Source organism: Anas platyrhynchos, chromosome 13 (genome assembly GCF_047663525.1).
Source record: "Anas platyrhynchos isolate ZD024472 breed Pekin duck chromosome 13, IASCAAS_PekinDuck_T2T, whole genome shotgun sequence".
Taxonomy (NCBI): domain Eukaryota; kingdom Metazoa; phylum Chordata; class Aves; order Anseriformes; family Anatidae; genus Anas; species Anas platyrhynchos.
In genome coordinates, this window is record NC_092599.1 from 1,651,624 (window position 1) to 2,225,183 (window position 573,560).

A 573,560-nucleotide genomic window follows, 5' to 3' on the forward strand; every position below is an offset into this window, starting at 1 on the left:
TGAAAGGGTCAGTACTGAACCACTCTTGGAGAAAACAAGTTTCCAGGTGGGCCTATGCCCAGCCCCACAGCCAGTTCCCTCTCGAACCTTTAGGCAGAAATGCTGCTCTCTGCTGGGGCAGTTCGGGGGCACGGGGACTCTTGCATCCAAAGCAGAGTGAGATCTGGACTTTGCTGGTCCTACTGGGATTTGCAGCACTTCTGGACACCCTCCTGCAGCCAGGGTTCCCATGGGGCTGTTGGTTATCCCCTTGACTCCGATGGGATGCCCATGCCTTGGCTCAGCTACCACAGATGCTGCTTGTTGGCATGTACTATTCGCACCAGGCTGCAGAAGGGACCAGGTTGCTGTCCTGCTGCTCGCTTGGGGACTTCTGAAGCTCCCATATGAGAAATCAATATTTGAAGCATAATTCACAAATAAGGACATAATTGGATTGTTTTCTTGATTGCAGCTTCTGGAGGAGTAAGGGAAAAAAAAAAAAAAAAAAAAGGAAAAAAAGAGAAAAAAGAGAAAAAGAAAAAAGATTCATACCTGGAGATTAGCCATAGGCAAAAAGCTTCCTTGAGGCTTATTTAATGACAGCAGAAATTCTTCAGTGATGTTTATATTACAATTGAGGTTTGTATCTTATGCAAGCAAACAATGATGAAGGGGCTGGAGCTGAGGTGCTATGGCAGTCTCTGCAGACATACTTAGGCCAGAATTTGTCTAAATTCTACATTTTAGCTATTTTTTTCTTTCCCATGTTTTCTCAATCAGTATTGGAGAAAAAATGGTACATTTTGGTACCCCATATCACTGCCATCCAAACACAGAGAGCGATTTCTCATAAAGGCTATCAGTGAAGGGAAGCCCTGTGGATTTGTTCGGTATGAGTTAATGAACAGCATTTGTTTCAGCTCCTGGAGGAAATGTTTCTATGCTCAAGTATTTTGGGGAGTTGGCAGTGTTGGGGATCACAATGAGCATCCTGACCATTCCTATCGGTGTACTGAGTAAGATTAAACTGAAAAGAAAATTAAGCATTTTTACGAATTTCCAAAAAGGAGACTATAAATAATGCTCTTTGAATTCCAGGATGAAGAGTGACTGAACACAAGCAGCAGCATTCTCCTGTCAAGCTGATCCTTTCATGAGGAGGAAGGGAAGCAGGGAGCATTCATCCTCTCTGCAAATTTAACACCTCATCTTTTAGGAAAACATGGATGTATTTTCATCCTGGAGAAAAGTATTAAAGTGAAAATAACCTTGATTCCCTCAACAGTCCTCATCAAAAAAGCATGCAGCTGACACAAGAAATTCTCACAGGTGCTGCACTCCGCTGGGTATCCGCAGCTCCAGCCCTCTGTAACCATTTAGTGTTGAAGTACATTGCTATCACTTTCACTTCCAGAGTAATTAAGTTGGAATTTATGATTCAAATACCTAAAAAAGCTATTTCACAGATGATTTGTAACCATGTTTTAGCATAAACATTCATAACATTCACAGATCCTTTGTATTTAGCATACCACAGTATAACAGACAAAATCTAGATTAATGCACTGATGTACATTTAATTTACCTATTACTGAGGCACTCACTTTCTAGATTTAAGGGTTAAAATACCCACAACCACTACATATGCTAAAAAAAAAAAAAAAAAAAAAACACATACTTGCAGACAGAATATTAATTCTGCCAAAGAGCTGACATCACTTATATTGCCTTTTCCCATTATAGCTTTTAAGTATCACTATAAGCATTTTATTACACTACTGTATGTATACATTAAGTTCAATATAACCTATGCTTTTTGGAAGTAAAATTATATTTCAGTTTAGTTGCTACATATAGTGTTCTTCCATGCTGCTGTGATAAACTACTACTTACTCAAAGGAAATTTGCCTATGATGCAAGAAAGGACAGATTACTCCTGAAAGATAGCATGCTTTTATGAAGAATTCAGCTAACATGTTGCCAATATATTTATGGTCAACTTCAGAGAAACATTTTTATGTTGCAGAATAACGCAATTCTTTGCAGTAACAGCCATGGATCTAAGTGGCAAATAAAACTTAGACCTATTGTGAATAGAAGTGAAAATCTATTTCAAAAAGAAGATAAATTGCCTCAAACCTTGGTAATTATCTCTCTGGGATTAATAATCAACTGTAATTTAATAATTTGCTAAATATTTCCTCTTTGAAATTTTCAATAATTAAACTACAGTCTCTTAAAAACATTATTCCCAAGCACTTTACAGAATCATATTTTTTAATGAAAGCAAAGTTAGGTAAGCTGTCACTGGAAAAATAACAAAGCACACATAATCCTTAGAAGGCTTTTACAACACAAGATAATCTTTGACAAGAGTGGTATCTTGAGTGGTGTCACAAATAGGCTTTTAATGCACACGATCCATCATGAGGGTAAGAGATCGGAGGAGCCCAAAGCATCAGTCAGCTGAGTACCCGCTACACCATGCTCAGCCTTATCAACCTGCCCTGTGTCACAGAAGAGAGCTTCAGACATACACATCCAATAATAACAAATGTGGCTAATGTTAAGGATTAGATTTGAGAATCACAGGAACAACATTTGAAAAGGAAAAACTGAAATCTTGCTACAATTCACGCTCTCATTGCCAAGCCTACAATTTTTGAGGCAAGTCCAGAAGACTCTGCCCTTGACACAGACTTAAAATATTGGATTTGGGCATGAAAGAAAAAAACGGAGTGCCTGAAGTCAGGCTTCAAATGTTAAGACAGATTAACTTCTAGAAACACTGAGAGTTAGCAAGAAAAGTGCAGCTCCTCACCCCCAGGAACCAGAGGGCTTTTGTTGTAGGTGCCTATGAGGAAGCAGTTTGGTACCTAACTTGCATGAATTTAAACCACAGACCCCAAGCTCACACCATATCACGATCTCTCTCCTCTACAGCCCCTCAAACCACACTCCCACTGATGCAATTACACACTTGGTATTCCACGAGATCCCACCCAATATTTCCTCTTGGTGAACATTGTGAAAAAACTTTTATTATTCATATGTAAGTATGTTCATAAACCACAGGGCTGCAGGCTATGCAAAAGGATAAAAAATAATCAGGTATTCATGTCAGGACAATGATGAAGCTTGTGCACTGATGCCTGGATGTTTTAAATAAAATTGCGGCTGAATTACTTAAGGCCATTAACATACACTTCAGCCTTTTTACTGTCTTATAAACAGACTTAAAGATGCACAACATCTTATACATAGTCCGAAATCTGATAAAACATTTCAAGATCCTCAGCTGAAGGCAAGACTCGAAAAAAAAAACAGTGCAGAAAAAGAAAAACTGCAGCACTTACAGGCTGACCTATGGCAGAGAGTGGAGTTTTCCCAGATTTTCTAAATCTGCTTGAAATTTTTGATTCTTCTGACATCTGTGGAGACTGCCATCTAAAGGACTTCAGGCCTATAGCTTTTTCGTCCACAAATTTTAACTAGAAAATCAGTTTACAATGGAGAACTTCAGTGTCTTTTCTACTGGCACAGATTATTTTTAGTTGTGCTGAGAAATGGGTTTTTCCCTTCATAAAGTAACATTCCTCTCAATCACTATTGTGGCAACTATTTAGACTCCACATAGCCCTGAAAACATTTTTCATTCCTCTTGCATGGAAAGCTTCCATGCTATTCTAAGGAGATTGCAAGTTCAAGTTTAGCATTTCTCCTTGTGAAAAGGCAATATAAAGGGTGCATGGGGGGCACAGAGGGGTGTTAAGTTGAAATAAATGTCTCTCATACTAGAAAAATGTAATTGAAAATCTCAAAACCTGAGGTGAAAATACATGCTGAAACATCACATGGAGGACTGAATTATTCCCTTCTTCCGCTTTGCAAAATCAGACCCAAAAAAATGTATCACATATGAGATTGGCTGTATGATGTTAATTTTTTCTGTTATCAAAACTGAAGACAAATATCACGAGTTTTATAAATAATAATAATATTTCAGTCCCCTTTCCTTCTAAGGTTTAATGCTACCTATAAATCCATATTCTTCTCCATATTCTTCATTCAATAAAACCCAACTTTTTTTTAAAGGAAGCAGAGGAAAGAGAGCTGTTGCACTGCACCACACCTCTACAACACTTGGATCCCTGCTCTCTCCTTGCTTAAAGTTTAATATTTTATTTAAAGAAGAACTAATCCAAAGTTGGTCTAGGAACAGGCGCACCAGCTCTGAGTATCAGACACACAATGCTCAACACATTACCCAGCCCTGTAGAAAGCCATTTTCCAGCTTCCAGCACCAGCTCACCACCTGCTGCAGTGAGCACCAAAGGTGTTACTTGCAGTAATATTACCTAGCACCATTTTATTCCCTTTTTCAGGAGATTCACTTTCCTTCAGTATTGAAGCTTCCTTTCTTTTATATTGAAGGCCAGTCTCACAGGACTGAGAGCATGGCTTATCGCCTCTCACCAGCTGCTCCTTTTAACCTTCCAGCCTGGCGCTAATTCTGGTGTCACTCTCCTTGCTGTGACTCACCGGCACCTCCATCGGTTTCACAGGTCATCTCCTGCTCTCGTTTACAACAGTAAAGACCATGGAGCAAATCTAATACCAGGGTTAACAGAAGAGCCCTTCAGCACCAAATGCCTTCGGGATTCCTGGGGAAAGGCGACCAGGAGAGGAGCCCAACCACAGAACCCACAGGCAGGGCAGTGGGGCAGCGCCCCTCCAGTACCACCTAACCCCATCCCTGCTGGGGCACCACAAGCAAAGATCTTGCTTTGATCCACATGTTCACTGCAGTTGTAGGGCCAAATTCTTATTTTTGGCCATCTGCTGTCTTTCCACACGAACCAGTTCGGTTTTGCACAGCACACAAGAAGCAGAGCAAGCCAGCCCCGCACATCCAACCCACAACAAATGCAAACCACTCCTGTGTAAGCATTCATCCATTTTATTACTGTCCCTAAGTCTGCTTTAAGCTCTACTTTCCTGTTGATGTCTTTATATTTTATAGTACTCACTTTGCCCAAATATGTACATTTATATATAATTACAGGATTATTCATGGCACTACAGTTGCTTTTTCATATTTTTTCCTCATTATGTTAATTTTCTTCTTCACATACATTAGCAGTCTCTGTATGAAAAAGTAGAGAAGAACAGTGAAAACATTTTTTTATACCTATAACAATCAATAAAAGCAATGTTACAGAAATCACAGTGTTCCCTACTGCATTGCCTCCCCTTGAAATATTGATACTGTTGTAGCAGATTTTTTTTTCCTCCTGCTTTTTGCAAATACAGATAATATAAATGTTCCCATTAGTAAGAAATATGTCACATCAAAATTAATGATATTCAGCCAATAACAATGCTACTCTCTGGCTGTCAAGTTAACTCAATTTCAGGTTAGCACAGCAATTCTGCCATCCAAACCCTATTCAGAGACAGAGATAAATTAAGGCAATTCTCACAGTCTATGCACCCATGAAAAGTGTGCCCTAGATCTGAGCAATTACCTGTGAGCCTTTCACTTGCACACTGCCTTCTTACTCTGGTGCTAAGCAAGATTCTGATCCCATAAGAGATCTGCAAGCCTACAGTAGCTTACTGCTCCAGGGTAAGCCTGGAAAAAGTGGAATGAAGCAACTTCCCCCTCTGACTCATCAGAAGGGATCAGAATCTGCTCCATAAATGCTTGGATCATGAAGTCCTGCTTTAATACATTTTATGTCTTAAAATGAGACCAGTATCTTCAAAATGGTCTTTGATTCCAGTACAAGAAGCTCTTTTTACTGAAATATTCAACAGCAAGTAAAATACTTAAGACAACACAGATAAGAGAATTATTTTTTTTGCTCATCCTCCCTTTTAAAAAAGTACTAGCGACAGATAAAAATGTGTTAGCAGTTTTACTAAACTGAAATAAGGCCAAAATGCAGGTTTCTGTTACAACCTCCAAGAATGACATTAAATATTATTAAAAAGGTTATAGACAGATCAATGCTTAAGGGCGACAAAGTGACTAAATCTGTTACTGTGAGCATCATACGTTTCAGCAACTAGCAGTGGACAAAGGGAATATGAAATAAGGTTGCAAGCTGAAATGCCCATATTGACACTGGCATAAATCTGAAATACTTCACGTGTAACAACAAAAAGATGACTGTATTCATATGTGATTACTGTCAAATTAGTAGTGCCAAAGGCTCCTGTAATACAGAGATCCAACATTAATGTTCATAAAACTCAGTTATCGATGCTCTGATCACTTTAAATGTTTCATAAAGCACCCAGCAGTATTTGCACAAGTGCCTAGGCACTTTCCTCCTCTTCAAATAATTAAACAAATATTTCTGCTAATTGTACTGGGTGCAAACACGTCTTTAAAAATAAGTTTGGTGGACCTGGCCATCACACAGAAGTTGATCAATACAGTAACTTTTAGTTCAATCTAAGTCTCCTCCCAGAAGATAACCTCCACACCAAGGTTATCCTGCTTTAAATATTACTGTTTAAATTAATTCCAGAGTTTGTACAAGAAAAAAAACTTAACTGCTTAAGAAACAGGTTCTCTCTTCCAGCGTCTACTCCCCTGGCATCCAGTCTTTTGCGGTAAACACTTCTCCAGGTCTCTAGTTGTGCTGGGAATACTTGATGATTCCTTTTAAATTTCAGTTAACAATTTTATTTATGCATCTTTAAGTATTGTCAAGGAAAAAAGTTTTCTCAGCTCATCAACTAATCTCGTTTCTCAGTCAGCTCACATTGACTAGTACAGGTTTCCATTATCTTACAAACAGAAGTCATAAACTGAGTGTGTCAATTAAAACCTCAGGAAGCAGGCAGACAGACAGGGAAAATATGTTTAATAATTACTTATATTTACTTTCTCTCAGGTATATTTGACTGAGAATCATTGGAGTTTTAAAGCAGTATTGATATAAAGAGGTATAAAAATATCTGCTTTTTACCTTGAATCATTTCTGCAACATACTTGGTGTTGCAGGTGTTTTGTATTTCCCTCTGTAGGAAAGAAATTAGTTACCTTTTCATGTTTCTTGGAACTTCAGAACAATTCCAGTTCTATGTTATAAAGGTGAATGCCTGCAGTAACTCTCTGAAGATTAGTAGCACAATTCCAGACTTAGATGGTGTAAATAAAAACAGTAGCTACACACACAGTAATCAGCTCGTAGACACAGCAAAACCTGGAAAGTCAGGCAACTTTCCCACTTGGTTTCCTGTGGACACAGCCTTTACCAATTACTGAGGTTCAGCACTGTAAAAACAATAAGTTATTCTTGCAAAGTTATTATGAGAAAGTTGAGTATGATGCCTTCAAAACTGAATAGAAAACACTAAAATAAACAGATAGCAAAGATAATAAAGAAGTCATGATTTATCAATCAGTGAATATGACAGCTTAGTATTACAGAGAGTATTACAGCTTAATATTACAAAGAGTACAAAAGTATTACAAAGTACTGACTCCCAAGACTTTACAGTAAACAGAGCAGGTTACTCAAAGAGCCAATTCTGCAGGAAGACTCTCAATCCACCAACACACAATCAGCATCCTTCCAGTGGAAGACCACATTGATAACAATTAATAAAATAAATTTATGAAATGGAATCTGAGATCAATGAGTTCAATGCAATGGCTCAGAGCATTTCTTCTTGATATTCCCTGATTCTGCTCATCTTCAGAAAGCTGCTCACCTGAAAGGCTCTCAGGACATATTATGAGCTATGTCTTCTCTACATAAGTAGTATATGCCAGGAGGTAATCCCAGTGAGTGAAGATAGCTCTTGAGATCAAAACTTTCCCTATAGTTTTCATTTTCTTTGACACACACCACATCATAGACAATTCTACTATTATTTAAGAAAAAAATGTTCCACTAAGTCTTGCAAGTGAGAGTAAAATATGGGGGAAATAAGCAGTAAATTGTGATGAAGAAGAATCAAAATCAGATGTAGAATATCACTATACTTTTAACAATTTATTTGACAACTGCCACTAGAGAGTGATCTTCTAAGATAATGGAAATATTGGAACATGCAGAGTTTCCTTTTTTGCTGGAGTTCTGCAAAAAGAAAATTACTTCTGATCATACACTCCACAGGAATTATTTCTCCCTTCTCCCCTCTTCAGATGGGAACAGGTCTGAATAATAGCACACCAACAGACACACTCCAGTAAAACAATTCCAGAAGCCAATAGACAATGTGAGAGGTATAAATGTAAACCAAACAGCTATGAGTTTTACACCTATACACCTATAGCATAGCACAGAGGAAGTCTAAGGGAAATTGAATTATAATTTCATTCTTATGACGCCAGTAAAGAACTACATTTATTTTTATACAAAAGTGGAAAAACAGAGTGGACATTTCCTTTATGGGACAGAGAAAAGAAAGAACTGCTTTATACCTTACACCATGATTAAAATGAGTAGCTATACGCAGATTTTTTTTACCATGATTTTATTGAACCATGATTAATTCCTGAGTAATTGTTCACCGTTTATGACATATTTGATTGCTTACCTTTGACTCCATGCACTTAATTATAAGCTTAAATTCATACATTGATTCATACATAGTGCTCTTGGAACAGAAGTTAAGCAAATAGTTCAATGCTTTGGATAATCAGGGCCCTTTGGTGTCAAAACACTGATAAATATCAAACACCTGAGCCGTGACCCCAGCTGAGCACGGGACAGAAGGAGCCATAGCATACCGTGACAAAAATGCAAAATCTGAAACCTACTCACTGAGCTGAGTCACGGCAGGGGGGTGGAACTAGGTGGTCTTTAAGGTCCCTTCCAAGCCAAGCCATTCCAGGATTCTGCGACTCTATATGCTACAGCACCAGGAAAAAAAGGTGATGAAATATAGGGGCACCGTATGGCCAGTATTATGCACGAGATCTGACTATATTATCACAGCAATTCCTTTTGATTTTAAAAATGTATGAAGTAATGATAAAGTTGTACTTGGAGAAGACATACTGACATTTCAGGAGGGGCCATAAAACTTGATCAACGTTGCAAGATGTCATATATATCCACTTCCAGATAATACACAGTAGGTATTAAAATTATATCAAATCTGTAACGTGTAAGAACCACTTACAGAAGTTGTATCCTTAATCTTTCATATTTAAATTATAATCAGCAAGGTGCAGAGCACCTCTCCCTAGGATCAGCTCTTCCCAGATGCCAGGAAGATCAAAATTGACTGAAAATGCCAAGATATTCAGTAAGAAGCAAATGTCATACCTCTCACAGAGAGCAGAAATTAACCAATGAGTTAATTTCCATCTGAATTATTGCACTGAATTAAAAAAAAAAAAAAAAAAAAAGGCACTATTCCATATATTGTGTATTAGTCTTTAACACTAATGAGAACTTTCCTGCCAAAAATAGGAAAATTTTAAACATGAGCAATACATGTAGCCTTAAGACACACAAAAAAAATAAATCTATAATTTAAAATATTTTTTCATTGTCATATTAAAACCGTGAATAAACTGGTAAAATAGCTATACTTACTCTTATGCACAGTAGCCAACATCCTCATAATGGTCACCTAGCAGGAACCTCTTCCCAGGCTACCACTTCTAAAAATTAACTCCATGTTTTTTCATATGAAATATTCACAAACAGAGTGTTAATATTGTTTTGCTTAAAATTGGATGGCCTCATATACGTCCTTTTTACATCCATGGAAAACTTTTACTCAAAAAAACATTATATTAAATACAATTTTTAAAGCTTTTGAAACAGCTTTGGAAGAGAAGCAGAAGGTTGTCAGAGGGATCTGAATTACACACATTTCTGAGCAAATCCATTTCTCTAGTTAAATATTAGTATAAGAGACTGATAAATTTCCCTTAGTTTAATACAAGTTTTATTTCAATTAAAGCCTAAGTACGTTCTATTACTATGGTGACCATTTCTAACCTTTCCCCATTTCCTGCAGTTCTAGGGTTTTATCCTGTAACACTCATTATGTTTGGATACAGCTCCTGGCTGATGGCCAGCTTACTAGGTTCATTTCCAGACCCAGTATGAACGTTAACAACTTACTACTTTCACATGAAGCCAAGCAGCATTAGAAATCTACATTTCATTTTGCCTCAGAAGGAAGCAGCTGATAATGCCAGTCCAGAAAGTCACAAAATGCTTTAAACTTCACTGCACACAAAAATTGAATAATTAGATATTGTATTTCTTTAGCCCTTATTTTACCTATTTACTCTCAAAAAAAAAAAAAAAAAAAAAATCTCTCCCTGCCACTTTATATCAGCCATAATTGCTTTCTAGCAGACCTAATCAGGGATGCAAAGACAACAGGCAGCCTTTGGTTTGCCTTCCTGAAGAATCACTAGGAAACAGATGTTTTTTATACACTCAGAAAAGAAAAAAACTGTTACCTGGGCACACCTCCGTATTTTACCCAAGCTGCTACTACATTCAGCATTTTCCATTGTGTGCACTTCATCTTATGTTGCATTTTTAAGCTCAGTTTTCATGCAGTCTGGTGGATGCTATGGGAATAATTGTAAACACCCGGTTTGAAATAACAAGGTGGCAGAAAGACAAGCAAGCATGCTTATGGGTGAAAACGTCTTTGTGCATTTTACCACTCCCACTGTCCATCCTGTATTTGCTGTTTAACTGAGTTTCTGCCCAAAGGTGAAGTGGCAACAATCCCACAGCCAGGGAAAATCCTATAGCTTCCTCAGATTTACAACAGGGGAAAGCACAAGCAGCTCCGTGGAAGCCAAAGGACTTCCTTTAGTGTAAAGCTGGGCACTCTGAATCAAGCCTGCAATTTTTAAATAGCTTCCCTGGGAATTGTTTCTGTAACACCAAGTTTATTGTCACTGCGTTTTACGAAGCAGCCAAACACAAATTGATCCAGCTGACTGGCTCATGAACGCTCCAGCCCATTTGGCAATCTCATTAGGGACGGCGCCGGAATGAACCAGAAGTTTGTCACTTTTTCACTTAGTGAAACACTTTGAATGGGATAAAAGATCCCTTGCCTCTTGCTGAGCTTTGTGAGTTTTAATGCTTTTTATGTACTGCTTCTCTCTGCTTCATCTTAAGCACATCTTTTATCCTGGAGGTATTCAGCAGCAGGCAGGAGAGCTTAAAGAAAAAGACAGAAGGCTAACACTGATTTCATTCCTATCATGAAGGATGCCTTTTTTAAGGGTAAGAAGCTTACGTTGACTTTCCTTCAGCGAATCCTCTCCAGCATAGCTCTCCAAAGAGCATAACAAAGCACGGTGCTTCGGTGGACTCATGCTGCATCCACACGTGCTCGTGCAACAGCGTGTTACGTGGGGGCACGGGGAATGAGCCCAGCCCTTAAAGGCCAGGGTAGGCAGCCCTCCTGTCTACAGGCGCTGTGCCAGGGGCTAGTCTTGTTAGAAACAGCTTAATGAACGCAAGAGAAATATGCTTACTGTAATGGTTTTTTGTTGTTCTGTTGGCATTTTTTTTTGAAAACATGCTACAGTTCTACCCGTTTCCATTGGGATTCCTCACCCTTTACTCTTCTGGTTCTTTTGTTGAATTGCAAGGTAGAAAAAACGAAGGCCATTCATAATTCAGAGCTGTAGAAAAGACAACACCTTAAGGGCTGCACATTCTAGACAGAAAACAAAGTTTAGGCAGAGCATTCTTCTCTCGAGGCTGTGTTTAAGGACCCAAATGTTTTCAGCTCCTACTTTTTCACTAGAACCCCTTTGACCCTAGTTTTGTACATCTTTTGCTCAACTTCTGGAAGCTTTTCTGTAATTTTTCCTGTCTCAGGAGTGAGACAAGTCTCAGCATAATGCTGAGGCAATACTGGAAAAATTTGGAATGTGAAACTTCAAGGGCCAACCTAACAGCACAGGAGTGGGTCTGACTGCCTGGAGCCGCGGCCGCTGACCCAGAAACGCCAGGCCCTGCCCAGACAGGGAGCAGCCAGGAGCATCTGGCTGGGGATGAAAAGCCCTGTAACACTCACATGCAAGCCTATCAGGGACTGCAGTTTTTGCTGATGATAGTTAACCTAAGATGCTTTTCCAAAAAAAAAAAAAAAAAAAAAAAAAAAAAAAAACACTGAGCTAACCTGAAAAATATATTTTTACTCCTGGCTGAGAAAGTTTACTGAGAAGGTTGCTCTTCTATAACTACATCGGCTGCAATTTACGTTTTAAGGATATAACAAAAATATTTTCTGAACAAAAAAAGGTTTTAGTGCAGTACGTAAATGGTTGAAATACAGTAGATAATACAGAAATGGAAGGAGAACTGTAAATGACTAAATAAATTGATAGGTCCCTTTCTCTGCGAGATACCCAAGCCGGTGAAATAAAGCAGGTATTACAGTAATGGAGGGAGCACGCGAGTACCTGGACAGATCTCTCCACACATAAGGAATGTATATGAGCTTGTCTCTCCCACTTCTGGATGCACAAATAGTGATTTACTGTTGAGTTTCTAAGGAAATATCCTCACGAGTAAGAGCAGTCAGGGAAAGCACTGCTGTTAACTCAGCAGCTGCACTTCTGTTTGGACCAAGCAGCAAGGCAGTGCTCAGGAGAGCTCAGCTCCTTGCAAACAGCAGAGCTGGGCAGCCCTCCGGGTAAAGGAACAGGTTCTCTCCGATTCTTTCAATCAATTCACAAACTGTTAACACCGTTAAACCATGTCCTACCTCCTACAGCTTCACTTGGGGACCACTACTCTGGGGTACAGCTGAATGCCAGAGCCAGGCTAATAGCAAAGACGAACTATCTGCTCTTCTGCTGCTTATTGTTCTTATTACAACGCTGCTTGGGAACTCAGACAGAGATGAGGGGTCTCCCTGTGCCTCCATTTCGTGGCACTTGCTCTGGGTGAGCCCCTCAGCTGCCCTCTTTCCCTGCCAGCCACCAGGGCCTGGCCTAGCACACAGGAGGGAAAGTGCCGTCTGCGGGCAGCCAGGACTGTTCCAAAACCAGGCCACAATCATCTGAGTGGGAAAATTCAACTTTCCCTGGTCTGGGCTGTACAGGAGGACCAGACAAATAATAGCTGTGGCTCCACATGCTTCAGACACAGCAGGATCCAGTTCAGCTTAGCCACTGTCAGGTCCTCCAGGTGTTGGCAAGAATGGGACTTGTCCCAGCTGTCCACCCTGCAAAAGAAAGGGAGCGTTGTAAATAAATGAGGCACAACGCATTCTTTCTCTCAAGAAATGTTGAAAATTTCTTGAACCTTTAATCTATTTTTATAACTGTTATTAATTCAAATTTAGAAAAGAAAAAGTTGTTTCAAAACAAACAAAAACAAATTCACCAAACACAAGTAAGACTTCAGAAACAATCCTGACAAAATATATATATATATATATATATATAAAATCAAAAATGTTTTGATTTTTAAGAAGTGACATTTTCAGTCCCAGAAACATTTTGAGCATCTAAACATTTCCTGCAGGAAACACTATTAGAAGTTCACATACATTTCGGGGGGGGTGGGGGGGGTGACAGTGATTCCTGCATTGCAAATTGGGTAAGCACCTAAACCACGTGTTATTTATCACAGCTCATAGCCTAATCATAGAAGACATAGAACATCTCTGAAATTTAGGCCCTTTTATTTCTAATCCTCTGGAAATTCAATGATAGTTGTTTAAAACATTATCAAGAAAACCCAGGGATAATCCATTATGGGCACCACCCAAGGAGACAATTACAGCAGGAAAGAGATTTCACTAGGGTGCTGGCCAATAACAACTTGCAAGCACAAGGGCACAGTATTACTTCTTTGCTATATTTTCAGTCAGTGTTATATTGATTTTTTTTTTCTCCACAATATCTTTTATTTATCATTTTTAATCATGTTCTAGTGACCTCCACAGTCTGTAATTGAAGGACCATCGCAAGCATGACTCAAGAACAAGAAAAAAGTAATAAATAAAAGAGAAGAAAATCTATATTCAGAAGCCTGAGTGCATGAAATCATTCCGAATATTCTGCAGGGCATTTTCTCACAGGAATACAGGACTGTGTGAGCAAATATTTTTTATACTGGGGGACACCATGGGATACACAGTTAATATAAGGGCTGCATCATGCTGTATCCTAAAAGCTATATTCATATCCAATACAGGGCTTGCCGATTTTTCAGTCCAAACAAGAACTGTATATAATACTTACATAAAATAACAATCTATAAGAATGTATCTCTGTATTATTGTACCATACCAGTGCCACCATCGCAGCTCCACGCAGAGGCACGCTGCAGCATCACAGCGGCAAGCAGAGCTCTGGTTTAGTTACAAACTGCCAGATGCTGGTGGCTGGTGGGTGCCTGTGGCGATGCTCCGGTGTCAGCCTGGATTTGGGAGCATCTGAGGCTGCATGGAGCTCCCAGTCCCACTGCTGTGCTCCAGCCACCACCCCAAGGAACACCACGACAGCTCGGGGGGCTTGATGTAAAGCAGCTTTCAATCAACTCTTTTGGTATCACTGTGTGAAGAGGTATCAGATAAATTCCTATACATCTGAGCTGATCATTGTTTTATTTTGTCCATGAAATGACTGTCAATGATTAGTTCCTGCACCAAGAGGTGTTCCCAGTAGTACCATCAGAGACCCTGCTCTTGACCTCCAACTGTCAGTTATGAAGTGGCTGTGGTAAAGGACCAGCAGTTCTCTGCTGGGTGCCGTAACGTGGACAGGAAAATGGAAAGAATGAGTGAATGTCAGGGGAGCCAAGTGAGATACAAGGAAGGCCAAGTTTCATATCCATTTGTTTCCAAGACAAAAACTGAAGGACAAGAAGAAAGAAGCAAATAGAATTCTTAATATATATACTTCTTAAAATAAAATATAATCCTGTCAGCTGCTGTCTTACCATGAGCCCAACTACTATGCTAAAGCTGCAAGGTATATTACAAGTTGCAGAAACCATAAACTCTGATATAACTCGCTTTAATTTATAGTTGTCTGACAGTTTTGTTCTTCTAAGCTATTTGCTTGATGTATGCCTGACGTCACTTTAAATGAACTGTTTGAAATAGAAGTACAATGTAAATGGAGTGAACAGTTTTGCTTAGGAGGCTTTCCAAAGCTGACCTGTGAAACACGCCAGCTGCAGATGTCGCCTGCTCCACCGCTGCACGCAGCCATTCCCAAGCTCCTCCTGCTTTGCAGCCCCAAAGCATCCTTTTACACACACAGAGGCTTTGCTTTGTGCAAATGCAAGATTGCATGCTTAGGTGGGTACATCACCTTCCTTTGCATGTAGACCCCTGTGCTGCACTAACAACCCCCTGCAAGCTGGTGCTCAGGGGGACACTGGAGGTTGTGCTGGGAGCCAAGAGGCACAAGCAGGGCAGGAACACGTGGGGTGGGGATGGGGAAGCCCAGGTTGTGAGCATAAGTTAGACTTCAAAGACCAGTGAAGGATCCCCCAAAGCTGTTTGCATTAAGTATCATTTATCATGCACCAAAATTTGCAAAGCAGATACTAAAGGACAGTTCGGTGTGATTAGCGTGAGCAAATTCTAGGAACTGCACAGGTACCACAGTACAGCACATAAATTACACATTTCTAAATACATAGGTAAGCAACATACAAAAAAATGTGAATGGGGAAAACAAATCTGTAAGTCACATTAAAAATGCACCCTTTGGAAATTCATTGCACCCTTGGAGTGAAGAAAAGCACCTCGTATAAGGCTCTTAAATGAAGAGCACAGAAACATTCTCAGGAACTCGGGATAAATATACGTTTGTGCTAGCCGGGGGAGATTCAAGAGATTTTCACAGAGATTCACTTTGGGAGCTGATAAAAACAACATAAAAGGTGATAGAAAAATGGAGGCTTATCCCTGTCCAGCTCCTCTTGGCCTCAGTCTGGCAGAGTGCTTGACTACATGCATCATTCCAGCACACAAATAATTTCACTGGGCACAGCATTAAAGCAGCTCCTAAAGTCTAGGCCAGAATATCTAAGGTGCAGGCTCTTGTGAAGCCTTTAAAGCACAAGAAAATCTACAAAAACGGTTATTAATGACATCTCCTGGAGTAGCTGACCTTGATCCTCTCCAATCTGGAGAGCGAGGATGTTTATTGAAATATACAACTCAGCAAGAACAAAAACTTAAGTCCCATCCAATTACAAAGCAAAAAGCCCTCACGGCAATCTTCTGTTACCCGACACGTTTGCAATGTCTTTGCCTGCAACTACCCCATTCAAGGCTCTGCATCTTCAGCTTGTTGTGGGAGTCCAGTGTCTTTACTGGTGTGCCTGCTCCTCCTGCTCTGTATGCCACCTGCGAGGAACCCGTCTGCAAAGCGGCCCAGGTCAGCCACAGAGGCAGTGCCTGGCTGCTGCTGCTGCGAACGGCTGCCACTGGGAGCACGATAGCCCATTACTAGACTGTCAGGAATCTTTGATTTAAAGGCCATAATAGCTATATTTTATCACGGACTTCGCTATACCATGGGCTTTCTAAGCTGTAGGATTAAATTGTTTAAGAGCTGCAAACTCTCTGATCTTAATTGCATTTTTTATTTGCTCGCTCTGCTGGTGTATGCCTTCAGATCCCATGCACAGTCACTGTGTATGAAAAACAAAGCGTACAACGCTGGGTTTGTTCAAGCAACTCAGAACCAGTGCTGCTTCCCACCCAGGGATTCCTTGGCACAGTGGAGGTTCACCCACAAGCCAAGGACAACGATTGCTGCTTTACCAACCAAAACATTCATGCCCTGTCTGGTTACAGATTTGCACATATTTGAGGAAAATAAAAAAGAAAAAAAAACAGACATCCTAAAATCAGGATGATATTTTAGCCTCTTATAGAGAATTACTGATGTAGGGAGAACTGGGAATGGCTTCCACCCCAGGAAGTTTTTCTTAGAAGATAATCATCAATCAAGACAGAGATGTGAACAGGCACAGAAACACCACATTTCTAACACCTCTCACAACAGGATCGACTCTTACTTCTTTCATCTTCTGTGACTGGTGCATGAGACGAGGTATTCCAGGATGCTGCTTAAGGTGACAACTGAACTCCTGTAAAGCACGGCATCCCTGGATAACTGCTTATGTAAAAACTGCAAAATTTCACAAAATACTTTGTTAGCGAGCAAATTTCTCTCAGGCACCAGAAAAGCACTTTTTTTTTTTCCTAAATCTAAATAGCCACTGGCCACATTTGGAATACCATTAGGTTTGCAAATAGTCAGCCTAGCAGCTGCTGGTGCAGCCAGGGGCAGCAGAGCAATGCCCAGGAGAAGTCCCCTCGCTGTCCCCTCGTCCCCAGCAGCAGAGCAGGGGGCAGCCCTCCCACCCCTGGCACAGCACCGCTGCCTCGCCAGGAACATGTTCCACAGGTGGGCTGAGAGCCCCTTTTGCCTGAGACAGCAGAGGCTTTAGCTAATTGCAGCTCAGCTGGAGATTATGCTATGCATATCTTATAGAAAGGACGGTCCACCTGGTCTTTACATGTTTAGTAACGATTTTCCTGAAAACAATCCACTACAAAACAAAACCACGCTATTTATGCACAAAAATGAAAAAGCGGGGCTAGCATCAAGAAAACCTGAACAGCACTACTGCAATCAGTACTGCTGCAATGCACCCTGCTGGAAGAAAAGAAGAAATCCTGGGAAGTGCTAAGAGATGCTGGAGTGACCAGTAGAGACAATTCCCGTGTGCAAGAGGAGCAATTCTGCAAGCGTGAGACATCCAGTGAGCCCTCCCGGGGCTGCAGCAAGTTTGCTTCATTCTTTCAACCTAAAGCGACAAATTCATGAGGCATTCCTATAAGAATAGCTATGAGTACATATATGTACATACCTTAGATGTTACTTGTTGAAATGCAGAATCTACTGGAATATTGAACAGTCATGAAAAACAGAAAATATATGCAAATGTACAAAGTGGTTTCTATCCAGTATGTAGATCTCAGGGTCAGTGTTGACATCACAAAGTTCACCTCAATGCTAGCTTCCAGTCTGGCCAGGCTCCAGGAAAACACAGAGAAGCTTATGAAATTGTCATAATAAAATAATGATAAAGAAAACCCACACCATTTCACAGCCATAGCCTCACAAACAAAAAGGTTAATCAATATTTTCAGAGAATCCTGGAAAATGTCTAGGCTTAGTATAGAGCAAAAAATCTGAGTTACCCACTGATCCACCCAAAAGGGAAGCACAGACACATTGATTGGAACCATCAGGTAGCGTGTTGCTTTCTCAGCTTACAACCAGATATCAGGCTTCACATGGTGCAAATGCAAAAAAGAGAGAAAGTTGTGGCAGTCAGACAAAACAAGGAAGCAACTGATGAGGAAAAAAACAAACCTTAGGACCCACGGAGCAGCCCTCAACAGGGAGAGACGTGTGAAGTTGCATCTAAAGGCAGCTTTGCATGAGTGCTCCACACCAGCACTGGGGAGATGCAGAGGGCACGGCAGGAGCAGAGCCAGGAGAGGCTGGAGGAGCTCAGGACAGAGCAGGCGGTGAGAGCAGGATGCTGCCAGGGAAACGTGTCTCAGGTATTTCTCTGAAAGAACATTGCCTGGCCTGGAAACTTTGGTAATGGAATAGAAGGCAGGATATAGGAAGCCTTCAAGCACTGAAGGGACTTTTGGTTAAATTTGCTTAAATTAAGGAGTGTAAAATGGCCATTTGATTAGAAAATGTTTTAGTTGTAAATCTCAGTGTTCAGAACATGTTCTTTGTCCCCATCAGAAAAGAGTTTCTCTATTGCACTAAACTACATTAATGATATTCCCAAGGCATAAAGGGGTCTTAAACGATGCTGATCGTCTGATAACTCCTTTAGTCAGTGCATTTCTCAGACATCCTACTGTTATGAGAGTATAAAATATGAATGTCTTCTAGGTCTTTGTCACTGACAGTGAGGTGCTGTAATTCACCGGGAGCTGAGGGCTCAAAGCCAAGCGTGCTGACGATCAAACCACTGTTGGTTCACAAAAGGCAGCTTACCACAACGTGGCCAGCATTCAGAGAGCATTCAGATGATACTCATATCATCATCCCACTGATTGAACGAGATGATTAAGTTGGCAGCCTGCAAATCACACTGCCACATGTGTATTTCTCCGTGCTATTTTTCCTGAAGGTTTTTTTCTGCAGGTTCAAAAATTCCCAATAAATATCTGTTTTCTAAACTTAAGCCACAGAGTTCAGCTTGCCCACCAAGAGGATTTTTTTTTTCCTGAATTTCCCTGTCTGCCAGAAAAACATCTCTTCTTTCAATTAGAGACTCCTGCAAAGGATACACAACACCCTTCCTCCCAAAGCAGGCTTATAGATGAAGAGCTAAAGAAGATTACTCCATAGGAAGGCGGCAGTAATTTCCTGCTTTCACTCAAGGGTACGCTGGGGGCTCGGGGCACACTGGGGACCATTAATCACCGCGAGCTCTCTGTCGATGGCTTCAAGCTGCCGAGTGCTGCCACTTACTCCTGGACACTTGTAGTATCTTGCTTTTAACGGAAGCTTTCACAAAGCCTTCCTTGTCCTTGATTTCAAACGGGACCAGATGAAACTCCAGAGGATCAAAAGGTGGTTCTGGGGGATTCTGAAGATCTGACGGCTTTGGGGATTTTTAAGAGCAACTACAGCTTTACAAAGACAGATCAAATCAAGCCCACCATGAAGGAGCACTAGCCAGAAGCCGTCAGCATCAAAGTGGGTGTTTTGTGCTCATTTGTAGCACGTAGACTGGGAGCCCCCAGATGTCAGCCCTGCGAAGCTGCGCCCCAGATAGCCACACAAGTGGCAGTCACAGCATCCACTCAACAGCTGCGAAGGGAGATCTGATCACAAGCAAATGAGTTATGACATATAAATAAAGGTAAAAAAAAAAAAAAAAAAGTCTAGAAACACCACAAATAAAACAGCTATATTCCTTATGTGATCATTATGGCAAGTCACCATGTCTCCAAATTTCAGAACTTCCAGTATGCCTGTAAGATAATAATTATCTTTTTACCCAAAACATCCAGGATAGTTGTGTCGTATTTTTACTTTTTTTTTTTCTCCAAACTTACTACAGACTGCAACTCTTTTTATGACTTCTTAAGGTTATTTCTTATTTAATAAATAACATTTATATTTTTCAATATTTTTCTTCGAGTTACTAAATCAGACTGTTCTTGTTAAATATATAGTTTGATGAATAATTACATGCAATACTTAATCAGACCAAAATAAATTCAAGTTAGCACTGACATCTACATGAGACATAAACCTCCTTCTATTTTATTTTCCAGTTAGTTTTAGCTCTATTTATGTCTGTGCAGTAAATACCAGTAAATTTAGGCACTACTTATAATTTCAAATTATAGTTGCATATATATGATATGGAGATATTTGTGTTAGCAACAGCTGTTGGGAATGAAAGTTTGTAAGGATAAGGTCTGCTTTGCCCTTATTTCTGAACATTACAAGTCCATAACCCCCAGTTCTAAGGCACCTGATGCTCCAATACCAAGGCATACGATGCTCCAGAGGAAGAGGAAAGTCTCCAAGTACCTGGGCTCCCTTACAGTGACCTTTTCTTCAAATAATAGTTGAGTTGCTGTACACCCCGTCACGGGAGTTATTTCAAACTAGAAAAAAGCTTTTGGAAGCATTTTAAGCAAGTATTTCCCAAAGTAATCCTATATTGGCACTAGAGAAGATTGAAAGAACTAATATGGCTCTACCTTTCTGTAACTCCAAGTGTGTATCTATTAAGAGGTCATAATAAATCATAAAAGTCTGTCACAACCAGAGACAAAGTAATGAGTTGGAAAGCAAGGATTAAATAAAGTTTAATAAAAAAATGTTATGAAACAGTGATAAATGTGAATCAATACTTATTCTGTAATTCTACCATATTTCTTTGACATGAAATATCCCAAAATGTCTGTTACATTCAGTATTATCTGTTTCTCAGCTCAGAAAGAATTCAAGAGACTGCTTCAAATAGGAAGCTCTTGCTGTGGATACTGGTAAATGTTACTTTTTAAATAAAGAAGGCAGTGACATGCCATTACTCACCTTGTCTATAAATGACTTGACAAAAATCCATCTAGAGAAATTACAGTTAAAGCAGTCAGGAGAGTCCATGAAGCAAACAGAGGATGGGGTCTCAAGGAGCAGAGCAGCCCCAAAATGGGGTGCTTGCCCCCTGGGGAGGTTACCTGGTGGGGGACAGCAGTGATCTTCACTCACCTGAGCTGCAGCTCTGATGGATGCTTCTAGGGATTGTCCTCAGGGTCTGCCACTCACTCCTTTCTGAAGGTTGTTCATACATGGAAAGCAGGATTCAAGTCTTCAATAAGGAACCAAACACAACAAATGTTTCTAATTCCTCGTAATCTGCTAATCTGCACTCATGGGTGAAAGCACAGTACATTAAAATTTGAACACAAATTATTATATTACACAATACTTGTTGAAGTACTGCCGTGAGGTCCCAGGTACTGATTTCACACTAATAAAACAGCACCTCCAAATTTACATAAGACAACTGCCTAAATAAATAGTAATAACATAAACAATTAAAATAATTAAAACAATAAATAATTGAAAACATTGCTTCATTTCCTTCAAGTCTTTTGAAACACCTGGTGTTGCCTTATTTTCCAGTTCCACTGTGCTGGAAAAGCAATTGAAACAGCCAGGCCTTGCTTATGCCCTGCATATTGACACAGCAGTTCTGCCACGCTCAGGGGTAATGGTGGTATTGGGAAACACTACCTTTTGGGGAGCGTTTTGTTTGAACAGATGGCTTGTGTTTAAAGCTTGATAGACCTCAGGCAATTTCACCTTACTGCCAGTCCAGATGAGGAAGATATCATAAATAGATGAACTTGAAGACAAAATGAGACTTTCTCCTCCATGTTCTGGAGATTGCTCTACTTCAAATACGAGTGATGGGGATGCTTCCTGTTTGTATGGAGCTATTCCCAGTGATCACTGCTGCATTCAGTAGAAAAATGTCTTCAATTTTCATGTACAGAATGTACCAAGTGATTTTGCCAACTCATATTCTTCTTTGTCAAACATTTCATTTATTTTTCAGTTGGCAGAACACAGAAGTTGTCTGCTGCCAGCACTCATGTAGCTGAAACGGTGACCCCTTTGTCTTCAGACTTGGTTGAGATTTTTTTTCTTCTTGGGAAGGACACACACACAATTCTCTGCTTGTGCCTGGGGTTGCTGTCTCCAGCAAAAACAGCAGAGAGGAGTCGATCCAACAGCCAGGCAACTGATCCACGGGGCACAGAGCATCAGCTGCCCTCATACCAGTGGTCGGCACCACATTTAACCTGCCAGCCTTGGCACTGCATTAGGACTTTCCTTCAGCAGAGCAATTAAAGCTTCCAAAAAGTGACAAATGTTGCTTTAAGGGTTGGTTAGTCAGCTTGAGTATATATTTAGCATAATTCAGGATTTCTCTGTTCGCGACAGATTAGATAATGTGGTCAGTGAATTTGAAAAGAATAAATGCAGAACTCATTTGCATCAGTGCTTTCAATTTGCTCAGAATGTTTTCTCATTTAATTATTAGCCCACGGTAAACTAGTTATCAATTAATTGCTAGAAAATAGAAGTGTATGTGTGCGTTATTGCTTAGATGTCTAATTGGCTATACTGTTGCTTTCTTGTTAAATGCTAATTAAAGTTTCAGAACAGCTAAACATTAGTTAACTTTAAATGGTTTAACAAGATACTCTAAGGTATAAACACATTTATATTGCATATTATTTTTATGCCAGATTATGGTAAATCCAGAGCAAAAAAAGGCATTTTTCCCCACACTAACGTATGGTATTATTTACATAGGTCTGAACTAAATGAACAAGATCTTTTTCTTGCTTTCACTTATTCGTCAGATATCTACTCAGTACTGAAGACAACATGCATGAGTCAAGACAAAACTGGCTGCAAAGTCTTCTAGTGCCAGTGATTGTAGTTTGTAGTTCACCCAAGGTCTTATCCTGGGGAAAAAAAAAAAAAAAAAAAAAAAAAGAAAAAGTTCATACTAACAGCAAACACGCTAACCATGGGCTCTGTCTGCTAACACCCAGCACAGCCCCGTCTTCCTCTTTTGCAATTCTGCTTCATCTCCAGGAAATAAACTCCACCTGCCACTGCACTCTGCTCACACACAGCTATTCTGGGGGTCCGCATGTCAGGTGAATCACAAAAGATTATTTTTTTCCCATCACTTTTTTTTTTTTCCTTCAATATCTTCTTGTTTCAGGTACAATGAAACATAAAATAAAGTTTTGCCTCTTACTGCCCTTCTCATCAGACAGCCTTGTGCCTTGAAATACAGCACAGCCACTTGCTCATTGGATGATACTCAGCGATCTCATTGCCACGAAGATAAATAGTGATTCCTGCAGAAGTTTATCATTTTGCTGTCCACATATCAGCAATTTTGGGGGAGGGAAGAACATCACTTAAGACTTCCGCAGATGTTCTAAGCCTAACAAGCAATTGAAAAATATTCTTGAAAGGAAAAATATCAAACTAATATTAATGTTAAATCAAGTTCATGGAATTCATTAGAAATTAAAACTATAGACAAGAAAACAGCTGTAACAACCTCAAATCTTATTTTTAGTAAGGCATTTCAAGCCTCAGATTGAGTTCAGCTACTGGAACCAGAAAAGCAATAGATTAAGGCTCAGCTTCTCCCCTAGGCATTGCACTCGGTTAAAAAGTTATAGGGAAAAAAAAAATCTCAGAAGGGCAACATCATCATCTCAGAGCAATTTTCTACAAAAGAGGGATGGTGTTTGTATAAAAAACATGAGATGCAAATATAAGCAGTTTGTTGCAATCACAAGTACAAACACTGTAACTTCTTCTAATGCTTCTAATTTGAAAGTAATAAATCATTTCATTATAAATCCAGATCTCAATGAAAATATATCAGCATTCATTTTTCAGTTCAAGTACATCTGTAATCTTCATATTTAATTAGACATTGGGTAAGACAGGCAAACATGCTCATTTATTTAGATCCTGTAGATCGAATAGGGAATTGAATGCTTGACAAAGGGGAATGCAAGAATAATGTAAGGCTTTTTCTCTATGAAGATCTCAAAAAAAATAAAAAACACCATCTTTTTTTTTTTTGGCAAGTGTTTTAAAAAATTAATCCAAAAATCCACAAATATCAGCCATGGTTGCAGGTGTCCTCAGCACAACTCCCACAGCTCTTAAGATCATTAATGGAGGAGATTTAGAGAGACCCAAGTGATATCCAGCAGCAGTAAAACCTAGGCAAAGCTGCTAAGCACTTCTGAAAATGAGACAATAATTTAGAATCCTAAGGATGGGATTTCTGAAGGCGTTTCAGTCATTAGAACTGTAAAAGTCCCATTGATTTTTAGTGGAACTTCATCTCTCGGGATGGCTGAAAATCCCATTCCAAATGTCAGTTAAAGAAGCTGAAAGGTTGAACTTTGGCTAGGATTTGATTGCCACTGAACTGCAACCAGTATGGCCTTTTTAACACCTTCAGGGCCCTTCCAGCATTCCAGCTCCTGGACTGATGAATTCACAAATGCTGGTTTGATAGAGAAATATATGCTGGTAGGGTTATTAATCTGCCCACAGGAGATACTTCAGACCACACTGCTGCTGCTCCTGATTTTGGTGCTCCAGGGCTGAGCAGCAGGACCACGGGCACATAACAAACACAACCCAGGGGCGCGAGGAACAACGGGAAGAGCGCAGGACACAGCGGGACAGAGCATGGGGGGCAGATGGGAATTTAAGAGGTGAAAAGCTCAGCTGGGACTCAATGTCTGTCAGGCACCACATCCAGGCAGGTATTGAGACAAACACTGCCTGCTTTCAGCCAAATATGATTATTATTAGACGCATTCTGACAACTTTATTTCAAATCAGCAAAATATAAATTCTTTTTTTATCCAGAATTTTCCTAGATTGTCCAGCTATGCCATTAACAGAACACAGATTCCTACTTTCCCAGCCTGACAATGATTTATTTTTTTCATAGCTCATTTGAAAAGTCAGCCCTCAAGGCTAAATTTTCTAAGAGTTCAGACATAAGAGTAAGCTATTGTGCCAGAGCAACTCCTCATAAAGCAGCTGGATTTCCATGTTTATGCATACACTCAGCCTGTAGCTAATGCAAGGTAATTCAGGTTAATTTAGAACTCCTTTTGTTGAGCTAATACACAGTAACAAATTAAAACTTAAAATATCTGCATGCCTAAGATGGAAGGAGCTATAGAAAATGAAAAGATGTAGACAAGCAAAGAGTTTCCTAAAGTGATAAATTTTTTCTGGTTTTGTCTTTGATTTCCTAATTTCAATCAGTTTCCATGGCAGCTAGGCACTTAGCTTGTGCATCTCCCCATCTGCTTGTCCCTCTAGTTGCACGAGGACCTTTGAACACTTGGTTCAGGAGGATCAAACACCACAGCTGGCTATGTGCAGAACTGCTGCTGAATAAAAAGAAAGTGTTGTGCAAGATTGCATCCTTCTGGTGAGCCTGTGCATTTACACTAAACACGATGTGGCAGCATATGTGCAAGGCAAGGCTTATTAAGACATCTCTAGAAGTTTATTATAATGAGAGATGGAAAAGAGTTGTTTGTTTATAAAATTATTTTACTCGTTTATGCCTACATTAATTAGATTAATTGCAGAAAGGAAATTTACATTTTTAAATATGTACCCAGCTGTTCTTTGTCCTGAAGCTGTCGCTGCACAGCTCCTAGGGCTCAAACAGTGCAAGCTGAGCAGGGACATTGTGCTGGAGCACCCCAGCAGCCCCCTGAGAGGGGATGAGGGTGGAAGAGCTCTTCCTGCTTTGTTTCTCCAAAATATTCAGTCAGGGCATGCACTTGTGGTCTGTCTTAGCCAGAGGCAGCATGGACAGAGCTGCTGCAGCCCAAAGTCCAGGACGGAGCAAGTCACCCCAGCTGGCACTGCCACCTTCTCAATTGCACATTTTAGAGCACAACTGCACCATGACTGCTCAGTGCCCGAGTTCTTACACAGAGGAAACAAGAGGAGAAAACTGATGAGAAACTACCAGCTAAAATAAGAAGGGTAAAAAAAACGTAAAGAAATAGCTGCCACCCAGGGATATTGGATTGCATTTGAGGAAAGATCGTATCTGATCAAAAGCTTATAACACTAAGGCTTGCTCTAGAAATTTAATAAGAGTCAGAGGCTTCTCTGTTTTGCATACATGCTTGCGCACTTCTTACTAGAACAGGATTGTCTGAGTACATATCTTCTGAGAGATAAAGAGAAACCTCCTGGTATGCACGTTAATTAGAAATGAAACTTTACTGAAGATATCGAACAGTAAACAGCTATCATGTGAAATAAAATTAATTATTGTACAGCTCAAGTAGAATAAAGGACCTTTTGAAGACTCTTTTCATGGACACTTACTGACAAGTAATGATCAAAATGCCTCCGAGTAAAGCCATCCTCAGCGGGAAATGGCCTGCTGAAGGCCACGTTGGTGTTTAAACTGATGTTTAAACTGAAGAGTTCAGCTTCAGCGCTGTGTTCATCCTCCAGGTGAAACTCATTTATCACCTCCATGCACCTACACAAAGATGAAGACCTGGAAGAACAGGATGGAGATATTTCAGGGGAGGACAACTGCAGGACAGGAGAGTTATGAACAAGCAATGAATGTTTTAATCTGCAAAAGCAGAGAAGTGAGCGCTTGCAGCTACAACAGATATCCCATGCAGCTGGCATCCAAGCGAACAAGTTTCTCAAAGGCTGGTTAAGAAGCAACTCAAAGAAAATTTTCAGAAACATAATAAATAAGCAAAGCCTAAGGATGTAATTCCTAATTTAAAAAAAAAAAAAAACAAAAAACAAAAAACAAAAAAAAACATCTCCCGAGCACACTGAGACAAGTATCCCAGTTTTCTCTCACGCCCTCTTTGACCACGGTCATCCAAGGCACTAGAAAAAGCCAGCTGTGAAGCCAGCAAGGCCACTTGTTTATATTGTCATGTTAGCATATACATTTTCCAGGAAAAAACATTCTTGACAGCAACAATGGTTTTCTTCCCCTCACAGAGAAATGAAACAGAAATCAGTGCATCACAGTATAGATAGAGCACAAAGATTTGATTACACCTTAAAAGCTTGCAGAAGCACTATCAAGAAAAGCTTCACAACCAGTATTATGGGTCACTATTTCGTCATCAAGGTTTCTTTTGGTAAAGTACAGCCCTGCCTGGGAAGCTGGGAGAGGCACATTTAACCAGGAAGGCTGTTTTTATTTCCTTACTGTTCCTTTTCCCCTGTCTGAAGAGCTGCAGTCAAGTCGCAGGGCCAACCGATAGCACAGCGTATATACTCTTTACATTATGTTCCAATAAAGAGATTTATTACTTTAATTTAAATCTGTAAATCTTTGTTTGAATGTGATTTCATCTAATATATACAAAGATTCAAAGTGAGGGAATGACAGTCTTTACTGAAAAAACGGTGTCCAAAAAAGTAGTGTTGCAATATGCTCCAACCTGGTAGCTCAACGTTTAGCCAAGGACATTGCTCCCAGAACGTCCTTCAGAAAAGCAATTTCCTCTGTGTGCAGAAGTCCTCTCATTTAACCATGTAACTGGACATATCTAGCTGCCAAGCAGTCATCAGTTAAGTTATTTGCATCTCAAGCCACACACCATGGCTTCATTATGCTATAAACTTCACAACCACAGAAGGAAAATATACCTCCTGTCCTGAAAAATCATAAAATGAGAAGCCAGAAATGACAGCCAAGAGGAAGGAAAGCACGAGGAAATATTATCTTGTGTTGCACAGCACCCCAGGGAGGGTCTCAGCATACCACCGAACACACTGGGCTGGGGCTGAGTAGGTATATGTGGTTGTTTCGTGATTTACATACACCACGCTGAAAGTAAGGTTATATACCTGCTGAAATCCAGGGCCTATGTGGCAGTGCTTACTCCAGCAAAATACATTTCAAGCAAACCATATTTTACCAAGTCAATGATTGTTAGCAAAGCGATGCTTTCATCCTGCTTTCCCTCCTACAAGGATATTAATTTGCTTAGCCTGCTTTTCTCTCTTGACTTCTAATTCCACTAATTCTGTTGATTTCAGGAGAGAGATTCCTGATATATGCCAGTGTGAAAGCTAAAGTACAGTTGTCAAAATATAAAAATATGTGCCTGATTCCTGGGTATACTTTGTAATAAGTTCATAGCCCCACAGTGATTGCAGTATAATTGTCTTCATTCCCTACGTATATTTTAGTAATGGGAATATAATCATTAGTGCTTATAAGACATATAATCTCATTACAGCCAACCCTGTTAGCATACTTCAGCTTCAGCCTATATCACCTCTCACTGAAATAGATAAACATTTCTGTTCTTCTGTATCCAGACAAGACTAATTCCTGCCTCTGACAGTTACCATGGCTCACCAGGAAGACACAATGGCCTCAATTGCTTTCAATACATTTAATTTTCCACTTCTAGAACTCAGCCAAAAAGCAAGAGGTTCAATGACACACTGCAATTATCCCATGGCAATTCTGACACGCAGAATAAGGATTCAAGGGGAGAAGGTACTTGGTGGTCAGACGCTGTCTGGAGATGAGAGATGGTGCCAGAAGTACAGAAGGTAGAGCCTGAGCTAGGTCTGGTTGTGCTGTCTGAACCCAGAGCTGGAAGCTGGTGCTGGTGAAGTCTACTTTGGATGCTGAGACCCAAAGCTCCCCACACCTGCGAGCACAGCGCTGAAGCCAGAGAACTGCAGCACACCCTGAAGGACAGCTTTAACTTCTTCACTCACTCAGTTTTACATCTCTAGTACCAAGGCAGAGAAGTGCTGCACTGTCAAGGGAGCTGTTCCAACTCTTGTGAGAGAATCTAAAATTCAGGAATACGAACCAGTGTTATCACTTAGAGAGGAGATGAGCATGAACCTCAGAACAGCTCAAAAAAAAAAAAAAAAAATGATCTTGCTTGCCAAGTCAATCCAGTCCATCAATTAGCCAACACTCAAAACACTCACAGGTAAATTACGACAACTGGAAATAAATTGCTCAATTTACATATGGTGGTCTTTATGATCACTCACTCACAAATATTTGGTTATGTTTTCTGGGAGCAGAGGCTCTGCAGCAGTTCCCCTATCCCTCTCATCACCACCTGCAATGAGGAACCTGCGCCCAGGAGGAACACACAGAATCAGGGCTTCCCGCAAGTAGTGCTTGCAAGGGTGATGTTTGCCCTCTTCTAATTAAAAAAAATAATTAGTTCCACCCAAGTCCACCACATGTGCAATGATATAAAAAATGTGGGTGTCTGTTGAGGGTACAAGTCAGCAATATAGGTGTACTGCTTATTGAGGAACAGCTCAGCTACCTCTGTGATGGACACCATGGGATTCCTGAACAAGATACAGCACGAAGGTAATTGCACACCAACAGTGAGCTTAAGAGTCTAGAAGGGGCAGCGGTTTGTTATAACAAACCATTATCAGCATCCAAAAAGCTACCGATGCTTCCTGGCCTTTTGATGCATGTGATTTCTTTTAACATTAGCAATACTAGCACTTTTAAAAGGGCATATTTTTATTAAATTGATAAATTAGAACAACTTCTGGAAGAAGCTGTTAAGGTTCGATGACTAAATCTAGTTTTTTAATAACAAAGATGATTTATTTGATAGCCCCAAATGAATCATTCTGAACTACCACTGCCTATCATCTTAATCCCACTGTCCCACTTGAAGATTCAAGTTCTGTGTATAAAAAACACTTCAGGAAATATTTGTTGAAAAATGCCAGTGTGCATTTAAACATTGGTTAGTCACCGAGCTGTTGGCAATCACCGTACCTTCTCCACAGAGAATTCATAGATTGAAACAGTATTTTTCAGTTATAATATTTCATTTTTATAAAACATAACACTTCTCAAACATTGCCTTAAGTGAAGACAAGCCATAAACAAAATGGTATTTTAATGAGTCATTAAAACAAAGCTATAAATTCTTCTGAAATTAAACTTATTGTGCATTGGCCATCATTGTTCATATGACTCCTGACATGGATGCACTGTAAAAATAAAACGCAAGGTTTATGACAAATGTGAAAATAATTAATTGTTTTGGTATTTAGATTAAATGTGTGGCGTAATACAGTCACCTTACAACTGTACATACAGCAATGCACTGATGTAATGTATGTTCTGGCTGAAGAAAAACGAGTTATGATACTTTTAATACAAAAACTAATTTTCATGTGAATTTTTATACATCTCAAAAAGATTTAACCTTAGGTTGTTAGATTTAATTCATTAGCTACATTATGCAGTGATACCACAGAATAATTTTCTTGTTAGGCCAGACGCTTTCTTGCAACACTCCTAAAGGTACTTGGAAATCCAGTTTTCATGTTGAATATAAGTCAGTCAATTTTGAGATGGCCAATGATGCGCAAAATGGAATATTTAAAATTTCCCTTTTGCCGTGAGGCCGGGTGTCAGGCCGCAGTGAGTGTTGCTGAGGGAATCAGCTTGGTTTCTACAATATCTCATATAGGTTTTTACATCTACTGCTCCACTTCTCCTGGGATGTTCTCGTCTTGTCCTCAAAAGAGCAAAAACAAGGGGCTACTGGACTTTCCCCTTGGGCAGATCCCCAGCACACCAGGCTATAGTGATGTGCTCAAGGCTATGGAGGAAACCTACGGCAAAATCTGTTTAAGGACCAGCCTCTGCCACGTGAGACTACCTCATCTTTTCCACGGCTTGTTCTCCTGATGGGAAGATCGCAGAACATCAGGGAGTCCCCAGGGACAGATGTTTGCCGTGAGCTTGTGCTCAGGCTACAGGCACAGCACAGAGCTCCGTGAGTGCCTGCCTCCCTGCTCCTCATACGGAGGAACACCTCGTCAGGCCATCGTGAGATCCACAGTTTCATTTCACTCCGAAAATTAAGTATTTCAGATAGAAGAGAACTTATAGAAGAAATGCATCCACAGTACAAAATAAAAACTTATGAAATAAGCTTTTTCATAAGATTCAGAAGATTAACTTTCCTACATGTTATTTCAATGCATATTACTACAATCAAAAGACAATTTTGTTTTATGACAGTTATGATATTTCTAAGTCAAAAACAAAAATAATTAGGTATGGCATATCACTTTAATTTCCTCCTACTCATAAATCAGATTGTTGTGCTTTGCAATACTACTTCCAAACTATTTTAATGTGCTTTAAATCTACCCTGGCCAGCCCTTCAGTTCTTTAAGAATACATACCTTTGTACATTTGAATACAACATCATAAAGATGCTTGGCGTTTCAGCATGCATTTTTAATGGATTTTGTAAAATATATTTCTAAAACTAGAAATTAGCATAATGTTAATTGTGGCCTTACAATTTCTGCTGGAGATCTGCATATAGAAATAGGTTCGCACTGTCGTATCTTAATGCCTCCACTTACTCTATAAGCTGAGCTAGATTCATCAATTAGGCATTCTCTGTTTGTAGAAAGAAATTCTTCATGAGTTACTAAAAGCTACAGACATTTTTACCACATCCTTAATTTTGTATCCATAATAAGGCCAGTAATTTCTCATTAAAAATCACTGTTAAAATCATGTTAGTATTCTAGTCCAAGTAATTCTATAAAGATTTTTGAGACTGAGAAAACATCCTCTCTAGCTTACTAGAGTTTGAAAACATTTCTGGTAAGCAATTATTTTTAAGATTGTCAGTCCTAGCTCTGTCCTTTGAGACCTGTGCATATAGCATCTGATTATTTCCGCGGCACTTATTTAATTACACAAGTAGAGTTTAGAAGAGGCACTGCTCCACACAGAAGTTGTCATGATTCAGCCTTGCAAGCTTTATTGCGGAAAAACTTCAATATATATCACACTATGATGCTATGAATGCTCTATGACCTTACAAAAAAAAATATAAAAATAAAAGATATCTTAGCAGTAGAAAGGTTAGCTAATACATAGGAGTTACGCTCTCCTAGATAAGCAGCATGAGTATAGGTGCATCCTGAATTTTGGGACAGAAGAGCACTGAGGGGGCTTACAACGTTAAGTGGTTAGAATGGAGAAAGTACTGGAGTCACAACTGACAAAAGACTGAGGCTTTGAAAGACTGAAGGAAGGAATAATGAAGGCAGCCACTACACTGCAAGACTATGTTATCACTGTACACAGCATTTCAAGGCAACTAGTGACAAGCTTAACTCTTTTCTTCTACACCCCCATGAAAGTCTGTTCATCACTGCAGCACTGCCAATAAAATCTCTCTAACTTGGTTTTGCTGTATCTTGCAAGCGTTGCTGAGCTGAGGAAAAAAACTGCAACGTTTTAAAGGGGGGAAAAAAAAATCCCAGTTTTAAAACCAGTTTAGAATATAATGTTATTTCCACATTTGCAAAGCACAGCTGGAGTCTCAGCCACCCCAGCTGATGGGCTGTCCCAGAGAGAGGGAGCCTGCAAGCACCAGAAGGGTTTTTAAGAACCAGACCCCGGCAGCTCTGGGAGCCCCAGGTACTGGGACACCACGGGGCTGGAGGTCACCAGCCTCCCACACGAGGCAGCTGGCAGAGAATTTAATCAAAAGCAATATACAGCAATGCCCTCACTTTGATGATGGCAAATCCTATCAGAACAATTGTTTGTCAAACACTGTCAGTGTCAGACACTGCTTCAGTCACTACAGATAGGCAAAGTCTGCAGGGAGGGTGATTTCTTTGCTGTTTAACAGCATTACCGAGTGATTTTTTTTCACCTGCTCCCCATGCTTCCTCTGCTGGCTCCTACAGTGTATAACAGTGGTCTGACCTAATGCAGCCATTCCCACGATTGTACCAAGTGACACGAGCCTTTCTGCCAGTTAGCTCTCACTACAGCCTTGCTTTGTTCACCATCAGACCATCACAGTCACCAAAAAAATACTGATATTAAGCAGTAAGAGTAATTGCCACCCCTATCGCAGGAGACATTGCCAAGCAGAACTCAGTTTCATTAAGAGTATTGATTGTGATTTATTTGTGCCTGGGAGAGATTACAGTTCCTGCCCCCACACAGTATTATATGACCACTATATACTGATGTTTCAGAAAAGATTGATTGTATTTTCAGAAGTGATTCATTAAAAGATCTTTTCAGACAAAAATCCCAGAAAACATGTTTTGAATCCTTTAATAAAACACTAAGAAAGTGTTTTTGTTTTAGCAGCTTACATCAGATAAATACATAAATAAAACGTTGTATTTTATCACGCCCTGCACCTTTTTATTGTTCAGATAAGCATAAGCCAGAAGGAGAAATGTGTAACTTTGTCCAGTTATCGCACAGTTCAACAGGACCCCCAAATCGGTTTTATTAGAGTAATGGACTCTTTTGCAATTTGCATTCATTTTACCTACAGTATGTCAGTCATGATAACTGGCTCTGCTGCGTTTATCCAAGATCAGTGATTCTCATACATTACTGACAAAACACACTGTTGAACCTTCCAAGTAGTTCTCCGGTAAGCGTACCACACTTCTCCAAAGGTAATAATTTACACACCACTGCAAAACGCATTTACAAAACTAATCTTCTAAGGATGAGGAACCACTGAATTGAATACCAAAAGAGATTTATTCGTATAGCTGCATGCTATGTATTATTGATGCTGAAGTTGCTATATCCTTGAGCAATAGTCAACTTCATTCTACCACTGTCTTGACCCAAAACACAATTATTTGTTCCATTTTATTATTTCAATTGATCTCAAAGGAAGCAACCAGGTGTTAAGTACCTTGTATGTGTGCTCTGCAGCTTAAACAACAATTTAAGCTTTAAATTATATATTATGTACAATATAAATCCAGAATACAAAAATAATACTGGATTTTATATTTGCATCTTCAGTAGATGGTTACTGTTACTGCTTTTTTGCATATAAAACTATAACAATTTATAACATAGCTGCTGGTTCAGAAATATTTGTATTTGTCTCTCAACAACTCTGAAGAAAAGCCTTGATAAAAGGGTTTGAATCAGCTCCATCCAAGCATTTAAGAATTACTAAAAGTTGAAGATAGAATAGACACTTTTGTCAGTTAATTAATCACTTAACAATATGACAGAATTAGTAACATCCTGAAATAATCAGAAATTAGCTTCAAAACAAAAGCACACATATATATGTGTATGTATGTGTGTGAATATATACATGTGCATGCTTTTTTGTGAAGCCACACAGACCCTGTGTCTACCTGCCTCTAAGCGTAGAAATCTTATAACTGAAGCAGCATTTCTTAGGAATGCTGGATTAGTCTGCTTGTGGGTTTAACTGTTGTTTCTTCTTTATTTTAGATCTAACTTATGGTAGCTTTTAACATTAAATAACACATCTAAAAAGAAAAAATTGTCAACAATAAGTCTACCAATATTGGTTTTCTGTAAACTCTTCTCCATCTAAACTCTGTTGGTAGGGATTAGGGAAAGGTATGGGGTTGGGGAGGGGGGACAGGTTGGCATCTGAGAGACAAGGAGAATCATAATCAACCTGCCAAGGTGACTTGAAAGAGAAGTCCCTTACGTTTAACTGGAAACAGGCTACGGTGCCACAGTTCAAAGGTGGAATTGCCACAGGAGCGGGACAATCCAAACACCCAGTTGTGATCATAACAACACTGGAGATACAGTGTGATTTCAAAACATAGGTAATGGTGGAGAGAAGCAAGAATGCTAAACTGTTTTATACAATAAAAGGAAGGCATGAACATCATTCATGCCATGAGTGGAGAATGGAAACTAATAACCACAGCATGAACCTTGTGAAAACCTGATGAAAGTGTGCGACCAATTTTGGTCTTACTCAAGTGTTCTCTGAGCAGAATAGCTTGCAGATCACATTGCTGGTCTGTATCTAGAACTTCCCCTAAGCTGGAAATTGACCAGTCATTAAATATCAAAAATCTAGATGACACAGAGCTATTGTTTACTTGGGAGCCAGACAGTATAAAATGATGTAAACTGAGTCTATTTGAATGTAAATTGTTAACCACAAGATTCTTGAACTTCTGATTAGGATATCGAATTGTTATAGCAAATAAAAAAAAAATCCCTTTCAGTGATACTGTGCCTATCTCTAAAGTTCACAGAGAAGCAGATCCAGATAGCGATTCAGCTCAAGGAGAATTCATTCCTAGGGCACAAAAGATCCTTCACATACCACTCCCTAAGAATACAGGAAGTTGGGACTTGAATAAGTTATAAAAATCTCAAGCCAAGTAAGTTATCTTCCTTTTGCACATAGATCCTTGGTCTTTTCTTTTTAAATGGCCCACTATTACCTCAGGTGATAATTTGCTCCAATAATTACTGCATAAACCCATTTTATTTTCACTTGAAGTTACACAAAACTACCAAAAAACTACCAAGACTTAGGGGCTTCATGTCTAATAAATTCACTGTTCATCTCCAACTTAAACATTAAAACATCATCCAAGTAGGGGATCCCAGGGAACTTCAGGTTCTGAGGTGTTCTTTGCAGATGATGTGAGAGTTAAAGTCAGCTTCTGTAACAGGAAAACTAAATTGCCTTGCTATCTCAGAGCCACGGTGTGCAGCCAAACTCTGCCAACATGGGGTAGATGGGTCCACGTTAAGCTTAGAGCAATGAGTTTCCCAGGCCACAAGGAGGGTTATATGTGCTCTCTGCATAATGAGAAATAAGCTGCAGAGCCAGTAGAAGTCAGTCACATCCCATGGAGTCATTATAGCAATGCTGTGGCCTTCTTCAGTTTTATGTCTTACAGTAAAATATAGATATCCACATTAAACCTCTCCAGGGACGATAAGCACAGTTTGGGAAGGAGTCAGCTATCTGGTTGGTTGCCATTAAAGCCAGAACACAATAACTGCATTTAAAACCTAAAATTAAATCTCATGCAACTACATGCATTAATCTTCCCAGGAAAACATCAATCTATTTAATGATAATCATTCAGAATATGAAGCAAAAATAAAGTAGAATAACTCAGGAGGCTCTGACGTTACATGATAACTTCAAAGGTAGTGTCAGCACACCTTGCAGCTTTGACGAGGTACTTTCAATTAGGCACCTTGGGAAAAGCTACGTGCGCCGCATCAATCAGCCCAAAACAAAGCAGTACCTGTGCCTCACACAATAAAAGAATAACTTGTATTATGCCAGGGAATTTAATGAGCTATGACTCCAAATCCCCGACAGGGAATAACTCTGCTTTATTGTTTATCCTCTGCACTGCCTAAGCCTCTCTGCACTGGCTCTACCCAAACACCATCACCCTGGTGGCGGCGCCCCTTTGGCAGCAGGCTGCTGGCCACACAGTGCTGCCCAAATATTGGCCCTGCCCCGGCCCTTGGGAGCAAGTTATCAGCTCCTGTATCCACTTGACGTTATGCAATTAAGCTCCCTTTGAATGCCTAATTTTTGTGAAAGCTAATTACCATACTTATTGCTACTTGAGATTAGCAAGGGAATATAGAGAGAAGTTTAATGTTGTTGTATCTCTATAACTAAAATAGCTCTAGAAATAAATTCACAGTACACAGTTTCTAGCCCATTAAATATAGTCATCTTATTTTGTGCCCACAAATACCTCTATTATTCAGCTTGAAGAATCTCACCACTGATGTTGTTGTTGCTTATGCTGTGATAGCAAGCTGGAAACCAGTCACGGATGGGACTGTGCTAAGCTTTCGGCTGAGGAAACACAAAACAAAGACATAAGCTTTTTAATGTGATAGGTTGTCACACTTAGAAGATGCATTAGAACATTTTGTTAAATCCCCTTTAGTTTGCATACACAGTTAATTTGCTGGTATGTTTATTCTTACGAAAGGTTCGAGCCCCATTTGTTACCCCTACATTATATTTGTCATCTCAAGCACACAATTATTTCTTGTGCCAGTGCGTTATACTGGGATAACGTTCAAGCATAGACCAAATGTATGTTTCTCTATCAGTCATCACAGCCACAGCACGCTAACACCCAAGCACTTCAGAAAGATGGACTCACAGAATGCTTCTGAGGAGCAAACATCTACTGTCCCTGCTCTTCACCTGGTAAAGAGCCCCAGAGAAGACAGATTTTCTCTGCCTGTGACAGGAGGGAATTTAAAGGGGATTAAATATAAGTGTCAAAAGCAAATAGAGTCCAGCGCTTCAATTGCATGATCACTGTTTGCTCACAAAAGCAACCATGAATTGCACCACATGGTGACTGAGGTGACAAGTGAAATAAAGCAGCATTGGATGGGAAGTGAAAAGGGATATTTCAGCCCATAAATAAGGACACCCATTGTGAGGTTTTAAACCCCTGAAAAATAGCTACATTTTAAAGAAAATTTCTACATTCCGGAGGCATGCCTGAGGATGCACACGGGAGAGCAAGCTGGGTGCCAATCTGATGCAGAAGGGTTTGCTCCTGGGGTAAGGCAGATGAAGAAGTGGCAGCAGCAGTGCTGTGAGCATCACTTGGGATGGCTCAGGGGCAGACCAGCCGGAGAGGAGGACCTCGCAGTGAGAGGTAAGGCAGAAGAGATCAGCTCTGATGGTTTTCCACAAAAAGTGAGATTGGCAGAGAGCAGAATTTGTAACTTCTCAAAGATGTAAAACCTGGACTCTAACAGGAATTAATGTGAATGCAAATAAAACAAAGCTTAGTTAGCTGTAAATAAAGTTTCGATGTTATTTGCATCATACAATCCAGCTAGATATTTTAGTACGCAACAGTCTTAATACTGCTTTCTGGGGCAAACAATACAGACCAATTACGACCAGAAATGTGCTGCTGAATTTTGTCAAGTACCAAAACACGAGTTATTTACATTTGTCTCCTGCAGATGTGCTATAACAGTCGGCAGATGTTAGTGCTCATAAATGACTTCTAGAGAACCTCCATCAACCCACAAAAAAGTAATAATCACTCAAACACCGATGGTTTTCTTCCATAATGGATTTCACACCTATTTAAGATATGCATTTTTCTACCCAGGAGGAGTCCAATAACAGTCTAGCACTGAAACTTTCATGGACAGAAGCAGACAGCAGTTTCTACCTACTGCTGACAGTGCCACAAAGTCCTTGTTTTACTCAACTAGGATGCTGAGAAGTGTTTTTATAAGTAAATTCAGCCTTCAGTTACCATGAACCTATGACACATGAGAGAACATATTTTGAACAGACCTGTGGCCAAAACAAAACATAAATCAAATTATGCTCTCAGGACTGCTCTGTGCATTTGGGCAGTGGGAGGCACCACGCACTCCCTTGGAGGCTGGCATCCTCACGGCAGGTCCCAGGGGACGTGCCCATCCACTCGGCATCCACAGCCAGGAGTCCCTTTGAAGTGGGATAAGCACATTTTCCTCCTTGAAATACATAAGCAGCATTTATCCTGCTCATCAGAAACAGCCAAAGATGACAGTGATGCTGCAAACACGAAAGCCCTGCAGGTGTTTAAATCCTCCCAAAAGTCTGTTTTAAGTGCGTGGTGTCCTATTGGATGATCCCGCTCTTGTAGAAGTGCACGCAAACCTCGATGTTCAGCCAGTAAGTGCCTGCAGGAGTGAGGTCTCCCCATTTCTGCCCTGCTGTCACCTGGAGGGGAACGTGCATCATTCATGGGGGAAATTCCTCTCCCTGCATGTTTTGGTGCACAATTAGATCAGGAAATGTTTGTTCCATGACTGACATGTTTTCTCATGCCAAAATTTACTTCAAGTGAACTCACAGCCAGGTCCCTTTGATTTCTTCCCCAGCAACAATGTAAAGCATAGATAATTAATGAAGACAGGAGGTTATTTTAATTATACATGTACATTGTTTTAACTGCAAGGGAGTTAAACTTGGAAAGAAATGAGAAAAGCACACCAACTCACACTCTCCAACGCAGACTAAAACCCTAAGGGCCTTCTGCTCAGATACCAAAGCTGGGTTTTGGCTGTAAAGAGGATGTGGACTCAGAAAGCGATGACCTCTGTCACTTTGGGCACTCTGAGCACAAAGCTCTTCTGGCTTCTGCTAGAGTTCCCCTACAAGGAGCAGAACTACTTCTCACAGGGCAGGAGGGCATCTGATTTTGTTTAGGATTCAATCTTTGATATTTGCAAGCTCAAAGTGGCTTCGGAGGATCCTCTCTGCACATGGATGGAGAAGTTTGTTTTACAGGCAGGGAAACTGAGGCACAGGAGGGATCCAGGAGTGCAGCAAAACTCCACAGGTTTAAAGCTCTCAAATGGTCTCCAAGCTACAGCCCAAGAATCATTGTCACTGCCTGGACAGTATCACATCCAAAGTGAACACGCACCATCGCAGGCAGGAGAGGTGAGATAGCTGAAGATTTTGTATAAATTATTTGCCTATTTTACCTCTGCTGAAGCATTGCTATTTGTAGATCCTCACCGTATAAACAAGACAAGAAAACATTTGTGGAGGCACAGCCACCCTGTTTCCTGGGCTCCTACAGCACACGAGCACCAAACACACACACTTCACTGCTGTCTGTTCCACCAGCATCCTGAGGAGGTGTTTAGGCCTCTTTTGCCATGCAAAGGGTTGAGAATTTCAGCTATCAGAACTTCCTTGTAGAATAAATTCCTGAAGAAAAAAAAAAAGATTCCAGAAATTATGTGGGGCACCCGTTGACTAGGTATAAAAGGGATCTTTTGTATCTTAATGTGTTTTTTTTTTTCAGAAAAGAATATTTGTTATCAATCGTGAGAGATGCAATTTCTATGATTTCCCTGAAGAAAGAAGAGCAGGTGCTAATCTAACAATGAATATCAAACTGAGCCAGGAGAATTCATAACCATTCATGAATTTGCATAGGGTAACTGTGAGTATTGGTGAATAACAATGAGAAAATTTGTTTAAAAGTACAATTTAAAGGGCTCGGTGTTGTCTCAGTAGGCAGGAGCCTTACATATCCTGTAGCACAGCCAATTTGAAGCAACGTGAGTAGCACTGAACCATATTTTGTAATTATAGACTAACAGAACTCATAATAGCATTTAGTTACCCATGGTAACTATGGGTATTTCCTATGGGAATGGGGTTAAGCTGAGGCAGGGGAAGTTTAGGCTGGACATCAGGAAGGGGTTCTTCACAGAGAGAGTGGTTGCACACTGGAACAGGCTCCCCAGGGAAGTGGTCACTGCACCGAGCCTGACTGAATTTAAGAAGAGATTGGACTGTGCACTTAGTCACATGGTCTGAACTTGGGTAGACCTGTGCGGTGTCAAGAGTTGGACTTGATGATCCTTAAGGGTCCCTTCCAACTCAGGATATTCTATGATTCTATGATTCTATGATATGTCAACCCCCTAGCACATTAAAAACTAAGTCGTACAAATGTACTCTTGGTCTTACTTTCATGCAACATAACCACTCGCCCTCTTTGACACGAGGTACTCACGGGTCTCGGTTATGTCCTTGATGCAGTTCCACCCTTAGAGCCTGGCTCTGGATTCACATCTCCCTCTCGAGGCACATGCACACGCAGACAGCCACAGGTAATGCCAGTCCGTAACAAAAGAACTAGGGAATAAAAAAAAAAACTTTCAGAACATGAGTTATGTTCCTTATACAACACACCAAGAATTTTATAGGCATGTGTCTCAAACAAGCTAGGATAGTCATAAAGATGGCAAGTACAGTTTCACTGACACAGCAGGGACAGAGAAGAATTAAAAAGTCAGAGTAAACTCCATCATGACACCTCTAGAATCATTTCTTCCTCTTTTCAACTAATTTTGAACAAAACCTCTTATAGGAGATGTAACTAGTTATTTTCCAACTCCTACAGGATTTGCCATTCTGAAGCTTATCTATAACGAAAAGGTTTCTATGTTCAATGCCAAGAGGTAGTTGGTTCTTTCCCAAGGAATTTGAAGAATGATCACAATAAATCAATGAAAGGGTCAATATAAACACTGGGAGAGAAGGGGAAGCTGTCTGTACAAAACAGCAGCGAACTGTAAAACTTGGGGTGCTGAGCTGCTTGTCAAACTCTTGAAAATCAACCCCAAAACAGCAATTACTAGAAAATGCATCCCCTATGCTTTCAAACCCTGGTGAAAGTCAGAATCCATGGCTTACTTCACCAACAGCTCCCAGACATGGAGCAGAGCAGCAGCTGACAACAATATCTTTCCTCTAAACTCCCCGTTCCAGATCACAACAGGTTCACAAGCAAGCAAGAAACCCTCTGTACGCTACAAACATGGCATTTTACAGCATGGCAGAAAGCCTAAACATATGCCAGGCAAACTGACTGTATGGAAGAGTCAGTTTGCCACAGCCTCTCCAGGAATTAATTTCTCATCAAGCTCCCCACAGCCACAAGAGTCCTGGGGTGAGGGCTCCTGCACCAGGCAGAGCCTCACTGCACATGAGGTGTGCAGGATGTGTGATGGGCTTTCGAGGTGCAGCAGGAGGCACAGCCACAGCCACTGGTATCAGCACCTGGATTACAGTGGCACCAAGAGACCACAACTGAAATCAAAAACCCACTGTTGGAGACTTAACGGGTGACCGTGCATCCATACTCTAAGGAAAATAATCTATTTTGAAGAGTTTACAACATAAAAGTACAAAGACAAAAGATAACAGCATCCATTTCACGGAGCCTAAAGAAAAGAATACAGAAAGATGAAGACACAAGCACGCGGCTTGCTAGATTTCACCTGAAGTGCTCTGACCACAGGGGCAGGCTGGGACACAGCTGGGGGCAAGCCCTGGCTGCTCCAAGTCCAGTGCCGTAGATGCAGAGCAGCAGGTGATGCTTTGCTGGAGAACACAAAGTCAAAAAGCAATATCTACAAGAATAGCTTGAATTCCTTTCCTAGCTTGCAATTCACAGTACTCTGTTGGGCAGGAATTAAGCCAAATGCATTCTTCCAGTCCTCTTTCAATACAATTTTCTACTGTAGCCATGAAAAGCAATTTATTCCGATCTCCAGGGAGCTACACAAACTGCATCCTCTCCACTGGTCCTGTGCTTCTCTGGAGCATGCAGCCACTTCATTTCCTTCTCTATTTTTATTTTTTCCTGGCAATCTTTGGGAGCCTCTGGCAAGCCAACAAGTAAAAGCAGACAGGGCACAGGAGTCCTGGCACAAACCCTTGCTCAAACAAGTCACCATCACGATGGCCTCTCGGAAGGGCCACCAAAACTGGCAGTGCACTTATTCGTGGTCTGATTCAGGAAAGGGATGAGAGTTAATGCACTCAGAGCCAGGCAGCTCTGATGAGATGCACAGTTAATGCAGTGAGTCTGAAAGCAGCACATGTTAGATCTCGCCTAACAATACTCCGTATTTACAGAGCTGCTGAGCCAAGAGCCCTGGTGTGCTGACAACTTACAGACAGCTGATCAACGCCCCTGTAAGACTGTCTGTGAAAGGATGGTAATAGCACACAGCAAATTCATTGAGAACCAATTAAGCAATTTGTCCAGGCACATCCCAAGGGAGAGGCATGCTCAGGAGCTCACCTCGCACCTTTTCACCAGCATCCTCATACATCTGCAGCACGGCCTCAGCATCTGGCTGCAGGAAGCCACTACAGCAATCCTGGAAACCAGTTCTCTCCCCTACAATTATATACAAAAGGATGAATATCTGCATAATAACGGAAAGATTCAGCATTTCCTAGGCATCAAAGGAAAACACGTCTGCTGGCTTAGACTTCGTCCCATTCACAAATCCCATTGAAACAGCAGATCTGGCTGATCACAAGATCTAAAGAGATGAAGAAAATTCATTCAATAAACATCAGAAGCACTTGCTATTTGCCAGAGACGTTTGGCACCACAATCAACTATTTGTTAGTCCCTCCTAAATGATTTTCTCATCATTTCAATAAGGGCCATAAATCTCCCCTTTAAGGCAATTCAGAGGCTGCTATATTAATTTATTTTGATCTGATTGCAAATACAGAAAGCCAGTGAAACTAGAAGCGCTGTAAGAATCTATTACTGCAGAAAGCCATGTAAATGAACACACTCCTATGCATATATACAGTACTTAAATTATTTTCTTTGCCATCTGTGACAATGACTTTACAATCACGCATCTTAAACAGGTATAGATTTATATGGGCTTTCTGGTTAACATTTCAGATCTATTCTCTAAACGCAAAGTTTTCTTTCTCAGTGACAGCAATACCACATTCCTATCACGGGGTTCTTGCTCTTAGCATTTATCACTTTTCATGTTCCTTGATGCAAATGGGAAAGAGCCAGCAAGAATGATGGAAGGTTCACAGGCATTTGCTACTGTCAAAAAATAAAAAAAAAAAAAGCATTTATTTTATTGCCACAGGACCCCCCGTCCTCTGATCCTCTGAGATCATAGGGGATGTCAGATTGTACGTGGTGCAACATAACACGATGTCAAAGCAGCCTGCACTCAGAATAAACAATCACACTGGGCAAGCGTGCCTGGAAGCCACCCAGAAAGGACCACTCTGAAGAAATAGAAGGCTCACATGCACATACAAAGCATATCAGTGCTTCAGACAAGGTACAGGTGGTAATTATTAGCTTGACTGCAAGCCAGGAGCTTCCTAAACAATAAACTGAATTGATTAGAAAATCACCCCCTAAACTCCCTGCTCTCATGAACCACGCAGTTGGTTGGGGTTAACAGCCAAGCAAGTGAGTAGATGGCTGCAAAATTTCTGTGCAGAGAAAGTTACTGAAACCTGACCTAGCAGAGTGCTGGGGAGGAGTGGTAGTAAATATTTAACATTTGTTTGGTATTTCCTCTAACACACAAAAGAGCCAAACATGCACTAGCTACATTTTCTTAAAGGACCTTCACTTCAGGTTTCCTCCCAGTCTCAGCTAGCAAACCAATAATACGAGGTTTCTTACAGTAAGATCTAAAGGAACTTTTTATCTGCTTGTAGATGCTCTAGCAGACAATAAAAGTAATGAATTAATATATGTGGCAGCCACTCATTCCTTCTCCTTCTGACTTCTGAAATCCTTCTGGAAGCCCCAGAGCACTGAATATCATTTCCCTGATGTCACTGACAAAATTGTATGCGTGGCAAAACTAATTCATCTTGAAGCTTGTACCTTTCCAGGCATGTCAGGGGAAGCTTCTTGTATTAATAAAATCACCCCCACCTATAATGCATGGCTACTTTTTTTCCCTTACAAATGAAATCCAGGAAAAAGTATTTTCCTTCATAGGATATATAGTCCCATACTATATTTCATTATCAGAAATTACTCAGAAGTACATGTAATAAGTTACATTGATCTTGACAGAAATATTTTTCTAATTGCAGCTGAAATGGTCAATATTTTTAATAAGTGCTTTTGTTTTAAGGTCATTGTAATACATTTACTGTTTACAGAAAGTTACCCAAGCATTCCAGAAATGCAGAAATTTCTTCCGATCTCACCTCATGCATCTTGTTTATTTACATCTTTAATTGCATCATCAGCATTTTCCCATGTGCTCCTGCCTTCCTGCACATAGGATGGATCCCTTTTACTTAATGAGCATGTATTTAATATTTTGCGTTCGCCTCATTTTTCAGCATGTCTGAGGCCTTATCTCCTGCATACTGTCCAAACACTATTCTGAATAAAGAATTTTTCATTTCCTTTGGGCTTTTCTCTGCTGTTTGTCACTATCTGAGTGCTCCACAACATTAATTAAACTGACAAGGTAAGGCAGCAGCATTATCTCCAGTTTACACACGGGGTACTGAGGCACAGAGAAGTTAAAGTCAAAACTGAAGCTAGCCAGAAACTTTACAAAAGTGTTTTAGTTCGAATAAAAAAATAAAAAATAAAGCATTACATTTGAGCAAAACATTTAAAGGAAAACTGAACGAGAAGTCTAAACAAGGAGCACAGGCTCAGGGCAAACAAGGTTCAGAGTTAAAAGATGGTTGTTCCAGTCTAAACAGAAAATATGGCATTTCCACTGAGCAAATAAGCCAAATATGACTAAGGGTCATTGCTTTCTTTGTTTTGTTCCCCACACACAAAGGTTTATCAGAACAAATTAATAAAAAGTTATCCAAATGATGAGTAATTGTAAGTGCCTCATGTCTGCAAGCAACAAAGATATTTCTGAACGCTCTGGTATCTGTGATCTCCTCTTGACAGGACAGTGCTACATGATTTAGTCCAGGTATGTGCCTGGGGCTGATCTTTTGAAAGTACAGATTCTCAAAGTAATTTATAGACTTAATTATGAAAAAAATACAAAGGCAAAAGCCTTTGAAAATGCTTGCAGAAATTGACGGTCTAAGGACTCACAAATTCCCAAAGATGTCATAATAAGATGAAAGTATTATCAGAAAAATTGTTATCCTTAACCTCATAATCAGTTTCAGAATCCCCTACTTCTTTCCCTGAAATAAACTCCTATGAAAAAGTAGCAAGTTACTGATCATAAAAATAAGTCTTAACTAAATCCCTTCACAGCATGTCAATTGTGCAAATATTTTAACAGCTAATGGCAAATTCCATGGCAATACAAATATATTTATTAATTTCAATCATTCAGGCCAGGGAAGTATGAGTAAGGGCACTATCATTTAGGGCTGTAATTAATCATTCTGGACATTTCATTGTCAGTGAACATAAATCAAGAAGCAAATGTTTCTCCTATCTGAGTGATATGTAACCAGCATTAACACAGTGACAAAATCTAATGCTTGTCGGTAGCTGATACATATTTTATCTACCTTTGACACCTAAGATGCAGGGCTGCTTCACATGAGTGCCCTCCACCACTGAATTTATTTTCTGGATGTAGAACACATCCTTTAGAAATATTACCAGAGTACAACAGCAATGCTGAAGAAAGAGATAGCCAAACACCAGGATTTAAAGTTCCTGGAAGCAGAAGAAAAAAAAAAACTTATACATCTACACAGTTGAGGCGTAACAAGGACATTAAAATAAGGACAAACACTCATAGTCAGGGCAATACAGGGATGCGTGGCTTTGTTAAATATCAATTAAGAGAAATAAACTGATTTTATAGCCTAATACTCAAATACTTCAAGACTGTGGAGAGCAGAAGCTTCACAAGGTCTGGTCCCTGCAGAGGGGAGGGATGCAGCGCTCCAGGCTCGCAGCCCCCAGCAGTGGCCATTTCGGGTTAAATCTCTGGCTCTCACTGGGACCAGGCACTCCACCCTGAAGCAGAAAGCTGCTCTCTACCATAACACCACAGGGTCTAACACTTCCCTCAATCCCTCTGCCTAACCCTGTATTTCTGATTAGGAAAATCTCTTAGAGGACAGAACCCCTTCATTTGATGGCAAACATGGGAAGGGGTCGCAGAGTTTGCAAGCCACAAGCTCAGAAAGGCTTTTCCCCAGCTTCACACTCATTAAGCTCACTGCAGCCACATGCGTGTGTGCTACAGGTCTGATGCTTCCAGCTACTCTGCAGTGCAAAATAGAGATAACACCTCCCTGAAAGTGGTGTTGCCACAGATCAGCTGCATGATTCTGCCGGAGGAACACAGCTTTGCTTTGAGCCAGGGAAGAACGTGCTTGCAGCTCACAGGGCATTGAGTTCAGTCCTCAGATGACAGCCTTCACATGCAAGAAAGTTCTTGTAGCTGTGCAGGAAAGTACAAACTAGGTTTAGAAAAGGAGGAAAGCCTCTAGAAGTGAAGCTAGTTTAAAAAAGGAAAAATTCTAAGAATCCTTACAAAGCCTCCACAGTGAGGCTGCCAGTGCGATTTGGCACGTAAATCTGGAAGCATCAAAGGCAGTGTATTTTTTTTTTAATGTTTTGTTTGTTCAAGTTTTTTCAGCTCCTGCAGTTCTCAGAAGAACAGGTATCTTCCACTTTATAAAATAACAATAATCACAGAACTCATGGGGACAGTTAAACCAGAGAGCCAGGAAGCTGAGTTCAGGCTGACGCTGGTTTCCACCTGAGTCCCCAGCATCCACCACAGCATGCACCTGGACCCATCCTGCAGGACCCACGGTGCTTTGGCTCACACCATCCCCTGGGCACAGCAGCAGCCATCAGGAGGTGGCCACCTGAGAACCACAGACACAAGCAAGAGCCTCCAGCTCTCCGAGCCATCCCTGCAGCTGAAACCGAAGTCGCTGCCACTCCCAGCCCACCAGAAAGCTGCCCCACCGCCCACCCAGCTGCCTCTCCCCATGAGAGAGGGGAACCTCTTCAGGCAGCACAGCCAGGTCCACCTGGCACAGGGAGGAGAGCGCCTTAAATCTGCCCAGACAAGGATGAGAGATCTCATCAGAGCATCAGAGCCACCCCACGTAAATCTTACAGAGCTGGCGAAGTGAATCCAGTTTTACTGACTGCAGAGATTTAAGTTTTGTGAAATACATTGAGGTGTTTAGGGAGCTGAAGAACTAGCTAATTTCAGTTCATAGTTAAGCAAAGCAGAGAATAATACAGTTACCATATAATGCCTTTTTTAAAGCAAAAAATCTCAGTACCGCATTGGCCTGGCTGTGAGCTGCTGGACTCGGGCACTGCTGGGGCTAACAGCAGAGGCAGCCCTCATTCTGTTTCCTCATCTGCAGGCCACTGTTCGAGACTGCTGAGGACACCACCAATCCCTTGGCTTTAGAAAAGCCAAGATCTCTGGCACTCCAGTCCTGCCAGCAATGTGTGACTGAAACGGTCCTTAGCCTACCGTTCACGGCTTATCTCAGATTTTACATCCAAACTCAAACCTAAACATACTGATCACAAGCTCTTGAATAAAAAAAAATATTTCCTATTTAATCACACAATTCTATCAACAACATGTAGAACAGAGAAATACACATACGGCTGTATGACTAACAGCAGTGCAAGCACTGAGGTGGAATTTTGCCCACAGGCAGGAACCACAAATCCAGGCCTGAGATAATCCATTTGTAAAACATTCAGCACACAACACACGCTCTCAGCTTTTCACGCAGGCATTCTTCTCCAAAGCACAATTTACATTTGAATTTGTATGGTATGGAATCAAATACTAAAAATAAGCATCAAGGTTTTCTTCACTGAATTGTTCCTTAATCAGATTCAAGTGTTTTGTCTAACAACTTCAAATGCTTAGTGCTTTCTGAAAATAACAAAAATTCCTTTAATTCTTCATGATATCTATTGAGGGAGAAGTGCCTTGAATTGGTTCTGTTGGGAAAAAAAGAGCGGGCTGTCTACATTTACCTGCTGGGACACAGCACACGAAAGGAAAGACACTCTTCCCGAAGCAGAAGCCACCAGGTGGCTGTGAGGAAGCCCAGCATGAACACACAGCACAGCAGGTCCAGTTCTGCTGGGCTCCATCCCACCCCAGAGGGAACAGGGCAGTGAGGACCCCCCTGCGCGGGGCATACCCAATGCAGGGCTGGGGGCAGGCCCCTCACCAGCCTTGGCTCAGTCCCATCTCTTGGTATCAGCCCCGAGGACTTCCCAGAATAACAGGGCAGGGAGAAGCCTGCACACAGCCTGCTCCAGGAGCAGCAGCAGGGATGCTCCTCAGCTCTGTGGTCCAAAATGCTCCAAGCCACCAGTGTTCAAAATGTTTTTGCAGGGGTAGGTGGGGAGCAGGTGTTTTTCTTGCCACAGTCTGTTTTGTATACACACAATGAACAAATGAATATTTTAAATGATACAGAAAACCAAAGCTTTGTCTTGGCAAAAGCCGTAAGAATAGAGCTAAGTGACTAACTTCTTCACGGTTAATGCAGAAGTACAGCTAAGTAATAAGGCTTCATGCAGGAGCCGCACACAGCCCCCAGTGGCTGCACTTGAAAATTGCTGAAGTTAACGAAGCACTTAACAGCACAACCTGAATTCCCTTACTGCTGCTGAGCGGTATCACCGCAAATGAACAGGAATCGAACGCTGCACCCACCAAGCTCAGACTCAGCTTCAAGCCATTTCAAACCCAGATGTATTAAGATCTCCCAGACTGATCTGATTCATTTTTAATTCAGAAAAAAAGGCATCTCTGCACCTGGGTTTTATAACCCATTACACTTCTGGAACAACTTAAGACTGCAGTTTTAGCCAAGTTATCCTGCCAAACACAGTCTGGTGCAATCCCATTCCTGCTGATAGCATTACACAGAGAAATTTAAGTCATCACATCTCATTAGAGTTAAACGCGCTGCTAATTTGTGAAATATTTTGCCTGACCTGTCAAATTAACTGACTACTTTCATGTTCTTTCTTCTTTTTAGCATGATAACTAATTCAAACTCATTTATTCCACTTCATTAAAACTAAAAGTTAATCTGAAAAACAATAGCTGCTAAAAGCTTATATTAGATCAAGCATCACCTTCCCAGGGAAGCAGCCAAATGGCAGCCCAAGTCAGAATGTCATTTATTTTCAATCATTGCCAGCGCTGGCCATTGCTGATTTACTTTTCAGCTGCTTTGCACACACTTTCTTGTTCACACTCCTGACACAAACTGAAGCCACCAGGAGCTGTTATGATTGAATTTCCTCATTCCAGCCACCGGTCCCCATTCGGTCCCACAATTTCCAACATTCAAGAAAGAGTAAAAGAATCATAAAATAATAACGATGGATTTCAAGAAGACTCAGCAAACTACTACCCTAAATTAAGTACTGAAATGTATAAAATGAAGGTGAAATGTATAAAAAGACACTGAGCTTTCTTGGCAGAAGCACAGCCCTTCTCAGCCAGAAAGACGATGGCTGGGTGAAGGATCTTAGTCTTTCCCTTATATTTACCATTACAGCATTAATTCACACATCTGTATCTTCAGTCCAAATTACCAGCTAACAAGGCTTATCAAATTATTAAAACTCTGATTATCAAGAAAGAATAAAAGTTTAAGTCCTCTTTTTTTCCCCCTTCACTAAAGAACAAACTATGACCACGTAGCTGCTAGCATAGATAACAAAAGCAACTAAATATTGGACAATACAGAAAGGAAAATTCAGAGGGTAACTAAGCTAAATGCTTTCATTCAGCTTGGGTCAGATAAAATCCATCCCTAGCACTTCAGTAAGCAATGATACAGCCTCAGGGCCCTTAGCAGCTACCTCTGGAAGCCTGCTCAGGAGCCCCAGATGCAAGGAAAAATCAAACATCACCCCCACTGAGACAGGGCAAAAGCAGCAGGCCGTGGGACATTATATATCAGCCAGCTCAGCCTCGGCTTTTGGAACAGCTAGGAAAAATCAGCTAACGAGCCTCCAGCAAAAACAAGGGATGAGCAACAGCTGACATGGCTTTGTCAGGAACAAACCACATTGAGCCCACCTGGCCTCCTTCTGCGGCCAGGCAATAGGATCAGTGGGCAGAGCAGCCGTGACGGGGACCTTCACCCTGTCCCACATCATGTTGTCACAGGAGAGCAGCAGGAACCCGTCTTCAGGACACACAAAGAGCAATTAGGAGCAGCCCCCTGCTGACAGGCATGCACCTATCAATAGAAGCCTGCAGGGTTTGCAAAGCATCCACCACTGCTCCGAATTTTCACTGGTGATTTGGGTGATGGAACAGAGAGTATGCTTATTAAATCTCTCAATGATAGCAGGCTAACTGAGACTGCAAATACATTGAAAGACAAGATCAGAATTCAAAGTGACCTTGCCAAAGATGAAAAACAGCCTAAAGGGAAGGAAAAAAAAATAAATAAATACAATAAAATAAAATTTAAAAAGACATGAAAAGCATAAAATTCAATCAAAATGATTGCAAAATTCTCCATTTAGAGTCTCGTAAAATAGAAATACAGAATAAGGAACATAAAAATAAGGTTAAGCAGCAGTGCTGCAGAAGAGGTCCTGGGATCAGTGTGGATCACAAATGAGACAGGAGGCAGCAGCGCTGCGTACCAGGGAAGAACAAACAAAGGTGCTGACTGTGGGCACAGGAGCGCAGCCTGGAGGGGCTGCAGGAAGCATTCCTCCCCATCTGCATGCACGGGACCTGGGGGCTCAGCTGGGCTCAGCTCAGCACCTCGCTAACAGGAGAGGCTTCATGCCAGGAGGATGCTCCTGGGTGGTGCTCCTCCACCCTGCCGTGCACCCAGAGGTGGCCCCCATGGGGACGAGGGGACATGGGCACTTCTGCTCTCAGCACACTGCTGCAGCCCAGGCAGCCCCAGAGGGGACAAATCCTGCTAAATGCTGGCCAACAGGGCAGGAAACCCACGCTCACCCCAAGGAGATGGCATTGCATCCTCCAAATCTGATAACCCCGAGGCTGTCCCAGCAGTGCTCCTCTTTCTGGGTGGGTTCTTTTCCTGTATCCTACGCCAGAGTCCGTGCACAAGCCTGAAGCAGCCTAAATTTTCCCAGTTTCCACCTCTATCACAAAAGCTGTTGGTTAAAATAACTTCTACCTCTCAGGAAATAAGCTGTGCAGCCACTGTCATTAGCATTAATGCAATCTTGATTACCAAACTCTGCCCTGTGGGATGCCTGCTGTTTTTCAATATTTCTGTCTTGTAACGCCATGCCAGGAAAAGTGTGCCTTAATAAACGCTTACTATGGCAGTTAAGAATAAGAAATCATACTTCTCATCTCCCTCAGCCTCACACATGCATTGATTATAATCTAATGAAGTTTATAAAAATCAGGCGATGTGGCTAGAAACACTGACTAGGAAAACTCTCTGGAATACTGATAAATCATGCCTCTCATGTCCTCGTTTGTTTGCAAAAAAAAAAAAAGAAATGATGCCATTAGTTGGGATAGTTCAATCCTGATCAGTCAAAGCTGCAGTAATAAAAAAAAAAAAAAAAAAGAAAAAAAAAGAAAAAAAAGAAAAAAAAGAAAAAAAAAAAAGAAACTTTTAAAGGCAATGAAATTCTCTGCTTTTTAACATTTATGCTGGTAAAGCCAGCTTAACCTTAGGAGAGAAATGATTAATAAAAATATTATATTCTGTATTTTTCCAAAGATATTTGCCAAATCATTTCTTCCTGCCCTAATCCCTATGTCACAAAGCTAAGAAATAGAATTACTATTTAATTAAAGCCATGTTGGGAAGGGAAGACCTTTCAAATTAAATCTGCTGTATGCACAGGTAACTAAAATGTGTATCCTGAGGCAAATGTACAGCTGGATCACAGTTTGCCTGAACAGGCTCTTCAGTCTCAGTTGGCATCACAATAAACAGAGCTGGGGAAAAAGTCATCCTTGCACCTTGCATTGCTTGAGTGCAGGGACTGCCAGCTTTGTAAATACCGCTGTCCTGCGATGTATTTTGTCTAGGAGCTGGCACACTTCACCTTCCTCTCAGACCCCCACCTCCACAGGAGCCACAGATGCACTGCCTGCAGCCTCTGTCAGAAGATGCTGCTGCATAGCAGAGCTGAAAAAATACAGTGAAATCTGAGAAACACTAACAAATGATGCTGAGAATGATTGGAAATGAAGGAAAGTTTGCAAAAGATAAACAGAGATTTTTTTAAAGTGCTAGAAAAGTTTTTGGAAACCATGGATTAATTGATTATTTCATACAGAAAAATAGGAGAATAAATGATAAAATAGTAATAAAGGTGTGTTCAGAGTCAGGGAAGAGTTGAACTCCTCACTTGAAACGGTGAAACTAGGAAGTGCAGTGGCAATGTGTTTTCCAGGAAGGATGTTTGTATGAACATCCACCGCCCCCCAGCCTGGCACTGGAGAGAAGCCTCCAGGCTGCTGTGTGTCACTGCTGCACGTGAGACCCAGATTCAGTGGGGATGGAGACCCCCAGAGCCACGAGCTGTAGCACCGGGGTGAATAAAAACCCTCAGCAATCAAATCCTTAATACCGCCGGAGTACCACCTGTACCTTTCCCCCTCTAAGTAAGACAAAGCCATCCCATGAGCATGGCAGGATTTCCCTTCCCACTTTGGGCTGTCAGCACTGTGGGGACGTTTCATTGCCATGTGTTTGGACAGCTTTGCAGCAGAAAGATCTCAGGAACTTTCTCTGGTGGTTGTTTTTTTTTTTTTTTTTCTGAAAACACATCCTCCTGTATTCATCATGACCAATTGTGCATCCCTTCCCCATGAGTAATAAAAGCAATTCACTTCAGCCAGGCTTCCAAATTACATAGGAATCATGTTTATAACAAGTTTCTATTATTTGCATGCTTTTATTAGAACAAGAATATCACCAATGAAGAACACCGTGTTCCTTTAAAATTCTGCTTTCAGAGAAGCAAACTTTGAAGGCAATCTCTGAAATATGTAATTTACGAAATTACTGTAATTGATGTAACTGTTATATTGAGAGGTGTATAAGTTCAGCAGCTTCCTATATAATGCATTTCTGTTTTAAAAATGCTATCTTCTCCTGAATATAATGGAGCATAGTTAATAAGCTGTCTTTCATCAACAACCCAAGTCAAGCAAGTGGCAGGGCCAAGTTGCAGAGCTTGTTGAACTTGTCATTTTCTCATTTGACAAGCAGATAGATGAAATAATTGAAATTAAATACCAATTAGACCAAACCTTTATGCAGTCACCAACCTTTCTGGAGGTGTGAAATTTCACTTGCCTTGGAGTAAAATGTGATGTTGCAGCTACCCAAAAGACCAAATAACTGCTACAAATGTGTAGAGAGCTTCTGTGCTCAGATGATACAAATTTATTTCTTGTAAGGAGGAAGCTCAGTGCTCTTTCCATTATGCCTCTGGGAAGTTTGAAGACCAAAGAGACCTCACATACTATTACATTACTGTTAAATAGTTAAGGTTTAACAAATTTAGGTATATGTTTGTAAGGAAGTGGCCACCATTAGAGGAAAAATTGTACCAGACACACAGTACACACACATAATCAAAGTTGTTATTCAGTTTAAAGGCAGTCTTACCTTTAAAACATTTAGTGAACTGCTGTATTTCTACTGTCAGCACTGTTCTAAAGATTGTTCAAAAACCTCTGCTGTTTGAAATGAATGTTGTTCATTGACTTGGGTGAAATAATTGGCACTATAATTTTATACCTGTCAAAAATCCAATATACACCATTGACTAATTGCTATTTTGTGTGCTCATAAAGGTATAAAATCAATTTAACTGTTCTGGAAATCAACAAATTCTTCTGCAAAACTGGGAATGGTAAACACAATTATGTTTACTACCGCCAGCCTTCAGCTGGAGTCTTTGGAAGGGGGTAAATTGCTTGCATCATATATAATCTTATAACAATTTTGAGACCAATTTCGTGAAGTGCTTAAACCACCCTTACACTGGTGAGACCCTTGAAACCTGTTATATTCTGTGTGAGTTCACGGTGTGCATGGCTTGTAAAAGGCTCTGACCTCCTTCAACTGAGTTCCCAGAGATTGGCGTTTTCCTTTCCTGGCCTCACGTCCCATGGCTAAATCAGAGAACTTCAGAAAGCTCTACACTTTGGGGGATTTCTGTGTGTGGGTACGTGGCACGGCACATACAAGCCCTGACATTTGGCAGGCTCTTTGAAGAGAGACAAAAAATACTGGTAAATACTCCGTATGTCTCATGGCCCACATTAAACGGCCCCGTTCAGTGTCAGCAGGTGACATCCAGCACGGGCAGTGGCATCACCTCCCTTCTCCCCGTGCCTCCTGTTCCAGGCTCTGACACTGCTCCCGCTGCAACAGGGAACAAAACTGCTCTGAAAACATTTTCCATTAATGCCACTTTTATCAGAGCCTGGAATGAAATGAGTGAAGCTTGAAGTGCTACCATCAAATTTCATATCCGTGTATTTCAAAAAACAATGCATCTGTCCTAATTTTACAACATGTTTGGGCAGAATGTTTTCTGCTGTGAAAATAGCTTTTCCAGCTCCTGACTGTGGGCTTTATTGGCAATTGAAGTGGATTCAAGAAATAAAGGTAAAGAAATGCAGTTACAAACTGAAATAAAAACGTTATTATCAACAGGTGGAAGGAGAAAGGACACCATTCACTACAGAAAATGTCTGCACTGCACAACCAAACAAGCACAGATTTCCACTGCTTGCAATAATAGTTTTGCAATAAAACAAACAAGCAAGGGCACTGACGATCTAATAGCTGAGGAAAATAAATGTTTTGTACTTTCTTAAATAAGTTTTTGTTTCTGCTGCATCAGTAAATTATCATATGTCCAGCAGAAGTCAGCATCAAGCCTAAGAGAAAATCTCCACGGACACAATTAACGGATCTTGTAAGGATAACTCAGAAATTCAGAATTTGTTTTAGACATAAGGAATGGACAAATCCCATAGAGAATTATTTGCATTCTGTTGTATTACTACAATCTGCTGTACAAATCAATTACAATCTTTGATTTTCTAAACCATTAAAAAAAAAAAAAAAAAAGTTAATAGAAATAAGATTCTTTTCTTTCTGAACACAAGGCAAAGAAATTTTGAAAAGGTGTTATCCTTTTTGAAAATCACTCTAAAGATGGACCCCAGTCTCTGCCACTGGACACATCTTGCTCAGGACTGCTTTCTTCTAGTAACCAAGGAGGACTTTTTCCTGCAAACAAGTTATATAAAAAAAAAAAAAAAATAATAATAATAATAATAAATAATTTTTAAAAAGTAATAAAAAACTCTTACCGCCTCGCAACCTAGTGCTATATATTCTTTAATATAAGTAATTTTACTGAAATTAACTTGAACTGCAAGGGCACAAACACCTTGATAACGGAGGCCATCAAATGCAACACCTAACTGCTCTCGCCTGAGCCTGACAGCCAGCTCCATCAGCAGTCCTGCTTTCTAGGAAACATCACCTGTGCCAGAGGGATCAGACTCTCAGTAGGAAACCCCTGCCTTTCCTGCTCTTTGCTGTAACACACAGTAATCCCTTCTCTTTGTATTTGCTGTCTTAATACATTTCAGCAATTAATTCATAACGTGGCAAAGGCAGCATGAAAACAGACTTACAGCTTAGTTTTAATAAGCATTAGCACATTTATGCCAGTTTTGGCAGACCAGCCTCCTACTACTACTTGGCTTCCCAGATTACATCCATGAAAATTAATGATCTGCCACCAAACTGGCCTGTGTTCTAATGAAGCAGTTAGTCAAGTGCGAGTAAAGTCAGGTGTAAGAAGCTGCCTCTTCCCATCCGCAGTAAAGCCTTTCCCCCTGTTTTGCTAACAAATTAAATTAGTTGAAAGTAAAAATTTAATTACTGTCATGCACCATCCTTGTATTTGTGATCAAATAAGTGTGTCTCTGTGAGCTCTGTAGTCCCTTTCGCTCCTGAAATGGGAGAGAATTAAGATAACCCAAGCTGAGTATCAGAACAGATTTATAATTATTGTTGCCTCCAAGCAAAGGGTTGCCAGGAAAAAGGAAGGGGAAAAAAAAAAAAAAAAAAAAAAAGTTTTATTTCTTTCATTTAGATAAAACAGATTCTCCTAGCAGTCTGATAGCAGCGCTGCCATTTCATGCCTAAATCAAAGGAGCACGCTTACCCCAGCTAGCACAGTGCCCTTGAGCCAGAGGGAGAATGACTTCTGAACATTAGGTAGCTCCAGACCTTACAAGACTTGCCCTTGCCCTGGGTCAGGACTTTTTGCTTGGGATTTCCCTCACTTCCAGTGCTGGGACTTGTGCCCTAAGCCCGAGGCCACAGCAGCACAGGGAAGGGACCGGCCGTGGGGCTGCAGCAACCAGGGGAGGGGATGAAAACCTAAAGATGGGTCCTGCTTATGTGGGTATGGCTGCTGGAATTAGAGTAACCACGGGCTAACAGGCAGGTTTCAGTGGGCAGAGCTTCACAATCACACTCCAGAGGTTTCCTGGGACAAGCTGAAGTGATGAGAGGAGGGCTTCCAGAGCACATCTGCCATGGCATCGGCTGCACCGAACCCGTCCTGCCCACTGCCAAGTGAATGCGACTAAAACAGCCGGTGGCTAAGGCAGAAATGAAGTATTTCCTGCCTAAACACAGCGCTCAAGAGAAAACTTCTAAAACCAGTTTTATTTTCTCACAGAAATGCGAGTGCTGGGAGCTTCCCGACAGCCCCTAACAATCATGCACGGCACATACCTGGTGACGGGCACCCTGCTTCAGCAGGCTCCCCAGCAGGGTCAGAACAACCTGAAAACACCCTGCTCATTGCACTGTAAAACACACCATCATTTTCTTTGTAATGAAGGGAGCATTTTGCACTCTTTTGTGCCATTTTCTTAAATATTTCACTTCAAAAAAAAAAAAAAAAAATGCCCAAGCAATTTTAAAACCTTTAATTTCTTGCTTTATAATCCCGTGGAACTATTTTCCTTTTATCTTGCAGTCCCTGAAATCTCAGTCCAGGTTTGTTTCCTGCCCCACAAGAAGGGTGCATGCATGGCACAGATGCATCCCCCTCAAAGACCCCGTGCTCCAGACAGGCGTGACCGCGTTATTTGCATCCCTGCCTCTGAAATCAGGGCTGGAGCTAACAGCATCGAGCACTTCGCTGACAGCCTGCATCCACAAATCAGCTAACCAAGCATGCAAACACTAAATATATAGCTTTGTAATTGTGTACGGGTGATAATGCTTCTGCATACACACAAAAATTGAAACTCTGCCCGTCCTGCCTCATATTGGGAGGGTCCATTTTTCAACCTATAATAACGCAGCACAGCCTCATGCCCCGTGCACAGAAAGAGCAGGGAAAAGCAAATGGTTAATGCCCAGCTGCCATAATTCAGGAGGGCACATGGTGAGGAGCTGCCAGGCTACAACCACCTACCAGCAGGTTTCTGCCCCCTTGCTATCGGCGGTAGCTGGATGCCTCCTGCATGGCCTGGGCAGCACGGGCCAGGAGATGTTGGCCAGCACCAGGCACCCTGCTCGGCAGGGGACAGAGCTGCAGCCCTCTCCAGGGATGGAGGAATCACCATCCTCTGGCCAGCATGAGGATGTTCATATTTGGAAAGCAAAACACACAGGGTGCAGAGAGGCCCGGCCACGTCCTGCCTTTGCAGCACCCCAGCTCCCTCCTCTTGAAGCACCTCTTCAGCTTCTGGGCTGTGGGACGCTGTGCTCAGAGCCAGCAGCACAGCCCCCTGCAGGACTGCTCGCCGTCAGCCCAGACATCAAACAAACCCCAAGCCTCATCAGCTTGTGAGAAGCCTTTTTTTTTTCATCTGTAACAGAAAGACACTTCTGAAAGCTGGAAAAACAGTTATGTGTTTCTCTGCACTTTTCCTCACTCTTTGGTGTGATGGCTATCATTATGGTAATGATTCCTCCCCCCCCCTCCCCGTACTGATATGTTTAACATTTCTCCAATCCTCTCTGCAGGAGAAGGTGCCATTTCGCATGGCAGAACTGAATTAATGCACGGCAGAGGAGACACGCGGCACGTTCCCCTCCAAAGGCTGTTATTTTATTGCTTTGCTTTCCTCATTAGTTGTACTGGCAACAGAAAGGCCGGACCAAAATCTGTGGGTTCTTCACACCAGTGATAACCCAGACAACGTTATTTGTGTGTTTTGAAAATTAAAATGAAAATAAATAGCAAATAGGGACTTTGGGAAGTTAGGCACCACAGAGTCTCAGGCAGCTTGGGGGGTTTCTTTTTCCTTAAATCCTTGATGTTTTCAGTACTTTCCTAAACATATGATAGCAAAGGGCCTTTTCACTTTCCATGGACAGCGATGTGTGTAGGACAGCCATCCTGTGGCGTGGTGGAGAGGACCGAGGTAAGCTGGAACCTGTCGCATGGACTCTCTGCTTTGGGTATTTTCCACTGGAGCCAACAGTAAAAATTACAGAGAACAACCTGAAATCAGCTTCCCTTTTAGTGATTCCTGTGGGGGAAAATCCAGTCCCAAGCCACCTGTTTTCCAAAAACACCTCTCCCACCTTGAGCAAACACTAGCTAATCCCAACAGGACAGCACACGCTGTATTTACACAGCAGCAGAAGTGAAAAAATGGGATGTTTAATATTCCCCTCTACCTCCAGCAGCAAGCACATCAGCGAATTTTTCAAAACTGCTTCTTTGTGAATATGCATGAAATGCTTGTAGCAATGTGGAGCAAGATCCTCTTTCAATGGGTAGCCCATTTTTCACACACAACAGAAAAAACAGCGATATTTTTCTCAAATAGCCAAACACATGCCATTGTCTTTTACATTCAGAGTGTATTGCCAAACACCAAACTTCGAAATCCTTACATTCAGATAGCTCCACCGAAGTTCCAGTACCATTTGAGGATTTATTTATTTGTGGTCATAGGTCCTAAGAGCAAAATGGTAATCCAGTGAAGCAAGTATTAATCCAGACCTAAAAAGGCCAGATAATAGTATAGAGAATGCAACTTTGTTTGTGTTTTTGTTTGTTTTGTTTTGTTGGTTTTTTTCCCCAGAACCTTTATTTTCAGGTTTCACATAACTGTGTCCCTCTCTCTATCCACACGGACCAGGCAGTGGCCCTGGGTCCCTCACCCACTGACCCCCAAAATAACAGCCTCAGCCAAAGCCATGGCAGGGAGAGGCACTGGCTCAGACTGTCATATCGCCCATCTTCATGTGACATTCAGAAATTCATGAGTTAGGTGACACCATTTGTTTGTAAGATGTCATATGTTCGCAGTTCCTTCGGCTTTTTGCTGTTTCCAGACACAAGACTAGAGCTGTTCTAAAGGTGTCCTAAATTATGCCCTGCATAAGCTGTAATCATTGTCACAAAGGTGAGCGACACAATGATAGGTAACTTGATGTTGCTTCAAGAAATATGTTTTATTAGCTGGATAGTATCAACAGCTCTGTTCCAGGCATGTGTTGGGGTTAGAAACTTCATTCTGTGATTTATAACAGTCATTACTTCTAAAGCAAATAGTTGCCTAGATACATAAGAAAAAGAATCACATATCCATCGCGGTGCAATTATCTATTTTGCCTAAAGGATTTTTACTTCATGGTACTTTTCTTGCCCCTCCCCAGGAGTTCTCTGCTTAGGATTCCACACGAGGCTTGTTCCTCACACATGGTTATCCTGGGCACTGCTGGCTCCACAGCTCAGGTTTTTCTTTCTTACGATTCCTGCTGCTGTAAAAATGGTATGTTTTTTTTTTTGTTTGTTTATTGTTGCTGCTGTTATTTTAAATTAACATTGCATAAGAAAATTTGTCACCAAAATTAAGAAACTTAGACCTAACATCTTCTGCATAACGTACTGCTGAACCCCCTGAAGCTTTCTCCTTTTCCTACAATTGTGATTTGAAATCAATCCTTACACCAAAGGCCCTTTCCTTCCTAAATCCTGGTGTTGAATTCTTGAAGAATGGCATCCTGGTGTCTTAATGTCTGCGACTTTTGTTGTTTCTTCTTCAGCCTCAAAGCAATCATCTCTCCATCCCTGCAGAACAGGCCAACACCAAAGCAAGTATAAGTAACCAGGTACCTTCAGTGTGCCTCTGTCTTTCTCTCCGTACGCCTTCTCATCACCCTGTCATACAAAAAGAACAATATCCTTAAGCTCCACAGAAGATAAAGGTAATGGCTTGGATGGTTTTCCCTTTATCTCAAGAATTTCTGGTAAGGAATGAGAGCTCAGAAGAATGAACTCTACGGGTTTTTTTAAAAGTTTACCAAAAAAAAAAAAAAAAAAAGAACTGGTAGGACACGTGACTGTTAACAACCTCTAATTTCACTCCCAGGAATCCCACCAGGGAACATAGGAGGAACGCACACAGAGTATAAGGGGTCTTTAAATGTTTCACTTGACATTCGTGCAGTGGAGTACACAGCCTTGATTTTTGGCTGGAATGGACATAATGAGGGCAGTGAGCAGTGTCCTTTCAGAAACCATCTCAGAAACTGTGGAAAATGACTTGCTGGAAACACTTCAGCCATTGTACTTTATCATACAGAGAGGTGTTCATGTGATTTTTAAATTCCGTTTCACTTAATCTGTCATCCCTGAAAGCTGCCCTGAGTTTTTTCTGCCTCCCAGCAGGGTGATGCTTGCTGTTCGCTTTACGGGGCTGAGCACCAGCCTGGCACTCACCAGCACCGGGACAGGCACTGGGGATGCCAACCCATTGCGTGGTGTCTCTGTGTCGGAGGGAGAAAGGAGCACTGGGGATCTCAAAAGCAAATACCAACCTGAATTGCAGAGTGGGGAAGAGGAGGAAAAAGCAGAGCCAGCAAATGGAGCCATTGCCCTGAAAACAATGCACAGCTTGACCATGGGGTGCCCACACTGTGCCCACGTGTGGCAGCAGCCAGGCTGCAATCACTGCAGGGGGACACGTCCATTCTGTCACCAAGAGAGCTGCTCTCATACCTAACACACGCTGCCCAGCTGGAGCCCCAGGGGAGCTGGTGTCACCGAGCCGGGGCAAAACAAGTCTCAGGATGGACTCTCAGGTCCTGACAAAGCCTCCCAGGTCTCATTTGTAAGAGACTTCCACATCTGCAGAAATGCAGTTATACCTTTGCAATCTTGTGTGGCCTCCCAAATAATTCAGTTTCTCAGAAGGACACTGCACTAAATTACAATGACCAGGCCAACTGAATTAGGGACAGACATTTTTCAAAAGAATATTTTGGCATGGTTATTTAAACTTGGTTATTCGCTTGTTAAGAAAGATGTCCTGTCACTTTGCATTTTGCAGAGAACAAATATCCCATCACTGTTTCTTCTACCCAAATGGTGAAATGTGACGTGGCACTAACAAAGAAAAATGGGGGCCATGTCCCACTGCTGCTGGGGCAGAAAAAGGAAAAGGGACGTGGTGTTAGCCACAGAGAGACGGCAAAGGGCGTCTGTTATGTGTGCATACACTCCCACGGGGTCTGGATGTCTGCAAACGCTGCCCTGATCACTCAGACCTGGCACTTTCCAGACAACTCTGATTTTGGCACATCCATTGTCCATCCTGCTTTGCACCTGAATATGCAGGTGAGAATCAAGTTCAGCAAGGCAGATTGAAACCAGGCAGGGAGGTTACACACAGGGCCATGCACAAGGTGCTTATACAGGGCTCGGCCAATCCAGAAATCCCCACAAAACATTATAAAAAGCCTTTCCCTGCTTCTTCTGCTCCCCCTTGCTGCACTGCATCGCTCCTTGCAGATGCTGATGCTTTTTATTCCTGCCTCGTGCTTGCTGGATTGACCTGCTCCCTTTGTTAAACATCAGGCAAATTGCTGGCAATTTGTATTAAATTTCTGAAAGTCTCTCTTTTGTTTCAGAGATCTTTCACTTACTAAATCAGAAAACATTTTAAACATTCCACTTTGGTAAATCCTGTATCTCATCCAGGAGACCAGAAGTGTTTCCTGCTGCCGCTCCAGCATTCAGCTCCTCTGGTGGCGGCCTGATGCCTCCCAACCCTTTTCGGTCCCATTCTGCTTCTGGGTCTGGGGTTCTTGGTGGCCGGTAAACACAAGTGGGAATGGCTGCTGATGGATGTGTTCACAGAAGCTGACACTTACTTCTTTTCCAGATAGCAAATCATCGTTGGGAAGCACGCACACATCCCCGCTCTGGTGTCAGCAGGACAGCTGAAATGGGGAAAGCTTCACGGCAGCACACCATGGGAAGCAGGTGCATGATTAAACTCTCTGAGCACAGGGCACCACTGCAATGCATGGGGGATGGAGCCCAACACGAGGTAACCACCGTGCTTCTGAGCTTGAAGTGTTCAAGTCGGTTGCAAATTCTGTGGAAACGCACAAAATTAGTTTCAAATGTAAACGCAAGTTGGGATGGGATGTGACCTTCAGCCATGCCTGTCCTAGCAGCACTTGGACAAGTCACACACACTGGCATGTTGTGCACAAAATCTTCTCAAAGACTAGGCACAAATCCACAGGAAAAAAATGGAGAGGAAAAAATGCAGAGGAAAAACCACCCCTTCAGCCCAGCCTCTTGCTGGGAGGGAACTGGGGCACTGAGGCACTTCTAACACTGCGACGTGCAGGAGAGCTCCAGGAGACCGGCTGCAGACAAGTCTGAAACATACATGAATTACAGCAATTAAATAAAGGAAATAAAAATATTGATTTTGTTTTGTTTTGATCAGAAGCAATGGTTAGTTAGGAACTATTGATTTCGCTTCAATAAGAATTACATGTTTTTTATTGAAATGTTAATGCCTAAGTAGTCAAATGTTAATATTTTAGTAATCTTTACATATGTTCCTACCTCCTCTGTGTTTCTTGCAATCTACATTACTATCCATTTGGCCTCTTAATTTTTTATTACTTATCCTAAACACAAGTTGTGCTGAAAAATCACCAGTAATTCACATAAAATATAGAGCTGTTACTTTTCTTTTCTTAAAAGAAGCATAATAATTGCAAACTGCAACTACTGGAGCTGAAAATAACTCTCCAGACTGTTGCACATGCAGAATTAGATTAAAATGAGTTCATTTTTTTAAATGACCTGATAATTTGTATTAGAAAAAAAAAAAAAATAAGTATCTAACAATTTTCATCAGTAGAGAACGCCACAGTCCTTAAAGCTATGGAGGAGTGCCGCCCTGAATGCAGATGAGGCACACACAGCCTGTATTGGCCAGACTAACCCAACACAACAAGAGGGTTGCAGACCATGTTGAAATAACCACAGGTCTGTTCTCCTGGGGGAGAAAATAAAAAATAAATAAATAAATAAATAAATAAAAGAAGGAGGGAAAAAAAAGCAGCAGAGAGGCAGGAGTGAGGCAGCTTGCACCACTTAGTGGAGAAGAAATTCTAGGCAACTTGTCTCGAAGCATAAGGAGAAAATAACAAGTGATGGAAGTTGCAAGCTGAGGTCAGTCTGTCTTTCTCTCTCACCTCTGTGCTCGTTTTCTGCAGCCTTGCAAACATCACAGCAGCCCATGTGTGGCGGGAGCAGAAGAGGGAAAGGTTTTCAGGTCAATGGTTTGTTTTGACCAGGGGAACAAATATGACCACGCGTTGAATTTGTTGGCCAGCGCCACCACGTTTCACTTAACCAGCATCCTCAGACCTCCTGCAAGTGCCATGAGAAATCCACGGGCAGCTGCAGGACAGAGCTCCCGCTTGCACAGCCCCTGTAAAGCACAAACAAGATCACACGGGTCATTGGCACGTGTACAAATGTCCCCGTTACACGAGGAGTATCAAATCACTCAGACCTCAGACCACCTTACGGGGACGCACCAGTCCCAGGAAAGCCGGCTTTATGACTCATTAACTGCTTGACAGTTCTGGAGCTCCTGGTAACCACACTGCTGGTTTGAGCAAACCTCCTAAAAGCAGCTCAGGCCAGGCTGCTGAGCGGAAATCCTCACCTTGCTGAGCCAAGAACTTCCTCGTTTCCTGGAGCTGGTTTAGAAGCCAAATCCAGAATGAGAGGACAGAGTGCTAAAGCCTCTGCTTCCAGGGATTACTACAATGAATTACTGTTGCAGCCAGGTACAACTGTTTGCAATATTTAATTCTGGGTAATTTTACTGGTAACCTGTAATATTGACAATATTACTGAAATCCCCTTGAGTGGGCTTTGCTCGTTTATAAATATATCCAATTATCACTTATTTGATGAGATTTAATTTAAATCTAGCAAAAAACAATCCCAAGTGAGTCATCTATTATTCATAACTCAAGATGGATTCAGCCTTCATATCACAACTTTTCCTCCTCCTCCTTTTTCAGACCCATTGCTTCCACATAAATTAAGTCATTCACTACATACATCCAAGTTAGATTTCCTTTTAGAAAGCCGTATTTTAGAGAAAGCAATTACTTTTGGTCATTGATAGATTACCTAAGCTTTCAAAGACCCCCAAAACAGAAGAAGGCTTCAGATGTTAATTTGAACAAATTTTGCGCTTTGATAATAGCTTGCTGTGGGAGAGATGACAAAGTGGGGATCACCATCTGATGTGCCATAATTCCCTCAAGGCGCAGCGATGGGCGCTTGGTGCTGTGTGCCTTAATGGGGCTGGGCTACAATTAGTGTTGGCAGAGGCTCCCTCATGGGTCATGAGCAGCCCCTGGTGAACCTCGGATGTGCCCAGGAACATCAGGGTGAACGGGTGTAGCTCGGAGGTCTTCTGCTGACGTTCAGGGTTCTCCATGCACTGGTCTCAAGGGCTTTATTAAAAGTGTGGCTCGAGAAGACTTTGTTTCTCTTTAGAAATTCATATTTTACTTTATAGCCATAGCTCTTTCAGACAAAACAGCAACATGTACAAATAACGTACAAGAAGCCTCCTTGCAGTACATTCGCTGCAGTGCTGTGAATTAAACTGTAGCACCACAGGAAAACAGAGCCACATTTAATTGAGTTAGGGGAGGACAATTTATCAACTGACTTGGAGGATGCACACATCCAAATGAAGATGAAAACATGACTCATTCCAGAAGCTGCACAAAGCAGAAAGTGCTGTTGATCTATAGCCTCCAGTCTGATTACATTAAATACGTACTTTGCTGCACGTATTACGGGATGAGGAGAGCCATCACACACTCTGCTGCTTATTCACAGCAGGCAGTGAGCACCCAGCTGCCCCACGGCCACCAATACCTGTGCAGGGAGGGGAAAAAGGGCCAAAAAATGGTGCTTGCTGTCAGTTACACCTCTCAACAGATCCCATCTTCCTTCCTGGATCTTTCCTCCCTCTTTTTCCTCCTTATTTGCTTGTACTTGTTCACACGTCTCTCATTTTGCTGTTCCTGTGCCTTCTGTGACCTTGTCGTGGCTGCTTCAGCAGCCTCCGTGGGGACATTCTTCTAATTTCCATGCATTTGACTGTGGAGTTTGCTTGACAGAAGACCCACCCTGGCTCAGGCACCAGCCCGGAGCAAGTTAATTAACCCCGGCGCCCCGAGTTTTGTCTCTGTGATAATGCTCACCTGTGCTGCGGGAGGCCGATGGGCTGAGAGGATTTATTGCTGTTATTAATTAAACATCGCTACAAAAGCCTTACCCTGGAGGAAGAGGATCGCAGCTGCTTTCCTGCAGCCCGTGGTCACTCTGTATTTCATGCAGGCACAAAGGGGAGGGCAGGTGGATGACCTGCAGGACAGACGTGGGGCCAGCAGGACAACCCCTGCCACCGGGCGGGTTCACCCCCGGGAGATGGGGCCAATAAGCACAGAAAGCTGCTCCTTTGTAACATCATGTTACGGCATCTCTTTACCCATCCACTTCTCTAAAACGAGAATAATTGTCCCCCTGCTGGCTTTCTAGAAGCTTTGCCACAAGTGTCCTTGCCAGATTGAAACCCTTGGCATCCCACCTGGCCGTCCCATCATCGCAGGGACCCAAACAGCCGCTGCTGACAACCCAACGCCGTGACTCTTTAGCTAACTATTTAAACACAGCATAGCTTTTAGACAGAGCTGAGGTGGTGCAGGGTTTCTCAGGAACACCTGCACGGGGACACGTCTTGCCCTGCAGCCCACCACGTGCTGCAAACCTCAGCACGGGGGGACGCGCACGAGGCGTAGCTCTCACCGCAGATACACCACTGAGCTGCGCCACAGCCACGTTCCCCTGCCTCAGATATAACCCAGACAAGTCCCGTTTTAAACTACACAATCAGGGATATGTGGATTTAATTAACAGTAAATCAGAAGTCAATTAAATAAAGGCAGAAACTATGTGCTTTTCAATGATCCTAAATCAGAGGCAATGACTCATCCTAAGGACTCTAAGTGAGGATGTTAAATAGCATGATGGAAACGAAGCCTTTCTGTACCAGGGTGGAAAATTTTGTGCCACTGCATTCTTTAGTTGTGGTTACTGAACAATTAGCCTGCACCCTTATTATTACTTAGAAGTATTTGCCATTAACTCCAATAAAAGAGATCATAAGAGGCATGGATTGTGAACAATAACAGACCAAAAAAAAATATATACTGCTTAGAGACCATACTATGGATATAATACTCAAATTTCTGTCTGAGTCCTACATAGGATAGGCAGCTTAAATTATTCAATATAAACACAGTTGTTCTATTGCTTATTTTGGCTTTGATCTTAGAGCCAAAAGATTGACATGCTGGTGACTCTGTTAAAGATCATCTAAAAAAGTGACCTTCCACTTTTTCACCATTAAGCTCAACTCATTTGCACCACACTTGACCAGACACATTTCTTTTGTATGCTGCCAAGATTACAACCTTGTCGTAGAAGGGAAAGTAAGAGCTAGGTGGGGAACGTCAAGCAGCCAGTGATCATCGCTGACACACTGTAATAACGGCCCTTTGGAAGCAATCTTCTAGCCTGCAATTCACAAAATACACTTCTGCAGCTCACTGGAATAAAGGTTTGCTCTTCTCCTCTTTGTAAACAAAGTATTTTCAAATTATGCAGGAGAGGACGTTGACTCATCTGGCCTTTTGTCCGTCAGTCTACTTGCTGTCACAAGGAGAAATCTTTATTATCATTGGACTCATTAATTTTACTTGCTTGATTAAAAGCAACTGAAAATCTTTGTGTCTGATTTGCCTCAGTTCCTAAGTTTCAGGTTAACACCTGGAGTTCAACAGTACTCAAGATCCATCAGAGAGTCAAATATTTTTAGGCTGAAGTTGTTTATTCCAACTCAATACCTATAGATAGGCAAGTGTTTATTCAAAATAAAAATTAACAAATGCCATCAGTAATTATAGCTGTACCAAATACTTAAGAATTTATCCTGTGTATTGTAGCACTCTGTGCAGTTAGGTGACCTTAAACAAATCCTCAACGTTGCTGTTTAAGGTGGCCGGATAATTATTTGATTATTATTTCATGCAAATGAAGAGATAGCTTTCCTAAAATAGCTGATTTTCAATTTCATCCTTATTTGCACACTGCATGAAACCATGACATTTCAGAGTTCTCCAGAGTCTTTCACACTGCCTGGCACCATTATGTGTTGTTATCTGACTCTTTTTTCTTCTTAACTTATTTCCCAGATCATTTTTTGTTATTACCACAGCTGAATTGGTACATCACCTAAACGCACACCATTTCATGCAACGCCACGTTAGGAAGTGGATACAGAGACAGCCACGCTGTGGCAGATCTCCTCCCTCCAACTACAGCAATGGGGGGAAACAACAACAGACTTCTCATAGGAATAGCAAAACTGCTTGAAATAAACACAGCCGGGAACCCGGCAGAGCATGGACACAAGCACACACATGTCATTCACACCCTTCCTGCTAGAGAAGTGCCTGCGTCCCGGAGCATAAAAATTGACCCCAGTTCTCCAGCATGGAGCTAATTTGTAAGGCTTTGATTATCGGTCTGACCACTTCTCTCCTGTTTGCTGCAGAGCCTTCGAATCCTCTTCTCCCTGGACAAGATGAATAAGCTAGCAAAGAAATATATTGGAGTTTTAATTATTGGAGTATCTCCAATACTGAGATCCTCCAGTAAAACCCCTGGTTTCCACGTGCATCAGATGCACCTGACAGCACTTCAATAAGCGTACAAATTCACAAATTGTTATGTCCATATTTTTTAAAACATCTGCCACTTTTTATCATTTGTAATGCAAACAAAGCTTTTCTCCTGTAATTTGGCCATTTCTCCTCATGGGATCGTTCACCAGTGCCTCCCACCTGTCCCTGTGGTGTTATCACTCTCCCTGCAGGAGCCTCCGGAGCTGCCCTGGGAGGACACACAGCCTGTGCAAGCTCCTCGGGGCCGTCCTCTCTGATTTGAAGCATCAGATGCCACAAAATTTGCACTAAGAACCTAGGTGAGGCTCTTACTAGCAGGGAACTTAGATATGGAATTATTACAAATAAAGTGCCCTTTGCTTTGTCAGTGAGTTGCAATTAGTTCACGAGGAAAGCTGGCAGGGTCACCCTGTGCAGGGAGAGAAACAGAGGCTGAAGGAGGGGCTGCAACCTGCCAGAAGTTCCCCGGCAAGCCCATGGATGATGAGGGAAATGCCCACCTGTTCACTGGTGTCCTGGCTTATCACCAAGTCATCTGTGAGACGGGTACAGCCAGGTAAAAGAAAGGCTCACGTTTGCTTTTGATACCTTAGAGAATACTACACGTGAAGAAGCACCAGCGGCACACACTCATCCTCCTCCAAACAAGGGCGAGCAAAAAACCTACAGGAAGCTTCCTGAAAAACCCGTGTAGACAAGGAGCCCAAACAAAAGAGCACAAAGGCCAGGGCAGATAACACAGAGCAGAAACAGGAGCATTGAGGGAGAGGCTGCGGATTTCTGACAATGCAAACAAAACGTACGTTTCTGTGCAAGGGCCCCGGTCCTCAATAGGAAGTTCTGCTTGGGAAGCTGCATCTTTTTCTCTAGGTTATTAATATTTGTATTTGAATAAGTACCCAAAATCAAATAAAAGCTTCAAGGTCAACAATCTTTTTATAGCAGCAAAAGCCCATGAGAGGAATCCAAGCAATTATTCTTAGCCAGAAGAGCAGTCGGCTCAAATAAGTGTATCAAAACCTCCAAATTGTCAGCAATAAAATCTTATGTCATCTAATAATGACAATAATGGTGATAATTACTAGGACAGCGATTTAAAGCTCAGTGTTGTTACAGTGCCTAATTTAACGAGTGCAGGTTACTTATTTGTGCCATTCCAGACTGAAAAAGCATTTGTCTGGGTTTGTTTTGGGCTCTGGGAGAAGATGACTATTTCTGGAAACCATCACGCATGTTCCTCTCAGGAAGAGGTGCTGACAAAGACACAACTGCCATAGGCAGAAAGTTTGCAGGTGTCAGTCTGTATTTACAAGGGAAATGGGAGAACTAAGAGCAGAGGAGCAGCAGGCTGATGGAAACAAAGGTCAGGGTTCGGGAACCAGCTTTGTTTCCTGGTCAGCAGTCATCCAAGGGCATTCCCCTTGTGGACATCATTCCAGCATCTTCTCTGCATCTCTTGAGTTAGAGGCAGAAGCCGGGAAGCCTATTTACATGTGAGAACCACTAATAAATACCTTTAACACCAAAGAAAGTCCCATGCAACGTGCCATGGGGAAGAGGAGGGTGAGAGGTGGCCTCAGCCACAGCCACACTCACTGCCCTTTGCTTTCCTAACATGAGAAATGAAGCTCACTGAAAGCTGCCGAAATCACCTCTTCCCAGGGGCAAGAAGAGATCAAAGACAGAACATTTCTTCTGGCCAACCCCAAAAGATCAGCTCTTTGAAGAATCCCCCAAACACCGTGCCCTCTTTGCTAACAGCAGTATTTGCAACCCTCCGAGGCTTCTGGCACTACCCAGCGTTGTTTTACCCGCTAGTTTTCCCCAAGTAAGTTATTCCACCAACCTTTTGCAGTCAAATGATGAATTAACCAACTGTTAAACCCTCGCCTCATCCCTGGAGAAGCCACGTTGTGCGGAGGAGCCTGTGCTCGGTTTGCCTCCAACTGTTTGGGAAGGGGGAGGACGTGGGAGCTCTTATGTAAGGTCCTAAAATATGAAACAACCCCCCCAAAATGAATGAAGTCATCCCATTCACTTCAGTAGGTGCTAGCTTGGACTATTTTTCCCCCTCTGTAATTTAAAATAGCAGAAGCAATGAATGATACTGCATTTTTTATTTTTTTTTAATAAGTCTGGGCACAATGACTCACATCCAAACTGCTAAAAGCCAGCTCCGATGCCATTTAATTATTACGAATTTCACATTGCCTGCTTCACCCATGTTTAAATGGGCAAACCAAAGCAAAACACAAGTGCCTTCATGCACTCCTCCCTGCCTCGTGGTGTGGATTTACCCAGCCAAGAGCAGCACCCGCAGCTGCCACGGGAGCAGGATGCGCTCAGGCTCTGCCCTGTGTTCTGCTGCTGCCCCGTGGCACATCACTGAGCAAAATCTCACCTCACTGCAGGTCCCACAACGTACCCCGGGCAGCTGCTTTCATCCACCGTTTGCTTTCCACAGCACAAAAGGTTCCTGAGGTGCTCTCCGCCGTTGGAGCTGAACCTGCAGACTCCCGTCCTGCTCAGTACTTCATAACACCAGGAACACCTCGTCCGTGCCAGCAGATAGATTTGTTTCTATGAATAGTTTTCACATCAAAACAATCGGCAGGACAAGATCTAACCCAGCCAATTTTTCAAAATATAAAAACAGGAAACTGGAGTGTGTCTCTACCAGGAGATTTCAGGTCTCTTGTCTAAATTGGGACTGGATTCAAACTGTACCAACCTGGGAAGCGTTCCCATTTTAAAATTTACTAAGCTAATGGTTTGCTTTTCCCCATAAAGCTGGAGAACTGCATAACCTGCAATATCCACAGGGACGGACTTCTCTTAAATGAAAAATAAATAAATAAAATGTATAAATGTTTAATAAAACGTTTACATAACTCCACAGCATGAATCACATGTATCTGATTGCAGGAATAAGCAAATTGGCAGACTGCAAGGGCCCTGTTTAAGGCTCAGGTTGTCACCAGTACTTACATATTCAGTATGATGGCTGGATGTCTACACTTATTTCCCTGACCAAGGAATTTAACGATCTGCAGTTCCTGTATAGTTACTGAAATAAGACACGGAACAGGAAGAAGCTCCTACTTGCTGCCATTTGCCTCTTCTACGTCAATTGATGGGAGTGGAAATATAACCCAGAATAAATTAAGACCAGCATTTACAACTCTCAAATATTTGAGAGGTGCTGGAAGTCCCAGGAGCCTCCAGGTCACTCAGCATCTTGGCAAATCTGGCCATGGCTCAAGCTGAGAGGGAGCAAGCACACGTTGACAGTGCACGTGGCAACTTTATTACACAGGAAGGAAACCAATCCATCCCAGGGGAATTAATGCAGTGACTGGCCTCCCTTCCACAGGAGCTGCAGGCAAGGCTCCCTCGCCCCAGCCTGCAAATGTGTGAGATTATTTAATCAGCATCAGTGGGAGGTGAGCGGCTGGAGCAGCCCTCCCCAGCCACAGGTGGGTGGCAGTGACACTGGTTTGTCACCCACCTCAGGCAGGTTAATTACGGATTGGTTTCCTCCTGTGGCAGGGCTCCTGCTGCAAAGAAGCAGAGCAAAGCGGGGATGCTCTGTAACGCCTGTTTTGGCACAGGAGTTTATCCTGAATTTCACTGCGGAGGCACATGGCAGTACACGCTCACGAAGAACGGACACAGGAGATTTGGGATAAAAAGTTAAACATTGCTAATACTAAATCATAACAAAAACAAGCAGAAACTGGAAAACACACCAATGAATATCTATATAGAGAAGGATTTTATAACCAGGTTCCCTGCAGCCCAGCACGCCTTACGCAGCGCGGGTGGCGCAGAGCCCCAGCAGCGCGCACAGCAGGCGTCGCGCCGGGACAGCCAGACCCAGACCCCCGGGATTCCCACAGAGATAACACAGCAAGTCTGCGGGCTCCTGACTCCAGGGATTTCTGAAAGCAGCTACTGCTGGTGCTGAGAAATGATCTCCTGTTATGTCAAAACAAAAACAGTCTGAGCATTTTGTGTAAGAAACAGCGCCGATGAAAGCAATGGATCTGGCTGGGGCGAGCACGCTGCTGTCAAACTCCGAACAGAATCAAGACATCTATTGACATGAGATCGGTATGTTTGCCTTGACTGCGAACAAATATTTGGCGTTTCCAAAAACAGGCTGGCTGCAGCTTGGCAAAGCCGTGCAGTTTCTGTACAAAGGAGCTGTGATTTCCCATCTCCCTTCACAAGGCTTTCCCAGCGAGCGCGTCTTCACGCTGCTGGCTGCACAGCTCAGCCCAGCTGGCAGGGCAGAACAGCCACCCATGTCACGTTATTCTCTAGGCAAAAAAAAAACCTTCTGGTGCACCCCAGGAGCCATTCACATCATCGGCTGCAGAACCTCAAGCTCCTACAGCACTCCTGTTGTACTTCAGCATCTCGTCTCATCGGGCCCAGGACCAAGCCCCAGCCAGGCTCAGCCCTCCTTTCATTTTCATGGCAGAAGGCTCCAGTGAGAACATTTTTCGATTTGATCCGAACAGGAGATGACACCAGTGTTTTTCAAGGAGATTTCAAAATAGCTTTTCGCAGCCAGGCTGCCTGGGATGGGAAGTGGGGCCGTTGGCGTGCCAGAAGCCCTCCAAGTCAACTCTTCTGCTCTCCGTAGCTTTTGCCTCACTGTCTACACGTAACATCACCCACACGTATGTTATATAACAGTTCTTGTACTGCAGATTCGGCTGCTCACAGTTTACACTGGTAAGGAGTATGCTCAGGAGGTTTCCAATCCCACAGAAACTCGTGGGACGCTGGGAAAACCATGCCGTCAATGTTTGGTTCCAGCATTTTTGCACACTGGCTGCTAAAAAGAAATTACTACGAAAAGTGCTTGCTGTGTATGTGCGAGCTTGTGTAAAACTGCATATTTTGGGGGTCAGTGCAGAATGGGAAAATATGAAGAGCCAGACCAGGGAAGGCACTGTCCCAACTCCAACCTCTGTGCTTGGGAAGCCGCCAGCACGCGGGAAGGAGGCGAAGTGATGAGGGCAGGGGGATGTCCGGCCATTTGAGAGGTCTCACCTTGATTTTTTTTTTTTGCAGACTGCTTGAATGGTGGAGCTCAATATCCTGTCTGAAATATTTGTTTCTGTAGGCTTTCTTGCCATGCTTACTCACAATCCTTTTTTGAGTCCTGAGTATTACGGTCTCGGTGTGGCAGGAAATTCAGTTATTTGATTACACGCCGTTTCTAATTAACCTGGCACTCCGATATTCTCAATGTGATCAAGGTCTCAAGTCTGTATTGGAAAAAGCTCAATCTCTTCACTTTAAATATAGCTTTGGTAGTGACTTTCCTATTGCCAATTAGAATATGCGCACACGTTTCCTTTTGCAATTCAAGGCAGTGAACACAGGAGTTCGCCCTCTGCTTCTGGCGGTTTGCCATATTTCCCTCCAGCTAATAACATTCTGTCTGGAAACAACCAAGCCGATAATTTGCACCCATCAACCCCGTGTAACGTAATGTGCCAGCTATTTAGTAATGGAAAATTTATCACTCAACGAGAGTCAAGGATCTTGTACCAAGCAGTACTCCCACTTCCCGATTCCTGTCATTTCACTTGCTCTACACAATTTGCCAAAACAACTCACTCCCTGGTCTCTCCAAAGATTTAAGGCCAACGTTTTCCCCGAAGCCTGAAATAGCACAAAGCTGGAAACACAAAACCCCTCCTTCCAAAGAGATGCATTATGCTAGTCACAGAAAACTAACCCTAAATTTATCTGCAAAAGCAAGCCGTGCAGCGTTTAGCAGAATCCTCAGATGTCAGCAATGTGTACAAGAGAATTTTGGCACTGAACCAGGACACCAAACCCCTCACCCACTGCTGGGTGACACCAGCACCTGTCCCGGGTGCAGGAGGGGAGGAACAGGGAGGGCTCTGCAAACGTGGGGCTCCGGCCACGTGTCGCAGATGACCAGTGATAAAACGTAGGGAATTCATCATCATAACGAACAACCGTGAATCCAATTCCTTTTCATAAAACGTTATAATTGGAGTAATTAACTACCCAGTCGTTCAGTTACATACCACCGCTATTACACACGATCCATCACAATTGCCAGCGGTAACAGCACATTAAACACATCCTTGGCTAAGAAATTCAGTAGCCCTAGCGCAGCAGGGAGGTACAAACCTCACTGATTACACTTTACATCTCTTCAAAAAGGTGTGAGGAGGAGGCAGGTGCCTGGGCCCGGCCGGGCACCGTCCCGAGCACGCACGGAGCTGCCCCAGGCAGCCCCACCAGCAGGGAGGGCAGCGGGTGCTGAAGGATGCCTCACCGTGCGTGACTGCAAACACAGCCCACGTATCAAATAATAAACCTTGCCGTCGCAATAGAGGACTAATAGGTTTGCTTTAATGGATAGCACATTTCTGTGCCGCTCTGTATCAATACAGATGTATTGCTCCAGGCAATACGAGCAATTAAGCTGTAATGAGCTGCTTCCTCTGCGCACACACAAACCTGGGCCCGGATCTCCTAAATTAAACTGTAATGAATGAGCCGAGCCTGGAGGGGCCAGCCCGGGTCTCTGCTGGGTGTAAACCTGCTCCTGCTCCTCCTTCACTGCTGGTGGTGGGCAGAGGGCATGGGGCAGGCCACGAGGAGGGCTGGGGGATGTGTGGCACTGGGTGGCCAAACCCCATGCCCCTCCCCAGCACCCTGTGCCACCCGGGGCAGGTGGGACCACGACTCCCCTGGCACAAGCAGTGGCACGGCAAGCACAGCACAAAGGATTTTTCTTCCAGGTAGTGGCAAGAAGGTCAATGGCTCTTCTGCCTTCCAGAGGAGGATGCTACAGCTGCTCTTTTATATCGCCGCAGGTATTTGAGTTCTCTGTTGTCCGTCCTCCCTAAGGAGGGGAACCTGGTCACGCAGCCAGCTGCTGCCACACTCAGAGCTGCTCTGCAGCCATAAAACCAGGCTTTGCAGCTCATTCTCTGCTCTAATCCTATGTACTACTTCCATTGCAACAAGAGTCTTAAAAATATATATATTCTGATGAAAGGATTAGCTTGGGAGAGAGGCTTTCAGCATCCCAGGCTCACACACCCCTGGTTTGTTTTCCATAGCATCTCACTGCCCCTCAGCAGGAGGAGTGCAGCCCGAGGAAATATCCAGGGGGCAGAGAGAATAAAAATCAGGAACAAGAAGAAGGTTGCATAAAAGCACACACAATACGACTACATGACCGCCAGGAGTAAGAAAGGGGTTGGTCACTGCAGACAAATAAGATTAACACAGCAAGACACTGGATAATTAAAACAGTTGTCCGTATGCAAAATTCAGCGGATATTCCCAAATGTCAGTGCCAGACAAATTGCACCATCTGGTCAGCCAGATAGAGCCTTTTAACAAGAACTTTGTAGGCTGGAGGTTCTCGTCCACAAAAACAGCTCACACTGGTACACTGTGATGTTCCAAGCTGAGGGCAATCCACCCTTCCTCTCCTCTCCTCCTGCATCCCAACTTTAAAAAACACAAATGGTGCATCCTCGGAGGAATACCATTAATAAAAAGGAGCCAGTCTCAACTCTCTCCTTCTTTCCCTATTTTTCCCTGACATTATTGTTGAAAGACCATTTGTTCTTTTAAGAAGCAAGCTAAGTAATTTTAATATTACAATAAAAAGATAATGAGACTATTATATAATAAATATTTTGCATATTCTGATAATATAAACTGCATAAAAGCATAGTAGTATTTATGGATTTTACCCTGCTGCCTCCCCAGCAGCATCGTTCCCACATGCAGTCAGCAGCAGCAAGATTTTCCCAACAAACTTCAGGGAGTTTCTAGCACTTCTAGGGAATAGCTGGGGAGAGTGGCTTGAGAAGCAGCACCTACCTGGGACACTGACAGTGCCAGAAGGTCTTGTGACATTTGTTCCTAAGTGGCTAAATCTTCTACAGTCATTCTGAAGAGCCTTTTCACCAAAGGCTGAAAGCCAGAAACGCTGTAACAAAAAGAATGGATTTATATCAGGGGAGAAGTTCTCCTATGACAGTGCGGGTTCAGGAATTTAATGGTTTTAAGTACTATTTTATATGTAGTACTAATTCCCTTGATTGTGCTGTGAAATCAAAACACCTGTTGAAGACCTTTTTCCCCTCTAAAAAAAGCCCTCAAAGAAAATAAATATTCATGCACATCTGCCCATTTGAAATGAAAGGAGAAAGAATCAATAATTTTCATCGCTTAGTAACCTCCCGCCAAGTGGCCTGTTATTTAGATTTTATACCAAGTTTGCCTTTATGAAATTCTGTTTAATATGAGTTTAAAAGTCAGACAAGCATAGTACACTAAATCAAAGCTGTTTTCTGTGCTACATCACATGGCGAAATACCCATCTGTTCTCTTCACACCACATTGCGAACTGGTATTTTAGCATTCATGGCAGAAAGTTATTCTGAGATATCCAGAGCAGAGACACAGCAGTGCTATACCCATTAAGACACCTGTACATATCCTCATCTCTGTGCCCTGAATAATTTACCACGCGTTGGAGGCCAAACGTGTGCTCAGCACTGGACAAGAGGAAAGGATCCGCTACTCGTTAGAGGTACAACAGGAAAGACATTCGGACAAGGAAAGATCTGCATCACATAACGTAGATGGCTTCATTTCTACTGGTGCACATCAAGATGTAGGGTGCAGAGAAGTAATATTTAAAGAGGCATTGGAAAACTGCACACATTTCCACGGGGAGATGGGGAGATAACACAGAAATCCAGGAGAGCACGGCCCTCCCTGGGGATGCTCTGTGGACGTGAGTGCATTCAGATGAACGTGGGTTTGTACTGCAAATATAAGAGCTCTGCCATGATCAGTCTCGTAATGGAAACGTGCACACAGTCCCGCGGATGAGAAGGAATAATCAGAAGGGAAATGCCACGTGTGGCTGATTTTTCTGCTCACGGTATTGGAGCAGCTCCTGCCCTCCATCCATCTCAAAACCTGTTAGGGCAGGAGAAGAGATTGAATTGCTCACGTGTCCAAACTGCCAGCCTTCCAGAAATTCATCAGGAATAGGGTAAAGGGGCTAGTAGGTTAATAGCAAATACTAACCAAATGGTAACCACGTAATTACCACATGAGGTTTCCTGCAGAAGAGAAAAATATCAGTGGTCAGTAAGTCAGTGGTCAGCCAGCACCCTGAGGCTGGGGCAGCGGGATGGCTTCGGGCAGTCATAGGTGAGGAGAGTAATAAATGTAATATCCAGGGCTTCACTGAGCAGGAACTCCATCCAGACCCTAATTTGTACCCAGACACATTTGAGTCTAATCATTTGAGCCTAATTTAAGTCTTTCATTTGAGCCTAATTAAGTAGGCATTAATTATATCACAATAGTCTCTGGCTGTGTATTAGGCTCCAAAAACACAGTAGTGACCTTCCAGCTTTCCCCAGGACTCCCGAGTCCTGCTTCCCAGCGTGTCAGATTCACGGATCCCTGGGGGAAATCACGGAACTGCTTCCATTGGCTTCTATGGAAAACAAATTAAATACACCCAAGGCACAATTATACAGGGCATTTTTTAATCCAATACACTTAAAAGTTTGTATATGCTAACATAAATGAATGAATGAATAAATAGCTCTTTGAATTCATGAGTTCTCCTGTACCCATTGCCAGTGCTCTGGCTGTACTCTCCGTAGGCAGCCACGACCAGAGGCAGGCAAAAAAAAACAAACATCTGAGGGTAAAAGGGAGCAGACTCCAAGCCTGAACCAGGTGTGAGGTGAAACGTTTTGTTAAGATTGCACGAAGCACAGCGTCCGGCCTTGCCTCGCTCCTGCCACTTCTGCTCCTGCCTGAGCAGTGCCTGCATGCGCCTGGGTTATTACAAATGCGGAATACCCATAAAATATCAGCAAATCATTTAATGGTTATTATAAGTTACTTTTTATTACTGCTTCAATAACTATAAACTCCATTTGGTAACATCAATTATATTAATATAAGCACCCTCGGTTTACCCATTACAATTAAAGCAACTCCAAAACAACTAACTTAAGAAGAAAATGCTTTTCTCATCCCAAGTAAAGCAAAGCTTATTTTTACCTCTCCCTAGGCGTTTAGCCGCTTTATTAAGTGATAGCAATGTAGACAAGTCTAATCACAAAAGCAGTAGTTCGGAGAGGCGCAGCATTTGGGTGAGTGTCAGTTTAAAACACAGTGAGCAAAGAGAGCCAACAGAGCCTTCGCCTCCTGTAAGAGCGTTTTGCAGCCTGCACCAGGCAGATCACCAGGAAAGTTGTTAAATGGGAGATCTGGGGAGGCTGGGCTCTGTCTCTGGCTGTGGGAGATGCTAATGAAGAGCAGAGTTTGACCTCATCATTATCGAAACCATGTTTATGTCAAGGGAGCCTTTCCATTCCCTTCCTAGGGCTCAGTCTGGGACTACACTTATTATCTTTTTTTCAAGAAAAAAAAAAAAAAAAAATTATGAGAAAAGCACTGGTGGAAGTCCCATAGAACAGAAGACTGTTGGGCCTGCAGTCACTGAATGTAAAGTGGCTGTACGAGTGAATTATTCGAATTTCCTAACCCTAAGCTTGACACACCTGCAGACCACCAAGGGGAAGGAGGACCCAGGAAGTTTTCTCTGCAATGGCAGGAAACACTGAAGGGCACGTCCGATGCCACAGGAACAGTGAGCAGCACACCCTGTGCAGCGCTAGTCCATTATTTATTGTTACTATTTGTATTTTACTAGAGGTGAGCACGGACAAGACGTATAGCTGGGGACAAGGATGGCATTGTGCTTGGTACACGCCATCATTAATGGATTTGGCCGGCAAGGCGCTGGAAAACAATTCATCAATAATCCCCATCACCGTCATCCTTGGCCAGCTCTAATGACTATATTAACTATAGCATAAAGAGCAATAGCATCGATGTGTGATATATGAAGTACAGAATGTGTTTTCCTAAACATCTGCGAGGCAGGCAAACAACAAATTAACTTGTTGTAATTAAGTCTGATAATGCGATGATTTAAGCACGACCTTTTTTTTGCCCTTTTTACAAAGTCTACCATCGCTCATTAATGTTAATAAAGCAGTTGCGTCCTTTACTAAATAGATGTCCATCAACGCTACACTGGTAAATTGCTACACAGGTAGTTTTAATTAGTGCCTAGCAGGGCAGGGCATGCAAGGTTTCGGCTATGTAGCGAAGAAGATTTCGGTCTCTGTGATATGAATGCCAGCCAGGCGCTCGGTACTGTACCGAGCTGGCTCTGTAATCCACAACACCCAGCAGGTCAAGCAGATTGTCTCAGAGCATCTTCACTCTCAGCCTTATAAATGATGGATTTCGTCCTTCTCTAATGCAGCAGGGAAAACTCGGGTTTTGCCTGTGTGAGGTTCATAAATGATGCAGCACTGCGATTTCTGATTCACTCCTACACACCTTTCACACACCTGTCCACCACATGCAGCGCTGCCAGGCGCAGAAGCCATACACACACACTGACACCTGCATGCAGCCTCCCCAGGGAGCCCCCTGGGACTCCAAAGGTTGGGCAGCACAAACCATGCAGCAGCTTCACCCTGGGAGCTTCTTCTTGCTCACCCCAGAGCGCTGAGCAGGGAGCAAAGGCACGGGTTTCGCAGCCCAGTACTCAGAAGCAGCTGCCCCAAAGCTTTGGCCCCAGCTCACCCCACACAGATTTTGCCAGCCCAGGCATCTGGGGCTAAGGGGCAACAGCTGTGACGGCTGCCAGATAAATTAGGCCACCTTTACATCAGCACCGTGTGAAGAGCATCCAGCTTTCCTCTCTCTTGCTGCCTTCCTGGAGAGCCATAGACACACACCGTGAGCGTGTTTCAGCCTTGACCTCACTTGCTGGCATGACCGGCTTGCATCTTACAAGCAAACCTAGACAAAACACCACAAAAAGGGAGGGGAGGGGAAGGGAGGGATGCTCACAGCTCCTCGCAGCCCAGCCACAGCTCTTCTTGAAACATGGACCCAGGTAATCCATTTCTGCAGGTAAGATAGGCCTACATAATTATTGCCCTTGCACTGCCAGGCAATATATATTAAAATGTTTGAATAGTGAACACGGCAATGAGTCCTGTTTCCATTTAGTTTTTGCCTTCCGGAAGGCGTGAAAAATAGCAGCCAACACAATAACTGAAAAAAAAAAAAAAAAAAAAAAAAAGAAAAAAATCCTCATCTTCATTCTGTTAAATTGAAGTTTACCTACATTACACAAATGCCGCATTTTAGCAGCACCTTTTACACTTCAAAGGGTTTCTATGTTTATATTAAAACCTTGATCAGCGGAATTTATTATTTAACTAATTCCACTGGCAGGAACTAACCCAACATTCAGCAGCCTGCGTTTCAGTGAGCTTCTCTTTATACAATATTTTCTGCTTGGCAGCAGGGAGGAAGGGAAAGCACCCAGCACCTCTTGTCCTTGAGGAAATCTTCCCATTAAGCACGCCCCTGACTCCCGCAGAATGCAAGCTCGACCTTTTCTATAGAATTAAGAGCCAATTTAGTGCATATTTTAAACTCATAATGAGATCAGAAGCGATAATGCCAGGATGACCTGGAGATCAGCCCAAGACACGGGAGATAATTGTTCCTTAATTGTGACTCCTGCACTGAGAGCCTCGCGCCTTCCACGCACTGGGACGAGGTGGAAGCGGCTCCGTGATTTACATTGAAGCTCCCCCCCAAAATACAGATCGTGTCACTATATCCATTTCTTATAAGAAAAGCAATCATCTCACCGAAAGCTGCAGGCGTTTGCACATCATCACTTGAGCACGGGCTCTAAACTGCAAATCCCTCCCACAGGCGACTCCAAACCCTGGCTTTCCCCCTTTCCTCGTTCAACTTCTGCTTCCCAGTTTGTCCCCCTGCACATCCCCAGCCTCCTGCAGGACAAGAGGCCCACGGGGCAGCACCCAGCCCCACGAGGTCTCTGCCCCTGCCCCGTGTGGGGCTGTGAACGCCGCTGCAGGCGGGTGCCAGGCGCTGCTCTTCGCTCCAGCCCTCTGCCAGTGGCCACTTGCCAGCCGACTGTAGCAAAGTGGTGACTCGAAACCATTCACAGGAGATGATTAGCTGATACTTGTTGAGCCAGCAATATAAAAATTGGATGAATCAGCCTCATGTGGAAGTCAACTCCCTAATCAATGTGCTTTAGTTCGTGCGATTCATGCTGAATTCCTAAGCACAGCGTTAACCGGTGCAGATTATGGTCCGTACCTGAGCTCACAACAGCCCCGCGGTAACAGAGCTGGGGACTGAAGAGCCTTTTAAATGCAGCCCACTGCTGTCCTTCTTAGGGAGTGAAGTGGCTGTGAGAAGGTCATTATTTTTAATCTGTGATACCTATTAACGACCTGCAGCACAGCGGGCATGCCCTGATGAACCACTCATCCTGGACGAACTGCTCCCTCCTGTCAGGGAGAGCAGGGACCACGCTCACCCCACTGCCTTTTCCTAAAATCACACGTTCCAGAGACTTGTTGCAATTCATGGGAGATGTGAATGACTTGGCCTCTCCCCAAAACCTGACTTTCCTTGACCAAATGTCCTAAGAGTGAAGCACACCCCCCAAAGACCTCTGGTGTCTGCTTTGGCTGTAAGCAGGCACTGAGCATTACTGCAGAGCCCTGAACGACATTAAAAGCTCCTGGACCTCGTCCCACCTGGGTTCATCGAGAGTTTCCTCCGGTGGCACAGCACAGAACAGCATCCTCAGCAGGCACCTGGTGCTGGTACAGAACAATATCCTTACCAGGTGCCTGGCAGTGATGGCTCTGAGGTCCAAGGGGCTGCCAGTTCTGAAGCAATCCTTTTGCAGAGGGAGCAGGAGCATCCTTTTTCCTTCCAGGACACCTCCCTGACTCACTCCCACTTTCCCCGTATAGACAGAAAGCAAAACTCCAACTGGTTTCAACCTTCACTGTGACAAGTGGCTGCTCCTGCTCAAACTTTCTTTTAACAGGGGCTGAGGAAGAGCCCTGGCTGCTGTCACCCCCACTGGGTGCTGGTGACACCACCACAGCCGTAGGGGCAGCACGGGGATGGGAACACTTCTTGCAGCCAGCTTCACCTCCAGCCACCACACTCAGCACAGCCTGCTGCCTAAGGAGGGTGCAGCCACTGATAAATAAGGTATAAAAAGCAGTGTAATAAGTGGTTAAGGATTTAGGGTTGTTATAAACATGGGCAAATGTGAGTAGCGTTCATTTTATATGGTTTGTAAGAGCTATCAAGTGGGTACAGCTTTTATTATAAATAGCTTGCTGATTTGCTGAGTTCTCTAACCTGCAAAAACAATTGATCATTTAATAAAAACATTAATGTGAAGTGCAACTGCAAGCTATTAACCCGAATATGAAAAAGAATTTAAACCAAATAAGAAAGCCTAATTAAAGACAGAGGAGACACACCAGCACGTTGCTGTATTTTGAGTGCAGGCGACGCAAACAGCAAAGGATTAAAAGATAGCACTGCAACAACTAACGTGCAGCCTCTTGCACAGAGCAGGCTCCAAGCTCCCCCCAACCAGCTCAAACCTACAAAAACGCATCAGTGCACACCTTGGCAAGGGCCTGGCCCTAGATGGGGGCAAGTAACTGCATACGCTTGTCCTGATGGTGATGGAGAAGGCTTGGGTGGAAGTTGTGGGGTCAGGTATGGCCCTGCTGGGAGCCCGGTGTGCCTGGGCAGGGGGTGTTTTTCTGAGAATACAGCCATAAAAAGCTCGTTCCAAGTAACTCAGTGTCCTGCAACCCTGCCGGCAGCTGCCTCGTGGCAACGCCAATAATGTTACCAATAGGTAACATTAATGAAAAACTCATTTCTTTCCCCCAGCCCGGTCTGCTCAGCTCACACAGCGCAGCATCTCTGGAAGCAGACACGGCCTCGCATCCTGCTTGTTTCCATGGCATTGTCACCCCGCAGAGCAGCGATGCGGTGGGCTCGAGGGAAGGCAGCAGTGCAGGAGCCACGGGCTGGCAGCACGGCATTACCAGAAGCACAGGGCAGAGCAGCACCGTGCTGTCAGAGCTGGGGGAGCTCCCCCAAGCAGCCCGCTGGCCTGGCTGCCCCACTGCACGGCGCTCTCCTGGTGTCCCACCTCACAAGGACAAGAAATACATCCATAAACTGGAAGCCAAAGGTGCAGGAGGTGTCCCCTTTCTAGCCAGAATGTCAGTTTTTATGCCTTTCCCGGAGCCAGAAGATGGTTGTACGCACGCAGTGGGGGGAGCACACGCGCCCATGTGGGTTTTACCTTCCCACCCACGCCCGCTAATGAGAAAGCATTCGGATGGAAACAACGAGATTGGGTCTCACCGCGAACCACGCGAGTGGCAGGGCGCACAGAAATATTGAGTAATAAACCCGGAAGCAAGGTACAAAGCAGGATGAATATCAAGTAAATTAAAGGTTTTGCGGGAGGCTGATCTGAAGAAAAAAAAAAAACACTCAATTATCCTCAAAAAAAATCCCTAGAGCCTCTCACTGAAGTCCAGCTTCAGCAAGAGGATGAAATCAAAGCACAAGACAAGACCAGTGGGTGTAAATGGGGGAGAAACCCATTATAAATCAGACAACGAGGCCGATGTCTCCAGGAGGATGCTCTGTGCTAGTTCACCTGCCGCAAGGAGGGGATGATTGCTCCGGACGAGGTCGAGTCAGGCTTCATCCCTCCTTCCTACAGCACGTATAAAGGCATGAGGGATGAAAACGCCCCCTGTGCTGGGAAGATTTGAACACTTTATTCCTCGTGTATAATCTAGCATATACGCTCCGTCCCCATGCAATCATTTAAACAAGTCTTCTCACTCCACAGAGGACCAACTCCAGCCAAGTCTCCTAAGACCGAAGCTTCTGCATTGATCTCACTGCGTTATAAATAATTTCCATAGAAACTGGAAATATTCCCTAAACCAACAGAGACCTCCTTATTTCCAGCAATTATCTTAAGGTCTGATTTGCATTTTAAATGTCACCTGTATAAATTAAAACTGTTTACTGCTAACACTGTCATTATTCTGAGTCATTTGGCAATAGCCAGCTACAGGCTTTTTTTTGTTTCCTCCAGAAAGCTCCACGATACATCCCCAAAATGCTCGTGGGAACCCTCTCCTCCAGCCTCCAGTGCCCAGCCCTCTCTGCAGGCAGCTCGGCGATCAAACACACCATTTTTCACGGGTCTCCTGCTGGTTCTGGCAGTGCTGCTGTCAGAATATTGCTCTGGATACATTTTTAAGCTGTTGCTGCAGATTATACAGCGATCTTCACTGCTGAAGGGACTTAAAGGGAAATACAGACTCAGGTACTCTCAGCTGCTGGTTTGGATTTTCCTACCTTTATTTATTTTTTCATGAAATCATCTGTTCACTTATTTTTCCTGATACTATACTGTAACAACAAGCAGTTTACAAAGTTTGAAAACCAGTTAAAATGAGCGAGGTACCCAAGTGACTCTGCTCCTAATGGACCGCTGTCAAACTGGTTGGCTCCCAGTTCGGACTGGGAGCCCCCTACTGACCCATGGTGCAGGTAGGTTCGCCAATTCCTGAGTTGTGCTCATGTTCCTCGCCCTCGAGGCTTTTGTACCACAGTTCCTGCCCCCAGGTTGGGCTCCCTGACAGTGTTGCTTTTTAACTTCAAACACTAAAATCAGTGAAAGGTGAATCGTGCATTGAAATCCAAAAATAAATAAATAAATAAAATCATCTGCAGACCTGAAAGAGCTCTGTAAAAATGAGAACGTCCTGCCACATCCCTCACAGATCAGGGGAAGGCCAGAAACACAGAGCCTGGCTGTCTGCAAAGACCCCCTGAGCATTAGCTATGATTAGATATCTCGTCAGATCATTGTAACGATTTGCAACATTTTTCACCATTATTCTGTTTTTTCCACCTTTCAGGAAAACTTTGACAGTTTTACCCATTGCACACAGGACTGAACACCGAGCAGGAGCTGCTAAAACAACAATTCCTTATGCTCACAGGCAACTAAATACTGGGAAGCAAAACGTGCTGTCCCGAAGCATCCCCAAACCAACCCTTCCAGCCCCCCGCAGAACATATTTCGGAGACCTGGAGACCCCACGAGGTCCCAGAGAGAAGCCCAGAGCTGCACCTTCCCCTCCTTCCCCTCCACACCGGGGTCCCCCAGGGTCAGGGGCTGGTGCCCTTCAGCCTAACAGCTCAGGGGAATTATTATTCTGAGGGAGTTTATGAAATGATTATTTTGTCCAACTCTCCGGTGCAGCTTAGAGATCAATCTAGGTGAACTAATTTCTTCTCCCTAATGATTAAATGCTTCATATTAATATAACCCTGAGGAGGCAAGTTCAAGAAGGCTGTGTTTCCATTCCCTGGAATAATTATATCTTGAGAATAATTTTGTACCTCCTTGGCTTTCTCCAAATTCATTATTTCTTAAAAAGCTTTCTTTCACCTTCTGTTCCCATCTGTCCTAACAGGCAAAACAGCACTGTAACTCTGCCGAGCAAAAGCACGCGTGGCTTTGCAGCCTAAATAAACCAGGCGAGCAAGGAGACTTACAGGGCTGGGAGGTGCTCACAAATGCAACCTGCTCCTCAGCAGCCTTACACAGCACCAAAATCAGGGTGGTTTGCTTTGCTGTGAAAACCATCAAGAGAAACAGATTTAATTTTCCATTACCTGCAAGGGCCCAAAGCAGAGAAAAGTTTAACTACACGTTGATGCTTGTAGAAGATTATGGAACCAAATAAATGTGAAATTGTGCCGAAATTCATGAAGCTCCTGTAAGGAGCTGGAAGCTCTGGGGTCCCATGCGGAGCCTCTCCAACCACAAACGCCATGCAGGGAGGTGGCCTCGTGGACTGTTGATGTAAGAGGACTTTGTACCAAACCCTGGCCCAAAATAAGTTGGGTCACGGCTATTTATTCCCTCCTTTCCTGAAGCTTACGCTGTCACTTTGCACCACAAAGTCTCTGAATTTTCCTTCTTGGAAAGGATTTGGCCGTGGTTGTGGCAGGGGACTCTGCTGCGGCTGGAGAACATCGTGTAAGGGCTGATTTGACTCAATTCTTCAATTCTTTGATGCTCCCATTCCTTCTTGTGCATCCAGCACCTTAGTCATAAGGGAAAAATACAGTAAGAAAGCTGAAAAAGAGGCGGTTAATTCAGCACATCACTTTTTAGTTTTCTTTTTAATCCATTAGAACTGATACAGCAGAAGTTAATTACGTCTTTGTTTACTTGGAGGGCTCTCAGCTCAATTAATTTATACAATGCACTGAGGTTCCAGCTCCATGCTAATGGCGAGGCCTCCCCTCACAAACCCCAACTCTTTGCTTTAAGGCCTGACCAGGAGGCAGCAGGCCCCACATGTCCCTGCCCTGTCCCGGGGGTTCTGTGGGGGCTCCTAGCAGATCCTGGCCATGGTCATGGCCCCAGGTCCAGCCTGTGCTGAGCCCCACGCTTGGCTTTCGGCAGCACTGGGACTCAGTCTGACCCTATAACACCCTTATCAGTGTGTCAGATGGGATCTGCCCCTGCAAACCCCAGCACTTGCACTTCTGCACCAGGAGCTCATCCCAACCTGCAGCCCCAGCAGAGGTGAATACCTCTCCGTTTCAGCATAATGTACCCTAATACGTTTTTGTTTAATTTACCTTTCATTTTTACTATTATTACAAAGCAATGCAACTTTCATAACCGTGCATTCATTATCATTTGAGTTATCCCTCCAGGAAATTACACTGGAGTATCTGAGAACCAAAGATAAATTACACATTGTAATTATACTGGCAGGCTCCCTGCTACCATAGCCTGGAAGTTGCAACAGGGAAGCTATAAAACAGAAGCAGGTTCGTGCTGCTCACGGCCAAGGAAAAACAGGATCAGACCCCAAAACCTCACTGCCAGGAAACAGAGCAGCAACAGCTCAACACAAGTCAGAGAACTGCACTGCAAACTTCCCATCTTCTTCCCAAGAAAATAAAAACTCCTGCTTTAAAGCTCTGCTTGATATTTAGAAGGCAAAAGACAAAAGGTCCCAGACCCAGAGACTGGTGCTGGACAGCTTTCGGAGCAGGACAGGCGTCAGTAGGCAGACCTCGGGGCACAGACCTCAAACTAATCCTTAATCTAAGAGCAAGTTTTAGAATGGCATTTAAAAGCCATAACCTCTAAATTAAAAAGGCAAGTGTACACAGCCTGCAGTATTGATTAAACCCCCCCAGCTTTATTACCACGTAATTGCTCCACGATCATTTTTTTGGCAGCACAAGCCAGCCCAAAACTTCCTGAATAAGAAATTTTAATTTCAGGGCTCCGCTAATTTATTGTGCCCGCTCCTGTTACATTACAGAAGCCAATGCAATGTCTCTGCAGGCGTGACATTTTTCTTCTTGGCTCCAGCTTGACTCATTCCCCCATTTCAAAGGGACAAAACTTGCGTTTTCTTCTATCTGCGGTGCACTCCTGCATTTCTGATCACCGTCCTTCCGACAGCCCTGGGAAAGCTGCTCATTATGGGCCGCAGCCTGTTTAAAATTAAAAACAGCAGACAAAATCCTTGCTTGTTGCTCTATCAGAAATTCTTTATGTTTAAAGAAGTCTGTCCAGGGAAGGCACCAACATTTTATTTGTGGCAGTTCTGTGGTAACTTGTGGCACAGTTTCAATAATTTATACTGCATTGAGGGGTTTAATCATTATTTTACAGTCATTTACCTTTATTTTAGTATTAAGCAAAGATAATTACTCAGATAATTACTTAGGCCAAGCTGCCCAAGAACTTTTTCTCATGCTATTTTCCTGGTATACAGCACTAAGAGTTATATCCAGAACCCAGCAGCCCTCTGCCACCATTGGCTTCAGACTGCTTCCCAGAAAACCAGGTTACAAATTTCCTTGGATTAATGCGAGTGCCGTGAATCCCACGATGGTCAGTTCAAGGCAGCTTTAAAGTCAGCAGACGGCAATAAGCAGGGCTGTTACTGTCATTCCTCTACCGTGAAGGGCTGCCGTTAGAACAGACTTTTAATGGGGCTGGAACATTACTTACATTTCCCAGTTTTCTCTGCCTTCTATTGTTTGCATTTATCTAATTTTTGTTAATGTTGAATCCACTTATATCTTTTTAATTATGTTTTAAATGGAGCTTAGAGTCTCCTCCTTTTCTCAGAACAATAACTTACCGCAGGCTCTTGCTCCAGAAGTCAGCCAAACCTCAGGCATTAATCTAATGGTGTCCCCACGATGTGTCCCCATCCCCGTGTGCTGGGCTGCACCGCCTGCTGCCATCTCCAAAAAGCCTCCACACACTCAGGCTTTGTCCATAAATGTTTTGACGTGACAGGGTGAAATAGGTGAGAAGAGATCCTCTGGATTCTTTCAGTATTAAAGCCTCAAATTTGCTCCTGCAGTGAAGTTGCTGAACTTTTATCACAGCAAATCCCAATGAAATCCCTGGCCCCAGGCATGGGAAAGAAAAAGGATAAGGCAATAAACTGGAAAACAAAGCAAAACCTGCTTTATCGCATCTCTCGCCCACCGTGTGAGCCAGCACCGCTCCACCCAGCCCTGACCTGCTCCTGGGAGCCGAGCTGTTCCTGGAACCAAAATAATTACTCACCAGAGAGCACAGGGGTGGGGACAAATGTAGTGACATCGGGTGTGCCCTTCATACTTATCTTTTTTGCTGGCCCCACTGCCCTCCTGGCTCAACTCATCCCCAGCCCTCCTTGCTGTGCTGGCCCAGCCAAGAGCATCCTCTTGGGGCACAAACAGAGGCTGCTGACGAACACCTGTAACCTAAACCATGGCGAAAACATGGGATTTGGGGCAGTTTGTCAATGTTCCCATGGCATTTCTACTTTTCTTCTGTGAGAACTGATATACGGTCTATCAGATTGGATTTTTTAAGAGTAATGCAAAGTGCCTGGAACAAATTGATTTTGCTGCTCCTGTATTTATTATGCAGGAAGAGTTCTCCCTAATTAGATAATACTAGATTTCTGGGCTCACACAAAGTAATTCAGAAATAAGACTCTCATCATTAACGGGACATACCATACAAAGAAACCAAGCAGGGTTTAATAATGCAGAAAAATATTAAATAGAGAAAGGTTTTAATTCTTAATAAGTAGATCCATGGGTTTCATTAACCGCTGTTGAGTTATTTTTTTTTTAGGGTCGGTTTTATTACCTAATTAATTAAGGCCTGACCAATAAGATACATTAATCTAATGGAGTTGCATCTTGTATTAACAGCAGTACTAATTAATCACCAAACTGAAACATTGCTCAGTGCTGAAATCTTTCCAGCATAAAGCTAGTGAGATCACCGAAAAGGGAAGGGAGAGGACGGGCTGAGCACCCATTTCTGCCCTGCCCCGTGGTCTGGGGGAGCCTGCAGGGTGCGACCCATCCTGCCCCTACCACCACTGGATGAACCCAGCCAGCCAGGCTGACACAGAAACCAAACCTCAGGGTTTTAGTGGTGTCCCCAGGGACACCGAAACCCAGGGTTTTGGTTATTAGCTGAGAAACACAATCCTACACAGACAAACAGGAGGGTGGAAGGGTGCCGGTGGTCCCTGGGGAGCACCTCGAGTCTCACCAGGTCGCCTTTGCATCCAACCACCCGGCCCTGCAGAAGCCGTGTGCTTGTTTTGCTGACGGGCAGGCGACCAAAATGTAAATGTGCGTTCAGCTCCTGAGTCATCACGATCAAATTACAGCACAGGTCAGCCATGAAATTGCAACCGTATATTTTTAGGGCCATTACATGCTAACAGACAAGGCCTATTTGTTTTTCTTTACCATAGCACGGGATTTCTAAATCACTTCCTTGCTTCAAAAAGTTTTGATATTCATTCATGTTGCGTCAGTAGCAAAACAACTTCAGGTACAGTAATCCTCAAACACCTAATAATTGTATGTCAACAGAAGTGAAAAGCTACATTTTTCACATTATGAATAATACATTTTTAATAGCGTTTCCATTTCGGAAGTTTTAAGCACATCACCTTAACCCCCTTCACGCCGTGCCATCCTTGCTCTACCCGCAGGTTTCAGTGCAGAAGCGTGCTGAGGATGAAGGGAGCCGTGGGTAAACCCACAGGCGCTGAGCTCAGGGCAGGCCGTGGTTTCATCTCTGTGGTCTCACACCACACAACAAATGGCCTGAACTTCAGTCAGTCTCAATATCAACATCGCAGCCCTTCTTTCCTTCTCCTCACCACACGTTTTCAACCCGTGCCAGCTGCTGAGATCCCAGGATTTTTAGGCGAGCCATTTCAGCAGCCGAGGAGCCGTAAACCTTATCAAAGCGTGCCCCACGAGGAGCTGCTGCACAACAACCACAGCACCACAACACCCGTTACTTGGATGTTAACGATCACAGCAAGCTGTGAAGGACTCGGATGGCTGCCGTCCGGGACACCCATGCCCCAGGGGAGCACGAGGTGGCAGAGACAACCCCTTGGTGCACAGGCACCACTTGCTGCAGCTCCTGCAGTCACCGCAAACCCCAGAGGGCCCGGCCAGAGAGATGCGATTTTGGGCTCCTGACTGGGACCTGGGATGCTGCTGTCACTTCAGCTCCACTGGATGTTGGCAGCAGCGAAGGTCCGAGGAGAGGTTTGTGGAGGCCGCCCTCCTGGCTCCCCGCAGGCCAGAATAAGCAGAACCTTCCACCCACGCTGAGGCACAACCGCGTCCGTGGCATAACTCCACTGCTCCCAGGAATGTAGCCCACTTCAAATGAAAGGCATCAATCCTGGTATCCTTAATGAGCTTGGCTCAGTATTTTTATTTTTGTGGCAAGCAGATGCCCACCGGCTGTGGCTGGGATCAGCAGTGCTGGACAGCACATGGCTCCCACGCAGCCCCACGGGCACGGGGGCTTCCCCGGCCGAGCCTGGGGCAGGAGGGGGCGACTCCAGAGCTTCCCCTTTCCAGATGCCCACCAGCATTTCTCCTCTCGCTATCTCAGAGAGCAGCCACCAGCCTCGGTGACCCAGCAAGCATAAAACTCCCATCAAAATGTCACTTGCTATTATCACAGCCTTTATAATATCACGCAACCTGCTCGGCCCCTCCGGGCAGCAAAGCAGCTCAGCCCATCACTCTTCAGTCACTGTGCAATCGGGTGCAAAAACACGCTGGCTGAGGCTTACACAGGGCAAAAATAATAATAACAGGGAAAAAAAAAAAAAAAGTTGGCGAAAAGAAAATGAAGCCTGTTGGATGTGATTTTTCTTTTGGTGAATTATGGATTAATTATTCTTAGTACTCTCCACAAAGCACCTCACTGCTTAATAACGGCATATTAAAATGGCAAAAAGCCTGTTGATGTGCATAAAAATGCAGATCCGTGCTCTGCTGTGGTACATCTGCGCTGCACTCATCTGCAGGAATGGAAGCAAAAGGAAAGGAGGAGAAGTCATTTTCAAATAAATAAATAAATCTGTATCTACTGCATCATTTGTTTTTTCATAAGCAGCATCTGAGGGTAAGGGGATATTTGTTCTATTAAAAATGCTTATTTAAAAACTCCTTTTTATTTTTCCTCCTGAAGGCTGCTTTAAAAATCAATCTCCTCTGTAAGAGAAGAGGCAAAAGCAGTAATTTTTTCAAAACAGAATTTTATATTTCATCTGAAGTTAAGGTAACACTGCTCCTTGACAAAAGGACGTAATGCCAGGCTGCTAACACTACCTTCATGTGATGAAGATAATTGATTCGAGGTACTTTTCAAGAACTGTTAATGTTAAGAATTACTTATTCCACCAAATGAACACTTTAAAAAATTAACAGTGTGCAGATTTCCATTACTGTGAAAGCCTCTGGGCCTTACAGGGCAAGTAGTTTCAATTATTTAAAACTATTAATAAAGGAAAATAATTTTTTATAATTTTTCTGGTATGTTTCTTTCACAGTTTTAGAGCACCTGCCTCACATCACGAGGGCAAATGCCGTTGTGCTTTATGATCTACCTCCAGAGCTCTGCAACAAGATCCATAAGGACAGATCCGTGCTGCCATAGGGGGAGGCCCCTGGGGAGCCTGAAGCACCCTGCCAAGCAGCTGAGGACCCCAGAAGTTTGTTTGCACATTATTTCATTTGAAACAGTGGGTTAAATCGTTTGAATTTAAGCATCCACTCCCTAAATACGTATGTGGAGATGGCAGCAGGGCTGGATGCAGATTTCAGACGGGACTGAGAGGTAGAGCTGCCCCTCTGGGCACCAAACCAGAGATGGACCCAGAGAGGAGTGGGCAGGGGGCAGGAGAGACTTGGGCCTCCCTCGGCTTCCTCCCAGCCCCAGTAAATCCACCATGGGATCGCGGCCTTGAGCCCTGTCAGAGGTGCCCACAGGAGGCCGAGAGCTCAGCGCCCAGTGACAGAGGGGCAGCAATGGCAGAGTCCTGACTTCATTTTACAGGGCACCTGCAGTCCAGAGCTGCCCCGAGGATCTACAAAGGCTCCCTGAAAGCTGCCTGCTGTTGGCATGCCCATAAGGGGCACAAGTAATTGCCCCTTTTTTGGCCACCAGGCCTACAGAGCTGGCTGTAGGGACCTGGTAATGGGACAGGCTCAGGAAGCCATTTTGCTGCAAAGATCCCTCAGCACCAACGCCCCCACCTCCCATGTTTCAGAGGTGGTCATAAACACACCAGGATCATTTTCACAGCGGTTTCATTTCGTTTCTCCAAAGCACCCAATCCAGAACAACACAGCTGAGGCAGACTGCATCCCTTCCCCACAAATGGCTCCGCTGAGCGCAGCAGCACGCGGCACCCTGCAGAGTTCAGCACGCTCGTCTCGGGATCGCAGCCCCCTCTTCAGCCATTCTGCCAGCCGTTTCTGTCACACCACAAGCCACGAGATGGTGTTCTGCACTATCCAAGTAATAAATGGCTTCAGAGAACTTCACAGAGTTACTCTACTAGGAACCAAACCCTCCCATCTCCTCCGGGAGTGACCAGTCAGTCCTCTTTGCTGCAATGCAAGGCTCCAGCAGCAATCCCCAGCTGTCCTTTTCTACAGCCATGCAAAAATTTTAGGCAACAGAAATTAAATTGTCTTTGAAAATAGCTGCTTTTTCAATACAAAGGCCAAACGGCCTTCTCATCTGCTTAAGCTAAGTGGGGGACAAAGCAAACATCATACAAAGCAGCTTTTAGTGAACACGTACTTATCTTTTTCAGTGAATAAATAGAAACGGTGATCAGTGAAATAAAAATTCTCCCTAAAAGAAGTTTCAAGCAAGGACACAGGTAAATGTCTCTGAATTAGCAGAAACCATTTTTGTCCTGAGCTGTGCTGCTGGGACAATCTGCCGGCAGCGGGACACGTCGCCACTTCTCTCACTCATCTTTCCTCAACGCTTTGCAGCTCCACCTGAAGGAGAAGCAGCGCCACCAAAGCTATAAAGCTACATTTCCAAACACTCCGCCTACAAGCTATTACTTTTGTTCCAAGGCTCCAGAGCAGACATTTCAAACAGTGGCACAAGAGTGGTCTCTTGTGGAAGCAGACCAGACCTACACCGCTCACACCAAAGGCACGGGAACGCAACCTGCCAGAAAAGTGAGAATGGGAATAGAAGCTTTTTGGAGTTATTTCAATAAACGTGGACATCAGAGAATCTACAATCAAAACCATTCTGTTTCAGAGGCGTAACAGCCACTTTCCAGCCCACCGACTTTCCAACAGCAGATAAGAGGGAAAACGAGATAAGGCGCGTGGTAAATAGGGACAGCAAACAGTTGCTCAGGGCAGTGACACCACCAGTAAATGGGCAACTGCAGGGAAGGTTTTCTGGTTCTTCAAAGACAGGACTTCAGCCCACTGAAGGTACTAAGGAATTGTCAGTCTGAAGCCAGCAAAAGCACCATTAGAAAGAAAGAAAAAATCATCATCAAAAATTTCCAGAAAAAAAGTGAAACCACAACAAAAATCCAGTCTCCACAATCACTAACAGTCAATAGGCATTTCCTCGTAACTTGGAGTTTGATCAGGAGCCAAAGGCAGACAACAAAATGCCCTGTCAGCTCCAGTAGCCCTTGAATTGGGACTACAAAACGTGCGACAGAACAGATATCAGTCAGAGAAAACAAATACAGGAAAAAAAAAAAAATCAAAGATATGGTCAAATACTTTTCTTTCACATCCATTTTTAAATACCCCGTGAGCTCGTTAGCGTGCAGCTCTCCCAAGCCTTGAGAGAGCCCAGCAACGCTGTCAGTGCCTTCCCACCTGCACCATGTCCATCACAGACCCACCTGCAGTGGCATTAAGAGACCCCAGCAGGTCACTCAGTCACCTGCTCACCAGGTGACAGCTCGGTGCCACCAGGCTTTCTTTCCTCATTCCACACCAAACCCCTGCTTCAGCACCGGCTGCCCCTCGAGTCACTGCACAGGTGGCCGGGGAGGGGCAGGGGGAGGCTTTTTGTGCTGCAGGGAGGGATGTGTTGTTTTATTTATTTATTTTCCCTGCAGTATGGAGCCATCCCTTGTTCTCAGCTAGATGAAAATGCAGCAGATATATATATAACACCTTATGGCTAGTAGTGAAGGCAGATAAAGTTGCCAAGAAACCCCTCACCAGCCAGCAATTGCTTCTCCAAACCCACTTACTGCATGTCGCTGCAAGGATGCGGTTGAGAAGTCTCCCTAATCTCCCGCAGGGAAAGTAAATGCTATTTCTTACACACCTCAATTATGTGCTCCTGTGCTAAATAGGTCTCTGTCTCTGCCTTGGACAAGTTATCCGTGGAGGAAAAGAATTGTCAGGTTCTGGGTTAAGCAGCCTTTTCCTTCCTCCCCCAAAATACCCAGCGGTACGCTCGATCTCTAAGGGCAGTAACACAATATTTGCTGTAAGAGACAGGAATGCTGTTGGCGGTGACAGCTGCTCATGGCTGGGGATAGCTCATTAAAAAAAAAAAAAAAAAAAAAAAGTGAATTCCCAGCCTACTCTGTGTGGCACACAGGTGGAGATCTGCATTCTTCACACAGGGCTGCCCTACACACCCACAACAGAGCTGGAGAACTGATTCAGGCCTTGGGTTGCTTTGTTGAAGTCAGAGGTCTGAAGCTCCCCAGATAGGCGAAGCCCAGGAAAATGTTAGTAAGAGCCACAGACGTGCTCCAGCACAGATGCCAGGGGTGCCTGCCCTTACTCACTGCCACTCCCAGCTCACCCTCGCCTCCCGAAGCCTTCCTGTCCGGTGACTGGCAGGGATGAGGTACAGGCACCCAAACTCGTTCTTCCCCTGCCTTTGGGAGATCACCTGTAAGATTCACAATGACCTTACAAAAACTACACCAGAAGAAAAACACAAGTAAAAGTGCTCAAATACACAATTTTTAATGCAAAACTTTAAAATTTAAGCTCAGTTTTGAAAATTTCGGACATTTCATGAAAGCACATTTGGTCCTCTTACAAGTTTCCCACCCTCAATTAAATACTGTTGAAAAACAACAATTAAGCATACATTGCATTTTTAATTAGGAAAAAAATTATATTGCACATTATACTGAGAAATACAAAAGTCTGTTTCAGTAAGTTATTCCAGCAGTGTTATCAATTTCATTTTGATACCATTGATTTAGACAAAAATTTCCATTTTAGTGCATAGCATGTGCCCTGTCATTGCAGAATAAAAACCTATCTGTATTTTTAAAACAAAGAAGTTGGCTTCTTAAGGAACACAAAGCCTTTCAGCACGTAGCCAGTACCAGTCTCCTAGCAGACTGAGCCCGTTCCTATGGGATGATAACTGCTGGATCACCTTGGCAACATGAATTTCAGCACAGTTTCTAATGAGAAGTTGACCATAAACTATTTGGCACTGTAACTAATGGTCCGAGCCACTAAGGGCTGAAAGGCAGCAATACTCACCTGTACTGTTCCCACTGTACAGCTACCTTCAACTCTGTTTCTGGCAATACACAAGAAGTGAAGAAGCAAGGTGGAAGAACACTTGTGCAACTTCATTACAGTCGTGTAATTCTCTGAGGAAAACTCTGAAACAGATTTCTGTGCATAACACTCAGCTGGAACCCTTACCAGGGCTCAGGTTTTTGTTTTTAGAAGGCACAAAACACAGAGGCAATTGCAAGATGCATAAATCCACATTCAGAGAGCTAAACTGCAAGTCCGGGAAAAATCATTACCAGAAGCATCCACAAACACACCAAGGGCAATGTTTGTGTTGGCACCTGCACACTGACACTTTACGTGGCCTATACCAGACTGCTGGGTTTTGCTTCCACATTACCAAGCACTTCTAATTTCAGAGCTAGAATTAGAAGATCTGACCCAGCAGCAGCGTTTCAGAAACCCCAGACACTTCTGCTTTCTCCCTCCTGCAGCAGGCAGAGCCGCTCCCTTGCTGTGTCCTCCCACACTCCTGTAGGTGTTTACAGACTGAAGTGTGCCAGCATGCCCAGTCAATGTTTACAGGCAACTAAGACATTCTAGGAAAAGATTTGCAAAGGTAATTCTAAAAGAGTTCAAATTGCCAGCTGCCTCAAATAGCAAGGCAATTGATTCTATTGCAACATTTTGGGAAATCTGAACATATTCCCCTCCCCTACCTTTCAAAACCCCTGTTAAAACACATACATTAAGACTAGGAAGACAGGATAATTTTTTTTTTTTGCCTGAATATAAGATTATACTATCAAGAAATATAAGATTCTATAATGAAGTCCCTGAGATGCATCTGTATGCTAAAGATTCAAGCAATAACCTCTTAAGCACTAACTTCATATCCATTAGAAATGTTCCGAGTTGCAACATATGGCTTCTGAAAACCAATGTTTATGAAAACCAGTATCATCATAGAAGGTGAAAATACAGCAGATCAAGTTTGCCCTTATATTTAAGCCCTAATTTAAAAATAATGAACCCAACAACAACGTTTAACTACTTCAACTGCAGTCAGAAGTAAAGAGCATGTAAGCAACAGGCAGCCGCTGAAAAAACAGAGTTAAGTTGTTTGCCCTCAGTTTTTCATCCCTCACGACAGTGCTGCCTTTTTTCCTGGAAGTTCATATATAGTTATTCCTCAAACATATCTGAGCTGTACCTTATGATGCTGGGAAGAGGCAACAGCAGTTTTTCATCTTTCCTTACTGGAACCAAAAGGCACAGTATGCAGTTACATTATAGCACTGCTGTCAGCATCAATAGCTTCTGCAGGCATGATCCTGTTATGATGGCATGGACCAAACTGTGCTGTAACAGAAAGAAATGTGCACTGCAAGCTCAGACATCTTACCAAGTCCTTCCCTAGGATGATGCAGAGACAGCCTCTGTACTAATTACACTGACAAAGAGAATAAACCAGCCGGTAAGTATTCTTTGGGAGGGGCACAGCTGTTGATATTCTTGCATCATTAAAAAAAAAAGTTGTCTCACTCAAGTTACTTCATATGTTACTTTGGGACCCACCACATATTTTAACTAGCTATTCCAAAATACTTCATCCCTCTTCCCAAGTAAGCTCAGCTTTTCCTACAAGTGAAGAAAATGCAAGGCACTAACATATTAATGCTGTAAGGAATACGAAACAGTTTGTTCTTCATATACTTGTATAACAGTTCTTTTCTTAGCAGCATCTGTCCTGAAGAGGCACTAGATACATGGGCAGACAACGTAACTCTTGGAACTTCTGCTCAGCTAAGCTATATCAAGTTAGCTGCTTCAACAGCTGAGTGGCTTTGTAATTCACTCCCCCTCTCCCTTACAAAAAAAGGCACCTAAATTGTTTTATTACTGGTTTCTGTAGCTACAGGCCCTTTTGACTGTGCAGTTCTATACACTTGTGTACATGAGAGAACTCATGACTATACTGATAGCTTCCTGTATGATCAAGAGTTATCTTTTCAGGATCCTAACCTAAACAGAGCATTTTTGTTTCAGCAAAAACCCACTACCAGTGGGTTGCTACCTGAGAAGTACTTAAGATTGTGTATTGCTAGTCAGAATAACTGAATAATTAACCTTGGTGTAAGAAATTGCACTTTCCCATTCCTTCCCCAATCCCGAGATCATTTCAAATTAAATACCTGACCCTTTTCCAAAGGGAAATCTGTAATGCAGCTACAAAGAGGTAGCCAAGTGGCACGTGCCAATTTTCTCTCTTTTTTTTCTTTTTTTTAAAGTATATTCAACCTTCATTTGCAACATTTTTCATAGGAAGTCTTAAAACAAGAAACCTCTAAGAAACCTCTATTCAGGTGGCACATGGAGTTACCATAGTTCAGAAGACTGAACTCGTAAGAGAACAAAATCTCCCTTCAGGTCCATAATCAAAAACTAACAAGCGTTGGGGATACCCAAGTGACTCAGCATATGCAGATGTGTGCTGAAGAGGAATGTCTAGAGCCAAATCCCATTCTCCTCCAGACATAAAAGTTGCTCTGAAGAACCATTCAGATCAAGCCCACCATTCGATCGATCTGCCTCATGTAGTTGCTCTTCAGTGGCAATAAGTACCTCCTCTCATCAGGAACTCTGTTACACTGTTAAAAAAACAAGAATATTTTTAAGAACTCTAATCTGCAAACAGTCGATCCCAAATGCTATTTAACACAGCAGGTATTTCAGTACCAGTGACCACAGACTTCTTCCCAGTCCAGAAAATTGTAACCAACAGCACTTCTGGTCCTTACTCTCCCTCACCCTTTGCAAACTTAAAGCACAAACAACATCAACAAACAGCGTTTCCTTAGTGAGGGCTGTACTATTCCAAACACAAGCCAAACTACTGCAGCTTGTTATTCAACTGCGACTCCCCTCACTATGACAACTGTGAATTATTATTTTTAAAATAACGCTCTTTTTCTACAGGACTTTTCCACTTGTCTTTTTCCACTGCCTAGCCTAAGCCCACATACATTCCCTCTCAGCAGCACAAGCACACATGGTCTGTGTATTCCTTACGTTAGAACTGAAGTTCACTGCCTTTAACTCATTAGGTTTAACTTTTTCTGCGCGGTCGTCTTCTCCAGAGAAGATGTCTTGCCACAGTGAGTTCCGGAAACGTTCATCCACAGACACGATATGTCCCTCAGTAGTAAACATGTATTTGTTTCCAGACTTATGCACTGGATTGTCTTCATCAAACAACTGAACAAGAGACATGAGAGGCAAATCTGGATTAAGTGTGCAACATTTTTCAAGTTCCCCTCATCAAGAAGTTAAAAAGCACACAGATGCACTTGAAGGCTCACACAAAAAGCACACCTTTCAGTGCTAAATGGTGAACTACTATTAAAGCAAATGGAAATAAACAGCTTTAATGCAAGTGATTTATTTTAGCAGTTAAAAAAGAGGAGATCAAAAGAAAAAAAACTTCTCAGTCAACTTAAAGCAACCTTCTCTTTGGATGCTGCACTGTGCAGGCATTTCTAGGCTGGCATCTATTGCTGCTATTCAGTCACAGGTTGTTTTTTTTTTCCCCTCTCCTCCCACCCCCCCTTTTTTCTTCTCTCTACTAAAGGAAATTGAGAAGAGTAGCTTAAGCAGTGTTGGCTCAAATGCTTTCTCCTGTGACTGCCAAAGCTTGATGGGGAGTAATTGGAGGCTGCTGCTATTCAGGCAAAATGGCTACAGCAATTTAACTTAGAGCTGAGCCGTACCTCCCCTCCAGTCTCACTCCCTCTCCTTTCAAGCTTTCCCCTGAAAGAGCTGCCAGCTCTTCCATTTCAGGATCAGCAGCTCAGGCAGCTGCCCAAACCTCCAAGATTAGGGTAGGGACAAAGAAAGAAGAGCACAAGCTGCCAATACTCTGACACCTAAACACCTCTGCTCCCCAGAGCCTAGCACAGTTTCTAACAGCACCTGCTTCCTTGTGCCATCTTTGTGTACAATACTTGCAAGAGAAATGAAGAACGTTTACATACCAGGTACAAATATTTACAAGTTTCACTGAGAAAAAAGCTCTCCATTCGATCTTCTTTTGTCTTCTCTACAACATGGTGTAATGTAGCATAGCCACACCTGAAAGATAGAAGGTTAAGTTTGGGCTTAGTTCCCGCAAATTCTGATCTTGAAGAACTCCCTAAATTTTCCTCAACTTCAGACCATTCCTGTTCAGTAGGGGTGAGGTTAAAAAGAAAATTCTCTTTTACATGGAAGCATCAATTATTGATTTCTGGTATCCTGATGAGACTGTAATCATTGGAATAGCCCAACCACAGCGTCATTGTACAGACGTATTGAAAAACTCTTTCAAAGAAGCAAGATGCTCTCGAGTCACACTGCATGCACAGGTAATTTCGCCATAGTGAGCACACAAGAGACCCAGATCATGAACAAACCCTTTTAAAAATGTCGTTATAAAATTCTGAAGGCATAAATTTGTCCCTGGACAGTAAATTTCATTTTCAAATTAGGGAAATAATTGTTCAATAAATAAATCACTTGTGGCTTTCTGGTTTACCTACAGACCGGGTTTCCTGATTTACCTACAGTTGGCAGATTGGTTTGTATAGAGCATTTATATAAAAATATACGTATATAGCAGTGAGAGAAAGTAAAGAACACTAGAGACTGACTTTGCTTTTGTGTAGTTTTCCAAGCTGTGTAAAATATCCATTCCCACGTGAAGGTAAAATGGGTTCTTTGTGGCCTGGATAAGGGAAAAAGACAACAGGTAGAGCCAGCAATCTGGAAAATTTGTAAAAATAACACTTAGAGCACAGGCGCAGTAGTATCAGATTCTCATGTGTCACAGTAAACTTACCTTTACAGCAACATGACTTAGATTACTCTGAGCAAGAACCTAGTAAAAGTTGTAATAAATTCAAGCTCTGATAGCTTCCTTGCAGCCAGAAATTTATTTTAGTTTACTGCATCTGCTGCCAGTCAGAGACTGTACCTGGACAATATAGCAAAGAAAGCTATTACACTTACTTCAGTGATTTCTATTAAGTCTCTACTGTGTAAAAATCTGCCAGCCATTTTTCAACAGGTTGTTTAGTCTCACTTCTGCCTGTCCTATAAAAAGGGCTATTTTCAAAGCAAGCAACATAGCAACTACATTACATAGCAGTCAACTGCTTATACGGAGACCTCTATATAAGAGCATCCAGACACAAAGGCACTAAGTTTTAACAGTTTGCTAGTGACCCAAGGACATGGCAGGAAGTAGGGGTGTAAAACGTGACTTTCTCATCAAAAATCTTTTTGCCAAGACATGAGTTGTAAGCTCAGAAGAGTCAAGTACCTGATAAAGAAGATATGTGGATTCCACTAACTCCGGCCTCAGCGGATAAAAGGGAACATCTGGAGCTTGCAGTTGCCAGTTGTATCTCTCTGGGAGAGCTCCGTATCGTTTCCATATGGCATAATAAAAAGCATGGAGACAAATAGCATCTTCCACATCTCCTATCAATACCTAGGTATAACAACACCATAAACATGTATGCTTAATACTGCAGGCCAGCAAGTTACTTTCTACTCTGTATTAGGAACACACCACATAGCAAAACACTCCCCACACAACACGGTATACAAATGCTGAGGTTAAACGAGGTAAGTTAGAAGCATCTCAAATTTCATACAGAGCACACCGAGATACCCAGCATAATTATGCTGAACTGAAGCACTGTTACGCTGATGCAGATGCCAAGCTGCCCCAAGCCTCTCTTACCAGAACAGCCAGGTGTAAGCCTGCAAGTTAGCACTCATCTCAGAAGAGATGCTTAGAGAGATGCTTGTTCACGTGCAGGCTAGGATTAGAACGAGCCTCTCTGAGAATCCCTCCACTGCGTCATTCAGTTTTTAACAAAACGAAAGTTTACTTTACCTGTAGTCCTGGAAAAAAGGCTTGCAAAGAGTCAATCCAAGTGTTCATCAGCTGCCCGGTGAACATGTTTACATTAACATACAAAGGCGGGTCACCTTCACCTTCGTTGCAGGCTTCTCGACTGCCAAATGACAATAAGCATGTGTAAACATTCACTGGTTTAGAACACAGCGCTTGTTCTGTTTTACAGCGCTGCCTAGTGAAGGGAATGTTAGAATTCCTTTCTGCAATGACCAACACAGAAATAATTTTTTTCTTTTTTAAAGAACAAAAGAGAACAAATTTTCCAGAAGGTGACCAAAACACTACACAACCTATTGTAACTTGCTGGAGTATTTGTATGTTTAAGGAATCAATACTCATGTGAAATAACTTACCCTCTTCTTAAGTGGTTCTGAATGTTCCGATAAGCATCATTGAACATCTCCAAGTCTTCCTGTTCTCCAAAGAGGATGTAGGACTTCAGAAGATATTCGTAGAATGAATCTGATCCTGCTCCCAAGCCGCTTTGCTTTCCAACCCAATGGCCAGTTTGAATATTCACAACATTCCCTTAGAACAGACAAAAGGTTTAGTCTGAAGTAGCTGAGTACATCAGAGAGAAAAAGAAAATATCCAAGAGATAGAACTTAAAACTATTAAATTTTCAAAGTCTTAAAAATCTTTTTTCGTTCCCACTTATCAATTTAAGTGTAACAGTGCATTCATCCATGGAACTAGAATACACCTGCAGTCATTTTAAGTACTTTTAGTCATCTGCCAATCTAAATCATATTAATGGGAATACAGATACAAGCACTTCAGGTTCATTTCCCAGTTTAATGAAAAATTTGTCTTGGAAAGCTGTGCCCTGAGGAGTCATTCAGGTAATCCGTTTTTCTTACGAAATTACGAAGTGCCATTTGTTCAACAGAAAGCACAAGTACATGAGGAGAGTACGACTCAACAGCTGCAGAGAAAGCAGATCAACAACGTTTCTGATACACCAAAGAAACCTGTAGAGTCAGGGCGTTTTGCTACAGGAGTCTGAGGTAGCTTAAAGCATAGAGCCAGTGAATACAGCACCACCCCAGAGGAGATTACCTAGCAGTCCAGTGTTATTGCTCCTGAGACTCCAGAGCGCTTTGACAGCTCTCCTGGCCACCCATTCGAACGTGGAATCACCCAGCAGCCTGCTCAGAATACCAAACTCCACCAACAAGGAACCAGCTCCTGCAGTGCAGGTTTCATTATTGCTGTCTGGAGGTACTCCCCTCTTGAGATTGACCTGTAAAGCAGAGAGTGCTAACAGCAAGGAGGCAGGCTGCTCCTCATACAGCTGTGCTCTGATCCACAGTCTTATATTTATTAGAAAGCTTTTCTTCCATTAGTTTTTGCAATGCATTGAAAACCAGAATATTTCTGCTTGGTCAAAAAACTTTGCTAAAAAATCCTGAAATTCATCTTCTGAATTTATAAGATCACTCTCAAGGTGAGAACTAACTTTGTTACTATTTTTTTTATATCCCTTTCGATAACTCTTCCAAATTCAAATCTGCTTTTTCATCTTTTCTACTTAACCATTCAGGTTCTTTCACGGTGACACAGTAACTGTTTCCCCTATAGTTTAGTGCTCCTGAAATCAAAAGCTTCACCAGCAAATGCTCCTCGACTTCCCCAAGGCACAAAACACCCAAGGGAAGTTGCGCCACCCTCAGCTGCTTTACTGCACTCTGAGCAGAAATGAAAGCTCACGTGTCTACAGCCCGACATGTCTGGAAGTACAGCAGTGCCGTCATCCCCAGAAACTCAAAGCAGTCAGGGAAGAGCTAATTAGTTTTGTGGTTGAGAGTTCTTCCACTAGAATTTATGCCCTTCTCCTTATCCATCGCACGTTTAAAACCAGGGATGCAGCATTCAAGAATACTGCGGTGTTCCGGAGTGCTTACTGAGCAGCATTCAAGACAGTGACAAATACCAAGCCCAACGTGGCAATTATTTCAGACAGGTTTTATTTTGTCACCACAATGATATTAATACCAAGTCACCAGCAAAGGTACGTGCTTAAACTATTTCCCTTTGCAGTTTTTCTGGTTAACCCTCTTACTGGCAGCATTGTTTGTTACCATACAATACGGATGTGGAAAAAGCACAGGGCAGGGCACGTCCTAGCCATACAGCATGGAAGCAAACAACTGCTGGCCCACAGGGAACAATACAGACAGGGTGAGGAAACAGCCTAAAGAAAAGGGTTACTACACACCAAGAGCAACTTACACGTCGCCCGTTTCACCACAACTTTGTGCAGTTCCCCCCCACACTCCATTGCAATGTAACAGGCTCAGTACCCCAGGTGCACACAGAAATGTGGACGCAGAGTTTGAGCTGTAGGGCAGGAGAGTTGCTGCGTTTAGATTCTTTCTGCACCGTGCTGACGTGCTCACTTACCCGAGGATACGGAATTCCAGTTTTGGTGTTCTCAAAGGCTGGAAGGAGTCTCACTGCCAGGTCGTGAGCCATGTGCAACAGTTCGTTATCGTAATCCTTAATGGTCATATCACCAAAGGGCTGTTTGGTATCTGTAATTATTATGTGGGCAGAAAGCAGGCTTCCCAGAACCCTGTTGGAAAAGGAAAAGATCTCCAGGTTTTAACTCGAACCTGAACCTAGTTCTTCAGCTAACCCCTTACCACTACCACGTTTAACAGAATTATTGCTTCATGCATCTTATAGGCACTACAGAAAAAGATCTCCTTTTTTCCCCACCATTAGTGAAAACATCCAGAAGTCGTTTTTCGTTACCCACAGAAACCTCAAGATCCTGTTCTGCAAACTTTACCTAACTTAGTAGCTGCTTTTAACATACCGAGCCTATTTATGAGCAAAGACTACATTCTCCTACCTTTTTCGCAGTCATTTTACTGCTACAAATGACATTAAGTTTATGTAACAAATTTTCCCATAAAAAGAAATCCTAGCAAGTTTACAGTTTAAGGCAGTCATTCAAATAACAAAACCATTTAATAGCAGACAATATCTTCAACTCATCTCTAAGACCAACAGGCCTGTTTTTCATCTAGAACAAAAGTGAAAGCAATCAGAAGGTCCGTGGCAAACAACCAAGACAAGGAAAAACTGTCAGCAGGGTTGTTTGTTGTGCACAGATCTGCGTCTCTGCTGCAAGAGCAACAACAAAAAAGTAGCAGTCTGCAACCCAAAGAGAGCTGAGACTGCCACTGCACCACCCCATCAAATAGCATGACTCACTAAAATCATTTTAAACATGAAAAGATGCAAACAAGATGCAATACTTCAATAACAGGATTTAAAAAACCTTAGTCAAGGAACATTTATGGCATAAAGCCCACCAGAGATATCCTTACTGATGATTTTACTTTGGATCTCCCACGTAGCACAGCGAGCCTTTAACCTTGTCACTGTTTGAATGACAGAAACTGCGGGCGACATACCTGATGGTTGCCTCGAACACCTGGACAGTTGAGTCTTTGTCAAATGAGACCGTATCAATCACCAACTTCACGGCTTTCTGGAATTCCGAGGAATTTCCCATTACCTTTTATACAAGAAAAAAATATATAAAATCTAATTACTGCTTCAGAAGAGGGGAAACAATAGAATGGCCAGTCCACATTTTAGATCAACAGTCATACGCACTGGATCCTGAACATGTACTTCAAGCTCCTGGTAACAAACTTTTCAGGAAGCTAACCATACCACTGACATGAAAAACTGTATTTAAATACAAATATATAATGTTAAAACAGGGAAATCCCGATATATTTTTGTCCTTTTCACAAGTCTATGCACTCTCATTCACCCAACGTCACCATTGTGGGTGATCTCTTAGCCCATGAGCCTAAAATCTCTTAAGATCAGCGTACCGAACATTCACCTGCTTTGCTATACACCCATCAGCTTAAGAGTTAAGTTTAGCTTAAAGGTAACACGACCTGAAGAACAACAAAGTCTGATTTGATATTTACTCAACCAGGGCACCCAATGTCTTAGGCTTTTGACTCAACAACACTCGCTGCACGCTGTGCCCAGGACAAAGCGTGCCAGGTTTGTCCGGGTGTACAAAAACCTCAACAACCAGTCCCCACCAGATCCAGAGACCAAGGCAAACTCAGCTCCAGCCTCGAGGAAGCAGGAATGCGGAAGGAGAGCACAGATTCCTTGCATAAGTGCACGATAAGGCTGGGTGTACGGCTCTCTAACCACCAGAGCACCGGTGCCAGCCAGCCTGCTCTTTCCAACACCCAGACCTAGTGGGAAACCTTCACACGCTTGACCTGAGGGGATGGAGAACAAAAAAGCTTTCTCCCCACAGAAGCTTCTGAAGCAGAAGAGACTCCAGGAACCAGAAGTTTTAGATTGAAGAAGTCATACAATGTCCCCAGAGGCAGAGAAAGGACGCAGCCCCTGGTGGAGGGGGACAGGAAGGCGCAGTTTAACCAGCACAACTCACAGCCCCAGCTGCTGCTTCAGTTAAAACCAACATTTTCCTCACTTCCTGCTTTCAGTTCTGCTCCTTGCTGCCCCGCTCAGAGCGGAGCTCCCATTTCAGCAGCTGGATGTATTTTATAACCCGACGTCTCGCACACACCACCACCTCCAGACGAGAGCAGTGCTTTAGGGATCCTGTGCGTGGACGGGCCCCGGTCCCTCGGCGAAAGGAGTTCAAGGAGGGGAAGCTTCTCCACAACGCCACACTACTGGTACTGCTAACTTAAAATGCAGCTGCTTATCGCTTTATCGTCAAATTTCAGCAGAAATGCACGTGACAGGTTACTTTGGCAGCTTTACTGCCTTTCCCCCGTTTCCTTTCACCACACTCCATGCGGATTTACACGTCCATCAGGCCCTCCCAGCCCAGCAGCACAAGCAGAGCTCCCGCAGCGTTTCTGAGTAAGACAAACTCTCCTCACGCCATCTCAGTACCCACACAAACGGCAGTTCAAATCCACCCTTCCTGAAGGCCAGCACAACAGGAGTATTCCACAGATCTCATCTGAGCGCTGGGGAAAAGCACTGAAATTGCCTCCATCTCTTCTGGAGCTCTCTCAAATCTCTCTTGATCGTAGAGCATCCCGAGCTGGAGGGACCCCAGGAGGGACGGGCTGAGCCTCGCACCTACCACACACCAGGCGCTTCCAGTTCCTGCTGCTGAACCTCCTGACAGGTTTTCCTTACTCCTCACACAGACATTTCACCTTCTCTTCACGTTAAGTATTTCTGTCAGCAACTTAGTGTGAAACATCAGCATTTTTACATTAAAAACACAAAGGCTAAACAGTGCCTGTCCCATGGCAGGCCCTTGGGACATCCCACAGACCAGCTCCCTCCCATTTAACACTTCCCGTTGCTGCCTTCCTTCAATTTCTCAGCAAGTTTCTTTACATTCTCCCCTCTTCTTTGGCTCCACTAGCTTGCTTTTGGTGCTTTTTGGACGAGGTGAGAGGCATCGGGTGCTTCCTGCTGTGGTTTGGGTGCAGTTGTTTCGCTTTCTTTTGTATTTGTTTTGGTTTGTGTGTGTTTTTTTTCTGGTGTTGTTCTGCTGCGGTCTAAGTTCAACCTCAGAGCAAAGGACATCAGAATTGCTCTGTAACAGGGCTGGTGAACTTTGCGTGACCCATCTTCCAGAAGACATCAAGGAAACCGATGCCCGTTTTCCCCTTTACCTTTTTCTTTCAGAGTCTGTTCTAAAACACCCCTCAAAGAGGTTTAGTTCGCAGCCGTGCTTCTACCTCAACTCGAGTGTCCTGCAGCTGAGGCCGGAGTTTCACAAGCCTTCCAAAAGAAGCCCCGTGCCAAGTTTTGGTTCTAGGTTTCCCACACCTGCGTCCAAATTAAACCAACAAACGTGACAGCCTCCCCTTGCCTCGCCTGGTTTCCAGTTAATGATCAGAGAACAAACGATCCCGGTGCTTTCAGAGCACCTGGCATTTCTCAGGTCTCTCAACCCCCTCGTGCCACTGACTGCATCCTCCCAGACATCCACGGCCATATCCTGTTAAGACATGGCCTTTAAATTTTAATTAGCCAAATAATTACTCTGTGGCATTACATCCTAGCTACGTTAATGTACCTTTAAACTAATTTGTAAAATCAGTCTGTTCCTCTCAGCCTCTCACGCTGACCTCCTGAACTTCCTTCCTCAGCTTCTCATTGAATTTCAGAGGCTGGGCAGTGATTCTGAGGCCGTATCGTGCAGGGTTGTTGAAGTCGGGCCAGTTAAAGCCTTCCTTAAGGACTGACTTTGGAGGTTGGCTGTTCATGATTTTAAGGCTCGGTAGATACCCAAAGGGCAGGGAGGATTTCACAGAACCCTTTTAGCGTCTCCCTGCAGGTGACAGGGTGCCCAATACCTCTCCTCCCCATGACACCACAACCCTTTTATCGATTGATTTCTGCTTGGGACTGGGTGAATTATACCCAAAAAACAAAGTGGGAAGGGGACCCGGAGCACCCCGGCCACTCACCGCTAGGGTGTCCAGCGCGTCTATCAGCGTCAGCGAGTAGTTGCCCAGCACATCGTTGATGTTCAGGTTTGTGCTGGAAAATAAACACAGCTCTGCGTCAGGGCTCGGCAGGGTCAGCGGGGTGGGATTTGGGGCCAGGGGATGCAATTTTTGGGGCTGAGACTTTGGCAATTTGAGGATTTTGTGACAGGGCTTTGGAATTTGGGGCCAGAGCTCTGGGATTTTGGATTTGGGGCTGGGATTTAGAGCCAGGGCTCCAGGATTTGAGGTTTGGGATTTGGGGCCAGTAGGCTGGGATTTAGGGGAGGGGTTGGGATTTTGGATTTGAGGCCAGAGAGCTGGGATTTGGGGCTGGGGCTCTGGGATTCAGGATTTAAGACTGCAGCTTTGGGGGTTTGGGATCTGGGGCCAGGGCTCTGGGATTCGGGGTTTAGGACCAGGGCCCTGGGATTTGGAGGTGGGGACTTTAGGGTTTGAGGGGTTGGGATTTTGGGCCAGGGGTTGGGATTTGGGGGATTGGGATTCAGGATATGGGGCCATGGCTCTAAGACTTGCAGCTCAGGATTTGGGATTTAGGGCCAGGGAGCTGGGATTTGGGGCTGGGACTTTGGCATCTGGAGATTGAGATTTGGAGCCAGGGCCCTGGGACTTGGGACTGGGGAATTTGGGATCTGGGGGGTCGGGCTTGGGGATTTGGGGCCAGGGCTTTGGGATTTAGGGTTCAGGACCGAGGAATTTGGGATTTGGGGGGTCGGGCTTTGGGATTATGAGGTCTGAAGGGCTCGGCTTGGGCTCTGGGGGATTGGGATTCAGGATATGGGGCCACGGCTCTAAGATTTGCAGTTCAGGATTTGGGATTTAGGGCCAAGGGGCTGGGATTTGGGGCTGGGACTTTGGCATTTGGAGATTGAGATTTGGAGCCAGGGCCCTGGGACCGGGAAGTTTGGGATTTGGGGGGTCGGGCTTCGGGATTTGGGGTTCGGGACCGAGGAACTTGGGCTTTTGGGGGTCGGGCTTTGGGATTTGGGGCCAGGCCTTTGGGATTTGGGGTTTGGGACCGAGGAACTTGGGATTTGAGGGGTCAGGCTTTGGGATTATGACGTCTGAGGGGTTGGGTTTAGGGTTGGGCTCGGGTTTTGGGTTCCCCCCCACACTCCCTCTCCCCCCCCTCTCCCCTCTCCTCACGGGTCGTCGCGGTCGGGCCCCCGTCCGCAGCAGTGCAGGGGGTCGAGCTCGTCGCTGGGGAAGGCGTGCCTCATGTAGCTGTCGTACCCGAAGGCGAACATGCGGCGGGCGGCGTCGCGCAGGCGGGCGCGGAGCTGCGGGGGGAAGGCGCGGCCATAACGCGCCTCATACTCGTCCTCCCCCCCCCCTCCCGCCCCGGCCGCCCCCTCCCCACCGCCGGGCAGCGCCGCCGGCACCCAGAGCGCGCGGCCGGGCGCGGGGGCGCGCGGCGGGAAGGGGAAGGGGAAGGGCGGGCGGCGGCGCAGGCAGAGCCCCGGGGCCAGCGCGGGGAGCAGCGCCAGCAGCGCCTGAAGGCCCAGCCTCAGCAGCAGCAGCCCCAGCAGCAGCGAGCGCCATTGCATGGTGCCCCCCGCGCCCCGAGCATCCTTCACAGCCCGGCCCGCGCTGCCCCCCCCCACCACCACGCACACACGCCCGAGCGGCGGCGCCTTTAAGGTAGGAAGGGAAAGGGCGCGGGGAGGCCCGCCCCGCGCGGCGCTCATTGGTTGGGGCGAGAGGGGAGGGGGGAAAGGAGGTCGCGGATAGGTGCGTTGTGGTGTCAGTCACAAGGGGAGGGGTGGAGGGGGTGAAGGGGCGGGGCGGGGCGGGGGGGCTGGCGTGGCACGGCCCGGAAGGGGCGGTGGGGCCCGGCCCAGCCCCGCAGCGCCTCGCGCGGGGCCGTCCTGAGGCGGGCACGGCCCTGGCACCGCCCCTGGCTGAAAAGTCTCGGGTTTTTCGCTGAAAACTCGTGGGTTGTGGCCTGAAGGCTGTGAAACACGGCTTAAAGCCGAGTCTAGTTAAGAAATAAGCCTCGTTACAGCCCCGCCCACCACGTTAGGGCAGCCTTTAAATTGTGAAATTTCCTCATCCAGCCCCAAAAGGCTCCTCCCTGCTGAGCCCTCCCCAAAACCCCTGACAGCGCTGTTGGGGTCACCAGAGCTCACCAGAGCGCGATGTTTTCCCTAATTGAGTCCCTGTTTCCACCACAAAAAGCAGCTGTGCTGCCACAGACAGACACACCACAGAAGGGTTTTCAACACCACTTTTATTGAAGCACTCCAAAACGTTCACAATGACAGACGTCGCCTCTAACAGAGTCAAACCTGTAATGTCGCAACTGGAAGGCACTGATCCTGGCACAAAGCTCTACTTACCCACCTCCGCTGCGAGGGACACAAACCCCCGGCCTTGCCCTCCTCCTGTACGGCCCCCTGAGCTGGGACACGAGACAGAAGGCCCCGAGGTCTCACCAGGGCGTATTTGGGCTGTCGGCACGCGGAGCAGTCCTAAAGCAACAGTTTTCAGCGGGTTGATGGTTTCATGAGAAAAGTCATTCCGAACTCACATTTTTGGAACACAAGTCCCGAAGTATTTACCAGTCTTAAATATTCACACATCGCTTCTCCTTTAGCATGATTTACTGATTCCACGTGCGTGGCAGCACGCCACTCTGAGCAAGGTAGCTTAAATTATCTGATTTACAGCCCCTGTCGAGGACTCATACAGCTCGCTCTGGCGTACGGGTCAGTGCAAGAAGAAGGCAGCAGGGAGCAGAGCTGAGGCATGCTACCCGGGAAGAAGAGCATTTCTTTAACATTCATTAAACACACACCAAGCAAATCGTGACATGCCAGTACACCCATTGCACAGTCAGAGTAACTATAAAATTAAACGTTAGAAAAGTTAAAAATTGACAATCTAGCTAAGTCATACTTCTCTTATTGTAGACCCTTGCATGACGCTCGTTAACTTAACCAGAAAGACTGTTTAAGGCATTTCCTTTGGCCTCTTTTCTTCCACCAGAAAGTGAAAATAACGCAGTTTTTTTAATCTGAGCATCTGAAAAGGACGGCCTTCCCAACTCGTTTCCACGAAGAAGTGAAGAGAAAACAAAAAACTGCTAAGAACCTAGCTTATCAGTTCCACAGACCACGAAACCACCCCACGTGTGCATTTCCCATGTTGTGATAGGGCAGAATTGCCTGTGCAGCTGCTAAGACACCCGGCCTCACACTGACAATGCGTGCTGTGCTGTGCTGCAAGGAGCCACCAGCCACGCACAACATTGATGGGCCATGAACACTTCTCAAGGAAAACCTGCACACAGCCCAGTGCTGTCTGTTCTTCCCAGGCTAGCCTAGAGACTCACTGCGCTGCGATCAGTAAGGGATCACGTAGCACTGAACAAAATCAACAAGCACTTGGAGCTGACAGCTACTGCAAACCCTAAGAACACCACACAAGACTAACACACCACAAGGTCACACAGGTATGACTGATGTCTAACTTGTGTGCACAGTGATGATCACATGCGTATTCATGACCAATATTTCTGGCTCAATATTTGCCTTTTCACAAGACTCAGTTCTCTTAATATGGTAATGGCCTAGGCCTACTGCAGGTACATCAGAAGAGAGCTTGCTCACTACGGAGCCTGAGTAGAGTAATCTGAGAGACTAGATTGACCCGACAGATTTCTAGAAGCAGAACACAACTATAGCAACCAAGTTCAGCAACAACACCACCAATACCTTAGGCTCTCCCTTTTTTTTTTATTATTTTTTTAGAACATAAAAGGTTTAACCTTGGACTTAGTCATGCTAGAAGAGCACAGTTCCTTCAGTCCAAGGCAGAAAGGTGGAGAGAGACAGCCTCACTTCTCTAGAAAGACTTACTACACTTCCATTCCATCTCAAAATGAAGGTAAACTGGCAAGTTTATCGAGAGCTCACAAAAAAAGAGCATAATCCTCAGCATTAGATTCAAACAGTCACTTGGAGGTCTACATTTCTGCCACGTAAGTAACTATGGGCATCTGCAAGAACAGTACACAAATATCTGTGGAAACTTAAGCAGAGTCACTTTGTGAGTAACACAAACGTACAGTTTGAAATATGTACATTACAGGTGGCCAGTGCAGTCTTCCTTGCTATTAAGAAGTAGCAACTGACCATTTAAATACCACCTCAAGCAATCAGCTGTTGGCCAAGTTTACACTGCAGCTTATTTGAGCGACCTGCCAGGGTGACAGATCACACACACAGCAGTAACAGCATTTTGAGGCTGTCACAAGGCAGTTTTGCTTCGAATATTAGCTCCAGGTAGCTAAGTTTGCATGCAGGATACTCCTGTCAACTGAAGAAATAGGCATAGGATGTTTCACTCAACAGTTCTTACTCCTTCCCCCAAGCCTAGTTACATGTGAAGGATGCTAACCGACCAATACTCAGGTCTAAGAACTAACCTGCTACAGCTCAGGGAGTTTGAAAGCTTACATGGAGGCAGACTGCATAGAAGACATCTAACTTGTTACCGTTACTTGGAAGATGTTAACATATGGTCCTACAGGTCAGTCAGTCACCTAAGAAATAAATAAATCAGTGTTTGGGAGCCACAGTCAGCGTAGTTTCAGATTGAAAAAATAATCACAAGAAAGGATTTTGTTTAAGACCTCAGTCAGTGAAAGCCTCACCCTTTCAGTGAGACGAAAAGCTCCATGCTTTAATTGGCAGCGAATGATCAGACACTGCTAGATCTGGTATTTGAGCTAGAAAAGCAAGGACTTTACTCTAGGCGTGAAGACAAGGAACAAGCTTTTAGATGCATGCATTTTTCTCCCCAGAAATGGAACTCCAGAAGGCTGACCTGCTCACAGCCCTTCAGCTGACTAGTAAGTGCCTTTCTTAGGCGTACAAAGCACTGAGGACTGCCGAGGCTGACTCTAGCTAAACCTGCTCTTTCTGCTGAGAAAGCCCCATGGCTTTAATTTTAGGAGCACTTCGCTTTAATAGTTCAACCACAGAACATAAAGCAGCTCAGGTATTTATACTCAGCCTTCTTCGCCCATTTTAATTTTATCAGAGAGGAGACAGCCAGCCCCCAGTGCAGCGCCAAGAGTTACGCCACTCAACTCAAGTCAGTCAGTTAAGTGTCAATACAACCCTCAAAACATAAGTTTATTGAATAAAGCTGAAGAGCAGTAAACCAACATATGCATCCACCTAAATAAAAAATCCACATATTTACAAAGTTCAGTAATTGTATAAGTTGTTCACATGCAGAGAGTAATGCACAGGTTAACAATTGGTAGTGTTTGGATGCCATTAATGCTGAAAGCAGTGAAGTATATAAACACCAAACACATCAAGTTTAGCTATAGGCCAGTTAACTAAACAGTGACCTGGTCCCCCACGAAGATCCACACATTCTAGTTTAGTTTCCATATTTTAGGCACAAGCAAGTTTGCTAAATAAAAGGACCTGTAGCAGTTCACGGTGAACTAGGGACTACAGTAGCAAGTTAATGCACCCTCTCCTCTACAGCACCAGAGTATGAATTAATTGAAATCATGCTTCAGAGAACTGAAAGGGGACAAAAAGTTAAATGCAAGTTCAGACTGAATGCAGGCAGCATGTAGTGTCTGTGCAACGGTGCGACAGTTGGTACAGAACAGTAAGGCCATGGCAGTCCAAATTAAAACTGGTTTGTCACAACTGATATGGACTAAACAGTGTTTTCAACCGAGGACCCCAGAGTAATGCAGACTCCACAGTTAGGTAAGGAAGAATCACACACAGTGTGAGGCAACACAAGCAGGTGTACCATGTATTTGTATACACTAGCAAGCTACACTGACATTACTGTATGAACAAACCAGTCTTAACAAGTCTGTCCCTTTAAATATATTGAAGTCATTGAGAAAGTAAAGCTACAAAAACATTACAATCTTTAGTTTATACCTACTTCCCTATACTGTAGAAGCTAGTCAAGAAATAGGATCGATTCGTTGGCTCTCTTGTGCTTTGACACAGTTGAACATTTCATCTTGCAACTTACAGACTTTGCACATGGTTACATCAAGAAAGCAGGCAGGTCTAGAGTTGTCACAATAGCCGAGATGTTTCATAGCACCAGGTGAAACTGTGCCCAGCTATTTCATGAGCAGGAGAGACACTAGACAATTACACAGATATTGTGCTAAAGGCCAACGACTGACTCTCTACAAAAACATCAGTAATTTAAGTGTCATGCAGCCGCTCAGAATGTATATTCTGGTTTCAGATAGAGATCACTAGTATCTGGAGACAGAAAAATGTGTTTGGACAAAGTCTGATGTTCCTAGCAATTTGTTTTCATGCTGGAATACTCCAATTTTTGAAAGCTTAAACAGAACAGTCCATTCCTATCCCCCAGACAAATGTTAAACAGAAGCAACAAAATGAATTTAAACAGTCGGCTCCCCTAATTCATCAGAAGAGTTTGGTTTTGTTTGTTTTTTTAAGTGACAGGGTAAGATCTCAGCTGTAGATTAGTGATGCTGATCTGTGTCTTGTGCTCCCCTCTGCAAACAGTTTCCATTTCTCTGCTAACATACACACATCACATGCATTTGTGAGATTAGTATCCCACAACTCACGCTTAAATGTTTTCTAACTACTGTATGTGGCATCTTACAGAATTTCAATGCTGTCAGGCGTCAGCATCTTCAAGCCACTAAACACTAGAAATAAAACACTTGCTGAAAATCATATAAAAACCTGGCCCTGAAAAACCAGAACAGTGTACCATCATAGTTAACATGGTAGAGATCTTTTTTTTTTTTTAAAAAGCCCCCCCCAACCCTCCCACCATAGATGGTTGTAAAATAAATATTTGTGCTGACTTTATGACAACTCTAGTTGTTTTGTGACATAATAGGAATACAAGTCTTCAGCAGTGCACATGAGAAATGAACTGTGAAAAGGCAGATTCTCATTACAGGATTTTTGGGTAATATCTCGTTATGGAGGGAAGTGGACAATTGAGATTATGGCCAACTGGTACTGGAGATTCCAGGAAGACTTCAGCTTCTTCTAGATTTTGAATGCTGAATAAGCCACTGAAGCGTGATATCTGAAGAGAGAGAAGAGAAGTTCCATATTCAAGTGTTGATTTGTATTTGCATAACCAGCACCACTTTGGTATGCCCACGTCCTCAAGTACATAAGAGTAGACAGCCCTTCTCTACAGGCTGGTCCAAGGCGGATTAACAGAACCATTTTTTGAAGGCTTGCTGTCTGTGCTGTCTGGTATAACCGCCCAGAGTCCTGTGGGCAACATTTGAAGGAACTGCCTCAGACATCCAGGCTCCTCAGTCAACCACACTTCTAAGAGACTTCCGTTAATCTGATACCTTGGTCTCGCTCACATACTCACTTGTAGATCAACATCACTACGTTTATGCCAGCCTGAGTGCTGCCTATCCTCACCTGAGGGAAGCAATCTTAGTTGGCATCAAGCTTCTCCGTGCTTGAAAGAGGTTCTCAAAAGCAATTGAAACTTGCAAACATCACATCAGCGTAATGCTTGCAGCAACAGCTTCCCTACAGCATCAGTGATGCTCATCTCTGCTGTAAGCCTTGTGTGGGAAATATGACAGAAGGGAGCATCCCCTTCTCCTATCACCTTGTTTGCATCTCTAACTGAAGGCAAAGTGACAGGGGGTTCTTGAATAAGAAATCGTATGAGCTCCACAGGCTGTTCATTTTTCCTGGTCAGAAGTCAAGTTCTTGATACGAAGCAGTTCTGGTATCCTGTGCAGCTTGTTCCTGTGACCACTAGACTGAAGATTTCCTCATCAGTAAATTCACATTAGGCAGCCAGTGAACCAGCATTAATCTCCTGGCAGGCACATGAAGGCATCAGGAGAAGGATGGCAGGTGTGAGATTATTCAGTATAACAAGTACATGACACTAGTATTTGTAATTGCATAGTACCATGGTTTCTGCCTTTAAATTCCAGAAATTTTACAGCAATTGACATCAGCACCAGAAAAATCTATTATTTGGCTGCCTGGAGTAGTGACTGGCACAGGCCACTACGTGAACATCTTAGATAAACCAGAGAGGGAAGACGATTATTTCATGAGAATGACTGATGAGGAAAAACTTGCTGCAAGGACTTGCTAGCATCTACAGCCTCAAAGTGAAGCCGAGTTAAGAGCACCGGACAGAAGGATAAAATTTAGGGCAAGCTAATCGTGGGACTAGTCAGGTATTTCCTGCAAACTAATTAAAGGCAGCAGGTGTCATAGTAGGCTATGATATGCTTTGCTAACTACAGCCCCTTCACAAACTAACACCAGACAGGCTTCCTCACTGCCATCAGGAGTTACACCACGTTTAACCAGTGCAGTTAAGTGTTGCTGTTGGATTTGTTACCAGTTTCCTGAAGCAAGAAGGCTTATGTTTAAGAAGTCACAATCCCTCAATCCATTCTGATGGTCTTTATAATGCATAACATTTTAGGTTAATAGTTACCTATATTATCTTTCTCTTTGCATGAAATTGAGTAGCAGCAGATTTCTCTGTCCTGAATAGCAGCAAGGTTCCTAGAAAAGAGACAAAATTTAAACACACACTCCCCTTACAACAAGTACTCTTACACTGAGAATCTAAACTGCTCCCACTTCATCTTCTCAGTGTAACTTGTTTCTGTACGATGTTTCAGTTACCACCTGTTGCTGCGTTTTCTACTTATAACACAAGTTCTTCATCTAACATCCCTACGTACATCAATGCCTTTATCGAGTTAACACAGCTTTTGTTAGGAAGGGTTAGACTTACATCTTTTCAATTAGTTGTTTCTCATCCAAAGCGTTAGGAAGGTCTCTCTTGTTTCCAAGTACTAGAACCTGAAATCCAAATCAGAAGAAAACAGTTGCACCTCTTTTTTAAAAAAGTTTCAGGAGAGTCTGACAAGCAGTCAACACTAGACTTAAATCCAAGGGATTAAGACATTTAATAGTAAACCAGGTCAAGAGGGAAGATGTACCTAGTCACAGGGAAAGGGGGGGGGGTCCAAATAAACTCTTGTGAACTGGTGTGTTCTCACACTTGCTTTTTGTGCATGTATGAACAATTCCAATAAACTTTCAGCTTAAGTTTCCCAAATTTACGTGGTATTTCTGTACTATCTGATTAACAGGCACTATAGCAACTAGAAGAGCACAAACCCATATGGTAGAATATGGTTCTCTGAATTACTGCTCTACTTTTTTTTTTTGTGGGTACTAAGCAAATATTATCACTGCAGGAACGATCAAGGTCAACAATTGTATCTAAGGCACTAGGGAGAGGTGTTGCTTACAGTGCTTACACTGGACTTAAAGACGTCAAGACACTCTTCAGATGCACTAAACTATGTATATTTCTAAAGAAAGTTTAATACTGATGTAAGACAATAATACTTACAGGGATTCCTTGTAACTGTGGCTTATCTAGAAGATTGTGCAGCTCATTCCGAGAGGCTTCTATTTTTTCACGATCTGCAGCATCTACCATGTAGCTTTAAGAAGAATTTAAGGTTAGTTCAGCAGGACTCAACTACTTCAGAAACAGCAGTCTTTGCTTTAAACTGTCAGGTCTGAGCACATTCAAAGCTTTAAACAAAGCTAGGTCTTCCGAGCAAGGAATTCGGTTCTTTTCAAAGCAATTCCCCACAATCAGAGTAGTGGGAAAATTCTTTCCGTTAAGACTACTCTGCCATCCAAGTCAAACTGGAAGCAGTTAGTACTCAGGATTAGACACTGATGAGAAAATAACACATCCTGAGCCCTGAACTTGAGGGTACAGAAGTTACTTAATACGGTTGCAGTACAGTTTCAGAATTAATACGAGCACACCGAGTCCATTATGTGCTACTACACTAGATACAGAAGAGAAGCAAGTCTGCAGTTAAATATAAGCCTAGGGAAAATGACACTTACACAATAGCATTAACTCCCCTGCAGTATCGTTCCCACATGCTTCGGAATCGTGGTTGCCCTCCTATATCCCAGATCTTAAGTGGAAGGAAAAAAGACAATTTAGCCATACACTATTTAAGCACGTCATACATACAAGACAAGCAGTCAAAACAGTTTTCTTCTTTCCTTATGCCAGCTGCAGGACCTTTTGCTTATTAGAACAGAAATAATCTCTGCAAGCACTGAAAATACAGCTACTCAAATCTCACAGGCCAGATAGTATAAGATATAAACTAGAACATCTTATACCAGATGCATGAAAACCTGCATATTAAGTTTTCACAGATATACTGTAGAATACATGAAAATACAATGTACCCACTTCACACTCTGGTTATGACTTAAGCTTTGAGCAATACTGAAGAGCAGAAGAAGAACAGGACGTGTGGGCCCTCGAAGTGTGAAAATTAACTCAGATTAAAGCCAGACATCATTATTAAAGCATTGCTTTAACTAGTCCATGAATCTGGAAATCAAACACTGCTTCTCATTTAAGGAACTCCATAAATAAACCTAAGTCTATTCTTATGCTATTTTACAGATTTAGCTGAGCCTCTTCAGTTTGCTATACTTGTCCCAACGGTGGGAACAAAATAGAGTAAGTGTGCAATTTTTAAACTAGAACCTGAAGACAATTTCATATGGGTTTAAAAATAAAGACGGTCAACGTTAACATACCTTTATTGTAACGTTACCCTTTGTAACTTTTCTCATGTTGAAGCCCACAGTAGGAATCATATCTTCACTGAATTGACCTGACTGAAAAAAAAAAAAAAAAAAAAAAAGAAAGTTAAGTCTAACACTTCTCATACAACTAGTTTATGTGGTAAAATACCACAAGCTTTTCTAGCCTTCCAGTTGAAGGCCTTATAGCCAGGAAGTCACAGGTATTACACTGACATGTGTTGCAGCTTGCACAGGCAGTCACAGCGTTTCTTAAAAGCACTTAAATAATCTTTCAAGCCTTGAGGGAGTCAGAGGCACAAAGTTGCTGGTAGAGCAGTGCTTTATAGCTGAACAGACGGACAGCCAGGACAAGTATAGGATGAAAGCCATTCACCTTCTTCTGCTGGAGCCATGTTCTGTGCTTTGGGATCTGCTAGGCTCCTGGCAGCTCAAAACACCCAGCTGCTCCTCTGATGCAAGCTACTCTGTGGGCAACATTTGCAGTAATAAATCACTCTCGTGGAGTAAACCTTCAACCCACAGGTATGGTTAGCACCTGAGGAGTCTTAAAAGGCTGGCAAGTGGAAGGACCTGCCAGGGCTGCCTCCTGTGTGGCTAGTGCCCAACTGGTTCAGCAGTGCAAGAGGTGACCAAAGCAAGTGGAGAGCATTTCCTCCTGCTTCTACCAGTTCAGCATCACTTTCAGCCCTGATATCGCTGCTGCAGAACAGCGATGCATTAGGGAGGCTCTCTAATGGCAGAAGTTTTACTATCACTTACACTTTTATCTCTAACAGTCTGAAAGCCAAGTTCACAGCTATCTCTGCTAGCTGGCCCAGCAGTCACAACACATGTTATCGACGGCAGTACAGGTTTCTCCCATGCAGCCTTGGCTATCTGGCAGAAGGTGAATCTCAGCCACAGCGGGCGTTATGCATCTCACTACATCCACTGCATTTAACAGAACCAGACAGTCACAGCAGATTTGGAAAAAAAGGTCAACTCAGATGCATTCGGTTGTTTAATTAGTGCTCAATATCACAGCAGGAGGAAGTCTGCTTCTCTCCCCCCAAGCTGCACAGAGAAGCCAGCCTGAATGAAAACCCTTTTTAGAACAGCTGAAGCAGACATCACATCACCCTACAAGTTAGGGCCCAGCTGCTCACGAGCTGGAAGTATTGGCTTAGTCTGACTGGACATGCTTTGACATGTTTTTGGACACGCTACATGTTTTTTGGAGCCCGCAACCAGAAGTTTGTAACATCAGTGCTCTGTCATTCAGCTCTCGACCTAAAAACCCCACGCCTAAAAACCCCACAGGTCTGTTCCCCTCCCCAGTAGAACTGCCAGCCTCCCCTAGCAAACCAAAGCCAGAAGCCTCACACAATGCACAATATAACACTAAAATACATTGAAAACATATGGATGACAAGCTCATTTTTGCTTATTTGGCCCAACTGAAACTCTTCAGCTGAAAAGCTAAGTGGCACATTGTTCTGGTTGACCTACAAAACAAATCTATCCAGAGCTTGAACACAAAGGCAGCAGCCCCCTGAACAGGCAGTGATTTGTCTCATTTAAGATCTGCTTCCCAGATGTACAGTTAGTTATACAGAGTCTTAGAAGGCAATTGGAAATAACTAAGTCCTTGAATCTAAGGAATGTAACTAAAAACAGTGATGACCTAAAAATGAACAACTTAAGCCTCTTTAAGCAGATGTTTTGCATTTCCATTTGAAAGAAGTTTAAACTGCCTAGACTACACAGAAGAACATGCAACGGTCTCCCACAGCGCCGCTTCAGGAACTGCTCAAACCTTTTTGCCAAGTTCAGCGAGGTGGGTGCACAACCTCAACACCTCCTGCGTAGCTTCTTGTTACGGCCTTAAAAGCCTAGTGCCCAACTTGGCCATTTCAGCCCGTTTGATTGTGTGAATTCAACAGCAGAAGAGTAAGCATTGCTTCCACGTTTGATGCAGTTCAGCTCAAGGCATGCACTGCCAGTCTTGCCTTTGAAGGGTCAGCTTGCCACGGTTGCTCAAGAACCACTGCATTCCTCCCTCTGCAGTCACACCCTACACCCACACTCCAACCAAGCACCTCCTAAACACTCCCTGAACTTCCACTCCTGTGCTACTTCACAGCACCCCACATGCTGTTAGCTGTTCCTACTCCCAGCTCCTTCCAGATCCTTCAAAGGAGAGCTGCTCCCATCAATAGCTTATGCTCTCCCACTGCACCTTTAGAACACAGATTCCTTCAGATAAGAGGAACTCCTCATCTGTACACAGTTCTGTTTGAGTTGGGCTTCTCCCCGCCTCCCCCCATGCGAACACAAAGCAGATTACTCAGCCCTATCGCTCGTTTTCACAATATGATGCTTTCTCCTCCTAAAATAGGCCTCAGCTTCCAAACAAGTCCGATAAGCACAGAAATATTTTCAATCCCCAGTCTGGAAGTACTGGCTGTTGTCACACATTGCTCAAACACTCAAGGACAGCAGAGTAGCTGCCTGCAAACCTAGCCCCAGCATCTGTTTTCAGCACCCGTGAACACTCCAACAGGCAGACGCTGTACTTCATCCATGCCTCCCGGATCAGCCCTGTGCACTGCAAGTGCTGTGAACTCGGCCCGTAGCTCTGAGGCCACATAGACCATACAGCATGAACAGAAACTGTTCACTGAAGGTCACAGAACAGACTCAGTTTGCTCTCATCCATAAGTGGAAGATAAGAGGGAGACTAAACGGACTGAATTCCAGAGACCACAGAAAGAACCTGCACGGTTAGTCTTCAAGCCTCTGGATTTACGAGATGCTCCCTTTTCAAAATTCCATGCTCCTGGAAAACCCAAGCACATGATGTATCAGAAGTTTAGTGTCATCCAGTTCCTACTGTCAGGCACATCGGCAGGCAGTTCCACAGCATTTGTATGAAGGTATTTGAGTATTAGAATTGCCCCTGCAGCACTGACTGAGATGAGCTACAAGTGCCCTCTGGTATCTATTCCTCACGTATCTGGACTCTATATTCCCTTCACACTCGGTATGTTAAGGATAATGGGCAAGCAACAACCCTTTTGAAAGCTTCACATCTGCTATTAGTGAGGTGACTGCTCACAGTCACCTCACTATTAACCGGGCCCCGGTGCACAAAACCATGAGGCTTAAGTGCCAGCAACACAGGGAAGCTCAGCGTGGAACTGCCCAGTGAAGACCACCTCGACCCAACAGTTCTCATACTCCAGGTCAGGCAGTAAGTCACAGCCAGTGCTAGACCTGAAGCGCTTTAAGAGGACGGGGATTACAAGCTCGCTGCATAGGAACAAACCAGCCTTGTGCAATGCTTGCCCACTCCAAGAAACAGTTCTTGTAACAGGCTGGCGGGTGAGACACAGGTAACCTGCTCCCACGGGGCAACACGCACCCCCTTACCTGCCCAAGTACCCCCCGCCCTGGATAAGGGTTACTGAGAGAAGCAGAACTGCTCCCAGGCTGGACTAAGTAATTTAGGAGCGTGCAGCAGACACCTCCGCTCATTCGTCAGTTTGGACTCGGCTCACCTGTGACTAGCACAGTCGGTTCCACCTCTAGCACAGCCCACAGCATGACGAACACTCCCCACACCACACCAACCCGGTCCACCAGTCACACACCAGCTGATGCTAGCCCTGGTTTGGGGCTGCACTGCGCTGCACTGCACCGTGCAGCTCCTGGCCACAGGGGAGCAAGAGGCACCCGAGGGGTTTGCTGGGTGCCCTCAGCCCTCACAGCACTCATCTGCCCAGGCTCTGCACTGCAGCCACGGTCAGCTCCTCGGTTTGCACCCGCTTTAACGGGGTCTTGTGGTCGCTGTGTGCCCTGAAACACAACCAGACGTGTTAAAGCACAACCACGCTCATAGTCACTGCTTTTTACCTTGTACTCTGCCCGAGTGCCCCCCTGGGCCTGCAGTGCTGTCCTGCAGCCCTGGCCTCCCTCTGTGCCCACCAAGAGCCCCGGGGCAGCCTCACCAGCCGGCATCCCCAGGAGTTTTCCCTCAGGAACAGGACTGTGGTGTGCCAGTTGCAGCTACACTTCACATTGCAGAAGGGGAGGGTATGAATACTCCAGACAAGCATTCTGCCTAGCACCATCTAGCTTTTCTAAAGTATACAAAGGATGCTTGTTTGTTTTTTCTTTAAATACATAGTTAGCATCAAAACAAGCTGCTTACTAGCTGTACCATTTTCAGCTGTCTCAAGTCAAAAGAACAGAACAGAAGTGACTCCAGCTCCCGCCCGCCTTTCTGTAGCCACCAGCTACAGCCAGAGGACCGCCAGCTTCCAGGAAGGCACGCTGCCGGGCTGGCAGCACAAATGCTGAAGCAACTCAAGCAAGTAACTAAGCTTAAGACTGGAGCTGGTTCCCTGTACCTTCCCTAAAGATGCTTTAAAATATTAGGGATGCTGAAACAATTCAAAGGCAGAACTGGGATTCCTTCCTCTTTCCTTCTGCCTAGCGTGGCAGCTTTCCTGCTTGCACCAGAAACCACATCTACAATGGCTCATCCACCTTGGCCTCAGTGACCAATTCACAGCTACAAGATCACCACCCCGCTGCCTGCACAAGGGGATTCTTTACAGCAACACAGAGTAGTGGGGCTGACTCTGGTTTGCATCCCAAAATTAACGTGATTCATTACTCTTGTAGGACAGATTTCTTCATATAAGCTTTGTTACTGCACAAAGACTCCAGCCAGGACACTCCTAGTCCACCTGAAGTCCCACTGTTTGCCCCTACATTTCTGCCTACACTATGAAAAAAGCTGCATCTTACAAGTTACTTTCAAAAAGCAGGCATTTTAGCATTATGTAAAGCTACCCCTACACCATGCCACTTCTGCAGCATCGATGGCCTCAACCACAGGCGTGCATCACACACGGGCAGGTCAGCTCCCCGGTCCCTGCAGTCACCTCCCTCTTGAAGAACTCCAGTGTTCCAGTACTTGCAACCACGCTCAGAAGCTCCCAAGCTACAGGAGAACTCAAGACCATGACAACAGACAAACGTTTCTATTTGAGACCACTTGGGGTACAGCAAGCAGGACCTCAAAGACAGAACGAGCTGAGGGTGAGTCACTTCTTGTTGCCTTATTACCTAATGAAGTGAGGCAATCCGTTTCAATAAGCTGCTGCAATTAACAAACACTTCGCTGAGAGGTGTATCCCACTGCTCACTGAGAGGTGTATCCCACTACTCACAGAAGTGCTCCAAAGCCTCAACGCAAACTATTTACAGCCCACCTGGGTGCTTCAGAAGGCACTAAGGCAGCACTGGGGCTGGTCAGAACAATCCTTTTCCATACTCCTCCAGGACAACCCTAGACAAAGTTACGTGTAACAGGCACGGGGACTGAAGGAAGCCACAGCTGCTGCTGCCCAGCGGAACTGTTCACTCCAAGGAGCTTCATTTGATGTTGCCTCTTTCCAGGGACCAAAGCCTCACTCAGAGGCTTGTCAGACACGCCACAGCTAGAGAAAACACTCATTGATTCAGGCCTCGACAGAAATCCTGAAAACAGATCTTATGTGCCCTATCAGCACAAACAGAACAGGTTAAGCTCAGCTCTTACACCTGACAACCCCACACGGGCAGCCTGCCTTGCCTCCCCGCCCACCCGGCAGCTCCCCTCTCCTTCCTGCTGCAGCCCAGTCCCTGGAGCTGCAGCGCTCCGGATGCCTGGATCCTGGAGTTTTGGCACACGAGGTTTGGGGACAGGCAGCAGTGCCCCTCCATGGAGCTCCTTCCTGACGGCAGCGGCACCCTGCTGCCTGGGAGCCGCCCGTTTCTTCGAGTCATGTTGCAGCTGCGCCACGTGACGGAGCTGGGTTGCCTGTCCTCCCTCCCGCTGTGACTTGCAGCTCCGACAGCAGGTCTGATGAAAGCCCGGGGCCCAGCGAGTGGCAGAAGATGCTGCGGACTCCAGAAAGGAATGGGCACCTCCAGCCCTCGGCTAAGGAGCTCGCCGTGCCCGGCACGATGCTGGGATGACACGCAGTTTCTCTGAAAGGAGCCACAGGCCATCTACCTTATGGAAATTAGGAGCAGGAGGAAATGATATCCTCCCTTGTGAGCAAGTTTACTCACGCACACGGAAAACTTATGCTAAATATCTAATTAGAGGCCGTGACTAATATGGAGCCAACAGCAAAGCAGAAGCTGCAGAAGCTGCATCCAGCTGTAAGCAGATCTCTCTGCTGAGGTTGCTAAGCCCCCAAACTAAGTTTGGTCTGGTTACAGACTGAGTCCTTGTTCAGACCAGAAAGATAAATACAGGCCAAACCAGCTCACAAACACTGCTCCAGAACTGGACTGTCTGCCTCTCGTGGCATTTCCACCTCACCAGTCATGCAGGAGTTGTATCAAGCCTCCAACGTAATGGGCTCGAGTCTTCCCTCTAGTTACAAGTGCCTGGTTTAAGTGGGGCCCCACAGCAGACACAGGACTACACCAGAGATTCACGTTAAACTCACTGCTGTCAGGACGCTGCTGACAGCCCTCTGCTAGGCAGAACGCAACCTTAAGCTACACCCTGGCATGTAACCCAGCTCTGAAAGCTATCTACAGGCCTCGCATCTTGCTGTGTCATTCCTTTCATTTCAGTTTTATGGAATCCCAGTGCCTGACAGCTACTTCCACCCAAAGCATTAACAGGCCTGCAGAGAGCAGTTATCCTTTTCCAGCACTAATTTCCCCGTGCACGCTCTGAACTAAAGGCAACACCTGAGAAGAGGTTGGCTCTGCACGCCACGGACTGCATTGTGCTGACAACGAAAGCTCACGCTATTTTTCTTAAGCCAATAACAAAAACCTAAGCAAGTTTCCCTCGCTCTGTTTTTCTTAAAGAGGCACTAGATTTCCTAATTATAAGCCTCAGAAATGTACCTTACTGCTTCCAGACTTGAAGCAGTAAACGATCCTGTGTCTTATGCATAATGACTTCCTTATTTCACTCAGTTTTGCAAGCCCATTTGAATGACACTTACTCAGATAAATTTCTGGGCGTGATCTTAATGAGCAGGCGAAACCTTGCAAGATTCAACCCCCAACAAAGCAAGCTGGACGCAGTTGCCAGTTTACTCGCAGTGCTTTAACCACCTGGGACAATCTGGATGGACTAAAATGCTGTGTGACCACTGCAGCTTTTCTCTGGTACTCCACGTTACCTGCAGCAGTTTCACCTAACTCCTTGAAGGAGCTGTGCTTCAAAGCACAGAAGAGCAGTACTTCAACACGTGCCATCGCCACCTGGGACATCATAAGGGGAGAAACCTGCAGAGTAATGCCAGAACCCAAACTCAATGCAGGCACACACCAACCAGTGCCAGCTCAGGGCCCACACATCGAGGTGCTCAGTGGCTCATGAGTTCCACTCGCAGAAATCCAGGAGCAGAGGGAGCTGCAGCCACTGGCGTGTGTGGGTAAAGGCTTCTGGAGTCCTCAGGCGAGTCCAGCAACTTTTCCTTAACACAACCAGGCCGAGGAAATGTGACCTTTTAACTAGGGGAGACCCACTTCACGTGGGTATCATGGAAACCACTAAGAACTAGCGTTCAACTGCGTGAGAGCTTTGTTAGGTTTTGACACTCTCCCTGGCACAAGAACCACGTGGAACTGCAGAAGAACGAGTTTTTTTCCCTATCCAGTTTTCCAACCGTGGCACTTCGACAAACACATCCCTAAAAACACCCAGAACTTTACCATGACACCTCACGGCAGAGGCTGGAGGAGGTCTGCTTGGGCCTGAAGCCGTAGCCACCACCTCCCTGATTGTAGGGGCGCTGTGCAGGGCCGGTGCCGGGCCCTGCGGAGCACCAAACCTGCCCCCATCGCCCCCCCGAGCAGCCTCCCCTTCACGGCTCGGCGGTGGCAGCGCTCCGTGGGGGAGGCCTCCCACACCCAGCCCCGGGCCCGGGCTCCGCAGCCGTGCAGGAGGGGCCGGGAGGAGGCAAAATCGGCAGAGAGGCGGCGAGGGGAGCCCCGAAACCGCGGCCGGGCCCCCTCAGAGCCCCCCTCAGAGCCCCCCTCAGGGCCCCCCTCAGGGCTCCCCTCAGGGCCCCCCTCAGCCCCCTCACCGCGATGACGTTGACGAAGGTGGTCTTGCCCGAGTACTGCAGCCCCACCAGGGTGAGCTCCATCTCCTCCTTCCAGAAGAGCGAGCGGAACCAGTCCAGCAGCCGGGACAGCAGCGCCAGCATGGCTGCGGCCGGGCCGGGCCTGGCCGGGCCCTCGCTGACGGGACCGGGGCCGGGACCGGGACGGGGCCGGGTCGGGGTCGGGGCCGGCGCTCCCGCGGCTCTCGGGCACCCGCGGCTGCCGGGCTCGCCCCCGCGCCGCGCTCACGTGACGCCGCCGCCGCAGCGCCCCCTGCCGGCCGCACCGCCGCACGGCGCCCCGGGAGGACCCCGGCGGGCAGAGGGAGGGAGATGGGGGGGGCGGGGGAGGCTGGGCGCCGCCGCCATCTTGGGGTGGGCGCTGGGGAATGGGGGGGAGGTGGGGCTGTGGGTTCCAACGGCAGAAATGCGAAGGAAATGTGTTTGTAGTAAAGCTAGAAAGCGGCTCAGCGGCATTGCTGGCTGTTCTCACATCTGGTCTCCAGTTTCTGCCCTGTGTTCTGTGTAGAGTTTTCAGGGATCTCGCCATGGGCGCTGTGTCTCCGCCAGTCACATCACAGAATCACAGAATTTCTAGGTTGGAAGAGACCTCAAGATCATCGAGTCCAACCTCTAACCTAACAAACATACCTGAAGCCGGTTGTTTGCCTCCCCAGCCAAGCTAACCCCAGCTCTGTACACAAAATTCCATTACAGGTGGAGGGAGATCAGAAATCCCCAACTCTTCAGGAGAAAAAGAACACAAACCAGAGCACACACCTGCCTTTTTATTATTATTATTATTTAAGCAGAGGTGGCAGGAGCAGCGCAGAGTGACACACTGGACACCTTCACCTACATAGCAAACATCCCTCTATAAACAACCCGTCCGTCCTTGGGGAGGCCCTGCCGAGGAGCTCGGTGTATATAACCCATGCCATCCACCAACCTGCCCCAACACCGGCTCCACAGAGTTCCCCTGCGGCACCTGCCGAGCGAGGCCGAGGCAGGAGGGATGTGAGCTGAGCAGGTGGAGGCAGAGCTGAAAAACCAACACAGGAGGGTCCCTGAGGTGCCCAGGGGAAGAGAACTTTGTCCCTTCACCTGAAGCACGCTCTTTTTACCTCAGGATTTCTTACGATGCTGCAGAAAAATTGTTATCACTCAAATCCCCTCCATTAAGAGATATTAATGGACTATATAATCACAGAATATCCCTAGTTGGAAGGGACCCATGAGAAACATTAAGTCCAACTCCTGGCTTTACACAGGACCACCCAAAAATCAGACCGTGTGTCTGAGAGTGCTCTCCAACCGCTTCTTGAACTCCAGCAGGCTCAGTGCCATGACCACATCCCTGGGGAGCCCATTCCGGTGCCCGACCATGTTCTCAAATTGGTTTTGAGCAGGATCTGTTGGTCACAGGATTACAGAGTCCCAGACCGGATAAAGCTGGAGACACCTCTGGGTGCCTCAGGTGCTTGAGGCTGTGCCCACCACAACCCCTGGTCCTGGCACCAGACACTGCTGAGCACAGCCGGGCTCCATCCTCCCCGCACCTTCCTTTGGGTGCTTACGGACACGAGGGAGCCTCCACCACCTTGGTGGCCCTTCCAGTATGCCCAGTTCTCTCTTGTACTGGGGGCCCAGAACCGGACACTGTCTCCCCTGCCTTGCCCTGTCAGTCCCCAGACACTTGGGGGTCCACTCCCTGCCCTAGCCCCACCACCACTAGTACATGGCGCATCTGAGGACCTGGCAGCACATAGTATTCTCAGACTACCTCCCAAAGTCCCTTTCTGCCTGTGATTTACACAGGTATATGCTGAAGATTTTGCAGGAACTGGAAGCCATAGCACTCAGACTGACGGAGGCAGCTAGGAGCCGATCTGAGGGGCCGGTTGCTCCTGTGTGCCTGTCGTTATTTCAGAGATAAAAGCTTCCTGAGGTGCACACAGTAGCTCACTGGAAACAGATGTGGAACGGGCAGTAGCACATCATATACAGCAGTCGTGTTTGCGATTAAATGATAAATGAATATTTTACTCCCAGGAGACAATCCAATTTGCTAATTCACCAGCTGTAACAAAATAGTGTGAGAGGAGGTACCCAGCGCTTTGATAGCTGACAACAACACCACGATGCCCCCTCCCACCGTATTGCAAAGATATCAGAGAGACTTTCTACATGGGCTGCAAATCCTTAGTAGAGGAAGTTTCTTCCCATTTGTGGCGTGTTTTCAGGCAACAGACTGTGATTTACTATCAGATGCTTCCAGAGCCAGCAAATGGGGATTCTGTGTCTGTTCTCTCGAGCCTAGGGAAGTTGCAGAGTATTTCAGGCATTTGCAGGTTCTGATGTGTCTGTGTTTGAACATTATGAATATTTCTCCCATGAAAATAATGCAATAATGTGCAGCATAACAAAAGCTATGTGTGCCTAAACGCAAAGGAATGATAAAATTCATTACACCGAGTTAATGGTACATTCTTGGCATTCACCACAAATTATGGGGCTCTCCAAAATCCTTTTGCTATGGTCGGCAAGGCAGCACTGAGCTCTAATCTGGGTACATAATTCTACTGACTGTTCCACGCAGGGTTTCTCAGGTCTTTAGACTTTGACTCTGCTTCACATTTCCACTGTCAGCTGTCTGCATAAAGCACCCTGGGAATCTCTGAGCTCGTTATTGCGGCAGTGCAGAGCACTTACAGCAATGCAATTACTGCTGCCATGGCTTGCAGGATATTTCTGGCATTTGAGGAGGACCAGTCTGCAGATGGCCATATTAGAGGAAAAGAGCACATACAAAAAGAAGCCAGATTATCACTTTCAGTGTCTAGAGGTTTCCTGGAAATTCTCTGGAGGCTGCAAGACACAAGAGGAGAGCCACTGGATTCACCCAGTGATGTAACACATCATCCCAAATACTTTTAGGAGAGGTACGCTTTGGTTGGCACTCATTTAAATTACACATTACCTACATTACCAAATTTGTGTCAGAGCATGAAATGGTAAATTGCTGTATCCTCAGGTGAAACATTAATGCTCATAATGTTGGGATAATGCAAAACAAAAAACAAAAATGCTGTGTAGCTCCTGCTAAGGACAAAGGCTTCAGATTATTCCATGCATGTTCAGGAAAATATTGACATAATGAAAGGTAACACAGAGTATTACATCTCCGATCAGCACTGTTCAGTGATGTACATGTGCCTGTGCATTTACAGATGCATTCCATTTCACCTGGTATCATTAGGGTTGATCTTGTTGGGATCCTACAGCCCATTGCTCCATCCCTCTGTGGGACACCTGCTCATGCTCCTTCACCATAACTGCTAGAAGGAAATTTTCTAAATCACATTACATTTTCCCAAGCCAACGTTTAAGAAAAGGATGGAGGAAATAAACTCTTACAGACCACTGTCAAACAGATGTAAAAAAGCAAACAGAACGAGGTTTGCATAAAACCACCGGGCCTGCACACTCGGGCGTGACAGTCTGGCATCAGCGATGCCAGCCGCATCAGGAGGATTCATGCTACATTTCCTACTGGCACCTCATCCGCTTGGCAGCTCCGCTGACCTTGCTGGGGGATCTGTATTAATTGGTTTCTCTCCGCACCACAATATGCAGGAGGAATGCTGAGTACCGCACACAGGGAGAGAAGCCCATCCATCCACCTCCGCCGCGGAGATCCCACCGAGCTGGGCTGCACGGCGTGCTGTGCTGTGCTGCCGTCCTGGAAGGTGCCTGCTATGAAATGTGGCTGCTCTGCAGCACTGGAATTAGAAATTTCCCAGCTCCCAGCAGCAGGGAAGGCGGCTGTGCATGTGCTTTTCCGCCCCAAAACATGGCTTTTCTTTGTATCCATAAAAAGCCAACTACTACGCTCCTTCCAATTAAGCCGTGATATGAACTACACTTTGAAAGTTCTTAATCCATTTTATGGTTCATTAACTCGGAAAATGTTCTAGCCATGTCTAGCCGTATCAAAGAGGATGGAATGCCTGGCACCAATTAGTCCTAATAACGAGCTAAATTGTGCACAGATTTCTGAGTCTGTCATTAGCATGAGAAAATAGGGCAGCTCCTCTCAAAATAGAATATCTTACTGGACGTTTCTTTAATTTGTCTTCGGCTAAAGACTACTCCCACTGGCTGATGCAGACAAAGAAACTAATTGATTTGATTAGTTACAGAACCTGGCTGTGTGGCTCTTCTCCTGCTGCTGAACAAGCAACCATGGCAAAATAACAGCATCAATATTGCCCTGAGATTTTACATTTCTGCTTGTTCGTGTTTCGTGCTTTAAGGAGGCAAGTACACGCGCCTTGTTTGTGCCTACTGCTCACTTGGACACCGGTTTTCTTTCAAGAAGGATTTGTGAAATGCCTTAGAAGCTGGCGGTGCCTCCCAGATCAGGCATCCTCCCTTACCCGGGGGGGAAGGAACTGGTGCAGGAGTTTTGTGAGCAAAGTGGCTCTGGCTGGGCCTCTTGCTTCCCAGCACCAGCAGGTGGGGCCTGCTTCCACTTCTGGATTTTCAAGTCCCACTTAAAGTCTTAGCAAAAGAAAAGCAGGCGTGTGGTAGCGTATACAAGATATGTGTCACCCTCGTGTTGCAGACGCTCAGAGGAAAGCGATAAGGCTGACAGACACCATCAGCACCTCTGCCCAGAGCTGCGCATCCCAACGCAGCCTAATACGTGGGCAATCTCAGCTCGGGTGAATCAGACCTGCATCAACAAACCGCCTGTTCATCCACATTAAATGCCATCCCAAGCTAATGCTGCACTTTTATTTTTTTATTATTTTTATTTCCCCCCCTTGAATCGGTGGTACTCTGCAATCACTGTTGCTGGCCGAAGGCAGACCACAACAAATCAGGTGGAGTCCTCCCCTTCTCCCCCCCATACAGCAGCTGGGGGCAGTTTCTAAGTACACTTACTAACAGCAGAAGAGTTGTTTCTCTCTGCACCACTTCCTTTTTCTAAAGAAACAGCTGAAGAGATGGACATCAAAGTAGCTGTAGCAAGATCTAAGGCTGGCACGCAGCCTGTGGCACCCGGTGTGGCCGGACACACAGCGGGCAGCAATCCATGTCTTCCCGCACTTGTACTCAGGGCTTGCTTGCTCTTTTTTGGAACTTTTGGGTACTGCCACAGTGGAAATTCTAACAGAGTAAAGGAAGGATTTCACCGTGTCTTCCCCACACCTTTTCTCAGAAATAAACTTGTCTGTTGTGCTATTGATTGAGCGAAAACAGAAATATTCCTTTGCCATTAAAAGGGAGACGTGCACTGAAAACTAAAACATAATTCTTATTTTCTTAGAGGTATTTGAGTGCTGATAGCATGCCTTTCAATCCTCCCTCTCCCAGCACAGGGCAGCGTAAGGCCTCCCGTGCTGGGGAGGAGGGACGCAGAAGGGGAGGGAGGCACCGGCGAGGGAAGCTGAGGCCGCCGGCAGCGCTGCGACGCCAGCAGGAAACCCGACCTGCACCCCAGCGTCTCATTCCCCAGCATCTTGCATACTTGGCCGAGGGATGGGCTGCCCTGCTAGGTGCTTTCTTGAGCTCTAGGTTTTCTGGATCTTACAGGGAATGCCCAAAGGTGAGCCCAGGTGGAAATCCTTGGGTTGCCACGGCAGTGAGGCGACCCAGCATCAGGTTTGCCTTTCCTGCACCCCCTTTGCCTTCTGGTAGCCTAGCAGAATGGAAACGTGGCAGCCTAGAGGCTGGCAAGATGCAAGTTTTTCCATTGCTGACAGGGAAAAGATAAATGGTCGCAGTGCCTTTAGCATTCTGATTCGGTAGATGCTGGCAAAGGCTTTGCAGCGTGAGCTGCTGCATGCAAGGGATGACCTTCAGGAATGCTGGAGTCTCCCCGCGGCGAGGCAACAGGAGCATGAATCAGCAGAAGAGAGAGGGGAAAAAATGATGGTTAAAAAAGGAGCCTGCTGTTAGCAATAAGTTTTTTTTTAAAAAAAAAGTTTCCTCCTGGTTTTCCAGTCAGATTTATTAGCAGAGACCTTGGCACTTGCAGGGACCCCTGCACAAAAGCCAGCCCCTGCTTGCAGATTTATTGCCCAGTCAGGGCCTTCGCCAGCTAAGTCACACCATTTCACCCTTTCTCTAATTTAGAATAAAAAGAAGAAAAGAAAAAAATAAAAAAGAAAAAGAAAAGAAAAGAAGAAAAAAAATTAAAAAAAAAAAAAAAAAGAAAAAAAGAAAAAAGAAAAGAAAAGAAAAAAATAAATAAAATAAAATAAAATAAAATAAAATAAAATAAAATAAAATAAAATAAAGGAAAAAAAAAAAAAAGAAGAAGAAGAAGAAAAATGAAGAAAAGAAAAAAAAAAAAAAGAAAAAACATTCTTCCAGTGCGAAGCCTAGCCACCAACAGTCTCCAAGCGAGCCTCTGCAAGAAGGGCACGGAGCCCTGAGCCTCCAGTTTGGTGCAGACATGTGTGATACTGAGTTTAGGGGAAGCCAACACCAAGGGAAAACCGACAGCAGCAGCCTCCTAGGAGACCTGGGTGAGGCCCCGTGCCTCAAAATGGCAGTGTTTTCCTTCCCAGGGCTTCTGCAACTCACTGTGAGGGTGCTGCTCACAGATCACAGCCCATAGATGTCCCTGTGGCACCATTCCTGATAAACCTGGGCACCTGGGTTCCTCTACACATTTACATCCCACCAAGACCACCAGCTCCGCACCTCAGCAGCACGGGGCAGCTCTGCTGGGCCTGCTCCACACAACCAGACCCTCACAGCCTGGTCACGGTCACCTCATGTCCTGGACCCCCTCAGTGTCACCCCATGGGACCCCCAGCACCCTGTCACCCCATGGGGACCCCCATCACCCAGGCGGGCAGTGGGGTGTCCTCCCCGTGCCCCCGCAGACACCAGCAAGCCGGGGCTCCCTTGCCTTTCCTTGAATATTTATTTTCTCCTTTTCTTGCCCCATTTATCCCCGGCTTCTCTCCTGTCCTTGCTTGGTTTATCCAGCAGGTGGGGGTGCAAGCTCACCCAAACCCTGCTCCTCGCCTGGGGCCTCCAAAGCTTCAGCCTCAGCCTCAGCCTCCCCCTGGCCTCACCTCACCTCACCCCAGCTTCCCCAAATCCCCATTTGCCCCCCTAAGCCCCCCAGCACATCTCTGCAGCGTAAATCCACAGTGAGGAGCTGCAGGTGCCAGCAAGAGGTGGCCGGGGGCACGCAGCGATGCCTCGTGTCCCCCCAGCACCTTTCTGCCTCATCACAGACAAGGGGGGATAATCCTGGGAACAGGGTGAAGCCTCGAAACGAGGGAGCCGGAGGGGTGTTTGTGCCCAGCTGCGCAACGTGCCCGAGGGGTCAGACGGTCTCATTTAATACTTTTTACTCGGTGATAGTCAAAATGCCTCACGGAGCGCGGTGCAGCCGGGGCGCTGAGGCAGGGGCAGGAGAAGCCGTGTGCCTGAACCAAGCCCGCCGAGCTGCGCTGATTTAACACCAGCCGGATTCCTGGCTCGCCGCCACAGCGCCAAACAGCAGCCCTAAATTGGACAGGGGGAACTTTCCCTGTGCTGGAACCGGGCGCAGAAGGGAGCACCCGGCTCTGAGGAGGAAATCTCTCCTCCATCAGAGCCTGCATGCTCTGCTTTTCCTCACTGTCCCCTGCTGCCTGCTCTGGCAGCTGACGTTTCTGGGAGCGGGGGCATCTCAGGACGCTGGACACCTCGCGTGCCATCAGCTGGAGCCGTGCTCCGGGGTTGTTTCCCACCCAGTGCTCTTCCTTTCAGCCACCCGGTTCTTTTCTCCTTGGCTAAATCATCTGAAAACAGCAGCAGTCTGCAGCCATGTTCGTTCTTCCTGCTTTGTATGCATGAGCAGGAAAGGGAATTTAGGATTTTCCTGTAGTGCCGCACACAGGAGCCTGCTGCAGAGCATCGCAGATTATCTCTTATTCTGCGAGCAAGAAAACAAGGAAGAATGAAAATAAGGGAGAGCCCAGCGTGTGTCCTCCGTGCCACACTGCCCCCAGGCTCCTCAGAAAATCCTCCTGGTTGCTCACAGCCCTCCTCAGCTCCACTTTTAAGCATATCACAAGAACTGGTAGGGCTTTGTCTTCATTTAATAACAAAGAAATGCAGAGGAGCAATGTAATGATTTGTTCACTATCACATCAGAAAGCTTTGGCTCAATTTAGCAACAAACCTGCCCAGCACCTAACCTTGAGGCCTCCCCTCGTGGGGTTGCTGCTGAGCCAGGTGAACGCTGCCGGTGTTTCACCGGGCAGAGCTGGGAGCGACAGAGCCACAGCAGCTTCAGAACTGCCAACAACACATCCCAGGTCAGCGGAGTCTGAGACGGAAAAATTAGATTTAGATCTGGGAATTAAATTAGCAAAAGGGATGAAAAAGAAGAAAAATGCCTCACATCCAGGCACTTGTCTCTGGAAAAAAAAAAAAAAATGTTGTGCTCTGAGTTGTGCAGAGAGCTCTGTTGCATGATGGACTGGACCGAACTCGTTGTCCTAAACTCCCTGAACTTTGCAGAGCTGATGCAGATCCAGATTTAAAATTTCCACTGGGGCTTTTCTCATTAACATCAGAAGCAGAAGGATCTAGTTTCCCTTCAGAGGCCGTACCAGATATTAATTTGCCCCTGCTCCCGCCGTGTGCTACCCACCCCTCTCTTTATCCTTTTTCAGTTCATGTGGGTCTTGACACAGGGCCAAAGCTGCCCCCGGTGCTCCCAGACCAAGTGGGCTGGGGTCTCCTAGACCCAGGGCACTCCTAGTTCCGAAAAACAGGGCTCCAGAGTTCAGTGCAGGTATCTGCATGCAGATTTTTAAGCAACCTAATCCACACAGCAAGGCTCCTGAAAACCTGGGGCTGGGAATTCCCAGCAGCTCTCCACTCCTGCCAGCTCACCACTACCTCCCCTTCTGGGGCACCGAAAGGAGAAAACTGTGCAGGCACCTGCCAAAAGGCTCCCCCTCCATGAATCCCAGAAGACCCCAGCTGGAAGGAGAAACCACAAAATCACAGAGCAGCTTGGGTTGGAAGGGGCCTTGAAGCTCATCCACTTCCACCCCCCTGCCACAGGAGGCCTGGGTGCTGGGTCGATGAATTGACGGGCAGACTAATTAGCACCCAGCTTGGCTAGTTAGAGCAGCTCGTTTGGCTGACGTGGCCGAAGGCTTCACCTCGTTTCCCTCTGTCCTGACGAGGCACAGGGGGATCGGGCTGGAGGGAGGCGAGGGATGCTCGTGCCTCCTGCCTGACCTGCCCTTCACCCCTGCCTGGCAGGGCAGCCCAAAAGCCTGACGAAAGAGAAAGGAAGTAAGAGTCAGTGTTAAGGCAGCGTTTAATTTACATGAGATAAGCGCCTTCATGTAGCAACTAGACATCAAGGCTAATTGGCAGAGCGAGGCAGCCCGGTGTCTTTTGTTACACAAGGCCTAATGGTCCTGTTGGAAGGGATCGGCACCGGCGTGGTGCTTAACGAATATCGCAGGCTGGGAGGGTGATGTCCTACATCCTACTTCTCAGGAGGGAGGAAGGAAGGAAGGACACGTGAAAAGAAAAATAGCAGTAAATGATCCCGCTTCATCTTTTTTTTTTTTTTTTTTTTCCTGTAACCCTTCTGGCCTTACAAACAGGAACTTCATTTCAACCCCAAAATAAAACGTGATGCCTATTTAACAGTTGCAGATGGGTGTTTCCAACTGTGCTGCTAGGTTTCAGCCCCCTTCTATATGCAGCCTGCGCGAGGCTCGCTAGGAAAGTGCCTCGCTTTGCATTTGCTATATTTACATATCATCGGTCATCGGGAGAACAGGATGTCCCAGGGGGGCTGAAATCGGATACGCCGCGCTCTCCGTCTCCAGCCAGCTCAGGCGCGGGCCCTGCTGGCTCCCCGGCCAGCTCGCTGCCACGCTGCTGCCTCCGACCCTCGGCTGCCAGGGCCAGGAGCTGGCCCCTGCCTTCCTCCGCATGAGCCCGCACGTGGGGCCAGGGAGAGGCTGGCGGGGGCGGCGAGCTCGTGTTGCTCTTTCTGCCACACCTTTCTTTTTTTTTTTTGCAAGGGCAGAGAAGATTAATTCTGCCTTCAGCACAATCCCGGCTGTATTTCCCTTCTCTGCGCTTCGCTTTGCACAGGAAAGCCCCGGCAGCCTTTGGGAGCCTTTTGGTACCTGGTGGTGGGGTGCGAGCAGCAGGGGGGCTGAGGGCACAGCCAGGCACCCCTGGGTGGCGAGGGGCAGAGGGGGCAGAGAGCTGCTCCTGCCCTGGTGAGGCTAAACCTTGCTTTAAAGACCTCGCAAAGCCCCGAGGTCTCCTTCTGGAGCACACCCGATGCTCTGCCTACCGTAGCACCTCGGCTTTCAGTGCCCTTCTCACATGCTGGGCGTAGCTGCCAAGCGCTGTGCCTTCCGCACATCACTCCACCTTGATTTCTAACCACTTCGGCTGGGGCTTGGGAGTGGTTTCCAAGCATTCAGCTCACCCATATCTTATCCACGCTGGTTTCCTTTATGAGCTGCACCCACTACAGGTCCAAAGCTTTAAATGCAAACCCAAACAAATATGTGGTAGTGCTTCCCATTCCCACTGGGCTGGCCTGGAGTGGGAGTGGAGTGAGTCAGGAATACCATAAAGGAAAGTGAAATAGATCCACCCTGAGCCGGCGATAGGATCAGGGCAGATTAGTAGTCTTGGATCAGATTCAAGGGTCAGCATAAATCTTTAATCTTTGCAAAGTCCTAGAGACTCCCTCCCCTGCACTCTGTCTCACATGCATGCACACAAGGCATGACTAAACAGCTCTCTGTGGGGATGGCAGACACTTCAGAAACTCCCGGCTGGTTTTGGTTTGCAAACTAAACCAATAAAGCTGCTGTCTGTTCTTTAAACGTGAGAACTTCCCCATGCAGCCGGATCACAACCCATGCTCCCAAGCTGGCGGGAGGGGACAGGTGTCCTGCTGCGGCTCCCCGCCTGCGAGCCGCCCGGCTGGGCGCTGAGTGCAGTCCCCCCGCTGCTCCTCACTGCCAGGGCGTCACTGCTGAGCTCCGTGTTTGCTCCTCCTGATGCTCAGTGAGCATAATCTGCACGTGGAGCTGCGAGTGCTTGGCTCGCCGCGCTGCCCGGGGGGACCCGTGGCCGCACACACCGCGATGCTGCCCGCAGCCGTCAGGCCCCGCTCGGGGAGCGCCGCAGCTCTGGGTCGCCCCAGGTGCTCGCTCGCTGGCTTTCTGCTCTGCTGAAACTCCCCGCAATCCATCCCGGCCAAATGCGGAGAGCCTCATCCCACGTGCGTCTCGCTGCCTGAGGCCCCGCTGGCTCCAGCAGCTGGGGTCGCTGAGCGAAATGCAGAGCTCGGCTCAATGGGGCCAGCAGGACCCGGCAGGACTGTGCCGCTCGAGGGGAGGCCACAGCAGCTGATGGAGGGGTTCCCCCATCGCCAGCACTGGGAGGAACACTAGGGGGAAAAAAAAAAAGAGCAAAAAGCCCTGGCCTAGTTTTCGTTTCACTGTGCTGGTCTCAGGCTCGAAGGATGTGGTTTAGTGGTCAGCGCGTAAGACAGCAAATGAAAAAAAAAAAAAAAAATTTCCTTTGATTTAATCCAGCTCGGGTCTGTGCTTGCTCTTCCTGTGGCCATTGGGAAATCACACCAGGGAAAACCCTGCCCTCCGCCAGCTGCAGCAGGGAGGGACGTGGCGCAGGTCCCGCGGCGGCCCCGAGCAGCCCGGCGGGGAGCGCAGGGCGGGCGCTGCCAGGAGCCGAGCTCAGCCCCGCGGGGCTGCTGCGGGACGGCGAGGGCAACTCCAGTCCTGAGCTTTCTGATAGATTTACAGCAATTCCCGTCCTTCCCGACACCGCTCTGTGTGCAGAGGGCCAGGCGAGTTCCGTCTAAATGAATATTTACACGTTCGCATAAACATTTTTAATGGGAAATTGCCTAATATGTCTTATTAACCTGCAAGCGCTCGCAGCTGTCCGAGGCAGCCTGGCAGTTCTGCTGACGGTGGCTGTGCCGGTGCTGCCGTCCCTCGCAGCTGTAATCATTTCAGGAATCCTTTGACTCATCTTTCTTCTGAGCGGCTCCAGGATCCGCACGGAGATCTCCATCTCCCTCCTCAGAAACGCCTTTGCCTCACTCCTGGGTTCAAACCAACGCCTCCTGGCCTTGAGTGCCCAGGTGTTTGCCAGAGCCCGGTTGCAGCTGGAAACCCCCCTGTGGTCGGTGCCTCACCGCCACGCAGCCGCTGCAGCTCGTGCTGGCCACGCGCACGGCAGCGCCCGGCCTCACCGGGGCAAACGCGGGGATCAGCGGGGTCCCCCCAGGCACCGGCCCCGACACCTGCCTGGGGTGCCAGTCCTGTCCCCAGCTGCCTTCACCCTGGGGCAAAGCCACCAGAGAGGGACGAGCACCCAAAACGAGCGCCCAAACCGGCTGGATGGGGCCCCCAGGGGAGGGAGAGTCCCACAGGTGCTGCTGGAGGGGATGCTCGGAACGGCTGCCGGCACGCTGGGTGCAGCGGGGCCGCGGCTCCGGCAGGCTCAGGGCAGTTTGGGGCAGATCTCTGCAGGGGGACACGCTCAGCCCTGCAGCCTCTGCGTGTCCGCACGACCTTGGAGAATGTGCCGAGCCCCAGGAGCAGAGCACACCGAATGCCTGTGGGATCTGGGCCCCGCGGTGCCTCAGTTTCCCTCCAGCAGCCCCGGGGGTGTCGCAGTGCCACAGCAAGGCACGGGCTGCTCTGCTGCTCCAGGGACAAGCACCGCAGAACACCTGGAATGGAGCAAAATGAGTAAATGCAGAAAACACAGCGGCAGCTTTGCGTAGGCACCGGCGGAGGAAATAACCCAGGCGTGACAACCTGCCCTTGTGCCCCATCACCGGCCCAGCTGCGTGGCCCCTGCGCCACGGACGGCTCGCGTCTTTCCCCACCCCACCACCACTCAGAGCAATACCCACAGCTGGGGCTGCGCCTCCCCAAACACCCCGAGGGAGAAGCAGCGGGGCCGGGGTGCCCCCAGGGGCGAGCATCCCTCGGGGCGAGCATCCCTCGGGGCTCTGCTCGTGCCGGGGAGGCAGCCCCGTGGCCTGCAGCCCGGCTCGCACGTGATGGGAGGCGCTCGGCGGGTGCAGCAGGGGAGGTTTGACTCAGGCGCTGCACACCCACTGCTTATTCATTCGAGGACGTGAGCCGCTGGGCAGAGGCTGCGTTTGCCGTGACCTTTGGACGCTCGCTTAAACCATGGAAAGGGTGACGGGCAGCCAGCGGGCAGGGAAAAGGAGCGCACGGCCCTCGTGAGGTGCTGCCGTCACGGCCCCCGTCCCTCCCCGCTGGTCACGCACCCGTCCCTCCCGGTGCGAGCTCCCGCTGTGCCCTGCAGCCCCAAAGCCAGGCACGGCGCCCCAGCCCGAGGTCCCCAGGGGTTCCCGCATCCCGGCCCCGTTCCCCCAGCAGTGCCAGCAGCAGCAGCCCGGCCGCACTGGGCAGAGATGCTCCGGTAGCAGCGGGCCCAAAAAGAGGTTGGGGTGGGTCTCGGTCACACCACGGCATGGCCAAGGCCACCAGAAGCCTTCCTGAGGGCATCATCTTCGAAAGCTGCTCTTTGGAGCTGCGGTGATTCAAGGGGAAAGCTCTGAAACAGTCATTCTGGGAAGTTTCCGTTTGAATTGCAGCAAAGAGCAGTTTTTCCATGATAAACACATGGCTTCGGTTCCCCAGCAGCACGGGGGGGCCCTGAGTCACCCCAGCCGCAGGGGCTGGGTGCCCGCGGGGTCCGGGACTGGCACGGCCCCACCGGGAGCGCGCCCACAGCCCGAAGGTGCTGGGAGACCACAAGGGGAACTCAACCCGAGGGCAGCGGGTGCGGGCGCGCAGTCAGACGCCTGCCTGAAATCACGAACCAGAGAAATCCCCTCCCCAGCGGGCTGCTGACCGGCGTGCTCGGAGCCACAGCCTCCTCCCGGCTCCCAGCGCCTGCTCAGGTTTTTAGTTTGGTACCAATCCACTCGCTCGTTCACCCCATGGGCTAATTAGTCCTGTGAAGGAAAAGCTGGCGCTGGTCCAGCGCTCCTGAGGGCAGGGACAGAGCTCCCACCGCTTCCCCAGGGAGCGAGCTCGGGGCCGTGGCAGGGGCAGCTCGCCGTGCCCCGCGCCCGCCGTGCCGCGCGCCACACACACGCTACGTGCTGCAAGGTCTGCGCGCCCAAAGGTCGCCTTTTGCCGCAAATCACGGCGATTTCAGGACACGTGTTAATGCCCCACGATAACCGTCAGTGACTGCTCCCGTGCGGAGTGAAATATTGCCCCTGCCGTGCACCAATCGATGTCTGCAGCGAGGCTCTCTCCAGGCAGGCTTCCAAGCAGCAGATGCAGCAAGATGATAGCGCTGGGGAAGGCCCTTCACGTTGGCATAACCGTGCTAATGACTCGCTGTCGAGAATAGAAATAAGAGTTAAATCTTCCATAAGCTGCTCAGATCCACGTTCGTGGTGTGTATATCCTCGGGCAGAGCGCCGACACGAGCTCCGCGTGCAGCCTGTGACGAGGCTCAGCAATACTCCAGGAATCGCCGTCTGCATCTTCACCACTGCTTTAAATTGTGCTTTAACCCAGAATTTGCCTTCGCCTTTCCCCAAGGGCAGGAGGACGGCAGAGGGGAAGGGGAAGGGGGCAGCCCCCGGGCTGGGAGGGAAGGTGGGTGGCGGAGGGCAGAGCAATGACCCATTCCTCTGAGATGGCTCTGGTGGGTACAGATGGTTGTCACCATTTCGGACCGAGGTGTTGGTCAGAAAATAATACAACAGCATCCTGTGCTGAGTAACGGAGCAAAAGGCAGAGGTGGGGACCCAGCCAAGCCCTCCCGACCTGGAGTGCTCCAGCCCTGCGAGGAGCCTGTGCCCTGCCCGGCCACCTCTGTCTGGTGCTCCCCGGCCCTCCCTGCCTCTGCAGTTTCCCGAGTGACCTGGGTGGCAGGGCCAGCTGCGAGCTATTCGGGTTCCTCGGCGGTGCCACCCGAGCAGGGCCGGGGAAAGGGCCGGCGGGTGGCGAGGGGCCGCATTCCCCGGCTGCCGCAGCGCCGTGAGTCAGGGCTGGGCATTGCTCACCCCGGTCACGCAGCGAGGGTCAGCGCCCCGGCTCCTCCGGCTACGGTTTCACAGCCTGAGCCCAGTGCCGTGACTTTGCTGGCAAGGAGCTCTGGGGGGGGGAGAAGAGGAGGGGGCAGAGCACCCGTCCTGCCCCGTGGCCCCCTGCCCTCGGCCCCCCTCCACCGCCCCGGCCGTCTGCAGGGGAGGAGGCTTGCTCAAGAGCGACGGCTTCTTCCACAATGAAGCAGCTAAAGCAGAAACAGCAATTATCTGGTTCAGTCTGGTGCTGCTGGCCTGGAACATGCCATGACAACGTGTTTCTTGTTTCAAAGCCTCTTTTGTACTAGGACACAGTTCAAGGGATCTTGCAATGCCTGCATTTGTAAACACTCGGCACTTGCAGCTACATGCTTTGCAGATGAAAGCCGGGGCAGCGTGGAAGGGCAGCGCTCCCCGCGTGGCCGTGTCACGGCCGGGGGGGCCGAGACCCCGCACCCCCATGGGCTCGGCCATGCCGCCTCCGGGAATGGGGAGCCCGGGGCCGGGTCCCCTTCTGGGCGCCTGTTCCTGAAAAGTCACAAAAAATGGAGTCCTGAAAGAAAAAAAAAAAAAAAAAAGAAAAAAGAAAAAAAAAATCACAGCAAAAAATGTGCGTCACTGCAGATTATTTTAGGCCCTGGTCCATGCATAATGCAAATAAGCAGCTCCTGGGGTGCATGCCTGTAAAAACCACCCAGTCCCATCGCGCTCAGTTACAGGAGCTTTCCAAACAGGTGGTGAAAAGCTAAAATTATGTGTGTCTGTGTCCTCGCCGGGGTTAGGGAGGGTCCTGGCTTTCAGGAAGGCTCTTATCCCACTGCCACGGGGCTGGCAGAAAACGGGACCGAGACAGTAAAAAATTCACGAGCATTGCTTTCCTTTTGAGGCAGTCCCGTGTTCGTATTCACCAGACCACCTCCAGCATCTCCACGAGTTCCTTTGATCTGCTTCTAACCAGGCTGCTTCCTCCCATTCGCTTTTTTTGCACCCGGGCTTTATTTTTCTTTTTTTTTTTTGAAAAAAAAAAAGAAAAAAAAAAAAAAAGAAAAAAGTGTATCTTCCTTGCCTTCCTTCAAGGAGTTGCTCGGGAAGCCCTATTTATGGGTTGAAACGCTGCTGAAAGAGTTATTGCCATGTTATTCAGCTGTTGTGCCAAGCCTGCATGGGGATCGGGTTTCTGCTGAAAGGGTGCCAGGCACGTCTTTTTCCAGGAACCAGCAGCCGTATTTAGCCTCCGGCTGCACATGAAAGACTGCAGTCGGAAACGTGACATTGTGTCAACATTTGAGGCAGGTCAGAGCTGGGTGAGACCATGAAAACAAGGCAGGGGAACTCGGCACGGCCCGCCACGGGCTGCGGGCACCTTGGCGCGATGCCGCCGGGGACGGGGATGGGGTCGGGGTCGGGGTCTCCCCACAGCCCCGTGGCTCCCCCGGCCCCTTCCCGGCCCTGCCCGGCCCCACAGGGATTGGGGAGCTGCCGGAGGAGCCGGGCAGCCCCGGCGAGGGGCACAGAGCCCCCAGCCCCACGGGGAGCAGACAAGGGCTGCTGTGCCCCGGCAGCTTCACCTGTCCGCCTGGCGCCGCGCCACGCCGGCGAGAAAATACCCAGCCTGTAATTAGCGCTGGCTTCCTGTACCAATGTTATCTCTTCCACTTGTTTTTTTACAGCTCTTTCCTCCGTCACTGGGTTTCTGAGGCTCCCGCGCGCCCTCCCACCCGCGGCTGAGGTGGGCCAGAAGACGGAGAGCGAAGCGGGGTGAGGGCTGTGGAAAGGAGCCGGGAATCCAGCAGCTAACGAGGAGCCGAAACGTGACTGTGCCGAGCGCCGAGCGCTGTCCCCAAAAGGGGGTTAAGTGCAGTTGCCTTCAGCGGGATCAATATTTAGCTGTAATTAAAGCAAACACAAGCACCGGGGCGTGTGGAGTCCCCCGGCACATGCTGGGCAGCCCCGTGTGCCGTGCCGTGCCAACCTCGGGGGGCTCGGGGGTGCGGGGACGGCTCAGCACTGGCCCGCTCCGGCCCCTCACCGCCCGCCAGGTTTTGGGACTCCTGCCCTGCGAAACCCAGAAGCGCCAGCCAGGTGCCCACGCGCTGTGCTCATGTGCGCACGTCCCCGTCTGCTCGGGGTAAATTATTAAAGATTCCCAGTGCCCGTGAGCGGCACAAAGAGGGGAGGCCACCGAAGGCCACGGTGGCACGCAGCGGTTAACCCCATCTGCCCCGCTGGAGGGGCTCTGAGCCCCTGCACCGCAGCCTCCCAGGGCAGGAGGAGCCGAGAAGCAGAGCCCAAAGCCTCCTCACGGACCCAGGGCAGGCACGAGGAGACGGGGCCGAGCTCCTTCACCTGTCTTCACCGGGACAAAGCTCTGGTGCCAGCCCGGCAGCCCCCAGGCCTTGCCCATGGGAGAGGTTCGGTGCCTCTCCGCGGGACGAGGCGCTGCCCGGAGCCGCTGCTGGGTGCATGGTGTGGCTCCCGACCTGCTCTGCAGCAGCCTCAGCGAACGTGCACCGGGCTCTCGCCCGCGGCTACGAGGCCAATTAAAAGGGAGCCCAAACGGGCACGGCCGGCGACTCCCTTGGCACTGAGGGAGCCGGGTGGCAGCGTGCTGGGGAACAGGGCCGAGGTTCCTGCTCGTCCCCATGTGCCCGAGGCAGAGGCAGCCGGGGATTTACCCAGCCCAGGAGCTGTGCAGAAGGGGTGACCCCAGCCCCTTGCCAGCCAGGGGGGCCCCCCCGGCACATCCCTGCACCCACACACCGAGGATTCGGGCTCGCTGCAGACCCGGGATGTGATCCTGGCCGAGGGGCTCCAGCCAACACAGCTGCTGCTGGCACCAAGCTGCTCCTCCCTGCCTCTGCACGGCATTGCCCCGGGCCTGACCGGAGCTGCCCGGGGCTCAGCGCTGCTCCACAGCCCCAGGGGTCGGCAGCCAGCAGCCAGCACGGGGCTGGGACCGCGGTGACACCCCATGAACCTGCCCCAAAGGGCTCCGAGACGTGGCGATGGGGCACGGGAGGCAGGAGAGGGGAGCAGCGCCAGGGCTGGGGAGCGGAGGCAATTTCGGGAGGCAGCTTGGCAGCTTGCTTTGTCCCATACCTGGGAGAAACCAACGGGGGGAAGGTGCCAAGGCGGCCGGGCTCACCTGGCCCAGGACTGGAAGCGGTAAGGGAGGCGATCCCCGATGGTGCTGATGGAGTTCAGGGACTGAATATCCCCGGTGACAGGAGCGGTGACACGGGCACCCGCTGCCAAGGACCGGCCCGAGGAGCACGGGGAGCCCGGGTCCCTTGTGGGACCCCGTCCTGCTGCCAGTCATTGCTGGATCGAGCCCTGCAAAATGACCCGGATCAAATATTTCAAAGCACAGGAGGCCAACCCTTATCTTCCACAGGAAAAGAATTATTTTATTAAGTATTTTTAAACAACTACTTAACATTTACTCGAGATAAAAATATGTACAATATCCCACCTTGAAGAAGGCTCCAAAATATAAACACTGTACCTCTCCCTAGAGAAAAACAAAAAACTCTTCTCTTCGAAAAAAAAAAAAAAAGACAACCCAGAAACAAGAATACATTCATATTTCTCACTTCTTTTATGCTCAAGTAGTTATACAAATAATAGACATCTGAAACGTTTTACCTTTTAATATATTTATATAATATATATATATTTATAACAGGATTTTACAAATAAAGGCAACAACTGTATACCAAAAAAATAAAAGAACAAAAAAAAAAAAAAACAACAACAAAATAAACGTTAGAACACAACCTGCAATCAAGCATAGTGCATCTCAACAGCTGGTGCAACGGGAGGATGAAATGAAAATCCATACAACAGTTGTTCCGGATACCAGTTCTCAAAACCAGTAAGGAAAAAAAAAAAGTAAAAAAAAAAAAAAAAAAAAAAGAGTAGAGCACTGCACTCTGCAGTGAAGTTTGTTTGTTTTTTAACAAAAAAGCCAAGCTGGACACGGTGTTTGCCTGCGGTGAAAGACCCCTGCAGCTCTAGGATTGAAGGGGACAAGTGTCACAGCCCTAACCCTCTGTTTAATGCGGAAATGTGGGCCGGGGTTTGCCAAGGAGGCTGAGGAACGTGGATGCTCAGACCCCGCCGGGTTCGGCTCCTTCGCAAACCCCAGCCCTTCGCTTCTCAAAGGCACTGGCGGGGCAGGGCCGGCGGGCAGCACCGACCCCTGCACCCCGCTCCCGACCTGCCCCGCTGCGCCCCCGACCCCAAAGGCCGGCCGCAGGGGCAGGCCGGCAGCGGGAGAGGCCCCGAGTCAGGTGCAGCAAGCAAAGCGATCCTTGGGATATTTTCTCCCCTGCCCGGCCCAAACTAGCAGCTCAAGTTACAGGAAGGGGCGCGTGTTAATTTATTTTTTTTAGATGTACGCCATGTAAAGCTTCCAAGCAGCATCTACCTTTTATTTATTAAAAATATATATATATATATATATATATCAGCAAAGGTGTGGAGAGAAACCCGTCTTAAATCTACCTGAACCACTGACTGTGCACGACCCGCCAGCGACCGCCGCGCTGCTCCTCCGGCACGTGCAGGGACCGAGCAGCAGCACCGGCACCGAGCGCGCCGCCAGCCGGGCACCACCACGGCCCGGGCTCCTGCGGGGCCGCTGCGCTAAAAGCCCTTGCGAGAAGTACCATGGTTTGAGAGCCACAGACCCCAAAACCTAGATCTGCCGAATGGAATTGTTTTGTTTTTTTTTTTCACAGCTTTGAAACGTCATCGCAGCTGACAGAGTCAGCTGTTGTTCTGCGGGTGCGGAGAGGGAAGAAGTTAAGGGGTAAAGCATAAAACCCTTTTTTTTTTTTTTTTCTTTCTGTCCTTTTGGAAGTCGTTCTGAATAGCTAACCCGGGTGCATCCTTCATCCTTCTCCAAGCTACCTGACAAGTCAGAGAAAAGGGGATTTAGCTTCCTACGCGCGGTGAACCTTATCCCCACACCTCAGTCCAGCCAATGTACAAAAGTGAAACAGTCTCAAACTAAAAAAAAAAGAAACCAACAACAGAAAAATGAAAGGTCACGCTGCGCTCAGTCTTTGGTTTCCAAGTTCAACGGAGGAATCTGCTTCAAAGCTTGAAGCAGGGCCGAGGAGTCGATGGGGGAATGGGCTGGTACCGGGGAAGGGAGTCTCTGGGGCATCAGCAGAGGGGGGGAGATTTTGTCGGGGTTCATGAACCCCGTGAGCGCTGCGGCGGAGGCCGGGAGGCTGGGGTACAGGACGGGGACGGAGGCTGGGTACCAGCACTTCTCCAGCATCGGCAGGTAGGCCGTTGCGGATGGCGGGATCAAATAAAAAGGCAGGCACAGCGGGGGCTGGTGAGCGTGGGGGCCCAGGAAGCCGTTCGAGGAGCCCATCATGTCACTGCCAAAAGGCCCTTCGTCTTCAGGCGTCTCCAGCCTGCTCCTTTTGGCCGGCGGGTCCTCAGTCTCTTGCTTAATAGAGCTTATTCTCTCCTGGACAGCGTATTTCAGATCGGTATCCTTTTTAAAATACTGCTGTTCGGATTTGGAGTCACTTTTCTCCAGCTCGCCCCCGTACCCGCTGTCTGTGTCTGTGTCGCTGCCGCTCTGCTCCCCGCTGGAGTGCGCAAATGTCCTCTGGATCACGGGCACGCAGTTCTTCCCGTGCCCCTCGGCCGCTTTGCTCAAGGAGACGGGTTTCTCTTTCAAGTCCACCATTTTAGGAGGGATGTCTGCGGCCTTTCGGCCGGCTCCGCCCTGGAGCACCTCGGTGGCCATGCGGTGCAGATGGCTGACCAGCTGCGACGACTTCAGCTCCTTGCCGTTCTCGTGCTTTGCCAGGTATTGCAGCATTTCCTTGGCACACATCTGGAAGCCGGATCGAAACATTTCCTGGCTGGAATCAAGGTTTCTTGATGACAGGTCACCTGAGGAAACATTAACAAGAGAGAAATTAAAAATTAACAGCGTGCTTAAATAGTTCCATTCCCAGCTCCAAGGCGCGCCGGGGGCGATGCCAAACTTTGGGTGCCACACAGGGAGCGAGGCAGACGTGACGGCCAGCCTGAATCCTGCATTCATTTCTGCACAAGAAGCCGGTTTACCGCTTCTCCCTCCCTCTGCCCACTTTCACATACGCACTTCCAATTCTGCGCTGCCTGCATGAGCCCTGGGAACCGGCAGGGGGGAGGCAGCGGCCGCACGGCGCCCGCTGTGCGGGCAGGAAAGCTCCGGAGCCACGGCCCCGGGCGATCCCGCTCCAGGGGCTGTGCTCAAAGCTCTGCTGCACTCCCCGAGGCTGGCAGAGCCAGGGAAGGCTCCTCAGAAAAGCTAAATTTTACTTATCAGATTCACGTGAGCGCCACATGTGAAAACAGAAGGAGGAAGTGCAGCTGAAGCACGATAAGCTGCCACACCGGGTCCCCCCTTCGCCTGCAGAGCACAGGCAGCGAGCTGACAGAGACCTGCAAAGGTGCTCATAGAGCAGGTCTCTGTGCATTTTGAGAGAAAGCAAAGAAACGCAACTGGGCTCGATCCAAAGCTCTTGAACGTGAATGTAAAGATCTGAATGGCTTTGGAGAGAACCTCACAGCAAACCCCAGCTTTAAATAAAACTACTTAAAACCCACTTTAATTTTAAAACAACTGCACAGTGCACTTGAGACTGACCACACTGAGAAACCCATCTTTTTTTTTTTTTTGCGCAAGCTCACAAGCAAAGAGAGAGAAAATGAAGGCAAATACAAGAAGTGTGTCCTGCCTCCTCCCTTCTCGGGAGCGAGGTGCCACCACTGCCTCCCAGAGACCCGGCAGAAAGTCACCGAGCGCGCACCGGCACGGTGTGACTACTCACCCGCTTGTAAACCGTTCTGTAAAGCAATTATTTTCTGCTGCTGCTGCTCGATGAGGTTGGTTAGCGCTTTCACATGCTTCAAGGTAAGCTCGAGAACCACAGCCTTCTCCAGGTGACCCAGGGTCTGCAAGCAAAGGGACAGGTTGGCACCCGCTGCCGCTCGGCTGCGCACCCAGGGCCTGATGGGGCTGCCAGCGTGTCCGGGGCGGCGGGGCAAGGACGGGGTGACAGGGGAGCAGGGGACAGGGTGGGGGGGAAGAAAGGGGCAATGGGTGGTGTGGGACAGGGCAGTGGGTGGCAGGGGATGGGGGGGAGAGCAGCAGGGGATGGGGAGGTGGGCAGCAGGGGATGGGGAGGTGGGCAGCAGGGGATGGGGTGATGCACTTTGGGGCAGAGGCTCGGGGCCAGCCCCGTGCCCGGGGGATCCCCGCTGCCCCCCGGCAGCCCCGGGCACGCTCTCCGTGCAGGGCACCCTGCGGCAGGCAGCTGCGAGGCAGCCCGGGGCGGCTGTCGGTGCGCCGCACGGGGATTTTCGGAGCGCCTGGGGGGGCGCAGAGAAGCGAGTCCCCCTCTGTGCGTGGCACCCCCGGCACTGCCACCCCCCCGGGCCGGGGCTCTGCGGGGCTGTGCGGGGCTGTGGGGGGCTCCAGGAGCAAGAGCAGGAGCAGGAGCAGAGGCAGGAGCAGGAGCAGCCCCAGTCCGTGCGCCCCCGGGGTGGCGGTGCCGGGGTGCGCGGCGGGCAGGAGGGAGGTGGGGAGGGGGGAGCGGGTCCCGGCGGCACCCACCGTGAGCTTGAGGTGCTCGGGCAGCAGGTCCTTGAGCTGGGCGATGCACTCGTTGATGCGGTCGCGCCGCTTCTTCTCGATGAGCCTGTGGGGCAGCTTGTAGGTCTCCTGCGGGGAGCGGTGCCGGGTGAGCGCTCCGCACGGCCACCCCGCGGCGCCCGCCGGGCTCCGGGCTCCGGGGGGGGGGCTTTGTGCGCGTCCCTCACCCCCTCCCCAGGTTCCCGAGAGCCGTCGGGACGGGGCTGGGGGCAGCCCGGGGGTCCCCCGCGCCTTACCTTGGTGTCCTCGCTGCGCTTCAGCCCCCTCCTGGGCTTGTACACTTGGTACATGTGCGCGAAGTCCAGCCTGCACGGGCGAAACGAAAGCAGCCAGGTTACCCCCGGGGGCCGCGGCTGGGGGGTCGGGGAGGGGAGGGGGCTCCTCTCCTTCGCTCCTCTCCTCTCCTTCTCCTTCTCCTCCTCCTCCCCCCGAGCCCGCAGCCCTTACCCCGGCACGTCGCCGCTCTCCAGGGCGGGCAGCTTGCCCAGGCAGGCGGGCGGGGGATGCGCGCTGGGGATGCGCTCCATCCTGCGCGGTGCGGAGCCGAGCCGGGGTAAAGGGGAGGGGTGGGGGGGGAAAGGGGGGGGCTAGGAAAAGAGCTTCGGGCAGAGCAGAGCTCAGGCCGGGCTGCTCATGCCGTGTCCGCGCCGGCTGAGGAGCTCCGGGAGGCGGCGGCCCGGGTTAAATGCGGGCGAGTGGGTGGACGGCGGCGACGTGCGCTACCCTGTGACTCCCGGCACGTCTGGCGGCCGCCGGGGCGGGCGCGCCGGGCCGCCCCCCCCCCTCCCCGTCCTCTCCCCGTCCTCCCCCCGTCCCCATCACATGAGCCTCACGTGGAGGCAGAGCCGCCGCCGCCTCGCAACGTGCCGGGGGGGGCAGCAGGAGCCGCCCCCGGGGCGCACGGGCTCGGATCCTGCGGCGCACGGCGGCCCCGACGGAGCGCACCGCGCCCCGGGACGCCTCCGGTGCTGCCCCGCCGGCCCTGGGGGCACGGTGGTGGAAAGGGGGGTGCCCACCGAGCATCCCCCCCCCCCCGCACTCATCTCATTTCCCTCGGGGATTTGGGATTTTCCACCCCCCGCCCTTCCTTTTGGAGGCACCCCAAAAGGCGGAGGGGCGATGGGGACGCGCAGCCGCCGCGGGGGGCTCGGCTGGAGGGGGTCGGGGGGGGGCTCGGGGGGCTTCCCCCAGCGTGGGGGGGGGGGTTCCCCTTCGGGGGGGGTCGCCCCTCCTGCACAGCATCCCCCGGCTGCTGGGTGCCAGCTGTTGCAAAAGCGCCGAGCGCGGCTGCGGTGGCGTGTACCTGCCAAAGCAAACCTCTCCTCCCGAAGGGCTACGGTCATTTTTCCCTGCCGAGCGCCGAGCAAGTGGAGGCAAGCTCATCAGATAAAAGGCGCAGGGAGCGAGATAAGGGAATGGCAGAACTTCAGCGCGCTGCCTCTCTTATCGCCCGGGTCCTGGGCTGCTCCACGTAGGGAGGAATCTGAGGTCAGCAGCTGTTACGTGAGAGCAGCAAGAGGCTGGATACCGGAGCTGGAGGCAGCCCTTTCCAGGCTCACCGGCCTCGGAAGGTGCCTGTCGTTACCGGCAGGAATCCCAGGAGAAATTAGAGCCTTGCAGAAATCTGCTGGCTGTAAATGTGAGTTTTTTTTTTAATAATAAAAAAACCCAACCACCTCCTAAACTCCTTCCAAGCTCCCAGCGGCAACACGCGCAGCTAACGATGGAGCTCAGAGCCCAGAGGAGGCTGGGGGTGCCCCAGGCAGCCCCAGCACTTTTTGGGATTTTGGTCTGAGCCTGCAGACCTGGCGCTGGCTCTGGGATCCCCAGGGGCTGCCATGGTGCTGCGTGCCCAGAGCAGCGCTGCCGCAGAGGAGGGGGCTCGCCTGCCCCCAAAAAAGCGCAGAGGGGCAGGGTCACAGCCCCGGGCTGAGGGCTCACAGCGGGGCTGGTCGTGCGTACAGGCACTCGGCAAGCTCAGTGATAACCATCAGAAAGCTGGAGCTGCTGTGTTTGTCCCCTCCTGCAGCACGGGGGACGGTCACCGTCAGAAATAATTGGGGGGGGATCGGGAGCTTCATCCTCTTTCTGCCCCCAAGACCCCAGCTGCTGTTTGCCAAACAAAGGGGGACAAAATTGCGTGCAATTTATAATCTGTCCCATCGCTGACCCTCTGTCCGAGGCAAGAGAAATAATCAGAGCTCGCTGCAGCTGATTGCTGATGAAAAATGAGGCTTGGGGCCAACCTGCTCTGCATTTTAAGTTCAGACTCCCTGTACGTGGACAGCTTCATGCCCATGGATTGTCTGAGTCCTGCACGCTCTTTCAGATATTCGGTACATTCCTGCAGTGGGTGGTGAGCTACAAATCAGGGTCAGAGGTAATCCCCAATTATTTAGCCCTTTTACTGTTCTCCTGCTTGCCAAACAATCCTCCATATCGGGATTTACTCATGACCTTAAGGGAAGTTGCCAAGGATTTAGGAGTCCCCCTAAAAAGAGGACCCGAGCGAAGCCATCGCATTCTTGGGCATCAAGTTAGATTGCCGAGCGTTGAATTACATTTTCCCGAGGATCAGCTTTCATAAGCTGGGGCTGATGCAATCATCAATTTGCCGTCTCGATTTTGTTGCTGAATTATTTCGACGTGGAGGGTTCCTCCGCAGCGCGCGCGCGATTAGGGCAGCGGCGAAACGTTGAAAAAGGCTTTAATTTTCTAAAGCCACGAGGAGAGCAGCAGGCCTCCGGAGGCTTGTCTCGGAGGGGCTGAGTGTCACAGGATAGCAGCAGCTCGCGTCCCGCGGGGATTTGGAGTTATTTACAGACGCACGAAAAGGCAAGGGTTCGCAGCTTGCTCCCGAGGGCGTGCTGAAGGGATCGGGTTCCCGCGGCGGCACCTTCCCGGGGCGCTGCCTCCCGGCACGGCGATTTCGGGCGAAACGTTCCGAAAATCCCCGGCACCCGCGCCTGATGGGAGCCTATGTGGGCAGCGCCGGGAGTTAGCAGATGGGTTGTGGATTCGGGCTTACGATAAGGTTACTGAGGGTGGTTTTGTTTTAAAATGTCTCTTACTTAATATATCCGTGAAGGCCAGGCATGTGCCTGTGGCCTGTAATCAAATAGCCGGCTCTCCTTCCCTCTCATTTCCAGCAATCCCAGCTCAGGTTACTGGCACCGGAGGTTAGAGGACAGCCGTGGCTTGGGCTGGAAGCGAAGGGCAGGCGGGCAGGAGGCGCTGCGTGGTGGCACTTCACTGCCGGCACCCACCAGGCATCCCCAGCGCCCGCCTGGTTATTCCCAGGGCTCTGCAGGAGGAGAAGCGCGCCGGGAGCCACGCTGCCTGCAGGCAGCCCTCGTGCCCAGCCTGGCACATCCCCAGCCACCAGCACGAGCAGGCAGGGGGGGCATCGGGGCACTGCCAGCCACGGGACACGGCCAACTCACAGGCTGAGCTGCACAGCCCTGCTCCCAGCCCACGCAGCGCACGCCCTGGGGTCTGCAGCCCCCCGGGGGGTTCCCCTCCTGCTGCAGCCGGAGGGGCCAAAGGGGCACAGCGTGACTTAGCAGCGCAGGATGTGAGGAAGAGTTTGTCATCCGCCAGGGCTCTGCCTTCTTCCTCTGGTAGCCTGCAGGTAGTTGCAAAAGCTTGACTTGGTGAAGCGCCGTGGTTTCAGCCCGGTGCGTGTCTGACTCACTGTCTCAGCAGCACAGCTGGCCACGCTGCCTCGTGCGATGAAAGGAATCGCCCGCAAGTTAGGAGTTGAGATTTCGTGTTTCATGACATCGTTTCGGGCTACCACGGACCGTGTTTGGACAAAACGCTGGGAAAATCCGGCGAGAGCTGCTCTCCCCGTGGCGTCCTGGGCAAGCAAATGGCAGCGGGTGGCTGCTGGGCACGTGCGTGCTGCGGGCAGGACGCTGGCAGCGCTCAGCGAAACTTGCCTGCGGACTATTCAAATGAAAGCCGTTCTCCTCCATGCGCGGAGACGCTTGCCAGCACCGAGTGCAGCAGTGGGAGGAATCCGTAGGTGGAAACTATTTGGAAGTGGCAAAATTTGTGGACATTACAATTCATAATAAGAGACTTTAGCCCACTTTGAGACTCTGTTTAATAAAACATCCCTGCCTCGCCGTGACAGCCTGCCCTGCCCCAACGCTGCGAGCCAAGCCCAGGCAGCCAGGGCACTCACACTGCTTACCCAGCTCCCCGCCGGCTGCCTGCCCCATCGCGTGAGAACGAGCCCTCGGCACGCTCCGCACACCCGCGCGCCTCCGCGGCACCGCCTGGCCCAGCAGCGGCACCGCCTCGAGTCCCGTCTGCAGCCACCACTGCAAGAGGGACTTTGGGGCTCGGCCACGCACCCCTCTGCCCAGCAGGACTGGGGGAGGACAGGGCAAGGCCACCACGTCCCCGGTCACCGGCCCCAAGGGTCGCTGCGGGGCACGGGGGGACAGCTGCGGGTGCAGACGCCGTCGTGCCCGGGCGCTGCTTTTCCTCGCGGTGACACAGCCGTCTGGTGAGCGCTCTGCACAATGCTATCTGATCACGCTCGCAGCTCTGCCTAACATCAAACAGTGAGTCAGCGGCGGAGCCTCATCAGATGTCTCCGTGCCTCAGCTTTCATATCTGAAAAGCAGAAAGCACGGTGCTCTGCAGGTATGCAAAGCAAAGCGAGGCGCTTTCAGATCTCTGGCTTAGGAAACGCCACACCTTTCAACTGCAGCATTATTTATTTGTCACTGGCATCCACGCACCCCGGTAAGAATCAATACCGCGGGAGCTCGGCGTCTGGGTAGATTTTGTTCTGTCTGTGGGATGTGGGGAACAGCAGCTGCAGGGCCACGATGCATTTCCTCTGAGTCAGTTACATTAAAAGCGTTCCCAGCCTGCTAACTGGATTTAAAAGATTTCCCCCAAAAAACAATAAAAGATAAAAACCAAGCAGGCACAAGAAGGGAGTGGGAGCGTTGCGGAGCGTTGTCCTTCTGGTTCGTGTCAGGACACGGGTGGCTTAAACCTTGGCCCCACAGATGAGGTCTGTGCCATCCATGTGCTGCTGATGGCACAGAAGGCAACTCCTGGTCAGTCCAGGGGGACGCAGCTCCAAGCACAAATGTCACAGCTGGCAGGCACAGAGAGAGGGTCCCAGCCGCTCGTGGCAGAAGTGAAGGACAAGGGTGGCACACGGGGACACGGCCCAGCTCGGCAGGGACACTGCCAGCCCCCTTGCTGGGGATAAAGGTGAGCGAGCCCAGGTGCAGCAGGCAGACTCGCTGAGCCCAGCCTGCACACCGCAGGGCAGGAGCATCACACCCAGGGCACCTGCTCGGCAGCAGGGTGCATGTGGCTCCTCCACTGGGAGAGGGAAAAGGACCACAAGAATCTGAGCACACTGGTTGTCAGTGAGCATTTGACCCTTTTGATGAAGTTAAATCCTTGTGCAAAGGAAATGCAGGAGGTAAAGGTAGCGCAGGTGCCCAGCAGCAGCACCTGGACACACCGTGCACAGGAGGTTTGGGGCTGTGTGGCCTTACAGCACTTGGATGGGAACGTGGCTGAGCTCTGGGGCGGCCTGGATCGGCCGTGGCAGAGCACAACCAGTCGCTCTCTAACTGAAAAGCCCAAACGCTGAGCGCAGACCTGCCTCCTCCCCACCTGCCGCTCCGATTCCCTGCGTATCATGAGCCAGACACGGGCCGGGCATTCCTCCTGCTGCAAGTGCAGCTGGAGTAAGCACGAATGGGAATTAAGCAAAATAGGAAATATTCACGGTGGATTTGTGCCGAATCCAGATTACACACACTCTTGCTTTCCTCCAGCCCAACCCAGGACCACCCCACACCACAGAAGCCTCCTGCAGCCGGCCTGGGGCTGGAGCAGGGCGAAGCGCCCCGAACGCACGGCGAGAGGAGAAGCAGCTGACAGGAATGTGTCTCGGGGTGCCCTTCCCTCTGTATCAGAAGCGATCTGGCTGAGAAGCACTGGAGCAAACCACAACTGAGGGTGTTGCTGTCTTCCCCAAATACTTTCTCTAATGAGGTTTTTAACTAGTTTTGCCCCGCCTACACGGGCAGCCAGAGCACTTTCATCTCCAGGTGAAGAGGAACCGAGGTGGGACCCTGCTGTCTGCTGGGAGGATCGCTGCCACCTCCCAGACGGGGCGGTGAGGTTTGCAGGCGAAACCCACACAATGGCAGGGAAGTGCTGGCTCTCTCCTCCTCAGCCCCCTCGGAGATGCCTGCTGCTCGTGGCGCAAACATCAACCACAGGCAGCGGCGTTTGATGTGCAAAGAGCCCCGGCACGGAACAGAGGCAGTTTCCCTGCACCTCCCAGCTGATGAGAGCCGAGCACCAGCGAGCAGACAGCCACGGTCCGAAGGAGGGACACGAGCAGGCTGCAGGGCTCCATTTGTTATAACCTGTACCCAGGGTGCTCCGAGCAACCACACACCTCTTATTCTTAGGTATTCTTATTCTCCCCTCTCCCCGTTGCTGCCAAGTGCTCCCCACCTGCACACACCTGGAGCCGAGCAGGGGCTTGCTGTGGTCCTGGCCAGGTTCCTCTCCCAGGGGAGCAGGGGCACAGGGCTGGCCTGGCACGGCCACGCGGTGGGGCTTGGCACAGGACAAACAGCCCACGGGTCAGGCAACGCTCTGAGCGGTTTTTTCTAAGGGAAGAAAGAATAATTTCATCATTAAAAAAATAAATCACGGGGGATACATCCCGGTAACGTGGGGAAACAGAAATGGCCACACAAGAAAATTACGACTGTCCCTTCTGATTTTATGAACTGCATGACTGCAGAATGAAAACCAAGTCCCTGCCCTGAGGAGCTGAGCGCATCTGCAGCTGCTGCCCAGATGTCACTGCCTGGACCCTCGGCAAATGTTCCAGGGGAAAACCCTGTCTGACTCTCACGTCAGCCAAGACAGAGAGAGGTTTCGCTTTATAAACCTTGACCAGAGAGACATTAGGTGCCTTTGATCTCCAGATATAAAGATGATCTTTTGATTTAAGATTATGAAAATGAAGAACCATCTGCTACGAAGCAGCTACGGACCCACGTTTTATTGAGGCCAGATGGTGTCCAGGGTTCCTACGTATGAATTCAATTAGCTGCCTGTGCCTGCGTCAGTAATTCTGGATCCACCCAGTCATGTTTTTGGAACAAATATTATAATATTCCCATGGATCCTCCAGACAGTGGGAGGTGTTTCCTTCACTGTGAAGGTTTTGGGAAGCGATGACTTTGTCTCATTTTCTCTTGCCCTGCTCTGCATTCCTGTTTCCCAGCTTTTCAGGGTTTTTGAGTTTTCCCCGGAATCCCTGAGCCAGCCACATTGTTGGCTGAAGCCACCAGACCCCAGCTCGCCCACAGGTCCCACAGCACTGCATTCTCCTTCGCAGTTACAGAGGGGAAGCCCACAGCTCTGTGTGCAGCTGCAGGAGCAAGAGGGATTTTGGGCTGGGCTTGCAGCATTTCTGAGAAGGCAGCCCCTTCCCAGCCTCACCAGTCCCTTTTTCCCAGTGCTTATCCCAGGTTTGCCTGTTCTCAGCTCTTCTGGCACCGACTCACAGCCGTGGCAGAGCAGATTTGGGAGATGCAGCCCTGGGAATGGGATGCAGGGGGTGGAAATCAGCAGTTGCCTGACTGGCAGCAGCCCCAGCAGCCAGGCGGTTCTCCTGCTGTAGGAAGGCAGATTCTGCAGGATGCAGGCACCGAGCTGCTGGGAGCCTTCAGACCCAGCTACGTGGAAGCCCCTTTTCTCTACAGGTGTGGCTCAGCACCCCAAGTTGTGCTCAAGGAGCTGTGTGTGTGCACTGACCTGCTTCTCCGCAGGGTTTGGAGCAGGAGAGGTCCATCAGGGGCTGGGCTGAGCTGTGGTCGCAGGCTGAAGGGCCTCGCATGCAGAGCACGCCTCTCCTCTGCCTCCTGCAGACCTGCCTGCACCAGAGAGCCACAAAAAGCACTCCTGAGCAGGGACCATCCCTGGCAGAGGGATGGAGTTTGTTGCTTCCTTCCTGAGCTGTTTCTTTTGGGGAGAGGGGGGCCAAGATAAATCACTTCTATCTATAGGCATAAAGTGCCTGAGACCCACCAAGTGCTGCGCACAGCCTGGGGACAGAACATCTGCACCAGATGCTTTAACCCCAGCCTGCCCTGCCCCGCTGCCCACTGCAGCACCACCTCCCCGAGCTGCCCCCATCCCTCTCCCCAGGGGCATCCTGCCCACAGCCTGGGTTTGTTTCACAGAGGGCTTCGTGTTAGCGGTACCTGCTCACTTTCCTTCAGTCTCACGTGGCTGCAGGGACTTGTTGCTTCCCTATTTCTGTCAGCATCCCATGGAAGCCCTTGTTGGAGGCTCCTCATCCCACTGCCATCCTCGCTGTGCTCTGCCCCTCATCCTGCACCACCATCCTCATGGACCTGTTACCCAATTAGCAGGTCATGGGCATGATAATGCACAGCTACACTGCAGATTTCCAATGATTTATCTTTTTTAAAATAAAATATAACCCCTTTGCCAGATCAGCTTTATGAAGGAGACCTCTGAGCAGCAGCCGTGAGGAAGGAGCAGCGGAGTGGAAGGATAGGAAAATGGAGCAGTTCTCATTAGGGCGCGAAGCGCGCGATAATTACTTGAGGAAGGGTAGGGGATGACAGGGCTCATTGCCTCCTCCATCCCACAGCGACTACAAGCTTGCTCATGTGTGCATCTGCTACGGGCTGGGAATATTTTAGGGCTGTGTTGAAGTAAACACGAGAAGCGAGAGCTCCTGCCTTCACAGGAACCCTCGGGAGCACGCAGCTGATCCAACACGCCGCTTTCTGGTTTTCCTCCCCTTGGTGCTGAGCTGCTTGGGAAAGCAGTTCCTGCTAGAAAACAGGATTTGGGGCAGAGAATTCCAATCTGACACCCATCAGCATGGATTAGTCAACATTGTGCTGTAGCCACCGCTCCAGCCTTTTTGGGCAAAGCTAACGTAAGCATCCCCATGACGCTACTCGCTGGTGTCCCAGCTTTGTGTCCTCACACCTTGTCATCTTCAAGGGGGCAGCCCGAGCCCCTCTCTCCTGCTGGCACATCCCCTAGGTCCCCTCTCGCAGCCTGTGCTGGCCCCGCAGGCGGCAGATTTGGGGCTCCCGACCCTCGGCGCGGAGCCTCCCACGGGTGCTAAACGCAGCCCCCGCCCCAGCGCCATCGCACCCACCAACCTCACCGCTCCAGGCTGTTCTGAGGAAGGTGAAGAGTTGGCTGGTGGAAGCCAAAGTTGTGACTAATATCTTTCGGGGAAAGTACTTTATGTCAAAACAAGTGAATAGCAAAGCGGAGGCATGCGGTGGGGAGATGTGTGGAGGTAGGGAGGGGCTTTTTTGTGCCAAATTTCCCTTTTCCCTAAAAGGGACAGCCCAAGCTGCCTTATTTCTTAACACACAATGAGACACAGAAGGAAAACTTCCTTCTTCGCTTCTTTTAGGCCCTGGCGTTTCTAGAAAGCTGCTGAATCACCCCCCGGTGATGCACCCTGACGGCCGCGAGGCCCTCGCCCATGGGCGCAGCAGGACGCCACCAGCGACCTCCCACAGCCAGCGGCGAGCACCGCGGGGCCTCGAGCACCCCCTGCCATCCTCAGCACTGCCCTCTGCACCGAGGGGCTACGGGCCACAGCCTTCCCGAGCCTCCCCCGGCAAGCACAAGCCCAGACAGAAGCCTGGAAGAAAACCTGGCTGCGTCCAGGCCCGGGGGCAATGCTCGGTCCTCACAAGCTGCAGCCTTACGTGGAAACAGCTGGGCTCTGGGACTCCCTGCGTGAAATAAAAACAACTTTATTATTTTTTAAGTCATGCAGAGCAGGGAAAGGACTCAGCCCTCATAACTATTTTGCTTCCAGAAGATATTCAAGCCCTATGGAGCCACATATATTTGCGTATTAACTCTGTCGCTGTAATAGCAGAGCCTCCTTCCTCTCTCTCAGGCGGAGATGTGGTATGTAAAATGGCAGTGCCTTTTATAGCCCTGTGCCCACAAAGGCTCAGCTGCAGAAGTCATTTCCTATTTACATCAAGAAAAAAAAACCAACAGTTCAGCAGAGATAGCTGCAAATCCAGGCAGCAAGGTGCTTTCTGCAGGTGTGGGTGGGTGATTCACCCCCGCCAGCAGCCCGGGGCCCGGCTCCATCCAGCACCGCAGCCCGCAGCTTATCTTCATCCTCCCGCTCCCGGTGCTTCCCCAGCTCCACGCAGTTCCAAGCACACCCAAACAAAGTCCCGAACCAACCCTGTCTGGCCTCACCCTCTTTCTCAGAAGAGGGCTTGGATCTTCTCCAGGCCCTTCTCTCTCTTCCTCCCGGGGGAAGTCCTCCTTGGAAGCACCCCTCAGAGACCTTCGCCCAGGCAGCCGGGCCTCTCCTGCTTCTCCTGACACCCAGCAGCACCCCCTGGTTCTCCTGGAGAGCCAGATGTCCCCTCCCGAGCCCTTCCAGGATGAAGCCCAGGTCCCTGCAGCTCTGCCCCAGCTCCTGCCCCAGGGCTCCCTCTGCCCCGTTCTCCACCACCCTACCATTTGTGCCTGGACATTTGCCCTTCAAAGCCTGCCATCGGGTGAGCTCTGCGGTGCTCAGAGGGCCCCAGGGCTGAGCTGTGACATACTGCAGCCCTTTGGCGAGGCACTGGGTACCCCAAAACTCCCCAAGGACACCTTACAGCTCGGCCAGGGCAGGCGGGGGCACCCTGCGGGGCTGGGAGGCCCAAGTCAGACCTCAGCTATAACATGGACAACAACCCAGGACAGCAGTTTTGGCTCAGACCTCACTCCAAGACACCATTAAACCTCCCCAAATCCCTTTTTGTACCACCACGGGGGCACAGCTGTGCTACCCCTTCCCTCATCTCCTCACACAGGGTCTCTGCACCTCCTGAGGAGGTGCTGGGACATCGCTCCTCTCCCCGGTCTCACTGAGACGAGGGCAACTGGGAGCAGCACACGAAAGGAAAAATAAATAAAATAGTGGCACAAACAGCTGGCTGAAGCCCTTCGATTTTGGCCACTCTTTAAAAACACTACACTGGTCTTGACAGGCATCCCAGGGGAGTGCTCACTGGGCTCCCAGCCAGCAGCGAGGAGCTGCCGGGGTGCCCCAGCCCCAGTTTCACTGGAAACCACAGTGCCAGGACAGCCCGATGCTGGGGCCCCACCACTGCGTGGATTTCCATCCTGCAGATGCAAATTCACTGCAAAAGGCACCTCCCGAAGCCAGGTTTTTGAAATAAATTACATTAATGTCAGCTAACCAGAACCAGGGCTTGCTGCAGATGATCTGCACAGATAGGTGCAGGGAAGATCTGCGGCAGGCTACCTCGGGAACAACCCACCTTAGCAGAGATCGCTCCATTAATCATTTTGGCTGCCGCCCAGCACTGCCAAAATTAGAGAGGTTCGGGGCTGGCTCCTCAATGCGAGCAGATATGTCACGTTGTGACTAGATACCGTGCTGAAATTCAGCTGCCGGAATTACGGAGGTGGCAGACCTTTATTTAGCCCCGTCTTCCGTCGTGCAGCCACCTCCAGCCTGCCAGCGAGGCCCTGTGAGGAGTGTGTCAGCACACCGAGCAGCGGCCCCGCCGCAGCTGGCAGCCCTGACCTCCTCCACGCCACTCGTGCGCTTCGGAGGCAGAGCTGTTTGCAGCTGAGAGTCACTTCCTCAGAAACTCAGTGGGAGAGCTGTAGTTTTCGGTTTGCTGTGAGCTTTTAAAATATGGATGTTGCCTCCCTGCTTGCAAGGAAAGCTCTGAGAGCTGTCTCCACCAGAAAGCAGCTCCAAAACTCATCATGCTTGGTGCTGAAGGGGTGCCCTGACATCTCCAGGGACACCCCTTGCCATATTTTTTTTCCCCCCTGAGCAGCATTGAGGAGCCCAGCTCGGTGCAGCACCAGTGCCACCACACCCGCAACCACACCACACCCCTACAGGGCCAACTTTCCAGAAAAATAAAAGAAAAATCAACTCTTTTGGCATCTCATTCGCACAGCTCAAACGTTACCGACTCGGGGTGGAAATTCCCTGGCAGGAGCTCCTATTTCCATTCTGCGTGTTCCTGAGAAAAGCGGTGAAGAAACTTTCAGGAGACAAGCTGTGGTGTGCTGGGGCTGCAGGCTCATCCAGGCCTCGCTCGTGCTCTTTAAGCACAACCCAGCCTGTGTTAAATTAGGGATAACGATGGCACTCAGAGGGGTCTGTGCTGCTTAGCTGAGGGTAACAGCGTTCCCCCACCACCTGAGGGGTGGTGATGCTGCCACCCCGTCCTGCCAAGGGGGCACGAGGACACAGGAGGCTGCAGCGGAGGTGGGAGCACGGCCACGTCGCCAACGGGACATTCACCATCCCGATCCCCCACCACCGCAGCCCCAGCTGATTTCTTTCTGATTGCAAGGCGCGGAAAACCCCGGGGCCTGACGCAGGCCACGCAGCGAGCGCAGCTGCAGGGCCGGTGACTCAGAGCAGGGGACGTGGCAGGGCGGAGGGGATGGGATGGGGGATCGGGATGGGGAGGTGGGCAGTGGGGCCGGCACACGGAGCCCCCCCCAAGCCCACCTTCATGCAGACCCCAAAGCTGAACTCTTCTTCGTGCCTTGCTCACGAGGGCGTGTGGCGTGGGCACGTGTATGTACGTCTGCCTGGATGCCCCTTCCCCTGGCATTCAAACAAGGCTTTGCTTTACTCTACTGCGGGTGCTATCGCTCGCCTGTCATATTTTATCTCTGGGGACAGTTTCTCCCTCCCAATCTGCCAGGGAAGTGCTCTGGGACTTTTTAGAGGGAAAAATACCACGCAAGTTTAAAACTCTATCTCTCGGAGCCATTTAAATTACCTAGAAATAATGTAATCCCTCCAGTTCTGACAACTCAGCATGGTGCAGGATTTAATCTTTACCTGCCATTGGCCAAGCACATTCTTGCGCTCCACCAAGATGTCCTAGCAACTGCCCTGAAGTGAGCACAATGCCGCGATTTCTGCTGGGAGACTGATGATTGATTGATTTTCACTGCTTGGATAAAGAGAAGGAAAGAAGTGAAATGGTGAAACGAAGTGAAACCGCTGGTTGTGCTGCAAACACAGCTCCTCCAAAGCTGCATTACCGCCGTTTATCGCTACATCTGCCTCCCGCAGTCTGGATGGCAATGCCTTGTCAGTTAAAATTCAGATTGTGGCCCACAACACCCAAAAAAACCACAGCAGTACAAACCCTGCGCTGTTCCCTGCCTCCCTTCCCCAAGGCGAAGAATTAGAAACAGTGAAAACAAAATCATGGGACTGAAATAATAAGAATTAAAACAAAATAATAATAATAATCACAAGACCCGTGGTTTGGAGCCGCGCGGGTTTCCCACGGGCGGCGCAGGGCGGGTGCCCGAAGCCTAATGCGGGGCTGCCACGGCACAGGCAGGGCCACGGCATCGGGGCCGGCCCCAAAGCCCTCTGCAGGGCCAGGGCTGAAGGCTTTCGGCTGAGCTCCTTGCTGGCAAGGCTGGCATTTCCCTAAATCTCCATGGCAGGAGCCCCTTCTTCCACCTGAAGCCCCACGGGGCCTTCTGAGCAGGGATTTCTCCCTCCTTTCTCTTTGTGCACCTCCTCAAATTTTACCCCGTTGTACACAGAGGAGCCAATTCAATCTACTAATTCTTTTTTCCATAAGAAAACTTATTTTTTTTTCTTTCTTTCTTTTTTTTTTTTTTTTTTTTTCCCCATGAAATTTTCAAAATGCGTATGTTTGAGGATAAAAGCTCCTCTCTCTGTCTTCAGCTCAGGAGGGACTTCGACTCCCCACCTGCTGCTCTTGGACTGATGCGGGCGGGATGGCAAGCAAGCTGACTCCCATTTCCCGGGAGACTGCTCAGCCAGATTTAGGAAAAACTGAGCAGCCTCCTGTGCCAGGACCCATCGCAGCTGCTGGCGGGAAGGCGGGGATCTAGCTCCGGCTCTTGAAGGCTGCTACAGCTCCTTGCCAAACGGCGCAGCCGGAGAGCCGCGATCGGCAGCGTGCGGAAACGCTGGGTTCAGCTCCCCCCAGGGACCTGCCCCCTAATCTGCCAGCTGGGCTCCCCGAGACACTCAGCTTCACCCACAGAAGTCCTATTACACCCTAGAGCCAATGCAGGGACCTGGGCAGCCGTCCTCCTGCCCCGGTGCCGTGCAGGGGATGCAGAAGCTCGGTCAGATGCGCTGCCCCCTTCCCTGCTGTGCCCGGAGCACCAGCATGTGGCTCCCCGGTCCCTGCAGGACCCGATGGCACAGGATCAGGACGTGTGCTTTACGAAGGAGATCTGTTGACTTTCAGGGCTGAGTTTGGATTTTCACTGCCTCATTCACAGGGTTTTATGGCAAGACCATAAACCTGCACTCTGCAGGTGCCCTCTCGCTTGGGGTGCACGTGCAGACAACCTGGATGGACCTTCTCCATCTTCCCCCTCCTCTACCCCTTGCCCGGCACACATCAGGCCTTCAGGCCATTTGTAAAGCTTCAGGCTAAGGCCACCAAGTGTTCCTCGCCCCAAAAACTGGTACATTATCTTGCTAGGCCTGCCAGGCAGTTCCTCATTCCACAAGAGGCACAAGAACCCCCAAACTCGCTCCGTGCGGGGCAGCAGGCAAGCTTCAGGCTCCCCGACAGCCCCTGCCTTCGGAGGTGCCAGGACTGTGAGCTGACATTGGCAAATCAAACCTTGCCGTAACCCACATCGTCTGACTGCTGGTCTTGTGCTTTGATCACAAGACGATCTCTCCCTCCGCAAGAGCACTGAGAGCGAGGGATGAAACAGCGCCTGTGTTGCCCAACGCCTCCCCCACGGACACGCTGCTCTTAGACCTTGGTACACGCGGAGGGGAGCCAAGAGCCCGATGCAATAACAAAAGCAGCGCGAGGGCAGCCCAGCGCGGGGCTCCTCTATGTGCTCTGATCAGAAGCTCGGAGCTATCAAGGTTTTCTCACTCCCCTCCCGGTTATTCCTGGTTTTTACAGCACAGATTTGGGCCTGAGTCACAGAATCGCAGCTTCACAGAATATCCCAAGCTGGAAGGGACCCACGAGGATCGTCGAGCCCAACTCCTGGCTCCACGCAGAGCGACCTGAACAGTAAAACCATCTGTCTGAGAGCCCCCTCCAGGCGCTGGGGTGGCTCTAAGGCAGACAACCCCACACAGTGACTGACGCCAGGTTGGGCCACACGAAGCCCTAGGAGGAAGAACCAGGATGACATCCTGCAGGCGAAACACAACCCTCTGAACTCTTTCCTTCTCTTCCTAAGAGGCCAGCGAGGCCATCGCATTCCTAAATGTGAAACTGCAGTGCCCTGATCAATCTGTATGGAGACTGGCTCCTGCCTCCAGTCAGGACTCGGTGTTGGGGTAAGATTTGCTGAGCAGAGCCCTTCACAAGGCGAGGAGCTCCATGGTGGGCGTTCATACACCAGGGATACTCCTGGTCCCACCTCGCCTTGCCCAGCCTGTGCCCACACACTGAAGTCCAGGGGACCAGGGACATGCAGGCTTTGCAAGTGCCAAAGACAGACGTCCTCCCTGTTTGGGTGTATTTCCAAAATGCTTCAACACAAAATCAGGACTTAAAGGCAGAAGCAAAGCCAAGGAACGTGATACTGCTCTCGCTGAGTGCTGTTTTTTGCCTGTATTTACTCGTTTTGGGGAGGCATTGCCGCACTGCGTGCAGGCACTGTTAGGATTTCTTGAGCATCCTGGAGCTCGCTCCACTCACTTGCTCATCAGTCAAGTGACTTTTTCTTTCTGTAATCAATAATGACCCTCTCCAGAACTAGCTAATATGGAAAAAAAAATGTTTTATTGATCACATTTTTACTGATCTAAACTGACCTGTCTTTGCATAGGAGACAGACGAACATGGCTTTTCATTACCCTACTCTCCCTCCCTCGGCTTGACCCATTTCATTTCTTTCTTTCCCCTCTTGCCAATTGAATAAAATCCTGCAGCTAACCTTTAAGGGTTCCTTAGTCTTTATTTTGTTCCTATTAACCTTCTGTTTCTCTGGATAATTCTGCAGCCAAGAGTAGGTGTGACTCCCACGTTACAAGTCTAGCTGTGCTGTTGACTCATGTGCTGTGCTCACAAAGCCAGATCCTTTAATGGGAAGGCTTATGCAATGTAGCGAGGTCTCCCAGAGCATATGCTCTTACTCGAGTTGTGAGATTTCTGCTTGTTCTCTCTGCTAAATGAGTCTGAAAGTGCTGGTGGGCTGCACAGGAGGCGCACGCTATTTCATGAGCCCTTACTATGCCCCGAACGCGCACACCAATCCCCGCTCCCCCACGCAGCCCTTATTAAAGCTCCTTGGGGCAGATTTGCTCCACTCTGCACCCAAAACCGAGTCTCTGCAGCGGGATGCTTCTTGGCTCGGGACCAGCCCGGCGCTGGGGGCAGCACCCGTGGCTCCCAGCGCCGGGCTCTGACGTTTCCAAGGCCGCTCCGTGGCACTCGCACGTTATATAAAGCAAACTTAACAGACGGTCAGATTTGGCCTGTCATGTTCGAGGGCTCTCACACAGAATTTTTTTTTAGGAGGGAAACCAGCAACACATGGTGAAAAACACCCTATAGCTTTTAACTAATGTCTCTGAGATCTCACCATCTGTTCCCATGAACTTCAAGCGCGAAGCAGGCACCATTTTGAAGGCAGGCGCTGAAAAAAAGCGCGAGCGTCGAGCCCTCAGTTCCTTGGACAGAAACCTGCTCTGGCACCAGCTGAAAGGCCAGCGCAGGAGCTCCCGACCTCTCTGCAAATCTGCATTTTCCATGCAGGCGAGCGGCGCGGGGCCACCCGGCCCACCCCAGCTCCCTGCAGGAGGAGGCGAGAGCGGGTCGGGGGAGCCTGTGCGAGTCCCCGCCAGCCTCGCTGCCGCCCAGCCCTTACGCTTACAGGATGGATAAAATAGAAAACCAAAACCTCCCCGAAGGCTCTGCTGCAGAGAGGGACAGAGCCACGCCGTTAGCTTTGGCAGGCAGCTTCTCCCCGGGCACGCCGCGGAGGGGGCAGCCCGATTTTGGAGCAGCAGCAGCAGCCCTTCGCTGGGAATTCTGCAGAAACGTTAACCTGCGGCACGCTGCAGTGCTCCCCGTGGCACCTTTCCCAAAAGGAGATTAAGGCGAGCAGCTGCTGATATGGAAACCAACTGTTTGAACTGCAGTGCACTTACATATGCTAATAGCGCGGAGCTACTGACTCCTGCAAACGTGATGCAGGAAATGACTAAACATTTAGTGCTTGTTATTTAGCAGTATTCCTGGAGACACGTAGGTGGTGTGGACAGCATGGTATGTGCATTAAAGTGCAATTTAGGTCAATGATTCTTTGAAAGGACCATTCTTTCTTCTTTTTTTTTTTTCCTTCAGGGAGAAGGGGTGTTCAAAAATTAACTTTTCCAGCTATCTTTTCCAACGTGTTACCGTCTGCTCAAAATAAAATAAAAAAGGGGGGAAAAACTGCAGGAATTACCCTGTGTTAATGACACTGAAGTGCCTCTGCAATGCTGTTTTCATTTCACCTTTTTTTAATGCTCAGAAAAGGAATTTAAAAGAAGCTTGACGGGGCAGAGTGCATGTTTAGATAAAAACAGAAAGATTAAATGAGGTGTCTGAGTCTAACTTTCTAGCAGGCGAAGCGACAACCCCAAAGGAAAGCCAAGCCCACTAGGGTGGGGGGAAGGCACCGGCTCCACGGGACCCCCGTGCTTTGGGTGTGGAGAGCCTCCTGCCACCCCCGAGCAGCGTGGGGATCCCCTGGGAGGAAGCTGAAAGCTCCTTGTGCTCCCGAGGGACACAAGGATGCCTGGAAGGCGAGGCAGCTGCGGAAGAGTGGTGAATTTCTGTCCACGGGGGCTCACCTGATGCAAAGCAGAGCCCACAGCTGCCCGATTCCTCCCCAGTGCTGGGGAGCCCGATGCTGCTTTCAATGAGCCAGAGAAATTCCAGCCTGGAGCTGGTGACAAGTCTCCAGCAGGGCTTGGGGGATCAGGGTTGGGCTTGCTGGGACGATGGACCCCTTTAGCAGAGGAGTCAGAAAGTCTTTTTGCTAAAGAAACAAATAAATTATTGATGGCGATGCTGCTTCCTGCCAGAGCACCAGCAGGGAGAAGCTCAGAAATTCATTCCTTTCAGACGGGAACGAGACTGGGCAGAGCACTCGCTCTTCTCAGGCCACCTACTTATTCCCCCCAAGGCCCAGCTAAACAAAGTCCCGAGGAAAGCTCGTTTGTATCCAGTTAATTATGCATTCGGCAGAGCAGTTTTCCAGCCTCCTCCTCACCCCCACCCACGAAAGCAGCGGTGTCCCGCGCAGTGCCTGCACCAGCCGGGGGGTCACAAAGCACTCTGCGGGGCCGCGGAGGGAGCTAAAGTTAATTAAAGAGGCACTAAATTAAACGCACAGAGCCAGGGACAGAAGAGAAAACAACACCAAAAAACGCTCGCCCACGAGTTTGGGCACGAAGGCTGGCTTTGAGGGGGCAGCGAAGGCTGCCCGGGATGCCCGGCTCGCTCCGATGCCCTTCCGAGAGCTCCCCAGGTCCCGTGGCTGCCAAGTGGGCAGAGGGCAGGAGGCAGCACGGCGTATCGGCTTCTCCTCGGGCCATCACCTCCAGCAGCCTCCTGCCCTGGGCTTGAACCTTTCCCCTCCTGACCCAGCAGGATGCCGGGACCCGTTGAGTCACCGTGACATTTTGCAGCGCAGGCTCGCTGGCCACTGCAGGCTGCCACTGGACCAGGAGAGGCATTACAACAAAACTGAAGTCCAAATCGGTTTTGAAAGCCTCTTACTTGCTGTTGCAAATCTTTTCTTCAAGCCTTTCACGCGTGTACGATGGAAGGAAGTAGCCACGGGTGGCTCTGAGATGCTATTAGTGGTGGCCAGGCAGTGCTTGTCCGTCAGGTAACATTTACAAGAATTTTCCAAATCTTTGGGAAATCTCAGACGAACTTGAGATGTATCTCTGGAGGCTAGGGATACACCTGTCTTTGTCCATGAAGGGTCAGACCCAAACCCAATGGGTTGCGCTTTCACATGAACCACAGAAAAGTTTTCATAAAACTTCTGGTGGCACTGGGCAGCTGCCACAGGTCAGGTGCGAGTCTCACTGGAGACTCAAGAGGCACGAAAACCCAAAGAAAAATGCAGGAGGGCTCAAAATAGCCCCTTTGATTATGCAAAGCACTATATATAACTGTCCTCAGTTTTCCAGTGTCAGATATTTTCTTCCCCTCCTTCCCCCCTTTGGGGTTGCTCCTGATTTACGTTGCTCATCTGATGCTGGGACCAGGCACTGGCGACACCACAAACCTCTCAACCACAAGCTTTCACTTTGGCCAATTTTCAAGCATTAACTGCCTCTCAAGACTGTTCATTCTCAGGTATAAAGCCTTTTTTCTTTCCTTCTTTCCTAAGAGAATTGATACAGCAATGCTTTCAGGACTGCTGCCAGGAGAGGAGTGTCCCTGTTGCTCCTTCATTGCCATGACAGCTATTGGGACCTTTGCTGCATCTCAGTCACTTGGCTCCGGCTCCTGAGACTGAACAATCTTTCCAAATGCAGGGAATTCCCTTCGGATGAAGGAGGAGGGACAGTCACAGGAAAGCTGTGACTACCATTCCTCAGAGGTATTTCTTCATGCCCTTCCAGGCAGCTGCAAGCAGCGCTGAGGTCAGCCGGCACCTCGGTGCTGACTGCAGCAGGCTGTGAACCAGCCCCGGATCCAAAGGTTAATTAAGCCTCCGGCGGCGCCAGATTTCCAACGCGGGTGCAGAAATCACAATGCACTGAGGGCAAAACACGGGAGATCTTCACTTGTTTTCCCCTCTTCCCCACTTATGGGCCTTACACGGTGAAAAACACGTAACTGGAGCAAAGAAGTGCAAATACGGAGTACCATTAAAGTTTAAGCAGCTGGTAGAAATGCAGTTAGGAAAAAGGGCTCTTGTACTTCTACTCCTCTTCGCAGCTGCTAACAGCTTCTCCCTTCTCTGCAGAGTCCCTCCTTGCCTGGGGTCCTTGATTAGAGGAGCAGGACTCTCTCATTTGCTCTATCACCACCCTGACATTTCCTGAGTCACTGCTCAGTATCTTGCCTGTCAGTGCCATATACTTTTCACTCCAGACACTCTCTCTGGAGCATTTATTACTCAGAGACATAATTACTTAGTGCTTTCTTAATCAGTCCCAAATGCAAGACATCAGCTGCAGAAGACATCTAAGAGTTCAGCTTCTTTAAGACCCCGAAGCGTGAAGGCAGATAACGCCTTTTCCCAGGAAAACTCGATGGGATATCATAGCTGTGCCACTTAACATTTCTGCCACAAAGCCACCTCACGTCCCCACTGCAAGCAGGAGTGACTTTGCATTAACAATGCCGCTGCCCTTCTGTAAGGCATGAGCTGAAGACTGCTTGGGTTGGTGATTGGGGAAGGGGCAATGTGGACGTGGAGCCCGTGCACATCCCGATGATTACGCTTGACCACATTACTAAGCAACATGCACCCCGCGTTTTCCATAGCCCGTTCATACACAGATCCTTGCTTTCATCTGAAAAACATGGGTGGGATTTGTTTGTAATGGGTGGAAAGCTGTACGAAAGCCAAGCGGGCAACCACAAGTGTTAGAAACTGGCAGAAAGGGCAACAGCTGTTACGGTGCAAAAGTACATATTTGCTTGAAGGCTCTGGCTAGAAAACCATTAGAGAAATCCAGACTGATTCATGTCGTGCAGCCTCCCCAGATGACTTCCGACAGCGTAACACCAGTGTTCCTGCAGCAGCCCGTGCCCACTGGGACCACAGTGCCGGGGCTGTGCGGGATCTTCCGTCACCCATTAAAAACGCACCACTGTGCTGCTCTGAAATGTCCTTGATACCATTGGATAGATTGCTCTTTAATCAAAGTATTGCAGTTAAGTAAGTGATTAAACTGGAGCATCAACAGCTGAATCACCGCTGCTGACCAAGCAGCTGGTGCCAGACGGGCCGTGTCCCCGCAGTGCCTGGGAAGCCCCGGGGAGGCCGGCGAAACGGGCACCTCGCCGGGAAAAACAAGGCAGGGTGGCCGGGGCTCAAACCTGCACCGCAAAATCCACCTGCCTTAAAGGAGTAAGGGAAGGCTTGGATGGGGCTGGGAGGAATCTGATTTAGTGAAAGGTGTCCCTGCTCTCCGCAGGGATATGGGACTGGATGACCTTCCCTTCCAACCCAAACTTTGACGAGCTCAAAGCCTGGCACGTGAGCAGTGGCAGCAGCAGCGCTGCGAGCAGGACCACGGGGTGCTCACACCTCTGCTGCTCTCTCACCACGTCCTCGTTCAGGGGATGACCCAGGTGCAACCTGGCTGGAATCGAAGGAATTTGACTGCTGTTTTTTGGAGGGTGCCAGCCTGTTTTTTCCCCAGCACCTCTAACAAGATCTCTTTTCACCATAATGCCTGCAAGCCCACTTACCTGGCCAGGAGCTGATATCTGAGCATGTTGCTCAACCAGACCACGGGCAGCATTTCCCTGCTCTCGTCTCCCTGCTCCTTCTCAGTCCCACACTGGCCTTTTCCCCCCTTGCATTAAATTCCAGCTCTCTCCCTCAGCCTGTGATTACAGCACAGGAACCCCCAGCAATGCAACCATCCCTTTGGGCTCCCCAGCTTGAGGAGCTGGCTGCCCACAGTGGATTTATTTGGTGTTTGTTTATTTAATGGCCTGGTTAGGAAACTCTGGGAGTGGGGTAATGGAGGAGATGCACGCACAGCACAGCGAGGCCTGGGAGCTCTCCAGCCTACGCCGGGGCAGCATCAGGCCACGCTGCTTCCGTGTCACCCACAAGGAAGATGTGGGAACATCGCTCCCCATCCACCCTGAGCAAACCGGCCCCTTTCGTGGGGGTGGCACCGAGCTGAGCCGCGTGGCTCACGGCTCGGCTTCTCCGTAGGAGTGCACGCCACAGGCTGCAGCCCTCAGGAGCGAGCTCTGCCTCCCCGATTCCCATCTGTCTCCTTCCTGCGGCATCAGGGATGCCAGCCCAACATCTGCAAGCTTTGTAAGCCCGTCCGTGGTTAATCACGTCAACCTCACAGACGTCGCGGGTGCAGGCTGTCCTGCTGCTCCGCCTGCTAGCCCTTCCACCAGAACAAACTGCGTGCAGATGATGTAGGAAGCAGCTATGCCATTTCTCTGCGTTTTATGTAAACAGAAAACTCTCCTGTGGGACTCCCTGGCTGTTTCAGTGTTGCATTACATCACGTAGAGCAGCACGATCAGCACAGAACACAGAACCTGGCCCACAGCAAGCACGTAGGAAAAGCAGACACAAAGGAGAGCCTCTCCGTTCAGCCTTCCCTGCTTAGTTTTCAGATCATGGCAGGGCAGGCATAGCCAGAGACACATTTCTCTTCCAGCCACCAGACAGCATTAAAGAAATGACAAAGCAGAGCACCCGGCTCCCAGCACACCAGCGCGCTTCCTGCTCCCATCTCCAGGGCCAGGACTTACTTTTATGTTATTTGGAAATCTTCTTCCAGCTCCAAACCAAGACTTGAGATTATTAGAGGGAGTAATGCTTGTCAGAGCAGAATGCAAATTTAAAACACTTGTCCCAAATAACAGGAGGTAGTAATTAGGCTCCAGCACTTCCTCCTGCACCCTTTCCTGCACTTCTGCAGTGATGTAGGACATGTACCACCCACCTGCTGCTGACACACAGGCTGCGAGGGCCCTGGCTTTCTCCATTGCACAGAGCAGTTCCTCTCTTCCCAATTCCTTCCTTCACTCTACCCTCTTGTCTATGATCTTTGTTTCCTGCACGTTACTTATTTTTTTATTTGATTGTTTTGCCTTTCTTCTCGTTGTTGCCCCTTATTCCTTGCTGCTGTGGCTCCTGAGCTGGGGCAATGCTCATCCTGCACTGGGGATGTATTAAGGGGCTGCTGAGCATTTGCAGCATCTAATGGGTGGAGGAAGCTCAGATTCACCTCGCCATGAAGTGATGGGGCTGTCATCGAGGCCAGGAAGGCCTGAAGATGTGAGAAATAATAAAAGTGACCACCCTTGTGCATCCCCAGCGTGCAGGGTCCCTGCACAGCTGCAGGGTGAGGGCTGTGCTAAAAGGGCAGAAAGCCAGGGGCAAAACCCCCCAGGCACAACCGGCTGCCCGCACAGTGTCTGTGCCCTTGGAGAGAAGCAGAAAGTTAAAGAAGAGGAGTCTTTACGTGGCTTTTAGAAAGTAGATATGTTAGTTATAATCTGATTAAAATTCCTTACAAATATGCTGTAAAGTTAGCTCTGGAATCAATGGATGGTCACGCATCCCCCTAAGCACAGGATTTATGTTTAAGAAACTCTGTCATTATGGTAAACCTACAGCGAGCGTGTCCAATCGGCTAAACAGGAGCAGCAAACACCCGGCCTTCAGCTCCACGGAGCCTGTGGTTCACTTTCTTTGTCCCGGCTGCCATTTCAGCAGGCCCGAACTGCAATCCCAAGTGAAATAAGCCAATTTGGAAACAGGCAGTGCTTTCGAAAAGGCAGCTAGGAGGAAAACACGTGTTGTTTCAGGTCGCACGTTTCCATCTCACATTGTTCAGGCCTCCCGATGGGCTGAGGCCGATTCTGGCACCACAGGGCCCTGCAGCCCGGGCCACGCACCCAGCAGTGCCCAGAGCTGCTCCAGGCCGGCCAGAAACGCTGCCAGTGATGTGCCCAGCACTGGAATCTCATCTTTTCTGATTCCCTTTTGGCTCTGCAGACTCCAGGCTGCACTTAGAGCCACGGGGATGGCCGGGCAGCGAGAGCGGGGCTCCCTGGTAATCCCAGAGCTCTGGGAGCCAAGCGCCCCGCGAAGGAGCCGAGGCACGTGTGTGCTCCATGGGCCACGCCGTGAGAGGGGACGAGAGCCTATTTGTAGCCCATGGATAAATGCCAAAGCCCTGCTGCAGCCACCAGAGCTGGGGCTGCTCGTCTGCTCCCTGCCTTGGCCAGGGCTGCTCCTTTCAGCACGATGAGAGGCAGCGGGTCGCCTCGCTCGCCCGTGCTGGAGATGCAGAACAAAGCTTTTTTGGCAGGAAAAGGAAGCGGCTCTCCCCTGCATCACTCTTCTGGGGCTGGCAATCCCCTCCCTCCCGGGCCAGGGCTGATCTCACATCCTTCCAGTCCCTTCCCAAGGCTGCGGGACTGCCGGATCGCAGCCCCCGTGGCGCGGTTCCCCCCGGCTGCCACATAACTTCTCCCCGCGGCGCCCTGCCCAGCCCGTGTGCAAGTCGTGCGAGCGTCGGATCATGTTTTGCCTGCCTCAGAAAGCATCCGGCACGCTCGCCGCTGCACTGAAACCCCAGACAAACAAACAGCAGTTGTGCAAGGGCGCAGGGCAGACATCTCCGGCAGGAAACGAAGCGCAGGACTCGCTCTATTTTAATCCCGCCAAGGGTCTTCTTGGAAGCGAGGCAGAGCCCGGCTGCGCAGAGTTAAGAATGAAACCCTATTTTTAGCCTGTCCCTGGTGAGGTAAGAGCGCGTGAGTCAGCCCCGGCGTGGGACGTTGCATAACGCGGGGCCCTGCGCTGCCGGCGCACGGGGGTGAGAGGAGGATGGAGGATGGAGGGAGCCGTCCCGCTGCCTTTCCTGGCATTGTCACCGCAGGCAGACCCTTCCCGTTATTTGAAGGCAGGGATCTCCTTTGCACCCTCCTCCCCCCCCCCAAAAAAAAAAAAAAAATTAATTAGAACCAGCGGTAGGCTGGTTATGTAATGTGATTAATTGCAGCATTAGAGTGAAAAAATATAGGGCACACAGGTCTTAAAGATTCACATGCAAAGTCATGTGTGGGAGTGAGAGAGACGAGGGTGAAACGCGAGACTTATCTTATACTTCTCATGGGGCAGTGATTTACTCCCTGAATAATTTAATCAGAGCACTCTGCCGATGGCTGAGGCAAAAAAAAAAAAAAAAAATTAAAAAAAAAAAGAGCAAACAAACATCCAGAAGACACGGGAACAAAACTGCTGTCACAGCATCTCTAAAGGTTAGGGCTGCACCTTGCAAACAGGATGTTGCCCTCACCAGCAGCGCTGCCCCTCAGCAGCACTAACTCCCTCCAGTAAAAGTGAGCTTTTCCATTGAGTCATGATTAATGAACTGCAGACACATGCTGACTGCGAGAGCTGCCGCTAACTTTCACTGTGCTGGAACTTTATCTGGGAGAGTATCTGAAGCTTCAGGACTTTTTCTCTTCCTGTCTTTTGTAAGCCTATTGCCGGGGAAGCAGCAAAGCCCAGCTCAGCGTGGTCTCCTGCCGGTGACCTCCAAGCTCTCCAGACGGATGGGTACGGCTCTGTAAATAGCGTGCTCCCCACGGCTGTTGATTAAATTCAACCCAGCTCCATAACGGCAACCAGCCGCTGCTGTACCTGGTTGCTCAAGTGTCCTGAATGGAGATGGGCTGAGTGAAGGCACATCATCACTGCAAAACAGCATCTGAGTCTGAGAGCAAGCAGCCTCGCTGCAAAACTGAACACAGAGGGATGGAGTGAGAGCCACGGAGACTTCAGGAGGCTTGTCTGCGGGTATCCTAACATTGCAGGTTTTCAGAGCGAAAGGACTGTTGTTAATATTCATGCAAGGGAAGATGAAAAGGCACTGGAGAAGGCAGCGCATGGCAGGGTACCAAGGAAGTCCCAGCATGTCTTATCCTGTGCTCTCAGCGGCGAGAGGAAGGCTCACAGCCCAAGCAGAGTTGCTCTGTGCTATAGATTGTGCTCCAAGCCTGTATCCTTGCCAGCTGCCCCTAAACTCAAATCGAAGGCTCTGGTATGAAGTATTAATTTAAGGCAGCCTCTGCCTAAGTGCCTGGGCTCTCTCTGAAGTGAAGGCTCTTCACCCAGTGAGTCCAGTCTGGCTCAAATAAGCTTTGCTGCTGGCAACCTTAGCTGTAAAGCCATGGTGTGAAACAGGGAAACTTCCAGACTCAAGCCGTCCTGCCTTGCCATTCCCTTGCAAGGACTTCAGAGGCCCCTGCGTCTGGATTTGTCAAGCATCCAAATGCCAAGATAAATTTAAAAGCAGCTTCAAAATTACCTTGAGTTCATATCTTGTTTGACTGCTCTGCTGATAAGAAAGACACTAAGTGATTCCCATCAGAAAAACAGAGTTCAGGTGTCCTCTAGGGCAGGCCTGGTGCTGACTCTATCAGGGGTTAAAAGTGGAAAGGTGCTGCATGGTGATAACAGCAGAAATACCCTCCCGAGAGACTCCAGGCTGCCTGGAGATGTAATGTGAAGGCGAGTGAACCGGCCTAAAGGTCTCAAGCCATTAGATCAGTTTGTACTTCCCCACAGCATTGCAATATTCCTCAGCTGCTTTTATGTATTTCTAAAGCTTTCCTCACCTCTGCACATGATAGCTGAGCATGAAGCATATCCATCAATTTAGCATTTGACTTCATCTATCTCAGTGCATCCATCACGTGTCACTTGAGCGTGCTTTCTTCCCTATGCAGAGCCTATTTGTAGCCTGTTATCAGGCCAGATCCTGAAGATGCTCTCAGAGAAACTTTTGCTGGAACCATCTTCCATTGGAAACATTTTTCTTCTCCTAGAAACTGGCCAAAGAAGAACTGCTCAGATATATCTAAGTGCTCAGTGAGATTTCTCTTGAAGAAATCAAGATCAAAGCTCGTACAATTAAGGACAAACTAAAAGCAAGGGCACCTTTACTAAAGCTCATTAAAAATATCCTTTGTACCTATCTCCTGCATGGCACCCAAAGTCTCATGAATACAGTGGTCTAATGAGAATGCACTGTTTTTTTTTTTTTTCCTCAAGTATTTTTCTCTTCCATACTTAGCAAATGTCATAGTTTAATTAAGGGATGTCAAAGGCACAGAGAGCTGCCCCGAGATAATCGTCGCCTGCTGCTATATAAATGCTGAGGTGAAGACAAGCGAGAAGGGCTATCATGTAAACGGCAAATTATGGAGCGAGGGCAAAGTTCAGAACTGGAACTGACAAAACTTTTATTTATAGAGGTGGGCTGCTTCTGCTGGCCTGTGCAATGGGCTCCTCCATCCTCGGTCCCCTTTGAGCGCTCCCGAGCTCGCTGCTGTCTCTCACGCTGCTTCTCGCTCCCGTGGCTGTGCAGGGAGGTTCACTCCCGGGTGGCTTAAGGCATCCTCCGGGCAGTGTCTTCAGCATCTTCCACCTCCCTCAGGACCTTGCTGACAGCCTGTAATTTAGCCTTTAAAAACATGCACGTGGCTGCTTCTCTTTTTATTAGTATTTACTAAAGTCCTTCCAATCTTAGACCCTTAATTTAACAACCTTACATGAGTCTCACTAGATTTTCTTTTCCTGAAAAACAACCTAACCCCAAGCCACACAGCTGCCTGCCCCTCTCTCCTGGTGTCTGTGCTTGCTTTCAGATAGAGCTTGCCTCGTTCTCCTTCCCCTTTTCCTACATTGGCCAATATTGATCTGATCATTCCAGGTGCAGTTTGTGCTAACGGCTTCTTCATGTTCTGCTTTCTGAGAAATCCACAACCCACAAACTGTCCTTCTGCTGCTTGTCATCCTTGTCTGGGGTCTCGAGAATTCATTTAGTTCAGAGGTTACTTCTCAGAGTGTTTTACAAGAGGTGTAGTCCCTGCGTTATTTCACCAGCTACTCCTAATTCGCAGCAGCTGTGCAGGGGTGACTGAACAACGCCCAGTGAGTTGCTGGTCTCTTCAAAATTATCTCCAAATTAATCTCAAAGTGCAGTATTCCCAGAAACATATTTCCTTTCAATGGAAATGGTGCCCCCACACTAGCATTGCATCAACGTGCGGCTCTGGCAGACAGCAGGAGGGGGCTCAGCTCCGGCCTCGATCCGTGTTCCCGACGAGTGGAGCACCAGCCATGCAGAAATGAAAGAAAACATCTCTGTGGGATCGTGACACCTCCTACAACCTCCCTGCTATGTGGCAGACAAGTGCAGATATGGGCTACAGCATTTCCAGACTCCCCAGGTCAAGCCAGAGGGATAATTTTGCTTTGATCGTGCCTGACTTCTCCCTGCATTGTTAAGGAACAGCTGTATTGTGGCTGGCCTTGATGAATACTTTATCAGACCCACCGGTGAGGTTCGTCAAGGGGAACCTCCACACAGAGGTCCCTGGGGTGTATGGCTCGTAATGTAAATAATTGTAAAAACAAAAAGGAACCAAATTAGCTCCTTCATACAGAAAAACAGCACAAGTCTTCTGAGCCAGGAAACAAACAGAAGGGATTTCTGAGGCGTTCCTCTATAAAACTATCATTTCATTAGCATGAAATGAGCTTCATAAAATATTCTGTAGTTTTACCCATAACTTCTGATAAAACTAACCCCCCTGTACCACTCAATTGCACTTACTAGCAAGCCACTTGTCTATCAGGTTCATTTTGTTATGCCAGGCACGCCAGGAGGAAAGGGCATGCAATTCTTAATCAGACCTGGGATACTCTTCACGAAGGGCACATCGCCCCAACGAGCCACATCCATCACAGCTGCCCTCGGAGAAGAGGGGCTGTATCTCCTTATATCCAAGCATATGGCTGTATAGTGTAGGAATTTATCTCCTCCACCAAACTCTGGCTCCAATATATTTGCAGAGCTGGAGGTGGGGGCAGCCCGGAGCTGACCTGGAGAACCTCCTGCTAGCGAGAGGCACCGCGCAGCTGACAGCTGAGCAGAGCACACACATGCAGACCGACATGCTTGCTGTCTGTAGGTGAGATTTTTTGTGGCACACCAGGAAAATGAAGTCTAAGGCTTAATTTGGGGAGGGTCTCAGAGCCCTAGCAGTTTTCCTCGCAGGCTGGCTGCTCCAGCCAAGGCAGCAGCAGCAGTCCAAAGGCATCCATCCCTTCCTGCAGGGCTCTGCAGGCCTCCGCCGCTGCCTCATCTCCCAGGGAGACACGGAGCGCGCCGCTGTTACCATGGCTCTGCGAGACCTTTAGCAAACACACAATGCTCTCCAATAAAAGCTGTCAGCGGCGCGGGTACCTCTCGCTGCTCAGCACAGCCCTACGTGACCGGGAACACTGCTGCACGGCAGCCAGCAACGGCACAGCCCAGCAAGGGGCTCTCGTAACATCCTCCCTCGCTCAGGCGGCTCTAGTAAAATCCAGGCCCAAGGACTTCGGTTAATGCTTTCTCTAAAATTTTACGCAGCTTGGCTCGGACACAGGTTCAGCCTCGCATAATTCTCTGTTGCAACACTGCTGGCCTCCCTCAGTGGTTATACCCAAGATTAATTTAACTCATTTTTCACTTCGGTGGGGTTACTCAAAGTCAGCGTTCAGGGGAATGCGAGCCCTCAGCTTTCAATAAATGCCCCCTGTTTCTCATTAAGCACATTTGCTCTGGGTCCTGACAGGCATTTGGGTGACCCCCAGCAGTAATGAAACCTAGCTTCTGGGAGCCTGCTCTGTGCATGAGCTCGGCTCCCCAGAGGGCACGAGAACCGATGGAACCTGTAACATCGCTTATTCCTTCACACCTAGGACAGTTTATCTCTGCTCTTTTCTATTTTATCACACTGTAACTCCACAGTTTTGTCTGCCTTTTTTTTTTTTTTTTTTTTTTTTTTTTCCTGGTCCCATCCCAGAGTTTGTCACAGAGCACAGAAATACGGGCAGAGATCACAGACGTACTGACAGGGATCACAGACGCGTTGCTTCTGCAGCAGAAGCATTTTCAAGTGGACTCTGAACCTGCTGCTCGCTGTCACGCCATCTGGGTCATTCCTCGGATGGCGCCTGTCATTAGGACCTCTGAGGTCATTGAAAGCACCCAGAACTTTCCTTCCGGACACTTATCTCAGACCCAATGCACATCTTCGGCCCGCCGCCCTGCACTTAGGGTTTCCAGGAACATTCCAGGCAGACTGGTACACCTGTTACAAAGGTTGCCCAATACTTTCCGTAGTCATAATAATAATAATAAAATCCTGTTCTAAGTTGATATAAATTTTGAAAAGCTTCACTGTTTGTTTCAAGCAAGCAACTGAGGGGCAATCTTTTATCCACACTGAAATACTTCTTTAAACATTTCCTGTGAAAGCTCTAATGCCACCAGGCCTCAGAGCCTGAAATCTGCCTGTGGAGGGAAGGGAGAGCTTTGCCATCGCAATGACAGCTCAACCAGCACGTGGACAACCACTAAGCCTCTGAGAAGCTGCAGCTCGCACAGTATCTCAGTAGAGGTTTAGCGGATGCTGCCTGCTGAATTCCCCGAAGATTTTATCTCTCTGAGGCTCAGAGCGATCTCCTCTGCACCTGCAGGTGTGAGCTGCTGTGGTTTGGGCTCGGACCAGGCACTCGGACTGAAGACAGGACGTTTATCTTCCCTGTATTCTCAGCAACCTTTGGAGGCGGAAGCTTCCCACTTTGAGAGCAGAAAATACGAAAGCTGGACTTGTGTTTGAGAAACAGCCATTTATTTTTCTGCAAAGCCATTTTGCAGAAACTGAGGTAGGGAGTGGTAGGGCTGGAAAGGAGACTGGGAGCAGCTGGGCAAGGATGTTAGCACAAACAGCCATGAGTGGGGAGGGAGGGGAGCAGTCTGCAAGGCAGACCCAATGTTCCCAAGCCCCATGTTTTCACAGAAAAGTCCCTGTTCAGAGCTCAGAGCGGGCACCACCGCTCCTCTGCTGTCACAAGTGTCCACGAAGCCTTCTGGCAGGGGATGCAGCCCTCTGCTGACACCCACCAGCACCCAGCACACCACTGACCTCCTGCCACCAGGCACCAGCAGCTCCGGGGCAGCAGACCTGCACGCTCCTACATGCACCGAGGCCCGGGGCGATGCGACTCACCCTGCCTCCCAGCCAGGTCTGAAGCACCTTGGCTTTTAGGGCCTCCAGCCACACGCTGCACTACAAAACAAAAAGAGAAAAGCGGAATACTGGGAAACACTTCATTAAGGCAGCCAGGGCTCCAGTGGGAAGAGCAGGACGTGATCATCTAATAAGGCTTCCAATTCATGCCCAAAGATAAGTCAAATTAATTTTGCACATCTCCGAACCTTTCAGTTCTTGATTTTGCAACCACAGAAATGGGTGGTTGGCACTGTTTCCCCGGGGTCATTATCCAGGGCTTCGCTGTGCCAGATGCTGTATGCAGGTGGGGAAAATAACAAAGTGGTGCTGGAGGGGCCTGGAGGGATGGTGGGCACAGCCAGGGGAGGAGGTGTGTGGGGTTTGTTAGGGTGTGGGGTCGGGCAGGGGGGCAGCGGGGTGAGCTGGGCACCCCACAGTGGGGGTGCGCTGCGCACCGGCTGGCCACGTCCTCAGGGCTCCAGCTGCCAAACTGACAGAATTTATTGAAGAACAAATTAAAATGTGTGTGTGTTTCGTGTGTGGGGGGTACTAACTCCCACCAGCGTGCCACCCGGCGGGGGGACGAAGCTCCCGGTGAGAGCTTTCAGCCCCGAGCTCTGCCCAGCAGCCGGGCACGGCTCTGCCCAGCCCTGCCCAGGGCCGTGCCGGGGCCATGCGGAGCAAAACGTGAGCGGCAGGGACAGGAGAGGAGGGGAGCGAAGGAAAGCGAAGGGAAGGGACGGGGCAGGAGGAGGCGGCTGCGGCGGGGCCGGGCCGGGCCGGGCCGGGCGGGCGGCCAGGGGCGCGTCAGGGGCCGGGCGGGCGGCCAGGGCCTCCCCCGCGGGCAGGGCCGCTCCGCCCGTGTCCGCCGGCCTTCCTGCCGCCCGGCCCGGCCCCATGGCGGCCGCCAGCCGCCGCCGCGGGGGTTTCCAGCCTGCTCCCCCCCCGTTCGGCAGCGACGTGCCTTGGCAGGGCGGTGCGGCTGGGAATGCGGCGGCTCCGAGCCCGGGGGGGGGGGGGGGGTGGAAGCCGGGCCCGCATCTCCTCACCGCCCTCCTCCGGCCCTGCCCCGTGGCCCCGAAGCCTCTCCACGCTCCCTTCAGAGCCGGGCCTAGCACGGCGGGGGAAAAATAAATGATAATAACTAATAAACGAGCATCTGACAGCCGCAGCGGGCTGAGCAGTGCCACCGAGGTCGTGTGTGCTTGCTGTTTGTGAAGCGACGTTTCTGTGCCAGGATGTGGTTAGCCTCCGTAGCGAGGGATCGCAAACAGATTTCAGATGACCTCTGGCGAGCAGGCTGCTTTGTGTTTAAAGAAAATAATAATAAAAAAGCAGCAAGCCCATCAGCAGGCAGGTAGCAGTGCTTCGCAGCACGCTGCAGGCCTGGAGCCCGCTGCAGGTTCTCCTATTAGCTGAGCTTCCCACATTCATTTTAGGATAAAAGAAAACATCTTCAGATTTTTTTCTTTTTTTTATTTAATGGAATCATCAGCAGCGCACCAAGGAGGAAATGTCACGCTGCAGCTCCGCTAAGCCAGCCTGGGCTTCCAGGTAGCCACCTGTGAACGTGCATCGTGTGCTGAGCACCAGCGCGGCTTTAATTTTCCAGCACAGTCGTGGCGAGGGTGTTATTTCTGAGATGTTGAGCTCACCTTTTGCTAAGCACGTTCCCCGTAGATTTCAGGAGCTGTAGCAGGCATTTAAAATAGAAGAACATGTGAGACCTTGTTCTTTCCGAAAGGCCTAAGCATGCACTTGCATAATATTCAAATGTTATGCCTGTAATTACACTGAGTTTTACTTTTCACACTAAAAAAAAAATGAAGTTGAGTTAGACCTCCACTTTTCAGAAACAAACATCCTTGCTTTTTACCATCTTGTAGTTAATTACTCAACTTTTTCAACTCGTTCATGAAAAGAGCTGTTTGTGAGGCCGTTATCTTGCAGCTTACTGTGTATCAGCGCAGAGCCGCATTTGCCCGAGTGCCTGCTGATCCGCTTGGCTCGGGGCTGGGCAGAGATGTGATTTTCCAGGCTGAGCCCTTACATCGTGAGGGCAGGGTTTACGCATCTGCAGCTAGTGGCAGATTTATGGCCACAGCGTTATGACCAGCGTGCCAATGTCCATAAGTTGCATGCGGTGCTGGTCAGAAGTTATTCAGCCCCAGCTGATAGGCTTGGTTCAGCAGAAATCCATAGCTCAGCACCCTTGCTCCATCCATGTCTTGTTTCCTTTAGGAAACAAACCTTTTAGGGTGTTTAATTCAGTGTCCCCAGATCTGCTGTAGGTCTTGTACTTCCTCAATATAATGGTGCAGAAAAGTTCTTCCATCTCTTAGTATCTTAAAATATGCTTGGTGTATAAGTAAGTTGTGCTTTACGTAAACATCCTTTGAGAGGGACTATGCATAGTGAAAGCGTGTGAAATGATTTCTCTTTAAAACGGCGTAACGTAATTCAAATCCGCTCATGCTTGTTCCAGTAATAAGGGAACGGACAATGATTATTAACAAGACTCAAATCCGGGGGGAGGGGGGGTAACAAAAACAACACAGCAACAAAAATAAAACCAGCACACTCATTTTTTAAGTCAAACATTCAGGTTGTGCCAGGCTGGAAGGGAAAGATTTTCTGCCTTTTTTTTTTTTTTCTTTTTTTTTTTTTTTTTTTTTTTTTTTTTCACGTGACTGAGACATCAAGGGATTTTGAAGAAATTGCCACTGCTTTTTCCCTTCAAAATGACCATCAGAGCCTAGGTTTGCACGGGCAGGCCTCTCTTGCCAGATCAATAAATGAAGAACCTACCATGGGGCTTGGTCTTTGAGTTCCTCCCTATGCCCCCTGTTCATGTCTGAGCAGTTCAACCTTGTGGGGCTGGCCAGTTCCCGAATCTGCTGCGCAGCATTGCCCTGCTCAATGCAAAAAACCTCTCATCCGACCTCCTCCTAAGTGAATGCAGAAGTGAGCAGAGCTGGTGGAGCTGCACTCGTTTTGGTTCTTTTCCTTGGTACTTGGTAACTTACATTTAGGAAAAGTACTTTTGGAGATTTTGTAAGGTAAATGTCTGATCTGAAAATGGAAGTTTTAAAGCTTTCTTTTAAAATGTTTCAACAAATAGTTGCCGTACGTACCAATGACTTTTCTAAATGCTTGTAAGTTTGTTGTGCCAATTCTTCTATTTAATGGCCACTTTTTATAGTAAACACTTTTTCTGGGTCTAGAATCAGCTGCCCCCGCAGGGTGGCTCGCCTGTGAGGAAGGAAGGTAGCGCGGCACGCCTGTGCTCGGGCTCGTGCTCAGGAGGTCAGCACCAGCCTCCGTGCGGGTAACCCAGCGCTCCCTACCAAGGGAGTGACTAATAACGAACAATGCTAGATGACAGAACAAAACAGACGTGCTGCACAAAAACGTGAAACTTCTCTAGAGCTGTTAGCATCTGAAAAGCATTTTTAGAAGACAAACAAATGCAAAAAAAAAAAAAAAAAAAAAAAGTGGATGGGTTGTGCACCTCTGAGTTCAGCAGGAAACTCTTGCAGTCATGCAAGACAGCCCCAAATACCACTGGTGCCGGTGCAGAGGTGATGGGTATGTGCAGAAACGTGGCAGAGGTCTACACCCTCCATCCGAAGCAAGGAATCTCCCTTACCACCAAAACGTGCAGAAAAGAAATTGGTAGTAGAGGAATGTAGGAGAAGGTCAAAGAAGGTCTAGGAAATATTTGCCCGTTTCCTATATAAATAGCTTTTGTGCAGCTGGTGCAAAGTGCCAGGCAAATTAACATTGCTGAGTTACGGCTGGAGTGGGAGAAAAAACAGTTGAGTTAAAATGTGAGCTGCAAACCAATACGAGCATCCCTGGGCACGCTCTGCGGCTGCATCTTAATGTCTGTTAGGAGGAGAAACACGAGCATTCAAATTAAGGCCTGGAGTAATAGTTGTAGTAGAGCGTGCATTCAGCCGATCGGGGGACTTTTGGTTGTTTCCTATCTGTTTTTCAGTAACATGTCTGGTGGTTCTAAAATGAGTGGTATTTATCTGACCCGGGAGTCAGAGACATTACCTCATTGTCACGGGGTCGGTGGCAATTAGCCGGCGCAGCCTGGCCGAGCGGTGCCGCTGGGTCCAGCAGCCTGCGCCGCCCGTAACCTTTACGGTCACCGCTGCTGCACGGGGACAGCCCGCGGGGCCACAGCCAGAGCAGGGCAGGGGGGGCCCTCTCCTTTCACAGCGCTTCCCCGAGGGCTTGGGCACGCTCATCGGCGTATGCGCTGGGAGCCCGTGATGCATCTGTTCAGGCAGGATGAGCGGGTTAATGATTTATATTGTTTCTATCTCGATTTTGAGTTAAAAGCGATGCTGGTTCCAAAGACCACCTAGTAATGGTGTAACGCAGTGTAAATACAGTAATTTATGTGCACTGGTCGTCTGGTGCTTACAGTAAACACGCCGGAGGAAGGTCTGCGGCCGGTCAGCAGCTGTGTGCAGCGGGGACGGGCAGCCTGCGGCCGGGGCGCTGCGCGGTGCCTGCTGCCGGCCTGCCCCAGGGCACCGGGCTCGGCACCACAGCTGTGTGCTCTTCTTCTGTACCTGAAAGCAGGTGCTTTTCCTTTCTGGAGGTGGCAACCTTACATTTCTCTTCTGCTAATATAGGGTTACGTGCTATGCACGCTTCCCATTCACAGACTTGAATCCCAGGTCTACCCCAGGCAAGCCAAAACGCGGTAACTCGGAATTCGAGAGCAATTTATTTTCAGATAGCGTGTTTAATATTCACCCCAAATGAGACAACCGAGCTGCCAGATGAAGGACTTTGGTCGTCGGCTTCCCACTGTTATTCATTGTTGACTGAGAGGGTTTGTCAGGCGGGTGGGTAGGATGCTGCGGGAATGCACGCAATAGGAGCTCTGCCTCACCGTGGCATGCTGCCAGAAGGGCTTTCCTCCTCCGTGTTGTCACTGGTCCCTCTGATTCATCCTGTCTGCCCGGCTTGCTCTTGCACGATTTAATGCACCACCTCTGCTTTTTTGGTTCAGTGAAAGCTTAATGTTCTGCCTATTTATTTTTCCACTTTAAAAATTCTGGTTTTGCCATAGGCAGAGCTAACCCTGCTTTCCGGGAGTGCAGCTGGGAGAGGCCGGGGGTAGCGCTGCAGGTATTTGACAGGCAGGTAACCTTCCCTGTTGTGGGGTTGCTCAGAAATAGGGTGAGGAGATGGGTAAGGAGTAAGGCTTCTCCCTGCTGTCCTGCCGGGGTGAGTAGCAGACCCACAGAAAGTCTGAGCTAGGGACTAGACTCACAAAAGGTCTGAAAACAAAAATCTGAGAGTTTCAGTTCTCACCGTGTTGTCACCCACTCAAGCCACAAGATTGGGGTCTCGGCTTCCCAGGCAGGGAACGGGAGGAGAAGGGTGGCTGCACGGGGCAGCCACAAAGGTAGCGATGGTGTGAAAGCTCTGGGTACTGAGGCATCCCCGAGACGGGCGCGCCTGCCTCCCCCTGGCATGTGTCCTGCTTTGGACCATCTGACACTGCCATCCCCCGGGTGAGATCGGCTGGCACACTGCTCTGCCATACAGAAACCACTGCCCATGCCTGCCCCAGGCTATGGGAACTATTTTTAATCCATATTCACTCAAACAGCAGCTGCACGCAGGTCCGCTCCCAGCCCCATCGCTGGGAACACGCCAGCTCACGCGGGCAGGGGCTTGGGTGCACACAAGTCACAGGGCCCTGGGTGTTGCTGGGGCATGGATTGCCCCGGGTAGGGCAATAAATTGGAACTGAGGAGCTGGGACAGCAGGGAGGTGTCCTGGGCATAGTCCAGTGGTGCTTTTTGGTGGGCACAGAGGGTGACACAGGCGCAGGGTCTCGGTCAGCACCAGGCGCCTGGCACGGGGCCTGCATGTGCTCACACCCCAGTGCTCCACACACCTCAGGAAAGCTGAGTATTTCCCACATGGCCAGCCCTCGGTGCATTCCTGCACTCCTGGGATCTCACCAGCCCCTACTGGGGCCTGCCGAGCCCTTTGGCAGCCGCCCCGCAGCTGCTGGTCACGCTTCAGCGAGGAGGAGGGCCCGGGGCATGCCACAAACATGAAGGCCCGGTGGCCATTTGTGGGTGGCAGCAGCCCAGGAGCCAGGAGAGCCGTCCTGCCCGGTGCTGCCCACCACACCACCACCCTGCCCGGCTGCCCTCACGCCGCTGGCACCCCACAGAGCATCGGCAGCGGGCACCGGGGGAAGCCGGGAGCGGCCTGGTGGCACCGGCATCAAAGGCGGCGCTGCGAGGAACCTGCGTTTCCAACTCTCTTCCCAGCATTTACATGGAGCAGGCTTCGGGTGTCGTTTCCTGGTATTCCTCCCACTTCCTAATTCCAGGAAAAAGAAGAGCAGGCTCCTGTTGGCAGCCACAGAGGCACGCTGTCGGGAGCAGGCTCCGGGCAGGCCCACCCGCAGCGTTTCCCCACGGACAGCCCGCCCCTGTCTGGCTGTGCCCACGGGAGGGTTTTGTTTGCTCTCCTCCTCGCTCCGCCAGACACAGAGCAGCTGAAGGCTCTGGGGTATCTTCTGGGCGAGTCTGGAGCTTTGGGGCTCTGCATTTTGGGTTTAGATAACCCAAGCCTCTTGTCAGCTCTGGATCTAAGAGCACACAATCCAGATCAGTCTGCGCAGAAGTCCCCCGAGCCCCAGGGATGACCTTTCGTTCTTGAACGAGATTCAGTGGCTGCGAAACTGGAGACCAGCAGTAGGTTCAGGCAGTTAGTCACCGGGACGTATTGCCAAGGTCCACGCTAAGGCTGCGGTCACAGGGAAAGGTTCTTGGTGAAAATGAGGGGCAGATTACCCACCAGCTGTGGGGTGGAGGGGGGAGCCACCGGGAGACAGCCTGTGGTCTGGATCCTGCAGGTAGCAGTGCCAGAGGATTGCAATGGTTCTGCTGGTTCATGAATAATGAATCATCCTGGGATTAAATTGCTGTGAAGACTCCCATGGCGTGTAAAGAGAGGCCAACTGCAATTTTTAACTCCTATCAGGTACGCTAGCACTGAGGGGATACAATTTTCTCACTGCAATTTAATTGCATACTACATTGCTCCTATCATTCATAAGTAAAAGTTTCTTACAGACATAACAGATTGTGTTTCCATCTCTGTTGTGTAAAAACAGTATTACGGACACAAGTGAAATGGAAATCATAACATGCCATCTTCACTATTTTAAGAGTCGTATTGAAACACATGGAACGGATACGAAATTCCACTCTCTGCTGCCTTCAGATTCAGCGCTCTGTGTATTTACTCAGTGCTAGGGATGGAAAGTGAAAACAAAATTATCATCTGAAAAAGCAGCAGTAAACAGGCTTCGATTCTAGCCTTTCCCTCAGGACTGAGTACCATTTCCAGGCAAAGGAAGTGCTCTGTGCAAGCGAGAGCTGCAAAGTCATCCCGAAATGAGACAACAGAGAGAAAGGGAAAAAAAAAAAGGAAGAAAAGGGTGGAGTGCCAGGGTGAGAACAGACAGCAGAGGAGGAATAATGGGCGAGAGAAAGCTGCGAGATGAATCTGAAGGATGATAGCTCTCGTGGATGAAAAGCCTGACTTGCAATAAGTCTGGCTGTTCCTGCTCTGTGTGCTCCTGGGGAAGCACCTGGCCGAAGGCAATTTATCCAGCTGTCAGCCTGTTTGCACACAGACAATGAAAGCATCCTGGGATTGTGACTCCAGCTAGGCACAGGATGGTTTTCCCATCTCATGATTATTTTTGAAATTTCAGAAATTTTTGCCGTGTTGCACTGGGACAAACCACTTCCATCTTTCCCACGGGGAAGCGAGCGCGGGAAGGAGCGGCTCCAGCTGCGAGCGGGGCCGAGCTGCAGCAGCAGCTCTGAGCGGTGTCACAGCCGGGGCACCGCGCTCCACCGCGACACGCAACAAAAGCACAGCAGGCTTTGTGCATCCTCCCGCGGCAGCTGAGGTCTAAATCGATCGGTGTGCTCTGTTTTCTTTCTGCAAACTTTCCTAGTTGCAGTTCCAATTGCATCTGTATCCAGATTTCCCAGAGTTACTTTGATTTGGTACAGTTAATTTATTTTTTTTTTTTATTTTTCCCTTCCAGCCTTATAAAATTTCATGTCCAGGTGTCCCACACACATGGGACCGACACACTACGGTAGAGAAGCGTCCCAAAAACTCGTGAGAGCATGCCAGAAGTAGGCTAGCTGGTCTGATACGACTGCTCAGCATGGCACCTCCTGTGCGCATATCATAGTTGAATTTCTATATGACTAAGCACACTGGTTGCGGTGTTTGATGGCATCTTCAGAGCACTGCTCCATATTTGTCTTTCCTTCCTCGGTTATCTCAGTTAGTTCTAAACTCTGTCAAAAAAAAAAAAAAAAAAAGTGGGTTCCTGTGCTGACAAGACTTAACTATTCTGGCTGGCAGTAAGGTTATGAAGCTCACAGCGTAGCCGAGTACTGGAAAGATATTTGTCACTGCAGATTTTGCTTGTCATATGCAGAGATGACATGCAGATCTCCCCTTTGACAGATTGATAGTCATTCCGAGATGCATCCACCCACAAAAACCACAGACATGCTGCTTTACTCAAATCTTTACTTTAACCACTACTTTGTGATGCAAAACTGGTGGAGTTTTTGGTACTTTTTGTTAAAAATGAAATCTTTATAGGGGTTTTCCAGCATCCTTGCTAGTTACTAAAAACAAATTGACATTAGCCTACTGGATGGGACAACTCAGTTTACTTGTGGGTGGCTTTGACATTCATCAAATTAACATGTTTAGTCTGAAAGAAGGTTGGAAAGGTAGTAAATAAAAAAATGGACACACAGATGCTGCACGTCCCTTGCAGGTATCATTTATCCCTGGGTTAAAGTGCCAGCCTCATGCTGGCAGAGTGTCGATACCGCTTTGACTCCGAATACCAACATCTTCCACTGCCCAAGTTCAAAGTTGAACACGGGTCACGCCGTTCACTGCGTTAAGCGTAAAGGTCGCGCTCCGCGCCGGCGAGAGGCAGGACCTCTGCCTTGAGGACTGAGCCCACCAGAGCCCAGGAGAGCACGGCCACATCGGCCCCGAACCAGGTGGTCCCCAGTGAAAACACACAGCCCCCCGGTGAGCCTGGTGGGTTTATGGCTGTATCATGCCCTGTCCCGCAGAAGCTGGTTTTGGACACTGGTGCATTGCTGCGCTTCCCGAGCATCGCTGTGAAGGTGTTGGGAGGCCCCGGAGCTGCCTGCCAGAGGGGCCTGCAGGGGCACAGAGAACACACACGGCAACGTCTGCAGATGCTTATGTTGAAAACGTAAAAGGGAAAGTACTCCAAATAAGTTTCTCTTGTTCAGAAATACAATAGGCAATTTAAAAAAACCTATTAAGCATGTGTGTAGGAGCGTTTCCCATTCTGGGAGACAAGTTGAATTGTTATATGGAGCTATATTATGACTTCCCCGACAAAGTATCAATCAAGACTCCATTATGTAACGAGGTATCCATCACACGCGCCCCATCGCGAGGCCCCGCCGTGAGCACCGAGACTGTAATCCAGGCTCCTTTGTCCTGCCCCGCGCCAATTTGCTGCGAAATTGAGGGCAAGGCGAGGATTTGCCATTGTAGCAGTCTCGGGGCCAGGGTGCTCGGGCTGTGCTTTCTGAGCAGTTATTTGCATCGCCTTGATTAGCATGTCACCCACTTCATTAGCAACGAAAATTCTCATCCACAGATTCAGCCAGTCATGCAAATTGAAAAATACACGGAGATCCTTCCCCTCGAGGACTTTCCATTATTAGAAGAATTGGTAGATTCTTTTTGTTCCTTCCTCTTTGGAAGGTCACTTTCATTTTCACCTCAGAATGAAAGTTCTTGTTTAAGGTGAAATAATTGCATTCCCAAACTTTCACATCCAGCAGTCCTGCTTAAAAAAGAATCAGATTCCAAGCTGAGAAATCACAGACGCCTGCAAGACAGGTGGAAACGCCCAAGTTTTAACCTAATCCTGAAGCTGCCACCTGGAAGTGTCACGGCATCGTTAGTTTTATTGGCGGTCAGGGAAGTGTTTTCAGTTACAAAGTTCTCCACCGTGAGGGACCTGAACCTCCTGGGCTCTCAGCCGGGCAGTTCCTACCCCTCACATCCTCCGCAGACGTGGTCGCATCCTCTGGGATACTGCTCGGGACCTCTTGCTTCCTCTCCCACTCCCCGTTTCCGAGACCACGCAATTCCCGTTCCTCACAAATCACCTCTGGTCCCGCATCTCAAAATCCTTCCTGCTTTCCTCCCGCCCCCCCTGGCGTGTCCACGCCGCTCTCCTGAAGGTGTCACCCAACTGAAGGCCCTGCAGGAGGGCTCCTGGGGGTAGCAGCTGGAGCGGAGCGGGGCCCACGTGTCCGGCCAGGAGCCACCTTGGCCACAGGTGCCCCCCCAGCCTCCTCCTTGCCCGGTTCCCTTCCTCTCCTCCCGCTGACCGCTGACAGGCACGGCTGCGGCTGGGGGGAAAGCTCTGGGGCAGGGAGGAGCCGCTCCCCGTGGGCCACCGTGGAACCGGGGTTTGGTCAAGGGAAGGTCGGCTCCTGCGCACACATCTCTGGCTGCGGTCAGCAGCGCCGGTTCTGTTCCTTGAAGCAATCTGCCGATATTCAGAGATATTCCACCGAGTGAGTGGTGTGCACCCATCTCACCGTTTGCGGAGGTTTCCCCGTGCAGGATGACAGCTCATTTCTGAAGTTTCTGAGAAAAACCAGTACAAAATCTGCAGAGGTGGACAGTGGGAACCTCCTACCGCATCCCACGGCGCCTCAAGGGACTCGGCCTCTGAGGTCCTGGCAGCAAAGGCCAGCGTAAAGAACCTCTGGGTGTCATTACAGAACCTAGTCATAGGTTTTGATTTTTTTTTTTTTTTCACTTTAAAGGCCATGAATTGTGAATAAACGTTTCTGTAGTTTCAGTGGACAATCAGCTTTTGGGGAACCCCGACAAGGCAGCAGTCCAGTTGCCCCCCGAGGGGGCTCTGCTGGAGCTCTGTCACCAGGTGCCCCGAGGTGCCAACCCTCAGCCCAGAACCAAAGCCCTACACAAGCAAGAACCCCAAAATCTGTGGGGTCGCAAGTGCCCTGGGAGCTTCATCTGCTCCCACTCTCAGCTGCCGCAGCCACAGCCGCATGGTTGCACATCCCAGGGGATCCAGGACGGAGAGAAAAGCCAAAAAGCCTTGGAAGCCAAATGGAGCAAGAAGAGAAAAGTGAAACATGATGGGAATAGGCAAAATTTTGTCATAAAAAATGAATTTCCAGAAGTGAGTGCTACATTTCTTGGTGGAGAGAGGGAAGAAGACAGCAGCCCTCCTCTGCTGACCAGGACCAGCACCAGCCCAGGACACAGGACCAGCCCCAGGTCCTGCCCCACAGCTGCTGGGGGGGCTTTGCTTCGCTTCAGGCACCCGGCTGCAGCTGGAGCTCGGGGGAAAAAGCTTTTTGCATCTCACCACATCTCCTGGGAAATGACAACCACACGTGCAAACAGCAGGTTGTACACAGCTGGTTGTCGCACGGATCACTGCACAGGCTGAGGTCTGCACTTCTCGCTGAAGCGCCTGCTATTTTTGCCTTTTTAAGGCAAAGACGAAGCAGGGCTGCACAGGTCTGTGTCCCACACGGGGCACATGCCTGCTGCAAGCTCTCCTGCCTCCCCCGTGAGGGCAGAGCCTCCTCCCTCTCACCTGAACTGTGGGAAACACCAGGAAGCCTGACAGAGCTGTGTGTGTGTGTGTTTATCCCCAAATGGCACGAAGGGAAGAAGTGAGTCAGATGCATGTCTCTACTGTTCGTGAAATGAAATCCTCCTCCCTGTATTGCACAACCCCTGATAGCAGTTGCATCTGTCACGTTCCCTGTGCATGCACCTTGCTGGAAGCCAGCGGCTGCCGAGGAGGAGGCAACGTTTACTGGGCTGAGTATGGAAATGATGTGTGATGAAGCAGTCACAAAATCACCAGCAGATCTCTGGCTCGGAGACTGCAGGTCAGGATTCCCCTCCTCCGTGGGATGCGCTGGGCTGGCGCGCTGCGATGACCTGTGGCAGGGAGGGGCGCCCTATTCAGGCCCTTGTGCTCGCTCACCAGATTAAAGGTGATTAATGGGACCAGGTGGCTCCTGCTACATCTTCATCAAACAGACAGGCAGCAGCGCTCCCGCACACACCGTGGAACCGGAGCCTTTTTTTTTTTTTTCCCCCTCAGCCGCAGGATGCCATGCCCAAAATATCAGCAGTCCAAGTCTGAAGTGTCAGAAACTGGAGAGCGTTCCCGTGAGGCCGCAGGGGCAGGAGGAGGAGGAGGAGGGATGACTTGGCTCTGCGATTTCCAGACCCACCTCACCTCTGCCCCCAGAGCTGGGCACGGACGAGCGAGATCCTTGCTCGCAGGGCCCCTCCGGAGCAGCTTCCCGGGCACCCAGGCAAGCGTGAGAGCAAGCAGAACCACCCCCCCTTGGGAGGGGGACAAACCACAGCAGCCTGTGACCACGTAGTATTTTGCATCATTTATTTAAATACCTATATTTATGCATTTACAAATTTTCATAGCTCTGTTTGTAGCTTTTTTTTCTTTCTTTTTTTTTTTTTGTTGACAGTATTGCAGAGAAGTTAGCTTTTGTAAAATGAGGTCCATGTATAAAACTATGCAACAGATCGAAGAAAAAAAAAAAAAAAAAGAAGTTCCTCTCATACTTTCTAGAATCAAAAACCAAAGAAAGTGACCAAATGGAGGGGGAGAGGGAAAGAAAGGGGTGGGACAAAACAACCTCACAACAAGTGGCTCTCTCACAAGTATTACATATGTCAGTGCTCAGCTACAGTCCTAACGGGATAGTTCACGGTTCCGGTGGTGCAATGCCTGTTTGCTGAAGCTTTAGCAGGCACAGAGGTCTCTAATGAAAAAAAAACAAAAAACAACAACAAAAAAAAGGAAAGGATCCTACACTGAGGAATGCAAAGCCTGGACAGCCTCGTTATAGGTCTCAGGTGTCATGGCACAAAATGCCTGTAAGAGACTGCACCGACTCACCAGTAGTGCATACTCATCCTACACTTCATTTTGCATAAAAAGTTCCCTTTAAGAAATCTTAGCATTTAAAAAAAATTGGTATCTGAGCTCTTCTGGCCTCAGTACTCTGAAGAAATCACTTGAAAAAATACCTCCTGTTTTCCTCCTCTGGAAGCTTCGAAGTAAGGTTTTGGTTTAATTGATATCAATTTAACAGCTCGTGGGTTCCCAGCCTTCTCTCTGGGAGGAAGAGGCAACAGATATGGCATTGCAAGATATTTACACACATGGTACAAAAATGTCCAAGGGTATGAAAAATCACCAGTAACACAATTTTGCAGCAGCCTCATTTACACCTGTAATTTTATACCATTTATTACATTGTACTAACACACCAGATTCAAAGATGTGCACTCCCTTTAGGACATTCAGGAGTTACAAATATATTGTGATTGCATAATTCATATTGCACAATTGTATAAAAACATAAATACTAGCTATTCTATCTTTTTTAAATACAAAATACATGTCACATAGTCAAATATTCTTTTCAAGTGCAATTCAGGTGCTCTCTTTAGTCCTTCCAATAAAAAGGCAATTTTGATAGTTTTGGCACAAGTTTAGCCTCCTTCGTGTGCCAACAGTTCTAATTACAATACGTATGCCCCAAACTTTATATAGTAGCAGTCATATACATACAGTATAAAAACAGGGTATTTACAAAATGAACTAAACATACACAGAAGCAGCCTCAGTGGTCGGATCTGAACTCGTTTAGCGCTGCGAGAGGGAGAAGTGACCCTTCTGACTTACGCTGGTTGCTGTGGGTTCACATTCATGGGAGGAGGGTGTCCTAGGAGACCGATGCGCTGTTTCTGCTTCCTCTGTTCGGTCATCTGGAAAATCAAAAAGTTTGCTCATTAGGCCTAGGCGCTTCCTGTGCGTCAGCACGCAGAGCGCCCCAGCGCCACGCTGTGTGGGCAGCTTGAGGCCGAAATCCACTTTCTGCAAATAACGCCCTGCCAGTGGGTGAAAAAGGCGACTCCGAACCTGCCCAGGAGCTGATGGGGAGATCTGCAACCTGCTGCTGTCGCTGCCTTGCAGCTCGCAGTGTCACACGCATCCCAAACCCTGCGTTTCAGAGGCAGCGAGTGCTCAGGCGTGAGCCCGTCATGGGAAAAGGATTCAGCCACAAGAGGCGGCTCTGGAAGCCTCCGACAGCTCCTCGGCTGTGCAGCACCACGCACACCGTTAGGCTCAGCACCTGGACGGGCTGGGTGCCTGTAATTACACTCACTTATTCACTAGGGAAAGGACTGAAATCCGACATTCATCCTGAAACCATAATTAAACTCGATTACAGCCTGGTGCCTTGCTCAACGCCTGACCAAAGGGGAGGCAGAACTGTTATTTTCTGTTACTTTTTAAGAGAAATTACGGCACTCTCACAAGGCTAGGTCACACCTCGCGTTCTCTGTCACACACTTTTGGAAGTCGACTTTCACAACAAGCTCCCGAGGCTTCGCAGGAGTAGGCGAGTGGAGGAGAGGGGTCTGCAGGCGCGCTGCTCTCCTGCCGGGCCAGCTGGGACTGCTCCTCCAACAGAACCCACAAGTTGGCAGCGCAAGGAGGCAACGAGGCCTTCGTTTTAGAGGTGCCTGTTTACATTAATTAGCTTCACCGAGCAAACCAAGAGCCCTGATTTCACACGGAGTGATTCAGAGGACACGTGAAGTGCAAACAGGAAAGGACGGGGAGCGAGCAATGCAACGGGCCTGCATGGGGCAGCTTTGGGGTTCTGTGAAATCCCAAAGAGATGGTGTGCTCCGATGTGTGCTTAGGAAGAGCCAGCCCTGCCTTTTGGGAAAGGGAACACGAACACAATGCCAATGCAGAACATCATTAATCCTGCAAAATGCTCTTGTCCAGCAGGCACGGGGCTGCACGATGGGGCAGTTTCCATCCCATCTATCTGCAGAGCGAGCCTGCTGTGAAAGCTCAGCAGCCACAGCGACCTGTGCCTGGGCTGGGAAAACACCAGGAGCCGTGCACGCTCCGCAGGGGAGGTGCTGGGGAGCTGCCGGGGAGGCCACGAGCAGGCGAGCAGTGCCCAAAGGATGAAAGGACACCACCAAACCGCGGGGTGTGCGGTTCAGCCGAGTGCAGCCGGACTCGCAGATAACGGCATGTGATTACGTAGGAGCGCTCTGCCTGGTTCCAAAGGTTCCCTGTGAGTTGGAATCGGCTCCGGCAACGCGAGCACCGCATGTGGCAGCTGCATGGCCAGGACAGTGACCGCACACGCAGGTTGTGCCACGCTGCCTGCAGCGCTCACCTCCCCTGCGGCGTGCCCGGCACCTGCGCGGGCAGGGTGCGGGACGGGGGCAAGGCCTGGAGCCGGCTCCAAAAACATCTCCTGAGGTGCCGCACGTACTGAGATAGGAAGAGGGCACTGGAAAGGACTTCTGAATAATTGCAGCTAAGCCCTGCTGCTGCGGACAGCTGTGTTGTGAGCTGTTTGCACAGAATGAACACGCTGGAGGTTTTAGCGGCTCTCGGTGCGTTGTTCCCGTTGTTGAGAGCAGGCACCCTGCACTGCGGCTTGAAACACTGCCTGCAGAACCCTAACGGGCCGGAACAGCAAGCGAATGAGAGGTTTGCCCTTTATTTCATTGCAAAAAAAATAAATACAAATAGAATTTCCCCGAGCTAGTTCCTTTTCCTGGAGACAGGTCCCGGGAGGAGGGACGCACCAGGTTTGTCCCATAATTGGAGCATCCTGCAAGCAAAGAGGGTTCTCTCACTAACGGTACTTAGGGGAATTCCTAAAAGCTATCACAACTTTAATGAAGCTGGTTTCCTCTTTTGCTTTTACAGTCAAATAGCTCTTTAAAAGCTAAATCCTTCATTCTTATTTTCACAAAGAGCACGAAGGTTTTTTTTAGTGCTTGGGCAGCCAAGAGCTGCAAGCTTTAGAAAGAAATGCGTTCAGATCCAAAGCTGGCTTCAGTTGATGGAAAGACTCCTGTTGACTGCAGACCACTTTGAGTCAGACCCTTCAACAGGAAGACATAAGACACATGTTTCAAGATAATTGTTTCCAGGCAAAAGAGCAAAAACACAACCCGGCAAGTATTAGAGTCCAGACAAAAGAGCAACTGCCTCTATCCTCTGCCCTCAAAACCAACTGGAGCATGGGGGTCCGTGGCACGGCGTCTGAAAACTAATTACAGCCAAGAGCAGCAAGATTTCCTGCTCTCAGTGTGACACTAATCCCTCCCTGTGCTCTGCGGGGCGCTGGGGAAGGCCCCACTCATCAGAAAAGCAGAGCATGGTCGGAAGCCAGAGCGCCGGGGCTCGGCGGTGCCGTCCTCCCAGGCTGTCCCCACGAGGACGACCTGGCTGTGCTGGGAACAGGTCCCAGCGGGGCAGGGATGGGAAGCAGGCATCAGAGAGCCGTGCCGACTGTTGGACAGTAGGAAGATCGGCTCTCAAAAGTGAACAAAACAAATTTGTTGGCCATTTCTGCCCTGGGATACTGTTGTGTGCAGTTCTACAACCCACTGCCTGCAGTGCAGCTCTCCCTCCATCCCCTCAGCTAACTGAACCATCTGCCTTCGGTTATTGAGCCACGAAGACAAGCAGCTAGGCACTGTACTGCCACAAACAGTCCTTTTGCTCCCAGTTAGGCCGCAAGCCATACAGACAACACGACGGAAACCACTGCTGCCTGCCGGGCTTCTGCAGGGCCATTGCTGGGTTTGGGCAGGGAGCAACCCCAACAATGTCCTCGCTCCTCAGCAAAACCCCCGGGACAGCGCTGTCTGTGCCATGAGAAGCTACCACTGGCTGTTTGTTCTGACCCTAATAAAACAGTTAAAAAAGGAGCCATGGTCTGTTAGGAATCTGTAATTAATCCTAGAGTTGTTGTTGTTTGTGCAGAAGATGGGAGTGGGGAGCTAAGAAATGAGTAGCTGGGGGCACCCACTGAACTCCCCTTCAGAGGGACATTTTTGGTGAGTGCAAAGCCAACACAAGGGCACACCCAGGGCAGGGAGAAGCGGTCACCACGTCCCTTTGGGGACACAGGGGGTCTCCTCTCCTTTCTTAAAATTTGTATGTGCTGTACAGATAAGCGTAACCTCCGGTACTTCTCTGTAGAGCAATATGACAGTGACCACAGCAACCCAGCTGAAACCTTTCTCCACCCAGATCTCTTGTTTTTGGAGGGTTTTACCCTGTACTAGCTGTCAGTGAAACGTCAGGTACAAGGAGTTACAAGCTGCGGTGCAGTTAATTCACAGATGTTGTCTCTGATCAGCTATTACTTCAGCTTCGCATTATCTTAAATAATCCTTTGCGAACCTCTCCCAGAAAGAACAATGTTTACACAAGAAGCACAGCTTCAAAACACTTAAAGCCATTGATCTCAGTTACTTACAGGAAGGAGCTGGACAAAACCAAAAGTTAACAAATCTCCTCCGACCCTCAGTGCACCAAGAACTGCTGCACTGAAAAACTACCAGAGGGCTATCCAGGGTTCTCGTGTCAAGCAGGAGCAACGCACGCGATGCAGAGCAGTTCTGTGGGTACGCCTGGGCTGTAGATTTGAGCCTAACAGTAGCAGGTTCTTATCTGCACGAGCAGCGTGGCTGTAGCACGAAGGAGACCACTGCAAGCTAACCACTCAAGAATTTCTCCAGTTTCTCAGTGGGTTTTGAGGTCCGTGCAGCAGCACCACGCTTTTCTCAGTATCCTCTGACTTACAGGATCATGCTACAGTCTTGGGTTAGAAGGTGTATGAACGACAAAAATATAAACAAAAAAATACAGGAGACCTGCACTGGTGAAAACTGACTACAATTAATGTCAGCTTTGATTTTTAAATGCAAGTTCTTCCTTTCAGGAGGGGGCCACTTTAGGCTACGCTGCTCCTCTTAGCACTGCCAGGCAGGTGTGCTGTGGTATTGGCCTTGGGAGGGTGGTTTTTTTGTTTACTGCTTTCCTAAACACTTCAGAGAAGTGCTGCACGGGGCTCACAGAGTGTTTGGAGCTGCGAAAGGCCACCGATAAGAGAGGTGTGCAGGAGCTCTGAGCTGCCCACATGTGTGTGTGTGCCTGCATGCTCGCTTTCGGGTCTCCCTTACCTGGTCTTTGAGCTCTGAGAGCTGGCCAGAGAGGTTGGTCACCAGCTTCATGGTGGACTCCAGCTTCTCCTGCAGGTTCCTCAGCTCATTCTGCTCTCCTTCCGAGTCGCTGCTGACCAGAGACATGGCACGCATGCGGGGGAACCAGTCCAGGTTTCGCTCCTGCGGATCAGACACAGGTTTGTCATTAGTGCTCGCCCTGGGAATGCCTGCACCCGAGCAGCGGGGAGCACAGCACCACGCTGGGGCACTGCTCAGGGACACGAGCCCTGCAGTGCTTCCATCCTACTGGAAAGTTTGCCAAATTGCCCACTAGAGGCCATGAGGCACCTCAGGTGTACCAACTGAAAGCTCAGGCTCTTCTCGTTGGCTTTTCCCTTCCAGCAGCTCATCACCCCCAGCCATTTCTTTCCCAGCTACACTTCAGTGAGACAAGAACATTGGACAAAGAAACCCACCACACTCCATGTCAGCACAAGCACTTCCCAGCGCTAGGACATCGCTGCCACCTTACAGCTTTCTAACTCACGTTTGTTGGAGTTTTGTGCTGATGCAGTTGGTTTTTCTTCTTGGGTCAAGCAAAGCTTGGCTCTGCTTTCTACTGAAAGGAACCGCGTTCTACCTCAAAACGCTGCTAGAGTTGAAATACCTTTTGAATGAAAAAGGGAAAAAAATCCGCACCATGACCAGATGTTTCGATTTAAAACAGGGGGACAGATTAAATTGCAATGTATTGCTCATAACCAAGTTTTCACTCAGAGATAAAGTCTCTGATGCTCCACGTTCAAGGTATGGTCAGGAACTCAGCGGACAGCTGCTTGGTTTTATTAATATGTACACAGAGGTTCACACATACCCTCACTTACACGCCGGTGACGTTAAAAATAAAAGCAGGAACGGAATAGAAAGCCACAAAAGAGGCGGAGGGGTGCGTACCGCATCTCGACACCTAAAGTTTAGCTCTGGTTTCCTATCTAGTCTGGTTCCCCTCCCACACTGGAGATGCTCTCTAAAATGGAAGTGAAGGTAACACAGGACGAGAGGAGGATGTGTGCTCTCACAGGTGACATTTAGCAGCTGTTCCTGTTTCGGGCAGACCAGATGAGCTGCTAACAGCCTGCTGGCCGAGCAGCATCCCGAGGGCCACTCAGCACCACGGATTCACAGCCACCAAAGTTCCCCCCTGCTTCCGCAGGCCAGGCCGGGCACTTTCTCAAAACTACGGCTTATTTTTATGGCTCTGCGAACTTGCCTTGGAGTTTTGCCATCGCCTGCCTAAACCTCTAACTCAAACCCACTCCCCCACCCCTCTGCCCCCCCGGCGTGCTCAGTCTTTTCCAGGAGCACGCACGGTGCTGAAGCGAGGGCTGCGCACCTCTACGGAGAGGCACAGTCACGGCCTTTCTGCAGTTCAGATCTCTTGCCAAGAATCATCATCTTAAATTAGTTGCTTCTGATCTGCTCGGAGTTTACTACTGCAGAGATTAAAAGGCATAAATTAGGCCCTTTCCCATGCAGTGCAACACAGGATTCCCACATGATGCAGAACTGCCAGAAAGGCTTTTCTCCTGATCTCTGCTTGCAGGGCAGATGGTTTCTGCTAATAAAAGAAAATATATATATACAAAAAACATGCCTTTATCGAGACAAGTGCCAAAATATTTTGGACTTTAGGGAAAGACAGTCCCACAGCTAAGATTTAAGAGCAGTAACGGGCAGCAGTTCACTGCGTGCTTCCAGCAGGAGTAAAACACCGGGTTAGGGGTGAGCAGGCAGCCCCCTCGCTTCTGCTCACCTCTGCCACTCCGCATCGCCCCCGAACGGGGCAGGGGGATCGACTAAGGCACTGCTGCTCCCCTCCCCGCTGTCCTCAAGGCTAAATGTTTTCAAGGACCGAGCAAATTGGACTAACGAACACCCCAACCCTTTTCTAGTTTGTGACACGGGCAGAGGCTGGAGCTGCTGCTGGAGTTTGGTGTCCACTGGCTTCCTGAGAGCCCCGGCTCTGGAAGTCACCCGAGTATGGGAAATCTGGGCTTTCACCCCAACAACAAAATACCTTCTCTGGTTCTCATGGCTATGGTGAAGGATTAAAAATACAAGTGATCCACGTGAACTCCACGAGCTGAGAAAGGAGAAGGCTGATGAAAAGGCGACAAGACCGATGGCTTCCCCATCGGCCTCCTGAGGAGGGAGGGCAGGAATGGCACCAGGGATGGGGCACATCGCCCCGTGTCTGCTCTGCCTGCCCAGGAACAAGCCTGGGCACCTGGGAATGTCCTGCACAGGCAGGGACAGGGCAAGGGGAACGCCTGTGAGGCCCTGCCAGCCATTCCCCTGGCCTGGGCGACCTCCAGCCCATTCTCCATCCGCCCCCCGCACTGCAGAAAGAAGCCCAGGAGCCTGGGTGCACCTTGCAGAGGTGCTGGATTCTGCCCCTGGCTGCTGGGGGGGCTTTTCAATAATTAATAACGATGCCTTCGGCGGGGATGGTGGGAACGGAACCAAGCAGGAATGTGAAAAGGTCGCTTGCTGGGGGGCCCGCGGGGCCGGTGTGCGCAGCCAGCCCAGCTCCCCGGCCCCGCGCCTCCCGGCAGCGCTCGGTCTGCAGAGAAATGCTATTCAAGGTTGAATAAAAGATTTATATCTTGATGATCTAGTTTCTGCTGAACTTTAACTGAACACCAGGGTGCCTTTAAAGATACAGCCTGACATCCTTCACTCGAGGTTTGCTAGGTTTTGTTGCGTGTTTTTTTTTTTGTTTTTTTTTTTTTTTAAAGGCACCAGGCGAGCCGTAAAGCCCGGGCCTCCATCCCGTTCCCCTGCCTGTCCACCGGGCTGCCACACGCCCTCGGCGGCTGCTGGCACCTCGCATACCAGCGCAGTTATGCACTGTCTGCTGTGGTCCTCCTGCACGCCGAGGCACCGCGATCCTGGTGTGCAGTCAGCTCCCTCTTCCCGTCACAGTCGCAGCTTCCTCTGTTTGAGCAGACGAACTGCCTACAGCCACTGACGGAAGCTGGCTAACCACAAGCGCTGGGTTTCGGGTTAGCTCTTTTCTAGGTAAAGTTGGAAAAGTCCCTCTTGTAGAGCAAATATCATTAAATCTCAGACATGGGGGCGATGCTGACCAGTCTCTTAAAACGTCCACGATTGGAAATTTGAAAAAGAGGAAGCTGCGTTGCATGATGCAGATGCAATTCATTCTGAGAAGTGCCCGCTCTTCCCTGCTTCTGCCGCAGAGTTTATTCTAAGAAAGGTTCCCGAGGCGACCTCAGCGCGGAACGTGCCAGGAGCTGCATTAGCTGCGCTCCCCGGGCACGGGGCAGCCGCTAACGGCGCAGCCGGGCTCAGCCTCGCCGCCGGCCCCGAGGAAGTCACCGCTCCTATTCTGGGCCTCCCTTCTGTCAGCTACTGCCCTGCCTAATATTTATGGGGTGCTGAAAGGCTGGTGCGGTGCTCGTCAAAAAATAAATCCCGATCGCCGGCACAGCAAGGCCGCTGCTTAGTCAGGGGAGGTGATGGCAGCAGATTTCAATTTGTCACGTGTCAGTAAAAATCCCACACCTGAGGAACGGCTCTGGGTAGTGCTTTGAAACTGAAAAGCTCTGTGCAATTTGTCGTTTTGTTTGTGGCAAGACGCAAGTCCTCTTGGTTCTTTCTTGTGCTTCTGGGAAAAAGCCCCGCATCTCTCTCTCTTCTGCCAAGGGCTTACCGTCACCTCTTCCACGCCAAATCGACTTCTCCCCTCTTCACGAAGAACTCGACGGTGCCCCCACTCCATACTAAGAATAGTTTCATGCCCCACCTATGTCTTTAAACTGGAGGCTAATGATATAAAAAAAAAATAAATCAATCTCCTTTTTCACCGTTGCCATAGATTAAGAACAGAAACGGCTTCTGCACTGGTGCAGAGCCCGGCAGCAGCAGGGAACCTGGAGGGCAGGCAGCTTCCAAAGGTGGAAGAAGATCGCCTCTGCGTAGGCAGCGATCCCCCCATGCATCCCAGCAACAATTCTGCTGAAGTGACTCACTGGAGCCGGACGTTTGTTTGCCAGCAGCAGGGTTACCTCACCAAAACCAGCTCAACGTGACCGAGGGCGGGCGGCCCTGGTGGGAGCTCCCGGAGGAGACCTCCTCGCTCCTTCCCAGCGGACGGTGCCACCTCTTCGTGGCAACCTACTTCTGGTTGTTTGGATCTAGATTTTAACTGAAGTAGGACGTATTACATCACGAGCCATTGGGCAGGACAAAACAATTAAAACATGCAAAGCCTGAGCAAACAGCTGCCGGCGGCTGCAGCGACCCACCTACTCTTGCTCAACATGTCCGGTAAGGGCCCGGGTGGCCTCCGGAGCACCCGCGGCACGGGGTCAGGGCCTCGGGGGCACTTGTGGGCTGGAGGAAGCGGCGGCGATGACTCAGGCTTCGGCCATCCCCTCGCCGCGTGCGGCTCAGGCTGCAGACAGAACAGTTTATTTTGCCCCCAGCGCTCCCCTCTCCCTCCCTCCTGGGCCGGGCTCCAGCAGCAAGGCCGGAGCAGACCCTGCGAGCGTAGGGACCTGTCCCTCTTTTTATGCACACAGGGAACCGTGCTGCAGCCTGCGCTGCTTCTGTCGCCCACCCAGACCCTTTTTCTGGTGCATGGAGACTTGCTGGGCACAAGCCCGGGCTGATGCTTGCAGTACAGACACCAGCAGGGTCTTGCACCAGCAGCCGGATGCCTGCTGGGAGGCACGAGGCCTCGGCACCAGGGGGTGACGTGAGGAGGATGCTGGGGGCGAGGGGAAGGAAAGAAAAAAAATCCCAAATGCAAAAGGAAGCTTTGCTGGGCGCTGTTGTAGAGCAGAGTGCTGCTGGAGCACAGCGAGGCTCACACCTCTCCCTGCACCGTGCCAAACAGGTGAGGAGTGAAGGAGAACAAGTGCTCCCCTGACTGCAGCCGCTGCAGGGATGTTACATATTTAATCAGAGCACTCCCAAGGCCAGGCTCCTTCCTTCCAGGTGCCACCCACCCCGCCTTTGTTCTCGCAGGCTCCCTGCAGGGCAGGGCCCTGCCCAGGTCACTGCTCGGGGAAGACCGAGGCCCGGGCAGGCAGCGCAGGGGCGTTGTGTGGTGAAGGCCGCAGGCACGCCCGGCAGGGACCGGCACCACACGGGGAAGGTCGTCCTGAGCGAGCCCTTCTCCTCACGCTGCCCCTTTGCACCTTGCCTCATGGCGAGGGTGCGACGAGGAGCTGGGTGAGCGAGGCCCAGCGCTCCGGCCCGTGCCGGTGACGCAGAGTTTCCAGCAGCCAAGGGCCTCCTGCCAAGCGCACCTCTTGGCTCCTTCTCTGCCCCTGCTATTATTTTTTATTTAACCCTGCAATTATATTAGCTAACCCGGTACGGTATCTCAAGATGCAGCTTGTTTGGCAGATCCCACACCAAATTAAGCACAATCAGCTGCGGCGCTGACCTCCCCGGGCTGCGGTCAGTGCCCAGCTCTGGCGCCCTGGGTTCTCCATCCACCCAACACCACATACAGGAGATCCGTATGGGCTGCTCTCTTCCATGCCTGCAGTCAGTCCACAACCTACAGGCATGACAAATCTCTTCTATTTGATTTTGCCCCAAAGTAAAGGATTCCCAGGCACAACCTACACATGAATATAACCAAGTTCGAACACTTTCTCAGACTAATTTCAGCCACATGCCTTGCACCAGTGCTGGAACTGGTGAGCCCCTTTTGCAATGCCTTGGCCACTTGTTTTTGCTGCAGGGGCTTCAGTTCAAATCCAGTTCCAGCCACCTCCAGCTGAACCACATCCAGCCCAGGGCCTGGGGACAGCAACCTTTCAAAGCCATTACCAGGGAGAGCCGTGCACGCCGTGAATCCCACGCTCCTGTCACGTTGCAGAGCACAACAACAGTCGTGGCTTAACTCCTTAAAGGAGGCTTCAAGCTGAACTTACACTTCTGGAAGAATGCAATTCTAAAGGTTGAGACTAACGAAACCTTGCTGTTGCTTACTGGGAGGCAGCTTTACTGGCTACACTGGAGACTGGATAAGAAAAACCACTTTCCAACCATGGTACAGCACGGAGCTCAAGACATAAAAAAAGCCAGTACTATGTTTAAATGCCCAGTTTTATACAAAGAGATTAATTCAGGCACAAAAGGAAATCCTTAGCCTTCATTTCCATTCCAAATTCCTTTAAGGATATCTGCGCCATCACTTCTATTTATAAATGGTTCATTTTCAGATGACAACACAATCCCATTTAAAGTTCAGGACTCAGCGCTCTGGATCTGGACATGTGAGCTTGGGCAATCCCTAACACCTCTGCCTCAGTGTTGTAACAGAGGTTAATGACATGGATCCTTCTTGGCACAATGCTGCAAAGTTTGTGGAAATTGCAAGAGCTATTTGGGAAGTTTTGTGCTATGAACTTTTCCAAACAGGTCTATTTTTAATATGTATATCTGCGTGCATAAAATCACTCAGCTCTTACCCACTCTGATCAAACCCCGATGTGAAGGTGTATATGCAAATCCATATTTAGTGTATGCAGGAGTCGTGTATGCAAATATTTGTCCATGCAAGTGGCAGGACGCTGCAGCTGCAGCACGACAGCCTGTGAACGCACAGAGAGCTGATTTGTGTTTGTGGTTCTCCATGTATCAAGCTTCAGAGAAGGATTTTTTTTTTCTTTTACATATTATAAATGCCTACAAACAGCTGTTTGTAGCAGAGCTTTGCCAGGACTCAGAAGACAGCTGTGTCAAAGGGGCTGATGCTGGTGAGGCTGCTGCAGGAACTGGGGGCAAACGCAGAAAACTGCAGAAGAAATTCTCAAGACCGAGAGGATGGGTAGATAAGACATTTAAATGAACTAATCTGTAGGGAGTTGCACCAAGTTCACATTAGTCATTTGGGTGTGGAAGTCAATGTCTGGCCAACACGATAAGTGGATCCCCCCACCTCCTACACACATGGTATTATTCAGACATCACCTGATCTTCCCTGGTGACTACAAAGCCATCCAGCAGCCGAACCATACGCCTTTGTTCCTGGGAAACGCGGGATGCGCTGGGCTACCAGCTTTGCGGCACAATTAGCATACTTTCCAGATAAACACTTTTCAAAAGGCATCGATCCATCTTCAAGCCTCGCTATCTTAAGTGCACATCTGCAGTGATTTACCAGATGAACAGAAGTCAGGTCATCGGAAGGGCTTTATAAACACTGGGAATTAAAGACCAGCTCTGTTCCCTCTATCCGAGGGTACTTTCTGCGATATCGAATAGGTATTACGAGGCCACTCAAGATTGCATTTTGAGGGCAATCTGCCTCGTACCACGCTTCTGCTTGCCATCTCCTGCAAACCATAAACTTATCAACCTTGGAAGTGCTGCTAAGAGCTGCAGGACAGCAGATGATTCACTGCAGCAGCGAGGGCGTGGATGCGAGCTTAGCTTCACATCAAACAGCACCAGCCACCCCATCTCCCCCTCGCATTGCTCCGGCAATTCCCAGCTAAGGTTCCTAATCTCTCTCACAAGCTTTAGGCGGCACAGCAGGCACGTGTTCACCTTCCTGATGAAAGTGAGCATTATCCCGAGTTACGGGGGAGCGAGCTGGCGATGAATTCCAGGTCTGCTAATCAGAAAGGCCGACTTGTAGCTACACGAGCGATGCAGCATGGCTTCCCACGCTACAGCACACAAACAAACACAGCTCCACAACCACCAGAAACTTCAATGAAAACAATCCCAGCATTACAAGCACAAACACGGGCCCACATCGGTCTCACGGGACAGAAGAGCATTATGGAAGGTAGAGTTACAAATCAGTACTGAAACACCGTGCGTTCGATTCTGTCAGATCACTGTGGTTTCTTTGGTATTTATTTTGAACATGCCCATGGTGTTCAGAATGCTCCTTAAATTTGGTTTCCCAGTTTAACTGTTGACTTCGTTCTGCACACTGAATTTTAACTTAGTTAGCTTCTATCCATGAAAAAATACAAAATTCACTAGAGAATTGAGGTTAATCATTAATTTTCCTGGCTACAACTTATTTTTACACTGGGTCAGATTCCTGCAGGCTGCAAGATGAATTCTGTGGGCAAGATTCAGTTCTGCCATATCCAGTTCAGTGGACAGCCTCAAAACTGCCTCTCTGTACACATTATTTTTAGACAAGAGAACATCAAAATTCAAGATCACTCTTAAGGCTTCTGAATATTCACTATTTGGCATAAGTGAAATTGTCCAGGATTCTTTGGAGACCACAGTGCTTAAAATATCTCTAAAGCACTGTACAAGCAGCGCTGGATGCTCTCACCAGCTGATGGTGAATCCCATTTTAGTGCCCTAAATTCTGTTTTATTTAATGTTCTGGTGTGTTGAAAAAATACAAATACTAAACGACAGAAGTAATTTCTTTATTTTTTAAAATTGCCAAAAGACAGAAATCCAAGAGGTTTCTAAGGATATTTGCTGGGAGTCAGAACAAAGGTGAAGTGTATTTGAGGTGATTTCTGTAATCACAGTGTGACTCGGAGCACATTATGCTTCCTACCCCCAGCTACTAAAAATGGGTATAGATTTCAGCTGAACAATGGTACTGCATAACAGTTCATGGAAAAAGACATGCCCCATCTATGTCAGTATCAAAGATGTTAGAGTGCCACCTTCAGTTTGAAAACGTGGGGAAAAGTCCCTTTTAAATATAACCACGAACTAACTAGGTGTTCAAGGAGAATCTGGTAGCTGCAGACATTAGGCAGCCCTAGGTTCCCATTCACACTCTGCACAAACAGAAAATAAACCCTCACCCTCAACAGGTCAATCTGAATCTCTGGAATCACTGACATTTAACTTTCCTTTTGCATGTCCTTTCAGATTTATGGGATAAAGACAGGTGGTTTGAGTAAAAGATGAACCGTGGAAGTTACCCCTAGCCACACCTTCAGCAGAACAGAGGGCTTCCGACTTTTACAGAAGTATTTAAAAGAGGTCTGACACAGAAACACATTCAGCAGGTTTTACATGGAGATTTTCTGGTGTGGAAAAGAACAAGCGAACATTTTTAATATTAAAGAACAACAGAAAGAAATTGTTTGAGTTTCAGAGTCCACGGCCACACCAGCCCTAAGGAGTACGGCCACTGGAAAATGCTGCTGGGAGCTGTGGTGTGAGGCCAGCCCCAGCCCCAGCTCCTCCGGCCATGCCTGGGCTGAGCTGTGGCAGACCGCTCATGTGCAAAGCAAATTTACTTCCCATTCCACAGCTTGTACGGCTACACCGTGCTCTCAGCAGCATTGCACCGAGACCCTGAGAACCCTCAGTTCTCAATTTAAAACTGGTTCCTGAAATGCAAAAAGCAACAACTGCAGGACACGCTCAAAGCCTCTACCTGGGACTTGCAGCTGTACAAAATTTCAGCTGCATGAACACTTGGTCTGTGCATACGCATGTTCCCATTCAGCACATGGGAACTACCCGCTGCTGATACTTCTACGAATGGGAATTCTAGGAAAAGTTTTCTATTTTTTTGTGATTACTGCAATCACATTCAAAGACTGAGTTTTTGGTTCTTACCTAAGTTAAGCTTTTAATCTGAAATAATTTGTTAATAAAATGCTAGCCAGTTCAAACATTTTTTTAAATAGCTTGAACACAACACACAAAATATTCTTTTACAAGCAGAAACCTTTTAAAGAGTGCAACGCTCCCCCCCGAAGTAATGCCTACTGCAGTGGGATAAATAAAGGGAGCAATATAATCGAGGCAGCAGTGATGGACTTAGTTATCTCACTGTGCTAATCCTCTGTCAGGTGACTGCTCACAAGATTTCTTTAAGCCCTCATTACAGAGGCAGAAATCCAGAACTAGGACACACACTTTAGTGACCCCAAAATAACATGTCTAACCTCTAAGAAATCTTGGTGAGATTTACATTCTGACCAGACCAAGACAAATCCCCCACTTAATGGAAGGCTGCACCTCCACAGCAAAAACTTCAGAGATAAATAAGACAAATATTCTGCTTTTATTTGTCTGAAGGCAAATAAATAACAACTAAATGTCATAAACCAGAAACTACTTTTGCTAACCAGCCAGAAGACACACAAATTAGTAATTGGGGTTTAGGATCTAATTCCAGGAGCACTGAACCTGCCACTTGGCAGAGACGAGGCTTTTAATTCTCTCATTAGAAGGCATTACAATTGAGCAGATATTAATTTTAGGTTCTTACAACAGTGAGCTAAAATCATACGATCATATGACAACAAATCTTACAAGTCTTTTAAAGACATTTACACTGGGACAGGTTAAAAACTGTTTATTGCACTTCCACCAACATGAAAATATTCTTTTGAACAGCAGCACATGAGTTTTGAAAACAATAGCTTCTCTTTATCCATCTGAAACCACGGCGACCACCTAGCTGTCACTGCTCACTGCCACCTCCTCTGGCACACACTGGTGAGTGTTCCAGCTGCTGAGAAGCTGCAGCCACGAAGCTGCAAACTGCTGTGCTGCAGCACACGGAGCCTCCCACAAGCGACCCTGCCTGCACCATCTATTTGTAGCACGTTGCAATGTGGTGCCATCAATGTGTTATCTTTTATCAAGTTATCTTGCCAAGCACATCGTAAGTACTTATCTTTATAAGACGCTTTGAAAAGGAAAGGCACTGGATTAAGCCTATTATTGTAGGAAAAATCTAACTCCAAGTCTTTGCTTACGAAGAAAGTAAAATAGAGAATACTCAAAACTCACCTTGATCATTTCTGCCACGTAACTTTCTGGTCCTGTATATTCTGTTGAATCTTTTACTTTCACTAATACAATAAAGCACAAGTAATGCCACATGTTGTGCTCTTCTTTAATATGCTCTTCAAATGTGACTGTCTTGTTATCAAACTTATCTCTTTCCAAACCTACAAGAGTGACACATTTATAACTCTTAGTATTTACAAACTGGGACTAGGAAAATGAGCTCTAAGAAAAAAAAAAATCTACGGTCTGCTGCAGATCTTAACAGTCACAAGCATTCCTAAATGAACATGGAATAATAAACTCTAACAAACAGCCACCAAACAGAGGGAAGAGGGAGAGAGGAGAGAAGGCATTACAAGTGCTGGTCACATTTGGTAACATAACAGATAACTTTTGGTCAAAAAAAAGGTAACTACCTTGAATGCAAACAGCTGAATTTCATAACACATCTCCTATTTTTAGGCAAAATGATACCAAATGCAACATTTGCTTTGCAGCAAACTTCCAAAGGTTACTTCTGTCAGTCTACGTGTTATGCAACTTCTGCAGTGCCATGTCAGTTAATTGCACTGGCCTCAAAGGCTCAGCAGCTTAATTCCAAATCTACTGTGAGAAACTTTCTCAGACACTACTTAACACTGCACCCTTGAAAAGTGACTGTTTATAAATTCTCTCCTATTCCAATACAAAATTATTTGAAGCCCAGGAGAAGCAGAAACTAAAGATTTAAGGCAAAGGCAGTATAAAAATACATTCCCCATCTCTTCTTTCTGCCAAGTTTCTATGCATGTGGAACCTAACTCTGTATTAAGTGTGTTTCTACACTTACCACAAATAAAGCAAGTTGTTTTTAAAATCTCTTCTTTCTTCTGTTTTTCACTCCTTAAATCAGCAAAAGTGTCAATGATCACACCAAAAATCAGGTTAAGGACAATAATGATGACCATGAAGAAGAATAACAGATCATATATCACTCTAGCAGCAAAGAGAGGTTCCTGCAAGATACATATTTTAATTATTAACAACCCAAATCCATATCCATCTAACCCTTACAACACATTTCTTGCAGTTCAGCGACGAGTATGCAGCCCCACAACTCCTCCCTTTAGACTCTCCATTTCTGATGTTCTCCAATGATAACTTAGAACTCAAACATTAAGTGAAACTAAAATGCAAAATTACTGAAAAGGAGCCGAATTAGTCAGCTAATGGTATGCAATCCCTAGAGTTGCTTTCTGCTTACTATGTCCAAGTCTTTGCTCTTCTCTCTTACACAATGAATTTTTTCTCTCTTCACCTGCTCACTGCAAGCCAATCCAAATTATATCCTTGTATTAATCTGCCTCTATATCAATATAGTACCAGTGTTAATTATAAAATCTTTTATTGGAATATCATAGGATTTGTTTATCTTATAAACCAAGTATGTTGTGTTGAATGAAACAGGATGCAAAGCTGGACTTTGCAGTGCCCATGTCGTGTTTATTGCCTAACCCTCATTTTCAGAACCACCCCAGGCAGTTGGGTGCCGAATGTTAGCTGGGAATTATATAGCCTTTAAACCATTTTAAGCTGAAAATAAGGCTAAGTATTGGATAACACCTTGAAATTGCAGACCATATACTTAACTCCTGTTATCTGCTGGGAACAAAGCAGACAGACACAACACTACTCAGAGAGGGCAAAATGAGGCTGAAGAGGACCCTCTTTCCTTTCCCCTGCTACGTGGTGCAAAGCATTCACTCTGACCAAGCCTGCCCCTTTGTCTCCAATATGGTTTTGGGGGATGACAAGAGAGAGACAAGCCTGAGACTCTGATAACTCCAATTAGCTACTGAACCAGCTCTGTGGGCAGCTGTGGGTATTATGAAAAACTCTTGCTGTTTTTGACTAGTCTTTGCTCTGCAAGGACAGCTCCAAACAACACCCTTCCTTTCCCCACAGTCCCAGCTCTGAGCCATCCTGGTCCCTGTCCTCTCATCTCATTCCCTGCTTTGTACATCTTACTTTTCTCGATAATGTTCCTGAAAGCAACTCAAGCCACTTGCATAGTATCAGCCACCACGCCACTTTCATTCTGCTACCTAACGCAATCCTTTGCTAGCTTGTCCCTTTCTTGCTTTTTCAAATCCTGAACTCCCAAAGCACAAACTGTTGGCTACACCGTTTCTGTTCATTTGGGCCTCGTTCTGGATACCCTTAAGCTGAAAAAGGTCTCGTGTACTAAGAAACAAGATCATGGCTCAAAGCTTGTTTGAACTGGCTGCTGTTTGATTTGGTACTACTGAAGTTTGACTATTATACAGAGAGAAAGCGTGGTCCCTTCTAGTTCGCAAGGTCTACGTCTGTTTCAAGAATATATACACATTTTCCCCAGCAGAACTACATCCCCAGCCCTCCACGGTTATCACTTTTCCACCCCCACTCAGTGATAATTTACCTCTTTGGATGGTTTCCTGAGCACATCACCTACTCCACCCCCACTCCTGAGCCCATGACTCAGTACAGTAACAATGCACATCAGCAACGTCTCGCACGTATGCTCTTTATTCTCTTCCTCCATTTCTTCAGCAATCACTTCTGTTAACACAGCAAGCAAAGACATGTTTAGAAGACAAGAAGATCGGTTTTAAGTGATTCTCTCCATCCTTTTCTGGCTACACTCTCACTCCCCTTTGCAAACGGCCAATTTCCAGCCAGCACTGCAAACGCCATGAGCAGACCATCAGAGGTCTCCTGCTCTGGTGGCTCCAGCCTGCCCTCCTCTCCTCACCAGCAGAGTTTTCTTTTGTGCTTTAACTGCTGTCTCTGACTTGGTTAAATCTCTCTTTCCATTTCTGTTAGTATGCATAGCTTTGGATCACCAGATGCCTGTTTATACAGAATCATAGCTTTTTGACAGCTCAGAGGACAAAGTGTTGCCTCTTACACTCTCCCTTGGTGCCTAACAGATTGCACAGCCTTTGGGCTGTACTCAAAATGGCAACTTCAACTCTTATTTTTCAAATGGCTAAAATATCACTGCTTATGGAAACAGCATTTTACTAAAAAAGTAGCACTATTTTTTATGACCCTCTCTCCATTTGGCTGAAGCCTCCAACTTCACTGTTGCAGTTCCAGGACTGCGAGAATTAATTACCTAATTTCATATACTTTCCCTGTACCTATTAAAAGTCTCATGACTTACATTTCATCATAAAAATGCTCATGAGCGGATCCCACCTTCCCACGGCAAGCCTTAGATGGGTCTAAATCCCTAAGAAATCCAGAAATACCCCAAACCCATGAGGGTACAGAAGCGGCCAAAGATTTGAGCATCGTTAACGTCTCTGTCCACATAAGACCCCGATACCAAGTTGATTATTTACGATATAAACACATCTCTGAAGTTTTCCTTTCTGCAGCCAGAACGCATAAAGACAAAGCACACTCTTCTTAGAGCCGAATAAAGAAGCTATTCTTGTATCTATGTTGAATCTTATTTTATCAAAGAGGACACTTGAGCAAAACAGAGACATCTCTTCTTGAGAGCATGGGCTTGTGGCCACTATTGACATTTGAAACATTTGACCATATAAGAGCTCCACTTCTAAAAGAAATAGCGATGTTCTGTCTGGCTTTCTCAGCCAGCATCATAAATCTCAAAGTTAGTAAATTACATTTTCTAGAAAATAAAACTGAAAATTTTCAGTGCCCAGTCTGAGGCTGGTGATTACGCTACAAGTAATATCTCACATGCACTTTCTTGATCTCAAAAACCCCCCAAACCTACCCTGTCTGCTTAATCCATTGACTACTTCCTGACATGATATTAAAAACAGTTTCCTTAGTTAACTAGATAAAATAATGCTGACAGTAAACAATGTTCTGTTCCATATTTCAGAGCATTATCCTCTGAGATCACATTTAAGAGCCTAATGTTTTAAAATAATAACCTTGCAAGAAGGTAAACTACATCGCTTCCTTTTCAAATTGATAAGATAGAAAATCAAAGCATATGTCAATGTTTTATCAAAGGATTGCTCAGTTACAAAAAGTTTCTCTAAAGAATTCATGTTACAAATGTCATTTATGCTGTTGGCTTAACTTGATTGTCTTAATTTTGTTGCCCCTTTTAATATACAGGGCTTTTTTTTTCCTTCAAATTTTACTTAAGGTGCTTAACTCAAAAAAGTGTGAAAACTTCAGGATAAGAAGTTAGTAATTCAAAAGCAGCTAAGCAGATACTCACGGTCTGAAGGAATGATTGAAGAACAGTTTTCACTGCTACCTGCTTTGCACACGTCTGAATAGAGAAACTCGCCAGTCATGGTCTCACCCGGTTCTGTGCGATCTAAAAACAAAAGGCGATGAGTCAAATAATTTAATATTTTGTGTTTTGCAAGATTACTTTTCAGATATTAAGATACCTCATCGTATTCGGTCTGCACTTACTAGGCAGATTTAGAATTGTATGTTATCCTAGAGTTTAGGCAACCACAGTCCTTTCCAATTCACACATTCAGTGATTTTAATTTTAAATATGAACTTCTTATTTCCATGAATTCAAGACCATAGTTGTGCACTTATTTTGCATTAGCTCCAAAGTTGAGAATGTAATTGAAATTGTTCCAAAAATATTACGTTCTAGTGCACAGTGAATTTTCAAGGTGATTGAAAAATTGCCCTTCAACATCTCACAAGTATCAAAACCACCCTAGTGCCACACAGTAACACATCTTTGGCGTTTCTCCAGCTTGGTGGAAATGTGAAATAATAAGGTCAGTGAGGTTTGGGTCTCCTACAGGGTAGGCAGTAAAATTAGAAAAAATAGTGGGTATGTCAAACAGTGCTTGTCTGAGTAACTCAAGTGAGAGAAAAAGAAGTCAGAATAAGCCAAAACCCAAACTCCTTCTTTAACAAATTTCATTCCTGTGCTTCCCATCCACTGAGTTGCTTACTTGATGCTATAGGGCAAGGGAAAAGAAAACAACAAAACATTTTATCTTACAATATGCAACCTATGTTCAGCACTGAGAGGTCTACTATGGAATTTAAACTACAGCAACAAACTGAGGGAGATTTACACAGTCTATAAAAACTATGAGCAAACCAGAGTTTGACACAGAGGCCTCAACTTCACAGGATCATGGCTTTGAAGGTAATTTCCCTTCATTTATATTCACGGGGTTATTTTTGATAAAATATTAATTTTTCTTATGTTGAAACTAGAACACACCATTAAAAGCCAATATAAGCATACAAAATCTGGCAAACTGAGGCAGAACTAAATATCCCCCTAGTGCAGAGCCTTCCCCACGATAGCCTACCTAAAGTCTGTTTGTAATTAAACTGGGGGAGGGAGTAGGTGTTAGATGAATTAGATAATCTCAACTGTTTTAGCAAACAGAGGAGAAATCTTCAGTGTGTGCAGAAAAGCCCGAGTGCTGTCTTCAGGGGTTCTGCTACCCCACCTCTCTATATGTTGCAGTGGATTACAGCATCTTGTCAAAATTTAAAGGGTAAATTTGGTATCCATTTGCTCCAATCTGTTTTATTTATTTAAGCAGAGTGCTTGGTAAGAAAGAAACTGTCAAACCTGTGAGATAGCCAGTATCTCTCACAAAAAGTGGAAGACACTCAGCAAGCTCGAGGGAACAAAAGTCCATTACTTTCTTCAACAGTCAAAATGAGCCACTGCTACCAACCTGGCAATAACGTTTCGTTCGGGAGCTTGTCTACTTCCAGGATGAAGTCATCTTTGAAGAACAGGTACCCCACGATAGAGAAGAGGTACACCAAGATGAGCGCAAGAACAGCCGTCAGGATGATGGAACGCCCATTGCGAGTGACACTTTTGATGACATTCAGCAAGGTCTCCTCTCGGTACACCAAGTCAAACAGCTGGGGACAACAAACAAAATCAAAGGCTGTTTTTCACGTGAACTACCAGTATCTTCTGCAGCACACTAACAGTGAGCAATATTTTCACCCAAGCTAGTGTTGGGAAGAAAATTTTCCATTTAAATGTCTTTTCATTTCTCACTCCTCTGGGCCTGTGACATGGCACGAGCACAGCCCAGGCAGGTTGTGCTCGTGCCATGTCACACCAGAGCCCCATTTTCAAAAGAGTGCCTGCACGACAGCGTCCAGTTGTAAAGCAGAAAGCAAGCAGTGGGTGACATCTAGGTGGGACTTTACAAGCACATAGGAAGAAAAACATTATGAAGACAAAATGAATACCTACCAACAAGCTGTAAAAGAATTCATGTACAAAAAGCCCCAGAGCACAAATCAGGAGGTACAGCAGGTGATAAAGAAACTCTACATCCATAATCATTGCCTTGTATCCTCTAGTGAAGGTTCCACAGTTGCCCACAAAACTCATCAGGAAAATGATTTTATTACAAACCTAAGGAAAGATTAATCATAAATTAGTTGTAAGACATAGCCTGCAGGAAAAAAGGCAATTTTTCAAAGCTGGTGGTAACTCAGCTATATGGCAACATCAACAACAGTGCTGAATTGTCTGCTACATGCCAGCATTTTACGTGTCAGTCAACGGCTGCTTTCTGTTGCATCTTCTGCACAGCTGAGACAGCGAGCCAAAACTAAAACTGAACACGTCTATAAAACAGGAACATCGACTCCTGTCCCCAGCCGGTTGTCAAAGGGCATCAGGACTTCAAGATTTAAAGAAGAAAGTAAGAACACTCCCTGGTGTGAGAGGTAAACTGCCCTAAAAAATCCCTTTAAGCTCTGCACTTTCTGCAATCAAATTACTTGCTAGCCTCCAGCAGCCCTTACATTTCTGAAGCAGCCCCTACTGCTCGCTAATAAGTGAGTGCTCCAGATTGCCTCAGCATTTCTCTCTCAGATCAGGCACACAGGAATCCTCCTGTGTAGCCCCAGCCATCAGCACTGAAGGAGAGCTGCCTTCGACTTACCTGGAACCTGCTAAACACTGCAATTAACAACAACAGCAACAATCCTAACAATGCAACCCTGATTCTTTAGCACACGGCACTTGGTGACATTTTGGAGACAAGGAACACTATTAAATAATGCACGTTAAAGCTGAGCACTTTGTAATAAAGGCCAACGCTTCAAGAAGATGCATCTTTGCACAGCTCCTGCTGACTCAGTCAAAGAAACATTTTTGGCTTACTTGCCTAGAAACCACAAGTATCCGGGTTTGAGCATTAATGAAGTTTTCTGGCAGCTCAGTTTACATACTGAGTCCACACGTTACTGTAGCAAAACTGCTTAGTGTCAGCTCTTGGCTGGCAGGTAGACTGCAGACAGACATTTGGGAAATGCATTGTTTAGTACAGCTTACACAATCCCGTAAATACTGCAGCTCAGTCGCTGAGCAGGAGACGGGTTCGAGCGCACATCCGAGTGCTGGAGGGTCACAGAGACTTCTTTACATTTCTGGCTGGGGTGGGAGCTGTTACGAGACTGTGACAAAACTGAGCGAGACCTTAGAGCTCTCCGGCTTCGGGAAGCAGAATTAAATGAGCAGCAGCAAAGTACTTCTGCTAGCAACGACCGAGGAGGGAACGACTCCTTACCCCAGTTCTGCCACAGTGTTCCAGCCTATTTTTGCCTTCAGGAGCAGGTAAGAAGCCCTTACATAAGAAGCAACAGAACTTCAAAAAAAAAAAACCAACTTGATACTTACATTGAATGCACCCAGAAGAAATAAAGTAGGTTGTAAACCAACTGAAAATATTAGGCGTAATATTGTAGAAGCTATTAAGGCTCTGATACCATGGGGCTTAGGAAGAGCTATGACTATAGCCAGAGATATCAGCATCGCTGTCCACAGCAGGCCTGACAAGTGGGGCTCTAGTGTACCTAGGATGAAGGAGAACAAAACAAATAATGTCGCAAGACTTTGTATACCAAGCAAAACAAAATCAAAATAGCCAAATAAATGCCATTTTATCTTATCTTTGGTGGAGCACCATTAATCCTCGTGTTCAGACGTTACTGATTTCAAAGTGCTAAGTGGAACGTCTGAGCCCAGCGCCTTCAGCAGAGCTTAATTACAAACTTATTACTAAAGCATTATGTAAATGATAAACAGTATTACAGGATTCTTCATTTTAGTGTACTCTGTAGATGATTGAATATGGAGGTGAAGAAAGACAACAAATACGTCCAGGTCCCGATTCACATATTCATCCTGAGTTTCCTATTATGCTTTTGGTAAAAAACCTTGCACCATTTTTTTTTTCATCTCTTGCTATTTCTGGTTCTATTTAGACTGTCCCATGAGACTGCCTGCTTACATAACATCAGCCTGCGTATCTAAAAATACACTTCTCAAAGAACCATGAAAAATACCCAGCCTGAAATACTGTTTAACCTAGGTTTATGCAGAATATGAGACATCTTTTTCTTAAAACTTGCATTAAAAAATGCTTTTCTTCAAGAAAATGGTATCTTGACAAAGAGAAAGGCAAGATCCCCTTGCCTTTGCAGGCCTGCAAAAGTAACTAGAATTAATGAAGTCCGTGGTGTTGCTGGTGACACACACCTACACGTGGGCTGCCCATCACCACGAGAACAAGGACCAAAAGATAAAGACTGTAACGGGGCTCAGGGACCAGGAGAGCACTCACAAAAGAGTGGGTTCTGGTCCTAGGCTTGTTTCTCGTTCCTAGGGACAGAAAGAGACTGGGAGCAAACTGGAAGTGGTGTCTGCCCTTGGAAAATGAAGGTCATCAAGACAGCGTTCACTTGACACTGAGGTCCACACCCAGTCTGCCCTGAAAGCGCCTGCTGTGAGCACGTGGCCTCCATGACAAGCTGCTGGCAGGAGGATGGCGTAACCCTGAACTTGCAGGGAAGTTCTGTTTCTCTGGAATTCCCGCAGTTTCAGTACCCAATCCCATGCATCCAGTTTTGTTTCTGCTCCTCAAGTCAGAAGTTGTACAAGTCCTGCTACAGCCACATGCTGATCAGCTGCTCGGACCAGCGCGTCTGGGCTACTCGGGACACAAAGAACTTCCCCCAGCTGCTCTGTTTTCAAAAGTCCAACTTTAAGGCTAAAATAAATAGACGCATATTTATTATTTACATGGCTGATTGTAACTCGTAGAGGAAGAGATTTTATCAAAATGTTACCTGATAAAGTATTTCAAATATGCAGGGTAGGGCACGTACAAAATGCCAAATGATTCTCCGCACCCCCCAGTCTTGCAACTTGTAGTCTCAACAAACTTGTTTAATTACCAGCTTTGCTAGCAGCCATTAATTCAGACTTTTAAATTTTAACTTGTGATCTTTGAGACTGGAGACAGAAAATTCAGCTGCTCTTCATGCTGGTTAAGCCCTTTCAACCAGCTGCTGGCCAGAAGGGAAGTGGCGTGACCCCGAGGTCTGCCACCCCACAGCGTGACACAGAGGTACAGCTGCTGAAACCCAAGCCTGTTCCAGAAGTTATCTATCCTCTTCCCTCTCTCAGGAACACCAGACTTTGGTCTAATATATCCCGTAGTTTCCCACACGCTTTACCTGAGCATGCTCAGGATGGAGAAGCCCAGAACCAGCCTTCCGTGCTCGTTGTCTTTATTCCCCTGCTAAGTCAGCTACCACCAAACACTACCTGGACAAAATGACAGCTCTCCTCAAATTAACTGGTGAGTCGCAGAGAGTGTGAAGTGGCTTTTATGTTGCACACAGAGCCCAGACGATAACTTTCCTACGTTGAGGCTACTGCTGCCCTTCAGCTGTATTTTCTGTAGGCTCTGTAGTTAGCTACCAGCAAGAGAAAGAGGCCGAGGGAAGTTCAATGGGAAGAGATAAGCATCTATCTGGCCCTGTTGCATCATGAACATTTAAGAAAGGGAAGTGAAAGTTTGAACATGAATAACCCTTTCCAGGACGGGGTTTTACTTTTGGGGTCCTTATATACTCCAGTCGACAGAGATGTGGAAAAAGCTCCCATCCAGATGCTTCCTCCATACCAGCTTTGCAAGCAATAGCTGTGATAGAGCCTTTGCAGGAATATTTCTCCAGATTTTCTTATTCTTGCTGACATGAATCCACCAATCAATCTGCCCTAGGGTGCGTCTCTTTGCAGAGGCTGAATGTAAGGAAGAGCAGCTGAATCTAATCAGCTCCTATTGGAAGTATTTACTGAATTGGCTCTAAGAACCACCACCGTCGCACAAACCCACTGTTTGGATCAAAAGCAACTTCCATGAGAGCTATTACAGCAAGATTGTGCAATCTCCCATGAGCCACACATGTTAACCCATACTTTATGTTAGAGATGATAGCAGGCCCAGCTGCTACCCACTTATGGCAGGGAAATGCAGGTTGTTCCTGAGCCAGGAGACGAGGCTGGCGCGCTCTTCCGCGCTCCCTAAGGCAACCTCTGCTCAAAGCACTCGCAGAGGTAAGGTGCTCCTGAGGAGGCTACAACAGGAAGGGAACCAAGCTCCTATTCTTGATCCTCCAACAACCTCCAAGGCACGAGGCAGGTCACTTCTCATACGCCTCACCTGCCAGACCTCAAGGCAAGCTCCCACACCCAACTCTGTACAACACTCACAGACCTCCTGATGTGCTACATAGCCATGAAGGTTTATGAAAATGGCATTAAAAAATGCAAGTCCAAGAAAAGCAATAAATTAACATTTCTCGTATTCTTAGTTCAATGCTTAGTTACAGAATTTTAAAACGAAGTAGAACAGTCAAGTAATTAAAAGTAGATGTCTGTCTTTAGTAATCTTTACCCTAGGAAAAAGCATAGCTCTACATTTTCTTTACAAATGCCCCAAGAAAAAGTCAGAAAATAGTACAATTTAAATCAAAGCAATTAAAAAAAGACAATTTCTGTTCTACAGTCTCTACTGAAGTTAATAGGGATGTGCAGACAAACGGGGGACAGGATTTGGCTCATCAGACCTTATTTGTTCATATATTTTTATATGTCAAATATTGGTACCTCCTCGAATTCCTTTGAATGGATAGAAAAATGCTACAAGCAAGTTCATAAGGACAGCCAGGTTAAAGGAAATACTGCTCCAGAAGGACATGTTGCGAGCACACCAGTACAGGAAAGGCTGAGCTGCAAAACAACAAAAATAATTCGTATTAATAATGGAGCATTTAAAAAAAAAAGACGTCTATATTAAAAAACAAAAAACAAAAACACATTTCCATCAAGCTGATTATTTTCAGTTTGCCCAAAAGCACAGCATCAACAGCACTAGTATTCATTGCTTATTCTGAAGTTTATTTGATTACTCTTTATCTTTGGGGTACTTCCAGTTGCTTAGATCGTGCTTTAAGGCAAAGGACTAATGTTACAAAGGAAAGCATTTCCTAGCATGAATTGATTTAGCAGCAGCATGAGAACAAGTTCAGAAATACAAGAGTTCAAGGACTTCAGGTTTCCCCTAATAACGTACTTTGTACTCAGAGTCACACAGAGAACGATTAGGAGGAAGAAAATGTGTACATGTGTACACGTTCACATCGGTGAGATTCAGCCCCATCCCTCCCAGCTGTGCTGCTACCGCTGCTGGCAGCAGCTCCCCTGCCACAGTGCCTGCCCACATTCAGGCTTCCTTTCCACTGCAGCAAGCCAGAAGCAACACAGCAAAGGCCTAGGTGCACAATTAAGACACAAAATGCAGCATAGCGACATAACAATAAAGCTAAAATGTTTAGGACTGGCTGCCAAGCAAATAAAACAACTCTACTTCAAGCTGATAATAGACCAATATAGCCCCAAAATAATAAACCAGTTGAAGCTCAGCTGGCCTTCCCTCTGTACCGTGGGCAAAGGGCACATATGTAACCGCACAGAGCTCGGGGTACAGTTAAATAGCTGTGTATTTTCAAATACATACAAATGCCTTTAAAAAAGTCTTATTAAAATTAATAATCTCTGCAGCTAGAATCAAGAGGCACAAAAGCAGAAAGATTCATTTTCTGAAGTGGTCATGGACAAGAAGATGAAAAGGACAGCTAAAAAGCTGCCTCACAGTAATTCCCTCTGCATCAAGGCAAAATCCCCCAGAATTTAGCTCCTGCAGGCTTATTGTGCAGCAAATTGTGTACTCCTGAAATCTACAGTAGTGAAAAATCTATTAAAAATTCTTCCAAAGAAAGGAATACTTTTCCCTTTTGGAACGAGGTAACACATACAGATACCGAAGAGCAAAGGCAAAGAAGCTCACAGTGAAATTTAGGGAAGATTAAAATGCAAACTCTGAGGCTGCAAAGAAGAGTAAATTAACGAACGCTGCAGTTCTGAGCATCACAGTCATCACCACCTCTCTTCAGTAAATCACCTCGTCTAGCATCCTAAGCAAAAAAGTGGGTTAAAAGAGTTATACAATGCTTCATTATACTGACTTGAAATGCACATAAAAAGCATATGCATTGAACAGCTGAATGTAAAGGAAAGGACGACAAAAAGGCACCCAGTCACTGTAAGAATAAAAGCTTCGTTGCACCTGATTAGCAAGGCACACGTTAAGCTCCGATGGAACGAGATGTGGCAGTGTCCTGAATACATGAGGCATTGCATTCTGTATTACTTCTCTTCCCAATCTGTTTTTTCTGAGTGATTTTGTAAGCAGGTTGAATCAATTTGTATGTAATTCTTATACAAAGGGTCATTACAAAATTCCAGAATTTACTTTACACTGCCATTTGGGGGTGGGCACAGGCTACCTGCCCTGTGAAGCACCTCCACCTGGTTTTGGCAGGCTCCTCTGAGTTCCTTAGTAAGACCTCAAGAGACTTACGGTGCTCAGATCATGAGTTAGCCCCAGGAGGTGAAGAGGGGTGGAAATAATCTTTAAAGACTTTTAGAGAAAAGTTTCTTGCCAAGTTTAACATCTCGGGCTGATGTCTTTCTCAGGTTTCAATAAGCTGTGAGTGGATCACATGAGCACAACACAGCACTGCCAGCCTGTCATGTTGCAAAAACACAAACCTGCCTTGAAGATGCATAAATGTGGACTATCAGTCAGAGGCCTAACGAAACCAGAATATTAGGAGACAGGCTGAATGATTTCCTGCATGGTATAACAGGATTATAATCTTAATGAAAAATTCCAGTTCTTCAAAGAAAAAACAAGTATTCTCCACTTCTGCATACAGATCTTGATTAATTTGCAGCCTGCTGTTAAGTTTGGATATCTTCACAGCTTGCTTGGAGATTGCCTTGAAGACAACTAAAGTAACCCAGAAATCGAGACTTAAACAGCAAAATCCAACAGAATATATGGATGCTGTCGAACACAAAGTTGCCCATTTGTTTAACATGTCATAACTATCTTTCCTGTAGAGTTCTTAGAAGTCATTTTAGGAAGCAGCTTACTGGGGGGTTTGATGCTGACAGAAGTATTAATCCATTGTTAAGTGGAAATAGCTCTACTGTAGTATTCATAAAAATGACAAATTTCAGTAGAGCTAAATTTAAATAGAGCTGATCAAGTTTCAGGCTGTCCCGCCTATATCTGATCTTGATAATTTTAAACAAAATTATAATTGCTTTTCTTTATTAGAAGAAAACATAGAAATAGATACTCCCCAACTATTTGAAGCAAATACTGAGTTTCTGTTGCCAAATGTGCAAGACACTGTTAGCTCTGTTGTGAACTGACCCTAACAACAAACGGAGAGAATCCAGGCTTTTCTCAGAGGTGCAGATCGAAAGGGCAAAACACAATTGGAGGTTGCAACAAGGGGAATAATTTCATTACAAGTAACCTTCAAAACAAGAACGGTCTTGTTCTGAACCCTTCTCAACCCTTTTTCCCCCTACTATATGCAGAGTGTTGACTGAGTACCACCAACGTCTCCATCGGGGCAAAGCTTTGCCACCACACCACTGTAGATTTGTTCAGCCCTGCAGGCAGGTTTCGGTGGCAGTCTTGAACTCTTTGCGCTCTTGCACTAATAACTGGTCTTTAGCTGATTCAAGCATGGGGAACAACTGGGGTATCAGATGGCAGATGTTGACTCAAGGAGGAAATAACCACTTTATCTGACATTTCCGAGTGGCAATGTTGGTAAATTCTAACCACTGCCCACTGAAACTGAGCCTGGTGCACAACATTTCTCCTTCAGCAAAAAAAGAATCTTTTTTATTTTTTATAATTTTAATCAAACAAGCTAGAAAGTTTACTGGGTGAAATGGTGGCGCTGTATGGAGTGAAATATAGATTTCAAAGTTTTCCTAGCTGCCAGTGGGAACCTCAGAGGGAAAGCAGTGCTTGAAAATATTTGCATTCAGATATCTGAGCATCACAGGGCTGGAAGGAATCAGCACGTCCTCTAGTCTACTTGTTGCCCACAGAAAGAATTAACTTTAATTATTACTGGAAAGTGTGTGTTTAACCTCTTCTTAAACACCTCCACTGCTGGAGATGCCATACCCACCACAGGCAGCCCACGTCCATGCTGCGTTACCCAGCCGTGCTCTTTCTTGCAACGCAAGGGAACTGCTGCGTTTACCCAGCGCAGGCAGGGAGAACAGACCACTGCTTTCTTCAGTTTGGCCCTCTTCATTTCTCCCTACCACCAAATGCCAGCTCATTTAAGCGAAGCCTCCACAAATGTGTTCCTTTCTCTTGCATCTTAAAAAAGATGACCCGTGCTCTTTCTTACTGCTCTCCCCTGGATCCCCTCCAGTTGGTCCATATTGCCGTGGCGTTAAGCTTGATTTCATTACAGCATATTGCCATCGTGCAGAGGAGCAGATTCTTTCAAACAATCATCAAGGTTGCTGCCACACTGGGGAACCATCTGCTATCAAGTCAACGTTTTAAATTTTTAAAACCTGACCTAAGTACTCTGCTGGTAACCCTCTGCACTCGTAACAGCCACTTACCTCGCAATTTCTTTTGCCAGTTCATCTCATTAAAGAGGTCTTCTGATTTCATGAAGAAATCATTGATCTTACTGCCTTGCTCATCCCTCTCTGTGGTGTAATATATCCGCAGCTTGGACTCCTTGGTGAGGAATTCACATATACTGGGCACAGGGAAGACGATTTGCTCCATCGTACGGTCCGACCTGACAATCTGAACAACAGTCTTATTGGAGTTTTCCCTAGTTTAAAATGTTTTTATTTCTTGGTTTGTCTGCTTTCATTTTCTGCACCCTTTGAAACCAGCTATGTGTAGAACTTGGATGCAGTTCTGTAGAACAGCAGCTTGACAGAGACTTCAGCCAATTTACCTTTCAAAGCAGGCCTACATTTTGCTCCAAGATTGATAATTTCCATGCTGTGGTCTTATTCTGGCAATATTGCTCAGAGCTGGGATTTCCAAGGGGCCCAGCAAATCCTGCACCAAAGCTGCTCTGAATTTCAGCACAATCTGGTCACCCGATTCAGGAATCTTAGCAAGTTTTAGCCACACATTGAGCAGGAAAGTATAAAGAGTAACAGTTATATTTATCTTGCTTATTACAGAGTTTTGTGAAGTCTCCGTGTTTGTATATGTTTTACTTTTTAAAAGCATCTCAGATTGACTGTACCACAGGCCAAACGCTCATTTTAATACAGAAAGAATGGCAGAAGATATCGCTAACTATGGATTAAGCAATGGTACCGGCCAAAATGTAACATAAGTGAAGTTACACTTCCTCCTGCCAACAGAGCTCTGCTCAGCTCCATCTTAAAGCCCACACATGACAGCTCAAAAATAGCTCCCCTCCCAGAGGCTGTCAAAAAAAGTTCTTATGTCAAAGATGACAGTCCACACAGGTAGTCAGTTCAATCAAAATATCATGGATAATGTAACTGTTGTTTCCTCACACAGATTTCCTTGCAAACTGCTCTTCCCCAGAAGACCACATCTCCCCACACCCCCCGTGTTTCCCTTTACCTCAATCTGTGCCGTGTGCTTGGCATAAAACTCCAGAGCCTCGTCTCCCTCTATCTGACCTCCCGGCTTCAGCATGTTCTGCAGCTCTTTGTTATGACGAGCCAACTAAAATAAAGGAATGCAAAGGGAGTGGGAAACACCAGATGTCTCTCTATGATATTAAATTTCTGATTTTTGGCATAAAAAAAGACATAGTACGCAGTCAGCTGCTAAGAAAGGGCAAAGTTGACAGAAGGCTTGTTCTATTCCAACCAGACACCCTGCAGCTCTATTTTGGGAGCAAGTCAGAAAGATTCCAATATATATTTTAATATCCATGCTGTATTCCTCTTTTATCCATTTTCTCCCACTGTTTGCCTGACTTGTGAAAGTTTCTGACCATTCACATTCAGTCTATCCTTCTACACCCACCCTAATTCAAAGGTGTGCTTACTGCTCAAGTGCTGAGGCAGGGATGGAGGAGAACATTTGCATCATCTAAAAAGCAGATTCACAGAACACTGCTCAAAAAACGCTTCTGGATGCTCTAAATTACTTTTAAAGCATGAGTGTTTTTTTCTCAGATGCAAAAGGAAGAAGGAGTCTCTAATGGAGGTATCTATGTAGCATCGTTATATAAATAGACCTCGATTTTTTTCTCCCCTTGGACTTTGACCTTTCCAACACCACGTTGCATCAATGCAGTGAACCTGACCAGCTCCAACGTAAATGATGACAGAGAACGTGGCAGGAACAATAAAAGCAGAGTGAGATTTCTGCTTAAGGTTTAAATGATCCATGAGAAGAATTTCTTTGGAAGTAGAAAGTAACTTCTGATACAGCTGAAAAATAATATTTTGCTCCCCAGTTCTGCCAAGAACTTGAATCGTGTGTCCTCAGAACCTTGGTCAAGAAGCTGCCTGTCTCCCATTATAACTCTGAATAGTTTCTTATTCATTACAGAAGTTTCATTTTTGACTATTTTAAAGATAAGATTTGGCTCTTATACAACGAGAACGTGCAGTGAGTTCGTCTCTGAGCCATTAAAACAATTTCAGTGAAAAGCAGACCTCTTGCTATTCACAATTTGTGTCACTTAGTGCTAACAAATGCTGCGGATTCAATTCTACCTGATGAGCCAATATATAAATGTTGTGCCCCACGTTCCGAGGAGATGCTGCAAGATCTTCCCCATTCTCTCCATCCTCAAATTCTACTTCGCCTTGTAGGTATGCCTTCTTTATCACTTCCACCTAGAAAAACAGACACAGGCCAATGAAGAGACAGCTCAGTTTGAGGGCTGAAGTCTGCTAAGGCATTTGGTGCTCTTAGAGAAGCGAAAGGAAGCTGACCATACACACTCAAGAGGAAGGGCAGTGGGCTTCAACATCTAGGATAAAGCAGGAGACCTGAACTCAGCATCTTCAGCCTGGCTCATCAACACGAGAAACCAAACTCTACGTTTCCCACCAAGTAATATGTTGTGGGCCGTGCTCATGGCACACTACGTCACATCTGATCTTTGGCCCCTGCCGTAACTACACACACTTGGATGAGCTGTCAGTGTTTCAGGGGTACTTTGAATCTGTCTTCACCAATTAACACATTAGGCAGCCCAAAATGCTGCTAGAGTTTACTGAACAGCTTTTAGGTCACTATATATCTGTTTTGTGCACAAATCATTTCTTTACACGGATTCCAAAGCGTAAGGTGATGCTCTCTTCCCTTCTTTATGCAGCAGCAAAGCAGCTGTCTCCGGAGCACTCAGCACAACCGAAGTGCTCCTGCTTTCTGGGGACTAACCAGGTCCATGCCCAGCAAACACCGCGTTCAGTCAATCCATCCCGTGCCAGGACTGGCAGTTGTCTGTGACCTGCATGCAGACCTCCTGGGCAGTGCCTGGACTCTCCCCACAACGACACCTAGTCGGGAGTGTCGGGGCAGCCCGGGGACTCACCAGCTCCTTGGGCCTCATGTTGTAGAGGATCCTCTCTGCATTCTCGCTGTCGTGCCTGCTCTCCATGATTGCCAAGAGCAACTTTGAAGCGTTGTTCTGAGGGGAAGGAAGAACACCACCAGTCACTGCATGGAGTCACAAGCAGAGCGTACCCAGCTTCAGCTCCTCCACACTCACTGCCCAGAAGGGCTCGAGATACCTGGTTTCTAGGAGTACAAGCACCAGGCGAGGCAGAGCCACCCGGCTGGAACTACGGTAGGGCTCCTACAGCCTCAGCGTGCCAAGCACTCCCTCCCATCTAATTATTTGGCTGTACAACCGAGGTGGGTTTTTTATTGCTCGTTTGTTTTTTAAAATCCGTTTACTTCCCAAACCCTATTTATCAGCGAACACCAAATTAAGGTTTAGATTTCTCAAATACTGAGGTTTTGAAGCTGTGTGTATTATTTTGTAGTGTTAAAAATGCTGCAGCATTACTACAGGCTTTCAACCCCACAATGGTGCAGCTCAGCTTTACTCAAGATTCTGTTGATTAAATCAAAGGACAGCCGAGGCTGAAGACACAGACGTGCTTCGCTGCTTTTAGCTGAAAATTACTCTGCGACCTGCTCATGCCAAGAAATCGGAGGAGGAAATGGGAAACTACCACAAGGCACCAGACTACTTTAATACGAACAATTAAGATTAAAATCCATCATGACTGACAATAAAAACCAATAAAAGTATTTAATTTTGAAGTATAATGCTAATTGAGTCTAAAAGCATTTTTTATTTAGAATAATAAAAAAGCCACACTACCCATAATAATGGTGTGAGTCGGCAGCGGAAAACAACGAGACATTGCACTATACGACAGGACAATAAGTCGGAAAGGAAATACTCCTCAAACAAATGCTGAAGTAGGAGTACTCTGTGACTATTGTAGCCAGAAGACAACCTGCTAGCGTATTTTGAAAACAGCACCAGGGCTTATTATTATTTCAGCATTAATATGAATAGCCATAAAAAATCTTGATGACTAAACATCAACTGATTTAACAGCAGCAATCAAGTATTAGGGACCTAGATGTAGCATGAGAAATTTTACTTCCAATGTACATGTAAAAGCTCACCAACAGAGAAGTTTTAATTGGAATTAAATTTTTAACAGGCAATTATTTCAGGACTCCTCAGCACATCTTGATTGTCTGCAGTCATCAGATGCCCACATCTGAAAACTGGTGACTCCGTGTTATCATTTCAAATATGATATTGCCTGTGACAGACAGTCTTTGGGCACTATGTTCAGCTCTCTGATGCAAATAACTTTTTGAGATTATTGGGATATAATAAACACCCACATTATTCCAACACTAAAATTATGTTTCATCTCGCTTATGTGAACGTAGATCACACAAAACATTCACTTGCCTTTAGTTCCAATACAAGGTCCATCCTCTTTTTTCCCAAAGGGTTGATATCATTGAGAATTAATGCTGTGATGATGTCAATACCATTGGACTCATGAGTAGCAATGCAGTTCTGTCCAAAGAAAATTAATCAAACTTCACTAATTGTCTAACTACAAACGAAGCCTAGGCTAGTGATGCAGCCAGAACAGAAGAGTTAGCTCTTTCATCACCTGGTAAGCTGTTTAAGATGGATAACTGAACACAATACTCCAGACAGTGGAATAACAGGAGATAAAAGCGTTTTGTTTCAAGCTTTTCCTATAATCAGCCATGGCGTGCCCTACTGAAACCACCCAGACTCAGGAAGCAGAAAGCACCACAGTTGATAAACTAAGTATTTACATGCCAAAGTGCTCAGGCTGAATAAATAGCTGAGGCAGAACACTTTTACTAAGGTTAGGGAGAGTTATCTTTGGTTTAGATGTGCCAAACACCACCAACTTCAGAGCCATCTAATCAAAGAATGTGACTTTCCATATCCTTCATGCTTGCCCTGTAACCTTGCTCTCACAACTGCCCGTAAGTAAAACGCACAAACTGACAGCAGCTTGCTGCTTCCAGCTGCACAGCCTTGCTCTCTTATTGAGCTCCTCTGCAAAGATGCATTCTCACATTTAAAGGTGGTGACTCCACCTAGTCTGTGGTCTGTATTACAGAGATAAAATATAAACGGACACGTAAAGCTTCATGCATTTTTTTTGCATAAATACGATTTCACCTGAACATCTCTGTCATCCCCACTACGCTTTGTTTAGCTTTCCTGTAAATTACAATTGGACAGACAAAAGTGCTTCAAAGGACAGGTTTTCTTAAAGACCTTTGGAAAAGTCATATTCTAGTCTTTCTGTAGCATACTAAGACTCCAACAGAATGCAAATGCAGAAAAGCAGCAGATATCCATTTTCTAATCCCAGAGGCTCGTGTGTTAAAAGGAAGAGATGACGATCAGACCTTGCCAGCCCAAAGCAGAAATTCTCCTCTCACGCATCCTGAGCGCGTGTTATTGAGTCAATACCAAAGAGCAGCCAGAGTTTAGAAAATTATTTAGGCGTAGCTATCTCTTGTTATCTACAGTTATTCTAGACTTTCAGACTTCAGACTTCATTTGCCTAATTGAAACAATTATAGCAAGAATCACATTCAGACCAAGGGCAGAAGCATGGGACTGCTTAATTGGTGGTGCTGCTCTAAAACGTGGCTGTACACCAGGCGAGGAGGTGGGGCGATGAAATGGGAAAGCAGAGCCAGGCAGTGCAGCTGCTTTGCCCTGTGGTCCTTCCCACTGGAGCAAACTGCAGTTCTCGAGCAGCTACAAACCCCTGCTTATCCAGACAAAGCATTTTCCTGGATTCATTCTTAGCCATTTAGCCGCAGAACCACAGAAAAGACCAGGTCCAGCCGTGGGTCAGTAACTGCTTTACCTGATAGTCTGATATTTATCGATTTATTGTCGTTCCCCAGTTGCCTTCTCTGTAATGTCATTGCTCAAACCACCACGCTTGCTCCAGAGCATCCTGCTCACAGGGTCACGTATCACTGGCAGCCAGGCAGAGGCTCCTCGGAGCCAGCACCACATCCCCTGTGCTGGCACAGGCAGGCAGCAGCGACACCCACTTGGGGCTACCCACACGACAAAATCTGAGAAGAGCCTCGAGCCCCACCCCAGGGCTATCACCGTCATTAACAAGGCCACAGAGCTCCAGCTTCTCCCACTTGGCCGGGGGCCTCCTTGCTGGCCTCATTTACCATGGGCAACACGGCTTGGTTTTAGTGACAATTTTACTCTAACGGATTTTAAGTACAGAAATTTCCCACTCTCCCTCTCTGTTGACTGATGTTTGGAGTGGTTTAACTCCTTGGGGGAAGCCCCAAGAAGGAGAAGGTGACTGTTATGAGTTGATAAAGAAAAAAACAGCCAAACCAAAATCGCTTTGTCAGGCAAGCAAAGTGAGTAGCAGTGTAGGACAACACAAGCTGAGCAGGCTGAGAGCCGAGCCCAGCAGAGCGCACGCTGCAGGCATGGGGAGACAGGGTGAGCTTTGTCCAGCTACAGACACGTTACCTGGTTTTCGTGGCATGGCCCCTGACAGTACTCGGTCAAACTTTCCAGTGTCTGGTTGATCAGCGCCACGTTTTTCTCGTTTATGTACAGACCAAGAAGCCCAAGTCCTCCGGTTGTGCTTCCACAGATGCAGTCCAGAAACTGGAGCGTCTCGCACACCAAGTTGTAGTTCGTCTTGTTGTTCTGGCAGCGTAGGAAATTCTGCAGGGAGAGTGTCACAGCCAGGGCAGGGGGGAGGACAGGAAAAAGGCATACAAATTGATGTTTGGATCATAACGTTTTATTAAGTTCATCAACCCGCAATTGCACCGCATGGTATATTGCTCTAATTTCACTGGAACTTCATTACAAGGAGCCTGGACAAGCAATTTAAGACTCTTCCAGGGCTTGCTTGCAACGTGCCGCTCTGCGAAGCAGCTTGTTGGCTTCAAATTTTATAGAAGACAACAAGTAATAAACAGAGTGCATCCATTAGAGCACTAAGCAGCAACACAGAATAGGCAATTCACTGCAGATCAGGAGGCTCCTCTGAGCCTGGAAGCTTTCTTCCTACCCTACGCGCTACATTTCACTACTAATGATCACTGAAGACTCCTCCCGAGACCTTTCTCCCAGACAAAAGATGCAGTTCCCTGGCTTCGGCTTCACAGCAGCCCCACCTGCATGGCAAGGAGGCACCTGGCTGCATGACTTGGAGGAGAGCGCCTTTAAATGCAATTCTCTCAATTGCATTTCTTCCCACATAATTATCGTAATCCCTGCTTGAAGCTGCTGATTAGGAGCAGTTCCTCTCATGCAACACCAGACTTATCAGCATGGATTAAACGTGTTTCCCCTCTCCTGTGTTCCAAATGAGAAAAAAAGAAAAAAAAAAAAAAACGAACCCAGAGAGGCACAATTAATGAAAAACAATTTCCCAGTGACTCAGATGCTATTTGTCAGTACGCTCCCAGCAGTGCTCTGTGAAAACATCGACACCACCACTTTCTTATCCTAGCAGCTTCAGCAGGGAGATCTCCTATCTGGCTCAATTCTAGCAGGTTATAAAACATTTCATTTTAGAGGTGGAAAAAAAAACCCTTTGACAAACAAAATGCATGGGACCAGGGAAGCAGCAAAGCCTTTTCTACCAGCCTGCAGCAGAGCGCTGTTAACTGATTGCCTCTGGTGGCTGCGTCAGACTAATAAGTCTTCTAAGGCAAGCAGACTGAGAAATTGCCAGATTCGATTGAAGGCTAAGCTAAAAAAGGAAAATGCTGTCTCTGAATACAGAGTAAAGGTGACAGTGATTCAGCACATTTCAACTGATTGCTCATTTAATATCCTGACTTTTGATTAACTTGTCAGAAAGTAGAAAGGTTGATGCTACAGAAATCAGAGCTCTTCCCTTCCCTCCGGGAAAAGAGCAAAAATCATGGATGATATCGAAAGCTAGGAAACAAAACGCTCCTGTGGCATGGCGTTTGTTCTGATATATAGCTTAACTTGTTGATCCAAAGTCAATAAAAAGAAAGGAAAGAAGGGGAACGAGGTACAGGAGGCAAAAAGACAACGTTAGATGGCTAAACATGGTGAAGGAAAATACGGCAGAAAACAAGTCCCTCTGCACTGGGACTGCCCCAGGGAATCTGCTGGAGCCCCAGCTCGTTTCCTATCACCCAGACCATCCCGAGGGCTACGACATGGGAACACAACCCTTAAAATCACACGTGCCCTCCTGTAATGTCCAGTGGGATGAACCTCAGGCACCACCTGCAGGACCCCGCCTACAATGAAGAGTGATGGGGCTGCAGATTCAGCTAAACGTGAAAAATATGCAGCTTGTGGGATCAGGAGGAGAAAGCAGGAAAAAGCACTCACACTGCTTAAATTTAAGCATCCTATATAGTCATCAGAGAGAGAAACACTTTCCAGTGGGATGAAGTGCACTCAAAGGCAGTCATTAAAGTCCTGCTTTTGTGAACACCCTTCTGGAGATGCTTCATGCTGCCACCCCCCGCACATGACTTGGCATGGCCACGTTTGGGAAGGCAGCACCTGCAGCAGGCCCTTAATGCCTCAGCAGCACGTTGGGCTGGCGGGGAACTTGCTTCCCCGTCCACAGCCTAAAGCTGAGCACCCTTTAGAGAAAACACACTGGATAAAAATAAAGCTGGCTCCTTCCAGGACGCCAGCTCACGTTGTTCAAGCATGGATGAGCACAGCATCCTTGGAAGGAAGAGCTCGACCATTTCCATCGGTAATTCCCCCAAAAGCCTCAGTGTTGTCATTGGACAGCCTTTGTTTTAGCAGAAACCCGATCCCTGACTGCAAAAAACTTTGCAAAGGAAACACAAATATGAGCCAAGTCTCAGCACAGGGAGATTTTTAAGTGATCAGATTTTTCTTTACTAGCAATCAAGTACGGCAAGGCATTTTTCACCGAATATTGTGGTCTGTATTGGTCTTAAAAAGTTAATTCTCAGACAGGCTTCCTGCCTAAAACATGACGAGCTGAACCTGCTCCTTCTCTGCACGCTGTAGTGCTGCCCTGCCAGCCAAATCACTGAATCACCATTCTGCAGCAGGCAAAGCTTTACTTCTTCATAACCTACGCTGTGCCTTCAGCGATTAGGAACAGAAACAAACAAACATTAAAAACCAACAAGAAAAGTTACGTCAATTCATTCTTTTTTGCACTAAAGCAGTATTTAGCCTCCTGGCTCAGAGCTTTCATCTTAGCACGACTTGCTAGCATATTACTACAATATTTATGCTATTTTGCAGAGATAAGCCACTCGGTAAGAAAGGAACTGAAGCAATAACAATTTTGTCTTGATGGGGAGAAGTGAGCCCAGCACTGGAGCTGTGTGTTGGAGTGTGGCTGGCTGGGAGGGCTGCTCCTTGCCTCGCACACAGGCTGCTCCAGGAGGAAGAAGAGTGGTGCAAAAGGCACGGGACTGCAACTCGGCGAGCCATTTCAAAGGCTTCTGCCTCACTTGAGCACACCCCTTCCAGGCTCTCACAGAGGCGATTTGCATTTCCCCCTTTTAGAAGTTGCGAGCAGGCTGATGTTTTGCAACAGCTCCTCAAACGCCTGGTTCGACAGAGCTGTAATTGCACTAATGGAAATGAAGAGGAATCACCCAAATCTAAACCTCACTTCTGTAACCTGGAAGGATGTACAACTTCCAGAACAACAAACAACCCTTATTTACTGCTTTATGTAGCAAACCCCTTGGCAATTCTGATAGGGGTTCCATTACAACCTGCTAGCTGCAGACGGGTTTGGAAGCCCCACGCACTCCTACCTCTGCTTCGGTGCTGCAGGAGAAAGGCAAGCATCAAGGCAGGCCAGCAGTAATAACATTATTTTTGAAAAATTGTTCTTTCTACTTGTATTTTAACCTTTTTCTCCCAGAGCTGAATGCAGCTACTAGATGCTAGGGGAATTTAATTGTTCAGGACGGCGAATAGCTCAGGCCAAGTTTTCTCATTGGCTTGAATTCAATTTTGTTCCTATAGCTTTCAGTGCCTAGCCAAAGACAGCAGCAAGAAAGGATCCTGCACGTGCGGTTTGGACTACTGCCACGCAAAACTGGCGTCCTACTTGTCTCCGACATTGCTAACGGCATGAAAATTGTTTGACAAAACAAAGATCAAATAGTTTGTGAAAAATTAGGAGAAGGCCTGGTGTACGTAACCTCAGCACCTATAAAATGTTGGAAGAATTACACGTTCATCGCACAGAAACATTAACATACAGCTTGGATTTCAAATATTGCCAGCAGCAGGGCATTCAAGTTTGGCGGAAGTGATTTGGCAGGTCTGAAAAGCATTCACACAGGGTCTTACAGTTCTGGCATACAGTACAACAATATGCAATCAAGGCAATTATTGCTCCTTTATGAGGGCATTTAGTGCATTGTACCGTGTCTCTCGAGCTCCTCACGTTCAATTCTAAACCAGCGGCAGTGGTTACGCGGAACGAAAATCATGTTAATTACAGTCCATTTGCAAGCAAAAATCTTATCTCCTGTGGAGGCATGTGCTAAATCAGATGAGTCTCACTACTGAAATGCTACACACACCACAGAACAGCACAGGCCACTGAAGGTGGCAGAGACCTTTGGATTCTGCTCAGAGCAGGGGCAGCAACAGGAGGCTTCCCAGGACCGACCCGTTGGGTTTTTGATGCCTGTTTCTCTATCCTGCATTTCATCAGCTTCTCCAGTGATAAATCCAAAACTACTCCCAGTCACCTTCTTCCTCTTATGATCTTTGAAAGTGGTTTCCAGGATTAGTTATCGCATCACCTTCTCTGGGATTGCGATGATCCTGAGTAGCCTGTGCACAGTTCCTATCTCCCTCCCAGACTCAGCTCTAGCTAAGGCTTTCCTACCATCATCCCAGCACGCTCAATTCTGTGCACATGGATGGCTGTACAGCAGTCACTGAAATGAGCTGTTCACTGAGAAGCAAGCACGTGCTTAAAGGCTGCTGGAACCAAAGTCTCAGTGCTCTCTTTTCCCACTGCTTTCTTCTTTCCCCTCTCAAAGAGGATCGGTAACTTCACAGCAGAACATCTGCTTGCTTTAGGTGTAATTTTAAAAAAGCCACTTCAAATGGTGATCCCACCACCTTTTATATGCATTGAAAAGACTGCAAGATAACCGGACTCGTATTTGTCCAGCAACATACAAATACTTTTATTGGATTACCTTAAAGGCCAAGGAAACCAGTCACTTATGTATCCATATAGAAAGGGAGGGGATTAGAGAGACTGATGTGACAGCAGTGACTGCACAAGCTACGTGAGCACTCTTGCTTAGCAGTCAGACTGTACCTGCAAATCCCGATTGTGGTTTTCACAGAGCAGCTGCAAGAAACGGAGGATGGGTTGCATTATTGAGATCACAGCACTCATCTCCAGGTCATCTTTATTCTTGTCTGCTGCTGGCTGTGCTCCTTCCCCAGCCGAATAATGGTCATCAGAATCAGCTTCCCTCCGGTAAGTGCTGTAAGCCTTTCTTGTAGCTGCAGAGGCCTCCAGTAACTGATCCCGGACTTCCTCTGTAATTTGGGTCATCGGCTCTCTTGCTAAAATACATAAGAACAGAGCTTCCTCAGGCAAACTGAACGGAGAGGATGAGAAAATCTATTCACACGTTTCCCATTATGGTCCCACACACAGGCTGGCTATTCACCAGCAGCTCTTTCTGGTCAGTACGTTTAGTGTGATGTGAGGGTCCTGAGTTTAGAAGGATGTCACGTCATCTCTTCACACCTTTTATGCAAACCACATTAAAGTTACAAATTCCAATATTAATTGGTTAGGGAACACACATCTAGCACTAGCAGGAGTTATAATAAGAGCACCTGCTCTAGAAGAAAATGAGCATTTCTCCAGTTTTTGTTAGAGAAGGCACTGACCACAACCTACAGTCCAGGGTCATTACTACAAATCAGATTTGGGCAGCTTGTCACGAGAGACAAGGTGGCAGAGTCTCATCTCAGAAATACTTTTCATCATTTCACTAGTGCAATCTCACAAATGGATGAAGAGGGGATGAAGCTCTTCAAATCCCAAGCCAGGGCACCACTGATCTCTGAACTTTGCTCTGTGGGATCAGAGATCAGAGCATTATTGCATCAGTTGAAATGAGTTCAAAACAGCACTTTACTCCCTTGCCACTCTAGAAAGGGAACGACTGGGGATTACCTTTTTTTCTTGTCGGTACATCTCTGTCTGAGTCTTCATCTTTCTTTTTATTTCCTAAGTCACTAGTGTTGACTGTGACAGTAGCCTTGATTTCTTGCTGTGCTACTTTCATGCGATCATAAAAAACCTTAAAGAACTTCTCAGATTTCTTATCTTCTGTTAGTCGGCAGAAGAACGAATGCTACAAGAGAGAGAGGAACAGGGTAGATATCTTCATACAGAGGTTTGAATACAGATGATTTCACCTTTCTGCAAGGTGTGACATCCTGAAGGACTGGAAAGTTAATTAGCTTTCAGTAAACTGAAACCTAGAAAAATGGAAACTCAAACCTTATTTTTAATGAAGCCAACATTTCTCAGCTATGGTAGCTCCCTTATTGATAACTTCTGAATGTGTTTTTAAAGAAGCAAGTGCAATAAATCATGCTAGCCCTCATACATTTAGGCGGCATACTTTTCTCTCAACAGCAGAATAAAGTATAACAAATCAAGGTAAGGTAAGGACAAAGGAATTACCTATAATTCGATTCTCAGTTCAGAAACAAAACAATATGAAAAAATACAGAGAAAGCAGCAGCCTGCCCAGCCTGCCCTCCCAAGCTTCAATCAAAGGGACCGTGACTCATAGCATGCAGCAGTCGATATTAATCACAGTCCAAAACCGTACAAACAGGGCACATGTAACAAGGGATATTTTGTGCTAAGTTTCCGCTGCCCTGTCTGCAGACTTCTTAAAACCCCTTCTAATTCCTACTCCAATATGCCTGTAAGTGACAGAAGAGCTCAGAGCGCTGACTGGTTTCGAGAAGGTTTATTAATGCTCATCTGCCCATACGCACAGACAGAAAGCTGACCCTAAAGTAGAAGGGAATACAAATCACGTACAGGTCAAAAGGGAGCCAACACAGTAAGCCATCAGACAACTCTTGATGAAACCAATATACTGTTACGTAAATCAGGACCAGAGCTTAACCATGACTGAAGGATGAACTTGTAAGTGGGTCACCTTATGCAGAGTATTATGAAATTAGTTAGCATTCTGCAGCGGCTCACAACCCAACAGCTTTACATGATGAATAGGAATGAAACCCGATTTATTGAAAAAAAATAATGAAAAATGGGAATAGCAATCCATCCTGCCTGCTTTTCAGAGCACACAAGCCTGTCTCTCGGACGCCTGCCTTTGATCATGCCCGAGCAGTTGCAGTCAGGACACCGCTGAATGACTTTGAAACGCTAAAAAAGTTGCTGCTTTGATTACAGACAGAGGAGGAGTGCTACTATTTAAAGAAGCTGGTCAATACTCACGTGAGACAGCCCTCCCACCTCTGCAATACTTTCCACCTGCCCAAGGCACCTCAGGTAAACTTTAAAGAGTTCATTTGTTCTAGCGATTATCAGAGGATGGAAAGAAGAGCCCTGCACGAGCATCGCACGTCTCCGAAGCCACCCACACGGATCCTTTCTCCCGACACCTGTTCAAATACTCGATTAAAGTGCCACAGAGCACAGCAATTAGTAGCACCAGGTACCAGGAAACCAATGCAGTAACTTCACCTTCCTTTCCTCTCCATCACCCGCTCTGCTCCTAAACAATGCAACCAGAAAGCCCTCTGGCAGCAGCAGATCCCCTCACACCTTCGCACTCGGGCACACTTGGAGTTAGAGAAGGAGAGCGACTGGTGAGAACCAACAGGGAGCCACCAGCTTCTGACCTGCCAACAGCCACAAACGAGTAACAGAAAAGGGAAAAATCAAAGGAGAAGTTTCAGGACACACGCAGTGTTATACATGTAAATGCCATCCACAGGGACAATAAATTCATGGTGGAAACATGTTGATCCCAAAGGTGAAGATGTGTGGAAGCGATCCAGGTCTAGGAGATGTAGCTGGGAAGCAATAAAGGTTCCCCCTGAGCTCTCACAAGGGCCGAGCACACTTTCACTGTCGGGCAACACTGCAAGAGGTGCACCCTGCCAGCAGGCTTAGAACAGCACAGACACCATTCAGGGCCCTGGGACACGACACGAGGTGACTTGGGTGCCCAGTTCATTTGATAATATTTGCAGAATTATTCTCTAATCCAGGATTTTATATCAAGTATTCCAACATTTTCTCTCCAAACAGCCTTTGACTGACAGATTACTTATCCAGGTAATATTTTTATTCTACACTGGTCCTTTCACGCGACCAGAGACGATGGCTAGTGCCCTGTCACACTGCACTCCCAACCAAGCGATGCCATAACGTGGCTTCCCTGAGCTGCTGGCCCGTGACCAAACCCAGGTTCGCTCTTACTGCCTGTAAGCACAGAGGAAGGGCTGGTATCTAAGCTGCACCTTGGAAATTTGACTCTCACGGTATTAAACAAAGCACCTAACAATAATATTTTACAGACAGACCAGCACGAACCATCGGTTCTAGAAAGTGTAACCGCTTTCTGAAAAATGCCCTGATTTGCAGTTCAAGCTGGTGACTGCCGTCACCTGACTGCACATCTAAAGAGCCTGCACAGGAAGATTTTCCCTGTGATGAGCCAGTGGTGAACCGTTCTAATGAACCACACCGAAGAAATACCTTGCATGCGAGTAATTGTTACTTGCTGACAGGCTTGATTTTTCTCGTCTTTTCGAGCTTCTTAACTGACTTTCCATTGCACTTCAGAGAAAAAACAAATGAAACGAACATTTCCAGTAAAGCATTCTTGTGCGTGCTGTGCATACGTTCAATGGTTGTCACAAAATGATTGTTTCGCTTTAGGTCAGGATGCCTAACACCTTCACACATATGAATCAACCACATGCCAGCTATCAAAGGCACTGTTCTTTAAGAGGTGCGATCTTGCAAGTTGTGCTCCTACAGGTAATTGGCGGTGCTAATTATGGCAGAAATCCTTAAACTTATTTTCAGATATAGCCTCAAAACCAAAACTGGGAAAATCTCCCTTTTTAACACAGAAGTGGAGCAGCCATTTTACATCACGGCGTGCCAGGATCCCGGCTCGTACACCACCGTGCAGCCACAAGCAGGAGTGCTGTGCTTGGAACACGAGGACCTGCAAAGCTCTACCTGAACGCAGTGCTCCAGAAAGGCACTCCTGATGTGCTGCTGATACAGCAACGTTTAACCTCGCCTCCTCCTTTGAGGGCTCCCAAAAATCCCTGCTGACCCTGCAGCCAAGTGTTTCTCCTGCCCTCACCTGTACCGGGCAGAGCAGCCCACGCTGGCTCCTCCAAGCTGGGACTTGGGGCCTCCAGGAAAGCTGCCAGAGACCAGTGCAGAGAAACGTGGCCCCTTTCACACCTGTACCTGGCCGTTCCAGCACAAGGTACCCCAGGATGCTCAAAGCAAAGCGAAGGTATGAGCTTGTTTTGTACTCAAGGAGCTGGCAGGGGACCAGCTCTCTGCTCTGACGGAGCAACGTACGACTATTTAGTTGCCCTGACACTCACTGCCGTTGAACACGAGACATCACATGGCACGAAGGAGATCATGAGGTTTGTTTTATGAATGCTGGATTCAGCAAGCGCAGCTCCACGAGTGCCCGCACCTCCACGAAACGCAGACAGCTCCGGAGCACATCCACCAGCCGACTGAATGAGCAGAGACTTCTCTGATGCAAGTAGCAGAGATAACGTGACTGCAATTAATTACAGAGCCACAGAATGAAAGAAACTTTGACAACACGCACACAAAATCCAGAAGCTTCTCACACGCCAGCCCGATCACAGCACGTAAGGGTATCACGCAAAGACTTCTTAAACACTTTTAAAGACGGAGCTACAGCCACCTACACAACGCGTTCAGACCTTCATGGCTTAGCTTTCATCTGGGGCAATGGAAAGGGCTTTGCTGATCTGCACAGGAACACGAGGGGAAAACCTCCTCGCATGAAGGTCTGTGAGCTGTAAGCCCTGCTGGTGGCAGAGGACACATTTTTGTGGTGTGCCTGTGCTGTTTCCGTGCCGGCGTGGAGCCCTGGGCAGGCAGCAGTGTGCTGCATCTTCTAAAAGTATTCAGTATCCTGAGTGGTACCATGTTTGTTTCAAGGGGGTGGAAAGAAGAACCCAGCACAAACTTCACTGGTCTGCAATGCGATGTTGAACCCTGATTCCTCCTCCTGACATCCCGTGGTCAGTTAAGCTACCAAAGAAGTAAAGCAACCAACAAGGGCAGGGACCAGGAAACCTGTGCAGTAACTTCTCCTTCCTTCCCTCCACCACCCATCTCTGCTCCCGAAGAAATCCACCCAGAAACATCATGCAGCAGAAAATCCCCCTTTTACACCTTTTCAGCTCCAGCACACTGCCTTGGAGCTTAAAAAAAAAGGACATGAAGTAAATAGCTCCAGCAGCAATTATTTACTGACGTTTTCTACTTTATTTCACCGGTCTGTGCATTTTGCAGGAGCAAAGCTGAAAGACCAGTGACTGATCTGAGCAGAAAATAAATCAAAAGTGAAGTTGAATTTTTGGTGCCTTGGTTAGCTACAGTCCAGGCCACCCCCGAGCACCACCAGCCCGGAGGTCTTGCTCATTAAGCAAACCTGAAGTCGTGTTTAAGTAACGCGTCTTTTCAAGAAAAACACCCCCTTGCTTTAGAAGGCATCAGAGATGGTGAACTCTGCCTCTCTGTAGTGGTTAATAACTGTTAGAAACGTGTGCTTAAGTTCCTCTGTGTCACAATTTCCAGTCACTGCTTTATTTATTTATTTTTAAAGACTCTCCCTCTTCCATGGTTATCTCAGGAGCTTGGCATCTTTTCCCCTTCAGCGCGTTTACACACAATACTAAACATTTACCTACCTTGTGCTAAACCGAAAAAATATCTGAGTATTTTTTCAAATCTTGCTTGTTGGCATTTTATTCAGAATTCATTAAGCTTTCAGTGATTCCTACTTCACTGCACCACAGCACTGCTCGATGGGGACGAGCAGCCAGCTGACGGCAGCTTGCCCTCAGCTCTCCCTTCCCAAGGCCCATCCATCCCGCTTTGCCACCTTCCCCTGGCAGGTTCCTGCCACCCAGGTCTGCCCCCAAGCCACAACCAGCAGCTTTGCTGCCTGAAAAAAGGGCCCAGTGGCTGGGGGGGGGGCACCCAGCAGCCTGGCTTTGCTCCCCAGCCTCAGTGACTGTGGCCGGACTGTATGTGCTGAGATCGTGTTGGGAGAAATACAACTAAAGCTATCAGCAAACGCTGGGTTTAAGATACATCTGTCCAGATGCGTGCTTCTTCCTGAAAGAAGGGCGGCCTGATTTTAGGAAACATTTGGCTGCAGCACCCGAGCAGGGCTGGCTGCCATCCCGCAGGGGACGGAGCGTTTTCTGCTCCACGCCCGCTCACGGAGCTGCTTCACACCACGGCCATCCAGCCCTGCCAGAGCATCGCAGCCCATCCCAAAGAACTCCCCAGGAAAACAAATATTTGGTTACAAATAAATAGAGGAAAGCCCCAGCAAACACCTCGCACGCATTCAAGCGGGCTGTTGTCATCTCCCTCCCCGTTCCTCTAACGTCAATGAACAGAAAGCGTCCTATCAGCCCGGCGAGTCAGGGCTATTTCAGAGAGGAAAGTCCCTCCAGATACGAGAGAGAGATCAGCTCTCTGGCTTGGGTTCAGGACATTTTATTCCAACGCTAAAGAGAAATTACGATGGGGATGTTAACGTGCCTGGGTTACCCGGACAGGCTGCCAGCAAGAACTAATGCGAAACTTCTGTGCTACTTCGTGTTTGCGGAACGAGCTTGCCACCCCCGTACCATTTCTTACGGCAGGACTACTTCAAAGCAGCCACATTTTAAGAAGAAGGGGAACTGCACCGCTAACACAGGCACCAGATTAAGCACAAACACCAACCCTTTATGTTCTGCCTAAACATATCACACGGGGTTCCGCCACAGAATTTAAAACCTAACTTTTCGTTCTCATCCCCTCCCCTTTCATTTATTTATTAATATAAACGATCCCCCCCTCTGTAACCGAAACCTTCCATACATCCTGGCTCCCCGAAGAGCCATCACCCCCGGGCAGGAGTGATGAATATCATTACTCTCGCGGAGCCGAGCGAAATGGCAGCTGAAATAACTCAGGCTGAACGTACTTCACAGCTTGAAACAAACCCATAAGGAAAATCTGCCGGAACACCTCAACTGACTGTGTTTTTTGTTTTGTTTTTTTTTTTGTTTTGCAAACTGGAAAATAAACCGTGTCCTGAAAGCAGAGGGGGACTTCCACTCTGTTTTCCACGAGGAAGACAAACTCCCTCTGCCACGGGCACCCCACGTGCAGTCCTGCAGGGCTCACCCTCAGCCAGAGCCTGCCCTGGGCACGGAGGAGGTTGGCAGCGGGTGAGGAGCATGCACAGCCCAACCTGAGTGTGCACAGCCTGACCCTGAGTGTGCACAGCCCAACCTGAGTGTGCACAGCCTGACCCTGAGTGTGCACAGCCCGACCTGAGTGTGCACAGCCCGACCTGAGTGTGCACAGCCCGACCTGAGTGTGCACAGCCTGACCCGGGCACACACTCGGCTTTCCCAACAAGCATTAAATGAAAGCAGCGGGGGAATCGCACCACTCACATCATGATGAGCCCTTGCATCCTATATGTTTTCCTATTGTAACACCCAAAACCCCGATGCGGTTCGGTCCTTTCACAAGGGAGGAGCAAAGCCAGGACCGAGCACGGGTCACCCCCTCACAAACACGGCCCCAGCCCCGCGCCCCCCGGCCAGCAAGGTGACGCTGGGTGAGCAGAGGGAAGCGCAGGCTGGAGGAGGTACAGGTAGGAACGTGACTTGGGTTCGGGGTTTAAATCCCTCCGAGCAGGGAGCAGATGGCTCTCCCAGCGTGGGAGACTTGGGGGCCCGACCTGCTTTCAGCACGGAGCCTGATTTGAGTTCCTCCTGCGTGCATGTGCGAGCACGCACCGGCGGGTCACACAGCTAATCTGCGCGAGGCTCCTGTGTGGCAGGAGCACGAATCCCACTTCCTTGGTGAACCAGCGAGCTGTGTGTAGGTGTGAGAAACAAGGAAGTCTGCAGACTCCCCAAAAGAAAAAAAAAAAAAAAAAAGTGTAAGATCTTCTTGAGAGACAGAGGAATTAAAGAAAACCATAGCAACAAGTCAGTCCACCTACCCAAACCACCCACCCACCACCAGTTTCATTTGCTGACGCACTTCAAAAACAAGCTGGCTCCTACCAGCTCTGGAAGGTGAGCAAGCCCTGAGAGCTCATTAAATTCCCTCCTCAGCTACTCGTGTGTGCCTGCAGCTAGTGAGCAAGTGGGATATAAATAGAAGTTATATAACATCTCTTTGTTGATTCCTGTGCTTACCAAAAAAAAAAAATAAAAATGCAGCATGACCTTGTTTTTCTGAATAGCTTGCCTCTGCCTGCTTGTGGAGGACTTTAATCCTGTTAGGGATCATCTTAAAAGTTGGATGTGGACTCCGTGGAGGGGAACAGGGAGAAGCACCGACTCCCATCGCCACGCCGAGGGAGAGGCCACAGGAGAGGTCTGTGGTAACGCCCAACCACGAATGATGTGGTATTCGCAGCTACCGAGACCAGACGAGGAGTAAAGCAGCCGAGCTCTGGGGTAGCACATCTCCCTTCCTGCCCGCATTGCTCAATCACACACATGGGCATCTCAGGATCTACGTGGAAAAGCTCCCCGTTGGGTAAAAAGGCTGGAAGATGCTATGCTACGGGAGCACTGGTGGCCCCCAAATCCTTCCAGTAGCATCAGCTGCGACTGCCCCCAATGAAAATGAAATCACCTCTGTAAAGCAAGGGCAGTAATGACTCCTAACAGCTTTTCAGTCTCAGTGCATTATTACCAGGGCGTGTTTGTTTTTAACACGGTGGTGTCTCACGGCCAGGTGAGATCCAAGCCTCCCCTGCACTAACTGCATTGAAGCACACGTGAAGGAGCCCGTGTGCGCCCCAGGGCTTGCAATCTGCTCACCTGGTGACGATCAGCAGTGCATCGGGAGATGGATTTCCTCAGCACTCGCTTAATTGCTACTGCAAGTTCAACGCCTTGTTTTGAAGGTAACCCTGGGTTCTGGATGTGCATCGTGCTTCGTTTGGGAGAGCTTGCTCGCTCTCGGTCACAGCCCACAGTTCCGTGTCCTGCCCGATGCAGGTCTTCACCAAGATTTACTTTTTTTGTATATCATATTCAGAATAACATACTCAGAATGTCAAAACACTGTTATGGTATAGTTCAGCTTGAGAAAGACTTATGAAAATTGTGGAAGACACAGGTGATTACTTAATAGGCACTGACACCTTGCTGGTTTGGCATTAGTTTCCACAACAGCCATTATCGAAGCAATGAAAAAAGATAACAACATCCTATATCAAAAAATCCTGCCTGTTAAAAACAAACACCGGCACTTTTTCTCACGTTCTATCTGGATGAGGAGTTCTCAGACTGGAAATGAAGAGACTTTTTTTCAGGGACCAAAAGTTCTCAAGTGCTATTCACAGAAGCTTAGTGACCCAACAGTATTCTTGCCTCTGAAGCATTTACCCCCACGTACAGTTTTATGTGCTCACAGGTATCTGTGACTGCTGCATAGCCTGCGAGAAGTACATTTGGGTAAAAAGTCCAAACCACAAACCCCAACACACCGTTATGTCACTAAATCTATGTTTTGAATTACCGATACTTCTGTATCGTTTTGCCAAATTTTCTCCTGATTTTGGAGGACAACTGCAGCGATGGAGAAACACCCTAAGTGCCTTGGCAGCTACTAGGGCAGCACACATCCAGGCCAACAGAGAAAGGGAAAAAAAAAAAGGAACGGGTTGACTGGTGTGTTCCAGCTATTTCACTGCTGTTCTCCAGCATCACTTACCCTTCAGTTCTGTCACTGCTTCGCAGCCAGCGCTACAGGAGGCTGAAGGGCACAGATCTGTCTCAGAGTTACTGCCTCGTAAAAGCAGAGCTGTGGCCGGCAGCAATGGAGGTGACCGCTGGGGCTGCCACGTCTGCGCACTGCGATGGGCTGTGCCTCCCCGCAGCAGTGTCCCAGAGGGTTCTGAGAGGTATTGGAATATTTGTACTTAGCTCTGGGGATCGCCATGGCTCCCACGTTGTTCTTAGCACAAGGCCAGAACCTGGAATGCTTCTCCGCGCGTCTTGGCACTCTTAATGCCAAGACCCAAGCGCACTGACCAGGTGTCCTCTCTGTGCCCGGTCAGCAACCTGGGTCACTTGGTTCCTGCTGCGGTCCTGTGCACCAGAAATACAGATAGGAGTTGGACGAGTCTGGATTCAACTCCTTTTCGTGCAAATATGCAATTACTTCATAACAATCAATCATTGTTGGACAGTCTGAGGCACTGAGTTTCGCAAAGGAGACTGCAATTCACCTTGCTGGAGCTTGGTTGCTGGTGGTAGCACACGAGGAGAGAAGTCAGCCAAGCCGAAGCACGTTACATGGTGCAAGACAGAGCTGAAGGCAGGAGAGTTGTGCCAGTCCAGCCTTTTACCCAAACCCGTACTACAAAACCAGACAAACCAAGAGCCAGCTGAGGTGATTTCTGGTATTTTGCTCAAACCAAGAGCCACCCAAGCACTTGTGCGAGGCACAGCCCTGAACCCTGCAGCCACGGCCCCTAACCCTGGCCAACGCTCAGAAGGAAGACCCGTAAAACGCCCGGCTTCCCTTCGTGGGCTGAACCGCAGGGCTCTGGAAGCCAAGGCACCTCCGAGCCACAAGGCTTTCTGTGCAGTCACGCAGCAGAGGAGCCTCAGCACACACACAGTGAACAAACTCCTCACCTTGGCTCAGCCCGATGCTGTTCTCACGCTGATTTACTGCCTCTTGCCACACAGTGACGGAGGCACAGCCACGCAGGCTGACACCACAGCCGCACACCGCAGGCTCCTCGGGGACAGCCCTCGTGGTGGCTGAAATTGGCCACCGCCCTAGGTGTCCCTCCTGCCCCAGGGAGAGTCTGTGATCACCTCCTGCGCACGGGCAGCGACTGCTCACATTAAAGCCAGGAGCAAATCCCATTTCTGTTCTGAAAAATAATCACCTTTTCGTTGGTGCTGACTCCCTTTACCACGTGGGGTGCTTGCAGTGTACCTTGAAGAACTGTGGATGAAGGGGTGAGGGAAAGGCAGCGCTGCACGTCGAGGTGGCAGCTCTGCATCACATCGCTTTGGGGTAGCACTTAAAAATGCCTTCAATTAAGTTAATGTCATCAACCTCACTTTACCTTCCCTGGCTGAAAATACCAACGTGTGTGGGTAATTTGTCACATAACCTAACTTTCGAGAAGATCCCTAATTAAACCAGTGGACCAAACTCTCCACGGAGAGGTGGTTATGTAAGGGACCTTACTTGTCGGGAACTTCCATGGACCTAGGAAACCTGAAACTCCACGGAGGTGAAGCTGAGTATGTGGTGCATATAATTTTTATTTGGCAGATGAGAGACAAGTGCTACAGGAGAAGTCCTCAGCAATTTTCTTCGCTGTCATTCACTTGCTGGGATTGCTTTAACCGAGGCAAACTCGCTGTGTTGCAGGTTGCGCAAGGGACGGACCATCCTTTGATCTCTCCAAAGGAGCAGCAGCTCTGCGGTAAGCATGCCTATGAGCAATGGCAGCGGCCACGCAAGCTCCTGCGAAGCACGCCCAGGCCAGCACCTGCGGGGACGGGTGCCATACACCCGCTGGCAGTGCCCCAGCTGGGGGCACGCTGCTCACCCCTCAAATTTTGGAGCAGAGCACGGGGCCGGCAGGGCACCCGCCCTCCCAGGGCTGTCCCGCGCAGAACCGCTGACGCGAGCTCTCTTGAGGCGGATGCTGAGGGTTATATAAATTAATAAAGGGGTTTATATAATTTTCAGTTCAGTGAACAGTACCATTTGTCAAGTTAATTTGCTGCTCGGTTTTGACCCTGCGGTTCCACCTCCGCTCCTGCCTCGTTGCAAACGAGGGCAGGCGGCTCACTGGACACAGCTCAGGCACCACCACCGGCACCTGTTACCAAAGCACCTGGCCCTGTTCCCAAACACATTCAAAAAAAACAACACTGAAAAGCTTCCATCCAGAGGGCTCTAGGTGTGCAAAGACCTGTCTTTCTCCCCAGACAGTAAATTTATCACATCCACGTTCGCTCCCAACAACAAAACACCGAGCAGCTGGGATGAAACGTGCCGTACACTACCCTCTTAGCCTATTACCTAAGATAAACCAGGAATATTTTTTCTTGCCCTGCTTCTCCCCCACGTTCATTTTCTTAACAATACAATAAAAATCACTCCTGCCAATTATAATAAGGAACATTTCTAGATTTGCTTTTCTGCTAGAGTTGGCAACCACCTACTTTGCCTAGCCTTAATATTGGCCCTGCACACACGTAATGAGGCAGTAACACCTATTCCAGTTATCCCTTTCCAACATCATGGGGATCTGTTCTCCCACTAAAGCTCATGGGAGTCACCCGGGAACTCCCATTATTAACCATATTACAAACGTCATGTGCAAGTTCCTGTGTGTCAGTACAGACTTTTGCTTAACTTCAGGCTGAACTCATTTCCCGTGTGAAAACCTGGAGTTAAGAAAATGCCATGCAGGGGCGACATATTTCTGGCTGTACTGCCAAAAAGCCTTTTTACATAACCTGTCCCTATCCCACTAGTTTCCTATTCTCAAAGGACTGTAAGCAATTTAAGTTTAGTAAAAATTATTCAGATGGAGCACAGAATGAACTTATTCAGAATACTATAAACGAAGAGTTGCTAATAATAACCAAAAAAATCTGAAATGACAACGAGCTGTGTTGGAACCCAAAGACAAAGCTAGCCGACTTGGCTAGGGTGACTTTCACAATGACAAACGCATCTGATGCAAACTGAACACAGTTATTAGTCCAGTGACTGTAGATGACTCTTCCACTGACAGTTACTGGAAACTGCCATAGAATTTCAGAAAATCCACTCTGCAGGTTGCAGAGGTTGTGAAGCCCCACCTGATCTGCAAAACTCACAGAAAGAATACAGATTAGAGAAGGATCAGGATAAAAGACCACAGAGAGCACCGGGTTCATTTTCATAAGTGCACCTAGTTTCATAAGCATGTCTTGTTTCCATAAGCAGACAGAAAATGTTGCAGTGCTTTTTGTAAAAATAAAATCTTACTAAATAAGAGACCATCACGCTGCTATACCATTATTAAATCTGTACTGCAGTGAAAGACTGGTTCATAAAAACCACCAGATTTGAAGCTGTGCAGGCTACTGACTGCTCTCCTGCAGGGAGTACTGCCTCTGCAGAATTGCTAACAGCTAGGTTTCACCCAGAGCCTTCGGTATTTTCTGGGTGAGCAGATATGCCAGCTCACTATGCGAAGAGAGAAAAGCTTGGTTACATGAACTTACTGTCTCTGGATGCCAGCTTAACTTGGACATCATTCAGCAATCACTCTGGGAGATAGAGAACAGAAATTGTGATTTTACTAAAGAGCAAACCTCCAAGTTCACTTTGATTCACCAGCGTTGCGCCAGCTGTTCTCCCAGAAATTAGGCTTTGTGGTTGGTGTTTTTCTACGTTAAAGTTTTATTTACTTGGCTTTCATGACTCAAATACTACTGAAAGATGAGAGAGCTGAGTAAGTGCCGCTGATGTTGTGGTAGTCTCCAAGGGCCCTGACTGTGCTGGAGATCGTGCAAGCAAAGCAGGGCCCCAGGGAACAGATTAACCAAGGCAGAGGTAACCCACGGAACATTGCGCACGGATAAACCTCTTTTTTGCCTTTTGCTATTAGGCTGCTGGATTGGGACCACTTGTTAGGATATTTTCAGTAAAGTCTCCTCTGTGCTTCCCATGCATGAGTAAGAGCTCCTGGGTGTGTCCAAGACCTCAGCCTTACACAGCATTAGCTGTAGGCATCAGAAAGTGATTTGGTTCCTAAAACACTCTGTACTCAAAAGCAACCAGGTCCATAATCCCCAACCCCTCGCTGTTCCATTACAGCACGTACACACATGGACAAAGCAACTCCTGGCTGCCCAGAACATTTTTCTCAAGGTAAAGGCAGCCACTAAGCACTTTTTCCTGAGTGGGAAAGGATGGAAAATAGTTACTCTGGCTTGTCGGAAGTAACGTCTAAAAAGGCAGGAGAGCAGCAGAAATTGGCAGGACCCTAACGCATGGGTGTGAGAGCTCTGCCACTTGCTGTAACCACCGTACGACAACAGCTCACTCCTAACCACGTAATTATTTCACAGATTCCCAATTTGCAGCAATAGAGAGCAAATGCAAACTTAAAAAAACCTCGCTTTTTGGTGAAAGAGGTGTCTCTGGACGTGGATGGAAGATTTCCCTGTTTGTTTTGACCCAAGGAGCTGAGAAGTCTGCTTCCAACTCTAACAACAATTCGTGCACAGCAGGGAAGTGACTGCTCACTCCATTAGTTCTGGGTTCCAGGACAAGCAAAGGCTCTCTCCATTTCAGGCTGGTGCAGAATTTGTTTTTCCTTCCAGCACAGCAGTGTGAGGTTACCTGAGGCTACCTGTGAGCGAGGAAGATGAAAGCTCAGCTTCCTTCAGATCTGAAGAGAGCAGGAAATTGAAAGGAGTGACTCTCCCCATGGAATGTTAATCCTGTCATTGCATTTTAAGATGACATGGGATTTTAAATGCTTTGTTCCCACTTTGTCTTTTGCAAAGAAGCTTCGCTCTAGAGCACATATACGGGGAAAAAAGAAGGTACTGATTACAGAGCCGAGATGAAGGAACCCAAAAAGATTCTCTCCCCTCTCAGCAGAAGTTTGTGCGAAAACAAGGTGGTCCTGCTGTAGATGTAGTTTAAGTTTTAATCATTATCATCAATTATAACCAGTCGGAACTCAGCCTCATGTTGCACTTGATCAAGTCTCACCACACTGTGCTACCCAGAGGAAAGTGCTGCTCTTTTGCACATCTCTGGTCAGGTTTTACACAGACCTTTTCGATAGCATTGAATCTGTTGCTGCTGGCAGGCTGGTTTTCCATCAGATCAACTCTCTCCACAGCTGCACAAGCCATACAAAAGAGGGGACAATCAGAGCTAACCAGAACGGGATGAGCTGTTTTGGCTAGAGCCCACAGTTACATTAGATCGAGCACAACGCGGAACACTGCCCCTGGCCTGTCCCACATTTATCACAGAAGCTGCCACAGAGGTCTAGCGAGAATAACGTTGTCATTGTGGTGGCTCTTAGCCACTGCAACGATACCAGAGACCGACCGCATGCTTTGCGTAGTTTGGTTTTCAGGACATTAACAAATAAAGGACTGGGGAGTGGTTATATTGTACTGGGAACAGTGGGGCACGTATGTAAGGTTTTCTTAGCTCTATTTGACCAAGCTTTTCTGAAAACTTTACCTGGATCCTGATTTAAGTACCTAAACAGTTGTTCCTCCTTAGGTTGCACCACAAATAGTATCAAGTTGTAAGCCTAAACCTGTACGTGTATCAAATGCTTGAACATATTTATCTGAAAGTAACAACCTGTTGACCTTCTTAAACAAATCACTGATTGTTTTCTTCAGGTGTGAAACAAATGGCAGGAGGGTGAGGAAAGGGAAAACAACCTCTGGAACAGCCATGCATAAGGACCATTGTCCAGGACTGCTAGTATGCAGAACATACACAAAGTCAAAAGAATTAGATATTACATATTTAATAATAGTTGCAGTCGCATTTTTCTGTAATAAGGTTTTCTTTCTGTTTGGAAGAATACTGTGTTTCTGAAATGCAACAAGTTAGTTGCTGTATGTTCACTAAAATCCATACCAGGTGCAGTTCTCATGTAGGGACACCAAATTTGTATTCAAAACACCGAAATGAAGTACAGCATGATAACAGAAGAACAGTGGTGGCCTGGAGTTTACCATGCAGTGATATTTTAAATTCTGATCTGAAATGTAAGACCTATAGTTGTAAAGGACTCAAAACATCTTGCAGTTGCTTCAACTTACACATAAAAGCAGTCATATTAACTTATGGTACAAAGCTGTTTTATTATACATTCATACCTCTGTATTGCCCTGGGAAATACCTCAATTACCTAGTGCCCATGCAAACATTTAATAAGTTAACTTTTGCATGGTAGACACTGATATTTCCCTTAATTACAGGTCAAAGATCATTTAGTCATTTCCCCTCCCATCTCCTTAACCTTGTCAAGTTTCCTGGATCTCGAAAATATTTCCCTTCCCGACATGTTTTAGTTATAAGGTTAATGTTTTCCATTTTCCTACCTGTATTGTAGTGTTCCCACCTTCCAGAAGGGCAATGGCAAGTAGGATACTCTCATGGAAGACTCTGTCACTGGTGGCATTCATGATGAGGTCTATGACCAGGTTGGATGCACCTTCTTTATCCAGATGACACTGGACATCTGCCAAACTCATCTCACCTCGGCTCATTGAACTTGATCCGGAGCTTCCTCCTATAAAGGTGATCATGACAGCCTGAGATTCAAATCCTGCTACCCTACAGTGATGGCACCTCTCTCCTGGTTTAAATTATTAAGTATCCTGAATGGCACATGTTTATTAACAGTGATGAACTCAACTCCTAGCATTTCTGCAAGTGTTTTTAACTTAGAGCGCAGATGGGATGCATCATACGATGGGCAGTTAATGCTGCTTTAATGTGTGCAAGGCTCTTAAGTCCTGAGGAAGAAAGCTCGGGCTGGCAAGCAGAAATAGTTCTTGCCACTATCACCCTCACTGCTAGCAGAAGCTGGAAGGAGGGCTGGTGTACTGAAAGAGGATTCTGGAAGCAGTATGGGTTCAGAGATACAAAGAGGTAAAAGCTCAGTGGTACCAGCGAAGTGATGGAGAAAAGGCAAGACAAATTCCAGCAGATGGCAAAGCCAACGCTATGCTTCTGTACAATTACAGAAGCATAAAAATTCATAGATGAAGCAGATCAAACAAGATAAAGCACACAAGATTTGGTGGAAGAGGCAGAAAGAACAAGAACTGAAGCAAAATGATCTAGAAAGCGAAAGAGTATCACAGCAGGCAGCACTATGCAAAGGCAAATGTAATTGCAGCTCGACTTCAAAAAATGAGGGAGGGAATTTTTTTGTTTTGTTTGTTTGTTTCTGATCAGACCTGCCTTCAATGGGATTACCGACAGTCGTTAGAGGCAAAACCCACTGAACGGTGTTTGACGAAAACATGCCCAACTGACTTCTTTAGCAATGGTTTCAAATTAAATAAACTGCACTCCACAGTTGACTTCAAACCTGATTTTTGCTCATCCTACCCTGCAATCTCCCCGTAATGCAACAAAATGCTTTTGTTTTAGATATGGTTAATCTGACATCGCTATGAGCACATCTCCCAAGCATTGTTGCAAATATTAAATTGATCGGATTTCCTGAGTACATCCATTCAAAGCAAGACACCCCAAGAAAGTCTCTGGAAGGCATAAAAAAACCTCGGCCTGCTTAACTCTGAAGTACGTTCTCAAACGCAGTCAGGAAAACAAGAACGCTACTCTCATCTGCGTAAGGAAAAAGCAGTTTATGTGATTAGAGACAGGAGAGCCATGTTCTGCTCGGCTTAAAGTGAAACCCCTCAAGGAGAGCTGAAACATCGGAGTTTCCAAAGCCAGGGAAAACGTGGCATTAAGAGTTCTTCCCCGACTGCCGTGGGTGATTTCGTCGTCGTTGTTGACTTAAATTTGTTTGTTTTGCACTTCACAGAAACAGACCAGCAAGGGAGAAGTCTGAGGGGAGAAGATTGGACGTGCAGGACACCGAGGGGCCGCGCGGACGGACAGACAGACGCGCGTCCTACCTCCTGCCCCGGCCTTGCTGGCGCCGCCAGCCGAGAGGGGCCCATTGCCGAAGCTGGTGAGGCTCTCCCGCCGTCCCGCAGGCCGCACGTTGCCGTAGTAACGGTTGACCAAGACTTGCCTGAGGGCCTCCCCCTTGATTCAAAGAGGATAACCAAGTCATGATTCGGGCGCAGGGAAGAAATCGGCCAGCAACACGCGGTACAGGAGGAGTGCTGCTACCGCCAGCCTACGCGCTGTGAGGAGGGGGACCCGAGACCCTGGAGATTGGGGAAGATCCGCTGGGCATCGCCTGGGGGTCTCGGCAGGCTGGGACACCCAGGGTGTCACACAGGGCTCAAGATTAGGGGTTCCCAGCACCAGAAGCAGCTACAGTCCAGATTTTCCTCATGCTTTCTAGACAGATTTTATTTTCAGAGCGTTTTGTTTTTAAAATCGCGGACCACTGTCTGCTTTAAGTGTAAAAAAATAAATCTGTACAGCACCGAGATGAAATAAAGAGGCGGATCAGAGAAACGCTACTGTTAGAAATGGCTCTGTGGGCAAGCAGCCCCATCTCCTCAGCCCCTGCCTCTCCTGCTGCAGCACGGAGCTCCCCTCGCCCTCCCTGTCACCAGGCAGCGGGGACCCGAGCGCTCCCCGCCGCCCCCGGCTCTTTGTTCCCTCTTTGTTCCCTGTCACACCGGCAGTCAGCACCCCAGCACATGAGCCTTTGGGCACCGCGGGGCAGCGGTCCTCGGATAACCCCGGCGTCCCAGCCCCGTGCGGCCCCGGGGACACCCGGCACGGCTGCGCGAAGCACGCGCTGCTGCCGTCAGCAGAAGTCGGAGGAGATCCAAACAGCTCCCAGGTTGAACGTTAACCTGCGGGCCCTGCAACGCGCTTGCCGAGGTCTTCACAAGAATCCCCGGTAATTTAGGGAGCGGCAGAAAAGCCGGCTGTGCCGCCAGCAGTAGGCAGATGCAGAAACGCTGCAGCTCGGCTAACAGATTTTTGCAAGGTCTTTGCGCATTAGGAGAGACAGGCGATTATTTTAACTGTGAGCTGCTGCTCTGCTAATGGGGGTGTGCTGTGACTGCAGCAGTGCCACCCCGAGCCGCTGCCGGAGAGGAGACACGGGATTTATTTCCTGAGGATTCCAAAAAATTTGAGCTTGGCAGCAGTGATTTCAGACAAAACGTGCTTGATGCTTATTTTCAGCTGGATTTCAAACCAAATTAGTAGTCTGGCTGTGGATTCAAAATGTCATCAGCTACAGGGCTCAATATTAGCTGTCACACAAGCGAAGCCTTCCTCCTTAAACTTTCACAAGATGCCTTTAAAACACACATAAGTAAAAGGAGCAACGCATATGTGTGCTAGCTGCCGCAGCCAGAGCCCAGCCCTGCCGCAGCCAGACTGCTTCTGAGATGAAGCCAGCACTCACAGAATGCCTTACACCCCAGCGCACTGGAAAGACAAAAAAAAACTGTCAGAAACTATCAATCCTCGACCAAATCGCTCCCGAGCTGAGGAAGCCCACCCATGGCTGCAGCTCGTGCCCCGGCAGCCAGGAGCTGCTCCCACTGCCCGGCTGCGTTTTACCAAATCAGATGGGGATGGGGAAATGACAGGGAGACGAGATGAAGATAAGCACTAAGAGAGCTTTCCAACCAGCTGCTTCCAAAAGAAAAAAAAAAAAAAAAAGTTCTTTTGGAAGCAAAAGTAGAAGAAAACCAGTCCTTCTCCAAGGGGCACACACTAGCTGTCACTGCTGGGGCCAAACCATGAACATGTGGCAGAGGCAAGAGACTAATTCCAGGGCCCAGCAAACTCATCCCCGAGGAGCTACTTTGACTGACAACGACAAGATAGTGTTTAGTACACGCTGTAGTGCCTTACCCACTCTTTCTGCTCTCCGTCTGGCAGGTAAGGAAAGATACATGACAGAACAAGGCCAAGACAGGCAAAAAAAACCCCGACATCTTAACTACATCTTTCTTCTACACGTGTACTGATTAGAGAGGGAACTTGATACTTACAGAGCCCCATGCCAAAACCAAGTCACAGCGGAGCTCTCCCGTTACCTTTTTCTCTGCTGTTAAGCTGACTAGCAGTTGTCACAGCAACTGGCATTTAAAAGCTGGAATTTTTACTACCTACTACAAAGATCAGAACGCACATCTGACTACAAGAACTGCTGTTTGGTAAGCTCCACCTCATCCCAAAGCCAGGAGGATAACTCAGGCCCACGGGACTGTCCCTGGGCTTTCTAGGAGCAGAAGGCAATTTCTATTCCATGCTCAAAATGGTTCACATGAGTGGGGAGACCTGAGCGGAGCTCCTGCTCCTCGGACAGACCTGCTGCACCTCTGCTCTCTGTGCCTGTGGTATACCCGAAGCAGGACAAGCAAGCAGAAAATACAAGTGGGAACACGTTATGAAGCATTTGCTGTTTTCAGTCTGAAAGCATGCTGATCCACAGCTTCAGAGGTTTGGCAATCCATCCCCGCATTTGATATCGTTTAAAATTCTAACTGCGAATAAAAACTTCACCATTTACTATAAAATTATTCAAAAACACTGTGTTAGCTAATAAGTGTATGAAAATGTGATCAAAATAAAGGAGAAAAATGTTATTTAAGTAACGTTATAATTAATTCAGCTGCGCTGCTTGGCTTCAGAACAGTTCTTTAACCATCCTGTTACTGTTACACACCACTTTGATGCGTACAATATGCAAACAAATATCAGATGTTTGGCGGCAGCGAGAAAAATCAAATATGCTACCTAGCAGAATTCAGTTTCATCTGCATTCATCAGCAACTAACCGTAAGCAACATACAAACGGTATTAAACAGATCAATAAAACAGATGCAATATACAGTTCAGGTGTTATCAGAAACCTGTTATGACCTTTAAAATGGGGAATTGTCAATAAAATTTAAGAGTGAAGCAGTTAGGAGTTGCTACTTTTCTGTTCTGAGCAACAAGAGCAGAATAAATTAAGAAATGTGCTAACAATGTTGATTTGGCAGCTTGATTGTTTATGAAGGGGGCAGGTAGGGCCAAAGCAAGCAAACTCCACAGGCACTGAATAATCTCACTGCAATTTTGTGATCATCACCAACGGGAGTGCTTTAAGAAGTGTGAACAGACTAGAGCAGGATCTGAGGTTTAATCCTGAGCAGCCAAGCACTTGCCCCTTCCACTGAACACAGCAGAAGGTGCCCCCATACCCTGTTTTGTAAGCACGGCTGCTAGTTTGGGATTTTCTAACAGACTGGCAAGCAGTTAACCACAGAAGTGTCTTACATGACTTAAACTTCACTGTTTAAAAGGAAAAGGTAGAGAATTAGTTCTGAATGCGCTTGACTACTGTACATACCCTTCTATGATCCTCCAGTTGCCTCTGTGGTAGAGTTTGATCAAGCTCCTGCTGTGCACGCAGAAATTTCATTTTAAAGGAGAACAACACTAAAGAGACACTAACATCTTTGCACTCATGGGAAATATTAAGGGAAGTCACAGCTGAAAGCAACGGGGAGATGAGGAAGACCAACCGACAAGCTAACTAAATAAAACATCAGCCCTTAATTAGCTCCCACGGTACTTAACCAGTCTGCTCTGACACTCGCCAGCAGACCACCATGGCATGCACATATGCCAACACATTCTCAGGGACTTAAAGAAAACACACAGTCTACCTAATTTTACAGGTACCACACGACAGTTCAGGAACTCAAACCATGCATTATGCCCATGCATACATAGACACATATACACACACGAACACCCCTTTCCCACTACACACACACACACACATTTCTGGTGGAAGTGGAGGCACTTTAACATGTCAGGTTGTGGTCAAGGAAGTTCTTTTGAGACTGTGGAGGGCCTCTGACAAAACCCACACAGGGTTTTCATTCCAACGCCATGGACTTCAGTAGAGGTTTCACTGATTTATTGAGAGAAGTCCCTTGGCACGTGCCTATTTCCAAATCAAGTCTCTCATATTTCAGATATTAGGTATGTAAAGGAAGCAAATTTTCAGGAACTTACTACAGACTCGAACTTCCACTTTGAAAACCTAAAGTACTTCAAGTTCTTGTTCTTTAAAGCATTCTGGAAATGTAGAAATATTCTGAAACCACTCTATAAAGGGACCCATCTTAAACCAGGAGCCACCTTCTAGACATCTCAAAGTCATTCTATGACCACCGAGAGTTTCAGCTTCTGTTTAAGCACTATTCCACAAAAATTACAAGTACAAAGATTTCACAAACTTCATTTTTCTTTGTTATTTCAAAACATATGTAAAAACTTCACACTTCAGTATGTCAGAGAATCAGTGCCCTCCTAGATTAAGACTTCATTGTTGTTTCACTGAAATTTGCACAGATACAGCACCCAGATGTGAAATCGATCAATACCACCTCCAGGTATCCCATTAATTCCAAAAGAATTTGAGATTTCGTAAATTCTCACGTTCTATTTTTGCCAAATCTGCCTTGGGCCAACCGATGCTGCTGGTGTGTCTCATAAATGAAATGTTCCTACTGATTCCAATTCACTAAAGAGCTAGGAATCTTCTTGGTGTGAAGTGACAATTAGCGGTTTCAAACAGGACACCCAGCTGCTCTGGAATTATGAAAATTCCAGTAACTTCTTTTGTCACCTCTATTTCCTCAAAGGTTTTAAATATGTAAGATAAGGGGAAACCAAAATTCTTTATAGGGAATCGTAGAAATGAAGTCTTATTTTGCTGAAGAAGAGAGACTTGAGAGGAGACTTCTCAAAGAGTGCCTGCACTAAAAGCCTAAGGCAAATGGCTGGAAGGCTTGTACTACCTCAGATACATTAAACCACTTGTCCTTTGGGTCCCTTACTTTGCAGGAACAAAATATTTGGGACTGGTTTACGTGTTTCTATGTGTTTTCAGTCTGTCTTGCTGATGCTGCATTGGACTCAAGCACTTCAACCAATCTGCTCATTTTTCACTGTCTATACCACTCAGACACACATTTCACAGTTGTTTTTCTACCAACAAGACACTCCACCAGGACTACTTCAGGACACCAATATTTGCTGTTGTACAAATATAGGTGAGCGACACACCTCTACTGAGCTTTCCGTTTCTGGAGGTTGCGGCAGCTAGTTGAAAGCAAAATGCAGAAAAATTAGTCATTCTTCAAGATTCTTTCATCCCAACAGACATCTACTGGTCAACACACTTAGGGGAAGGGAACTAGCAAACCACTCAACTTCAGCTGAATCATCACAAATGAATTATGGCATAATTACCATTTACACCCTCCCAGCCACCCACCATGCTCCTAAAAGAGCTACATTTTGAAAATTTAGCAGGTATCCTTTGAACATCCCAAACTACTTTGCATAAGCACAAAGGCACAAGCTAAAAGCTTCAGTTGCAGGTGCACACAGGCCTGCCACCCAGAAATAATGCACTTTTGGGCAGCTCCTTCAGACCACGAACACAGCATCTGCGACTTGCACACGGTGAACAGAGCACACGCATCCCCAGCGGGGAGGAGGAAGAAGCAAGAGCTGCATGTCACAAAAAGACTTCGAACGCCAGTTAAAAACGGTTCCTATGGATTCCCAGCTATAAACACATTTTTCCTGAGATAACAGATACGTAATACAGTACCAAACATGAACAATGAAATAAGCTTAATGGTGACGGTTTTTCAAATTTAATATGCTGATCATCACATGGAAACAGATAAAGACAAGCAACTTTTATCAAGTAGAACTTAGACATACAACAGAGACCGAAGCATTCAAATCAAACTGCCTACTTAATCGTGGGTAAATTGATTTAACTTCTCAGGAACATACGCTAAGAAATAAGACTCTGACGATACAGCAATACCAAATTAAGTCTGCAGCTGATTGCCCATGTCTGCCTAGAGGGCACACGAACTAGACAGAAAAATCAAGCATAGGCTGGGAGAGCGACCGTGGTGGTTTAACCCAATATCCGCTGTAGCCTGGGAAACGCAGAGCAGGGAGAGGAAGGCTGTCGGGATCCGAGAGGCTAAATATGGAGAGATCCTACTTCACGGGAAGGAGCCAGAGGAGCAAGCCCTTCCCTTGTGGTGCTCCGTGGGCAGGGGCTCCTTGGCCAGGAAGAACCGTTCTCCATCCTCCTCCTAATGGACTTTCCTCCTGGCTAATTCACGCGGCCTCTGGTACGCCATTTCCTTGCATTGTCACCTCTCCTGGAAACTTCTCAAGCATGCAAACCATTTCTTTCTTGGCTAAACTGAAGCACAGAGCATTGAAGCCAGGGGATCAAAAGTTAACAGGAAGCCCCACATTTATGCAGAGGAACACACAGTTCCTGCACATCGCGCCGTGCTGAGTACACCCTTGGCTGCTTGTAGGCTGGATACTGGGAAAGCCATATCAAGTCATTAGGGAGTCTGGGCACAGTGTTCTGACACTGCCAGGACAACTTGCTTCAGAGAAAAGCAAAAAAACACCTCTTTCATTTAAGCTTATCAATTACAGCACATAAATTGTGCGTAACTCTGCAAGAGAAATTGGGCTCCTTGGGAGATTAAGTGGATATGACTGCAGTGAGATGATGGACTGGACTTGGGATTCCTAATGAAAATGACCTTATTCCCAGACTTATATTGTGACCCCAAATTAATCAAACTTGCATGTACATTTTGGGGCTGAAAACCAGCAGAGATGAAGAATCAGCACTGAATTAGTTTGATCTTTTCAACTTAAACTGAAGAGGGGAAAAGTAAACATTCCAGTTTGCAAACTCCTGCGCCTTCCCACTTTAGCACAGACAGCATGTATAAATAGATCAGCATGTCAGGACCAGCCTCACAAACTCATCTGCAAGCAGAAACCACTGGCCTTGGCAAGGCTCTGATGGATCATTCAAAATTACCATAGCTTTCAGCAATCTTTCAGTAAGAACACACACTCCAAATATTGCAATTGTTAATTCTTCACATCTAAATGGGTTAAACCAGGAAAGAATTACTCAGCTATAGCTACTGTGCTGTTCTTTACACCATCCTTTGTACTGCAAAAGCACAATATTAGCTTACGTTTTACAAGAAGGATTGAATAGGGAGAGTAGACTGAAGCAGTAATTTTGCTACATTTCTTGTGCCTCCATACACCTCGGTTCTGCACCCAGAAGAAAAGTGACAGCTCTGGGGGGAAGGGGCAACAGGGCAGTAAGCTCAGGGACCAGGAAGACCCTTCCCTCGGAGAGGCCAGGTGAATGGCACGCATGAAGCGGGCGGCTTTTAAACCGAAATGTAATGGGCGGCAGGGTCAGAGAGGAGCACGATGTTTTTCCTTTTCACTAGCGGTAGCAAAAGTTCCTTTCAATTTGCTGTAAAAAAACCCTCTTCCTTTTAAGTTTCCATTCCCACAAGGCTGGCAAATAAACCACTCATCATTAGCCATAACAGGAGAACTGCAATTTCTTTGACCTGTCGGTGACTGTAATGCCTCTAACATCCATTTCCCCAACACGGGCTGCGCGTGTTTCCCAGAATGGTCTTCATCTGACTCAACACTGGAGGTGTCCACCTCAAAAACCACCACAGCAAGCGACAGCTCAAGCCTGAACTCACTTCATCTCAACGACATATGGAAGAGGTTTTTGTCTTTTCTATCTGGTTTTGAAGAAGGTATAAATGTTTTATTTTCATTTGCATTAAAAATATAAAAAAATCACGATGAAAGTTGCCTAATGCTGCCTCTCACGGAAAATTCAGACACCTAGCATTGGGGATAAAAAAAAGTGAAAATGGTTTGAGGAAATGCAGAAAGATTTTCATTTAAGTTGGAAGCCTCAGGACTGCTTTTCTCATTATTTTTTTAAACTCAACTATGTAGTAAACATCTAGAACAGAAGTGCTGAAAAGGCCTGACACACATTTAAAAGGCAGGCGGAGACTCCGGTTCACATAGATGGGGTCTCCTCCAAGTAACGACTTCAGCAACACAGGACAGAAAACAGCTCTGATTGTAAAGTTAGAAAATGGGTGGAAAAGAATCTTATCAGAAAAAGCTGCACGTGTGTGAGCACACACATACAAACACACACACACAAAAAAAAGTGATCTTTTTTTCTTCAGCCTTCAGCTTTGAAATTTTGACCAAAAAATGGATAAAACTGCACCCAAAAAGCAGAAGCCTCCTCCATTTCCACCCTAAGTTCAGAGGACTGACAGGTGGCAAACCCCCAGCTGTTTAACTTGCCCAGGCCGATGCCGCTTTCCAAAGCACCTCACCTCTCCTCTGGGTCATGATCAATGAAGTAAACATCACTGTGAAGGAGTTTGGGCAAGCTGTGTTTATTTGGCGTGGTGCAGAACTGGGAGATGCCCTGCGTTGCTCAGGAAGCCGGGTTGTATCGCCGAATGGTGCCTTCTGGCCCTGAAAGCTGGGAATGCAGGAACTGACCCAACTCCCCGCATATGGCATCTCGTTATCGGGGTGGCGAGCAGAGAGATCTGGCATTGAGGAGGAAAGAGGGGAAAAACAACTACAGAGTCAGCTAGCCAACATGTTGGGCTGCTGATAGCTGGGTTGTGTATCCAGATGTCAAGAACTACGGTAAAGATCTCAGATACAGCATGCTCAAACCACTGCCCCTGGCTTCTCTGCCTTAACTATTGTGGTATCAGCTGGAGACCCAGCTGGGACAGGCTTTTTGGGTACCATCCCGGCAGCCCCTCTCCACTGTGTTCCTCCCTTCTCTGAATTCCTCTCCTCTTCTCTCTGCGGAACACATTTAGTACAGCTCTTACTTTAAACACACAAAGCAAAAGTGAAATGCTGCCCTCCTACCACCTCTCCCGACTGACGACACCAGGCAGAACAAGTCATGCTGCTGGGCTTTGCAAGTTTGCAGTAGCTGCGGGTAACTCTGCACAGGTTACTCGCGAAGCCTCCTTCACGGGGCCAACGGTGTTACCTCGCAGCACCAAGAAAAGGGCTGGGTGGCAAAGTTCTAGCCTCTGCAGATGATCTGTGGGTGTGTCTGTCAAACACGTACTTGACTTGCCATGGGTAAGTTTCAGGACAGCGGGGAATAACTGGGACCCAAGAGCACTGAACCTGTTTGCCGAACATCCCACATGGCAGCTTTCCCCTGTAACGACCCATGCTGTGCGGCGTATTTTTAGCAGGTGCCGGAGGGTTTTACCCTGCCTCGATTACGAGGCGGTGCAAGCTGTGCAGCAGCTCGCTCTCAGGGCATGGGCTCCCCTTGCAGGAGCTGTGGGGGCTTTCCAGGGGCACGGGCAGCCCCCGGCTCTGCCCCAGCCGCGTGGCAGCGCCCGCACCCTGCACCCAGCACGGGGACGTGGCTGTCCCCGGCATGAGCAGTGCTCACTTTCTTTTTTTCTTTTTTTTTTTTTTTTTTTCCCCTCCCGCCCTTATCTCAGGGAATTTGCAGAGCCTTTGTGCACTGCCAGACGATGAGGTGGGAATTTTGGCGTAAGGACCGTCAGCGCCTGGACTGAAAGGTCACCGAGATCTGCCCGCGGGACTTCCTTCTTTAACTTTCCAGAGTTTTCAGTCGAAGCAGGGTGTTTTACTTGGGCGGGGGCTTCCCTAGAGCTAGAGACCTCAGCCTCTGATATGCCACTGACCTTCACTGGCAATGCAATCCCACTTGCTTCTCTTAAACACTCGGTCCTGCAGGTCTCCCACAGTAACTGAACATATGAAGGACTACCTTCTCTACACATCCTACATTAGTATTTTTAATTAACTAGAAAGAGGGTGCAAGTTTTTGTTGTTATTTTTACAAATAACTATGAGAAAAGTTCCAGTCTCCTTTTCCAAAGAGCTTACCAACTCTAGTTCCAGTTTGTGCAATAAAAACAGTCCAAAGATTGTAGGATTTCTGAAGGAAAAAAAATATAAGGCAGCCCACAAAAATTTATTAGAGCCTGCATTTCCTCTACTTGAGACATAACAAGTGAAGCACTGTCTAAGTGCAAAATACACAAGAGAGATGACTGTCGTACGAGCTCTCTGCAAAGAAAATTTAAAACTGCCTCTCTCCGGCACTCAGGAGGTTAAGAAATTTTCCAATTCCAATCAAAAGACGTACAAAGTAGCCTATATTTTGCACCTTGCTCAGCCACTACAGCTTTGTAGTTTATCATTGATAAACAGCACAGTAAAGGTTACTTCTTCAGTCAATCCCCTTTGAACCTGAATTTTCGCTTCCCTTTTTCACCTAGCTGAAACCTCAAGAAAAAAGTGAAGAGGTAAGAGAACCAAAAAGCCTATATTGAGTGGGTTTTTGCAGGTGCATTTTGCTGGTTATTGTTTCGTCAGCTGTATAAAGTACCATTGCTGAATTAAAAAAATGTAAGTGGGGTTTTACTTGATTGTTGTTTTTTTTTTGTGTGTGTTTGTTTTTTACTTCAAATCCTGCACATCCTTAGTACCACGTAATGACAATGGAAACTCAGGCTGTTCCGGGCGTTTTGCTGGGCTTGATCTTTCAGGCTCTTGCTGGCTCTCTGCAGCCAGGGGCCAGCCAGGGACAGCTCGGGGCAGGACGGCTCCGGCACGGCTCTGCAGCGGCTCTGCAGATGGACGCAGCGTGACAGAGCTGCCTGCCCTCACCCCTCGCCCACGGCCAGCCCCTCCGAGCCACGCAGGGACCCCACCTCAGGGGAACGTCTTTATCACGAGAGGCAGCGGTGCACACACGCTGCGGCACCGGCGGAGGCTCGGCTGCTGGCAGCCGCGGGCCGAGGTAACTGTAAACAGCTCCACCACGTTTATTGGCAATCGCCGCTGAAGGTCACACATCAGCAGCGGGCCTAAATTCCAGGAAAAAAAGCTGTTCTTATGTAACTGCTGCCTGAATGTTGGCAGGTGCCCAATGGAGCAGTTCGCTGCAATGTGGCTGGGAGGGGAAAAAAAAAAAAAAAGTAAAAAGTAGGACATCTCCCAGCCCCATTCAGCATCCTGAGCATGCCACCTGCAGGTCAGCGCTCACACTTCTCTCCTTTTCAGTCCATAAAAATATTAAGATTTCTCTCAGACGCATGTGTTTTGGTGCCCGAGACGTGCGGAAACTGGGCCGCGCTGTCCCCAGACACCTGTCTGGGCAGAGAGCGGCCCTGCAAACAAATGCCCGATGCAGAGGGAAATGTGCTGCTGTCCTCTGGGATCACAGGGAACCCGAGGTGGAGTTCACCATCCCAACGCGGCTTCTGAAAAGCTGCAGAATCTGCTTTTGCATCATGTTTGGATATTTGAGTGGATTAGGGATTCAATTAAAAGTCAATTAAGCCGTTGTGCCCAATTACAACTGAGGGTTAGTTATCATTCTTGTGTAAAGATTCACACTTGGTGGCTCTTGAAAAATTTAGCTCGGTCCTGGACCTTCTCTCTGAAAGAGCAGCATTGCCAACAGCTACACCAAGAACAAAGTCACACCAGTGCAAGCCCAGTGAGGAGTAAATTAAAGACTCAGCCCAAGGGCTCTCACAGAGAACACGCCAGCACCCTGCCTTGGGGAATTCTTCACTACCTGAGACACCTGCCCAGAGCCAATGCTAAGACCCCTCTGCTGAGCTCTGCAGCCCCACACATCAGCCTGATACCATCAGCAGCTCTGCAGCAAGCCAAAGGACAAGCTCTGAACAAAGCACGCCCTAAGGTCACGACAAAACCCAAAGCAACACTGGGCTTTGCTGGTTTGTTTGTTCATTTGTTTTAATTAAAACAAATCATGCTTTCCCTCAATCTTTCGAGATACCTCTTCTACTCTCTGTTTTAATACCGGTCTTATGCAGACCCTGTGCTGAAGGTCTGTGAACTTTCAGGCTTTACAGGAACCAGAATGCTTTGGAAATGCTGCAAGAATGACTTTCGTTTTTAATGCATCATAATTTCTGTCCCCAAAATAAGCGTTCGACAGGAACCCTGCTGCAATACGGGATGCTGCAGAGCTTGGAAAACATCTACAAAGGCTTAAAAATCCTACTGGGATATTTCTGCCAGAACAGATCATGGTCCTCAGCCTACATTAGTAAATGTTAAAAACAAACAACATTATACTGCTTCTCAGAAAACTCCTAGTTCCCTCCTCTCCCTCCTTTTCAGGAGTGACACCAAAAGCAAATTCAGGATAAATCCCTCCTTAGAAAGCACAGGGACTAGGCAGAGTACAAGCAACAGGATCAAAGCGTGCTTGTTGGTCCCTTCATTTCCACAGCACCCAGCACTGCAGATACTCCAGACAGCCGCACGCTCAGCCGGCTGTCACAGAGGTATGTCGCCCCGCGGCCCTTTACGGTTCTTCCTGTTCTGCAGGGGATTTCCTACTGCCAAGGTGAATTCCAGTATTATTCACCCAGCTAAAAGGGCACTCCCTTTCTGCACTCTCAGAACTTATAAAGAAAAAACTGGAGTTACAGTCTCTCTTATCTATCCTAACTCTCAGCAATAAATGCATGCACCTTCCATCATTTTCATCATCACAGAGATCGCTGCAACTGGGGCTTGCCATGCGCTGAAATCGCCTCTCAGTAAAGGAGTATCAGATGTGTAACTCTATCTAGGATCACAATCACATACTCTGAAGTCATGCAACTATGCCATAAAACAGCTACTTTATTTGAGTTTTACCCCGAGGAATAAGGAGCATTTCAGATGATCAGAAAAATTAAGTTGTGCAGAGTTTGACGGGGAGGGAATTTAATAACTTTTTACTAACACTAGAGATTTCTGTGTTCTTTGCCCTAAATGTTTACTGTTGCCAGGGGTGACAAGCTAAAAAAAAAAAAAAAGGGAACACCAGGATTTCCTTTGAAAATTGTCAGTGGTTCTAAGCCCTGTCTGAATTCCTTCCTATAAGCAGCAGGGCTCATTTCCGATGGTTATAAACACACCTGCTCCCTCCGTGCAGCTGCTCCACTGAGGAGCAATAAAGTTCCTCCTTTGCAGCCTCCAGACGAAATCCTAAATTGCTCCACACTCTCTGGCTGATTTATTGCAGGCAAAGACAGTGCATTACAGCCAGAAACTAAACGGGAAAGAGCTTCACATTATGACTTAATTTGCAATTAAACAATTCAACGTTCTGTCTGAAGTTTCTCCAAGATGAAATTATGTATGCTATTCTTGGAAGCCGAAGCACCGTGCAGTCGGAGGGGTCTAGCACCTGACGGCAATGCTGAGGCACTACGGGGCTTTTGTTCAAAACCAGGGCACATCACTGCTATGTGATCCCCAGATAAAGGGGCGGGTCTGGGGGGCACGAAAATTAGTTAAAAAATGTATGTAGAGAAGGAGACGAGGCACCTCTGCAGCTATGTAATCCTAAATTTGGATGAGACCCAGAGAGACACGAGGTGCCTCACACGGACAGGCCAGAGGTGATGGCAGGGCCGCATGCGGGGGCCCCACATGAAACAGGGACCTGCAGGACACGGCCGGGCCCCTGCTCTCCACTGCCTGCCCCTGTTATATCTGCACACTGTGAGCAGAAAATCTCCACAGCTGATTGAGTTTTTCACTGAAACTGAAAGCAGTGATGGGAGATTTATGAAGTTTCTCTCAGGAGAGGAGTCACAGCCCCAGGCTGGGCCTGCTGGGCGAGGGGACCGGGCTGCTCAGGGAGCAGCAAGGCAGGGGCCTGAGCATCCCAGCACTGCTGGGGTAAAAACACCACAAAGAAGTCACAACCCCAGTTCGTTCTCACGAGGAACTCGGTTCCTTCCTTCCCTCAAAAGCCTCACTTAACAGGAGAAAAGCCTTCAATACAATTGAAGGGGATGTGTATGCTTTTTGGTCTATTTTTGTAACAAATCTGTTAGACTTCAATTATTATTTTGTTCTCAGTGTGAGGTTTATACTGATAAATTCAGCTGATTGGCATCAAAATGTATATGTTCCACAGTAAGCAACTTACAGCATATTTCATTATCTATTCTACCGAATGAAGAGGAGCAGCATTGGAAGTGGCTGAATTTTGTTCCATACGAAAGGTTGGCTTGGGAGAGAACACAGGAAGCAAACCACAACAGGGAAAATACTACATTTTTTTTTCCCTTGTATATCAGTAAAATAAGGTGCCAGTCAATCACTTTCTCAGCATTATACATTTATGCAAAACGCATCTCAAATTTAGCACCCACACTCACATTTTGGAGCTGCAGGAGGAAATTGCTGCAGCTCAGCTCGCTCACCCCAGCCCGTGCAGCGGTGCCCGAACAAAACCCACCACTTTTAAAAGTCCTTAGAAAGCTTCAGTTCAATTACACTGAAAGTTCTCATTCACATACAGCTTTTCTGCTTGTAGAATGACCACATGTAGCACAAACACGGACCGGGCTGTTGCAGTGCCAGCTGAAGGCACGCTTTTCACAGCAGGAAGCTTTTCACCCAGACCAATAATTTTCATAGAGTTACACCACCCGGCTTTCTCAACACGTCCTAACGTTTTACGTGGCTTTATGCACCAAACCTGACTAAGAAGCAACAGGAAAGACAGCTCGCTGTTCTGGGGAATAGCATGCCTGTCACCTTTTTCGGTAAGGAAAGCGAGGCAGCCCGTACAGCAGGGCACAGCCCTCACGGGCACCCTGTGTGCCGTGCCTTGGGAAGTGAGTAATGGCTCTCACCAGGCAGCGAGCAGAGACAGCTCACACAGGCCCTTCTCCAGCTGGCTTCTGACAGGTTCTTCCAACTTATACAGGAATGCCATTAAAAAAGTCAGTATTTGGTTTTCCAAATAGCTGAAAGGACCTGTTCGCAGATGACAGGGGTATCACGGCGCAGTGCTGAACACTGACATTTTAATGGTGCTTACGGCAGTTCGTATTCCAAAAGCACTCAGATCTGGTCCTAAACTTTATGAGAACTATTATGGTACCAGATGATTGCAGACTGCCAGAGACTGTAACTGCATTTGGACTAATATTCTAAGTAATGGCATATGGAATTAGTTAGGGTAACTATTCCCAGCATAGACACACGGCAGACTGAAAACTCAACTAATTCACTGACACAGGCATACAAATCAGAAAGCTCCGTGCTGAAGAGACAACAGGACAAATCACAGGGCTACTCATAAAACAAACACCATAGAAACAACACCGTAGAAGATAAATAAAATTAAAACCTCAGCATTATCCAATTCAATGGTAATCTGCTGGAAAAGAAAGAGGGGGAAGAATTGAAAGCAAGCATTAGTAAGAGAAATTACAGATAAATTTCACGTTAGGATCTTATAAATCATTTAACACTTGGATACTGTAACCCAACACTGTGCATATTTTACAGGCAGCACCAGCAGTGCTTGCAGGCGGCTGGGCTGCGGCGCGTTCGGGCCCTGACAGCGCTGGAAGTGCCGCGCCAGGGAGCTCCGCAGACAGGATGCGCCCGGCTTTGTTCCTGCGCCAAGTGACAAACCCCGCGGGCTGGCTGACCGAGATCCAACGGCGTCACCCTTGGGCCTAGGAGTCATCGCTAGCGTGAGCTGCGAGCAGCAGTGAGAGTCCAGAAGCTGGATTTCCAGTTTGGGAAGAGAAGTGGAATTTTAAACACTAGAGCTGCATTTTAGGCTAATCATCTGACAGACAGCAGAAAGATGTGCATGAATGACATGTTTCAGCAAAGTAAAAAACTTGGGTCTAGTCTACACTGTCAATGTAGTAAAGTTTTCAGCATATTAAATATACCACAGTATGCTACCCATCGCCGAGAGCCTGAGTGCATGCCAAGACTAGGAGTCTTTAGCAATATGTAAAACTTCAAGCCTTCCCACAGGCTTCTGTACATCTGTGTTCTCACCACGTTTTTTGCATGCTGCAAAGGAATCCCAGCTGTTTAATGAAGGCCTTAGCTAATGGGATCAGACAACACTGCATTCTCATTACGCTTCCCACCTACAAAAGGGACAAGCACACGGGCCAGAGGGTGTGGTATTTTTACTATTTGTGCTGGAAGATTAAGTGTGAGAGGAGGAGTACGATCTTTTTATAAATCAGATTGTTCCAGCGAGCACCACGCAGCACTACAGGAAAATCACATGCCATGCCAAAACTTTCCTTGCACTCTGTTGCTGAACACTGCTTTGAAGTGACTGCTGTCAGTTCTGGGAACATCTCACCTACGTAGCACAGCCTGGATGGTCGATATCCTGGTCACAGGAATGAGCTTTGCCGCCTGTACCTTATGCAGGGACTCCTGTATTTACATCCAGTGGGTACAATTTTCTTTCTTTTTACACTTCTGGATGATTTTAAAAGCAAAGGTATTGCCTTTTAAGTGGTGACTAAATACAGTTATATGAGTCACAGGGGAGAATAAATATGACTGCACTTCTCACAGCCAGACAGTAGAAGCTGTCCTACTACTACTAGCAGTCTATCTGTAAGCAATCAGTTGCTTTTTCATATTCAGAAATCTACTTCACAAGCAAGCATATTCTTATCTCACATTATGTAACTGATCTGCTGTTTCAGAAATTAATGCATTTTCTACTTTGAAGACTGAGATTCTTGTAGGATTCTCCATAGTCTGAATGATCTACTAGCTCAGTCTTCTAGGAGTACTGCTTTACTCGTTAGCAAAAAAAATAAATAAGGAACTCTTGTAAATGAATTTCCATTTAGAAAAATAAACTGTTCTATCACATTAAAAACTCAAGGCTCGAATTTGGGTTCTGTTCATGTATAAGATCAGCCACCACTTATATAATATTAGCTAAGCTGACCTTAGAGGGCCTCATTAGCTGTTTTTAATGGGAGAATGTACACTGATACATTTACTAACAAAGTGCAAAACCAAATCTATGATTATGTTTAATCTTTTACATCCCACTGCTTTGGGCAAGAGAAGGCATCAGCACTCAGCACTTCTGAAAGGGCTCATCCAGCACAACTCCCTCTTGCTGGAGCAGCCTAACTGCTGCTGGCTCCGGCTTGTCCCCTAACAGATCTGACTTGTGCCATACTGCAGATGTCTTAATAAAGGGACATGGGGCTGAAGGCTTCCAGCTGCAGCCAAGGGGCTGAGGACTGCCTCAGGGCTTTGCAGGGAGAGGGTTGTGACTCAGAACAGGATGCTGCCTCTTCACAGAGAAGGACAACGCGTTGAAAACAAGCTGAAAGCTGCACTTGCTGCCCTTTCCTACCAATCCTGATCCCCTGCTCTTCCCGCATATATATGCTTCTTTCTTACAGTTGATTAGTGCATTCTCCCAAAGTCAGTTTACTGGAAAATATGGAAAACACTGCTATGCAAAGTGAGGAAAACCCCTCGGTACAGCAGCAGGTCTAGGGCAAAGCAGCAGGAGGCAGGCTGGGTCTCGGGCAGCCGCGAGGTGGTAGCAGCAGGTGGGAAGCGCAGTCCCTGACACATCAGGGAGCACAGCCCAGGCCATCCCTGCCCCGTGGGCATTTTCCTAGGAGTCTCCCGCTCACTCATGGCAGCGCTGCGTGCTCAGCTGGGTGTGCTTGGGCAGCAGCCCATACGCGCACCCACACGCAGGCTCCGTGCTCCATTTGCTCTCCCTTCCTGCCAGCTCCTCCAGGTCCCTGCGCTCTGGCGTGCGAGTGCTTGCCTCCTGCTGAACTGGCAATGGAGAGCTACTTGCTGCTCCTACGGTCTCGTTTCCAGCTAAACCAGCCAAAGCAGAGGTTGTCTGTGACATCCCAGCTGGGCATTCACCCTCGTGGTGCTACAGCTTCCTCTGCCTTCACAGCTTCTCCTTCCCTCATGGCTGCAGCTGTAGCTACAGCTAAAAACAGTCACTATGACAAAGCTGTCTGAGCTCTACAGCTTTTGCCTTTCAGGACTGTGAATCTTGCACTCTGCAACAACTTCAAACCCTACAGCAAGTGAGAATGGGCCACGAGACGCCATCTGCTTCAGGCACAGGCTCCCAGCTGCAGCACACATCCTTCCACGCCACTGCCTCCCCACAGACCCAGCTGCCAATTCCGAACTGTTCACGAGCACCTTCACTGGGAGGACATGCTGTATGCCTCTTGCATGGCATGTTCATAACCTAAAGAGCTTTAAAAATGCAGGAGATGCTTCAGATTGGAATTTTGGGAATGGTTGTAGGAATGCCTAGATGCCCAAACATACCGGTGTAGGCACACTCTTCTGATTCAAATAGAGAATGAGAATAGGCTTGTACCTACAGAATGACATTCCTCTCACCTGACAAAGGACTTGTGTGTGGGAAAGGGAAAGAAAAATACATGGGCGGCTGTACAGACAGTTTCCATCTATAACTCACAAGATGATGACTCAGATGTATAACAAATTAAAATTAAACCACAAAATATCCTCCTATTGCAAGGTTATGTGACCCGATGAAGAGTCACCTAGACCTAGCAAACAGATAAGGAGGTTATATCCTTCGTAAAAATGTAACCAACTTTTATTTTTATTTTTTTACAGTGGCAGCAACCACAAGAATTGAGTTAAACTTGCACATCTAAAGTACAAAAGCAACAGAAGCAAGCTTACCTTTCAAGTTATATTTGAAGTTGTTGACTAAAATTTTTTTGTTCCTGATTTGAACTTGTTCCTGATTCACAGAAATGCTTACACATACAAAACAGCTTGAAAGAGCCAGAATAATATTTTCCTTTACTGAATAATAAATACAGTGCTTAACACAGAACGATGAACTGTAAATTACATTACCTTTTCTCCATAGCCTCTATCTTTGGTCATCATTTCCCTGAGTGTCTGTAATACTTTAATACATAGTTTCTCCTCATTCTCCTCCAGCAGCTGTTTAGTATGCTTTATTAATCTGAAAATAAGCAATCAATCAGTTCATTTTAGTACTAATTCTAAAAATGGGATAAGATATGTGGCTCTCTTAATTAGTTTAAGCTGCAAACAGGTTTTTATTAAAACATAGCTCTGTCATGCCATTATACAACCATCTTGGGAATATTCTCTCAAGAGCAGCATTTAGCCAGCTACTAGGACTCTGGGCTTTGGTGAAGCTGTGAAGAACACTTGCAAAGTCCCTGGCAGGAGGATAGCTAGATAAAACCCATCTGCCTACAGGCAGAAAGGAATCGGAGGAAGGAGCAATGTAATTTAAGACTTGATGATCCTCCAGAACAAACACGAAGAAGAAAACTGTTCCACACGCTATTTTGTTAAAATCACACGGAAAGACCGTGATTGTGCAATTAGAAATCCACTCTGCCCGGCCTTTGTTACTCAGTTACCCAGCTGCCCTCAGCTCTGTGCACAATCCACCTGTTTGGGAGGTGATCTGAGAACCGGGATTCTGCTCTGAATTGCCCTCAAAATGACCCTGTAATCTTTCCTTTCCCTTCACTCCAGATTTGGGCACAAGGTAGGTGATGCATGTGATAACAATTGATTTTGACATAGCTCCCCAGCATTAAGTGCTACAAGGACAAGTACCTCGCAAACATCATTAGGGTTGAAGGCAGGGATCAGCTCCAAATTTTATACTAATTTATACTAGCGTTCATTACATTTGTTTCCTACAGCAAATAGAGATTTTTAAGCATTCGCTATGAGAGCATATCAATTTCCCCCACTCCAGTAGCTTCCCCCTACCAAAAGGAGAAATTGTATTTATCATAGCATGAAATACCATGCTTTGTATAAAGCTGAACAAGGGCACAACTTTTTTTTTGGGGGGGAAAAAAGAGCAAAATAAAACCAAAAACCTCCAAGAAGGTCAGACTTCAAGACAGCTTACTTGCAAATGAAACCTCCACTTTCACATTTCCTCCTTGCATCCGTGTTTTCTGGGAAGAGCAGTTCAGGTCTGTGAAGCACATCTACCAGTACTGATAACTCTGCTTGGACAAGAGGACGTAAGCGATCCTCTAGAGCTGATACGATGTCCTAGAACATAACCATATAGAGAGATTCAGCAAGCATTAAACACGTAGAAGTTATATACAAATTAATTTCACAAGGTGCAGAAGAGTACGACTGTCCTGCCTGGATAGTTTGGCCATGTTTTGTCATTTAATAGCCTTCTTTAAAGGGGAAGTCTTTTTTATGTTTAAATATTATTTTAAGCAGAAACAGTGTGGGAACACAACCATTTCAGCGAAATGACTCCAGCTGCAACTGTGTCAACAAGGAGCCAATCATCCATTTATTTCAAGCCATGCAGCAGCTTCCAGGAAGGCTCATGGCACCTTTTGCTGTACTGAGAGGGGGCTGGTGTACAAGGAGCAAAGCACTGGACGGGTGTGGCTGTGACAACGATAATGTCCTGTCTGACAGAAGTAATGTTTTATTTCAAACTAATGGTAGAACAAGAATGTTTCAAGTACCAGTAACTTCAAATATCGTCACTTCCTAGGACAATAAAACCTCTATGTTCATGTACCATGGACATTCAATTAGCTTTCTTGATACAACGGCTTATATTTGATTTTACACACAGTATTACACTCAGCATCTGCTAACGTTCACCACGGAGCTTTTGACTAATTCCCACTTCGTGTCTTTACTTAGTGAATTCCTCCTTTTGTGTAGATATGCAAGTGGTTATCAAAGGTGGAAGGGGTGCTGTGTAGTCACCTGTAATCTTTCAATTATGTTTCGATAATCCCTGGAGGCAGCAAGCACCGAATCTCTGCGGGCAGCATTCCTTGCAGTCATTCGCCAGTTCATTGCAGTCTTCTGTACAATATTGTGAGATTTCAGGAAGAGATTGTTGACCTGACTGTCCAAGTCTACAGGAATTGCAATTGCTCGGCTTTTTGCTGCAACAAGCAAAAAAAAAATTAGTAAGAATTGATTCCTTTAGCCCATGTATTAGAGGTAATGCAAGAATGAGACAAGCTCCACTTGCAATTCCTTCTACAATCTACCTCGTATGCATTTTAAACAACACAACGCTCAGTCAGTGTAATGGGTCAGACCTCTCTGTAGCATTATGTTTAAAGGCTTTCACACCTCTGATCAGTTTACTGTCTTCAAATTGTATGAGCAGGAATGCATCACACACATCTCACGTGTGTTAGCATGCACCTATCCAACAGATCTGGCCTCACATCCAGTGCAAATTATTCTCTTTGCTGCTAAAAGCGGAGCAAATTAGTGGGAGGAGTGATACAAAACTCCAGATGGACCATTTCCTGGTCACAGATCAACAGGATTGCAGAGTTCTGAGGTTAATCCAAGAAAGCACTTCAGGTTACAGTGACAACATTGCTCAATAATGACAGTGTACCAGCATAAGCCTGGCTTTGTAGTATGCCTTGGCACTGAATTAGTTGCAAGCGGCCCCAGCAGGAAGCAAGCTGAACTTTATTTTTGGAAGGGTGCCATGTAAGCAGCAAATACTGGATGACCACATTTGCAGCATATTTAGATCTGATTACATGCATTTCTTACCTACATCTGAGAGCACCCGAATGCAGCTTTCCACCGATGCCTTCTGGCTTGGCATTAGCCAGTTGCAATGGTACACTCTGAACACGCCTTGTAGCAACTGAACGAACACAGGCTGCCGGGTCTAGAACACAAGGTTAGAGAAAAATCAAACTCATTGCATCATATTGGGATGTATCAGCATTAACCTGAGGTAACACCGGTTTCCAGCTCCAGCCCTGACTTTTTGCACAGCAGTCACTTCTAACTGGTCTGCATCCACTTGTTAGACAACTTCATGCTGTAGACAGCGTATCTACCACACAATCAGCAACTGAATGGAAAGGGTGGGAACGAGGGCTGGATGGGAAATATTAAATAGACAGCTTCTAAAGCATAGAGCTTTAGTAATTGAAGCCTGACTAAGCAAAGGAAATAAGCAGTAATCTTCACCTGTTTAATCAAGAGTTATCAGCAAACGTGGCATCGAGATTTTTCTCCTAGCGCTGACCAGCAGCTGACTCAATAGTCCACAGGTAAATGGGACTTTGCTCCTGGCCAAACACCAGCACAGCAACAGAGTTGAAAACTCATTGCAAATATTAGCCGGTATCTAATTTACTGAAGAAACCAGCTGTGCATTTGTTATTTTGGATATAGGTAGCAGTTAGTGGTAAATACTATGGCTGCTAGGGATCAGCCAAAATTCAGGCGTGGTTTTTAGCCCTGTACTTGCAAGGTGATCTCCCACTGCAGATAGGTCAGCTATTCCAGTACACACAAGCTCTATTCTTTTGTCTTTGCAACACTCCAACTACATTGACCAGAACTCCCTGTTTGGTTTTGTACAGCAATTAGTAGAATAATTCATTTATTTTACCTGTATTTTAAATATTTCAAATGACCCGAGATTGAGAAGGAATACCCATGTCCCTGTGCCTATTAGCTATTCCGTGTTTCTATCAGCTAAGTGAACTACACCACAGTGCGAAGCCCACAAGACTGAAGAACACCAGTGAAAAAATACCTCTTTTATTCTGGTCAAGATTGATGTCTGTTTGTAAGAAAAAAGTGGAGTTAGAGGAAAAAGCCAAATCTATTAGGTAATTAAATCCATTAAATTAATTCATTTAATAACACCATTATGAAATGTACAAAAGGAGAATCAAAATTCGAGAACCAAAAATTACTAAGAGGCAAATACCCATTATCCTTTCTAGAAATAAGCCAAACATCAAAACCATGGCAGACAGCAGTATTCTCCAAGGCACTGAAAATACCTGCACTTTTGGACTTCAGCCACTGACACAGTCCTTCCAGTTCATTTTTAAAGACATGTCAGTCTAAAAAGCTTCAAAGATGTTTCATTTGCTTAAACTAGGTCCATAAATCAAGTAAGAAATGTATTCCATGTCCCACATCTCTCTGACTACGTTTGTGAAGGAAGGCCTCAGGCAGGAGCACCCTTAGGAGGCAAACAGGCTAAACAGTACTTCTTAAAGAGCAAAGTTTGGGGGCAGCTGTTCTTTGAAAAGACATATTTATGTTCTCCTAATTTTATATTATTTGAACTTTATGATAGATGTACAAGGTGTTCCCTGAACAAGCAAGGCTGGTCCTGACTCAAGGGAGGTACAATTTCAGTCCAACGAGCCATAACATGAAAGAGCATGAGACAAGAAGAGGCTCGCATGAGAAGAAACAAGATGACAAGGTGTAGCAGAAAGAATGGGGAGCGATTGAATCCAAAGGCAAAACAAAGTTGAATGGCAAAGGTCACTCCTGGAGACAGTGGCGCATGATCAGGTAAAAGCAGCTGCAGGCAGCCCTGCAGGATCTCAGATGTGAGTGCAAAATCCCACCTGGAGGAGTTAGGTACACCCAGCAGGCAGTCCAACGGGATGTACTCCTCAGGTGGGAGAGTTCCTGGTTATGTGCAAGAGTCTTGACAGGCAGAAAAAGGTAGAGAAACAGAGCTTTTAACTTACAGAGGGAAAACGTAGGATAAGACAAAGACAGAGCGATCAACTGAGATGGTGAAGAAGAATTATTTCATCCTGCTAGACAGAGGGAGAGAATGAGAAACTAAAGAAAACCCGTTGGCGTATAAAGTTAAGGGCTAAAATATGACGGTAAGGAAGTGTATTCAAATGTTGTACACTCAGAGATGACAATTAAGGGTATGACAGCAAGGTAACAGAGTCCAGAGGGAAGAGTAGAAGGACAGAGCCCTGGGGGACAAGGCTAACCACTCATCTCAATTTCTCATTTTCTTCTGATGAAATTGTGACAAGCTATCACGAAAGCTGATACCGCAGTAGTTGCTGACATTTTGAAAGTCATACGAAGAGCAGACCAACTGCTGGACTGCTCAGACTTGCACAAGTGAAGACAACCCTAATAAAGCTGCTCAGCCCAAACACAGCTGCTGGAGCCCTCTGTGCTCTCACAGGCAAAGCGCACAGTTTGGCAGTTTAAGAGTATTTGAGTCAACCTCCAATGCTTCTCTGTTGCTTTCAATGCGACCATCTTCTTGCCTGAATAAGGAGAGCTAGCTCCTAGAGGCAGGCCTCTTGAATAGAAAGCAGTTGGTAAGGTGAGGCTGGAAACTGGTCACCCAGACACAGGCTGGGTACGCATCCTGCCCCATGGAGGGCAGTGTCAGCAGGAGAAAAGAATGAGCACACTGCTAATACTGAGCAGAGAGAACTCTCCACCTGATAGTCGTGCAGCAGTTTTATGTACATTTTCCTGGGGGACTGCAGTCACCCAGGCAGCACACCATGATCCGAAGGGTTTGCATAAGTTCCTTGATGAGGGACTGACACGGCAAATTGCCAGGTGCCCTTTATGGCTGCTTTTGGGAACCAGATGCTTCCTAACCTGCTGCCAGTTGCATTCAATTACAAACCTGGAGTCTGCACTTTGAACAACTGCCTTTGGCATGATGAAGCTGCATCAAGTTTCACCAATTACCATATTCAAACTTGATAGAACAGCCAGGCACCTGACCACTCCACCCACACTCCTCCCAAGAAGTTATTTATGAATAAAAGAATGATGTTATCATTGTGCTGCAATACAAATATTATGGCAATGTCCTGACGCTGCTGTTCTGCTGTGGAAATCTGTCACTTCACGAATGTTCCAAGCTTCTCCTCCACACTTCCCAGATTTTTGTGCAAGATCAGAAGTTACTCAGCTTAATAGAACAAGAACTCTTGGATTGTATTTGTTGTTTTACTTTTTAAAGGAAATTAGAATCCTTTTATAAAAACATGCTGTCTTTGTACCCTCTGTAATGCAACACTCTCTACCCTACCTGGCAGGCTTGCCAGCAAAGTTGTTTTATTTTTATTTTCATTCTTCAAGGTGCTCAGGAGAACTCCTTCCTGCTGTGCAACTGCTTTAACGCTGCTAGAGAGCTGGCATGCCCAAAGCAAAATTGTTTGCCCTCCTACACCTGCCCACATCACCTTCAGCTGTACTCAGATAACTGACAGCAAAGAGGGCCTGACCCCTCAGATATAACTGGAATACAAAACATGGTAAAAACCTTCATTGCCTTACATGCACTGTGATTTTCTCACCCTGAACCTAGCAATGACATGTGGGCCTTTTGGAGAGAGTTTCTACGTGGTCTCAATGGCAGTACAGAACTGAATTTACTGATGAAGCTGTGACAGCTTCCACAGAAAATGATTGTAATCTGATATACAAATCTTACAATTTCTACAGCAAAAAAAAAACACAAACATTTTGGTCACAAAGAATACATTTGACCCACCACGTGCCTCTTTTTAACTGGTAATAGAACCAAAGTGGAATTAGCATCACTGCATTGACAATACATCTTCACTCTTATGTCTCTACGTTTTCCTACCTGCAAAGTAGTGCTCTGATCAGAGAACGGGGAACTGAAGAAAGTGGTGACTATACTCATCACTATTTCTGTAACGTACTTCTCCAATATGGAGTCAGCATGCTTTCTGTCGCTGGTGTTGTTACAAGCCTGCAAGGTAATTCATTATTGGTTCAGAAACAGCTCAACCAAGGTAGTCTAAAATGTCCTACAGACTGGAGTTTTTGATTTTGTATCAGCCTAGTCAGTGCAATTCCCTGTCACAGCAATATTTATGATACTGGTATCTTTGTATTTCTAGCACATGCATAGGCAGAAGCTCAACACTGTTATTGTTTTAACGAGTTTTAATGTGCTGGCATATAGCATGTTCAAGAGGGAGGGGAAGAAAGAGTACCTTAGAGGAAAGAAACTAGTAGGGTCGGGAGGACTGAGGTGTAATGCTTTCGTATGGGGAAATACTTGGAATCCCAGGCAAAAAGCCACATGGACAAACAAATGCCAAGCTTGGAAAATATTTGTCCTGACCTGCCAAAAAAACATTGACTATTGCTCGGGAAGAAGTTAACTATCACAGCCAGAATAAGCAAGCCAGGTGGCAGAACAGAAAAAGGCATTAGACAAAGGAGTAGGGTGTGGGGCTTTTCTGATTTTTTTTAAAGGAAAATATTAATGCGTTCCATGGAATATGACTAATGAAATCCACAGGCACAAGGGAAGAGGCAAATATAAATATGAAGCAGCACAGCAGTTAGGGCACTTACTGTCTTGATGCAGCACTGCTATGTCTTATTTTTACTGCTATATACCAGATAGGTTAATTTAAACTTTCTGAATTCAGTTCCCAGATACAGAAATCATTACCCGACAGATGTCAACCAGGAAGTTCTCAAATAGCTTCCACATATGATTACTGGTGTAAATCTCTTTCATTTCTACTTCTGTGTCCACATAGCAATGATTCAAGAAGTTGATGTATGCAATTTTAACCTAAAAGTGGAGAAAAAAATACCATTAAAAAACTTGAATGGTATCATGAATGGATATAATGTCACATTAAAACTGCTATAAGTCATCTGCAGCTCAACTACTTCTTTTTATTTAAGCACTGGTGAAATTTAATGCCATGAATAGAAAGACACCATCCAATAAAAAACACTGGGATTACTGCAGACAAAATGTCAGCATAATATTCATTTCCAGTTCTGCAGAACCATCTGTTCAAGGTTAGCAGCATACTCCATAAACCTCTCTGCCTCTAGAACCCTATAAAAGAAGTACAGCATCACATCCCCATTTTAAGGGCAAGGAAACAAGTATGAAAGGATTAACTTAGCTATTTACTGGGGTTGTCTATGGCAAAACCAGGGAAGGAATGTAATTTCCCAACTCCCAGGTACTGCTCACCTGCCCCACCAGCCTTCCCAGGCAAGAGACTCAACATCACATCTCTCTCACCCAAAGTCAGTACATTTCAAATACATACAAGGCCAGTGCCTCCAAACAGCCCTCACCTCAGGTATGCAATCCTCGTGGGTTACTACCCTAACAATGTCATCCAGAGGAAGAAGGGAATTGCATTTTATTTCTGTGTAGACATTTTTGCCTTCCGTGCACACAGCGAGCAGTTCGACTAAGTGGATGTGGTACATCAGCGGGCTGTTTTCATCCATCCGATCTCTTTCTGATCTCATCATCTGCACCAAAGTCTGGAAGGAGGCCCTGTCATTGTAGAACACCAGGACGTCTTCCCCTGCATTCACCAGCTAACAAGAAAGAAAAACACCCCATTAGCAGATCAAAGCCTGGGCATCTCCCCACAGCATCCTCCCCCAGTCTGTGGGCTGACAGTCACAGTGAAAATTCCGATTTGCTGTTCCTTGGAAACTTAAGAAGCGCAGCCACCAAGTCAGCTGGACATTCCTCTTGTGCTCTCCTTCATGGGGCAGATGGCTCAAGTATGACACTTTCTCTTAAAGAATTTACCACTTCTAAACTGCTGAAGAACTTCAAAGTCAGTCCAACTGACTGCCTAGACAGAAGTTTTGCCAAGAAGCTTGTGACTTTCCATTGTGCTTTTTTATTTCGCGTACATTGCCTCAGCTGACTTTTTCATACAGAGAGCTGTAGTCGGACCATTTTGTTCAGAGCAACGCCTCAGGGGCATGCTGGATGGGAGGGCTGCAGGGCCCAGTAATCCCACCCTGCTGAACAAACACCAATTTTCCAGCGCTAGCAAGTGACACGTTAAGTCACACACTGAAGATTTCTACAAACTTCACATTTTAGATCTGGATGGCCAGATTTCCTGCGTAGCTCAGACCTCCTGTAACTCCACGAAGGAAATGACAGCAAGCAGGCTGACCCCTACTCAGGGGCTGAGCCTCTTAGCATGCAACTGTAGGATCAGAAATACCCTACCACATAGAGCTTGTGGCAATCAGCTAGATAAAATGCAGAAGGCAACCCCTTCTTCCTCAGCAGCTGCTGGTCCCTGTTAAAGCTAAGTGCTGAGCATCTTCACAAACATAACTCCACGTTGGAAAGCTCACAGAACCACTTTTGAACTGAGCTACAAACTATGGAAGACCTCTGATCAGTCTAGTAAAACTGACACACACACAAGCCAGAGCTTGAGAAATCTGATCCTTGGGCTCCCCCTGCCGAGGAGGCCAATAAAAATGCCAGACATGCAAACAGACTGTCAAACTGATCACCTACAATACCCCACTTAAAGGGACTTATTTACCCTTTTATTACCTCTCCTGTCCTGACATCCCAATTTCAGTTACCTACACGCCTAAATTGCTGAAGACCCTCAGTCTCTTCCTCCTTCAGCACTTACCAAGACTTACATGTTCAGCTGTTTAAGATACAAAGAAATTCTCATCAAATTATTCTATTATCATGGTAAAATTTTCCTTCTCCATTAGAACATTGAAATTAAACTATTTTTCTTATTGCCAATTTTCCTGTGGAAAGGCAGCTTTCCTTCAAACCAAGCCTGCCTATATACTGCTTTGTAGAAGCCTGGAAAATAACTTGCAAATATCATTAGTAACTAACCACTCTTTATATCTGTAGGTGAAGAGCTCAGAACGCTTTTGGTCACAAGAAGTCTATGCTTTCTGGTAGCTGTATGCTCTTTTTGCATTGTGAGAGCTAACTGTCAGCTTCTTGGCAGTCCCAGAAGCGAGAGGATCAATTTGTCATTTTCACCAAATGGTATGTGAAAACTTCTGTTCAGACCTCGCGAATCTCTGCAGCTCTCACCTCAGCCATTACCATATCTTGGCATTTCTTAATGAATTTTCCTTCCGCCTTGACAATTGTCTGCAGGAACTTTATGTACTGAACGTTTCTGCCATGTGTTTCTATACAGTGGACAAAGTGCTGAACGACGCGTTCATTAATCTCACTGCAAAGCTGGAAGTTGTTCATGAAAATGTGCTGCATTGTCACTGCTTCCAGAATCTAATGAAGGAGATAAAACAAAGAAAGAAATTAGAAAGTAAACAAACCACCAAATCCACAGAGAGGTCAGGATGAAGTCAACACTTCTGCAGGGTTCAGGACTTAACCAAACATTTCTGAGGACCTAATATTTCAACACATTGGCTTGTATCTAAGGCTATTTTTTCAGTCCACTTCAGCCTCTTGAACTTTCTTCACTGAAATGGTCCTAAACAAAATTTCAAGGCTTTAGAAGGAAATAAAATGTGACCCCTTCAACCAGTCTTGCATCAGAACAGGCCCAGAGGCAATCACCAAGGACAATCCATTCTCTTTTCTTGATGGAAAAAAAATTATGGCATGAGGTTGTTCTTACCCCTGGGTTAAGAAACAGGTTTATGTGCTTGTGCAGCAACGCCTGGTTCTGTTGGTTCCCAGCACAAAAGTTCTGCAAAAACTCGTGTGCGAGCTTCATTATCTCCTGCATCCTCGTGTCTTCAGCCTGTGATTGCATGACAAATAAGATGGGGTTAAAAAGAATCTGAAGGTTCACTTTCAGGTGAGCACTAACTAGATGAGTCTCAGCTCCAGCTCTGCAAGAGAACTGTCACGTCTCCCTCACACTCCAAAGAAAAACAAACCTCCACCCAGTTCACAGACATTAGGGATGAGTTTGGCCTGCTTCACAGTTCTAAAGATCATCAAAAATAAAGACCGTAATAGAAATTACAGTAGTTTATTCTCTAAAATTGCATACCCTATGACCAAGCCTGCCAGCAACGTGCTTTAGTCACTTTTACACTTCTGAACATACCAGTGCACTGGCCAAACCACACATCATCACCTTAGGGCTACAGAGGAAAATTGCCATGTTCTGCTGAAATGCATTTCAGCAGTGACAGATAGGTAGTTCATGGCAAAGAAGAGATGGAAAGTTGTTATTGCAACAGTTAAGCCCAATTTATATTTACTGGAATCTGCACACTACTTGCATGCTTCCAAGCACAGTTCAGGAATCAGTGCCTTTCCTCTGACATCAGCGTAGATCACTGATGGTATAAAATGCAGTTTGGAAAAATTACTGTCTGCTTTTATTTTTAAGGAGTTTCATCTATTTCCGAAGGTGAAACACTTTCCATACTGCCTGTTCAGTAGCGTGTTCATAAGCATGGGACAGAACGGTGACAGAGCCATCAAAGGGGCTACTTCTGCTGATTTTTTAGCAAAATATGAAGCAGGATAGTATGAGACTTAGTTTAACATTTCTCAAAGCTACTGCCTACAGTGACTGGTTCTCAGAAACCTGCGGAGTTTGGAACAGATGACAGCAGAGTAAGCTGGAAAAGCTCCCTCACCTGTGCAATGATAAGTACCTGTCAGCAGTGACTCACGGGCAGCCAACGTGACGCACTCGGGGTGTGCTCCATCAGCACGGCGCGGTGCTGTGCCAGCTCCAACTGCACAGCAGCACGGTCACAGGGGTTCCACACCATGCCACCGACATTACATGGCACTCTGAGAGGGCTAATTATGAACTGCAGACCTCGTCTCCAGAGCCAGTTGGTATTTATTTATTCCTAAGAGGGAGTTTGGGACTCTGTAACTGGGAGACAGGTGTGGTGGTGGGGCGTCTGGTTCACGTCTAACTACTGGACAGACCTGCTGATAAATCCCACAGGGCAGCAGGCTCCCTCATGTCCCTCAGTGCTCCCAGGATGGCTTTCAGACAGCTACCGTGTAGCAATAGTGTCTTGCTTCCACTGACAGCTTAACTTCAAGGCAGCATAACACACCTCCCATAGAAAGCTGAAAGTTCAGCCTTGGTCTTATCCCAAGCTACAGTGGACAAATATTTCCTCAGAAATTAGTACAGAAAACTACCTTCAAAGACTTTAAACAAACAAAACCTATATAGGTTTTCAATTAATTTTGATAATTTAGAATAGCTTCTTTGAATCCAGTTTAAAAAGGCAGAATGTTCAGGAAGATGTGAGAAGCTGTTAAAAATCCATCAACACAACATGAAGTAAGGCAACAGCTGTACAGAAACCCAACCTTTTCGTAAGGGATCTGCAGCAACTCGAGCACAACGGCATGCGCGCCCATGTTCCTCAGCAGCCGCTGCTGCTGCTTCCGACTCTTCCTGACAGAGATGCCCTCCTGCACACACAGCTTGCTCAGCCGAAGCAGGATCTGGAGAAGAGACTTGCTTTAGAACTGGGTTTTATTTCAGAACATGCCAGGCGGCTCTCGGAGAGAGCTAACGTCAGAACACACATCTGCACGAACCACAGCGACTCTAGGCAGCAAAATCAAGTTCTGTGGTCTCAAGATGAGGAGCAAAGACTGGGCTAAAGCCTGCCTGCTCCTGCAACAGCAGCAGAGATGCGGAAGGACCAGGCTGGAGATGAGAGCCCTTGGGAGATGTTGGGGCAGGAGGCGGCTGTGGTGGCTGCCACCCCCTCGCCACCCTCCCGGAGACGCAGCAGCCAGGGCAGTCTTTCATCACCTTGGCACAGGCAAGGGAAGCAGTGAGGCAACAGCTCTATCATCACATCTGGTGGTTTACTGGCCTGGGCACTATCCATTTCAGCTCTAACTAGTGCTGCTCCTGTGGAACTCGGCCGTGTAAAGTGAACCCAACGTCTGGCTCCGCAGCACAGTGCCACAGAAAACCCATTACCTAAGAGGACAGCAGCGCCAGTGCACGCTCTTTGTCTGGTATTTCTGAAATTAAATTTCAAGAGCACAGAGCTTTTCACATGTAAACTACTCGGGACAGAGCAATTTAAATAGCTTCTTGACTTGCTTACTTGCTTTATAGCCTTTAATAAAAATATTATGTTACCATTGAAACAGCAACAAAATGTCGCGTTTCTCACTAATCCATTCTTAAGGAAAGAATACACATGTTGTGCTTATTATATTCCTGGCTTCTCATTCAAACTGGGATATGTTATTACTCAGCAAATAGTTTCCACAATGGAAGAGTGACTCAGACTTTCCTGGGTGTCTCCCTGCGACTGCAGCTCTCCAGGGCTGAGTTACTCATTTACACTTCCATTTAACTATCAAGAAACAGTTTTACCTCTTTTACTACGCGGTAGTTGTAGCTGCTGGTACTTTCAGGCTTCTGTGACTTGCTGTGACCTTCCTGTGGATAAAAATCATACAATTTATTAGCAGCTTATAGTACGCTCTTCATGAGGACTAAAATTACCGTTCTAGGCTTGTGACTGCTCTCTTCCTGGAAAGGAGCGTCATCCTTCAGTTTGCTGACAGCCTCAGAAAAACACAGTTATCCTGCCATCCCACATTGACCTCTATAACATAAAATAACATGAGGGTGGGATAATTTTAGAGATAGTAACCTCCTGTCCTTTCCTTCGCTTGTCACGTTCCATCTGTAATCCAGTCCCCACCGCAGAAAAACTTATTTTCTCTCCCCCTTTACTATTATTAAACTGTCATCGTACAGATAGCAAGAGATGCCTAACTACACACATGGAAAGTGACAAATAAATTACTTTTATTTACTTCCAATGATAAATATTCATATCCCAGGGATTATTTCTTGCATTCTCTCATCCCGTGTTTTCTATCTGATTACAGTCACGCTGAGACAGGAGCATTTAATTAGTTCTAGGCCAGATGTGCATGCCAGGGAAGTTTAGTACTATCAGGTGTGATCAAGCACCAGCATTGACCTGGTTCTTAAGCACTGTGCTCTTCTGCCATTTTATAAAAATGAATACTCAAAACTGCCGTGAGAAACCAAGAAATATTCAGGGATTTTTTAAGTCTTTTCTCTAGTGTTGTATTTTGTTTTGATACAGTGCTTTAGCACGTTGTGTTCACCTCACCATTCATTAGCTTCACTTGCAGATTTTTTATAAATACTAATATTCACCATACTAATAGCTACAAGTAAGTTGTAAAAAAATACAGCAACCCCCATGTTATATATACAAATAGTTTAACCGAAGGATATGAAAAAATCAAATGTGTTGGAAGCATGCACCCTAGTGTCCCCACTGCCCACATTCCCTGCTGTCCCTCTGCACAGCAGCTGGTGCCACCAGTGCCCTCCCAGAGACCGGGCACTGCTGCCCAACACACCGCTGCCTGCTCTCCCTGGGATCTGCACTGCAGCCCCTGCCTGCACCTGCCCCAGAGCCCTCTTGCCAGGGCTACACCACTTCTCTGCTGCCCTTCCCAGTTCCCCAACGCCGCACCAGCACACACACTGTGTTGTGATTCACAATGCATCACCCCAACCGTTCGCAGCTGTCCTCTGCTGGGTGACCACCCAAAGAAGTCACACAATCTCCCAGTGCTGCAAGGACAACACAAGGGGCACAGCAAAACCCAAACCAACTGCTCTGTTAGGGCCTAAAGATGACACTACAGCAGCTGCTAATTCTGAGCAGTTTCCACCCAAGGCTAATTGGCATCAGCTGGTCCAAGCTTTCCTCTTATTCTTGCCGTATTTCTAACAGCAATACAAACAGCCTCACTATGCAGCATGCAGAAGGGATACTTGCTGTACCCACAGTTCTGGGAGCAGTTACACCTTCAGAAAACATTAAGATACAAATCTTGGAAAGCACAACCCAATTACCTCTTTCTTCTTGTGTTCATTTTCTCCTTGCACTCCATCCATCGCCTCGTCTGGACCCTGGCCTTTGTATACCCAAAGCTCCGATTTTTCCACAATAGACCTCAGTTGGTCCAGATCTTGTTTTATCTGCTTGTAGTTGTCAACATCTTGGCTGGTAACAAGCAGTTGAACCTTATATGAATGCAATCCATTAGTTGCACAAAAGGATTTATTTTTAAACTGCAGTATACACATTCAGATGAGGAATAATGTTCTTAATACACACACATACCTGCTTAAAAGCTTGAAGGACTTCTTGTCTCTGACTGAAGTGCCGGAAGAGCAGCTGAAGCGCCCCAGACACCAGAGGAGGGTAGTCGTGCATTGTTAAATGCAGCAAAACTCTGAGAAATGTTCTGCCACCATGGTCATCCAAGTCCAGTGGGGTATTCTCCTCACTGAAAACAAAACGTAGGAATTAACTGTCATATTGGGCTTAACATCCCAGCAGGTTCCTAAGTCCAGTCTCCTGTGGTGGAAAAGTTTTTTTCTTGTTTTGAAATAACCAAGCAATTTGTCAAATCAAATGCTACCTTAAAGTACACAGGCTTGTGTTTTTTTTTCTTCACATGCTGCATAATCATAAGGCTTCCAGAAATTCATTACTCATGGCTCACTCAGCATACAGTTTCTTACTTTTTCACAGACAAATTATGACTAATTGTTCATCCCTATGTCAGTCTTATGCTATTGCTCAAATAGTTCTTGAGCATTCCTAATACCTTTTCTACCCACAAAATACAACCCTTCCTCAATATCACCGTTGCAAAGCTAATTATGTCAAGCACTTACAATCCTCTTCTTTGCTCTTTCGTTTGCATTTCTTTCCTGAAGATGATAGACTACCTTCTTTTTTCTTTATCAGTTACTCTGAATCTTTCCAAATTCTGCTTCCAACTCAGTCTGCACTCTTGCACTGAAATTCTGGTTATTAATTCAGTAAACGAATCTCTCTCCCTCCTCATTTAAGAAAACAGTTATCTCAGGTTTATAGAAAAGAACTGCAGCTCTCCAAGCAGCTTAAGGACTGTTAGAACATAGACCTTCACAGGGCTTCAACACAGAGCGGGCAGAATATCAGGATAAGCTCAAGTACTTGAAGCCCATCACTGACTCATCATCCCGTGGTCAAAGGAAGAGCATAAGCAACTCCAGAAAGAAAACGGGTACTGAAGACACAGCTTGCTAGCTTTACTCTGTCATGCACGTGCAGTCTAATGCTGCATTAAAAAAAAAAAAAAGCATGGCTAAGTAGATACCTGCCTTAGAAGTTCCAATCCTTACCCACACAAACTTCTCCCTAAGATTTTAAAGCAGCACTCGGCTTAGATGCACTAATCCTCCAACTTTGCTTTCATCCTTACAAGTGAAGCACTCCAGTGAAGATCTTTTTTGACTGAAGGACCACCTGTGCCTTACCCATGGCTTTTAACTCCCATGGACATTACTTTAAGCTGTATCAAAGGCATTTCAGGAAAATGAAGCCTAAGTAATTCAGTGGGGCAGCTGTTTCCAATCTTTTCCCATTTACCACCTCGATTGCAACTGCAATCCACCTCCTTATGAGCACACTTGGGGCTGCAGCCTGGGAACTGCTGAGCTACATTTCAATTAGCACTACTGAAGTGATACTTTCCTTCCACCAAAGATCCCTTCAGCTTGTTCTTCAATATGCTCAAAGTCCAGGGCTCCTGAGAAAATAAGAACAGGCAAATATGTTACGTCAGAATTGCACCGGAGATGTTTTTGCAGCCTAAAAACATCCTGAACTGCAAGAAGGGATGTAGGTGTAAGCAAGAGGGTCATCACCAGCTGAAAGGGGCACAGATTACTGAAGCAGTTTGCTAAGATAACAAGACAATAAATTAACCTGCCATCAGCTCACAAATTAAACTGCACAATCACTTCAGCAACACCCAGGGTTATTCTTCTCGTCTATTTTTAGATTTCACCAGCATTCTTCCAGGTCACTGATGGGAAATGTTGTCATTCCGAGGGGCCACTCACAAGACACACCGAGCTTCAGCTCGAAGTTCCAAAGCATTACGTTCAGCAGTGACAGCCGTACCCCTGTGGCTCAGTTGATAACAAAGGCTTTATATTTAACAGTGTAAGGTAAATATGATCACGTTGGCAATGACCAATCTTCCAAAATACAAAAAAAAAACAACAACAAAAAACAGTAAAATGTGTTTGGCTTTTTTTTTCCCTGGACACTCTCAGCTACATACTGCACAAACATGCATTTCTTCCCTCTCTGCTGCCCCAAAACTCCAACCAGCAGCCATGACAAAGGGCAGCTCGGTCTGAATTCCACTGGACTCACTAATTTATGAAGCAGGTAAATGATAAGACCTGCCATTGGGCACAAGGGGCAATGAGATTAAAAGGAAATTTTGAATAAGAACCCACTGATGGTGAGTACAAAACGACAGACTACTGATGACACCAGGCCACCTTCTGTTTGCAAATGCTGAGATTGAAAGACCCAAGTGAATAATTTCATTCTCTAAAGCTATGTTCAACAACGCACTGCTCCCCATCATCACCTCAGATTGCGCTGGAGCAAGCAGGAATTGATGCTCTGGAGTCACCCAAGACCCTGCTCTGACCCCAGACTTGGAGCTCTGAATCTTTCACAACCATTTCCAAATGGAATGGAAAGAGAGCACATGGATTTAACATCTTTGCCAAAAACGTTTGCTCCCCCCTTTCCTCCAAAGTTTAGCTGACAGAAAGAGCTCTTGTGCTCCCCAACCAGCCCTGTTTTGAAGGCCTTGGCACCCTGGGGGGCTGCTGGACAGGCAGTCCAAGGAAAAAAAGTAAACATAAGCCCTTTGAAGTGAGATCAAAAGAAATAGTCTGTCCTTTGAAGACTTCACATCTAAAACACATTTTTCTTATCTTTCCCTGTTACATCTAGAGATACAGTCCCCAAATCAAGTGAGAAAAACTGTTTGCTGTCTAATAAGCTGCCCTTTTAATATCCAGCGATTTTTCATGGTGCAGGTCTTAACGGCAGGATCCTTTTTCCCATGGAAAGTGGTACAGCAATTAACAGCACTACCTCTACCCAACGCACCGACTCCCCTGCTTTCAGTTAAGAACACTGGTCAGCCACAGAATTACTGGCACACCCTTGTCTGTAAGCACTGAGACAGGGTAACCTCTGATATCTCTCCTTCCCACAGTATGAAATGAAAGTTCTGGTGGGTTGAAGAATCAGCACGGGAAAATGGATATGGGAATCAGATTCACATGACAGTGGTGTTTGTTCCTGGCATTGTTTTGGGGGGGGACAGAAAATGGTACATGACACAACACATGACCACTGCTTCAGTGGGACTGCTTGTCATATGCCAAAGCTAGAAGTTGAATCGATTATTCAATTGGCATCTCTAAGATTAAAGAGCCTTCCTTAACATACATGAAGACATTCTTTGCGAAGTGACTGACCTGGTACGTTTGCTGGCATTTCTTGACTGCTGCTTCCAGTGGGCGATTCGGTCATCTGGGCATTGCTTTCATCAAATTCGTGTTTAAATATACAAAGTAGGCAGGAGATTCTGTAGTCCAATCTCACATTCAAAATAAACTAGTGATACAGAAGTAGTAGAAATGTTGCAGGAACTTGCCTGTTTCCAGCACACGTACACAGCACTGACACAGAATGCAGTGATACCAACACACAAGGTCACCACAGCAAAAACGTAGATTTAATTGGAGAAGAGGTATGCAGAGGGGTTTTGTTTCTTTTTTTTTTTAATATCCCCAGAATACAGATTTGTTTTCCTGTAACTTCAATGTGTATACTTACAGGTGAAAGACTCTGACAGAGTTTTGATCCCTTATTACTGTCCAGTGCATGCACCCTCACACTGCCTCCCCCCGCGACGAGGAAATCATTCCTGTCTGCTCTGAACCTGAGCTCCAGAGCCAGGTCACTGCCCCAAGCAGAGCCCCACAGCCTGCTGCAGCCCAACAGGGGCACTTCAGGTGTGCTGGGGGTGTCATCGGCACGAGCTAGTACAGCTCAGCCATCTCCTCAGTGCTTTACAATTCAATCTGAACAATTTTGAGGAATGAAGTGCAATGCAGAGAGCACTTGCAGTTCCCTGCAGTTCAGGGGAAAATGCTTAACGCCAGTTTTAATAACCCATGGTAACAGGGGGAACACTGGCACATTAAAATACCCTGCCGCAACATGCCAGGCCATATGAGAGCAGTTCTGAGTTTAACTAAAATTAGCAATGGTGAAAGGAAGTGAATCAAGCCTCCCCTGCATGCTGCATCTGTTGCTGAGCGGAAGGGCACGACCCCAAATCCAGCTACGTGCAAAACCTCCCACAGAGGGCAGAGCACAGGGAAGGTACACCACGGCGTGCCTGCTGCCTTGTGTACTTCGCCCACACGCCTTTTGCAGCATTTTGGCCTACGTGAACTTGCCCATGAAGTTACTGAACAGAACAGGGACTTGTACAGCAAGGGAGGGAAGATGGATTTCAGCACAGCGATTTTGTGTCACCAACACAAAAAGATCAAGACAGAACTGTGGAAAAGGGGAAAAAAACTTTTGTCTTCATGTTTTGAAGCCTTAGGAGTGAACAAGTGGAAAAAGCCAGGCAAAGATTGAGGAGGCTGCAAGAGGCTGGAGCATGCATAAAAAAACCGCTCAGGCCGATAGCTATGCAGAGAGAAGTATCAAGTCTAACTCCCTTCCTTGGGACATCTAACAGGATGTTCCTGGGGATTTGGAGAAACCACAACAGTAGAGGGACTATGAGCTCTCCACTTCAGCAAATCAGACATTTACAAGTCACTGTTAGACTTCTGTCATGCGCAGAAGTCCACTGCTGACTCATTTCTATCACAGGCTCAGTCATGGCACAATAGTACTGGCACATGTGAGATGAGTGCTGCACGCCTGGAAAAGTTGCCCTTGTAACACTGCACCCATCGAGGAGTGGGACATACAAGGCAGGAGTGAATTAAGTGGCAGCACGGCACTATACTAAGACTTAAATGCAGCACGAGATGCTACATTAGTTTGCATTGCTAATACCTGAAGTATTTCTATGATCTTCAGCTTGGTGTCCATTACCAGGATGTCCTCCTTCTCTGGTTCACTCTGCTTGACATTTCCCTCAGGAGCAGCAGCAAGCGGAGTCATGGGCAAGAACCCGCCACCTCTGAGCACCACCTGGGTCATCAGCTCACCGACTCCGTGGATTGATCTCATCACATTGCTCCCTTCAGAGAGGTAGGTAAACAGTAAGGTTATGATGGCAGAATGGGACTGCATTAACAGAGCAAGGACCCTTCACGTCCTACAAAGAGAAATTGTCTCAACATTAAACAAGGCCAGCCGGACACCTGAGTGCCTGGAGCAGACGGAGGGCAAAAGGAGCACTGCAGCACTCGCAGGGGACACCTGCCCTCTCCCTCGTTCCTCACAGACATCACCCTGCTTTCCAACAAAGCCACAGAGGAGATGTTGAACCCAAACTGATGTTTTTAGATGAACCAGAAACTGCTGATGAATCATCTCCCGTGCCACTCATTTTTCAGTCTTACCTTTACTTTCCTCGCCTTTTGCCATCTTGGTAATAGGGAAGATGGTAGTGATGTGCACGCAGTCTAATATAGCAAGGAGGATTTTGGTTAGTCTGAGAAGGTCACAGAAGTTGTAGAAACCAAAATATATCAGATTTCTGGCTAGGTTAACAACCTGCCAAAACAACAATAGAAAGCCTGATTAATACTAAGCATTTTGCTACAAAAAACAAGTTTTCAACAGCATGAAAAGACCGATAACCTGGCTGCGAGTCATTCTGATTACAATTCCTCATAATTCCATGTAAGACTGTATAGTTCTGCATGTTATCAGCAAGCTTTCTACTTGTCTACAAATACTGAAATGCCTGTGGTAACAGTCTGTGCCTACAATTCATATTCTATAGCTACAAAGTCGTACTGTATTTGTCTCATTACAGACAAGGCAAGATAGGCCAAGACCAGAGAGAACAGTTTGCTTTGACAGGAACACACACCATATCCAGAGATTACTGTTCCCAAATTATCAAGCTTTCCCACAAGCCCTCCACATGCCACAAAAAATAATTTCACATGTAGTGCAAATATTTAAGGCAGACCCAACAGCTGCACATTCCTCAAATAATTTCAATTTTTTTTTTTTAATTCACTGTTCAAGAATACTACTGCATGCATCTGCTACACTATATTTGCACAGACAGAATATTTCAATTGGTCAGTAAGTCCCCAGGTACTGTAAAGTTCTCTTCATAGATAATACCGTAAGCTCTAGAGCATTTCTGTGCATGCAAAGTGTTGTTTTACTGAGTATTTATGCCATTAAAGCTTGACTTTGTAATAACACAGAGCACAAAAAGCAAACAAGGCTGCTGCAAGCCCAAGACATAAGCTTATATGCATTAATTGTATTTCAAGAACTGTCATTGCAAACTATCACTAACTTCAGTGGGGTTGCCCACATGAGAAAGGAGCACTCTTGGCAGCACACGCATGCTGTGGCTCAGTATTCACTAAGTACTTGCCCACCTATCTGGTGTTGAAAAAGGTAACACATTCCACCAAAAAGCATAAAAATCAGAACTGGATAACTACCTCAAAAGTGAGCTTATTTTTCTCTTTATCAGAAAAAGGGAACCTCTGACACACCACATCTCTTAAATATTCCTCTACAAATTCCATTGTTTGTGCAAATCTCTCCTTAATTTCATCTTTGGAGGTTCCACTGCTATCATAGCTGAAGAGGGAAAAAAAACAAAACAAAAACAAAACTTAGCATGCAAACACACAGGGCTTTCCCCTGATACAATTTTTCAGTGATTTGTAAAAATCCAGGAGAAGTTAAAGGCTGTTAAATAATTTATCCAAACGAGGAAACCAAGAAGCTGACACCATAATTTCCCAGCTTTTACTGTTTTATCCCATATACTCATTTTGCACTATTTAAGAGTGTCTGATGAAAACAAAAGCAAACAAAAAAGAATCTTGTCCCAGTAAAGAAGCTTATTTTTCTTTTAAACCAGAACAGTGACAACCTATGTACAGCACTAAGAACAGATGTGGCCAAGAGATGCCGACTGCAAATGAAAACAATATATATTCAAAGTAGACTTGAACTTTTCTTAATAGAAACGTTAAGTTGGTTTCTCAGTGCATGTAGGGAACTATAAAAAAGAGAATCCCCATAACCTTCCACCAACTGCCTTTTTTTCCCTCTTCCTGTTTGGTCATGGGTCACTCACCGTTCAGCCTCTGCCAGAGCTGAAGCCATTTGTTTCTGTTTTGGCATTTAAAGCTGAATATGATCTATTGCATTTCTCTCAGAGAAGATGACTAGGCTATTGAGGAGGGAAGGGAGGGCAAAAAACACTTTACGCCAGTACTAACACTGGAAGACTAAAATTCCTAAAATTTAGCACAATTGTAAAATGTTCGTTTCCTCTGTCTGAAGAAGCTGAGCCATTGAACTACTCTAAGTGTTAAGTTATCCCTACAATCGAGTTAATACGAGTCTATGGTGAAAAAAATCAAGTCTCCAGTCTGGCTGTGGTTTTGTATGGGTCTTTTACCCCTGCATCAGAGTGTTTTCCATTGGGGTTTAAGCAACAGGACTCTGTATCCAGGACATGACTTGTTTCAGCATCTTCCCCCTTGTCTTCACTTCTGCTTGTGCTAGCTTCTGTGTGGACCATCTGCCTTGAAGAGTCAATATTCTAATTGAATAAGGCATGAGGAAAAACAAAATAGTTCTCTGTTGCCTTCCCAGAGCTAGGTCACTCATCACATCACCCCAGTCAGAGGCAAATGTCACTGTGATCTTTGGATGTTTTGGAGAAAAATCACCTACGCCTTCCTGCTTTACTCCAGACCTGTACAAGGTTATTTTATACTGAGGAAGGTCCTCTCCAGAAAACATTACAGACAAATGAAGCTACAAGGATTGAATAAAAAAGCTTGTAAGAATAAGAACTTTTTTCTCTCCCACCCCCCCTTTTTTTAAGCACAGAAACAGCATAAATGATGCATCGGTTTAGGATTGATCCAGTTTCATTTTTAAGAAGATGGAATGATTCCAGCAAGCACTTACTCATCAATAGCAATTTCCGAAGGTATCTCAGACCACAGACGAGCATACTTCACCGGTGTGACTTGTTCCTGGGGGTCACGATCAACATGCATATGAAGCATTAGCCGGCAGAAAGATGCTCTCAGATCATACGGCAAGTTTTCATCAGACATGCAACGGAGAATGAGATCCACGTCCAGCTGGCCAGATATTTCATTTATGGCTAAGTACTGTCGATCAAGGCACATTCTAGCAAAGAGGTTGAGCTGGTATCTTTGGGGTTAGGGGGGAAATACACAAACAAACAGCTTACACTTTAATTTCCAGAACCTTCCACTGGATAACTGATAAACAATTGCATGTTCAACAGACCAATAATTAACTTTTAGTCATAAAACACATGTCCTACATTCGTGAGTATTCATATGGATTTGTGTTGAACAGTGACAACTATGTTTCCCAAGGAAATGAATGTTTAATTGGAAACAGGCTAGTTTTAAGTCTAAGCACTTCTCATGGGGCCTTGACCAAACTCTACACTAAACAGTTGTTTTAAGCACATGCACAAGTCTATAAAGTGAACTGAAAATAATTAACACTAGCAATTCTCTTCAAAAGGAGATGCAAGAAAGCTTATCTTGGAATCAAATATAATTTTTCAAAATAGATATTATAAAAGAACATCTTTTGAGCACAGCCCTCCAACAGGCTCAAATAAAAACATGCATTAAGTCTACTATATGAAACCTTTTAATGCAAATGATAACGCAAAAAATAAAATGAAAATCAGCTTTTAGAAAAAATCTAGTAGTGCTTTCTGCACCACCACAGTCGAGTCTGTCAAACTATTTTCAGAAGTTTATAACCCAGACACAGGAATTTGGTTTGGGCTGAAACCTGATCTTACACTATGCCAAGAACTTGGTGTCTTGTCAAGTCATCTGGAAATATCGCTTCACATTAGAAACTGCTAAAAGCATAGCTTAAGCTGTATGAAAGAACAGTGCATTAATCACACCAAACTGGTGGCATTTTCCTCAGTTCATATACTGTCCTGCTGAGGGCTACAGGACTGCTAAACACTTTGAGGTTAGAAAGAGGTTTAGAAGGCAGGGAGAACAGCAGCAGCTCTTTTTTAAAATCAAAAGCAAAGCCATTTGTGCACTGAAATCCTGTTGCTCCTGCACGTGGTTTTTCACCCCAGTTACCATTTTGGTACAGTTAACATAAACAGTTAACATACAGACTCTGTGTTAGCATGCACTTATCTGGAAACCAAGCAGAAATACAGGCAATGGTGTGCAAATTTAATGCACTCTAAGCTTCAGCTAGTTTAGAACAGTTTAAACTTGCTCATGGTGATAATTCGACTTCTTGCTACAAACCTTATGCTGTTAGCTCCCACTTCATCCTCATTCTCTAATGGCTGTTTCGTCCATTAGAGCAGCATCCTGTCCACAAATTCAACTAAAGCCTATACACTGAAGTTCCCCCCCGCAATAGTCTCAATGAACTTTGCTAGCCAACTACTGCACACGCTGTTAACCTGTAATAGCTGAGTACGTCCCGATCTTCCTTCTGCCCTTCCTTAGCATCCTGAGCCAACTCTCTGATACTCTTACTGCGGATTTCCTTGTTACTGTCTCTCCAGAATAGCCACACTTCTTCCTCATCTTCTCCAACTTCCAAGGCATTTTCTCCACTTGACACTTCTTCAAACTCGAATCGAGAGAGGACCAGCCTGCCAGAATGAAGTGTGGTTAGATTACAAACTGCCAAGACCCATGCAAATCTTTAAGAACATTTCTTTTAAAACACTTGCTGAAATGTACTGGCGATATAAAAGTAATTTTATGATCTCACCTGCATTAAGAAAACACATTTTATTCCTGAACTCTGCCAAGTAAAAGCTGAATACCTTACTCTTTCAGCAGTAGCAGTTTACTACATAAAGTCTTTAGGTTTTATTATTAAAGGCATTAGAGTGAATTTAGATAAGCTTTCCATTTGGCCCTGAAAAGATCAATGGTACACATACCTTTCACCTCCATTCAACTGATGAAAATAAAGAAGCAAAGACCTCACAGCTAACTGACTTTCAAAAAACATCTTTATGGGAAAATCTGTTCAAAGAATATTCAACAAGCTAAGAAAAGATTTGGTAAACAAAAATATCTGACATTTGATCAGTACTGGATCCCCTAAATACCAACCGGATCAAAACTTTTCTGCTTATGTGACAAAGCTAGAAATGAATCAGCCACTAAAAAGGCAACTATGGCTTTTAGTTCTTCAGCAAAAGAAAGATCATACATCTGAAAAATATAAACAAAATGTACAAGATAAGAACCAGTAACTGATGTAGCAACTTCAAGTGCTGCTGGAAATAAATAGTCCTTGTAATTTCATGAAGAGCACTATACATCTTCAAGAATATTCTAATCCATGTGGATTTTAACTACCTGACAAAGATCTGTTTCTCTTTTACAGTGTTTTGATATTGATTACCTGTGCCCTATGCCACATATTGTGTCACTACAAAAGATGGTTGGGATTTAGTGCCTGCTGTGGTGCTCCAGCAATGGCAGGGCAATGCTGAGACCAAAATCCCATCATTAGGGGGGAGAAAGGGGTGAAGGGGTGAGCAAAGATGCATCATCTTTTGTTTTGCTGCAAGCTGAGCACAGTGTGCACGTACCCAAGAAGTGTTCAGTCACATCAGACAGCTCAAAGAAGGAAGCCTGAGGCCCAGAAGAGAATCAGGCCCACGGAACCTTTACAAGAAGTCATGTACTTTGATCAAACATGAAACATCCAAAAGATGTCTCTGACTTCTGGGCTGAGAACGCATATTGCAGACTTTTGCAGTCATCAATATCCATTTATTGTGCATTCAAAGAAGACTCCACGCTGCTTTCTCTAGAGATGTCAGCAGTGTTCTCCGCTTTGAATCACCTCCCTTCTGTTTCACACTAGCAAAACCATCTTTAAAGGATTTACTTACTTAGTTTCGATGAGTATGTCTGCATTCGCTGGATTCAGAACGGCTTTACAAATCAACTCCTGTGTCACTGGAATAGACTTGTTCATGGAAACGCACAGATCTGAGAGATAATCCAAAAACCTGTTGGAAAACGTAAGCCAAAAGGGTATCAATCCACGTTGAGATTTAGACTGAGGAAATCTATATTTCAGAAAGAAAAAAAAATCAGAACTCCAATTTTACACAGCAGAGTGAGACTGCTGCCCTAGTAGGAAGTTGTGGAAAATGCCAAAAAAGAAGAAGCGAACTTAGTTGTGTTCTTGCTAGCAAGTTGGCAAGTACAGATTTTTCTCAGAAGACTAAGAGGAAAGGGTAATCATGCGCTTGAAAACGTAGCTCTCACCTGGGCTCCCTGTTTTTCCTCACAAGGCTAACAAAAGTATCAATCTCGGCAGCTGTGATGTGCTTCTCCAAGAGCTTGCGATTGTTATGGAGCAGTGCGGTGATCGTGTCCTCAGCCAAGACATCATAGCCAATTTGTTTCTGCATGAAGCCAAACTGCTTTGCAATGTATTCCTTTGAACCAAAGGGAAGGACAAAGGTGGTGCAATTGAGTCTCAGAATTTCAGAAAATCATCAATAACAAAACAGTAAGACTTGTTAATGCCACCATCCCAAGAAGCGAACTGGATTACATTCTTATTGTACTTCCTTTGAGAGAAAGTGAGTAATGACAAAGTCTTAACATCTCCCTCACCTCTGGGCTGGAGACCATCAAAGCATTTATCTCCATCTGATATGAGTTTGTTTTTAATAGCTGGCAACAAAAAACGTACATCCTCAGTTCACAGGCCAACTTTCAATGGAGCTTGTAGTACGCAAGAGTAAAGAAAATCTTAAAAGTTCACCTGGATCAACAGCAAACCCGTTTCTTTCAGAAATTTCCCTTAGAACTAGCACTAATTACACTGTACATAGTCTGATAGAGATGAAAGACAGCAAATAGAGTAAAATTGAGCAATCAAAAAGATCTCTTGCTGACTGTGAAATCACACCACTGCATTAGCAGGATTTAATTAACAGGATGTAGCTCTTATTTTTTGGAGCACAGGAACAATATCAGTGCCATCGAAAGCTGCAAACATATTTCAAACCTGATTCTTTCTGTAATCCTGCTGAGAGTGCCTCAGCACTCTGTAGCAAAGCCGACATATGTGTCTGAAGGGAGCGTGCCGCTGGTCTCCGAGCTCCTCCAGCCGCAGCATCGGGCCATCACCGCTGTCCGTAAATGGTGCTTGCAGCAACTTGAAAATCTATGGATTTATGAAAAACCAGGCATTTAAATCACATGAGGTACTGCCTTCGTTTGATTAAAATTAATGTAAATGTAAAATTAAAGTAAATTAATGTGTTCGTATCTTTGAATTTCTACAAGATGCATCAGAAATACTCTATAATTGCTATGTTTGTTTCTTGGCCAAAGTACAGCCTGTACAGAAGACACTGTTTATCAGGTTTATTTGCCAACATATGCTGTATTTTTTTGTACTAACAGTACCATGCCTAGAGTCCACTGACAACCTACCAAAAGGATCCTTCGGTCCTCATATTTTGACCAGGTTCTCTACTATTAGGATTTTCTTTTTGACAACCCTTCTGGTAGGCAGAGTTTAAAGAAAAATGCACTCTACCTGCTTTAGAATATTCTGCTCTCTCATCAATTTTTGCCGTTCTCTATTGGGTTTAGAAAATACCACTTCAAGCACGTCTTGCCCAGAATTAGTTCCACCAGTAACAAAGTAGACCAAATCCTCCAACAATTTGGTAACAGATCTACAGAAATGCCAGAAGTTGTTAATACAAGACTAAGTTTTATCTGTTAAAAGAACAATGACAGTGGTAAGGTTATACAGATTTCAAAATGTTAAGTGACAAAAAAGACATCAATTAGAGACTAACCCAGACATTGGATAAAGCCCCTAGGTTTGTAAGGAACTTTAAATTAGGAACTAGTGCTCCCTTATTATTACAGGTTAATGTTTAATAGCCAAACTACAGAAGCAGTAAGACAACAATATCACTTTAAGGCAACTTTTGCTCCCTAAGTCCTATTTGGCAGTTTTTCTGTATTGCCAAAAAAACCAAATCAGATGATAATCTCCCCAAGACCAAAGAAAAGAGGTTGGCTATGGAAGCACATGGACCCTCGTTTTACACAGCAGACTGTGCATTCTTTTTGAGTGGCCACATATTTTTCAAAGACATTGTCAGAGGATTTGCCAGAAGTCATATGTTCCCTCTTCACAAGATGGATTATAAATTCCCACACTCATTTTGCAAAGCCCATCAAGAAAGGCATGCTATGGATTATTCCTCCAAGTTCACAACAACAGTTCCCATGCTCTCTTTTCACAGAGCAACAAGGAGGGGCTGACAGAATATGGCTTGAGAACCTTCACTATGGGCAAATCAACAATACAAGAAACACATTGAGTAAAGCAAAGAATATCATCTGAACCAAATTCTTGTCTCCTTACCTCCTTTCATTCTGGGTTATTGTTCCCTTTTCCAGCTTGCCAGCGATGGAACCTAAAACCTTACTTGCATCATTTGCAAAGTCCAAGTCCCGAACCTCCGCAGGAGAAACTGGTACTATAGCAAAAGCTTCTTTGTCCTCTTTCACTGGAGAAGTACCAATCTAAAACCAAAGAGTTTTATTACCAAACCAAAAGGCAGAATTGATACTAAAAAAGACAAAAAGCCATACTCATACACAGCCTCACTTAGAGATGGTATAAGAACAGCAGCACCCTGACAAGCTCACAGGTGTTCCCAGAACAGAGAAACATCAGGTGAGACTAGAAAATACTGCCATAGAGAGTAGGAAAAAATTCTTCGTGTGCTGTTGTAAATTAGAAATTTAACAGTGTAACTATTAAACTACTATGAAAACATAATCTTTTAGATAAAATATTTTGTGTAGGCACTATTTACCACTGTCGTACTGCTACCTGTTTGACAAACCCCAAAGTCTCAAGGGACTGGAACTTCTCCTACCAACAACATATTGGTGAAAGTTCAGAAATTAAAGGATGTGACTATAAAAAAGTAGCAGGTCTTACTTTAAGCATCACAGGTTTCTCTTCTTCCTTATCAATAGGGATATTGGTACTATGAACCCAGGTGTTAGTGCAAAGGTGTCTAAGTCTGACATAAGAGTTCCTGAAAGAAAGTCAAAAGTTTCAAAATGTGAGTCATTTTCCCAGTCAAGAAATCTTAGCATTGTTCAAAAACAGAAACTGTTGTCAAGAACAAGTGAAAAAAAAAAAAATTCACTCCACAAACTGTGGCAGCCAGCACTGCTGCATTTGGAGGCCATGTTAACTCACACCACCTCAGAGCATCTGATTTTTTTCAAGAGTCACTTGGATGAAGTAGATCAAACAAATACATCATGCTTTCTGGGTGGGAGCAGATAGCAAAGAGCCCACATTTGAACTCTGCATCTTTGGAGGTACGGCATCTTTTGAGTAGCAAGAGGTACGATATGAACAGTTAAACAACTATACGCAACAGAAAATGAAATGCTAAACGCTGGATGTTGTGTCCTAGCAAATACAACACAGGCAGGTCGGGGGAATTAGCATTATCATAGACCCCAGACTTCTGTCAGTTTCTTAACTGGAAAAATAAAGCCACTTAGTTTCAGTTTCCCCATCTGTAAAATTGGATATTGTTACTTGTAAGTTCGTTGTAAAACACTGTACTGAAGCTCTAGGCATTTGCTAATCATTTTTATAAATGAAAGAGAACCTTAATTTCATATGAAAATAAATAGTGAGAAAGTGCTTTACCTAAAACCAAACCGAACCAAAACCAAGCCAAACTCCAAGGCAGGTGGTCAGCTCTAATGCTATCGTTAGCTCGTACCTGGGGACAAGGCTGTCTCCTCCTCGCAAGGTAGTAGGGTCCAACTCAAATATGGAAGAGATATCGTTTCCTTCAGGCACGGACACCAGAGAGTATGCCATCTTCTCCTGAGCATCACGCAAGCCTCTTCTGGAGGCATCCTGCTCAGGGTCCAGCTGCAGAAGAAGTCCCATCACACACAGTCAGACCAAGCCCTCCAGACCCAGCTTCCTAGCGCTGCATAGATGCGCTCTGTGATTTGTAGACATAGCTCTGAACCACTCCAAGCACTGGGTAAGATGACTACGCTCTAGGGTACCAGTAAAAGTGAAAGTAGCTCCTCTTGTCAAACATTGCTTTGCTTTTCCCTAGTGTTAATAACTTCTGAGCATTTCTGGGTTATAAACACAATAAATCCTCGACAAGAGAGGTTGTGTCTTGCAGCGTGCCAAGAGACTCAACATCTCCCAGCTGTTCACCCACAGCACACCAGGAACTCGGAGCAGTTTCAGATGATCCACATCTGCTCAGATCACCACCCTAGACACTACTGGCTTTTGAAATGCATTTAATGTATGGCAGTTGTCACCCTAGAAGAAATTACATAAGCAACAAATACAAAAACCAGCAACACTAAGTACCAACAGCCTTGCTGGGAAATAATCACCTTCAACAGCAAAAATGGGGCTTGGGTATATCAACTGCAAATGAATAAAGCAAGAGCTAATCAAGAAGTTAGCTGCCTTGCTGCTTATGCTTCAGCTCACGATGCACTCCAACACAGTGATACGCTACAAAGGACACGGCATCACAAGTATCTTCCTGCCTAAGGTGCTAGCAAATTACCAGCCTGCTTTATCAAAGTAAATATACAACCATCAAATGAGTGAGTAAAACACTAGATTTTAGGATGAAAGGATAAAAGGTTAGGGAAAAAAAAGATACAGAAAAAGGAACCACATCTTTTTCTAAAAGCTTTCCCCTGGAACTAGCAGTTCTAGTCAATGAAAAGCTGTCATTTGACAAAACAAAGAAACCAGCTGCCGAGGTAGAAACAAACACCTAACTCCTACATGGAGTTTACAAAGTGATCACCGAGCAATTTACCAGCTTCACTGTGATCTTGGCACCAGTGGAAGGGGGGCACCCCAAGGAGTCAGAATGCAAGCACCTGTCTTTCAAAGTCCCTGTGTAAGGCACTCCAACCCTTAAACACAAAGTCGAGCTCGCGAACGCTGCTGCTGCCTCAGGATACTCTGCAGCTAGCACATTTGTAGTCAGTGAACTTGGCTGCAAGATAGTGACATTTCAAGTCTTTGATTTTGCACATGGGAACAGACAGTTAGCTGTATGGAACAGGATTATATATTGGGAATGTGCCTCAAATGAAGAAGCAACTATATACTCAGGCGAGCCCATCTGGAGGCTTTACACCAGGAGAGATTCACTCACTTGGAATGAATTCTCCAAGTTTCATCTGTCTCCTCCATCCCCACAGTAAGGCAGCCACTCTACATTCACAATTTGTAGTACCTTTGACACATCAGGAGACAATTTGTCAGCTACAGAAACTGCGGCAAAGATGAAAATGAGAATTAGTAAATTGGGAATTAGGAACTGGGGCAATTTAGGGAGAATTAAATTTCAGCCACAAAGCTGACAGAAGCAGCTCACTCTCCTTTCGAACAGGTACCAGCCTGCATCTCACCCGTGCCATTTAAACCCTGTTCTTGTACAGCTCACTGAGGTATAAAGAGACAACACCAACAACACAGAGGTCTGCAACGACGTTTGCAGAAACCTCCCATGTGAGTGAAGTTGAAGTTTCCGTATCGGAGCAGTGGTAAGCACCCCACACCACCTTGTCACTAGTGCATGTTAAACGATGCAGCAATTTTGTGTCAGAAATGAATTATATGTGCCTGATCCTACTCTTTGTGGTCTATTTTTGCCACCTAGTGGTAAGGAGACACAGTAGGGAAAAAAGTCAGCGCGCTGGTTTCAGAGTTGTGCTATCGTTATTACTGCACTTATTATCAGAAGGAGACATTAGCATAACACCAGTAGGAGGGATGTCTATATTAAAGACCTACAAACTCATTAACTTTCAAAAAGTTAAGCCAACAAAGCACTTCAGTGTTAGATTCTTTTTCCACTGGAACAATAGCTGTGTGGGGGTTTTGTTCATGTTATTTTTTTCCACTTTTCACCTACACTTACTGAAGACAAGCTGTCAGAAGATCGGCATTTGCTGCCAAATACTACCGAGAAATAACCAGGATATCAGCTCAGAATCTGGGGGCAAGGGTTAGCCTTTTAATGGCTAGACTGTGATAACAAATCCATTCTGGAGGAGAAAACTGCCCCGCTGCACTTCAAAGCATCACCAGGTGTTCGTCTCCTTTTAAACATGGAGGAGTTCTTTCTCTTTTCTAAGTGGAGCAAATTTTCCGTATACAGGAAAAATGACCAAGCAAGTTGCATAAGCCTCAATCTCATTCAACTCTAAACATAATCTACAATGGAAAGCGCTGTTCCAGTCCTAACTCTTTCCTCCTACTGAAGCAATGCTGTTTTCCCTTTGACATCAGTGAGAAGCTTCTATTAGCACAAAGCATCCGCACACTCTATCTTTGACACAAAAAATTACTGAAAAGGACTTGCTTTCACAGGAAAATCAGCAGAATGGCACTGAAATCATTCTCACCCTGCCATTCTTGCTCTCTAGGCCCTTTGTCATGGCTTTCCTGTGACAGGCTAAAACTAAAACGAGAGGGAATTGATGAACCGAACAAGGAGGGCAGAGGACTGGCACAGCACTACGTTGACATCCCATTACCAACACTTGACATCCGATGTCATCTTGAGCAACTTGCTTTTCAAAGCTATTCAAAGCGTGCCTCAAGGAAACAAAGGTTTAAGGAACAGGAAGACAAAGACATTCTACACAGCGGGGAGGAACAGGGTCCAAGTAATACAGGAATTTGGTTACAACTCTATTGCTCTTCACTAAAGCCTACTCCAGGTTTTAATATCCAATCCTCTGGACAGACTTTAAAAGATCATTCTCGTTTTTTTAGTGTCTTCACTGGCAACAAAGCCTGGACCATTTCTGCACTGGCCAATTAAATACCAGGGCCTGTGCAAGCCCTCCTCAATTAGGGGCAAGATCGTACTCTTGCCTATACTTACTGAGGATTGACACTCCTGGTCATCTTCCTCATAGTCAGGGTTTACCTGATGAAACAGAATCACAGGCATGTCAAAACTAACAGAGCTAGCAGTGGGAAACAACCTCAGCATGATCTAAACTTGCTTTGTAAAGGATGCACTCTACTGCTACAACACTACCAAGCATGCAGAACAAACATACTACGCAAATAGATTTATTCTTAATCGGGCGAACGTCTGTCCATGAATCAAGCAGTAAAATAATCTGCAAACATGCAGACAGATGAAACTTGCTCATGATAATCACTAAAGGAGCAAGAAGAATAAGAGAGTTATCAAGTTTCACTTTTTTTTTTTTTTTTTTTAAATTCCAAATGGAATTTCCACCAGAAATCACTGACTTGGCAAAAATCTTTGAGAAGAAACACCCTTCTAACCATGGATAAGGTGAGCAATCTCCTCTGACATGTTTTATGTGATGTAAGAGCATGTTTTTGTTCCGGCTGATTAGCAAACCCAAGATTTACTGGAAAAGCTCAGTATTGGACCATTACTGAAAAGGACGTGTGCATGTACATGTGACAAAGTGTTGCTGCTTTTCCAATCTGCTTGTTAGAGGAGTTTAAAATGTGATATTTAATATGGACTTTTCCCACTGAAAATGTTCTCATGTCAAGAACATGGGCTGAGACAGGCTTTCTGCCCTACTATGCACTTTTACATCCAGGGCAGCTTTTATTTACAGAGGTGTCTGTACTGGTACATTGGCATATCTATGCTGTGAATTAAGTAAAACTAACTTCAGTAAATATTGACAAGCATTAAGCAGCAAAACTCAAAATTATAACCCTTGGACATTTTTTTTAAATGTCTTAATGCCTTTAAATGCCTTGAAGTTTTTCTTCAGGGTGGAAAGGAGAGATATCCACTTTGGTGTGCAGAACAATTTATTTGTTCTGTGCTTGGACAGCTAAGTGTTACCTGCAGTTCTTACCAGGCTGGCCTGAAGCCTAACTGCAATTCTATCTTGCAGTCAATCCTTTGCTTCTATTAGGAAATCAGTGATTCAAGAGAAACTAACAACAGTTGACTGAATTCATTTCCCCCCCAAAGGCTCTCAGCTATTTGTAATCAACCCGTGTAATAATAAATTCACCCTGATTCTTACTGCCCACCTGACAGTGTACTAGTATTTAGCATCTATCCTTTGTAGAAAAGTTATTGCCTTCGGAATTCAAATAGAAAAGCTCAAAACTACCCCTGCACAGTGGTGTAATTACACATCTTTGACCATGTTTTCTGTGTCTAGCCATCCACTTTTGTATTAGTACAGGACCCAAGCTTCAATCTCCTCCTCTCATCTGTTTCCATTTTTAGGGTGGGAAACGAGAGATTTTCAGAAGGGGTAAAGGAAAGAAGATGCTGTGGAAGGAAAGGCAGAGCTTCTAAGCAAGCCCCAACACCTACCTCTGCTGCTAAGTAGTGTCCAGTAGCAAGATGTTTGAACCTGAAAAGGCTGTTCCAGTACCCGGCACCACCACGACAAGGATCGTGCTGCACTACCTACAATAAAGGGAAACATTTACACTGCACATTAGTGACTTGCTGTATTTCACTTACAAGTAAGGATGGACATAACGAGGAACTCAGAAAAGATAAACAATCTTTCATGCTCAAACAACATGTAGTACACCAAACACTTTGAGCAAGTAGATCATTTCAATTTATGAACATTGATTTTCTGCTCATTGACAAGTAACACTCTGCAAAGTCACTGACCACAGCTGGCTCTCCGTTAGGAGCAGCGTGGTGTTATCTGGTGGGTGACAGCAGGAAAATTAAGGTGCTAGCAGCAGAGAATTCAAGACAGCACTCTAGATGTGCATGTGTTGCTAAGTCTTGAAACACTTCCTAAAGAGATGCAGCAGATCCTTTACCTTTGGGTATAACGAGTATATGACCTTCGAAAAACAGGTGAGGGAAGACATCTGGACTTGTTTCAAATGCAGCAGCATTTTACAAGAGTATTAGAGGGAAAATATGATGGTCTGCAAACCTCTGTGGAAAGCAGAACCTTCACTCTGGGGGTACATCCATGTACTTCAGGAAAACATAGCTCTACATTTTGGGGAGGGACTACCTCACCTCTGAACTCCTCACATTTATCATTGGGTATCTGCATGGATGTGAACAGTTACCACAAAAGCCTCTGATGTGTTGTAACACGCTCACGTAACACTACTTACAGGTAAACTCGCAATTGAAATGGGGGAAAATGCGCATATCAAACCAGATACTTCTGGAAAGACAACAGGAAAATCATCTCCACCATTGAAATTAATTTTATGGATCTCTCAGGCAGTTCACATGGCAGGCATTTGAAATCATATCTACGTAAAACAACTGGCTCAGTCTAATCACACCAATGGAGGGAGGATATTTTAAGAAGCCAATGATGGCAAAGGTGTTAGTCACTATTTAAAAGCCAAGTACAGTAAAAAATGGTTCAGACAATGCACAGTCTAGCAAAAGGTTGCCATCTCCTATCAAATGAGGATATGCATAATCACAGTATTCCACACCAGAAATAGAATGTTCAGTACACTCAGCAGGACAGTTGAAATTATTAGCTGGTTTTAGATTTCAGTGACTGGTAAGAAAAATGACATCATAGATACTTCTGTCCTCTTTTTCTGAATTGTCAAGAACCTGAAATTCAGAGCTCTCTGTTGCAGCATTAGAAAGCCCTCAGTTTTGATTTTGCACAGAAAGCACAGCAAGTAAAGGAATTCTAAAGATTAAACTTCAAACACCGGTAAGACTTTCACCTAAAAAAGGAAATCCAGCTAGAAGTTTTTAAACAGAAACTGTAACTGTCACTACAAAGCCACCCTCAACCTGCATCGAAATCCTTACCTCTACTTCCCACAGTGCTTTTGAGCTGGTTGCAGAAGTGGCAGACTGTCTCCCTGTCGTTCTCAGGAAGACATGCTGCTTCTTCCTGTGCTCATCACAAGTCAGAAACTTCTCCTGTTCCGCATGAAACAATCTTACCACATCCCCCTGTCAAAGTCCAGACAGCATGATCAATACAGACATTATGCATCAGCAAACAAGTAAGTTGCAAGCAAGTAGTTTTGAGTCTTACCCCTTTGAGGATATCATCTTTATTATCGCTCCATTTCATGAAAAGGACTATTTTCCAGCTTGTATTGCAATTCACAGAGTTGACCTGAAAGGAGAAATAAAACATATTAGCCCCACTGTCTTGTGCCTGCACAAGATGCCACTGCCTTACTGTTTTCATGTTTTTCACCTGAGCACTGCCATCCCTGTTGCACTGCTTTAAAGAAAGCCATTTCTGCATCTATTCCAGAAAAAGTAACTGCAAATCTGACTCGTTAGTAAGTCACACATCATGGTGCCATGACTACTGATTTTGAAGAAAAACTGTATTTCTAGCCAGTAAAGCAAGAGAAATCAAACTTAACCTTTGTCAAGTGCCCAAAAGGTGCAAGAAAAGACTTGTAGATATTTTAAGGTGCTGAGCAATGAGATAACCATTCCTAAACACCACTAGAGCTACTAATGAACTTACTGAGGGCTTAATTTTGTTAAAACACAAGTCCTGGCAGCCTAGCTGCAATATATAGGAGCGTGTAAAGTTATTCCAAAGCCCCAGCTCTGTCAATCTGCCCTTACCTCATTGCATCCCGGATTATCAACGAGCTGATGACTACTAGCATGAAGAGGCTGGCCAGCGTTGACAGGATTCAGCACTACTTTGTCTCCAATGACAACCTGTAGGTAAGTGAAGCATCAGACAGAAATTTTCAGTATGAGAAAGCTTTTTCCTTCCTTTTTTTTTTCTTTTTTTTTTTTCTTTTTTTTTTTTTTCTTTTTTGTTAATGGAAGTGATAGGAGGAAATCACCTTCTTGCAGTTTGGAGAGATGCCAGTCTAAATATGAAAACCAGGATTCTGTTTGCTTCAGAATTTAGCTTACTATATTCAGTCATTCGGGCAGAAAAAAAGCCTATACTAATGGATCCAGAGGCTTACAGAAGAACCAGTTTACAGTTCTGGTAACAAATTTATCTGCTACTTTCCATTAGTTTCATTGGTTAACATTTAACAAGTAATTCTTATGGGAAAAGGTCAGCCAAAACCTCTCCTCCTCCGAGAGGTACTTTCATTTGTAATATCATGTTCCTGACCAGGCTGGCATACGGCTCAAGACAAAAGCACTTTATTATGGACAGTCAAGGTCCTTGTCTTCCCTTCTTCCAGGGTAAAGTCTTACCTAAATTAAAATATAAAACCCTTCTCTGTATTGAAAGGAACTGGTCATTATGATAAAGTGTCTGTAGATAGCTAGGATTTAAAAGAGCTTAATAGCCTGTAAGACTATTATCCTGTGCTTTATTGTGTGTGTGTGTGTGTAAAAGGAACAACAGCTACATCAAAATGCATGGGGCTGGTCTACAGGAGAAGTTATTCCTACTTAATAAAACTCACTGGATTTAGGTGCCAAATCCAAGCCCGGACTATACCACAGAGCACCCTTAAGCTTATTAATGCCTGGCTGGGGGCAGGTAGTACACCAAACTCTTGTACAAAGGTAATGAATCAGAACCAATTGTTTTCTGTTTTTCCCATGAACAGCGCCATTTGGCCTCATTATTACCTCATTCATCATATACAAAACGATGACAAATTTTGATTCAAAACTGGCAACACTGAAAACCCAGATATTATTTGTTCTAAATATACCAAAGGAACTCAACAATTCCTGCCATTTTGAATTGGACAGGGATTGAGAAAGGCTACCATAATTAGGTCTCTTATTCCTTCCAATGTTAAATCATCCCATGTTTCCAAAATACAAGTTACCATAGCAATTTTCCTCCCCCTCCTGACAGCATAGGAAAAAAGTTGTTTCAGCAACGTAAGGCACGAGGAGCTCTGTGCATCTCATTAACTGCAAGACAGACCTCCCAAAACGAGCTTTGCCAAGCTGTGCACAGAACAATAGACGAGGATATTCTCAGCACTTACACTGTCTCCGATGGAACGCAGCTTGTAGAAAGGCTGGATGTAGAACCAGGAGCCTTCGTTTCCAGCTTCGTCCAAGGTCACCCTCATAGCGTTCTTCTCCAGCAGAGCTGGTAGCCTCTTATTTACTGTTAAGTATTTGTTACTTTTTAAGTGAAGCAGCTAGAATAAGAATTAGAGTTCAGTTCTAAGAATGCTCATTTTTCCTCCCCTCAAGAAATAGTGAGCACGTATAGGACAACCACAATATCATACAAGAATTAAAACAATAGCTAGGTGATACCATATGAAAATATAGATGAATTTATGCACAATTTCACTGGCACTTATTGCAGTGGATACAGAGTCTTACAGCACAAAACATCTTCAACTAATCTAACTGTTCCTTCTCCAGCAAAGGATAAACACTTGAATTGCCCACATCATTTTACAGCAGCCTGCTCAAAGACCCAGGACCAAAAGCTGTAAAATGTAAGGCACTAAGTAGTTCTCCCTTTTCAGAAGGTGGTGGTGTAAAATAAGGCTGCTCTCACATTACTTTGCTCAGTCTGATTTGTTTAACAGAAAACTCTACTGCTTTTTTGAAGACTCTCTTCAAAAAGCCCCATCCTACAACCCTCCACTGTGCTAACAGCTCCCACAGATTGCACATGATCTGCATGAACATGCAAACTGCAGCAGGGCACAGCCTGGTTCCTCAGCTATGTTGTTCAAAACACCTGTTGCCACATTTCCAGTAACTGCAAATACTTTTGTAAAGACACTTTTGATGTTTTTTTTTGACTATTAAAAATAGTGGTTACTCACAGAACATTTCTACCACCGTGAAAATACATGTTTTAGTGTTTGATGTTTCAACACCTGACTGCAAGGTACAGTGTCTGTGCCACGTTCCACATGGCCAACTATAATGTAAGCACACAAAAAGAAATATTCCCAAAGAAATGAATTATATGGGGACCTCAGATAGGAAAAAGCAGAGCTAACCCATAATAAAAATTGAATCTATCCATATCCTCATGGAAATCACAGCCATACACCCAGTTTTTGCTTCATGGGATCATCCCTCAGGATGCTGTCCACCAGGCAAAGCTACAGATTCTCGTCTACAAATACTACAAGTGTAAAGTCGCATTGCACACGATTTGGCTTAAACTCCCCCACTCAGCTTGCAAAGATGTTCACAACCTACCTGGATAACGTTGCCATACTGGATCACCGTTCCCAGCAGCTTTCTGTTTTCAGTTTCATTCTGTTTCTTTTCCAAATCCGCGGCATGCTGACATGAAAAGAGAACAACTCAGTTGCTTTTTTAAAAACAGGGTGGCCAGACAGCTACAGTGCTCTAAGAGTATTTCACAGAACTGGAAAAAACGTGAACATCTGACAGAGCAAGATTTCCTTTTCCTAATTTCCAATAGTATAATTTCTAATTCCCTTTTTCAGTTGCTTATGAAGATAGATAAAGAACATTTAAATGGTATGAGTTTTGACTTTGACAAATTTGATAAATAGCTGCTACAAGATGGGAAACGAGGCATTAGAAAACAACAAAACACCTGTAGGGGGGAAGGAGAAAAGGGATGGTAACAACCCAAGCCAGGAAGTCTGTATTCTTCTTCTGATTTCTATAAAAAAGAAAGGAAAGAACTTCTACTTTGGTTCATTATTTTACTTTGACAGTAAAGGCCCCCTTTCTTCCACAGTCTGTCTTTTTGCGATGAATCTAATCATCCCCGTCACGCAGCAGGATGATTTGGAAGGCATTTACACTTGCCCGCTGGAGCTGTGAGTGCACGAGCCCTGCCTTCCCAGCACCACACAGCTCACACCTCATTAGGTACCGCTCGGTGCATTACAGACCGGCTGTGAAAATACAGCTGTGCACTTCTGCATCACACCAGCACGTTAATAAAAGGAAAATCATATGCAAAATAGAAAAACTAATCCCTATGATTATTCAATCTAATAATTTATAACCCACCCATATAAGCCAACCAGCTCTTCTTACAATGGCTGATGTCTGCCATCTGCTCCACATACTCACTATTGTCTTGTACTTTGTTTTGTTTAAAAACAAGTAAGCTATTTAAAACCATTTGTAAGCCATTTCATGTGGTAAAGAAATTCCCTCTCACTTCCCACAAAAGCTGATTTTTTTAATAAGAAATAATTATTTAACATGCATCTGGGTAACAGTGACTTAAAACTAGACTTTTTAGGAGGCTCAGCATGACTGTTTATGACTTGCTTCTCAAGAATCTCGAGGACTATGCTAGGTCCAATTCCCTCTTGGAGGAAAAGGGACTGCCCACAATTCCCAACTATATTAAGTAGTTAAAAAAAGACAAAGCTTAGCTCTTTATTTGCAGTAGCTATCTCTACGCTGTTTTAAAGTTTCACCTTCTTCAGCTTACAAAAATTTGCTATTTTTAGGAGTTCTGCTAGGTAAGATAAGTGGTTCTTTCTCCAGGAGAAAATACAGTTGCTCATTTAAACTCAAAAATACATTCAGAACTACAATGCAGCATAATTTTCTTTTTATTATTATTTTTTCTTGATTTCACAGTACTCCATTGAAAATGAATTTATTCAGGTAAGACACTTGTACCCCTCAACTATCAATGAGGATCACAAACGAGAGGGCTTCTCTGCCTGCACAGAAATGTGGTTTCTCTGCCACATTTACTGGAAATAAAGAAAATCGCATGTTCTGGGAAAACATAATTAAGTCTTCGGACAGATTTCAGAAGCACATACCAACTCTGACAATCACTCAAGAAAAGCACTTTCTCTGGCCACTAGATGTCAGCTTCTCAAGCAGCACTGATTCTTGATACCAAAGAAAGACAAGTGTCCCAGATTTTAAATCCCTTAAATGGCATTAACTTAAAATAACCTGACCTCAGCATTGAGCGTGCCACAGCAGACAATAAATTCCACCAGCAGGCAAACAGAAGCCAAAAAAGGCAAGTGATGATGAATCCATCTTGCACCGCTAATTTTGTTAAAAACTATGGGCACTGATAAAGAAGTCTCATCAGAGGCAGGGGTAACTGTTGCATGCACATGTCTTGGGGGCACAGCCCGCTTCCCCCCCAGCACACATCCTGCAAAATGCAGGGGTTTTGGTATATTCTATGTACCAATAAATGGCACACTCAAACTTGGCAGAAAATTAAGTTTTGATGTATGAATGGTGTACATGGGACCAGGTTATTTTAAAGCCACGCATCAGAGCCGGGTCACTGAAGTCCTGACGTAGCACATCCTCCAGGACAGTTTAGCCTCATGTGGAAGTAATGCACATTGAACCATTTCCAATCAAACTGTGAAGTACTCAAACCCTTTCCCCTAATCTAGTACACAGGTCTTGCACGGTGGCACTTCTCTGTGCAAGCATCCCTCAGCTGGGGATAAGGACTGGCAAAATCTAATCCTGGATTTCCAGAGGGGCCTCGCCACAAACCAGTAAAATGTCAGCAGAATATTACGGGTCTCAAACACCTGGCCTGGTGTGTACTGAGGAAAGAGAAGACAACTTTCAGTGACACGGTAATCCAGCCCAATTACACGGTGCTTTCCTCCAGGCATGAGGCAGTGTTTAGAACATGCCTGTCTTTAAAATCCATGAACTCGCGCACACACCCTGCAGGCATAAACTCTGCCCTTCCATTACACACCAGAAAAACAAAACCCAGAATCCCCCAACACTTCAAGCTTGATGGCACGGGCTCCTTCTCCTACCATCATTAAAGGGGCAGGAGAAATGCGGCACAAGTGAGGGACCTCTGTGTTACAGCCAGCACAGAAATAACTTTCTCCTTGCCAAGTCAATACTTCTGGGTTATAAAATTATGTTTTCAGAAGCAAAATGAGTCAAACAGCCTTTCTGAAATGCAGGCGCAAGGCAGCCATATGGCAATCAGCAAATGACACTCTCCTACAGGGCCATTTTGTATTTCAGTCTTCAATGAGCTTAATATAGGCTTTAAGAAACTAAAAATATTTAGAATTGTAATTTTGACATGAAGTACTCCAGCTATGTAATTTTAACATAAACATGCAGTTTATTTAACTCTAAAGTCAACAGATGGTATTTAAGTTAGTTGGCTTTTTGGTGTGAAAAAAAGGAATTCTAGAACCAGCAATCAGCTGCCTTACTGGGTTTTCAACTGCTGAATGTCAACATTTTACCCAGAAAAAATATTAAATACTGCAAGCTAATAAGGAAGGAGAGGCTGTCTGGCCTTATAATTACTCGTAATTACCCATCAACCTTTACATGTATCCCAGCAGCAGTATTTGTGTGAGGCACCTCAATAGATTTATCAGGCTATCAGATTTATTTAGCTCATGGCATCTGCCAGCACAGCTAACGCCCGTGCCTTCATGCACTGAGGCACAACGCCTGAGAACCTGCTCCTGTGTTTGTTTGAAGGGTCCTGGTTTCATGCCATTAAAAGACGCCCCCCAAACGCCCACGGAGAGCACTGCTACAGTTAGCACAGGCTAATGACAAAAGCTTGAATTGCTCTTGTGACTCTAACCCAGTGCCTTACACACTGCCCGTGGACACAGACCTCAAGGAGCATGTTAGCATAAATCAGGGGATGCCTTTAAGTCACATCTCAGTGAACATCTCAAAAGGAGTCTTGGGTACTGATTTTGAAAGACTTCTCTGATATTTCCTTGTTAGCAGTGTCAGGTTGATTGGAAATCATTAAAGCAGTATGGATGAGAGTGTTTATGACCAACGGCAGCCCAAAATTGAATACTTACGTGTAGCTTATTGAGTAGCACCGCATCTGTTGTGCTGTTAGCTCCTGGCTTTGCTGCTTTCCAGAACTGCTTCTGAGCAGAGTACCGGTTCATGGGACATAGTTTGAACAGGCAATCTACGAAAACAACGAAACAAACAGAGTGCTTCAACCAGTCATAATTAGCCGGGCTTTTGCTGCTAGTATTGTCCAAATATTTGAGCAGCAAGGAAAGATTTATGAACAAATTCCAGAAAGCTCTTGATCAGACACATGCTTTTTTGGGCAACAGGAACATTGCCCTGTGAATGATAAAAATTAACTGTTGCTGCCAAACATCTGATGCAAGAACAGAAAATCCATCACTTGTCCCGGTCAAAAACCCCACCATACTAAAATGGTAACGCTTCTCGGTGCTTTCCCAGGCAAACTGATTGATTTTACTCACTTACAACTTCTACTTTCTATACTTTAGCAGGTACATTGCATCACCCGATGCTAGGCGTGTTTATTTTATTTTTAATAAGTCAAATCACTTCATTGCTAAGGAAAATGATGGACAAAGAACTGGAGAAACTTACATAATAAGTAGCAACAGGAGAAGAAAATACCCCTGAACAACGGCAGGAAAAACAAAAGAAACATTCACAGCACAGCTCAGTGGTAGCAGTAAGCCCCTTGGGTGTCAGGTTCTTTACCAAGTTCATCGACACTGTTTATTTAACATTCTGCTTGGCAAAAGCCAGGAATTACAGCTGATTAGTCTTATTAAAAATACGTTTTCATATTAAAGAGATGCAAGCTTATCAGTAATACAACTAAATTAGCTGCATTTAGTGTTTTTTTTCATCTGTTGCTACGCAACTGTACACGCAAAAAATAATAAATTAAGCTGTTCAGAGACAGTGCCTAAAGTAGCAGCCTCGAAGTTTAAACGAAGTGCCAAAAATGCCAGGGCAGCTGCTCCCAGCACCTCTTTGGCCGTGGTGAGGCTTCAGGCTAATTCCCATCGTGCTTCCAAGGACTACTGATGTGTGCTTACAGGCAAGCAGCAAGCTATGGAGAGACCAACATGGGGGTTTTTGGAAACGTCCCCTGAACGGGGCATTGGGCTGGCCACCTTCACACTGCTTGTGCTTAAAAAACAATTTAACGTGCCGGCGCACCGCCTGCCTGCCTCACCCATCCTCGAGAGCACGCCAGGCAACGTCAAAATGCTCTGACAGAAGGGTAAAGCTCTTCAAAATTAAATACGCCTCTAAGGGGGTGAAGCACCAGTGGCAGATTTGTCTTTCATCCCGCAGGGAGCCACTGAGTGCCAACCGGCTGCTCGCTTGTTCCAAACCAGCACCAGCCTCAGCTGGGGCAGGGCTTCAAGTGCATCTGTCCCGAGACACGTCCTCTGCTTGGCACTGCCAGCTTAGGGCTTCTGAACAACTAGGAGAAGTGGAAAACGAACCACACTTTCCAGGTATGCTCTCTTCAACACTCTTTTCATTTACAGGAGGATGATTCACCGAGATTGACAGCACGGAACGGGATTCAAAAAGCCACCGCAGCCCTGCACTTTCGGAGGATGCATTGTAAGCAACGCAGCAGTTATCAAATTTTCTATTTTTGCTTAAACCATCAGTTCACACTGACAGCAATTAACACACAGAGCTGCACAGAAGAATTAATTGTATGCTAGATTTAGTCACAGTGCAAGTGTGTTTTTTCCAGCCTTTTCAGTCAAGAAAGTTTCCAAGTCAGGCTCAACTTGTACAAGGAGAGGTGCCCCCTCTCTTCCCTGGAGCATGAAGGAAAAGGACTACAAGTGCTTGACCTTCTTCAATGCAACGGGGGAAAATATGACATGGTTTTCTTAGGTTTTCTTCTTAGTTAGAAGACTACAAATCTAAAAACAAACAATAAAATGCACCCAAAATTCCTAAAACAAGTATTAGGAAATCTGTTTCTCAAGTGGCTGAGGAGAACTCAGCCTCGTGTGCCATTCCCCTTACCACGACCACCCGAGGCTGGTTAGCACAGCGTGCATTTTACCACGGCTCAAACCCATGGCCAGAAAGCTCTTGGATCTCCATGTTCCACGGGCTTCTATCTTCACAGAAATCAACACGCAACTGCGTGCTAGCTGAGCACCACCACGGTCACAAGTCTGCAACCCACAGAAGTGCCGGCTGTGTAAGACAGACCAAGCACTCGTCAGACATGGTACGTAGGGAGGGTCTCTCCGTTTCTAACAGACCCGAGATGAAGAAGTTGACTTGCCAGCAGCCGAAACATCCCGCTCCCTGCTCTGCTCACGGATTCAGGGGAAAGCTGATAAATAAAAGCCGTCACTGCAACGTAATCTCATCATCCCAAGCAGCGCTCGCTGAACTTTAGCCATGAAGGAATGCATTTTGTTTTCAGATCTTCACGATATATGGGAAGGACGTCAGAGCCGCACACTGCGTCAGCAGGAAAATAAAACCCCTGGAGCTGCTGATTGAGGACACGGCGTCAGGCACACGCTGAGCAAAGTCCTGCAGGCAAAAGGCGGCTGTGTAACCGTGTATTACCTCATCACGCACACGGGTAATGAATGCAGTTATACAGACACGTCTTAAAATGCACCCCCATGTTTCCAGGCTAAATTTTGTTCATTTGCCAGCAGCTGCCTTCAGGAAAGGGGCTTGGTGCACGGCTGGGCCCTGCAGCCACACACCCCTTCTCGCTGTCGGGATCCCACAGGGGCTCTGCCACCTGCAGCTCACTGAACTATGCCAGGAATGCCTGCTTACCAGCACGTACCAGCAGCACAGAGGAGTAAGGAAAGGATGCTAGAAACACAGAAGATCCCATGTTCCCAAGTGTTTGGGGATTCAGGAGAGAAACCTGCCAGCCAGGTTACTCCAGCTGCAATCCCTTCTACCCCTGGTGGGAGAGCTGACAGCTTTCTGTAGTGGCCTGAAACCACGGCCGGGTGGTTATCAGAGTACTTACAAGTCAGGAATCCAGACTTCATCCCCCACAGCCAGGGTCAGCATAAAAACCCTGGAATTACCAACGCCAGAGGTCTTGATTTTGTGCCCAGAAAAACCTCGGGTTTTGGCAGAGGGGAAAGGCAGGCAGGCAATTGTAAGAATGGCAAAAAACTACTCAACGTTTCCCTCTGGTCTTTACTACTTGGACTAAGTTGTAAAATTGTTCAGGAATTTCAAAAACATTGGGGAAGGAGAGGTACATTTCTCCTCTCCTTGTTCCTAGGCTGGGAAATACTTTGGAGCCACAAAAATTGCTTGGTGGCAAGACAGACCTTCCTCACACCTCCGGAGTTTATAGCATCGACTGCAATCACATCAACACATTTGCCTCGTTGGGTGTATGTTTTATTATCATTAAGATTGATCAGAAGAATCCAGCGTACAACTGGCATTTCAGGGAAATTCTTGAGAAGCCGTGATAAATCCAGAACATCTGTTGGGTGCCTTCACTTGTTTCCACAATGATAAAAAAGAAGAGCCAAATCAGCAAGAAAACTGCTGAAAAGGTACCAGGTTTCCCACCTTTTGTGCCCCCTCCCCAGTCAGATTCCATCAAAGCACCATGGAAAGATCAAGCTGCATTCAAAGATTATACTCTCAGAATTATTATTTTTTTAGCAACTTGATTAAAAGCTGAATGGGAGTTTCAATAGCATCTGGGTAGTATGTTAATATTATTATAAGAGAAAATGGAAAACTTGCCCAAATTGCAAGCATCTGTTAGCAGAGAAGCTGGAATGATTTGCAGAAGCAGGTATAGTATTTCAGAGCCCACCCAAGACCATCATTTGCTCTCACCACAAGCCATCCACAGGCTGCACGGGAAGCTCGGGGAGCTGCTAAATGTGCAGTGCTGGTGCGTAACGCTCCTCGTGCTGCCTGAACTGGTCAGCCTGGTGACAGCCACACAGCAGCTCCTGCGAAGGCTTTCCACCTTCATTACACTAAGGGCAACAGTTTGGAGTCCTGGCTGGTGACTTCAAAAATAAGCAAGATAAAAATAAGCCCTTCTCGCAAAGCCTCCCTCAGGGCATGTTCACCTGAGGAAAAGCTACCGAGAGGAGGATCCTTAACTAGGTCACTTCCCAAACCTGTTGAGTATTTCACACCAACACAGCTGTTTCTTGCTTGAAAAAAATACTTGATAAAACCCAATTCCTTTTTGCACAGCAATACCAAAATTAAATGAAAATTAGCAGCTCTCCACTGAAATTTCGCAGTTTCTCTTTTCTAGACTTGGATACCCAACATTTCCCCCAAGGTCAACGCCCATGGTAGAGGATATAGTAAAATCAGTACACTTATAAATATAAGAATAACAAGGAAGATGAACAATTAATATAGCCAGCAACGATGGAAATATTCTCAACACAAGCTCTCCATTATTTATTCCGTAAATAATATTTACAGAAGTTTCACAGCCCCAATGCCCTCACCAAGATGGTAACACTCCACACGGACACAGAGATTATTTCAAGACTCTTTTGTGTTGAAGTGAAATATTTTCACGCAGGAGGTACACAGAATAATAAAATATCCACATATTCAGTCCCAGGCAAGTTTTGCCTTCCCAGAAGGCCCCGCACTACTACATTGTCTATTTCTGTACTTGCTTTTTCTGATGTTTAAAATGAAGAGATGACAGCCTAAGAGGTTCAAAGAATATAGAACAAAAGCGGCTACAGAAATGTGTTGATTATTAATCATTCCTGCATTTCCATAAAGAGGGAGAAAAAAGAACCTGATCTACTGAAATTACTGTCCTTGTGATGAGAAGACATCTTTTCATTCCCAATTTGCAGCGAAGGAGCTTTGCGGGGAGTACAGCAGCTCCTTGCCAAGATGCACTAAATGCCTGACCTTCTATCCTTCCATGCCGCTCCAGCAGCAGCTCCAGCAAAAAGGCAAAAAACCAAGCCTGAACTGTGTACAATTTGCCAAATAAAAGACCACTGAAATCTCCTCCCACGTTGCCAACAGCTGTCACACAACTGGGGAAAATCCAGAAGCAGGTCAGAAGGACATTTGTATGCCCAGCTCAGAGATCCCATCGTGACCCTGTATGTCACTGTCAGCCCGCACCAGTTCCAGGACAAAACACATTCGAGGTTTCTGCTGCTGTGAAATCTGCTGCCTCCCTTCTGTGCGGTGTTGCATCCTGCCTCTTACAAGAACTTTAAGTGTTTTTCTTTCTCAAGCCCAACAAAAGGAAAATCACCCTTGCTACCAACATTTAAACGGAAAGGCTGCTTGATCTGTGATCTAAATATATTTCTGTGTTAAAATAACCACCCTCCATTCACGTCTGCGAGGCGTTCGGGCAACCACCCTGTTGCCATTGTACTCGTTTGTGCGCGGCTCTGCCGATGGAAATCACTACTGCATTTTCTCAAGCTGTAACATAGGAAATAATGTAATTATTAACTGAGAGCTGACACAAAACCAGACAAAGGAAGGGGACTAGACCGGTGATTTCAGAGAAAAGAGGCACACCTGGAAGATGGCCCCTGAATATCAATGCCTATTAAATCACCAGCACTCATTAATACAGTGTTCATTAGAAAGCAACGGTGTTTAAACGCAAAGCAGGACACGGCTCCACACCTTGAGGGTGATAAACAGCATAAAAGCAGAAACTCCTGGTGTTACAAGCAAAAACCCTCCAGAAGCCCTCGGAGACCACAACGGTGACCGAGTGCCCAAAAAACTACCAAAAGACTAACAAGAGAGAAACACCTTTAGGTAAACATTTTAGGTACCAAAGAGTTCAGGATACACCAATGTTTGTTTTATTTCTGCACGTAACCTCTTTGGTCTCCTTCAGAAGGAAAGCTGCTACTCGAAAAGAGAGAAATATTTAGACACTGGATATACAGGCAGCTCCGAAAGGAAACATTTGCAGGAAAGACCAGATACGTTTCCCAGTCTCTGGTATGAGCAAGGCTGAGGGGAGGCTCTGTGAAAACGCACGAGGGGCAGCAGCGCAAGGAGAGGGGGCAAAAAGCCAGCTGCACTGAGCTACATCTTCTCCCATTTTTTAACTGCAACTTCTCCCATTTGACTCCAAGCAAACTGAGGGTGGCACCAGCATGGACTTGTGCTGGGTGGGTGCCCAGGGACACAATGACACAGCCCCAGTGGCCGTGCCGGGTATCCCGGAGAGCATCAAGGAGCCACTGGTATCCGCAGGCACACAGGTAATTCAGAGCAGGAGAAGCTACTGCAATTAAGCTGAGAAGAGTCTCAAGGACCTTTAAAAGCAGTCAAAACAGCAGCGTGGCTCCTGGTGAGTGAAAAATACAAGCCAGAAAAAACTCTGTGTGTTGAGGAGAGGGGAAAAGACAAGGCAGAAGCCCCCACAAACGCCCCAGAGGAGAGCTCACAACCGCAGCCATGGACCTGAACGCATCCAGGCTCTCCAGGAAAGCTGCTGGTTCCAGTGAGCGTTTTTACTGTCTTAGCTCATCTCTGTCTCTGGTCCAGCACGAACGAAATCCTGCACCAGGGCTGAGCCTTGCCAAGAGGCAAGTCCAGAGGCCAACCCCTCCCCTCTCCCACAAGCACCGAAAATCGCGTTTTCCAGGCGGCACGGAGCGCTGTGTCATGCTTTATGTGCAGAGAGCTCAGCGAGCTAACGTACGTAAGAGTTGCAGAAACATTTTTAAGTAAACTGTCTTGGCTCTAGGCTCTGTCACAAGCTGGAGAGCTGTGCTCTTCACTCAGGAAGCCATCCGCTATCTGCCTTTTTATAGTTTACACGAAACATCCCACTGCGAGGCACTGAAACACAAATCTCAGCACATGAGCCTCGGGACAGCCTTCCTCAAAACCTTCGGGTCCTTCCAGCATCCATCTGTAGCATTTTATGGCCGCAGTAAATCAACGCACGATCTGCTGGCTGCATTTCATCTTCTTTCAGCCGCTCACCCCTTGGATTTCATTTTCACATTTGCTTCTTCGCTCGTCCCTGCTTTTCCGGAATAAAGTTCCTGCTCAAAATGGGTCAGGAAGCGGGGGCAGGAGGCGGGGAAGGGCTTGGACGGCTCCGTGCAGGAAGAACAAGCCGTAGATCGAGTTACAGACACCATCTGAGAGCATCGGCCCAGTGCTAGGGGAAGGATATGGCTCTGCTGTGCGACGGCGCTGCCGGGGCTGCTCCCAGTTCCCCGCAGTTTGCGTGCGCGCTGTAAGAGCCCAGCCACACAGCAGCACGGAAAACAAAAGGCAAAACGTTCAGCTGTTCGATGAAGTAACTCGATTTCCAGCTTTTAAATGCATTTGGCTTAGAAGAAAACTCACATTGCCAAAAAAAGAAGTTTGAGGGGCATTAAATGATTATTTGATAGCATTACTGGAGTCTAGATTGGAACTGAAGAAATAAAACTGAATTCAGTGCTTTAATTCTTCTTGTGCTAGCAAACTGCTTGGGAGACTTTGCTTGAGATGTATGTTTGCTCCTTTCCTCCCCTGCCTGCTCCCTTCCTGATTTTTGGCCCCGCTGCCTTCTGCACAAGCACCAACACCGCAGCTCACGGCTCTGGAAGACCCTCAGCAAGCTGACCCAGCCCATCCCTCCCTCCGACAGGCAGGATGAACCGTGCCTGCCCCACTCCTGACACAGCTCCCGAAGTGCTGTCCCCGTGCTCTGCTATTTCTGTACCTACACCATTCATTGTCATCATTTGAGGCCCATTTCTCCTCTCCCTTTGCAGGTATGAGGAGGGAACACCCCCCTGCAGCATTTGCAGGCTCCTGTGCTGCAGCCCCACACAACGCAGCAGATCGGAGCTGTTCGGGACCCTTCCACCCTGGATTCCCTCTCGTTGGCTCCTATCTTTAAGTACGAGGTGCACCACTAAGCAAGATCCTCCACTTGAGGCTCCGCCAGGAAGTAAAACTGGAAAAAATAATTAGTTACTATGTCTTTTGGCAATGTTTCTTTTCATATATTCCAAGGCAGCAATTGCACTTTTTGTAGCAGCACGGCACCGACTCCTCCTGCTCCAGCCCTGATTCCTATAATCCCCAGCCCCACTCCCAGCTGTGCGCCCTGCTCCTCCTCCCCAAACTCAGGCAGCTAAGCGCAGCCTTTGACACGTGCCCCCACTGCACTGCAGCGACATTTTTCAAACCGTTTCTTTGTTTTTCAAGGTAATTCTGAGTGTAAATTGAGTAAATTCCCAGTTTTCCTCTCTGTGAAGGCAGCAGGGGAAGCCAGCTGTGCAGCTGCAGTTACCAGCAGCACGGCAGCGATCCCCCGGAGCTGGAGCCGGGCACAGCAGCACAAGGCATGTGCTGCCACGCAGATGCCCAAACTCCCAATGAACTGGTTAAAGGTGGACTTGAGCAGCACTGTTTCAAGAGCTGAGCAAAGCAAAGGAAAATGCAACAACAGCCGCCAGACCTGCCTTAATTACAGGAAACAACACCCTGGAGCTGAGCAGAGCAGCGCCACTGCTGAACTGTGCTGCGCCCTCCTGCACATGGAGCAAAACTCCAGCAGCCCCATCCATTTCCCCATCTAAAGGCTTTATTCCTCACTGTCCTTTCCTGTGCTTGGCTGGAGCCTTTCACCTCGCTCGCTGAGGCCCTCTCCCTCTCTCTGCTTTAAGCAGCCGGCACCCCGCTGGCCGGGGACCAGCGGTGCTCTCGCTGAAGCCTCTCAGAGGATGCTGCTCAATCTGTCCCAGCTCGCTCCACGCCACTCCCCTTCTCAGGAACAGAGCACAGAACACGCCAACAAATCATGCAGCTAATTAAAATTTGGCCGAGCCCTCCGTAATGTAGTCTTAGCACTGGAGATCACACTCTGGCTGTCATTTCAAAAAGCAGATTATGCTGACAAGGTGCACACAGCACACGCAAGTGCTGCCGTGTATTGCATCTGCCCGGCTGCCTGCAGCAGCACACCGGCGTGTCATGGCCGAGGATGAAACATTTCAGGCACTTCTAAAATGCAAAATATCCCAGTCAGAGCAGGAGAGCTGAGCTCTGCCAGCGCTGCTGCTGCAACGCAACCTAGAGCTGTATGGATCAAAAATGAAAGTGGAAAACTGTCCCCGCAGGCGGAAAGCAGCCCCTTCCAGGAACAGCCCCGCGGTGCTGCTTCACCAAAAAAGGCAGGAGAGAGCTCGGCGCCAGAGCAGCCCCGTGCTGCACGGGGAGCTCGGACAGCTGGATCGCAGAGAGGCCGACCAGCCAGCTCCACCAGACCGGATTGCAAATGGGAAGAACAAATGTTCAGAAAGCAGGAGCGGAAGCAGAGCCTGCCAGCAGAGCTCTGAAGGCATTTATCCCAGCCTGCGGGACTCTACATCACATTCTTACCGGATTTTTTTTTATTTTAAATGCAGTGCCATCACGTTAATTAAGCCACAGGATCACCATAGGTTATGCCTGGACAGAGATGCCATCGGGGCACTTACCATCGCCTGGCGTGCTTGGCACTTCAGTGCAACGAGCATGCAGAGGAAAAGCAAATCCTGCACCGTATAGGTGCCCAGCCTCTGCACTGAATTGCTGAACTCACCCCACTGTACAAAGCTGCCCAGTGCTACTGCAGGAAGATGAGCAGAGCTGTAAAGCTGAAGAGAATATTGTTCATTTGTTCAACTTCAAAAGAGACCGAGCTGTTTTCCCCCTTTTTAAGGCACAGTTTTCGATTTATTTTAGCCTGCCCTACTACTTCATTACCTTCCAGAAGAGAGACTTAGAACACGCTGTCATGTCTTTAAGGGATGTTTCATCCAGGCTCCAAACGTAAACCTTTTGCAGAAATAAACACCCTCTGTTAACATTATCTTTCAATGGACACAGCAGCTTCCAGGACTTCTCACTTTACCACCAGAGGTAGGACGTCCCTGGACAATAGGCTGGAACAGCTTGCAGCAGGAACACTGACATTTTGTACAGTAAATCAATGAGTTAAAAATACCCCTAAAGGGAAGCGTTAGCTGCATTTCTTTAACTCCTTGTGCAGCTGAGCAGACCTACAAGTTTGGCTTTAGATGCCGTAATGCTATGTGACAACCTCTACTTTTTTCCCTGAAATCTTTGAGATGGGAACCCCAAAACCACCATTATGCTCATAGTTTTGTAAGCACATGCAAGCAGTGGACCTCAGGTCTTTTCATCCCTCTGTCACAAGGCAGAGCCAAAGAGGGGGGCTCCTCTGCCCCGTGCCCTTGGGCCCTCCACTTCTGCAGTACTTGGCTTTCCAAATCTGCAGCAGTCACACCGGCACTCTTCCGAAACCAAGCAAGGAGCATCCACCTGCATGCTGCCTGCTTCCTAAGCCACTTTCTCGTCAAGAACACAATATTTATTTGCCATTGAATTTCAGAGCCTATTAATTGGCGCCTTCTCACAGTCTGCGTGAATCAACAGCTCCATTCACTGCAGTCCCCTCTTCTGCCAGCTGCAAAAAGATGAGATCTGCACACGAGCGTGGCTTCTGGCACTGGCAGCACCACGAGGAACTGGAGATCAGAAGGGGGAAAAGCGGAGATTAAGCCTTTACCTGGCTACTGCTAGGGCCTGGATAAAGCTCTTCCTTAACACAAAGTACGTGCTTTAAATCAAAATGTGTTCTGCAAACTTGAGTTGATCCTTGCAGCGGAACTGAAGTGTAGCCCAGGGAGCACAGCAGCAATACGCCCGGCACCGGCACTGCCCGGGGAAGTGGCAGGAGACAGCCTCAGCATTGCAGCGTGACCCCATGCATCCCTACCTGCATCTCTCTGAGAAGTCAAGAGAAAATAAATTTATCCAAGCCATTTCATGCTACATCTATTTTCAAAATTTCCTCTTATACAAGCATTAATTAGTTTTTTTCAATGTTTTAAGCCACCTTTCAGCTGCCTTATTGACATAATAACCTATCAATCAGTGCAAAAGAGAAACGGATTGAGAAGCAATGGATGGACTGGAGAGGGCTATGAAATAACACCAGCTGCATCACTGTCTGAACACATCCTACACCAACATCAGCACAGTCAGCAGAGTCTGGATCATGAACACCACCTTTCTCAGTAGCCTCAAAGCAGCGACAACCTTAGCAGTTCAGAAAAACACTGAAATCTTTCAGCATTGCTTGCTCCTTTCTCTTCTTTTTTTCAGTGCCTTTTTTCCCCACTTCTTACTTGTGCCATAATCTTATTAAGAACATGTCCTGGTGTCAGATGGTCCAGTCTCTACATCCAGATCTCCATCAGGTTTATGCCCTTCTTACGGATTCATTTTCCTTCTCTACATGAGATCTTGGCATTCAGAAATGGCAGAAGCGTCGATAAGCAAACAGATGATATCCAACAGATAAGAAGCACTGACTTAAACCCATCATGCTGCAGAAGGAAGCGCAGTAACAGTGCAGGAAGACAAAAACCTTTGGCAGGAAGGGCCGGGACATCTTGAGATGGGACTGATGGTCAGGGCAGCCCCACTCGAGCACAAGTTTGCATTTTGTTATTTTCATTAGCTGTAGACCTGATAACTTTTTACCACACGGATTTGGGAAAAACCAGTGCCTCCAGCCTCTTGAAGCAACACGCGACCGCCGTGCTGCCTCTCACGGGGGTGAGAGGTGGGCTGCGGGCACTCGGGCGTCAGATGCTCAAAACCCAGATTCTGCCTGGGACTTCAAAATAGAGACTATTGCAGCAAATTGTAAATGAAACGGACACAAATGCCAGCTGAAGGCTTAATCACGGAAATTGCACAGCACTTGGATTAAATATCTGAATCTTATCCAAAGGTAGCTGGTGTCAGTAGGACCCAAACTCCCCTCAAAATACCTGCAGATAAGGATGCTATGTGAAACAAAAATCTAAGTGACAAAGATGTGCAAAGTTGATTATCGGTGATTTCCTCAGTTTTTAGATCTGGATGAGCACTTGGGACTTTCCTCATCAACTTTCAATTTTAGTCACTCAAGGTAGGGAAAGGAAGTCAGCAGAAGCAATGACTTCAATTTACTTTTCTGGCATGTCTCTGGATTTTTAAAAGATGAATGTCCAGATACCAAGCATGTCTCCCTCCTGCCCTTTGAAAACATTTAGAAAGCCTACGACTATTCCAGTCACATGCACGAACGGCACACGTCAGAACAACATTCAGGCATAAATCCTGAATTTTCTTATTAAAGATCAGAGCAGTAGTGATGCTCTGTTTAGCTGAATGAAGAACTCTTCTTTCTTTTTTCCTTTAAGTGCCGTATCATTAAAAGCAGGACCTGTTCCAACAAGACCTGCAGGTGCAGAGGATGGCCCAGGTAGCCCTGACCAAACCCAAGGCCCACGAAGCCCACCGCACGCTAGCTCTGCCGCCTCTCCCTTCCCAAGCCAAGCAGAGATCCATTTCCTCTGGAGAAGACCCCCCTCTACGTGCCCTCAATGCCCCTCCAGATGGAGGCACACGATGCCTGGCAGCGAGGAGCTCCTGGGGTTGTTGCAGAGCAGCCTGGGGACGTTCCTCCCCGGTTCTCCTCCCCCAGCCCCGTCACGGCCCCGCGGCAGCTGGCTGCTGCCCACTCCCCCCCACGCTCCCCTCCATGGCAACACTCCTGTGGAAGGGGAAGGCGGAGAACATGAATATCGGATTGTTTCTGCCTCCTCGGATCGAGCACTGGAGCGATGCTCGTAATCTTGCAGAGGAAGATGGCCACTTCAGCACTTCGGTCGCTCGCCCAGGTTCGAATCGCGGGGTTGGAGCCGCTCCAAATGAATCTGACGAGCGCGGCCCAGCTGCTGGGCCACGGGCTTGTAAGCAGGGGAAACCTACAGGGGATGCCACCTGCCAAACCCAATCTCAGACCATTAAAGGAGTCACCGAGGAGGTCACTACCCCTTATGGACGGTTTATTCCATTACACATCATACTTTCCTTTAATCACCACGAGTATCTGTTCACTCTCACCCACTCCTAGCTCTCAAGCTTCTTTCCTCTAAATAAAGACATATTGCAGCCCTACTACATCGAAGTTTGACATAGATTCTTCCTCTACAATCTACTAATTTTGTTTCACATATTTATACGAGTTTTGCTGAGAAATTCGCTTTGATGCATACAGAAGCATCTCTCACCAGGCCACCCAACTGATTCTGCAAGAAGCCTGCCCAGAACCAGCTCTCTCAACATCCCCCGTACCATGAGAATATGACACAAAGCATCAAGTCCTCTCCCCAAAAGCCTGCGGTGCTTTACCGAGGAGCTCAGAGCAGAAACACAGGGGAATTTGCTGAAGGCAGAGCCACAAAGACGAGCTATTCAAGCCTGACACAAGCGAGGATGTCCACAGACCATCCTGAAGCCACCGCCTGACCAGCAGGCAGATCTCAGGAGGCCAAGGCACTGTTCATTTCTTCTGGTTAACTGAGTCAATCAAAAAGAATATTCAAGGAACTTGTTTTCAATTCTTCAGCAGAGATCAGAATAACCCAGTATTACATTGCAATAAACATTAGACAGCACTGTTTATGGAGCAGTCACTTTCAAAAGGGGGAAAAAATCTAGATAAACATAACTTAGCATTTGCAAAACAGTAAGTATTTATAAATAAATGTCCTCCTTTCTACTTACCAGTATCAGGGTATGATGCCTTTACAATTCTTTAAAAATCTAAATATTTAAATTACGTCTAAAATTAGCATGGTGCAAAAAGATGCTTCCAATAATGCACCCACCAATAAAAATCATCTTTGGAGGTGGAAGAATATCTTAGGGCTTCCAGCAAGAACCACATGCTAGCTGAAGAGACATTCAAAGTAGCTGAGTCACTGTGGTTTTCTGAAATGAGCCTTTAACTATGACTTGAGGGAAAGAACATTAAGTGACAGGCACTTCATAATGAAGGATAAAAGTTTTTCTTTTAAAGTTACTGGGTTTTTAAGGCTAAGGCTGCAACTCATTTTCCTGCCACTTTTTTTTTTTTCTTTTGAGTACTTTGACGTCTCGTTCCCAACATGATGTTTAATTTTAATCCTGTATGAACCACAATTTAAGCTTTGCACAAATATCACAGTGCCCTTCAGCACAGTTAACTGGTAACTAGAGGTACACGGTCCCAAAGGCACTTAAGGAGTAAGGCTTTAGCCTGACCAGGAGGGACAACAGTCTGTAGCTGTGGACTTGTGTCACTAATCTGAGATTTTAGTAACTCCTCTCACCCCTTTTAATGAACTGCCCAATTAACAAACCCCTCCCCATTACCTTCAGCTGTGGTTTTATCCATATAGGAGTGGCAGGGCACTAAAGCAACGAGCAGGCTCACCATACTTACAAAACCAGAACAGAAACAAATCCAGTGCTTTCTGCACAGAAAGGGAACAACACAGAATATAGAAACGTGTACATTAGGAGTAAAGGGAAAGCGAGGCACAGCAAGACGGAATTAGTTCTGCATGCTAAGCTCTATTCAGCCCTTTCCCAGTTATCAGACATTTTGTACAGGAACAAACCTAGCAAAGGATCACAAAGATCCTCAGCACAGCACAGATGTATCCATAATGAGAGCTTTAATACAGAAAGCTGGAAAAAAAAAATACTTTCTGAAAGCAGAAATGATCTCTCCCCAAAAATGTCTGAATAAATACTTTTCCTGATTTCTTTTTCTAAGAACTTTTATAGTTTCCCCATGGCTTTTGTTTGCCTTTTTTTTTTCCCCATTTGAATTTCAGAACTTCTCTATTTTTGTATTCTTTTCAATAGAGGGTTCTTAGAGAAGTTACAAGAACACAATCTTTTCTCCTATTCTGAACTTTCAGTGATTCTCACTAACATAAAGGATAAGAACCCCAGTAAATTCCCCATCTTCTCAAAGCCTGCAGGAAGTCTTTTCTCTCCCCCATTACTCTCTCTGCTTGCCCCCATAACCAATGCTGCTTTGCTGCACTTGCAGCACCTCTCTGGAAACGCTTTGCCATGCCCACTGTCACTTCTGCCCCAATCCCTGTTCCGAGCTGTGACCCAACTCCACAGCGACCCTACAGCACTACCCCATTTTAGGGCTGCTTCCTCACGGCCTTCGGGAACCCGACTGCAAACCGGCCTGTTCACACCAGCTGAAATGGGCTTATCCTCAACACAGCTGCAGGGTTTCCCCTCCACCAACCATTTCATGGAAGCCAAGCACCAATTAACTCACATTTGTGCCCTCTACAGAAGCGCTTTTTGGCTTTCCCTGCCAGCCACGTGTGCTGAAGGCCCTGCGAAGCGCTATTCAGCACCGCGGCTGTGGAGACCGAAAAGCCATGGTGATAGCGAACTGCCAAGCTAAATACTAAAGATAAATAAATATGGAAACACCCTCTGGATTTTTGCATCAGAAAAATTAGAAATTAAATGTCAACCGGAATATCAAGGTTAAAAGCAACTGAAGGGAAATATTAGTGGATATTCATTACACAAGCTACTACTTTTCAATATAAAATCCCCTATTCAGTGTACTCCCTTCCCTTGCAATTTTTAAATATGTATATTTTACACATACGCACAGCCCAGCCTGTAAGGCGATGGGATGACAGATAAACTGTTAAATCCCAAGGAGTTCTGTGCAGACAAATTCTGGTCCAAACGCAGAATTTCACCTGTCCAGCTGTCTCACAGTTCAGCATTAATGCTGTGCTCTGCAGTTTACTGTAGAAAGGAGGAGGGCATTGAACTGGGATAACGCTGTCAGCCTTCCCCTTCTGAGGTCCATTTGCTGCTCTGTATGAATGGGAAGCAGGCACTGAAGCTACCGCCCCACAGATTAGTGAGCCCAAAGCGAAGAAGCTTTAAGCACCCAGCTGATAGCATATGGGAAGCACTACATATTTGGAATTAAAACCTGTAAATCATTTTTGAAGGATCTTCCCCCCGTTGTCATTCCTCATGACCAAGGCCATCTGCCTGACAAGGAGTAGGAGGGTATAAATTCGCAGCTTATTTTAACACTTGTCAATAATAATGAGGAGTTGTCTTTAAGATCTATATTGCCTTCAGATTTATCCTCCAGTCCTTAAGAGGCTTGCTCATAGCGTGCTGGCATTCCTATTCAGCCAGTAAGCACTTTGCAGAGGGAAAGATTAATCTGGTACGGATGGCTCAGCACCGAGCACACGCAGTCACCATCCCGCTTCCGCAGCCAAATGCTCCTACAGCACCCACCGAAGATGCAATTTTTGTTTCCCAGAAAAATTTGCTGATATTCTCCTGCAGCCCAGTACTTCAAGTTCTTATCAGCTTTCTCGCGTCACTCTGTTCTCATCACACAGTATGGGGATAAAATACTTGCTTTTTAATCAATATCTAAAATGCACTTCTGAAAGGCAGAAGCCAACGCAATCCCACCAGCAGGCTTTCAAATCTATTTGCTCCAAAATGCACTTCTGCTTAATACTGGAGTTGAGACATATGAAAAGTCAAAGGCAGCCAGATGCCTTTGACAGGAGCATCTATTTAAATGAACAGAAGAAGGCTGTCGTCAAGTCTGCTCTGTGTGTGCTGAACCCATTCTTGACCAGCAACACGACAAAACCACCACGCTGTTCTTCGACCCTTCTCTGAAACCTTTGGTGCTGATTAATACAAACCTACATGCAGGACTGATGGGAGCATTCAGAGCAATATCGCAATTTTTTCTGCTTTTTTAATTTTTTTGTTTTTAAATAAAAAATAGCAATGAACCAAAAATCCAACTGAATCCTCTCTCCGGCCACATTTTGTGTCCCAGACTGTTCGGGCTGTAACAATTCACTCCAGAGTTTTGCAGGGAGGGGAGTACACATTTCCTCTTTGCACATAGATCCTGGTTACATTCTAATAATACTGAGATTTATTCTTGTTTCTTTGAAAAAAAAAACCCAGCCCGATGGCATAGCGAGCAGCCACGGCCTGGAATCCCTAACACAAACAGCTCTTTTCGTACTGAGCCCCCAGCCCGGTCCCAGAGGCTGGCGGGCCACCCGAAAGCCTGCCTCTTTGGGATGGCTGCGCTTAACTGGTGCTGCCTGGAGATCATGTGCTGCTCCGCAGGGGGAGGAGGGAAGGATTTTTGTAGATACAGCTAGGAATTTTTCCTTTTCAGGATGGCTGCTCCCTCGTCCAGCTCTCACTTCCTCATGCCTACGAGCTCTGTGCTTATTTTTTCACTTGTACGATTTTTAACCTCAACAAATAGATGGGCCGACGTTCAGTAAATGCGAGGTCTAAGTGCTACCAGATTGCTTTTGCATAACAAAGCTTTTTGTACCCCTAATAAAATCTGAACCAGAAATAATTTCTTCCAGAGAAGCTGGGAGAGAAATCTGACTGAAAGCTATAGAAAGATTCCTCAACTCAAAAGCAAGGAGTTCTGTTTTCACTGAACTTCTGCATACTGTGTAATCAAAACAGATGATAATTGCCAACAGGAGAACTCGGCACCAATTATTTTCACAAATGAGGTATGAAGGAAGTGTTAGTCCTAACATAAATATCTCTTCCTTGACTGAATAATAAGTTGCTCATTAGAGGAAGATTTTCAAAGAAGGCTGCATTCAGTGTCAGTCAATCTGTACTGGCTATTCCAGCATTTGAAACGCTCTCAGGAGACCTGACAACCTAAACGCTTTGACTTTCACAGCAAGGTAACAGGATTTGGTGAGAGCTTGCCTAGCGCAGCCTTCTCCATTCTGCATGTCACAGAAGCAAAACCACGAGGAACTACGAGACAGCTCTTCCATGCGAGTGTCAGTGCGTGCAAGATGAAAAACATTCTGCTGAAGCAAACTCTGGTGCAGGTGTCCCTGAAGCTTTGTGCTTCTACACATCCAGTGAAGTCCCAAAGTTCCATCTCAGGGAATTCGCTGTGCAAATTTTTGGCTAATTATGGCCACTTTTAACCCTAACCGAAGGCACTATCACAAAAGGTGGCCGTCAATAATTTATTCTGGCTGACAGGAATAACAAAAGCTAATACCAAGCAGCAAGCATCACTCAGAGGAACCTCCTCATCTGGATCATCTTCCCGTGCAATTGGTATCTCTCAGGCACCGAGCTGTGAGGGAACGCTGCCCACTGCAGCACCATACAGTGGGCAAGTCGAGATGGAGCTGGATGGCACAGGCTCTGCTCTCAGTACTGCCAAGGACGGCAGCAGAGCTGCATCTCACTACCAAGATCCCATACGCTGGGCTGGCGGAGCAATCCTCTACTCCCTGTTACCAGCGCCTAATAAAATCCCACTCGAGGTTAGGTCAGCGAGCCTCAAATAAAAGCTCTCTCGAATGAAGCATTACGAACTGGTGACAGTATTTTACATACCAGACCTTACAGCCAGCCTGTCTCTCTCCCCCGTACATTTCTCAACACTTCAGACAAGCGGTGAGAAGCTGCCTGAAGATGTCCAGTGTGTAATACTGGGGAGACTGCTTCTCTCCCAGCACATACACGGTGCTTTCCACTAACTTCAAACTGCTGACTTTACCCACCTGCTTCAGTGTTTGCATCCTTCTCTACGAAGGAGACTCCTTCACCTGCAGAATACTCGGGCTCTGCTAACGCCAGGTTATCAGGAGGTACTGCCAGACCACTGCTCCCAGCTTACAGAGCAGACTAAAAGCTTCCAAAAGGAGCAGAGCAGGGTATGCTGAGCACACAGAAGAGCACAACAGTTGAGGTACCCTAAATTTTAAGCAAGCCACAAATTTTAATAACTTTGCTATGTTAACAGATATGTACCAATGTCACCCCACCCCCACGATTCATCAAGGCACTTCACTCCCTTGGGCTCTTGTGACTAAGTATAATATTTCATTAAATATCCTGTTCATACTGGCTTATGTACTAGGGAACACACTAATTTTAGAAAACTGATTAGCTAGTTCTTTCTAACCGAATGTTATTGTAGCTAAGGTCAGATTTTGCACTGAAACTATGGCAACAAAGCCACAGTATTCCTTTGTCTGCAAGGTTGGGGCTAGGTTTATTAACAGTAGTGTTCTACTTAATAGCTAAGCACTGCTTTTTGGCAATCCCTCCCTTGATCCTACCTGAAATACCCTGAACTTTCCACAGGGGAAAAAGCTCAGACCTGTGAAAGATGTTGAGAAAAAGGCCGAATATTTAAACTAGGACTTGGCTTATTTCTTCATTTTCAGTGCACGGACACTGCCTCAGCCCATTTCCCCATCTTCCTGCATGCCTCATCAGGAGAGATTGCTGCCCACAAGTTTAGATGGGCAGCTGAAGCACACAGATCACAGAACTTCACACCAGGACTTCAACAAGATCCCCCCTCTTCTTCTGTAGTACCTGAACCAACAGATTGTGTTTCCGTGCACTGTTCCAGTTATGCATATTAACAGCCACTTTATATTTCAAAGGGGCTTTGCTCTGCCTTCATCTAGACGCAAAGCACCCAAGATGAAAGCACCTGAAAGCCAGAAGTTGGCAGACAGCTGTTTGAGCGCAGTGCTCAGAACAGAGCAGCATGCAAACTTAACCCAGCCAATCTTCACGGCCTGTGCCCTGGCTCCCAAGCAGACCTGTTTCCTCTCCATGTTCAGAACCTACAATTTTTTTTTTATGCCAAGTTAAAAAGATTCATGTAATCCACACGGGCCTTTTCTCCTCGATGGTCTTGGTACCCCATCATTGGGATGCAGCAAAACCACGCTAAACCATCTGTTTTTAAGCAGTAATTATTTAGCCAATCATTTATTCATGGTTTCAGCAAAGCACTTAACAGCATGGGGGTGGAATGTCTTTAGGATGCGCTGCTGTTTCAGCACAGTAGCCCCCAAAGGGGATACAAACTTGTCTTGTTTAATAGGTCGATGAGGAACAGCACTGTGATACACGTGGCAAAGTAAGTGGGAGCAGCCTGCTGATTCCCTCTGCGTGACACTTACCTTCCTGCATAAACAAACACACGCAGCTGCCCTTTGATTCCTGCACCCAATCCCTACTCTCAAAGCAAAGCAAGCGACTGCTGCACGTTTAAATAAATCACGGGACACAACAGCTACACCAGCCAGCTCGTAACATCTATTCTCTCGCTGTGCTCGTACAGAAGAGCTCCACTTCCTTCTCTCTGCTTGCTAACACAGCAGACCATAGAAGTATTCTAGATGAGGCTGGTGAAGACAAAATCTGAGGTTAAAAATGTTTGGAAAAGAGGTGTTCCCAATATATGGTTCAATATGGTAAATATATTTAGTGTTCACAAAATATTCATGGTCTGAATTTTTGGGTAGACCTGTGGGGTGCCAGGAGTTGGACTTGATGATCCTTATGGGTCCCTTCCAACTCGGGATGTTCCATGATCCTGTATCACACTGAAGTCTCCCTGGGCAAGGAGAGGGAGCACTGCACGTTGCCTGCCACCTCTCCTGGGAAGAGAGGAAGGAAGCTTGGGTGTGTTCATGCAAGAGGTGCATCAACTCTTGATTAGGATTCCTTTCGCAGAATTTTCCAAGCCTCTGCAGATATAAAGCACGTTTGTATGAAAATACAACACTTCTGACTTAGGTTTTTGAAAGATCTAAATGCCACCGTGACAATTGCCTGTAACATCTGCTTGTCTGTAGGATGCAGTGGGCTAAAGCTTCACTTTTTAGAGACAGTGCTCAGGATTTCTTGATCATATAAAGGGCATCGAATTCAAATGCACACTAGCAGTTGGCAGTTTTCTAGTACAGTTATATAAATGCTTAAGAGTCATGCTAAAGGATTCCTCATCGAGGCAGTGAAAATGTACTTCGGATACTGAACTGTATCATACTTCTGCGAGACAGAGATTCTACCCACAGGGAATAACCAATGCTTTAGTTTCAAATAAAGAAATTACAGGCAAAACTTTAGACTTCAATGTTTTCTTATTTTTCTCTTCCATCATCCTAACATTGAAGTTTCTTTTGATTTCCCACTAAATCACAACAGTGCCCTTTATGAAAAGGGGCTAAGCATCATCGATTCTTTCACGGTGTTTGCCCTGCTGGAAAAACAGGAGTGAAACAAGTGGGTGCTTACTGCTGTTACCCCACTTTGTAGTTTTGATATTCACCAAGTGCATTCATGTGTGATTTGGACATCTGAGAAGTCACAAACCTATTGCAGCCTATTTATTTCTCTTCAAGACCACCAGGCTAAGACTTCAGCTTAGCATTCAAGCACTCTCAAACATCCTGCCTTGAATGAAAAAGGAATGCTGCCATTTTATCTGTTCATATGCTGTTATCAGAGTGAAAAGGCCATATTTAGACATCAGTTGTTTCTTGAAGTAGTCTAGGCATATGAATAATTAATATACCCAAACATTTCAAGTCCCATGTAAGAGAAAAAGGAGCCAAAGCTTGGCCACGCAGCCCAGGCCCAACACCTCTCCGTTCATCACCGTCACTCCTGGCAGGTGCCCTCCACCTGCACGACACCCACGCTAACTCATCTAATACATGCAGGAAGTCATCCAGCCCAGACTACTTCACATCAAAGTTTAAAAAGCAATCCAAGATGATATAATTGCTTTCCGAGCAGATCTGGAGAGGTACGCATAGGTATATGGAGAGCAAGAGGATTTTAGGCTGCCCGCTTATCTGAAGCTGCACACTCGATACCTAAAGGCCAGTACTGCAAAAAGTTCTTCTTGATGAGTGCAGGGGATGGCACTGAACTACCTTACTGCCAAAAAAGTGCAGTTTTATATGCTGCAAAGACTCTTCCTTCACTGACAAGCAGAGGGATCTGGGTATTTATTACCGAGTACTGATTTTCATCGATGCTGGGCACAGCGCGAATACAAGAGGAATCTATCAAAAAGCATCGGTGTGTGTACATGTACTAAAGCTTCTCTGCAGTGCCCAGGCTCAGGTCATTTCTTCCACTGAAGACGAAGCTGCAGTTCAAAGGCTCGGCCCCTCAGCACCAGCCCTAACAATGCCAGAGGAGCACAGCCCAGCGCTTCCTGACAGCAACACGAGGAGCATACAGTATGGATTAGGATCAAAAGAACAAACAGAAACCAACTACTCATCTTCTGCTTCGCCATGAGGGTATTTTAAGTCTAAGAGATATGGGTTCGTTCCTTGAACATCTTGCCAAAAAAAGAGTGTTGCCCAGCAACTACTAAAACAGTGCTCTGGGAGGAGGGAGCTGCCGGCCAGATTAACCCAGTAAGCGCCCGGTCTCCCTGCCTTTCAGGCAGCTATTGCTGCAGCTTCTGGATCCCTGGCAGACAAATCTGCATCCCAAATAAAGAGCTGTAAGGAATTTCCTGAGCCGGCTGTCAGACAGGCTGTTTCGGTGTAGCACGAGCGTCTAGCGTGGAGCAAACACACTTGGCTTAGCGCGCCGCTACAGCAGGGGCGCAAATAAAACCCCTGCACAGCACCCCCAGGTTAACACAGCTCCTGCGGCTAAAGCAGGTACCAGCCCTGGGCTCTGCCTCAGCTTTGCCACTATTGCTAGGTCTGACTTCTTCGGTTTGCAAAGAAAGCAGCAGGCATCTCCCTGCGTTCAGGTCCGCCTCATTCCTAATGAACCGGAGCGGTGCTTTCGGCCTCGCCAAAGGGCCAGCTGCAGTTTGTACTTGCCACATAAGAGAACATCCTTCTGATGTGCACGGGTTTACTCAGACACACAGTCATACTCACATGCAGCAATCAGATTCCAGCTTTAAAAAACACATAAAATGTCCTTTTTTTTTTTTTTTTTCAAAGCGGTTCAGACAACCAAGGAACTGTCACACTTTCTTTTTTTAGAGACTTCCACAACCAGGATTTTTTCCAGGAATCTCATCTGTACACAGTATATTCGGACAAGCTAAATACTTTCCCGAGAATTTTCATATGAACATTTTAAAAAAGAAACACCTAAATGAATGTAACTCCGAAGTCCTAATGTTTTTCACGGTAGTTTTAGAGAGTTTCTGAGTTAGTTGGAGCTGAAAATATGAAGGGCCAGAGAAACGCTACTTAGAAAAAAGCAAAACCAGAACAAACCACACCATTATTTCAAGTGGTCCAGAAAGACAAAATAAAAAAATCCACTGAAATCTCAGACCATAATTTACCGTCCAACCTCAAACCACTAACTTTGGGTGCTATTTACTTCTGGTGGGGACGGGGAAAAAGGAAGTGAAAAAAAATCAGCCTCAACACTTAAGTGTTTATATTAATATTTTAAAGACCTAAAGGCACTATAGCATTTAATATGTGAAAAAACTACAGGTCAGTGGTCACTGTAATTTGAATGGGCTGGACTAACAACTTTCTTTGGAGTTCTACAGACCTACTACTACTAATTCCAAGCTCTGGCACTTCAGTTCTTTCCATCTATCATGCCCTGTTTTTTTTGTTTTGTTGGTTTTTTTTTTTTTTTTTTAACCTTTTTTAACTTTTTCTTATTTATACTTTGCACCCCAAATCTCCCAAATCTCACCTGAACTCTATCCCACCTTCCTCTCAGCCTCCTCTTGCATTTCTTCCCTCTCAGTGCTCCAACACCACCAGATTAATGTCAGACTATTTTTTCCACAACTTTATCAACAAAACAAGCCCTCGTGTCCTTAAAATACCTCTGTACGCTTTCCTCCGAGCAGACTGAAAGTGGTAGAGACTGCTCTATCGCTCCCATCTCCGACTCCAGTCGTGCTGCTGCAAACCCTTCTGTTCAGCCCAGCTCATCCAAGCACAACCCAAGTTTTCCTTTGGACGACTTGCAGCTAACATTTTTTAAAGGAGTGACTTACTAACATAAACCAACCCATTTCAGCAGCGAAGTGCTTGCTGTTAGGAAGAGGCTCCCCAGGCAGGGGCTGTTTGCACGCTGCAGGCAGGTTATCAGAGCCCAGTGACAGCGTACGCTCCCAAAGTGTTACTGTCAACTGCCTTGCCTTTGGTGGAGACTTCAGGAAGGAGGCTGGTGCACAAATATCACTGCTCTGTGCACAGCAACTCTGCTGCATTTCTAGGGCCTGAAGTAGGAAGAAAAGGAAAACCACCAGCCCAGGGCCCTGCTGCTGGCACGAGATGCAACTGATTAAGTGTAGCCTAGGCAACAAGACTTTTTAAAACCTGAAACATCCATGGCTATGAAAAGGCAGGCTGGATTCATTCTGCTGGGTACATACACTTCAGTTTCACACTGAATTTTCTAAGAGTGATGCATGCATCTCTAAGCAGAAAAGCTTGCTTCTAAATCTCTCTTACCACGTGAAGCATGACGATCATATTTACAACAGCTTTACATCTGCCCAAGATCTGTTCAGAGAAGTTCAGAATTATGTTTTTAAAATACTACCTGAAGGGAGACCCCCTGCAGGGGCCGTGAAGCCACGGTCAGTGTTCCCCCCAGAAGGTGACTTTGGATGTGACCGACCTGCATCTGGACAACTTAACGCACAGTTCATTTGAAGGAGAATTCTCACATAGATATAAACCAGGTTAGAGCATGGAGGCATTTTTCCAGTACTGCGTCTTTTCAAAGCTATGATGTAAGTCACTGACACCTGATTAATTTTGGTCCCGCTCTAATAAGATCTTCAGAAGTTACTTCTCAGTTACGTGGCAGCGTTTCGCACTGATCTGAATTCAAACCAAGATCACACTCCTCAAACTGCAGCCAGAGCAGCTCCCCCACCACATCCCATCAGCTGGGATGGCCAGCATGGGCTGTGAGAAATCACTGAGCAAGCATGGACACCGCTTACACAATTCATTGGATATTATGATGTTTCCACGTGCTGCTGCTGTAAAATCTTGTGCTCTGGTCTGCTGTACCTGTGGCATCGCCCAGAGCAATTAAAGTGAAGTCTCAAGTATAACAGAACTAAATATTGGGACTGGTGAATTACATTCACCAGATGCCCACTGTTGCTCTGTAACCCAGAAGTAAAGGACGCTGTTTGGATAAATACACCTTAGGGAAGACTGTGTTCCACTTGCAAGGAGGGTATTTTTGGAAGGTGCCATTAAAACACCACGACTGGAGACATGGCTGTAGTTCCCGACACTGCCAGGGACTTCCCAGGCAACACCCCAGGCAAGTATCTGGGTGCCTTTTGCAAAGGGATATTTTCTATTTGTGTTGAAGATGGTGAGATAAGTTTCATTATTGTTTCTTCTGAATATTTATTGTGGAAAGCATTTTATCTCAGACCACAGTTAAAAAGCATGCGTATAAACAACTGACATGCCTGCTAAAATTTTATGACTTTTGCTGCCATTTACCGTTAAGCATAAACTTCCTCATGAAAGCTTTAGTGAAGTAACTGCAAAGGTTGGAAGATGTTCATGCCATTCTTTCTCCGTGTATAAATTTTGACTAATATGAGAACTTTTACAATGTCCAACCACAATGTTTCATGTCAGAAAAATGTTTCTTTGTACTTGCAGTTCCTAAGCTGAGCTAGAAATAATTGTTTTTCTCTCCTTTTTTCCCTGCCTCTTTCTCCTCCACCTCCACCCCCACTCTCTCCTATACCCAGTAGTCTCAGTCAAATCCAGGTTTATTCCTTTATTTGATTTTACTGTTAAGAATTACATGAACTAGGGCACGGATATGTAATATCATCGTTCTTATTCTGGAGAGCTTAACAGTCAATTCTAAAAGCTTTTCTAGGTTGCTCTTCAATATCTGAATCACCAGCTATCAGTTTTCCAGTAAAATGGGGAAAAACCACTAAGAACTCACAGACTTCAGTAACATTTTTAAAAGTTTAATTACATGAGACAACCTCATGTCATGGGAAAAACACCAAACCAAAGCAACCAGAGAAACAAAACCCAAACAAAGGCAAACAAAAACAGCAGCACAGAAGATACACAATTTTCAAGGGCAATCTAACCAAATCTGAATGGAATTATGGAAATTCTAGGCCCCTGAGAAAACTGAATCATAACCAAAGAAACAAGATTCATCCAAAAAAGAGATAATTAGGAGCTGCCACATCTGAGAACAGCAATAAAAGGTATACCAAATTTTAAGAATTTTTGGGCTGAGCTATCCTTTGGGTAAAAGACACGACCGAGGGGTGAAAGAAAGAAACCAAGGTTTTTCCAAGCAAAATCCCAATTAGTGCTTCTCTTCCTGTTTAAAATTTTTCTTAGATTAATCAGACCCAGCCAAACTCCACAAAGAAGGCGTTAATTTCTTACACTAAGCATAAGTTTCCTCCTATAAAGAAGGCAAACTGAAACTTCGCTAAGAATCGATGAGATTGAACGACAGTTTCAACAAACATTTGCTCCTTTCCATTTTCCTCTTCTCAGAAACAGGTTTGGTACTGGGTAACTAAATGGCACATACGGATTGTAACCAAACCACACTCAGAGAAAAGAAATGAGACTCACAGGGACATCCTGGTTGGACATATCTGAAAGCCAGCCTCAGTTTGCACCTGCCCTTCACAAAGCCTTCCTTTAAGTCCCACAGCACAATTCAGACGTTCATACATACGTACTTTTTCTTTCCTCGTGAGTTGGCCTTTGTGGAAGGATGCCACTAAAATATTCTATAGGAAGTGAGGTGCTCAAAAGTAGCCTACACAAAATAAAAGGACTTCTTCCACCCAGAAGGGTAAAAAGCTGTCTCGTAAACTTACCTCTGAACTTTTTGGGTGGGTTGTTAAGATCACCTGCTTCTGGCTGTACCACACACCGATCATCCACAAGGCTGCAAAGAAACGAGAAATAAAGTGAGATTCTTTTCCTTTGCAATTGCTTATATCCTTGCTAGCAAAACCGAAGTGTTTACTTGCAATATTTTATCTGAGTGGCCACTTCAGCAAAAGACATTCCCCAAATGCCAAACCCTTCTAAGAAGCATGCAGCTAATTTTTACTGTTGCCCAGAGCTATGCTCCTGGACAGGCGGGACAATAAATAAGTCATTGCTCCTCTATGCTGCATCTTCTTTATGTCCCCTCCTTGAGGTGCAGACAGAACAGCCCATATTCTAGTTAGGTGAGAGACAGCCGTAAAACAATTATTGCCTCTTGGACAGATTTAAATCATGTTGCAATTGTGTTCACATTAAAGGACAGAGAACAGGAAAATAAGATAACTGCATCAATTGGACACCAATCCTACGACCCCCTCAAGTACCAAAAAAGGCAGAAATGTCAACGGCCACAATGCAAATTGATTCCCACAGGACAGGAGGCATAAATACACCCTCCTGCTTACCAGTCATAACACAAGCAAAGTCATGAGAGCAAACGAACCTCCTCCTGCTTTACCAGAAAGGAAGCAAATTGGAGAGTGAACCCAAGAGATTTCAATAGGAAATGCTGGGACAGAGCTTCTCCTCTGAATACACATTGGCAAAAGACCCTGTGGGTGAATTCAAAGCCCACAGGATAAATAAAGCATTGAAGATGCACTTGTCACCACTGCTCTGCCCTTAGCAAGCTTTGTATCTACATGGAATTGCTCTTTTACCAAACGCTATTTCTAAATGGTGAAAAATGCAATTGTAACCAAATATCTTGTGGGTTCTGAATTGGTTTTAAAATTATACAATTGGGCTCCTTAAAACCAATCTGTCAAAGAGGCTTTCTACACAAAAGTAGAAGGTAAAACTCCAAGGTCTTAAAAGGTAGAGACGTCCATTCTCATGCAGAATCAACTTGAGAAAGAGACTGAAACCTAGAATATGAGAGTTGTTCCTTGCAGAGGCTGGTTACATGCAGGGAGCATCTTGAGACAACAATTATGGAAAATCATGAAGTGCATAAAAATTAAGAGATCAGAGACACTACGTGGATCAACAGTTCTATGCATCTAAAATTTGCATATGCAAACATTCACAGTAAGTTACTTTTTCCCCATGGATTTTCCCCCTAGTCAGCATTAAACAAACATGTATGTGCTCCAACAAGAATAATACTAATAACACCTGAACTCACTGGAACACCTGCTTCTAGCAAACAAATGGCCGAAATTAAAAGCCAAATGGGTTATTCTGATAATCCCCCGCATTGTTAACCTCAGTGCAAATTCTCTCTGTTCTCCTGATACTAAATAGAAAGTAAGAGGAACTTCCCAAATTACTAAGAAAATAATTTTACAGGGTGCAAAGGCCAGAAGAGGCCATACTGAACACCAATAATCACAGCGATGACAGCACTGAGTTTGGGAAACAGCGAGAGCAAAGTCACAATTAAGCAACAGTCATGTCATACAAATATCAAATAGGAACACTCTTCAAAGAGAGTTACTTGGCTAAAATGACATTAGACTGTATAGTGGTATCTGTTTCTCAACCTTCATTAACCACATGAACAAGTCATTACACATCGTTATGACATAAGACTGTCAGAACTCCACATGGTATAGAGCACAATTACACCAAATCTTTCCTTTGCTTCTTTAATTTTCTCCAGGACAAAGACTAAATTAAATATGGGACAAAGCTAATTTGATTACGGAGGCTTATTAAGATGATAATGCATTTCATGTTTCACATAGCAATTGGGATTTCTGGCTTAAATTAGGCTCAGAAGATGTGCGGCCATTATATAATACAGTTACCTTAAAACACTGCAAATCAAATCAACCAGGATGCCTTTAATACTAAGGGATATTTAGACCTGCCATCAGAACATCTCATCAAGCCTAAAAAAAAATGGATGTGCTCAGGGCCTGCAACGTCTGAAAGGACTACCCATGGTGAAAAATATCTGCTCAGCAATGCCATCAAAAGCCACAGCCACTGCATAATGTTCGTCATGCACTGTATGGGATTAAACATAACATAACTTTCTATTTGTTCGGGAATTATCTACTGCCAAACTTGCTTCAATACTAGGAATAAAAAAAAGCCAAATGTATCGTACCGCTCAGTTTGTTTTGCCAGTTGCCAGCAGATAGTATTTGGCCAGTTACAACACAGCTGATCGACTACTGCAGAGTGTGCATGTCATATTTGACGAGTACCTGGGAAATTTGTCAAATACATTTGCCAAATACTATTCAACCAACCCTACTTACTACATCCCTTGCTTTTATCATACCTTCTTTCCCTTCTGGCAGCATCCCATATTTTCTTCTCTTTCCTATAATAGATCATGGTGCATCTTCAGTGTCTGCTTCCTCTCTGCCCCCTTATTTTCCAGATTCCTAATAGCTAGAGGACTAAACCTACAAGTTAGTTTGGAGTCACTGATGAGATTTCAGCCCATTGTTTCCTGCTGAAAGACTTACCAGGATGCTGTCTTTGTACCCTGCTTGGGAGATCCATTTATCAGATGCATCTGGACAGTAGGCATCAAAAAATTTGCTGTCACTGTACCCACCCTGAGGCCCTTACGGCTACTGGAAATGAGAAAGAGCACGTTGTGTGTATGCCCACTCACCACATCACCAGGCTTCCTGGTTGCTTCTTTGCTATTCATTCGGTATTGAAGTACCAGAGCAATAAGCCACGCTATTTCCCTCCCCCTAATTTCCCACTGCTTTGAAACGAGGTGGCAGATGTGCTCTTTTAGCTTCTCATCCAGCCCCCTGGAAGGTCTTCACACTCAGTACGCGGCTCCACTGCCCGCTTCTGATGTTCTGAGAGATTTCTCCTAAGCAGCAGTTGAGCAGAATAAAACATGCCCTGTCCCTTCTGTCAGAGCTGCATTTCACTTCTGTGCTTTCTCTGCAAAGTCTTCCTCGTCCTACGTGAAGGGCTACTTTTTGTTTAACAAAGTGGCATTCACTTCTGGCTGCTTAGAGGCTCTCTCCTACAGAGCACCTAGCCTGATGTGGTTGCAGAAGGAAACACCAAGGAGCTCTGCGGGGCAGCACGCCAGGGACAGGAGCAGGCAGGGCACGGCTCCCACTGCAGCTCCGGGGGCGCTGGCCATCGGCAAGCTGCAGATTCAAAGTGTTCTCCTTTGACTGAAGAAGCACAATTTTGTTTGTGTGAGAAACCTCAAATACTGCAAGACAAGACAGAACTAGCCATAGTGGTAAGTTAGTGGTTTATGAATGGTTTGGCTCAAGTTTTTCTTTTTCTTTTTTTTTTAAACCACCTACTTACATTGCTACCTTTTTTTTCTTTTCTTTTCTTTTTTTTTTTTTCCCCAATCAGCAGATTGCACTGAGGCCTATTCGTTCCTGACTGGGGGCAGGGTGGGCAGGAGAGAACAGGACAGGACACACGGATGGACACGGGACAGACAACATGAAAATCATTTTCTTGTACTCATTCCCTCTCCCCACTGCTTGACCACGGCGAGCTTCTTCCTCCCCACCAACTACATTAAAACCACACCACATCCATTGACATGCTCTCTATCTTCCCCCAAATCTAACTTGCCATATTAATTTCAGGCCATTTTTAAATTTAGGGCCAGATCTGTACAGAAAGCTACTTTGTTTTACCCAGTATTTCCTGGGAGTCAGGCTCGAGATAGCTAACTGAGCTCTGGCAGCCCTTCTTCCAGATGTTTCGGTACAAGAGAACAGCTGTCCTTACCCCAAAGTGCTAATAAATCCATTTGTTGAGCCCTCTGCATAGAGAGAACAAATATCTCCAATATGAAGGAAGCTCGACATCTTGTCGGTCATCTCTGGCTTAGTGCCCCTAGAAAAATAAAGCAAAATGTATTTTATTAGGCGGAACGATTTCTCCATGCGAGCTACTGGGGGTTACAACAACAGCACCCCTCGTGTTTGTTTGCAAAACCCAACGAGTTCTTGCCCTGCAATGTCAGGTATCGAGGAAAACACGGCATGGCGAAACGCTTGCTTAGAAAAACAAATTCAGGAAAACCAACAAGCTCCTGGCATCCTGCTCAGTGCAGGATTGTTTCTCTGGAGCCACATTCATCCCCACAGATGTTCGCAGGATCTCACAGCAGGCGTGCTGGCCCCTTTCACCCCACCTGAGAGGGGAGGAGGGAAGAGGAGTGCCTTAAATTAAGGCGCATTATTTGTACCACCTAAATTACAACGCTTTTCTCTGCCTAAACACTTTTGCCAGAAGCAAAGGAAGGTAGGGGCACATGTAAAGGTCCCTTGGTGTGCAGAAATGGCTCTCCCAGGAATCGACATGTGGAATACCTTCCATCAGCTATGGAGCGCCGCTCCGAGCTGCTGCCTCAAAGCTGGCATTAGGCGAAGACCCACTGAATATGCCTGACGACAGCTTTTGCATGTAAAAAGGTAAGGATTAAGATTTTTCAGAGGCGAATGCTTTAAATGACGCATCAAGAAGCCAAATCCCTTTGAAATGAGGAATATTTCAATCCTGTTTAAAAAAATTGCCTAAACGTAACACTGAAGGGACAGCCACTTAGTGCTGTCAGCTTCTACAGCATTAAGAACTACCTTTGTTTTCTTTAAAGTCCCAAATCCGGGACTGACTGACACAAGACCTACCTGTCATTTAACCAAATACAGAAAAGCAAGTTTCTATCTGGCACAGCAACCAAGAGAGAGACAAACAGGAGCCCTGACAAAAAGAACCCCAACCAAACAGATTTTCAAAGATGCCTTTCGAAAAGCCATTTACTGGTTCCTTGGAGATCCTCCTAAGCCATGGCTTTTGATCACCAACTTCAAAATGCTGGAACAGCTTTCTGTGCAGGAGGTTTCAGACAGCAGGCAGTAACGTGGCTGCTCCAAGCTGCTCCTTCCCGCAGGCTGGTGACAGGCTCCGAAAGGCAGCCCTGCCCAGGATCAGGCTCTTGTATTTAGGGGAAAATAATTGAAAACATTTTCACCCTGGCACCTAGCATGACACACCAAAATCAACTTTAAATGGTCCTTCGTTGGGAGAATTGAGCAGCAGGAAACGCTGTTCATTATAGCGCACAGCCCTGACACTGTACGTGGGACAAATCTTCATTGAACATTACCTTGTTTACCAAAATGTAAGGACCAAGTTCGTTAAGCAAGGCTGGAGATCAACAAGGACAGATTCTTGGAGATCTAAAAGGTAATGTTGGTAACACCCTGCAGGTATCACAGCGGGAGCAAAAGCCAAGGCCAAGCTGCAAACAGCTCCCGCTCCTCCCTGCCTCCGAGTAGCGGTGCAGTCATCACACGGCGATTACGAAGTCAAAGCAGATTGCAGACGTTCTCACGCCTGCATGTCACTGTGTCACTTGCACAATTAAAATCAAGTTCAGAAAAAATCACGAGATAACAGGCCACAATCATATGCAGGGGGAGAAGCCTCAGCTCCTCCAGAACCCTGTGTGTGTGCCCGCAGAAGCGAGGCATGAGGCTTCAGGTCGCGTAGTGCCAAGTCCTTCAGGCACTGCGTACCCTTACATAGTCTGTTTCCCTTCCCTCCTGGTCAGGGGACAGAAAAACAGCACTACCTATTTTAAGATATATGCCAGAAAACATACAGAAGTATGCAGAGAGACTGAATTAGCATCCCCCGAAATACAGCTGCCTCATTCCTGACTGGAGGTTGACGACAAACTTCACACACCAAGTTTTCAGGCCCACCGAGTTAAAAATGCCTTAAATTCATACAGCCCAAAGTGAAGAGCAACGAAGTCCAGAAGAAACGTAGATACTTCTGGTGGAGACCAAGTCTGCTCTGGCACTCATTTCTGGTGTGTGGACCTTCGGGGCTGCGGAGCATTGTGGTATTACTGCACGCACAACGTATTTCTGATCCCCAACTCTCCCATCCTACAATTACACGTACAGAATCCCTTTTATGGGGAATTACTTTACTGGACTACATCATTTGCCTTTAGAAGAGGCAGATGTTCACCGCAGCTGCTCCCAAGAGAATGCGAAGGTCAAAATTATTGACTTCCATTAGAGAAGATTTTTTTTCTTGGCAAAAACACTGATATCCCAGACCACTGATCAAGACCAGGCCTAAGGACGGGCAATCCAATTTCTACAACATATGAATTACTTTCCACAATATAGCTTTTTTAAAAATTGTTTTCTTTACCAAGGAAGCTCCGGACATGCAAAGTATTATGCATGATGATAGCTGAACACCTAAATTGCAGTTCTACAATTCACTGACATTTCCAGTAATATCATGGTCAGCAATGGTCAGTATGTGGCCACCAGGAGGGCTGTCCTAATGCTTGCCCACACTCCAAAGGTACACGATAAACGCTGTCTGTGTCTATCACCTACTTTAATAACTGAATACCCAAAGCTGGTCCACTTGACCTTTGGTTTTAAGGACCCTGCTCTCAAGGTTGTTTGGTGCTCAGGAACACGCTGCCCCTCAGATGGAGCGAGGGACTCGACGGCCCAACAGGCCTCGTGACTCAGAAGGTTTACGAGTGCAGAGAATAATTTCTAAACCAGTCTTGCTTAGTTCATATTGGCTTTCCTCATCTCCTCACAAGGGGCTTGGGACACCTAACAAAATTCGTCCGCTGATTAACCAATTCTTTGCATTAAACCACTCAAATGATCAGCTACCACAGATTATTTCCCTCCTTTGACTAGGAAAGCTGAGCCACCGAAGATCACAGAACAGAGCCACAGAATAATTTAGGTTGGAAAAGACCTCTGAGATCATCAAGTCCAACCATTAGCCCCGACCTGCCAACCCTGGCACATTTATCTCATGCCCACACACTGGTGGGCTTATGGACTTGAGGGAGCGGGTTCCCTCCTGGGTACCCGGACCCAAAGCATCCCGCAGGTCCCCTCGCCCAGGAAGGCCACCAGAAATCCCCTGGAAGCCCCGGGCAGGAGGGCTCTTACGCACACAATCAGTAGCTGGCTTGCACAGCTAGAAGCATAATCTCTCTGCTCAAAAAAACAATTGTGCTCAGTAGATAAATACGGGCATTACTCTGCAATTTATTTATTTTAGATATGCCTGTGCCAAGAGCATTTGATTAGTGCTGAAGGAGAGGCCGGGGAGGACCCGCTGCTCTCGCATCCTCACGACAGGAGCTCTGCAGGAAAGCTACCGCGTCCCTGCTGCACCACGGCTGGAGCATTGTGTTCTTCCCCTTCAATGCTGGGGGAAACAAGATCTTTTCCAGGTAAAAGTACTTGAAAAAAAACTGAAGATAAGGAAACAATACAGGCGGCAATGCTAGCACGCAGAGTCAGGGTTCTCCAAACAAGCACCAGAGGTTTACCTCGGGGGCAACAATGTTGACAGCAGCAACATTAAAGGAAACAATGATTCTTCGGCTAAGTGGGAAAAGAACAAACTTCCACAAATACAAAGTTACTGGTTTTTAAGATGAGAAAGGAAACATGAACTGAGTAGACCCTTACACTGAGCAGCTGACTGTACCCATAGGCATAGAGAAAAACCCGAAAGATGAACAATTTCTAGGATGTTTTTTAAGCTTGAGCTCTTTTGATTACTTTGGTGATTACTTCATCATGTATGTTATCTATACAAATGTTAGCACATCTTTAAATGTGCTTTATGTGCCGTTTATCTGCACAGGAAAATAACGTCTCTGTTTAAGGAAATAGCCCAAATAATAACTATGGAAACCTGCTGAATTTCATGAGAACTGTGAAGTACTTCTCTAGAAGTCACCGTGCCGATCTGTAGCTTTGCTGTATGGGCCTGGGTCTGAAAACACACAGCTACATCCAGGCAGCAAAATAAAGCAAAGCAAACTGCCCGCTCCCTCAGGAGTTTGAGCGCTTGCCTTTCCCCTACTGCTCTGTGCTGCCTCGGTGAACAAATCTGCATCACAAGACCTCCAGACTGGTCTTCTGACCGAACAGGACTGCAATAATTACAGGTTCGTTTCTGATTATTTTCTTACTTATAGATTACCTCCTGCATATCCTCAAAACAAGCTGCACTGCAAACAGCAACAGCCCATGAAGAGCCGATCTGAAGTGGAAAACAAGCACTTGGAAAGGGTTCCCTGCTCCACAGGCACCTTGCATTCCTGTCCAAAACCAAGTCCTGGCCCTCCCTCACCAACGTCCCCAGCTTTCAGGAAGACTGAAAGGACTCGATCACACTTCAGGGCACAAGCAGATCATGTGCTGAGCCTCAGGGCCTTGAGCAAGCCAGTGAAAGTTTGATAGTCGCTGAAATGCACCTCAGAGGCTTCAACCCATTGTCTCACGAAAACACATTTTGTAATGGTACTTAAAGCAGAATTAAGAGCGAAAACGCTTAGAAATCAAACTGACTGTTAAATATCACATACCTTAATGAGACATCTGCTTTTTGAAGATCTCAGAATAGGAAATGCAACTGCTTGGTAAACATATCACACTAATTCCTCCCATCACTCATCTCCATCTCCATGCTCAGCTCAAAAAAAACAGGCTTCAGAGCAACGCTGAGAGTTTGCTTTCCTTGAATACCAGAGTCAAGGCCCCCTTTTGAAGTTCCTCCTTACGGGAACTGTTTGTAACCAGATTTTTGCAATATGCTATTCCTCATCTCAAGCAATTTAACACTGAAAGGCTTTTCAAAGAATTTGAAGCTTTTCTGCTGATATCTTGTCCCACGTGTCTGCTTTGTGTGGGATTTTAATACTTTAACCTATGACTGCAGATCCTATTTGTAAAATAAACGAGACCAAATAAGTCTTATCACCGATGGCTTGATTTCCAGCAACTGGGAGACGAACAACAATCTTTTTAAGATGATCTAACAATGTTTATTGAGAGCAAGAAAGCTCCTTGCTGTGCCTTGTAGTCCCACGATGTACCCAGTTCTCTATTATCATATTTTCACTGTGGTTTATTGCTCAATTAAATAGAGACCGTCAGATTCATATGTACCATTCCAGAAACTGGGGCAGCACTTTATCACTTTTCACTATTTAGGCTGTTTAGGTAAGAATCGAATCTCAAACTGTGCTTAACTGCTTAGACTCCGTTCCTGCAGACAGGAAGCTTCGCAGTGAAAGATTAATTTTGGTTTGGTTTTTAACAGAAAAGAGATCAGATTTTAAAGAGCAGAGACAACAAAAAAGCAAACAACGGGCTGCTTAATGGCATAAGCTATTGAAAAAGCATCCATAAATTAGCAGGTACCACTAACCAGACCAGAAGACTTCGACAAGGAACCCAGAAGACCACATACGTCAAACTGTTTGACTTGAGTAGAACGGGGTCCTTACTATTTCTGTATTAGGCCAAGCAGGCTAACCTCTTTAAAATGCCCTGACTCACAAAACTTAAATGAAAGTCAGGTACTTAAACACATCTGAAAATCAAAGTTTTACAAGATTTGATCAAACATTTGGCCCTTTAGTCTTGATCCGCTGTACTTCTCACTGAACGCTTTTCTAATGATTTCCATGTGTTTCGGACAGTCCTCCCTCCCCCAGCATTTGGTATCTGTTTTTACAGGTGCACCTAACTTCATGAAAACTGAAAAAAAAGTGATATTTTCCATCCTTACTTCAATAAAAAGGAAAGAAGGTTTCTTCCCTGAGGGCTGTGAGAAAGATTCATACGAATTCCATTAAAACAGCCAAAGCAAGGAGGAAGTGCCCCATTTAAAAGATCATCTAGTGAATAATCGCTCTTCTGGGGCTGCAGGATGAAGCACTGCCATTTTCAAAGCTTCTGCCTTAGCAAATCTAAGAGGAGCAATTTGTGCACGCTCACACCGCCACGGGAAGCCAAATCCCAGGGATTTGGGGTAGCGGAGAGCGGGCGGTCGGCGCCTGGCGGCTGGGACAGGTGCCCTGCAGGGCGCAGAGCAGCCCAGGAGCATCCAACTCCTCAGCTGAGCACTTTGTGAACAGCAGAGCCAAGTTCTGCATTTCCTGAACGTTGAGGCTGGTTGCAGCTTGTGGAGTATGACAGAGGTGGAGGGAACATCCCTGCCATGCCACCTTGAGCACCAGCATCCTTGCGCTGCTCGCCCTCGCACGCTTTTTGGGGGAACCGCTCAGGAATCACATTCAGTTTCGACAGGGCTCTGTGCTGTTACTTTTATGCGCATGTAGCTACGTTTTAGAGATAACGCATTTGAAAAAAAAAAAAAAAATCAGCGTGGTGTGTTTATCTACCACATGATCTTGTTTTCCATTTAACTGCAACCTTTCATGTCCAGCAGCCTGCTATCTGCAGGCAGATTTTCCTCCGATGAACCGTTAGATTAAAGAGGAGAAATGCACCTTTCTCAGAGAAACTGCTTTCCTCCCACCGCTGGTAAGGCAGCGGGTTTTTCTGCAGCGTGCAGCCTGAAGAGCCGGGGGGCTGTGAGAGGCGGGGAGGGGGAAGCAGCTCCGCGCTGGGACTCTCCCAAGGACACGCAGCGGGGTCAGCCTCAGCGCCTGGGTTTGGATCCAGGTCCCCCAAATCCCCATCCACCAGCCCACTCCGCCTCTCTTCTCCCTGGAGGAAACTCGGTCTCACCGCACATCTAATCAAGCACACGTTTCCCCCTATTCTTGAAGAAAGTTGGAAGAGACAAGTAAATTCGGTCAGCACGATGACGGCCAAGTTAATTACGTTCTATTCACACTATTTGCCACTGCACAGCTGAAGAATTTATTTAGTTACCATACTAATGACAAAGCTACTCAGAAATTACTACTTAATAGGTGCAAGGAAACTCAGTTTAAGAAAAAAAGGGGAAACAGATGAAGCAACTCCTCTTGCTAACTTAAGCCTACAAAAATCCTCCACACCAGCAAGCAAACACACGAGGCATCCCTTCTCAGAAAGAGCACCTCTTTTTTTATTTGTGCAATGCAGCCAGGAGGGCTGACAGCCCTGCTGCTCTCAGAAAGTTCACGTGGAGCACCCGTACCGAGGCACCAGGCAGAGGTTAGGCTGTGACAGAGCTATCTCAGCCGGCACCATCGGGCTGCTGCACCGCACGCAGCTGACAGGTCCTATTGACAAGCACCTGCCGAAAGCTGAAAAAAGAACATCTATTAAGAGACGTGCTGTCAGGGAAGCAAATCATTTCTGAAGCTTAAACCAAATATGACCTGACAGCGTCTTTTTATTTCCATTAAAAGTACGCAGCTCTTACTGAAGTTGGTGCTTACTGAAGTTCATACTTACTGCCTCTAACCCTGAAGAGAGAAAGCAGCTTAAGACGTCAGCCTCTGGAGGAGGCCCTACAAGCACACAAAGCGTTTTCCAGAATATTTCTATTAGGAGGAGAGCCTTGGAACGTGCCAAAAGAACCAGGGCAACCAGTACCATGGGGAAGAGAGCAAGCTTGGTTTATAGCATCTCCTGGAGTCTGGCCAGGGCAGAAGACCGTACAGAACAGCCCCTCTCCATTTCGCATGGCCATGTAGCCACAAGACTTGCCTGCAGAAGGGGCTAACTCCTCAGCCCCGCTGCTTTCCTCACAAGGTGCAAACTTTCTAGCAAATGCAAGACGCCCTAAACATACCCAGGGATTTTCCACCATCCTCCTGTGTTGGTTCATCTCCCCCTACCCCTGCCTGCCCAACGCCTTTGCCCTTCCACACACTACGCCTTCCATCTCTTCCCTTGCCAGTACCGCACCTTGGCGGGGGCTCCCTGCCCTCCATGGTGGCACCGGCGTCCTCGTCCAGGGCTGGGCTCTGCAGGATGGCTGCTGGCAGCTTCGGGTCCCCGCAGCAGGAATATCGCCGCTCTTCTCCCGCCAGCAGGTCTCTCCTAGCGAAGCCTTGCAAGTCTTCCCGCGTCTCCCAGCGGCAGCAGCCCTTCTCCAAGGGTGAGCCCACTGCTCTTCCCTCCTGGATACCTCCGCAGGCATCCGGGGCTGCAGAGAAAACCCTAAATGCCCGTGACGAGCAGCCCACGAGGAGGAGCCACCGCCAGCACGTGACCAGCACGTGGGGAGAACCACTGGTGGCCAGCAGACCTACTTTGCGCCCTCCTGATCTAAAAAACCCTTGGGTTGGGCTCCTTGCAGATGAAGGCTCCGTTTCTCGGGCCGCCTGGTACACGCTGAGCTCCCCGCGGTGATTTTCTAGAAGGCAAGCACAGGTCGTCCTCCTGGAGGGAAGGTTCAGGCCTCTGTACCACCTCATCGCATGGGGAGCATGAGCAAGTGAATCTGCTTAACCCTTACCGATGGGAGAGCGGCCAAGGACTGATGGGTTACTTCAATCATAAGATAAATCAGTTTTCAATTAATCCTTCAGACCGAGCATCATTAGCAAACCGTCAGGCATCTGCCTTTGTGCCCACGTGTCCCAGGACATATCTGGACATCACAGCGTTACGATTAAAGCTTTTCTTCAGAACTTCTTGGCAGATTTCTGAAGAAGCGATGAAGAGGGTTTGCCATGGTGCAAAACAAATGTTTGTAAAACTTTCATACTCAACTGCTACTAAGCAATTCCCAGAAATTAAAAAAAAAAAAAAAGAAGCCACAGTCTTTTGGCAGTAGCCATTTTTTTGGCCTACTGCGATGAGACGGATTTCTTACCCGTATGTGCACCGAGATTACTGGCTTCTGACATCTCGCACATGGTGGGGATGAGGAGAGAACGAACTGTTTATGTACACATCCTTACATCTGGATTCGGTATCCAGGCCTCCTTCCCTATACCTGAAGTATCAGATTACTCCAAAAGCAGAAACGTTATCTAACCTTCTAATCCCGATTTTTTTTCATCTGGCACTCAGTTTTCTCAGCGCTGTTTACCGCCCTTTGATAATCTGCTCAGCAGAGCGCTTGGGGAGGCAGGAGCACTAAGCTGGCTGCAGCGCTGCTCACATTAGCATTCTGGCAGATGAGGATGGAGTTACATCACTGCGAGCTGTAAATCAGCAGAATAACACATGCTTCCACGCACATTTCTAACGCGCCTGTCTCTTTAGAGGGTTAACTTCCCCAGATCTGTAGTTCTTGCTCTCAATAAAAACACTGTTAGGAAGGGGAAAAAAAAAAAGTTCTGATGCAAGTTTTGATAGGCTTAACCAAAACCACAACTATGAAAATGAAACTTTTCTGAGTTCAGAATCCAGAGCTGAATTTTGCATCCTCACTCCACCTTGGAATTATGGTTCCTGTAGTTTACTTTATCTTAATATTTTTTTTCCCCGAAAAGAAAGAATGCAGTCGTACAGAACCCAACTGAGCTGAAGACCTGGAAAAGTAGTTTCTCAACAGGTAGGGAGCACGCAGGGCCTGCAGACACTTGGTGTGGCTGCCTCTGCCAAGGCAGCGCGGGGCTGCAGCCCCCTGGAAGCCAGCTCCGTCCCCATCCCCAGCCACAGCGCTCCGCTCCCGTGCCAAGATGGAGCCAGGCAGCAACGGGGGGGGGGCTTTTGTGGCGTCTGCTGGGAACAGAAGTCAGGAAGGAATATTGGGCCGCATCAAAGCTCGGGCTGCTTGGCACCCTGCCTCCCGCAGCCGCCGCTGGGAGATGCCCGACGAAGATCACAGGAATCGCTCTGAGCAGCCGTGGCCGTGGACAGGAGCAGCTTTGCAGCTCATGGATACGTCTGCTGACTTTTCAAGCCTTCTGCTTTACAGGTCAGTCAGCGCAGCGTGCAGGGGGCTACACAGAACTGCTCGGAGGTTTTTAACTCCTCTTTGGCACTGCTACACAGCAGCAAGCAGAAAAACGGCTCCAGGCTCCTGAAGCAACAGCTACTCGCGAAGGTGCTACCTCAGCAGCAGAAGCACCGAATTTGGAGCGTTCCATAAGGAAGCTTTTTATGAAAGCAGATTAATACCACAGTCACATCGTGACAGAAATGTTACATTTACATAACTTTCTACCAGCAGGCCGTCTTCCAGCTCTAAGCCCCTCTGGTCCCTGTAAGCTGCTTTGGCGAAGCTGCCTTCCCTCACACTCACCCACGGGCGAGCAAGCAGCCCGTCTACCAGCTACTACAGAGCCACTACCCTCGTCCCACCTCCCACGGGATTCCCAGATTCCTCCCGTCTTCCAGCACAATCCTACAACTACAACTCTCGTGTTTATGGCGTGGCGCCGCTGCGGGCTCCCGGCATGCCCCGGCACCTGGCGCATCGCACGGCCCCCAGGACCTGGGTCCTGCTGGGAGGCTGCTGGAAAAAGTTTGGCTTCGAAACCATCCATGGCAGCCAGGTACCCCCGGGAAGCACTGGAAGGAGCTCCTGCTTCCAGCACAGGCCTCAGGACCCCACTGGCTGGTACAGGGCAGGCACCAGGCTGTTGCTGCTCCTCTTGCACACATGTGGGAAATGCCACGATCTTACCTGCACGTTTCACCCAAACTCTGACACTCTGGGGGGGGACCGGCTGCCCCCCACACTGCCACGTCCTGGCACCCATCCAGCACTACCTCTACAGCAAGGCTGAGCCCAAGACCCGGTGTCACAAGCTATTTGCAGGGCTCGCTCTACACTGTGACAGCTCTTGTGGGGAGCCAGCACCTCGGGTTCCCTCTCATCACTTGGGCTTGATTCTTTGGGGTCCTGATGCACCCCACAGACTGATCCTTTGGGGTGATGCGAGAGGACAGGCAGTGCCACCAGGCCCTGTTAACCCCTCATTTCTATCAGGAGCCACAACTGCTGCTGACCCCCTGTTTGCCAGTCCCCACATCCCCCCTGGGGGCTCCAACAAGTGCCTCCAGGAGGGCACCACCGAGCCCAGTGCCTCCACCAGGGCCTTCCCCCCGCCCCAGCCCTGCAGGCGAGCACCAATTCTTTGACCAAACACGCTCTTTCCCACCGCCAGGCTCCACCCCACGGTTGCAGAGGCGAGCCCCGTGCTCGGGCTGTTTGTTTCCTTCCTAATTTACCAACCCCAGCGGGAGGAAGCCGGGCTGCTCCCTCCTCGCAGCAGGCGAGCAGGTGGAGGGCTACCCGAGCAGCAAGCACCCGCTCCTGCCACACACAGCACATCGCGAGAAACACCCCAAAAGCACCGAATTCACCCCCCCGGCACCCTGCTGCGACCCCCGGGGGCTGCTGCCAGCCCCACGCCGGCTCCCTCACAGCAGCCTCCGGCGGTGCCCGCTGCCCGGAGCGGAGCCACCCGCCCCCCCGGTGCTTACCGAGCCCTCCCCCGGCCCTACCTGTGTCCGGCCGGGGCGTGCTAGCGGCGCTGCGGCAGCCCCATGCCGGCGGCGCTGCCCGGTGCCGTAGGGACGGAGCCCGCGCCCCGCTGCCGCCGCTCAGCGGCCCGTCCGCATGGTTACTGCGCGCCCGCCGCGCCGCCCCGCCTTTATATACCGCCGCGGGGGCTGCTGGGAAATGTAGTCCTGGCGTCTAGGCGAGCCGTGCAGCGGAGCGCCCCGCGGGACTACAACTCCCGGCGTGCCCCGCGGCCCTGCCCCGTCCCGTCCCGCTGAGGTGGCTTCGCCCCCCAGCCCCATCATGTCGCTTGTCCTCTCCCCTCAGGGGCTGTGTCCCCCCCTCACGGAGCGCCCCTGCCCGGGCAGAGCTCCGGGAGGTTGTGCCCGGGAAGGGCCTCCTGCCGACAGCGCTAGGTTTAAGGGCTCTGGGAGGATAATTGTGGATAAATCTCCCGTTTTTATGATATTTTGATGACAGTGAAAGCGGTTTCGCAATTCTGAAGCACGGTGGACTCAGTACCAGGAAGGAGAATAATTAAACTGTGTGGAAGAGATGTCCTGCCTGTGAAGAAATGGCTTAGGAGCGCGGACACCGTCAATAAACGACACCAAAGAAAGTTCTCGGGAGCCCTCAGGGTCACAAGCTGCAGCTCGGATGCTGTTCAGGGGCAACCGGACATTTTAATGGCTTTGTCTGGTCTCCTAGGACAATACAGGAACATAAACCTTCCTGGTGAAAGTACAGAAATGATGCAAAAAAGGGTTCTAGGGAAGCAAGCGATGGGAACCAGTAGGCGAGATACCCCAGCGGGCTGGACACGAGCTGCTTTCCCTGAGCTCTGTAACGGCACAGCCGGAACCCCACGGCTCTGCTGGGGCAGGCTGTTACCAAGTTTGTGTCTGTTTGGGTTTTTTTTAAGTACATCACAGGGCAAAAGGGACGGCTGAGAGCTACTGGGAGCACCCAGCGCTGTGATTGCAGCACGCACTGAGACTTCATGCGGCCCACGGGAGTGCGTAGTGTTGCTTTCCAGCAGTACAAAAAAAAACCAAAAGTTTCCTTCGCTCTGCCCCTGCTTTGAGCTGCACAGCCCTGGTTTGTGCAGGGAACATGATGTGAAGCGCAGGGAGCTGCTGCCCCACAGGGTGCACGTAGGTCCATTCTGCACAGCCCTGAGCAGCAGCTTCCCCACAACGTAAAGCTTTCCGTGGCGGAGCGCCCAAACCTCCAACAACTGCGGTGCCCCAGCAAGAGGCAAGGAGACGCCGGGCGCCCCCGACCCCAGGCAGCCCCCAGGTATTTGAGGGGGGGCAGCACCAGGAGCCAGGCGCGGCCCCTTTAAGACGCGACCACCACGTGACCGCAGCAGCACGTGACGCCGCCCAACATGGCTGCGCCCGGTGGCTGCGGGGCGCTGCCGCGGCTGCTGCTCCTCGTCCTGGCGCTGCTGCTGGCGGCGGGGGCGGACCCGGACCTGGAGCCGGATTCAGCTCCGGATTCGAATCCGGCTCCGGCTCCCGGCGGGTCCTGCGGCTGCGGGGCCGGCCGCGGCGGCGGCGGGCGGGAGGCGGCGGCGCGGCGCTACGCGGCGGCTCAGGGCAGCGGCAGCGGCAGGAGCGGGCCGGTGAGCGGCGGGGGCAGCGGGGGGCAGCGGCTCCGGCCCCGGCCCCGGCCCCGGCCCCGGCCCCGGCCGTGCTGCCGGAGCTGGGCTCTGAGCGCACGGAGCTGCGCGGCCAGGTGCTGCTGAGGTGCCGGTGCCCGTCAGGAAGCCTTGGGGCACTCCCAGCTGAAGCCGCCCGGCAATCTGTCAAGTTCCCTGCCTGGCAATCTGTCAGGGTTCCCAGCTGGCAGCCTGTCAGGATGTTTCAGGGTTTGGAAAGGAACGTGAGGCTGTGCAGCGAGAGTTAATTTTAATTTTTCATATGGTTTCAGGCAGCGATTTACCAGTGAGCTTACAGTCTTGCTGAAAGAGGTCTTTGAAGATTGCTTCCAGGAGTTGTTTTAGCTACAGTGGATTGGAAAGGGGTTCTTTTTTTTTTTTTTTTTTTTTTAGGTTCTTTTTTAGCCTTCTATCTTTTTTGTCAGAACTGAAATGACACTTGTGGAGTAGCGCTAGGACCATGCTTCACTGGGAAGCATGGCGAGTAGTTCTGTTATGACACCTGCATTTCCGACATACCAAACGTCAGGAGCCCGCACCAAGTGCTTCCATCCCTCAGAATGAGCTGTGCTCGCTTTGCTTTCTGTCACCAGCTTGAATCCCCTCTAAGAGCAGCATGTGGCACGGATGGGCACGCACCCTGTCAGCGTGTGCTGGGGCATCACCAGTACTGGGTTATTCTCCTAGGGGATGCCTCTGTCAGTGCTGACAGGCTTTCCTGGTGCTCACCCACGCACAGGCCTCTGATCCGCTGCCAGTAGAGGGAGGTGGCTGAGTTCAGCGTGAGTTTGGGACTGAAGGTAGTCTGGGAGTGCTGACAATGAAGTAGAGGGAGTTTTCTTCCCTACTGCATTCACCACATGATGAGGAGTTGGGTGGCTTCTCAGCAAGGTAGCTCTTGGGTGGTATTAGCCCCTGAAATGTCACCTGCCAGCTGGGCAAATTTTAGGGAGCCTGAGCTGTCGTTTGTCCTTCCAGCAGAGGTTTCTGAGCAGGGATCGTGGCAGCTCTTGGTATTTCTGAGAGAAGGGCTGTTGGGTGAGGGATGGTTTGCTCAGTCTGCACTTTTTAGCGGGGTCTCAAGAAGCACACGGTGAGGTATGACAAGACCTTCGGGGCCTTCGTCTTCCCAGGAAGAACCCTATAAGGCAAAGGGGAAGCGTGTTTTGGTTCCCTGGAAGTTGGCTGAAGCCTCAAAGGGAATGTATCTTACTGAAACAATTAACATTTAAGGTTATTTTAAGAAAGTTTTTGCTCTCGATTTGTGTTCTGCTCTGTGTTATTTTCTGAGCAGGTGGGGATCGTGGTGTCAGTGTTGGTACCTTGCTGTGCTGTTTTCATCCGTACTGCTTCAAGCCAGGAGCACCTTCAAAGATGAGGGAGAGGGGGAGTAAAAGCAGTAAGAGACTTGTCAGTCCTTAATTTTGGTGACCTGTTTGGTGTGGACTGCTTCCTCTGCAGATGGTGGCTATTCCAGGAGGGGTGTTCACGATGGGCACGGATGAGCCGGAGATTTGGCAGGACGGGGAGGGCCCTGCCCGCAGGGTGCGCCTGAACGGCTTCTACATGGACCAGCACGAGGTCAGCAACGAGGACTTCGAGAGGTTCGTGAACGCGACTGGGTACCTCACGGAGGTAAGGCGGAAGGGTTTTTAGTCTTCTGTCATCTTTGTTGATGATGGAAAAATCCACACCAAAGCTTATCCGTTTTTGTAGGCCCTCACAGTGTGATATTGGAATTTGCATGCTAGAATGGTTTGGATGTAAGTAGTGGAGAGACCAAATTGTGTTGCCTTGCTGCCAAGGAGCCTGAAAGGGCGCTAGGATAGATACTTACTGTTGCTTTTAGCAAGCGTCTTGATCTGTGAACTAAAAATCTTCCCTGCAGTGTGACTGAGGCAGCGTGGGTGAAGTCAGCAGGCAGCTGAAGATGTCTACGTGGATTTACATGTATTTATTTCTTTGACTTTTGGGTCCTAGGACATCTTTGTACCAGTACAACAATGCTGTTAGTTCTTTTTCCTTAATTTGGAAGACAAGGAGTGAAGGGATTTGAGAAATTTTGTGATAGTTGAGGATTTTGTAGTCCAGTTCTGGAGCACTGCCTCAGCTGTTTCAGACAGTGCCTTTTCTTTGATTCCAAATCAGCTTCTTTAAAAGCAAACTCAAAATTACTGTTAGGATTTCCTTATTCTTCACAGAATAAAGCTGTGAATGTGGCTGGCATTTTAAGAATGTTTCCCTGATAATGTGATCGATTTTTTGTTCTTTCTCTAGGCAGAGAAATTTGGCGATTCCTTTGTGTTTGAGGGAATGCTGAGTGAAGAAGTGAAGTCTGAAATCCATCAGGCAGTGAGTAACATGGCAGGGTAAAACTTGCTTAGAAGTTTTATCACTGGGTAGATGTGTTAGCGGTAATGGTCATAATATCTAAATTGCATGATCTTCTCCAAAGCCATGTACAAAAATGTGGAGGAGTGTTTGGCCTAGGGGACTAGATTTCCTCAGGTCTGGGGGATCAGCAGCCTGACCTCTGGTCTTCCTCTTGTCTCTAGATGAGCAAAGAGACAGGTGGGACAGTTTGAGAATAATTTATTTCATCGTTAGGTTTTACTTATGCACGCTGTTTGATGCAAGGTACAACTTTTGGGGAGTTTGGGGGGTGTTAGGATTTATTCTGACAAACACCAAAACCCAGGTATTCCTGGTTAGCTAGTCATTTTCACCAAAATTATAGGAAGAATGAAAGAAAGAATTTTCCTTGTAAGTGCATGGTGCAGTAACTTTGAGTACTGAATGTTCATAGTTCTATATACATGATGTTCTTGGTGGAGGGGGAAAACCTTTGGAGTTTAATTTTACTGTAGCTAAAAGGACAGACTGATGTGATTTCTTGAAACCTCCGTGCGAGTATGTGCTGTGAATGACTGGCAAAACTGTGGGGTTTGGTTTCCTACTGCAAGGAAAGCAAAATTATGAGAATAGTTTGTATCTTTTAATTCAAAATAAGCATTTGTGTATTGTGAGATCTAAGAAGTCTAAGATGAACTTGCCAAATACCAGCATAGCTGATGCTGAAGGAAGCATAAATGTAGCTGGGATCACCCCATCTTCACCACAGGAAATCCAGCTGACAGTATTAGAGGCATTCTTTTTTCTGCCTTAGTTCTGGGAGGCAGAAATCTCTGAGGTTGGCTCTCTGTTTCTTATTTGAACGCAGTTCCAGCATAAGCTCAGTCTTGGCTACTTGTATTAACAAATACAGCGTTGGGAGCCACTTTCCTGGGTGTGTCAGCCAAATTGTAAAGCACTGGCTGTAAAGCCCACAGAAGCAGCATTATGCCAGGAAGCTGGAACGGAGTCCAAATTGGTCTCTTGGCTGCTTTAATTTATCAAGTTTTTCTGTATTTGTTAAATGTGAACTTAGAGTGACTGTCCTTTTGCTCTGTTTTTCCATATTTCTTATTAGGTCATTTTGGGAGGTACTGGCACAAGGAGTGTCTTTGGGATAGACCTGGAGGAAGACTCTGATTGTTTGGGTAGGGGCTCAGGGAACAGTGCCTGCCTGCCTTGCAGCTTGGCACTTTGTGCTGTCCCTGCAATCAACATTATGTTCTGTAACATTGTGAGAAGGTGAAGAAGTAAATGCTTCTTTTCCTCCTGTCTGCTTTTTACCCTCATCAGCTACACCCCATGAAACTCAGCTTTGGGGCCAGCACCTCTGTTACAAGGGAAGGGGTCGGAGGGCAGGTAGCTGCGGAGCTGAAGGCAAACCTTTGATGTCTGAACACCCGGCTTAGCACCTTGTATGGGCTCCTGCCTGTCACTGCTGTGTCTTCTTGTTCTAGGATGTGTTTTCTATGAGAGACTATAATTTGAGAGTACTGTGCAGACCTTAGCTCGGAGGTGCACTGTTACAATGGGATGTAGTCGGCTTCTCAAGCACCCAAATTCTGTGGAGGCAGAGCCGGTAGCTTCCTACAGGTTGTGCTTTCAAGAAACAAGTTGCTACAGACAACTTGCAAGAAACTTCTTACTGATAAAATGCAGAAGTTTTCCAATCCCTCCCGGGGTCTGCAAGCTTAAATAGAAAGAAGAAGAAGAAAAAAACAGCCAAATCTCAAACTGGTAATTTCTAGCTTGTTAGACTGCCTGAAATGTTTAAATCTTACTAGTCCCTGCTGGAGGAAAAATGGTGGAAGAAATCTAACACTATTCAAATATTTACAAAAAAAAAAAAGTGAACATATTTTAAAACTTGGCTGCTGCAGCCTAGCTGTTAACATGTAATTAGTGAAAGGATAAATAGCGTGAAGTTGGTTTGCATCAACAGATCGCAATGATCAGTAACAGAGAAGATGAAGGCTCCTCTGTCAGTGCGTACCTCAGTCAGCTGATGCGTTAGCCTGTGGTATGTACCTTCCTGAATCACAGCTATCACCACCAGAAATGAGATGCAAATATTTGTGTTACGGGTACTGAGAAATACCCGCACCGAGCTGATGGGGGAAATGGCTGTGCTGCTTTGTGCTCCTAACTTAGATGTGCTTTTGGAGGCTTTTCTCCTGTGGAAGCACAGTGGGGCTGAATGCAGATGGACACGGGAAGAGCAGTAGGAATGTGTTCTGCAAATCTGATTTCATAGGCAGTGAAAGAATTGGGGAAAGGTGGAGGTGAAGATGCTGAACCAACTGGAGTGCAGCAGCTCCTATAGAGAGCGAGGCACCTGGGGTGTGGGGGGTGTCTGTGGGTTTTGTTCTCTCTGGCAGTTTTGGCTTCTCCACCTCTGAAGCTGGACAGTTTTGTCACAGGCCCTGAAAGGAAGCAGACAGCTAAATTAGAACAGAGGTGGGGCTGGTGAAAGCAAATTCAGGAGCAAACAGCTTAGCACGTAGAATAATTGTTGGAGCCCTGGGTGTGCGTTTCCTGGAGGTGAGGTGCTCTCCCAGATATCTGCTGCTGCCGGAATGTAGGTGGGACCTAATCCTCCTCTGGAAGGAAGCAGTAAAAAGGGGTGTAGCAGCCAAAAACGGAATTGTTCTAGATTTCTGGAGACTTGAGTTGTCGTTTTGGCCTCTACATTTGCTGTGTTAATGTGGCAGGGTGGGAATTTAGCACTGCAATGGATAAAGGGGATGCTGGTGGAACTGTCAAGGACTTCTTCAAATTAAGAGAGAGACTTTCTAGGGGTAGGGGGGAAGGTTCTTTGGGATTGAAGTTTCTTGCGTGGGCCTACTAGTTTTGATAGCTTAACATTAAAATCTGTTCTTAGACTTGCAGGTTGAAACCAGCTGTTAATTACTTGTGGCCTTGCTTGGATGCTTGGCCCTAATGTCGTTATAGGCTGGGATTGCTGATGGGTGGCAGTCAGAGGGGTTTTTCTTTTCCTTCTTTTTGGGAGGGTTTTGGAAGATGGGTGGAAAACACCTCAGCACTTAGAGGTTTTGCTGTTCTTGTTTTGTGATGAGACTTTGCCTGACTGCTTATTTCCCTGACTGAGCTGGGAAGGAAGCAGAGAGGGGAAACGCATGGCCAATGCTGTTATTGCACTTGTATGCCGTTTTAACATACCCTAGAGCAAAAAGCATGTGGGCTGTGTCTGTGAAATGAGAAGGCACTGAGGTGTACTCCCCAATGAGGGGTTTAAGGGCTCTTGCAAATAACTGCAAGAGTTTTTGCTTGCTGTGCAGCCACCGTGAAACAGGCAAACAGAACAGCACTTACCGAGGCTGGTGTTTAGCATGAGTCAAATTTGCTCATTGGAGAGTTGTGGGAACATTTTCAATCCTTGGCTTGTGGAAGACAGCAAAATTAATTTTTGCTTCTAGGCCAGACAGACTTTGCAATGAAGAGACCAGGAGCATGCAGACCTGCAGCCATCATTTATTCTTGGGAGGTATTCAATTTTAATCCCGGGATGCAGTGAAGTCAGTTGATGGCAGACTTGAGCAAGGGCTGTTAAACTGGAGTTTGGGTCGGTCCAGAGCTCCTGGATGCTGGGTTCATCCTCATTGATAAATGAGGATGGAAACCTCTTCGGTAGCGCTGAGCTGTGCAAATGTATTTACAGCAATTCCTCTAAGTAAGAGGAATTCCACTAAGTCAGAGGAAACCGAAACCAGAGGAGGAGGTGGGTGAGCCTGCTTCTTGCAGCCCACGGTGCTGCAACAAATCTCCACGTGGAGTTGTGAAGGTGGAGCTGTTGAACTGTACAGCTCTATTTTCTTTTACCTTTCACTTCTGGGACTAAAAGACATGCAACAGGCAGCTCTCACTGAAACTACCACTGATATTGGTCCATATTTATTGTACAAACTGCCCCTGTGAAGTGGGGCATTGCCTGTGCCTCAGGCTGTAGGTGTATCCGTGCATGCCTTGTTCTTAGAGCTCATATTTATTTGGTTATTGGAAAAAATGACTCGCTTGAGTGCAGATTTAGATGTTGGCTGAAAAATAAGCTTCCAAAGATGGAACTCACCAGGAATATCAGTTCCTTAAAAGAAGCTTCTCTGCATTCCAAAACTTGCACTTAATGAATCTTGCTGGATTTTAGTATTAAATAGTTCTGGCTATTTTTCTTGGAGGACTCACACAGCTGTGAAGTATAACGCTGTTTGAAGGCGATTCAATGACCTTTCCTCATGTGAAGGAAAATGTCTTTTCATAAAAGTAAAGGGCTCGTTTTCAATTAAATATGAAATCCTTTCTCTAACTCAAACTGTATTTATTCTAATTCTATAAAGCTGCCACATTTCATTTTTGCAGTACTGCAACCTCAAACTCCTTACAAGCATTGGGACTTAAGGCAAGCAATATCTGTAATTTTAATAGTGATGTTAAAACAAAATAGCATCTAATATGAAACTAAAATCCTTACTGCCTTCATTTCTGAGCTAATGAGGGAGGCCTGAAGCCATAAAATAAGAGTGAAAACAGATTCTTCTGTAATACTTCTGTAATTGGAGCTTTTGGGGCAGGAACTTTTAACTGATGTACTGAACAGTGCGAGACCTGTGGCATTACGGGAGCGGGTGCGATCCAGTGTTAGTTACCAGGGGTACCTCAGCTGCTGCTTCGCTGCCGTTTCAGCGTTCTTAATTACTGCTTTGGCGGAGAACTTGGCAATCGTGTTTCAGTTCAGCTTATGTACATAATTACAGAATGTTTGCTGTGTTGCAGAGTATCTTTGAGCACAAATATGAATTATAGCTGCGTATGCAGCCCGCAGTCCCCTCTGCAGCTCCATGGCGACCCTGATAACCAGCTCCGAGGGACCCGTTCTTCGTGCCGAGCCCCGGAGCCTGCTCGCACTCCCACTATTTACATTGCGACGTCTCCCTGCCTCAGTTCCAGCTGTTCCAACTTAAACACAGGCCAGTTGCCATGGGGATGAGGAGTCCATAGAAATAGGTCACGCTCGTGCCCTTTGCAGTGTGCTGGTGGCAGGGAAAGCAGCGCTGCGGGCAGAGGTGTGCAGGCAGCGTGCTGCTGCTGCAGGGCTTCTCCTTGCACCTGGAAAAGGGCTGAGGCACCAAGGGGAGCTGCTGCAGGGCTTCAGCTCGCTCAGAGCCATCCCTTCTGGTGTGGTGTGTTCTCCATTTGACCTCAGAGCTGAGTGGGCAGGGGGCTGTGCTTTGTGCCCCCCTCCTGCTGATTCCCTGCTGACCATGGGCTTGAAGAAGTAGGTGAGAGCAAGCAGCCAGCATGCCGTGGGGTCCACATCAGCTCCAGGAACAGGGCCGTGCTAATGCAGCGCCCCAAATAGCTGCTGCTGGCTGGGTCTGGGATTGCTGAATCCTCGTCCCCGTGTGGGACTGAGCTGCTGTGCCCACAGCCAGCTCTGCCGGCAGCTGTCAGTGTGCGGCACAGCGCTCCTGGGCTGCCAGGGAAGGAGCCACCGCAAGGACACGTGCAGGAGGTGGCAGGAAGGGCTCTGTCTGCTCTCAGCCATGGAAGGCATTTTTGGGAGATGTTAGGATGAGACTCTAATACTATACAGAAGAATAAGTGTAAAGTTGCCTATGACCAGGACCCAGACTAACACAATTTCTGTGGTTTCTGAAGGGAAAACGCCAGTGGCTCCTCTGCTGTGCAATATTTATTTTTATTTCTTAAACTCCTTGCCCTAGTGAAAATGTTAAATGTTCTATTTTTTCCTTCAGCAGTTTGTGAATCAGCCGTTCAAGGTTTAGAACATGGCTTAGAGGAGGAAAAGTTGAGAGATGTCAGTGTGCCCGCCTTACATGGATAAGATAAGACCTCATCAAAAATGATATTCTTTACTAAAGAACTACTTTTTTCTGACAGTAGTGAGGATGTCCAGCCCATTGGGTATATTTCCCAGAGATAATGCTTCGGAACTTAGCTACCTCCAGCCTGTGCACATGTTGCTTTTGCAGCCAAGAGGATGGTTTTGTAAATTAACATCATACAGTGCTTAACACAGCCAGACCTAACTAACTGCCCTCTGTTAATTCACCTTCTGAAACTGCTGTGTGTCTTTTTATCAAGCCACTCTTTAATAAACAATTATTAAAGTGCTTTATAGACTTATCTTCGGTCAGAAAGTCATCTTCAGTTGATTCCTGAATTGCTGAAGTTGTCACTGTGCAGTAACCGCTGGTTGTTCAGGTACACGTCTTGGCCTGGTGTGTGCTGCTCACAACTGTGAATGCAGCCCTTATCACCTGAAAATAGTTTTGTAATGCTGCAGCATATCAAAAAGGTTTGGTGCTGCATATCTAGACAAGAGCATGAATTTCTTGTGCTCACATGGGCCTGACTTCATGTTGAAAGCTGCAGCTTCGCGATTTCAAGGGAGTGACTGTCAGACGTGGAATTAGACCCCAATTAACTGCTCAGTTTAGTTTTTCTTTATTTATTCATTTATTTTATTTATTTTAAGGGCATTTCCCTACTGCTTTTGCGGTGCCAGTAGCATGGTATAATGCTGATGATGGAACTGACTTTCCTGATGTTTCCCTATCCCCCCTCCCCTTTTTTCTTCTGTGTGTATTTAGGAAGGAATTTTCTTCACGATAATTGCAAAGTAGTCTAAAAGTCTTAAAACCAGCAGTTAATGGAGCAATTAAAGTTAGGATATCCCAGCCTACCTTGATAAGAAAATTGAATGCTTAAAACTTCTCAAATTTTATGCAAGCTGATGGTGGGAGTAAAGGCTTCAGCTGTGCAAATTGCTTCATTTGAGCGGAAAATCGTAGGTTGGAGTTAACTGTTGAGGTGCCTTCATGGTGTGTAATCCCAGAGCTTCTCGCTTCTGCAGGGCTAAGGGTCTGTGATAAGCAGAACAGGGAGTTCTTCAAATTTAATCCTGAAGCAGAGAGCTGGATAATCCCGAGTCTTCGGCTGGATCAGACCAAACCAAGCACAGAGCTGCTCTGCCTCAGAAGCGTGGTTTGCTCCTGGAGCTGCCTTCCTGCCTGTATTGAGGCAGTTGTGTGAGGTTTGCAGAGCTGCTCTGTTTAGCCAATTCTCTCACAAGTGATAGGCTATGCAGTAAAGAGCTAAAAAGGATCTCTGCTCCTTTTTTTTTTTTTTTTTTTTTTTAAATTTAGCATCTCTTCAGGATCTGTTCGGCAGCATATGCTGCTGTGTGCACAAAGTGGCTCTGCTGCCAGTCTCCAGAACCCGTGTTCAGGAGCGTGGCGTGAGAAGGCTCCATGTTAGGGAAGGAACTAATCTCATTAGTGGCGAGGGAGGGCTTTGCTGTACTGAATGTGATGTTGTAATATCTGTGTCTAATTAGCTTTCCTGCTAATTAGATTTAGAGCAATTAAAAGCTTTAAAGACTTCTGAGAAGTTTTTGAAAGGACTGTGAATTTCAGGTATGTGACTTTCTTGTTGGGAAAGAGCATCCTGGCGTGCACTCAGTGCTGTTGGTGGCTGACTTAAATTAGTTCCCAATTAATTATTGCAGTCTGTATGTAGTCTGTCACTGCTGCCGGTGTCCTAGTACTGTGTGTGTAACTTCTGTAAGGATCTGGGTGTTCTGCAAAGACTGGCAGCCATTTGGCGTTTGGTTCATCGGAGCCAGAAACAGAAGATCTGCACGCGCAGTGCTCTCAAGTGGAGAGACTATATTTTCCTCAGTTTAAAATAAACCATTTTGATTGAAAGCATCTGCTTTTTCTTTTGCATAATGAAAATGTTTTCCATAATTAGTCTTCCAAAGTGTAAGTCTTCGCAGTCTCTTGCAGGGATTTTTCCCCTAAACTAGAAGTGTAATTTGTACAAAACAATAAAAACAAACACACACACACACACAAAAATAAAAAAACAACACCCCAAACCACAAAACTTTTGTTCAGTAACTATGAGGATCAAATTTTACTGCTGACATTTCATATTCAACACGAACTTTTAGCAAATAGTACTGTGGCTCTCTTATTTTCCTTTAAGAGATGTCAGATTCTGGCTTCAGATTTCTGTCCTGTCTGGAGTGTAGATTAAACCTCATGAATTTCAGGGAATTGGTTAAATCAGCCTAGTTCTAAGCCTATTAACTGCAGCATCTGTTTAGCAGCTTGGCCATTCTGAGGCTTTAGGATAGTGCTATGAGAGGATCTCAGCTGAATGGAAATCCCATCTTTGGGTTTGGATGCTCAGTAACAAAGCTGTAGTTTCTAGTGAGAGCAAATACTTTAGTCCAGGATTGCTCTTGATTGACAATAACCAGCCTTTAGGTAAGGGACCCAGGCATCTGCTGGGGGCAAATCTGCCTGTGATGATAGGAGGAGAGGAGCTGCCATGGGAGCTATTTTTAGTGGAGACTGGATTGGATGCTTGAAAAATAAGGTGCTGTGTGTATATTTATTATGAGCACTTCCCTTCATTATTTTTTTTTTAATTTTTATTTTTTCCTGTTGAAACATTGAAGTGAGAGATCTGAGGTTTGGATGAGACTTTTCCTTAACTAGCGTATGTCAGAGATGACTCCTGTTTCTGACGTACATAATTATGTTCAATGCTCCTCACTATTGAGGAGTGAAGCCTCCTCCTAGAAGTCAAGAGTTAAATGTGCTTGGAAGTAAGCACAGTAGAAGAAATCGCTAATTAATATTTTCTTGGCTTTGCAAAACCAAATTTGAAACTTTTGGTTAGTGAAGTCCTCTGTTTACATTATTACACAATCTGTTTGCAAGGAGATCTTCAGTAAACAGCCTTTTTTTTTAATGAAAAAAAAAAAAAGCTTCACTTCTGTGTCACCTCTGTCTCCACCTTCTGGAAGCTGATAGCCAAGAATTCAGACTCAGCTAACTGAGTTAAAATAGCTGGAAAGCAAATGTGTCGCAAGATGCGTGTTTTGACCCTAGTTAAAGGATGTCATCAAGATCTTGTTTTAGTTATTCCAAAACACTGACTCCAGGGAGCAAATAGCTGAGATGAAAACCCTCTCAAGGCCAAAACTGTCTTTTATAATCTCTGCGGTATGTGCCAGGCCAAAAGGCTCAGCATTTGGTCTCCCTCTCCCTTCTTTTGGGGTGGTGTTTTCTTTGTGCTGCCCATACCTGTGGCTATTTCTGGCCAGTGCCACTGTAACGTGGATCAAGTGATCCGCCTGGTCCATCAGGGGTGGTTCGGGATGTGATGGGTCAGTTAGCTACAGGCAGAGCCTCGAGCTATGAGTTAAGGCTTGTGGCCAGCTGCCACGTTGTGTTTGTTTCTGAATAACCTGCACCTGGGAATTCAGGTGATCTTCCTTGGCCATTCTTGTCCCTTTTCAGGTTGCAGCTGCTCCCTGGTGGCTGCCTGTGAAGGGGGCCAACTGGAAGCACCCTGAGGGGCCTGACTCCAATATCTTCAACAGGTAAGTCTTAATTAGGCATTCAATTATAACATAAATATATAAATAATGCTTGTTGAACATAAACCTGTACACGTGCACCAAGGACCAAGGTGCAACAAAGGGGTTTTGGTTAGTTACCTGCTTGCTGCTGCTCCTGGGGCTGTTTTCTCTTCCTCCAGGGCGCTGTGTGCAGCGTTCAGTGGCTGTAGGGCTGATGTCCCAGCAGGGTTTCAAACCTGGCTGTGATTACGTTCCATCCTGGGAGAAAAGAGACCGTACTGAAACGTGCTTCAGTGTGTGTTCCACTGCTGGTGCATAAATACAAGTAGAAGAGTTGATCCTGTAGGGGTTAGTAAGTTTAGAACAGGCAGTGCAAATCTGGTTGTGGAGGTGAAGAGCAACTGCATGCCCGAGGAGTGTGTGTAGTGCCTTCTACCTGGGATTCAGAAGCCTGAAGAGTTTTGTGTTTTTAATGTATTCTGGCTTTGTGGGCTGATTATGGAAAATCAGTTGTTACTTTATCTGGAAGCTAAATGCTTTGGGAAAAATGTACTCTGAGCAGCCTATGGTGAGTGCCATGCCTTGCTAGTGTTAACTGTGAGACCTGCTAGTCGATACCTTCATACAGTCACTTCTGGTTGAGAAGTAGAATGAATTCTATGCCTAGAAAGTCAAAAGGCTTCACTTTTTCTCGGGTAGTTTAGGTAGCTGCTGCAGCAGTAGCTCTGGGCTGCACAGTTAGGAGCCATTGCTGCAGTTGTGCCCGTTACTGTGTTTGGATGTGACTGTCCTCGTTTGGGACCTCTCACGTATATTGCAAGCCTTTCACTAGGCAGGTGACAACGAAGTTAATGCTAACTGCTTCCCTAGTTAAAGTTTCTAAACTGCTGCTGGAAATAGGCAGCCTCTCTAGCCTAGATCTAGTAGATGCTGGCATGTTTCGGAGTCCCCTAAGGACAGGGTCGTGTTAGTGTAACATCACCTGCTGCCTGCGCGGCTTGGTAACGAGTCCGTTGTCGTTTCTCCAAGGGCAATGAAAGACTTATCTGAGGCAAAAATAGAGATAGTATCAGGAGGCATTGTTAGGGGAGGTTGAGAAATTTAGGTCACAGTCAGCACATGAGAGTTGGAAGCCTGCCACGCAAATCTGGTGTTGTACAAACTTGGCCTGGTACAGCTGCTAGCGAGCTCCTCGTGTGGAAGCACTGCAGCGGCCGAGCAGGCCTGGACTGGCTCGTTAAATGAGGCAGAAAAGACAAGTTCATAGAAAGCCCTCTGAGGCTGTCCTCTGGGGCAGTAACCCCAGCTCTTGAAGTGACTTGGTGCGTTGGAGGCTTGGATGGGGACGGTCCTGGGACAAGGAGGGCGAGGCATTTGTTTAGGCTGTGGAAAGGGAAGCCAGGATTCGAATACAGTCAGTCCTAGAACCAAACCAGAGGAAAGAACAAAAAGGAAAAGAACAAAGGAAAGAAACAAAAGGAGCCTTTGTGTAAGCTGTGGGCTGCCTGAAACACCAAAAAAAAAAAAAAAAGAAAAAAGCTTTGTTAAACTTGTGCAGTTTGCTGCTTCCTGGATTGGGAGCTGCAAAAGACGATGCAGGTAGGAGTAAGGATGCTCGGATGCTCATCGCTCCTATCGTAACTTGTGCAGTCCTGGCTGGAGCAGCGAGGCTGTGAGCTCCCTCACAGTGCTTTGTGGCCAGCTCTTCAAAATTTCATTAAGTGCCTGTGCTGTGTGGCTGTGGGGCTGCCCAGTTGTGCTGACGATCTTGTCCCGTTTGTTTTCTTCCCCAGAATGGATCATCCAGTTCTTCATGTGTCCTGGAATGATGCTGTGGCATTTTGCACGTGGGCAGGGAAGCGATTACCAACTGAGGCTGAGTGGGAATACAGCTGCCGAGGGGGCCTTGAGAATAGGTAAATGCCGCTGATGTGTCTCTGATTGTGTGGAAAACTGTGGTATTTACTAGATTGGGAAAAGCAGTGTTTTTTTTTTTTTATTTTATTGCCCTGCACATCTCTTCCTTGTACAGGATGTGTTTCTGTGGAAAATATAACCCAGGCTTATTGTGAACACATTCCTTTAGGTAAATGAATTTCCATAAATACCTGAGGGGTATTTTGTCATCTCAGTTCTGTAACGGAGAAAGAATGCAAAGAGCCCGAGCGGAGGAGATGTGACACTGCCAGGACACGGGGCTGCTGGCATCGCAGGCAGGAGATGGTAGATAAAAAAGGGGCTTAGTGCCAAGGCTGAAAGAGTTGCCAGAGAGCTGGAGAAGTAAATAAGTGTTGCTTCACAGCAGCTTTAGGGGCAGTGGATACGCCTGGTAGGTGTCAGTGGGCTTAGAGAGAAGAGGAGGACAAGGTGAACAACAGTTTGTGTATTCTCCCTCCTGTGTCCTGGACTGCACAGGGCAGCGCTAGCAAGTGCTGCCTTCCTGCCCTCCGTGTACACGTTGTCCTTGCAGAAGCCTCGTTAACTTTTAATTCTGGTACAAACTGGACTGGAATACAAACAGTTTCCCCAGGGTAAGGGTGGCTAAGGTGTTTTATTTTTATTGAAGAAAAAAAGTAAGTTTGACAACTGGTTTTCTGCCTTTTAACAGGCTTTTCCCCTGGGGAAATAAGCTTCAACCAAAAGGCCAGCACTATGCTAATATCTGGCAGGGAGTGTTCCCAAGCAACAACACTGCAGAAGATGGGTACAAAGGAACTGCACCAGTAAGTGTCTCAAAGTGAACTATCATACAGGAACAAACTTCTTCCTAAAATTGAGGCCTGTGTTGAACACAGTGAACAGCGGACGTTTTCCACTACTGTACTCTTTCACCTTTAGATTGTCAAGTTCCAAAATATTTCACTGCAGGCTTGAGTATTACCAAGGGATGCTTTTTAAAAGCTTAATTGAAAAGTAAAGATTATCTTCACTCTAACTTCTAGTTCCTCTCAAACTGACCTCTTTTCCCTATCTCCAGTAACTTTTGAGTCAGCTGCTGAAATACTTTCTGCCTCCACATTTGGCATAGCAAATTTCTTAGCTCTCATTTTTGGTTAGGTGTTCCCAAGGCTACAAAATTGTACAATAGTTTAAAAGCAATGAAACTTCCCTTTTTTGAAAGGCTGAGCCTGTCCGATATGGCAAACAATGGAGTGGAATTTTAAAGACAAGCTTGTGAATAAATTATTTGGCAATCAAAATAAGTCTAGAGGGTTTAATCAGTGGAGAAATCTGTACGTGTGTGAGCTGACAGCCGCTCTTGCTTTTCTTAGGTGGGAAAGGGAATTGGAATCTGGAAGTCAGAGGCATCAGCACGCAGCTTAGAATACAAATGCTGTGTGCAGGTCTGTGTTTGATCAAACAGTGCCCCTCTTTGGAGGATCGGTCAGCAAAACTGATGAGAAGGTGCCATGTGCCTTCATGGTGCTGAGAACACAGAGGATGATACCAGTGCATTCTTCCATTCAGTTTTATGTAAATGGAGTATGTAAAAGTATTACAGCTCTGCACTACTAGCTTGTCTGTCTTTGAGATATGAATGCAGATGTTCTTGGCAGAGGTGAACGTGCCTTCAGCAGACGGGTCTTCAGGTTTAAAAACCCTATTGAATGTGGCGTGGTTTAAAGAACTTGCATTTGTGCTACTTCTCTTCTGTAGGTCACTGCATTTCCTCCCAATGGGTATGGCTTGTACAACATTGTAGGAAATGTCTGGGAATGGACATCGGACTGGTGGGCTGTGCAGCATTCAGCAGAGGAAGCTCATAACCCTGTAAGTATTTTATTGGCATCACGTGAGGTTCAGAACTCCCTCTTAGTGCTCTGGTCTGGTTGCTGTTCAGAATCACCCTGTGCTTTGCTCCTCTCTGTGTGGGATGGGCTGAGTTCTGGTGAATCAGCAAGTATCACAGCACAAGCCATCAGCACTGAACTAGCAGTGTAGTCGTGCCATTTTGTTTTCTTGGACGAACCTCCACAATTGGTTAGCAATTGAATACTTCCAAGCTGACCAATAATTTGCCAATACAGTGGAATTACTTCTTAAAAAAGTAAATAAAATGTGAGAGGGTTGTTTTGTTGCTGCAAGCTGCGCTATTTATTTCTTTTTCCAGGTGGAGAACAAACCATTCTGAATTATTGTAATGCCTTCTACTAGCTCATTTAAAACTCGGCATGTAATAACGCTGACACTTATGGGTAGAAGTAGCTTACTGGGCTTTGACAGGGTTAATCTTTTGTTTTCTTTGTGGCAGCCAGAGAAAGAGGCCCAGCAGGGTAAGCTTTGTTTGTGGGGTTTCTCACGCGCTATCTCTCGGTAGATTCAAGCTCTAATATTACATCCCCTTCTCTCTCACTTATCTAGGATGACTAAATCTGAGAAATGAACTGCTCCGTTCTCACAGAGCTTGTTTTGTTCAGACACAGTTATCTGTAATGAGAAAACGAGTTAAAGCTCTCTGGGCAGGAGCTATCTGTTGCTGCAGGATTTGAGTATCCCCATGCTGCGGTCTCGTGTGATACGCTGGCTTTGTCTGGTGTGCTGGACGTGATCACAGCCCTGTGAGAAGTCAGTGGTTGGAAGCAGCTTGAGGAACCTGCGAAATTTATCTGCTGGTCAGTACGTAGCAGAGGCTGACATCCTGCTCTTCCAGGAGGATGTTGTCAGCATGAGAAAATGGGCTCATCTTGGGGTCTAAATTGCCATAGTTCTGTACTAGCAGTTTGATCATCCTGGTGGAGAAACTGGAGACCTGATGTGTACTGATCACGTTGACCAATTTCAAGTTATTGTATCCCAATAAGGTCCTTCAGGTCTTCCTGGTGGTTGAAGCTGTGCATCAGATGGTATAGTTACACATCTCTTCCCAGGTAACTGAAATGTTGGGAATGTAGGGGTTTTGTTGCTTGACTTTAAAAAAAAAAATAGGATGAGCCATTCTTTACTTCTTGTTGGCAGGCAGTTATAGCAGTTTAACAATAGTTTATTTTTATTTATTTTTTTTTTTTTAAAAAAGGCGGCAACACTCCTTTCCTTTGGAACTTTGGCTGTGCTGTACACCAGGTGCTATTTCTCGGTGTGTACAAATAAGTCACATGATGCAATTTGAGAATTTCACGATCATTCAAAATTTCTACCCATTTCTGTAATAATTCTGTAATAATTCAGTAATAATGAAAAGCTGTATTGGATGAATTCTCTTGAATGTATAAATACACACCCCTCGCTTTCAAACACCAGCTCTTGCCTTGCATACATTCTGTGTTGAATTAATTGGTGAGAAACAAGAGTTATATTTCACTTCAGAGTTTTGCTCTCTGTTACACAAACTCACAGCCTCTTAAGTTTAGTTTTTTAAATTCGGCACAAACATTTCCCAAACACTTCAGAAAAGATTTAACAAGGAGGTGTCAACAATGATGCTTTTAGTTTTTTTTTTTCAGTTGGGAAACCAAGTGTCAGGATCTAAGGTCTGAGGCCAGGCCCTCCAAAGTGAATTCCAAGGAGCTCTTCTGATTAAATGGATAAGGAAACTGAATCTCATAATGTGAAAAGTTGTCCCAAAATAGCCAGGCTGCAGTATCTTCTGAGACATTAAAAATGATTAGCGCCGTATCTATCAGAGCCAATCTCTTCAGTCTCTCCAGAGTACGAGTCAGTGTAACCTATATATAGGATATGTTCCTTCTGCCTAAAAGACTAGGAGTTCTTCTAGAGGGTCAGAGTTTGGTTGAAAGGGTTTTTTTATTTATTTTTTAACACATTTAATGTAAGATCTGAAACTTTCGGTCTTCTAGAACTGGAGAGATTTTGTGGATTGGTAAGAAGGAATGTAACAAGGAATTCTACGCATGCTTTTTTCCTGTAATTCGTTGGCCTGCATTCACAAATGATTACCAAGGGCAAAAAATAAACTGGGACATCTGAAAGTGTTTTGTAAGTTGTTTGCTGTCTTCTCAAAGTATTAGATTTATATCGTTCTGTAACAGTGGTTTAAAAAACAAAAACAAAAAAAAACCTTCTTTGCCAGGTATAGGACCTTTACCGTATGCTCCAGCAGTTGTAGCTGTGTAGCTGGACAATGAACCTGCTTTTAACCCTAAATTAGCACAGCCCTCTTTGTTCAGAGGAGCTGTTTCGGAGCTACCAGCAAAGATCACTGCTCTGTTTTGCATTGCAGTTTTTAATGGGAAATCCTGCTCAACAGCTCCATTGTTTTCTGGTTTGTCTTGTTCTCATGTGGCTTTTTTTAGGTCAGTTTTCTGATGCCTGGCTGTACCCTGGCTTCCCTTAAAATGAGATTAGCAGGTTGTTTGAGTTGATTGTGCTTGTTCGTGGCTTATCGTACCGCGGGGCCCAGTGCATCTGCAGGCAAGGTTTGGAAGTCAGTTCCCAGAGACCTTGGCTAAGGAGTGAGCCTGCCTGCGGGGGAGCACCCGGGCACGGAAATCAGAGGACACAGTACGTGGGTGTGTTTTTCCTCGCATGTTTGTAGGATATTCAGTGTAGTAGGCCAGACTTTTTTTTTCCCTACCTGTTCTCTTAAAAGCTTTTGCACTAAATGTGAGACTGCTGAGGTTCCAGAATGGGAAGGCTTCAAAACGTGAAGGCCTTTAGGGCAGTCACATTCAGTGGGTGCAGCTGAGAGCTTCTTTAGCTCTTCTTTGTGGAATCCCCTCCCGAAGGACCGCCTTCCTAGAGGGGAGCTAGTCCTGCATTAACGAGGTGTCAGAGGTGAAAATTTCCTTCATTGAGTGTGGTTTTATATTGGTCAAGGCCTTTTTCTTGAGACATCTACAGAATAAAAATTCAACTCCCTACAACGCTGAGAGGCTTCTTAGTGGCTGTACTGCCTTTTAGGCTTTGCTTGCCACTTACCTGATAAAACACTGTTTATTTTCTTGATCTTGTTTGTCACGTTTTAGGACACTTTGGCTCCTTCCTAACAGCAGTTTGTCAATGCACAGGGTCTGTAGGAAGCGTGTAAGAACGCTTGGTATCAATACTGGGAACCAGGCATCGCAGCAGCCTGATGGTAAGCAGATTGCAGCAGTAACTTTCACAGCTTAAAGGACTGCAGCGGGAGAATCACTCACCTGTGTAATAAGCGTGTCAAATAACACAATCATCTAGCTAGCAAAAGTGTTATCAAGGAAGCCCAGCTTTCTCCTTGAACTCATGGGCCATTATTTGGAGTTGGAATTGAAAAAGAATTGTGAAATAACCTTGTTAAAGCAATTCTAGGGCCAATTTCATAAGCAGTTTAAATAAATCACATACATTACCCTGCAAACGTACCTGCAATTACAAAATTGCTGCTCGTAAGTGCAGTGCTTTCTGCAGACCTCTTTAGCTGTCACAGCCCCACATAATAACAAATTCAGTACCTGGTGACTGGGAGATGTTACCGACTGCCTCGCAGCGCAGCCGCTGACTTGTGCTGTGAGTCTGCACTTGGGACTGGGAAGAGAACAAACACCGGGTGCTGGATATTGCAGGGCCTTGTCTCTAACTGGCCACAGATCAGTACAGCTGTGCTTAGAGGAGCGGAGCTGCTCTGTGTTAGAAGCTTGCAGGCCCACAGGGTGATGAACGCAGGGGCTGTGGTGATGTTTGTGCAACCCCCTGCGGGGCTGACACGGAGCAGTGGAGCTGACAAGTCAGCTCTCAGCGAGCGCGCAGGCTGGTGTGTGAGGGCACGTAACCTGTTCCTAGAAAAGGTCTGACGCTACAAAATCAGAACTGTTTTCAGCACATTACTCTCATGATTGCCACTGTGCTTTTTACAGCCTGATACCAGGTGCTTTACAGAAACAGGCAGTGCTGTCTGGGCAGGTAGGTTACAGCTGAGATGTTGCAGTACCAGAGGACATCGACTCACCTGTCTGCAAAGCCCTCACCACCTCATCATTTCAAGCTCCTTGTTCAGACACAGCTGAAGTTGGTTGTTCGCTCTGAATATTCACGCGTGCTCCTTGTCCATCTCCCTGTACCCCTTACCCTGCAACTGGCCATCGGTCTGTGAGTGGCTGCTAACCAGTGTTTTTCCCCCCACAGACAGGGCCCTCCTCAGGGACTGACAAAGTGAAGAAGGGCGGATCCTACATGTGCCACAAGGTAAGTGAGAAGGGCTGCAGCAGAATCCATCAGTTCAGCCGCTGGCTTGTTGGCAGGTTCTGCTTTCCAGCCATTTCCATTTATTTCTGATGTAGGAGAATAAGCTGAATGTACTGCTGGGCAGCCAGTATGTGGCAGCAGGCAGAGCCAGGCCTCCCCAGCATGCTGCCAGCCTTCTGCACAAAGCTGTATGGGTGTTTGTTTTGTTGTTCTCACTAGATATTGCTAGCTTGCTTCTGGAAGGAGACAGATGTCTCTGTGGCAAGGAGGAAGTCAGTATAGACACTGTTGCCCAGGAAAGCTGAAGCTTATTCAGCTCTGACTTGCAGAGTTTTTGGTTGCATGGGAAACTGAAAGCAACATGACCAAGATCCCAGTTCTAGATAAACGCACCCTTGTATTATATGGAGCTGAGTGTAAAAGGCCACTGACCTTTTATCATCTGAAATTCAAAACCTTCAGTGCTTTTTATCATCATATATAATACCTTTTTTATCACCAGGCTTGGCATGACAACCTGGAAAACAGCACAGATACTGTTCAAGGCCAATTTGAACTCAAACTGAAACTTTCAAAGCAAGGTCTGAACGCACACTTGGTGTCTGGGTGAACAGCGAAGGTAGCGTGCCGAGTACCAGGACTTCTCATGTGCCTTGGTTCTGAGTGTGCTGTAGGGACTGCTCCATCCACTCTGAGGCTGTTCCTCCCTAGAAAATACCTTTTGATCTTGGAGGACCCATAACTTATTTCCAAAATTTCCTTTGGAAAATAATATATGTCCTTCTCCAAATAATAAATTTGGAGACAGATGGCTGGAGTTAAATGCTTCAGCTTCCATGCTAGCAGACATGAAATCCTTTCTGGAAAGTCTGGGTACACCACATGGAACAGCCTTTCATGTTCTTCTGGTTTAACTTCTACTGGGAAGTACGGGAAATGTTTTGCAAAGCTACTTTCATGAACATAAATCATGTTTTAAACTCTGTTCACGCTGCACTGGAGAAAATGCTCACTGTACATCTCCTTTCTCATTAAAGCTCTTCTGTTCTTTTTTCCCCTTGCAAAGCCTGCTGCTGGCAAACAATCCTCTTAATTAGATTAAATCTTTCCACAGTGAGATCCCATTTTCTACACTGACTTCCTTCTTAGGTGAAATCAATGTCAGATGTTAATTAGCAGTTTTGATTAAATTAACACTCGAATAGACTCATCTTCAGTGCTGAATAATGCGACCCAGTTTAAAGGCTTGTGAAGATTCTAGTCTGTCCTAGAGTTTTTGTAGGTGATGAAACTAGGCTGTGTACCAAGGCCAAAAAAAATCACCAAGTACAATTAGTGTAAGGGCTTTGCATGAGCTGCCTAAATATCTGTGTAGACTCATTGCCCTTCTACCTCTTAGAGCTGACCAAGTAAGTGCTTTCTTACATGTACATGTAGCATGTTCTTTTATTTTTGAAGTAGTTCAGCTTCTGCATCCTAATAGCGTGCTGTAAGTGTAGTGGTAGACCTCTGCTGTGTGATAGCACAGTGTGCCCCCTTCTTGTTTAGGGCTTCGTGTCAGTAGCAGGGTAAGCGAGGAGCTGGTGTTGGGATGTCTCCTTAGGTGGAGAGACTCAGGGGAGAAACATTCAGTGCCCTGCTGCCTCTGCAGGGATGGTGTGGATCTCAGTGATGGTCGCCTGAGCACGAGCTGTCAGTGCCCTCGTGGCTGTACAGCAACAATTGCTGCAGTAACTACGCCCAAACTCCTGAAGGGATTTTTATTTAAAGGGCTGGGGAAAACACGCACTACCCTCTGTTCTCCCCTAGCCCCCCAGAGTGGGGGGTGTCTGATTTTTAATTTTTAATTCATTTAATTAATTGGTTGAGAGCCTGACTATATGCAGCTGACCCAACCGGAAAGAAACAGGAGCATTTTTGTTGGAGGCCAGGAGCTTGCAGCTGGAGGAGAGGAGGAGAGGAGCAAAAAGCCAGATACGGTGAAGTACCAGCAGAGCTCCCGGCTGGCTGGCTGTGAGCTCACAGCGTTTCTCCAAGTGACTGGTACAGGCGTAGAGCTCTACGAGCACTGTGGTCCTTCCTGGAGTTGTTCCAGGTGCCATTTTTGCTCTGGCTGGTCCCTCGCAGGAGCACCAAGTTCTGCCAGCAGAATGAAAGCTCTGAGGCTGTTCAGCGACATGCAGCAGTGCGAGGACAAGCGTTATTGGCCTATATTAGCCTACTCTCATGTTTTTTTGCCATTCAAACTCCCCTTTGCATCTGTTGCAGCTGGTCTCTTTGTAGGACTGTTTCCCTTATCTCTAGCACAACGATTTTGATCCACGTCAGTTCATCGGGGCGTGTGGAATGCCTTGCTGTGTCGCTAACCCTTTTACCTAGGGGAACACGAACCGTGGCAGGCCCTAGTGACCATTTCCCCGTTTTCTCTCCAGTCTTACTGCTACAGGTACCGCTGTGCAGCCCGCAGCCAGAACACCCCCGACAGCTCCGCTTCCAACCTGGGCTTCCGCTGCGCAGCCGATGCCCTGCCAGAGCGGCAGTGACAGAGGGCTCCCACCCCAACTGGGCGGCTCAGCTGCACCCGAGGACATAAAGAGACAAAAAAGACGTAGGGATTGACGCCTGCTGCTGAGACAGAACGGAAAAACCCCTCGTGTGCCTGTGGGGCAGGGGGTCCAGCACCAGCCACCGTCTCTTGGAGCTTCCTGGATTTATCTTTGGGGAACCTGGCCTGGGTTTCTGTCCTGACCGACCTCTTATTGCCGTGGGTTTCAGTGGGGGTGTCCTGGAGCTGCACTGGCACAAAACTGAGCAAAACCACGCTGACTGTATTTTAAAAGGTTGAGTTTTGTAGATCCTTTGGAAAAGATCTTTTAAGAGTTTTATGTATGGTTTGAATTTCCACGCTCAAATCCCACAAACAAGGACTTTTATAAATTTGAGAGCTTTAAAAGAAATTTGAAGCGGTTACTGCGTCTGTGACCCCGTGGGAGGCACAGTCACCACTTTGAGAAGAGGTGAGGACCGCAGGAAGGACAACTGCCCCCATGGGCGGTCCGTGCAGCTCTCACATCAAATCCTGCCTGCACCGAAAGGTGCGTTTTGTGGTGTGATATTTGCTCCTCTTCAGGACGTGCCTTCTGCAGCTGAGGGGTGGCAATCCTCACCCTGATGGTTAGGGATGTCCACGGTTGAATAAAATGTAAAGCATCTCTTTAGGTTTAAGACTCTTACTGATGGAAAGACGCTGGCACCTTCCTTGGAGTTTCTCTTGGACATGCTGTAGGCCTGTTTGGGGGACTTGCAAATCGCAAAAATGGCTTTAGAGACTGGCTCTACCTGAACACCAGGTCGTTAAAGTGAAAAGGAGGTAATTGTAACTGAGCCCCAAGGCCTAAAAAGGTAAATTCAGGTAAATTCAAAAACTGTGCTCTCAATTCAAAGCAAACAAACAAAAGCTTCATTTAGTAGAACTGTAGCAAGGAGAAGAAGGGGAGATACTGTCAGCTACCTCATTTGGGGATCTGAATGTATTTCAGCCCTTCTGCAAAGTGCTTTGCACTCTCACTCTGCCCACAGCAGCTGGGGGCACTGCTGTGCCAGGGAGCCCAAAGCTGTCCCTGTCAGCCCCACCGTGCCGTCAGCTGTGTGGCTGACCGCTGCCAGGCCTCAGAGCTGCCTGCGTGTGCAAGGGGTCGGTCTTGGCCGTCTTGTCAGATGCTTCGAGAGGCAACAGTGAGAATGTGATGGTGTAGCACCATTTTTGCATTACTGCCACCCCTTCCCAGCAGTATTTTCTTGTAGTGAACTCGGTGGGGGACACTACACATCCAGTGCTTGCCAGGTGCTTCTCCACTTCTGTGTTTCACAGGGAAAGGCGAGCGCTGGAGGGCTTCTGGGGGCACCTTCCAGGAGCACCAGCCCCTGGAGGGGACGGACACTACGCATCAGCAGAAAGGATTCGGGAACACACTTCCATGTTGAAAGCAATGTTAAATATTTTCTATTCTAAAGGCTATTTTACTACTACTAAATGTTTAATTAAAATCTCTGTATAAAAAATGTATTTCCCTGTTGTTCTTAATAGATTCTACTTCTCTAAAAGGCATTTTTCTGCTATAAGAAGGAACGAACACTTTATTAAAGATGTTGCCTAGGATTGGTGGTGGTTTTTATGCTGGAAAAAATGCCTTGAGGGGAAAGAAAGAAAAAACCCAACCGTGTAATTCTGTATACTGGAAAGATCTGATCACTATTTAAAACCAGCTTCATTGTGCCACAGTGCTGGGACTGTGCGAAGGCTCGGAGATGCGTGGAGGGAGGTCTCCCTGCTCTTCCACTGAGATGGTCAAAGGTGCCCCATGTGTGCTCTTTTTTGGATCATGGTCTCTGTATTTTATTACAAGATTTTGCAGGGACTTTGGTGCCCACCCCGGGCAGGCAGCTGCAGTGCTGGGGCTGTGCAAGGTCCGATACACGTCATGTGCCACTTGAGACCCCTGCCAATTGCCCCGATAGTTCACAGCTCAGTGGCAACTCATCCTTTCATGGCCTTGCTGGGCCTTTAATGTGACTGGCTGTTTTTAACAGTGCCACAGCCTCTTGTTGCCCTGTGCTGTGGAAGTTTGCCCTCCTCAGGTAATTGCTATTTGGTTCACTTGCTGGAAATAGCAGCAGCTTGCTGGGACAGAGTGGGTAGGAGCACACAAAGGAGGCTTGGCTCTGGTTTCGGCTGTAAGGTTGGAGGTGCAAGTAGATAGCACTGCTTTTGGGTTTGGAATCTACACTTCCTTAACTACTGCCCATCGTGCCAAGTACGTATTCCTAACAGGAAGCTAACAAACAGCCGTGTCAGCTTGAAAACCCATCTCATCTGGAGGAATAGGAGTACAGGAGGTTAAAAAAAAAAAAAAAAAAAGTCCTGAAACTTTTTCCAAAAGGAAAAAAGAAGTAGATTGGCTCATCTACTCCCAGACCTCCCGTCCAGTAGGCTGAAAATGTCTGGGTGGCTGCCACAACGCTCCTGTGGAGAAGAAAATGAGATAAGCCTCTAAATGAAACAAAGTATTGCGTTCTGGTACGCAGTGAAGCATGCAGTGTGGGTTAGGGAAAGTGGTGAATTTCTGTAGAAACGGGCTGCCTGTATCAGGCGAGGAGTAAAGTTAGTGGCCATGCTGTGTGTGAGCAGTGCTTTACACGCAGCTGAACTCCTTTGGAAGCGTTCTGTACAGGCAGCAGAGCCACTTCGTGGTTTGCTTTGATGGAGGGACTTCAACAGGAGGCTGTGTGAAGCTGCCTTCGTCTTTCTACGGAGGACACAACGCAACAGGCAGTTTCAGAGCATGCCCCAGCCAGCTCTTCTGTCACTGCCGTGTGGATGCAGGCCCAGCAAAGCAGCCCCCATGTTATCCCCAAACGAGAGTAACAAAAAGAAGATGCAGTGACTTGTTTCCTCTGCTTAAAAAAGGCCTTGCTTCATAGTTTGCCTCTGGAGAAACAATGAAAAGGAACTTTTATCTTACAGCTTTTCAAAATTTGTTGTTTTCAGACACACTTTACCGTTTCCCTTTTAATCCATTTCAGAAGCCAGACTGGCAGCCCCGTGCTGCTCGGAATGCAGCCTGAGTCTGCTTTGGAGTGCAAAATTATAGTGCTGGAAAGCAACGTGGAAGTGAAGCTTGCTATTATTGCAGAAATCACGTTAGATGAGCCTTGAGAAAGATGTGGTTTAAAAAGATGGGATGATTGTTCTCTAAGAGCCCGTGGTGCTGCACAGTTTACCCAGCTGCTAAGTGATAATGAAACTGAACTAACCCCTTAAAAGCAAATTTTGGCAAGCAGTTAGATGTGACTGGAAAAGGGAGGAAGGAGCATTTAAGTTAATCGTTCTGGGGAAGTTTTTAACATCAATAAGAACTATTTTTGATTCGTGGAACAAACAAAATAGCAACTCATTTTAAAATATTTCTTTTAATGAAATCTAAGAAACCTAATGCCCTTTTTGCAGACATCAACATTCATTTTCTCACTTTCTTCTCTGTGCAATTTTCAGGGATGTTTGTCACTGTTATCACGTACCCTTTCTCTGTTCCAGTGTTGCAGTACATTCTTTTTGAAAGCTTTAGTACAAATCAAGACAAGTGCTTTCACACACAGTAAGCTGTCAGAAAAGAACAACAAAAAAGCACCAGTCCCAGCTCAGTAATTGATTTCAGGACATCTTGAAGCTCCAGTGCTTCCTCTTATCATTCACCTTGAAAACAGTCTCCAGGTTATTGCGTGCAGACAGTTTCAAAAATGTTATTTTTTAGCTTTTACTCTGTATGTACTTCCCTGATATTACTGGTAGAATGCACCATCAGGCTTTGGCTTAACTGCAATTTAACTGCTGGAGTTGATGGTATCACTGTGTATGCTTAGGGCCTGAAAAGCTATGAAGAGCTCTCTGAACATTTGTCTGGTGTGGAGAACAGGGAGCCATCCCACGGCAGGAAGGAAGCACATGCGCGGGAACCACAGTAGCACGGCTTTCGCACTCTGTTATCTTCTTCTGAGGTTTGCTGTTCTCTGCTGGTTAGTGGTGAATTACAGAATCTCCCCGAATAATCATAAGAAAGTTCCTCTCCGGCAGCAATATCTCTGGCTGCAAAGAGTGCCAGTTTAGGCACCATGGAGTCAACTCGAACTGGCACCATAAATAAATTTGGTTCACAAGAATGATTCAGGAATCTGCCTACGTTACCGATGTACGTAGGGTCAACAAACGTCTCCATGACCTGACCGCTATGGAGGTGCTCCCGCACTGCTATGATATAGTTTGAATCCTGTGGTTTCTGGGCCTGAATTCTTCTACATGCCTCATTGAAGCCTAAAACTTCACCGGCATATTCACAAACAAACCTTCCTTTAGCGATGAATTCCAACGTGCGGAGACCCCACCCTTTCTTAGCAGTCTTGAATACCTCAAGCCGCAACTGCAAACCCCTCTGAACAACCCTGTTCTGGCAGGATTCCCCACACTGGCACAGGGCGTTGCATTCGAAGATCGGCCGGGCGTACTCCTCGTTGTCTGCAGCTCTCAGGCACAGGTTGTCGTAGTTTTCACCTCGGCGAAGGCAGGAACACACGTGAGCCACGCAGGAGCTGGTGAGGCAGGAACACCCCGGGAAGGTGATCTCGGTGGGGTCCACGTCGCCATCTGCCCCAGGGACATTGTCTGGGCTGTACTGCGGAGACAAGAATGAAATCCTCGTCACACCTGGTCACATCCTCTGAAGGGATGCTCCTTCCAGAGACCTCCAGGTGTTTCAGGAGGCAGCGCGGGGCCACAGCTGGGCTGGGAGCACGGACATCACGGCCACTTGGTTTCCCTGTAAGCTTTTTTTAACTACAATGCTCCCTGTTCTAAAGGTTTTTACAGAATAAACATTAGATTCTCCACGTGTACTGAAAAAAAAAACAAAAACAAAACCCTTGGTGACTGAATTTGTCAAAATACAAGCCAGAAAACAAACAAACAAAAAACCCCAAAACATTTACAGCAGGAGACACTTTAGTTAATTTCACCTGGTTTACTAGACAGAATTTTTATTTATACAAACACCAAAGTATGTTTAAAGTAAATTTTTGCCCTGCAAAGCGCTCAATAAAGTATTGATAACATTACAGTTGTTTGAAAAGTCCTTTGGCCTCACAGGATGCCAAATGCCCATTTTTGCTAAATTTACGGCACTTTCACCGTCCTTTTCCACCACGCTGCGTGGAAACTTCTCCGTGCAACCCATGACAACCGTTTACGCTCCGTTAAACCACCTCATGCCCAGCGCCGGGCCGGGCCGGGCCGGGCCGGGCCGCCGGCTCTCCCACCTCCTCTCTCGGCCCCCCCCTCACCGCCCCTCACCTGAAATGGCGGCGGGGCCGCCCCCTCAGCCACCGCCACTGCCACCGCCTCGCGCCCGCCGCTCGCGTCCGCCATGGCACCGCCCCGCCCCCGCCCCGCACCGATTGGCTCTCCCGAGCCGAGGCGGCTCCGTGATTGGCCGGCGGGATTGGGCGGGCGGGCGGAGGCGGTGCGCGGGAGCCGTGGGCGCCTGAGGCGGTGCGCGAGGCGCCATCTTGTGGAGCCGCCGCCCTCGCGAGGACCCGGGACGGGTGCGGGGTTCAAACGTTGCCCTCACAGCCCTGTGTTGGCAGTTATATGAATAAACCCTTGAGAGCTTGAAAGGCACTAGAGGCTTTTCAAAAATTATTATTATTAATTTGCCCTGCCCCATGTACACCTCGAATTAAACACGTTTGTGAAGTGAATTCCCCCGGTCCGTACCCCTGCCTGTGTCCTCACGCTGTGAGGCGGTGCCAGGCCCTCCGCAGGCTCAGGAGATCGGGGTCCTGCTGCCAAGGGCCCTGATCAGCCCCTCAGGTGCTTCTTTGGTGCGTTGCTCAGCAAAGAACATTTCTGGGTGAAGGGAGAGGGGCTGTGGAGAGCCACGCGCTTGGCCAGGGCCCTGTGCTGCCTGTGTGCATCTGCCAAAGCAGTTGTGGCAAAACACCAATGTGTGACTGTGTGGGAACAACAAAGCCACGCTGGCCTTGCTCCATCCTTCCCAGCGAGATCTGGGCAGGGAAGAAGGGTCAGGCTTTTAGGTGCTTTGGACGCTGGCTGTTCTGCTCGCGTTTGTTTCTTGGGTCAGCTTTTTGGGGCCGAAGGTTGAGGAAGCTCTCAGATAATCTTTCCGTGCCCCTTTTCCTTTCACTGGAAGCATGTTTTTACCTTTTGCACAAATCAGTTACCACAGCTGCAAAGAGCTGTTCGGGGCGAGGACACAGAAATGTTCGCAGTTGCAAAGCCATGGAGCGCACCGTGTGCCTCCCACAGCTTCTCATCTCCCTCCCGGCGGTGCTCAGCGGTGTGACGTTCCTGATCCCTGTTTTGGCAGCGTCCTGGAAGCAGCAGGAGGCTTCACCTGTCCTGCACCCGTCCTCCTGCCTGGGAAGAGGAGCTGAGCAACAGCAACACCAGCGGAGGTCCAGGTGAGATTGGAGAGTGAGGCCTTTGCTCGTGGTTGGGTGGTTAATGGGGTAGCAGAACAGGTAGAAAATGAAGAGATTTGTTTAGGATTTTGCTCAGTCTGTAAGAGAGGGAAAGGTATGGAAGAAGAACTTAGGAATGTCAGTGCCTGCTGGTGTCTGGACAGCGTAAATCTGGAGAGGTTCGACGGGTTTAAACCTTGGAGCAATGTGTGCTGGTGTGAATGTTCAGGAAACGTGGCTGTAGCACCAGTGCTTCATAACTAAATGGAATGAAAACGGTGGAAGTTTTCAGATACGCACAGCTGGTCACTCTCAGTTTGTCGGCTGAAGCCAAGCTAGCACTGCTTGCAGTGGGTGCCTCTGAGCCCTGCCTGTCTGGGACTGGAGCTTTCATCCTGCAAGCTCTTCTCGCTGTGAGGAAGGCAATAGATCAGTTTTATGAGATAGACACTGAAACGTTGAGTGATTGCAGATATTAAAACACACTTTATTTTTGTAGTTTAGGGCTTTGTGTTATTACCAAATCGACCTTTAGATCAAGACACGCATAATTTGGCGGCTAATCCTTATTGCCAGCTGGAATTCCTTTCCATTTTGAAATGACAGAAGTAATGAGTCATTACTCTGTAGTAAAAGAAACAGATTGCTTACATGTTCTGGAGATGCCGTTTAGAAATCATGAGAAGGTCATGGGAAAACCGTGTTTTTCTTCGTGTCCTTCTTCTACCCTAAGCTTCTGTCATACTGAGCTATGAATGGGTTGAACTCCTGAGGTGTTCAGGTTGGGTGAAAAATGGATGAAAGCTCATTTCAATTTGTTACATAAAATTGTTGTTGAAAGAAAGCATAAAGTGGAGATGAAAGTGAACTGTATGTGAACTTTACAATGCTGAACTACAGCACTCGTGCAGCTGGGAATTTCTTTTGCAACACGTTCTGCTGTCCCGAGGATGACACCATACGTATCATTTGTCATCGATACGTCGCATGCATTTAGCTGTTGTTTTTTCTCCCTGTATAAATAATTGCTTTCTGCCTATTAATCATTTTTATGACTTCTCTGAGCCTTCTCAGATTTCTTAATATCCCAGTGATAATGAGAGGTTGGGAGGTTAACTGTGCATGGAACAGTGTGTTCATTTGAGAGCTGTCTTCATCTCACTTCATCACAGAATTTTAGTGGTGGATGCAGCATCTTGTAGCGAGCTGGTGGAGCTCAGGAGTGCATATGAACCCGTGACTTGTCCGACTGCAAATAAGGGAGCTTTGTTCAGCAAACCAAGCATGAACCTGGTCTAGAAGAAGGTAGCTATAAAGCTTCTTGTCTTTCTAATATCAGCGTGGTGAAAGCTGAGAAATCTCAAGTGATTAATAGCTGGTACAGTAATTTTATATGTTCTTAGAACTGTCATGGGGAATATTGAGTAGAAGGGAGTTCGGGTGGCCTGGTCTAATTCTTTCATCAAGTGGGAGTGCTGCCGGTGCTCAGCCCGATCACTGGGGCTTCTTGAGCTGATTTTTGGAAAACCTGAAGGGCTGAGGTTCCAAAGCCTCCATGGGTCCCAGTGGGTGGTGTGCCAGCCTCCCCGTGAGAGAGGTTTGTTCCAGATGTCCCCGTGAGAGAGGTTTGTTCCAGATGTCACAGCCAAAATTCCCTAGCTACAGATTGTTGCCTTTTTGCCTTATCACCTCTCACTACTCAGAGTTTCACTGTCAGCTTCGCCCATACTCCTCAGAGAGCAGCTGTAGCACTCCTTTAGATAGTGCCCATGGTGTCCTACTTGCTGGAATAAACAAGCTTACCACCCTTAAGCTTTTCCTACTGGCTATGTGCTTATATGGCTGTATCTTCATCGTTTTGGTAACCCTCTGCTGGATCATCTCTGGTTTTCCCACATCTTTTGAACCAGAGGGCCTCAGACTGGCCACAGTTGGCGTTGCTGCCTCCACATGCCAAGTGGAGAGCATTAATAACTGTTGGATCTGTGTGCCTCCTTGTGTAGCCCAGCGTGAGGTTTGCTTCATTTGCAGTGTGCTGTTGGCTTATGTGCAGCTGGCATCCGCTGTAACCCCAGAGGTGGTTGTTGGTGGTGATTTCCAGGTCCCAGTCTGTACTAGTGTGTGGGGATATTCTGCCCGCAAATACTCCTTCACTGGTCTTCCATTTCTTTGGATCGTTGGAGTATTTCCTGTCTCAAGCCTGCCTCAAGTCACGCCAGCAAGTCAGCTGTCCATAAAAGAGGCTCCTTTAATTCTAAGTGTCATAGCATAAGTATTTTTGCTGCCTGCAGCAGAAAGACATGAGCAGAAGCAGCTCTTCTAGTAAAAGAGCCTGTTTGAAGACTCCCTTTGGCTTCCCACTTTCCTACAGAACTGACATCTGGAAGAACAAGGTATTCCTTTTAAGTACATCACTTTATACTGCACATGGTTTCTGTCTGCCTTTGTTCTGAATAGGCTACTCAGGTAGTTTAAACCTGAGATTTTGTTTTGAAAGGGTGCTTATCTCCTGTATGGTTTATGGGAGATGTTTCCTGCAGGAGCCCTAAAATACCTCATAAATCATGTCACTGGGCTCTGCCAGTCGCAAGGAACGTCAGTCTGTCATTCCCATTCCCAGGCTGAGAGCTCGTTAGCTGCCATGTCCATGCCACAGTCAGGCTGGGTTTTCTTCCTTCTGCAGCTAACTTAGTTTTTGTTGTTGCTGTTTGTTTTTTTTTTTTTTTACTCCCTTGCTGACACACTCTTCTCTGTGTGCTGCTCTTCCTCTCAGGTCAGGTTTACGTTTTCCTTTGATCTGACCTTTGTTTCTGGTTAATCATCTCCATCAGCTTGGTGGGCAGGTACTCTCTATCCTTCTGCCAGTCCGCTGTGTGTCTATTAGAATATTGATTTGCAGAGAGTGGAGTATAAAAAATCAATATCCCATTAAGTGGAGCGGAGTGACAGTGTGCTACGGCCAGCGGAGTTCAAAGACGAGTGTCTAGACACTGAAGTTGTGGGTGTTTTGTTCACCATATGGTTTTGGCTAGGCAAGTAAGATAAAACACATCCTGCTAGGAGTCGTTAAGATGTGATCATGGAAGACTCACTGCAAACAACCAAATTTTAAAAAGTGCTGCTGATGTGAAAAGGGACTTTGATTTATGATGATACGATTGGAATTTACTGTTATTTAGCCACTGTAAAGCTCCAAACAGTACAATATAAATGTTCTGCAGGGAATTTGGCTGGGATATGTAGACATCAGTAACCTGCTATTGGATAACAGTGCCTGTTCTTAAGTGCTCAGAGCGTGGTGGAAGGAGGAGGTGTAAAGGTGATGCATTTTGTCAGTGTGAGGTGCGTACCAGGGGCAGGTGATGAACGCGCCCACCTGCTGCCCACATGCTCTGTGCACACTCATCTTCCGTTTGGAGATGGGGAATCAAAACACACACAATATTTTTCTATCTCCCCCTATTGAGACATTCTCAGTAAGACCAGTCCACAGTTACTTTAAGATCTGTTTCTCATACCGTGCTGTCATTTTCTGTAAAACAGATAAATAAAATAAACGTGTTAATGCTGCCTGCTAATCGCTTAGCAAGGAAGCCAGTTTTTACCCATTTACAGTGCAATTTATTTATGTTTTATAGCTTTTAAAGTACATTAAAGTACTTTATGGGCCAAGCACTTGAAATAATGAGAGCCTGCAGTCCTTGCAGCAGGAGTGCCGTGGCGGTGTGCAGGGAGCTGGCTGGCTCGCCGCCTGCTCCTCGCTCAGCCGAGCTCGTTAGCTGAGTCACACCTGGCTTTGAGCAGGACTTGTCAGGGTCACTTCCCTGCATCGGGCTCCTGCAGCTGCAGCCCTACCTGGCTGCTAATGAGCTGGTGAGGCTTCTGGAAGGACAGGGATGCGGGAGGGAAATGTCTGGTGATCACATTTGTACAGCCAGAGAGGGAGAAGTTGAGGATCAGCTCGTTTATGTATGCCTCAGCTGTGCAGGGAAGGCTGACCTTGGAAAATGCTGTGTTTAAATAACATAGTTTATCAAAATATCTCCAAGTGCTGTGCAGAGATAGAGGGACTTTGTTTTCGTTCTTCTACAGATAAGAAAACTGGTGCAGAAGCACATGAAATGAGCTGAGCAGTGGCTGAGCTATTGTTCTTGGTTATCACAGGGCTTGCTGTTTCATCTCTCCTCATAGGCGGCCGTTGCAGCATCACCTAGGTAATATGGGCCATAACTCTCTTTGCCAGCTCACGCTCACTCTCTTTCTCTCTCAACAAATCTTGACTTTAATATAAATAAAAACATGTTTTATGCCTTAACTGTGTCATACCCTTACACAGAAGCAGAACACGTTTAAAACAATGGGAATAATTCAGACCTCTCCATGCAAATTGCTTCCTGACTAGCTGTAACATACAGCTCGCAATTAGCCTCTGGATGTACTCCAGTTAAATTGTGTGTGAGGTGTGAAGGGGTTGGGGCCCGTGCTTCCAAAAGACACAGTGGTACTATATAGATAGAGCTCTTAGCAAACTTCTCTGCACAGTTCAGTTCGTAGCTTCGTGTTGTCACGGGTTGCTGCTTGGTGTGCCTAGAGCAGTGGTGATAAATGTGCTCACGGTGTCTGGTGTGAGGGGAGGGCTTTCTGCTGCTCCCAAACCTACTGATGGCGTTGTGTGCCTGGGATTTCAGGGATATGTCAAGTTTGTTCTGGGGATACACGTTTTCTTGCCCCTTACTTCCCCTTTGTATACAGAAAGCAATGCTGACTAAAATGTAGCATTTGGTCTTGGCAAATACTGTGGTGATCCTCCAAGCTGTAAAGGGGCGCAGAGCAAGGCGGTCATGCTGAATGCAAAATGAGCTCGGTGCGTTCCGAGGCCGTAGCGGTAACCAGGTGTCACGGTGCCCGTTCGTGTTGCCCAGCAATGGTTGGAGTGAACGTCACCTGAAAAGGCACACGAGTTGAGGCTGAACTGTTCTGCAAGTAGAGTAGACGACTGAGTAAGAAATGATCATTTTTATCTTCATGATGGATCGTGGGACAAATCCTTCCAGTTTTTGTCACATGTGGCATCTTGCTCTGCAGTGTTTCCTTCGTTACATGACTCGACAGTAAGAAAAACGTGTTTTTTTAAGTAATATTTCGCTGATATTTTACAAGGCCTCAAACTGTTGCTTCTATACTATTTATGCTTTCAAAAAGATGGTATTTTGTGGTAGTTTATTTGCATCATCGAGAAAGATGTGCTGCAAAAGAATAAAAATGTCTCTTATCTTATCTTCCTGCTCCAGAGCTGTACTTTGGTATAAATGAAATCCGTGATTTCCCCTTGTTGGTATGACAACAGAAAACATAAAGGTGAAATTAAAGTAAGAATATAGATGAATGTTAGCTGTATCTGCTGTAGCAGATAAATCACAGAAATTTATGATTAAAGAATAATAATTCAGTATGGCATGCAGTCAAACACCACTTTTAAGGGGGGAGGACCGGTGTAAAGCAAGAATGATGTGAGTTTAATGCAGTATTTCACTGTGATAGTAAATCAATTCCCCTTGTCAAGGTATATGAACAAATGTATGAGTACGTACGCATCTAGGGCAATTAGTAAGCAATCTTGTATAGCACTAAGACATCTAGTTTTGCATGATAACCTTTATAAACAATTTTCTCAAAGACATAATGCCTAAAACTTTCTAAATGTTCCTTCTATGGGAAAAAATGGAGAAGAAAAAGTGGGGAAGAAATAATTCCTTATTAAAAATAAAATGCAAAAACCCAGCAGCTGCTTTACGTAGCATTCCCCATGCTTAGAATTTAAATACTTTTCAACATTATTAATTTTGATGTGATCTCTCAACTTTTACCGTAATGATCCCCAGAACACTGTTTCCATGTGTCCTGTGAAATGAAAATTTTCATCTACTTCATTTCTGAACGTTTCTGAACGCTTTGCGTTGGAGTGCAGCCCGAAGATGGGGAGCTGGGAGAAGCGGCCCGGCTGAGTGCCTCTAAAGGTGCACGCTGCACGTCAGGGCTTCAGGGGTGGCCATGAAGGTGTGCAAAGGTGTGCAAGGAGTCCTGCCCTCGTGTGATGCCTGCAGGCTGCACAGCAGCAGTCAGGGGAGTGAAAAAGGAAGCTGTGACTGAGCTGCACCTGAGTGAGTGAAACAGCGATGTACTGTACAGAGCTTTAGCGATAATCTGCTTAGTCAACATTTCTCTCTTGGTGGCTGCTTTTATAATAGCAGCTTTCCTTGTAATTTCATTCTGTATTACAGGAAATACAAGGCTGTAAGAGTAAGGAACAGAATCTGAATAGTCTGTACCATAACTTAGTCCTTCCTGAAACAGGCAACTGGACTGACAGAGGGTTCAGAAATGAAATGAGTAGTGAGGGTCTAGCAAGAGAACCAAGCGTATTCTTTCCATGGAAATTCTCTGGGATAGGCACAGAGAAATCAATTGCTTTTTCTCTGAGGAGCTGAAAGTGCCACCGTCACTGCATTTTTGAACGTCGCTACCTCTCCTCTGCTCTTCAGCAAGTCCCTTACCCTCTCCTCTGTCAGAGCAGCAGCTGCTGGAACGGGAGGGAAGAGGAGGAATTGATAAGGTCAGCACTGCTGGGCTGAGCCATCCGCAGCACCTGGTGAAAAGGACAGTTTTGGAATATGTTTCCAGGTATCTCCAGCCTGCTGTCATCCTTGTTTACTGTAACACTGATTTCTTTGAAGTCCTTATCCACACCAGGCGAGCTGACCAGGGCAGGGCTGTGCACAGCTGGGCGCGGGGCTGGGACCCTCTTGGGGTGCTCAGGGTGTCGGAGGGGCCCAGCACAGCGCCTCTCCCTCCTCTGCCAGGGGCTGGCTCCTCGGGGATGTGGCGGAGCCTTCCTGCTGCTCAGTGTAGAGAGAGGGCACCAGCCTGCTCGTCTCAGGGAAGTCCTCAGCTTAGCGGTGCTGCGTGGTCACAGAGTTCTTGTCCTCTGTCTGCAATATGATCGTGAGCCTCTTTCCTGGAGAGAGCTCTACCAAGGGTAAGTGTCTGAAGAAATCTCTCAGGTTAGGTTAAAAGCACAAACAGCTCTTTGGATCCAGCTAGGCTCCAGCATCCTGTGCATTAACTGCTCCCCCCAGGTGTTCTCCAGCTCTGCTAAGGATCTCACAGCAGGCGTTTCCAGACAGATAAATCAAATCTCCAAGTATAAATGTGCAGATCCCACTGTTACACTGGGGAGTCCTCGTGTAGGAAGCTTTGTTTTCAGGAATCTGTTGGTGAGTGTCGTTAATCATGCTTTTTGCGCTGCCTGTGGTGAATGAAGCACACCCGAGGCGTACAGCCCCCAGCACAAGCTGCTGAGCAGACAGAGGTGAAGGAGTGAACATGGTTCCTGTCTGAAACGCAGCTGAACTGCTGTGGGAACAGTCTGCTCTGGGTTTAGGTTCCTTGAGTGCAAAGGGAAAGTGATGTACTTAGGCTGCCTTGTGCGTGACACAGGGGTTAGCATTGTCCTCAGAAGGATTATTTGAACTGGCGGCGCCTACAAACCAGGAGCTGACAACTTCGGGTGTTGCACTTAGAAGCAGTATTTCCCTAATAAGACACTGTTTTCAGTCACAGCTTGTTTTCTCATCTTTCCTCCCAGCTTCCCAAAGTGCTTCTTGATTTTTGGTTATTTCTCTCTATTTACATGGCTGAAAATGCATTGCACTCACTTATCGTAGAAGTCAGATAATGAGGAAGAGGTTGAAGACCTGCACTTACGAAAGCTGCAGGTAAGCTGCCTGCCTTCTCAGAAAAGGCAAACCATGCACTAATGTTGAACCTAAAAGCTGTAATTTGTTTTCATGTCCACGTATTCTTTTTTCTAATATCAGAAATGAAGAAAATTTATCAGCTGCAGCTAGCATTTCTCATGTCATAGCCACTAAGAGCAGACAATTGTGACAGAGATCAGAATGCTTCTAAAATCAGTTTGGGGAATCTGCACTAGCTGTCTCTGTCACTGTATTGTTTAATATAGTCCTCCTTTTTTCTACCTTGTACTGTTTCATTTTTTGTCTGAGCTCAGTTCTGTAAACTCCCTTTAGAAGAGGAGGTAAAGGCTGACTGTCCAGTGCAGCCTTTATGTAGACCACCGAGCACAGTGAGGTCTTCAGTTCCCCTGCTCGGTACCAGAGGAAGGCAGACTAGCAAGGTAATTATTTATAGGAGCATTCGTACTGATTCTGGCAGGCCTAATAAGATGGCAGAGCTGTGCAGGGAGGGTTAAAGTTCTTGGCCTGGCAGCTGTGTAGAGTTGCTGTTGTGGACTAGTCCCCCTGATGACATTATGTGAAATATGGAAAAAGTGAAAAGCAATCCCCCTTGCAAAGACTCGCTGGTGACCTTTAAATTAAGGCTGGGAGTCTCATCATAAACTGCAGCTGCAGGATACATGACTTACTTCCCTTTCCTTCTGCTCTGAAAGGTTGTTTTCAGAGAAATTACCACTTATTACAGAAAGGTCAGGTTCGTATAACCACATCTCAAGTAAGTAGACAGTGACCTTGTTTATCTCAGCGCAGTGTTCGCAATTCCATAATTCTGTGCTTTTTTAAAGCCCATGCTGCTCTTGTTCATTTAGAGCCTGTTGAAGATCGACGCGTTGTACGGGCTAGACTCAGCTGGTGCAAATTGTTTCTGTTCACTCAAATGGAACAATGGTAGGTTACGCTTAGAGCAAGGTTTGGTGCTTTGTAACAGTTGTTCTGGAATTGGTCTTTGTCTGCTCTCCCTTGAAAATAATGCCTGCGGACTGTTTGCCCAGGGTTACGCTGTGGGTGCTGTTGGACCTGCTGAGGCTTTCGGTGTCATCTGCTGAGGCCTGTGTTGGGTGCTTTAGTTGTTAATTTGCACGTAGTTTTGGAAACGAGGGGTAGCATTTTCAAAAACCTGGAAGAGCTGCTGGATTTCAGGGTGACTGAACTCTCGAAGTGTTTATTTGATCTCAAACTGGATGGTAGTAGGGACAGCCTTTTCACCCAGGGCTGGTGGTGTGTCTTCATGCTTAATACAGAACTAAATCTTTAACTGGTAGCTGTCAAAAATTAAAATCCTGGTGATGCTTTCGGAGCTGTCACTTGAGATATTTCAGTGCTCTCTTAGATCTCTAAAACGGCTTACTACAGTGAGTGTAAACATCATACATCAGTACATCGTCATGGCTGGTAACTCTTTTCTTCTGCCCCCTTTCAGTGCATGCAGGTCATTCTCCTGTCTTTGTAGGTCTTTGCTGTTTGCTTCAACATACTCAAAAGGACCAAGAACTTCATCCGTGTTTTCTTCCCACAACTCTGACATTCAGGTGCTATTTGGATGAAGTCTTGAATGCAAGACAGTGGTAATGTGCTCATCCAGGACAGCCCGAAGAATTAGTTGGTGGAAAACTTAAAAATAAATAAATACAGATTTTAGACCATATTTAAACTCTTAACAGTTCTGGTTTTTAGATGTGTGTCTAACATTAAATACCAATCTTGAGAGGCAGGGAAATCTGGATGCAGCCTGGACTGTTCAAGCAGAACTTCAGTCTGTTTTTATTTGGCTAGTAAAAGAAGAATATCTCTATATACGTCCTTTTCTTTTAATGTCTTTTTAATGTCAACTTATTCCTGTACCTCACAGAACTTAAATTGTTATCTAGACATCTGCCAAGAGATGGCAGTGAAGTGCTGTTCAACGTGCCGGATGAGATTGTGGGGAAATCTGGTAGCTGTGACAATGCACAGCGCTCTTCCCTGAGCTTTCTGCTGGCCTCTCCTAGAACAGACCGGCGTTGATCAGCTTGTTTCCTAAACGCTGTGGGCTGAGGGAGATGTGCAGAAGTTGAGGTGATTGCCTGCTTTGCAGTGCTCTTCATTTATCCCTGGGAAGTGTTATGCTTCCATGCTGCGTGCAGAGCAGATTTCCAAACTCTGCCTGGGCTTCTCAGGCTCTCTAAGAAAAATCCAGAAGCAGTTCATGCGCTGGGCATCTCTTCCAGCTGGTGCAGATCCATGGACAGCAGTGATGCAGCTCTGGCTGCTGTTCTCTTTAGGGTGGCGTACTAAAAATAAAAAATCCATAACTCTCCAATATGAGTCACCTTGTATTGCTACTAGGTGCTGTATATACTCAAGTGCGGCAAGGCTTAGGCTGAGGTAAGCTCTCCTGTTTGTCAGAGGTACAAGAACAGACGTGCTTTAGGATATGAAAGCTCTTCTTTGAGTCTCTCTTGTACATCCAGTCATTCTGGGCACGCCGGAACACGGAGCTGTTAATAGAGGAAGCCCTTATTTTTTGCTGTCTGAATAACAGTGTTTTATGGAAAAGCTGGGTAGGAGGTTAGAGGGATAGCTGAAGAGTGCTCCATTCCATTGTCAGTAGCAAGAGCTGCGGCCATCAAGGAGGCTGCTTTGTTCTGTTCTGGTGGCTGTGCCTGCACCCGACAGATAGGTGTGAGGTCTGCAGTAATTTGTCAGCTGGCACTTTGCCTTGGAAGTACTTCGGTGCTGGTACTTTCCTGGTACTTTGAAGAAAGATGCAATAAGAACTTTTTTTTTAATATTTTTTTTTACCTGACTAACACTTACATTGGCAGCAGCGTTCCGTAGCTTCTCTGCTGAAGGATGCCGTTCTGACCCAAGGCGTTTCTCATGCCTGTTACTCCCGTGCTGATGTAGCAGCTTAAGCTCTGGGACCCCAGCACCATGGTCAGGGATTGCTGCCTCCTCCCTGGCTCCCTTCTTTCACAGTGGATGTTACCTCTGTAATTGGTGGTGGTTCCCAAATACTCGGTCTCAATTTTGTTTTTTAATCCTGCCAGCTAATGTCTCCTAATACTATCATAAACATTTGACATGTGTTCCAGTGTCATAGCTCTTGGAGTAACCTTTGTGACAAGTGAACACAGTTTATAACTGTTAGAACGATGAACCCAGACCCAGCTGTTCTCCATGGTGCTGCCACTGCTCTTCCAGTTGCGAAGCCCTGCCTGCAGCCAAGATCCCAACCCGTGTGTCGTGCCGCAGGTCCAGCTGCAGGGGGGGCCTGAAGCAGAAGCCAAAAGCTGGCTCTTGACCAAGGTGCAAAAGGACAGAAGCCGAGAGAGGACTGGGCCTTGATCAGTGTCAGCAGCGGTCGGGGGGCTTCAAAGCGAGGTGATTTTTGTTCTAACAAAGCAAAGCAAACCAAACCGCACCACACCAGGAGATCCTGAAGCCCTTCACAGAAGAGGCGAGTGAGGGGCTGCAGAAGTCAGGGCCCGAGGATAGGCTCAGCAAAGCTCACCCAGGAGGACACGGGGTGGGACTCAGGTCTTCCGAGTCCATCCCAGTCTTCTGGCCAAATCGCCGCAGCTAGAGCTGAGCTCTCCAGCCTGCTGCTGTTCCCTTTACCCTGGGGCTCCGAAGCAATCCTATTTTTTCCTCTGTGTCTGAGCCAATGACCAGCGAAGGCAGTGGGAATCCTTCCATTGACATCAACAGGCTTTGGTTCAGCCTCTTTTTGCAGAGGAGGGAACATAATCGTCAGCTCTGAGCGTCTTTGTAATTCATGTGGTGTTCGGGGGGTTTAGATCAAATATTGACTAAATTCTTCTTTCTTCTTAGGAATGAAGAACTGTGTCTTGTGCCAAAAAGCATGCTGAAGCTGTTGTGTGTTATCACATGGAAACTCGTGTACAATGGCCAATCTGTGTTCCCACTTAGTCAAAATAAATGGTTGCTTAGCATCCAGAATCATCCCCGCTCAGGATTATCTCCCCATATGCCAGTGTTGCAGCGCTGAATGGTTGGGATGTGCAGCGTGGAACAGAGGGAGCCTTTTGTTGGTGGTGGCAGCGCAGCACTAGCTGAGAGGGTTTGGATATTTTTTTAGTTGCCTGGGTTTTGTAGGCTTACCTGAATACTGCCTTAGTTTGCTCCAGTTTTTAGTTCATGTGTTCACACACCTGTGGTCGTGGGATGCTCACAAATAAAGAGGACTGTTGTCAGCATCACAAGTTTGCTTCGATAGCAGAGTATAGAGAAACTTCTAAGATTAAGGAAAAATCATTCCTATTGATAAGAAAACTGTCTGCAAGTACCACGGCTTGTTTCTGTCCACCAACACTGCATGTAAAATATTTTTTCAACCTCTGGTTGTTGTGAGAAGTGCTTCGTGTTTTGTACCCATCCGTGTGTTCTCACATGGTGCACCAGGCTGGACCTGGGTTACATTTTATTACACACAGTGCACCTTGCTACATCACTGGTATTAACTGAGTGTCTTTGCTACATTTCCACGTTGAAAGGGCTTCTAACACCAGTGTATCTCTGTCTTTGTTTTCCACACATGCTCAGAATATTTTCTTGAGCATCATTGGTTTTGGTCTGCCTCATTTCAGGACTCGATGCAGCAGGCGGCGGGCAGGGGGTAAAAACTTGCTTGACCTCGTTAGGGCAATAAAACCAGTAAAATGTTCACTGGTGGAGACTCTTTGCTGAATTCCCTGCTTTGATTCCTGATTGCCTTTGTCTTTCCATCTGTTCCTCTCCTCTGCAGCATTTCCACCCAAGCCTGCTCTGAAGCTGGTGGGTACTGCTCCGGGTCGCTGTACACCAGCCGTGTTTGGGGCCGGCTGCTGACATGCTCCTGGCACCGCTCTGCTTTTGTTCCCCCACCTTGGGGCTGGTTTGTTCTGTTTCTTTCTCTGACACAGGCACTTTCCTTGCAAGGGAGGGACTGGCAGGGTTTTTAGGGGAAGTAATAAAACCAGCATCCTGTCTTTTTGCACAGAATCTACTTTTCCATGCGGCCTTGTACCTGCGTTTTGTCCTTGTATTCCACATCACTTCAAAGCATTGTGCTTGCCGTGGTTCTGCCATATGGTCTTACCGAGCTGGGGTTTCTTCCCATATGGCTGGGACACCTTTTCTTTCCTCACTGTGAAGAATTAGCTGAGCAGTCCTTCCTGAGCTGTGTGTTGGAAATATTTGTTCTTTTTTCCTCAGCTTCTTCCCCTTCCCTTTTGGGAGGAGACAAGTGAATTTTGTGCTAGTAGAAATGCCCAGCAACTGTTGTGGTTTGTGTTGGGTCACGCTGGATTACCTGGTGTAAGTCAGATCAGAATCTGACTGCTGGCTTCTCTTCAGTAGATTCATCCCAACCTCTAGCACCAGGACACCGCTCGTATTGATTAGAGGCGGCTGCCCTTCAGCTGTGTTCTTGCAGCGCTTTGTAGGTTGGGGTTTTGAACGAAGATGCTGGTATCCCAGGGCTGGCCTGCTCTGAGGAGGTATTTTCAAAGTGACTCCAGGATCTAAACAAATATATAAGTCTGTGGTTGTGGAATGTGTTTGAGTTTGTTCCTTGTGGCCTGAGTTTTGTTTCTAGGGCCTGAGAAGGATGCGCACGTTGTTAAAGGAATTGGATTGAGTAGTTCTTGTCTAAGATTCAGATGGTCCTTTTGAAGTAGGAATTGTAGAAGAGCTTCCAACCTAATATTATGAGGATGTTTCCCTTCCTCCTCTCGCACGCACACTTTCCACTGTTTTCCCGGTGGCTTTGGAAACTTAATTAAATCTAAATAAATTTCTATATCAAGCTTGGAACACACTGCTATTGACAGTATAAACAAGGCAGACAAATTGGTTAATGCACAGGAAAAGAGATAGCAAAAAGGATAAAAATAAGAAACGACGACAAACTCCTTTTCTGCAAAGTAGCTAAAAGCAGGGGGCTGCCAGCCGCTGGGGTTCACAGAGCAGCACTGCGAGGCACGTGCCTGGTGCACATCGGTTAGATGCTGGGTGACCTGGGAAAGCTGGTGTGGGCCATGCTGTGTAAGTCCTTAGTGATTTGTTAGGTCCCTGCTGGGTAGTATGAGCTGCAGAGTACTTCTAAGTGGTTAAACAAAATAGAAATTGAATTACAGACACCCAGCTTCACAAAAGTGATTGCTGTGTGAGGTGTCTGCTCCCCTGTGAAGATGTTTGAATTCCTGCATTCTCTGTGTGTGTGGTGGGGTAAAACCACTGTAAGCATCCTGATTCTGAAATGTGGCAGCTCCTGTCGGCACGGCAGAACATCACGGTACGTCCTGCAGCCTGAAAGCCTTCAGAAAACGCTGCCCTGACAGTGAAGAAGTTCAGCATTTCGTTAATCCGTGTAATAAGGAATACCCTTATATCCCAAGTCCTTTATGGCTGTGCTGTGAGGCGTGGATGAGCTGTGTGCCTGCCAATGCTGGATGCTGTAACCCTCTGGACTCTGCAGCAGAACGAGCTCTCTGCAGGGGCTGTGGGCACGTTTCAGCCCTACCTGGGGCAGGGCTCATATCAGGGTGCCACCGGGTCTGTGGCTCCCAGCTGTGTCCCCCGGTGCTGGTGGAGCTGTGCTGGGCGTGCTGTGCACTGCAGGGCCCCGGAGCAGGAGCCCGTTAATCTGCAGCTGGTGAAGACACCTTCGGCGGTCACCTGTAGTGGTCAGCTGCTGGTAGGACGTTTCACGCTTCTTTTTTCCTCCTCAGGGAAGGAAGATCGCTTCTGTCTCTCTGTTCTGCTGCTCCACGTGCAGCGCTGTTTCCCTGCCTGTGCACAGCCCTTCCTGTAAGGTTTTCCTCCCCTCTGCCTTTAAGAGCAGAAGGAAAATGGGAAGCCGAAAACCTGCTGAGCAGAGCATTCTCTAAATTGCAATTCCAGTGGCTCTAAAGGAAAAAAAGACCCTGAGGTGACCTATCATTGTTTGCTCCCTGCTCGTACAACTTATTGGAGCTGTCAGTTTTATTGTGTGGCCTTTGCGCACCAGTACCAGCAGCAGCCCCTGCTTTCCGTGGAAAAGGGAACGAGAGAGAAGGAACATGGAAGAACAAGAGAGGGAGTAATTAACAATAAAGTCAGGTCTCACAAAATGTGACCTAGGCCATCCGTAATGCTTGTAAAAATACAAAATGTAATGGACTGGAATTCTAAAGACGTTTCCCGACAAGCTGTAAGGCTCCATTCAGCGTAGAGGTGGTTGAGTAGGTGGAAGTTACTAAACTGCTTGTAAAGAAAACTGTTCAAAGCAAACTTGAGAGTTTGAGGGATACTTTAAAAATAAACCTAGACTTGAGGGAGAAAAATATAACCGTAGCATTGACTTTCTTTGAGATAAGGTCTATGAGATTTTTCTCAAATAATTAGTAGGATATAAATACATCAGTTCAAAGAAATGTGTAAATCTCTTCTGACAAACATTATTATCTGGAGGCATTCTTCCTATCTGCAGGCATTGTTTCTTGTGCATCCATGGTTACTTACTCTCCCAGAAGGGTAAAAAAAGCCTGTCTGTTACTAGGTATCATATTTTACCTCTGGCTAAAACCACGATGGGTGAAATAGTTTTTCTGCATAATCTATCCTGGGACATGGTCAATAACTAACTGAGAGTAAAAGTTAATTACCAACCGGTCGGCAATGCCATCAGAAGCATACCCAGAGGTAAGAGGAGGCACATGAGATATGAAGGAGGTGAGGAGAGAGCACTTTGCAGTACGGTTGTGTGCCAACAGGAAAAGAATCCTTTCATCTTCTCTTACTTTATGTAGAAAAAGATTGTAACTCAGTAATTAAATCTATTATGCAGAAGTCTTGTTTGGTATTAAAAAGTTATTTCAGGTAAGTTGTTGCTTGCAGAAATTGTGAGGTGAGAATGGGGCAAGAACCACTTGCATGCTGGTGCCCTGGGTGTATTCACTTCTGAGATTGTGTTACGTAGCCGCCAAATCAAAAAGCACTGCCTGAAAGGAAGTACCAGGAGGGCTCTGAGGGGCCCTCTCAGCCCTTACGGCCAGCTTAAATTTCAATGAGTAGCTATGTTTGGGCTTTAATAAATCTGTGTCCTGCAGCTTGGGCTGCGGCCACCTGAGACCAAATAGTCAGGGGGGTTAAAGAAACAAATAAAAAATAACAAACCAGCATTTCCTCCTCCTCTGTGCTGTTTGCCTCAGGAGCAGTGCTGTCACACGGCTGTGACAGCAGGCTGCTCACCGATCAGATGCTCTCCAGCCCCATTTCTCCACAATTATACTGGGTCTGTGCTTTCTGCTCAGAGCTGTGGTGGAGCCGAGGCGTGCGCTGAGCTGCTGCGGGGAGCAGACCCGCAGCGTGCCCCGCTGTTGTGGCAGCCAGAAGCAAAGCACAGTGGCATCAGAAATCCTTGGCATTTGCATTTTATAAGGCCAGCAGAGATTCACAGAAGGGATCTTGAATAAAATACTATCTACCCAGGCTACGAATGTGTTGCTTTGCCAAGGAATACTGGACTGAGCAGATAACTTGTCAATGCGGTTTTATCGCTGCAGTTCTTGTGTGCAGTTCTTATCACTCTGCTGATATCAGATGGTGGGCAGGCTGAACACACGTATTTGCTCTCGCTTCTTATATTCATATCTGGTTTACTGCAGAAGGCCACGATCGTGTAATATTGATTTCAACATATTCCAGGCAATGTCTTTCTCTAAGAACAGCAGCTTCATCTTGCTGAAAGAGCTGGCTTGTCTGGCGTGTCAGTGACCACCCTGCTTGTCCACGTGCACTCTGGACAAGAGGCAGAGTGCATTTATTAATTAGTGTGTGACAAGTTGTTAACTTTTTCAAGCAGTGGTGGCGGTCTACACAAAGATGCCGTGCACCAAGCAGCACAGTTGATACTCTTCCTGAACAACAGCTGGGAGTGTCTGGGGAAATTCTCGCTCCTACTGAAGTGCTTTCCCCAGTTCCCTAGTCCAGGAAGCAGCGCAGCACACCATGGCAGCATCGCCTGTTCTTTAGGAGGTGGGTGCCTGTGGTGGGGACGTACCCGAGCAGGCTTTTGGCTGCCCTGTGCAGGCACTGCAGCGTGGCCATGGTAGCAGGGCTCAGCTCATCAGCCTGCTTCCCAGCTAACATCAGCTCTGAACCTGGGGCCAGCCAGGCCAGCTGCTTCAAAATCAGCACAGTGTAGACAGGGCCTAAATAATCGTGATCAAAGGCTGCGTGCTGAAATGCCAGCTGCGATCCTGTGGAAAGCTTTGTGCTTCGTGAGGCTCAGATGATTTCCTTTCCTTTGTGTAGCATCTTGGTGGCTCTTGGCATTTTCAGCCTTACCATGTACAGCAGCAGAAAGGCAGAGGCTTTCCAAACACACCTAACACACTTTTCAGGAGCAGTCAGATTTAACTGCCCGAAAGGTGCTGGATGTTTCTCAGCCCAGGTAAGCGCAGCCCCATTCTGTCAGGTACTCCACATTTAATGAGCCGTGTGCCAGGAGTGCCATAGCAGAGGTGACCTGAGAGGCCGGCGGGTAGCAGTGCATCTGCCGTAATAAGGAGTTTCTCTAACCCTCCTTGCTGTTTTCCATCTGCCTTAGGTTTTTGCTAAGAATTAAGGGTGTTACAGATCGGAATTCCAGTTCTGCTCCTTGTCATAAGGGACGGCCACGCGCTGTGTGAGCAGAAGAGGAGCCGGCAGGGTGGAGGTGTGTGTGCTGCCGCTGCAGGGAGCTCCTGGGGAGCTGAGGTCCTCCTGTACAACAGCAAGAGCCCAGAGCTTGATGTTAACGTGTAGGTGGGTCCTCGCTCGGTCACTGGGCTCTGGAGCTGGCTGCAGCCTCAGCTCCACGTGCATCCACAGCCTGCCTGGACAGGCGGACGTCTCCCTGCTGTTCTCCCTGAGCATTCATTTAAAGGCTGAGCGCTGCCAGGGCTGAGGGCTGAGTGGGAGACTGGAGCTGTGCTGTGCTCGGGTGAGGGCTTGCAGGAGAGCTGCAAAGCGAGAACACGTTAGTGAAGGCTGTAGGGAAGCAGCAGGGGCCTGACCTGTGGAGCAGCAATGCGGTACTCCAGGGACTAGAGGGGAGAACTCATTCCAGCATCTGCATGAGCGCTGCCATGGTTGTTTACTCTTTGTATCATTTGGTTCATATGAAGAGTTTTCTAAGCGTCCCATTTATATCAGTTGGTTTATAATTTGGACCCTCGCTTTCCAGATATGACAAAAAGAAAAATGGGATGTGAAAGGCAGTGGGAGTTTTACAGTAAAGGATGTTTATCTGAAATGGTTGGAGTGATGCAAGATACATGGCATTAGGAAACATTCCTCAATTTGTAGCTGTCAATAAAGCAGTCTTTCATCCATCCCACTTGTCTAATAACAATTATTTGTTGTCAAAAGTCATTTTGATTGCAAGAGACTAATTAAACTTTCCAATATGAACAGTAATATGCAACACAGACAAGTAAATGAGGATATTAAGGTAGCAAGTAACTACATTTACCAAAGAGAGCTTCACGTCCTGTACTGCCTACAGAAAGAGGAGACAAACTGATAGCTGGTGCAGAGCCCTGTAATAGGGGGCTGTCAGCTGGGATATGTCACTTGCTTGGACGTTCTTTCATTCCGTGTTGCAAGCAGTGCCTCAGAACAGATAATGAACTAAGTGAAAGACAAGGTTTGTGGTAAGGTCTGTATATAAATTATTTTTAAGTAACTCAGCAGGGATAAGAATAAACCAGCAGCTCTGGGGCACGTAGGGCAGGTGCCAGGTGTCCCTTCGGGGCTGGGGTACTTGAGAGTTTGTATGATAACCCCCAGTCCTGTCAGCTGATCTTATTAAAAGATAGTTTTGACGTTCAGAGGCCATAGCAGAGGTGAGATTTGTAGCAAAAGGTTCCAGTATCAGTTCTACAGAACGTGGAATTTATTGAAACTTTTTTCATCTGTTTGCTCTTGCTGCAAGCTGCAGTGCACGGTTGGAGCCGTGGGTTTCGTTGCAGCAGTACATGTTTGTGTCGAGGCGGGCTGCTGGGACTAAGGCTCTGTTCCTTGTTGAGACCCATCACTGTGTATCAGTGCTTGAGTTGGAAAACCTCTTCAGAGTTGGAGCCAGCTTCATCCTCCACATCTGAGTAGAGCTGCGATAGCTGCTGAAGGGGTGCAGGGGGCGAACCTGCGAGCTGGGGTCCAGCCGCCCTGTCAGATCCTGGGGATGGTGTTTTGATGCCTTTGATTCACTATTTACTTTGATGTTCTTACGGCAAACACAAAACCAGACGCTGTGTTTCAAACAACAGAGTCCTGAGCTCCTCGTGCGTAGCAACATCTGCTTGAGTAAGAGTCAGCAAACTCATTGCTGAGACAGCCTTATCCCTTTTATGTCCTTGGCAATGGGAAGGTCCTGGCTTGTGTTGTAGAAGCTGAAGTGGATAACCTCAGCAGTCCTCCCAATGGTCTTTCAGGGCTTACAGGGCCCCTTTCGGTGTTTCCTAAAAGGTTTGGCAAGGCCGGCACGCAGGCACTTCTGCTCTAAGCTTTGGCTGAGGTTTCCTCCTTTGCTCCTGGGGGAGGCAGAGCACAAGGGGTGGCTGAGTGCTCTGCTCCAGGCTCTGTGTCACGGTCCTCAGGTTTCTGTCTTGTGTGGAAACTCGGGTGGTAGAATATGGAATAAAACCAGGTGGAACCCAGGCTTTCTGGCTCTGAAATCTCCGTTAAGGAAAGAAATATTCTTGATTATTCTTCTATGGCTTGTGTTTATGAAGAAGGACATTTTTTGAGGCTCTGCTAAAATAGCGTTTAGGTACCCGTGGAATTTTCTGTGACTCCTCAGAGGTTTGATTCCCATTAGCTGTTTTTCAAAACCTCTTTTCATGCAGTTAGCAGAAGAGGCCAGTTCACAACCATGTTTCTGTGAGGTGACAAAAGGTACGCACTCAAGCTCCGGCGCAGTTTTTCTCAGCTGGAGGCGAGAGGAGGTGCTGCTCTGTCCAGCTTCCCGCGCCTCGTAGGGATAATGTGTTCCTCCATGAGAAGGGAAGCACAAAGGGAAGGTCTTACTGATCCAATATAAAGATGGGTGTATATTTCCTTTGAAGTTATAACTAAGTAGCTGCTTTTTGCAGTGTGTTGACTAACAAGAAACACTGTTTTTCCTGGCACAATACTTGCAGAAACTTCACCCCAGGTGTCCTGGGAGCCAAATACCTGAATGCCTTCCGTGTGAACCGGGAGAAATCATTTACCTTCTCCCTCCCTCACCCTGTAATAAAATGTTGCTTTACATGGAGGCATGAGAGGGGTTATAGAATCTGTGATTCCTTGCTCTTACCCGTAGCAATTTCCTTCTATTTTCCTGTATCTGCCACCCACAAAAAAGTGTTTCTCAGTGTGCTTGCCAGCATTAGCTCTGCTGCTTCCTAGCTTTCCTCCTCAACCCATTGCATCCTTCTCCCTCCTTCCCCCATCTCACTTTTATTGTGCCATCCTCCCCGAGCCAAGGAGCGCTAAGCAGCCACACTTTCCGTGCGCTACAGACATGCAACTTTCCTCCAATCCCTCACTGTGATTAAGGGAGAACAGCCCGTTTCCTTGAAGAATGGGAAGCTCAAATCCATTTTAAAACCTATTTTTTTGTAATGCTCAATGCTGCATTGTTTATGGAGCAGCGTTAGGTGATGGCTTGGGAGAGTTAGGGTAGCCGAATGCCAACTCCACTGCTCCCCAGGAATGGTCCTGGCCAGGCAGGTTGCTGCAGTTCCTCTGTCTCTAAAAGCTGGGGCAGCTTTGCACTTATAGAGTGCAGTACGGCCCTTCCAGCAAGCAGTGTGTGCTGCACAGCAGCGTTACGATGATTAAAGAAGAAAGATGATAATCTTGAAAATATCCAGCTAGAAATATAATTGAAAATAAAAACCTTAGTGTGTAGATTTAGAGAAGAGGATTTTTGCTTAGTCTAGTGACTCCATTAGTTTAAAGACCATTTCCATGTACCCAGCAAAGATTATGCCCCCAGAGCAGATGTAGAGTTTGGAGTCCTGCTGAGGTGAATCATCTCTTCAGAGCTTGAGTTTGCTGGCAACAAAAAGAAGGAAACAGCTGGAGAAAGCTGAGAGAGGCTTTTGGGGGTAGGCTTCCTATAGATTATTCTCCTAATTGCTACAGCTGAGCACACAAGAAGAAAGGCAGAGCCAGGGGAGGTGTATTTATGAAAAGTATGTCCTTTCTGTTAGCTGATTGTCGGCGTTCTGATTAGCGTGCTGTTAGGGTTGAGGCTTTGCTTGAATTTTATCAAGCTCAGACATTTAACGCAAATAAAAACATTAATTCTTAATAGCAATCTCTCATCATACCGCGTTATTTTCTCAACGTATGCGCTGCTCTAATTGCTCTTAGGTGAGAAGTAGATCTGAAAATCAAAGCTCGGGCTCTGTGATTTACCAGTTCCTGCCTCTCTGTGGGATGTGGCAGCAGTTGGTGGTGGTTTGTTTGTTTTTCAAATGGGCCACAGAGCCCTAACTTGGACTCCTTTGTGCTTGGTGCCGTAACTCTAGAAAGGAAGGCAGCTGGAGCAGATCTGGCTTAGTACCGCTGAGCGCTTCAGAAATAATAAGAAACCTGGCCTAACCATAGCTGTAAGGGGACTGAAAGCAGTAAGGAACAGCACATAACAGTGGCCAGGTTGAAACCAGCCTGGTTCAGGGCTGAGCACTGAGTCCTGATGCAAGTTTTCTGCTCTAGGGTCAGCTCCATTTTGTAGATCCTTGCTCTCTGGGTTTTAAAGCCCTCCTGCATTTAATCACATCCCAACCAGGTGAACTGGGGGAAAGTGCACTCACTCTGGATGCAAGACAGTGGCTCCCAGTGAGGTCCTGAGACCTGGGCACGTGGCTAGGCTTACTTGTGTAGCAAGTGTGGGGGGACATAAAGCACACAAGTGATAGCAGTGTTCCCAGACTGGCCTGTCTCAAAGGGAGCTCTTGAAGCTGCCACGTCGGAGCGGAGGGACCGACTCCTGCAGCAGGCGGGATGTGCCTGCTCCTTCCCGGGCAGCTCCTTCTGGGTCCGGACCCTTCAGCATCTCCTGGCTGCGTGTTGGGCTCGTTAGCCTTGTGTTAATTGCAGCCTGCACGCTGAGGTGCTGCCAGCTGCGGGTGAGGAGGGTTCAGGAGACAAAGCACTTGCACAGAATAACTGTCTGATGACCAAACCTTCGTTTGGCGTTAGAAAACGGGTGCACATTTAGAGCTAGGATAAACACTAGCGACTGTTGGCTTTGTTCTTTGAGATAGATGAACCAGGCCGTGTGTTCAGTCTGCTGTCACTAATAAATCCAGCCTCCTGAAGAGGCACTTCAGTGGAGATTTAATGCAGACTTGTGGAAATGGTTATTGCCCCCAGATGCAGGGAAAGTTAAGGGCTCTACCAAAAAAGCAGTTATAAATCGAAGCACTTTTTTTTTCTGTGTGCTTTTAAATCATGAGATCATGTAGATGACTTCAAGTTTTTTCTTAGTGTAAGAGGCAACGTAAGGAATGAGTAGCACTTTGGGAATCGTTGAGCATTAGCTACTCCTCCTCCTACTGCTTATTAAGAGCTTAATGCTGGAAGGGCCTGAAGATCAGCATCGCCTATTTGTCCATTACAGCAGTTTAAGACTCCGGTGGAGGCAAGATCTAGTGTGGTGGTAGCTTTCTTTAATGTTTCTGTTTCAGTGCTTGTTCAGTGCCTCTCCAAACCCACGGGATGGAAGCTCAGCTCCTCGCTGCAGAGCCTCTACCCTGAGCGGGGTGCGAGCAGCTCTGCAGGCTGGGATCCTGCTGATGGCAAATTCTCCGGAGGTCTGAAAGCCCGTATGAAACCTGGTTGCATCTGTGCTCTGTTTGGTAAATGCCAGCTCGCTGGTAGCTGCGGTGTGCCCACAGACACGCTGCTGCTGGCAGAGAATTGCTCTTATTTCCCCTGTGCCTCCTGCTGTTTTCATTAGGTTCGTAATGTCATTTTCTCCAGCTAGATGATTAGTGTCTGTTTTCTTTGTTACTGCTTGAGTTCAATTCATTTACAAAACTGATAAGGAGCCGTATTGCACTTCTTGAAATTGCGGAGCTACTTGGAGAGCCTTTTGTGTCCCTAGCAGCTGTAATATCCCTATCAAGCTGGAAGAAGGCTTGAAAAACTGAGACCTCTAAAAATGTCTGCTGCATGTGGCAGCATTAAATGGCCGGGCAGCTGCATGCCAGGTAGGGGCACACTGATCGGGAAGCAAAGGAAGATGGCACGAGCTGGTTGTTGTGGAAGCACGCAGCACCCCACTGCTGTCAGGCACGGCAGGTGGCCTGGGGGGTGGCAGCACCTTGGTGGGGACGGGTGCTGTTTGGGGACGTCCTGACACTCAGTCCCCTGGGTTGTTCAGTAACGTGCTGTTGGCCTTGGGATATTATTCCTAGTTCTTAATCACTGGCTTCTGGGTTATTAAATGCGTTGGGGTAGCTGGTAGTGCTGACAGCAGCTTTCATTGCCCTCCATGACTAGAGAACTCCCAGAAAAATTGGTGTGCATGGAGGGAGGTGGGTATTGGGCGTCCCTGAGCTGCACCCTGCAGCCAGTGCCCAGCACAGAGCCGCCTCGTGCTAGTCCCGCGGGGACTCCTCAGTGTGAGGCACGGCACTTCACCTGCTGTTAGCAGGGTGGCACAGTGGGTCCCATTGTCAGCAGTGCCTCCCTGCCCAAATTCAGTATTTAGGGTGTGTTGTAGCCTCCCGTGTAGATCTGTCTTGGGGGGTGATCAGGTTTCCTGGAAAATCAGTTTTGGGGAGCAGGGTGTGCAGTGAGGCAATGCTGTTCCCTTTGTCCTCCTGCGGCAGCCATCCTGGGGACAAATCCCTCTTCCCACTCTTCATGGCACATTTGCTGTGTATCTTTGGGATTGCTTTGTACAAATAGTTTACTCAGTGCTAAGAGCCCTGAATACACATCATTAATTTCTTCTGCTATGGGATTTGTGCTCAATTCTTTATTTTCATATATATCCAATAAATATTCAAAGCGCTGGGCTAAAGAGCATTCCACAGGATGAATCTCTCAATCTTTTCTGCCGAAGTTGTTCTACTTATTAGGAAAAACTTGGCTTTTGAGAGAGCAACGATAGGGAAAAATGATTAGAGTCGATGGGGTAGAGGACTCCTGGGAGGGACAAAGTGAGACAAAGGTATCCTGGATTCTAATTCTGTCTCTCCTGAATATTTATTTATGCAAAAAAGATCAGGTTCAGTAGGAGAAGCAGAACAAGGTCTTCCTCTGAAGTACTCTGGAGCTCTTCTTTGAAGCCACATCAGCTGAGGAATCGCAAGTGAAAGCCAAGGGGCAGGAGCTGGGCTTGCAGCGCACTGCCAAACAATCTGGCCTTGTTGGCATGCTGGGGGCTCCTGGCATCGCCGCGGCTCAGCGCCCTCGCTGTGCTGGTGCCTGGCACTGGGGGCTGGGTGCACAGTTTTGTGTGGTTACAGGTACCTCTGGACAAAGAGATTTGTTGTTCTTTTGGGGTGGTAGCGATTCCTGTTCAAACACGACAAGAATTTCAACTGGGCAAGCTATTTTATCTTATCTGCAGTTATTCATTTAGAGTAGGTTTTAAAATTTTCAGGAAACCAATTTTCAGGAAACCAAACGTTTCAAACAAAGTTTCAGGAAATGCTGTTCTGCGTGGGACCTCTGCTCAGAGGCTGGAGCCCTGAAGGAAGGAGACACCAGAGTGTTTCTCTTGGGATGCCTCGTGTCCCTTGCAGATTCGTACAGCTGCTGCCTCACAGCGGCGTGGGACATGTCTGCATGAGCGCGTGTACGTGTCTCCGAGCTGATGGCAGCCTGCGGTAAAGCAACGGCATGTTTTAATCCCAGACCCTATTTCGAAGAGCCTACAGGTATCCTCAGCTCATCCAAAACCCTAAATCTCTCATTTAGCTCCAGAGCCCCCAGTGGGGGAATCGAGAGAATTTTATCATCCTTTACGTAAGCTTTTGTCACTGAAAAGTTAGATTTATGCAACGTCGTTAAGTCAGATTTACAGGACATCGTAAACTCTGAGAGGATGACCCAGGCAGTACAAAGAAAGTCAGTTGAAGAAAATATTTTATTTTAGTACACCAAACGGACCCTTGCACCCTCATGCTGGTAAGGATTCCAGCAGCACATTCCTGGCTGTAGAGTTATTGAGGTTGCTGGAGTGCATTTTAAATTTCGTTTCTGTAATTGGCCAGAAGTTGTCTGCAGACACCTGGGTTACCTCTTCCCAACGGGGATGGGTTCCTGGTGCCACTTGTGGAGGCTTCCTGGCTTGTTCCCTGCCACAGGCCAGGGCTGCCTGGGGTGCTTCGAATGTGGGCTTCTTCACCGAGGGGGAGAAATGCAAAGAACGTCAAGGAGCAGTCAGAATGCGTCCTGATTAACTGAAAAACCACAGGATAAGCTAAAAAGATTGGGAGGAATTGACAGTCATAATAAAATAACACTCTGAAACTAAGTCTTTAACAGTCTGGCATTCGTCCTGTTTTTGCATTTAATGGGTAATCAATAGTAAATTAATAAACAGTAATACAAGTCCCATTCACATTTTATTTAAAATATAAAATGGATTAATCACATGCTAGCATATAGGAAACAAGAAGTTAAGAAGAAAGATCTTTGTATTTGAATGGAGGGAGCCTGCCACTGCTCGGACAGATGGATTCTTGGTCTCGTGCTGGTCAGTGCATTTGTAGTTGACCAGGAAAAGGAAGGAACAGTGAGGTGATAAAGGGTGATCATACCTAGCTTAGTGCTCTATAAAAATAGATATATGTATGGAAAGAAGGTTCTGCAGGAATGAGTGTGTGGCATTTCCCACAAAACACAGGGCTACTTGGTGAAATTATGAGGTAGCAGAGTCAAAACAACCAAAAGGAAGCAGTCATTCTGCCCACAGCATGTAATTACGTTATGGAGCTCATCACCGCAGGATGTTGCAGAGATCCGAACAATAACTGTACTCCAAAAGAGATGCGATGGATTTTTGGGGGCTGGGTCCACTGGTAAATATGAAATAAACCGGCCTCAGTTAACTCGCTGGCTCAGAAGCTCCCCAGGCTGCCTCTGAGGGAGGCGTGCTGGCGGAGCGTTGTGCTTTCCTTGTCATAAAAATCACAAAACCCAGCAATTGGCTGCTTGCAGGCAGGGCGCTCTGCTCGCAGACCTTTTCCCTGACCCTCTGTATCAGTTCTCAGGTGTTCATTTTCAGACCGAGCAATGAAATTTGAAAAACGTCCACGGGCAAGAAGATATTAGTTTTGAAACATCTTCTATCAGATTGAGTCCGTAACTTGAAGCTGTTTGTAAATGATCTTTGTTCTCGTGCATCTTCTTCGGGGGGCCAACCCGCCTCCTGCCACCTGGGGAAAATGAGCACCTGAGCTGCCTTTGTGCAGCTCTGGTCCTGCTTTCATCAGCCCTGCTTGTTTGTGCTGGAGGCAGCTGTCACCGCTCGCCGGCTGTCACTTACCTGCAGGTACATCTCTAGAAAAGCTTTCTTACATGAGCAGGAAGGAAAGCAGAAGCAGCCCAACTACCCCAAATACTTTCATTGCTGTTGGAAGCACCGCAGAATTAGAGGCCTGCTCCACTTAAAGGCAATCGGGCTCTTTGCATGGGCAAGACACATCACAGCCTCTCCTTCAGCTGCGTGTACACTATGGGCAGGATGGAGGAGGAGCAGAGCCAGGCAGTGCATCTGAGGAGCAGTGCAGAGCAGCACAAAGCTTGCGTGCAGCTCCTTACTGGTGCTAATGGTCAGACTGGGTAACCACTGCACAACCAACAGCAGTGCTGTCTCCTACGAGCTCCTGCCACTAGGAATGGGAATACTGCTGACGAGTTGTGTTAAGGTGTGAAAAATAATTTTTAGCTGTTCACTTGGAATTGAAAAAAAAAAAAAAAAAGCTTTAATTTAGTAAGTTAAATATTTCCCAGCATGGTAATTAGCAGCCTTGTTGCTAGAAGGACTGCCTCCTGCTAACAGATAGGCCTCTCTGCGTCAGTCAGTTTTTGCCACCTTTGTTTTGAGCTGTAGGGATCGGTGCTGGAGCTGATGCAGGTCACACAAACGAAGCTGTGAGATCCACAGCTCGCCTGTGCTCATACAAGCAGCGCGTGCTGTTCGGATGGTGGGAAGGAACTGGGAGTCTGAGCCCCTCCTGTACCACTGAGACAAGGTTATGTCAGGGAATCCACATGGTGAAAGAACAGCTGCTCTGTTTTCACCAAAATTGAAGAATTTTTTTCTTCTATGTTACAGAAGTTAGCAAAATCTCTTTTTGTGATAGCCCCATAGTTAGGCAGACTGCTTCTGGAACCTGGTCGGTAGCTCCAGGATGCCAGCAGTGCCACCACGTTACCTGGATGTGTACGTGCCTCTGCGGTGTGGGAAAAGGGATCTTTCCTATCCCTCCCCTCACCTGGAAGCTTCCCAGGAAAATTCGCTGGGCAAAAGGAGCAGCAGGTGTGTGAGTTCGTTGTGACACGGCTGCGTTTCACTGGAGGATGTGGCCAGTTTTAACGATGGTTGAGTTCTGCAGGACTTCCTCACGGGAGCAAGAAGTCCCCCTGTGAACCCACCGTCTGCTTCCAGAACTGCTCAGCCGCTTGTTTTGGGGAGCTGCCCGCTTCGCTCTCCCTGTCCCTTCACAAGGGAGCAGCTGGTGGTAGGCAGGGAACAAACCAGGCAAGGGCTTTCCTCCCTGGAGCTGAGCTGCCACGTACAGGATTGACAAGCCTTTGGATTTTTGGCAGCCTGAACCTGCCGGTAAACAACCTTGGAGAGTGACTCATGGTAATGTGCTACTGGAAGTATTTCTTGGTGTTCAGACCCACGTTTCTGTATCAAAAAACCCTTGGTAGTTAATCCTGTAGTCATTTCTGACTTAACGGGCACCTGCTAATAAATAAAATTTAATTCGGTAGTTGAAGATGAGAAAGCTGAGGTGATGGAGAATTCAACAGGTTAAAAACAAGTGATCCTGAGTGACATACACGGGGTGTCATTTGAATAAATAAAGCTGTCACATTTTGTATTCTGGTTCCTTCTTAAAATCATCCCGCTTGCTTGCCTAGGGCTAGATTTGAGTGTTGCTGCTGCAGGGTAACACCTCTGATTCAATCTATGCAGGAAAAAATAAAAATAAAAAAGCTGATGGTGCATGCTAGGAAGTTGATATTAGACCATATGACTAATTTTAGTTTGAAAATACCTTTTTTTTTTCCCTTTTGTGCCGTAAGAGGCTTATCTTTTACCTGACTTGAGACTTCCCACACAAAGCTAAGTGAGATTTACCTGGCACGGGGTGGATCAGTGTACATCAAGGTGGAGAAAGTCATTAGCTGTCTCCTGCTGAGACCTTGTACCGAGGACAGCCGAATGATGAGCCGCTGAGTTCAGCACCAGGGAAGGGGAAATTCCTGCTTGTTATTTCACTGCTTGCTTCTTGGGGCTCGTCGACTTGTTAGCTGAGCCCCTTACGTGGCTGTGGAGGTGGCTGGGGATGGGCCAGGAATTGAACCGAAGGAGGAAGTTTGCAAGAAAGCTGACATGAGATGCCTTTCCCCTTGCACAGATCCCTGGAAAAAACATTCACCCCGATCTGCTGAACCCTCCTGCTGCAGAGTTGAAAGCAAAATGCTGGCTTTGCTGATTCATCTGGGGAAGCGTTTCTGCTGTTCCCGTTTCCTTGCAGCATCTGAACACGTTTTGTTGAAATACCTTTTCAAATGCAGGGTGGCTGAGGGCCTCGGACGGGGTGTCTGCCTGTGAGTGAGGTGTTCCACGGGACCCACAGAGGTATTCAGCTTTGGGGATACTACTACAGCTCATGGCTCTTTCTTTATTTTTTAAAGCTTTATCTATTTACAAGTGTTTCAGGGCTTTTGAGAGTATTTCATAGGAGTAGTCGCTTCGGGTTTTAGTAGGTTAAGCTCGTATATAAGGAGTACAACAGAAATAGCTAGATTTATTTTTCTTTAAAGTGCCGGTGCTTTAGAAATTTTCACCATGAGGATTGTTATTCACAGGCATTTGGGAACGCTGATGTTAAACAGATCCTATCTTGCCAGTTTGAAAGCTTTGCTCTGCTTCTCCTCCTCGGGGAAGGGCCGGCCGCACACCTCGTGTCTCTGTGGGAAGCAGCAGGAGTGAAGCCGCAGCGGTCCCTGTGCTGCACCTGTCCCAAGAAGCCTTTTGGTTGCTTCTGAGCTAAGCTCTGGCCTGCAAAAAGAGAATGATGCGGCCTTTTAAAGCGAGGGGATTGAAAAGGAGGTGACTGCGCTCCCTCGGGGTGAAGCCTCGGGCATTACTGTGACACTTCAATGGAGGAGAGAAGAGGAGAATAACCCAAATGATATTTTCTTCTGGCTCTTGTGATTTAGTCTAACGATGGCCATTTTGATGCTAATCTCATTAAATATCTCTACTGGATACGCAGCAATAAAAAACCACTCGGTTCTGGTGTCTGGAGTCGGAACCTCTCTCAGGGCGCAGGCAGGTGACAGCTCCGGTTCGTGTGAGTCTTCCTGAGGGCCCGGATCCTCCTGGGACCCTACAGCAGGAGGTGCGGGCCCATGGCAGCCCCCCCGATGGCTTTGTGGGGTGACATGGCCATGATGGGGAGCCCTGGGGCAGTGGCTGCGAGGCACCAGGCCCGGCCTGAGCTCGTCATGGGGGCTGGTGCCCTCACTGCTGCCCTTCCTGGAGCTGTGACTTGGTTTTAATAAGCACCTTAGTCAGAAGCTGTAATTCTCTGGGTATTGCTCTGTTGGAAGAAAGCTCTCTGAAATCTCAAGCAGCAGCAACTTGCATTTCCAGACCGTAAAGCCCCAGAAGACAGAAGTTCAGTACCTATTGATATGCTGATGATTTCAAGGTCAGGCTAGCAATCAGCTGGTGCGCTGTCACTCATTATGGTAATCGCCTTATCTGTACGTGAGGGTTCTTCACTCCGCTGTCCTCTCGCAGCAGAATTCAGAAGTTGGTTATTTGTCCTGCACAGCCCCTGCCTTCGTTCCCCCGGGGCTTCAGGGGAAATGTGCAGCCAGGGCTGGTGTAAAGGCGGCGCTGGGGCAAAGGCGAGGAGCTTCTCTTCCAGGTGGGACTGCTGGCAGCTGCTGGAAACCAATGTACAAGTACAAATGAATCTGTAACTGAACAACTGTTTTTGAAATTATATTAAATTAAGCTCTTCATACTGCTGGGAGAGTGGGATGGAAGTGCTGTTGGCATTGCAGTTGTTGAAATACGACGCGTCGAGTTAGGAAAACAGCAAAGCATTGTTTTATGTTGAATTACTATTTTTATGTAAATGGAAAACACTACGAGCATGTATTCATGCCAAGACTGTGCCTTGTACATTAATAAGAGGCTATAACAAGGAAATCGTAATATACAATGTATTTTTCATAAACCAAAGTGTTGGCTTCTTTAACCATAACTTTAATATATACAATATATAATTGCAATGCTTTATAAGCATTTCTTAACAAGAACATTTTTTGAGCAGTCACTAAAAAGCAGCAATCAGTAATAAAAATGAGGGCACTAGCACCCAGACCACAATAAAAGCATCATTAAAGTGTAAGTTCTAAGGTACACTACTTCAAATTTGCCTCATTACATGGGCAATTAGGGAATAAACAATAAAAAGCCCATTTTTTTTTTCTATAATTTCTTATCCTAACTACCTTTTAAAAGTTTAATTAATGTAAGAAACCAACCCGTGGTGGGGTGAGCCAAGGTTTAGCGAGCAGCACCATCCATCGGTGCTCACCGCCTGCTCCCCATGCACAGAGCTCCCCTGGCAGTGGTGGTGTTTGCCAAGCATCGAGGGCATGGCACAGCCCTCTGTGACACGCACGGCCCCAGTCCTGCTCCTCTGGGGAAACGGAAGCAGCCTCCAGCGTTAACTGTGTGTGTTCTGTTACCCTGAGGTGGGTGTTGGTTGAGGCAGCAGTCACTGAGCGATTTCAATCCATGTACTCTGCTGCTCAGGCACCAATTTTGTAACCCGTTTGGTTTCAGCTGGACAGATCTGTTAGCTATGGATCTAGCAGTAACAGAAATCAGGAGGAAAAAGTGCTAGGGAACCAGAGCTCTTCTGGCAAGAATAAACAGTTAAAAAAAAAAAAAGGTATAAAACTAGTTCCTGCTGTGCAATAGGGCACACCGAGATTTTGCTTCCCTCAAAGGGAATGATTCCAAACTTCAGGAAGGATGTGCGTAGGGTCAGAACATAGAAGCTGTGTGAACTGTGGACTTAGAAGCTGGGTTTTCTGAACTACTTCTAATGAAGACCAAGCTTCTGCTCGGATGTTGTTTAATGAACTTCATTGCTGAGTGTATTTAGGAGGCCTGAGGCCAAAGGGTGAGTTCCTTGGCCAAAGGCAAAAAGCAGAACACTTTATTGGTGCTTAATAGGAAGTACAGGAAAGGAAAACGTGTATTCACTTTGCACGTGCCATGGTGCTGGGATCTGCACCATTTGAAGAGCACCTGGAAGAGAATAGGACACAGACATCTGTAGCTGTAGGGCATCGGACACCTGCTTTGAGAAGAAACTCACTTTGGAAGTGGTACGTTAACTGAAAGCTTCGCCATAAACTCCCAAGATATGAAGATTAATGGAAGTATGGCTTCAGATGAGGTGGGGCATTGGTGTTGTTTTTAACATTACAGTGTTAGTTAAACAGCGGTCACTGAAGTTTTGGGCCTGGGTTAGAGATTTCATAAAGGCTGACGATGGGCCTTGCACATCTCAGCTCAGAACTTCTTGCCAGTGTACAGGAGAAGGAGACCTTGCAGCACTGAGTGTCTCCTGCACGTGGTACCCGATAGGGACGGGAGCTGCAGGCTCTGGCGCTGCCAGCAGCTCTGTGCTGCAGCTGGGTGACTGAGCAAATAGCCCACACCTGCGCTGGGGTTTGGGCAGCAGCAAATGACACTGCGCTAATTGGAAGCGCGAGAAGGAACTTAACGCGGGGAGCAAATAATTGCCAGAGATAAAATGGGGCCAGAGGATGGCTGATGCTGCTGATAGGAAAGGCCAGAGGAAGATTATATAGTTGGAAACACTCGGAGACGCGTCCTCTGTGTAATTAGAAAGAGGACCTAGGTGCGTTATTGTGGAGTGATGGAGAAACTTAGGCGATCTCATTGCAGATAATGGGGTAAATTTATTTCTCCATCTAGTTATGTTTCTGTGAGATTTTTATCTGGTAATTGTGTTTGTCTGCAGCATACAGACTGATGGCAACCTGGCCCTGCTTAGCCTGTGATATCTGTCAGGATCGCGGTGCTGGGAGGCGTGACTGACGTGCTGATTCTTTCGGTATTACCATCGGGAATCCCAGCACCCTGGAACAAGGGAGTAGGAGATGTTAAACAGATGGGAGACTTTGCAAATACACCGTAACTGCCGGCGTGGGAATATCAAGCAGCCATGCAGTGAGGATTCTGTATGATATTTTTCTGTAGCGTGGTTAAATATCCAGCTATATCTAAATCTTCTCGAGCTAATATGTTAAGCCTCCTTCCTAACCCCCTAACGTACAGAATGAGGACAGTGGAGAAGGAGCAATTAAAGACAAGACAAAAATGCCTACTTGTCAAAGAAAGGGTTCAATACTTTGTTTCTTTGCTGAAGGGGAAAAAGAAAAGAAAAAAAAAACAAATGGATATAAGCTCAGGTAGTAACTTTAAATTAGCTTAGCTTGCTGATGCCTTAAGACTGGGGATTAGTGAATTTAATTATGGGAGCCAGGAAACGCATTAAGATAACGTTGGGCCTTAAACTAAAACCCACAAAGCAATGAAATTAAAGTTGGTTTGTGTTCCATCTTCATAACGTCCCCTTCTTGCTGTGCAGCAGCACAGGAGGCCTCCCCACCCGGCTGGGTGCTCAGCGTCTGCCTCGGAGGACGGCTTGTGAGTGACCGAGCGCCCTGCAGGAGCCTTTTGCAGTCTGGGAACGGCCTGCTCTAGTGTCAGAGCTGTGTGTGAGCTAAAATGTCTCAGGTAGGGTCGGTGTCGCCCTGTTCCTGTCCGGGTGCCCATCTTGGCCGAGGTTCCACCCGAACCGTTCGCATCAGGCTGGGCGGCTGCAGTGAGGAGCGTTGGGTGTAGGGGTGAGATGCAGGCAGTTATTGGCACAACACTGCTGCTGTCCTAGGATGAAGCTGGGCTTGTTCCTGCTTTGTTTTCACCCTCCTGCTCTACCTCGTCTGCTGGTCATTATTCTTTGTAGCTGGGCTTTGTATTTACTTTTCATTTTTTAAGAAAAAAGATAAAGATTAAACCCCTTTAAGACGACTTTTATGAGGAATCCTAATTCTTAGTCTGTTTGCTGACAAATTATATAATATTGACCTTTCTCTTGCCTTCACTGGATGTTGATTTTTCTTCCATTTCCTGGTGTGGAAGTTGCACACCCCTTACCTTGCGTTTTTAACTTAAAAGCGATACAGTTTTAGGGGAACGTAAGATTGCCTTGAAAAAGGAAACCAATTTACTTGTCTTGGGTAATGCCATTCTTCCCTGTGCTTTCTGTTACTTAGTTTTTTGTTTTTTTTTGCTTGTTTTGTACTTACTTTTTTTTTTTTATCTGATAAAAATGCCTTTAAAAGACTTCAGTCCAGAAGTACTGCTCCTAACCAGAGGAACTGGGAAAGTTACATGTGTGAGTTCAGAAAGGTTTTGAGGAATAGAAAAGGTTTGAGTCCCCTTTAAAGACTTAAATCAAAGATCTTGAGTACCAGAGCGATCTGTGGCTGTGTTTATCAGTGGGGGAAATACCCGAGGTACATACTGAACGGAAGCATGAGTGCTGGCACCAGGCTCAGCAAAAGAGCAAACCTCGGCAGTTCCCATTCGTCATCTGCATCATCAGCCATCAGTCCTTCAGCACGTCTGTGACGCTGTCCTGGTTCCTGCTGTTGCCCAAGAAGTAAGAGCCCCACAAAGCTGCTGCGTGGATTTGAATCTTTGTACTCGAACTGCACGGCCTCCTGGGGGCCCTCCTGTCTGGGGAGTCACTGGCGCATTCTGGGCATCTCAATTTCTGTAGGAAAGAAACATACCTGAATCCATGACGGTTCCTTATATCCCTAGTAAATCAGCAATATCTTAAAGATGGCTCTGGATACATTATATTGAATTAAATTAAAAATGTGGAGAATAACAGACTGAAACTCATGAAAAATGCTGTTGCTTTCTGCAGGACGTGTTTGTTTTTATGGCTTTCTTTGGTGGGTTGAGCAGCCCTCTTATCCTTTCAGTAGTCTCAGCTTTATGTCAGTTTATATATTCCGTGTTTTATGGATCACTGGAAGATAATTCTGTTGTTTTCTATTAGACCTTTAGTAAATAAAATGTCAGGGTTTTTTTCCGGTGCTGCAGAGGCCAGTATCCAGCTGGTATATCAATTCCTGTCAGTGCCTTGCCTTCTTGTTTGTTCCGGGGATTCTCTTGTTTTCACATTGGTTTAAATCATTAATCCTGATCGTATTTTTCACAGAATAAAAATACTTGTTTCAAAAGCGTATTCAGTAGTATTTTTATGCTTTCCATACCACTTCTGGAAGTGTGATTTAGAAAGAAAACAAAGAGCCTCTTCCAGCTCCACTGACTTTGTGTGGGGCATTTTCTTTAAGTTGCTGCAAGCACTGCCGGGCTTGGGAGGCTTGCGACAGAGCACAGCATCGGGCTGCAACCCACAGCAGGTTCCGTCTGCAGGCACAGCTGGATATTCAAACCTCATCCTGTGTTTGATAAATACAGAATTTTTGGTTTGGGGTCAAAGTCATTTGGGGCTGCTTTGGGAATTGGAGAGCTTTTACCCATGCCAAGCGCCTCTGTGCTGCCTGTGCCCAGCTCTGCAGCTCCAGCAGCAGCGTCTGGCTCGTGGCTCCCACGCACACCTCGGAGTAGGACGAGCCCCACAGCCAGGGCAGGGTGCTCGGTGCTGCCTCACCAATTCACCCTGCAAACATCCCAGCAACACAGCTGATGCTGAACAGAGCGGGCCTGGGGCACAGGCTCTTTGCAGCTACCTGGTGCCCATCAGTGCAGGAGCTCGTGCCCTTTCTCGCTGGTGTATTCACATCCTGTTGTCGGAGTTCCTCTCGGGATCTTTTAGAGTCCTGAGCGTTGCAGTTCTGTTCAGTTTTGGATGGGTTGGGATCTCATTTTGATGCTGTAGACATGTCATTGTCACTGCCGTGATGGCCATTTCAGGCTTTTATTGCTAGCTGTATGTTGTGGAAGTCTGCTAGTGAAAAGCCTGGAAAATGACATTTATTTTAATGCCATGTAATTGCAAAGAAAATTGAAAGTTGTTTGAGATCCTCCTGATTCAGCACTTCCAAAATTCCTTGAGGAGTCCTTGTTGATCGTTCTGCAAGCAGCGATTCGGCTTCACAACAGGAGTTTTGTTACAGAAGGTATGGGCATGTACATCACACACAGCCATCAGCCCCGTTCCCCTTTCGTCCCCTTTCACCCCGCTCCCAAATGCCACATGGGGCTGGTAGTGCCGACCCGCACGGTGGAGGCTGGGCCACGAGGCTGGGTGCAGGTGGTAGGGCCCGAGTGCCGGCAAGAAATGCCAAATGACCTTGCCAAGCTCGCTGACTTGTTTGTCTGTGCTCACGCGGGGTTTGCATGCATACTAAGCAGCTTCCCTATGAAAAATCCTTGAATTCCAAAGATGCTATTCACAGTAATTGCACTTTAAGAGGAAAAAAGGGCATTGCAGTGTTGTTATTTACAGTGCTCGCTGCACAGTGGCTTTTGTAACAACTCAATAAAGCTCAGCCACTTGCGTTACTCCTTAGTTATGCTTTTTCCTCTTACTTTTTTTTAAAGACAATAAAGCATTAAGACATTAAAAACATCCTCAGTCTGTGTAAATTTTGTATAAATGGAAGGATGATTAGAGATAGAAAAAGTCCCTTTAGCACAGGGAACGTTTTAATACACAAAAGAAAATAGTATAAATTGTGTGGGTTCAGGCTTAGGAAATTGTTGCTACTCTTGCTAGTTTGTGAGGCTTAAAGTTAATTTCTAACAACTTCATGTCAATTGTATTAATTTTCTCCTACCAAATTTCCGTGATTCCCTGTCTGTGTTGCAGAGCTCATGTCAGCAGCCCAAGGGACGGTTGCTGACCCAGGGAAAGGTGCCCAACTGCTGGCACCAGCTGTGCCAAAAACTTACATTTTCGCCCCGCAGCAACACCTGCATGGCCAGTGTAAGGCCCGCATCCTTCCCCTGGATCGCAGGTTACTGCTAATACCTTGCTGAGCCTTTTCTGCTGTACTTTCCGATGGTTATTTATTGATCTGCTTTTGGCAGCTGGTGAAATGCCAGCTTTTAGTTTTAGCCATTGGCCTCATTTTATTTAAACCTTATAAAATTTTATCGTTTCTCTTCAGTGGTGAGAATGTGTAAACACTTCTAGGATGGCTTAGAGCAAGGCTTTTCGTATTTTTCTGCTTTAACCCTTAAAACTCTCGTTGTGCAGATTTCATAAAGGGAACATGAAAAATTCCTTCACCCATCCTTCCTCCAGCGTTTTAAAGGCAGTGACCTATCTGTGACAGTGTTGGCCTGAAGGGAGAGCGAGGGAGCCACGGTGACATTCAGAATTCCTGCAGATATAAAAAAAATTAATGATAAGTCACAGCCCAAACAAAATTCATAGCCAACTGTTTTTTGTTTTGTTTTGTTTTTTGCGTTGACAACAAAACATAAATGTGTATGTCCTTAGAAAGTAAAGAGCAAAGTTTTTTGTTTTGCATATCTGAATGCTAATTGCTCTTGTAGTGCAGAAAAACGCGCAGAAGGACATCTGGCTTGGGGATTATCTTTTTGACACAGAAGGGTTGGAGAGCACTACTGGGTTCCTTTGTAGGAACTGCAGAAACAGAGACAGATGTGGCAAGAATCACAGACCCTATTAAAAGCCAACCTTCCTCTATTATTAATATTCAGTTACCATATGCAAGTTTCTCTACAGTGATAAAAAATAACATTTACAGAATGTTGTAACAAAATATCCTGACCATTATTACTATAAATAAGTTTATTTATAAGAAGATTCTTGGATGAACTTCAGGAATGTCACTTTTCAGGGCTGATGTATTCACTCAAGAGCTCTTGAAGATGAGAACTTGGAGAATATTTGGGGGCTGTTAAATATGTTGTCATTTTAAGTCATCCAGCTATTCTCTCTATATTTACCTAGTATTTAATCTGTGTTACTTTTACCACTAAATTGTCATCTGAATTTTTATCATCTCCTCCTTATGCAGTTAGAGCCACTGGTCCCTGTTCTGCTCAGAACATTCCTCGCAGAGCTGCTTGGAGCTGGTCCTGTTGTAGCTTGGTCCTATTGCTCCGGACTGGGCTGTAGTAAGCATGACCTGCTCTTTGCAGGAACTGAGTATTTATAAATTTGGAAGACCAGACAAAGCAGTTACGATAATGATGTCTGACCTGCTGTGTCACAAAAGCCATCGCCTCTCACCAGCTGAAATAATTGCTTTGCCTGGGCCCTGTTGGAGTAGTGCCGTGCTGAATGGATCCAGTAGCACGGGCAAATAAATGGAGAATAGCAGAGGGGCTTGAAAATGTATAAGTAATGTAGGCTGTTGCTTGTTGTTTATACTTTTTTGGAGGATTGCTGTATTTATATACGGACTAATTAATTTTCGTATTCCCAGTCTGGATAATAAAAGGTTAATCAGTTGCCTGCAGCATAGAGTATGGGAAACAGAAGTAGTTTGTGACAGTGTTGAGAGGAAACAGCGCACTCCCATTTCATTGTATTTCTGACTGACAACTCTGTGGATGCATCCAGCCGTAAGCCTGCAGCAGCTCTTCGGGGGCTGCTTTCCTTCAGCTCCGTGCAGCTCACTGGGGCAGACCTGGCTGCAGAACCGGGGGGCTCAAAGTTTTACCTAACGTGGGTCCTCCAGAGAGGGAGCTGGTAGAGTACACCCACCCATACCCCTTCTGCACTTGTGCTGGGCAGAATGTCGATGACTTCCATTTTAATAAATCATCTAGCTGGTATTCATGGTGAGTTGCTTATATAATTAAAATTCCAGTCTAATCCAACTTCCATGTGTGAAAGATCGTAGTAAAACAGCAGACTCCAGGCACGTTCCTCTGTCCTGTGATGCTCCGTATTTCCCTTGGTGAAGTTACTTGGGGATTTCATTTGGGTTTCACTGCTGAAGGATGCCACAGCTTTGATAGCATGCGACAGCCTCAGAAGCAGATTGTGAAGCAGGATTTTTTTTTCTGCTTTATCTTTGTTTTAATTTTGCTAGGCATTTCACTTGTCTCTAAACCCTGCAGTACTGCAGAAATGGCACAGAGAAATATCTCTGTGTGCAAAACACTGGCACCAGATCTAATGTTAGCCTTTTCATTACTCACCTCTTATGGTAGCAACCAGACAGACCCAGAGAAGAGAGGTTGTGTGGTGTACAATAGCAGATTTCAGCTGGGTCTAAACAGATGGAAGCAGGAAATGAGAAATAGTGACAAACATTACATGCCTTGTATTCTCTGCAATAAATTCATCTGACTGCTGAGTTGCTGTGTATATCTGCAAAATATGTCTACAGCTAATTTTAGGGGCACGGTTTATTTTATTTGGCATCTCCATAGCCTTTGGTTTGTCCCCTGTGGCTGTAGGCAAATAATATATTTTTATAGAGCTCAGTTTGCTTTTATGTATTTCTTTGCAGCAATTAAGTGTTTTAATTTCTTTTCTCCTAAGAATGTGTATCTGGTTTTAGTTCTCTTTTGTCTAACAGGCATCTTTGCTGCAAGTGTATCAGTGCCATTCATAGGCAAGAAATGAGGTTCACTGGGGCTGCGACAGAAGGGGTGCCAGAGCAAACTGCTGCAGGCCGTTCTGCGTCTTGTTCCAGCAGTGGCAGTGAGACACGGGTGCTGTGACCGGTGCTGCGGGGTGTCCCGGGGATGTAGCACTAGCTTGGTTTGATTCCCAAGGCTCTAACACAAAGCCCACAAAACCAATGTGCTACAAAATCAATCATCGTTATTGCTGTGGCTTCCAGAGCTACATGTTGGAGATGGAACTGATGAAATCCAGTAATGCTAATCAGGATCAAGAGTAAAGCAGTCCCGTTCTGCGTATTGCAAGCAGTGAAAGATTACAATTGGGACAAAAAGTCATGGTGCTAGGGGAAACCAAAATTAAACAAGAAGTGTATTGATGTAGTCCTGAGGGAATTTCACGTGAGACAATTCCCATTCGGTTCCCAGGATCCCCCTGGAATCCCCGGGTGCTCGTGCCCGTGGGGCACCTCTGCGTACCTGCACGTCTTCTCTGGGCCACTACAAGGGACTGCATGGAGCTGCAGAGCCGCCGGGTGAGCCGTGAGCCGGAGGGGAGCTCAGAGTTGTGCATTGGGCCTCACCACGACTCACCACAGGTTGGATGTGACGAACTCAGCGAGATACTTTGAGAGTCAGAATTGTCAGAATCTGCATGCCTTGCTGTCTGCAGGGTGCAAGCATATGAATATTTAGCAGGAAATTCGCGTGATAAAGCAGCACAGTTTGTTCAGAATCAGCTAATTCTCTGTTCCATTAGTACAAAGTGAAGAACGCTGCGGATTGGGACCGTGTATTCATACAAATAAGTTCTTAAATTATTTTTTTTCCTTATGCCACCTGTTCTGGCAGCTAAAAATAAAATAGAATTTTATATTGTATTATTACTTGAAAATGGAAACAAATGAAACAAGGCTGCACAGAAGTCATTTCCATTCTGTGCTATCCATTCCCGTGTCAGCTCTCTATTAGTCATGATCACTGGCAGCGCGGGCAGGGCTGCTGCTTCCTATGCTTGTGGGCAAACGTTTGCATTGTAGCTCATTGATTCTAGCAAATCATAATAGAACCGAGCCTGTGCTTACTCCTGTGACTATTTGCTTACCTTAAGTTTGCAGAGACTGATTGAATCTGAAGACAAACAGCCTAATATTTTCGGTAGGAGTATTGGATTCATAAATCTTCAGTTCATCCCGTTGTTAAAATTTCATATTCTGTAAAGAAAGATTGTAGATGGGGTAACCCAAATGTACAGCAACTTGTTCAATCATCCCGCCCCGATTTCCATAGCAGCGAATTACCCCGTCATGCAGCAGTGTACATGTACGTGCCCCCATTGTGCATGGCTGCTGACTCGGGGGCACGGCAGGTGAGGTGCGGGATTCCTGGCAGCATGATTCTTGGCAGGAGTAAGAAATACACGCTCACTTACAAAAGCCACATGAAGATTGGAGCTAGCACCTGGAAGGGAAAAATGAATGCAACTGGGTCTTAACTGCCCAGTACTGATCCCATCTTACAGCCTGGCTCTCGGTGGCCGGGCTGGTAAGGGTACTTGGATGGAAGTTTACAAGGAGTTGGGTAGTGAGGTGGGAACTTACTGTACAGCAGAGACCGATTGTCAATTAATTGATGTCGTGTAGCAAAGAGAACTGCTGGAAGGGAAAGCTGAGGGAGCAGTTATGTGAGAGACAGTAACATCCGAGCCTGCTTTCAGGCAAGTGACCTGTGGAGCAACTTGTAAAAATAGCCAGGTCAGTTGAGAAATCCCTGGAGCTATAGAGAGTGAGGTTTGAATTGCTGTACTGGCTTTTATATACAGGAAGAAAGTAAACCAGATATATTTAGAGAAGGATGTGACGAGAAGCTTCATTGTGCCTCCTTCAGCAGGGGAACAGACCAAGTCTTCAAAAGTGAGAACTTCATAATAAATTCAGCTTTGTAGTTATTTATGTTGTAATTACTCATAGTGGGAATTATTTTCTTGCATGTGGGTGCCGAAAGAAGGACTGATTTTGTACCGTATACACAATAAGCATATGACACTCTTCTATTAAAAAAAAAAAGGTGCTGAACATCATCTTTGTACCTTCTGAAATTGCTGCCTTATCTTGGCAGTGATCACAGATTGATAAACCTATATACAGTGTTATGAAGAGTGCTGTATGAATGCCAGGAATACTAAATAATGATGCTCCTACTTGTGCACCTGTTTGGTGTCTTCACCTGAGAAATTCCCTTGCAAAAGAAAAAGCCAAGGCTAATATATCTTGGGAATATTAATGCATTTGTTCTTTGGGATATGTTTTTATTGACCCTTATTAATATGGCACTATGGGAATTTTCTATTCAAGAGACAAAATCCTGTTTAGAAAACCTGTAGCTTGGAATCCTCTCTCCTTGCATTAATAAGGGAAGAAGCTTGCCTGACTGGGGGTGCCCCCAGAGACTATGTACCAGCAAGAGACAGGAGTTTGAAGATAAAAAATAGAGTTCTAATTCTTAAAAATGCCTAGAGAAATTGAAGGTTTGAAATGAAAGTTTTAACTGCAGTAATACGAGTAGCAAACGGAGCCAAATCTGTAGTCAGACTGACACAAGAAGAATTTCTCTCAGTGACTTCAAATGAATGCTTGCACCTGTACTTCTGGGCCCTTCACGGCATCTGGCTCCAGGTTACCTGGGAAAATCCACCATGGGTGGATGGTACCCAGTGGTTTTGCAAAGCGGGTCGTGTCGATGTATGTATTTTATCTGAAGTATCTGCTGCTGGTCTCGGGCGCTGGAGTGTCCTGCCCGAGCATTTACATAATAGCTTGCACTCAAGAACAACTTTTTTTTTTTTTTTTAAACTTCAAGAGAAAGCAGCCCAATATTCTCTTTCATATGGTTTGGAAAACATAGAGCTTTTCCTGAAATATAATTTCCCAACCAGTTTGCCAAAAATTGTAAAGTGTATTTTCAGTAGTTGCAATCTTACCCCTGAAAATGCTCATCTGTAACTGCTGGTACTGGGTGACCATACGGGCATTATCACTGAAGTGTATTCGGCTGCTTCTTGTTTCATTCCTCTCGACCTTCTAATTTAGAAATGCAAGGCGTTTATTTGATGAATGCAATCCACGAGTCCTTTTGTCCTGCCTTGCCTTTTGTCCCATTGTCCCAGAGGCCCATAGACCCCGAACCCAGTGAAGCAGGAGGTAGCGAATCTATTTTTTCAAAGTGCAGCGTGGAGCTTGTCACATTTCTTCATAGCTCCTAATTAAAAGCAAGTAACACAAACTTAGCTTTAGGTTCCTGTAAATAGGTATATTAGTACACAAAAAGTACTTTGCCACTTGATCATGCGGTTAGTTGTGACCTTGTTTCTAGCACTCCACGTTTCTAACAAAACCTGTCAGCGTTACAGTGAGCGCAGCCTTCACGTCCGACGTGCTTTGTTAGCCCCATTGTACAAACCCTGCTTTAAGCAGCTGTGGCCTGCAACACTGCTTGGTTGCCTCTTCTGCCAGAAGCAAAGCTGCCTTCTGCCCTCACTTACTCGTCCTGTCCTCCAGTGGCAGCCACAGTAGCACTGAGATTTTGAGGATTTTGCTTTCATTAATATTGTAATTGTGGCAATCCACCATCATAGTGCTTGGTGGATTTACATTCTTATCCCCCCCCTCTGGCCTCTTCAGACCTTTGTGTCTTTCGGATACAGATTGCTTCTTTTCCCTTGGTCTGCCTCAAGGTCTGTTATTTTTTTTAATTCGTTTGCAGCTGAGCATCCAGCGAAATTAAGTTCTCGTGCCCACTTTTGGGTGAGGATGGACAGAGCAGAGCTTAGCAGAGCTGCAATGGTACGAAAGCCCAGGGCAGCGGGCTAATAAGGGAAATAAAGGAACTCTGAAAAGAAATGGCACACGAAAAAAGACACTCCTCAGCTCAGAGAAGTCGGGCAGTGTCGGGTTGTCCGTGTGGCATGTGGCTACAGACGGCCGGCAGGAAGGAGAGGGCAGAGCAGGGCTGCACCATGTCCGTGGAGCACTGCTGGGTGCTGCGGAGCTGGTTGTTTGATTTCTGGTGGTTGCCCATGCGGCTGAACATTTCCTTTTTTATTGTTACAGCAAGACTTGTGCGTCCCTTCCTTGCATCAGAAGTCAGATTTTATTTCATTTCCAAGATAATTTAAAATGACCAAACTGATTTTTTTTTAGTGGCCATCACCTGCCAGTTGTGTTCAGAACGTTTTTTTCTACTTTGCTGAAATCCTGCATCTGCGCTGGTCCTTCCCAGTTACTGACATGCTTTATTTTCAGTGTGGGCTTATAGTGTATGTTAAAATGTCAGACGAGCTGTTGAAATAGAGCTTCACGATGACATAAAATTTGGTGCTTGCTGGCCCAATTGTTTCACGATGAGTGATGAATTCAGAAAAATAGGGTAGGAAATAAGCAGAAAAACAGGTATTCAGGGATAAAGCACTGTTGACAATTATATTTTAATAAAGGAGGAATTTTTAATAATGCCTTAATGTTCTTGAAGAAAAGATACTGGATGATTATGTTTGTTTACTCTTTTTTTTTTTTTAATCCATCAGGAAAACAGGAACTACGAAGTATGAAATTATGAAAATACTGATAATGTTCTACCTGTTTACCAGACCAAAGGTGTCGTTAGACCATTAAAAAAAAAAAAAGGCAGTTGTGCTTAAGATGTTTTGGGTGCTGCTTGTTTAATGTGAATAGTATGCCTGAGGAAACCCTTCAGTTACTTAGAATCCAAGTAGGTAATCCAGCAGAACCACTAAAATTAGGTTTAGAAATAAGTTTGCATCATATTCTCAAGTAACCTTTTTCTTAGAATTTTTTCTAATTAAGAACAAAAGAAATAAATTATATAATCTTATTTCATTGCCTTTTTTTTTTTTTTTTTGCCTCTTCACTCAGTCTGCTGCTTCTTTAAAAAGAAAAAATGTTTTGACAGTGTCAAATACCAAGGTTGGTACCGAAGTGAAATGAGGTTTTAATTCCTTGCGCTGCTGCAGGTTAGCAGATCTGTTTGTTCTCCTGCCGCTTAGCATATGACCTTGAGCAAGGCAGCAAGGGCTAAATATTTCAGAAAGTGGTCTTTAATTAGACAAATTTCTGTTCTCTGCTAAATGCCTTGGGGGTGCTTGAATCAAGATGCTGGAAAAACATGTTTATTGGGCCTTGCTTGTCTGAGAAGGAAAGCCAAACTGCTTGAGTAAAGAGCCTCTGCGACTTCGGCCACTCAGGGTAGAAGCAGCTCCAACACCATGTTCAGAGGTGGGCTCCTGCCTGCAGGTGCAGCCCAGCACTTAAACAAATGGAAAGTCAGGTGTAGTATGAAAGCTGCTAATGAAACCTGACTGCTTTGTGTGGAGGCACTGGATTAATGTTTAAAACTATTTAGCTGCCATGCTTTGCCTCTGTGAAAACCAGAGCACAAATAATGGCTATCAGATCTCTTCTTGCCCCTCTCACCCTGCTTTAGCTACTTTTAGCTCATTCTCTTCCTTGTTATTCTCTCTGGCTGCAGTTCACCCCTCTGAGAGTTTGTGTGGAGAAGCTGTGCCAGAGGCCTCCGAGCCCAGCCATCTCCAGCAGCAGCAGCGCGGCGGCCGGGCACGCTGGAGCAGACGTGGTGTGCTGCCCTCCGGGGCACGCAGGTGACACGTTTTCAGAAGGATGTCAGAGAAGTGACAGAGGTCCCGCCGGTGTCTGCAGTTTTGTCCCAGGAGGCATGGTGAGTGCTTATTAGGAATGTATAATGACTGGTGCAAGGAAACTTCTCACGGGTTTGTCACTGAGTAAATCCACTGCCCCTTTTGTTTAAGGTCCTCTGTTTACTGGTGATGCTGTTTTCAAGGCTTTAATGTAGTTACAGGGTGAGCTTTGAAATTGTGTATTAATGCAAAAAGCAGTCACAGAGCTACTAGGCATGTATAGAAACCCGTTCACAAACCTGGTGGCATGGATGCTCAGTAAGTGCTTTTGTGTCAGGCTATTTTATCCTTAAATCCTGAGGCTGACTTAAGTGGCTCTGGGTGTCTGTACGCATCCAGCAGCCATTCTCCACAGATGCGTTATCTGCCACTGTTGCAGGTGCAATTATTTTCTGTTGCACAGGTTTAAAAAAAACATCACACGTAAACTTACTGGGGTCACTCTTGTGAGTCCCCTGTCAGTTGGGTCTCCTTATTTTATGCATGTATAAGTTGCCGTTTCTGAATAACCTTTTGAAAAAGTCTTGAAAAACTCAATGTGGCTGAAAAATCTATAGCAGGCTATTGTAACGACATAATAGAATATGGCACAAAAGCAAGACCTTTCTCCAGGTCTTTCTAACACAATCTTATAGCAGATATGTGACTGCATCAAGTACTATTGTGAAGCTTTTAAAAATTCCATAGAATAGTTAGCATTTTCTGTTCCTTCAGTTACAGATTGGCGTGTCTGTGTGTGTGGTTGCCAGTTTTATTGGCAAGTTTGTTAACTTCCTTGCTACCATAGTTATGGCTGAGAAATAGAACTTATTTTTCTCCTCTTCATTATGACTGTTTTTCCTCAGCTTGACTTATTTACTTAAAACTGCTATGTCTCAGAATCGCAGTTGGAGCCAGCCCCCTATTGCACTAAGTGCTATACATTAAAGGAACGATATGTAATGTTGCAAATAATGCTTGAGGCATTGATAGAACTGCAGCCTTCCCCATATTCAGCCTGTTGCATATGTATGCTGCGGTCCGTCCAGCAAGGAAACATTAGATCTGATTCATCAAGGTAGTTAAAGACAAGCTAATGTTCAGTAAATGAAAAGTCTCACTGATTTCCTCAGGCTACTCATTTGTTAGAGGCAGACAAATGCTAATATACAATGATGAATTGAATTCATAATGTACAAAACATGCATATGCCATTTGAGCAGGTGAATTTATAGATTATCATACTCTGATGATAAATACTTTGGGGAAAAATTCTTGCTTCACCACATGAGTTATCCGTGCCTCTCCAGACACACTACCAGCAAAAAAACAGGGATGCCAGTAGTGGGGGTTGTGATTTTCAGTGTAGTATTGAAGAGAGGTTTCAAGAATATGTATATGTGTCGGGTGAAAGCTGAGCAGCCAAGGGCAAAATAGTTATTAAATATTTTTTGTTTAATAAAATTAGGAATATTTCCTGAAATTTAGAGCTGTTGTAATAGCTATTATGGAAATATCTGTGCCATTATTTGACACATCTGAAACCTTAATGATAAAGAGGTTGCCAGTAGTGCCATAGTGTGCTGAGGAATTAGTTGTACTGTCACAGAACAAAAGTTTTACCAGTTAGGAGATGCAGTTGGGTTCACTGCCTTTGAAGTAACAGGATAAGAAGGAAGAGACTGTATGCCAGGCTTTCTGGCCTCCAAAAAGCTTGTGGATACTTTGCAAGCAAGCACACTACGTTTTGCAGAAGGAGGTAGTGGCCTTGCAGTGGGCAGGAAATACAGGATAAAGGCATTTCAGGTTTACAATGTTTTTAGATAAAAGAGATAAACTGCAGAGGCTGCAAAGGTTAAAAAGAAAAGAAAATCTAGCAGCAGCTGAGCGTAATGTCTCTGGTCTGAAACTGAATTATATTTGGACTGAAAAAAAAACATTTGTGATGCTTTTTTGGTTTGTTTTATTTTTATAAATTTAAGAGAAATGATTACCCTAGGCATTCTTTTCGTAACACCAACACACCAGGAGTGTAGCATGCTGGACACACTTTCCCCTTCACACCAGCCGGTGTCATGCTGATCCTGCTGTCAGCCTGATTGCGAGATGTCACCAGAATGCACGATGCTGCTGCAGCATTCTTCCAGCTGTCCCGGACAGGTGATTAACTTGCACACTGCTATGCTTAAAGGAAGCGGGGCATGCAGAAACAATAGGAGGATGCCTTGTTAGGTGCCGTGACCAACATACAAATCCTTCATTGATGAGAGGTAATTCCCCTGATATTAATAGGAAGGCATTCAAAACGTCCGTGTAAACCAAAATGTTGGGTTTACTTCTGTGCTCTCATCAGTGAGTAAATGTGAGATGACCATTTGCTTGTCGTGGCTATATTGATTGCTGTAAATAATGACACTCTGAGAAAATGAAACCTTAGGCTCTAAATATAAATGCTCAGAGCAGCCAAAGGAAAACAAAACAAAAAATTGTTGACAAGCTTAGGGTGGCTGTTACCAGGGGAAGCTCAGAAATGGTTGGAAACTTAATTCTTAATGGTTAGTAGTGGTTGGTATCTTAGAATTATCAGCTGCTATTACTTTGTAACTCATTGCCCTTAGGACCTTGCATTGCGATAAGACATTAATTTAAATGCAGTTCTGGCAACTACAGTTGGTTGCCCTGTGTCACAGCGTAGCACACAGACGTCATCCTGTAGTCAAGGATCTGTGCTTGTGCAGACTGTAGGTAACTTTCTGTAGTGCTCAGTTCTGAAATGAGTAATTATATTTGATGCTAATATTTTTCTGTTCTACAATTTAATAATATCAAAATTGACAAGGTATGGATACTGAAAGTAGCTATCACTCAGGCCAGGCCATATCTCTGAAGCTTCTGCTTATCTTAACCCTGCAAGGTCTGCTTTGCCAGGTGAGCTCTGCACGATGTGCTGCAGCTGGCTGTGACCACGCGATGTAAACCAGGACACTGGGAGAGAGACCCTGGCTTTGACCTTCACTCATGAGAAACTCACTGCGCTTTTATTCCGTGGTATCTAAATAAGAGCTGCACCAAATATACAATAAAAGAAAGTTTGTACATCTGTAGTGTTCTGCCTCCTGTGAGGGTGAGGCTTTTTTCTTTCCTTCTTTCTTTTTATCTTCTTCAAGAGCCTTTGTTCTCCTCTGGAGAAAGAGAAGGGGAGCAGCTTTGTAGCAGGAACAGAGAGAAGAGACTCCTGCCTGAAGATGGGCAGGATGGGGGCAATCGCAGGGGATTCAGCTACCCAGAAAGCTTGCTTCGTGCTTCCTCACGCTGCGAAGCTGCACTGCAGCAGGGCTGGTGGGGCACTGCTCACATCTGCAAACACTGCTCGAGTTAGGAAGGATTTCTGGGATCAGGAACCACTGGAGTCCGTAGTTACTAATTCTTTCCTTTGGACAAGGATGCATAACCTTTCTGTTAGCAGCATTACGTGACTGGAGCATGGAAATTCATCTTTTGACAAGCACAGTAGCGCTTGTAAATACTGCTTACATGAATGTTTGTATATGTATTTGTTTCATGTTATTATTACAGAATTTTTGGTAGCTTTTTGTGAAGTACTGAGTTTTGGCAGAAATCATATTTACTTAGCATATCTTTTATTTTAAGGAAAATCTTGCTATGTACTTCAGATTTTGTATACTCAGCTGAAAGAAACATCCATCTGTAGGAACAGGTCGGCGCTACGGGGGCACCTGGCAGACTGGGTTGTGGTCAGCCCTCGCCCTGTGCAGGGGGACAAAGAGCCAGCCCTGTAGTGTCAGCACCTACAAATGCCTCCCCTAAAATCCATAACCAGGGAAGTGATGTTTAGATCACTTCATTGGATCTCCATCAACGTGCTGATATATTTATCCAGAACCCCAAAAGAAGAATTGGGTTTCATAGGGGTGCGTCAGGAACAGGCACAACCCTTTCACCGCTTGTCTTTGCCTAATTGTGCTCTCTCAAATCAGCTCTTTAAACTCCAGAATTCATTGAAAGAAAATTTCCAGGCTGGCATCTGATTGTGGATCCTCTAGAAACAAAGAACTTGCAGAGAAGTTGTTTATTGTGGTGGCAAAGTAGTGAGAGTCAGTGCTGCAAAACTCCGGTACCCGCTTCCTTTCAGCTGCGTAATGAATCTCTCCCTGCCCCTTCACCTTCACGACTGAAACTTTCCTGTCTAGTACAGAAATCTCTCTCTACAGAGCCAAATTACCAGGCATAGTGGACCACTTTTTGTGCATTTAAGGAACGTTTTTCTGCAGGCTTTCCATGGAGAGAGCTCCAGGGCACCGCGCGTGCCGCTCCGCCATCCGAACCTCCTTAAGGAGTGGAGGGGTCTTTGTGGTCAGCGAGCACATCCTTTGTGCACTGCCTTGTGTCCCGCTGGGCTATAATGGAGATCTGAAAGGGGGGGTGTTAGGTAAGCCTTCCCAGAGTTGGACTAGAAAGATGAGGATCAATGTGCTCATAAAATGAATAATTGCGTTTTCTCGCAATAAATGACAATTCACAGTGAATAAGCTGTGTCTTCAGAAGCATTTTAATGCTTCGGCGTGGCTTCCCCACGGCCAGCAGCTAACGGAGATTTTTGCATAAAGGCGAGATATTTTAAACTGGAAGATTGCTAAGAGCAGTCCTGGCAGAAGTCACAGCCTGCCTGCCCGGGCTGTGGAAATGCTTCCTGAGCTATTCATCTCTGCCCTGTGCACAGAAGCCACGTTTTGGGATCAGGAGCGCTGTCTGCCTCTTTCAGGGCATTGGCTAAACTGCAGAGAGCATAAAAGCTTCCCTTCACTTCTTTTGGTGCTGATGTGGAGTAGCTGAACGCCGCGTGAATGTCTGAATGCGTCGGAGGGCGCATCCCCGAGGCAGCTGGGCACAGAAGGCTGATTCAGGGCAGCGCCAGCCCCTGCTCCGCTTTGTTGAAGCCCCCGGTGCCTGCGCGGGGAGGACAGAGCATGTTCTGTGCGCCAGGGGGGCTGCCTCGGCCCTGCTCCCCTCTCCAGCTGCACCGCGTAAAACATATTAATGCACCGCCACGGGTAGGCTGGCCACGTCACTGAGGAGTGGGGGAGAAGCCCACATTTAAAGCATTTATGGGCTCATCGTACAGCTCTTAGCAACTTCTCCCAGATGAGTTTCTCCCCGGATTTTTTTCTGTCTCCACCCAGACAGATGGCAGCTTTCTGGCCAAGTTTCCTCTCGGAGCGCTCCCACTGAGGGGTGCAGGGGATGCAAACTTCACGTGGGGAGTAGCAGTCCGGAGCTGGAACCGGCTTGTAAATCTTTTAGGGTGTGGCAGTAAGAGAAGACTTGAACTAAAATACCCTAAAAATAAAATGCCCTTAAAAAAAAAATAATTTTAGGTGAAATTAACTCAAGTGGGCACCATCCAGCTTTGGCTTAACTTGCCTGTTTTGTGGAGTCCTTTTGTCTCACTGTCTCTTCTGTCTTCATTTGTTTTTTCCTTTGTCTGTTATTCCCTGATCCTGCAAAAGCTTAAATGTATCTCCAGCTTCAGCTGCTGGGGTGGTTCCTGCCTTTAGGCATGTGCCAGGATTAGGGCCGTGCACTTCCCTTTCCTTTGGGCAGGGCTGTTCTGTGCTTGCCCCTTTGTTAGCCGTCCAGCCAGCTTGTATTTCCAGGTGCAACTGTAGTGCACCTGTAGTGCATCCGATTCTTTCTTAAAGATGCAGTATTTAACAAGGCTGCTCGTACCGAGCCTCTCTGCCTCTCAGAAGGGCAAACCGGCACGTTGCTGCCCTTAACTTTGTCGTAAGAATGGGGCAGAAGATGTTTCGGGTCAACTACCCACAGGTTAGCTCACACAAGCCTCAGAAGGACGATGCTTTCCAGCTGTTCTGTTGAACTAAAGCACTGGCATCTGTCGTAAGCATCGCTGGACCTGAAATATTTTGTGTATCTGTTAGCTGGTAGGGGTTGCCACAGCAATTCTAACTTGGGTGTTACCTTTCCATGTCCCCTACTGCATGCGTAATAGTAGAGCATAATTAAAAATAAATAAATAAATAAAATTCTGGTTTCTTTTACATGTTTGGCCACGTGCTGTGGGTTTCAGCTGGCACAAAGAGGCTGTGTGATGCCCAGCTGGGAACCTTTCACTGGTGACTGCACACTTTGGAGAGGAGTCGGTAAAGGAGGGAGTTCAGTGTAAAATTAAAAGCCTACTTGGAGAGATCACTAATGCTGACCAATTAATAGGAACAGTCGCTTTACTTTTAGTGCTTAATGGACTGCATTAATTAAGAAGGGGATGAGTTCAAATGGGAAAGTAACTTGTAATTCAGGCAATCAGCATTAGTCCTCACAGTGCACAGGCTGTCCCTTGTGTGGTGAAGATCCTTCTTCTCCAGGCTGTCTCTGCAGAGCAGCACTTCTTGTGCAGACACCTTTGGGCACTACTTTCCAAAATGTAGAAATGAGTTTTAATTCTGCAAGCAGCACTGACTGTCCTGTGTTTCTTTTTTCTGTGAACCAGTTTAATCTCTAATAATCTTTCGTGCAGGATTCTTGAACACTCCCTAGCACTGAATTCGAAGGAGAAATGACACTGCTCGGTTGAGAGAGTAGCTGTCAGGGAATCTTACAACATTAGTTTTATTTGGAAATCCTTTTCTTCCAAAGAGAGGAAAAGACTGGGACTGATTGGTGGTGTTTGGGTAAGTGCGCTGTGTTTTGGGTGCTGATCTGGGCTGCTGTGACCTGAGCTGGTTCAGGCACGCACGCACCAACCTCAGCTGCTTCTTACACCTCCCACGCCGGTGTTGCCAGTGGAAACTCTGATGCTCTCTCTTAGACTGTATCTCATGGTGGCTGTAGTGGTTTTCTTTACTTTCAGATCTCGGTCTTTCATCTTTACAAGTTAGATACGTTGTTCCTTGAGTTTGTGGAAGGTGTCTGAGATCATACAGAATACAGGCTGGTGGGGTTACTTGGGAAGCTTTCTCTGTTGGGGGGGAACACCTGCCAAGCTGCTGGTTTAGAAAGAAATGGAGTAACGATCAAGTCATTATTCTTTTGAACATTTAAGTCTTTATTTTTGTGCATTTGTCCTGCAAACCTTGCCTTCTCCTTTATAGCTGAGCACAAACCATTCTCGTTCACTTTCCGAAGTGGAAGTGCAGGAAAAAAAACCTTCAAAACTGTATTGATATTGGAAGTACAACACACATTTATGTTTTGTTGTTATTTTTGTTTATTTTGTTTTTGTTTTGTGTAGACATGCATGTGGCCATAATACCATTATGGACGAGTGTTGAAGTTCAGGTGGAGATTATTGACAGGGCTTTTTGACAAATGTCATTTTAAAAGCATCTCTGGAAGGGTGTTTTTTTTGTAGTTTTTGTTTTTGTTCTGTTTTGACTGTTGGTAAACATCACAGAAGAAGATCCAGTAAGGAGACAGATGCTGACTTAGTGGGTACACAGTTTGAATGACAAACCAAGATCAACAGATCATTATTTTTCACAGCAAGCAGAGAAGAGCTGAGAGAAATGGCTCATCTTAATGCCAACCTGTGCTGGTAGCAGCCCTCGCTTTCCAGAATGCTGCACAACAGGAGAAGCTCTCTATTGTACCATTTGGGTTTTTTGCTCTGTTTGATTGCAATTATGGTGTGGATTTTTTTTTTAATGTTCAGGCCACTACCAGTTTGTTCCAAGTACTGCCATTACAAAAAGGAGACTGATAACCTCATCTGCTCTGATTCAAATCAGGGATAATAAGTTGTTGTATATTGTCAAACTTCTCATTTTCAGGCTTTCTACAAGCTTTTGGGCTTTATTCCCAGCTTCAGTGAGCCGATGCTTACAGCAAGTCAATTAAGGCTAGGGGACACGGTCTTTTCACACTCTTTTGATATGCTTTATTGTTGCTCTTGCCTAATGCTACACTAAAGCTTAATGCAAGTCAAAGTAACTGTTGGAGTGAGTGTTCTGCTCTGCAGAAATCCCAGTGTGTCCTCAGCTTCTGAAGGAAAAAAAAAGTAGGCAATTCAGGACAAACTCATCAGTGCTCGTGGAGAGCAGCTTGGGAGACTCTTCCCACCATCCCAGTGGTTCGCAGGGGTCTCGTGTCAGTCTTGTTTAGCATTGTGGTGTGTGTGGAGGTGGTGGCAGTGTGCTCTGTGATGGCTGAGTGGTGGAGTCAATAACGGCTGGTGATGCTAGGTGACACTCATCTTGTGCTTCTGTGTCCAGCCTCTGAGGGCTGGGTGCTAAAGGGAAGTACTTCTAAAAATGCCCTTCACTAGCTGGCATCGGTCACATTGCTGATAATCAGATACGTTCACACAGGTGCTTTTCGTGCCTCTTGGTCTGATTTTCCCTTTGCCTACACAGAGCTGTGCAGCTGATGAAACACACACCGCCTCAGTTTTAAAACCAGCTTCTGACTTGGTTAATTCTTCCAGATGGGAACAGAAGTGTTTGCTCCAACCGATGCTGCTGAGCAGCCGGTAAGGTGAAAACTCTTTGAAAGTGCAGTCACAACTTGCCAGTAACTCACAGCTCAAAGAGCTGGGCTCTGCCTGTAAATACTTGTGCTGCGGGAACTGCTTTATTGCTGTCTCGGATAGCAGATGGCTCGCCTGTATATTTTGCTTTACCCAGCAGGGGCTGTTTTACCTGACCGCACTGGTGTTCTGCTCATCAATACTCCAGCCGCTCGGGATTGCTCAGGTTTGGGGCACTCCAATAAAATTAGGCTGTGCCGTGGGACTCCATAACCTCAGCGTGTTGTTCTGAGAGCGCTTCACTTCTACGCAGCTCCTGGTGATCTGCACAGCCCCTCTCCTGTGCTCGTCCCTGGAAGTTTTTTGTGAACGGTGTGAGCATGAAACAAAACGGTGGGGTAATCTGTGTCACCACAGCCAGCCTGGGATAGACAGAGCACTGGGAGCCCTGGGCCTTCTCTTCCAGTTTGAAATGCAGCTGGTAATTGCATCAGCAGGTGGGGGCGCTGGGCCCGCCAACTGTTGGCCCATCAGGGGATCACTGGGGTCACCCCTGGGGGTAAGGAGCCTCACACGTGGCCATGTGCTGGGGGAGGCTGTGTCCGTGCGAATCCAACTGATGCTACAAAAGGTCACAGTTCTTCCTCAGTCTCTTTTTGCTTTTATTCTTTCCGTAACTAAATGTCATTTAATTTATATCTCCTTAGTATTCTGAAATACACCACTAGTTGCATGAGCTAGCTAGGTTAGCACCAGTCCCTCCTCACGTGAACAAGCGGACGGCCGTCCTGTGTCTGCTGGCCAGGGCAGAAAAATGTGTTCACCGTGGTAGACACGAGGGGCAAAGGGTGGCCAACCACGGTGATCTCAAGTCGTTGCTTCTGAATCACTGCAGTAATTTTCAGCAATGTCAGTTAAAAAAAAAAAAAAAAAAAAAAACAGGAGAAAAATAAATATCCTCTTGTAGGTGAGATGGTGGTTGGCTGAAAATGGGCTGAAGAAGCCACGAGTCTGTAGCAATACTTAAACTTTTGAGCAGGACAGCTGGGTTACATCAGTGTAAGTCTGTGCCCAGCTGGATAACTCATAAGCAGCAGAAGCTTCCAAACTGTGGCATGAAACTTAGGAGCAGCTCACAGGTGGGTGTGCTTGCTCCCAAGTTAGGAACACAAGGTTACGGGCTGGCGTGCCGTGACTCCAGCAGATGCATCGTTCTCTTGTGCTAGTGATAAAAAAATGAAAAGGCTAACTGGTACTGCCCTGCCACCTCCAGCAGGATCAGCCATATGAGCACACACCCCCCTCCCCTTAGTTCTAAATCTGCTGTTTTTCTCTGTGGCAGCATCTTCGAGCATATCTGCATTTGCTAAAAGTAGAGAATAAAGCAGTCTGTGTCTTAGACTGCAGGCAGTGCTAGGAGAAGGCTGTACAGGAGGCTGTTCTGCTCTACGTGTGAGAGGAGAGCAGCTCTTCTCTCCTTGGACCTTCTTTGTGAGGCTCCACAGGGAATTTTGATGATAAATTGACAACCTGTGAAATCATGACGTTTGTATCAAATTGTCCTCATGACCTTCGTACATCTTCCCAGCACCCGCTGCTCAGATTTCAGCATGAGTACAGCAAGCAGGGCTTAGGTAGCTCGCTAGGGTTGGGAATTACTTTCAACAAGTAATTGCAGTTCAAAAACTGCAGGATGTTTTGATAGCACAGATTTATTTATTTATTTGTTAATAATGAATATCTGCAAGGCAGGACAGCATTTCAGGAGATGTTTTGTCATTCCTGCCCTATACAATGAAGCAGATGAAGAAATTTCTAGCCCTGCATTTTGGAAAAAAATTATCAGAGATTTCAAAGGGGAAGGGAATTCCTCATGCAGAATGAAGAGGTGACTTCGAAATGCTGCAGTAGGAAGGAGATGTTTTCTAGGCTTCTGATTACGGTGCTGATCTGAATAGGAACACCCAAAGCTATTTTGACGTGATGGTTGGAAACAAAGCTCAAACAGTTTTCAGGAACGTCAGTCATACTCGAGGAAAATTTGTTTCCCTTTGTCATAAAATTGTACCACCCACTGAAATTAAAACCTTTTCTCCTCGGTTTGCTGGTGTGTCAGAGAGAAGCACACATTTAGCTGAATTCCAAGCAATTTTTGCCTCTTTCAGTATGCAGTTTGAATTTCTGCAGCATTAAGAGGCGCTGACAGTCCCGCAGCACATCCTCATTATAAATACGCGTGCTAAAGAGTCTCAGCATGCACAGCGAGAGCCGGCACTTGCCTAGCGTGTTTGTTTTCTCTTCCTTTAACCTACTCAAATTCCAGTGCGACCCTGTGCTTCTTGCTGCATGGCTTGGCTGGGTGATGAGCGTCCAGGCCCTGCTGAGGAGCGCTCTGCTCCTGCCCCCCCAGGCTGTGCTCCCCCATGCAGTGTGTGGCTGTGCAGCATCCGTGCTGGTGCTGCGGCTGCCAGGAGATGGATTTCCTTGTTCCCCTGTAAGAGTTTTCTTTCCTTCAGTAGCTTCTATTTTTGCTTAGCTTTTAGGGAAGTTTCCCTGTGTAAAATGTGTTGAATTCATTTGTTCCTTCTTGTGATCCCCTCCCAGTACAGGCATATGACTGGTAGGGCCTAGCCAGGTGACTCAATCCATTTTCCAATAACCGGTGATGAAAAGAGAAATGAAAAGAAATCATTCTCCAAGTTTTTCACCCACTGTGCTGCGAGGGGCAATGTTTGTCTACGTGGGAGGGTGGTCATCAGTATTTTCTGTGCTGGAGACCGGGCTGCCAGTAACAGAAAGCATTGGTGCTCTGCTGGTTATTTTCCCCATGCACTGCAGAATCAAACCATAAACATGCTACACGTGCTTCTGCACGGGTCAGGGGGATATCAAATAAGATGGCAATGAAATAACAAAACGATTTAAAAGAAAGGAGTGCAGCTCCTGTGAGACAGGTCCCAGCGCAGAGGAGAAATTGCTTGGGGTGCATCTAGAAAACTCTGAACACACAAACAGCACCGAATGCAATAATGATCCTAAAGAATTGCTTCTCAGCTTGGTGAGCTACAGTGCTTTGTTCAGACAAGTTGTAAGTTGGAGAGGGAAATTGGGGCATTAGGAGGAAGTAAATTGGCAATTCCTGTGACTGTCAGAGTAATAATGGGACAGATGCATAAACCCGGCTCGGAGAGGCTTCAGCTGATCCTCTCCAGGGCCTGTGTTGGCTCACACAAAAGCTTGGAGGGGCTCTTTGCTCACTGTTGGGTGGGGGAAATGCAAGTGGGGTTTTTAAAGCATGGGTAGAAGACTTCCACTCCGTAATTCCTAATGGCTTCTTACAATTGTTCTTACAATTGGTCCCAAATCAGCAATTGAAGGAAGTAAGTCTGATGCTGTGTGCCAGATTCTGAAAAACCCCCAGTCAGCATAACTCCATTGGATTCAGGGGCTGCGGCAGCTTTTCCACCACTCCTGGGTGTGGATGAACATCTGCCAGTTGCCTTAGTCCTCCACAGCATCCAAGAGTTAATCCTTCTTTAAATACCGCAGTGTTCATGTTTGCTGACATTTAATTGAAACAAAGCCTAGGAAGCTAAAAACAAGAGAGCAGGAAACTCCCCAAATCACAGTGTGCCCGAGTTGGGGAGAACTTTATTTCTGTGTTGGAAATTGCAAGGTTGATCCTAGACCTGAGTTTTCTTCTTTTCTTCTGCTGGATGTTCCTACTGCTGCTCGAATGTCTCAACATAAATTATGATGCATGCTGCACTCAAGTAGAAAAGCATCACATTTTTTTTCTTCCGACAATTACCAAAGGTTACACCAGGAGCGAAGACGTTATTTAATTTAACGTTTTAGATCCATTCGAGAGAAAGTGCACTTGTCACTTGTGAAATTGTCTGATGCTGCCTGTGCCTCCAGCCAAAGAAGAAAGGATTTTGTTTGCTCCACAGAAGGGTTCTCTCATCAGCTGCTGCCACTTTGCTGTTGACATTGTACCTCGGTATTACTCCTAGTTCAAGGATCATAAACTCCGTCGGGTTCATTACTCACCAATTAATCTCAAATAGATTTCACTGTCTAATCGAGTTAGCTGCATTTCTGTCGTACACTGCCGCTACACCCCGTGGAAGACTTAGAGCAAGCTGGGTACAGAGGTGCTGTGGCATTGGCATTTTTAAATGTCAAAAATTACACACGGCTGTCTCGGCTGGGCTTTGTTTCTGTGACTCTGCCGGTTGTAGACGAGCCCTGGTCTGGGCGGTGTCCTCATTTGAGCCGTTACCTGCTGCTCACAGCTGTCTGCCAGGCCAGTGGCTTTCTGGGCTGTCAGTCGCTGACTTGTGTTGATGAAAAGAGGGGAAGAAAAAAAAGCTGCCTCTCACCCTAATTATTGGCTCAGGAAGTTATGAGGTGTGTCATGCTACATGGCTGGGAGATAATAGCCATGCAAGTAAACGCCACAGGATTTGTAAGTGTGTGTTCTGGTAAAGTAGGAGAATATTTTACCTGCAAGTTCAGGACTAGCAGGTGAGCACAGAGGCGTTCAGCAGGATCAGCCTCGCTACGGCCAGCTCCTGCTACGGGTACGCCGTGCAGTGCTGCTGCGAGCTCTGACTGCACGTCAAGGAGAATGATCCCTTCAGCTTTTTTAATGGGAAATACGTTAATTTGTGTTTCCATCTTCCTTTAAGTTATGCTTCTGCTTCTTAGAGCAAATCTACAAGGAAGCCATCGGTCAATCTTTCTTTAATTAATATCCTTAATTACTTTGTAATTTCATCCTTCTCAGTCAGAAGCCTGTCACTGAGCTGAATTCTCTTGTATGCGCCGTGTGGCAGGGATTGGTTTCTTGTTTCGCACGCCACCAAAGATTTTGGAGGAAAGCAGCAAGTATTTTGAGTCCTCTTCTGTCGTGTGCGCCTGGAGTTAGGTCCCCAGCCCGGCTGTCTGCCCTGGCTGGAAGTGCTCTGGGAAGGCTGGTGAGACCTCTACTTTTTGAATAATTTAAAAGCCGGCTCATCTATTTGTTTAGAGACCCCTCATACTAGGTTCAGGCTCGCTCATCTCCGTTTGGGTGGCTCAGTGAATTATTCATGTCGCTCGGTGCGGGGTCTTGATCTTCCGCTGCAGGTTATCAATCCAAAGAGCGCTGCCGACCGATACTGCTTGCTTAGGAGCTGCGATGAGGCAGGAGCCTAAAGTGGATTCAGAAATTACGTTTTCATACCCTATTGTCATAAAAATGTATTCAGAATTAGGTTAAAAAGGGAAGGCTGAGGTAGCGCCACGCTTACTACTTAGCAGCACGCGGTTTCATGCAGCATTCCTGGAGTTACGCTGTGTGAGTGTGTCCCCGCGGAGCAGTGCTGTGGCTCACCAGCACATTTCTGCTCATTCCTGAAAACTGCAGCTCCTTCACGGGCTGTGGGACACCCCTGGGCTGGGCTGGCCATGGGCAGGCCGTGCTGGGAGCCCCGTGTGCTCCGGGAGGCAGAAGGCAGGCAGCTTCCAGCATCAGTCCTCTGTGTCAGGCCAGCAGGGTAAGGGGAGGTGGCAGGAAGATAATTGCATTCCCTGTGGTAATGAAGGAGCACTTCAAGTTGCTGATAGATTTACTGGGTTAATTACTGTGCAGGGCAGTGTTCAGCGCCTTGGTCTGAGTTTTGTCGTAGAGGTTCCTGTGACTATTAATGCCCGGGTGAACGAGGCTCTTGTATGCAGCTGCATTTCAAATATATTTAAGTGTGTGAGGAAAGAGAGAGGGGCAAGGTGTTGGCAGGCCGCATCAGGACGGGCGTGCTGGGGGCCCTGAGGCGGTCATGTAACTCTTGTCCTCATTTCTCAGACACTTGGGGCAATAGAGAACTACTCAACGTTTTGCAGTAATGTATTGGTGAGGGCAAAGTAATCATAAATAGCTGTCCAAGCAGGAATCATATTGACACTGGACTTGTGATTGTTTTTAAATTCAAGTACATCTTTTGTGGTAATACGAAAAGACTTCTGCTCTTCAGGTGAGTTACCTACTGACCCCAAACCTTAGCGGAGCACAGAACTCTCACTGTGTGTAAGCGAGCTTTTCTTTTTGTTATTTTATCGTTTTCCCTTTCGGAGCTGCGAGACATGGGGCAGAGCAACTAGAACTGTTCGGTTACCTTCCACACGGTAAGTCTGTGTTTGAAGAATCAGAACGGATTGGTCTCCTCTTGTCACACCAAAACCCTGTGCGTGTCCTGTAAGTCCTGGCCGAGGGCAGGTAGCAGCACCAACAGCCGGCCGTGCCAGGACAGTATTTCCTGGCGGGGTGTGCTTGCCTCTGTCCTGCACACCAGTAAAACCAGCTGGGATAGTCTGTGCTGGAGTAAAGCCTCTTCTGGGATCGTGATGCGTGATGTGTCTTACCAGGCTACACCTTTCTGTGTTGTCTGGCTGGTAATTATATCTCCTCCTTGGAACTGTCATGCCTGAAATAGTGCAGACTTGTAGTCAGCTGCTGTTGTTGAACTATGTTTGGAACCGAGCTGCAGCCACGGGCTGTGCATTTTTAGTCGTTCCTTATTTCTTCCTGAGAGTCTCGAGGCTTGTTTGAGAAGTCTGTGGTGTGGGATGGTATAATGCCAATAACGAAGTGCTGGGTTCAAAGTGAAAGGCAGCCATCCCAAAACATTTTTATTTTTAGATCCTCCTATTCTTAGTCTTGGATGCTGTTTCTCTCTGCCCTCCTTCAGTGTGATTGCTTGCCAAGCTGTGTGAGGCAACTTCAAACTGACATCCAACCACAGCTTGAAATGTGCCTTGAAATCTGTTTTAATTAGATACGAGCCATAATAATTTAATTACAGATCCACCCACTAAATTGTCTGTTTTGAATTTTAGCAGCCACATTGTGTACCGAAACAGAACTGTTTGGAGTAGTTACCTCCCTGATTTCTATCGGGGCCATTCAAGCTAGGAGTGCAGGAGCAGAATACTCTGGTTGTTTAACCTCTAGCTTGCTAATTACCCACTTAACACGTAAAATCTGCCAGATTTATCTAGTTGTAAATCAGCTCAGGCTTAACTACCTGCTCCTGGGGATGAAATTCCTGGTCCCTCTTGCAGTGAGGAAGCAGCTGAGTGCAGGATAGTTGGGGAGCGTGCAGTCAGCCGTCGGTGCCTGGAACTTGAGAAATGTCCCATTGCTTTATGGGCTGACCTTTCAGATAATTAGTTCTCATAAAGTGGAAATAAATAAGTATCACACATCTAAGTTAGCATTCCATCTCTCAGCGTGGATACATGGAGGCTGCTGTCCCAGGGGAATCGCTGCAGGGAGCTGCTGCTCAGTGATGTGCTAACACGTGAGTTAGCGCTGTTTAAGTTTGCAATTGATAAAAAGCCTGATAGAGGAATTAGTGCATCCCTGTCCAGGCTTAATATTTGGAGTAGGCTAAGTCCCTTGGTGACCCAGGCTCGTTGTAACACAGCAGGATGGAGATCAAGGAGCGAAGGCCAGAACTGAAGAGGAGAGACTGCGTCTGAGCAGCTGGCAGCTGCGGAGGTGAGAGCGGACATCTCGGGTCAGGGCAATTTCTCATGCAGCTCTGTTGCAAAATGCCACTTGTAATCCTCTGACTGATTGATTCCATCAGTCAATCTGTGTCCATCACGGACATAATCAGTGCTTAGACAGAGGGTGACAGCAGAACTGTCCTGGGGGAAAAGCACTTGCAAATATGCCCAAGCTACTGTGTGAACACACCTGAAATATAAACCACTGGTCAAGTAGGAAATACTAATTTCATTAATTCCGAATTATCTAAAGTAACTCATTAAGTACATTTTTGAAGGACTTAGTATATTTTCTTGTTAGCGTTATGGTGTAAATTTACTTTGCTAACAGGCAGATCAAAGGTAATCTTTAGATTTGGAATGCTCTCTATCTTCATATTCACAGACACGTAATTTCTAATTTGATAACTTCTATGTTTTTATGTCTAAATTCTTCAGACTTTTGAAGGATGTTTTTTTCAAAATTTTCGGACAGTTATTCTGGTGAGGTCCCCTCCACAGAATTTCTTAGTGGTGAGCAGTTAGATGAGAAGCTGTAAAATCTAAATTAATTCTGCTTTTATTGACAAGGTATGAATTCACATTTAAATCACTGAAATGGCATCATCACAAAATGTGAGGGATGGGACCATACATTTATGTGGGCAGGTACTAGAAAGCAGCTGAGGTGCTGTAGCACGATGATAGCTTGGCTGTGTTGGGAGAAGTTCAAAGCTAAACCTTGCTGAAATGAAACTTCCCTGCAGGGGAGGGGCTGCGTGACTGGGGGGGAGCCCATCATGGGGAGCTGGGGAGGCTCCGTGGCTGCAGCTCAGCTGGGTGCTGTGTATGGCAGCTGATCCAGCTCTAGCTCATTACGTTCCTCTTTGGGATTTCTCATGGGCTTGGGAAGAAAAGGTTGTGTTCTTCTTGTGTCTTTGGCTCTGCCAGAGGCAGCTCTGAAGGAAGGTGTTTCCTGTTGTGTCAAATGGTAGGTATCAAGAAAGATTTTGGCATTTTTCACATGGCAGAAGAAATGGTTGTGATGGAGGGCCTAACGTTCGAAGAATTAATTTTGCTGTTACCTGTTGTGGGACTGGGCTCTACTACTTACATCGGCTGCCTCTGAAGCAGGAAGCTGAAGGGATAATACTCGTCAGGTGCTTCTCTGTTTCCTTGGCTACAAGATAGTTTAAACACCATCTATTTTATTGGCATTAATGAAAATCTTCTGGGATACACATCTTTGCATGATACGCAATGATTTCATTTCAGTCCTAGGCTGTGTTACAGCGTGAGCTGGAGGGACGTTGTATTTTGGGTACGGATCCAATCACCTCCCCAGCAGAGAGAAAACGGTTTGGGAAGGCAGAAATATTAATGCTGTGGTATAAGTCTCTATGCTAAATACCCTCAAATGACATGTTTTATTGATTGAATCTTTCCTTCCGTGACACTAATATGATACTAAGAATTTTTTCCCCCCAAAAAAGTATGTGCTTCTTAGCAAACACCTATAATTATGTCAGAATTTTATAAAAGGTTTTCTATTTGCATAGAATAGCATGAATTTTGCATTATTCTCTCAAATAAAGCACAGAGAAGGAACAAATAATTTATTCATGCAAAACCAACCTGCATGAATCATTTATTTACCACTTCTGGTAATTTCACAAGCTCACTTTTTATGCATCAAGCTGCAAATTAATCAAAAATTTCTAGGGGTTGATTTTGTCTAGAGAAAAATAATAATCACGTAAATAGCTTCCCTTATACAGAAAATCATGATGTTAACTTTGGGGAAAAAAGTCCATATGGGGGATTATGTTTTTTAATTAAGTAACTATATGAAAAAGCAGCTATAAGAGGAACAGTTTTTGCTGGCATTAACCTTCAGAAAATAGTCTTAATGAAGGGTGGAACACAAAATTCTTCTCTCAAGTGTCAGCCTGATCTCTTTTCTGAAGCAGTCTCCAGGTGAAAGTCTACATTTGAAATATATTCCACACTGAGGGGAAGTTAATCATTAAGACAGCACTGTGAGGTTGGGGACATTTGGTCTTACATCCGCCAGTTGGTTTTTAAAGTATTGCTTTGTATTGAAGAATATAAGTAAGCAATGAATTAAGCTGGCCTTAAAATTCAGTGTGTTTGGGTTCAGTTCTTAGCTTCCTCAGCCTTCCTGCATGAGTAGGGCAATTCACTTGGCCTGGGTGTCGAATCTCCCTTTGGGAAGGTGAGCTTGGTACTTCACTTGGCATTCTCTCTTCTCCTTAAATCTTACAAAGAGCGGCTCTTCTAGCAAGGAGGAACCCATCTCAGAGAGATCCATGTGCCAATAACAAAGAAATTCAAAACCTGACTGGACGTGGTACTGAGCAGCCTGCTGTTGTAGCTCACCCTGCTTTGAGCAGCAGGGTTGGGTAAGGGGTCTCCAGAGGTGATCCCCCCTTCGTTCTCAGGGATTTAATGATGCCCTGAAATAATAAAGGAAGTGGAAGTGCCCAATGAAATGACAGAAGGATGCTAGGGTATATTGTAATTGAGAATTACTTGAGGCTATCATTTTATCCTGTGTTAAAAGCTTTGCAATTGCAGGAACATTATCCTAACAAAGCCGAAAAGTAATTATTGTGCTGCCATTTCTTGCCCGTGTAGTCAGGGGCCTGTCAGGATCTCCGTTATTATAAAACCGGCTGCAAAGGCTAATCTAACCTTACATGAAGGATACCTGCTTGGAATTTAAATCTGGTAGAGAGGTACAAATATTTTGCTTTGTTTTGTGTTTTGATTATTTTTTTTAAGTCTCAATAAATGGATAAGCTCTTGAGTTGTTCATTGGTATTTCTCTGTAGACTTGGTTTAGGCCACTTAAGCAAAATGCAATGCGGAATGATAGAAATGAAAGTAGTTACTGTTTGATGGATGCTTCGTAGCTCTGTTGGAAATAAATTATCTTAAAATGCATGTATTTATATCACAAGAGTCACTGCCATAATTGCAATTATCATACTCCATTGTCAGCAGTCTAGCAGACAAGATGCATACTAAATACATAGCAATGAAATATATTCTTGCTTACAAAGAAGGACGTTCCTGCTACTGTATAAATACAGTGAGGAGCAGAGGGTTTTTTCTCCAGTCTGTCATTTTATTTGTCTTAATATTTAGGAATTCTTTAAAAATAGATATATATTCAAATTCTATTTTGAAGAAGGTGCATTTTTCTTATCAGAAGCTGAAGTTTCTTTAACATTCCCCTGCAGGTGAATGGCAAAATCATTTCCTTGCTCTGGCGTCCCAACTATTAGACTCGTATACCTGCGTTCTGCAAACAGTGTGGTGTTCTCTGTGGTTGTTAATTTGATTGGTAACAAAAGCACTTCAGAGTTTATTGGATCTTCACAAGGCTAGTTTCAAGGGTAATTAAACAACTCATTATATCTGGCAATGTTAATTGCATTTTTAATTTTATTTGTATTCTGACATTTGCTCTAGCTTAAAATAGTCTTTATAAACAGGATCGAAAGGGGAAACTAGAGACAGCTACGTACGAGTTGGTGAATTATAGGTCAGGGAAGAGTGGGGATATTGCCCATCTCAGAAATGGAGCTCCCTGGGTGATTGACCTGTCGTGGTTGGTCTTCCTGTTAAGTTCAAAGTCTTGATGGTTTAGGGGAAAAAAAAAAAAAAAAAGCAAGTTAAAATGTAATTAAACCACATTATGGTTTCTTAGATTTGTATTTGGTTAACCTCTTGTTTGGGTAGAGGAACTTAAAATTGCTAAATACACTGTATTTAAATCAACTGATAGGCCTTCAACTGACAACAGGCTCTTCCTCTGGAAAGATATGGGCTGTGTCATTGGAGGCTTTATATGTCTAGGTTTTACAAGCATGAATAGAGTCTTGCAGATCTTAAAGATGAGACAAAGATTCCTCTTCCCAGTTGGATGCTTTCAGAGAAGAACAGAAAAGCTGAGTTACCAGTGCTTGGTAGACTTGGATTTAAAAGAAAGAATTTTAGAAATATATTTAAAAGCCTCAAGGACAACATGAAACAGAAGAAAATTCAAGCTTGAAAACAATTTATTTGCTTTCTGAATAATTAAGAAGTCAGTGTGAAATGCATGATAATGCATGTCAGTCCTCAGCTAACTAGCTATGCTAATTTATTCAGTGTATTATAGTTGGCAATTAGTGTTCTTCTGCTAACAATATGCCAATTAAGCATTCTTGCATTTTATTAGTCATTTCTCTCAATCAGTTTTTCTTGAAGATAAACATTACGGTGCAGTTTTCGCAGGTAACCCACGTGAGATTTGTGTATGAACAGTAGGAGTCGGATCTCCGGGATGGCTGGTGGAAAGCTTCTGAAAGATGAAGACTCTCAATTTCCAGGGTAAATTGCATACAGCCCACTACAGCCCCCAGCACGTTCATTTGTGGTTGAATTATGTGCATGTGCAAAGGCTGGTGCTTATCATTGTCATGAGTGCTGGTACAGTTGCTGGGTGCCCTCCTTGGATTCGTGGTTTTTTGTGTGTTTGTGCCGAGGAGTCTCGGGCAGTATGTTGCTGCTGGAGAAGTCAGCCCGTCTTCTGAATTTGAAACCCATCCAGACACAGCGTGTTTTCATTTGACACAGGTACTTACTCTAACACGTGTTCTGTGGATCAGCGTTAAGCTCTGCTAATATCTGGGGGCAAATTAAAGCCTCTGTGATAGGTAGGAAATCTTTTTCTCCGAAGTCACCAACAGTGAATTCGAAAATGAGAGCTCGAGCGGATTTCTTAATAAAGCAGCCTGTTGAAGTAACAGGCAGGTGGGTTTCTGATAGCTGTTCTGCCTTGACTTGAGAAATGATTCATCAATTGCAGGAAATATTCCTGAAGATCTTCCCGTTAGATTAAGAACATGGCTTGAAGTTGGATTGGCATATGTGCTCTCAACCTCTCTAAAGAAAACAGCACAATTTCTGACTCCTGGCGTCATCAGCGACCTTTGTTCCTTGCAGCAGCAGTGCAAGAAGCACGTGTGGGTTCGCTTTGGGAGAGTTCAACCTTTGCATATATCAGGCACTCCGTTTAATAGCTTTATCTCAGCAGCATCTTGAAAGGATAATGAAAAATGACTTTTCTCTTGTTGCTGCTTGATAGCTTTGAAGCTTGCATTTTGGAGCTGTGTTGAATGTAATGGGCTTTTCACTGCATAAACTTTAAAATGTGCAGTTCTTTCTATGGGAAGCAGAGCTCTCCTTTGCATTAGTGCTGAGGCCTCCTAGCATTCAACGTCCCCCTTTTCCTGAGCCTGAAAGGTGGCTTCATGGAAGCATGGGAATAATCGTAATTGACACAAATCATTTGAGGTACTGTCAACTGAATATTACTCCTAATCTGCTTGTCCTATTTCTTTTTAAGGATTAATGCAAATCGCATGTAATTGCAGATTTTGTAGGTGGAAGCGAGTCCTTTTGATACATTAAACAGAGTCAGATTGACTCTTTCACATAATTCTTAGGTCCCCAGGTATGCAACTGTAAAACAGACTTAAGGAACATGTTCAAAATAAGTTTCGAAGTTCTTGCTCAAATAATTTCTAAAACGCAGGGGATGCCAATGGTAACTTTGAGCATGGTTCTCAATGGTAAGTCTCACTAACCTTCTGAAATAACCTAACGTTTAATGTGATTGTATTAAAGAAAGCCATAACAGTGATCAGAGATTAAGGAAACTGAAATACATAAAATTAGCTGTGTCCATAACAGTCAATTAAAACATCTTTAACAGTCAATTAAAACATCAATTAAAACTAGAAGAAAGAAAAATGCCACACTGAAAGATTTATTATCCCTGCAAATCTGGTGTTAGAAACATAAGCAATTGTTCTGTTATCAGACATGTCAGAAATGATGGTTAGTGATTGAACCACAGATAAAAAAAAAAATTGAGATTCTTAATTAACTGTAACTTCTTACCAAAAGAATCTGAACAACTGAGCTTGTTGGGCAGCAGTCTCACAAGTAGAACCAGGCAGCTGCGTTTCAGAGGAGCCTGTGCTAGAAATATGACATCATAGATCTTTCAGTAATTCACAATTTCTCTATTGCTACTTACTCTATCCAATCTGCGTACAGAATAAACTGTACTCTAATAGGTGCTGGTTCTGTCCCATCTCCACCATCTCTAACAAGCATCTGTATAGCTCTATCTTTGAAGCCGATATGGACTTCAGAAAAACACAAAAACCAACAAAAATTGTTAATATTAACTAGCAATTTAAAATCTTTGTGTGTATGCAGAGGAACATCGTAAAGACGTTTAAAGAACAAAATACATCATCAAAAAGAGAATAGTGCACTTTGTATCAACAAGCTCATTCTGTTAAGTAATGAGATCTGCTGGCTTTGTGCCAAGGCATACAATATCATTTATTGCAGGAATTCAACCAGAAACCGGAGAGCTAATTGTGTATCTTGGGCCTTGTGATTCCCAGTTATGCTACGGCTTTTTAACACATTCCTCTTCTAATAGGAAACACGCTGCCTGGTAAAAGGAGCCTTTCCCCATGTCTTCCTTAACGCAGGTGGGGAAGGAGGAAGCCCATCACACACGTTTCTTAAGAACTGCTCTGTGCTCCTTTCATGGGGATCTAGACTACACGTAAATAAATACGTATGCATGTGTGGGAACAGCATGCAAAGCTGTGGTCTCAAAGACAATCCATGGGGAAACGGAGGAACCATCTGAAACTGAAGGACCGATTGGTTTTTAATTGCTCTGCAGCAAGAGAAATTAAATTCAGTGTGTAAGAATAGCAGTGGTCACAGTGTGCTGCCTTCTTGCTATTGCACAGCAAATTCTGCTTTATTTCAAGGTTGCAAACACGTACTTACAGAGCACATTACTTATTGGGTGCCTTAAATTTTATCCAGGTGCATGAACTGTGCGATACGCCTGCATAAATTACTGAACCGGTCAGATCTTGGTCATCAAATATACTGCACCTGAGAGTTTAAAAAACTAATGCATAGCTGCTTTAGATGATCAACTGCGGAGAAAGTAATTGTTTTTCGGGAAGGCTTTTGAGGAAAGGAAAGGAACGTATGGTGCTTTGGTACAAATAACTTGGTGAGCCATAATTTGTAGTGTGTTAAGCATGGAAGTAAAATTTAGGAAAGAAAACTCAAGTGCTCTATAAAACAAGTTAAGACTAATTTCTTACTCTGAATTGGAATAACGTGCTTAATACTATATAAATATTTCTAAGTAAATGAAAGATTTTATAGAGCATTAAAAATTGATGGCACATCAATTGCCTTAAAAAATGCATTTCCTTTCTTTCTACTCCTGCACGTTTTAGTCAGCTTGTCATCGACAGTGACTGCTTTATTACGGCCTCCTTATTTCTGAGCAGGCATTACAAATGCCCTTAAGTTTAAGTGAAGGCATTTGTGGTGGCTGCTGTGTGATGACTGTTTTACTCTGCAAACAGACCATAAATTATGGATGGAGAATTTATGAATTAATCTATAGTGGATATCTCATACTCATAAATATTGTACAATACCTTGCAGCCTCTTTATAACTTGGTGCTGAAGATCTTTAACCGCAAGGTTTTTCATGCTTTTCTCTTGTATCAGCAGTGTTGATTTTCTGCAGAGCCGTTTCAGGCCATCTTTCAGTGCTGCACTCGCAGCACGCAGAGCAAAATGGTCAAATATTGTGTCTGATGGAGTGAGGGATGTGCCTCACTTCTCCATTCTGTTTTGGGAGGGAGGTAAATCGTGAGTTTCATTCCTGTGGAGCTATTTTTTCTTTCACCTGTGTCCTCTGAATAATACACGTTTTCCCTAGGTAGCTAATTATGGGGTGAAATTAATACAGTAACAGATTGTAACCGCACCTGAAGATCTCAGTAACTAGCTATTAAAGCACTGTACATGGCAGTTGAGTGCAGTGCTTAAACGTTCCGTTCACTCAAAATAAAACTGAGATGCAGAGGTATCCACGAAGGAGCATTACAGGTAGTTTGGTAAGGGGGTGGGAGGAACACACACCTTCTGCATGACAGGCTGCAAATGGCCGTGTGGTTTAGATTACTGCACTAAGGAGTCACCACTGACTTGTAACAGCAATATCTGCCCTTGTAAACCTCCTTCCTTCTTTCAAAAATGCAGAATCAAAACATATCATTAAAGTTCTGTCAGCAGTGTAGCAAGGAGGTACTGCAAAGGTGAGCCAGAGTATCTTATTTTTTAAAATGTGTTGGCATAACTCTTTGTGTAGGCTGTTACGAAGTATTGTCTAGAATTTAAAAAATAAAGTCTCAAGCTGGTTGAAAATGGTTATGAAGCCTTCAGAACAAATAAAAGGGGCCTTTTAAGATCAGTACTTGTGCGCACTCAGAAGTCCCCTGGAAATACCCCATGGACTTCTTAAGGTTGCTTTTATACGAGGGATTCTCAGTTTCAGTGAGGTTTTCATGAAGTGTACGTTGTGGGACGGACAGGGTGTGCTGCTGTGCTGGCTGCTGTGTGTTCTGCACTCCTCCATGGGATGCAGCTCTGTGCCCAGCCATGCTCTGCCCCACGCCACCGCCCTCAGCCATGCATTCCTGGGGGCATGTATCGTGTCGGCCATCCTTGGAAAGGCTGCTGAATCTGTGATCTCCCATTAAAACGTCAGCCTCCTATGTTGGCACCCATCTCAGGTATTTGGAGCAAGTCTTCCTGGTCTAAACTCCCGATCTCTGGGAGCAGTGGTTACACAGTGTGTGTAGTGCGTGTCTGCTGCCTGTGTGGCATGGGTGCATTGTTAAATTCATTGAACATACACTGATATTTTTGTCCATTAAATTCAAATGTCATCCTCCCTGCAAGAGTGAATTGCTGCTCTCACCAGTCAAGCCCAGTCAGGCAGCTGAAGCAGCCAGGGAAGCCAGCCTGGTGCCAGTGCCTGCTTTAGGTTTCCTCCAGTTTGATCTGCCGATGTTGCCACTGAGAGCGCCTGTGGGATGAGCGGCGTTTCCCCCGAAGTTTGGGTTGGCTCTGCTGGCCCAAGCAACTCCGAGCAGATACTGATGGGCTCTGTGAAGAGAATGCAAATCTGGCAATATTAGTGCAGGAGCATTTCTCTAGCCTCCCTGCCTTGAGGAAGCTGCTCTTCGGTTAATTGGGTTACAGTAGGCTGTAACCTTGACAGGAGAAATTGAGGAGAAATTGGTTATCTCCTGGATAAATTTCCATGCGACGTGCAGCGCGGTACATGCTGCAGGGACACCGCATGCTCCAGGTCTTTTGGGGTTTGTAAGCACAGCTGGGCTGCGAGTCAGAAACTGGGCTGGGGGCTGTTACCCAAATGCCAATTTTCTTTCTGTTGGGAAAGGAAATAGCTGGAAAATGCTTCAGTACCCCCAGCTCGGGATATTCTGCGATTCTGCTTTCCCTGTGGGGTTTTTGTTTGTGTTGCAGGCCTGCGGGCTGCTCCGTGCCGGGGTGCAGGAGATGCTCGGTGCTGCTTGCTGCAGCCGGGCGATGGGATGAGGGGCACTTTGCTCACACTTTGCACTGCGGCACTGACGGCTGGGATACAGGGGGAAGGCACACCGCCTTCCTTCACACCGATGAGAAGGCTGAAGCAGAAAAATTGAAAGAGGTTTCTGAAAATTTGTGCGAGAACCAAGAATAGAACTTGTTTCCTGAGCCCTGGTCCTATGCTTCAAGCAAAAGGTGAAGTTTCGCTCACAGTATTGCAGTTCCCAAGCTCTACCCTCAAGATCTCTTAGTAACACTTCCTATCATATGCCTTTGATAAGACTGTTTTAGTCTGAGAAAATACTGAATAAATAAGTTCACAGAACGACATTCTAGTGAAAAGTGAAGGAAGCCATCAGAATATTCCCCTTCCTCGTCGTTTGTGGTGTTCAGTCTCCTTATGAGTCATTTTGTTGTCACATCTTGGCAGTACCTCATTAGTCCCCGGCTATTCTTATCCTTTCCTATCTGACAGGCATCATTTTTTTTCCTCACTCTTTGATATTCCGGATCACAGATCATCACAGCATCACAATCTGTACTTGTTTATGCCTACCCCACCGGTGGTGGTACCTGTGCCCTCAGACACCAGCAGTGAGTACCACAACAATCGTCCATCAGCGCCCTGCGCTGCCGCTGAGCCTGCTGTGGATCTGGGGTCTCCTTTCTGCTCCAGCGGCTGGCCCTGTGAAAGCAGCAGTGAAGAAGTTTATGGTTTGTTACAGAAATGTGCATTATCAGTGATACTTTATGATGATTTTGCTATTTGGTGAATTATTGTTAGGAAAAATAGTGGGTAAACCTCCATTTGCTTTCTTTGCAGTGAACAACAAAACTTTCTGGGTAGCTTCCATGACTTCCTGCTGGTGTCTCAAAGGAAAACCCAATCTGTTTCTATGCAAGGTGAATTATTTCTCCTATATGTGAGTATTGCATATTGAGTTACAGCAGAAGAAACAACACATGTTGGGAATGTGGAAATACTCAAAATTAAGCTGGAAGGAACAAAAGATCTTCCCTGAGCTTTGCCAGACAGGCACGGAAGGGCCTCTTCAGGTGATCTGCAGGGACAGAAATGAGGACCACAGCTCCGTGGTTCTGCAGGAACATTTTATTTCCTTGCTACTTCTGTCAGAGTACCATCCTTTCACTTTTCTCCATCTCAGCACCAGACGAGGGATGAGTGATTTGGTGATATTCCGGCGAGGAGCGGTTAGAGCTCATCGGATGTGTTTCTCACACTCTGTCTCCTCCTGACAACCTGTGTTTTCCTATCTATTTCTTGTCGGCTGTGCAACCTCCAGCTCTGGGGGGCTGTTCTTACTCTTTGGATGCTGGTGTGTCATCACAGCCTGACAGCTCTTAGTTAGCAAGCATTTTACTTGGCCTGGGAAGCAAAGCTGCTGCATGCTCTGCAGGGCTGCTGCTGTGGAGAGCTCTGCAGGGGCCGGAGCCTGCAGGAGGCAGCACGGGTCAGCCCGGTGTCCTGCTAGCCACCAGCGTGCTTCTCCGTGCCACGTCCGTGCCTTTCCATCTGGAACCCAGCAGCCCGTTGTGGCCGTGGGTTGTTGGCAGTGCTGGTACCAGCCTCGTGGAGGGACAGGCTTGGAGGTGGGGTGCCAACGCTGACTGAGCCCCCTGGTAGGTGGTGTCATCTCCTGAATTCAACACTTCACATCCCGTAATGTCTTGAGTAGTGATTGTTCTCCATACTTTTTTCAATTCCAACTGTAAAATTGGTCTTTAAGTAGTGCTTTTTGTGTGGTGAATTAACCATTAGTGCGTAATGGAGGAAAAACGCTTCTTCAAACGCGGGGATTTTTTTATGGCCATTAAATGAGAAAAAGTGCAGAAGGCAATTTTTGTGCCTTGGGGATGGATCTTCTGTTCTGCTCAAGAAGACGGCTTTGGGGAGGACCTAAGCCTATTGTCAGGAGACCCTCTTATTCTGGCAGTGGAAATGAAACATGATGTGCCTTTGTGAGACTTACACTAGGACTCAAGTTTTTATACTAAAGTATTTTTTTCATATAAACATAACTGAGGCAGATTTGTCTATTTTGCTTTCAGCTTACTAAACAAATCCTTCGGTTGTTTGCAGAAAGCAGTAATTTTGCTTCCAGCGTGTCTGTTTGCTAAGAAATAATAAACACTTGTGGGGAGGTTTATCTTGCCATGCAATCCTCCAGGTGCCAATTTTTTTTATATAATTGGAGTCTTCTCGTATCTCTAATTTCTAAAATCTTTCTATTTATGTATCTTGAAAAATAAATGCCTATCTAAAAGCCGTGCAGTGGACAGATCTAACCACCGGTGAAAAGTGGCAAGAAACGGCAAATCAGAGCTTGTTTTAACTAGACTGAGGGGAAGGAATTGAGTGTGTGTAAGCCATATTTCCACTGAAAGTCATTAAATCATTTAGTGCACAGGGATGAATGTACCCATACCAGACCCTACAGAATGCCATTAGAAGGCAGTGCAGAGCAGTCAGTCTTAATGCTGGAGGCAGGTGGGAGCAGCAGGGAATGGCAGAGGAGTGAGGGTCTGCTTTCAGCCCTGTGCCTAGAGGCTTTTGGGAGGAGGATGGCTGGATAAATGCATAACCCCAAGCTGGAACATGGCTGTCCATTAATTCCCTCAATCAAGCTTTAAACTGCATTTCCAACCTCCAAGATAAAATCCATTTCATTTTTTTTAAACTTTAAATAAATACTATAAAAATTGAATGTCTCCTTGGAGACTCGTGGGGAATAAAAATCAGCAGTTCATTTTCAAATAATGTGTTAGTTTCTAGGCTCAAAATTCTTACTGATTCTAATTGAACTATGGATATCTTCCAGAGTACAAGGCAGAACAGAGCCATCAGCTCCTCATTGGTGTCAGAGAGAGGTTAAAGCGGTGGAGTAGAAACAGATTAGATGGAGAGCAGGAACCTAGATTTCCATCTTGAGGTGAAGCATTTTCAGAAGTTTTTCCACTGTTAGAAAAAGTCAAGGAATTAAAAGGGTCTACATATACTGCGTGCGAATTCATTCACTGGGATTAGTGCATGTCACTTTGGACATCAACCAGTGTTGTGTGGTTGGAAATCAATCGGTTATTGGTCTGTGAGAAACACGGCCACTCAGCTCGGACACAGCGCTTGGCAAATCTTTTGGATGTACTTTGAGTGTGGGGAAAAAAATCTCAGTCCAGTATTGAAATAGTGCATTTTCTACTATTCTTTTTCTTCCCCTAAAACTTAGAGTAATGGTCTAAACTCATGCTTTATATCAAATAGCGTTTCTAGCAAAAAGGTGTGTTGGGCTGCACTCAAGGCACCAGGATAACATGTTATCAAGCCTGATGGTGCAGCACGCTGCTGTATAATGAGCATTTTAGCTCTGTTTTTTTTTTTTTTTCATCGTAATTTTGTTGGCATCTTCAGAGGATAATCATAGAGGAAAAACCTTTCAACAAGCTGCAGCCCAAAAAGGGAATAAATACCTTCCTCTTGCCACACACTTGCTCTTTCAGTCTCCCTGCTGCCCTGCAGCTGGAGAAGGCCCGAAGGTTAGAATTAAAAAGCAGGTGCATGTTGAGTGAGTGTGACTTGGGAAAATAGCAAATAGGATGTTCTCAGGGTTTTTCTTGACCCCAGACTGAAGCAAAGAAAGCAATAAAACATGATTAAATCATCTATTGATTTGTGTATCAGAGAGGAGTTTTGTCTTGAGCTACAAGCACGATTTTGGACTCATTTCTCTTATAATTCAGCGGAGGCTAACAGAGAGAGATGGTCTTTTAAAGATGTGGCATTCTGTTTTTAATGCAAACATACTTTTAAGATGTTATTCCATTAAAGGGCCCTTTGACTCTCAGTAATAATAACGTGATGAATAATTTAAAGAGAGAATGCTTCTCATTTTCGGGGCCTATGGAAGGGAGATTATTCATATTCCAGGCTTTCGTTAAAACGGAGTGAATTACCGCGTGGATGACAGATTCCAGACAGCCCTGAAGGCTGAAGGTCTGTCTGTATTTATGAAACAAATACCTCAGCTCGGAGGGACTCGAGCTTCCCCCCGAGGTCCCATGGGTGCAGGGGAGGAATCAGGCTGCGGGCAGCAGCAGGAGCCCCTCGCTGGGCTGCGGGTGCTGTCCGAGGGGACCCAGCCCATCGTTGAGTTTCACAGGTGGCAAGGGAGGTGAAGCTGCAGACTTTCAGGTAGGCCTAACACAAAGCAATATGGGGCTTAAACCATTTCCCTGTCAAATTAAACAGCTCTCGGATCAGCCATCGCCAGTGCTTGCTTTTAATAGCAGCAGTGGTTGGTCAGCTGCCAACCAACTTGGGAAGAAAACGAACTGCCTGAGCTGCGAGGACTATTTTTGGAGGTGAAACCTGCTACTGAAATAGATAGCAGCTCCAGCGATGAAATCAAGAGATTTCTGCTGGCCTTGCTGGGTTTTGTCTGGCTGTAGTATTTGGAGATGTTACAGCAAGGAATGCCGCTCGTCGATGGGTCCTGGCCAGGCTCCTGTACCAGCTGCGCGCCGACTGCCAGCCCCGCTGCTGCCTCCTCTCAGGGGACCTGCACAGTTCGGACAACTTCAGCCCGACCCAACTGCAGCATTAGAAGAGGAATTCCCAGATAGTGAAGCTTTGCAAAACAACCCCTGGCTCCTAAATCCATGGCCTGAATCTAACCGGCAACACAACCACCCCAAGGCTGTGCTCAGTCCTCTTGGTGGTGATGTGCACGGCCCTCTGGCAGCACAACAAGCAGTGTCAGACCGAGCGTCTAATGTTTAGCCTGCATTTAGACCCATTTTGCTTTGAAGAATGTCCATGTAATGACGCTTAATGTGTTTACTCCATGACGGGAGGGTTTCTTTAATAATTCCTGGAATAAAGGCTCTTTGAGGTGCGTTTGTAGTCCAGCTCCAGTCTAGTCCAGGGAGAGAAATCTAACATGATTTAACAACAGGCTTCGTGCTATTTGGCATGCTGCTTCCCGCAGAAACTAAAAACTGAAGGTGGCAGACAGCGAGCTGGAGGCATATGGTATACCGGATAAAAAAGGTTTTGAGGCTGGTGTGAAATGGTTCGGGTTGGGCGCTGTCCTGGGCTTCGAGCAGTGCCTCGCATAGGGAGTTCTGTCAGAGCTTCCCTCTTAGAGGATTGTAAAATGCACGATGACGCAGGAATTTGTGTGCATATTAAATGGATCTTTTATAGACGTATGTGCAATTTGCTTCTATTGAATATAAAATTATGGATTGGTAGCCTGCTTGCATGCCTCATGTAGGCCAATGGTGGGCTGCAGCCGGTGGGCTGTGCTGGTTCTCAAAAGGTATTTCCATGGACTGAAACACTCCATTGGCTGCTTTGTTCAGTGGAAATGCTGAATTTGAAATGTTTGTCCTCCTTGAAAACTTCATTTTTGGAATACCCAAACAATTCTATCCGCACTTGTGTTTTTTATTCATTCATAATTAAACTTGATAATAGAAAAAATCTGCATTAAAACATTGTGGAAGTTCTGTAAGGAGGACATTGTTCCCTCTTACGTTGTAAATGATTTAAATATAACTGTAGTCTACTCGCTTTCTCTTTACTGAGTTGCTGGGATGTCTTTGCTGCATGTGCTACTCATTTGGGCATCCATGATCACTGCTTCAGTCTCTTTTCTTACTTACTTACTAAGTAATTATTAGTTACTACTGAAATGGAGCAGTATCATTGAGTGACATTCAGATCCCATAATCTGTCTCTGAACCGAGCTGCAGTCTGTGCAGTGCCAGTTTTGCTCGAAATGCCACCTTCCCCAAGTGTTTAGCTTATCATATATGATGGCAAATTGTTCCTCTTGCACAATGGCAGGTGCCCCTAGGGAGTGACAACGATAGGACGTCCAGCTGCTCGTACAGATAATACTGAAATTAGGAAAAGTGTTAAATGCACACGATAATCTCTCTCAAAACTCTGAGATAAAGCAGCCAGAATGATGATGAGGCTATTCTTTTTTTTTCATAACTCATTTTTATTGTCAAAAAGGAAATGAAGAAATGAAACTTCGATTCCACTTGTATTTCTTTAGGAATGTTATTGTACTCTTCTTGAATAAGCAGATACATTTTAGAACTCTTTTTCTCAGTGATCTATAGAATAACCTACCAGGATTTCTCAGCTTCATTAACTGTTTCATTTAGGATGTTATTTAGAAAAATTATTCCCTTATTTTATATTTCACTAGTTTCTATGCTTTCTTTATATTTTGTATTAATGGTAACTGATTATAATCCAAGTTATTTGCAGATGACTTTGTATGAAACCTGCCATTCAAAGCATCGGTGTTCATCTCATTATTTGTGAGGGTGATGCTGAAGTTAAATTCATCGAACACTTGTAAAAAAGCTTCATAAGTGCATCTTTAGTGATCCATCTTTAGGCTGCTGCCTTCCTGCCCCCGGCTGGCCTGCGCAGTGTGGATCCTGCCCTGGGAACCGTCCTCATCGCATCCTGCTCCCTGCTGCCCTGGTCTGAAGCCGCAAGGTTTACTTACTGCAAATGTTATCCACCTCTTCATTACAACTCCTGCTTTCCAGGAGCATCTCTTTAGCACAACCTGTAGAACACAGTGTCCGTCTCCTGTCAGCTCGTAGGGCACGGGGAGGTGACTTGCAGCCCCCCAACTGGAGGCTGTTGGCCCTCTTGGAAGCGCAGCCCCTTTGTCTCTAGCAGCGCTCTCAGGAGCGTTGCCCCCTGGATGCTCCAGTCAGGGTACGTGACCAAATGGGCATCCGGTTTTCTGCTTCCATCAGAAGAATGGTTTGTGCTTTGGCAGGGGGAGTTGGTGATAGAACTGTGTCTTTAATGGTTTTTTTGGGTATGTTTCCCTCGCTGTGGCATGGGAGGCCAGCTGGGGTCTCTTGGCAGCACAGCCCCTGCTCTCCTCTCTGTGCCCGTCTACTCATGCGGTGCCACTTGGCTCCTCCTAAGGTAAGAGGTTTTGCTTATTACACTTACCTGTTCCAAAAAAAGTCTGATCTCTGAATACTCCTAATTAACGGGAAACTTGATAGTCTTTGATCAAAACCTGGGTCTGTTCAAATTTGCAAGCACATTTTTGATGCACAAGCTCTTCTTCGCCCCCCTTTCCCTTAAATATGCCCCTTTCCAGTACCTTCTGCTGGTCTGCTGTGTGGTGGAGGAAGATTAAGCCTCTGCTGTCTATCCTGACATTTAACCTCTGCTTATCTCATAGTAATTCCATCCGCTTTAACAAAATTACCTTTTTTCCCCCATGCTGATAGACAGTGGAGGCATTTCAAATTATTAAAAAAACAAACAAACAAAAACAAAACAAAAACCCACATACACAAAACCCACAAACACAAGTGCACACACAAAACACCGATGACCTTCAATTAACTTTATTCTGCTGCATTTTACATTAAAATGATTCCTGTATGCCACAGGATTTCACTTTCTATATATGTGGAAAGTGGCGGCTGTCAAATGTATTTCTACATCATCAAGTGAAACAACCCGAATAGGTAAAATGGAGCTGGGCTTCTGGGCGAGTCCCAAAGCTGCCATAATGTACGTCTGCCTTTTATTTCCTGCTTAATTTTCTGTAGCAGTAGGTATAGTGAGGGTTTTATTCTACAGATTATTAAGGGATGGAAATGTTGCTGCTCAACCCAGCAGAGGAATGGCAAATGAGTGAATGTTTCGTGTAAGGTCAGAGAGAGTTGGGGAGCAACGGAGAGCACAAAAGCAGAATTTTGATGCTGTTTTACCAGTGGAATCGTTTGCTGAGATGGGGAGAGAGGACACCAGGGAATTCAGCACAGGGCTTGTCCACAGGGCTGGTGCACAGGATCTCCTGGTAATGCTGTGCACCATTAACTTGAACAAACAACTTCTGTAAAAACAGTGCTTTTTGTAATTAAGCTGCTTGGCACCCTAGGAATGGGGAATCGTTAGCTGCTGATACTCTCCCGAGGACATAGAGCTGTTTGATCTCCGGGGATGCTGGAGATAAAGGGCTGTTTGTTTTCCTGGGTTAGATGCATCGTCTGATTCTTTCAAGTAAAAAGATAAAAAATCATAAACAGAATGTGTCGAAGGCAAACAGCAGAGTGAAGCAGCGAGGTGTGTGCAGTGTTCTCCTCTCATAATGAGTCGGATTAAGTTTGCCCAGGCTCTTCCCCAGGCTTTCATTTTAATGATGGCCAGATGCTCCCAGCGTTGCAGGCTTTATTACGACCGGTAATCTGAGAAGTTGCCGTATGTATTGCCGGGTGTTATGTACCTAGTTCTGATGATTGACTTTCACGCTTTTCTGTAGCTTATTTGCTTGTAGCTCAAGTCAGCTTGTTGTAGACCGTGCAGAGAAAGAACTTCAGAGAAAAACCATTACAGTTGTAAACATTTAAATGCTTAGTTTCACAGTTCACTGGTCTCAAGCAACCAGCTGCTCGTTTTCATCTGCCTTTTTCTTTTGTTCTGTGTTTGCTCAGTATTGGGAGTGACTTTTGCATCGATTGTGTCAGGTCGGGTGGATTTTTTTCCTTTAAATTCTAACTAAAAGCTTAAGATGACTTTGCTATTTTTTATTGTGATTCCCATCTGTAATAGGGAATTATTTACAGAACAGTTTGGCCTTGGAAATAAAATTTCCTGTGGGAGGTTCTAGTGCTCTCAGCACATTTCCGATCTGCTGTTTGGTGAAGCCACAAATCCAGTGGACAAACAAAAGGTTGCTGCTCCGTGGGTAGGAAACCAGAGCCTGGCAGCTTCGTCGGAGGGGCTTGTGGGGCAGGAACAGCACAGCACGCCTTGCAATTAATCTTTTCTCTGTGAGCAGGAGGCAGATGGTATCTACACACCACTATCTCCACCATCGGTCAGAAGTTTGCAGTGTGAAGGGAACCCGGTGTGGCTTTGTGAAATTCAGTAAGCATCGAAGCAGCTGCCCTCGAACTGCTGAGCTTCACAACCGTGTCCTGTACCAACGGGTGACTTAGTCTGAGCATTACCTGAGCCCGTGCCCTCAATACCTGGTGGTGACTGGCAGCTTGTGCATCGTATGGGGTGTACGGGGCAGCTGCGCACCCAAGTGTCTCTGTGTTGGGTGTTTGTGCACCGGGGCTGTCCCTGGGTTTCTCCTTGCACAAAAACCCGCTCTGTTCTTCATGGGCAGGCTGTGTAAATCCTTGATACTCGTGAAGGTTTGTTTATGTTGCTAAAATGGTGCGTGCTTTTTTTGTCAGTCCATTACTGGCACTGTGAAGGACATGTTTGCAGATAAAAGAAAGGCAGCGGGTCCTCTCTGTTCAACTTTCAGGTTTTTGTTTTTGCTTGGTGTTACATAAGTACACAAGGCTGTATTCTTGTTACACATCTTTGCTTTCAGACTCCTTTGAACTCTGCACCACTTAAATCTAACAGAGAGTGGCCAACTGCACGCGGAGCAGAGATGTGGACATAGGAGCACGTGCAGGGTTTGTTGGGAGCTTGGCAGCCATCCAGAATGAGCTCGAATCATTTGCCCCTCTGTGCCTGCTGTTAGCTAAAAGCTCCGGAGGCAGAGCCGAGCAGCAGTGGTTGCAGCCCCCCAGCTGGGAGCTGTCCCTCTGCTGACCAGGTAAATGCTCAAATACACAAAACAAGTGGAGAGAAAACAGGACGAAGACAAAAATCTAACTTCTTTGATGCCGCACCCCCGTAACAAAATCACATTTTAAGTAGAACTTGCCATTGTTATCACTCATCTGCAGCATCCTTTTCATTATGAAAAGGAGAAATACCAACACGTTCCAGGTGGAAAAAGGAGCTGAGTACTGAGGAAATGGTCTTCCAGGAGCCTTCTTGATTGTTGTCCTATTTGTATGCCAGGATCCCTCTGCAACCGCTGCCTTTTTGCCTCCTATTCCTGAGCTTTAAATAAGACCCAAAGCCTTAGTGATCAGTTGAAAAGTAGCAGGAAGTTATTAGGCTGCTCCTAATAGTGTTTGCAGTAAAATAGAGAATTTGAGCGAGAATTTCGGAGACAATTTCAGCAGTGAATACATTTGTACATTTTACCCACCTTCTTTCAGCCAACTTTCAATTTCTCCAGGGCTTAGCATAACAAATGGCACTCGAAGACCAAAATGCTTCAGTTTCTCAGAGCAGACAGATTATTTCCAGAGCTCTCCCTCCAACATAAGCTAAGGGTAGAGAGCATCTTGGATTTTGGAGCCCAGGAGGTCTAAATTTCCAACATAAACACCTCGACTTCTTCCTCCCTGTTGTTTGTATTGCTAGTATGAACGTCTGAGGATGACATGCCTTCATTTCATAACTCTCTGTCGTGGATGTTATTTAATTCATACATTTCTTGGCTGTAGAACCCTGTGTGGAATAATAAAGCGCTAAGGATATGCAAAACAGAGTTAGGAAAGCCAACAGATTTAGTAAAATGATTGCACCGTGATGCGAGGTCATGTCTCTGAGGTATAAAGTAATGTGCAAAGATCTGAAATATTAAAGAATTTGGAGGCTGAAGGAGAGAGAAAGCATCAGCCCTTGCTAATGTGCAAACATACAAAATGCTCATGTAGCTGTATCCTTAATGTGAGGACGAGAGGAGGGTGGGCTACTCGCTTACCTGGGGAGGGGGGCAAAAAATGAACTGCGGATGGGACCCAGACGGGACGGGCCCTCTGGGGACAGTGAGACAGCACGCAGGTGCCTTCCGCAGAAGGAAAGCAAAATGTTCCTTTTCTGTAGAAGTTGGGATTTGATTTTCCTGCTCATTTTGGATTCCAGCAGCCTCACAAAACCAGTAGTCCCAGCAGAGTTGCTGGCATCTTTCCAAAGCCCGAGTCTTACTCCGAGCCGTAGCATTAAGTGCTTGAGATAAGGGTGACTTGACTTCTGGCAGGGATCCTGCTCAGCATCTCTGAGTGATGGTTCGTGGGGATATCATTACAGGTAGCTTTTAATGAATTTTGTGAAGCTGTAGGTTTAATTTATCTCACACTGGGCTTTGCTGAGCTATTATTCTTCACGCAACTTCTATAATTTACTAACGGCGTTTTCTTTAGCACAGGAATGTCAGGGAAATTATTCAAAACAATGCAATTTGGTACAGCGATCCGGGCAAAATATGTATTCTGCAGGGCTGCGAGAAATGCCATCGCTCAGCTCGGCTGGTTCAGGAGAACTGATGAGTAGTCAGAGTTTATCACGAATTTGGATGTTAAACCTGGCAGGAAGCTGACACAGAAGTGAAGCCGTACATCATCATCATCCGAATTTGGGTCTATGTATGGGGTTTCATAGAGGTGTTGCTAAAAATATGGCTAGGCTGTTTCTTCAAAACATATAAGTGAAATCTCAGGCGCCTGAGCTTTTCCACTTTATTTTCCCTTTCCCTTACTGCAGTCTGTGAAAGCTGCCGGGAGCTGCGGCTGTTTCCACAGGTTAGCAAGCACAAACCCTTTGTTTTCCTGGCACAACGGGCGAAAGCTGCAAACATTTCCCTTTTGTTGCAGCTTAATTAAAGCCTCGAGCTCCTTGCTGAGACACAAACTTGCACAGGCGCTTCGTGCTTGGGATCCTACCAGGCTGTGCCCGTGCAGATGGGGAGGGCAGTGGGTGGCCGTGCAGCCTGGCTCCCGAAATCCCCGCTGCGGGGGCTTCTCCCAGGGCGCTGGGGTGTGATACAGAGGCTGTGTCCTGGTGGTTTTCATGTGCAGGGAGCTGGGCAGTGGCTCGTTGCAGAGGGGTCAGGAGCAAACTGGTGCAAAACCCTGCAAAAGCCCCAAGAAATGCCTGCTGAGAGCAGCCCAGTTCAGAAGGGTTCCTTGGCTGCTGCAGAGGGGCTTCTGCTGGGGTCGGCCTCGATGATTTCTGCAGTGCTACCTCTGACTTCAAAATGTCTGGAAAAAATTGAGGCCAGCATGTGCTGGGATTTGCGCTTTTTTTCCCTGCGTGGGTTATTGCTTCGCTGGCCTAAGAAAGCACTAGCTGTAAGGCCTTTGTTCCCAAAGAGCAATGCCCGTAATAACTCCCGTACAGATGGGAGCTGAAGGAGGAGGTGACATACTGAAGTCCTGATAGATTTTGCTGTTGTATTTATCCTTTTAAAAAACAATTTAACAAACCCCTGTTTTTCCAGGATTAGTCACCACTTTGTCTTCAAATGGGGCTTGAAAGAGAGAGATAATCCTGTTTAGTGCCAAAGCAGCAATGCTGCACGCCCCAAAATGCAAAATGTAGTGGGACTTGAAAAGATAGACTATCAGCGATTAGTTTGCATGAACACGACTTGATTGCTTGGTCTGGAAAGGGATTTTCCTCGTCCGTGGAAATTTGTTTTCTTTGCAGAAGGTTTCCAGCATGCTTCTGGTGAGCGTTTATTAGAGCTGATGCTACTTCAGGCAGAAGGATCCAAGCGACTCGCCAGCACCCTGCCAGTGGTTTTGGGAACCTGGGGCCCTGAACTGGCCTTGAGAATGGAAGGCAAGGTTTTAAATTACCTAGCTATTGAAGGATTTCTTTTAGAAGGTGTTGGCAAACAACTGTTCTGATGGTCTCCCTTGTCCCTGTGGCTTTTTATGGAGGCAAACTGTGAAATGGAAATGCTGCCTCTCCTGACTGAGGTTTGACTGCTGCCTGTCTGCCTGTTCACAGGCGTTTGCTCCCTCCTATCTCAACTAAGCTTGCAGTTTTCCAATGCTTTTGGGCAGCACAGAAGGACTCAGTCAGTAAATGTGACCTGTGTGCTCTCCTCTCTTCCCCATATTTTACTAAATTGCACAGATTATGCTCTCTGGTCTCTCTTTTAAGCTGATTGAGTCCAAGTTAGTTCTTTAACCTTTTCTATTCCTTTTCTGCTTTTCTCATATATCTGTTCACTTTCTGCACCTACTTTTTTTTCCCCGTTTCATCTTTCCTCTTTCTTTGCTGCATGTTGCTGGTGAGGAAAGAAAAATAAGCAAAGAAAACCCTCCAGGAGCTCTGTAATCATCCCAGCATCTTCTGGCGGTGAGTTTTTCAGCCTGTTCCAAAAGAAATGTGTTTGTTATTACAGGCTTCAGCCTTGAAGTTTATAGCTACGTATTTGTGAGGAGATGGGCTTCAAAAGCAGGCTGTGCCATGTAAGGCTGCTGTATTTAAAAGAAAGAGGGGAAAAAAAAAGTAAGGGAGAGGCTACTGTGCATGCACGGATCAGTGTGAGTTTGCTAAATAGGTCTGAGGTGCCTGGGACCCATCCAGTAAAATGCTCCAGGTGGGTTTCTGGGTCGTTTTCAATCCAGGTGCCATGCCCAGGGCCCATCTTCTGGGAGATTTAACTTATGGCCCTTCTAGTTCTTGCAGCATTCTGCAAGAAATGAATTTAGTGACTGGGGCTGCTTCTAGAGGGTCAACATAAACGTTTTGAAACGCTGCGTTGCTGAGGTTAGCCGTGTCTCCTCAGATGCTTGTTTCCCCTGCTTTACCTTGCAGCCGATTATTACGGTCCCTTATCTTACTGTTCATGCCCTGCTGAGCCCCTCTGAGGGTGGCTGCTTTGCAGACTGCTCTGCAGGGCGCTCCCTACAAGCAGCCCGCCTCGAGCCCTGCCTCATGGCCCAGCCCTGCTCAGCGCCCTCCAGGCTCCGCAGTTTTGTGCAAAGTTTTGCTTCTTGGTTAGGAAGCCACACAATGCTTTTTTTTTTCTTCCCTTCAAGCAACAAAGACTCATTAAGCGGAGAACAACCTTTAGAGGCATCAAGGGAGTATATCAGGCATCCCAAACCAGTACAATTACTCAGTTTGAGGCTAAATTTTCCAAATGATTACGGTCTGCGCTAGTCACTTTTATTCCCAATTACTGCCAAAAAAATTCTATTTATAGGCTGGTTGCTCCCAATCAAGGGAAGAGATGAAACGTCAGAGAATGCAAAGAGTGCAGGAAAACAGGCAAGATGCACCGATAATTAATGCCTGAAGGGAAAGCAATTGGCTTTGGTTGGTGTCTGTTTGAGTCAACCACATTTCAACAAACGTAGCAGTGCGTGCATCAGACGCTGATTGCGAGAACAAAGCAGAAGCAGGTGTCACTTTGCCGTGACTTCTTCAAAAGTAAGATCGTACAAAGTGTCCCACGCAAGTTCAGGTGCTTGTCACCTTGTGCAGGCAGTACTGGGGGCTGCAGGAGGCAGAGCACTGCTAGGTTCGCTGTCTTTTAATTGAAGTGAGTCAGTAATTGCAATTGCCTGCAGCCTGGAGACAGTTCCCTACAGCCACAGGTTACTGGATGCCACCGTACCAGCCTGGGTTGTCCTGAAAATATTTTTCCTGTACCAACCCCCACTCCCGAGAATAAATAAAAATGTGTTTGAGCTAAGCCAGTGCTATTTCCCATTTAGGATAAAGTTTCATTTAGATGCTCAAAACTGATCCAGAGGAGATTGAAAATGTGTCAAGTTGACTGCAGAGAGCAGCAGGCTTTTATTGTATTGTCCCAAGAGCAGCCAAGTAAAAAAGCAGTAAATTGCACCCCATTTCGCTTGCTGTTTTTCTTTCTCTGCCTTCAGAGGAAAACAAAACAAAACCCGAAACCCAGCCCCAAGCCCCCCCAAACCGTTGTCACCTGCATCTCCAGCAACAACTGGCTTCTGCAGAGACCCTCCTGCGGGAGCTCCTCTCCTGTACAGGAGGGAGGAATGGAGCTCCTCCTGGCCGAGTACACGCCGGGACTGTCACAAGCCCTGGAGATGGGAGAGGTTTGTTCAGCACTTACCGCTTGCAGCAGACCTCTGACGTTTTGTACTCCTCTTTGCGTTGACACAGGCAGCATCATTGCCTCCCTCCTGTTCACTTCTCTCTGTCTGGGCTCTGCAGAGTGTTTTCGGATGCGACCCTCCTCGTACAGCTGGGCTGGCCAGGCACCGGCCAGGGCTGCGCTTCCAGCAGGGCTTGTGCCGGGCTGCTTGTGCCTCCCTGCTGGAGGGATCAGGCACCGTAACCACCCAAGTTTTGGTTGTGACTTCCAGCTTGTATTTTTTGTTATTCCTTAAAGTGTGGAGCCCGGCTGAGCTCTGCTGCCGGACAGGAGCTCCTTCCAGCAGCCAAGTGGAGCTTACATAACAGCAGTCAGGGATTTCTCTTACAGATGCAGCACAGCCCCTGCTGCTATTTGCTACACAGAGTGCTCTCTGGCCCGGTTTGGTTTTGGTGTTAAGTGCCCAAAAAGCATCCGTGGCTCCTGTGTGATGTGCTCTGCTGGCTGTCACTGCAGGCTCTTTCTGTAGCCAAATTTCCCGAGACAATGAATTTGCAGTAAGTGACCTCAGGCCTGAGGCTGTGGAGCCAATGGCCTCGCAGGTAGCTCAGCCCTGGTGCGAGCAGAGCAGGAATGTCTTGCAGGCCCCGTGGGTTCCCAGCCTGGGCCGTGTCCCCGTCCCCACACGTGCCACGCTGTGGGTTTGTCCTCAGCCACCACACGACAGGCTCTGTCTGCACGTTACTGCAGTTACACCGAGGGAGAGCTGGGACTGTAATGCCTGGCGTCAGCTGTTTGTGCCCTGCATTGTGCTGCCTTCTTTATGGAAGAGCTTAAAGCTTTTATCTCAACTTCTGTGGAGCCGTAATAATAACCTGGTATGAGCCTGCCTGACCTGAATGGCACTGTTAGCTCTGAGAACGAGATAAAGGCTGTAAATCCGCCCCCCTGAGTTTTTTACAGCGAGCATCGATTTGATTTCCACTCTAGCTTCCCTCCTCCTCCGTGCTGGCACACTCAGGGCTGTGTTTTCTGCCTGAAGCCTGGGGGCAGCCCCAGGTACTGAAGCCCCTGTGTGAAAGTAGTGCATCGAGTGACCGGTTTGGGGCAGGACGCCCCCAGGAACAACCCCGTCTGCAGGACTGGAAGCAGCCAGGTGTAGGAGTGCTCCTATGGGACAGTCACTGGTGTCTGGGCCCACCCAGGCGTGGCAGGCACAAGAACTTGCCCAGTAAATGCTGAACTCCGGTCCCGTGCCCGGGACATCACGGACACCGGTGGCTCCAGGCCCAGCAGCCTGCATGCAGGGGCTGTGGGGCATCTCCGTGTGTCCTTGTTGCTTCTCCAATGCATGCTTTCTAGTTCTCATAAGCCAGAACCATTTTGCTTTGATCACAGGGTTGTTTTATCATGACACATTCCCCAAATTAGTGTAAGAATGAACAGGTTGGGGCTTTGGCATGCCTCACATTGGTTGTATTTTTTTTTTTTTTAATCTGATACAGCTTGGATAGCTCTGGAGGCTGATGAAAAACATCCCTTGGTTCAAAAAACTTGGTTCTGCAAGTTCACAATCACAACAGCGCTCAGGGTGTGTTTTCGGTCATGCTGCAACCAGTTTCCAAAAACGGCTCTGCAGGTTGTGTGGCGCCATGTCAGAAAAACAGCAATTCGAGTGATTTTTTTACATTATGATGCAATCACCTATACTGTAAGAGCAAAATACCAAAATAAAAATAAAAAGCATTCAGCGGTAGTTTGTAACGCATGGACTAAAACCATGATATAGCAGGAGGATAAGATTTTATTTCATTTGTGAAGCCTTTATTATCCCTTTTTGGAAGTAATTCCCATAGTGCGCACTCATAATCTGGGGGGTTTTTAGGTCAGCGTGGCCAGCCCCTCAGCTGCCCCAGGATAATTAATGGGCTGAAGTACAAAGCCAGTTCTGGCAGCACTGCAGGACACAGCCATGGGTTCTGGGGGTAGATGTCCAGGGTTCGGGGCAGCCGGTCCCTGCCTGTGCTGCTGGGGGGAGCAGAACCCCACCCAGCTGTGCCAGCCAGCATCACCTTCAGAGGTGGCTCCTCCTTTCTGCTCGCTGTTAGGGAGTCAGAAGTTATTTGCCATCTGGCATCTTTTTAATTCACTTTCTCATAGCGTTCACGTCTTTAGTTGCCACAACCAGAATGGGTTTTCTTTTCTCGGTTGTACGGTTGAGGTAAGAAGCATCCCGTGCCCCAGGAGGTGGGATGGGGCACTGCCCGCGTGGGACCGAGCAGCCCGGGTGTGCGATGTGCTGCGGCAGCAGGAGCTCTGGGTGGCTCTGCTCCCACACAGGTGGTGAAATTATTTCCTTTTCTTTGGAGCTCTGTGGACAAAGGCCGTTGCAGACAGAGACTGGTTTGCTGGCATTAACGTAGCCTCTAGTGAGTGTTTTTTCCTGTATCTCTGAGATGACGTTTCCTTGATTTGTCGAGGTTGCGGCTGGACCAGTGGGCAGCTTTGCAGAAGGAGCTGCAGGCTCATCAGGCGTCGGGGGCCCTTGAATTGCTGCTGCAGCTGTGGGCTCGGCACCAGAGCACTGCTGCCTGGCTGCGAGGTGAGTGAGTGATTGTCCTGACTCTTATAAAGGCAAGAAATCCACCAAATTGCAAATCTGTCTTGGAAATTTTACTTGAAGATCCATCACGGTCAAAATGCACTGGCTTCATTCCTCACTCACTTGAAAAGTACAGTGTGTGTATTTAAAACCAAGCTTAAACTTCATTTCCAGAGCCATGAGGCTCTTCTAATTCCCTCGTGTAAGCATTCCCGACACTGGCATCCAGCAGGAACTTCTGTACAGTCATTTTTTATTTATATTTACTTTTTTTTTCACTTGTACCTTTATAGGGATGAAAACGTTTCTAATTTACAGTGTAGTTAAATGTCTTGTAAGAGGTATAATGAAACTTTATAACTCCCGTCAGCTTGGGGCTTTACCAATCATTTGTCTCCAGGAGATGTTAATTGCTAATTGCTGCTGTGATTTTCAGTTAGGCAAGATCCCGTCTATTACGTGTCTCGGTTCCAGGGTAGGCTCATTTTTGTTCCCTATTTTCCTGTGTAATTATAATGGATTTTTTTCATAAAAAGTCATTTTGTACCTAGGGCACTGCGGCTTAATGATATTTATGCATTCTGGCTTTTTTTTTAAATGTCAGCTCAGTATATAAGGTTTAGCTCTTTTCATGATTTTTATGTGTTACTCAGTAGAAAATACGATAAAAATATCATGCAGAGAGCTCGTATAGAACCAGCAGCACCGTTTTGAGTTCTTAGTGTGTGATAGTGCACACACACAGACACGTGTAGGTACAGGGGGAGCTGTCCTTTAGGATTGTAGGGTTTTACATGTTGATCATTGCATGTGCAGAGATACCAGTACGTCTGGTTGTCTGCCAGTGTGTCCGTCCCCTTTCACCACTTCGTCTTGTCCAAGCTGTGGATTGAATTAGACTTGATAATACCCAAACTGTGTCTTCTGCAGCGCCATGTGAGGTGTCGTGCTCCTCCTGCACAGGGCCCTGCAGCTTTGGGGCCGTGTGTGGGACAGGCACATGAGCAGGAATGGGGCAGTGGGCTGCGGTGCGAGCAGGGCTGTGTCCCATCCAGCATCGTGGCCTCTGCAGCGGTCAGTCCCGATGCAGGCACTGATGGAGGGCAGGGAGCAGCCTTCAGAAGGCAGAGGGCTGCACAAGGATTAGGAGGGACTTTGGACAATAAGCAGCCACCCCTCATTACCTGGGGTGTCTGTTATCTCCTCCTTCATATCTTTATGTTTAAATGTACAGAAAGGATATTGTTAGAAATTAATCCAATTAATCTTTGTGATCGTTTTGTTACATAAATATTTTGTGAGGTACAATTTGGCTTTGTCTTGGATGCTGGTTTCTGGTTTGGCTTTGCCCTTGTTTGTTTGCAGCCCTGTCTGAAGGGAGCTCTTTGGGGGACGCACTCCTGCCTCGCACGACAGCAGCACGCCTGTGATTTATTGCTATTTTGCATGGAGGAACACCATCTTCCAGGGCAGAATCGCAATTAAAGCAGAAGGAATCTCATCAGTCAGCCGGCTGTGTGCCCATGACATGTACAACTCGCAAGTCAAACGCTGAAATCTTTATTTGAGCAAAATTGTTCTCTGTCACAGTGCGAATTGTGTATGAGTAAGGAGCTAATTGCACTGCTGCTAATTCTAACGAGGTGCTGGATGAGGGTAGAGGCTGTCGCTGCTCCAGTGGCAGCACGATTTCACATTTTGCTGGGTGTCTAACTCGCAGCAGATGTGGTTGGCATGCTGCACGTGAAGTCTGCAGCCCATTCACCATGAGTTTGTCACAGTGAATTTGTGTTAATAACGGCTGAACAGTGCAAAACTTAGGAAAGTTCAAATGAGATTTAGTGGCCGTTAAAAAAATGCACGACTGAAGCTGCTTAGCAAAGGACGCAATTGCTGAACAAAATAATCTGCAATCCTTGCTTAGCTCCACTTATTTATACTTAATAGAGGAAACAGGAGCTGACACTGATGCTTGCTGCTGTGCAGGAAGACAGGCAAGAACGTCCCAGCCCTCCTGGCCCTATTTTCCATCACTGGATATTAGTCTGGTCTTCAGGTTGCTGTTAATGTCCAGAACAAACGCTGCCTATCGCTCCCTTATGTTGTCACACGTAGTCCTGAGCTATGGGTAGCACAACCACCCTGGGATGTCTGCGACCTAAATACATTCCCTTTCCTTTGCCTTTCTTTCTAATCACATTCTCTGCTCCGTTGCTTGTTTCGATTTCTTTTCTTTAACAGAAAGCTGTTCAGGTTGGCTCAGATATTTTTGCTTGGGGGATCAAAACTGCAGAGGAAATCAAGGTGCGTGTGCAGGGGTAGCTGTGGCTTGCTGAAATCTAACATCCTCCTGAGAACTCGTGCTGTTGGCTTTTTGGTTTGTTCTCCTGTTCGCTGTCACCTGCAGTCCTCCCTCTGTGACTGCTTTTGGCTATGAAGTTCCTTGTACCTCATGTGTAGGACTTTGCAGCAGCCTTTCCCAAATGCTCGGGTATTTCCAAGACGGTGTTAGCGTTTGTCAGGTTGTGAGGTCTGAAGGTCTCTTTCCTTCCTCCCTCTGGATCGGGGAATCTTCCCATAAATACATCTCCAGCTCACAAAGTGTTCCTGGCTTCATCCTATATTTAATCCATTTGGGAATTGTCACCCATTGCTCATAAGAAGAGGCATCCTGGCCCTGTAACAGCAACTTGACTTCTTCCTTTTCATCCACACTGCGCCTCATTTTGTTTTGTGCTTGGAAGACTCAACTGCTCCTAAATGGAAAGGCAGTCACCGGTACCAGATGCTGAGGCTCTGCACCAGGAGAACTTTGGATTGTTCCTAATAGATGCTCACACTCCCCATCGATCAATTAGCTGCTTAAATAAAACGATAAGAAATCTTTCTGGAGCTATGTAGCTGGACTGAATCAGTTGGGGTATGCACTTGATTGAGGAGCTGGAGGTTTTCCAGACTTTATCTTCTGGATGAGTTGTTGAGGATTTATTTGGCCTTTTATTTCCTGACAGCTTTTGCTTTCATTCACTGCAGAGGTTAAAACAACTGCGCAGAACTATTTGAAAAATATTAAGATAAATGATTTTATGTGTAAACAATTTTTCCCCACGCAGAAGATTAAGGAATAGGAAAATGAAGGATCTCTCCTCTGAGGAAATGAGACCTTGGAGGTCTTGCCTGTCTCTTTTTGGAAGAAGGATGGAGGTGGTTCCAGGAGAATGGAGGGGCTGCGTCTGCTTGGGCACTGGCAGCAGTTAGCGGCTGTGCTCTGGGGGTTCTGCAGGGACGAGAAGCTTGCCTGCTGCCAGTGGGGTCCTGGAAAAGTGTGTTCAGCACAAGAAAGTAAAGAAACAGTTGGGCTTCAAGGTGTTGGAAAATATTAGGTCTTTTTGATGACAAGATCTGAAATATCGTTAACCCTTTAATACCAGTTCTGCCACTGAATGTTGACAGTCTCTATGCAGACTTCACTATATATATGGATTAAAACAAATTGTTACTAAATGCTAGTGTTGTTTTGCATGTGATTTGAATCATTGAGTAGCTTTTTGATGATTTACAGTAGGCAAAGTATTCAAAGCCTGTATTTTTTCTGCTGATCATTTGACCTACGCTATCAGGCCGCTGTTTGCCTACTGGATAAATGTAAGCACAGCACCAGGTAGGAGCTTTGAGCAGATGCTCTGCTTTCAGTGTGTCAGAAGAGAGGAAGGTTCTTTGCCTTTATTGACACAAGGTTATGTTCTTTATGCCGGGATAACTGGTGTGTTTGTCTTGCTGGGGATTGTAATAGAGACAAGGCACCAGCCCTTTATACCGCAACAGAGCGGGGAAGGACGTCGCTGTGTCTTTAGCCTGACACTTCCCAGTGCCGAGTTTACTCTGCAGGAGAATTATCTGCTGTCTGCTACGGGAATAACAGGCAGGGCTCACTCGCTGCCCAGGAGTCAGGGCAGGTTTTGTTCAGACGTGGGAAATGGGGTAATGGGCAGGACTAGAGAACGATACAGGAGGCTTCCTCACACAGCATTTGTCTGAGACTTCTAATTAGAATGATTTTATGGAATTTGTTCCATTGGAGTATGACTTTTTAGGTAGTTGTATTAAAAGGACTGTTGGCATTGAGGAACATGAGGATCTGAGCCCTGGTGTGGGTTGAATCCGTGGGATTAGATGAAGGAGAGTGAATGGCTGGGGAATGCGTGCTAACTGAAAGCTTCTGAGATCGGATTCCCAGGTTGTTATAAAGAAAATTAGGTGTCAAAGTCCTATAAAAATACAACTGAAGCTGGAGGATGACTTTCCAAGTCTTGTCTGAGAGATTAGTTTAGAAAAAGTCCTTGTGGTCGATGACCTTGAGCGGTTGCAGCCCTGCCGACAGCTTCAGCCCTGACGTGAAGGAGCTTGGAAGGCGCAGAAACCACTTCGTGCCATTGCTCCCGTGTGATGTGTGACAGCAAAACTTGGAGCTACGGGAGGATGGGGAGCAGTACAATAACTGCTAACGACATCATTTTCCACAAACCCAATTTTAAGCTGCCATTTAGAGACTTGCAAATGGCCTTAAATAGCTCTTGCCATTGAAGATGATCATTGGAAGCGCTGTTTAGCAGTGCACTTAAACATCTGCACCTTCATTTAATTGTTTGCCGAGATACGTTCAGGTCAGCCCCGAAAAGTTGCTGCCTCTGATGTTTTTGCTCCCCCGCTCAGTGGTTGGGGGGGAACGGAGGGAACAGAGGGAGCAGCAGCTGCGGCCTCCGGGCAGAGACACAGCGCGGGGCTGTGCGGGTGCTCCTGCTGTGAGCTTTGCAGCTCCTAATTCTGCTGTGCTTTCACCATTTGCCTTAAGAAACCTACAGGGAGTATCTGGAGTATCTTTCTAGGGACGATTCCTTCTGGAGACGTTTTCTTCCTAGGAACCAGGAAGCTCTTGTTGTTCCGCTTGCCTGGAACATTTAACAGGCCACAGGTATTGTGAGCTTTATAATCTCAGGGTTGTTGGTTTATTATTTATGATGTAGGAGCTACATCCTTCTGGCTACCTCGGCTACCAGGTGATAGCAGCATTGCTCCCACCCCACCCAAATTTAAAGCAGAAATACCCCTTTGCCACGGGTCATCCTAGAAGGAGCAAGCCCAGTGTGCTGGAGGGAGAGCAGGGAAAGGGAGTGTGAGGGGGTCTGAGAAGTCCGGGATGGAGAGGATGGGCTGGGTGAGCAGCCTGGACCTGGCCTGGAGGACGTGGTGGCCTGGGACTCGCAGTGTTACAGAACAGCCAGAAAGGCTCAGAAAGGACAGGAGTGAGCTTGGCCAGGCTGGATGCACCCAGCGGTGTGTGGGGTGCGTGGGACGAGGCGGGGTGGCTGCAGGCAGCTCACTGCTGCTCTCGAGTCCTGGCCTCCCACGGACAAGAGCTGCTCCGTGACTTGAGGCAAGTCAGAAAAAAACAGGTCTTTGTCTACGAAAATATGAATTATGTCCTCACCGGCTGTGTGCAGGAGCCAAGGGAGCTCTGTCTGAGCACAAAATACTCTGAAAACTCAAGGGCCCAGAGAAATGAAATTAGGCACCCAGATCTCTTGGCTTTAATCTACTTAAACAGTTCTCCTTTTCCTGCAGTAATGTTCTGAAGCTGAATCCAGCCGGTTTTGCAAAATGCTTTCATACTGTCCAGGGAGCTGCAGGCCCCCTGAGGAACGCTTCGCTGCAAACGAGGCACTGGAGAGCTCGGAGGAGAGCTTGGAGGAGAGCTCGGAGGAGCAGGGAGGAGGAGGCAAAGTGAAGGGACCTGGAGCTGCCCGGCCTGCAGGGCCAGCACTCGTCCTCTGCAAACTGCAGGGGAGGGCAGTGCCGTGTGGTGCAGCAGGCACATCGGGCACATCAGCTTTGGGGAGGGCAAAATGGGTGCCACCGAGCTGGACGTGGTGCCTCGTGGGCTGAGAGAGGCCGCGTGGCCTGCTCTGAGAGCGGGGCTGCCCCCGGCCCTGTGCACTGCCTGCATGCATCCGTGTGCCTGTGGTCAAATTCAGAGGAAATTGGGGAATTTTACTGCTTGGATGGTAAGATGACCAAGGCTGCCCGTATTTGCCTTGCTCTGGTAGGAGCAAGGCCTCTCACCTCCTGTGAGGCACGGCGTGCCGTGACCGAGTGATTTTAGAAGTTACCAGAGCATTTGGCATCTGGGCACAGCCCGGATCCCTGGCAGTCACTGCAACAAAAACTGCTGAGCCTTTTAGCAGAAATAGGTTACGTAGTGATTATTTTTTAACAAAAGGGTATCATCCATAATCTATTATTACACTATGCACTGGCTTTGAGGGGTGTGTGGTGTGGCAGCCTCGATTCTGTCGCCGTGTGAGCAGTGTGACTATTTAAGCCTCGAACACAGGGGCTGGAGTTGTTTTTCTCAGTCTCGGTGAGAAGGCTCAGTGCGGGCTGCAGCAGCTGTCTGCACATCTTCTGTATTCCCTGGGTGTGCTCTGATTTGCAATGAAAAACAAACATGTAATTGCGAATGGGATGTGGGATTGGATTTTTTTATTATTGTTATAGAGACCTCTTCAAATGGAATTTCAAGTATAATAGGACAATTTCATACCTGAAACCAAAAACATAACAGATCAGTTATGAGCACTTGTTCCTGGTCTAGAGCGGTGAGTTTGTCAGTGACCTGCTGTGTTAGGGTCTGTGTAGTCCTTAAACGTGCTGCAGGGTCTTGTGGTTTCTCCCACTAAATGATCCCGTTCAGAACGGGATGTAGGTGACACTCCAGGGATCGTTCTCCATCATTCCCCACCTTGATCTTTTCTGATGTTTTAATTCTCGCGCCCAGCTGAATAGGCTGCTGTGGGAAAGCAATTGGTAAAAAAAAAAAATCTTGTAAGAATTTTTACTCCGGTTGTGTGGTTGTGTGCAGAAATCTGGCACTGCAGTTTGGAAAGATACCGATCCATACAGATCTTATCTGGATCGCTGAAAATCAGTAACTCCACTGAGGAGGATAGGATCTAAATCCCGTTCTCCCCATCCCCAGAACTGAAATGAAAAATTATGGTTTCAAGTGATTTTCATAGAGGAAAAAAAAATAAAAATGTCCATATTACAGAATTGCACTGAAAATGTTTCAGAGCTGTTCCGAATTTCAGGCAATGAATGCTTCCTGAAGCACTCCGTGAGGATCTGCTTCGCCTGCCCGTGCAGTAAGGCATCGCTGACGTTGAGGGGAATCAAGCTCGTAGCTCCTTTTGCTGCTTTGGAGAATTCTGCGTAATGACCCATTCCAGCTTTTCCAATGTGTTTCTTTGTGTTTCAAAACCTACTGATCTGATTCAGCATTCCTTTGGTCTACACGACATAAATACACAATGGTGCAAATTTTATGGTAAATCTCCCCTACCTTACTAGAAAGAAAAACGAGTCTTTTGTTCCCTCTATACGAGTAGAAAAAATAACAGAGACTCCCCAGGGTGCTCACAAGGAAGGAGAAGAGCTTTGGAGCAGAGCCACGGGAAGACATTTAGCTTTTTTTTGTTAAGAGGAAGAGGAAGTTCTGTGTGTTAGAGTAAAGGGGAGGCAGAATGGTGCCGCCGAGGTGTTGCGTGCTGAAACCTTGGCCTTGATCTGAGGCTTGCTGACAGTCAGCAGCGGCTGTGGTGTCCAAAGGGAAACAGCTGAAAGAAAAACAGCATAAGAGGTACGTGAAGGGAGAAAGGTTGGCAGGGAAAACGGGTAGCTGCAAAGGTAAATACAAATTCCAGGTCCTTTAGTGAGCTCTCATGGGATCTGGAGATCTCCAAGGCTGTGGGAGGGTCGCCCTTGAATGCTGGGAGGGTTTGGGGCAGGAGGAGAGGTGGCTGCAGGGCAGGTGGACTGGGGAGTGCGGGGCTGAAAGCTCTCCAATATTAAAAATCCCAATAGTTGGAAACTGCAGTAAAATATCAGGAGGAAGGCAGTTCGGGAGAAACACAAAACGCTCACTCCTGTCTGACACCGCAGAGATCTTATCTGGAGCTTTTGGCAGCGGCGCTCTGTTTTACAGGGGCACGGTGGCAGTGTTTTACCAAGGGCTGTGTCCAACAGCGTTTCATGTCTCCAGCTCAGGCACTCGGGTTTTCCTGAAGAAAGAGGTTCAGTGTCAGCACATCCAACATCCACCTTGCCCTTTGCTCTTGGGGTTTCCATGGCTGTGGGCGCTGGGGCTGCAGCCCTTGTGCTGCCGGCAGTGAGTGTGGAAGGCAAATCCCCGCTGCGGCAGCAATTTGTGTCCATCGGAGCCCTTGGGTAGGATTCAGGTCCATCACGTTGGGTTGCAGGATGGTGAGATGATTGGGGCCATCTGCCCCCAAAATGTCCCATTCCTTGCTGGGTGTCCCTGCAGTGGAGATGTTGCAGCAGCAGCCCCCGGCTGCTTATCGCACTCAGTCTTGGGAATTTCTTTGCATGGTGGCTTGGCCTCAGTCTTGTTTCCAAGGTTGCCAGCACAAAGTGAGAGGAGTTGCCCAATTAGTTTCCTTGGCAGAACTCAGAGGCCCCTTTTTATCACTTATGTCCTGGCCTGTCATGGGGCAAGTTTATGTACTTGTCAATGCATCTCAGACATGCTGACCTTTTTCCAGTTCTGGCACGTTTTGTAGCGTTTATCAAAGAAATTGAGGACTGCAGGGTGCAGCCAGGATTATTCAGATCTACCTAAGGTGAAACCAGTGGTCCAAACTGTTGGCCTTTTCTCTTTGTAACCTCCTTTCAGTAACAGTATGCATTGAGGAGGTGGGGTTGGAGGGCAGAGCACAGCTTTCCAAAAGCATCAGTATATCTGCTCTGTAATCCATGACCACCTCCAGTAGGAGCCTGGGCCCATGGGTGAAAATATCCCCTCAGTCCAAGAGGAGGCTCAGATTTAGGTGAGGAAATGCAAAATGCATGTAGCTGGAGCACTGAGTACCACACTTGACTGAGCTACTTACTCTTCAGGGGACAGAGAGATTTCATTTGGGGGCGATCAAGTGGAAGGAACGCTGCAAAAGTTTAGTTGGGTATGAAATATCTACTCTTACTCATTTCTAAACTCTTAGCTAAATCAAAGATAACAATGTTTTTTTCCCATGCTGTTTTTAAAGCAGCCAGGCTCAATCTCTGCTTTGGAGCAAACTGGGGGTGTTTTTGTCTGCAGCGAATGGTAGATGCAAATACATTTTGAAGGCAATTAGGCAAACAGAGTATTTTTATTTTTGCTTACAATGAACTGCAAGCACAAAATTGTTAGGACAAGGTTGAAGGTTATTTGCTAAGATTGTATGCCACATGTCATTAATCTCTTACCCACTATTTTACTTTTTCTTTTATTAGCAGAATTTTAAATTTCCAGGAGAACCGTACAGAGCTCCAAGGGGACAGATTACAAGGCTGAAAATACTTATCACTGGTGGCTGTATGTGCAGAAAATGCAGCATTAGCTCGGGGGTTCTGGCTGTTCAGCTGTTCTCAGGTAACCTGCATCCCTCTGCCAGAGCCCCAGCTACCCTGAAACATTACAGACCAGCACATCCAGAAGGGTATGACTGTCAGGAAGCCGTTTCCTCTTGCTGTTCTTGAACAGCATCACTCTAATGATAACAAATGACATAACTCTGCCAAATAGGTCTGCAGGGAACAACAGGCACGTAATTCCCCCAGTGGAAGGGAACATATTAAATGTTGCTCTGCTTCCTGTACCCCCAGCTGCTGTCGGGTGGTTGCTGATCAAATTGGTGAGTTGCTCCTTCCTCCTGCTCCACGGCTCCTCCACCGGTTCGACTGGGGGCCGAGAGGTTGGCGTGATCTTGGTACCGAGTATTTATGGCATAGCTGCACGAGTGCTGCAGGCAGGTGGTGGAGAAAGGGGCTTGCTCTGCAGCTTCTGATACCTGTTCAGTAATTATTTTCTAAGAGAACTTTATGATGTCACGCAAGTTGGGAGCCGTAATTTGGCTGTCAACCTCGTCCTCACTGTGTCTTTTCTCTGGAAAAAGTAGAGTGAACCTTCACTGCAAAAGAGATCTCAGTTTTAATTCATCATCACCGTTATAATAATAGAGGCAGTTTTAAGGTGAGAATAGCATATAGACAAGATGGTAATTATTGCTCTTAAGCTTTTCTGGAGGAGAAGGCAAGAGGAGAATTTCCATTAACATGAAAATTAAGTACAGGAGAAGGTGACAATAAATGTTTTCAGCATGCTACTCCTCCATGACTAAAAGACGCCTGCCTAATCCCAACATACAACTATCGTGATTAAAAATTTGAGATCTCATGAACATATAAAATATTGTGTATAGCAGAAGTATTTGATTTAAATGCATAATTAATACTTTCACTGAGCTTTACATTGAAATGCAAGATCAACAAGGCATGTCTCTGAGACGCATACTGGAGTTTTTGCACCAAAGCACTGTATCAGTAAACTATGCGGATAACTTGTCTCATTTTCAGACAGTTGGCTGTAGAGGAGAAAGAAGTTTGAAGCTGTCTATTTGAAATTTTTGGGGGAGCTCTATAATTGTCTTTTTTTTTTTCTTTTTTCTTTATTTTTTCGGTAAGTTAGTGAGTTAAAAAAACTTCAACCCCAAGATCCAGGCACATCCATTATTTTAACAATTAACTTTTACTCACCACAAACCTATTTGGTATGTAAAAACATTGAAAAGGTTGCACACTGACATAAAGTGGTCATAAAGCGTAGAAAATTCTGTGCTTGCTGATTAAGTATCTAGTGTAACCATAACCATATGCTTCACCAGAAACCCACCCTGCTTGTGACTCGTGTGCAGTCCCTGCTGAGAACTTGAGTGGATTCAGAACAGACAAGGTACAAAGCTTCTGTAGGTTCAACGGCAAATTATGCATTTAGATTATACCCAGTGCTTGCACACAAACACCACTGCTTTTGGAGGTTTTCCACTTTTAGTGTACTAATTCAGTAAAATACTGAGAGTACTGCTTAATTTTAAGCCTGTAACAAATACAGTTCTATATTGGACCCAAACTTTTACTGTTTTGATAGTTTCAGCTATCTTAATTTCTGCTTTTGAAAGAACATTAATCCAGTTCACATATTTTTTCTTTTTTTTTTTTTAATGTGTATGCCAGAATTCAACTGTTTTATTTCAGCTTGGTAGCAGTGAGTTGTTTGTTTTTCTAACTGATCATAATGACAGCTAAATGTCAGCTTCGTTTCTGTCTTAGCTCAAAATACAAACAGAAGAATATACAAAAAGGAAACTTTTTTTCTTTTCACAATGATTTTTTTTTTGCTGTGTGCCTTATGCCAAACAGTTTTGATTCTGCATGTTACAGTCTAAAAGCCATACTGATATATATATTTCTAAATTATTTTCAATATTTTGCATCCAGTGCAGAGAAAACACTGCTATTAAAAAAATGTGTTAAAAAAAAAAAAAACAAACATCCCTGCAACTTTGAAGTGTAATTCCATCAAGAGAAAACCACAATATTTTTATATAACGTTTTGGATATATTTTATGTCAAAACATGATCACCAGTCAAACTAGTGACATCTAAAACCAATACATTATTGTGACTTCTAAAATAAAAAATCAGAACAAAACTAAATTTATTATCGCTCCGCCTTCATTAAACACCATGTGTTGGTGGCTTAAGCACAACAAAAGTCTAGTATTCTTCAAAAGTGTCTACTAAATATAATAAAAAGAATAAGAGAACAATTAACATTTAGTCTGTTACACTAAAAAACTGGATGTACGTTTTCTATTGCCTGTTAGCTTTACCTAAGCCTTTTCAACAACTACAAAAAGAAAATGAAAATATAATTCATTGTTCAAAGTCAAAAACATTCAAATCAGTTGATACAACATTACAGTACAGTCAACTAACATCATTCAGGGTCTCCTTTTCTCGGTTTGAGTCCTCAGACCAGTGTTACAAAACTAGTTCAATGCAGTTTCAAAACTGTATGTTAGCTTTGCAAGATACTGTACTCTACTGATGGCTTCAAAGGAATGGGGTTGTGCTACTTCTGAATCACAGGGTAACCCCAGCCTCTCATTAATTGTATTCAGCACTGTAGTTAGAACAGCATTAAGTTTAGCACAATAACTAAAAGAAGGAAGAAAAAAAAAAAAAGAAACTGGGAGCTAGGTGAAGCTGCCATTTGTGTCAAACAATTGCGATACGCTATACTAAAAAATTCTGAAATATCCACCTGTCCTCACCACTCTGCCACAAGCTAGCAAAGTCAAAAATACAAAAGTCTTCAACTTCTCGTTTTTGCAGAATAAAGCAAAAAAGTCTTTGTGCTCCTTACTACCAGAAGCAAAATATCCTCTGAGTTACCACATGTAATAGCTTCTGGATGTGTCGACTTGGGTTGGCTTGGTCTCTGCAGAACCATCCTTGTCCTTTTCACTGTCACCTTCCCAGAGATTAATAAGTGGAGGATAGAGCTCGTTCAGTGGGATTGAAGAGGTCTTTTGCATATATTTTTTCAAGGAATGGTGGTAGTTTTTTCTCTTAAATCTTTTTGCAATGTAAACAGAAATGGAGGCAAGACTAATAACGGCAAACATTGATCCCATTACTGCCGCAAGAGCAGTGCTGGTTTCTTGATCTGAAATATCTAGCGCAAAAGCTGCATTTTTTGTTGTAACATTAACGCAGGACCTCTGTGTTTGTTGATGGATGTTTGACACAGTTAGACACACTTCATAATCTGTAGATGGTTGTAAATGCGTGAGGTTATACTCGTGTACATCAACGGGGACCCGAGCAGTGTATGTAATGTGAGGGTTGTCAATCTTCATAGTAGCTGATGACCATTTTAAATTGGAAGTCATGACATTGGAGTTAACCTTCCAAGAAACTAAAATGGAATGCGATTCGGCTTGCTTGACGTAGATTTTCAGAACCTGGGTACCATCCAAAAGCGTCCCATTCACCCGGATAGTAGCGACCCTCGTGTCAGCGCCTTCTATGTTTTGAGCCACACAAGTGTACCTCCCCGAGTCTTCGATCTGAATGTTGGAGATTTCCAAGGTACCCTCGCTACTCAGCTTGTATTTGTCGGAGAGACTTTCAACAGTTACTTTATTTCCCAGAGGAGTGACCCAGTAAATTTCTGGCTCGGGTTCTGCCATGGCCCGACAATCTAAAAACACTGTCATGCCGATGTCCAAGTTTAAGTGATTTGGAAAGGTCTCGTGCGAGATCATTGGAAGACATTGCTCGTTTGAATCCTGGATTAGCACCTCCTTCACCTGCTGCCCTCTGTACTCGGGAGGCATGGCGCAGAACATGGAGAGAGGTTCCATGAAACGGATGTTGGTTTTGTTTGAGTTGATCCAGTGAATGACACAGTCGCACCTGAGCGGGTTACTGTGGATACTGATCTCACGCAGGTTTGGGAGGGATTCCACTGTTTTTTGGTAGACGGCGTTCAAGGCATTGTTGTTCAGCATCAGGCTCTCCAGGGCAGGAACGTTGCGAAATGCCAAACGGTGAATGTAAGACAGCTTTGGGTTGTTGGTGGCTTCAAGCTTGGTGAGTTCAGGCAGGTTGTCCAGCGCGTACCTATCGACGGAAACGAGTTCTCCCATGTTATTGATCCCAAGCTCTTTCAATCTGAGCATGTTTTTAAAATCACCTTCTTGAATTTTATGAATGGGGTTTTTGTTGAGATCCAGAAATTTTAGATTGGGAACCTTCTCAAGCGCCAGCTGAGGGACTTTTACCAATTTGTTGTCATAGAAGGAAAGACTTTCAAGACTATCCAAGCCTACCAAGGCATTGCCGGGGATGTCTGTGAGATACATACCTGCCAAAACCAGACTCCTTAAATTGGAGAGTGGTTTGAAGTTCATATCTAGTATTCCAATCACTGGATTTTCTCCGATCATCAGAATCTCTAAGTTAGGAGTAGAGTCAAACCAACGGCTGTCAATAACCTTTAATTTGTTGGAGTTGAGATGTAGTCTTAAAAGATTCTTCAGGCCAGAGAATGCATTTGCAGAAATGCTGCTGATCTGATTATGATTTATATATAACTCCTGAAGGTTGCAAAGGTCTTGCAAGCAGTAGTCAGTCATCTCCGTTATCTGGTTCTCCTCCAGGTGCAAGGTCGTTAGCTGAGTAAGGTTTGAGAGCCCCACGTCTTTGATACTTGTGAAGTTATTTTGTGAAAAATCTAATTCTGTTAAATTAAACAACTGTTGGAGTTCATCTGTGGTCTTTGCGATATTGTTGCTTTGTAACAGAAGGACTTGAGTGTCACTGGAAAGATTGCTGGGGATTTTTGTTAAGCGAAGGTCATTGCAGTCAACTGTTGTGGCTTCCCTGTACGTTGACTGCGGTGTAAACCAAGGCCTGATTTCACATACACAAAGCTGTGGACATTCATTGCTCTGTACGGAAGACTCAGTTAGTGAATTCATCAACAATTCTAGCACCAACTGGCAAACAGTTAAAACCAATCTAATCTTAGCCATGCTGGTCAGCTAGTGAGTTCAGCTCTCCAGCCCCTTAAAGTAACAATAAATTGAGCGTGTAATTTGTTGGCAGGAAGAAAATGTAAAGCTTAAAATTTAGGGTGAAAGGCTTGGTCATCCAGAAGATGAAAGTCGATTTTCTAAGGTTAGAGAAGACAAGAAATGGTCTGAAGGCTCTCAGCCGCTCCTCTGTGTCCCAGGATCTTCTGCAAATCGGTGCCTGAAGATGTTCCTGAAAACAGACAGGGATATATGTTATGCTCATCTCACATACACTTCATATATGCTTTGATTTCTTCATCCTTTAAAGAGAAGTATCTGAAGACAGTTTTAAGTAAATTAACATTAGATCTCTTAGGAAAATTCATACTTGGTGAAGTGTGTACGTTTTGGAACTCTGATAGTTCCCAAGTGGTTCTAACAATACTTGTAATCAGCTGAAGATAAAACTTTCAGATTTCTTTCAGTTTTACTATGCAATATTTGTTTGAACAGCTGGGGAAGTGCCAAGGATCTAGGATATGCGTGGGGATGGGTGGGTCCCAAAGGAGCGTTCAGAACACGACCCCAGGTAGAGTTCAGGCTGCCATTGCGATCCCACTGCCTTGCATTTCAGGTATTTATGGGATAGGAAGATGTCGTTTTATAAGTTTCAAGCCAAATGCATAAGAACTTTGCCAAAATTCATCAAAGTTAATCAAATCAGTTCCAGATAACAGTTTAGACTTAATCCAGCTAAGCACCACACAGTAACACTAAATGTAATTAAATGAATGTACTGCCCTTATTTTAGCTGCTCGTACTGCATTGTGTCACGTGTGGATTATTTACCCCGATTCCAGTGCATTGTATAAACCACAGGATTGGTACCTCTTTTAGCCTGAAGTTACTCATCAAAGAGCATGTTTAAATTAACCCGGTGGTGTCCAGTGTACACCAGAAAGCAGGAATGTTACCCGGAAAGCATTTGACCCTGTTGAGTCAGATTTTCTGTCTGGTAGCGAATGTTTCAATTTGGGTTGAGAAGACCCCACTGGAGGGGGGAAAGCCAAATGCAGGACAAGCATTCCTTGTCAAATAACTTCCACCTGATCCAAAAATTAAGACATTAACTGCATTAAAAAAATAATCCTAATAGCACTGTAAAAGTAACAATATCTGTTGTTACTGCAGAGTGATGAGGAAGCTGATGTACACTGAGTCATTCTGGCTGCAGTTACCCTGCAGGTACCGCTGCAGGAGGTGATGTGGCTCCAACCAGGCGTTCCCCCAAAGGCTGTCCTATCTCCTATCACTCTGCTCCAGGTAGCAGAGCAGGGAGCAGCCCCTGCCTCCTAAAGCGCTACTCCTGCTGATGCGTTAGGGCTGATTTAACTCTGATGTAGGTACATGAATTGTGTAATGCTTTAAAATTAATTGGAACCTTTCTTTGTTGAATATTTCTATCCTCTTACTAGCACGTTGCATTTATTGTTCCTCCTCTGTAAGAAGGCATCTCTGGGCTCACTGAACAGACTTCTGGGGTTTGGTCACTGCAGACGTATGATTTTACAAGTTCCCAGTGACATTTCTCTTCTCTAGTTATTTTCTACTGCCAATGGATTTAATTCTCTTTAACTGGGAAATGTTCTGTAGAGATGACCTGCACATTATTGTCTCCGATCTCCTCCAGCCCAGGGCAGCATGGATGAGGCTATAAATGAAAAGGCAGCGCAATCAAAAAGTAAATTCTGCTCAGCTCCACATGCCCCGGTCCCTTTTAATGCCGTGCTTTGTGGATGACGGTCAAGAGGCCGCCGCGTAAGGGAAAAGCCACACCATGGACTTTTGCTTTACCTGCTGCTTGTGCTGCACAGCCACATCCATCGCTCTGGGGAACTAAAAATTCAGTGAGAAAGCGCCCTACAAGCTTTAGATGTAAATAGATGGATCAGGTCGGAACATTTCAGCTTTTTTCTTTTTTTCTGAAAATAATATTTAATGGGGGTCTTGTGATCCGTGGCACTTGTTTTAACTGTGTGTTAAAAATGTATTTCTGTTTAAAATACTGGGTGGAGAAACTTCCCCTAAACATTTGACGGGGTGTGAGACAGTGGTGGAAGCTGCAGGCTGCCCTGGCCTTGTGAGCTGCTCCTGGAGAAGCTCGGCAGCAGCTCTGGGCTTTGGGCATCAGCTTCCAGCATCCTGTACCTTCCCTAGTTCAGTGCAATCCTATTTCCTAGTGCACCAACCCACCATAACAGTCATTACAGGAATTAACTTGGTATCAACAGAAATGCTGCTTAATTTTATGGGAGAGAGATGGAGGGAATTATTTTGCTGGGGGCTCAATAAATACATTTTCCATAGCACCTCTCAGTACCCAGTGCATTAAGAAACCACCTTTTAGTCAGTAAGCAAATCACAGCTGCTCTCTGGGCTATCAGCTTGTTCGTATTTCTCATAGACAGAAAAAGTGAGCATCGTTCCCGTGTCTTCCTTCTTGGAAACGCACTGGGGAGAACCCAAATACCAGTCTGCGCATAGCTTCCCTTTCTGGCTAGGTTCTGCAAACTGCTCAATACTGAGAATTTGTTTGGCCAAAGAATGCAGAAGGGTAGGGAAATGGGGGGCGTTGGGTTCTGGAGCAGAAGGTCCTTCGTTTCAGCTTTCCTGCCTGGTGGGAAGAGGTGTGTGCCGGCAGCCCCCAGCCCTGCAGGTGGCTGCTAGAGGTCCTCCAGGTGTTTGGGAGATCCAAAAAACAGCAGGGTTAAATCCACAGTGCAGTAAAGGGACAACATGGAGAAATACTCCTGAAAGAAACTGTTCACAAAAGTGTTCATAGCTAACTGCCCAGCTACAGAAATTGATGTCAAATTTTTCTTGCTTGCAGCAAGGCAAAGCAATGTCACTTCCGTGGCAGCTGTATTAGTGGTCACTGTTAAAAACTGCTGAAAAAGGAAATACAGGTTGCATGGGGACAGTTGGATGTCTGCCCTGAAACAGCAGCACTGCCACACAACAACTTGCCCCTCTTCACAGTCAAGGGGCTCATTCCTGCAGGAGTTCTTTCATATTGCAGGTAGCATCAGCACAGGTCTGTGTGGGCAGCCATGCATGCTACACGTGCCCAGGTAAAAGTCTAAGGGATCAGATACGGGAAGAAAATTACTCAGGCTAAGACAAGCGACTTATTTTGCACTTGCTGTGAGCCAGAAGCACGGACTGACCCACAGCACCCCCCCGCTTCCCCACAGTGCCGTTCTCGTGTGTTGAACCTCAGTAACGTAGGTACCCTTTGGAAACCCAGGGACCTTTTGGAAACCCAGGGACCTTTTGGAAACCCGTCCATTGTGCTGCTGTGCTAGTGACCCATGCAGCTGCTTCGATTCCCCTCCTCAGTGCCAGGGAAGCTCCTGCATATGGGTATGTGTGCCCACTAAGCGGTTACTCAGCGAGCACAATGCTGAATGTCACCAGGAGTACTAGGGTACCATCATCGGGTCTTAGTGCAGCCCAGAGCATCGGTGAGCTTGTGCACGTCCCAGAGGAGGAGGCTGGCCTTGGGGTTAAGGGCAGGGACACTTACAGCTAACCAACTGAAGGAGCTCCTCTCCCAGGAATCGAATTTACCAGCGCGGTCCTGTCTGTCTAGAAAAACACTGAGGAATCGTGTCTGATAGCAAGCCGTTTATATTAAAGTTTTGAAAGTCTCAGATGTCATCAGGAAATGAGATACTCACAAGATGGAATTGTGTAAAACACAGGGAAGTCAAGCTAGAAGGGTGCGAGTCAGTTAAAAATGCATACCAGGATCTGAAAATCTGAGTTTGTTATTAAAAGCAGAGCCATAAACAAGGGATTATAGAACATGTAATAATGGTCTGAAAGCTTCAAAACACATCTTCAGGGATTTGTAATATTTCAGGTTTTGTTGTGTTTTATTTTTTTTCCTGCAAGTAATGCCTTGCTTTTAAAATTGTATCTTCCTCTTTTTTGTCTGTTTGCACATTCCATCAAAATACAGTCAGTTTAATTTCAGGGAAAGCTCTGGGGAAGCAGGGAAAGCTCTGATGAGAAAGCGCTTCGCTGTATTTCAGAAGACAACCTCAGCATGCTTTATCTGGGCTCTTTTGAACAATACTGGCCTTATCTCCGTAGAAGAAATGCAAAGAGCGTCCTCTTCATAATACTCGCACTACAGAAACAACATATTAAATCTGACATCTTTAAAATTTGTAATTTATTGTGGGCTTATTTTTAAGACTCGCATCTGATACAATGTTTTTCATTAAAATAGTGAAGTAAATTTGTAGCAGAGAGATTCTTTTCATTCATGTACTGAGCACAGGGAGACGGCTCCATTGCAGAGCTCAGTCCCTGTATCCTGCTGGCCCATCAAATCAGCCGTGGAATTGTGACCCTGCTCCTGTCATCTGTCGGAAAACCTCGTGCAAATTACCATTAATAAGTCACATTAGAAACATCAGAAATAATAAGTGCTTCTGAACAATGGGCTGTCAAATTATATAGTCTGTTTGTTTGTTCTTTAGCAAAGAGAAACTCATAAAAGCATTTAAAAGCCTCGAAAACCTAAAAAGCTATGTTTGTTCAGCAGTAATAGTTGTGCATTGGAAACTCAACTTGCTATCTAATTTTTATGTTTATTTTCATAAGAAAATGTTTATTTTTATAGGGAAACAGTTAAATCTTGAGAAAATGTAGGCTGTTCTTTTATTGCCCGTGCCTCTCGTTTTCACTCCTCCTACACAGGGTCTGCTCATATTCAATACGAAGGCAGTAGTAAAGCTTTTATTTCATTCACTGGAGAAGAACCATGCCCCTGGTGCTCAGCCTCGTTCTACATGTACGTATTTACCAGATGAAATTAATTCAGCAGATTGGCCTTCCTGACAACCAGCCACACAGCTTCCACCGTTGGGTTAAAAGCCAACACCAGGAGCCTTCCCTTGCTGCTCTTTGCCCTGCAAAGCCAAGTCCCTGCAGCAAGCTGGGCAGCAAGGTGCCTGCCCCAGTCCTGCCCTCGCCCTGAGAGGTGCTGAGCGGTTGGGGCGGCTGCACAGAGGTGGCAAAGCTCCCTGCTACCCGCGGGCACACCCGAACATTCACTGCAAACAGCTCAGAGATACTGGGCTTGATGAGGGATGAAGCACTATGGAGATTTGTTCATTTCCAACTGTACTCGCTGTAATGTATTCATATCCCTCCGTATATTTTAAATGCTAGGGAGAATTTAAACCTAATTGGTTTTAGGTTGTAGAGTGTCAAAAATTTACAGAGCATAACTAATTTTGGAAGACCTGTTCCAACTATTTTTTGCATTTAGTGTTTCTGCTGGCTAAAGAATGAAAGAAGACAAATATTAGAGAAATATGACTGAGTCTTCTAATTAAAGAGCAGAAAGGGGCAGAATTTGGTCTTGGCACGCTCCACATCTCTGATCCGAGTGGAAGGATCTGAACAGCTTGTTACTCGTGGGGCTACCTGCTTCTGGGGCAGTGCGGGTACGAGGAGGCAGAGACTATCAGTCAGTACAGTCCAAATTAAAATTTAAACAACCAAAACCAGCAACCACCACAACAAACCCCAATTAGCTCTAAAAGAAGAACGGGGGAATTAGGAGATGGGGCTGGGCTTTGGAATAGAATTTCTGGTTTGTTTTTTTGACTGTTCTGTGAGACGAGGCAGCTTTGCTAGTGAAGTGTTAATAACGATAAAATAAGGAGCACGTAAGAAATATTTTTAACCACGAGAAAAATGGATGCCAGAACTCCACGGGATTTTCACCAAGCAACAGAAAATCCTCTTCCCCTCTTTTTGCTGACTGGCTTTCTGGCAGCGTGATTACTTTACTTCCCACCCAGTTCTAGATCAAGCTCCGGCGTTATGAGTCATTCGGGAACCCCGCAGACGGGAAGACCCCAGCAGTAAGCAGTTGTTACTACAGCAGTGATGCCAGAGAACATTTTGCTAGAAATGGGAGTCGATAAATAAAATCTGAACTGCATTGGTATCTAAGTATTTTTAAAACTACCACATAATAGCGCTGGCTCTAGGAAACGCATACGACTTGTTATGAGAACTGTGTGTGTGTGCACACACGTGTACAGAGTAAGTCCCATACAGCTTCTGTCCTGTATCCTCAAGCAAGGAAAAAAAAGAAATTCAGTTCCTTTTGCTGGTCCTTGTCGCTCCTTTGGTAACTCTGTTTCCCGTGGCTGCACTATGTATTTAGTTTTCAATTATAAGTGATTAAGTATTAATCTATATTTTATTATTAGGCTACATCTATATCTACTCACATTATACGTGTAGTGTGCTTAACGGACATCAGCCCCTAGAATAAAATGGACTTCTATCGATTTTCTCCAGGACTTATGTGCTTGCAAGATCCAATTCTTTATTTCTGAGCTATATTTACATATAATTGCTAATAAAACCATCTATCAAATGGCCTGATACGGCGACCCCTTATTGTTCACTCACGACTGAGAACAGACCAGGAACAACAACTCGATTTATCGTGGGAGGTGCTGACAGATCTAACACAGGGGCTGTTAGCACCAAGACAAAGGTTTGGAACTCCACCAAGCTGAGATGGGCTAGGAGTAATTCCATTAAGTGCTCAGAGATTTGTTTTGGTAGTAGTCTGGGGTAAGGTTTTACTCGGATCTATGAAAAAAGTTATTTTCTCTGCAGTCAGATGGCTGTATTAAATGACCCTCTCCTGCCACTTCCAGCAAGGCTCGCTGTGCTTTGCGGTGGGTTTCTACATCAAGTTTTCCCATTTTTCTGTTTCCCATTTTTCTGGGCCTGCTACGTCCTCCACTCACAACTGATAACATCAGTTACGCTGTAGTGAGAAAATACACATTTTCCATCATTATTTCACTCCACAAGTGTTAAAGAAGTACTGCTTGAAGCACAGAGCAGGGCATCGAGCACGGCATCAGAAAGCCACGTCTCAGTCAACCGAGACTGGACAAAATGTTTATAGCCTGTATTTAGCTATTTTGTTCGATCTGAACTGCCACCTACATTTTGAGACTGTTTTATGCAGAGATCAGATCATGATTCTTGCTTTGAGGAGTCCACGCGATGGATATATATGAATAATATATTTGTGTGTTTAAGAATAGACCTGTAAATTGTTCCGTTCGCTTTAGTCCTCAGTCTTGTCATTGCCAAGTCAGCAGTTCTTCCGCAGATGGGTTTATTTCATAACTGCCTGCAAAACTGCTGCAGAGTGCAGAAAACAGAAGTTACTTCTCTCAAAAGTTTAAGTTATTGAACCTCTGTAGATAAATCTTAACCTAATTAGGGCGATTTATCCAGGCGCAGTAGTGTTTAATTTTTATATACTAGACTTCTTTCACTTAGATGGGACAAAAAGTTAAAGGAGAACCTACTTGCCAACTAATTCACAGAGAACATCCCTCTGTCTTTGCTCAGTGCCTCACACTACGGTGAATTCATCATAAAGACCTGCTCCAAAGGTCTTTTTTCCTTTCCAACTACTTCCCTTAACTGTTGTTCGTCTGTAAGGTACTGTCAGTTATTTTTGTAATGCATTTACAATTCACTGCAGCGTCTATTGTGAGTGGTGGATCTCTGTAACTGTCAATATTTACTCTATTTCTGTTAGAGTGATGGATCATTTGTAATTTAAAAATTTAGCAAGGCCAATCAGTAGCTCATCTGCATCCCAGTAATTATATGCAGCACATTAGCAAGGTAGGCATTTGCTAGGTATTTTTGGACTTGTTTAATCAAATAAATGAAATGATGCATGAAAAAAGAATATGCAGGATCCATTGTAACAATGACAAACATCTCCACATTACAAAAAGGACAATCCAAGCTCTTTTTTTTTTTTTAAATGCTAGTCTACCAAATTTTGGACAAACTCAGTAATTGTCCCAGATAACATTTGTGTTTATTAGCAGCTCATCTTTGATTCTTTGCCATGTTGTGGGCCAATCCATGAAAAACACAGAAAAACAGAGCTTTGTCCAGAAGGACCAGGCCATGAGCAAGTGTAAGAGTCGTTGCTGCCCAGGGCTGTGCTGCTGCGCTCACCAGCTCACACGGAGCTCCGTGGGAACCTACTTCTACAGAACAATTAACTCCTAAGATCGTATTTTGCTAATGACTTTTAAGCCACGTTGACTGCACAAATGTAGTTATAAAGAGAGACCAAGGAGCAGATGATGCTTTGGGGCCCCGTCCCTCAAGTTCTCAAGGCCAGGCTGGATGGGGCTTTGACCATACTGCTTTAGGGGAAAGTGTCCCTGCCTATGGCAGGAGGGTGGAAATGCATGGTCTTTAAGGTCCCTTCCTTCCCAAACCCTTCTGTGATTCTATTCTATATATTGAACTCCAGTAACAGAAGAGAAACCTTTGCCTTGAAGTGGAACAGTCAGTTTCAGAAAGAGGACGTACAAGGGCGCTGCCCGGGCCCCTTTGGGACCTCCTGTTGGCGATCCCTGATGGAATCCTGCCCTAGTCCCACTGCCAGCACATCACAGCATGAAGAGCCCAGCCTGCCCTGCCAGGGCTTTGCTCTTCCAGCTCAGGAAGGGCCCTCCCCGTGCAACTGCCCATGCCCATCCCTCACCCCATGGGACACAGCGGGACATGGTGAGAGCTGTCCCCACTGTGGGACCAAGCCAAGCACTGCATCGGCCAGAAGCACCCGCTGCCATTTGCCTCAAGGGAGGCTTGGCTGCAAAAAAAAGCTGGGATTCCTGCCCTAATCACAGTCAACAGATGCAGAAGTGCTGTAGTCACAGAGTTCGTTAAGTTAAATACCTGGAAACGAGATGCTGACAGTCCCTGAAATTCCTAACTAAAGCATGCGAGCGCTCTTTGCCTCCAGTACCAAACGGGCCACCTACACTTGGGAAGTGGCTGGGGAAAGCCCTGTCCTGCGGTGCTGCGAAGGACCCCAGGTCAGCACTGTGTGACAATCACATAGCAAGATCATCGTGCCAAAGAAAATCAGAGAAAGAGCCATTTCTCCATGGTACTTAGAGAACTTAGGAGCCTTCTCAGTACAGCGTCCTTTTAAGTATTTTAAAATTTATTTACAAGTGCTTTGCCTTGTCTCTGAGCAATAATCATAGTAAAAATAAACAGAACCAGAACAAATTGGGTATCTACCCCATCTGGCATACTTGATCTTCAGAAACTGTACTCCAAGTAAAAATTATTGCCATTGTTTTGGGAATTCAGTCAACTGGAAGGTCAAGAAGAGGCTGGCTAAATATCACCAAATTAAAACCTTCTGAATTAGGCGGTGCAGGTACCAGAACATTTAACCTTTTGCAGCACAATTTAGGAGCAGACACTAATTCTCTTCCCATTGATGCCAAAGACTTCTGCTGTCTTTAAGAGGAAGAGAATTAGGCCAACACAAAATAGGCCAATCCAGTATTTTTCTTAAGTGCCATATGGATAAAAATGAAAGATGACATCCAAATTGGAAAACAAAATTTGAATAAAGTTGCAGGGCTTTCAGGAGCAATGAATGAGAGGATGTAGTTGGGAGGAACTTTCATCTGGGCACCTCCTAGAGCTGTCCGGAGGCCGTCCTGTTCCTGGCCTCATGAAGTCCATTAGTGGAGGGCTTAAATATCCTCAGCTGCAAGAAGAGAAGCTAGGAAATCAGGCTAATTCCAGTGCAGGCTCAGCAGGCTGCTTGCTATCAAAGTAGCCCTCTGCTCTCTCTTCTCAGAGTTTAAGCACTCGTTCTCAGGGAAGCAAGATTACTGACTGGTTTTATCACATACCAACAAAAACTGTTTCTTAGCCAGCCTCGTGGCTTTTTTTACGCACCCATTTCCTTCACCTAGCCAGGTAGGTGTTAGCTGTAGATGAAAACAAGAACATTGTTTGGGCAGGCGGCTGGCACCCACCGGGACCCGCTGGAGCCCACTGCTGGGTTGTGCCCAGCCCTTGCTATGCTACAGGTTGGTTGTAGGAAAATCCTATCCTGTGCCTGCCACAGCACTAAAGGCCTGACCCCACTAATTACTTAACCTCGTCCTGCAGGATGGCGTTCCCAGCTGGGCACAGAGAATCCGCTGGCATCAGCCTGAAACGCGGGCTCACCACGAGCTGTGGTGTTACACAGAGATAGGGGGCGAATGGATTCATGCGCTTCCAAAAACTTTCTGTAGATTTTCTTTGGTTCTATGTCTACAAAATGTCTGCCAGAAAAAAATCTTGAGCTTGGAGGGATGAAGTATCACACGTGTATTGTTCGTGTAGCTATGGTAACCTACAAATGCCACCAGTGTTTCCATTTCATACACAAATGAGGGGACAGCTGTGGAGACCACATGTCTGCCAATGGAATAATATATGTGAACTGGGATGGCTTGGCCAGAAAATTACAACTCATTTATATTAATCAGGGCTTCAAAGAACAGTCATCCTTGTAGATATGAAGTCCACAGGAAAAGAGTAATTTTTTATTTCTGAAAATGTTGGGCTCTCCAGTAAACATTTCCATCATCTTGCTATTTTGCTGATTTATGGAAGGGCACTGGTTGTTAACAGCATTTTTTTTTTAAATGGCACTTAACTTTTTCCTGCAGTTCTGTCTCTTTCTTGCTTGATCCTAGCCTGGGCCTGACACAAAGCCCAGCCTGGGACCAGGCTTCACCTGGGCAGGCAGCAGTTCCAGAACAGGCAGAAAAAACCTGCCTGAAAGCTCTAACCTGCTCACCGAGGTAAAAAAAAAAACCTTTCTTTACTCATTGATACCTTGCACAGAAATAGAAGCTCCATAATGATTCATAGAGGATTTTTTTTTTTTAATTCAAAAACGCTCATTTAAATTAACCTGGAATTTCCATCACCCCTACCATCAAGGCCACCAGCAACTACAGCAGAAATTGGGTAGCCTCAGTACCACAAACTGCATTTTCGGCAGCTGCCGACCCCGGTGAGCCGCAGCCCCCGCGCTGCTTGGCGGGGCCGCGATTCACTGGAGGTGCTTCCAGCATCCCCCCCACCGCCCAGCGCTCTCCTCGCCGTGTCCCTGCTGCTGCTGCTGCCAAGGCAGCGATGAGCAAAAGTTTTCCTGGGCTCCCGCAGGGCTGCGATGCCGGGGCGAAGTCGAACAAAGGCTGCAGCATCACCTCCTGCCTGCGCCACGTCTCGGGGGCAGCCGGCACCCAGCCCCAGCGCCTCGCCAGGTGCCCGGGCACCAGGTTACGGATCGTGGCAGGGCGAGGGAGGCTTCGCTGGGGGAATATGGACCTGGGCAGCTCTCCCCTGAGCTGCGGCCGAGGCACCTCGGGCACCCGGGGCCCCGCTGCACAGCCCCGAGCCCAACTTTGTTGCTGCGAAGTTTGGGTGCTCCCAGCAGGAGCACAGCCCCGATAATGAAAAAATAACAGCGAGGATTTCGTAGTTGAAAGGATAAAGGCTGGTTAGCGCGGTGAGCTATGCGAAATTTGATAAAAACACCGATTTTTCTCCGAGAACCGGGGATGTTCCGAGGCTGCCGGCACAGCCGGGGCCGGGGGTGTCCCGGGGGTGTCCCGGGGGCTCCGGGCCAGGCGGCAGCACCGCAGGGAGCGGCGGCCCCGGCGGAGCCCGGCCTCGGGAGGGGCGGCCCCGCTCAGCACTGCGCCTCCCCGCCGGCTCCCAGGGGCTATTGTTGCACCGCAGCCTCCTCAGCCCCCTGCGGCTGAATGGGCGAGGCGAGACATCTGCCGGGATACGCTCCCATTCGCATGCAAATCAGAGAGGAATTTTTTTTTTTTTAAATAATAAAAAAATAGCGAAAAAAAATAATAAAAAAAAAACTTTCCCCCGCGGGGATGAGCCGGACCGGGGGTATCCCCACGGGGGTCGCAGCCCTCCCGCTGCCCGTCCCCTCCCCTCCCGGTGCCCGGCACTTACCGGCGGGGCGCTCCATGCAGCACGGATGGGAAGCGGCCGAGGGCTGCGGGAGGAGGAGGCGGCGCTGAGCGGCCGGAGGGGCCCCCGGAGCCGCCCGCTGCCCGCCGCCGCCGCCCGCTCTGTGCCACCGCCGCCGGCGCGCACCTGGGTAGGGGCCGGCGGTCACATGACGCGATGCGCCGCCATTGGCTGAGCCGCCTCGGAGGGGCGGGGAGATAATTAGCCACGCCCATTTTCCCGCTTAACCACGCCCCCTTGGTCAAAGCCACGCCCCTTTGGGCACAGCCACGCCCCCAGCTCGCGGCCACGCCCCCTTTGCTAAGGCCACGCCCCCGGGTTCAGGCCCCGCCCCTTTCTTTGCGCCCCTCCCTGAGGGGACGCTGAGGGGAGGCGGCCCCCGGGCACCCCCTGGGGCTGGGGGGGGACAGGGGCACCCCGGGGCGCTTCTGGCCTCAGCAGGACCCTGCCCCTACGGGCCTGTAGGGCAGGACACGTACATTGGGAGTGTCCTGAAGCCTTTAGGGGCCGCCTCAGGGAGCAGTGACCGTTAAAGCACCTCATTAGGGCACTGCCCAAGTGTCTCCACAGCGCTGTCCCACACACCGGGCACCAACCCCTGCCCTACGGAGCCCATCGTGCCCTGCAGTAAAGAAATTTCGCCTGATGCCCACCCTCAGCCTCCCCCCGTGTAGCTCCGTGCCCTTCCCCACGTGTCCTGGCACCCATGGCTGGGGGAGGAGGCCGCCACCTGCCCCTGCTCCCCCTCCTCAGGGCACCAGCACCCTGTGTCTGTCCATCCATCCATCTGTCCGTCCGTGTGTGCTGGGTTTCTGCAGTTACTTCTAAAAACTCCCTCAGGAAAGCCTAACAACCGCACTTGACCTCATTTTTTCCTACAGCCCAGGCCTCCCGTTAAGGTGCTTACAGCCAGGTGCTCTCCTGTAGCTGCAGCGGGGTGAGCGCTGCTTTCTGCCCTCAGTGTGGGCTCCTGCTGCTAATTAGTGCTTCATTAGGTCTCGGAGTGAACAGCTGCTGGAAGGTCACAGCGTTGTCCTTCCCTCGCTGGCTGCACTGGAAGCTCTTTGTGAGCTCCAGAAGATGGGGCACCCAGGGAGGTAACCCCCGCCTCCCTTCCCATCCCTGCTTCAGCTGCTTTACCACCTCCGTAACGCACAGGTTGAAGGTGCAATGCCGAAGTGGGGCATGCTGAGCTGGCCTTGGTGGGTTAAAATATTGCCAAGAAGCATCAGGTCTGGGTTTCTGGCCCTGCACAGGACAGAAACCTGCTGACTTGTGCGGCAGCTCCCGGTGCCCCGGGGCTCAGCGCAGCCCCCTTCCAGTCGAGGCACTGAGGGATAGGGAACGCTTTCCTGAGGTAAGCGAAGCGGTATTACTTACCAAAATCACATTCATGCATCCTCTGTGGCTGCTTGAGTAGGAGATGGATGAATTAGCTAGGAGAAAAATGGGATACCGCGTCGGCTCTGAGTGGTTGGAGCCTGGCGTTCAGGGCTTCAAACCGCCCCTGTAAGCCCTTGGCCGGGTTCCGCTCCCCTTCACTCACAGGTTTCTGTTTTGTCTCTGGTTTTGGTTGTCTCAGGATGGAGTTACCAACCTGTATGTTTCTGCATCTCCTGTTCCGTGCCTGCCCTTGGCCTGCAGAGGCCCTGCTGCCCGGTTTGCCCTTGGCCACGCAGGGCAGAGCAGGGGCACCCCAAGCTGCGTGTCCTCAGAGCATCTCCTGCCTGGTTCTCAGCAGCTCTGGGCTAGACAGAACTGGGGAGCTCAATTCCAGAGGCCAACCAACATTTTAGCATCATTGTACAAACCAGCTTTTCTTCACAACCTTAAATCTCTGTTTCTTCTTTCCTTTTATTATGCATTTAGCTAGCTGAAGGAAGACCTTGATGGGAGGCTGTTATGTTGCCTCGCTCCGCGTGTGCTTTATTAACATAAGGTAATGGGAATTCTGCACACCTCAGCAGCCCGAATGCTTTCACCGACAAACCCCCGTCGAAGCAGGCAGCTGGCAACTAACGGGGAGGGTTTCACCCTCGGTCCCTACCTGAACCCATCACGGTCCTGCAGGCAGAGCTGGCTGGGTGGTGCTGTCCAGGCAAGCTGCCCTCGATGCCTCGCCTGGAAATGCTGCCGTGCTACCTTCCCAGGAAATTACCTCAACACCAGTTAAACAATTTATAGCGAGGAAGGCTTAAAATGAGTTTAAAAATAAGTTAAATGTGTAGCAAATGTGGTCTTCAATTGATGCCCTAGATTTCCTCTCAAGGCAACGATTTATGTTTTTTTCTGCAAGCCCCAAAGGTCATTTGGGTAACATTAAAAGTGAAGTTTTTCATGTGCAAGGAAATTGAATTTTCAAAGGAACTCATAAACCTCCCCGAGGAGCCGCCTCGCCTCCCGCAGCGCTGTGCTCCCAGGGTGTGACTTCACCCATCTCCTGTGTCACTGGCGTGGAAGTATTGTCATAGCTGATGCTTCTGGGGAAATACTCGGTGTATATTTTCCGTTCTCTTCTGTTTCAGCACAGAGAATGCATTTTCCCTTTCTTGGGGTCCCTGCACATGGTACCAGATGCACGCCATCATCATGCAGCTTCTCACAGCAATTTCTTTTGCCCCACACCCGGCCCCAACGTGGCTGTGTCCCTCCCAACCCTTTAACAAGGATGCATGTCCGGGGGAACGGCTCGAGCTCTGTGCTCCACACACTCTGGCAGTGCCATTGACAAGGAGGCTTGCCTGGGTGTTTGGGAGTGCTGCCGAACCTTCCGTAAGCACAACCCCAGAAGCGAAGCGAAGGCTTGCTGGAGGACAGGACAGGACAGGACAGGACGGGCGCTTTCCATACTTGATTTCATGAGCAGCTGAGCACTTGCCTGTCATTGCAGGCGACCCTGTCGCTGTTCCAGGCTTCTGCTGTTTTAAATTACACGCACAACAGGCCCCCATCTCTGCCAAGAGTGCCAAATGATCACAAATAAACTTTTACACCACAGCTTACGCCTTCAAGCTGCCAGGCAGGCGGGGATGGCTGCAGCATCCCTGCCTTGGTGCGGCTCCCCTCGGGGACAGCTGGCACCAGCCTCACCTCCTGCCCGGGGCAGGGACAGGAGTGTGGCCTTGGGGACCCATGGGGACACCTCACAGCCCCTCTGGAGCTGCTGGCACCAGGTGCAATTATCCCGTAACAGCACAGGCTGCGTGCCGAGCTTCAGCACGGGGTCCTGTGGAGTTTGTCCTGTTCAAGGGCTGCTCGATGGAGCTAAATCCTAATCTCCGTCTTTGACCCCAGAGGTTTGTTCTGTGGTGCCGCTGGGAGAATTTTGGGAGTGCCACAAAACTTCATGGTTTCGTAGGGTAACAACTGGTAGTTTGTGTTTGTTTTAAAATTCATGCTTCTAGATCACGCTATGCTGAGAAATGCCAGCTTCATTAAAAAAAAAAAAAAGGCTTGATTTCTTCTGATTGCTGAGAAAAGCTTAAAAGGCATAAACCCAATGGACCTAAAACCTATACGGCAAACAAAAAGGAAACAAAACAACAGCCACTAAAATCCTGCAATCTGATGTCTTCATTTCTAGACAGTTTTCACAACATTTAAAATGTTGGAATGAGAATAACGCCGAGATGGGAATTAAAAGAAATAAAAACTGGGTACTCCTCCCCAACACTCCTGCCCTAGTGGCCTTAAAAATGATCACGGGAATAAAGGAGATTTCCACCACTTAAACCATCTGAAGGGGCTGGGCAGGGCACTTTGGACAACACCAAACCAACCCGGCTCTGGGCGCCCTGCCCCGCGTGTCACGGTGTTCTTTCTCTGCAGCAGACATCCCAGCATTAAGCTGGTTAACGTCCCCAGTGTGTGCATAATCCATTACCCCGAACGATGCTGCTGGACTCTAACACCTCTTCCTGTAAAGTCATGTAATTATAAAAGAAAAGGGCCTTGGCAGGTGAGGATCTGCTGCCCTGTGATCCAGCAGTAATAGCTCCTTGCCCATGTGAGATTGAAACGAGTCTGTAAAAATAGCACCGGTCAGCTGGAATTTTGGGGAGAGGTGATTATTGCTGAGCACTCATTTGTGAGTTAAATAGTGAAGGAGGCTTTGCAGTTTGCATCTGGTGCCAACAGGTTTCTTCGCTCAGCTGGCACTCCTTGCTGGCGAGGTGGAACACCGCTGGGTTTTCTCTTCGCCTGCTTTGTTAGACGCGGGGCACTTATCTGCAACATGGCACGAGCGGGCTGGGTTTGTTCAGAAAGGTGCCGGAGCTGCACATGCAAATTGCCAGCAAGCAACTGGGTAAGCCAATGACCAATTACATCCAGAACTGGTGATTTGCATAATGCACTCCCAATTACGCATGCAGATAGAATAATTGCGTGCACAAATGGTGTAAGTGATTGCAGGTGCAAAAGTGTGTCTGCAGGCTCGTGGGGGGGCTGCAAACCCCAGCTCCGTGCGAGCAGCGATTGCACCAGTCCCCGTGGCGCTGGCACACAGCACCCCAGAATTAAAGTCTTTGTTTTGACCCGGAGGCATCGTTTTACCTGCTGATTGCAACTGCATTTTTCCGAGGCAATAAACCAGCTCCTCGATAGCACCGCTTCTCGGGGCTCCCCCTTCCTTCCCCAGGCAGGCGCCCACCTCTGGGTGGCTTTGTGTGGGCGGCTCTATAACGAGGAGCTAGAACGACACCAGGCAGTGTTTTTAAAGCAGGTCAGTCACTTCGCACACCATTCCATCTCACTTCTCTAATGTATTATTAATTGCAAAGCTTTTTCCTTGTGGTTGATGTATCTTTTCCCAGTTGAACTGCTGCGTGAATGTTTCATGAGGAGGGACTCGGAGCTCATTTCATCATTTTGCTAGGAACCCCCCCAAAGCTTCTTAGAAAGCCAGAGTGCCTTAAAGAAAATTGGGGAGTTTAATTGCGAGCCTGGCATTTGTGTTTACTCCACGGGTAAAAGCGGCAACACGCAGAGCGCAAATCCCATTTCCACTGCATTCCCATCACGTGCTAGTGGAGGACCAGCCATGAAGACTTCCCGCTGCATCTTCTGGCACAAGGCACGGTGGCCATGAGGCTCAGAAGGAGCAATATCGTGTAGGAGTTTGCAGTTCCTACTTCCTTCCCAGGGAGGAAGGCTGGACACGTGTAGATGTGCCGCGTTTTGCTTAAGTTCTGTTGTCAAAATGAAGTCAGCCGTGGAGGTGCAGCTTCTCATAAGGCCGTGGTTTGGAGGTGCCGTAGGGAAGGTCGCTCACGTTTCTTGCATGTATAAATGAAGAACGCTCCCGAGACGGCACTGGCAAAGATGCTGTGGTCTCAAGGTGATGGGAAAGCTGCTCGGGAGGGCTGTAGGAAGGAGCGAGGCCCGGCCAGGCTGCGCACCGTGCCCACACCTCAACCTGCGCCTGGGCCGCGGGTGCCCGAGGGGGTGCAGGCACAGAGCCTGAGAAGTGCATTTCACACGGCTTAGCCTGAGCTGCTCCTAACACTAAAATAAATATAATTTAAATTCACTTTGACCTTAGGTGGCAGCTGTGACAAAGCGCGGCGTGTCTGAGACCTGGGGACCATCACCGGGCGCTGCCGAACGCCGCGCTGCAGCCGCGACCTCTGCATCGCGCTGGAGCCAGGAGGAGCTCCCCGGTCCCAGCGTGTGAACTGCAGCTCACCCCACTGCAACGCGACTTCAGGAGCTATTACCATCACAGGGGAAATTTAAAAGGGTGTAGAAGCTACGAGCAAAATATTTATTTTACACACTCGTCTGCATTTAATCCATAAATCTGTCTGCTCCGATAGTGTTTTACTGGTGTAGATGAGGCAAGTAAGCTGAGATCATAGCAGACGTCCTATAAGGCTTTACAGAAAATCATTGCTTTTTAATCCCTTTATCCCTGTTATTTCCTACCACTGTGAAAATCCAGCGGCAGGGGAAGCCGGCCCGCTGCAGGACAGAGGCGTGGTGTGTGGTGCTAAGCAGGCAGAAATCCTCCTGTGCTAACGCCCCGAGCACGTTACAGATGGCAGTGTCCGTGCCGTGCGTCCTACAGAAATAAGAAGAGCGGGTCCATACTCGGCGGGGTCCTGCACATCTTTGGGCTTCCCTCCCTGTGTGCGGTGTGCGTGGATTTCCATACAGCACAGGAGGAAGACTGCGGTGAGGGCGAGGCATTGCAGGGTGCCGTGTTTGGGGAAGGGGATCCTGACGAATTGCTGTGTGTGGCTTACAGGGGAAAGGACCCGTGTCAAGACAGGCTGGCAAGGGTGTCACTGTGGGCAATGATGGCAGTGGTTTCTCCCCATGTGAGTCCCGCTGCCACCAGCTGGGATGGAGCCTGGGAGACCCCCAGCTCCTTGGTCACCTTCTTCATGCCATGGCTCCAGGCATCAGCACTGCTGGCATCCGGCCCTGCTGACCCCAGGAGTCCTGTACCTGCCCCACATCCTCCTCTTCTGCAACACGCACTTGTTGCTACTCACTTCTGCTGCTTATTTATGCCATTTATTATTTCATGCCCTTTAGTTCAGGGCTGCAAGCTGTAGCTGATTAACGTCTGCGTGACACTCCTCTGTTTTATTAACCATGGAGGAACAAAGGCTTTCCAGCCTCCTTCTGCTCTCGTCCTGGTGCAATGGGTCATGATTTTCATGTCCCAGGCTCAGCCCTGTGCCTGCTGCTCGGTGCCCGGGGATGTTGGGCTGCAGCCCAAGTGCCACTGCGGGGCCACAACCCCAGGTGGGTAGGTTGGGGCACACTGGTCTTGTAATCTGGGGCAAGAGGAAATAGGGAGCGTGGAGGCAGCATCAATTTCAGATCTTGCCAGCAAAAACAGAGATTCTTTCAGCCAGAATGACTTAAATCCATGGTTCATTTCTCTGCTGTTCCTGGCATTCAGTAGAAATTGGGCACGAGTGACAGGGTCTTGGGCTGTTCGCACCCGACTCTAAAAGCATCTGCCGGAGGACCCCGCTATGTACCCAACCCATGAGCAGTTTCCTGGTTATTTTGCTAAATAAATAGCAAAATAACAGGGACTGTACAAATGGCGGAGTCGCAGGATGAGGCCTCCAAGCAGCACACCCCTGAGCAAGGTTTGGGTACCCAGCGCGTTGGGAGAGCAGTGCCTGGCACACGGGCACTTGGCAAAATCTGGCAATGTGCTGTGCCAAAACAAAGCTGGCGTGCTTTGAAAATACACACAAGGACCCCAATGGCTTTGTGGAGAGATATTTGCCCTTGGATGCCAGAGCACAGCCATGGTGAAACAAGGTAGAATAGTAAATATAAGGGAAAACTCAACTTTTCTATGGATTTTGTGTGTGTAAGTGGCCGTAGCAGAGCATTATGGCTGTCTCCTAAGGGATGCTGGGCTGGCTGTAAGAGCAGCTTCGATGGAGCCTGCTCCTATAGCGTCTAATTGGCTTCGTATCTATCAAACACTAAAAGCCTTTCTTTAAAGTTGGGGGTTTGTTTTTAAATCAAATAGATTTATTCGTGATGTCTTGGGCACATTATTGCAGTAACCTCATCCTTGGACCAAAGCGTTGGCAGAACACACACATCTGTAATGAGGACTGTGTGTTCTGGGGAGGTTTTATTACAACAGAAGATGAACAAGTACATCGGGAAGAAAGGGGAGAAAGGGAGAAGACTACTTTTTTGGCAAAGCTTTGTACTACAATTCTCATTTCTCTGCTTGCAGCTGCCTTTGGGCACACGTTTCAGTGACTTGCTATATTGTGCTTTAGTGTTGATGCTTCCCAAATTTGCTTTTTGGTGAAACAGACATTGTGCAGGTTCCCCATAAAAATGACTGATTTGGGTTTTACCAAGAACTCTGGCACTTCTCCATTGTAAGAAAGAATTACATTATTTTGAGACAATTATCAAGATGGGAGTAGTGAAACAAACACTTAAAATGTCCAGTTTAAGTCCCTCTCTTCCTCCGAACGAGCTCCTGTGAGCAGCATTTTTAGAAGTTCAGAAATGAAAGCTTCCTGAAGGAAATATATTTCCCTGTGGGGCTGCACAGCTTTCAGTCCTGCGTCTGTGCGAAGGTAAGAGAGCTCTGTTTTCATTCACTATTTATGAGATGTGCGTTCACATTGCCAAGTGACCATAGGATTCTGTGCTTTTAAGAATCTGCAAATGAGACGAAGCTCATTATTTTTTAATGTAAAAAGGATTATTGAGATCTTGTGACATGATATGCGACCTCGGAGATGTGTCTTGCTGTAGAATATGTACTGAGGCTTTTCCTTTAGGAAGACAATAAAGTACACGCAGCATTTTCCAGTCACTCTGTTCAGCATTCAGAGGTATTTATTAGAAATAACACTTAAGGGGCTTTTTTTGTTGTTTAATTGCAGACCATGACTTGTAGGAAATCAACCTCCTCTTTGTGTGAGTCTTATTTACTGTGCTGAGATAAATGCAGGGGGAAGTTTCAAAATAAAGTCTCGTTGTTACCAGCACAAGGGTTGTTCTCATGGTCCTAAGGGAAAGCTAAGTCTGGTAATCAAGTAATCCACCGTTAATGTTTCCTCCAGAAGAAATTAGGATTTCCTTTGTAGGATTAAGTCATTGGGTGTCACACCACGGCCCTGCTCTGACAGCGACACCCACCTGGGAGGTTCTGGAGCTGGAAACATCAGCACGTGCGGCTGGGGCGTTGGTGTGCAAGCCTCTGCCCAGGGCTGTGCTATGTAGTATCCTCGGAGGAAAACCAGTGAGAGAACTGCAAAAAGAGACACTAAACCCGCTCGTGGACACCAAAAGGTGCAATATGCAACACGGGGGGAACCTGCTGGCTGTGCTGCCTGCCGAGGCTGGCGGCTGTGGTGCCCTGCGCTGCTCCCCGGGGTGGTGCTGAGCGTGATGCTCATCCCAAACCCGCCTGGCCCTGGGCACACAAACGCTTTCCATTTCTATTGCTGGTGCTGTTGTCTCTAGATCCCGCAGATGGGAAGCCCTCTCATTATTGTGGTCACCATGCAGGTCGCTCTGAAGCAGGTTCATCACGTGGAGTTGTACAAAGGGCTGTGGGTGGAGGGCTGCTCGAATGCACACCCGAGTGTCTGCTGTGCTCCTCTGTGCCCACAGGTGCGGTTCCCGGCGGTGTTCCCGTCTCTGTCATTAACACAGCCCTGCAGAACAAATTCAGGAACGACAGGAGTGAGGGGGTTTATGAGGGAAGACATTCTGAACGTCTTTGTTAACCAGGAAAGCCAGATTGGCAGTACTGCCTGTCACTGCACAGACACAGGTCCTTGGTCCTGCACACTCAAGTAGCCCCTGTTTAAAATGACTCGTTAATAATTAATATATTCTCACAGCAGGCTGCAGAATAACTGAGGCATGAGGAAGGATGAGCATGAGGAAGCATGGCTGGTGCTATTCCTTGCAGGTATTTTTGGGCCCACACTTCCATCTCTGCTTCAGGACTGGGTGCCAGGGTCCCCACCCGCAGTCCCGAGCTGCCTCGAGCAGGGAACCCCAAACCCTGCCCCGCTCATCCCCGAGGGCTCACCGCCACCCCCACGGTCCCGGCTGGCTGTACTTGAAACACAACTGCCTCCACTTGACTCTCTGCCTTGATGTCTGGTTACTTTGCTGATGAAAGCTGGCCTCGGAGCCTGTTGCGTGTGGGTCTTAGGCATGACTTGGACGTTGTTCAAGCCTGAGACAGGAGTGTCAACGGGTAGAAAAGGCGTTACGCTCTCAGGAGAAGGTACCAGATCACCAGTGTGCTGCAGACAGCTCAAGCTATTACAGAAAACAGCAAATTAAGAGGAAAATTTCACAGCTTTGCTGAACAGGGGAAGCATCCAAGGATCTGCAGGAGATCCCGAAACAATGCGGGAGAGGGGAGCAGGCCAGCTGAGACAACCCCTCGGCACGGCACTGTCGCTGCTTCATTTCTGGAACCAGAAAGGCTTCAAGTAAGGCAGGATTTCTCGATATGCCCTTTGGGATTTAGGTGACGTGCTCGCAGGGCCCTCGGGCACTTATATCCCCTCGGTGCCTTTTAAAACCCCGGACTAATTTCCTTTGCTCGGGTTCTCTCTGGAGCTCACGCTCCACGAATGCAGTAATTGCAAGCATTTGTTTTGAGCCATACAAGCCTGAGCTCCACGGCAAGTTTTATTTACTGCAATTATATCTGGCAGATCATTTCTAATAAACTCGGGAAAATGATAAACCGCTCACTAAATTCATGAACAGAAAAATAGGGCAAATTGATCAAATAAGCTGTTTCCCACGTAATCAAAAATTACCATGTGCATAACATTTTGGCGTAGGAATAGCTGCGATGGAAGCATAAAGGCAAGCAGGAACCTGCTAGAGGCATCTGTGCAGAGCTTTTAAATTTTGGTTGCCTTCTAGTGAAGAGCCTGAGACTGTTTCAGCCTAAGAGGAGTTACCCCTTGCTGCTGGGGGAGCCACAGGCTCCTGTGCATGTGCCTGGACCTCCCTGCTGGGTGGTTTTGAGATGCAGCCTTGGAAAGGTGCAGCCCCCCTCCTGCCCTCCTGGTTGTTGACCGAAGGGCAGCAGAGGAAACTTCTTTTCCTTTCAGCACGTAAAAGGAAACCAGACAAAGTGCTCCGGGTAAAACCTGGGAGATTTGTTCCACGTCTCATTTACTGCATGCGCGATGGCACCGAATCTAAATTTCAAATAGCTGAAATCAGGTATTGGGTCTTTCTAAAATGAGCTTTTAATAATTATTGAGCTTTTTTGTCTCTGCTGTGCTGCTTAATTTACATTAAAAATGTGAATTTCATCTGAAATCCTCAATCTAGCAGCGTTAACACCTCTCTGAGATAAGTAAACGCTTGCTACAAATTAGGCCTGGGCTTGGATGCTGCAGCTGATTAACATCACATAAGGACAATTAACAGCGTTTTTAGGAGAGGATAGGAAGAAATTATCATATGCAGTTGAAGCTATAAAGAGAATTCTAGGGAGGTATGTAATTAGGCAAATCAGGACAGAGCAGTGGCTCCAACACTGATACCCTGATGCGATGTGTGCGTGGGTTCCTGCCGGACCCTACAGGTTCTGTAATGGCTGTAGCCATCCATATCCTCTGCGAGATATATTTACAAATCAATTTAAATGTCAGATTCATGCAATATTAACATCGCACCGATTCCGAATGGGCTGCCACCACCAGGAAAGTTAATGAGAGCTTCCCTGCCTGAGCCCTGAATTTCTGTCTCATTTGAATTTGGATAAGGGGAAAACAGAGCTCGGGGAATGAGAGCATACATTTTGCTGGTTTAACGAAAGCTTCGGGCAGGGCTGGATCCGTTAGGTTTTCACACTAACATCTATCTGCATTCATTCGGATGCCAGTTCTAAAAACTGCTCCTGTGGTAGTGGTCGAGAAACTGCCACAGGGCTTGGAAAGCCACATAAAATGGTAGGAACGGAGCCTTCCCATTTTCCAGCTTGAAGCACTGCTACGTACGACATCATGTCACTTTATCCTTCATTATCAATCATCATCGGAGGGCTGAGGAAAGCTTTATCTAGAGCTGGCGTTGTGAGGGATGGCAGCACATGGAGAATAGGAAGGGCTGCGTATCGCTCGTGGAAAATGCTCTGCTCTGAAACCTCCACTGCGCTCCCCAGACTCCGCGCTAAGCCTGGATAGAGACTGATGGTGCTCAGAGGCTCGTATTTTCCTCGTCTTCAGGAATAATGGGAACCAGATGTGACAGGCTGCGGGCTGGAAATTATCCATCAAGCGGCATCTCCGGCTGCCTCCCGTGGCTCCTCGGCTTTGCGATCTCGGTCGTGGTCCCGGCTGTCTGCTCGGGAGTGGGGCAGGTCCCGAGCTTTGTCCTCGCAGGGGTTGGAGCATCCCCTGTGCCTGCTGGCTTCAGCCCTGCCAGCTCTGGGTGGAGCCCTCAGCACTGGGTGCAGAGCAGGGTGAGGCCCCGTGGTGCTGTTTGCTGCACCGTTTGGCCAGCTGGTGCTTTGCAGCTCTGATTAATTGTTTCCCCCCCCTTTTTGTCATTTCCACTGCACGTTTTCCTCCCCGAGCTTGATCTCTGCGACTTTCCCAAGCAAAGAGCAATTCTGGCCCAGCCACAGGGTGTGCACAGCCACACAACCACTGATCTGCCTGGCAGGGCTCCAGCCTGGCTGGGTGTTGGTGCTGTGAGATGGGGGTGCCCGAGATGTACGGGCTGGTGGTCAGCAAGGAGCTGGAGGCAGAGTTTTGGTTCCCCTGGACTCACATCAAGTCAGCTGTCTCCCATCAAAGCATTAAAACTTCTATTTTCCTGTTCTCAGCAGAACATCGTGGCCTTGTGTGTTATGTATTGTACTGGAGGAAGCTTCCAAAATGCTGTCCTTAAGTGTGTCTTCTGGGATTTTTAGGTACTTTACAAATTTTCCAATATTTCTACATCAAATTAGATAGAGTTGCGTAGCATTAAATATCTCTCTTAGCAGGTTTCCAAATTCATTATGAGATAAATTTCATATGCATCACTAAACTTTATTTTGGTGTAGCAATATTGTGCAGAAATCCTTTATCTGTTCCAAACCTTCAAATAATTCCTCGCTTCTTTAAAACTAACCTTTGAAATGGTTTTCGCCGAATGGGGTGAAACAGGAGGAATATTAGATGCTGCGGGATGTGCATCCAGTGTGCTTTCCTGCTTCTCCAAATGCTTTTGGAGCTGCTGATTGCTTGGTACCAAAGCCTGACGGGTCACCAGGAGGAAGGAACGAAAAACTGCTCTGATGTGCGGCGAGGCTGAGATTGGCTCCAAGCTTTAACCTTTAGGGATGCTCTTTACTTTGCTTCCTTAACTTTTCACAGCAGCTAAATAGCCGGAAAGAAAACAGGGAATAAAAAGTATGTAGAGGAGCAGGGCCTGGCTGCTGCACATGGCATCTTTCACGGGGCACATCGGCTGCGTGGGGCTCTCAGCAGCCCCAGGGAGTTTTTACTCCTCAGCCTTGCTGCAGCGAGTGCCGAGGCTTGGAGGAAGGTCAGGAGGGCCAGGAGGGAGCCGTGCTGCAATTTAATGAAGCCCCTGCAAATGGCCTGGCTTAGGCCTGGCTGGGTAATTACAGGGCTCCCTCACCTGCTTTCTAGGAATTATTTTTTTTGAGCAGGAAAAGACTCCAAATGAATCCACCTATCTCGCTTCAGCCCCGCGATATGTTTGTTCAACAGGAAAAAATCAATGTTGGACTCGAATTTTGTGGGGATGGAGAAAATCCGGGGAGATTACATTTCTGCTTCAGTGCAGTTTGGTGTCTTACTGCTGCATAGAGCAGCTCGTTAATAAGGTGTCCTTGAACATGAGGCCATATCCCGTGTGTTGCTGTGCTCCTACACACAGATCAGTCCTTGTAATTGGTATCGGTGTCTTTGGTGTCATCGTAACTGTGCCTGCCACTGACTGACAGGGGCCAACAATCAACAGCATCTTCACCATGCTGATCCCTCCCCAAAACACCTCCAAAAACCTCAGAGCCGCCCTCGGCTTGGCCTTGGGGCAGGAGCTGAGCGGGGCTGGGTGCAGCGGGGGGCAATGGAGGGGCTGTGCGGGGCCAAGGCTCCACCACCACCACCTTCCCTTTGCTCCTAATGAAATCCTTTCTCCCTGAAGCCATTGAGCTACCTGACAGCAATTCTTCCCCGACTTTGTGTTGGAATAATGCACAGTTAATGGTAGTTTTGTACTTGGCTGGGGAAAGGTGATAAGGAGAGAAAAAAAAAAAAAAAAAAAAAGCATCATTTGGAGTGGCAGCACCAAGCGTCCTGGGTCTCTGTGTAGGCTTCTTATCTGATCCAAGAGTGAAAGGGAGATGACTTAAAAGAAATTAAGGGGTAGAAGCAGATTTCTGGATGGAGATCAGTCCTGTGCTTCCCGGATGCGTTTTACCCAGAGATTTGGGGAAAAAACTGGGGAGCTGCTGTGTAAGCTCCCCCCTGGAGCAGGGGCTCCGTGCTCCTGATGCTGAGGTCTCTGAGCTGCCTGCTGGCACACCGAGCTGCCTGCCTCTGACCAAAGGGCTTGGTTACTGAATTAGAGCTCTGAGTCATTTAGTTAGGGCACCAAAACTAATGACATTTGCACAAATCAGCTTTAGGTATCAGGATCTGGGTGTGACATACAAACTTGGCCATGGCTGTAATAAGGAATTGCTGTTATGTGTTAGACCTATGGAAACCCAGGTTAGTGCGTAGGGCTCAGGAAAAAATAATTTGCTTTTACCTGCACACTTTAAATCTGTCTTTCCTTCACTGATAATCCTCTGCGTGTTACTCTCATGATTGTTTTAAATCTTTTTGCATCCATTGGGGTGGTGTGAACATCTGTGAAGTATCACATCCTTTTCTGGCGTTTCTCCATTCTGCATTGGATGCACCAAACAGGCAGATGCAGGTTATAAAAACACCACAAGGGCACAGCAAACATTTGTTGGAAGAGTGCTCTGTGAATTCATACGCATTTCTTGTAGAAAAGATCCCGTTTAGGTGGGTAACGTTTTGCTGGTTCCTTCAAGGGGCAGGAGGACTAACTGAGGAATGGCTGCAAGGGGAGCTGTGCCTGCAGCTGTAAGGGAATCCTGCACCTCAGCCGGGGCTGGATTTCTGTAAGGAATCAAATAGCTGGAGATGGAGGCCTTGGGGTGAAGGTTCAGCGCTGCAGGGCGAGGGTTGATATCCATGAGTGAGTGGCTTCTGCTCGGCTCTTCAGGCTGCCGGCGCTGAGGACGATGCTATCATCACCGCTCCATGCTGGAAAACTTTATTGCTGCCCATGGAAAGCTCTCAGTTAAGATTAAATCTCACGTCCCTGAAGACCAAGTTTTATGTTAGCTGTAAATCACTGCGGTATTGTTAGGGCTAAGGTTGGGTTGCGGGTTAGGGTTCAGAATAGCATCCTCGGGAACCCGTTTCATTCTTCCTGCTGGAAATCCCTGCGAGGGATGAAAGGCTAATAGCTGGGCACCGAGTGGGAGCAGGGGCTCCCCTGGCCGCTTTTAAGGCGTAGGCGTTGGAGGAATTTGCAGAGAAACAAAGTGCTGAAGAGCTTGATTCATGGGTGGGTCTCAGCCCACGTTTTAGAGGTCTTCAGGGAAGCGCTGGGAAAACATTTTTTCCTGGGGTATGAAAGCCTCACCCCGCGGTACCTGAGCTGTTGGTAACCTCAGCTGAGAAGCAGGAGGAGCCCGACGTTCTGGCCATTAAACAAAAGCACTGAAAGGTTACCAGCCCGTTAAAAACCATCCTCCTTGCAGAAAATAAACAGTGGCTGGTGCTGCCTGCTGGGCGGTTCAGAATGGGATATTTGAGGCTTCAAAGTTCTTCAAGAAATGAGTCCGTAACGTGTCCCTGAGCACTTCTGCATCCCGGTTGGGAGCACCAGGACTGCCTTGGGGTCCCCGCAGGCAGGCTGCCGGCCCTGCAGAGATCCCAGTGCTTTAGAGGTGTTGCAGGGTGCTGCAGCAGCCAAGACACCCATGGCAGAGCCCCCGCACCCCTCCTCGTGCGTGCTGAAGGCTGCTGCCGTTTGCTGTGGGAGCTTGCTGCTAACAAAACAGGCCTTTCTTTTATTTCATTTTTTCCTAGCAGTGAAAGGATCGCCCAGAAAAATCCGAACATGGCATTAAAAACAGCTCCAGGGAATGGGCCGTGCTCCTTGCAGCCCATGTGTGGTTACACCGCTCAGTGTGTGCCTCGGGCTGCCGGACACAGGAGCAGGCACCACGGCTCCATCCAGCTGGGGCTGCCACGCAGAGCTTCCAGAGGGGCCCACGGGCTCACACACCGACAGATAAGTACATTACACCGAGTGTTTCAGACACATCGAGGGTTATTCTGCTGTAACCTTCTCGGATCATCGCGATTTTCCATTTCAGCAGCTCCTTAAAGGGGATTTTAGACCCTACGACGGATTCCAGGTGAAAGCAGCGTGTTCCTGGTGCCTCCTCTTCTCAGCTTGGATTTACACCCCCAGCCCGCACACTGCCCTGGGAAACGAGGGGCTGGTGCCTCGCCGGGCTGTGCTCCAAGCTTTGCAGCAGTGATTTCTGAGTCGTCTTGTCGAGCTGTCCCCGAGTGTAAAATCGTGGTGTGGTCTGCGCAGCGCTGGTCTGGGTATGTGTGTACACAATCCTTGTGGTTGAGTACAAGAAGTGATATTCTATTCATTTAAATATTGTTCCGTCTGACACAGCTGCAATGCACCCATATTAATGGCTCACTCGCGGCCAATTCTTCTCCTCCAAAGGCCGTTTCCATTGCAAATTCATCATGCAGGCAGCAGGCAAAGAGTTATCAGTCACTTGTTTTGGTGAAGGACAGATATTGATATTCTCCTAAGATGTGAGAATAGATCTCCTTATCAGCAGTGCTTAGCATACCGGCTGCATGCAGAGGCTCAGCAGCAGTGCTGTAGGAAGGGGCCCAGCACAGCACCACAGCGTTTCACTGTGCTGTAAATCGGTAATGGGAACACGCGGGTATTGGATTTCTAGCATAAAAAGTTTTATTATTTTTTTTTTCACGTAGTTTTGTGTTCTTCATTCCCTGTGTTTAGCAGGACGCGTGTTTCAGTCTAGGTACTGCTCTCCTGGCTGCCCACCGACACCCTCAGCAAGCTGCTCAGGCTCTTCGTGCTTCGTGTGCCACCAGCAAAATGCACAGAAAGCTTCTTGCTTGTAATGGCAGTTCTCTGATATCCTAGCAGTGAGTGTTTTGGGGCAGAATAACAGCACCGCAGGTGCTCCTCCTGGCCGAGGTCTCCGAGCGCCCTGCAGAAGCGCCCTGAGTCCTCACCCCAGTGCCAGCAGCAGCCGTGGGAATGCTGCTGAATTGCTTGCAGGGCAGATCATTACTGAAAATATATACATGTACATCCACAATGCAACACTAGCTATCATTAAAAACCCAAACCTGTCCTTTTTTGGGGAAAGCTGAGCATTTTCTGCTACGGTGGAGAGTGAGGCGTAAGGAAGTACCCAGCGAAGGCCAGTAAAATTAATGAACTGCTTTTGGCTGCTGGGTCTCCTGTGATGGGTGATTTGGAGTAGCAATGAACACGCAGTCTTGGTGCTGCCAGCTAAGGTCTGAGCATTACTGCGTAGGGCAGAATTGATTGATTTCCTTGTCTAAATTATTTGCAAGCTTAGTCATTACTTTTGTAGCTGATAATTTCACTGGAGCTTGGGACCCGCCGTATTATGGCTTATAAAAGTTTAACCATCAGTGAACTCCTTGGCAATAAATCACCCCGGTGTTGTATTGCTCTTAAAACAGTAGAAACGCGTGGCTGAAGCATCAGGAGGAGCACGGCGGATGGCAGGGCGCAGTGTTTAGTGCTGGTTTGGCTTGCTGGTGTTTGCCCAAGGGTCGTGTGCTCGCCCTCAACAAGCAGGCACGACGGCAGGGAGAGTCTGGGGGTGCTGGGGGGCTGCGTTACCGGCACGACTCGTCCCCTTCCCGGCCAAACCCAAACCTGCATTGAGATTGTGACACGTGGAAACTCTGCAACCTGGCAGCCCAGAGGAGCTGTTCCTGCAGGTTGCTGCTCGCTAAGTGCTCGAATTGCCGCGGTGCTGGCGGAAAATTGCCAAAGCGCCGGGAAATGCAGTGGGTATTTTTTTGAGTTTATTTCTGAGCATTCAAAGGGAGGGAAAATCATTAGAAAGTTGAAAGTTAACATGTTTTCTTACCACCCGTGGAATTACTCTTTAATATCGGAGTTTATTGTGTAAATTGCCGGTACAAGAGATGGCTGTGGACCTACAGCTAACGCCCCCACGAGGCTCCACAACCGCCCGTAAATCTTTTGAATTGTGCTCTCGAAGCTTATGATGTATTTAGAGCCCCTTGAGCAAATTACAGATTTGCATTAATTCCCCACAATTTCCCATATAAGCACACGGTTGTTATTCTTTCTGTTTTGTAATATGAACTCTTCAATGTATAGAAGGAATTAAGGGTGCTAATTAACCTCAATTCCGGTGCTGCTTCTGGGCGGGTACAATTTCACTGAGGTCTTAAAATCTTACCCTTCCTTTCCCCTTCCCGATTCCCGTGTAATATTACTGTTTAACCTCACCCAGAGCTGGTATTTGCTTCATGACAGATTTTCACCGTTTGCCTGTTTAACTCCTCCAGTGCTGCCGTGGTTCCCGTGGCAGCCCGTGCGTCGTGGAGCTGCTGGGTGCCTGCACCACTCGCCCTGGCACGAGGCTTTCCTACAGAGCCTGGAAATACTTTTAGCTTTTTCTCTGCTCTTTCTCTTCTATCTACATAATTAAAGAAGTTGAGATCTGCAAAGATGGACACAGAATCAACCCAGGGAGATAAAGATGTCTACTTGTATTTATTTCTCCTGTAAGATATATTCTTTATAAATCCTTCATGGCGCATTAAAAATTGACTCCTCCTTGTCTCAGTGAACAAAATAATTGTGCATCCCCGAATTTCTCCTTCGAAAGCCCAGGATGGATTGCAGTACCACTTTCCTCAATATTTAATTAAATTCATTTATTTAAAAAAGAATGAGAAGCTCGTTCTGATCTACGAGGGACCCAGGAACTTCAAGCCTGCTGCTGGCCGCAGAGCAGCGCTCCGCGAAGCGTGGCGAACGCCGGCTGCTAGCAGAGGAACTCAGGGAACGCACCGGATTTTAGCAACCATGACTGAGGAGTCTCATTTTAAAAACTACTACCTACGGCCGGTAAAAGCGTATTGTTGAAATTAACAAGCCCAGATCTTAAGGAGAGCATTAACCTTGCTTTGATTGCGTGCGCTCGTTAGCCGCGGCACAGCCCCTGCTCTCCGGGCCAGCGCTTAGCATGCGATGAACGCTTCACGCTCCCCTGCAGAAATCCCCTCTGATGGCCGGGCAGCGCCAGCCTCTCTCAGCAGGATGTTTGCTGAGCACAGAGCCTTTGAAAAGCAAGGGAAAGGTGAATTTCTGGTGTTTGAAGGAAAATAGGAAAGCATGCTTCATGCTGCAGGCAGTGAGTCACCTTCAATTCTCCTTACGTTGTTCTGAGTGCAGACTGAAGACTGCCTCATCCCGAGGAAATACGGGACGCCAGCAAAGCGTCAATGAGTTCAGGATATTCGGAGGAACATTAAGGGACAGCAAGCTGGCTGTCCCTGCCATCACCTGCTCTGGGCTGTGTGTGCAGTGGGGTGTTCAGGAGGAGCCTGTTCGTTGATGCGCTTTCATCCCAGTGTCTTCCTCCGAGACGAGGAGCCAAGAGGAGCCCGCACGTGGAGCAGGAGGCAGCAATGTTTGCAGTGGCATCTGGCTCCAGAGGTGTCTCTCTCTAGCAGAGACAGCTTTATCCCTGTAAGTAGGGATATATATATACAATATTCTGCAGAGGGATGGTTTGGAGGCTCGGTGGTCCTTTGCTTTTCCCAACCTAAGTGCCAAGGAAGGAGTAGGAGACACTTCTCATCTGAAGCACCATGGCAGCATCCCCTCCTGCTGCCCGCTGCAATTTGAAGCATGCTGCGGGCACTCGGGTGGTAACAGCTCCTTCGTACGGGCTCCTTGTGAACGTCTGCTCAGAAGGGAGGTGAGTCAGTCAGCCACCTTCATCTCCACCTAGAGCAGAAAATGGCAGCAAGGCGCAGCGCTCAGTGCCTGCCAGCTGATAACCCACCGGCTGCTTCAGCAAAGTTATGTCGGTAGGAAACGCGCGGGTGGCTGCGGGAAGAGAAATGGCACCTGGAGAATCACCTCGATAAATACCTGCCACCGGAGGCTGAGCTCCCCACCGACATAAATAAGGTCTGTCTTTTGCGGGAGATTTAACGCAGGACTGAACAGGAAATGAAATGCATCAGTTTTATCATATCACAACACATTTCTGGGGATGTTTAAACTGAGGGTGAAATATACGGAAAGGTGTGAGATTGAAGGAAAACGGGATTTCTCTTCCTCTTATTCTTTTTCCAAGTTAAGTCCTACATTAAGAAATAATGTCTTAGTACCGGCTGTCAGATCCCACCGCTGGTGCTGACGCTGGGACCCGCTCATCGTGCCACCGTCCCTTGGCAGGTGACATCCCACAGCCCCGCGTGGCGACGTTATGAGGTTAACCGGGGAGCTCACAAGTGTCGTGTGGGACTTTGTGATGTGCGTACCTCTACACGCACACCTCTGGGACTGGTTTTTGCTGGCTCACCGTTGCTGAGGCTTGAAACATCAGCGATTGCCGTGTGCCCGTCCCAGAGCTGTGGGGACGCACCTGGGGGGTCCCTGCCTTGCAGCTTTGGTTGGCAGCGGTCCTGTCTGCAGGGAGGTATTTTGGGGGCCTTTAGCTCAGCCTGATGGCTTGGTAATCCTGTTCCATTCAGCAGCTGCGCCACGTGCTCTGCCCTTCAGCTGTTTGAATTCCCAACATCTCCATCGTGCTCTCTCCATCTCTGTCGTGCGTTTGGCTGCTTCACAGCTGCCGAGGCACCACGAGCTGCTCCCAGCGTTTCAAGAGCAGATCTGATGCCCTTTGATGCCAGCTCTCTACAGAAGAGCTGATGTCAATACTCATGGAGATCTACATCGCAGGTGCTGTGAGTTCAGCTGAAATATTTAGGAGTGAGGAAAGTGGCTCTTTATCTCCAGACACCCAGCACATCTCCATGCACTATTTTTCTGCTGCTGCATCGAGCTTCCCAGGGGTGCTCATGGGCTGGGAAGGGGGACCCAAGGGTGCCAGCAGTCCCCACCCAGCAGCCTCCTGGTTTCTTGTTCTGCCTCGGCCAGGTCAGCTCACCAGCATCAGGTACAACCCCCCAGTTACATCCTCCAGGCTGCCTTTTGAGTCTCCCTTACCTTAGGAGCACCCCAAGTCCCCGAGGCTGCCTCGGAGGCTCTGCTGTCAGCACGGCGGGGCGCTGGAGCCTGCGTCTGCCCCGCGTGGCTCTGCCTCTGAGCTGCGTCCTAAAGAAATGTTCACAGGTAGGTGCGGGGATCTGAGCCTGAGCCTTATTCCAGCACTGCCGTGGCACTGCTGAATGGTTTTGTGGCTGTTTTCCTGTTTTCTCTGCCTCTGTTCGGTGCTGTGCTGACTTCCATCCCCCCTCCCTGTACTCTCAGAGACTCTGTTACGGAAAACCAAATCGGCTCGGTAATGGCTGGGGTCAGAAACACTCCAGTGTGTGACCTCTGCAAATGCTGCCTGCTCGTGGGTTCTGTGTAAGAAATTAATGCTGCAGTGAGAAGTGGTCAGACAGCAGACATTAAATAGCACTTGCTTTTGACCTGTGGCAACCTCAAGTCAAGAGTTTTCCAGATTTTCTTGCGCAGGTTTCCAGTTATCCGCCCGGCTTGTGGCTGATCCCCTCTGCTCAGCTGCAAGGAGAGCGGCTGGAGATGTCTCAGGCAGGAGGCCCAGCTCTGCTCCCTGCTTACAGATCACCTGCAAGTGCTTGGAGGTGCTCAGAAGCAGCCCAGCACCGTGGCTGAGCTCTCGGCCACCTGTGAGAAGATTGTGCGATGCATTTGTGGCTTTTGGGACGCGTTAGGTGAGGCATTTCCATGAGAGACCAGGAGAGGTTACAGCTGCTGTGCAAGGCCAGGGTGCGACCTCATTTGGGGTGTTCTGTGCAGCTCCAGAAAGCATCTTGGAAGAGTTGGAGTTATTTGCAACAGGTGCTTCTGGGATGATGAGGAGAGGAGGATTTTGCTTACAGAAGGGACGGAAGGTGTTTCTGCCATACCTCCAGCTGTAAGATTTTAATTCACCTTTTTCCTGGAGCACTCAGATATCACGGATTTGGATGAAATGCTGAGTGAAAAACGTGGTCTCGCACCTCTATTACTGAAACCTCCCAAGTGCTTGGGGTCTGTGGCTGTCTGTCCCCTGGCTGGTTCTGGGTAGTTTGCCAGCATCCGTTCCTTGGTTTATTCCTTCAGTCCTTTCCCTGCCTTTCTGCAAGGCACGACATAACTGCTACAATACTCTTGAGTCAGGGCTTTGGAAACAGCATTTGAGTAAATGTGGAATTAAAGCAGAATTAATTTCTTTTGCCCTAAATGTTATATTAACATTTCATTTATTTATATATTATAGCAAATGGGCTCAGACTAGAGATTGATGTGCCCCCCAGAAGACCATTACGATACAGATTATTGAAATAAACTGGAAGCATTGCAGAGATGCCTCCTTTAACTCGTGGCCTGAAATTAAAATGAAATGATCAGTGTATTGGCTAATTAAGAGAAGACATTTGTAATTTAAGTTTTAGTATTCAGCATACCAGTAAGTCACAGGGCAACGATGATCGTAAAAACAATATTATGAGAAAGTGACGTTCTCATTCCGGTGATGAACTCGTGAAATGAATCAACCAATTTAAAGTTTAACGATGTCATTAGCGTTGCTGTGTGTGCATCTTCTTCACCAGCAGCCTGGTAAGGTCCGAATGTGAAGTTGCTTTAAGCAGGGCTTGATTTGGACTTTCATTCTGCAATTCAGTTGAAAGGGGCTATTATTTGATACCACTTCAATCTGCAATGAGTGCCAGCTCAACTAGAAGGGAATGAATTTAATTTGATTGCAATAATGTGCATGGAAAGCCTCTGTAAAATCAAAAGTTACATGCCCTTTCATTGGGGTTAAGAACTGTTGGTTTTGCCGAACAAATTGCAGATTGCAGGAAAGGGGGGAAAGAAATTCCCTTTGCAGCCTGGCGTGGGCAGAGCTGCGCGGATCGCTGCGGTTCCCTGGGCAGCACCCACAGCTCAGCAGCAGCCCCGGGGCACGCTCAGCTCCTGCCTGCTCAGCCCTGTGCCCATGGGGACTCTGCAGGTGCCCTGCAGGTACGGGGCTGTCCTGCCAGGCAGCTCCCCGCGTGCGGGGTTGGTTGATGTGTGTGCCAGACCTCTGTGCACTCAGAGGGAACAGAAATCACACGTGCATGTGTCACAGCCCCTGCTGTCCTAGTGAGGGTCACGTCCCTGGGTGCTTCATTAGGAGGGCTCAGGGAAGAGCAGGAGCAGTGCTTACTTTTCTCATGGAGGAGACCACTGCATGGCTTGGAAATTCGGGTTATTGGAGCAGCAGCACCAGGCAGGGCAGTGACAGCTCTTTTTTTCCTGTGAGTCTCATCCTCCTTAAGTTGGATGGGCTGACAAGATGTCTATTCAGTCCCCTGCTGGAGCAAGGTATTTCAGGTCTTCCCTTTTCTCTCCTCAAACTTTTATTTTGGGGAGGGCGGTGAGCTAGAAAGAAAAATCCAGCAGTATTTAGTTCAGCTTGTAAATGCCTGTTTGGCCTGTGATGCTCTACCCTCTCGGGCAGACTTTTCCCCACGAGCATTCAAGTGAGAGCTTTTCAGGCCGAAACTGCTGCTGGAAGGGGACTTTAAATCATCGTATGCATGCTCTGCCGAAAGGTACAGTGTGCACCTCCGCTCAGAAGGGAAGAGGAATGCTTGCTTTTTTTTTTCCTGGTCAAGTAAAACCAAGAAAGGTGGTTTTGTTGGAGGACGCTCCCAATCCATCTCTGGGGTTGTTGTTTTTAGAAGGATGAAATTATTGAATTAAGTCAAATAACTGAAATCGAAACAAGGGAGTCAGTTTGTTTATAGATGACTTGTGAGCATAAAACAAGGCTACACTTGTTGACAAAATTATTCAGGATGAATTATTTGCTCAGCCCTAGTTGTTAAAAGATTTACAATAATTTTCTCTCTTTCGTGTTACCCTGTTCAGCAAAATTGTTGTTTCCTCTGTGGCTGTTATATTAAAATCTTTACATACAGTAAACACTATTTCTTATTGCAAACATCTATCCTGAAAGCAAAAGTCAAAAAATAATAATAATAAAAAAAAAAGAATTAAAGAAGGAAAGGAAAATGCAGCATGAAGATTGATTTCTTTTATATTTATTGCGTTGAAACTTGCAGAATTGAATTGAAATGGGGTCTCATTTATCATCAGACTTGGTCGCATCTTTAAATAACGCCCTTTTTATCGAAATATGTTCACAACATAATTTATGAAAGTAGCAATTTGGCAGATTGAGCTATTTTTTTCTGAATCGAATCTCTGTTCTCTCTGATTTAATATTTTAATAACTAAAGCGTATCTGCTGGTGAACTAGATAGAAATGACAACTCTTCTATGCGCTCTGATTAGGGGGAAGAAGATCCTGCAGGCAACTAATATCTTAGTTTTCAAAGGATGCTTTTAAGCTATTCACTTCTTTTTTTCTTTGATTTTTTTATAATAGTTTGAACAACCTTGAATTAACAAATGTAAATTAGTGTTTTAAATCAGATTTCTTAAATGCTTACCTAGAGAACTTCAGAGAAGTGAGTTCTGGCTTCCTGAAAACAGCTATTTCTAAGGAAGATCCCCAACCTAATGATCTCCTTAGCACTGCAGGAACTGTATGAAGTATTATGTTTGAAATAGGATATTTGTACTGCAGAAGTAAGGCCTAGATCCTGCACGGTATTTAAAGATGTATGCCTTCCACCTTTGGCTTGAGTTGGGCCCGTACTTACATCAGAAAATGATCTTATTATTAAAAAAAAAAAAAAAAAAAAAAAAAGGAAAAGTTGTTTCTAATGAAGCTCTCAGGCTACTTTTTTTTTTTTTTTTGAGAAAATGCATCCCTTAACTCTTACGGATTTAATAGGCTACGGGAGTTGTCTGTGATTTCTGGGCTGTGTAGTGACGTACAAAAAGATAAAACAAGATGGGACTGAAAATCCCATTTTGCCTGAAATGACCCAGAAAGGAACATTTTTGGAGGTCTGTCTCTCTTTGAGTAAGCTGCTGTTCCTCGTTGGAAGCCTCGTTGGGCCTGGTTGGCACACCAGCTCTCGCCCTGGTGGGCTGAGAGTCCCGGGACGAAGCTGTACAAATGCCAGGGACACGCAGACGGAGCGAAATACGGGAAGGATTTTTGTGTGCTATTTCTGGCTGATGTGGCTTTCCGTGGCCCCAGCTCTAACAGCACGGCTGGGTTATTTAGGACTGCCTTAAAAAGAGCAGTCTGGCTTTGAGGCGGTGTGAATCCGACGGGGTAAGCCCTCGGCACAGCCATCACCCACTTTCCTGAGCAGCTTTCACGTTCCTCAGCTGTTGTCCCCTTCTCAGGGGCTGCTGCCCGTGGTGGGGGGATGCGGTTCTGCTGCCCCGGGCACCCCACAGGGCAGTGCCATCCAAAATTTCGGATGCTGGCAGTGACCTGGTGTGTGGGGCTGAGCCCATGGCTGGGCTCTGTGTCACCAACTTGCTTTCTGCTGGTCCCAGATCAATGTGCAGGATGCAATGTGCTCGCCTATGTACTTATATAGCATTTAAAAATACAGGAAGAGTCACAGCAGCGTTCAAGAGCAAAAAGCCCGTTGGCTTTTCCATTAAGCTGACAAAAAAAGAGCAAATTTCAATTCGCTTGATGTGCATCCACCTTGCCCAGCACACTCACCCGCTCCCATCTGGGCATGCCACGGTAAGAGTTAAAGAGCTTTCACCTTTCCTTTTGTTGTTAGCGCATTGGCAGCTCACAGGTTTGGCAGAAATATTTGGATGCAATTAGGATAAGGCAGCATTGACCCGATGTCACGGGAAGCCTGCGCTTCAGCAGCTGCCTGCCGTCCCCCCAGAGAGCAGCTCCTCCTGCCCGCCGCCCCCACCCAGGCTGTCGGGTGCCAGTTGTGGTCTCCTGGGGAGCAAGAAAGAGCTTTAAAACTTTTTTGGGATCTCTCCCCTCCTTTAATTGTGTTTATTCCCATCTTCCTCCAGCACTTAATTGATTTGTGCTGCCCAAATGCAGCACCTCCTTCCAGATCCGAGGGCTCCAGGGTGGTGGCATCCCTGTCCCAGGCTGGCTGGTGGCACATGTGCCCTTCTTGGGGACACATCTCCTTGTCCTACACCCTGCCCCATGCCACAAACCAGCATTTGCTCCCATTGGGCTGAGCTGGGACATCGCAGGGTGACAAAATCATCCCTCGCTCCCTGCCGGCCCCGCTCCGTGGCTTGTGTCGAGCCAGGTGAAACGGCAGCAAAACGAAGAGCCGCATCGTGAAAGATGGGAAGAATAATTAACTGTCCATTTATAACGCGTTAATTACATGTCGGCATCATCGCACACTGCTGCAATCTGTAATCATACACGCGTTACGTGGGCAGAGATTGATGGCTGCTCCTGCAAGGCCCTCAGGACCTCTCCTGGGCTGCGGGCTGAGCTGCTGGGGACAGCTCTGAAACCAGCACAAGGACAGCAGCGTCCAGCTGCCTCCCTGGGGACCGCGATGCTGTTCACACGGGGACATGGACAGGAGCAGCCACGGGGAGGCCAGGACGGCGTGCCAACGGGATGCTCCCCGCGTCCGCAGAGCGGCTCCGGCAGCTGACAGCACCCTGCGGGCTATTTCTGCATCCTCAGGCACGTGCTCTCTCTCTTAGAAAATACGGACTGAAAAATAGCTCTTCACAAGAATCCTGGGACAGGTGAAAAATTTAATCCCCGACAAATGGCCAACAAAAATGTCGGCTGGAGGACAGCTTAAAATAAAGCTGTTACTGAGGAGAAATGAAAGCTTAGCGTTGGGGAAATGTAACAAGACTTGTAATATGTAATTAAAACCCAATTTATCAAGACTAGCATTCATTACGAGGAATTTTTTTTTTCAAACTGCAGGAACTATGAAGTTCTTTGAGAAGTGATCAATAGCCCATTACAATAGTGACACAAACTCTGAACCTAATTACCAGCAACAGAGCGGTGCAGCTTACCTAATGAGTTATAAGAATTATTAGAATAGGCAAAGGTGTGGGGGTTAATATCCTCTTCTTTATATATTTTTCTCTATATATCCTCTCTTGAGTGCAACAAAATTCAGGCTAAAAAGGAGGATAATTAATCTTGTCTTTTATCCAGCCTCAAAGTGCAAGCGCAGCATCTCGTTTTCTCTGGATGAAACCAAACCCTGCCCTTCTGCAATACGGGAAGTATTCTGTCAGGACTATGGCCTGCAATATTAGACACATCACCTTTATTGCTGCAGCCCATGCACCAGGACGAACAAAAACTGGTGCTGAGGTAAGTGTGACTGGCTTCACGGGGGCTTTGTGCAGCAGCTCTGGGTGCTCGCTGTTTGAACACCACATCTGCAAGCATCCAGCACCGCTGTGGTTACAAACTGCCTCTCCAACACAAGAGTAAGACACGAGGCTGTGCTGAGGCGGCTGGGGGTGGTCAATCAGTGTTCAGGCTGAGGAATTTTCACTCTTTTTACTACCAATTTTACCTAGGGCTGAGGTGCCCACTGCAAGCGAGGTGGGGAGTGCCTGAGCTCTCCCCAGGGAGCACCTCCTGGTGCAATGGAGAAGTTGCCGCTTCCCAGCTTTCAGCTGGCCGTGCTGATTGACTTCTTAGAGTGTTCTCTGCTGAGTTTGTCTGCTTCCAGCATCCAGTCCTTTATCCCTCTTGTGCCTCTCATGACCGGCGTGAAGAACCCTCCAGTGCTGCTTTTTCCCTGAAAGTAGTCTGGGTAATGTAGTGTAATCAAGTCATCTCTCAGTCTTGTTTTTGATTAACCCAGTTTGAACCTTTCCCAGTTTCTCCCTGGCAAGCCTTGAATCATTCTTTGGTATTTTCAGTTGGCCTTCCATGTGGTTTTTACAACGATGTGCTTGCTGTAGTAACATTGGTGTCCTTAGTGCCACGTAGGGAGGTACAAAGCTTCCTTACACCTCTTGGCACCTTTCTGAGGACCCCAGAAACACCGGAAAGGTTTGAATCTCTTACATGACAAGAGTTTTGAAAAGGAAAAGCCACAGAAAATGCCCCTTGGGCCCACAGCTGCATATAGGCATGATTATATTTAGAGATGTGTGACTAAATTGTCTCGGTATCCACTCTATGTGACTGAGCCTGGAGAAATGAACACGTAGCCAGCACCCCCCGAAAATGCTAAAATTGGAAAATTTCTTGAGATCATGTCTTCATGCCAGGAAGTTATGAGCTTTGTATTTGTAAAAAGGCAAAAAAATTCCGCCCAATTTTTGCTAACAAAGCTGAATTTGGCTTCTAAGGTTCATTTAATCACTACAATGGCTTAGTTAGAAAGAACGCTGCAGAAGGGTAATTTATCTTTATTTGTCAGCTCCCCAGGGGTGAGTTCTTTTGAAGGGCACAAGTGAATAGGAGGTAAGAATAAATTGTAAGCTGTCTAATTTTTGACCTGTGATTTCTTTCAGACATTATGTTTAGGGAGTTTTCGAGCAGTGGCATCACGAGACATCAGGGAAACCTGTGGGGTGGACCAGCCTGGGATTTGGCTGAGCCTGAGAAACGACACTCGTTTGCACATTTTAACCAAGGAAAATGTGTGCAGGATTTAAAGGGGACAGAAAGGAGCGCAGTTCTCTGCAGATCTGCATAGTTATAGTGGGGCAAATTAACTTAAACAATATAAATTGCTGCGATGAAACGACGTGCTCTCTGTTTCAGAGCAGCAGCAGCTGCACGAGCCTTACCCCACGCCCACCAAAGTCAATAGAAAGACTCCTATTGATTTCAGTGGGGCTGGAATCTTATTTAATGAAAACTTCACTAAAGACAACTTGCACATGGCCAGACGGTTGTTGTTGTAAGGGAAACTGCTTTCTGCTGTGCATTTTAAAGTAGGTCACTTTTGTGAGGAGTGCTGATACCTAGGAATGCCGTCCTCGCCTGCATGTGTCAGGGTATTTGGGTAGGTTCTTCCTTCCAAAGGGGCACAAAATGGTTCAGCAATCACAGGAGTTAACCAATGTGTAAAAAACACTTTAATAAAGAGATATGGCTACAAAAATAAAATGGCATTTGGGAAAGGACATGGTCAGGTTTCTGACAATAACCTTTGCTCACTGGCATTGCGCTCCAGGTGTGCTTTATGGAACACGGTTTGGTTTCATCGTCATGTTCCTTGTTCCTTTGTGGCAGGGCCCTCGGTGTTTTGGTTATACCTGACACTGGTTCATTATAAAATGTGCTCCATAATATATTTTATTATGGAATATCTCTTCAATTGTCCTTAACAGAAGTTTTTAAAGATGCAGAAGCAAAAAAATGTTTTTCCAAAGCAGTGCGATGAACGTGGCTGTAATAACAACAGAGTTCCTGGCTGGAATAATAACAGGCTTTGATGAGAGGCAGCATCCTGAGTTAGGATCCACGTTTTACTCTAGCACGTTATTTTGTACGATTTATTTTATCTTCTCCTATTTTTCTTCAAACATCTCGGTTTGGTTAATGGGACTTAAGAGGTAGAAGTCATCCTGAATCTTTCCTGGAGGAGGAGAATTCAGGAGAAGGTAAATGTCACTTCTCAGCTATTTTGAACGCTGTGGATTCCTTGGTTCCCCTTTTCATTTTTCACTTTGTATTTCATACTTTCTTGCCGGTGCTAATTGATCACCAAGGTATCCTGATTTATCATAGTTCGATGAGTTGACCTGGTGTATATGGTGACAGGGGATACGAGCAGAAAAAGGCAAGTAGCAGGCAGCGTTTGTTTCTAGCAAGTGACCAACATCAAATTCATGATGGATGCTTGTTTTTGTATTGCCCATTAAAGCAGCATTCATCCACAGCGGTGTGCAGACAGGGCACACAAATTCCCAGTTTTACGAGGCTCAACTTTGGTCACTTTATGGGGATCCTCTGCTCGTCCTGCGCTGGGCTGGGAGCGCCGGGCAGCTCCCGCAGCTGCCACCGTGCGAACCAGAGAAGCGAGGAGCTCACAGGGCTGAGACGTGAGAAGTGAGATAGGCTGACGGCCCTTTGGGAGGCTGGGACAGTAATTAAAGCTGGCAGTAATTAAATGTGTCCTAGTTCAGGCTAGAGGAAGAGCCAGTGCAGTCAGCAGCGGCTCTGGGCTCGCCCACCTGGCTGCAGCGGGGCCGGGGAAGCCCGAGGTGCTGAGCTCCCCCCAGAGCCACCCACAGCTCAGTCCATGTGCAAGGGCTTCCAAATTTTCTGCTCTATCATCAGCACAAGTGTAGGGTCTGGTGAGATTCGAGGGTGCTCCGTGAAAGGGCTGACTGAATGGGTTGTGTGTGTGTAGGGACAAAGCGAACCCTTCCTGCTTCTGCCACTGTCCTTGCCTTAACGGGACTAGAGGAAATTAGCCAAAACACAGCCACACGAGAACACCAGCTGGCTGTCTTTCTACTAAATTTTCTCTCTGTCCTTCCTGCCCCGTGCCACAAAGCTCAGGAGCTTGGCAGGGGGGCAGGGAGCTGCAGGGCACGGGGCAGCTCGGTGTGGGCATGGGGGGGCAGCAGCAAAAGGGGCTCGGGCTCGCACCGCCCCTGCACTCCTCCGTCCTCGTCAGCTACTGCTGCTAAACGATGCCAGAAATAAAGATCTTGGTTCCCAAAAACATTTTAGGTTGCTAAGTGACAGCAGCAACTTGCCTTTTGCAGCACTTGCTAAGCCCAACCATTGCAATCAAGGGAACGAAGAGTTAAGGGCATCACACAATTCAGAGAGTTGGGTGCTAGATGCAATATTGTCCCCTGGGGAAAAGCAATGGGCATTTCGGGAGCGCCCAGCCTGTCCCTGCTGCCCAGCGGCTGCTGGGGGCACTGGGGGCACACGGGAGCTGAGCCCGTCCCCTCCGCCAGGTCCTGCCTTCAGCCACCCTTGAGCTTTTCTTTTCCTTCTGCCAACAAGCAGACTGTGGGAGAAGTTGCTCAAACCCCTTTTTCAACATCCTGCTGATGTTTTTTCACTTTCGCTTCCCTCCCGGAAAGCCAGGAATCACGGTGAGAAACGGTGCTCCTAACAGGTGCATCCGCTTCTCCTTCTGCAGGGCTTCAGCCACACCAAACTCTGGGCGTTTCCATTTTCTCTCTAGGACTGCTTTCTCCAGAGATGGATACAAATGAGCATTTTGGAAATGCAGCCATACGCATGCCCCAAACATCCCGAGGTGGCTTTCAGGTGAGTGTGGAGAGGACAGCAGGGCTGAGCTCCCCCCAGAACCATCCCACTCACAGCGTGCCCCTCGGGCTAGGAAAAGCAAACGGGTGTCACCTCGGCTCTTGCCTTGAGTTTGGCACAGTGATTTAACTACCTCAGCACGCAGGGGAAAATAAACCATGCCAGATAAACATCTCGAGCTGCACGCTGCCTCCCGGGAGGAAGGGATTGGAATTGAGAGAGCCTAAAAGAGGACTGCTGAATAAAAGCTCATTAACGGTGCCCGCCTCGCTGGTCCCAGCGCTAACTATGACAAATATGTATATTTCATGATCACAGGAAAGCGCTATTCAAATATAAATAATTCCTTCTGCACGGCACATTTGAAACAAAAATTGTCAGATATTTTCAGTCAACAGCAGTTGGCTTTTCAAAACTTCTCATCAGCTGTGATAAGCTATTAGGGGAATGTTTATGGACACATCTAAAATAAACTCCAGAAAGCATCCATCATCTTTATCGTCCCATTCCAAAGCGAAAGGGCGAATTTTGTTTGCAAAGCACTGCCTGAAAGCGGGGAAGATGGAGGGAACTGGCGTGGGTTAGGCGTTTTCCAGACGTGCCATTAGGTTTTGATGCAAGAGAAGAGGGATAATTTGTGTTCCCAGCCTGCTAAGAAGGGCAGTGAAACGATGCTGGTTGCAGCCATGAGTTGTGGATGAGTGCCCTGCTCACTGGAAAGCTTTTGTCAGCCTCTCGTGCTGGAAGCAGGCAGGGGCAGGAGGCAGCACAGGCAGGAGGCTCTGCAGCATCGCCGAAATGGAGACCTCGGAGCTGCAGGAATCACCCAATGCCTTGTGGTACTCGGCTTGCCGCAGCTCCTCGCACCTCCCCACCCACAAAAAATATAAAAAAAGAGCACATCTCAGCTCAGGTGCTTCAAACCCGTCTGGAAAGGGCTTTGTCCTAGCAGTAGCAGCTGGGATGTGCTGGGTTGCTTTCCAGAAGTTTCAAGCAGAGCTGGTATCTGCAGGGAGAGATGGTCACTGAGCTCCGAGGAGCGGGGCTGCTCTCACAGCTCAGGCTCCACAGGCACTAAGAAGTTGCTTAAAATCTGCAAAACCTCCAAAAAGTGAAATGAAAATTTTAAAATAACAATTACAAGGTAGGTTTGCGCTGCAATCCATTGTGCTTTACCTGATGTGGTAATTACCACCGTTACAGAACAATTTAATTACAACCATGAGTCAGGCTTCTGCAGCTCTTTAAAGCTCCTGACTGCAAAAACTATATTATGTATGCACAGATACAGGTTTTTTAACTAATATTTTCCTTTTTGTTTAACCGAGACTGATTTCTGCTGGCACCGGACCCCTGCTTGTTTAAACGTTCCAAGTTTTTTCCAGCACGGTGTGGAAAACAGACACGTTTTCTTAGAGACTTACTAGATTTTTTATGGACCCTCATTTTTACAAACTTGCTTTTAAAATCTAGTAGGGCAGGGAAAGTATTTGATATGGCAATTCTGCAGGCTGCTAGTGAGAGGACTGCAAATTCAGGTTGGAGTGATGTAGCAGATCTGCAGACGTTTGGGGAGGGTGAGATTAGAAGTAACGCAGGTCTTTAAAGGAGAACTCGGGGAACACGAACATAAACAGCTTTTCAAAGCTAGTGAGTGCTGTCCCAAAACAGTTGGCTTTTTAAATTAAATTAAGCACCCCCCTCCGTTCTTCAGTTGGTTCTTAAAACAGCTATGGAGAAGATAAATCAAAATTAATTTTGCACACCATGGGAAATTCTTAATGGGAAGCTTATGTAAAGCTTCTGCATTCAGGAAGCACTCTTTCAGGTTCTCTTTTTTGCTGCACACTTTGCTGTGAAATGACTTTAAGTGATAATAGCTATTTCCAGTAACCACCTTTGGGTTTCATCCTGGGCTACTGATAATTTCAGCTGGAAGTGTTTTGTTGTTCCTCACAGACAGAGCTGCCTCTAAAAGCCCTTCACCGTCACACAATCACAGCCAGCCTATAAATGGGATTGTGCAGCCCAGCCTTAACTCAGCAGCAAAACTGCAGGGGGACTGGGAAACGAGGCACTGACTTCCAGGTGAGAAACGACCTGAAACACTTCAATGAACTGCAGCTTTGACCTGGGGGTGGTGGAGCCCAAGGAGTGTTTGCCACCCATCAGCTTCCCAGGTCCTCAGCATTTGTGACCCTGCAGCGTCAGCGGCGTTGGGCAGGTATTTGGCAGAAGGTCCTGAGTCTCCTCTTTGGGGCAGCTGGCAACAAGACCTCTCCCTTCTGGGGGCTGAAAATGAAGTGGGAAGAGGTCAGGTGTGTGATGAAGGGTTGGGTACCAGCTGATGGATGTAAAAGGCACCAACCAACCACCCAGTGATACCCATCCAGCCCTGAAGCGGGGGCTTGGGCTGAGGCTGTCCTCCAGCCTTCCTGATGGTGACCGCTGATGGCTTTTTGTTGGGTGCACCCATTGGGGTGGTGAGTCTCTGTGGCGCTGTGTGGTGAGGTGATGAAAGCAGAGGTAAGGTGAAAACCTGGCTGTGGTCTGTGCTGAGATGTTACAATATTTAAGTAGAATATTTATAAACTGGTATTCATGAGCCCGTGCTTGTTCGAAGAGCACTAGCGTATACCCACAAGTACTTCCCTTTGATGTTTCTTCAGTCTTCAAGATCAAAATCAACCTTGTGGCTAAAAAACATTATTTGCAAGAAGCATTTGGTCATCTGTAAAAAATGGTTGCGTTTCTCTAATCTGCAGTGTTCAGCCAGCCCCGAACCAGGCTTTCTGCATGACCACCCTTCCCTATTAAAACACTGCCCAGGAAGAATGGGAGAGATGCCTGGTTTGCATTTTAAAAACCTATTTTTCTCATTTTTTTTCATTAAAACCCGGTAGCTGTTGCTCTATTTGCCTCATTCGGGCAGGTCAGCAGTGCAGATGCGGGTGCAGCACGGAGGAGGGCGATGCTGTGGGGTGTGGGTATGACCTGTGTGTGTGCTGCAGGAGCACCTGGCAGAAGCGTGGCTCTAAATTGTGCTCCTTGTGTGTGCCAGGGCAGGGGTGCTGCGGGGGTGCTGCTAGGGGTCATTGTGCTCGGGAGGGGAAGGAAGGTAGTGGGTATGTAAGCAAGAGCAAAGCTGGCATGTTATGGCCTCACGTGGTTGGGACAATAATTCTAGCAGATCAGAAAAGCAGGGACGCTTCTGGCCATCGTGCACTATTACTTATTTATGACCTGCTCCGTTATTGACGTGGAAACGTGTGATGGAGAGCAGATGATACAGGTTTTGCAATGTAATTGGTAGCTGCGTGGGGTGGCTGTGTGCTGAGAACCTCACCTGATGTGCTGTAGAAGGTGTATTTATTATGTACTTATTATTATTACTCCCTCCCCCCATCTTTCTGTAAGGTTCAAATTGATCCTGGGAGAATGGAGCACAAAAACATGCACAGCACCTAGATTTGCCACCTGACCATTAAACTACACCTTTTTTTTCAGGATTACTAAGGCAGAATCAGTTCCTCAAAGCATGCCTGAAAAACAGAAATTTCTTTACAAAGAAATTAATGAAATGGTTGACAAAGAGGAATTGTTAAATTCATCACTCTGCCACGAAATAAAGATTTATAGTCAAACAGTTTATGTGAACCAGATCCCATGCTCTAATGTCTTTACTAGAGAAATCATCGTGTTCAAAATCAATACGGGAAGGGGACGAGCCGTGGGCCTATTTCCTGTGAAAATGAGTTGCAGGACTTGAGTGGTTGTTTGAAAATGGACTATTTTCTTCTGTCTACTTACATGGAAAACCAGCAAGTGAGTAATTGTGGGTTAGGGTTCTTAGGTTGTGTCTGTCCTCTGTACAAGTACGAAGGAACTGCTTGGGGTCTTTTAGATGAAAAGGCCCTGTTTAATGCAATCTGCTCGTCATTTGGTCTTTGTATTCTTGCAGTTGTTCTTGAAGCAGGACAGGCTTGGGGTATGAGGACGTGGCACAGAGACCAAATGAGCTTGCGACAGAGCTGTTTGCTCCCCACATTTACATCTCCGACTTCCGTCTGCTGGTGCGGAGCAATGGAGCCCTGCTCTGTTACTTATAAAGCAAAGCTGCACCCCACTTGAGTAAAACCAACCCCCAGTGCATCCCACAACTCGCTCTGGTGTCAGAAATCTGGTGTTCAAACCCTGGGACACCAGGAGCAGGAGGACAATGATGTTTCACTTAAATTCTTACACATAGGCTGGAAGTTTCAAAGCTGCACGAGGAATTTGTCCTCTTCTAAGAGCTGAGCACCCGCATAGCCTGGGTGCCTTTGTCAATGACATTAAGGAAAATGAAGGAAGGTGTCTCTGGAGTATAGGGAAAAACTAGAGCAAATGGTTCTATTTTAGGGGCCAGGTATGTTTTATTGTAATCTCTTTCCAGAGTGAAAATGGCACTTAAATGTTCAGGGGGACATCTTTTTCTTAAAAACTAGTTCCTACTTCAGGTTTTAGTGACGGCATTAAAAAATATGTCTAGGAATGATAACACTTTGCAGTTGTATAATAGCCAGAGAAGTCTCAGTTTGAATGTGCTGATAGTTTGCAGATACAGAAATTGTACCACCTGCTGCTGGAAGAAATTAAGCATCAATGAATATTATGGGAAGTGCTCCACAACAGTGTCTAGTAGGGGAAGGCTTGCAAGCAGATGCTTGCTAAGCAGCTGGTAGTAAAATCACAGTGTTGTGATTAACGTCAAGGCTTTTAAGATCATTGGCAGGCAGGACCTCCATTGTACACCTTGATAGAAATATGCCCAGAAATACATAAAAACGGCAGAAAACGAATCATATTGCCAATTTTCCACGAACAGGATACCTGCCAAGCTCTCTTGCACACACTTAAATTATGGTGTGTGGCTTTTTGTTTTTGTAAAGCAGTTATTTTATCTCACTTATCTCAAACTGTCCCTTTTAAACAACTTCTGCACCAGCGTTGTTCCCGTGGCTTTGCAGTGTCTGCACAGCGTGTGGCTGCTGTGCCGAGCCCACGTGGCCAGGACCGCTGCTCCCTGCGCCGCCTGCTCAGCACCGTTTGCTCTGGCAGCTCCTGATTTCCTTCTGCTTCGGTGCTGGTCTGCAGCGTCCTGAAAAATGCTTCAAGGTCTCCAAGCGAACTGGTCCTCGGAGCACTTTAATGGCGTTTTCAAAGTAATATACCGCTAATTACTGCGTAAACTTGCCACCATTAATAAGATAAATTGGTGTTTTCTTGATTCTTATGCACAGTTTATGTTAATTTTAGGCCCTGCAGAAAGTGGCTGTTTCCATGAACAAATGTGGATAATTAGTTGTAGATAGTTATTATGTAAATTCGGTGATCTGCACCTTTGAATGGCAGTGGATGAGCAGGTTGAGCAGAATGCCCTGATTCCGGTTGCAAGGGGAAAAGCTGTGATACGTAACTTGGCCAGGGCGCCATGTTTAGGATCAGCTGCAGAAATTTATCTAGGAAATCAAACCCAGAAACCACCCTGACCATTTCTTCTACCTCCAATCACAAATGCATGTGGGATGGAAAGCCTTGCAGAGCCGCTCTAGCAAACCATCCTGCGTGGTTTCCCAGTGCAGGGAGCTGATGGGGACATGGAATAGTGTGCGTACTGCAAGCTGCCCATGGCAATACTGGTTTCCCTCGTGCAGGCTGCTTGTAGCATGATGCAGGTTGTGATGCACAGGACTCAGACACCGGCTGCTTGGCATGGCTCTGTCCAGTGGGTTCTTCCCTGCTTCGAGCTGCGAGTGAGCAAACCCTGCTATCAGGGGGAATGCAGCCGCCCAGCACCAAAAGCGTGGGGGCTAATGTTGTGTGTAATTAGGGAGACGGTGCCTCTAACTAGCTGTGCTGCTGCAGGCTGTGCCGCAGAGCTCCAGCACGGACAGGGCAATAAATAGACCAAACCTGGCGGCTTGGCTAATTAGGGCTTCAGCCGAGGGGCTGACAGAGCTCGTGGTGGTTCTGGAGGCTTGTCTCGGGTCAGCGACCAGCCCTGGGACGTGGCCCTGGTGGTGACTCTGGTGTCCCCGCAGAGTGAGCAGTGTGGGGGCTTCAAGGGGAGGCTTCGGGTGTGCCTGAAACAGCCGCGTGTGTGTTCGTGTGCCAAAGATGCTCTTGTGCCATTCCCTGAAAAGGGCTGGTCAGGAAGTCCTGTTCTGGCCTTTATTCATTTGACCAGAAGCTCTTAATTCACTTCAGTGGAATTAAGAGATTTAGCCAAGTGTTTTCTTGTTTGGTTGGTTTTCTCCTCTCTGAGTTTTGTTCAGGAAAAATCTAACCATTTAGGTAATATTTGGGTTTAATGCTTTTATCACCACATCTTTTCATTTGGGTCTGTTTTGAAATAACTTTTTAATGGATGCTTGTCACATACACACGCACGTTCAGCACACCGAAGTGGAAGGGGGATACTTCAGGTTACAGGCTGCAAGGCTCAAACAGGCCCACAGCGTCGGGTCAGGGCTCCTGTGGAGTTCAGCAGAGGACATTTTAAGTGGCAAAACCCGGCCCTGTGCTGGGCCTGTGCTGTGCCAGGGCCTCCTCACCCCGCACAGAGGCCTGCAAGGCCCCAGCACTGGGGGAACTCTTCATCATCATCCTCCTCCTCCTCAGTGAGGCCTGGAAGGCTGGGGCGTTCCCTCCCAGCACGGCCCTGTGGTGTCTGTAGGACACGAGTGAGGGCAGCATGAAGGGGGCTCCTGCTCCTCCTCAGGAGGACCCAGCGGGTTTATTTACGCTGTGTGACTCGTGCTCTGGCTGACAACGCTGTAAAGCTGTGCAGACACGCTGAAATCTCCACCTGAACCCTGCAGGACTACCTTACCGCTCTGTTATCCTGGGGCGGGGAAGCACATTTCCATAACAATAGCACGTAATGACCAGAGGTGGTGAAAACTCAAGGTCTAATTTTGTATATGGAAATAAAGATACGACTTCTCTGCAGAAATATTTGAAGTTTGTTTTAAGAAAAGATGCTGGTGGAGAACAGATGGCCGCCTCCTGCCATACATATTCATGAGTGCATTTATTTCATTATGTCTTCCCCTGGGAAACTCGGCGCTTCAGCTTTTATAAGTTTGCCTGGCCATCAAATTGAGCAGTCAGAAGCCCTCTGTCAGAGCTCTGCTGCTGTGCAAATTGGAGGAAAGCATGTGAAAGGCTTTAGCACTCCTGTCTTGACTTTTATCACGGCAACACCTGTTATTTTGAGATGGAAAGCAGAGGTTTTTATCAGGTGTAATGCATGTGGTGATTTGATAGGAAAAGTGACATGTTCACTTTACCTAAAGCACTCCTGCTGGGAAGTTGTGACGGCCTCGGGCAGTGCTGGTGGGAGCTGCGCAGGGCTGAGCCCTGCTGGTGCCATGCGGCTCGGAGGTGCTCACAGCCAAAAACTCTTTCGGGGAAATAAATAGTGTGATTCTCTGCTTGAGATAATTGCCCAGAGTAAGCTTTACAAAGCAGCAGTTACTTAGATGACAAAGAAATGAAACATGGAGATATAATTACAAATAAAATCTGAATTTCTTTTCACGTGGGAGGGCATGCTGGTGGGCACTACTGTAAGCCGAACGTGTTTCGGGGATTATTTTTAATCTACTCCTCAGGCTTTCATGTGAAATCTGATCTAAATATTTTGTATTTATTTTTTTTCCGATGTGCCCTTTTCCATTAACCTCCAGCTCCGTGTGAAGGGGTGCGCCCTGCTTTCTCTAAGCACTGACCGCAGCTGGCTCTAGATGCGCTGTGGGCTGTGCAGGTCTGTGCTCCACAACAAGCACATCTCAGCTGTGAGCTGCCTGTTGCGACCAGATGTGCAGATTTCTCTGTCCTATATGTGCTCGTACGCAGGCTTGGGTGTGTGGTTTTTTTTATGTATTTAGTTCTAAGTGTATCACCGGCATTCAGGGACGCTCGTTTATGTGCCAGTGACTGCAGGTGGTTGTTCTGCTCTGTGGTGGACGTAAGTAATGAGTACGTGGTAATTCTGTGGTGCTGTGAACTGCTGAGGCCGGGCCAAGGTCTCCTGGAAGAGCTGAAGGTCTGGCAGCAGAGATGCCTCCTGACAAGGTTCAGGCTCTGCCACTGAGCCGGACACCAGCGATGCTCTGGGTGCAGCTGGAAACAGCCCAGTGGGCACAGCCATGGTGCCAGGCTGGGGAGCTGAGCTCAGGGCTGCTTTGCCAGGACCAAAACCAGGAGCCAAGCACACAGCATCAGTGCCTGGGGAGCTCCGCATCCGTCCGCAGGAGGGGAGGCACTTGTCTTTCTGCAGCGACTGATTGATGGCAGGGCCAGTGTCCCTGGGACTTCCCTAGCCTCGCATTCACCACCTACCTCCTTTTTTTAAAGGAAAGTTTAGCAGCTGGTCCTTTGATTTGCAAAATGAGGTTTAGTCTGAAAGAATAGGCCAGGATAGAGGGGATTCTGCAGATTTGGGACTTGAGATTTCTTTTATCTTTCCCTTTTTTTGTAACTTCATTCCTTTCTTTCAGGCCAGAAGTATTTTTGTGCGCTCTTCAAAAGCGGCGCTGGCATTGTTGCTTGGGCTCCACAGAGGCAGAAAACTTAGCACATGAAATGTGCCATTGGAATTCAGGCCTTTAGCAAAGCTTAAAGGGAGAAAAATTGGTAAAGCTTAAAATGTTTCCTACTTGGACTTGATCGATCATTAACAGGGTATGAGATGGAAGTGTTCTTTTATTTTAGGATCTTTGCTGAAGCTGAATAAAATTACAATGGGCATAATGTGATGCTTTAAGGTGTCAGCTGTTGGAGTTTAACCATGACAATGCAGAGCCTCCAGTGTTGTATTTTATTTTTCCAGAAATATAAAAAATAAGGTTAATTTTCTTCCATTTAGTTTAGTTGATAAAGAATACAGTTTAATTAAATAAAATGAGCACAACTGCAATTTTTTTGCATTATGGAAATGTCAGTTTAGTGTACAGTTCCCGAAGGGTACTCAAAGGATCATTTAATTTTCAAATGATTGTAGCTTTGAAATAACTTAAAAGGCACTAATATATTTAATCAAAGGAGGTAACTGGTAATAGAGAAATAAATCATTCATGCATATAAATAGCAGGGCTTCAGCGGGTGTGTGAAGCCATCAGGGAAAATATTTAGGACTAAATTCATTCCTCTGGCCCCTTTCTGCCAATGTCAGTTAGGTTAAAGACCTGATCTGTGCTGTCAAAGGCCAAATTTGGCCTTTCTGTGTATACAGTATAGCAAGAAGCACTATCAATATCTCTGCCTATCCTCATGTGTAATTTGTGCATGTATTATCCGCATGTTATGTATTGTTTCCTGATTCGAGGAGTCCAATGTCTCTCTAAATGTCAGAATTCAGGTTGCCTGAATAGCCTCAATTTTACCCTTTCATCTTATTCACCGAGTGGGAAATAATGAAGAAAAAGTCATATGTGGTTGTGCAATTAAAACACCTTTGCGACTGAAGTGATTTTATTTCTGGTATTACCTCATGAGTTTAGCTGACTTTATATAGGCAATGTTGTTTTAGCAATATGCTTTTTTTTTTTTTTGTCAGTGGTAGTGATTTTTCTCCATAAAGGCTTGTTTTTGTTTTGTTTTTTTTTTAATTTTATTTTTTTCAGAGTGAAAAGTATAATTTAGTATATGCAGTAGCCAGAACTGAAGTGTGTCTGCTGCACTGCCCAGCGCTCCCATAAGCTCTCTGTTGGGCACAGCAAAACCAGTCTCTTCTGAACTGATTTCTCATGGTTTCAGGAATATAGATTTCTGTTGGTGGTTCCCAGTTGGTGTTTTATTTTTTTAATATAAATATATGTTCTTGTGCAGTTGGGCTTTCCCCAGCAGTCTGAGAACAATCGGGGTTTGTGCTGTGCTTACAGCTATTTGGAGTCAATTGAAGTTCACATCAAGTGCACTTTGCATGCACTTAAACATCTGAAACACTCCAAACCTATAAATCTTTTGACAAAGTACCCACCACAATTTGATTTTTTTCTGCTCTCAAGTATTATATTTTCATTTGTAATTTGCAGAGTCTCACTCGTGCTTCGTACCAGCGTGAGGAGAGGAATCGTTCAAGTTGGCCGCTCCTTTCATTACAGAAATGAACGTGGAAATGGAGTCTTACAGCGCCCAGTGTGTCACCTTACAAAGACTTTGCTGTGTTTTTATCTCAGTGTGCTGTGTAACAGTGTGCTGGTACAGTTTTCAGCTTGGGAGGACTTTGGGGTCTTTCAGGACTAAGCCTTAAAAAATGTTTGAACGACCACGGAGTTTGGGTTGTACAGAAACCCTTGCAATATCATTTCCTGGGCTTTCACCCAATGCTTTATTCCAAGAGAAAGATGTGCAGTAGGTAACAAACTGCACAAGTGACCTTGTCTAATTCTGGGAAGTTTCCCCCAGAAAGAGAGGAGCACTGAATTCCCAGTGGTCTGGGGCAGTGAAGCTGATGGTGGTGCCTTTCTCGCACCTCCCGTCCTGTCCGCTGGGGCTCAAGCCTTGGTGTGTCTCGGTTGGTCATGGCTGGAGAAAAACCCTGTCCTGGTGGCAGTGGGGTCAGGAGTTTACCCAGCCCCTGCAGCTGTGAGCAGAGCTTCCTTTCTCAGGGCTGGGGAAGCAATAAGCAAACTCTTGGCCGTGTGCCCCAGGGGGGCTGCAGTCCCTGCTGTATTTCCCTTTTTGCTGACGTACCTTCTCTGTGGCCTTTCTGTTTGATTTTTTTTTTTTTTTTTCCCACTTAATACTCTTGGCTATAAACAGTGCGTAGCAGTTCTGCACACAAAATGAGACAGCGAGGAGATGCTGCCCCATACGAGGAAGCAGGGATAAGGGAAGCTAATTTGACAAAAGTGGTAATGAGACATCTGCCCTGGGTATTTTTTTCACTCTTTGGCTGTCATGTATTGTTTATTAGCAGGAGTGTCAGCTTGCTAATTGGCTGAACACAGACAGTCAGCCCTGTCAGAGTTTTCTTACAAACTGTCCATTATAGGTTATCTTTCCTCCTTGAATGAAGTTCAGTTAATTCAAAGATTTTTTTCGAAGTGATTTAATGAAAAATGAATTCTGGGGGGAAAAAAAAAGGAAGATGGCAGGTCATAAATATGAGATACTTTCCATCTGCTCAGGGTACATGACTCAGTGATACTTGCATGCACCTGGACAAAAGACGAATAACCTGCAAATCACGCCAGAGGAGCATTTAAGCTGGCCAAGGTCGTTTAGGATTCTGGTATAGTACCAGCTTGTTCAAAGTGACATTTCAGCAGCATAACTATACCTCCGAGAGGGTTACTGTGAGGGAGGAACTCTGAGGAGAAAAGCTCCAGTGGCCCCAAATCCCGACCCACCAAGTGGAAGCGACGGCTCCTGGCGTTGTGTGGGCACGGTGCTGGGACCTGCAGCCAGCCCCCGCCCAGCCCCATCCTCCCCTTGTCACCTGCATGATCTGCTAGGAAACACGCTCATCCTTCAGCCTTTTTTATTTTTTTTTTTCCTTGCATGGTAGATAATTGAATTTTGCTCCATTCCAGGATGTTTCTGGGTTCAGGTGCCTGACCTCAGGTTTGATTAGGACAGCTAATCGGTGCAGGTTGGAGTATGGATACAGCAAACACTCGTTGGATGTGGCTACTGGAAGCAGACTGCATTTGCCCTGCAGCAGGGAGGATTCCCCCCCTTGTTCCTGCTCCTGCTGTGCCCATAGCTGAGGTTATGGGGTGTGAGAAACCAGGGGGGCCTCTGGATGCTGAAATAGATGCTGAAACAGAAGGGAAAAAAAAGGTTGATGGAAGAAGAGTCTCAGCTGGTTCCCAGTAAGGTATAGTTCGGCTTCACGTTTCCCTAGAAAGCAGATTTGTGATTTTAGTAGATAGAAAAAGATTTTGGGAAAGTGCCACTAAGACATTTTAGGGGAAAAAAATGAAGAATGAAGTAACTGCTGATGCTGTAGAGTGAAGATTTATTTTACTGCCTTGTATGACACACAAGTGATATCCAGTAAGGGGCTGTGAAAACCTTGCCCGTGGCTGAAAAGAGGTTTTCAAGCAATAATTTTGCGCAGAATATACCACCAAATTCAGCAGGGCAGAGAGTGGATGTTCAGGGACAAATAAAAGCCATCAGCTTTTAAATCCATTACATTGCATGTTGTTGTTTCCATTCATTTCCCTGAAGTGCAGGTGAGTCAGGCTGCCCCAAACCTTGTGCCCTGCACAAAGTCCTGTGCATCCCCCTGGCTGTCAGGGGGCGGCCACGGACCTGTCAAATGTCCTAAAAGATCCCCACCTGCCTGAAAAAAGGCATCTATGATTAAACAGCTGTGGACTAAATAATTGAAGTTCACTGCATCCCTTAACATAGAGATGATGCTTCCAGATTTCATCACAGGCTTTCCTCAAACCAGGGTGAAAGATGCTTTAAGGTGACTTTGTGGTGTTGTAGCAGGCACACTGCTGGCTGCTCCTCCTAAGGGTCCCTTTGAGGGTTTGTCTGGAAAGCAATTATTTTTGTGTGCTGGCAGTCACCATTAAGAGGCTATGCTGATGTAAATTTTAAGAGTTTTTAATTTTGTGTGTTGCCTTGCCACTCCCATTCCTCTCCTGGGGGGTGGGAGAAAAACAAGTGGAGGGCAGTGAGCTTTCGGTTTGGTGGATTTTAGTTGAAAGTTTTTATATATCTTTCTTAATAAGTAGGTGCCGTAGTGTTAGGTTAATGTAAAGGGGAAAACCAAGTGGCCAGAATCCTGTTGTCCCGGGGCTGCCATACCCTGATCTGCCACTCCACGTGCCTGCGGGCTGGGAGATGCTGATGGCACATGGACGTTTGGCTTCTGGTCCTTGGGATTGCAGGAAAACTTGTCTGTGTGCACACAGGCTGAGAGCTAAGTGAATGTATGTGTAATGTCACGTTACAAGTGCTCATTCCTACGTGTTTGTTCTTTTCCCTGCAATAACGCAGCCCTTTGTCAGGGCCACCTGGTTTAAGCACTAATGGGGGGATGCTGAGAGATGCTTGGTGGTGATGGTGTGAGGTTATGGGGGAGCTGCCAAAACCAGCCTCCAGCATCAGCTTCCTCTATTGGTTTTCCACCGGTTTATCATGTCGGGAACTGGAGTGCTCTGTCAGAGGGGCAGTGCCACTGGCTGCAGTGCAGGGCATCGGTGGCAGCTTGTGGCTTTCTGTCATTTTTGGGAGCATCCTCTGCGTCTTCTCCATTCCAGACAGTCTGTCCCTGCCCCTCACCAGGGCTGAGCTTTTCTGCGTTGTTAACAAAAATGCAGAAAATCCTCGTTGAAGAGATGTGCGAGAGCAGCTTCTGGTTGTTCAAGAAATCAGTCTCAAATAAACAAGTTCCATTTTTCAGGAAATTAGTAAATACAATTGTCTGATCAGTGAAGTTTTCAGTAAGAAAAGCTTTTAAAAAGAAACTAAGTGTTTCTGTATAGAAAATGAGAGGGTGAGTGCTTTGCTGTTGGCTTTATTGCCACTGCCATTCAGTTCTGTCATCGTAAAAATAAAGCCAAGCTTTCGGCATGGGATCCTCATTTACAGAGCAATAAAATTTCAGGAAAAACTAGCAGCGGCTCATAGAAGTACAAACAAAGCAAATTCCTTTCCTGGGGTACGTCCAGCAAGCCGAGGTGATTTGAGAGGTGGTAAGCAGAGGCGCAGGATGGTTATTCTCCAACTGGTAAAACAAAAATCAATGGACATGAAATGAGCTAATAGAGTTGGAAATTTTTCACTCGTGGCACTGCAGGCGGCTTTCGCTGCAGAATTTTCTGAAGAAACTTTTCAGCTAGCACTGATGCTTTTTTTCTCTTCATATTAAATTAGCTTTTGGTAACGCTGGCGTTTAACTGCACCCACATTTTTTCATTAGACAGCTAATGGGGAATTTCACGGAGTGCTATCCAACACTTTTTATATCAGTTCAGATCGCTGTCTGTAACACTGTGGTGCGGCTGAGCAGAGGCACAGCGTTGTCCAAAAAATCCCGCAGCCCAGCTTGGATGAAAAACCGAATGAACTGCTGCTGGCAGGCTTAATTTTTTGCTCAGGCTGCCTGCAGTGACGTGGCATCTCACTGCTGTCCTGGGGCTGTGCAGTGACCTGTGTGTCCCGTAGTGTGACTGGGTGGTGAGGAGAGCCTGAGGCATACCTTAAAGGTCGGTGTTGGCTGTGGTTTTTGGGGTGGGCTGTGCCTCTGAGCCTCCTTGAGCGAATCACTCACCCTGTGTGGACTCAGCTCCCATGTGGCATGGGCTGGGACAGGATTCTGCAGGGCTGCTGATGGGGATGCACTTGTAGGCAGATAAACCCCTGCCTGCATTCATCCACATAATTCATTCTGTGCTCCCTGGAAGATTAGACCGTGGCGAAGTGTTTTGTATTAGAGCTGCTCTTCCAACACATACTCATATTTATCTGGGGAGCATTTGCAAATGATTGAACATTTTAATCTTTTTGTTGCGTTTTCTCATGCGTATTCTAGTAATGTGCATATGGTAACAGCAAGTGGACTATGACCCAAAAGGGATTTATGGGCTTTGGCACAATGCGCCTCTACTGTAATTTTGTTCTCATCTTCATCTCCTGCCGCTGTATTCTCATCTAACTTAATTCTGTGGTTTTCCCAAACACCGTTTATGGCAGTGCTGTTTCCTAGAGGCTCGTTCCCCTGGCCTGAGCCCAGCCGTGTGCTTCAGCAGGAGCTCTGCAGGAGACGCTGCTGTTAGATGCATGTGGAAATCCTGCTCCTTGCATCTCCGCGTGCAGCTTGTGGGCATGCTATGCGCAAAGCTGTTTGCTGGGTGTGGAAAGAAAAGCAGAGGAAATGGTGCCTCAACACAGCAGGACCTATATAATGTTCTTTTCCACCCACACTTTAAGTAGTTTCCACAATTCGGTTGCTTTATGCTAAGCACTCGTGCAGCCGTGGTACAGCAGCTAAGGAAAAGTCTCTGCAGGTAGGGATTGATTCCCCTTGGGGGAACATCTGAATTGACTTTGAGCTTCTCTGGCGGTGTCCACAGAGCAGAGAGCATTCCTCTAGCCTGAGGACAGCCCGCTCACCTCCTTGCAGTCATACGGCAGTCCCAGGGCTCAGGTTTTTCTTTCCCAGCAGTAATAACCGTACCTCCGTGATCCCTTCCTACAGCCCTCAGTCCTAAACCACCGACATTCAGGTGTGCACACAGCAAATGCACTTGGCCATTAAGCTCAGCGTGTGTCCTGTTGGTGCCAGAAGGCATCTCTGGGACCAAAGCCTGTCTCATATCATACAGCTTCTGGTTTCTTTTTCTCCTGTCTTGTGCTCCAAGGACTGCCACGGTACCCTGCCTGCCCGGAGGCTGGGCCTGCTGCCCTCAGGGGGTCTTATTGTTGGATTTTGAGGCAGGCAGTGAGAACAGCTGGCTCGGCACTTAATTCAATGGGTAAGATGATTTTCGTAAACCTGCAGCTATTACTTCCTTGCTTACTCATCACTCTGCAGGGTGTGAGCTGTAAGCGGTGGCTGCCACTCGTGCGCTGTGCCAGCCCTCACGGCCGCTCTGTGAAGATCTGGCTGATAGCGTGCGAGCTTTGGGAATTGGGTTGGATTTGTGCTCGTCTTTAACTTCATTTGCAGAGCCAACAATAATAACTTGTGGCTCCCTTCCTACAAAGTGACACGCTGCAGGAAGGATAGACGGTGTCTTACTTGAAAATTCAAACCAGCAATCTTTCTGCCGTCCAGCAGGATGATGAACTGTCCCAGCTTACACTGAATAATTGCAGGCTTTCCTTCACGTTCCCACCGCTGCATTGTTCTACCGAGTATCACCCGATACATCTTCACTATCGTGACATTTCTTCCTTGACGCACAATTAGAATTCTAACACCTTTACTTTATCCTCTGAAGAGCATTCAATATAATTAAAAAGACGTCTTTTGAAATAATAGAATCCTCGTTCCTCGCCATGGCAAGTAATAAAATTACAGAACGAGTTTTTTAAGGCAAATCATGCTGGCAGTTCGGGCTCTACATCAGGCTGTAGCAGGAGGATGCATTTCTTGTTTGTTGTCAGCTTGCTTTTCATGCCTCATGCAGATCTGTCTTGGGTTTCCAGCGCTGGGGAAGGAAACCTTGATTTAGGAAACCGTGTTTCAATAAAATGAAAACACTTTATGATCTATAGGTGGAAGACTGTCACCTTTCTCCTTGAGTTGCTCCACTGCTTTTGATGTAATTTCAGGCAGAGGACTTGATTAATTGTTTTAAGGGTGACAAATTCAGCCTGTGCGGTCCTGCACTGCCTCTGGAGGCAGCAGGGTCCTGCGGGGTGTGGGGCTGTGCTGGCAAGGTGTGAAATCAGCAGGGACCCAAACCCATCGCTGTTCCAACCTTGTCACAGTGGAAAGATTTTGTCAGTCCGCTGCCAAGCCCCTGCCCTATAAGTGGCTCTCCCAACCAGCAGCAGCCCCTGGGTTTGGGGTGCGGGGCACAACGTGCTGGGGGGAGTCCTGCTGTATTCAGACTCTGTCCCTGGAGTCCCTTCAGGCTGATCAGGGGTTCTTATATCCATCTTATCTAAATAAATGGAGGCACCATTTATTTTGTGTTTCTTTTTTATTTTATTTTGTGTTTATTTTGTGTTTTGAGTTTTTCTCCTTCTCACACAAGGAACCAAACCAAACCCTACCCTACTGCTCTGGCAGAGCGGCTATAAATACATCGCAGTGTTTGTGCTGCTGAAGCTTGCTCAAAAATCTGGTTTGGTATCTTTTGTCTGCGAGGGATACTGGCATCTTCTGTCTGTTTTCAATTACATGATAAAGGAAAAGACGACCTTCATGCCTGCCTCCAACATGCCTTTCATTCGTGTTACTTGCTAGAGCTGCAAGGGGAAAGTTTTGGGTGGAGCCGATGAAATATATTTTGCTGCAGTGTTCGCTGGCTGATAATTTAACTTTTCTTATTACATTATGCTGCTAAGCAACATTTTAACGGATTGTAAGTTTCCTTTTTGTATGGGTGCCTGGAGAGCATGCACAGTCTTTATAATATGCTTGAAATATAAATAAAAAGTTAAGTATATAGCACTCTAAGTCTTCATAGCACTTTAATAGATTTATTTAATCATCTTTTATGAGCTCGGCTAGCAGTTACTGCCTCCTTTCTACCAGGGTGGGGGGGAAGGATATATCAAAAACTGAGTTATTTGCTTTGGTCAGGAGCAGTGTCCCTTGGACATGAGCTCCCACCCCTGTTGTCTTGTCCCTAGTCGCCTCCATTGGACTCCATCCTGTGCTGTGCTTGGAAGGAAAAACCAGCTTTAGGCAGTTGTTTGGTATTAGATGGTCCTTAAGGCCTCTTCCAACCCAAACCCTTCTGTTTTGTGGCATCGTTCCTGGCTGCTGGTTGGGTGCCAGTGGTGGCCGTGCCCTGCCTGCCTCTAACAGCACCACGTGGCAGCAAGCAGGGCCCAGGTTTGCGCGGGGTGAAAATTGCCATCCAAGGGCTGATTTTCCTCATCTCAGGATCTGACTCATGGTTTGCGAGTTCTGTCAGAATAAATTAGCTGCTAATTTGTCATCTAGTCAGGTGATCCCAAATAGGTTTGTAAAAGCCAGGTCACATCACGCATATTTCCTATTTGATTCATGCGAAACGCTCGCCAGGTCTGCATACCAATGACCATGGTTACCTGGGCAGGATTATTTAATAACCTCATAAAAAAAATAATGGAAACAGATACTTAATGAATCAAGATGCACTCGAATTAAATGATTAGAAATTCCTGGTTAATCACCAGAAAGGAAACTAATTAAATTACCATTCAGTTTTTATGGGGGCCTTGGGACAGCAAGCTAAAATAAGTCCCCTCAATCACTTTTTTCATTAGATGGGACAGGCGTATTCAAGGTTAGTGAAGATAAATGCAATGTTCTTTGCTTGCTCTTGAAATTATATTATTTAAATAGTGTTTTATGCTTCATCACCTGATGTTAAACCAAGGTACACTGGGAAGAAGAATCCATGGCAGAGCTCAATGGACAGGCACTTGCTCAGAGCAGTAGCTGCTCGCCACGACAGCGGTTTCTAGAGGTCTCTCTGCTATTGCATGGATGGCAAACAAAGGCGCTGTAACCCCAGGGGTTTCTCAAAAAATGGAAGGGAAATCCCACAGTGCTTCTCACCCAGAAATAAATACAATTCTGTAGCATATAGCGACCCTGCAGAGAAGAAAGAGTAATAAATCATAGTTTAAACGTAGTTCTAACTATTTTGGTGTTCATTTTTTTAAATTAAAAAAAGAGAAAAACATTTACAGGCTCACAAATGGAACAAAAGATCCCAGTGATGCCCCTTTTGTTCGCTGAAAGGGAGGATTTTCACAGGAGAGTTAAATTGGTAAACTCCTTTCACTTTCTGTCTTAGCTTTTTAACATCCATATCCAAGGTTTCTGACATTTAGAACTTGCTTGAAAAGCTCAGAAAAGATAATGCAGCTTCAGGATTTCAAAGCAGGTCACAATCAAGTCAAAATAATCTCACTTCAAAATCTGGGGTCCTTTCATTCATTCTGAGGTCTCCGCTTGTATAACTAATGGAGAAATTAGAGCCCCGAGGTCGTTCAGCGTGCTTGTTAGAGTGCTGCAGCGTTACTTACAGGAACCGTGAGTGGCCTTTTGTGGTGAATGATCAACTGCAAAACGTGTTTGCTAACTGAAGCCCAGGAAGCCTTGAAGAGTTGCTGGGTTTTGTTTCCTGGTAATGTTGGTAGTTATGCTTATTTTGTCAGCTGGGCTCATATCTTCATACGAGAATCTTCACTTTCATTAAAATAACGTTTCTAGATATGCTAATACATATATTTAATTTTTGTCTCCAAAGGCCTGCGGATGCAAACACCAAGCAGGGGAGGAGCATCGTTCTGTTGTTTCTCAGCGGGCACATTTTCAGACCGGTGTCCATGCTGGTGAGGGAGCTCTGGCACATGTTCCATGTTCTGTGGCAGAGCAGAGCAAAGTGCTGGCTCATCCTCCCCAGACAGCCAGAGCTGGCTGCCCTGCGTCTGCACCAAACACCTGGAGGGAAACCCGGGCTGGGAGTGTGACCTGGAGCATTCCTCATCCCCAAGCCCCCCTTCCAGCCTGCACCTTGCTCTGAACGAAAGCCATCCACAGGAGCGGCCCCAGCTCTTCAGCCAGATGCACTTTCCATCCCAATCTTTATTAATCTTTATTTCTGGGGAGGTTCCTGCCCTGTAGGAAGGGAGAAGATGTCCAGGAGCTACTTCTTGGCTCATGGTTGCCTCTGGAGATACCTTTTTGTCGGTATGGGAGGAGTTTGAGGGTATTTTCCCATATGTTTCTTACTGAGACTATACCAAGGAGCTGTGTTGCGTGCATGAGCAGAATAAAACCTCATCAAAACGTGAAATAGGGAGAGGTTTTCCAGCTGAAGATCTCTCTGTAGCTCTGCCAGCAGTGGTCTGATCTGAAGACACTGAATTTCATTATTTACTCATGGCTCATTGAAGCAAAATTTTACTTCATGATCTAATTTCTCACATGGTTGGTGTTTGTCCTATATTGCTGAGCTCTGGCTTTGGTTAATTTTAGTGGGAGATGGTAGCAATAGATACTAAAGCAGCCATGATGAATAGAATGGCTTTTTACGAGTCTGATGTTTTTCATTTCATAGCAGTAGTAGTTCATTATGGCAGTTTACAGAGGCCTAAATATGATTATATCTGTGTTAGTGGTATTGTGTTGGTGCCAGAAATGTAATCACAGTCCAGGAATACCTTGGTAAAATTATGAAGCAAAAAAGTGTTGATAAAGCTTTAAAAAAAAAAAAAAAGTTGGTCTTATTCTGATCGCAGCTTTGTGGTGGAAAAGAAGGACCACCACCCAGGAACAGCCCCCAAAGGGTGGAAGGAAATGGCTCCGCATCCCAGCTGCCCATAAGCAGACTTCAAATGAACCTCCTGATCTGCTCTGCAGCCTGCATCTTCAGTGTCAGCCTGGGCCGAGGTGGCACAGCAGCCTCATCTCATCCAAAATGATCTTTCGTGTTCAGCAGGAGCTTCCTCCTGGTTACCGACAGGTCTGAGGAGGTGAATTAATTGCAGGATAGTTAAATGTCTGTTCCCTTTTGGAGCTGCCTTCCACCATAGCTCAAGGATATGGCTTGCATTTTAGGCTTTTGATCATGCACTGTTAATTTTGTCACTATTTTGTGAATCTTCCAATATCCTACAGACAAGCCTGATTGGAAGAATTAAAATAAGCAGTATGAAAAGCAAACCGGTACCATGAGTATCCAAGATACTGTGATCTAGGGATAATCAGAGGGCTGCTGCTGCTGAAGGTCATAACTGATGATTTTCATTCTGAGGCTCCAAGGCAGGTTTTGGGATGGTCCCTGCAGCCTGGATGCCCAGAAAAACTCCTGGTGTGTGCAGCAAATGGCTGTGCAAAAGTATTCTTTAAACGGTCGCTCTCATTAGGGAAAGCTTGGCCTTGAGTTATATTGAATAATTGAAAGAAAGTATTTTACCAATTTCATGAAGAGCTTAAAAAAGATGAAAGCTGAGAATCTGGCAAAGTGTTTTTCAATTTGCTCTTGTTTGGAGCCATTACCGTGGATGCTGGGGCAGGAGGGCAGCGCCCAGCACTGCTCGAGGTTCAGCACTGCTGCCTTCCGCGGGCAGGGGCGGCGATGGCAAAGCTGTGTTGGAACAAAGCAGCCTGTGGGTGCACCTTGCAAAGTGGCAGTGCCGTATTAAATTGTTGTTATTAGTTCTATGGCTGCAGGTGTCAATTTTTTGCTATTTTTTTTTTTGAAGACAACTTATTCTTGCTGTGTTTTTGTAATGTGAATACTGCCATGCAGAGAGGATGAAGGAATGATGTGTTGGTCAAAGTCCTCAGTTCATTAGTGCACGTTTTCCTGCTGGTTATAGCAGGCTTCAGGTACGTAAAGAGCTGCAGTGGGAAAAAAATGTACCAGGGGAAATTGGTGGAAGTGCTGAGGGTTCCTGGTGGTTGCAGAGCTGCTTTACAGGCAGAAAGAAACCTCAGCCCGGTGGGGCGCTCAGCCTGGTGTGAAGGTCAGAGTAAAGCCTGGTGATGCATGCTCAGGAGGCTGAGGCTGGCTCTGAAATCACTGAAGTCAGAGGTGGAGCCAGCAGGGAAGGGACCTTCAGCTGCCCTGAGGCCCCGGGCAGCACCTTGGGGAAGCCTTCAAGCTCAGCTGGCAGTCGGTGTGGCAAGCAGCCTGCAGGTAGCTGGTGGAGGCGATCGTGTGAGGACCTCGTCCGTAAAGGACGTGATAGAAAAGAGAATAGCTTGAGTAAATATTGACATACGGGTTTCAATCTGTACGAGTATTTTGTATGAAAAAGATACAGATATTGGACAATTCTATTCCGAGTTGTAGGATCGGTCCACACAAGACTGCTTATATTTGCATGCCTGGTCTGTAACGGCTTCAAGGTAATTCCCAGGCAGGTGTTAGAGACTGAATGAGGTCTTCTAAAGTCTTTGGTAAACCAACAATTACAAAAATAAAGGAAATGTAGGGTTTGGGAGCTGTCAAAACAGTGCTGATTTTCCATGTGCCTGAATCCCTTGGCGCAAGCACTGACGCGAAACCTCACTAGCAACTACTTAAGATGAGCAAGGAGTTTTTGGGGGTTCTTTGATTGTAAAAGCAGGGTTTGAGCACTGAACATGAAGGGCTGCTCGTTTGTTCCTGCTGCTCGGTGAGGGAAGGGCGAGATAAGCGAGGCAGCAAGTCGGAGACCTTGAGAAGGCGCAAACCTGCAGCCGCTGGGAGCTGTAAAATGATTGCCGGGGAGTTCTGCTAACGGCACAAACGCTGCCCTTGGGAAGATCAATGGGGTGAGGGATAAGGGAAACGAACCAGGGCTTCTGTCTGAACTGACTCTGCAAGAAGTTCTCAGTGGGTGTTGGGAGGAAAAGCCAAAGAGATGCTGCATCTGTGCAGTGGCAGCTGTGCTGCAACCCCATGGACGTTTCATCCCCTGAGCTTCTTGGACCTCCGAGGCAACCTGCTGGTACCGGCTGGGCTCGTGGCTGCTCGTGCAGGCTTTGTCGCTGTTTTTCTTTGGTTGCCGTACCTAAAATAATGGTTTTGAAGGAGTTTTCTTTCCAAAATGCTTTTGCCCCATCCAAAAGCATTTTTTTCTTCTAGATATTTCACTTCCTTCCATCTTTGCAGGGATAGAAAAAAAAAAATCAACTGTTTTCTTTTTTTTTTTTAAGTTACCTGATTACATTGGAATAGGAAGACATCTGGAAGAAATATAAATGTTCTTCTTTAAAAGCCCAGAGAATGGAAGCTATGTAGAAATAGATTTGGTAGAGAAATACCTTTTGTTTTCCACACCTGCTTTCAGAGAAGCTGGGGAAAGGGCATGCCCTGGGCAGTTCGGGGATGCAGTTGCACAGGGTTTTCCCTTGGCTCGCTGCTGCCAGTGCCTTCAGTGCTGGGAACAATGAGGAAAGTGGATGGTCTTAAACGATTGTGTGTTAGAAGTGCCTGATTTTATTTTATTTTCCATTCAGAAAAGCTATTTGCAGGGGAGTAAAACTGTTTGGGACTCAAATTCTCCTTGACAGAAGCCAGCTGAAACCTTTTGGTGTGTTTGACTTGGAGGAAGGTAAACAAGCAGGAGGCTCCCTGATGTCCTGTGCTGATAACACTGACGCTTCTGCACCGGGGAGAAATTAGCACACTGAAGTTTCAGTTGAATTGCTAAAATGCTCTCTCAGAAGATCATTTATGTGAAAGAAACCTGAAAATTATTCTGTCTGAAGCTGATCTGCAGTCAGACAGACTGAGACGGGGAGAAATGCCCGGGAGCTCTGGTGGAGGTGTGCTTGGTCAACGCAAACAGAAGGTGCCAAAGGTGCCACCTGCTTAAAACCCATCCTGTAAGGACAGCCTGGGCTGGGGGAGCTGATGGAGGGCTCAGCTACAGGCACAGTCCTGACCTGATCCCTGGTGATGCCAATGTCCAACACCAGGGAGCTCGGTCCCTGCACCGGGGGGCATCACCTGCACCGCAGTGAGTGTGCGACGGGGTCTGTAGCTCGAGAGCATCTGAGAACACAAGTAATTAGATTTCAGCTTCATGACAGTCCTTTTTTTCTATTCAAAAGGCTTGCCTGGAAGAAAGCTTTGTATTTCATCAAACTGCATGTTCGAGTCTGGTCCCTAAAACACACAAGCTTATTCTATTGTGAGGGCCATAGTTTGAGGCAAGCTCTCACATCTTCTAACATCTCAGCAAGCTTGAAAAAGCCTTCTCCTTGTTATCCACCAGGCCAAATTGTGCAATTTTCCAATGGATCAGGCCCGTAAACCTGGTGTAATATAACCGGGTCACTTTATGCTGGTGATGTCATGCAGGTGACTTTTTTTTTTTTTTACAACTCTTAAATGCTTTTATGCCATCCATGTCAAAATTAGACCTAAAAGAAAACTTCTCTGGTAGGTTCCTGGTGCTCGGGGAGCATCCCCACGCTGTGGCACAGAGCGAGCTGCCCCCGTGCTGTTTCCTCACCCCAAACTGTGCTCGTTTGCTGAAATCTGGGTGCAGTCCCCAGCCCGTCCCTGTGCCGTGGGTACCCGCACACAGCTTTAGAGAGAGGGGATGGAAAGCCCTGCTGGGGCTGGGGCTGAGGCAGCCTCACCAGGTGCCAAAGCCTTTTGTAAATGCTCCTGGCTGTGCTGAGTGAAGCCCACTCCCCAGCTTCGCCTAGCAGAGAGACATGAAGTATCCCAAGTCATTAAAACAACTAGCTAATGTCTAAAATGTACTTTGAAGAGGAGAAGGGTTAAATAAATAGGAAGTGTTAATATTTTTAATAAATATGAGAGCCTGATCCATAATGAAAGCTGGTATGATGAAGAGCATTACTGTGTGTTACACACCCCGCAACAACAGAAGAATTAACAGCCTCTCTCCTGATTTCGAGATTAATCTTAGGGCACTGTAGATAGCTCAGGCTTTTATTTCCCTCCAAATAGCTTAAAAATTGTATTCAAGCATTTCTGTATTCCATACTTCAAGAAGGGCAACATGACAATAATCTCCATCACGTACCCTCGCCTCAGCCACATAATGGAGCTGGAAAAGCGTTTCCAAAGAACGGCTCTGCTGCTGTATTGAAATGCTGTGAAACTCCCTGGGAATAAGACACAAAGGTGGATAAAGAAATCTGGATTGCAGTGATAAGCTCCTGACGAGAAGCCCAGGCACAATAGAGTGAGAAGCAGGAGCGTTATGTAAGTACATTATTTTAATTGAAAAGCAAAATGTCCTTACATTTCTTGGGAACAGATTGTGTCACGGACTGTAACGGAATACAAAAAGTGAGGGCTTGCCACCGTCTCCATATATAGCCCATCTTGCCTCACTGAAGTCAATAGGAGGCTTTCACTTACTTAAATTAGGCTTTGGATTTCGCTCCTCAGTTTTCAGCTGTGGCTCTACGTGAGGGCTGCTCTTTCTTCATTGGCCATCTTTGGCTCGGAAGATGGTCGGGAGATGCACTTGCTGCCTTCTGCTCAGCACACTTTGGAAGTTGCGGATAGCTGGGTCTTTGGAGAGCTCGATTTGAGCTGGAGACCTGCCACAAAGCCATTTTGCTGGTGCTAAATGGGCTCCATCAGCCCTGGCCTAGGCACGACCACTCCCTCCTACTCCTCTTTTTCGTCCTCCTCTTCGCAAGTTGGTCGCAGCAGCATCCGTGCTGGAGCAAAGCGCCTCCCACCCAGCGCTCCCCAACATGACGGTGTCCCACCTCTTGCAGCACAGAGGAGTCCTGTGCTGGAATCAGAGTTCAAGAAGTTTTTAAGACCAGCTCCTTTCCTGAAGCCACCCAGGCACAGGGAGCCCCGCTGGGGCTTTCACACAGGGCCAGCATCCCTGGCGGCTGCTGCTGGAGCAGGAGAAGCTCTCCTTGCCCAAAGCACAGAAGAAATCGCAGCCTGGTCTCATTCATTAGAAAAATCTCTCTTGTGGGCTTAGCGTTTTTTCTGGCAACAAACCGTGGAGCACTTCATGTAGCACACACATGCAATTATTTTGTTCAGTGAAATATATTATGAGAAGATCCACTGTGTATGCAAATAAGGCAACGTGTGAGAAGGAGCTTTGATTTTTATTTTTTTTTTTAATCACTGGAATAATTTTCCCATGGCAACTATCAAGAAACACTGTTTCTCTGCTTGAAGTTTTCTGAAAAAAATATATATTTTTTTCTGTTTTCTCCCTTTTATTCCATTTACTGTAAAACAGGCAAAAAAAAAAATTCTCAAATGATAGCTTGAAATTTAGAAGAAATATTTTTCCTTAGCAAATCTTGTCTCCAAGGAGAGCTGTGCTGACTTCTTTGAGGCTGAACGAGGAGGACAGGGAAGTTCTCAGGATCTCTTCTGTAGCTGTGGCCGTGGTTGGGTATCAGCAGTGTTTGCTGGCACCCCACGCCCTCGGTTACGCATGCCATTCTTCTTGTGGCCAGCTCTGTTCTTCTGCTTGAAGATGACTTCTGAATTTGTCTCATAAAAAGAGCAGGCGCATGCCAGGGGGCTGCGGGAGGTGCTGGTGCAGGGCTGGGCTCCTCCATCGCCCCGCTCTGCCCGCACGGTGCCTGGGTGTCTCTGGTAGTGCTGCAAGGACTTCTCGGGGTGAGACACAACAGCTGCTTCACCATGCACTCACCTGCCTTTGTGAGCACTCGAATAACCTTCTGTGCTGCTTTCCAGGGAGCCAGAGCTAAACCAGAGGTCATCCTTCCAAAAGTCAGGCGCTTCAGGAGTCAGCAGGTACCTGTGTACGTGGCCTGAAAAAATCTCAGCAGTGTCTCAAACTATCGCACGCGGCACCAAAAAGTACAGTTGTTTCAAATAATGTGCTATTACGGCCCATAAATTCAGTAAGGTGACCCAAGAGTGTTCATTTGAATTTATTTTAGCCTCACTTATTGTCACTTAACAGACTAAACAAGAACTGATGGCTCTTCGAGCAGTAATAGTAAATTATAGTTATGGTGAACACAAATGCCTCATTACGTCTAGTCAAGGTCTATTTCCCCTTTATAGCGGCAACTGTAGGAAAGCTTTGTTTTTAATTTATGAATAAGGATGCACAGGAATCTCAGCTTTCCTATTTACATAAACATGATCGACAATTAATCTTCTGTAAAGTAACTAGAGCAGCGTCTAAAACGCACAGGCTCCTTCCGAAACACGCTCCAAAATGACCGGGGGGTGTTTGTATCATAGTGCCTTTTAATGATAATCACTTCCATAGATGAATATAAACAGCAGGAAAATAGACAATTTATTACTTTTATCTTAAGTGTAATTTTATGCTGTATGATCCCTTCAGCTCAGACTGATGCATGGATTTTTATTTGCTGAGGCATTGGGGTGAAAGTAATGTCAGAGTGATAGGAACAGCTAAGGTAGCAAAATGTGATGAATTCTTATTGCAGTCTGGCTTGTCCCATCTTCCCTACGTGAAATAGTGTTAGGATTTAAAAAAAAAAAAAAAAAAAAAGAAAACCTTTTATACTAATGCTGCAGTATAAATTATGGGGTGATGGAGACAAATTGAACTTGTGTAAGTGTCGAGATGAGTCCTGCTTGATAAGCATCTTTTGTTTTTAGCAGTTTATTGTTGATGCATTGCCTATCTCTGTTCTGGTAGCAGCCCTACGGCCTACACGGAGCTCTCTGTGCTACAGATGAAACTAAGGAAAGCGCAGCCTTAATGGGGGGAGAGGGCACGTGCAGGTAACACGGGGCCGACCCTTTTTGGTCCAGGCTGCTCAGAAGGGCTGACGGTGTGCCACAGGTAGGTAGGGGATTTCAGCCAGTGGATGAGAAGGCAGGTTGGAATGGAAAAGGAACAAATCGGAAAACATTTAGGCACTGTAAATACACTGGGATCAGTGAGAGGCGTGGGGACATGGGGGGATGAGTTGAGCGGGGGACCCAGGGAAGGCGCAGCGTGTCGGGCACGTCGTCCTTCTGCCTTCCTTGTGCCTGGCACTGCACTTGGTCTGGGGCTGGTCCCGGCAGCTAAGGGAGGTTAAAGTTGTCTATCTGCTCGTGAGTACATAAAGCAAAAGGTGGTCCCATTAAAACTGGTGTCAATTATTTATTTTTAAAATCTAGTACATTTTAAAATAAATATGTATGAAAAGAGGCTACAAAGTAGGGCCCATTGTAGTTACAGAGCTGAATATTCCCTTTATTTACTGTTCTGCAGAGGTTGGCAAGTTCAACCTGAAAATCTTATCCCTCAAGCTGTTGCGTGAGCCAGAAAGAAAATGAATGTGGTTTTCAGGGCTCAGAGCAAGACTTCTGGGCTCCCAAGGAGGCAGGGAGAGGATGTTTGCCTCCTATATTGAATCCATTTCGCCTCAACGTCCTTGAGCAATAACAGAAACAAACTTGAAGATGTTAAAACAAAATCATACCTGGGTGTACTAACTATGTTTCAGGAAGAAACTATTTTTTGCAACCATTTCACTTTTTTTTTTTTTTACTACTTTCCTCTAAAGGTTTGTATTTGTCCGATAAGACCTTTAGTTTGATCCCGTCCACATTTCAACCTACTTTATTGTTACTGCGAGAGATAAATTTTTGGAATGCCGCCTACATGAAATATACTTTTTTTAATGCTTTGGACATGGCACAGTTGTTCTTTGCACTCTCTAGGACCTCTAAGATCAGTAACTGAGGTATCTCCCAGGGCACAGCTATTTTTCTGAGATTAATTAACTTCCGAACATCTACACCGATCTTTTCCCATGGAGACTCTTGGTTGTATCTCATCCAACAAAGTAATAAAGTATGGAAATTGTAATAAATGCGAAGAACGGAGATAACATGAGAATAAATAACATCCATGGCATAGTCAGTGGGGCTTGATGGCTTGCTTGCCAGTCTGTGGATTTAGTCCCACGCTCATAAAAGATTTTGGCACTAAATGGTTTAGGAGATCTTGGCACTGCTTTGGATAAATCGCTGTTGTTTTCAGAACCCAGTTATTTTTCTGAATTTTACAGACAGAACTTGCTATCTTTATTCTTGTCAGCAATCTTCTCATTTAAATGGATGCCACTGACGTGATTATTTCTGATTGTTTCTGTTGGTAATGGAAAAAAAAATCAGTTCCATTTCCCAAGGGAACAGCATCACACAGGGGCACTTGTAACTTGCCCAACTCCCTTCTGTTGGTGTATTCCTCATTCTCCTTTTACTTGTGGAAAAGCTTGTGCTGCTGTCCTGACTCTGCTCTAGCTGAGTTAATGGCAGCTTCTTTGTGCACACCACTGCTGAGCATCTTTTAAAGTTGTGCTAGGATTTACTAAAGCAAAACAAAACTAAAACCAAAAACTGTGTATATATTTTACTCCCCCCAAAAAACAACAACAAAAAACTTTGGTATATTTTTTGACATCAGACTGAGTTGCTGTCTTTGTATCCTAAAATTAAATTAATGCAAATGATTATTTAGCTTTTCTTAATAGCTGCAAATAATTCCAATTAATTCAGGCTATCATAATTCACCTCGCTTCGTGCAGAGCCCTTCCTGATGCTCCAGGATGCATTACATGCCAGAGCTTTCAGCCTGGTATTGATTGATTCTTTGCAGCGGACCTTAAAAATCCATTAAGGAAGAAGTTAGAAGATGTGAATTAATTCTAAATCCTTTGTTGGTATGTGCAGCTGAAGAAAGCCTTTTCAAAACCATTAATCATAACTCAAAATAGACTGCTAACTTTAAAATAAGCTTTACAGTAAATTGGAGGACAAATCCCAGCCAGGTATTTAGATTCGCTGTCCCTGTACCCAACGTGCATTGAGAGTTTTCTCAAGTGTGCTACTGAATGTGTTTTCAATATTTTTTCAGTTTGCATTGTTCTGATAAAAAATGTCAACATGCAGCCATCTGTGCCAAAAATGAAGAAGATGATTGCTATTTAATAGATAAGATGTCACCAATTTGTAAGATTCTGAATAGAAAAAAACAATAAAACTTGGCATCTCCTCCCAGGTAACAACATTCATCAGCAAAACTCAATTTAGTACAGGAAGAAAACCCTCCTTCTGAAATCCTCCCCCATTATTAATTATTAAAATTAATTTTGCATTGAGTAGTTTGTACACCCACTGCTCCCCAAAACATCTCAATCTTAGGCATAGCTGCAAAACCTTTAAATTTACAGGGAAATACATGATGAGTAGAAGCAGAGAAATCTGGACTAAAAGAATAGCTGTGGATTTATTTAAATAGAGCTCTATTTACATGCTGTCTGTTTATTAAGCTATGTGAAGGTTGGTTTCTGCACGTGTTTGTGTACAGGACACTGGAGGATGTGTCCCTATGCCACGTGAAGCCCCAGGCCCATCTGAGCATCACTTAGAAGGCTTTTCAGGGGGTGCAGGAGATGACTCTGTGTGCTGCTGGGCTCCAGGACAAGGTGCTCTGGCTTCAGTGGCTCTGGATTTTCACGCCAGGCACTGGGTTCCTCTTTTCTGCTACCTAAGTGCTCTGAAATACCCAGCTTTTGGTCATTCTGTCCTTAAAATTACATCTGTTGGGGCAGTTTTATTTTATTTATTTATAAGGGAGCTGCGTGGTGCTGCAGTGAAGTGTTCCAGCTCCCACCTGGTGGCAGGGTGGCTGCTGGCTTTGTGTCTCACGGAGTCCCCACTGTACATTTCAGAGCCTGACAGACACTGCTCAAAACAGGGGGAAAATGCATTTTGGCAGGTAGTCCTTTGTCCATCGAATTCTGGATCCTGCTCGGACCGTGCTGTGCTTTGTCATTGCAGGCACGGTTCCAGGCTCCTGCCAAGGACGTTTCGGTACCCTGGCAGCCGGAGCTGGTGTGGGATTTCTGGAACGGGGCCGGTGCATCCCAGCAGGGCCTCCCCATCGCACACCCCGTGCCTTTACTGCTGTCTTGGTTAAATTTTTGTCACCCACTTCGATGCTCTGATCAGCCCCTGGGACTGGATGCCTAGGAAGGGCTGTGGGTCATCAGATTAAACAGGAAGATTTTTCCTAAAATGGTGAATTCCCCCTCAGGGAGGAAAATCAAGAATTCTGCTTCCTAAAACCTGAAGGTGAATTTAATAACAGACAAACAAAACCACCAAAAATATTCCCATCATTCCCCAAAGGTCCCATATACAGTGGTAAATGGCTGAAGTAATTGAGATGAGGCTGGCAAGCTGTGTAATAAAGATTAATCCTCCTGCGCTGAGAACACACAGTGCCTGAGACAAGTGCTCTAATTTGAGACGTATAGCACAGGGGCACACAGCTCATTTCCAGGCGGTTATGGACTGCATTAGGGCTTCGTGTCAGCCTGAGGACAAATGGGCAGTCGGTTACAGATGTGAGCATCACCGCTGCGTGGGCTGGGGGCTGCTGCCCCTTTTGGGAGGCAGGTGCTGAGCACCCACTCGCTTGTTGAAGTGATGCATTCGCATGCAAGCCTGCAGAAAGTTGGAGTAACATCCCAACACGCCCGTGGAAGCAATTATTGAGCTATGGGAGTTGTGAGTTAACTCTGAGGGACCAGTGTCAGGGACCTTTCCCAGGAGCTGCCGTCGCTTCCAGAAGTCGGCAGCTCAGGCTGCCTGCTGGAAGCAGATTGTCACGGCCAACAGCTTCCCGAAAGTTTATGCAGCAGAGTAGACGGGAGCCCACACTTGTAGCAGAGTGTGGCACATTACTCACTCGCTAAATATATGTCTATACAACTTGGAATGGCTTGCTGCAAAATGTCTCAAGAGCTAAAGTTTCCATTACTGGTTCCTTTTTTATTTATTTTAAAGATCTAGCATTGGAAAACATTTGCATCGAGCTTTAAAGGACAGCACGCAGCACCAATTATAACATAACATCAATGGTACCTCTAGAGTAAAAAAAGGCAGGACTGTTAAGCCAGATGTTATTCTTTAAGGATTTGTTTTCCCTAATTTGCGTAGAACTGTCTTAGATTAAAAATTGCCAGTCCCGAAAGGACCTCAGGGATTTTTTGAAGCAGTCATGGTTCCTCCTAATGAGAATGTATTTTATGCAGAGGCACCTTTTCATTCTAAGTGTACTCTTTAATCTTTTGATTGGTTGTATCTTAGTGTATTCAATTAAAAAAATGTGTATCTTGCTGTGTTAAAACTGCTGATAATTCAGCTGCAAGACTGCGTTTCTGTTAGTGTGGGTCCAGTTAGGGACCGAAGAGGTGTGGGTACGTCTGTCTGGAACAGTTTTTGGGTGACTGGCATCGCCTCTGCTCCAGAGAAGCTTAAGTGTCAAACACTAGAATGCAATGGGCAGGGCTGAAAAGACAAATTGTTGCAGTATCTGGGTGTGCTGTGTCCTCTTCCTAGCAATTATTGTCAATAGCATTCATTTACACTAACAAGTAAATGAACAAAACTAATAAACGTTAAAGGTTGCTCTGTCAGAAGTCAACCAGAACTCAGCAGAACACCTGGAAATTTGGGAGGTCTTACTCGGCTCATTTCACTGACCACTTTTAGTCTCTAACTTATTTCTATTTCTCTTATTAAGTAGATTAGATTAGAAATTAATAGATTAGAAATTAAACAGATATAGCTAAAATCACCTTAGCCCCTCTCCCCCAGTTATCTTTTCCTCTCCAAACTCAATTCCTGCAGTCAAAGGCCGTCCGCACAGGCTGGCTGGGACACCACGTACCTCACACGGTGAGAAGTCTCACTGCGTTTTTTAGCCACACAACGAGCAACCCCCCAAAATCTTAGCACTGTACTTTCCCTGTGATTGATGTTGCATTACCCTGACGGACGGGAAGGTGAAGCCCACCCTGGTTGCTGAGTGGCAGGAACGGACCCACGAAGTCCCCCTGTGCACCCCCAGTGGTGTGCAGGGCAGAGCAGTCGTACCACCTGGTACAGCTCTCAGAAGAGGTGTTGCCCAATGTAGTCATTTGCAACAGGCTGTTAACACTTTTTTTTTCTTTCTTTCTTTCTTTATTTTTTTTTTAAACTCATCTATAAATACCATGATGAATTTTTAATGCAAATGCAGAATTCAGGCTTAAAGCAGCAGTGGCTGGATTCAGTTTCAAAGTTTTGTGAATTCTCCGATGGGTTTCTTAGCACATCTACCCAATAACGATTTTTTAAATTCTTTTTACGGTGCGTGTGGTCTGTTTTTCTAGCTTGTAATGGGTATTGACTACTTCCTTCACTTTTTTTGTTTATTAGCTTCCAGTCATAAGATTTGTGCAGACAGCTGGTTACAGCACGACCTTTCCGAGTGCATCCCAGCAGTCTGCCCATTGTCCTGGAAGGCTGTCTACGGTGAGGCTGTACGGATGTTATTTAAACTTGAGCTTTTTATAGACTTGCAATGTAATCTGCATTTCCCGATACTGAATGCATTCAGCAAATGCTCTGTGCTGACAGCAGATTGCCTTTGTTTCTGCAGCGCCAAGATCTGCGCTCTCACGCCGCGCAGAGCCACGCGAGGTGCTCTCCGCAAACCAGGCTCTTCCTGGGGTCCTGGCTGGAGCTGGTGGAGCTGGCAGTGAGGCTGTGACACGTGTGAATGCATGTCTCCCTAAAATGCTTCCTAACCCCGATATATCCTAACTAGAGGAACTGGCAAGGGGCACGAGCAGCAGATGCCTGAGCCCTGCGGGGCTCCAGCACGCAGGTAGGACCCTGGTGCACGGCTGCGTTGTGGCTGGCCAGATGTTCAAAGGGATGAGAGGGCTCACCACATACAAGGTGCAAAACACACACAGGTGAGCCTCACCAGCCAGCTCCTTGCCAGTAAAAAACCCCTCGCTGTGCAGGGCACCTTGCTCAGAGCACCCAGAGCTTTGGCGCTGTGTTTGTTTTCCCTTAAACTACTATTATTTTTTTTTAATAAGGTTAAAACTGAGGTTGGTGGTGTTATCACGCTTGGTGATTCAGAAAAATACTGTACTTTCTTAGCGTAATGGTTCCCACTAAAATTATATATTTTTTTTTTCTTAAAAGAAGTGGAATTGAGAAAAGCATGTTGATTAATGATATTCTGAGACTTGTCAGTTTAAAGCCAATTTCACACTGATTTTTTGGGTAATTCTCCAAGTGCAGTCATACAAGCGTTTCTAAAAATCCAGAAATACTAACCAGGAGCACAAATAGCAAAACAAACCTAGGGTAGATTTTAATCTATTGATTCAACCTTTCTTTTGAGAAATATGGGAAGCCCAAACTAAAATGTTTAGAATGATATTGGCAGAGTATAAACAACCGTGAGATAGACAGAGCTCCAAACCACATAATTTGCATGATTTTCTGTCAAGTTTTGAAGGTTATTGTGACAAACGGGATGTGTTCTTTGGACACTTGTATTGATTGCTAGGAGATTTTGTACTTTAATGCAGATGGCAGCATGAATATACAATGTTATTTCATATTGCTGTTCTGACAGCTGAAGTAAAATTGTGAAGTTAGAAAAAATGTGATGAATACTTCCAGGGCCAAATTTCCACTTAACTTGAGTTTGGAACATTGCTTAGGTGGTTTGCATTATCCCATGCCCTGGGATGAGAGGTGTTTCTTTGCTTTTCTTCCAATAATTAAATATCTGAGAAGAAAACAACATTGAAAGTTAGATGACGGTAAATTGGGGAAACCTGCAAAGGAAAAATCACCTTGGTTGGCATAGTGTGGCCCATTGATGCTACTTTTGTTGGGCTACATTTCTACTGGCTAAGTTCTTCTGTGTGTCAGAAGCATGACCCAGAACATCATGTATTTGGGTATGTGATTAGCAGCAAACTTGTCCCATTGCCCATATGCCTCCTGGATTCAGAATGAGAGACTTCAACAGTTTGGTCTACTAAACATTTCTGAACTGAAATTACAATTTTCTCCTTTGTCCCTCACGGTCCCTCAGCAGAATTGCCATTTATTTATTTTTTTTTAATAATTCTTTGTGTACCTTAGCAAAACACGAGGTAAGCGATTCCTCTGCCCATGGTGAACACGTTACACTGGAGGCGTGTTTCAGACCTGAGCAGAGCTTTCTTCTCCCACTACGGCTTCCCCAGCTCCAAAGCTGTGCTCTGAATTAGTTAAAGCTCTGAGTCAGAGGCATAACGAGTGGTTCTCAATAGCATTAAAAGCCAGAGAGTACCCAGGGCCACTTGCATGAAGCAATATGCTTTACACTAAAGGATTGGATTTGCCTTTTTCGAGATGGTCTATCACTTCACACGCTGTTGTCTTCAAAATGGAATGTGTTTCGCTCAGAAGTGCTCACACCTCATAAGTCTGTAATTGCCTCCTGCATTAAAGCAGTGCTTCAGCAGTTCGACTGTTTTAGTCCAACCACTTTTCACACATGGTTGTCTTGAAAGTGCAATAGAGTTTGAGCTATTTGACTCCATCCGACTTGCAATTCTTGTCTTATCATCTGAGAGGACACCAGCTGAGATTGTGTTCGCTTCCTCTGACTAACACTGGACTTGTTTCAAAATCCCTCTGCAGTATTTTATATCTTACAGGCAAAAGACAGTGCTTGCTAGAAGGGTGACATCTTTTCATTTCCTCTAAGAATGAGGTCAAGTGAGTAATTTGCACAAAATCCCCCAAAAGACAGTGTGGATATTGATGCCACTCTCCATGAACGGGTAATTAAGGAAGGCTTAACTTTTATGTTTAAGATATGATTCAATATCATTAACCTAGTGGCAAGAGTTGTGCCTGGGTGCTGTCCCCCAAAACTTTTGTTTCTTTATAGACCACAGACAGGTAAAAAATACATTTCACATATGCTAGAAAAATCAAAATTGTCTCCATGAATATGATGGAGAAAATTATATTTTCTTTGACATTAAGGACATCGAGATAAAAAAAAAAAAAAGAAAGTGCAGTAAAATGAACTTTTTTTTTCCCCATGTGGTTTCTGGAAAAGTAAGCACAGATGATGTGTAAATGATCTTTAAAAATAGGGTTATTTCTATTAAAAAAAAAAAGAAAAAAGGAACAATTTGAACTGTCTTCCCCCTGAAGATCTTGTCAGCATAGATTCATAAAGCTGCGCCAGTCAACAAATTGCTGAAGACTTGCAGTTAAGTTCAAGTATTTATAATTGAGAAATTGTAAAAGGTGCTGTTCCCACCCTCACATATGGAAGGATGGGATAATGACCCTGAACTTTAGGGCTGGAACATTTTGGCTGTGCTGATAAACTTCCTTGGTGCATTTTTAGCACCTGGTTGCACCTCTGCCCTGACAGAGGAGCGCTGCTGGTCCTGCATGGTGTGATGGTGTCTTCCACATTAACATTGACTTATCCCACCTGTGGGCTGGCAGAAAGTTTTTATTTTTTCAAAGCCCATCACAGCAGCTCTACTTAGAGAAGGACGAGCTGGAAAGTGGGGCTGGTGGGGTCACACCATGTCCCTCCTTCCTTCTGCTCCTCCAAAGTGGGACTGATGTGGTGTTGGGCTTGGGTGTGCACCACCAGCACAGCACAACTCCAGCAGCTGGTTTTCCCCTCCCTGAGGCCAAATTCAGGTTTTCCTGGAGGGCAGTGTGTGCCTGCACTGCCCACTGCCACGGGCTGTGTCTTAATAACGCTGAAAAATATGGAGATGTGTAAGTGGGTTTTTATTTCTTTGCTTTTAATAAAATGTCTGCAGTGCTGCTTGGGAAGGTCAGGTCTGTTTGACACTGCCAGGCTGCTGGTATTCTTGGAACAACCATCTGTTCAGAGCGCAGTGAAAAATTGGTTTGTGACTGCCCAAAGTCACTTTAGCTCATGAATAAAACTTAAAAGAAAAAAAAATAATAAATAAGGCACACCAGTATTTTGCACCTAAAACAACGAAATTGCAATTTGAAAAATCAGCGTTTATGACCGTGACTCGGTGAGCGGTGGTTTCTTAGTGATCTGCTTGAGGTGTTACCAGCCAAAAGGAGGACATGGGAAATTGAGCCCCTGGGACTGTCACCGTGTGGCCAAAAAAATCTTGGTCACCGGCTCAGCTGTAATGAGTTGCACAAGGGCACGCGGGAGGGAGGTCAGCGACCAGCCATGGTGAACCACGCTGACTGACAGAGCTTGAAATAAGCAAATAAATAACCTGAGCAGCGCTCTCCTGTCTAAAGCAGAAAACAGTTATAGATTATTTTTCCTTTCTCTCTGCTACATTAATACATTATATTAAATTGTGAAAACTTTGACAGTTTGAGACAGTTCCGACTCCTTTCTCCATTTCTTTATTCCTTTCTTTTTTGCTCCTGGCAACTTTCACATTTCCACTTCTCTCCACTTCTCTATCTTATTCCTCTTTGTGGGTTTTCATGTTCTTAGCAGCTGCTGTATTTTCATCTCTGTTTCTCCTCTTCTTCCCTTAAGGCATGATCCAAAAATAAGAGCCAGCGACTCCTGTGGATTTTGTAGTTGTCTGGTTGGGCCCAAAATGTGCCATTTTTCTGTCATTATGTTCTACAAGTCAAATACTTGCAGACCAGCACAGCTTTTATCTGCTGCTTCTTTGCTAACTTGAGACTGTATCACTGCTTAAATCAGGGAGAGTAATTTTTACTCAAATGTGAAGTGTTGATTAATGTGTGTGTTTTTCAAATTCACTATGGATTATTTTTTTTCCGCTGAAAACAAGTATTGTGGCATTTAAAAACAAAAACAAAAAAAAAATAATGAAAGGAATAATGATGTTTAAAAAATGATCTTGGCAATGAAGGGAAGGAGAAGTGGGTTGACGTTTCTGCAGGCTGAGTGTTTCAAATTAGCAACTTTTCTGGAGGTGTGCTTTGGGACCTGCTGCCTTTCTGCTCCGTGCCACCGGGTGCTCCGTTTGGTGCCGTATTCAGAGAAAGGGCAAAGCAGCGAGTGTAAGGGTAAGTAAGGAATAAGGGTAGGCGAGGCAGGCCATATCCAACCAGCTGGGGGGACTGGCAGACCCCTCTTATCAGCACCCAACTTGCTTCCAAACCATGTATGGATGGGACATTGGAGCGCGGCCACGCATGGCCACCAGGCACCGGCCGTACCCACCAACGGTGGGGCAAGGGGCTGGCAGCCCAGGGGAGCTTCTGCCTGGTTCAGACGGGTCGGTTCATCGCCCTAAAGCGGAAATAAGAAGCTTTGGGAAGATACCGTGCGTGGCAGGCTGCTGAAAATGATTAAAATTACAAAAAAGCTTTCTGGTGTGGAAAGTTTCATTAAAAGTTACATCGCTGAGTTCAGTTGCAATTTAATAAGAGATAGCGTCTCCGGCTTCTTAAAATTTAATTTGATAGTTTATGAAGGAAATAATTAAAACATACTGTTGCTTCAGTCACTTTTTATTTCATATAAAGCCTGTATAGAAGTGTGTCACTCATACCACAGTGAGAGCTGATATTGGTCTGCAAATTTTGTTTATCCTTATTGACACAGCACCCACTAACCTAAAGTAAATGGGAAGGAAATGATTGGATTTTTTTTATTTTTATTTTTTTAATAACAGGTAATCTTGACCTTGAGGCTACATAAAGTGGAAGTTAGTGGAAAGTCTGGAAAAGCTGCATCTTTCTGGGGAAAAAAAGGATGGTTTTGGTGCTTCAGAGTAACCTGCTGCTGCGTGTCCCCAGGAGGTAGGGAGATAAGCCTAGAGTGCGTGGCCCCTTGCTCATCACAGAGTGTGTTAGTGCACCAAAAGTTGTGCTGTGTCGTGTGGAGAATAACGCCAACAACAGCAATGTGCCCGTGGTTTCCATGCCATGGTCACTAATTAATGTCTCCTCTTCAATACTGCTCGCTGCAGGGCACGTGTGCAGCTGTACCGGAGAGCAAAACGCAACCCGGTGCCTGTTCACTGATCCGAGGGCTGGATGATTAAAAGCTTAATGCTGCAGGCTGTGTTCCCCTGGGCACTGCCACTGCCTTCGTCCCCTGTCCGGCACGCTGACATTACTGACACAGTTTGTTTTGGGGACACGCACCAGAGGAACAGCATCTTCCCGGCACTTACTGGGGGCGCTTGCTGGAGCACCTTTTGTTCAACATTAAACTTCTCGTGTCTCTTCCCAGGCCTCTGCCTCCTGTTGTGACAAAAAAATGTTCAAGAGCTTCATCTCGAAGCCATGACAATAGCTTTCAGAGAGTGTTTTGAAGATTTTATTTGCCTCTGGAATAGTTTTAATCAAAGTATTTTTTTTCTATCAGTTTTTGGACACTTTACAGTTTTCAGTAGCTGCCTTGAATCAAGTCCATGAGTATGTCTAACATGCCAAAAATAGATTCAGCTGAAGCCTCTATTACAATTATCACTTTGGATTTCGGTGCCACTTACCACTTAAGTGGTTTACAAGCAATTACAGCCCAAATCTTCGAGAACCTGTTGGAAGCAGAGCATTTTCTGCCCCGGGTTCACAGAGAAGTGGAGCAGCTCGGTGCGATGCTGCTCTGCCACCGGCTGAGCTCTGGTACCAGAGGAAGGGAAGAGGGGAGGATGCTCCTCGGTAATCCAGCCCCTCTTCTGTTCTTGAATTCTGCTGGGAAGGGTTAAAAGCCCTTAAGCCAGATAGATGGAAAGACAGATAGATATTCACGTCGCTGTTCGTGTAAAAGCAGCATCAAATGAGAAAGATTAGCTATGTATTTGGCAAGCTGCTTGCATATGTCACATTTAATCCCTTCATCATGGCTTCTTAGTACCGAGCAGATTATTAGCGAGTAATGGAATGGTGTGAGAATACCTGGTGGCATTATATCTGCATCTCTCCTTTGTTATTACCTTCAGGAACGGATAATGTGAACATGAAATAAGAATTACCCAAGGATTGTGTTCAATGCAGGACCTGAGAAGCCTCCTGGAGGGGAGCTGCTGCACCAAAGGACTTTCAGCAGACGTTGGCTGGGCTGGGCTGTGTTGGGGTCCTGCTGCAAGGGCTGAGTCCAGGAATGGTGGCTGAAATGTAATATTGCTTTGAATTCAGAGCACGGATTTGAGAGGACATTTTCAGTCACATCTGGGAACTGTAGGACCAACACTAATGTTCAAAATGTAATGTTTTGTGGTTATGCAGACATGCAGCATTATTCTGCCTTTTCTGCTCCAAAAGCTACGATGTGCAGCAATATAGGACTGAAGAATCCGAGCACTGTTGAAAAGACATCTTATTTTTCCTTTAAGGTTGCTTAATTAATTTCTTTCAACTTCTTTATACTGTTTGATGAATGTTATTTCAAACTACTGTCAAGGGAAATGTGAGGAGGGAAAAATGAACCACCTACATACTGCTTCGAATACAATTGTATCTCCCTTGACAAACAGAATTAAAAAAAAAAAAAAAAAGGTGTTAGCCTATATGCATGACAGAGAGGGTTTAGAATAATTGTGCTTGTTTCTATTTTAATTATCCTTGTCAGGACATTTTGTAAAACACACAAAAAAAATTATAAGTTAAATAAAAATCAGAGGCAGGCCAGGATATTGGAGGCTCCTCTTTCAAACCAACAAACCCAGCCTGTTTCCATGATGTGTACTCTCCGTAGACCCTTCATGCCATATTCCCTCTGAAAGAAAAATGAAGGCATCTGAGTTTTATGAAATTTATTATGAATCTGGTGGGTTTGAAGGTTGGTAGGTATCTACTTGAGGAAATCTAACAAAGCTGGAGAGCTGTGCATCTCGCGTTTAGAAGAAAGCCTCCAGACAGAATTAGATGCATATATTTTCATGCCCGTTTATTTTCATGGTTTAAACTGAAAGGCCGTGTATTTGTTGCTGCTAGAGCTTTAGATTCTGTTTGTGTTTGGAGATGTCTCACCGCAGACCCTAGACTGACACAGAAACACGTCCTCAAAGCAGTCACAACGCAAGTGGGTATGAACAGAGAAGGGCTGAGTCCTGTTTTTAGGTTTGGGAATGTCCCTGTGTTGGTTAAAGATGGGGCCAGAGGCTGCTGCAGTTGGTGGCTCTGGGGTTTTGTGCATAAAAACCTGCCAAATGCGAGATTGGGCTATTAGCAATGACTCCAATTAGTACAGTTCCTGGGCTGGGTCCAGGATCTAGAGTTTGCAGGGAGGTTGGTATGAGCGAGTCAGTTGTTTGCTGCCTGCACACAGCTGTGTACTTGACTTAGGCGGAGCTGCAGCTTCAGGCTTAGCTTGCCGGGGTGTTTCTTCCCTCGCAATGCTGAGTGAATAATTTACAGATGAAGTTTGTCTTTTTCTCACATTTATATTTGCCATTTCAAAAATCTTTGCTGAATAATTTATCAAAATAAGCCTTTTTCTTTGGCTTTTTTTTGAGCAGGCCGTACAAGAAGTTTCTGCTGCATAATTGGAGGTTCCCAGAACCAACTTCCTCCTGCGAATGCACGCCAATTTAAAGTACCTGCTTCATGAATATTTGCTGTAACCTGAGTGAGTTACTTGGGAAAAACTTTCCGTTCTGATGAATGTTTCTGCCAGGAAAGTTCTCTTTTACAGTATTTGTGGAAAACACACAAATGACAAGGACGCAGTTGAAGTCTCTTTTGCAAATGCGTTTGAATATTCATGATGCATATTTTAATATTCGCCCATTTTCTACTCATGTGAATGCGGCAGTTCTGTTTTAAGGTCGAATACAGCTGTGGCAGTTTATTTTGTTACCAGAAATGTTAATTTCAGAAAAAAATAATGGTGCGGGATTTGGCCGGCAGGAATCCTACTGCATGACCGAGGCCTTAAACAATCCCATAAATCACGGAGCTGGTCTTTCTCCTGCCTG

At 46.4% G+C, this 573,560-nt stretch overlaps 7 protein-coding genes and 9 long non-coding RNA genes across 40 annotated transcripts; 7 read left to right on the top strand and 9 right to left on the bottom strand.

Annotated features, from left to right (window-relative positions):
* Positions 1-20,857: 20,857 nt before the first annotated feature.
* LOC106017214 (uncharacterized) lies at positions 20,858-50,240 on the bottom strand. 6 transcript variants are annotated; one of them, XR_011812558.1, is made up of 7 exons: positions 50,141-50,240; positions 40,517-40,638; positions 37,929-39,699; positions 37,118-37,614; positions 36,698-36,801; positions 26,480-26,657; positions 20,863-23,028 (listed from the first exon to the last, which is right to left on the bottom strand). It is a non-coding gene; the product is annotated as an uncharacterized lncRNA (long non-coding RNA). The 6 variants fall into 6 exon arrangements; XR_011812555.1 differs by having other exon boundaries at positions 20,864-21,113; positions 21,257-23,028; positions 37,118-39,699; XR_011812559.1 differs by having other exon boundaries at positions 20,858-23,028; positions 37,118-39,699; positions 40,471-40,638.
* Positions 50,241-95,816: 45,576 nt separating this feature from the next.
* Positions 95,817-110,438, bottom strand: EDEM1 (ER degradation enhancing alpha-mannosidase like protein 1). Its single transcript, XM_038185706.2, has 12 exons — positions 109,954-110,438; positions 108,769-108,841; positions 105,736-105,839; positions 104,714-104,885; positions 103,370-103,553; positions 102,664-102,838; positions 102,287-102,407; positions 101,705-101,875; positions 101,034-101,107; positions 100,380-100,476; positions 99,418-99,603; positions 95,817-98,996 (listed from the first exon to the last, which is right to left on the bottom strand). Exons 1-12 carry the CDS (start codon positions 110,352-110,354, stop codon positions 98,907-98,909), a joined length of 1,848 nt encoding a protein of 615 aa, XP_038041634.2. The 5' UTR covers positions 110,355-110,438; the 3' UTR covers positions 95,817-98,906.
* A 3,478-nt stretch (positions 110,439-113,916) lies between these two features.
* On the bottom strand, positions 113,917-127,828 carry ARL8B (ARF like GTPase 8B). The gene is made up of 7 exons (XM_027467655.3): positions 127,559-127,828; positions 119,457-119,537; positions 118,740-118,813; positions 118,225-118,318; positions 117,598-117,665; positions 117,292-117,362; positions 113,917-115,884 (listed from the first exon to the last, which is right to left on the bottom strand). Exons 1-7 carry the CDS (start codon positions 127,679-127,681, stop codon positions 115,835-115,837), a joined length of 561 nt encoding a protein of 186 aa, XP_027323456.2. The 5' UTR covers positions 127,682-127,828; the 3' UTR covers positions 113,917-115,834.
* Positions 127,829-147,115: 19,287 nt separating this feature from the next.
* BHLHE40 (basic helix-loop-helix family member e40) lies at positions 147,116-151,779 on the bottom strand. 2 transcript variants are annotated; one of them, XM_027467426.3, is made up of 5 exons: positions 151,685-151,779; positions 150,618-150,687; positions 150,343-150,450; positions 149,558-149,681; positions 147,116-148,631 (listed from the first exon to the last, which is right to left on the bottom strand). In XM_027467426.3, exons 1-5 carry the CDS (start codon positions 151,762-151,764, stop codon positions 147,772-147,774), a joined length of 1,242 nt encoding a protein of 413 aa, XP_027323227.2. In that variant the 5' UTR covers positions 151,765-151,779; the 3' UTR covers positions 147,116-147,771. The 2 variants fall into 2 exon arrangements, with proteins under 2 accessions (XP_027323227.2, XP_027323226.3); XM_027467425.3 differs by lacking the exon at positions 151,685-151,779 and adding an exon at positions 150,829-151,161.
* Positions 151,780-157,752: 5,973 nt separating this feature from the next.
* Positions 157,753-162,549, bottom strand: LOC119718214 (uncharacterized). Of its 2 annotated transcripts, XR_005269049.2 has the most exons (4): positions 162,426-162,548; positions 160,097-160,190; positions 158,209-158,327; positions 157,753-157,991 (listed from the first exon to the last, which is right to left on the bottom strand). It is a non-coding gene; the product is annotated as an uncharacterized lncRNA (long non-coding RNA). The 2 variants fall into 2 exon arrangements; XR_011812395.1 differs by lacking the exon at positions 160,097-160,190 and having other exon boundaries at positions 162,426-162,549.
* An 11,969-nt stretch (positions 162,550-174,518) lies between these two features.
* Positions 174,519-177,218, top strand: LOC113845035 (uncharacterized). Its single transcript, XR_003500212.3, has 2 exons — positions 174,519-174,931; positions 175,673-177,218. It is a non-coding gene; the product is annotated as an uncharacterized lncRNA (long non-coding RNA).
* Positions 177,219-193,804: 16,586 nt separating this feature from the next.
* On the bottom strand, positions 193,805-357,430 carry ITPR1 (inositol 1,4,5-trisphosphate receptor type 1). Of its 9 annotated transcripts, XM_072044585.1 has the most exons (62): positions 357,291-357,430; positions 345,847-345,954; positions 341,985-342,055; positions 315,421-315,536; positions 311,831-311,917; positions 310,642-310,800; positions 309,287-309,385; positions 308,733-308,816; positions 308,501-308,647; positions 307,052-307,147; positions 305,606-305,650; positions 302,435-302,589; positions 301,627-301,726; positions 301,042-301,202; positions 300,196-300,337; positions 299,659-299,817; positions 298,908-299,080; positions 298,526-298,645; positions 297,068-297,262; positions 295,543-295,794; positions 294,051-294,192; positions 292,980-293,133; positions 292,468-292,655; positions 290,862-291,000; positions 289,042-289,096; positions 287,638-287,803; positions 287,367-287,537; positions 285,834-285,899; positions 284,801-284,938; positions 283,122-283,247; positions 282,566-282,766; positions 280,807-281,058; positions 280,157-280,282; positions 279,314-279,442; positions 276,458-276,484; positions 275,455-275,575; positions 274,636-274,820; positions 273,797-273,945; positions 272,749-272,860; positions 269,207-269,233; positions 259,159-259,194; positions 257,429-257,476; positions 254,064-254,196; positions 252,510-252,700; positions 237,241-237,421; positions 236,365-236,618; positions 231,540-231,740; positions 229,437-229,547; positions 228,027-228,122; positions 227,200-227,322; positions 226,091-226,195; positions 225,091-225,283; positions 221,185-221,307; positions 217,906-218,081; positions 216,469-216,633; positions 215,930-216,125; positions 214,474-214,575; positions 212,683-212,822; positions 211,072-211,237; positions 210,243-210,403; positions 199,470-199,631; positions 193,805-195,218 (listed from the first exon to the last, which is right to left on the bottom strand). In XM_072044585.1, the coding sequence occupies exons 2-62, from the start codon at positions 345,936-345,938 to the stop codon at positions 195,132-195,134; spliced, it is 8,277 nt and encodes a 2,758-aa protein (XP_071900686.1). In that variant the 5' UTR covers positions 345,939-345,954; positions 357,291-357,430; the 3' UTR covers positions 193,805-195,131. The 9 variants fall into 9 exon arrangements, with proteins under 9 accessions (XP_071900686.1, XP_071900692.1, XP_071900687.1 ...); XM_072044591.1 differs by lacking the exon at positions 276,458-276,484; XM_072044586.1 differs by lacking the exon at positions 276,458-276,484 and having other exon boundaries at positions 257,429-257,479.
* Positions 357,431-357,755: 325 nt separating this feature from the next.
* Positions 357,756-382,938, top strand: SUMF1 (sulfatase modifying factor 1). Of its 2 annotated transcripts, none has more exons than XM_027467552.3 (9): positions 357,756-358,587; positions 360,413-360,586; positions 361,229-361,303; positions 370,696-370,778; positions 372,551-372,673; positions 373,366-373,480; positions 374,415-374,528; positions 378,813-378,872; positions 381,305-382,938. In XM_027467552.3, exons 2-9 carry the CDS (start codon positions 360,413-360,415, stop codon positions 381,413-381,415), a joined length of 855 nt encoding a protein of 284 aa, XP_027323353.2. In that variant the 5' UTR covers positions 357,756-358,587; the 3' UTR covers positions 381,416-382,938. The 2 variants fall into 2 exon arrangements, with proteins under 2 accessions (XP_027323353.2, XP_027323352.3); XM_027467551.3 differs by lacking the exon at positions 357,756-358,587 and adding an exon at positions 358,653-358,915.
* Positions 369,048-377,729, bottom strand: LOC140003647 (uncharacterized). Its single transcript, XR_011812640.1, has 3 exons — positions 377,634-377,729; positions 370,896-371,015; positions 369,048-369,184 (listed from the first exon to the last, which is right to left on the bottom strand). It is a non-coding gene; the product is annotated as an uncharacterized lncRNA (long non-coding RNA).
* Positions 382,939-384,823: 1,885 nt separating the features above from the next.
* LOC119712998 (histone-lysine N-methyltransferase SETMAR) lies at positions 384,824-386,892 on the bottom strand. 3 transcript variants are annotated; one of them, XM_038185854.2, is made up of 2 exons: positions 386,773-386,892; positions 384,824-386,098 (listed from the first exon to the last, which is right to left on the bottom strand). In XM_038185854.2, exons 1-2 carry the CDS (start codon positions 386,845-386,847, stop codon positions 385,304-385,306), a joined length of 870 nt encoding a protein of 289 aa, XP_038041782.1. In that variant the 5' UTR covers positions 386,848-386,892; the 3' UTR covers positions 384,824-385,303. The 3 variants fall into 3 exon arrangements, with proteins under 3 accessions (XP_038041782.1, XP_038041783.1, XP_038041781.1); XM_038185855.1 differs by lacking the exon at positions 386,773-386,892 and adding an exon at positions 386,685-386,704 and having other exon boundaries at positions 384,824-386,093; XM_038185853.2 differs by lacking the exon at positions 386,773-386,892 and adding an exon at positions 386,567-386,700.
* Positions 386,893-386,929: 37 nt separating this feature from the next.
* Positions 386,930-478,742, top strand: LOC110352795 (uncharacterized). 4 transcript variants are annotated; one of them, XR_002402375.4, is made up of 4 exons: positions 386,930-387,902; positions 432,180-432,386; positions 440,736-440,851; positions 441,006-441,752. It is a non-coding gene; the product is annotated as an uncharacterized lncRNA (long non-coding RNA). The 4 variants fall into 4 exon arrangements; XR_011812638.1 differs by lacking the exons at positions 440,736-440,851; positions 441,006-441,752 and adding an exon at positions 435,274-435,433 and having other exon boundaries at positions 386,930-387,302; positions 387,809-387,902; XR_011812639.1 differs by lacking the exons at positions 440,736-440,851; positions 441,006-441,752 and adding an exon at positions 475,146-478,742.
* On the top strand, positions 395,268-397,364 carry LOC140003543 (uncharacterized). The gene is made up of 3 exons (XR_011812408.1): positions 395,268-395,677; positions 396,529-396,607; positions 397,170-397,364. It is a non-coding gene; the product is annotated as an uncharacterized lncRNA (long non-coding RNA).
* On the top strand, positions 419,067-422,304 carry LOC110352794 (uncharacterized). 3 transcript variants are annotated; one of them, XR_002402373.4, is made up of 3 exons: positions 419,306-419,877; positions 420,001-420,220; positions 420,631-422,304. It is a non-coding gene; the product is annotated as an uncharacterized lncRNA (long non-coding RNA). The 3 variants fall into 3 exon arrangements; XR_002402374.4 differs by having other exon boundaries at positions 419,308-419,877; positions 420,001-420,209; XR_005269046.2 differs by having other exon boundaries at positions 419,067-419,877; positions 420,001-422,304.
* LOC113845042 (uncharacterized) lies at positions 447,779-463,881 on the top strand. 2 transcript variants are annotated; one of them, XR_003500235.3, is made up of 3 exons: positions 447,779-448,191; positions 448,321-448,391; positions 458,739-459,038. It is a non-coding gene; the product is annotated as an uncharacterized lncRNA (long non-coding RNA). The 2 variants fall into 2 exon arrangements; XR_003500234.3 differs by lacking the exon at positions 458,739-459,038 and adding an exon at positions 462,180-463,881 and having other exon boundaries at positions 447,781-448,191.
* Positions 478,743-481,790: 3,048 nt separating the features above from the next.
* LRRN1 (leucine rich repeat neuronal 1) lies at positions 481,791-501,844 on the bottom strand. Its single transcript, XM_027467554.3, has 2 exons — positions 501,682-501,844; positions 481,791-489,997 (listed from the first exon to the last, which is right to left on the bottom strand). Exon 2 carries the CDS (start codon positions 489,763-489,765, stop codon positions 487,615-487,617), a length of 2,151 nt encoding a protein of 716 aa, XP_027323355.2. The 5' UTR covers positions 489,766-489,997; positions 501,682-501,844; the 3' UTR covers positions 481,791-487,614.
* A 32,707-nt stretch (positions 501,845-534,551) lies between these two features.
* LOC110352796 (uncharacterized) lies at positions 534,552-572,866 on the top strand. Its single transcript, XR_002402376.4, has 3 exons — positions 534,552-535,161; positions 570,309-570,435; positions 570,606-572,866. It is a non-coding gene; the product is annotated as an uncharacterized lncRNA (long non-coding RNA).
* The last annotated feature ends 694 nt before the right edge of the window (positions 572,867-573,560 follow it).

Bases quoted from the DNA above. Each gene is read 5' to 3' on its own strand.
- LRRN1 (XM_027467554.3), bottom strand. From the start codon at position 489,765: ATGGCTAAGATTAGATTGGTTTTAACTGTTTGCCAGTTGGTGCTAGAA.
- ITPR1 (XM_072044585.1), bottom strand. From the start codon at position 345,938: ATGACCGACAAGATGTCGAGCTTCCTTCATATTGGAGATATTTGTTCT. The intron at 295,795-297,067 runs GTTAACAGCGTG...CTAACCCCAAAG, and splicing joins GACGTACTCAGCTATTACAG to ATACCAGCTCAACCTCTTTG. The intron at 279,443-280,156 runs GTAATGATTTCT...ATTACCTTGCAG, and splicing joins TCCTGGTTGACATCTGTCGG to GCTTGTAACAACACCAGCGA.
- BHLHE40 (XM_027467426.3), bottom strand. From the start codon at position 151,764: ATGAGCTTGCCTCCACTTGCTCGGCGCTCGGCAGGGAAAAATGACCGT. The intron at 150,688-151,684 runs GTACACGCCACC...TCGCCCGTGCAG, and splicing joins GGAGAGGTTTGCTTTGGCAG to GCTGGACTTCGCGCACATGT. The intron at 150,451-150,617 runs GTAAGGCGCGGG...CGCTCCCCGCAG, and splicing joins AGCGCAGCGAGGACACCAAG to GAGACCTACAAGCTGCCCCA.
- EDEM1 (XM_038185706.2), bottom strand. From the start codon at position 110,354: ATGCAATGGCGCTCGCTGCTGCTGGGGCTGCTGCTGCTGAGGCTGGGC. The intron at 108,842-109,953 runs GTGAGGAGAGGG...TTTATTTTCCAG, and splicing joins GGGCCCGACCGCGACGACCC to CACAAACCTGAACATCAACG. The intron at 100,477-101,033 runs GTCAGTCTCTAG...TCTATCTTTCAG, and splicing joins GAAAACTACACAAAAGCAAA to GTGTGGCTATGCTACATTAC.
- LOC119712998 (XM_038185853.2), bottom strand. From the start codon at position 386,656: ATGGGTTGCACGGAGAAGTTTCCACGCAGCGTGGTGGAAAAGGACGGT. The intron at 386,099-386,566 runs GTGAGGCCAAAG...TTGTCTCCGCAG, and splicing joins AAATGGGCATTTGGCATCCT to TACAGCCCAGACAATGTCCC.
- SUMF1 (XM_027467551.3), top strand. From the start codon at position 358,679: ATGGCTGCGCCCGGTGGCTGCGGGGCGCTGCCGCGGCTGCTGCTCCTC. The intron at 372,674-373,365 runs GTAAATGCCGCT...GCCTTTTAACAG, and splicing joins CGAGGGGGCCTTGAGAATAG to GCTTTTCCCCTGGGGAAATA. The intron at 374,529-378,812 runs GTAAGTATTTTA...TTCCCCCCACAG, and splicing joins CAGAGGAAGCTCATAACCCT to ACAGGGCCCTCCTCAGGGAC.
- ARL8B (XM_027467655.3), bottom strand. From the start codon at position 127,681: ATGCTGGCGCTGCTGTCCCGGCTGCTGGACTGGTTCCGCTCGCTCTTC. The intron at 117,666-118,224 runs GTAAGTATTATT...TTTGGATTTCAG, and splicing joins CACAGTTACAAGGAATCCCT to GTTCTAGTACTTGGAAACAA. The intron at 115,885-117,291 runs GTAACTATTAAC...CTCTCTCTTCAG, and splicing joins CAAAGAGAAAGATAATATAG to ATATCACGCTTCAGTGGCTT.